Below are 481,207 nucleotides of genomic sequence, written 5' to 3'. Positions count from 1 at the left end.
GTAATAAGGTTAAAATGAGGTCATAACAGTAGGCTGTAATGTAATATTACCAGTGTTTTTATAACAAGGGAAAATTTAGAGACAAACACAAACAGGGAGAACGGGATGTGAATGTGAAGATTGCCATCTACATGCCAAGGAGAGAAGCCTGGAACAGAGCCCTCCATCTTAGCCCTCACAAGGAACCAACTCTACCAACACCTTGATTTCAGACTTCCAGCCTCCAAAACTGAGACAATAAATTCTGTTGTTTAAATTTCTGTGGTAATTTGTTACAGCAGCCCTAGCAAACAAATACACTATCGAGCTAGACCTTGTTCTGATCATTGAGAACCTTACCAGTTAAAGCCCATGGCTGCAACCGCCACACGATCGTTTATTAATGTAGAGAATAGTTTATGACGCCTGATAGTGAAGGAGAGAAAGCTCATACTCTTCAGATGATCTTTCACAGATTCTACTCATTAAGTGTTCCGGCAAGGAAACTCACTTTTCTTCTCCTAAACTGCATGAAGACTATACAAACTTAAAACTTTTCTCTGATCTCAACTAAATTCATTATCTTTCAGAATAGGGGCAAGTCATATTTTTAGGCTAATTGCCCAATTTCACTAAGCAAATATAGGTGAATGCATTTTGCACGTGAATTTGCAGCGTATGATTCTTTAAGTACATTTGATTTTAAGTAAAATGGACAGGATATTTAGAAACATATTGAATTGTCGAATATTTTGGAGGAAGAGCATGTTAACAGTTGCTCAGAAAACAGAAATTAAATATAATACTAAATGTGCAAGTCCATAACGTTAAAACACTAAAAAACATGGGCAATCCTAGTACAGTTTGGTAATTCAGCAACACTACTAATAAACTAAAGTAATACAAGGAAAATCAAAAATCGAGATACTTTATTAGTACATTCTTTTTAAAACAATCTGTCATTACTTAGGAAATAATAAGCATGTTTACAATTACCTATTTTCAGGGATTGTCTGCATCTATTAAGCGCAAACACTGATTGTCTTGACATTACATTTCTGCCACAGCATACAAAATGCCTCCCTTCACAGTGCCATTTTAGGTTGGGACCACGTAATAATGGTGCCAATTATATAATGGCTTCAATTATAGGAGCATTTTATAAAGCTCTTTTGAACCAGAATGCAGATTCTCTGTAACTAGAAATATTAAAGGCACATGAGTTAGAGCTTAAATAATCTACAAATCATCTTGATACTTCATTCCTTGACATTTTACAGATACCAACCAGGCATCTGTGACCCTTCAGACTCAGGATGCCCCAAAGAAAGGGACACAGAGTTTTCTGTCTGTAGTACCTAAGCTTTTCTTAAAACATGCATATGGTTAAGTTATGAAAGAAAGTATCCTTGTGGGCCAATCCAAATATTTTGGATATGAGTGCAACCTGAGTCTAATGCTTACCAAAGGTTTTCTATCTAAATAAGCTGCTGATGCCTGTAACAGTATGTTGAAGGACTTTAGTAAAGAAAAGAGGAAATCAGGGATATACAAATCAAATCCTGGAATCAGCAGGGAAACCTAAATGTATGAAAGACCTTTAATAGACATGGCTCCAACTGAGTAGTAGAAATAACAGAAGTGATGATCATGTACATGGAGAAACTTCCTCTCAGAAGCAGACAGAGAACAATTCTTTAGAATGCTTCTCAGGGGGAAAAGAGAAGTTTTGGATCAGAGGTCTTTCAACTTAGACTTATGAGTCAGTGTCTATAAAAAGTTTCACAGGTACCTACAATTCCACCTTCTCCAAACCAGGCAGTAGCTTTGTAGAAAGCTCATACTTCGGCTTGCCCAAGTACAAGTAGGCTTCTCAAAGCTTGATAATCTAATACAATTCTCTCTTCCCAAAGCCAAACATATTTTTGGTGACTTTAGAAAATAGGGAAGAAATTTACTAGGCACATACCACCTGCTGGGCTCTATCACCCATTACATCATCCTATTGCAATAAAGGACTATCTCTAAAAACCTCCTATAAATTGCTCACTTGCATTCTCAGCATGAAGACAGAAAACGTAAGTGAGCAAAAGCTTTTTTAATGCTGTTATCACCAGGTGAAAACTTATCTATCTAAATAAATTGCTGGATATTTCCCACATGTCCTCCCAGTATATATGCTGCCAATAAAAAGTTTGGGGCTAGTGAACACTCCTGGCCATCAAAAGTAGGAAGTTGTTTCATTGGCTTTTCTCTGTAGGTTAAACTATGGCCACAGAAAATTGTGCTCTGGATTGAATCATGAATGTACAGATATCTTTAAAGTGTCTCACTAATAGTCTTTTATCACATAAGGGTCATGTTACAGCTTGAATTGCACTGGAGAAGCATTTAGAGGGGCTATTTGCCAAGAAGCTTCTAGCAAATCATTTTTACAAATAGGACTCTACCCCTAACTGGAGTAGAGCATAAACAGCATTTCTGTTGGTAGAGCTGGCAAATTTTTGTGAGCTCTTCATTGATTTAGGATATATACCATATCCTTTCTTACTTAAATTCTTAGAAGAATCATTCTTTAGTTATTTATCTACCAAAACATGGAAAATTCAATAGAATCAGAGGGTCCTGTCACCAAATACATATGTGATTTGCAAAAGGTCAGATTCTGTATTTTCAAAATGTTTCTTGTGCTCTCTTATGCTTTCCATTTCATAACACAGCAACACCTCCTTCACAACGACTGGTGATCATGTTACCGATTTCTGTCCATGTATCTGAATGAGGGTTATAAACTTCAACTGAGTCCAAGGTACCTGGGGCCAAGAAATCATGGCTGGAAGATCGACCTCCAGAAACATACAGAAGCCCATTGACTGCCACAACACACATGCCTGCTCTGGGCACTTTCATTGAGGCAACTTCAACCCACTTTTCCTGGGTAAGAGAAAAAAAAAAGTGTCATAAAATGATAATAGAGAAAACTGCTGAGAAATCAAATACTCTGGTTCTTTTTGCACATTTAAATTCCAAACTTACAATTCAATTTGCCATAAAGTATGTAGAACTTTTTTTTTTGGTGGGGGGCGAGAGGGAGGTGGGGGTGAGGAAGATTGGCCCTGAGCCAACATCTGTGCCAATCTTCCTCTTTTTGTACGTGGGATGCCTCCACAATGTGGCTTGATGAGCAGTGTGTAGGTCGGCGCCTGGGATCTGAGCCCATGAACCCTGGGCCACCAAAGCATAGCATGCAAACTTAACCACCACGCCACTGGGCCAGCCCCAATATAGAATATTTGTAAATGAACTTTTGAGTACGTATAGACAAAGCAGTGAATTTAGAAGAAAATAACTGAAAAACATGTCTGTGATTAATTATAAATTATGATCAGGAGATAATCTAGAAATTTTATATAGGCAGGCATGCTGAGAAACTAGTTCTATGGTGTGTAAGTAGGTAATACAACCATGCGTGCGCGAGCATACACCACACACACATATACACAACACCCACATACACAACACAAACCCACAAAGCTCCAAGGAAAAAAACTTATATACAGAGTGCTTTTAAAATTCTTTAATATGCTAATGAGCCTTATAAATCTCCAAGAGAAACAACACTTGCCAAATTTATTTGACCATGGAATGCTTTTTACAAGGACCATCTAGTGGAGTTAGTGGTCTGCAAAATATATTTTCAGAAAGGTAGTATAGATTGGGGTTGGAGACTATAGCCTATTTTTGTAAGCCTACAAACTAAGAATGATCTTTCCATACTAAAAGGTTATTTTAAAAAACAAAAAAACACTATGCCAAAAAAAGAGATTGTATGTGGCCCAAAAGGCCTAAAATATTTACCATCTGGCCCTATAACAAAAAGTTTGCTAACTCCTATATACACTGTTCCCTGAAGAAACTTCAATAAGCTGCTATCGCCTAAATGACTCATAATGTCCTACTCCAGGGAAAATGTCTACACCCAGAAAACAGAAAAGCTAATAAAGCTTCTGAGAAATAATCAAGAGAGAAAAGAGCAAGTAGCCAGATTAAAAAAGAATCTGGAAATGATGAACAAAGCCTAAGAAATCATAAAAGGTAAACACTGATTATTTATCCATGCTAGAAAGTGAACTTTTTGAGGACAAGGACTTAATGAGCTTCATATCCTAGTACCCAGTATAGCACCAGCATATTATAAACAGCCAATTTATGTTTGCTGATCTGAACGTAAATGAAATTCTGAAACACTAAAACCAGGGACAATCCTTTGAAAATTGAAGCACAATATTACATTTGAAGGCTATTTGATTATCTGAAATTTGCAGAATCCATCACAAAGTTGGAATAGCTGAAAAAATACTCATTTTAAAAGACAGATATATTCACAAAAATATCCATAGCTGGTTAACATAAATTAGGATGTTGGCGTTATGTTTATCATTAGGGAGAATTAACCTTTGCTCCTCCTCACAAAATGGCTCTTGACATATTAAGGAAACCATGGGGCTCATCCCATAATGTTTATTTTTCATTTCTATCACTGTATTAGAACTACAGTTTGCTTTTTATCCTGAGTCATCTCAAAATAAACTCTGTAAAACCAGAAACAAGTTTTACACTATCTTTAGGGTTTGGTCTATAATGTAGGACTTTAGTAGATGGTAAATAACAATAATATTTCAGAATTATGCATGAAAAACCAAGGTAACTCATTACTAATAAGCACTTACTTTGGAATGAAAACCTATTCATTTCCAGTCTTATAGAAAAGTAAGCAACAGAAAATGCCCTCAGAGAGTTCACTTTGTATATTCCCAAATAAGATCATATAGAAGGTGAAAGGAATTTGAAATACCACCAAAGTTTGAAAGTTGTCAGAAATGAAAATCAAAATCACACTTTAAAACAAGACAAGGATTCCACTCTTGCCACTTCTATTCAACACTGTACTGGAGGTCCCAACCAGGGCAATTAGGAAAGAAAATGAAATAAAAGGCATCTAGATTAGAAGAGAAAAAGTAAAATGATCTTTATTTATAGATGACATTATCTTGTATACAGAAAATCCTAAGGAATCCCCAAAAATCTATTAGAGTATGAGTGCTGCAAGGGTTCAGGATATAAGATCAATAGACAAAAATCAATTGAACTTCTATATAGTAGCAATGAAAAATATGAACATGAAATTTAAAAATTCAACTTACAATAGCATCAAAAGGAATACAATACTTGGCAATAAATTTAACCAACAAACTGCAAGGAACTGAAAACTATAAAACATTGTTGACACAAACTGAAGAAGACCAAAATAGATGGAAAGACATTCCATGTTCAAGATAAAAAGACATAATATTGCTAAGATGGTAATACTCCCCAAATTGATCTCAGATTTAATGTAATCCCTATCAAAACTCAGCTGGCTTCTTTGTAGAAACTGACAAACTCATCCTAAAATTCATATAGAATTCAAAGGACACAGAATAGCCAAACCAACTTTTAAAAAGAAGTACAAAGTTGGAGGACCCACAATTTCTGATTTAGAAACTTAATACAAAGCTACAGTAACTAAGACAGTGTGGTCCCGGCATAAGGATAGATATGTAGTAAATGAATGGAATTTAGAGTCCAGAAATAAGCCCTCACATTTATGGTCAAGTGATTTCTAACAGAGGCTCCAAGATAATCCAATGGGAAAGAATAGTCTTTTCAACAAATGGTACTGGGGCAACTGGTTTACCTACCTGTCAAAGAATGAAGGTGAATCCCTACTCCAAACCATATACAAAAATTAACTAAAAAGTAATCAAAGACCTAGAAATAAATCTAAAACTATAAAATTCTTTGGAAAAAGCATAGGCATAAATCTTCATGACCTTGGATTAAGCAATGGTTTCTTAGTTTTGACACCAAATGCACAAGTGACAAAAGAAAAAATAAACTTGACATCAAAATTAAAAACTTTTGTGCTTCTAAGGATACCATAAAGAAAGTAAAGAAAACCACAGAATGGGAGAAAATTTTTGTAAATCATATATCTTACAAAGGACTTGCATTTAGAATAGAGAACTCTTACGAAAATTCAATACTAAAAAGACAATCCAGGGCCCAGCCCCGTGGCCGAGTGGTTAAGTTCACGTGCTCCACTTCAGCGGCCCAGGGTTTTGCCGGTTCAGCTCCAGGGCGTGGACCTAGCACCACTCATCAGGCCATGCGAGGCGGCATCCCACCTGCCACAACTAGAAGGACCCACAAGTAAAATATACAACTATGTATCGGGGGTTCTTTGGGGAGAAGAAGGAAAAATAAAATCTTTTTTTAAAAAAAAAAAGACAATCCATTTTAAACTGGACAAAACAAATAGATTTTTCCTCAAACAAGATATAAAATAAACAACAAGCACATGAAAAGATGCTTAACATCATTAACCATCAGGGAAATATGAATCAAAACCACAATGAGATACCAATTCACACCTATGAAGACAGCTATAATCAAAAAGAGGGGCTGGCCCCATGGCCGAGCGGTTGAGTTGGTGCACTCCACTTCGGCAGCCCAGGGTTTCACCAGTTCGGATGCTGGGCACGGACATGGCACTGCACATCAAGCCATGCTGAGGCGGCATCCCACATGCCATAACTAGAAGGACCCACAACTAAAAATATACAACTATGTACCAGGGGGCTTTGGGGAGAAAAAGGAAAAACAAAATCTTTAAAGAAATCTTTAAAAAAAAAAGAGAGAGAGAAATAAGGGGCCAGCCTGTGGCATAGTGGTTAAGTTTGGTATGCTCTGCTTTGGCAGCCTAGGTTCACGGGTTAGGATCCCGGGTGTGGACTTACACCACTTGTCAGCCATGCTGTGCTGGTGACCCATATATAAAATGGAGGAAGACTGGCACAGATGTTAGCTCAGGGCTAACCTTCCTCAAGCAAAAAAATGAAGATTGGCACCAAATGTTAGCTCAGGTCTAATCTTCCTTGGCAAAATAAATAAATAAATAAATAATAACATAATAACAAGCATTGGATGTGGAGAAATTGGAACCCTCATAGACTGCCAGTGGTTATGTAAAATGGTGTAGCCACTTTAGAAAACTATCTGGCAGTCCCCAAAAAGGTTAAACATAGAGTTACCATATGATCCAGCAATTCCACTCCTAGGTATATACTGAAGAGAAATGAAAACATATGTTGACACAAAAATGTGTACATGAATGTTCACAGCAGCATTGCTCATAATAGCCAAAAAGTTAAAACAACTCAAATGTTTGGTGTGTCAATTATATCTCAATAAAACTATTTCTAGCATAATTTAGTCAACCCAGTAACTGAGGGCATGAAAAAAACATTAGGGAGCTCATATGGGCAATAACAGGATGGGTAATACGCAGAGGTGGCAGATGAAGAAGACAACTGGTGTGGTAGGGAGATTTGTTTCATTTAACAAATTAGTAAATTGAATGAACAAGTAAGTAAATATATTGAGAACAACGGGAATCAAATTTTAATTGACAGAGAAGGTATTTACAAACATGGAAAGGGGAAAGGCCTGAAAGAATCTGATATGTTGTACTGGAATTGGAACTATCATTATGAACTGACGGTTTTATAACATACATGCACAGATATAGAAATACTTATAAATGAATATGTGTGTGAAAATATACACACATATTCATACATATTTCCTAGCTCTGTTTACTCAGAATGCCTAGAAGCAGCAATACCCCAGTAGCAATAAAGTACTCTGAGTGTCTAGATCTTCGTTTTTAAATACTGTCCTTCAGTAAGAGGAGCTGGAGCTTCTTGGAGAAATGGCTGATTCCAGGGCTGGAGCAGAGATCTCTGTACAAGATGAGCCTGAAAGATTTTATTATGCTAGAAAGTAAAGAAATGTTCAATGAATAATGGAAACATGTCTAAAGGATACAGGAGGGATTTCCACTTTCAGCCATGATAGAGTAACTGTTACCAAACTTACCCTCCTACCATAAAAACTTAGACACTGGACAAAACATATTAAACAAAGTTCTCAGACAGTGGACAACAGGCAATGTGAAACTGTGATCCCTGAGAAAAAGAACCAAACAAGGTGAGCTCCATGGTTGTCCAGGCTTTCTGCCTGGAGGGGCTTTCTGCACAACAGTACAGGGAAGGGGATCCCAAGCAAGGCATGACAGTCAGCTGATTTAGGAGACAGAGATCAGAGTTTAGAGAGGTTGAAGCAGCTGAGATTTGCAAGGAAGAGTGCCAGAGGATAGAGGTCCCCTTGTGTCTTTGGTGGAATACCACTAATCTGGGTACACATAAAGTGAGACTCCATGAGAAGAGGCAAAGAACAACTAATGGGAGGATGTGACACAATAAAAATATATATTTGGTCTCTGACTCCAGTTCCTGACACAGAGTTCCTAAATTCCTTGGAATTTCCTGGGTGATAGGAGTGTCTTTTGTTCTAATGAGGCAACTCTTAGTGGGCTGCTGAATAGGTGTCAGGTTACTAGAAAGACTAAACCAGGATTAGAAGCTTAGAACTTTCAGCTCCACCCCCTATCATTCCAGGAGGGGAGTGGGGCTGGAGGTTGAATTAATTGATCATGCCTACATGATGAAGCCACCATAAAAATCCCTAAACTATGGGGTTTGGACAGCTTCCAGGTTGGTGAACACATGCATGTGCCAGAAGAGTGTTGTACCCCAAACTCCTCAGCGACAGGAGCTCCTACACTTGAGACCCTTCTGGACCTCACCCTATGTACCTCTTTATCTTAGGTACTTATTTGTGTCCGGCTACTTATTTGTGTCCTTTATAATATCCTTTATAATAAACCAGTAATAGTAAGTAAAGTGTTTCCCTGAGCTCTGTGAGTCGTTATAGCAAATTATTGAACCTGAGGAAGGGATCATGGGAATCCCTGATTTGGAGCCAAGTCAGACAATGTAACCAAGTCAGTGGTTAACCTGAGGACCCACTACTTGAGACTGGTGTCTAAAGTTGGGGGCAGTCTTGTGGGACTGAACCTTTAACCTGTGGAGTAGTTAGTGTCAGAATTGAACTGACTTGTAGGAAACTTAGTTGGTGTCCATGGAGAATTAGAGAACAACAAACCCACATGTTTGTTGTCAAAAATATTTTAAGTAGAGAAGAAGTTTTCCTTTAGAGTTATAAGCTGGACAATTTTCAGAGCTCACAAAGGGCTGGATGATAGTCTAGTTCTTTTTTTTTTTTCCCTTCTTCTCTCCAAAGTCCCCCAGCACATAGTTGTATATTCTAGTTGTAGGTCCTTCTGTCTCTGCTATGTGGGACACTGCCACAGCATGGCTTGATGAGTGGTGTTAGGTCCATGCCCAGGATCCAAACCGGTGAAACCCTGGGCTGCCGAAGTGGAGCTCATGAACTTAACCACTCAGCCATGTGGCCGGCCCCTGATATACTAGTTCTGACCAGCAAAAGTGAAGAGACCTTGTTGAACAGCTAGGATATTCAGTTGAGACTCAAGAAAGGTCATGCTTTAGTGGTAAGGCTAAACTAGACCTAAAGGAAAAGCTACTCTAGATGTTCCCTACAAAGCTTACAAACAAGTCTCAAAAGAATCAATCTATTTACAAATACTTTAACTACTTACCAAAACTAAACTCTTCTTAAAGGAAGAAAACAAAATCCAAATACTCAGCAACATAACATTCACAATGTCCAGCATCTAATCAAAAGCTACTAGAAATATGGAAAGCAGGAAAAATGTGACCTAAACCAGGAAGGAAAAATTTCAACAGACAGATCCAAAAATGATGGAATTAGCAGATAAGGACTTTAAAAGATATTACAAATATGTTCAATAATCTAAAGGAAAACATGAACACAATGAAGAGAGAAATGGAAGACATAAAAAAACCAAAAAGATCTTCTAGAAGTAAAAAACATAATATCTGAAATGAAAAATTCCCTAAATGGGATTAGACACTGCAAATTAGAAGTTTAGACACTGTAGAAGATGAATGAACTTGAAGACATAGCAAGAGAAACTATCCAAACAAGCATGGAGAATAAAGTTTCAGTTACACAGGATGAATCCATTTTGGAGATCTAATATACAACATGGTGACTATAGTTAATAATACTGTATTGTATACTTGAAATTTGCTAAGAAAGCAGATCTTAAGTGCTCTCATCACAGACAAAAAAAGGAAAAGGGAACTATGTGAGGTGATGGATATGTTAATTAGCTTGATTGTGGTAATCATTTTATAATGTATCAAAACATCACATTGTACACATTAAATATACACAATTTTTTTAAATTGAGGTAAAATTAGTATATAACATTATATAAGTTTTAGGTGTACATCATTATAATTTGACATCTGTATACACTACAAAGTGATCACCACCAAAAGTCTAGTTATCGTCTGTCACTATACACTTGACCCCCCTTCACCCATTTTGTCCACCCCCAACCCCCTTCCCCTCTAGTAACCACAAATCTGTTCTCTATATCTATGAGTTTGTTTCTGTTTTGTTTTGTTTGTTCATTTGTTTTATTTCTTTTTGGATTCCACATGAGTGAAATCATAGTGTTTGTTTTTCTCTATCTGACTGATTTTACTTAGCCTAATACCCTCAAGGTCCATCCATGTTGTCGCCAATGGCAAGATTTCATTCATTTTTTATGGCTGAGTAGTATTCCATTGTGTATATAGAACCACATCTTTATCCTTTCATCCATCAATGGATACTTAGGTTGTTTTCGTATCTTGGCTACTGTAAACAATGATGCAGTGAACACAGGGATGCCTACATCTTTTTGAATTAGTGTATTTGTATTCTTCAGATAGATATACAGAAGTGGAATAGCTGGATCATATGGTAGTTTTTAATTTTGTGAGGAATCTCCACACTGTTTTCCATAGTGGCAGCACTAAATATATACAATTTTTGTCAATTATACCTCAATAAAGCTGAAAAACAAAAACAAACTGAAGCACAGAGAGAGAAAAAAGATGGGAAAAAAATTAACAGAGTCTCAGTGACCTGTGGAACAATATCAAGTGGTCTTACATGCATATTATTGGAGTCCTAGAAAGAGAGGAGGAGAATATTTGAAGAAATATGGCTGAAAATATTCCAATTTGATGGAAGCTATAATCCCACAGATTCAAGTTCAATCAATTCCAAGCAGGTCAAACACAAAACTCCAACAAGACACACCATAATCAAATTACTGGAAAACCACAATAAAGAAAAAATCTTAAAAGCTGCCAAAGAAAAAAACGACACATTATATACATGACTACAAGAATGACTACTGAACTTCCCATCAGAAACAAAGCAAGAAGATAATTAAACATCTCCTTTAAGGTGATGGGGGAAAAAACCACAACCTAAAATTCTATACTCAGCAAAATACCTTTCAAAAATGAAGGTGGAAAAAAAGTTTCAGAAAATGAAAGCTAAGAGAATCATTGCCAGCAGACTAGCACTAAAAGAAATATTAAGGAAGTTCCTTAGGCTAAGAGAAAATGCTATGAGATAGAAACTTAGTTCTACACAACAGAATGAATAGAACTAGAAATGGTAAATATATGCATAATTATGAAATGTTTTCTCATTAAAAATTTATTTTAAATATAACTGACTAAGCAAATATAACAACATTGTATTGTAGCGTTTACAACTTATATAGAAATAAAATGTACAATAGCACAAAGGATGGGAGGAGGAAATGAAAATATGTTTTTCTAAGTTTCTTACATGAAAAGTGAAGTGGTATGATATTATTTGAAAGGAGACGATACATTAAAAACATTAAAAACTATATAATGTAAATACATATATTATATAATGTAAATGACCACTAAAAAAAGGTGAAGAGATATAGTTAATTGAACAATAAAAGAGGTAAAATAGAATACTAAAACAATCAACATAAAGGCAGAAAAGAGGGAAAAAAAGTATCAAAGAATGGATTGTACAAATAGAAAAACAGCAAAACAGGAGAATAAAAACCAACCATGTCTTTAATTACATTACATATAAATAGTAAAAACTCTGAAGACTTCATTTGAAAGTCAGAGATTGTCAAATTGGGTTAAAAAACAGACCACAACTATATGTTATCTTACAAGAGGTACAGTTTTTAAAGATGTAGATAGATTTAAAGTAGAAGGAAAGAAAAAGATATATGATGTAAATACTAATCAAAAGATAGCTTGACTACATTAATGGTTATATTAATATCAGACAAAGTAGACTTCAGAATAAAGAATATTACCAGAGACAAAGAAAACTTTTCATGACTATAAAAAAAATTAATTCATCAAGAAGACATAATCATCTCAATATATACACACTTAATAACAGAGATTTAAAACATGTGAAGCAAGACCCCTGACAGAAATGAAAGGAGAAACAGACAAATTCATAATTACAGATGCAGATTTCAACACTTCTTTCTTAATAATTCACACAAGAATAGGACAAGTTGGAAAGACTAGGGGAAGCTTGAACAATACTAACCAACTTGACCTAATTGACATTATAGAACACTACACTCAACAACAGCCGAATACAAATTCTTTTCAGGTGCACATGAAACATTTGCCAAGACATAAATCATACAAAATATGCTCTTTCATCACAATGGAATTAAATTATAAATCAATAACACAAAGATATCTGGAAAATCTCCAAATATTTGGAAATTAAATAACATACTTCTAACAACCCATTGGTCAAAGAGGCAATTAACAGGAAAACAATAAGATATTTTGAAATAAATGCTAATTAAAACACAACATATCAAAGTGTGTGTGATGTGGTTAAAGCAGTGCTTGAAAACAACTTATAACTTTAAAGGTTTACATCATAGAAAAAGAAAGGTCTAAAATGAATCATCTAAGCTTCCACTGTAAGAATCTAAAAAAAGAAGAGCAAATTAAACCCAAAACAAATAGAAGAAAAAAAGAGGAACAGAAATTAATGAAATAGAAGATGGATAATCAAAGAAAAAAATCAATGACACCAAAAGTTGGTTCTTTGAAAAGAAAAAAGAGATAAAAACCTACAAATGATCAATATCATGAATGAAAGAATGCACATCACTACAGATCTTACAGACATTAAAAGAATAACAGGATACTAAATATTTGAAATCATCCAACCTACCTCTTCAAAGGAATATTTTTCTACAGTATGAAGAGCATCTTGTGTCTCATTCCACCCGCCAACAGAATAGATGCAGTCATTGAGTGCAGCCACTCCAAGATATGCTCTCCTGGTTCCCATTGGAGGAAGTGGAGACCAACGCTTAGAAAGTGGATCATAAACTTCAAAAGAACGAAGCTCTATTCCTTCATTGTTGATGCCCCCAATTACGTAAATTAAACCTGGAAATGGAATATTTTTGCTCAGATGCTATAGAAAATAGGATATAAATAATTATAAAAAGTAATAGTTGTGATTTCAGTTTGCTATGTCAATGTTATATTTAATGTAGGGCTTACAATATTCTTTAAGAGAGAAAATCAACTTCTGTCTAGTTTATCACGGCTCATATTTAAGCATGTCACAAAGAATTAGTGGTATGAATTTAAAGTGCCATTGAATTTTCAAAGAACTTAATGATGCTATAACAAAATAATTTGTTAGGCAAGGATTTCCCATCTTACTGTCTGCATGATGATCTCAAGTTCCAGATCCATCACTGCCAAATATAGGTAAAAAAGGAAAGGGAAAAGGATTTTTCCCCCTAAAAAATTTCATGCTCTTAAACCAGGAATGACATGGCCATATTTGATGACAGCCTACCTGTTGCTCAGATGGACATAAAATAAAGTAGAAAACTGAATTTAAATTAGAATAGTTATATGGCTAGATTAAGGTATCAGGATCAATTACTAGAGTACAATAGAATGTAGTTCACAGGCATTTCCTTATTAAATTTGATTTGAAAACACTGTTTCTGACAATATACAATTATTTTTGAGTGCCTAATGTTGTTTCCCATGTTCTAAAGTAAGGAGTTATAAGTTATAAAGAATGGCATTTTAAAGAACATGAGCTAAATGTTAGTAAACTTAGATTCTAGCCCCAGCTTTGCCAAAAACCAGCTATGAGAAAAGACAACTCACAACCTGATCTTTAGCTTCCTCTTCTATAAATAATGAGGTTGAAATAGATAATTTCTAACATGCCTCTCTAGCTCTATGATTTTAGATGAGAAGATAAAAATAATAAATATAAAACAACTAGAGAACACTATAATATTAAACAACAGAATACAGTCTGCACCATGTAGTTTGAGCATTTAAATGCTAGTGGAAATCTGAAAAGGTACTCACAAAACAGAAAGAAGTTGAGCTGGGAACAGCAGGCTGAGTTGTCAAATAGCAATGGGCAGACTGCTTTCTGCTTTACAGGTGCATCTAAATCTGCTCTCCAACTCTGCACAGAGAATCAGGTTCTATTTGACAGTACTTACTACCTCCCTCTTAGGGTATAGTAGACAATTAAAATAATGTCTGTACACACCATTTTAATATGCAGTACAACATTTTTCAAATCTGTCATAGCATTATATTCTATGCAGACTAAATCACAATGTATGGTGTTAAAAAACACTGAAGAAGTCTATAAGAAGAGACTATGACGATTGTTTTTGAAATTCTCTCCCTATTTAGAAATACTAAGGCCTGCATGGGACAGAAAACGGATGACAGTTCAAATGCTTATTTTGCTAGTCAGGTATTTTTGCCTATCTGTAATTTAATCCTAGCTTTGTTTATTTGGGAAAAAATTGATTATTTTGGCAATACAGAAATAAAGATATAAGAAATTAAAAGATATAAGAGGTTAAAGGCAGAACTTCCATACTGTTAGTGTCAATTATTCAATACTAACAGACATAAAAAATACTTTTGTGAAAATAAAGCCTCAAGCTCAGTTTTTTAAAAAATGTATTTTCAGGAAAAATATTTTATAAAGCAATTACACCTTGCATTTCACAGCAGCCAAAGTAGTAGCGTGACATAGCCATGTTGCCAACTAGTTCCCACTTATTTTCATCAGGATCAAACCTTTCAATGGTATTCCCTATCTCAGCTCCAACCCATCCACCTGTAACCAAACAGAAATGTTATTTCTGGGATAGAGGAATCTTATTTATGAAAAACACCTTAGAAAATATCTAATCTGAGGTCTTCATATTATGAATGATTATGATATGGTGGACCAGAGAAGTTATTTGTCCAAGATTACATGAAAAATTACAATCTGTGAGTAGAACTTGGGTCTTTTAACTTTCTTCCTAGTTTTCACTAGAGATTTAAAAAAACGAAACAACAAAAACGACAACATATTGCATAGGAAATACAGTATTTTGCAAAACTACCTTTTGAAACAACTTCCGCATATTCAGAATGGTTATCCTAATCATGAGATTTAACTAGTCAGCTAAAGTGCTTCAATGGACATCTCATCTATGTTTTATCTCCATCTCCTTCTAAGAACTCCATTCTTGACAATATTCCCCAAGTAATACAATTTGAGAAAATGAATTCATAAAGCTGATAATCTCATACAGACACACAATATATAATAATATTTATGGTGTTTTCAATCATTTTATAAAATTATAAAATGTACATATTATGTACATTGTTCTGCATTTTTATTTGCTCATTTGGCAATACCTCAGGAAAACATCTCTAAGCCAATTGTTAGAGCTATAATTCCTTATTTCACATAGAAAAAAAAAATTTATAAAGCTGAAAACATACAAGTTTCTTAAGGGACAGAAGGAAAATTTTTAAAGTAATCAGAATCTGATTAAGAATTTAAATAATATTAGATATCCTTAAATTGAACACCATAATTACCCAAAGCATAGATAGCCCCATAACACACACACACTCCCAGGCCACATCGGGGTTGATTCATGGAAGCTACAGTTGTCCACTGTTTAGTAACTGGATCATAGCATTCAGTACAGTCAAAAATCATTGAATCCTTTTCACCTGAGTTAAATAAAAGAGACACATATGAGAAAGTCTAGTAATACTAATAGCTTAGAACCATAATACAATATTCAGCAGCATTTCATGTTGTCAGAAATTCAACTATTATGTTCTAGCAAAGCATTATTTTGAGTCCGTGCCATACCACTGTTATTTATTAAAATCCACCTAATGAAGCAAAGACATAATTTTAATATTATCTATTTCTAATTCTACCACCCAAACAATCCACGTAATTTTTAAGGATACAATTTACATTTTAATACTTCTATATTTTTTCATGTATTTTTCATGTATTAGTTTGGTCAGCTGACCCTGGTATAATTGGAGTTTTAATGTAATCCTTATCTAGCAACAAACAGAAAATAAAAATTTTTTAAAAGATACCACTTAAAATAGAATTTTAAAATATACTATACCTAGGAGTAAAACGGATCATAACCTGTACTAAGAACTGTTGCCAATCTTTTTTTTTTCTGCTTTATTTCCCAAATCACTCCCCCCGCCCCGCCCCGCGGTACATAGTGGTATATCTTAGTTGCAGGTCCTTCTAGTTGTGGGATGTGGGACGCTGCCTCAACGTGGCCTGACGAGCGGTGCCAAGTCCGCGCCCAGGATCCGAACCCTGGTCCGCCGCAGCAGAGCGTGCAAACTTAACCACTCGGCCACGGAGCCAGCCCCTTAAAATAGAATTTTAAAATATACTATACCTAGGAGTAAATCTAATCAAAGATTGTACAAGACTTCTATGGATAAAACTTCTAAACTTTAGATAAAATTTTAAATTAAAGTATATCTAAATAAACAAAGAGATGTACCATGTTCATGAATTAGAAGAGTCAATACAAAGATGACAATGATCCCCAAACTGATTTATAGATTTAATGTATTCCCAATTTTAAAAAAACTTTCCTTTCTATTTTGTTAAAATATACATAATATTTACCATCTTAACCATTTTTAAGTGTACAGTTCAGTGATGTTTTGCAGCCATCACAACCATCCATCTCCACAACTCTTTTCACCTTGTAAAACTGAAACTCTAGACTTAAACAATAGCGCCTCATTCTCCCCTCCACTCCCCGCCCCCCCCCCGCCCCCGCTCCCTGGGCAACCACCATTATATTTTTTGTCTTTATGATTTTGACTACTCTAAGTACCTCATGTAAGTGTAATCATATATAGTATTATTTCTAATAACAGATTTGATGAACTGATTCTAAAATTTATGTGGAAGTACAAAAGGAGTAGAACAGCCAAGCACTCCAAGAAAAGAATAATGAGAGAGAAACTGTCCTATCAGATAAGCTTATCAGACTTAAAATAGAGCTATAGTAATTAGTAAAGGGATAGTCAGAAAGACCAACAGAACAGAAAAGAAATTCTAGAAAAAGATCCACGTAAACATGATTACTTAATATATGACAGTTTGTACTGCAGAGCACTGGGAAAACAAGTCTTTTATGCTGGGATAATTGGTTACATATCTGGGGAGAAAATGAAACTGGTTCCCTACTCACACTATCCATAAAAACCCAATTCCAGGTAGAAGACAGACATAAATGTGAATGGCAAAACTCGGGGCTGGCCCTGTGGCTGAGCGGTTAAGTTCGCGCGCTCGGCTGCAGGCGGCCCAGTGTTTCGTTGGTTCGAATCCTGGGCACAGACATGGCACTGCTCATCAAACCACGCTGAGGTAGCGTCCCACATGCCACAACTAGAAGGACCCACAACGAAGAATATACAACTATGTACCAGGGGGCTTTGGGGAGAAAAAGGAAAAAAATAAAATCTTTAAAAAAAAAAAACTATAAAATTTTAGAAAACAATAAAGGTATATATCCTCATGACTCTGGAGTAGGGAAAGATTTCTTTAAAAAGATACAAGAAACACTAACCATAAAGGGAAAAAAATCATAGAGTTGGCTACATGAAAATTAAAAATATCTGTTTATCAAAAGATACCATAAAGTGAAAGATGAAGTAGTAGAGTAGAAAAAGATACCTGCAGCACATAAAACTTTACAAGGGCCTAGAATCCTGAATGTATACAAAACTCCTACTGTGCAGAAAACAGTTAACACAGCAGACCCGAGACTACTTATCCTTAGAAAGGCCTGCTTTCAAGGTTGACCCTTAGCTGGAGTCTGGGAACATGGATATAGTAAGCAGTTCCCTACAATGATATAAAATTTTCCCTAGGGGCTGGCCCAGTGGCACAGCGGTTAAGTTCACACATTCCACTTCGGTGGCCTGGGGCTCACGGGTGTGGACCTACACACCGCTTGTCAAGCCATGCTGTGGCAGGCATCCCACATATAAAGTAGAGGAAGATGGGCATGGATGTTAGCTCAGGGCCAGTCTTCTTCAGCGAAAAGAGGAGGACTGGCAGCAGATGTTAGCTCAAGGCTAATCTTCCTCAAAAATAAATAAATAAATAAATAAATAAGTAAATAAATAAATATAAAATAAAATAAAATTTTCCCTAAATGATAAGAGTGGCTCACTGTGCCTACACTGTTTGTACAAACAATGTGGTTTATATTGAACAAAAGCTTTCCTTCTGAGAGTCTGGAATTTTGGTATGTGCTAGGAAGAGGGATCCTATATGACTAAGCCCCAATAAAAACCTTGGACACTGTGTCTCTAATAAGTTTCTCTGATAGACTACACTTCCTACATGTTGTCACAACTCATTGCTGAAGGAATTAAGCATGTCCTGTGTGACTCCATTGGGAGAGGACTCTTGGAAGCTTCAATTGTTTCCTCTTGTGCCTTTTCCCTTTACTGATTTTTTTCTTTATCCTTTTACTATAATAAATCTTAGCTGTGAGTACAACTATATGCTAAGACTTGTGAGTCCTTCTAGCAAATAGTTGAACCTGGGGGTGGTCTTGAGGATCCCTGACACACCAACAAATCAATAATACAGACATTTTTTAGATGAGCCAAAGACCTAAAAAATCACTTCCTAAAAGAAGAAATCCAAATGGCCAAATAACAATGAAAAAATGTTCAATGTCATTACTTATGAGGGAAATGTAAATTAAAACCATAATGAGATATCACTATATTTCCACTAATAGGGAAAAATTTTCAAGTCTGACAATACCAAGAGTTGGTGTAAATAGGTGAAGTGTAAAATAATGCAGCCACTTTTGAAAATAGTTTGGCATTATCTAGTAAAATTGAAAATCTGAATACTTTATGACCCAGCATTTCACTCCTGGGTATACACCCTAGAGAAACTCTGGCACAGGGAACTTGTCGATACATATAAGAATTCTGATAGCAGCAATGTTGTCAATAGTCAAAAGCTGGAAACAATTATTTAGAACAGCCAAATCAAGTCGGTAACTTTATTAAAACAATCCAAATGTCTCATGATAACAGAATGAATAAATAAATTTTGATATAGTCCATGGTGTACAACAGGAATCTGTACAGCAAGAAACAACATGAATAAATCTCAGAAACATAATGTTGGACAAGACAGAGCAAGAATATTTATATAATTCAGAGTTCAAAAATAGGCAAACTTAGGTGTATTGCTTAGGAGAGCCTACATAGGTGGTGAAAAGTATAAAGAAACAAAAGGAAATGATTATCCTAATTTTCTTCAATTATTTATCAAACTAGATATATAAAATGCACTTTTATATACATTAATGTATATTTCACATCCTAAAATTTAAAATGTAAACCTTATGAATTCATATAATCAACAATTATATTTATTGAACACCTAATAAATGCCAGAAAAAGCTAAAAAAATGGTTCTTGTGGTTTAAAGGATCACAAACACCTGGGCAGATAAGAATCAATCAGCAAACACTACAAGGCTTAATAGTGAAGACCTAAATTGTCCCACTACCAAATGCGCTGGGAGTCCTGGGAAGATAACCATATTCTGATCCTCTGAGTTCAGTCAGGATAGAGACATAAACAAAACTTACTGCTGAAGGACTTATGTATGCTTGAGAAAGCACAACAGCAAGATCATTATCAGAGATCTAGTTTTTAAATAATAATGTTTATCTTTTCCAATTGGTAGGAAAAAACTGAAAAACCCATAAAAGTAGGCTACTGAAGATTTCTCAAACGTGAGGTTCAACAACAAGAGCAAATTTATTCTCTGTTGCAGTTGTAGCCACCACTGAGTTTTCAAACAGGTTTCACATACTCCTCTTATGACTGAGGAAACTGAAGCAATTATACCAGAACTCAAGTAACTTTTCTAAGAGAAAGGCATGAAGGATACGTAGCTAAGACATAATGAGGGGGAGAACGACAGGAAGTGAGATTTGAGAGGCAGATGGGGAGCAAGACCACGTAAAGGCCTTGCAGCTATGATGAAGACTGCACTTTACCTGCAGGGTGAACAGGAAGCCGATATAGGGTTGAGAACAGGGCAGTAACATGATCAGACCTGAATTTTAGGAAGATCTGAGGCCACAGTGTACAGAAAAGACTTAAGGGAAATAAAAATAGAAGCAGGGAGGGGCTCGCCTGGTGGTGTAGTAGTTAAGTTCACGTGCTCTGCTTCAGCAGCCTGGGATTTGCCGGCTGGGATCCCAGGTGCAAACCTACACACTGCTCATCAAGCCATGCTGTAGCAGTGTCCTACATAAAAAGTGGAGGAAGATTGGCATGAATATTAGCTCGGGGACAATCCTCCTCAGGCAAAAAGAGGAAGATTGGCAACAGACGTTAGCTCAGGGTCCATCTTCCTCACCAGAAAAAAAAAAAAAAAGAAGCAGGGAGACTACACTATTATAGCAGTCGGGCATATATATATATATACACACACACACACACGCACATTGACGATTGGATGTAGGGTGTGAAAGAAAGAGAGGTACCAAGGATGACCAAAATTTTGTCCTGAGCCACTGGGCGAATGGTTGTTACCACTTACTGGATGGCAAACCCTGGGAGAGAAACAGATCTAGGAGATGAGGAAATCAGAGAGTTTGGTTTAGACATGTTGAGTTTGAAATACATATTAAGACATTTAAATGAGGATAAAAAGACAGTTATATACGCAAGTCTGGAGTCTGTGATTGGAGAGACATGAGTATATAGATAGTACTTAAAGGCATGAGACTGGATAAGGTCACCCAGACAGTAAATGTAGATGGAGTAGTCACTTCAGAACTGAGTCTTGGGGCATTCGGCATAAGGAGGTCTGAAAGAGAAAGAAGACCCAGCAAAAAACACGGAGAAGCAACTGCCAGTGAGGGAGGAAAAAAACAGGGAGTTCATCAGCTCAGAAGCGTAGAAAAAAGAAAAAAGGAGGAGAGTGTGTATTAATCACGTCTCTTTATTTTCCGTATTTCTGATGCTTTGACATCTGGGGCCTTTCTGACTTTGGAGGGACCGCCCCTCTCAGGGCTAGCCAATCCTTAAAGACAGTGGAAGACTCACCTGCAGGCATGCCTTTCAAATGTAACTAATCAATCCATCCTTTATTACTGCTCCCCTGTCCTAAACACTCCAGGGCCAGGTACCACACAACGAGGGACCACCCCTATGCCCCAGAGCCTGCTGAAATTATTCAAACTAGCTAATCCTGTATCTGCTAACTCTGCCTCACCCATTCCTTCCTGTAGAAACCACAATAAAATTCTTGCCCACATTTTCCTTCCATTCCCTCCACCTCCTGACGCTGGTGCTTCCCCATGTGACTCGCCCACCCACCCACCCACAACATGGTGAAGCAAGGTGTACCCCTTCCTCTTCGGAACATTGTCTCCTGATGTTTTGGCCTCACTGTACCTGAAAAATAATAAAACCTACATTATAAAACAGGGGGCACTTCAAGAAGTAGAAAGTAATGTGTCAAACGATCCTGATGTTCAATAAGATGAGGACTGAGAATTGAGCCCTGGTTTTGCAATGATGAGGACTTTGGTGACCCTTATAAGAATAGTCTCAGTGGACTAATGGGGATGAAAATCAGACAGCCTGATTGGAGCTGGTTCAATAGCATGGGAGGCAAATAAAGACAACTCTTTCGTTTTCTATCAAAGCAGCAGAGAAATGAGGCAGTAACTGGAGGAGGATGTGGGGTCAAGGGAGAATGTGTTTATTTTTTAAGATGAGAGATATTACAGTAACTTCTTAATGGTAATCATTCCGTAGACAGGAAAAACCTGATGATGCTGTAGGGAAGGGATAATTACAAGAACAAGATCCCTGAATTTGAGAGAGGGGATAGGATCTGGGACATAGTGGAGACAAGAGAGGTAGAAACAGTTCATCCATAGTAACAGGAGAAAACAAGAGTATATGAGGAGAGATACAGGTAGACTGGTAGATATGAGAACCAAACAGAAAAGTGGACAAACAATATTAAGTGGTAATTCACAGAAGACAAAACACAATTGGCCAATAAACATACAAAAAAATGCTCAACCTTACTTATAGAAAATGCAAATAAAAATAAGATACTATTTTTTACCTAAGAGATGGGCAAAAAATTTAAAAGTTTGATAATATATAGCACTGACAAGGGAGTAAAAAAACAGGTACTCTCATCTGTTGCTGGTGGAAGCACAACTCGGTATTATCTATCAAAACTAAAATTGTGGGAGCTGGCCCCGTGGTCGAGTGGTTAAGTTCCCGCGCTCTGCTGCAGGCGGCGCAGTGTTTCGTTAGTTCGAATCCTGGGCGCGGACATGGCACTGCTCATCAGACCACGCTGAGGCAGCATCCCACATGCCACAACTAGAAGAACCCATAACGAAGAATACACAACTATGTACCAGGGGGCTTTGGGGAGAAAAAGGAAAAAATAAAATCTTTAAAAAAAAAAAACTAAAAAAACTAAAATTGTGCTTAAGCACTGACTCAGCAATTTCACTTCTCAACACGTACTTACTGAAATGCTCAAACACATGCATAAGGAGGCATAAATCTAATGATATTCATTGGAGCACTACTTGTAGTAGCAAAAAATTTGAAACAAATGTCCATCAATAAAAGAAAAGTTAAATATATTACAGCATACCCAAAATATAAAATATTTTAAGGAAAAAAATTTTTTTTTCCAGAGCAAGAGTCACCCTGAACTAATATCTGTTACCAATTTTCCTCTTCTTTTGCTTGAGGAAGATTAGCCCTGAGCTAACATCTCTGCCAACCTTCCTCTATTTCATTTTTGGGTCGCTACCATGGCATGGCTGACGAGTGGTGTAGGTCCACACCCAGGATCTGAACCCGTGAACCTGGGCTGCCAAAGTGAAGCACATTGAACTTAACCATTAGGCCATGGGGCTGGCCCCAAGGAAAAATTTTTTAAATGAGGTCTATCTCTATGAGCTGATTAGTAAAGCTTTCCTCCTACAAATATTATAAAGTGAAAAAGGCACATTTTGGAAACCTATAGTTAGATACCAATTATATATTTTAAAATCTATATAAGATAAATGTATATATATATATATTTTTCCATATAGATATGAATGCAAGAATAGAAAAAGATCTAGAAGAACACAAACAATATTGGTAACAATGATTTCTCCTGGAGCTTTCAAAGGGGATTACTGAGGAGGAAGTTAGAGTCTTTAGTTGAGAGAGACTTCAACTATTATCGCAATGGATTTTTTAACAATGACAATGTAGCCACTTAGTACTTGAATAGTTAAAAATAAGTATTTTAATAAAAAGTAAACAGCAAAAAAGTTTAAAACAATACATATCTCCAAAAGTTAAACATAGTGCTACTATATGACAATTCCACTCCTAGGTATATATCCAAGAGAAATGAAAACACATGTTCACATAAAAACTTGTCCATGAATGTTCACAGGAGCTTTATTCATATCAGCCACAAAGTGGAAACAATCCAAACGTCCATTACCATTTGATGAATGTAAAAAAAATGTGGTATTAGCCATACAATGGAATGTTATTCAGCCATAAAAAGAAATGAAATACTGACACATGCTATGACATGGATGAACCTTGAAAACATTATGCTAAGTGAAAGAAGCCAGACACAAAAACACCATATATCGTACAATTCCATTTACATGAAATGTCCAGAATAGACAAATCCATAGAGACAGAAAGGAGATTAGTGGTTCCTAGGGGTTGGGAGGGGGGATGGGGAGTGACTGCTAATGTGGACAGTGTTTCTTGATGCAGTGATGAAACTGTTCTGGAACTAGATAGTGGTGATGGTTGCACAACTTTGTAAATATACGACAAACAGCTGAACTGTATACTCTAAATGGTGAATTTTATGGTATGTGAATTATATCTTAATTTTAAAAAATAGTATTTAGAATATTAAGTATGTACGTATATGTATGTGTCTAGGAGGAAATAAGCCAAACTAGTAACTGACTTTCTCTGGATGGTATAATTACAGTATGAGTGATTTTTATTTTCTTTTTCATATGCTGAAGTTTTAGCAAAATTTTCTAGCACAAACCTGAATTACTTTGATAACAAAAATTATCTTTAAATGATATATTAAGAAATATCTTGGGGCCGGCCTGGTGGCGCAGAGTTTAAGTTCGCACGTTCATACATAAAAACAACTATTAGGGTTCTAGTCAAAGATTATATAAAATTATGGTCTTTATACTGACAGAAGGTTATTGCTTAAAACTAATTTCTTTGGTGGGATTTTCTGATGCACCATGACATTTATTGATTTAACGAACAGTTTTTGAACAACAATTACATTCCCTCCAAATGACAAATAAAAATCAACTATTCCCTATATCTCTCTCATTTTAAACTGACAGTATCATAGTCAGAAAATAATAAAATTTTTGATATAAAATTTTTACTGTTTTAGACTGACCCATAGAAATAAAGCAAAAAGATCAGCTGTAAGGGTTAGAGAAGATCTACATAGGCTTGCTGCTATAAAGACAAGTTATTCAGAAGTAAATATCTATATGAAAAGTGTTACATTTATTACTCTTTAGATCTTCTCTGATAATTATTTTCTTCCAACCCTCAAATCTCCTTCTATTTAATTTTATTCATTTATCATTTTACAATACATAATGGTAGTTTCAGAAAACACAGTGATATCAATCAAGAACTATATCCCAATATCTAGCTAACTTGGTTCTTATATAGCCCACTGTCCAGATAACTTGTCTAATTAAAAATGATTCATAATGCAGCTTTCAGAATTTTTAAACTTTTTATTATAAATGTGGACCTAGGGCCAGCCCGGTGGCATAGTGGTTAAGTTCACACACTGCTGCAGCAGCCCAGGGTTCACCGGTTCGGATCCCAGGCATGGACCTCATCAAGCCATGCTGTGGTGGTGTCCCACATACAAAATAGAGGTAGATTGGCACACATGTTAGCTCAGCGACAATCTTCCTCAAGCAAAAAGAAGAAGACTGGCAACAGATGTTAGCTCAGGGCCAATCTTCCTCTCCAAAAAAAAAAATGACCTAAATTTTGGTGCCACATTTTATAAACGACTTTTCATTAAAACCAAACCTAAGTATTCTATCTTGTGATAAATCACAGTATCTCTCCAATCTGAAATATTTAATATCTGTGTTTCCTTTTTCTTTCTTTCATTCATCTATTCAATAAATATTTACTGGCCACAACTATATTTATGTATACCCCACAGTACCTAGCAATATATATATATAAGGCATATAAGAATGCAGCCAACTTATAACTAGAGACTAATAAGGGAAATAAGACATTTTCATTATTACCTCCAATAGCGTAGACCATCCCTCCAAGAACTGCTACTCCAAGTCCACACCGAGCCTGATGAAGTGAAGACACAGTGGTCCAGTACTGGCTGAAGGTGTCAAAACGTTCTACACAGCTGAGGGCTCTGCTATCACTCCAACGACCCCCCTGCAACCGAGTATATCCACCTGAACAAAGGAAGGAAAGGAGGTACACAGCAAATCCCTTGCTGCTAAATATGGAAATAGTAGTAATGAGGAAAAATCTAACCCTAGACATTCAGTATAACCATTTCATAGCAGGATATAAGTGCTTTAGGGCCTGCCATATATACATATATTATTCTTAAATGTGCCAAGTCCTGAAAGATTATGGCTTAAACACAATAAGGCTAACCATAGTACTCTACCACCTGGTCTTGGTTATAAAAGAATGTTAAATAAAACATAAATCTAGGGGCCGGCCCCGTGGCCGAGTGGTGAAGTTCGTGCACTCTGCTTCCGCAGCCCAGGGTTTCGCGGGTCTGAATCCTGGGCAAGGACATGGCACCGCTCGTCAAGCCATGCTGAGGTGTCATCCGGCATGCCACACCTGGAGGGACCCACAACTAAAAATACACAACTATGTACTGAGGGGCTTTGGGAAGAAAAAGGAAAAATAAAATCTTTAATAAAAACAAACAAAAAAAACACATAAATCTATGGCCAGCCCAGTGGTGTAGTAGTTGGGTTCACACACTGTGCTTTGGCAGCGTGAGGTTTGTGGGTTTGGATCCTGGGTGTGGGCCTACACACCACTCATCAAGCCATGCTGTGGCAGTATCCCACATGCAAAATAGAGGAAGACTGGCACAGATGTTAGCTCAGGGACAATCTTCCTGAAGCCAAAAAAATAGAGGAAGATTGGCAATAGATGTTAGCTCAGGGGCAATGTTCCTCACAGGAAAAAAACAACCACAAATCTAGAAGCTGGTTACCTGTCTAGTTATGAAGTCTCATTATGACTTCTATTAGTATCTTTTTCAATTAAAAATAGTGAGTTGTGGGGCCGGCCCAGTGGCACAGCAGTTAAGTGCGCACATTCCACTTCAGTGGCCTGGGGTTCACCAGTTCAGATCCCAGTTGTGAACCTATGCACTGCTTATCAAGCCATCCCTGTGGCAGGCATCCCACATAAAATAGAGGAAGATAGGCACGGATGTTAGCTCAGGGCCAGTCTTCCTCAGCAAAAAGAAGAGGATTGGCGGCAGATGTTAGCTTAGGGCTAATCTTCCTCAAAAGATAAAAAAAATTAAAAAAAAAACATAGTGAGTTGAAATCCTTGTCTGACTGCATATCCCATCAGTAAAAAAATTTTAGCATGCACTCAGAAATCACATATTTATATATTATAGCATATATAAAATTATACATATAATTACATTAAATTATACAAAGTATTTATATATAAATTACGTATATAAATTTGAACAATTTGTCTATATATCAAATATTGATAAAGTTTAATGTTTTTTAAAATAAAAATGAAAAGAGGTTTTAACATGTCCATCTGATACTCCTATGGATTATCTGCACAACCATACTTTGGAAATCACTGGTTCCTATCAACGCTAATGACCATTTTAAGACACTGTGAATAAAAATTTTGAAATTTATTTTCCTATTTTTAACTAGAATTCAAATTTTTAACTTTTAATGCTAAAGCAGCATTTCTTTAGTCAGTTTTTGACAAAAATAATTTAATAAGAATAATTTATTCTTAGATGTGCCCACTGTGTTATATAAACACAGTTTATAAATATGCAGCCTATATGTAAATTAAATATGCCTATTTGACACCTCTGCATATTCTGACATGTACGGTAATAACAGCAAAATATTAAAAGGTTTTGATACCCAAAATAAGGATAATTTCTATTACCTTTTTAAAGGTTCTTACCTACTGCATACAGGTACTTTCTTGCTTTCTTCCTTGGTCGAACCTTAGATGTCTGCAGAAAACCACAAAATTTGTTCTCTTTGGGAGATTTGCACACCTCACAGTACTCTTTCAAAAGTGTTTGCAACGCAACACGAAGGTTAAAATCAGATACTCCTAAAGCAATGTTTAAAAAGATAATCTTTTAAACAACTTTTAAATAACATTGAAAAGACATTTTTCCATGAATATAAAATGCATTTAACAATCAAAAAATAAAAATTCATCATCGATGATGTATGTTTCCTACAACACCAAATATTATTTTTCTCATTGCTACTAAAGAATATACTTTCCTTAAACCAAAGATTGCTTTTAAAAATACGCTTCATAACATCCAATTTGAAAACACATATATGAGGATTTCTAAATAAAGATGGCGAATGAAATAGGATTACAATTATCTAACAAAATGAAAACATAAAATAGCTCAAAATTCTATACTTACAACCAAATAACAAAAAGGACATAAAATTATGTCACAAACTTTACAAATGATAGTCAAAACAAGAAACAAAAAATTCTGGTAGGATGAGGTCTATCTCCTAACAAGACTTTGAGCATGATTGGGTAGATGATCCCTGCTCAAGGGTGCTTAGCTGAGGAGGTGAATTGGGGATGAAAGCCAATCTGCCCCAGCTAGCAGGCTGTAAGACCCAGCCTCCCTGAAAGGGCACTATTTTCTAATTTGCATAAAGGCACCATATATACTAGCAAGGGACGATCTCCAAGTCTTGTCCCTATATCCCAGAAGCAATATTGAGGAAAAAAGGTCAAGTAACAAAATCTTGAGAACTTTCCCTAATAATTAACAATTTGGAGAGAGGTAGAACAAGCCGGTAAGAAGGAGAACTGAGAAGTCAAAGAACAAAACCATTAAAAGAAAAATCCTCTATGGGACTATGAGTAATGGTGGCAAGGATCACCAGGGTTTGCCATCTAACAGCATAGTGCCAGCCAAAGTCCACACTTCGGATAAGATACATCCTTGGCTGGATTAAGTAAGCCCTAATACAAGATCAATAACAGGATCTTAAAAGACAAAGGTCAGAGCCCAGGTCCCCAAGCAAAGACCTCAGCCTTAGCAGATCTTTATTGTTTCACCATCCTCATGCCTCAGCTAGAAAGAAGTGGTGAGAACACATACATAGCCCTCAAATTTTAGATGGTAGAAACAAACCAGTTATACTAAGATAAATAGGGCGTCAAGGAGAATTAGCTCTTACATTATCAGAGCAAACAGTTTTGAACAGAGTTGCCCATGTTAAGCATGAGCAATATATCAAGAAACAGCTATACAACTATTAAAATATATCCCAGAAAAAAGAAGAGAAAGAGATTGAAGAATTCAGTGTGGAAGAAAACATTAGCCACAAACAGAAACAGACTCCCCAAGAATGCTTCACAGGATAGAATTACTTAGGAATACAGATTCTATTAAAAAAAGAGCTCAAAGACAGAATGAGATGCATTCGTAAGGAAACAATGTGAGAACTGAAATGACAGTACTACAGACTTAATGAATTAGAAAGAAACACAATAGATATGACAAAAAATCAAATTAGCGATTTGGTGTACAGACGAAAAAACAACTGTGAATACGGAGCAAAAGACAAAAAACATTTCAACATTAGAAGAGAGTAAATATGAAAGACAAGGAAGTTCTAATAAAAGGATGAAGACTACTAAATGAAACATTAAAAGTATTCAGAAATTTCATACATGAAAATTTCCCCCAAATTAAGGAAAAACTGAAGCTTTAAAAGGAAAGGGTAGGGGCCAGTCCTGTGGCCGAGTGGTTAAGTTCGCACGCTCTGCTTCAGTGGCCCAGAGTTTCACCGGTTCCGATCCTGGGCGCAGACCTGGCACTGCTCATCAGGTCATGCTGAGGTGGCGTCCCACATAGCACAACCGGAGACACTCACAACTAGAATATACAACCATGTACTGGGGGGCTTTGGGGAAAAGAAGGAAAAAAATTTTTCAAAGGAAAGGGTATAGTCTAAATGAAAAATGACAAACCTTAATACAAATCAAGAATAATGAAAGAGGATTCTTTAGGCATCCAAGCAGAAAAAGCAAGTCATTAAAAAAAAAAAGAACCATGCCTTACAAAGTTTGGGGGGGGGTGGATGCAGGGAGGAGTATCATGTTAACTTAAGAATATTATGTCACCCAAATTGCTGCTAAATTAAAAGAGCAACAGGCAGAAATTCTCAAATATGAAAAAAATTCAGGAAATACAGTAATCATGAGCCTTTCTTGAAAACAGTTACTTGGTGACGAAATCCAGCCAACCAAACGATGAATCAAATAAGAAAATTCAGGAATAAAAAGACTATGGTTGAAAAACTGGAAGACAGCGTCAAATCCACTTAAATACAAAACAAAAGCACAGAACTAGGGGAATAATTATTGAAAAAAAAAATTATATAAAAGCTACAAACCTTGAGGGGGTAAGAAGAAAAATAACAATGCTAATTACCTCATTTTTCTTAGCAGAGAGCCTATTCCGTTTAAAATTGAAACATGAAATGAAACTATGATTTCCTCTTTTAATGATTTTCCTCTTTTGTCCTTAACTCTATAAGAACATTTTATTTATTTTTTATTTTTGAGGAAGATTAGCCCTGCACTAACTACTGCCAATCCTCCTCTTCTTGCTGGGGAGGACTGGCCCTGAGCTAACATCCGTGACCATCTTCGTCTACTTTATATGTGGGACGCCTGCCACAGCATTGCTTTTGCCAAGCGGCGCCATGTCCACACCTGGGATCCAAACCAGCAAACCCCAGGCCACCGAGAAGCGGAACGTGCAAACTTAACCGCTGCACCACCAGGCCAGCCCCTATAAGAACCTTTTAGAACGAATATTTCTTGGGGTAAAGAAATATTTATCTGAAATTAGGTACTACTTCAGTTACTTCTTTGTTAACTTTTAGTGAGATTTAACCATATTTTTTGTATTGTAAATAGTACGCATAGGGGGCCGGCCCCATGGGCAAGTGGTTTCGCCGGTTCAGATCCTGGGTGTGGACATGGCACCGATCATCAGGCCGTGCTGAGACAGCATCCCATATGCCACAACTAGAAGGACCCACAACTAAGAATACACAACTATGTACCAGGGGGCTTTGGGGAGAAAAAGGAAAAAATAAAATAAAATCTTTATAATAGCATGCACGAAATGATTCTTATCCTTATAATTTTTTTTCTATCTATCCATCCAATCACACATCCATCCATCATCCATCCTCCTATACAGAGATATCTAGAATGATATTTACTAGATGTTAATTATAACTGGTTAGTTCTGGGTGGCAGACTTTGGGTGATTTGCTGTTTTTTCATACTTTATTACCTAATTTTTTTATAAGAGCATGTACCATTTAAAAAAAGTAAAGTCACTCTCTAAAATGCAAGAAATAAATGTTATCATATAGCTAATAATATTAAATTGTCTGAATTATTCCAGTGGTAAATAAAAAATATATACACCGGGGAAAACATCTACACATTTCACGTAACATAATTTAATGATTTCAATTGAGTCTTTTGCTTCCTCTCTGAATTTTGTGGTAGATTTTCATTTTTCTACATTACCTGCCCATCTTTTTCCCAAGATGATCAAACAGAAAAAGTTCCTAAGTTGAAAACTATTCAGATTGCCTTTTAAAAAAATCCTGCACTTACTTCTCCCTTAACTCCTTACAGTTTTTACTCCAGTGAAATACCTTCAGGTGTTAACTATTGGGCATACTTAATAAGCAGTGCAAGACTTGAATATTACCAACAAGCTGTAGGAAAACACGGCCCGATTCTAGGGAACCTTCCCTAGCTCCTAGCAGAGGAACTTTCCTTTGGCACTGTGTCTGTGGCATTTGGGAAAAGCCAATGCAAGGATGAAAGCCTTTGTCCCATTCCTAAATTCTCACATGATTCATGCAAAAATTGTCTGGATAATTTCTCTCTTCTTGTTTTAGCATTTAAATACAGTTAGACTTCATTATTTGTGGATTCCTTATTTGTGAATACATCTACTCACTAAAACATATTTATAACCCAAATCAATACTCCTGGCACTTTCCCAGTCATTCATGGACATGCCACAGAGTAGCAAAAAACGTGAATCACCTGACATGCACGTTTCCAGGTGAGGCTGAACAAGGTGATGCTCTGCCTTTTTGTTTCAGGTCTCATACTGTAAACAAGTGTCCTTTTCATAGTCTACTTAGCGCCATGTTTTTCATATTTTTGTGCTTTTTGTTGGTGATTTTGCCATTTAAAATGGACCCCAAGCATACTGCTCAGGTGCCATCTAGTCCTCCTAAGCACAAGAAGGCTGTGATGTACCTCACAGGGAAAATACAAGTGGTAGATAGGCTTCACTCAGGCATGAACAACAGTGCTGTTGGCCATGAGTTCAACGGTAATGAGTCAACAATATATATTAAATAAGGTGTTTCTGACAGAAACACACATAAAACAAGGTTATATATTGATCAGCTGACAAAAATGTTGTGACCAGAGGCTTATAAGAACTTACCATGCATTTCCCCTATGAACAATAGCTCAGTATTTGCCAATTTAGTGTTTGCGGCAACTTTACAGAACATAATTACCATGAATAACAAGAATTGGCCATATATGCATTAATACAAGATATCACTCAGAAAAACCTACAAAATTCTATTAACACTGTTAAACAGAGTGGAGAAAAACTGAAAATCCACATTAAATATAACTCCTTCACAGAATTATGCCTTTAATACTAATATTTAATTTATAAGATCATTTGCAATTCAGTCATATCATAAAGTTTCAGTACACGACAAGAGTAAAAGCTTCAAATCTTGAGACCAGGTCTAAAGTAGTTTTTAAAAATAAATTTAAATATTACCATTTTTCTAACGTAAAGATAAAAACTATTTTATACTATGGTGAAAAGTATTTTCAAAGTTTAGACCCTAAAGATGATTCAAAGGCTACTTAGAAGTTATGATAGTATATCACTATAACATTCATTTTATAATGAGAGGACTTACAGGATTTATTGAGTTTTGTTTTTAGGGTATGCATTTTCCTCAAATGTTAAGTTTTGCTGAATTTTTCAGAGTGGCAAGAGGAAATCTTACACTGAAATAATTAGTATTGCCAAAAACAGAAGTAGTATTTTAGCTCTGTTAGTAACTTTATCTATAACTCTAAGCTCCCTTAGTATTTAATCTCCAGAAAGTTACATAAAGATTTGATTAGGGAGTCGGCCCCATGGCCGAGTGGTTAAGTTCGCGAGCTCTGCTTCGGCTGCCCAGGGTTTAGATGGTTCGGATCCTGGGCACGGACATGGCACCGCTCATCAGGCCATGCTGAGGCAGCATCCCACATGCCACAACTGGAAGGACTCACAACTAAAAATACACAACTATGTACCGGCGTGCTTGGGAGAAAAAGGAAAAATAAAATCTTTAAAAAAAAAAAAAAGATTTGATTAAAATAATGAACAGAAATACTGAACTACTACTGCCTACCCACAAAACACAAAAGTTGTATCTCGCATATAGTAATCATTCAATAAATGTCTGCTATTGAACTGAAAAATGAAAACACTATCACCTTTCAAACAGAGACAAAGCCATTGGATAATTAATTGACTAATTTGATATGCAACAAAAAATTACCTTCTATATACTTTAGAAGCCTCTGAGGAGGTAATAAAGGGAATCGAACTGGGTCTAGCACTTCCACCACATATTTTCTTCTCTTTCCTAGATCTTTCAGAATCCATTGCATTGCAGCTAAGAAGACCTGGTATTCATCCTCAATGCTAAGCTCTTCACTTCGCAAAATTTTGATCAGCTGATCTTTTGTAAGTGCCAGGAACTCTTCCCCACTATGAACCTCCAAGAAATGGACATGAATGTAGTTTTCTGTGAATTCCAAAAGATCATGGCAGGCAATTTGCTCTGAGAACTGAAAGACCCCAATACAGTTCAGCGGATCAATTTGTCCCTTCAGAAACTCACAACAAAGATTGACAACTTCAGTCAACTGTAGCATGTCCGCAGCAACAATCAACTCCTGGACATTATTCACACCTACGTTCACTATACCTAGGGAAACAGGGAGACAAAACAGCCAATAAAATAAAAACAAACACTTGACTTATATTCAAAAAGCATTATACTTGATTACACTGATAGCTTAGTGTTCGCAGTGTAGATAAATGCTAAGTAAAAAGGCAAAAAAGAATTTATAGAACGAGTACAAGACAAATGATAATGATACTTAGCATTAATGGAACACTTACAACGAACCAGATACAGCATTAATTGTCTTATGAACTCATTTAACCCTCACTATACCCCAGAAAGTAGGCATTTTTTTCCTTAGTTTTGTATTAAGAAAACAGAATCAGACTTGTCCCCAGTCACATGGTTAAGTGAGTTGCAGGGCTGAGATTGATATCGAAGTCTCGCTTTTACCATAAGGCTACACGCATCTAACAAACATTATGAGGCACTGGGGAGAATAAGACAGGGTCCCTATCTTCAATTACAACAAAGTGCCATACAAATATCAACTTTTAATTTTATGTATAACCAAGAGTCTATAAACATGAAAAGTTGTTAAGTACTTAATATTTAAGTAACTATATATATTCTGCTCTCTTTCCAGAGGCTTTCACTTTCATTTATTTATATAATGACTTTGGGAGGACATCAAATAGTCAATTATATTGAAGAGGAAAAAAACCACTGTATTTCTCCTACCTAAGGATAAACTCTCCGACTCTCCATTCAGTCTTACACTTTCCCTTTATCCCTTTTATGACATTCACTCCACTAAACTATTTGTTTGTATTCCCAATTAGATCTATAAAAACTTTTGGGGCAAAGCTTGCCCCTTCTGTATTCCCAATGCCCAGCACACACTGAGTGCTCAAAAAAATTTCTTTAAATGAATGAAGGGTCAAAGAGATTATGCTGAGAGGAAGAGTATGGCTTGTTGAATACAAACAGGGATTTTTCCAAAAGTATGAGAAATGGAATCCACCATGGAAGTAAATGGTAGTGGCTGCAGAGAAAACTGAGATAAGACTACCTGAATAAAATGAGAATTCATTACATATTCGGAAAAGATAAGATCATGGGTAGTGACGTACGGGAGGTGAATGACTGCTACTGGATAAAGCCAAGAGTTACTTGAGAGTAATAAAAAGAATGCCCTACAACTTAATAAGCCTTTATAGTTTACATAAAGCACTTTTACATTTATTAAAATTTATCTCATTTAACCTTCACATGAAACATAAAGTGCTACTTATCCCCTTTTTATGAATAAGGCAAATGAGGCTCTCATAAGCTCATTTTATTTTGTAAGTATCTGAACTGCATTACCTATGAAGCTCTGTGAAGCCAGAGGCCATGTCTGTCTTGTTTACTGTCATACCCCTGTGCCTAGCTCAAAAAAAGTACTCAATAAATATCTGCTAAGAGAATGAATGATTGACTAAAGCTAAATGAAATGCTTTGTATCACATAGCTAATTATGTGATCACAGCTAGATCACAAACCTAAGTCATTTAATTACAAGTAAAGTAGATGAAAAACTAAGGTGAGAAACATTCATTAAGACCTATTAGAATTGTGAACGGGTAATAAAGAATGTATAGACAACAGGCCAGCCCCAGTGGCCTAGCAGTTAAGTTCAGTGTGCTCCGCTTTGGCAGCCCAGGTTTGGTTCCCGGGAGCAGACCTACACCTCTTGTCTGTCAGCACCCATGCTGTGGCAGTGGCTCAAATACAAAAAGGGGAAGATTGGCAGCAGATGTCAGTTCAGGGCGAATCTCCTCAGCAAAAAAAAAAAAAAACAATGTATAGACAAGTCCAAAGGAGAGATCAACAGGTTTTGCTGCCCTCATATCTCAAAAAAGGAAATGCTATTACAATGAAAATGAAGAACATATTTTTAGGGGCTGGCCCTGTGGCTGAGTGGTTAAGTTCGTGTGCTCCACTTCAGCGGCCCAGGGTTTTGCTGGTTCAGATCCTGGGCGCGGACATGGCACTGCTTGTCAGGCCACACTGAGGCGGCGTCCCACACGCCACAACTAGAAGGACTCACAACTAAAATATACAGCTACGCACTGGGGAGATTTTGGGAGAAAAATCAGAAAAAAGAAAAGATTGGCAACAGTTGTTAGCTCAGGTCCCAATCTTAAAAAATTTTTTTTTCTTTTTTTTTTTCTGCTTTTTCTCCCCAAATCCTCCCAGTACATAGTTGTATATCTGTTTTTAGTTGTGGGTCCTTCTAGTTGTGGCAAGAACATATTTTTAAAGAACTAATTGTATCAAAAACTACAAAGCTTCCTGTCCAATAAATATCCAATATTCATTTTCTTTTCATCCTTACCAACAGAATCTTGTTTCTGCTGTGGGTGGCAATTGCGCCCTGCTGAAAATTACATTTCTCAACCTCCCTTGCAGATACGAGTAAACTTTTGACTGAGTTTGGCCAACAGGATATAGGCAGCAGTTATTGGGGTAGGGCTACCAGAAAAGCTTAAAAAAGAGGATAGACGCAGCTGGCAAGCACTTTTGCCTTTCCGTCTTCCTCGTTCCACTGGCTGGAGTTCAGTGATCATGAGATTAGACGCTACAAACTATAAATGGTGGAGCAAAATGTTGGAAGAGTAATGGGACACCAATGACATCATGAAGCCACCACACCAGCCTTGGAATGCCTACTATGGACTCATCTTTGCAGAAAAATAAATAAACTCTTATCTTGTTGAACCATTTTATATCTTTTACTAGCAGCCAAACATTGTTCTTAACTGTTAAACCAATTTTAGCCTTAAACATCAATAGTTCTCCACAATGTTATTTCCCCCAGATACACTCAGTAGCTTTATTTCTGTGAGTTTTACCACTTCTTATTTCTTTGATGGAAGTGCTTATCACCAGCAATACAGTGATGCCATGAACATTCTCTTTCGCTAAAAATCTCTTGTTGCTACTGTCAGACAACAGAGTTAGAACACACAACTTGTGGCATTTCTTCTTTTTTTATGTAGTTCAACACTAATGCCATTGGGTCAATCTGTGTTAATTTATACTTTGCAAATAAGAGAAGCAGGAGCATTTATGAAGTAGTTTAATCAGCTCATACGTCATTTAGAAAAGTGAGGTCAAGAACTCCTCAACATTAATTTGTATATTAGCCAATAGATAGAGCTGCACTGATTTCAGTAGATAAAGATAATCATTTTTACAGTCCCCAAATTAAGAATTATCATTTTCTGAAATTTTCCAAAAAGGAATATGAAACAACACAGAGAACAGAAATCACCTTTTGTCATTTTCCAGGTTTAAATACCATGCATTAAATAAATAATACTTTATTAGGCCACATAATTATCTCCCACCAAGTAGTCCCTTAAGAAGAGCATGGTATATTCTCAAAACTAGACCAAACAAACATAGTCTTTGATCTCAAACATTTTCTTCTGACTGTAAGAGTAATACACATTCACTGTAAAAAAAACTTTAAGGCAGAAAAGTATAAAAACAAGAATTAAAATCACACATTTTCCCATACACATACATTGTGTATTTCTTTCAAACTTTAGTTTCTTTCAACACTCTAGCATATTTCTTTGAAATCTTTTTTCCATGCATATTTATGTTGCATAAGACTTATACTTTGTAATAGTTTTTGTGTGCATTTTCTAATGTCATTAAAACACCTCAAAACATTTTAAAATTAAAAGTTTTGATTAAAATAACATGCTGATTATAAACATTTTTGAGGAAAAACAGAAAAAAAGGAAAAAATAAGAATCTTCCATATCTGTCATCTAGAGATAAACACCATCAACATTCTAGTCTCTTTCTTGTGCACAAATACACACACAAATGATTTTTTTATTTTTACAAAATTGAGGTTGTATCTATATCCAGATTTTTTCATTTAATATACTGTAAACATTATTCCATGATAGTGTGCATGTAGGTATATATGTATATGTAAAAATCATTTATGAGATCTAGAAAAATATTCCATTATATACACATGTACTATAATTTATTTAACCATATAACCTGCTGAGGGACAATTAGATTGTATTCAATTATATACTATTATAAATAACGTTACAATAAACATCCTGGTACATAAATATTTGCTTGCATCACTAATTAATTTCTTAGGATTCCTAGAAAAGGAACACTGGGTCAAAAGATAGGAACTTTTCAAAGGCTCATAATAACATATTGCCAAATTCCTTTCCACGTAAGTTAGAGCAATTTATATGCCATAGTAGTGCATAGGTGATTGTATCACTCTTCACTCAAAGCAACAGGTTCACTTAACGTACCTGTGTAAATGAAATCTAGAAGTATTCGAAAGATTCCAGCTTCAATTCCTAGAATCTGTACAACATCTTTTGAAGACTCTTTCATTCCTCCAGTGAACAAAGCTGCAAAGTAAGGACTACTGGCAGCCAAAACCAGCCGATGAACTTGAAAAGTCTCCTTCCCAACTTGCAGCTGCACGTCACAGAAATGCTGTTCATTCCTCATTTTATTGATCTGGGCCAAGATGAGTTGGGCATGTTTATCTGATGAAAAAGGACTATCACCCGCCTTGGAACAGCCCTCACTAGCCATGATGATGATAAATTAATTAAAAGGACTGTTGCCCATAATCCGGTCCTATCCTGAAAAACAAAGTAGAAAGAGACCAAGCAACATACTTTCGTGTTTAACATGTCTTCTATTCACACACATATGAAACATTTCCTATCCTCAAGGAGATTACAATCTACTTAGGGACACAAACACACATGAAACAACTAAGGACTAAACTGTGTGGTACTATTCCTAATAGGGTTTCAGAGAAGGAAATAAGTAATGGAGGCTAAAATAACTAGAGGATGCTTCACAGCAGAAATGGGACCTCTAGTGGATAATGAAAGATAAATAGTACTAAGGCACCAGGAGAGGGCATAAGCCCTTTTGGGTAAAGAAAATAAGGAAAAGCACAAACATAGAAAGTTTTGTACACTGCAGTAAGGAGGCACACATTGTAGCCAGAATGAAGTTCCAGAAAGCAACTGTGACCAGGCCAACTGTCTGCTTAAAATCCTTCAATTTGTACACTTCCCTTAGCACAGGAAGCCCTTCATATAGACAGGGCAGGGCCTGTCTTTCATAGCTGTAGCACCAGTATCTAATACACTAGATTTTCAAATGTTGGTAAAATGAATGAGTACAATGAGAAATAACAATAATAGCTTAGGTTGTTTTTAACTCTGATAGCTTTTCCACACATTACGCCAATTATAATTTTCACAATAATTAAGAGGCTGGAAGAAAAAATATTGTTATTCAAAACGAGAGAGAACAACGGAGCTCAGAGTTTACCAAGGACACAGTGTTAGTATAATGACCGTCTTGGTATTTGAATCCAGGTCTTACTCTAAATCCTGGGCTTTTCCCACAGTATCACATGCATAGGAAATACTAGGCCAGGTTATAGAGAAAGGGCTTTGAAACCCAAGCATAGAAATCTGGTCCTGAGCCTTTACAGGTTCATCAAAGTAAACATGACTATAGTCATGTTTTAGAACTGTTATTTGAGCCTTCAGGGCGTGAGTTAAGAGGTAACACAGTCCTAGAAAAACAGACTTACGGCTTCAACAATGAAAATCAAAAGGATAAATCTAAGTTACTTTTTGAATAAAGAAAACATGAGATTTGGCAATATAAGAGATATAGAGATGAAGCATAAGAGAAACCTAAGATGACTAAGGTTTTGTAATTTAGGCATCAAAGACAATTGCTAGTAAGACTGACAAATGGTGTGGGATCATATTAGAAAAAAGTGGTTAAGTTTACAGCATTCAGTCAAACTTATCAAAGAAAAAGTAAGGTGATTATCATGATGATCTGGGAATTAACTTATTGAGAAATTCGATTGCGAGTTTCCAAGGTAGCTGCTAAAACTTCACGTCAGCATCTACAGAACGTCAACACATTAGATTGAACTGGCATATAAAAGCAAAGAGTGTATTTGTCTCTATGTAGAAATTTGACCTGCAGATACTAGTAAACATGACACGGCTGTCAGGCTTTTTTCTGCTTTAGATTTCTTCCTGTCAAGAGGTTTTGGACCCGAGTGGTTTAATTACAAAGTATCTCCTTTGCCCCCAATTTCAAGGCACCAAGCACAGTCACTGAGCTAAAATGCTGCCTCCTGCTACGAAGAGTTCACTAAATACCCACTCTGTAACAGCCCGTAGAAATCCTAATGTTACCACGCTTCGCAGTAACTGCAGATGCTATCCCACTGCCAGGGGAGTACTTCGTTCCAAAAGGCGCACCTGGGGTGACCGTATTTCCAAAAGGAAAGAGCATAATTCCGGGACACTGCATAGGAATGTAAGGCACATGCCTCAAGAGACGCAAACTTGAAAGGCAGATTATCAGGAAACGGTGGAGACGCCCAGGGAACTACAGAGAACCTATGTCTAGTGGCCTTGAATTCAGCGCCCAGAGCATCTGGTAAACTGCTCCCGTAGAGGGTGACAGAAAGAATCCAAGGACGAGCGAGCGTCCAAAGAATGAGGCTCTTTGTGCTTGCAGTAGGGGCTGGACCTGGAGGGCCAGCCCTACGTTGCTGCGACACTAAAGGAGGATCAACTTGCCGGCGCTACCTAAATGGCGGGGAAGGCATCTCAGACCTGTCTGGGGACAGCAGACGGGCCAGCGGCTCGGCCTTCGGCCTGCCCCGTGGGGGCGGGGAGAGGAGAGGCAGGAGCGGGCCGGCCCAAACGACGCCCGGGGAGGGCGCAAACACTGCGACTGCGAGCGGCGGCCGCACGCCGGTTCCAGAGGCTCCTCTCACTCTGCTTCTCAGGCTCCCGATAGCCGGGAGAGCCGAAGAGGAAACCCCCACCTCCGTCACAGACGCACCGGGACGGAGGCCCCTCTTACCCGCCGCTTCCCCTTCCCGCCGGCGCCCGCTCAGGCTCTGCGCGCGCAGCCGCGACCAGCAGGGGCGTGCAGAGGGCGGGGTGACCGGGCAGCTCGGCCGCCGAGGGCGGGAGCCGAGGCCGCGCCTGGCGAAGGGCCTCTCCCTGCGCCGCCGGCCCCGGCCGTGGCTGCGCGTGCGCAGTGTTCCTCCGCGCGCCGGTAGCCGCGGCTCCCTGGGCCGGGCTGTCGTGGCCCGCGATTTGTGCTGGTTTCCTCGCAGGCAACAGCCCAGCTGCACATCTGAGCTCCTGCCTGTTGAGCTTTGAGCTATCTGGCTCACCCTTTCCACTCCGCCTGTTCTTTCTCGACTCTTGTGGTCTCCCAGGCGGCCAGCGAACCTCAGTGTTAATGCAGGACAGAGATGAACACCCGGCGTGGCGCTTCTCTCTCGTCTTTACCATTCACTCACATCATTTTCTGAGTCTCTGCCTGACTGATCCCGGAGCTGTGAATGGATGCCTACTTTGAGAGAAGGGAGAACTCAAAACGTCCAGTTATTTTTCACTGTTGAAGCTCATAATATGTCGCATTAGTGACTTTCAAACTTTCTGACCCCAGCCCGCGGTGAACAAACACATTCTACATCAAACCCAATAATACCACACACGTGTATATAGGTGGATATATCTGAAACAAAAATCCACAAAACTGTTTATGCTTACTACTAGTAATGCTCTGAATTCCTATTTCTTCTTTTCGATTTCGTTGCCAAAAAATACAAAAGGTCAAATCGTCAAAGGCTTGGAAATGAGCAAAAGGGATTACTGGCTGCCCTTTCAGTGTAAGGCTGGGCATTGTCTAGCAAGCGCTGGAAGGATTTGAATCCCTAGGGACCTCTTTCTATTGACTAAGCTATTTTACAAGACTGATAATATTTAAAAGAAATCTTGTCTACCCTGTAGAAAAGATGTCTCAAAACATTACATTTTATTGACCTATGGGATGTTAAACCACCTTTGCCTCTGTTAGCAAACTCATTTCAGTCTCGTTTCTTAGCAAATTCATACAACATTGCTATGACGTTTTACTGGTTCTCTCATTAATTAATGAGATAAATAACTTCTTTTTAAAGATTGGCACCTGAGCTAGCAACTGTTGCCAATCATTTTTCTTCCTCTTCTTCTTCTTCCTCTTCCTCAACTTCCTCCTCCCCCTCCCCCCCCTCCCCCCCCTCCCCCACCTCCTCCCCCTCCTCCCCCTCCTTCCCCACCTCCTCCTCTTCCCCAAAGCCCCCGGTACAAAATTGTATATTCTAATTGTGAGTGCCTCTGGTTGTGCTATGTGGGACACTGCCTCAGCATGGCCTGATGAGCGGTGCCCTGTTGGCACCCAGGTTCCCAACCGGTGAAAACCCAGGCCACCAAAGGGGAGTGTGTGAACTTAACCGGCCTCTGGGCGGCCCCCTAAATCATATTTTGGCGTGTTTATTTTATATTTATTTGAAAGTCATGATTTTACCTTTGAGAAAATTGTACTTCACCACTAAAATTAATTTCACAATTTACTATTGGATTGCACCCAGCAATTTGAAAACCAGTGCTTTAGAGTATGTACCTAGGAGCAGAATTACTGGAACATATGGTCCATACATCTTCGATTTCGGTAGAAAATACTTCTTTTCCAAACTCTTTGTTCCACTATACATTACCACCAGCAGTGAATGAGTTCCCTTGCTCTGCATCCTTGCCAACGCTTAATATCATCAGATATTTCAGTTTTGTATAATCTGAATGTAAAATATTTCACTTTTATTATAATTTACATTCCCTGATTATTAATGACATCAGGCAGTAAAAAGATGTTTATAAACTGCTATAGACTGAATTGCGTCCCTGCAAAATTCATCTGTTGAAGCCCTAACCCCCAATGTGATGGTATTTGGAGATGGGGCTTTTGGAGGTAATTAGGGTTAGATGAGGTCGTGACAGTGGGCTCCTAATGATGAGATTAGTGCTCTTATAAGAAGAGACGCTAGAGAGCTTGCTCTCCCTCTCTCTCCCTCTACCCCTATGTGCACAAAGAAGAGGTCATGTGAGCAGGCAAGGAGATGGTGGCTGCCTACAAGCCAAGAGAGAAGCATCAGAATGAAACATACCTTGTGAACACCTTAATCTTGGACTTCCCAGTCTCCAGAACTGTGAGAAATAAATTTCTGTTGTTTAAGCGACCCACTCTATGGAATTTTGTCATGGCAGTCCAAACGACTAATACATAAGCCAATTACGTTTCTTTTTCTGTAAAAAATGGCTATTCATGTCTTTTGCCCGTTTTTCTATTGAATTTTTTGTTTTTTATTGATTTTAGGAGGTTTTTTATTATATACGTTGCCAATATTTTCTTCCAATTTGTGGTTCTCTATATCTTTTATTTATCGTTTCTCTTGGTGAACAAAAGTTCATAATTTTACCAATTTATCAGCCTATTTATCTGTTTGCACTTTGATGTGTTGCTTGAGAAATTCTCCCCTCTCCAATGTCATAAAGATGTTATCTTACATTTTATTCTAAAAGTGTTATAATTTCTCTTTTCACATTTAATTCTTTAAGTAACTAGGAATCAATTTTTGTGAATGGATTAGGATAGAGATCCAAGTTCTTTTTTGTTTTTCCATATGTATAACCAATTGTCACAACACTATTTATTCAATAGTTCATATTTCCCCACTGATGTGCAATGCTAGGTGTCTCCTATATTATGTTTCCTTTTGGGTTGGGATCAATTCTCAGTTCCATTGGTCTGTTCATCCGTGCCCTACTGTTTTAATTACTGTAGTTTTGTAATATCTCAATATCTGAAAGGATGAGTTTCCCCATCTTGTTCTTCAGCAGTGTCTTGCTATTCCTGGCACTCTTGGATCTTCCACATAGATTTTAGAACCAGCCTGTCAAGTTTCAGACCCACATACACACAAGGTGGGGGTTCTATTAAAATTTCAATAAATCTATAAGACAATTTGGAGAGAATTAACATCTTTGTAGTATCGAATATTCTCGTCCATTAAGAAAATTAAATTTTAGAAATTTTTAAAGTTTGGTAATTTTATCTATAGGGCCTTATTTTTTTTTATTAAGTTTATTCTTGAGTATTTTTAGATTTGTGCTATTACAAAATATAACTTTTTTTTCAAAGATTTTTAAAATTTTTCCTTTTTCTCCCCAAAGCCCCCTGGCACATAGCTGTGTATTTATAGTTGTGGGTCCCTCCAGTTGTGGCATGTGGGATGCTGCTTCAGCATGGCTTGATGAGCAGTGCCATGTCCACGCCCAGGAATCCAACCAGGGAAACCCTGGGCCGCAGAAGCAGAGTGCGGGAACCCAACCACTCAGCTATAGGGCCATCCCCGTAAAATATATCTTTTTAAGAATTAGACTGTAGGGGCCAGCATGGTGGTGCAGCAGTTAAGTGCACACATTCTGCTTTGGCGGCCCGGGGTTCACCAGTTCGGATCCCGGGTGCGGACATGGCACCGCTTGGCAAGCCATGCTGTGGCAGGCGTCCCACATATAAAGTAGAGGAAGATGGGCAGGGATGTTAGCTTAGGGCCAGTCTTCCTCAGCAAAAAGTGGAGGATTAGCAGCAGTTAGCTCAGAGCTAATCCTCCTCCTCAAAAAAAAAAAAACAATTACACTTTATGTTTTTTGGATACAGAAATGAAATTCACGTCTGTATATTGATATTATAGACAACAACTTTGCTTAATTCTCTTATTAATTAACAAAATATAGATTTTTTTCAGATTTTTCTGTGTAAACAATCATATCACTCGCACATATGACAGTTTTGTTTCTTTCTTTCCAAATCTTCTACCTTATATTTCCTTTTCTTGTCTTGCTTGGCTGGCTAAGATCCCTAGTGTGAGGTTGATTGCAGAAGCAACATAGTGTAAGAATTAATGCACAGACTTTGGAGCCAAAGGCCGAAGTCCAAAACCTGGCCAGGCCACTCTGAGACCTTGAACAAGCTGTTTAACTTTTCTTGTCACTCAGATTTTTCAAGTTAAACCATGTCTAATTATTGTATGTCATCTAGTTGTTGTAAGGATTAAATTTCTTAACATATGTAAAGCATTTAGTACCTGGTAACTATTAACACTTTTCAATTATTAATAAAACAAAAAACAGTAATAATATTATGTATCCTTCTACAGTTCCTGATTTAAAATATTTTGCCATTAAATGTTTGCTGTAGTTTCTTTGTAGATATCCTTTTGTCAAGTTATAGAAGCTCCCTTCTAATCCATCTACAACCACTATTACTGTTAATACTACTACAAAGAATAATGATGATAATGCTTAATACATATAGTATTTATTATGCTCTTAGCCCCTACTTTTATCGCATCTCCTGAGTATTTCATGAATGAATATTGACTAAAGCAAAGCCTATTTCTGTATGTATTTAGACGATCGTATAGTTTTTCTTCTTTAGTCTATGAATGCACTAAATTACATTAATAGTTTTTCTAATGTTAAACCAATCTTCATTTCTGATGTGAACTTCACTTGGTCCTCATGTTGATTGTTAATTTGACATTGCTGGATTTGTTTTGCTAACACTTTGCTTAGAATATGTGCATCTTTATTCACGAGTGAGGCTGACCTTTAATTTTCCTTTATTATACTATTCATTTCTTTTCTTTTCTTTTCTTTTCTTTTGAGGAAGATTAGCCCTTAGCTAACATCTGCCGCCAATCCTCCTCTTTTTGCTGAGGAAGACTGGCCCTGAGCTAACATCCATGACCATCTTCCTCCACTTTATATGTGGGACACCTACCACAGCATGGCTTGACAAGCAGTGCCATGTCCACACCCGGGATCCAAACCGGTGAATCCCAGGCCACCGAAGCGGAACATGCAAACTTCACCACTGCGCCACCAGGCCAGCCTGTATACTATTCATTTCTGATTTGTGTATCAAGATTGTACTAACTAACCTCCTAACTTGGATTTGGAAGTGTTTTCTCTACATTAGTTTGAGTAAGGTTAAAATTGAGGACGATTGGAAGAGGTTGAACTTGCCTATAAAATTATATAGATCTGTTGTTTTCTTTGTACAAAGATTTTTAACTGTTGATTTTCCTTAATGGTTATAAAACTATCATGTCCTCCATTTATTCTTGAATTGGTTTTCCTACTTTATATTTTTCTATAAATTTTTCCTTTTAATTATGTTTTCAAATTCATTGGCACACAACAAAACAATTATTATTGTTAATAATATTCTCATATTTTAATCTCTGCTGTGTCAGTAGTTATGGCCCCTTTTTTATTCTAAATGTTTTTCTTTTTTCAGTTTCTTAAGTTTTTTAGTTGCTTAGTTTCTGACTTTTTGGTCTTTCTTCTTTTAAAATATAGGTTTAAAGTGGGCCTGCCCCCATGGCCTAGTGGTTAAGTTCAGCACATTCTGCTTCAGCAGCCTGTGTTCACTTCCCAGGTGTGGACCTACACTGCTCTGTTAGTGGCCGTGCTGTGCTGGTGGCCCACATACTAAAAAATAGAGGAAGACGGTCACAGATGTTAGTTCAGGGTGAATCTTCCATGGCAAAAAAAAACGAAAAAAAAAAGCCCAGTGGTTATGTTTAGCGCACTCTGCTTCATCAGCCTAGGTTTGGTTCCTGGGCATGGAACTACGCCACTCACCAGTGGCCGTGCTGTGGTGGCTACCCACATACAAAATAGAGGAAGACTGGCACAGATGTTAGCTCAGGGACAATCTTCCTCATCAAAAAAAACATATATATAGACTAAAGGCTATAAATTTCCCTCTAAGAATTGCTTAATAATGTAAAAATGAATGGTACCCCTGGGAGTTAGGTAACAAAATAGCCCTGTTGGTTACAGTCAGTGATAGACATACAGCTGACTAGGGAAATGTAATTAAATTGCCTGGCAGTAAGAGTTAATAGCTCAAGATCTGGAATCAGGATGCCTGAGTTGAAAATTCAGACTCTGTCTCTCACTAGCTATGTGACTTTTGGCTAGTTGCTTATGCTTCAGTTTCTTCATCAGTAAAATGGAGTGAATATCTATCTTATGGTGGTTTATAAGTATTAAGTGAGTTAATGCATATGAAGTATTTTTACCATTTGGAGGAATAAACATTAGCTATTGTTTTTCTTATTTATCTTGTCTTCATTGGTTGAAACAAGTGACCGTGGCATCAATTTACCCAGTTGAATGATTTTTCTTCAACAGTGCTTTGCAGCCCGCCTGGTTACAGAAAAGTAACCATTTGGATTGATCCAGGCTTAAGGTTTTGCTACGTAGGTACCATGAAAGAAAATGGGTCAAGGACCTTGAGGATTTTATAAGACAGTGGTTGAATGGACTAAAAGAGTCATTCTCAAAAGCTCCAGAAAAATTGTTCAGTGGAGCATGCCAGCATGCTTGAGGCCCCAGATTAGTCTGCGGCTGAGGTCTACTATTTGCTGAGGTTCTTCTCCTCTTGCTAAATTTCTTTTCTATTTATACTGAGATGAACTGAGGAAGGGAGAGGAAGGAGGCATGATAACAAACTTCCCTTATTCATTTATTCAACCAATACTTAATGAATGTCAATAATGTGTCCAGCACTTTAGGTTGTGGCAATACAGTAGTGAACAAAACAAAGTTCCTGCTCTTGTGTGATTACATTCTAGTTGAGAGGGCAGAAAATAAACAAATAAATGAAGAACTATATGATAGTGTCAGGGGATGGTAAGTGTTACGAAGAGGAATAAAGAAGGATAAGGGGATAGAGAGTAACATATCGGCGAGTGGGGTGCTGTTCTAGACAACATGGTCAGGGAAAGCCTTTCTAAGAAGATAATGTTTGAGCAGAAGCCGGAATGGAGAGAGGGAGCCTTGTGGAGGAGAATTCTAGGCAAATAGAAAAGTAAATGCAGGTCCTATGGCGAGAGAAGGCTTAGGATGTTTAAGGAACAGTAAGGAATCCATTGTTACTGGAGAAACATTAGCAAGGGGAAGGAGAGTCACAGGATGTGAAGGCAGACAGGTAGCTGGGAGCAGTATCACGTAGTGTCTTATATACCAGAAGGGCTTTGGTTTTCCTTCTGAGTGAAATAGCTCTGCTATTATATGTGTATTTTGTTGTTGTTATTTGTTTTGTTTTGATTTTTGAATGACAAGTGACTCAGACATTTCTGCATATAAAAACCAGGTTTTCTGAGATCACTTCTGTTGAGTCCTTGAAGAACTAGGTGTGTCCCAACAATCTGATTGTTGAGCAGACAGTGGAGGCGCTCTAGGGCCGCTTTCTCTGTCAAGCCTAGGCACTCTTCTTCCCCAGGTCCAGATCTCTCACCTTTTCCGTGTATGTTGGTTGTAAACTTCAGTCCTTATGTCATTTGTATTTCCAGCTAACCCTGAGAGACCAGAACAGACAGATTCGGGGAGTAACTGAGCAAGCAAGCTGCAAGGCTAAGTGGATGTAGTCATTGTGAGATGTGGAATTTCAATAGCCTGTTCCAGGATGTGGACTTTGAAGTAGATGGTTGAAGTAGAGTGGAGAAGAAACAGGCATGACTCGCGTGCTGTTGATAAATGTTTAAAACTAACATAACATCTTTTTAAAGTCACATTTATTGAGATGTAATTTATATCAAGTGAAGTTCACCCTTTTTGAGTGTACAGATCTGAGTTTTGACAGATGTATTACGTTAGTCCAGGTTATCCTTAAAGCAGATGCCGATAAGAGATTAAACATGCAAGAATTTTTTTTACGGCAACACTTGTAATAGAAATGAAGAGGAAGCCAGGAAAGACTGGGAGAGCTATCTGATCACAATGCAAGCCTGGTCCTGAGTGAAAAAGAGAAGGAAAAAGGTTGGGAATATCCTTGAATGCTAGGAGGTCTAAGGAAAGATCAGCAGGCAAAGCCTTTGGGAGTTCTTGAGCTAAAGTTGACTTTCTGAGGACCTTTCACAATGGACCTGAATATCTTTGCTGTCATTGTCTGGGAATAGAATTGAAATAGCTTTGAATATATAACAGTCAATAAATACCATTGAAATAGCATTGGTTCAAGTGTGGTGATGGGTTTCTGGGCCCAGCAAATATGGCCCTTGGTCAATTTTACTCCCCGTAGTTGAAAGTCTGTGAGGCACATTCACGTGGCCATTACAAGTATAAAGTCATGTAACCTACCACAGTCAAAATATAAATTATTTCCACCACCCATAAACTAACTTTTTTTGAGGACCTTTTTCCCTTTATTTTCTAACCACAAGCATTTTCATTATCTCCAAAGTCCTTTGCAAATTACTTGGTAAACTTTTGGACCAATTATCATAGCCAATCTCAACAGCTTAATATATGGCTTCCATTAATAATTGAATTCATCATGCCAAAGAGATGGCTTTTCATTCCCAGTGGGCAGTTCAAGCATCAGACTACTTGTAACATATAGTTCCTTTAGGTATGGTGGATAGACTTTTATACCCTCACATCAGTTAGTTATTGGTTTCCATAGGGATGGGAGTCATTTAAGCTTCCAGATATTTCTGGATGAGGCAGCTAATGTCAGTTGTCAAGAGAAGTGTCGGTGTAAGCCATTATCAGTCAATACCTGCAGCCACTGGTGAATGGTTGTACCAGCCTAGTAAAGAAGATCTGGGCAGGACAGGTGTTGATGAAAATAATCCATAACCAATCTATAAATGAAAATTTGGGAGAGTTTATTCTGAGCTAAAATCTGAGGACCATGGCCCGGGGCCTTTTTCCCAAAGAAGAAGGGGCACCAAAGAAGTGGGGTGTACAAAGTGGTTATATACCCCCAAAGAGGATGTTTCACATATGATTGAAATGTCCCTTTTACAGTAGTCACGAGACTGCTCTGTCAGCACAGTGATTGATGGACACAGCAGGTAGGTCTGCTGTCCTGTTGGACACAGCAGGGTGGCAGGTTTGTTGTCTCAAGCTGGGTGGTCACAGGTGAGCTGGGTGGTCAAAGGTAAGTGCAGCAATCAGTTCCTAGCCTAAGGAAAGATGCTTATCCTTAAGGAAATGCCAATGTGGAGGGAAGTTGCACCTTTATCTTAAGGCCATTTGTTCTTGCCATAGGAAATTTTTAAAGCAGATATGCAATGCATGCTCGATGGCCACAGTCAAGCCCTTTTGGGAAAAAAAACAAAGTCAGGCCAAATTAGGTTTACACCAAATGGCTTCCTCATATACTCCAATATATACTACTGCTTGCCATTTCTATTTGTCACAGGCACATTATCTGCTAGGCCCAATATCATATTTAATTGTCACAAAGTTCTATAAATTCTATTGTCTTACTATCTCTTGTTTTTCTGATTACTATTGGGTTAGTTCCCACCCTCTTTCATCATTTGTTGCCAGGAAAACTGCAAGCTATCATCATCTTTCATCTAGATTATCACAATAGCATATTAACTGGTCTCCTTGTTTTAGACCTTTCTCCACTCCAATCCATTCTCTACAGAGCAAGCAAAAATGATCCATTTAAAACATAAGGTGCCCTTTCATAGTAAAAACACACACAAACTAGGAATAGAAGGGAACTCTACCTATTTGATAAAAGACATCTGCAAAAAAAACCCCCAGCTAACATCATACTTGATAGTGAAAGACTGAATACTTTCCCCCTAAGATGAGGAACAAGATGAGGATGTGGACTCTCACCACTTCTAGTCAACAATGTACTGGAGGTTTAGCCAGGGAAATTAAGAAAGAAAAGGAAATAGGGGCCGGCCTGGTGGCACAGCGGTTAAGTGCGCATGTTCTGCTTCTTGGTGGCCTGGGGTTCGCCGGTTCAGATCCTGGGTGCAGACATGGCACTGCTTGGCACACCATGCTGTGGTAGGCATCCCGCATATAAGCAGAGGAAGATGGGCATGGATGTTAGCTCAGGGCCAGGCTTCCTCAGCAAAAAGAGGAGGACTGGCAGTAGTTAGCTCAGGGCTAATCTTCCTCAAAAAAAAAAAAAAAAAGAAGGAAAGAAAGAAAGAAAGAAAAGCAAATAAAAGCCATCCAGATTGGAAAGGAAGAAGTAAGACAGTTTCTATTTGCAAATGATATGATCTTATGTAGAAAAACCTACAGAATCCGCAGACACACAAAACCTATTAGAATTAATCATTGAATTCAGCAAGGGTGAAGATATAAGATCAATACACAAAAATCAATTGTATTTCTGTACACTAGAAATGAATGATCTGAAGATAAAATTAAGAAAACAATTCCACTTCATGAGAGAGGGCGAAAGGAGTAAAGGGGCACATGTGTATGGTGATGGATAGCAACTAGACTTTTGATGGTGAACACGATGTAGTCTATACAGAAGTTGAAATGTAATGACGTACTCCTGAAATTTACATAGTGTTATAAACCAATGTTCCTCAATTAAAAAATAATAAATTCAAAAACAAAAATTTCACTTATAATAGCATCAAAAATAGGAAAATACTTAATAAATTTAACAAAAGAACTATAAGAGTTGTAACTGAAAACTACAAAACATGGTGGAAAGAAATTGAAGACAAGTTAAATAAATGGAAAGTTTATACATCAAAAAACTTAATATTGTTAAGATGGCAATACTCCCCAATTTTATCTCAGATTCAATGCAATCCCTGTCAGAAACTCAGCTAGTTTTTTTTTTTTTTTTGCAGACATTGACAAATTGATCTAAAATTTATATGGGATGCAAGGGACCCAGAATAGCCAAAACAATTTTTAAAAAGAAGAACAAAGTTGGAGGACTTGCACTTTCTGATTTCATATTGCTACAAAGCTACGGTAGTCAAGACAGTGTGATACCGGCATAACGATAGATATGTAGATAAATAAATAGAATTGAGATTCCAGAAATAAACCTTCACATCCAAGGTTAATTGATCCATGGTCAACAGAGATGCCAAGGCAGTTCAAAGGGGAAAGAAGAGTCTTTTCAACAAATGGTACTGGAACAACTGAATATTTACAAGCAAAAGAAGGAAGGTGGAGCACTTCCTCATACTGACATTGAACCTGAAGTGAGTTTGCTCACCCGTTGCACAGCAAGCCAATCTCTGACAACGGGTGTAGTGGAAGAAAGCACGAATTTTATTATTGCACAGCAGTGGGCAAGGAGAGAGGGCAGCTAACACTGAAATCCCAAACTCCCCGAAAAGCTAAAAGGAAGGGTTTTTTGGGGGGGTTTAAGTAGGGGAGGGGGAGCATATGGCCTTGCTGGTTGGAGCTTTCCCACCAGCTTGTCTTTGGCCTTGAGACTACTTGCAGAGAGGAGGAAGCCCATGACCTTGCTCATCAGCAGCTTTCCCATCAGCCTATATCTCTTTGCGGGGAGGAGATAGTGAATCCAGGTGCTTGTCCTTGCCAGTGTCTGTCTTCATAGTGGATAGTGGATTCTGGAGCCAGGAAGCCAGGGAATAAGCTGGGAATGAGAGTTTTAGTTTTAACTCCATATATGCTGGGTTTAATGTGGGGAAACTGATATCAGGGTTGGTATCAATACTATGTACAAAAATTAACTCAAAATCGATCAAAACATCTTTGAAGAAAACATAGGCATAAATTTTTATGACTTTGGGTTAGTTAATGGCTTCTTAGATACAACATCAAAAGCACACATGACAAAAGAGAAAAATAGAGGGGCCAGCCCCATGGCCGAGTGGTGGGGTTCGTGCGCTCTTCTCTTGTGGCCCAGGGTTTTGCCAGTTCGAATCCTGGGCACAGACATGGCACTGTTTGTCAGGCCATGCTGAGGCAGCATCCCACATGCCACATCTAGAAGGACCCACAACTAAAAATACACAACTGCGTACCCGGGGGCTTTGGGAGATAAGGCAAAAATAAAATCTTAAAAAAAAATAATAAATTGAACTTCATCAAAATTAAAACCTTTTGTGATTCAAAAGACACCATTAAGAAAGTGAAAAGGCAACCAAAGAATAGGAGGAAAATTTGTGCAAATCATGCATCTCATAAAGGACTTGTATCCAGAATATGTAAAGAACTCTTACAACTCAAAAATAAAAAGACAGCCCAATTCAAAAATGGGCAAAGGTCAACAGTCATAAATCACATTAACTGAATGTATCCTTGATATAAGGTGATGAAAATGGCACTTTACCTCTGTAATCTTCCTCCCCAAAACCCCCAACCTGAGTCTAATCAGGAAAAACACATCAGACAAATTCCAATAGAGGGGCATCCTACAAAATACCTGACCAGTACTCTCTCAAAATTCCATCAAAAATAGGGAAAGTCTGAGTGGCTGTCACAGCCTAAGAAAACCTAACTAAATGTAATAGCATATTCTATATGATATCCTGGGACAGAAAAAGGACATTAGGGAAAAACTAACAAAATCTGAAAAAACTATAGAATTTAGTTAATAAAACCAATATCAATATTGGTCCGTTAATTGTAAAAAATGTACCATACTAATGTAAGGTGTTAATTATAGGAGAAGCTGGGTGCTGAGTATACAAGAACTCTCTGTTCTATCTTTTCAATTTTTGTACAACTCTAAATCTTTTCTAAAATATAACAGCTGGTTGGGTTTTTTGCAAGGAAGGATTTGCCCCGAGCTAACATCTGTTACCAATCTTCCCTTTTTTTTTTATTCTCCCAAAAGCCCCAGCTTACAGTTGTATTTCTTAGTTGTAGGTCCTTTTAGTTTTTCTATGTGAGCTGCCACCAAGCATGGCAACAGACAGACATGTGGTGTGGTTCAGCGACCGGGAAGTGAACCTGGCCCACCCCTGGGCTGCCAAGGCAGAGAGTGTGGAAATTTAACCACTAGACCATCTGGGCTGACTCTATTTTTTTTTTTTTAATGAGCAAAAGATTTGATTTTACATTCCCAAAAGAAGATATACAAGTGGCCAATAAGTACATGAAAAGATATCCAACGTCATTAGTCATTAGGGAAATGCAAATCAAAACTACAATGAGATACCACTTTACACCCACTAGGAAGGCTAAAATAAAAAAGACAGACAATAACAAGGATTGGGTGAGGATGTAAAGAAATTGAAACCCTCATTTATTGCTAGTGGGATTGTAAAATAGTGCAGCTGTGGAAAACAATTTGGCAATTCCTCAAAAGTTTAAACATAAAGTTAACATATGACCTAACAGTTCCACTCCTAGGTAACTACCCAAGAGAGACGAAAACATATATCCACACAAAAGCTTGTACAGGAATGGTCATAGCAACATGATTCAAGTAGCCACCAAGTGGGAACAACCCAAATGGCCATCAACTGATGAATGGATAAACAAAATATGATATATTCATACAATGAAATATGATTTGGCAATAAAAGAGAATGAAGTACTGATGTATGCTACGACATGGATGAACCTTGAAAATAGCCCGTTAAGTGAAAGAAGCCAGTCACAAAGACCACATACTGTATGATTCCATCTACGTGAAATGTCCAGAATAGGCAAATATGTAGAGATAGAAATTAGATTAGTGCTTACCACAAGCTGAGGGGAGGTAGTAAGTAGGGAGTGACTGCTAATGGGTATAGGGTTTCTTTTCAGGGTAAGGAAAGTGTTCTAAAATTAGGTAACGGTGATAGTTGCACAACTATGTAAATATACTAAAACCCATTGAATTGTTTACTATAAAAGGGTAAATTTAATGGTATGTGAATTACATTTCAATAAAGCTCTCATATATTAAAAAAAAAAATGAGATTATATCGTTCCTGTGCTCAGAACTCTAATGGCTTTCCATTTCACTTAGAGCAAAAGTCAATCTTCAAGTGGCCAAAAGACCCTACAGGATCTGCATCCCCATTTGACCTCATCTGTGGCTTCCCCTGCATGCACTCTGCTTTAGCCTCTCTGGTCCCTTGCTGTTCTTCCACACTACAGGCACATTCCTGTTTGGGGCTTCCGTTTGCCTGGATCATTCTTCCCCAATATATCTTCATGTCTCATCCCTTCAGGTCTTTTTTCAAATTTCATCTTCTCAGTGAGGCCATCCTGACTTCCCTACTTTAAATCATTACACCTCTCCCAGAACTCTCTTTCCTATTTCCCATCTATATTTTTCTCCCTAGCACTTATTACCGTCAGCGATACTATAATTATTACTTATGTGTTTATTGACTGTCTCCCATATCTAAACATAAACTTCATGAAAGTAAGTATTTTTCTGTTTTGTCATTCTTATATTTTCAGTACCTAGAACAGTGGCTAGCACATGGAAAATGCTCAATGAATATTTATTAGAAGAATGAATGAATAACATTTTATTCTTTCTTCCTCAGGTTTATCCCTGCTCTAATCCATCCTCCACCTGCAAGTCAGCGATCTTCCTACACATGGGATTATGTCAGACCCTTGCTTAAAATTCTTCAGTAGTTTCCTATTATGTTCAGGAAGAAGTATAATGAAGTATTTAAAAGGACAAGCCAGAGTCAGGGTGCCTAGGTTCAAATCTTATTATATCACTTATTGGAAATGTGCCCTTGGGCAAGTTATTTAAACTTATCAGTAAAATAGGAAGAGAGAGCCAATCTCTTAGAGTTGTTGTAGTGATTAAATAATTTTACACTTGTAATGTTGCCTAGATAATTGCCAAATCCATTATTTCATTAGAGATTGCAAAACTTTGATTTTAAAAATTCTGTCAGTTCTTTTTTTTTTTTTTTTGAGGAAGATTAGCCCTGAGCTAACATCCATGCCCATCTTCTTCTACTTTACATATGGGACACCTACCACAGCATGGTTTGTCATGCAGAGCCATGTCTGCACCCGGGATCCGAACTGGCGAACCCTGGGCCACCAAAGTGGAATGTGCGAACTTAACCGCTGCGCCACCGGGCCAGCCCCTAAAAATTCTGTCAGTTCTTTATCATTCACTTATTAGCAATGACTCTTCTATAAGGAACTTTCCCACATCATCTCTATGGCTGCCCTAAAGTATAGTCTATATAGTGAAGACAGAATAGAAACTTGATGCTTACTTTCATTTATCAGTTTTCAGAGTAACGATGCAGTAGCAACCTCCAAAGGTGACCAAAAAGTACATTTTAGTATCATCATGAAAAAATAGATTTTTATATATTTAATTTGGTTCAACTCATTGCAGTCATTATTCTTTCTGATTTTCAAATTATCCCATCCTTGGCCAGTGGCGATCTCTTTCTAGTTGGCCTCTGTAGTGTTTTGACACACCTCCAGTAGTCTTTGATAACTTCCTTGCTGTCAGGCACAAGATATTTTAGGCTCATCTTGACATTTCTTGTCCCAGGCCTGGAATCAGCCATTTCTCCAAGGAGTTTTAGATTATTTTTAATGGGAAATGGCATTTAGAGACCACAATCTGGACACCAGAGGGAGCGAATTGCTACTGGGTTGGAGCATACATCATTTTTAAAAAGATTCTGAGTTGTTAGCACACAGTTTAGATAACATCACTGTTTTCTTTGGAAGATTATGTTAAAGACTAGAGAATGGAGACTGTCTGATTAAGCAATCTAATTCACAATGAAATAGACTAAATTTATTAACCAGAAGCTCACTATTATTTGTGTTTTCTTTTTCTAAAATTTCTCCTGAGAAATAGTAGTTTGGCCTGGAAATGAGAAGTAGGGAAGAAAGATAGTTTGATAAAAGAGCCTGCTTTTAGATTTGAACAGAAAATATGCTGTAGAATTACCAAAAGCAGAGACAAAACAGAATTTCTCATATTAACCAAAGAAATATACAACCCTGAAACGCAGAGGAGATAGAAAACAATGCAGTGGTTCCTTCAGAAAGAGGGTTATGGAAAAAAAGAAGTGTCAGCAATTATATGAAGTACCTACTGCTTCTTTTTGGTGCCCAGCCAAGAAGTGCTCAGTTATTCTGCAGAGTCATTGTATATACTAATTTGGCAAGCAAATCAGCAGAGAATCAAAGGATAAGAGAAGTAGTTTATTTACAGACCAGAAGACAACTGAACTCGAAGTTCACAGTCCATCATTGTCCTTACTTCCCTCAAAACTTGAAACTTCTTCAATCTTGGTTGAGGACCACTTTGCATCTGAAACACATGTTGATTTTGACCTTTATGTAAAACTCATGACTTTATTTTGGTTAAGAGAAGAGAATTGAATGCTGGCCGGACATCTTGTGATCTGGATTATATTTCCTTTGGGGGTCAGTTTTAGGGCTTCCAGGAGCTAGTTTAGCCAGAGAATCACACTTCAGACAGGATGTTTTTCCAGCTGGGTGTTTTTTCACAAATACTTTTCAAAGACAACTGCCAGGGCCGGCCTGGTGGTGCAGCAGTTAAGTTCGCACGTTCCGCTTCTCGGCGGCCCGGGGTTCGCCGGTTCTGAACCCGGATACAGACATGGCACCACTTGGCAAAAGCCATGCTGTGGTAGGCATCCCATGTATATAAAGTAGAGGAAGATGGGCTCGGATGTTAGCTCAAGGCCAATCTTCCTCAGCAAAAAGAGGAGGATTGGCAGCAGATGTTAGCTCAGGGCTAATCTTCCTCAAAAAGAAAAAAAAAGACAACTGTCTATTTTAAAGGCAGTAGTTTTCAACCCTGTGGCTACCCATTAAAATCACCTGAAGAGGTTTTTTTTGTTTTTAAAGATTTTATTTTTTTCCTTTTTCTCCCCCCAACCCCCCTCCCACCCTGTACGTAGTTGTATATTCTTAGTTGTGGGTCCTTCTAGTTGTGGCATGTGGGATGCTGCCTCAGCATGGCTTGATGAGCTGTGCCATGTCTGTGAAACCCTGGGCTGCTGCAGCGGAGCGTGAGAACTTAACTATTTGGCCACGGGGCTGGCCCCTGAAGGGTTTTTAAAACAATGCCATGCCTAAACCCCCAGAGATGCTGATTAAATTAGTTTGGGGTGAGGCACAGGTTTTTATGTCCTAAAAATTCCCTAGGTGATTCTAATCAGGTGATTCTAATCAAGGATGAGATCCACTGTTCTAAATAGAATGAAAAGCCTGAGAGTTTTTGAATTAAAAAAAAAAAGGTGGCTTTTGATAATAGGGCTAAAAAGATATTCATAGACGACAGTATATTCCAAATTGTTTGATTATACACCCCATCAGTAAAATATTTTAAATGCCTTTCAAATATATATATATTTATTTTTGTGTAAATTATGTATAATATAAACTGTAAAGTTAAAAGATAATATAAACATGACATAAATGATATTTCTAAAATAATTTTTATTTTACTTTTAATGGTATAAAACTCTTTTGCTCCTTTCTATTGAGAGCAATGAGACAGAATTAGCCTCATTCTTCTTCAATATCTTGTGATATTTACAACACACAACATAAGTAACTTTATGCCAAAATTTTCAACAACTTAAATGAAATGTATAAATTCTCTGAAATACATAAACTACCAAAGCTCACTCAAAAACAAACATAACGATAATAATGTATCTATTAAAGAAACTCAAATTTCGGTTAAAAACCTTTTCATATAGGAAACTCCAGTCCAAAATGGTTTAACTGATTGATTCTACCAAACATTTAAGGAAGAAATAATACTAATTCACAAACAGTGCACAAAGTCTTCAAGAAAATATTTCCCAACTCAGTCTATGAGGCCAACATTACACTGATGCCCAGACTACACAGTCATTATAATACTTATAGCTGTGTTTTTATTGTCAAACCAATATTCCATCAAAGTTCATGCACTGGATTTGGTTATGCCTCTTGAGTGTATTTTTATCTAGAACAATTCTTCCACCCTTTTTTTCTGTTTAAGACATCAGTTCTTTGAAGAGACACATCAGTTTTCTTGTGAATGTCCTATATTCTGCATTTGTCCCTGTTTTTTTTCTTTTCGATGAGGAAGATTGGCCGTGAGCTAACATCTGTTGCCGATCTTCCTCTTTTTGCTTGAGGAAGATTGTCACTAAGCTAACATCTATGCCAGTCTTCCTCCACTTTGTGTGTGGGATGTCGCCACAGCTTGGCTTGATGAATGGTGTGTAGGTCCACGCCCAGGATCCAGAACCTGCAAACCCCTGGCTGCTGAAGTGGAGTGTGCAAACTCAATCACTATGCCACTGGGCTGGCATCTATTTTTCCTTAGTAATCTAATTTACCTTGTTCTTCCGTCCCTGATATTTCCTGTAACTGGAAGTTAAGGCTAAAACTTTGCTTAAATTCAATTAAATATTTAGGCAAGAATATTTAATAGGCTTTGCTGTGTACTTTATACTGTATCATGTCGTGAGGCCCATCATGTTAGGTTGTTCCATTAATGGTGATCGCTTGATCAAGTTAGTGACCCCCAGACCTCTAAATTGTAGAGACGTGTTTTCCTTTTTGCAGTTAGCAACAAAATAAGCTGTGGTGATGCTTTGGCACATTGCGAATTTCTTGTTCCTCCAAAGCCTTTCTCACTCGGTGATTTTAGCATCCAACAATTTTTCTTGCCTTAGCCAATTATTTTACCAGCAGTAGAGGAATAGAAATTTCTTAATTCTATTATTCCTTTTACATTTATTTGCTAACATTTTCCCGTAAGGAAAGCTCTCCCTCATCCACTGGGGATTATTCTAAAAAGTCCCTCTAAAAAGGCTTAATTGCTCTTAGTTGCCAATTTTCAGAGTAGTGTGTCTAAAAGTTTATTTTCAGTTAGTTTCCTCTCTGTCTCTCTCTGAGCATCACCATGGACTTGTTAATTTTTATTTATTTAATATTTTAAAATCAAAGTCATTATTCTTTTTGATTCTCAAATTATCCCAAATTTGGTCAATGAAAATTCCTTCAAACCAGCTCCTTGTGCTTGTGATATATGTCTCCACTAGTCTTTGAGATCTTCTTTGTTTTCTGGCCCAGTAAGATATCCCAGGCTTACGTTGTGGTTTCCCTGCCCCATACCTTTCATAAGATATTTATTTAGGGAAGTGTAGCTCATTTTAGTGAATGACAATAATTAGAGATCACAATAAGGGTGCTGGTATACTAATTACTATTGGAGTGTGTCTTCATTTGAATTCCCCTGAAAGCAGAGCCTGAGACAAGGATTTGAGTGCAGGTAGTTTCTTTGAGAGATGATCCCAAGAAATACAAATCAAAAAGTGGAGAAACGAATCAGGGAAGGGGAAAAGCCAATAAAGGGTGTATTAATGAACATGTTACTGTTGTGAGCAAATGGGGCTCAGTCCTGCTGGAAACCCTCCAAGGAACCGCCTAGAATGTGCCTCAGAACTGTTCCACCAAGGGACAGAAATGCTGGAATATTTATCCACTAACTCCCATCCCTCATTGTTTGAGAACTATCCCTAGATGGTTAAATCCCAGCACTTCTGTAAAGAGCTTGAGTTGATAAGCACGCACTGAAACTGTTTACTACAGCCCCAGGAGGGCTCAGAGCAAGCACAAGGGGTTATGGGACAGGGCATCCACGGAATCTACTCTACTACTAGAAAGCTTCTAGGTGCTTTCAAAAGACAAAGCTGGGAAATATATATATATTTTAAACTGAATTCATATTAATATTTCCAACTCAAAATGAACCTTACAAGATTTTTTCTTTACTTTTAAATTTTATATTATACCTCTCTTATACTGAAAATCTTTGTTCTTAATAACATTAATATTTACTTATTTATTTTATCCTACAATACACATCATTAGATTCAGAACAGCATTACCAATAATTACTATCAATGATAAAGTGATTGAATAACATTTAACATTTCTCTGAAGTTTTCTTTATCCTTAGGATATACCCCCCTGACTATATCCAGAATATATAAAGAACTCTTACAACTCAATAATAAAGAGACAAGCAATCCAATCTAAAAATGGGCAAAGGATTTAAATAGACATTTCTCCAAAGAAGATATTATACAAATGGTCAATAGCACATGAAAAATCATTAAGGAAATGAAAATCAAAAGCATAATGAGATATCACTTCACATCCATAGGACTAAAACAGAACACAGACAATAGCAAGTGTTGGTGAGGATTTTGAGAAGTTGGAACCTTCCTTCCTTGATGGTGGGATTATAAGATGGTGCGGCCATTTTGGAAAATAGGCAGTTTGTCAAAATGCTAAAAATAGGGTTATTGTATGATAAACAATTCCACTCCAACAGAAATGAAAACGTATGTCCACACAAAACTTGTACACAAATGTTCATAGCCGCATTATTCATAATAGCCACAAAGAGAAAACAACCCAAATGTCTGTCAACTGATGCACATATAAACAAAATGCAATATCTCTATACGATAGAATACTATTTAACTATAAAAATGAATGAAGCGTGGCTAGCGCAGTGGTGCAGTGGTTAAGCTCACACGTTTCACTTCAGTGGCCTGGGGTTTGCCAGTTCGGATCCCAGGTGCAGACCTATGCACTGCTTGTCAAGCCATGTGGTGGCAGGCATCCCACATATAAAACAGAGGAAGATGGGCATGGATGTTAGCTCAGGGCCAGTCTTCCTCAAAAAAAAAAAAAAAGAAAAGGAATGAAGTAATGATATATGCCACAACATTGATGAACCTTGAAAACATTATGCTCAGTGAAATAAGCCAGTCACTAGAGACCACATATTATATGAAATGTCCAGAACAGGCGAATCTATCAGTTTATCTGTCTACCAAATCTTGACCTCATCAGTCAAGTCCAGGCTCAACCCCTTCTCCATCTTCTTTGCTTCCCTTCAACTTTTTTCCCTCACCTCAAATTACCCCAAGCTAGTCTTAGGCATGTGCACTTGCAGCCTAGTATTTTAACTCTCAAAAACCAAGAAATACCTTTTTAATCTGCTACGTCATTTCCTCCCAGAGGTAGTAAGTGGGGCAGTAAGCTCACTGAATGACAGAAGAACAAAAGGTGTAAGGAAATGCAGAAGAGTCTCAATTCATTTATTCTCCCACAAATTAAGATTAATCTTTTTAGTAATCCAAGAATCTTCTAGAAGGAAATTGCCATTTTTGTACCCAGGAATTAAGGGCATCCAGGACTCTTGCTGAGGCTGAGGGACTTGTGCCCTGATTCTGATGGAAGGCCCTGGAGGTTTTTCTGCCTTCCTTCTCTTCGTCTGAGCTGAACCAGGCCCAGCTGCACACACTGGGCAAGATTTCTAACACATCTGGACACCTCCTTAGAGGTTCTACCCCTCTATCGCAGCTCAAATAAGCTCATGTCTCTTGGGAGAATTGTCAGGAATAGCATCATGTGGCTGAGCTAAGGACCCTTTCTGCTTGAAGACAAGGTTCTTAGGCTTTATAGGGCCCATGAAGTGGACCCTTATTTTTCCAGGGGCCCCTACATGTCTCCAAAAAGGGAGCATTGAGGAGACTAATTTAGGAAAGAAAACAGAAGAGACAGAATTTTCTGCCTTTGGAGACAGACAAACCTGAATTCTAGTCCTAGCTGTGTCACTAACCGGTTATATGACCACAGGAAAATCACTTAACATCTAAGCTTATATCACTTCATCTATATAATGGATATGACACTATCCCCAAAGGGCCCAAATAAGGCTCAAATGAGATAATACAGTTAAAGGGGCTTATAAATTGTTTGTCCCTGTGCAAACATATGCCATTGTTATTGTGAGGATGATTGCTTCCTGTATGGCCAAAGTGGCTAGTGGATTTCCTGCACGTGGAGCATGCATCTGCTCAGTCTCTGGCTGCTGTGCTGGGTCCCAGGCAAGCCAAACTGAGTTTCTGCCTTCATCCAAACAGTTTATTTTGTGACTTGGCCCTGTTTCAGCTTGGGCTGGCATTAAACAGGGACTGTCCAAGAAGTTCTGCATGGCCAATCCGGGCCTCCTAAGATAAAGGCTTGGAAAATTGTTATCTGGATCCTGTATTTCATAGAAAAGGGCTTAGTTCTTGGCTCTTGGCTCCAGTTTTTGAGCTGCCCCGTCTCACTCCTATCCTCGCCTCTCTCTGCTTTCTCTGTTTCCTGTCCCTGCTTACCCTGCTCATGCTCACAAACATGCTTTTTAGGCTCTGGCCCAGGCTGTGCCCAGCTGGACCATCAATCATCTATTTAGCCTACCACCTAGTCTCTATGCAGCTGGCCCCAAGAGTAAAGGCTGCCTGAATAATTTGCCCTTCTAATTTCTCCCAGATCCAGGATCACAGGGCAGCTTTGACGGAGAGACCACTGAGCTTGGCGCAAATTGCAGAGGAAAACAGAGCAGTATTGGCACTAACCCTCCACCCTGAAAGACTGACACACATGCCCAAAGACATGCACACACTAACACATGCACATTGCACACACACCTCGTGCGACATGCACAGAGATATGCACATTGGTGTGATCACACACACACACACAAATACACCCTGATACAAATAGCTTAGGTCAGAAGGTCTAAATGGGATAGAGAAAGTGATTGGCTTTGATTGCCTTTTAATCCCAAAAGTCTGAGACAGACATATAAGAACTTTACACCAAGAAGGACATGCATTCTGAGAGATGTGCCCTTTGTGTCTTTTATGACCACTTTCGTTGGCTGAGATCACAAAAGTAACATGAGTTGCCTTTTATTGAACGTGCCTCTGTGTTCAGTACTGCCTTAGCTAGCCCCTTTGTATATGCCTTCTCATGCCATCTCACCACAGCTCTGTGCAACCAGAACATTCCAGGCCTTACCAGACTATGAGTTCCAAAGAAGCCATCTTAATATTAATATCCAATCACAATGGTGCTCAGTCCCCATTTGTCATGCAAGACCTTACTCTCTATCAAAAGTCTCCCCAGATATTCCAAGGAATACTCAGAAGTGTCTCAGAGGAATTGAGGAAAAATTGTTTATGTTCTTATGCTCCAGCCACCTCTTCAAAGAACCTTTCCATTGCTTGGTAGCCACCACCAGAATTCTCCAGCAGGCATAGGAATCTTCCACCTCTGGCCTTGGCATTGTAGTTTGTTGCAGAGGAGGGGAAAGAGGAGAATTATCAGCTCTCTAACTTTGTTGCTAAGGCCCCAAACCTTCCCCCAGTGTGCCCCAAGTCCTACAAAGATTTGCTGCACACCATGATCCAGCCCTTTTGTAGCAGATGCCATTGGTGCCCTGCCCTTACTCTTTGGGACTTGTCACTTAAGTGCTCACTAACAAACTTCTACCTGACAGCATCTGCATCTCTTTGCCTGAAGGTCACTCAGCCTCTGTATCTGGCAGGCTGGAAGTGCAGTGGCAAGAGTGGCAGTGGAGGGAATTAACACCCCCTGGAGTCCTCAACCAATGACTTATGGGAGTTGGTATACAGATACCCCAGTTCCTTACCCTTGGGTGTGCAGTAACTCTGAGGCCTGTGTTCTACACAATTTCCCACAGTTTCTCCATGAGATTAAGCTCCAGTCACCTATAGTGATAGCTGGTTTGATCATTTGTTCTTTATTGATCTCCTTCCCTTCCCTTTCTCATTCCTCACTTCGCTACTAGTGTTTCCTGCACCACCTACTAAACTATTTGTTCTTGAATCCTTGTGTTAGGGTCTGTTTCTAGGGGAATTCAAATGAAGCCTCACATTCTCCAAGGAGACATCAGTCCCTCTGGCATATACGGGGACTGAGTCCCTGACATTCCCTCCATTCAATTCTCCTGTCTCTCCCCAGAAACCTCCTCATGTGTGTTAATTCATGCACAAAGAGCACACACTAGCCCTCTAATTCTACCACAATCCAGACTCTGAATTCGATTTGGGCTTGGCTGGGACATCATGCTACACCTGCAAGAGGAGGGAACCGAAGGTCAGAGAAGGAAAGTGACATGCTTCCTTCTGGCTGTATCTGTGCAGACGTTTGGCACATCTGGACTTGGCGTAGAGCTAAGGGGCTATTTATAGCTGGTCCTGGGTGGGAGCTTTGAATGTGGAAACTGAGATGGGTTGCCACATCACGGTGCTGCCCTTAATCCCAGCAGCATGGTGACATGAGGCTGGGGCTTTCAAAAAGACTTTACTAAAGGCTTGACGGTAACACAGGAAATAAACACAGAGAGTAACATATTAGACCATCTGTCTCACAAATAATAGTCTGTTCTCTTCACCCAAAGATATCCATTCCCATTCTAACTCTGAGCTACCTCCATGTGGTGTGCTGGAAATAATCTGTCCCCTCCTGACCTGCCTAAGGCTGGTCTGCAGAGTTTCTATCTCCTGGACACTGGCGTGGTTATGACTTTCCTACTGGATCACAGACTTGCAGTCTTTATCAAAATATATATTGACTCAACACACATAATCCCAATTCATCTACAAGCAATAGAGGCTTCCTTACGCAAGATGAGACTCAATCAGATATCTGCTTTTCCTTTCTCCATCCAGCCTCTTTGCCAGCTCTGCAAACAGTGGTCACTGAATATCTAAGAGGATACTCTGGCTCTTCCCTTTGCCTTGCCTGCAGGTTTGTCTCAGTTTCCCCTCACCATCAGTGACCAAATGCCTGGATTTTCTAAGCAAAGCTATAGTTGGCTCAGCATTCTTGCCTATTCTGCCTTGCATTCACCCCGAGGCTTTTGAGAAGATTTCGTCTTGTAGCACGTGAAGATTACAGAGTAATTTTTTCTACCCTTATAAGTTTTTGACAGGTTGAGGGCTTCACCCTAGAAGACAAAGCCAAATGGCTGGTCAACCAGTGCCGTTTGTACTCTTGTCACACACAGAGCAAGGGCAGGCTTGAGAGTCCACACTGAATTCTGGGGAGACACCAGAGAGTGTTATATACCCTATTTTAAAGTACCTGAGACCTTTAACTCTCATCAGTTGTTATTACTCAGAAAGTATGGTGCCTAAGGAGTGGCTTACTCTAGCATGGGGAAAATGAGTTTGTAACTTTCTCTGACAACAGAACATAGTGGAGACGATGAAGCCCAGGGGACACTATTTCTTTGGCTTTATAAGAAGCCATAGTTCTCAGAGACACCCTTGAACAGTTGACTCTGCTATTGGGCCTACCTTCCTATTGTTGCTGTTGCTAAGTCATAGAGGAAGAAAACTGCCAACTGCACGGATAACTGGTGAGGTCAGGAGCTTCTAGCCTTGGTCCAAGGTGCAAATTGAGCACGTATATGTATATGTGTGAAGTCAGTTATACCCACTTCCAGAAAAAAACACAGCCATATCTTTTCCAAGTCCCTAGTTGTTTAGATATGTATAATTATTTAATTTGATTGAGAAAAGCATCGTATATTTTTCTTGTGACTAAATCCAAAAAGGGATGGAGCAGGACACCTGAGAACTACACCTGTTAACTCACACCTGCTTTGTTCAGTGTTCTGAGTCAGGAATGGTCTGAAAGGACTCAAGAGAAGGCTTCATCTGGTCAGACTGCCTTCTGCAGATTCAACTCCCTGCAGACCTTCTATTCGTAAAGGTTTTAAAGGTGCCTAGCATAATCCAAGTAAATAGAAGATCTTTAATCAATTATTTGTGAAGGAATGGATAAATGAATTTCAATAACAAGTCTCTTTTAAAAATCGAGTGGAGAAAATGGCTAGTGGAGGAGTGAGTTTGAAAGATCAAGTTATGATTTAGTGAAGGAGAACTGGGAATGAAGTACCTCAAATAAATGGGGTGTGATTGTGTTTTGGTTTCAAAACAACCCCAGTCGCTTGGGGACTGATGAGGATTCTGCTAAGGATCCTGACAGGGATCTGAAATTTCCTTCTGTTCCAGCATCAGCCCTGAAGGCCGAGTAGTGGGAGCAGATCCACCCAGATGAGCTGACTATCCAGTTCTCCAGATTATTTTAGACCAGGCCCAGTAGTCAAGGCTTGGCTAAAAGTGCATATTCTCTCTCAGCCAGAAGGCTGAAAAGGTCCCTTAAGATCTCTGAATCCATCTCCTCAGGGAACAAGAAGGCAGTCCTTATAGTACAATGGTGAGAGTGTTAGAGGAAAGGCTCCCAAGGCAGACAACAGCTCCAATACTTTTTAGCCCTGGTAAACTAGTGCTCTTGGCTGTCCAGCAGGCTTTTCCATTCTCCTTCTTTGGGTAACAAAACTTGCTCATCTTATCTTAGGGCACATAACTCAGTCATGGCCTGTCATAGTATTCCATCTCCCTGAGTCAGTGATTGGTCCATAGGGGACATGTGACCAAAGTACAGCTAATCAGACTCCTTTCTTGGCTTAATCTATAGACTATGGGAGAGAAGCCCTCTCCTTTTTTTTTTTTGAGGAAGATTAGCCCTGAGCTAACTGCTGCCAATCCTCCTCTTTTTGCTGAGGAATACTGGCCCTAAGCTAACATCCCTGCCCATCTTCCTCTACTTTATATGTGAGACGCCTGCCACAGCATGGCCTTCCAAGCGGTGTCATGTCTGCACCCGGGATCCAAACCAGCGAACCCCGGGGCCACCGAAACAGACAGGGCACACTTAACCTGTGCGCCACTGGCCGGCCCCACCCTCTCCTTGTTGATTGCAGGTTCTTATCTGAGATAATATAAGGCTTGGGTTGCTGGCTACATCTTTCCTATAGTGCAGGGAGCCTGACAGCTTAGGAGAGAAACCAAGTGAGTGAAAGAGTACTGAATAATACAAATGCCTGGCACTTAGTAGAAACTTAGAAAATGTTAGTTTCCCTTCACTATAAGCTTTGTAAATTCAGTCGTCAGTCAAAAATCTTTTTGTTCTTTAGCTTTTTGGATAACAAATGGTCCTTCTTGGGCCTCTACTCTGCTTATAGCCTCTATATTTTATTCTCCCAAGCCAGGGAGCTCTGAGAAAATGTGGGCCTAGCAAGTCAAGCAGAAGAGTTTCATAGAACTGAGGATACAAAGATAAACAAGACAGACATAGTCTCTGTCCCCAAGGAGTTGATACTTTGGGGAGGGAAAAGACACTAGCACAGATAATGACAACACAACATGCCAAGGCAATGACAGAATTGTGTACTGGAGGCTATGGGTGGGATGGGTGAAGCCTCATGGAGAGACACAGGGCAGCGAAACGCCAACTTCAGTTAATAGTTGCACGCTGCATCGACAGGGTCAGCATAGCTAAGTTCTCCAGGTAGCTGCTTCTGGTACCACATTGAAGCACCCAGCTTCCGTGCTTCAGTCCAGACTGCTGCAGTGTGGATTCCTGCTAACGAGGACTTCTGAACTTTCTCTACAAGTACTGACTTTCCAGAAGGCAGAGCTAGGAGACCTGGGTAGCCCAAGTCTTCTATCCAAACACAGCTATGGCTCCTAGGAAGGAGGGGAGGACAGGAGAGCTGGTGGTGGAGTAGGGAGTAGAACCAGGGAGGAGACAGCAGTGGCTGGAGAGCAGGTGTGGGCAGCCTGGAAGAAACGCAGATATTTGTGCAACAGCTCCAGAGGCCCCATGCATTCTTCTGTCCTATCAGAAAGCCTGACTCCTTAGCCTTGTAGCGGGGGATCTTCACTATCTTCGCCAAGGAGATAGGAAGAAAGCACGCACAGCTTGGCCCTGTCCAGAAGAAGCACTCGTCCATAAACATCTGAGAAAATGCTCAGCCTCATTAATGATAAAAAAAAACCAAACCACAAATTAAAATGACAATGAGATACCATGTTTTCCCTTTCAAATTAGCCTCTATTTCCTTACAGATGTAGGCTAGCAGGAACTCCCAGTCACTGCAAGCAAAAGTGTAGGTTGATGCTCTTTCTGGAAAGCATTTGGCCTTAAAATGCTCATATCATTTGACCTGACGATTTCATTTACCTATCTGTTCTAAGAAGGGAAATTGGCATATGGAGGCCATAGTAGACATCTTTTGGGACATATACTCAGCTCACAATGATTCAATCTTCTCTGAGAACAGTAGGACCTATTCATGTCATCACCCTCCTTACTCTAGCTTCAGAAGTGGGACCTTAACGCGCTGGCTACTGTTGATTGGTCCAGAGTAGACACCTGTCCAAACTAGGTCAACTATATTGTCTTTCTTACCTAGGAATTCTGGTTTAGTTTGGGCTGATATCTTGAATGGAAGGAGTGTAAAAATTCAGGAATTGTGTCAAGGCTATTATCCTCTAGATGGACTGAAGAGCAGAAAACACTAGTTTGCAAAGAGAAGAGAATGAGGCAGAGATGTGGAGAGAAGCAGAGATAAGAGACCGGCACAGAATATTCCCTGGAACATTCGATTGCACATTCTAGTGCTTTCTGAGCTCCTGTCTCTTCGTTCTGTGAAGCACAGTGTCTTTCTAGCAGCTTGTATTTTTCCCTTAAGCCGACTTAGGTGGGTTTCAGTTACTTGCATCCAGAAGTTTATTACAGCTTTACAGCTAAAGAGATGGTTGAGTAAATAATTGTACATTTTTTGAACAACAGATTATTCAACTGCCATTAACAATGTTTTAGAGGATTATTTAATGACATGTAAAATGTTCAATGTAAGTAAAAGTATCAGGATACACAATTTTCTGTGCACAGAAAAAAGTTTGCATACCGACAAAACTTTTAGTAATAGTTACCCTGGGGTAAACTTTCATTTTTTACTTTACACACTTTGGTTTTATTTGAATTTATACTTGGAGCATTGCTAATATAATTAAGGATATGTTAGAAGCATTTTCCATGCTGCTGTATACTTTTTAATTGCTGTCATTTTAATGTTGCATAATATTGCATTGGAAGAGGATATCACAACTTATTAAACCAATCCTTACTATTTATTGCTTTTAATAATTTTCACTATTTTAAGCAATATTGTGAAAAACACATATAATGCATAAAGTTTTTTTTCCATATTTTGGATTATTTGCCTAAGATCTTTTTTCAGAAGTAGAATCATTAGGGTGGAACATTTCTATGGTTCATGAGTAATTTTGGCTACAATGCTTCCTCTAGAGGCTGTGCCTACTTCCTTGACATCTGAAACACAGGTGAGTGCCCAGGTCTAAAATGTTGCCTCAGCAGCCAGCTTATTTGCTAATCCAAGAGGTCAAAAAATATATAGTACATCTCTTTGTTTTAATTTGCATTTCTTTGGTCACTAGTAAGTTAGAACATTTTTCATGTTTGTTAGTTCTTTTACTTTCATCCTTTGTGAATTACCTGTTCACTGCCCTCTGCTCCTTCATTCTTTGGAAACTTTGTGATTCTCATATTGACGTGTAGGGAATCTTTACGGAACTAAGATCAGAATCTGATGTTTAAAACCATGTGAAGAATGTGTAGAGAGGAATCCACAGAATTCAGGCCAATACTGTTTATGATAATTCAGTTTGATTCAATCATCAATTCTTTCCCTTTTTGTGACAAGAAACAGAAACCTTGAAGTCATTTTCAACTTCTCTTTTTCTTTGATCATCTCCTCCCCCAAGACAATCAGTCATTTGTGGGTTATCCCCCTAATTATTCCTTGAATCCCGCTTATCTCTAACTCTGGTACCATTACCCTAATACAGCCTTTGTAGTAAATATCCATTGTTTTCTCTGTCAGGTATCCCTTTCTTGTGGGAACTGCCTCTCCTCCAATTCTCTCCATATGGTTCCTACTGGAGATAGCACATCCATATTTGACCTTGGCAACCTCTTTATGGTTGATTGATCTAGGGGCAGCCATCTGGCCCAAACTGGGCCAATGAGTTTTTTTTAATCTTTTTATATTTAGGACTAAGAGGGTGAGGTTAATCTCTCTTCAGTGGCTGTAAATATTTAATGTAAAACATATAAGCTGTTGTTGGCCATATTTTCTGCCGCATGGATTGGGGAGTAGAGAAAGCCAAATAAAAGCAGGAAAAGAATATTAATTCAATACGCACAGAACAGTAATGAGTTAAAGAGGGAAGTTCTATAGTACTCTGGCTTCTTCCAATAACAATTTGTTGAACTCCAGTTTAGTTTGTATAATCTGTAAGTTATTTTAGGATCTTTTAATACATTCTCTTTATCAGTTAGAGATGTATTCAATTGCAAATAATTAACATGGCGTAACCATATTGGAATTTATATTCCTCCCATAAAAAGATGCTTGGAGATAGACATTCCAAGGTAGGAGCAGCTGTTCCAGGTTACAGAATGTCATAAAAGACAGCTGCTCTGTCTTCCTGTTCCACTATCTTTAGTGTGAGGCAAGATAGTGGCTGTACCTCCCAAGCAGAGACTGCTTTCTTATCAAGAAGAGAAAGAATGAACAAAGGACAAAGAGCTGAAGGAGTAAGCATACCAGCCACGTACCTCTGGAAGCCTAACTTTGGAACTTTCTTTTATTCTCTCATTGGCTAGAACTGGGTCATATGGCCACCTCTAAATACAGATTATTCCCGTTGCACTCTAGAGAGGTAAGCATTTTTAGCTACTACATATGCTGCTGTCCCATACAAAATTGGGATTCTCTTAGTATGGAAGACAGAGGAATGGATATTAAATAAGCAACTAACAGTGTGTTCCACGTTCACTTTTGCTTATCTGGTTGAGTTACCTTTTGATCACTTGCAACCGGGTAAGTTTGGACTAATACAGTCTTCATCATCTCTCTCCTGGATTATCATATTGGAGTCCCCACTTGTCTCCCTGACACTGATTTCCATTTTGCTTGGAATGATAATGCAAATGCAACCAGCCTTCCCAAAGCACATCTCTGAGCCTGGCTAGTCCATTACCTAATACCGAAGTCAGCAAACTTTTTTTGTAAAGAATCAGATAGTAGGTACTTTAGGTTTTGTGGGCCAGGAGGAAAAATTAAAGATATTATGTAGATGTTCATACAACAATAGAGAAAACAAACTTTTTATTGATGAAATTCAAAATATAATAATAATAACTAAGTACTTTTTTTTGGTAATACAGGTTTATTCATGGGGAGAATAGAATTCTTTTTTGAAGGGAAATAACATTTCACTTAGTTAGGGTTCAAAATTAGTATTTTCTATCATCAAATAGATTGCAAATTTTAATCTGTAACATGGACCTAATAAAAACAGGCAGCAAGCCAGATTTGGTTTGTGGTCTGTAGTTTACCAGCCCATGGCCCAAGGCCTTAAGCCTATATTCTGAAGCTTGGTATTCAAAGAGTTTCCAAATTTGGCTAGTTACTACTTTTCTATCTATATTTGTTACAACTTCTATTCACATACTGCACTAGTCAAACTAAAATAACTTACCGTTCACTATAAACCACCTTCATTTCCCCAAGTCTATTTCTTTGCTCATGCTGTTCCATCCATGATCTCTCAATATTAAAGTAGTTCAAGGTTCTATTCAAATGGCCTCTCCTTCTTGAGGCTCCTCTTGAACTTCCAGTTGGAATTGATCCTTTCTTCCTTCGAATCCTCATAGAACAGGTGTTGTCTATTTCTGATCACTCGCACATGTTTTATTTCTTTTACTAACTTCTGAGATCCTTGAGCACAACTATCATGGCTAGTTCACTTCTGTGTCTCCCTCAGGATATAGCATAAACAGAGATTCAGATAGTCGAAGAACTTATGATTGTTGGGGGCGGCCCAGGGTTCGCTGGTTCGGATTCCGGGTGTGGACATTGGCACCGCTTGGTAAGCCATGCTGTTGTAGGTGTCCCACATATAAAGTGGAGGAAGATGGGCACGGATGTTAGCTCAGGGCCAGTCTTCCTCAGCAAAAAGAAGAGGACTGGCAGATTTTAGCTCAGGGCTAATCTTCTTCGGAAAAAAAAAAAAAAGAATATGATTGAAGAGTGAGGGAGAATGATTCATGTTAGGGGAGACAGCCCGGCCTCTGGGATCCCATAGAAAAACTGTGTGGTAAAACTCTGATCTAACTCATCACACCCAGGAACTCTTTAGCCTCATTGCTCTCCTTTCTTGTCCTTTGATAGATGATTAAATGATATTAATCCTCATGGTTTATACACACTACCTAGATTAATTATATCTGTTAGGGTCCAGTCAGAAAAAGAGAGTCCATGCCAATAGTTAAAGAGAAGGAAATTAATATGGGAAGCTAGTTACAAATGTGTTGGAAGTGAAACGGGATGAGAAAGCAACTCAGAAATTAGCAACAGCAGGAAACCTCTACCATCCTTAGGGCTGGAGAATCAGAGGCGGTGTTACAGAACCCTTGAGCTGGAACCACTCAGTGGGTACTGAAACCGTAGAGGAAAGGACTGACCTGTGGGAGCTGAGACAGGGAGGAAGGGACTCTGGTGAGACCTGAAATCATGGAAAAGACGCAGCCAATGTTGGAGATGCTGCCTGAAGCAGACATCTTCCAGCATCCCTCCCACTAACCCAAAGTAACCAGGTTAGGAAACTTTAAAAATATAATTTGCATGAGCCAATCCTCTGCACGATAGAGCAAAGTAGAAGGGTAAGAAATGGATTTGAGACTAGAACAATAATGGCAGAAGTTTACAAAGATGTTCCCAAATCTACCAGGATTTTAAAAAATCTAACCTCAAAATGATAAAACTCTGGGGCTGGCCCAGTGGCGCAGCAGTTAAACGCGCACGTTTTGCTTCGGCGGCCCGGGGTTCGCCGGTTCAGATCCCAGGTGCCGAGATGGCACTGCTTATCAAGCCGTGCTGTGGTAGGCGTCCCACATATAAAGAAGAGGAAGATGGGCACTGATGTTAGCTCAGGGCCAGCCTTCCTCAGCGAAAAGAGGAGGATTGGCAGTAGTTAGCTCAGGGCTAATCTTACTAAAAAAAAAATTAATAAATAAATAAAATAAAACTTTGACAACAAAAGTAGAAGTGTCAGGTCTAAAGGGATTTTTGTATCCTATTTGCCATTGATTGTTACAATATAGGCCACGTTTTTAATTTGCTTCATCTTTGGACCATGGTTTTATGTTTTTCTGGAAATTCTAATAGCCTTTCTTTTTTTCTTGTTGAGTTAACAAAATTCTGTCATCTTTACCATATCAATAAGATCTTTCATCTTCATAAGCATGTTATCATTGGAATGGAATTTATTCCATTTTAACTTTTGACTTTAATTCTAATTTGAACAATTGCATTTTAGGCTTATATAGTTTATTTATTTATTTTTGAGGAAGATTAGCCCTGAACTAACTGCTGCCAATCCTCTTTTTGCTGAGGAAGGCTGGCCCTGAGCTAACATCCATGCCCATCTTCCTTTACTTTATATATGGGATGCCTACCACAGCATGGCTTGCCAAGCAGTGCCATGTCTGCATCCAGGATGTGAACCAGCGAACCCCCAGGCCTCTGAGAAGCGGAACATGCGCGCTTAACTGCTGTGCCGCTGGGCCGGCCCTTGACATTTATTTTCATTGTACTTTTGTATCAGTCAACTGTTTCTTCCCATATCCTCCTCTTTTTTGTTGAATTCCTTTATATTTTTTTCTGAAATACATACATTTACTCAATTATATATATATATTTCAAGAACAGTACATGGAAGATAAAGTTTCTGACTTATTACATATATGAAAGTGTAGCTGACAAGAAGTTTGATGTTAGAACTTGTTTTCCGAGGAAAATATATTATTAGAATAGGAAGGGGGTGAGCTAACAAGACTTCCCCCACCCAAATATCAAAATAAGGAGTCTAGGGCATGAACTCTCCTAGGCAGATTCTTCTACATATTCTTAGGATGTATCTTGAAGTAACAGGGAAGCTAGTGGCTACCTATAGAGAGAGAGAAGGATGCTAAGTAGGGCAGTTGTTTTACACAAGGTATTTCAGTTAATATCCAGATTTCTGCTTCTCTTCTCAGATGCTCTCTGCTCCTGCTTACTGCAATTTAGAAATTCTCTCTCTCTATCTCCACCTCCATTTTAGCCTTTTCTGTGCACAATCTGGGCTGTGGCTTTCTTGACTCTAGTTTATCCACTAATATAATCCTATCTGTAAAAAATGTTTTTTGTTTTTTTAAAAATTGTATAGTACTAGATATTGTGTTTGTCGGGATAGGCTAGGCTAGAAAGTAACCCTAAAATATTAATGGCTTACAAAAACAAAGGTTTATTTCTAGCTCACCCTGATAAGTCCAGTCTGACTCTACAGGTTAGCTGCCCTCCACGTGACGACTCACAACTCCAGCTGCTTCCAATGAGCCTCTACAATCACCTACAGGGGAGGACAGAACATGGCAAACTTACGGCCCCTCTTTTACATTTTGGTTTGAAAATTATGTATCTCACTTCTTTTCATAGCCCATTGGTCAATCCTGGTCATGTGATCCCACCTAACGCCAAAGAATGCTGGGAAATATAGGGGACCATATGGATATTTAGTGAGCAATAAATGTGTCTTGCATAGATCCATGCAAAATAATATGTATAACTTATATGTAAGCTTGAAGCATAATAAAATAAACACCAGCAAATTTATCACCTAACCAAATAACTAGAACATTATCAGGACCATTGGCCGTGTCTGCTTTTGATTTTGTCAGAATTTGTCACAAACTGGATTTTATTTATTTATTTATCTATGGTACAAATTCAATTAGATTTTTGGAGGAGGAACTGTCAAAACATGCGCTCAGTTTAATATAGTAAATAAAGCCTCTTGACTTACATTTTTAAAAGCCAGTCCTGGATGAGGAATGTATTGGAAAGGGCAAATAGAAATGGGTAATCTAACTAGAGGTTGAGTTGTACAAATGAAAGATGATAGCGGCCGGGACTAAACAGGTAGCAGCAGATACGAGAAGTGGACAAATTGAGACTTTTCTCTATGTATAGACCCAAGAGGATTTGGTGATTGACTGCATGTATGGAATGAGGGAGTTAGTGGCATCAAAGATGACTCCCAGGTTTCTGGCTTAAGCAACTAGATAGACAGAAATGCCATTTATCAGATATCAGGTGAAAAAATATATCAAGAAGGAGGAAATGGCCTCATTCCAGGCTTGATGCAGGAAACGTACAAGATAATCCTGGGACATCTTCTTTTCCAGAAAGCAAGGAAACTACCAAAGATTACTGCGGTTTGTCAAAAGGATGAAAAGATACAAGAGCCAACATAAAAGAGCTTCCACTGGCCAAAAATGGGGTACTTTGAACATCAAACAATAATGACTAACATGGATTGAAACCTTGAGTCCATAATTAACCCTAAAATACCTCCAAAACTCAGTGGTCTCATTTAGAGCTGGTAGGGCAGTCATTGGCTTGACAAGTGGTGTGTAGGTCTGCACCCAGGATCCAAACCAGTGAATCCCAGGCCACCGAAGGGGAACGTGAGAACTTAACCGCTGTGCCACTGGGCCAGCCCCTACAAAATTTCTTATTACATTCACAGACATAAAATTACTCTGCCAGGGCTGGCCCGGTGGTGCAGCGGTTAAATTCGCATGTTCCCCTTCGGTGGCCCGGGGTTCGCCGGTTCAGATCCTGGGTGTGGACATGGCACCGCTTGTCAAGCCATGCTGTGGCAGACGTCCCACATGCAAAGCAGAGGAAGATGGGCATGGATGTTAGCTCAGGGCCAGTCTTCCTCAACAAAAAGAGGAGGATTGGCGGCAGATGTTAGCTCAGGGCTAATCTTCCTCAAAAAAAAAAAAAAAAAGTTACTCTGCCAAATTGCTATTAATGCTTTTTAAGAGCTTGCTCTCAGCGTCTTTACTCATCTCTTTATAGACCAGCAACAATTTGCCAACTGACTCAGGTCCGAGGATCACACTTGGAGTAGCTCTGCTCCAGATGATCTCTAAATTTCTTTCTGCTCTGAGGAATCAAGAATGTTTTGCTTTGTTTTGTTTTAAGATGATGAAGTTGTTTTTTTAATCTTTACTCTATGATTTACATTTGCTTTGTTTTATTTTTGTGCATGTATCTTCTGCTAACTTGGAAGTTCGTAGTTAGTTTTCAGTTCTTCCGGTGGTTGCCTTTATAACTATGGCATTCTTATATTTCTTGAGACTTTATCTATTAACTTTCTACTCTCAGCAATGACAAAATTACTATTCTTGCACTTCTCACTTCCATTCCTTCCTCTTTAACATGTAATTTTAGTTAATGACAAATGTTATTTTAAAAATTCTTCTAAAGATCACCTATATACCTTTAAATAACCTTTAAATAAGCTTATATCTCTATTATTTGTTAGCTTTAAACAGTATCTTTTGCCCTCCCATTAGTGAAAGATGAGGAAATCCAATTATTTTACCTCTCTACTTACCAACATTTATTATATAAGTATATTATTATTTCACATTGTCATAGAATATAACATTCATATTGTGCTGTGAAATTGTAATGCTCACAGTTTTTTTAGTCTCAAGCTGCCATATGTTCACAACTATGGAGTGTCTGTGAGTTTAAGATGCTTTTAGAAGCTGTAGGTTTCCTCACTTTTTTTTTTAACCAACTTTTCATTCACTATCCATATCATAAATGTGGGCTCTCTCTCTGTATATGTGGAATATATATAACTACAGCTTCAACTTCCATCTATATGCTCCCAAATTTACATGCAACCCTTGATGAATGAGGGAAGGCAATATGGCTCAATCCTTACACGGAATCATATTTAGAGAAGTACACAGTTCAGCAGCCAAAAGTCACTTCAAAATGATGCAAGTCCTTCACAGGCATTGTTTGGGAACTGAGAAGAGGATTTGTAGCAATATTTATTACAGCTTCTCTTCCTCTCCTACTGACTTCCCTCAACACACCACAAAACAACCACTCTCACCCACCCACATGGCTTTCTTTTCTTCTCTCTGCTTTCCTACCTGTATTCTACCCTCCTCCTTCAGCCCCCACCCCGCCCCGCTTATAGCTCCTTCCCAAGTAGATCAACTTAACCTCTGAACTAAGTTTTACTTCTTTAATCCCTTTAATTATTCTTCCTATTTCTCATTCTCCGTATCTTGCATTCCCAAAGTCCAAAGCAGCAGTTTGGCATCCATAGAAGTCTCTTGGTCAGGGGAAGACTCAGGAGTGGGAGAGAAGGTTGTAAGCGTTTGCGTGTTAGTAATTTTCATTCTGTCACGTATGTATCTGGCTGAGAGTGTTCCCTGAACTTTAGACCCATACATCCACCTGGCATATCTCATAGGCACCACAAAATAAACAGTCCCCAAATGGCACTTCTTTGTAATGTTCAGTGAGTGCATTTGTTCAATATTTATCTTTCATGCAAGACTAAACAAATACTTGTTGAGAGTGTGAATAAATGAGTAAATGAAATTATGAAACTTGCTCTTTTTTCAGTATTCTCTAGAACAGTGTAACTCGTCACCATCCACTTGGTTATTTAAGCCAGAATCCTGAGGCTCATCCCTGACTCATCCCATTTTACTCTTTGCCCTATTTGGCTATTCATCAAGTCCTGTAGATTCTACATCTTTAATATTTCTTCAATCTATCCCTTCCTCTCTAGCCCTACTACTATAAAACTCCAACAAGTACCTGATCACTTTTACTTACTTGTTTGTAATAGACTTCTAAGTGCTTCCTGGCCTCCACTTTTATTCCCCTCCAATATATCTATTCAAGACATGTGGCTCAAAGCTCCAGACAAATCTACCATCCCCATTTATAGAGAATTATCCCTCCTATACTTCTGTCAAGGGACAGTCCTAGGCAGTCATGTTCTGTACTATATAACACCATCTTCCCAATTCCTAGATGTTGCTATTCGGACCAGGAAGGTACCCATGACAAATGTGTACGTTATCCAGCAGCTATTAAAGTAACTTGACAGGTAAAGCTTGGCCAATTAGCTTCTCATCCTTAGGCAAATGAGTTGATAAGTAGGGAATGAATCAGACATTAGAAGCAAGAAATAAAGTTTTTAAAATTGCACAGAGAGGACAATTAGTACAGAAGAGGCCACAATCAAGACAAAGTTTTGTCTATGTAGAAAATATTGGCAGGCAGAAGAGATGATATAAAGCAACATTACAGAACAGATGGTAAGTAAGCTGACTGATTCTGGGAGGAAAAGGAGAAAGACACATGAATTAAAACAGAGATCAAGAGAGAAACTTAGTCATGGTAGTGACAGAGCATAGAGTAAAATGCCCTACACTTCTGCTGCTGAAGGTCCTAGAGATGATTCCAGTTCCAAATAACCTGAGGCCAGGTATACTTTTATTCTTGGATTTCCCCAAGATTCCTGTTTCCCTTATTGACAAGTGTATCCTAATGTATTTAATATGGCTTCAATTTCCATCTGTAGCCAGCGCCCTATCTAAGATTACGTTTGTGATCCATCAGTTTCTTCAGCAGTACAAGTACTAGAAATCACCATATTAAGTGATAAGGATGGAGCTTGGGTTACATGTAACAGACACCCAAAATTACAGTGACTTAAACAAGATAGAAGTGTATTTCTCTCTCACACAACAGTACAGACGGCAAGGATAGCAGCTCTGCTCTATGAGTTCCTCTTGTGACTTTCTACATTATTGCATTGCCATCCTTACTATGTTTTCTCATCCCTATGGTCCAAGATAGATTTCTATCATGACCACTTTCTAAGCAATGAGCTGGAAGAAGGCAGAAAAGAAGAAAGAGAAGACATGCTTTTTCCCTTTAAGAACACAATTCAAAAGTTGCACTCATCACTTATACTCACATCTCATTGATCAGAGCTTAGTCACATGGCTACATTTAGCCACAAAGATGTCTGGGAAATTTGGCTTTATGCTAGTTGGCCATGTGTCCAATAACAGAAAAAGCGGGGAGCCAGCCCTGATGGCCTGGTGGTTAAAGTTTGACATGCTCCACTTCAGTGGCCCGGGTTCAGTTCCTGAGCACAGAACCATACCACTTGTGTGTCAGTAGCCATGCTGTGGCAGTGTCTCACATAGGAGAACTAGAAGGACTTACAACTAGAATATACAACTACGTACTGGGGCGGGGGTGGGGAGAAGAGAGGAAGATTGGCAACAGATTCTAGCTCAGGGTGAATCTTAAAAAAAACGAAAAAGAAAGGAAAAAAGATAGAGAGAATAGATACTGAGGGACAAGTGTCTGTTTTTGCTATAATTGTAGTAAGGAATCTTTGAAGCTGACCCTTAGACGAGTAACGTGGGCCTCTTTGAATCACCTACGGAATCTTTCATAGAAGAGTAGAGCATGTTAGTGTCACTGAAAGCAGCCTTCTCCAAGAGGATACGCGTAGATTCCTCAGCCCCTTAGAAACACTGAGAGTATCCTCCCTTAGGAGGGTTAGCAAGCAACCATTGCCTAGGGAGAAGGGGCATAATTAGACCATCTCTATTTTGAGTGTTGAAGAGGAAGAACTGCAGTCCCCTAGGACATGGGCTCCTTGGGAAACATGTCTTGGCACTGCTTGTTTCCCTGGTAAGCGACTGTGCTATGTTTAGGACCTGAAAAGCTACAAGACTAAGAGCTTCAATTGTGAGAACTCTGGTCTAGGCATCTTTGGCTGAGCTTGGCACTGAGGGAATGGGATTGTTTTCCCTCAAAAAAAAAAAAAAACCTTTCTGTTGGATTGGGAGGACCTTGTTATATGGTCTGTATTAGTCTTCTTGAGCTGCCCTAACAAAATACCATAGACTGGATGGCTTAAACAACAGAAATTTATGTTTTTCACAGTTATGGAGGCTACAAGTCCAAGATCAAGGTTCCAGCTGATTTGGTTTCTGGTGAGAGCTCTCTTCTGGCTTGTTGATGGCTACCTTCTCACTAGATAGTCACATGGCCTTCTATGGTGCATGTGTGTGTGGGGTAAGGGAGATCAAGCACTCTCTGTTGTCTCTTCTTCTAAGAATAATAATCCTATTGGATCAGGGCCTCACCTTTATGATTTAATTTAACTTTAATTACTTCCTTAGAGGACCCATCTCCAAATATAACCACACTGGGGAGCTAGGGCTTCAACATATGAATTTTGGGAGGAGATAAACATTCAGTTCATAACGTGGTCCCAGGAATCAATGACGCTAATGATACCGACCCTGATATCAGTTTCCCCACATTAAACCCAGCATATATGGGGTTAAAACCAAAACACTCATTCCCTGCTTACTCTCTGGCTTCCTGGCTCCAGAATCCACTATCCTCCATGGAGACAGACACCGTCAAGGACAAGCACCTGGACTATCTCCTCCCGCAAAGAGATACGGGCTGGTGGGAAAGCTGCTGAACAGCAAGATCATGAGCTCCCTCCTCTCTGCAAGTGTCTCAAGGCCAAAGACAGGCTGGTGGGAAAGCTCCAACCAGCAAGGCCATATGCTCCCCCTCCCCTACCTAAAACCCCAAATAAAAACCCTTCCTTTTAGCTTTTCGGGGAGTTTGGGATTTGAACGTTAGCTGCCCTCTCTCCTTGCTCAGTGCTGTGCAAAAATAAAATTCCTACTTTCTTCCATCATACCCAGTGTCAGAGATTGGCTTGCTGTGCAATGGGTGAGCGAACTCACTTCAGGTTCAGTAACACTAATGGACTAATCGAATTCTAGCTGGATTTGACTATGGAAGTTGGACTGATCTTCTTGGATCAGAAGATAGCCACAAATTCTTCCTCTCTCTGAATCTATTCCACCTTCCCATGTAACTGTAGTCCCTTCCCACACTGCATTGCTTTGGCAACAACTTGTTTTGTGACTTATGACTTGTTTTGGCAATGACACAATTACCAATGTGACACCAAGAAAGACTTGAAAAGTCCTTTCACATTGAGGCTTGCTATGTTTTTTCGCTCTTGGGACCCCTACTACTGCTGCCATGTGAAGAAATTCAAACTAGCCTACTGGATGACGAGTGACGAGAGATACATGACTCACTTGCTCCCATTGCTATGGCCAATAGCCTGCCAACTGCCAGACATGTAACAATGGCCATTCTAGATTATCTAGCCACCAGCTAATCCTCAGCTGACTTCAGATGCATTTGCAAGCCTGGCAATGATTAGCTAAACTGGCCCAGACCATAAGAACCATCAAGCTGACCCGTAGAATTGTCAGCTAAATAAATGGTTGTTGTTTTAAGCCACAGATTTTGGGGTAGTTTGTTATATGACAATAGGTAACTACCATACCTACCTTTTAGAACATATAAGAACCTTGGAGTTCTTAGATAATTAAGGAGGTGATCCCAGACTTGATAATATGAAGTGAGGATTCGGAGTGACTAATTAGAAAAAAAGAGATGTCATCACATATATACTCTAAGATTATGGAATAATTTATATTAATTACACATCAAAACACTGGTAGCCCTCATTTCTGAGCTCTAAATCAATCTAATCAATAGCTCACTGGACATCTTCACTTGAGTATCTCACTGGCACTTAAGAGCAAACACTTCTAAAACAATTAATCATAATCTCTCCTTCAAACTTCTCCTTCACCACTGTTCCCTACCTCAGTTGTCCAAGCCAGAAACTTGGAAATCATTCTCAGGGCTTCTCTCTACCCGGATGCAGTCAACAGGTCCTATTGTTTCTGCTTTCGTTTTTTTTTTTTTTTAAGATTTTATTTTTTTTCCTTTTTCTCCCCAAAGCCCCCTGGTACATAGTTGTATATTCTTCGTTGTGGGTCCTTCTAGTTGTGGCATGTGGGACGCTGCCTCAGCGTGGTTTGATGAGCAGTGCCATGTCCGCGCCCAGGATTCGAAGGAACGAAACACTGGGCCGCCTGCAGCGGAGCGCACGAACTTAACCACTTGGCCACGGGGCCAGCCCCTGTTTCTGCTTTCTAAGTCTCTCTAAAATCCATACACTTTCTTCTATCACCACTATCACTTTGTCAGTGCTTGTCATCATCACCTCTCTCCCAGATAATTGTAATATCTTCTTAATTTGCATAGGATTTGCTAGTGGAATGGATGTGAAGTGTGTGAGAAAGAGAAAACTCAAGGATCATTCTGAGGTTTTGGTATGAGCAACTGAAAAAATTGGCTTGTCATTTATTAAGCTGGGGAAGATAGGAGTAAGAGTAGATTCAGGTAAGATCGTGTCACATGGCCATCTCTGGCTGATGGGAGGCTGAGAAAATGAGGCTGTATTAGTTTTCTATTATTGTGTAATAAATTACCACAAACTTATCAGCTTAAAATAACACACATTTGGGGCTGGCCCGGTGGCGCAGCGGTTAAGTGCACACGTTCTGCTTTGGTGGCCTGGGGTTTACCGGTTCAGATCCCGGGTGTGGACATGGCACTGCTTGGCAAGCCATGCTGTGGAAGGAGTCCCACATATAAAGAAGAGGAAGACGGGCACGGATATTAGCTCAGGGCCAGCCTTCGTCACTCAAAAGAGGAGGATTGGCAGCAGTTAGCTCAGGGATAATCTTCCTAAAAAAAAATAACAACAAAAAAAACACCCATTTATCTCACAGTTTCAGTGGATCAGGAGTACAGGTATGGCTGGACTGTGTTCTCATCTACAGACTCAAATGGAGAAGGATCTGTTTCCAAGCTCACTCAGGTTGCAGAATTAATTACCTTGTAGTTGTAGGACTGGGTATTTCATTTTCATTTTCCTTTCTTTCTTTTTTTTTTGCTGGCTCTTGGGCCAGAAGCTGCCCATAGCTCCTAGAAGTTGCCTGCCATTTCCTGCCACGTGGCTGTCTCCATAGGCAGTTCAGAACCTGGAAGCCTGCTTTTTAAAGGCCTTTAGGAGAGTGAGAGTGAGTCTGCAAGCAAGACAGAGTCATATATAATGTAATGTAATCATAGAAGTGATATCACCTCACTTTTGCTATGTTCTGTTGGTTAGAAGAAAGTCACAGGTCCTACCCACACTCAAGGGGAGGGGATTACACAAAGGTGTAAACACTGGGGAGGGGACAGATCACGAAGGCCACCTTAGAGTCTGTGTGCCACGCTGACTTTCTCAGTCCCTAAAGTGAAAGGTGAGAAATTAGAATGGAATTCTGGTCCCTCAGTTACCAAGGCTGAGTCAGTGGATTCTCCTGCCAGAGACTGTGAATCTGGAATGGTGATGCAATTATCGAGAGAAGGTTAGAATCCCTTTGCAGAGGTGCTTGGCAGCAGCATAGCATATCGTCCGGTGGTGATGTGAGAGAGATGGTGATAGTGTCTGAAATTGTCCCTGCTGTGCAGTCTGTAGAGGCTCTTTGTTTCCTGCCAGTTTCATAAGCTTGTTCCTCCAATCTCTGTTCAGTTCTGTAAGCTCCTCTACATAGCCTTCCAATAAATTCCCCCTTAGGCTCAGGATGGTCAGAGTTGTTTCTGTTGTTTGTAACCAAGAATGCGACAAACCTTGTACATGCCTGGAACTACAAACAGCTGGTATAACTATAAATAGTTGGTACAGCAGGGATTAACAGGAGAAGGTGAGGTAGGCAGAGACCAGATTTTGGATGGCTTACCAACCATAGTAAGTTTAGACTTTATCTTGAAGGTTGTGGAAATTCATTTAACTGTTTTAAACAAGGGAGTGACATATATGAAGACTCTTGTAAAGACTTTTCGGAGGATAGGTTTGAAGAGAAAGGGCCTGGATGTAGGTGAACTAGTCAGAAAGTTTTCCCAGTCAAGTAGGTGAGAGGAGATAGGACTGGAGCTGAAGTGGTGCCAGTGGGATGGAAAGAGGAGACAGATTAGAGACAGTAAGGTTACAGAAGCAACAGGACTTGTTCGTTAATCGGATACGGGGGCAGGATGGGAAGGAAGGAGGCTAGGACGACTTCCAGCTTTCTGGTTGAGGCAACTGGATGGATGGTGGTGAGGAACTGAACCAGGGAAAACAGAAGCAGACGGGTGGTGACAGGCTGCAGAGTACATTGGTTGTGTGTGTAAGCTGTGGTATCTGACACACCTCGGTGACAGACCTCTTGGCTCTGCACTTACTGGCTGTGTCATATTGAGCATGTTATGTAGCTTGAGACTCAGTTTCTTCAACTGTAAAATGGAAATAATACAACTTACCTCCTATTTGTGTATGTGGGAATTGAATGCACAGTGTCTGGTATCCAGTAGGCATTCTATAATATTAGCTATTATTATTTCTCAGAAAAGTTTCAGGGACGAGGCACAGGAAAATGGGTGAACCCTTAGGAAAGGCTTCTGGGAAAGAACTCTGGTCAAATCAATGAGGAAAAATGCAACATTGTGGCAGACCAGCTGAAGCCAGAAGGAGGAGGCCAGACAGGGTTAAGCTACAGCCACGTGGCTGAGCAGATGAGTCACTGGAAGTGGCAGGCTGGGCCGCCCAGGCCACAGCTCGACTGGCTGTGGCCAGGCTGGACTGGGCTATAATATGACTTCATTGTCAGTGGGGAATCATGGGGATGATTCTGGAAGCCTTTTTGTCCTTCCTTTCCCCTTAGAAGGAATCCATCACTTCCTCCTCTTTTACAGCACTCTCCACACTCTGTCTTGCTTTCTGGAAGCAGCAGGAAACAGTGGAAAGGGACAGAAAAGCCAGAGTCCTGTCTAGTTTGGTCACTGATTTACTGAGTGACCTGGTGCGTCACTTCACCTCTGTCTTCTTATCTGTAATATGAGAACGAACAGACCTACCTCCATAGTGTGATGTGAAGGTGACGGCTGGCAGGTGCTCAATAAAAAGGCACGCATTAGTGTTCTATTCATCAGTTGTACATTTTGTCTCCTTCCTGCTCCTCGTCCCTCTCCCTCTAGGACATTGAGGACACTGCTCAGTTCTAACGCATTTTTGGATCCCCAGCATTTAGCTTGGCCCGCACACAATTTCATGAATGGATGAATGAAAGAATCAATGAGCGTCCGCAGCCGCAGCCGGCTCATCGGAAGCCCCTCCCCCTTCCGCTCTCCTCACCGCGCAGCGGGGCCAAGGGCGCGTCTCTCGCGACCGTTCGCTGGCGCGTGCGCGGGAGGCCGCGCGCGGCCGGAGGCGGCGGGCTCCCGGTGCGCGCGCGCGAGGGAAGAGGAGGGGCGGGGCCGGGCCAGAGGGTGGCGGGCGGCTGGCGGTAGAGCCGGCGGCGGCGGTGGGTGGCCAGCAGAGCGTGTGCCGGGTGGGAGAAGACGGGGCGGCGGCGATGTTGCTGCCGCCTCCGTGAGGAGCGCCGAGGAGGCCCCGGCTCTTGAGGCCCCAGAAAGCGCGGAGGAGCTGCGGGCTGGGGTCGGTGGCTTCGGGCGCCCGCCCGGGCATGGTGGCCGCGGGCGGTGGTTGGTGCGGCAGCGCTGCGGCCCGGGGCGGTGCGGGGCCGGGACGGTGGCGGCGCTGACGCCCGTGGAGCCCAGCCGCAGATATGAAGCGGAGCCGCGGCCGCGACCGCCCGCAGCCGCCGCCGCCGGCCCCCCGCCGGGAGGATGGGACTCACCGGGCGGCGGAGCTGCCCCAGCCCCAGCCCCAGCCTCAGCCTCAGCCTCAGCCTCTACCCCCGCGCCGGCGAGCGCCGCCCGGGAGGCAGCGACTGGAGGAGCGGACCGGGCCCGCGGGGCCCGAGGTCAAAGAGCAGGTATGGCGGGCGGGGGTCCGGGAGGGAATGGATGGGGCGGGGGGAGCCTGAATGGGAGCGATGGGGGCGGGGGATCTCAGGCGGGAAGATTTAGGCTTGGGCGTTGGAGGGGTGGGGACTGAGTAGTTCGGCAGGAGGAATGGGAGATCTAGAGAGGCAGAAAAATGGGGGGTGGAGAAATGGAAGTAATGTCCTGGAGTTGAATGGGCAATAGGGGAGCAGAGGGATGAAAAAATGGTCCTGTGGGCGATTGTAGTCAGCGGTTCTGGATGGGAAGAAGGGACACTGGAATGTAGGCTGGGAGTAAATGAACTGCAAAGAATAGGGTTACTAAAGAGGTATTGAGTTATCCAAAGGGGTAAATAGTGTAAGGTAGGGAAAGTCAGTATGATATAGTAAATCTTACCCTATTTTTTAGAGGTTGTCTTGATAGTTATAAAAACGGATGTCATTCCTAAGCATTCTCTGATTTGGCCATCATTATAGTCTTGTAGGAGTGTGTTCAGAATCATTGTTAAGGTTCTCCTCAGTAACGATCTGTTTCATGTTAAAGCACTTTTTAAATCATCTGCATGTGTGCCATCCCAAGTCCAGTACTGTGAACAGAATTCCTATATACAGGCTCTGCCTTCTAGGAGTTTACCACTGAAAACACCTTGATGGGAAAACACAGAAAGCAGTGTAAAAATATTCATAGAGTTTCTGAATGGACAGGATGTGTTTATATAGTTTATTAATCAAGTTCAGGTGTATTTACAAGTAGAAGGTAGAGGTCAGTTTTATCAGGGAGGAGAAGTTGCCACTAGTAGCTCTAGGAAGTTTAGTGAAAGGAGAATATGTGGTCCTTGATCTTGTGAGATTTGCAGAAAAATGTTCTGTAGGTAATGAACTCTAGTGACAGCTTTCCTTTTGCACAGCTCTACTTGACACCCTAGTGACTTCATCTTTGAATCTTTCAAGCTTTCTATTAGGTCTCCTACCTCTTTCCCATCACTTAAATAAGTATTTTCTTAGACATCATTCTTTATTATATAGTTTCAGTGATGCACATACTACCACTTGGATGTTTTTCCCCTTTGTTCTTTCGTCTTTTCTTCTCCACCCAGTCCTACATACTCCATAATTGGCTATCTCTGTCCTTGCTTTTAGGCCACTGAGTATTGTCCTCGTGCTGTAATTTCCTCCCTCATCCTTGTCTTATATATTCTCTGCAGTACCTATTTGAAACTTTTAAAATGTACTTAATGCCTAGATCCTTTCCTGACTCAATTTATCTGGTCCAATTGACCTTATTCCGTGCTTCGTTAAAGTCTTCAAGGTTATTTGATTTTCCCCTCTTTAGGTCAGAATTTCTGTGTTCACTCATCCTTTGCTTCAGTCTCAGAGAAAGAAGTCTTCATTCTCTTCTCCAAGGCTAATTCCTCTATTTATGTCCTCTCTCCCCTACATGCCCTCTTGTCTGGTGTAGGCCCTTGTTATATATATTATTTTCTCTTTGTCATATACCTCAATTAAAACAAAACACAATTTTTCTGAGTTGTGTAACCCACCTAAGCTACTTTGTTGTCTCCTCTTTGCTTCACCAGCAACCTTGAAAAATGAGTTTGTATTCACTGTCTCCACTTCCTCACCTTGTATACATTCCTCATATTACGGTTTGGCTTCTCCACTTAAACTCTCCCAAAACTGATGTCTTCAAGGTCACCAATAACTTTGTATGTTTGTTTATTTACTTTTTTTTTAAAGATTTTATTTTTCCTTTTTTCTCCCCAAAGCACCCCCCCCGTACATAGTTGTATATATTTTTTTTAGTTGTGGGTGGGTCCTAGTTGTGGCACGTGGGATGCCACCTCAGCATGGCTTGACAAGTGGTGCCATGTCAGTGCCCAGGATCCGAACTGGTGAAACTGTGGGTCACTGAAGCAGAGTGCGCGAACTTAACCACTCGGCCACGGCGCTGGCCCCTACTTCTTTTTTCAAAGATTGGCACCTGAGCTAACATCTGTTGCCAATCTTTTTTTGTTCTCCCCAAAGCCACCCAGTACATAGTTGTGTATTCTAGTTGCAGGTCCTTCTAGTTGTGCTATGTGGGATGCTGCCTCAGCATGGCTTGATGAGCACTGCCATGTCTGTGCCCAGGATTGGAACCAGTGAAACCCTGGGCCACTGAAGTGGAGTGTGTGAAGTTAACCACTCAGCCATGGGGCCTGCCCCGTATTTACTTTTAATTGAGGTGTGACTTACATACAGTGCACAAATCAAAGTTTCGTTCATTCAGCTCAGGAAATTTTACAGAATGTGACCACTACTCAGTTCAAGATGTAGAACGTTTCCAGTACCCTGGAATGCTCCTTTGTGCTTTCTCCTGGTTATTACCCTCCTCTGAAGGTAACCACTCTCCCAACCTCTATCACCATGGATTGGTTTTGCCTCTTCTTGAACTTCGTATAAATGGAATCTTACAGTTTATACTCTTGTGACTAGATTCTTTCATTCAAGTCATGTCTGTGAGATTCATCTATATTATTGCTTGTAGAGATAGTTTGTTCTTTTTCATTGCTGTGTAGTTTTCTATTGTGTGAGTGTACCACGTGGATACTAAAACTTCTTCCATTTTAAATTAAAAAGCAGTGCATGGCTACTTGTGAAAAGTTTTCATTGTGAAAGAATTACACAGGGAGATATGTGGCAGTCTCAGGGACCTGTAAGTGACTAAATCTGACAGTTTTCCCCTAGTCCTCATCCCCTTGACCCCTGTGAACTATTTGCATTGTTGACCATGTGTTCCTTCTTGACATTTTCTTTTCTTCTCTTTTGTCGTAATGACTATTCCACTTATGTTTCTCTGACTGCTGCTTGTGTGTCTTTTTTCTCTTTTCTCTGCCTGTCCCCTAACTGTTCCTTGAGGATGTGTCTTCTGTCCTTAGTTCTTTCCTTAATTGTACTTTGTTTTTTAACAGGCTTACCCTATTCATGCCAGGTGCTCAGGATGTGGGACAAGGGACTGTAGTCCTCTTTTATTCATGGCGTTGTGTCACATAACCTCCTTGTAGAGTGATCTGAGTGTCTAGGCCTGACCTCTTTCCTTAGCTCTACATTTCCTTTTTTTTTTAGAGATTGGCACCTGAGCTAACATCTGTTGCTGGTCTTCTTTTTTCTCTTCTTCTCCCCAAAGCCCCACAGTACATAGTTGTATGTTCTAGTTGTAGGTCTTTCTGGTTGTACTATGTGGGATGCCACCTCAGCATGGCCTGACTAGCGGTGCCGTGTTTGTGCTCAGGATCCGAACCAGTGAAACCCTGGGCCGCCGAAGCGGAGTGCGAGAACTTAACCAGTTGGCCATGGGGCTGGCCCCCAAGCTCTACATTTCCATTTCTGTGCTTAACGTTTCCACCATAGACTCAGCATTTGTGATCTTAACGTTTGTGACTTTATAATTTGATAATGTCCTTGAAAATCCATAACTTGAAATTATTTGATTTTGAAAAGATAAAAATTTGAGTTGTGTGTGTTGAGGCTGGATGGATTCCATTCATTCAGGGAGTAAGAACCTAGTTGATCAACAAGCATCCACCTCTCACAAATGACTTTGTTCTCCGTTTCTCATGATGTGGAGTCATGCTTGGTATACTTTATACTGTGCTGGTATTTAGGAATAAGTTCTGAACAGGATGCAGGACTTGAATCTCTAGAAGGTCAGTGACTTACTGTATCATTAAAATACAATCTATTATTTCTCCTTTGAAATGTGCTTCTCCTTGTGTCTTTCCTTTTTCTTGTCATCACACTTGAAATTGTATCCGTGGTCTTTGAATTCTCTTTCTCCCTTGACCCCCTTATCCAGGTTCTGCTGATTCTACCTTCATGATGTCTTTCAAATCTTTATTGTCATCGTCGTCATCTTAATTCAGCATTTATAAACTTTTGTCTTGGTTGTTGCCATACCTTAGCTTCATTTATTATGCTTTTTAGTCTTTTAGCCTCTAATTTATTCTGTATTCTATTAAAAAAAAGATTAGAACTCATTGCCTACTTGAGTTCCAGTGATAGATAAATATTTATTAAATGATCATTTCATTTCTTTATCTTCAGAAACCTCATTAGCTTCTTATTACCCATAGACTTAAGTCTGAGGACCTTGGCATTCAAGGTCTACTTGATACTTAACAGTTTTTGTTAGAAACAGAGTTAGATGCCCCTTTTCTAGGTCCCCAAGACTTGGCTTTGTCTCCATAGTAGCATCCATTGTTGTCTTCTCTTTCTCATTAGTAAGTTCTTTGAGGCCCAGACTGTTTCATTTACTCTTGTATACCTAGGGCCTAGTATGGTATTTGAAACGTAGTTGTTAGTCCGAATATTTATTGGAAATGTAGATATATGCTGGTACTTGAAACAGATACTTGCTCAACAAATATCCTAGTTGGTTCTCAGTCTCTCATCAGAGGAAAAACTCCTCAGAGGTTGTTTTATTCATCAATGCACCCCCAGCTTTTAGTGTTTTAACTAGTATATAATGGGCATTCAGTAAATATTTGTTTATTGCTAGGCACTTTCATATACTTATTTTAATTAATCATTCATCTGAAAAGATCTTCTCTGCCTCTGCCTGTTAAAATTCTTCTCAAGCTTCCAGGCCTAACTCCTGTCACAGAAACTGTTTGAAGTTTTTCCATGTGGGATCCTTGGAGGATCTTTGATGGGCTTCAGTAAATCTGTGAATCTCCTGAAATGCACAGGAAACCCAAGAAGTGAAAGCTTGGGTTCTGTAAGATTAAATGAAATAATGATTAGAAAGCACATATTAGATAGGTGCCTAATAAATATTAATTATTATCTTATTTTGTTTCTATAACACATTGATCCATTTCTATACAGTAGTTTCTGAATAAATATTTACTGAATGAATGAATGAATGAATGAATCAGTGTTTTAGTACTTCTGCCCTTCTGTATTCATTTTGTATTATTTCATTTCTGCTTTTAAGTTGTAAATTATTGATGGTAGGAAGTATATCATCATTTCATGTACCATAATGCAAAGTCAAGGGCTTTGCTCACAGTAGGTGCTAAATAATTATTGAATGAATGAATAGAAAATGATTAAAATATTTTGGATATGGGTGATTTGAGTAATAATAGAAGTATGATAGACAAGTAAAGGAAATGAGACTTTTTTTTTTGGCTGAGGAAGATTTGTCCTCAGCTAATGTCTGTTACCAATCTTCTTCTTTTTGCTTGAAGAAGATTTGCCCTGAGCTAACACCTGTGCCAGTCTTCCTCTATTTTGTATGTGGGTCGCTGCCATAGCATGGCTGCTAATGAGTGGTGTAGGTCTGCACCCAAGAACTGAACCCAGGCTGCCAAAGCAGAGTGTGCTGGAATTAACCAGTAGGCATGGGGCTGGCCTAGAAATGAGACATTTTTGAGGATGGAGGAAGATGGAATTCAGTTTTAGTTCCTAGAATTCCCTCAGCACTGTTAAGGAATTTTCAAAATTATTTTCCTGGAAATCAGCACCTTCTCTTTCCTCTGCACTCTAATGTTAGTACATTGGCAAAAGCAAGGGGTAGAAAGTGCATAGAGGGGAAGCTGCATACTGTGTGTAGGGAACGATAGTCAGTCTGGTATTGTTGGAGCTTGAGGTTGAAGGCATAGATAGTGAGTTAAGAGACTAAAGGAGCCTGGATTGTAGAAGGTCTTTAGTACATGTAAAAGGGTAATAAGTAGGGGAGCAGGATGGTCCTACTTGTTTTTTAGCTGGATTACTCTGGTAACTGTGTGGAGTGTAGAATGTAGGATTGAAACATGGGCATTTGAGAGTTGTTCTGAGTTTTCAATACAGAAAGTTTATTAGCCCTCCCTCCCCTCTTATCCAGAAGTGATAGAGGGTAAGGGCCAGCTCCTGAAACCTGTTAGCTTTGGAAGATTTGAATGCATCAAAGGTACTGGGACCAGAGAGCCTGGGGTGGTTGAAGCAGGTCTGACAGTGTTCCCTGATGAGGGTAGGACACATCTGCTTACAGAGTTTTTCCATCTTTGTTCTACTGGATACCTCTTAGCCTAAAGATCAACCTAAAAGCTTTTTTCACCCCAGTTATTCATGGTGACCAATGACCAGGACCATCAGAGGCAGCCAAGTATGGCAGTCACTATGTCTTCCTCATTGCTGATTGCTTCATTGCTTCATTGATTGCTGTATGGTTCTCTGCTAAATTTACTACCTAGCTTTGTACTCAGTGAAATCCCTATGGTACCTTGGCAATTATTACTTTCCTTCAGTAGGTGTTGATTGTTTTTCATCATTAATATACATAGTTGGGCTTCCAAAGGGGTTTGAAAACTGGGGTTGTTGGATCAAGGGCTAGTCCTGGGCAAAGAGGAAAAAGTCCTCAAGGAAGAACAGAGGTTTAACGTTATTAGGAGTAAGGGCTTACACAGAATGCATTGTTAGTGAGACGTGGTCGACCACCTTTTTGTTTGGGCACTGTACCTCATTGTTAATTCCCAAAGACTCTTTCCTCTTCTCTGTACCACAGCTGTGCATACAGTGGATGACAGTAAATAATTGGTGGGAAAAATTGACATCAGCCTGTGTTCATTGGGTATGTTTTATCTTTACTGATAATTGTTCACTTCTAAAATCTCAGTTTTGAACTTGCCACGCTCTGACCTTCACATCATCTTCTATTTCTCTAGTTTGCATTCCTTTTAGAATTTCCTTTCCAAAATTGTTCAAACTCTTTGGAACTTCTGGTTCACTGATTTTTTTTTTTTTTTTTTTTTTTACTATCTTTTTGTTGTCAGTCACCTCATGCCTCTGCTTCCCTCCTTATCCAACTTAACATTTCATGGGCTATTATAATCGTTCTTGTGCATGTACGTTCAGTTCCCTTGCCTCTTTTCCCTTCTGTCATACCTACGTGACAAAACTCCAGCCATGATTAAACCAACTCTCTGTCTATTCTGCACCTGTATCTAAACAGCTGAATGTGGCTGGAGAAAAACACAACCGTGCCGACATCTAAATTTGTGATCATGAACCTCAAGGAGTCTGTCTGCACTGACAGGCAATCCTATAACATTTCTCTAGTCCATTCACTCTTAAGTGATAGTTTAATCTTTCTCTCTCCTCAGACTTCCAACACTCTCTTTGTCCTCTTTACTCTCAGTTGATGTCCTTGCTTCCCATTTCACTGAGGGAAAGAGATAATCAGAAGAAAACTTCCACAAACTCCCAATACAAATCACCCACCTACCTGTATTTGTACCCATATTTTTTGGCCTCTCTCATTGCTATGGATAATCTTACACCTATTAAGGTCTACCCCTACATCTAATTGAGTTCTATTCTTGCAATTCCTTCATACTCCTGAACCATTAGTTTTTCTTTTCCGTTGGTGATTCTCATCAACATACAAACATACTGTATTTTCCCTCTTAAAAACACTTCATTAACCCTATACTTTCCCTCATTCATTCTTTGATTCAACAAGTTTTTTTTGAGTACTGTTGGGATTACAGCAGTGAGAAGGGAAACAGCAAACTCTGCTTTCTTGAAGTTTCTGTTCTAGTATAGGGAATCAGATAAGATAAATATGTAAAATATGTAGTATGTTATATCGTGATAAATACTGTGACAAAAATAAAGCAGGGAAGGGGGATATAACGTATTGGGGGATTATGGTTTTAAATAGCATTGCCAGGAAAGGCATCTCTTTGGAATGGGATAAATGAGTAAAGACCAGAAGGATGTAAGAGAAAGAGGCATTTAGATTATCTGGGGGAAGAGTGTACTTGGTGGAGGGCATAGGAAGTGCCCTGGGCTACCTGCACCTTTGAAATTTGTGTTTGAGGAATAGCAAGGAGGTCAGTGTGGCTGGAGGGGAGTAAGGAAGGAGAAGAGTAGTCAGTGAGCTCAGAGGGGAAAGGTGGGGAGAGGAGGGCTGGTTTGTGAAGTTTCACATTGTGAAGGGCCCTGTAGGCAGTTGTATGGATATCGGCTTTTACTGGCCTTAAGTTGAATGAGATGGGAAGCCACTGGAGAGTTCTGAGCAGAGGAATCACATGATCTAACATTCATTTTAATCTGATCTTTGGCTGCTTTATTGAGAATTGACTGAATGGGTATGTGGAAGCCAAGAGACCAGTTAGGAGGCTCTTAGAGTAATTCAGGCAAAAGAGCAGGTGATAAGAAATAATTGTCTGCGAGCCAGACAATGCTCCTCTTTATAAAACTACTTGAAAGAGTTGTCTGTATCTTCCACTTTCGTTTCCTCTCCCTTCATTCCTTTTTGAACCCACTCCAGTCAGGGTTATGTCTGTATCTCATTCCGCGGAAACCCTTCTGTTAAGGTCATCATTGGCTAAATCCAGTGGCCAGTTCACAGTCTTCATCTCACTTGACCTGTTGCATTTGACGTGATCATTCCATCCTTTGGCTTCTGGGACCATGTTCTCTTGATTTTCTTCCTTTCTCACTGGTGCTTCAGAGGGTTCAGTCTTTAAACTGCTTGTATAGTCTGTCTCCCTCCTGACGTGATCTCATCAGATTGTATTGTTTTACATTCCATCTGTATGCTGATGATTCCCACATTTCTTTCTTTAGTTGTGGACATTTCTTCTGAGCTCTAGACTCCTCTTTTCAGATGTCTATGTAACATTTCCATTTGGATAGCTAATAGACCTCTCAAACTAAATGTGTCCAACACCAGACTCTTGATTTTCACTTCCCAGTCTGCTTCTTCCCCAGTCTTTCTCATGTCAGTAAATGGCACTGTCATTCACTCATTTACTCAGACCAAAACTTGAGAGTTTTCTTTGGTTCTTTTCTTAACCTCGTATTCCACATTCATCCCATCAGGCCTTGTTGGTGCTACATTCAAATTGCATGAGACTTTTCCCCGTTAGCTTCATCACTACACTAATTTCAGCCTCTCTCATCTTTCATCTGGATCATTGTCAGAATCTCCTAACTGGTCTTCCTGATTCTGTCCTACTGTTCTCTCCCCCCGTGGTATTTTGCACATGGCGAGATCAATATCATTCTGTAAAAGCTTAAGTCAGACTTTGTCACGCTGCCCCTCAAAACCCTACAGTGGCTTTCCATCACAGTTTAGTTAAAAATCCAAAGTGCTTGTTTTATTCTATAAGATTCTACTTGATCTGCCTCTTGGCCTTCTCTAACTTCATTTCCTTCTACTCTTCCTCCTGTTCACTGAGCTCTAGTCAACTGGCTGCCTTGGTGGTCTCTGAATATGTGAAGCATGTCCTGCCTGAGGACATTTAAAAACTATTTAAGGACTTCTACAGTTGGTAGTTTTCTCGACTTGAGGTGTTCTTTTTCCAGATACATCTATGTGTCTGGCTTACTCATTTCATTCAGGTCTCTGTTCAGATATCACCTCCTCACAGAGGCCTTCGTTGACCAGCCTTTTGAAAGTAACACTCTTTGTCATCCCTTTCTCTTTTTTTAAATTCAAATCCTTTATTCACCTGTTACTGTCGCATATTTGCTGTTTATTGTTCTTCTTCCATATTATAATATATGGTTCACGAGGGCGGGAATTTGGGTTTGTTTTTCTCGCTGTTATATCTCCAGCTTCTAGAATTGTATATAGAAGATACTTAATAAATACTTCCTGAGTGAATATATAGTGATTAAGAGTCACATTCTCTGACTTCAAGTTCCAACTCTGTGACCTGAGGCAAGTTATTTAGGATCTCTAAGCCTTAATTATTCCATGTATATAATTGTAATAATATTATTAGCTATTTCATAGGATTATTGTGAGGATTTAATGAATTAATCCGCATAAAACAGTTATTACAAAGCCTGATACCAAGAAGCATTCAATAAAGGTTAATTATTTTTATATTTTCAAGGTACGTGCACAGAATGTGTGAATATAGAGTTCATATTTTTTAGTGTTCTCATCTGGTTTTAGAAAGAAATGTAATAGAAAAAGATATGTCTTGACCTTTGGTTTGTTGGTGTTATTGAACTGTTCCCTTACTTTGTTCAACTTGAAAAGGAGGCTTTAGTTTCTGCATTTTTCCCTTTGGGGAAGCTCGATGGATTTCTTTATTAAGTAACTGGCTTAGAAGATAGAATAGTCTCCCTAGGGTTTAGAATGTAATTAACAACAAATTCAGGCCAAGGGAACCACATTTTTAAATTTTACAATATCATTTTAGTTGCACCAGCTTTAACGCCACAATACTTCCTAAGGGTGAACCTGAGTAGCAGATGCACAAATCCTTTAACCCTTAATTTGTGGAAAATTAACAAGCCACATAGTTTCTCTGCCTGTATTTCAGCAAAACAGAGGTAATGTAGTATTCTCACGCCTTCTGATTTTCCTGACTATTTGAGGCCTTCAGGAATGTTTTAAAAAGCAGAGTTTAGAAATAGTTGGTAATAATTTTTAAAAAGTTCGTAGGTTATTTCAAAGGGTTAATGTAAGATGATTTTGTTCAGGTGACTTGGGGATATCTGAGTCCTGCCTTTGACCAGAAAGAGAAAAGGACATTTTGTAACTACCTCTCATGCTGGTGGTCTTCTGTGCTAAACTGCACTAGTTGCTGTAACAGATACATTCGAAAGAACTCAGGCTAATGAAGGCCTTACCATTTTCTACACCTGGCTCTGAGGTCACCCGAGGCAAGTGGGGGATCTTGTAGGAGGCTTTGATAGGCCAGGCTTAATCACTTCCACCCATTTTCTATTGCCAGAACTCCGTCACAGGGCCATGCCTAACTGCTAGAGGGCTGGGAAATGTCATTTACATGATGCCCAGGAGGAAGGTGAATCATGTTCTGCGAACATCTAGCTAGTCCCTGCCCCAGCCCTCAAACCCCAATGTAGTCCTCAGCCAAAATTAGGCAGATATCCTCTTATTTCGCCTATAGACTGCATAGAACCATAGTCTCCTTTCATTCCCTGTAGGCCCACACAGTTTGGGGTAATAACCATTTTAAAGACAAGTAAAGGCCTTTAGCCAAGAACAGCTAGGAGATCTGGAAAAGCTTGTTTTCCTTTGTTGTGGCAGAGCTAGTTTCTGGCACCCTCCACACTAGTTCAGGTCTTGGTGGCTAGTGAGAGCTGTCCTCAGGCTTTTCTCACTTTGTCAGCCCAGCCATGTGGAAGAGGAAAAGAGCCAGAAAGAAGCCAAAGAGAAGCCAGAGAGAAAGGTGACTGGGTCTCAGCTTGTCTCACTTTAATAGGCCCCTAGGAGGAGGTGTTGCCCTAGAGAGCCCACCTCCACATGTGCTTTGACTTTTTAAATTATGGTAAAATACGCAACATAAAATTTACAATTGGTGACATTTAATGCATTGAAATATTGTACAACCATCACCACTATCTAGTTCCGGAATATTTTTGTCACTCCAGAAGGAAATCTCATAGCCATTAAATAGTCATTCCCCATTTCTTCCTTCCCCCAATCCCTGGCAACTGCTCATCTGTTTTCTGTCTCTATGGACTCTGGACATTTCATACAAATGGAATCATGCAATATGTGGCCTTTTGTGTCTGGCTTCTTTCACTTAGCATAATGTTTTTGAGATTCATCCACATTGTAGTATATATCAGTACTTCATTCCTTTTTATGGCTAATATTCCACTATATGAATCTACTACATTTTGTTTATCCAGTCATCAGTTGATGGGCATTTGGGTTGGTTGTGACTTTTAACGATTGTGATAGTGCTGCTATGAACATTCATGTACAAGTTTTTGTTTGAGAGCCTGTTTTTCATTTCAATGTTTTGGTTAGATATACAGCAATGGAATTACTAGATCGTATGGTAATTCTGTTTAACTTTTTGAGAAACTGCCAAACTGTTTTCTGCAGTGGCTGTACCATTTTAACATTCCTGCCAGCACTGTCAAGGGTTCCAGTTTCTCCACGACCTTGCTAACACCTGTTATTTTCCCTTTAAAAAATTATAGTCATCCTAGTGGGTGTAAATATCTCATAGTGCTTTTAATTTACAGTTCCCTATAGGCTAATGATGTTGAGCATCTTTTTGTGTGCTTGCTGACCATTTGTATATCTTCTTCATAGAATTGTCTGTTCAGATCCATTGCCCATTTTTCAACTGGGCTGTTTGTTATTGAGTTATAAGAGTTCTATGTTTATTCTGGATATCAGACTCTTACCAGATGTATGCTTTGCAATTATTTTCTTCCATTTAGTGAATAGTCATTCACTTTCTTGCTAGTGCCCTTTGATGCACAAACGTTTTTAATTTTGATGAAGTGCAATGTATCTGTTTTTTTCTTTTGTTGCTTAGGTTTTTGGTGTCATATCTAAGAAACCATTGCCAAATCCAAGGTCATGAAGATTTACCCTTGTGTTTTCTTCTGAGAGTTTTATGGTTTAGTTCTTATATTTAGGTGTTTGATTCATTTTGAGCTAATATTTGTAAATGGTATGAAGTGAAGGTCTAACTTCTTTCTTTCTTTGTTTTTTTTTTCTTTTAAAGATTTTTTATTTTTTTCCTTTTTCTCCCCAAAGCCCCCCAGTACGTAGTTGTATATTCTTCGTTGTGGGTCCTTCTAGTTGTGGCATGTGGGACGCTGCCTCAGCATGGTTTGATGAGCAGTACCATGTCCGCGCCCAGGATTCGAACCAATGAAACACTGGGCCGCCTGCAGCGGAGCGTGCGAACTTAACCACTCGGCCACAGGGCCAGCCCCTCTTTCTTTTTTTTTGACGAGGAAGATTGGCCCTGAGCTAACGTCTGTTGCCAATCTTCCTCTTTTTTTTTTCTCCCCAGTGCATCAGTACATAGTTGTATATCCACATTGTAGGTCCTTCTAGTTCTTCTATGTGGGATGTGGGATGCCACCTCAGCATGACTTGATAAGTGGTGTGTAGGTTTGTGCCCAGGATCCAAACTGGTGAACCCTGGGCCGCCAAAGTGGAGCGCATGAACTTAACCACTGCGCCATTGGACTGGCCCTTAATTTCTTTCTTTTACATGTCGATGGATATCCAGTTGTTATAGCTGTGCTTTGATTTTTAACTCCTGAAACTGTGGCTCAGTCAGCTGAACCTGACTCAATCAGAGAATCACTCCTCTTGGAGGATGAGTGTGAACTTCTTCAGGCCAGTTAGTCTCAGTCTTCAGGGCTAATGGAGTTATCTTGTGGGCTTGTTAAAACAAGGATGGCTGGGCCCAACACCTAGAATCAGAAGATTCCGTAGGTCTGGGATTTCTAACAAGTTTCCATGTGATCATGAAGCTGATGCTGCTGGTCTGGAAACCACACTCTGAGAACCACTGCTTTAGGGAAAATAGAGTAAAAAAAAGAAATAAGTGTAGGAGTCTTATTTTGCTTAAGTTTGTATCCTTAACATACTTTCTGGAACATAGTAGATATTCAAATTTCTGTTAAAATGAAACAGAGTCTTTGTTATTACTGCTCTTCAGTTCAAGAGGAAATTACTTGGGTGAAATTCAAGCTCAAAGTTCCGCCAAAAGGATAATTAATAGGTAACAATTATTGAAGTCTTACTTTGTGGCAGGTAGTGTGCTAAACACTTTAATTCTCATATCAACCCTATAAGGTAGATAGTATTATCTCCATTTTACAGATGAGGAAGTTGAGGTACAGAGAGGTTAAATAACTTACTCAAGGTCCTGCAAGTCCCAGAGCCTTGACTCTAGAGGCTATGCTCTTAAAAAGCTGAAGTTACTTTCATTTTAACTAACATTATTTTAGAGTTAAGCTGTGATTTATGGACTTGGAATTAAGATTTGATTTATATTTCTGTACTTTCATTGGCTTTATGATTTTGTGCAAAATCTCTGCCTTAGTTTTCTCTGCTAAATTTTCTCTTACACAATAAAGCTAACTCTCCTTTCTATCCCTTTCTCCGTGTTGTGCTTCTTGTCTTTTTTTCTTTGAGGAAGATTAGCTCTGAGCTAACTGCTGCCAATCCTCATCTTTTTGCTGAGGAAGGCTGGCCCTGAGCTAACATCCATGCCCATCTTCCTCTACTTTATATGTGGGACGCCTACCACAGCATGGCATGCCAAGTGGTGCCATGTCCGCATCCAGGATCCAAACCGGCGAACCCCGGGCAACCGAAGCAGAACGTATGCACTTAACCGCTGTGCCACTGCGCTGGCCCCTTGGTGGTGTATTTTTTAAATGAAGCCTCTGAGTACCTTGAAAAAAGTATTTGATCTTGTATGTTTATATGTCTATTTGATCTATAAGTCTTATATGTCTATAGCATTTCTGTTGCCACAATGAAAAAACTGAATTCTGACTTGATAATCATTTCTTGCAATTTTAATTCTCACTTGATGTTTTGAAAAAGTGTTTAATTATGAAACATTACAAATTTACAAGAAAATACATTAGACACCTGTGTACTCACTACCTAAATTTAACAGATGTTTACGTATTGCTTTAGATTTGTTTTTTAAAGAAGTAAAATGTTACAGGTACTGTTAGCATCCCTTCCCTCCCCACTGTACTCTAGGAAGAAACCACTGTCCTGACGATGGTGTGTATTAAAATGTTTCATTAGTGGGGAAAAAAATCCGTTACTAAAGATATTTATCCATCTGCAAGATGTAGCAGTATTTGTTTTTAGATTTTATACAAATTAAGTATTACTGTATGTGTCCTTTTACTCTACCTTTTTTTCACTCAACACTGTTTTTGAGAATTATATATGTCATGGATCAGCAAACTTTTTCTTTGTAAATGGCCAGATAATAAATATTTTAGGCTTTGTCATACTCTTTCACGACTACTCACTTCTGCTGTTGTAGCATGATAGCATCTGTGAGACAACATGTAAACCAATGAACTTGGCTATCTTGCAATAAAGCTTTACATATAGACATTGACATTGAAATTTCATGTAATTTTGAGAATAATATTTCACAAACTATTGTTCTTTTGATTTGTTTTCCAGCAATTTACAAATGTCAATACTATTTTTAGCTTCCTGGTTGGACATAAACATGTGATGGGTAGGATTTGGCCTGCCAGCTGAAGTTTGCCAGCCTTGATCTGTGTTAATACATTTAGATCAATTTCATTAATTTTTAACTGCTATGTAGCATTCCTTTGAATAAACAACAGTTTATCCATTCTTATAATGGACCCTTAGGTTATTTCCATTTTACAGTGCTGCAGTAAATATCCTTCGACTTATCTTCTTGTACACATGTGCAAGAGTTTCTCTTGCTGGATTTTATTGCCAGATTGCTTTCTACAGTGATTGTACCAATTTGTACTTTGACCGATGATGTTTCCCTGTTGCCTTGCCAACCCTTGGTGTTATTGGGTTATTACTTTCTGTTAATTTGCTAGATTTAGATGGCATCTCAGTGTTTTAAATACGTTTCCCTGATTACTGGTCAAGTTGAGAATCTTTTCATATATTTGAATTTTTTGTCTCCTGCAACTTCCTTATTCATGTGTTTTCTTGTTTTTCTTGTAGACTGTTTCTTTTTTTCTTATTGATTGTTGTTTAAATATAATATGGAGAAAAAGCATACTTTGGACTAGGCTTGAATTCTGTCAGTAGCTCAGTAGTTTGAATTAGAAATATTTTCCAGTGTCGTTTTTATGGTTAAATCAAGATTTTAAATGCCTGGTTTGTATTGGATTTCACTAAATGTTTGTTTCTATGTTTTTTTGTTGTGCTTGTTCATTGTTACTGCTATAACTTTAAGAGTAACAGCATATTCTCTTACTTTTGTAGCAGCTCATTTGGAATTTTTCTTCTCCCTTTTCTTTCCTTTTTTTCTTTTTAATCTTTTTGTTGTAAAATATAATGAGTACAAGAAAAGCACTCAAAACAAATGTACAGCTTAATGAATTATTATGAGATGAACACCCTTATGACCATCACCCAGGTCAAGAAAAAGAATTTGCCAGCCATTCTAGAAACTCCTCTCTTGTGCCCCATTCTGAACATAGCTTATCCCTCCTTCCAAAAATAATCACTATCCTGACTTAAAAAGTAATAATTTCATTGCATTTCTTTCTAAGTTTGCATCTAAGACATCACAATTTAGTCTTTCCCATTTTTAAAAACTAGATAATGTTTAAGTCTCTTTTAATGTATAGATTTTCCTTCCATCTCTTCCTTTTTCCTTAAAATTTATGTGTTGAAAAACCCTGGGGCATTTCACCTGTAGGGTTTCCCACAGTCTAGGTTGCATACTTTTGATGCATTTCACAATGTTTCTGTGTCATTTGTATTTCCTGCATGTTACAGCTGGATACAGAGGCTTAATCAGCCTCAGGTTCAGCAAGATTATGAGTGGTATCTCAACAGGAGGTACATAATGTCTGCTTTGTGCTGTTTGAAATTTAGCAGTTTTTGATGCTCAGTGCCGAGATTCACTAATTAGGAGTTGCAAAATGGTGACATAGTTCTATCATTTTGTTTTTATTTATTAGCTAGAGTAGCTTTTTGTTTTTTGTGAGGAAGATTGTTGCTGAGCTAACATCTGTGTCAGTCTTCCTCTACTTTGTGTGGGATGCCGCCACAGCGTGGCTTGGTGAGCAGCGCTAGGTCTGTGCCTGAGATACGAACCTGTGAACTCCCAGCTGCCTAAGTGGAGTGCTGGAACTTAACCGCTATGCCGCTGGGCCAGCCGGTAGAGTAGCTTTTTAAAGAGATGCTTCCCCTCATTTATTTGGGGAAGCATTTGGTTCCCAGTGGTATAGTTTATGTAAGAAAGGCCTGATTCTTTCCTTTTATTTACCTAGTTTTAAAAATAATGAATTGGTTCCCTTTCATCTTCAGAAGGTGACCAGTTAATTATTTTTTATGATCAGTGTGAGTCATGCATTTAAACGTATTTGATGGATTTCAACCCATATTTGATGTGTTTTCTTGTACTAACTGAAGCTCAAATTGTCCTCTTGTCATCTAGGAAGAGCCTCTTCAAGTTGGTTACTTAATCTTTTTGACCTGATCCTAATAGTTTTAATAATATTTTTGCTGTTTCCTATGTCAAACTGTTCCAGGCTCATTTTCCGCCTTACACCTGGAATTAGCTGTTTCTTCAAGAACTCCCGGTTTCTTTTAATGGGAAATGGTGTTTCAGAGCAATTGCAATCTAGATCCTAAGGATACTCAGTGCTGTGAGATTGGTCATTGTTTCTATGACTTTTCAGTGAATAGAGTTAAGAAATATATATAATAAAACTACCTTGTCAGTTAACAGTGATATGTACAAAGGACTACAGAGGTTTTTGTTTTGTTTTTTCCTTCTTTACTTAATTTGCCATATATTACATCAGTATCTCCTTTCTTCCATACCAAGAATCACGTTCCCAAAGACTCGGGATAATAGAATTAGAATATCCAGGAATTATTCTTTTGCTTGATATATGTTAAATATATAAGTGTCTCTAGTGGCAATACTAATATACTACCACCAATAATGATTAATGAAAACTGTTAAAATTTTTTTTTGTGTGTATACTATCTCCACCTTCCCCCCTCCATTTTACTCTCTTCCCTTTAATGTACGTTGAGTCATAATTCTACAAATGACTATATATTTAATGCTAAGAACCATGTTGATATCTCTGGTTATTTTGATTGTCTGAATCTTTCTCTCTAGTAGATTCCTTAGGAAGGGCCTGTTGGAACAATAGTCCCTGAGTTGTTTTATATTGATAACAGTTTGCCTATGCCCTTTACCTTGAAGGTTATTTTTCCTGGATAGAAAATCCTTGGCTTATATTGTCTTTCCTTGAGTATCTTATATATGTAACCCTGTTTTCCATCTGGCTTAAAGAATTGGTGTCAAAGTCTGATGATGATCTAAGTTTTTCTTAAAGATCATGTGCTCTTTTTCCTTAATGCTGAAAGCATTTTTTTTTTTGTTAAGAGTCCAATAATTTTACTAAGATATATCTTGGTGTTGGTCATTTTGAATTTATAGCGTGTGCATGGTGTGCTGTTTTAGTATGTAGTTTTCTTTAATTTCATACGTATTTTTTTAATTTCAGAAAAGTTATTGAATTATATTTTTAGTATTCATTCTGTTGCCTTGCTATGATTTTCTTCTGCAGGGACTTCTATGAGCTGTATGTTGGATCTTCTTTGCCTCTCTTCAACATATCATTTTCTCTCAAATATTTCTTTTTCTTTCTTCATTAAAAAAACAACCCATTCCATTTTCCATCTCTCTTAAGGCATCATCTGTTATGTTTATTCTCTCTTGTGTTCCTTCAAGTTTAGTCTTCATTTCTTAACTGATCTTCTATCTCTAATTTTTCTTGAGCTCTCTCACCTCATTAGTAAATTTTTCTAATTCTGATTCATGTTTTGTAGCATAAGTGTCTTTAGTGAATTTTTTTTAAAGATTTTATTTTTCCTTTTTCTCTCCAAAACCCCCTGGTACATAGTTGTGTATTTTTAGCTGTGGGTCCTTCCAGATATGGCATATGGGATGCTGCCACAGCATGGCCTGATGAGTGGTGCCGTATCTGCACCCAGGATTCGAACTGGCGAAACCCTGGGCCACCTAAGTAGAGTGTGAGAACGTAAGCGTTTGGCCATGGGGCCGGCCCCATCTTTAGTGAATTTTAAAATATATGTTACAGAAGGAAAGCCTAATGTATTTACCTGCAGTTTTGTTTACTATATTATTTCTCCCTTCCTGATTTCCTAAACTTTCTTCTTTTGTCATTTCCTTTCTGTTTAGAGAACTTCCTTTAGCCATTCTTTTAGGTTAGGTCTGCTGCCAATGAATTCTCTTAGTTATCCTTCCTGAAGGTTGTTTTCACTGGGTATTGTTTCTGAGTTGATGGTTCATTTCTTTCAACACTTGAAAAATACTATGCCACTTTATTCTGGACTCCATGGTTTCTGATGAGAAATCTGCTGTCATTCAAAAAAATTTCTTTTTCTTTTTCTTTCTATAGGTAAAGTGTCATTTTTCTCTGGCTGCTTCCATGATTTTCTTTTGTTTGTAATTTTTCAGAATTTTAATTATGGTGTTTCTTTGGGGTTATTCTGTTTGGGGTTCACTCAGCTTCTTGAATCTGTAGGTTTATGTCTTCCTGAAACATTTGGGAAGTTTTCAGCCATCATTTGTTCTAGCACTTTTTCAGCCTTCCTTGCTTTCTTTGTCCTTTCCCTTTGGACTTGGATGACACAGACATTAGATCTTTTTTGTTTTTAAAGATTGGCACCTGAGCTAACATCTGTTGCTAATGTATTTTTTTTTTTTCTTCTTCCTCTTCCCCAACGCCCCCCAGTACATAGTTGTATATTCTAGTTGCAGGCCCTTCTGGTTGTGCTGTGTGGGATGCCACCTCAGCATGGCCTGATGAGCGGTGCCATGTCCGTGCCTGGGATCTGAACCAGCGAAACCCAAGCTGCCGAAGCGTAGCACGCAAACTTAACCACTGAGCCACAGGTCTGGCCCCAGACATTAGATCTTTAGGTATCATCCCATAGGTCTCTGAGTCTCTGTTTGTTTTCACTCTGTTTTCTCTCTGTTGTTTGCATTGGGTAACTTCTGTTCCTCTGTCTTCCCGTTCACTGTTTCTTTACTTTATCCTCTCCATTCTGCTATTCAGCTCATTCACTCAGTTTTTCATTTTGGTTATTATATTTTTCAGTTCTAAAATTTCCATTTGGTTCTTGTTTATATCTTCTGTTTCTTTGCTGAGAAATATTTCCTGAGAAAACTTTTTCATTTGATTCAAGCATGTCTGTCTTTTCATTGACATATTTTTGCCATGTATGTTTTATACCCTTTTTGTCTCTCATTTCCTCTGTTACTGCCATCTTTTGTATTTAGTGGATTTTTTTGTGTGTGGTGAACCATTTTGATCCCCTCTCATTTCATTTTGTGTGTGCTTTTTAGATATTTTCTTTATGCTTGCTGTGGGGATTACATGTAACATCCTAAATTTATAGCAGTCTGGTTTGAATTGGTACCATGTTCAATGGCATACAAAAACTGTCCCAGCCCCTTGTGTTGTTGTCACAAATTACATCTTCATACATTGTGTGCCCAATGACAGATTTATAATTATTTTTTATGCATTTGTCTTTTAAATCATATGGGAAATAAAAAGTGGAGTTACAAACTACAATTACAATGATACTGGCTTTTATGTTTGCCCATGTAGTTACCTTTAATGGAGATCTTTATATCTTCATATGTCTTCAAGTTTCTGTTTTGTGTCTTTTCATTTCAACCTGAAGGACATCTTTTAGGGCAGAAGTAGTGGTAATGGACTCCCTCATCTTTTGTTTGACTGAGAATGTTTCAATTTCTCCCTTATTTTTGAAGGAGTGTTTTGTTGGATATAGAAATCTAAGTTGACAGTTTTTTCTATTGGCATTTAAATATGTCATCCCACTTCCTTCTGGACTTCACGGTTCTGATGCAAAATTGGCTGTTAATCTGATTTAGGATCCCTGGTACATGATGAGTTGCATCACTCTTGCTGCTTTGAATATTTTCTCTCTGTTGTTGGCTTCGAGTTTGATTATAATGTGTCTTGATGTGGGTTTTTTCGAGTTTAACTTACTTGATGTTCATGTAGATTCTTATCTTTCATCAAATTTGGGAAGTTTTCAGTCATTATTTCTTCATATGTTCTTTCTTCTCCTTTCTCTTTTCTCTTTCTGGTATTCCCTTAATGCGTTTATTGTTTCTTTTGAAGACATCCCCTTGGTCCTATAAGCTCTCTTTACTTTTCTTCATTCTTTTTTTTTCTCCTGCTCCTCAGGCTGAAAAATTTCAATTGTCCTGTCTTCAAGATTGTTGCTTCTGTTTTTGCCTGCTCAAATCTGCTGTTGGACCTCTCTACTGAATTTTTCATTTTACTTATTGTTCTTTTCATCTTCAGAATTTGTTTGGTTCCTTTTTGTAATTTCTCTCTTTTTGCTGATATTCTTATTTTCTTCAAGCATTGTTTTCCTGATTTTCTTTCATTCTTTATCCATGTTTTCCTTTACCGATTTCAGCATATTTGACAGTGGATTTAAAGTTTGCTACTAAGTCCAATGCTGGGCTTCCTCAGTGATTGTTTTTGTTAATTTATTTTGATTCTTTGAATGGGCTATACTTTCTTATTTCTTTGTATATGTGATTTTTTGTTGTTGTTGTTGAAAAGTGGATATTTGAATATTGGTAACCCTGGAAATCTGCTTTTCCCCTTTCCCCAGGGTTTGCTGTTTTTTGATTGTTGAAGGCTGTAGTTGTCCATTTGTCTAATGAGTTTTCATGACATTTTTTTGCAGAAGCTGTGTGTAGTATTGAAGTCTCTGTTCCCTAGCTGGTGTTTTAATGGAGATTTCCTTGATCACCAGGAGTCAAACAAACAAAGAAACAAACTAACCTATCTCCCAGTCTTTGCAGATTGACTTTTTGCTGGGGCCCTTCTTCAGTGCTTAGGCAGACTTGAACTGAGCCTAGGGATCAGCCTGAGATGAAAGCTTAAAGTCTTTTCAGGTCTTTTCTGAGCATGCATTTTGCCTCGGGCTTTCTAAATTACCCTATATACACAGGTGTTTTTGATTGCCCTAATTTCCCAGAGAAACTCTCTCCTTTTCCTCCCAGACCTTAGGCAGTCTGTTGTGTGTCTGTTTTTAATCTCTTGCCCAGGTGGCTGTGAGTGTTTGGATCACCTTACAGTGTTTTTGAGCAATGCTCACTGCTAAGTTGAGCAGATTCTGAGTCAGGTGAAATAGGGAGCAGTGCCTTGTGTCAGTCCTTCAGGTAGTCTCCAGACAAGTTAGACATAAACAGTAATTTGCAAATAAGGTCTATTTGGCTTCTTCTGGAACCAGAGACCCATGCTGGGAACACTGGCTGATGTCTTCAAGACTGCTTCCGCATCTAAGAGTGGGTGGGGCAAGGGCAAATAGAAATGCCACAAGCTTTCCTACCATTTTAAAGTTGACTTCTTGATTCATCATTCTCTTGGTTGCTGTTAACCTTTGACTATTTTCCAGACTTCTGATAAAGGTGTTTTTGACAGTTTCTGCTTGTTTTTCCATGTTTCTGTGGAAGGATGTTAGTTTGGAGCTGCGCACTCCATCCACCATTTTGCTGATGTTACCTCTCATTTGATTTTAATTTTTGTTTCCCTAATGATAAATGGTTTTGAGGTGGGTTTCATATGTTCATTTGATGTATTTACCTCTTTGTTGAAGTGTCTGTTGAATCTTTTGCTCATGTTTTTTTTTTATTGGCTTGTGTATTTTCTTATTATTGAATTGTGAAAGATCTTTATTTACACTGAATGCCAGTCCTTTTTCAGATGTGTGTTTTGCAAATATTGTTTCCTTGTGTGTGATTTGTTTTAATTCTTTTTTTGGCTGAGAATGATTTGCCCTGAGCTAACATCTGTTGCCAATGTTCCTCTCTCTTTTTTTTTCCCCTCCCCAAAGCCTCAGTACATAGTTGTATATTCTAGTTGTAAGTCCTTCTAGTTCTTCTGTGTGAGCCACTGCTCACAGCATGGCTGCTGACAGATAAGCGATGTGGTTCTGTGCCTGGGAACCAAACCTGGGCTGCCAAAGCAGAATGCGCTGAACTTTAACCGCTAGGCCATCAGGACTGGCTCCGTTTTTAATTTTTTTAACAGTAACTTTTGAAGAGTAGTAGTTTTTAAATTTGATGAGGTCCCCTTTGTATATGTGTTCTTTTTATACTTGTGCTTTGTTTCTTGTCTAAGAACTCTACCTAACTCAAAGTTTAAAAATTTATTCTTGTATTTTCTTCTGAAGTTTTTTTTGTTTGTTTTTGTTTTTTTTGCTGAGGAAGATTCACCCTGAGCTAATGTCTGTTGCCAATCTCCTTTTTTTTTGCTTGAGGAAGATTTGCCCTGAGCAAAATAGTCTTCCTCTATTTTGTATGTGGGTCACCACCACACCATGGCTGCTGACGAGTGGTGTAGGTCTGTGCCTGGGAACTGAACCTGGTCTGCTGACATGGAGTGTGCCGAACTTAACCACTAGGTCATAGGGCTAGCTCCTCTTCTGAAGTTTTATACTTTTAGGTTTTATAGTTAGATTCATGATCCATTTAGAATTAATTTTTGTATATGTTGTTTTTGATATGCTTAAAGTATGGGTCAAAGTTCATTTTTTTTGCATATGGATGTCCAGCAAAGGCTTTTGATAGAGATTAAGAGAATGGACTTTGATTAGTGTGGCAACTGGGTTTGACTCTTGGCAGGGTAGGTCAAGAAGAATCTGCCAGGGGCTGGCCCTGTGGCCGAGTGGTTAAGTTTGTGTGCTCTGCTTTGGCAGTCCAGGGTTTTGCCAGTTCGAATCCTGGGCACGGACATGGCACCACTCATTAGGCCATGCTGAGGTGGCATCCCACATGCCACAACTAGAAGGACCCACCACTAAAAATATACAACTATGTACTGGGGGGCTTTGGGGAGAAAAAGGAAAAAAAATAAAATCTTTAAAAAACAAAAAAGAAGAAGAATCTGCCACAGGGTATAGAATTCTCTTCACCTACTGCCTTACCAGTCATAAGGGATAAGACGACTCCTAATGAGCATTAACCCTGATTTTTTAGCCTGATAGACAGGTTTTTAGTATGTAGACTCCTGTTTTCAGCTGTGAATCCTTTGCCTACTTCAAATCCTAGCCTTAATAGCATAGTATGGTATAAGCACAAAACTAGTTTTGTGGGTAAAGTTAGCCTGAGATTTGCTTTGGTATTGTGGAGGGGGGAGATGGTTCTGAGCCAAGAGAGGGAGGACTCTGAGGACTCCCTGGGCAATAGCAAAATAGCCACAATTCAGTACTCTGAATTAAAAGAGAAAACAATAAGCTGTTAGAGTTGGAAGGAACATATACAGATTGTGTACCATTCTTTTCGACAATTGGTATTTACATGGCATATGTTAGATATGTTATTGTTAGAATATTGCTATGGCAGATAAATACAGGTTACTTGTAATTTCTGGCATGCTAGCTATAATTCTGCATTTTAAAATAATCTCAAGAAAGAATGTTGTCATACATGTGAATTGACTTTATTGTAGTGTTTACCAAGAACCTGCTTTCATTTATTTAAGAAAGTAAACTGGTAGCAAACTTGAGTACTTTATTATCAATTTCAAATAATTTGTGACACAATCCTCACAATTGATCAGCGCATCCGTGTGTTGATGGCATCATATTGAAAGTTATTGATCTAGTCTTGAGGTTCTCAAACTTTAGAATGCTTCAGAATCAGCTGGAGGGTTTGTTAAAACACATTGCTGATCCCCTCCCTCAGAATTTCTGAGTTAGTAGATGAGAATGGGGCCCGAGAATTTGCATTTCTAACAAGTTCGCAGGTGATGCTGATGCTGCTGGTCTGGGGACCACGTTTTGAGAATCACTGCTTCAGGCCCCCTTTCACCTTACTTTTTCGATATTTCTATTGGCGCAATCCATTCCTTTATAAGGTGGCCTATTCACTGTTAGACAGTTCTTCCTTCTAACTGAACCTACTTCTCCCTCTGTTGTTTCATCCTGTAGTTCTAATTCTGGCCTCTGACTCTCCTGTAATGGAGGAGATAGCCTTCACGTAGTTGAGGAGAGATATTCATAACTCCTTTGTTTTCTTCTTTCCAGTTAAATGTTTATAGTTCCCCTAATAGTTATTGGAAAAGTACTCTAATTTGTAGTTATGCTAATATTTACTGTTACCACAGCAGTGTTTATTTGTAAACTTGTTGCTCCTTTTATATTTTCTGGCTTGATAAGCATACCACCCAAGTCAGAAACCAGGAAGTCATCCTGGGCTCCTTCCCTTCATTAACTTCCTATTTTGCTTAAGAATCATTTGATTGTAGAGATGATAGAAGCCAGTTTGATCTAGTTTAAGCAGAAAGAAAGAGCTTATTATGAGGGTGCAATGGTAGCCCATTGAATCTGCAAACACGTAGTTTGGCTGGACCTTGTAAGTGACTAGAAATGGGAACTAGAAAACCGCAAGAAATAAGTTAGTCAGGAAGTTCTACTTCTCATGCCCTTTGTCTTTCTCTCTTGGGCTCTATGTGGTTCTAACTTACTTGCTTCATTCTCCTGTCCTGTCCCTTAATGGTCTCTTGGGTAAATTGAATAATGTTGTGCTATTTTACAAAGTTCAGTGTAGTTGAGCAAAAGAAGCAAGACACAGAACAGTTCATACTGAGTAATTCCATTCATAGAAAATATTTCACTTTATATGATCTATTCTGTTCAAAGCCTGGGTAGTGGTTACCCTGGAGGGTTCTGGAGTAACCGCTGGAAGGGAGCATCGGGGGCTTTCTGGGGTGACTGCTTATGTCTTTTTTTTTGTTTTTTTTTTTTAAAATCTTGATGCTGGTTACATGGATATGTTTAACTTGTGAAAATTCATTGATTTATATGCTTAGATATATGTACTTTTCTGAAATGAGTAGTATACTTCAGTAAAAGTTAAAAAGACATTCTTGTTTGAAAGTTAAATTTCATATCCAATTTAATTTACATTTTCTTTCCTTTGCAAGGTTTTGAGAAGAGAGACTTAGAGTAAGAAGGGGCATGACCTGCTTTTGATTTTCCTCTCCTCTGTTTTCTGGCTTCGCTTCTTTAGTATGTTATGGTAGGGAACAGGAAGGTTGAAAAAGAGGTGGCTTTCTGTTAATTGGTGCTGATCTAGTCCTCTCTTGGTGGTGGTTCTTTTTCTGCCTAAGACTGTTCATCCATACAGCGTAGCATCCAAGTGCTGGCTCTCTCATGTAGCTCATTTCTAAGTTATTTCTAGGGTGGGACCTTTCCCTCTCCATATTGCCTTCATCTAGGATATTACTTCAGCTTCATATCTTCCAAGGCCTCCTCACTTCCCTCCACCCCCAGGCCTCTTGCTGGGGTTGTTGCTTCTGTGAGTACCAGCTCTTTTTGGTGGATTACCAGCATTAGTGCACAAATCCTGCTTCCTTGGTACTGTTTCATCCTTGACATACCAGATGGTGGGAATATACCCTACTGCCTTCTCTTTTTACATTAACTACTGCTTCCAGTTCTCCTTTCTCCCTGCTCACTCCTGTTACAGTTGCCTGGATACATCAATTGCTTTAATGATACAATGCCTAAATATCCTCCTTCATCCTTTTATCCTTTTACTCCCAATTTTAAAAATACTTTTCCTTCTCTCTTCAGTTATTTCTATTCATTAACTTTACTCTTCTTCTTCTTCTTTTTTTTTTTTTTGAGGAAGATTAGCCCTGAGCTAACATCCACTGCCAATCCTCCTCTTTTTGCTGAGGAAGACTGACCCTGATCTAACATCTGTGCCCATCGTCCTCTACTTTATATGTGGGATGCCTACCACAGCATGGCTTGACAAGCAGTGCGTAGGTCCACACCTGGCATCCAAACCGGTGAATCTCGGACCGCCGAAGCAGAACATGTGAACTTGACCACTGTGCCACCTGGCTGGCCCCTTTACTCTTCTTTTTATGCTTCGGATTTTGTAAATTATATTCTGGGTGGCCACCACCAACCAATATTAGTACTTTCCCATGTGAACCCACCAATCACAGTATATGACCTTAGAGGGTTTTTTGTTTGTTGTTTGTTTTTTTGATGTTTTCTCAAGGAGGTGGACATATTTCCATTTATTCCCCCCAGACATTTAGTATAGCCATGGTACCACTTACTTGAGTCTTGTTTTTCAAATGGCAGGTAACACAGATTTCAGTTATTTCTCCTTATGTTTCTCATTTTGTTTTTCTGTTGTTCAGATCAGTTTGATGTGCCACTTTTATCTGTATTTGTTGTAGCTTTCTTCACTCAAGTATAAAAGATATACCTCATTTGCCTTATTTTTTGCAACATAGTTTCTTATTTAATGCTGCCAATTAGGTGAGTGTTTGCTTCTGAATGTCTGAATCTTGATGATATGTTGGACACTGCTTACTGAGTGAGGAGGAAGAGGCATTAGGATGGGGTAGGATGGACTAGACTGAAATAAAGGCAAAGGGGTGGGAGGCACTGTTAATATTTCATATTGTCTGTATTTTCTCCATAGTACTTTTATGCTTTTTCATTGATACCATGTATTTAGCCTCTATAATAGTGTCAACTTAAGAAATAAATCAGCCAGTTGTTTTACCCGCAAAACGAGTTTATTTGGGAATAGCCAGAAGAATTGCCATTTAGGATATGCAGGTTATGGCGGACCATAGAGAAATCCAGAGAAACAAAGGAAGGGGTTTGTTTTTATAGAGGAAAAGGGGGAGTTGGGAGGGGCTGGGTTGAACATAAAGTCCATTGGAGGAAATTGAGAGCCCAGAGTATAGAGGGTTCCCGTTGGTTGGGGTGCTACAGTCTCTCATTGGCTAGGCTTTTGCTGGGTGAGGAGAGAAATCTTCCTTCTTCCTGCTGGATAGTTAAGTTGCAAATCCTTCCTGTCAGAGATGCAGGCACAGGTCTCTTCCTGTTTGGAGTAATTGATAACGCAAGATAGGACGTGAGAGCGTCCTCTACAAGCCTGCCCAACTATTTTGTTAATTTTCACAATAGACAGATAAAGAAAGCTCTAAGTTTTATTTTAGCATTAATTGAATGTTAGAAGTATTTCTAACTTTGTATGACAGGTAAAGGAAGGTCTGTTATTTATGATTTTTGAAAAACCAAAATACACTTTACTTGATATAGGAAGAGTGTGACTAAAAGGAGAAAAGTAAATAAGTAAACATAACTAGATGTGTATTCATTATGAATGATACATCCTATCAAAATGTCTTATCATGTCATCTTGTGAGCCTCCTCCCCTATTTTTCCTTTCACATTTTATAAACAATGTCCCACATCCTTCATAGCATATCCAAAGAGCTTTTACTAAGAAATATGTTTCTGGCTTTAGCTATTGACCAGGAAATATAAAATTATGGCACTTTTTAAGTGTATTGAATGTGGTAGAGATGTTTAATATACAGTTCTTTTACTTTCAGAAAAGACGTTAAAGACTTTCGTTTTATTTTTTTCTCTTTGAAGGATGTGATGGCTGGACTTAGTCCCCTGCTCTTCAGGAAGCTCAGTAATCCTGACATATTTTCATCCACTGGCAAAGCTAAACTTCAACGACAGCTTAGTCAGGACGACTGTAAGTTACGGAGAGGAAGCCTGGCTAGTTCTTTGTCAGGTATGTATCTCGTTTTTCTTTTTTTTTTTTTTTGCTGAGGAACATTCACTCTGAGCTGACATCTGTGCCAGTCTTCCTCTGTTTTTCAGTATGTAGGCCACCAGCCCAGCAGGGCCGCTAACGGAGCGGTGTGGGTCCTTGCCCAGGAACCGAACCCGGGCCGCTGAAGCAGAGCATGCTGAATGTAACCACTAGGTCACCAGGGCTGGCCCTAATTTTGCTTTTTAAGAAATGTGAGACTGTGTTGTCAATATTTAAGGATGTATCAACTGATTTGGTATCTTGACAGCTTTCTGTCTGGTGGTAGTCTTGACTAGAACACTTATGGGTAAGGCTGTCTTCTTTTTACTACTTCCTCATGGCATCTCTGAACACTAACCTCTTGAACCTGCTAGATATTTCTTTTCTTTTTTTTTTTTTTTGAGGAAGATTATGCTAGGTATTTCTTGGTTGACTACTATCCCTGGTTATTCCCTTTCACTCTGATTTTTGCTCTCTGCTCACTTCTGTAGACTTCACATCCTTTGCCTCTTTTGATCTTTTTTTCCCCATTTCCAAAACCCATTCCAAAGCCCATAGTGCCTCCCTACCTCCTCCATAGAAAAGTCTTAAAAAATTCAAGGGGGAAAAATTATATAAGGAAATCACGGTCCAGGTAGGAGGCCATTACAATGTGGCATAATTTTAAGCCATCAATAGAGTATGAAAAAAGAGAATCCATTTGACCTCAGGTAGAAGTTTTGGATTAAAAAAATTTTTTTTAAGTTTTCTTTTGTTTCTGAATCAACTCTTTTTCTTCTGAGCACCTAACAACCAGAATCCATTGCTTTGCCCGGTGATGCTAAATCACTTTTATCCCGCGAGGTAGTTGCCTGGCTTCTGGGTGGTACAATGTGGGAATGTGGTTGTGTTTGATTGTTCTGTCTACAGACTTTCAGTTAATCTGATTTCAGCCTTGTGTCTTACTTTATGTCCTCTTAGGTCTCTTGCCTTTCTGAATACTGAATTTATCTGAGATTTTGCACGACTGCCTCCTCCTCCGTTTAACTGTAGCCTCCCCTGTGCTTATTATACCTTGGGTGTTTCTTTGCCCAGTTCTCTTGGTGATGATTCACCTATCTGCTTTAGATTTTCCCCAAATTTGGTCATCCTCTCATACTCTCTCTCTCTCCTCTCTCGCTCTGTCTCTCTCTCTCTGTGTCTGGTTATAACCTTTGTTTATTTTACTTCCTTATTCTCATTTTAGTGGAGTTTCCTGGGAGACAAAAGATAAGAGTATGTGCTCAGTCAGCCACCTTTAACTGGGAATATTTTATACAGTAGCTTCTTGAATCATTGTAAGAATAATAATTAGAATTTTTAAGAAGTTTTCTTTTTTTCTGAGTTACTTGTTTACTGAAGGGCTATTTGCTCCATTTGTTCATGTTATTCCTTCTGCTTTATGTTGTTTGTTTTCCTCAAATTCTTGGCAATCCTTGGTACACTTTGAGCTCTGACTAGTATATGTTCAAATGGGTTTCTTCTGCACTTGTGTGAGCCTCTTTCCCCAGCAGGCCCATATGTTGAAGAGAGAGATATGATACTAGCCTTGTATATGTGGATAGGGTAAGTTAACATGTTAGCTTTCCTTTACAATATATAGATGAAGAGTAGACAGATCGTCTGGAGGAAGGAAAGAAGGCAGACAGGCTCTACTCTAGGCTTATGGAAATTTTGAGTAGAAAACCACTGCTATTTTTTGTGTAGGGTTTTACTGAAAACTTTCTAAGTAAAGCATATATTTGAGAGGAGACTTGACAGATAACTAGATTTTGAAAAAATACTGCGTGTTTCTGTTTAAAAAAGTAAAATATGCCAGTTATAAAAATCTGAGTACAAAAACATGCATCATGTCAGAGTGAAAAATACTTCTTAATTTTTACCTTGTCTCCCTCCCTTCAAACAATTTATATATTCTCCATTATGTTTAAATATACATTAAAAATTTTATATAAATATACACAAACTTTTTAATTTTAAAATCAAAATTGGGATTATATGCTTCATACTTCCTTTCTGCTTTTTTCACTCAACAAGAAATTTTGAACATTTTTCTCTTGACTACATGTTAGGTTGCCTCATTTTTTTTAATGGGATTAGTATTTCATTATGTGTAGATATTATCATTTCTTTAACTCATAATGAACATTTATCTTATTTCCAATTTTATTATGGTGAGCATTGCTAAGGTGAATAGTCTGATCTACTATTTTTTTCCTTTATATTACATTCCTACAAGTAGAATGCTGGGTCCAAACATATTCAAATTAAAATTTTAATAAGTTTTGCTAAATTATTCTCCAAATAAGTTGCATCACATTTTGTTTGCAGTAAAAGGATATTTTTTGGCAAAACCAAAACCAAAACCTCCTTTTGCTCACACCTTTGTCACAGTGGGCATTTCCATGATGAATAGAATTTTGCCAGGAAGAGGAAGGATTTTCAAGTGAATTGGGTGGTCAAGATGAAGCCAGGTGAAAGTGTAGGGTGTGATATTGAAGCTGAGCGAGTGAGTGGGTATGGAAAAGAGTGGAAAGAGATGAGGCCAGGAAGATAATCTGGATTTATGGAGGATCTTTTTAGTATTTTAAAAGTTTGGCTTAATTCTTTAAACAGTAGGGAGTGATCAGAAGTTTTAAGGAAGGGAATGACTTGACCACATTTGTTTCGGTTAGATCACATAGCAGCAATGTGAAGAATGGTGGGAAGGAAGGGGTTGAAATGGGACTGGCACCTCGGTTGGAAAGTCATTGCGATTCTAGGTACTCGGTCTTTATAAGTGACTTTCTTGTAGTCTTTCAGTGAGATTAAGGCAGTCAGTCAACCTGGACTGAACCATGCGGTCTGGCGAGAGCAGTGTAGATTCATTGTTTGTCTTCTGAAATCCTAAGGGCCAAACTTGTCTAGGGGAAAGCTGTCAGCCCCACTTGTGTCGCGTTGGGTTGGTGAGAAACTAAAAGGGATGGAAGGGGCTGGAAAACTCCTAACCTGCTAGGTTTAGTGTCAGGGTCAGTGGCTGACTTGGTGGTAGATGTTACAGAGAATTTAAAACAGTCAATTCAGTTTAGTGTTCCACTTGCAATTCTTCTCACCACCAAGACACTTGGAATTTTTAAAGGGCTACAGATTCTAAAATGGATATGGAAGAACTTCACTTTGTTTTGGATCAATATACTTTTATCCTCTTGATATCATTTTATTTTTTAATTTGTTAATTAAGAAATAATTGCAAGTATATTTTCCAAATCTTGTGTTTGAAGGTAAGCAGCTGCTCCCCTTGTCCAGCAGTGTCCATAGCAGTGTGGGACAGGTGACTTGGCAGTCTTCAGGAGAAGCATCAAACCTGGTTCGAATGAGGAACCAGTCCCTTGGACAGTCTGCGCCTTCTCTTACTGCTGGCTTGGTAAGTGTTAATAAAGATGGTCCCTTGCTCTATGAACAAATCCTTGGTTGTCATTTGTCATTGCCACATCTGTTATTTTCCCTTTTAGTGTTTGGATAGTTTAATTTCTCAAAGTGAAGTATAGAAAAAGAATGGAATTTAATTGAATTTATATTCTGATTGCTCTCTCATGCTGTCACTGATACTGAGTATGTAGTGAGAGTCAAGAAAAAGATTCAGTATGATTATAACTTTAACGAATAAATTTCCTGGGAAAGATCTTACTTATAAAAATGATTCTAAATCTTGTGAAGTTGTGTTGCTTCTGTGTACAGCTCTGTGGTATTCATATTTAGTACGTGAAGACAGGGAACATATTTTGCACACAGTGGGCACTTCAGTATATATTAGATGAAAGAATGAGCCTTTTCTTTGTCTGGGCTTGTGATAGCCAGGACCTAACAAAGGTTAAGCTGTGTAGTCTGGGCAGGTTGTTTCCTGCCTGAGAGTGCATCTTATGCCCTTTTACCCTTGGTGGTCCTGCCTCTTCATTAAGGCACCCATTGACTTTACCCTGATCTAACACTCTTCCCTGTAGCCACAGGACAAGGAAGATTAGTAATTTGCAGGGTAAAGTAACAGAAACTTGTTCCTATCAAAATGTAATCTTGTCTGCTCTTTGGGATTATAAGTCTTTTGGGTTGGCATATATGGAGTAGAACGCTGTGTTCGTTTGTCCATCCTGGGAAGTGGGGATAGGGGAAGAAGTCTTCTTACAGCAAGTGGGAAGTTAATTTTTGGATCAAAAGATTTCTTTATATGACCTAAAGTTTGTGACTCTTAGGCCACAGGGAGAATCAGGATCATTTGTGGAACTTCTTTCCTCCTCAACTTTTTATTTTGAAAATTTCAAGCCTACAGAAAAATGAGAAGAATGATAGAATGAATACCCATGTAGGCTTACTTAGATTGATGAATTTGGTTGTAACTTTACATTTTGCCATATTTGTTTTATCTGTTTATATGTGTGTGTGTATATATATATATATATATATATATATATATTTTTTTTTTTTTTTTCCTGAAACATTGCAAAGCAAGTCATGGACATTATGATGCCTCACCGTTAAGTATTTCTCCTAAGATCAAGGACAGTCTCCTAAATAACCACAATATATCATCAGATCCAAGAAGTTTAATATCTATTTAATAATGGTATCTAATATAAAGATCATATTCAAATTTCCCCACTTGTTCTCTACATGTCTGTTAAAGCCCCACCACTCCCCGCTTCTAACCTCTGGAACTTAAAAAAAAAGAAAGATCCATGTACCATTATAAGGATTTTGATCCAGTGGGTCTGGGGTGGTCTCACATATCTGTATTTTCTTTAAGGCATTATTTTAAGGTGGTGTGTTACAGAGGGAATTCCTGGACTGAGGTTGCTAGAGTCCTAGCCTAGGCCAAGTGATCTAGATTATTCTTGAATTACATTTTTTTTTAAAAGGTTATTGAGATATAATTCACATGTGATGCAATTCACCCATTTATTTAAACTTTACAATTCAGTGATTTTTAGTTTATTCAGATACATGCAGCCATCATCACTGTAGTCAATTTTAGAACATTTTCATCACTTTAGAAAGAATTCTTGTACCCTTTAACTGTCACCTCCTTATCCTCTTGTACCCCTAGCCCTGTGTAACCACTAAGCTACTTTCTGCCTCCATAGATTTGCTTATTCTCTACGTGTCTCATAAATTGAATTGTACAATGTGTGGCCTTTTGTGACTGGCTTCTTTCACTTAGCATGATGTTTTCAAGATCCATCCATGTTGTAGCAAGTTACTAGTACTTCATTCCTTTTTCTTGCTGAATGATATTCCACTGTAGAGGTATACCACATTTTGTCTGTCTGTCAGTTGATGGTCCTGTGGGTTGTTTCTACCTTTTGATTACTATAAATAATGCTGTTATGAACATTTGTTTACAAATTTTCATGTGGAGATGTTTTCATTTTTATTGGGTGTGTAACCCAGAAGTGGAATTGCTGAGTTGTATGATGACCATGTTTAATCATTTGAGGAAACAGCAGACTGTGTTCCAAAGCAACTGCACCATTTTATATTCCCACCAGCAGTGTATGAGGATATTGATTTCTTCACATCCTCATCAGCATTTCCTATTGTCTGTCTTTGATTTTAGCCATCCTAGTGGGTCTGACGTGGTTTTGATTTGCATTTCCCTAATGACTAATGACGTTGAATATCTTTTCATGTGATTATTGGCCATTTGTATGTCTTCTTTGAAGAAAGACTGTTCAGAGTCTTTACCCATTTAAAAAATTATCTTTTTTTTTCAATATGCAGGCTTTATTATTTCTTTCTTTTTTAAATTGATGTCATAGTAGTTTATAACAGTGTGAAATTTCAGTTGTACATTATCATTTGTCAGTCACCATGTATATCTGTCCCTTTACCCCTTATGCCCATCCCCTCACCCCCTTCTCCTCTGGTAACCACTAATCTGTTCTCTTTGTCTATGTATTTGTTTATCTTCAACATATGAGTGAAATCATATGGTGTTTGTCTGGCTTATCTCACTTACCGTAACACCCTCAAGTTCCATCCATGTTGTTGCAAATGGGACAATTTTGTCTTTTCTTATGAGTGAGTAGTATTCCATTGTGTGTGTGTATATATATATATATATTATACACCACATCTTCTTTATCCATTCATCAGTTGATGGGCACTTGGGTTGCTTCCACATCTTGGCTATTGTGAATAATGCTGTAATGAACTAGGGGTGCATGAGTCTCTTTGAATTGTTGATTTCAAGTTTTTGGATAAATACCCAGTAGTGGAATAGCTAGGTCGCATGGTATTTCCATTTTTAGTTTTTGAGAAATCTCCATGCTGTTTTCCATAGTGGCTGTACCAGTTTGCATTCCCACCAGCAGTGTATGAGGGTTCCCTTTTCTCCACATCCTCTCCAACATTTGTTGTTTTTTGTCTTGGTAATTATAGCCATTATAACAGGTGTAAGGTGATATCTCAGTATAGTTTTGATTTGCATTTCCCTAATGATTAGTGATGTTGAACATCTTTTCATGTGCTTGTTGACCATCCATATATCTTCTTTGGAAAAATGTCTGTTCATATCCTCTGCCTGGTTTCTGTTTAGGTTGTTTGTTTTTTTGTTGTTGAGTTAAATGAGTTCTTTATGTATCTTGGAGATTAACCCCTTGTTGGATATATGATTTGCAAATATTTTCTCCCAATTGGTGGGTTCTCTTTTTGTTTTGTCCCTGGTTTCCTTTGCCTTACAGAAACTCTTCAGTCTGATGAAGTCCCATTTGTTTATTTTTTATTTTGGATATTAACCCCTTATCTGATATATGGTTTGCAAATATATTCTCCCAATTGTCAGGTTGTCTTTTCGTCTTCTCGATGGTTTCCTTTGCTGTGCAGAAGCTTTTTAGTTTGATGTAATCCCATTTGTTCATTTTTTCTTTTGTTTCCCTTGCCTGGTCAGACGTGGTACTTGAAAATATGCTGCTAAGACTGATGTCAAAGAGCGTACTGCCTGTGTTTTCTTCTAGAAGTTTCATGGTTTCGGGTCTTACATCCAAGTCTTTAATCCATTTTAACTTGATTTTTGTGCATGGTGTAAGGTAATGGTCTACTTTCATTCTTTTGCATGTGGCTGTCCAGTTTTCCCAACACCATTTATTGAAGAAACTCTCCTTTCTCCATTGTATGCTCTTGGCTCCTTTGTCGAATATTAGCTGTCCATAAATGTGTGGGTTTATTTCTGGGCTTTCAGTTCTGTTCCATTGATCTGTGTGTCTATCTTTGTGCAAGTACCATGCTGTTTTGGTTACTGTAGCTTTGTAGTATATTTTGAAATCAGGGAGTAGGATACCTCCAGCTTTGTTCTTTTTCCTCATCATTCCTTTGGCTATTTGGGGTCTTTTCTTGTTCCGTATAAATTTTAGGATTCTGTGTTCTATTTTTGTGAAAGATGTTTTTGGAACTTTGATAGGGATCACATTGAATCTATAGATTGCGTTAGGAAGTATAGACATTGTAATGACGTTAATTCTTGCAATCCAAGAGCACGGAATGTCTTTCCATTTCTTTGTGTCGTCTTCAGTTTCTTTCAACAGTGTTTTATAGTTTTCGGCGTACAGATCATTCACCTCTTTGGTTAAGTTTATTCCTAGGTATTTTATTCTTTTTGTTGCAGTTGTAAATGGGATTGTATTCTTGAGTTCTGTTTCTGTTAGTTCGTCATTAGAGTATAGAAATGCAACTGATTTTTGTAAGTTGATTTTGTACATTGCAACTTTGCTGTAGTTGCTGATTATTTCTAATAGTTTTCTGAGGGATTCTTTAGGGCTTTCTCTATATAAAAGCATATTGTCTGCAAACAGTGAGAGTTTCACTACCTCCTTGCCAATTTGGATGCCTTTTATTTCTTTTTCTTGCCTAATTGCTCTGGCCAGAACCTCTAGTACTATATTGAATAGGAGTGGCAAGAGTGGGTACTCTTGTCTTCTTCCTGTTGTCAGAGGGATGGCTTTCAGTTTTCCCTGTTGAGTATGGTGTTGGCTGTGGGTTTGTCATATATGGCCTTTATTATGTTGAAGTAATTTCCTTCTATCCCCATTTTGTTAAGATTTCTTATCATAAATGGCTGTTGGATCTTGTCGAATGCTTTCTCAGCATCTATTAAGATGATTCTGTGGTTTTTATTCCTCATTTTAATTGATGTGGTGTATCACGTTGATTGATTTGTGGATGTTGAAACCATCCCTGTGTCCCTGGTATAAATCCCACTTGATCATGATGTATGATCCTTTTGATGTATTACTGTATTTGGTTTGCCAATATTTTGTTGAGGAGTTTTGCATCTATGTTGATCAGCAGTATTGGCCTGTGGTTTTCCTTCTTTGTGTTGTTCTTGTTTGGCTTTGGGATCATAGTGATCTTGGACTCATAACATGTGTTAGGAAGTGTTCTGTCTTCTTCAGTGTTTTGGAATAGTTTGAGGAGGATAGGGACTAAATCTTCTTTGAATGTTTGGTAGAATTCTCCAGAGAAGCCATCTGGTCCTGAATTTTAATTTTTGGGAGGTTTTTGATTAGTTTCGTTACTTGTGATTGGTCTATTCAGATTCTCTACATCTTCTTGATTCAGTTTCGGGAAGTTGTGTGAGTCTAAGAATTTATCCATTTCTTCTAGATTGTCCAGTTTGTTGGCATATAGTTTTTCATAGTGATCTCTTATAACCCTTTCTATTTCTGTGGTATCTGTTGTAATTTTTCCTCTTTCATTTTTGATTTTATTTAATTCTCTCTTATTTTCTTTTTTTCTTAGTGAGTCTGGCTAAGGTTTTGTCAATTTTGTTTATCTTCTCAACGAACTAGCTCTTAGTTTAGTTGATGCTTTCTACTGGTTTTTTTTTGGTTTGTTTCAATTTCATTTGTTTCTGCTCTAGTTTTTATTATTTCCCTCCTGCTGACTTTGGTCTTTGTATGTTCTTTTGTTTCTAGTTCTGTTAGATTTAGTTTAAAATTGCTTATTTGAGATTTTTTGTGTTTGTTAAGGTGGGCCTGTATTGGTATGAATTTCCGTCTTGGGACTGCTTTTGCTGCATCCCATATGAGTTGGTATAGGGTATTTTCATTTTTATTTTTCTCCAGATATTCTTTGATTTCTCCTTTAATTTCTTCAATGATCCGTTGTTATTCAGTAGCATGTTGTTAGTCTCCACGTTTGTCACTTTCCCAGCTTTTTTTCTGTAGTTGATTTCTAGTTTTATAGCATTATGGTCAGAAAAGATGCTTGATGTGATTTCAGTCTTCTTATGTTTATTGAGGCTTGCCTTGTTTCCCAGAATATGGTCTATTTTTGCGAACGTTCTATGTGCACTTGAGAAGAATGTGTATCTACTGATTTTGGGTGGGGTATTCTGCATGTATCTGAGTCCATCTAGTGTAGTTTTTTGTTTAATTCCACCATTTCCTTGTTGACTTTCTATCTGATGTATCTATCCGTTGATGACAGTGGGATGTTAGGGTCCTCTACTGTTATTGTCTTGCTGTTAATTTGTCCTATTAGGTCAATTAATAATTGCTTTATGTGCTTTGTTGCTCTTGTGTTAACAGCATATATATTTATAAGTGTTATGTCTTCTAGGTGGAGTGTCCCTTTTATCATTATATACTACCCCTCTTTGTCTCTCATTGTCTTTTTTATCTTGAAGTCTACTTTGTTTGATATAAGTATGGCAACACCTTCTTTCTTTTCTTTGCCTTTAGCTTGGAGTATCGTCTTTCATCACTTCATTCTAAGCCTGTGTTTGTCTTTAGACCTGAGATATGTTTCCTGGAGGCAGCTAATTGTTGGGTCTTGTTTTTCAATCCATCCAGCCCTCGGTGTCTTTTGATTGGGGAATTCAATCCATTTACATTTAGAGTGATTATTGATATATGAAGGCTTGCTGCTTCCATTTTATTGCTTGCTTTCCAGTTGTTTTGTATTTCACTAGTTTCTTGTCCCATGTATTTCAGACTGCCAGTTCAGTTTGTTGGCTCTCTATGATGGTTTTCTTAGTTTTCTCTTTATTTATCATTTGTGTCCCTGTTCTGAGTTTTTGTTAAGTGGTTACTTGTAACCACTTGTGTAAAAGATCTTGTAGATGAGATAGTCCATTCTCTGATAGCCTCTCATTCCCTTAGTCTAAGTATGTTTCATCTCTTTCTTCTTCCCTTTCTTTGTTGTTGTCGTCACAACTTACTCCCTTATGTGTTGTAAACTTGTGGTTAAAATGAAGTGATTATATTTCTTTTTGATGTTTTCCTTCCCTTTATCTTTAGAGTTATAATTGTTAGCTAATGTGTTCTGATAGAGAGTTGCAAGTTTCTGATTTTGTCTGCCTATTTATCTGCTTGCTCAAGGCTTTGTAAACCCTTTCCTGTTTCTTTTTTCAGGTATGAGGACCTTCTTGATCAAGTCTTGTGAGGGGGGTGTCTTGTGACAGTGAACTCCCTCAGCTTTTGTTTATCTGGGAAAGTTTTTATTTATCCATCATACCTGAAGGATATTTTCACTGGTTAGAGTATTCTTGGGTAGAAGTTTTTGTCTTTTGGAATTTTGAATATATCATTCCACTCTCTCCTAGCCTGTAAGGTTTCTGCTGAGAAATCTGCTGAAAGCCTGATGAGGGTTCTTTTGTAGGTTGTTTTCTTCTGCCTTGCTGCCCTTAATACTTTTTCTTTCTCATTGACTTTTGCCAGCTTTAAACATATGCCTTGAGAAGGTCTTTTTACATTGACATAACTCGGAGTTATATTGGCTTTCTTTACATGTAATTCCAGGTCCTTCTCCAGGTTTGGGAATTTCTCAGCTTTTATTTCTTTGAGCAGGTTCTCTGCTCCTTTCTCCCTCACTTTTCTCTCTGGAGTGTTAATCCCTATGTTGCATTTCCTAATTGAGTTGGATATTTCTTGGAGAATTTCTTCATTTCTTTTTAGTCTTAGTTCTCTCTCCTCGTCTATCTGAAGCGTTTCTGTATTCCTCTCCTCCAGATTGCTAATTCTGTCCTCCATAATATCAGCTCTGTTATTTAAGGACTTCAGATTTTTCTTTATCTCATCAATTGTGTTTTTCATCTTCAATGTTTCTGATTGGTTTTTCTTTGTAGTTTGGATCCCTTTGTGAAGAATTCCCTTTGTTCATTAATTTTGTTCTTGATTTCATTGAACTGTCTTTCTGAATTCTCCTGTAACTCATTGAGTTTTTTTTTTTTTTATGGTGGCTGCTTTGAATTCTCTTTTAGGTTGTAGATTTCTGTGCCTTTAGGATTGATTTCTAGGTGTTTGTCTTTTTCCTTCTGGTCTGCAGTAGTAATATATTTCTTCATACCATTCGATGGAGTGGATTTGTGCTGTTTTAGAGTGGCAGTGTTTGGTTGCAGCTTCCATCTGCTGCAATGGGGTTGGGGGCAGGGGCTGTGTAGTTTGTGCTTGCTGTGATCCTTGTCCACTGTGCCTGTCAAAGCCTGGGCCACTCCTTGGGTATTGCAGCAGCCCTATGGGGTCTCCCACTGAATGAGAAAGGAATCATTTGGGGGCTCAAGGCTGCTGCCACTTGCTCCCACAGTCCCACCAAGACACACTGCTCTGCTTTAGGGCTGCAGTGGTAGTATGGACGTTTGCAGCAGCCAGGAGCTCGTTTGTCTGGACCTCCAGCTCCACTGCTGTCTGCTCCTAGGTTGCACCAGCCGTTGTGCTTGGTTTACAGGACCGTCCCACTGAGTCTGAGCCAGAACCACTCCTTGGGACCATGCTGTGACTGTGGACTCTCCCACTGGACAGGACAGTGCTCGCACGGGGGCTCTCGGCTGTTGCCACCTGCCCTCACGGTCCTGCTGAGTTGTGGCACCCTCTTTGAGGCCACAACAGTACTATGTGTGTTTGCGGCAGCTGGGAGCTCATTCACCTGGGCCACAGATACACTGCCATCTGCTCCTAGGTCTGTTCCTAGGTCTACTCCTAGGTCACACTAGCTGTTGTGTGTGGTGGGCAGAGCCTCCACACTGGATCCAAGCCTGAGCAACTCCCTGTGGACCATGTGGCTCCGTGGACTCTCCCACCAGATGGGGGATAGATTACTTGGGGGCTGAGGGCTGTCATCACCTGTTTCCAGAGTTGTGCCAAGGCACACTCTGACCCTTGGGGCTACAGTGGTCCTATGAGCATTCCAGCCGAGAGAGCATTTGCATGTGTGTCCTGGGCTGCTTGGGACCTGATGAGTGTTCACCTGTCTCTACCATCTCCCTGGCGGGGTAGCCCATCTACCTTCAGATGTATAGCTGCACAGGTCTCTCAGGCATCCTGATGTGCTTTGTGGGTATCCTCCGCTGATCAATGAATGTCCATTTAGTTGTAGTTTGAAGGGGAAGAGACAAAGGGAACAGCTCTGCTATGTTGCTGATATCCCTATTTATCTTTTTTATATATGAATTTGTAAAAGAATTACTTCTTTAGACCTGAATCCAGTTGCTTCTCTTCTCCCAGGGATCTTCCTTTTTTCTTCAGTGTCTTTCCTTTCTGAGCTATTATTTACTTACCTTGGTAACCTCAGGCTAGTTCTTCTCTTTCTATTCTCCTACCCAAAGATTTCATGTTAGATATTTTGTTTAGTGACACATTTGCTACTTAGTATCGAATACCTTTTCCTGCTTTGACTTAGGCTGCATTTGAATATATCTTGATGGCACCCCCAGCTTCTGGCTATTATGTTTCTGAATACGACTGTTGTATAAGGTATTCTTTTTGTTAATAGAGTTATGGCTATATCCAGTTGGCCCACTGTATCCATGGGTTTTGCATCTGCAGATTCAGGCAGATATCTGCGGTTGGTTGAATCCGCGAATGTGAAGCCCTCAGATACAAAGGGCTAATGACTGTATTCATTGTAGTATGCTATTTTATACAACATAAGGGACTTGAGCATCCATGGACTTTGGTATCCATGGGGGATGCTGGCACCAATCCCTTGTGGATACTGAGGGATGACCGTATAGTATATATACCAACCTCCGGAGTAGTTTTGGGTCAAGAAGATTCACATATTACAAAACAGCCAATTTTAAAATAGTAAAACATAACAGTTAATGAAATGTTGATTATCACTAAAAAGTAATTAAAAGGGGACAAGAATTGTGCTGCGTATAATGATTTGGCAGATATCTTGCAGGAGGTTAGACTTGACCAGACTCTGGAGAATGGATGGCCAAAAACCTTAATGTAGAAGATATTTTAATTTTGGGGCCATCTAGGTGATGTGTGTTTATGAAGAGATTTTTGGACTTTTACTTCATTTCCTCTTATCTGTTGAGAGGATTTCTCTGAAGGCCCATTTTCCCCATATATGTAGACACCATGATTCCAATTAGTGGTTTAGAGGGCGTGTTATAAAAAGGATCATACAATCATATTATTATATTGTATGTTCCTTGGGATAGGGAAAAACTTAGATGACATTTGTCCAAGATTATTTTTCTTTAAAAATAATTATATGCGGGCGCTGGTCCGGTGGCGTAAAGGTTAAGTTTGCACGCTCTCCTTTGGCAGCCCGGGGTTTGCTGGTTTAGGTCCTGGGCACGGACCTACACACCTCTTATCAAGCCATGCTGTGGGAGATGTCCTACATGTAAAATAGAGGAAGATGGGCACCGATAGTAGCTCAGGCCAGTCTTCCTTGGTAAAAAGAGGAGGATTGATGGCAGATGTTAGCTCAGGGCTAATCTTCCTAAAATAAATAAAGAAAGAAAAATAATTATATACAGTTAAAATCTAGTGTTAAAAATGGCATAAGACTGGTTGGCTTGGTGGCATAGTGGTTAAGGTTGTGCTCTCCACTTCAGTGGCCCAGGGTTTGTGGGTTCAGATCCCGAGTGTGGATCTGTACACCACTCATTAAGCCATGCTGTGGTGGTGTCCCACTTAGAAAATAGAGGAAGATTGGCACAGATGTTAGCACAGTGCCAATCTTCCTCACAGACACATGCACAAAGTGATAGAGGAGAAAGACTTCTGGATTAGAACAGAAGTCCAAGCTCTGATACTCAGCTGTCTGAATCTGAGTAAAGACTAAACTTATTGGAGCCTGTTTTCTCATCTTTAAAATGAGATTAATTCTTGCTTTGCTTTCTCATGAATATATTAAGTAGTGTCTGTAACTTTGATTTTTATCTTCTGTATTTATGACATAAATCCACTTAACTATATCACCATTATCTAAGACTCACTCCATCTGGTAATTCTGCCTTTTTGTTCTCCTAAACTAGTTCTTTCTTGGTTGTTACCTGTCTTGATAAATAGCACCATCACCCACGCAGTAGCCCAAAGCCAGAGTTCTGGGAGTCCTTTTTGATTCCTCTTCTGCCCTTACTCCCCTTCCCATCCAATCACCCAGTGAACCCTAGTTCCCAACGTCTCTAGGTGGTCTGCTTTTTTTCACTACAAATGTGGCCCAGTCTAAGCCACATTTGCAGTCTCTCACTTAGATCATTGCAGTGGCCTCATTACTCTGACCACTGTATTCAGTCTTCTTCCTTTCCAGGCCACTCCCTACACTAAAGTCTGTTCTTTCAAAAACACAACTCTAATCATGTCTATTCTTATTTCTTTCTTTTAGTTTTGTCTTCTGGTTTTTTTCATTTGGTTAATATTTATCCAGCACCAATGTTTAGCTATTCACTTGATTAAAATCTTTCCATAGCTTTCTATAACAGTTATTATAAAGTACAATAATTAAGAATTATTGAATGAATGAGTTTTCACTGAGGAAACTAAGAGACCACAAATGGAAAATTTAGACATGGATGCTTTTTCTCTGAAATCAGTCTTTTGGATTCAAGTAATTTATACTGCAGTTGGCCTAATCAGTAAACTGTACCAAATATTGACATTTTAACAGGAGGGTTGTAAATCCCAAGAATCTTTTGATTCGTAGGGTTTGACTGATTCTCCAAATATGTTTTTGGGATTTTTTCTTTATTTTGTTGGCAGACATTGCCATTACAGGAATGATGCCTTTACAGGAATGACAATTTGCACAGAGTGACTCTTTCCATCATCATGTTCCTAGTCTAAGTGTAGCGTTGTATCTAGTACATAGTAAGCAATGTATACTTCCTTATTAAAGGAGCAAAGGACCTTTTGGAATACCTTTGCTAATGTTACAGATGGTTGGATTAATATTTGTTTGAAGTATAAGCTTTGCGAAAGAAGGTTGATTTAGTGTGTCAGTACCAGCCTGAAATGATGTCACACAGACCTCTATTCTTATTCTTGTCTTAATCATCATTTTTATCAACTTCTTTGGTAAAGGCATAGAAAGAGTGCTTATCACGTATGCTGCTGGCATGTTTGCCATGTTGAATGATAAATTCAGTCAGAGCCTCACAAACAGAAATGATGGTTCAAGAACCAGCAAGATGACATTTAACAGAGAGTAAACTTTGAAAAACCAAAGCTTAAAAACTGGATTGAACTTTGAATTTAAGTCAAGTTCCAGGACATTTTCATCACACTAAAAGAAAAACCTCTATCCATTAAGTAGTCACTCCCCATTCCCTCCTCATACCAGCCCTAGCAGCTCCTAATCTGCATTCTGTCTCAATGGAATACCTATTCTGGATATTTCATACAAATGGAATGATGTAATATGTGATCTTTTGTGTTTGGCCTCTTTCATTTAGCATAATGTTTTTGAGGTTTATCCATATTGTAGCATGTATTGGTACTTTATTCCTTTTTATAGCTGAATAAGATCCCATTGCATGGACAAACCACATTTCATTTATCCATTGTTTATCAGGTGATGGACATTTGGGTTGTTTTCAACTTTTGGCTGTCCTGAATAGTGTTGTTGTGAGCATTGATGTACAAGTATTTGTTTGAGTTCCTGGTTTCAGTTCTTTTGGGTATTTACCTAGGAGTAGGATTGTTGGGTCATATGATAATTCTATGTTTAACTTTTTGAGGAACCACTAAACTGTTTTCCACAGTGGCTGCATCATTTTGCATTCCCATCAGCAATGTATGAGTGTTCTAATTTTTCTACATCTTTCTGCTAACACTAGTTATTGTCTTTCTTACCTTTTTTTTTTTTTCATTATAGTCATCCTGGGGGGGTGTTACGTGGTATCTCATTGTGGCTTTGATTATTATTGTATTTTTAATTTAATAATATTTCGTAACATTTTTGAGGTGGCATACATGGAGTATACTTTTAAAGGAGTTAAAAATCCAAGATACTATTTAAGCTTTTTCCCATAATTCTTAATTGTTATGATTATTCTTTAACTTTTACATATGACTTCAATGGGAAACACCTGTAAATGTTGTTTGATCTACCTCTGTGTTATAAGGAGATTCCAAACTCGATAACTTCCCCTTTCAGTCTTACCTTTCTGCAGCTGTAGCTTTGCGTTTTCTGCTGTGAGAGTTTGAGATAACTATGTCTATACCTTAATCAGTTTTATTGAAGTATAATTTACATAGAATAAAGTTCACCAGTTTTAAGTGTACAGTTTGATGAATTTTCAGTTTGTCAGTTGTGTCACCACCATCATAATCATGATACAGATATAGAAAATCATGGTATAGAAATTTCTGTCACCCCACAATGTTCCGTTGTGGTCCTTTGCAGTCTATTCTCTCCCCTGAGCTCCAGCCCCTGGCAACCACTGATGTGCTTTCTGTCACTGTGATTATTGCCTTTTCTAGAATTTCATATAAATGGAATTGTAACAGTTTGTAATCTTTTGTGTCTGACCTCTTTCACTTAGCATAATGGTTTTGAGATTCATCCACATTGTTTTGAGTATCAGTAGTTCCTTTTTATTGCTGAAAGTATTCCATTGGAATGGGTATATCAGACTTTGTTTATCCATTCACTAGTTGATGATCATTTATATTGTTTTGTTTTTGCCTGTTGTGGAGGAAGCTGCTATGAAAGCTCGCGTCCAGTACTTCTGTGGACTTATGCTTTAATTTCTGCTGGGTAAATACTAGGAATGAGATTGCCGGGATGTACATTAAGTGTATGTTTATCTTTACACAAAACTGCCAAACTTTTCCAAAGTGGAATTTTTGCGTTTCCACCAGCATTTGCTCCACATCCTTGTTAGTACTGGTATTATCATTTTACTTTTAGCCATCCTGATGGTGTGTGAGGATATCTCATTGTGGTTTTTTTTTTTTAAGATTTTACTTTTCCTTTTTCTCCCCAAAGCCCCCTGGTACATACTTGTGTATTTTTGGTTGTGGGCCCCTCTAGCTGTGGCATGTGGGATGCCACTTCAGCATGGCCCGATGAGGGGTGCCGTGTCCGCGCCCAGGATTCGAACTGGCGAAACCCTGGGCCACCGAAGTGGAGCATGCGAACCCAACCACTCAGCCATGGGCTGGCCCTCATTGTGGTTTTAATTTGCATATATATCCCTGGTGACTAATTTGGTTGAATTACTTTTTATGTGCTTATTTGCCATTCATATATATATTCTGTATGAAGTGTCTTTTCAAATGTTTTGTCAGTTAAACAATTTTAGGTTGTTTGTCTTCTTATTATTCAGTCTTAAGGGTTCTTTGTATGTTCTGGATAGAAGTTATGTATCAGATATATGCTTTCTAAATATTTTTTCCCTGTCTGTGGCTCATGTTTTTTTATTTTCTAAGTGTTTTATACAAAAATATATATACAAAAAATATGCAAAAATAAATTGTATTTCTGTATACTAACAATTAGAAATTGAAATTTAAAATCATTACTGTTTACAATAGCTTAAAAATGTGAAATAAAGATAAATTTAGGAAGTCATTTGCAAGACCAGTACACTTTAAACTGCAAAATATTTCTGAGAGAAATTAAAGAAGATCTAAATGAGTGGAGAGATATAAAATGTTCATGGATTGGAAAACTCAATATCATTAAGATGGAAATTCCCATTGATCTATAGATTCAGTGCAATCCCAATCAAAACCCAAGCAGTCTTTTTCAGAAAGTGACAAGATGATTTCAAATTTATATTGAAATGCGAAAGGGCCTCGAATAACCAAAGCAATATTGAAAAAGAAGAACAAAGTTGGAGGAATCACCTTACTTGATTTTATGTCTTTCTGTAAAGGTACAGTAATCAAGACAGTGCGATATGGTGTAAAGATAGACACATAGATCATTGGAACAGAAGTAGACAATGTGCCAAGGTAATTCAATGGGGAAAAGATGGTCTTTTCAACAAATGGTGTTGGCATAGTTCACATGGAAAAAAAAAGGACCTTGACTCTTACCCCATGCTATATACAAAAATTAACTTGATATGAATAATTGACCAAATATAAGAGCTAAAATTGTAAAACATGTAAAGGAAAACATAGGAGAAAATTTTTGTGATCTTGGGTGAGGCAAAGATTTCTTAGAACATAAAAAGCACAAGCCATAAGAGGAAAAAAATTTGACTTTATCAAAAAGACGAACGTTTTCTCTTGAGTACTTACTTTTAATGGAATAGGGACAAATTAAAGTCTGTCTACCAGAGGGTGGAGTGGTGAGTGTCTGCAACATTATTAAACTGTTAAAGAGATATTAGCAGGTTTTGTTGTTTCTTTGGAATTTAAAAACTATCACTACCTTCTTTGGAAATAGAGATCCAGAAGTTATGATGAGTGATATTTACAAACAACTCCTATGGGCTTACCCATTAATTTCTACGTTTTTCATTCCTATTCAAGATAATGTACTTGAATGAAATGATTGTGAATGCCTTCTACTTTACAAAGGAAGTAAATACTACCGCAGGCTGTAGACCTGTGTTCCATGTCCTTGTCCTGCCACTTAGTAAATCATATAACCCTGGGGAAGTCACTGAAACTCTTTAATCCTCTGTTTTCTCATCTTTAAGATCAAGGTAATTATCAGGCCTACCTCACAGAGTTATTGGGACAAAGTGAGACAATCCATGTAAAATAATATGGTGCCAGATTTGTCCTAAGTATGAACTAAATGTTAATCTCTTTTTGCATGCCTTTAGGTACTTTAAATAGTGGTAGTAGCACTTTAAATAGTGGTAGTAACATAGCTTATACGCGTGGAAAATTGCTGGGTTAGAAAAAAGAGAATCAAGAAATCAGAATGAATTCCAGGGGCTGGCCCTGTGGGCCGAGTGGTTAAGTTCGCGCGCTCCACTTCAGTGGCCCAGGGTTTTGGTGGTTCGAATCCTGGGCTTGGATTTAGCACTCCTCATCAAGCCATGCTGAGGCGGCATCCCACATAGCAGACCTAGAAGGACCCACAACTAGAATGTACAACTAGGTACTGGGGGCCTTTGAGGAGAATAAGAATAAGAAGAAGAAGAAGAAGGAAAAAAGAATGAATTCGTGTTCTACTTTGAGGGAAAGATTGTGGTACCTTTAATTGAACTTGGGCATACAGAAAAAGGAATAGGTTTGGGAGGAAATTAATGAATTAAATTCTCAGCATATTGATGACAGGTCATCTGGTGTAGATATCTTTTTAAAAATAATTATTGAGATGAGAGTCACATAACATAAAATTAAACATTTTAAAGTGAACAATTGAGGAGCATTTAGTACATTCACAATGTTGTGCAGCCACTGACTCTATCCAGTTGTAAAACATTTTCATCACTCCAAAGTGAAACCCCCTGCTCATCAAGCCTTTCTCCACCCAGCCTCTGGCCAACACCAGTATACACTCTATCTATGGATTTGTCTATTCTGGACATTTCATGTAAAGGGAATCATTTAATATGTGAACTTTTGCGTCTGAATTCTTTCACTTAGCATGTTTGGAGGGTCACCTGCATTCTAGCGTATATTGGTATTTCGTTACTTTTTGTGACTGAATAAATATCCCATTATATGTATATAACCCAATTTATCTATTCATCTGTTGATGGACATTTGGGCTATTTTCACCTTTGTTGCGAATAGTGCTGCTATAGTGTGTGTGTACGTGTACATGTTTGAGGACCTGTTTTCAGTTGTTTTGGGTGTATTCCTAGGGGTAGAATTGAGAGGTCATATGGTAATTCTGTCTTTAACTTTTTAAGGAATTACCAAACTGTTTTCCACAGTGGGTGCACCATTTTACATTCTCACCAGCAATGTACAAGGGTTCCAGTTTCTCCGCATGCTTCCCAACATTTCTTATTTTCTGTTTTAAAAAAAATTATTTTTTTGTTATACTATCCTGGTGGGTGTGAAGTGTGGTTTTGATTTGTATTTCCCTAATGACTAATGACGTTGGGCATCTTTTCATGTGCTTGTTTGACCATTTATGTATCTTCTTTGGAGAAATGTCTATTCACTTCCTTTGCCCATTTTTAAATTGTGTTGTTTCTCTTTGTTGTTGAGTTGTAAGAGTTCTTTATATATTCTGGATACTAGGCCTTTATCAGATACATAATTTGCAAATATTTTCTCTCATTCTATATTTGTCTTTTCACTTTCTTAATAATATCCTTTGATTCATAAAATTTAAAAATTTTGATTGAAGTCTAATTTTATCTATTTTTTTATTTTGTTGCTTGTGCTTTTGGTCTCATATCATTTGTAAGAATCCCTTGCCAGATCCTAGGTCATGAAGATTTACCCCTATGCTTTTTCCTGTGAGTTTTATGGTTTTAGCTCTTTACTTGACTGATCCATTTTGAGTTAATTTTTGTATATAGTAGAAGGGTCCAACTTTATTCTTTTGCATGTGGATATCAACTTGTTAGATATCCTCTTAAGAGTTAGAAATAGATACTTAGAATAAAGGAGATCAGTTTTAGAGCTTTTGATAGGGATTTGGAACCTGTGGATTAAATCATCATGTAACAGAGTACAGAGAATGAAAAGAAATGTAGAGGAGCATGAAAAATTTATATGTGAAAGGGAAAAATAGTATAAGATAGTGAAGTTTTCAACTTAGTAAGACTTGTAGGAGTTTAGATTAAGTGCATTCACTGCCTGTTAACTTGAAAATTGCTATCTTTTCCACTCTTGGTTTCTTCTTTTTTGTAAGAGGAACATGTTTCTAATGCCACCTAGTGTCTTTTCAAAGGCATGAAAGTAATGATTCATAAAAGATTTTAGAATAAAAGTTGGGAGATTTTCATCAGATTTATTAGGATATTAGCAACCTAGCTTCTTGTTCTCAAGAGCATCATTAAGAGAGAAGCAAAATAACAGCCTAATTATTTTGCCTGAACAAATTCAGAGCTGAATTTTATCTTGGATTGTTAAACATTTTTCTCATATCTTTTGTGATAGTTTGTAAAGAACTTAAGGTGTATGACCTTAAAAATAGTGGCTTCCATATTTTTAAGAAGCATTTAAAATTAAAATTTTTTTTAGCTAAATTGGTTGATTGGGACTATTGAAAGATATCTTTTTTATTTTTAAAGATTGGCACCTGAACTAACATCTTGTTGCCAATCTTTTTTTCTTTTTTCCTTTTCCTTCTTCTCCTCAAAGCCCCACAGTACGTAGTTGTATATTCTAGTTGTATGTCCTTCTGATGGTGCTGTGTGGGACACCGCCTCAGCTTGGCCTGATGAGTGGTGCCATGTCAATGGCTGGGATCCGAACTGGTGAAACCCTGGGCTGCCAAAGCACAGTGTGCGAACTTAACCACTTGGCCATGGGGCTGACCCCACTATTGAAAGATATATTATGGGATTTATTGGGGATTAAAATACATGACAGACTATTTATGTAAGTTTTTCATAAAGTGTCATGTGTAAAAGAAAAGTGGAATTATTTAACCGTTAAAGTTACAGCTACAACTTTTGTTTTTGTTTAAATCTTGTACAGAAAGTCTTTTTTTTTTTTTTGCTTGAGGAAGATTCGCCCTGAGCTAACATCTGTGCCAATCTTCCTCCATTTTGTATGTGGGTTGCTGCCGTAGCATGGTCTCTGATGAGTGGTGTAGGTCCACACTTGGGAACTGAACTCAGGCAGCCAAAGCCGAGCATGCCAAACTTAACCACCAGGCTATGGGCTGGCCCCCAGAAAGTCTTTTAATTGAGCTATTAATGTCACGTATTTCTTGCATAGGTGTATTTAACAGTGCTGAGGAAAGATTGGAAAGTACTGAGGGGGGTACATTCTCTTATGTAAACTGAGTAGAATTATTAGAAATATTTGAGTTGGGATAGAGAACTAGTATTTACTAGACCCTACACCTAGATTCTTTTATATGTATTCTCATTTATTTTCTCAGGAACATTGTGAGGTAGATATAATTATCCTATTTTACCGGTGAAGAAATTCAGACCTACAGAGATTTGTTCATTTGTCCATTCATTCCACAAATGTTTATGAAGTACCCACTGTGTATCACCACTGTACCAGGGGCCTGGAATACGACAGTGAACAAGACTGAGCCAAATACTTTGCCATAGGACAGTAAATGAATGTTAGAGTAAGAATTCAAAACCAGGTCTGACTCTAAAGTCTATTTCGAGACTTGTAAATAAGTGGAGAGGAAAGTCTTTGGCAGGTTGGATTATTCGAATTCCATTTTTTTGGTGAATTTATTGATACTAAGTTTTCTCAACTGTTCAGATACTGAAGATTTTGATCAAGATTACATATAGGGAGAGTTTTACTTGGTTTTGATTACATAAAATTTTTTCTACAAGTTGAAAGGAATTGCTTTTCTTTAGAGTATGCAAATAAAGATGAAATATGTTTCATTTTATTCTGTATATTAGGGTCATGGCAGGAAACAGAAGAGACAAATTATGAGATTGCAATAAAGGGATATGGACAGGGTGTAGTGAAATGGCAGCATACAAATAATACTTTCTGCTTAATAACCTGGTGCTGTTACCAACTCTGGGCCTGAAAGAGTGAGGAGAAGAAGCGATCCTTGGGAGACAAAGGGGGCTGTGTGTAGAAAGTGACCTGACGATTGGCATGACTTGTGATAGTGGGATGCAACCAGCCTAATACGACCCTGCAGGTACCAACTCAGAGGCTAAATTTTCCCCCATTCTCTTCCTTACCCTCTTTTCTTTCTCCAACCTCCTGCTGGTGCTACCTATTGGCTGAACCCATCTGGACAGAGGAGAGCAAGGGAACCTCTTGATATAAGGGAACCTCTTCATAATGATCCTGCATTTTGGGGTATAGAGGAGGATCTGGAGGGGCAAATGGGTGGTATCCTGTACATCTTGCAAATTTTTTAAACATTGAGCTTCTTTATATGTAGTTCGGACTGTGAATTACTTTATGTTAGAGAGTGACATCAGCATCATGGCGGGGTGAACTTGCCTGGTACTCTCTCCCCTCCAACATACAACAAAAAGGGGCATCCATACTCCAACAGAGGACATCCTAACACAACACAGAAATGTCAGAGAGACAGACATGCAGCTATACGATGGAGGGCGGAGAGGCTGGAGCCCCACTTGGAGGAGCTGGAATGGGGTAAGAGGGAACTTTGCTCCCTCCCATAAAGACTGTGATCTGTGACCAGGAGGCTCCATGAGGGAAGGAACAGGGGAGGGGATGCTTGTTTGCAGGAACATCAAGGACCCTCTAGGGCCCTTGCAGCCTAGAGGGAAGCCCTCTAATGGGGCAAAAGCTTTCTTGGGGGTGTGTGACCTCATCAAGCCAACACCCCAGGAGACCAGATAGAACAGAGTGAGGAAACCCCGAGAGCTTGCAGGAGATAGCACCCCTCCCCCCACCTGCCCCATGCCAGCTCCACTGCCTGGGATCTCGGCTGAAGGCAGAGGGCTCAGAATACACAGCTCTCAACCCCCATCCAGTGGCGATAGGTGGTAACTGCAACCAAATAATATCAGATGGCGTAAGACCCGACCCACCTATAGCAATATCAGACACTACATCAAATCTCCAGACCAGAGAGAAAATGACAAGCACCCAGAATTCAGTCCTGAGGACACAGAAATATGTAATCTAAATGACAATGAATTCAGAATAGCTGTTATCAAAAAACTCAACGAGGTAAAAGAGAATGTAGAGAGGCAGTTTAACGAGTTCAGGAGCTATTTCACAAAACAGATTGAAACTATAAAGAAGAATCAATCAGAAATATTAGAGATGAAAGACACAATGGAAGAGATAAAACGAAATACAGATTCCCTGAATGCTCAAATGGGCATCTTAGAGGAGTGTATCAACATAATCGAAGCTAGACATGTTGAAATGCTCCAGACAGAGGAGGAGAGAGAACTAAGAAGAAATGAGGAAAGTCTCCGAGAAATATCCTACTCAATGAGGAAATGCAGCATAAGAATTACAGATATTCCAGAAGGAGAAGAGAAGGAGAATGGAGCAGAAAGCATGTTCCAAGAAATAATAACAGAGAACTTCCCATACCTAGGGAAAGAGAGGGAAATCTGTATGGGAGAGGCTTCCAGATCTTCTAGATTTGTCAATGCAAAAAGATGTACTGCAAGGCATATAATAGTAAAACTGGCAAAAAATGAAAGACAAAGAAAGGATACTAAGGGCAGCAAGGCAGAAGAAAATAACTTACAAAGGATCCCTTGTCAGACTTTCAGCGAATTTCTCTGCAGAAACTTTACAAGCTAGGAGAGAGTGGAGTGGCATATTCAAACCTTTAAAAGACAAAAATCTTCAGCCAAGAATACTCTATCCAGTAAAAATATCCTTCAGATATGAGGGAGAAATAAAAACTTTCCCAGACAAGCAAAAGCTAGAGGACTACGTAGCCGTGAGACCTCCCTATGAGAAATCCTCAAGAAGGCCCTCATACCTGAAAAAAAAAAAAAAAGGGGGGTAGAAGGGTCACAAAACACAGAGTAAGGAGATAAATAGGTAGATAAAATCAAAATAGGATAGCAAATACTCAAGTATAGCATTAAGCTAAAGGGAAGGAAAACACCAAAAACAAAGATAATCCTGTCATTTTAACCACAAACTCACAACATAAGATAGAATAAGATATGAGAAAAACAACTTAGGAGGGGAGGAGGAAAGGGACTGAATTTTTTTAGACTAAGGAAATAAGAGGCCATCAGAAAATGGACTATCTTATACACGAGATTCTAAATACAGACCTCAGGGTAAGCACTAAATAAAAATGAGGACAGAGGCACAAATAATAAGTAGGAAGAAAACAAAGAAACACGTAATAAAAAACTACATAATTCAGTGGGTAGACCAAAACACACAGCATGAGAAACAAAGGAAATGCAGGAAAACCGGAAAACTAGTGATAAAATGATAGCATTAAGTTCTTGTACATCAATAATCGCCCTAAATGTAATTGGATTGAATTTAAAAAGACACAGAGTGGCGAGATGGATTAAAGAACAAGACCCAACAATATGCTGCCTCCAGGAAACACATCTCAGCTCCAATGACACACACAGGCTCAGAGTGAAGGGCTAGAATATGATACTCCAAGCTGATGGCAAACAAAAGAAAGCAAGTGTTGCAATACTTATATAAGACAAAGTAGACTTCAAGATAAGACAGGTGAAGAGAGACAAAGAGGGGCAGTATATAATGATCAAAGGGATACTCTATCAAGAAGAAATAACACTTATTAATATCTATGCATCCAACACAGGAGCACCAAAGTTCATAAAGCATCTTTTAACAAACCTAAAAGAAGATAATAATAACACAATAATAGTACTCCACTCACAACACTCCACTCCCATCAATGGACAGATCATCCAGACAGAAAATCAACAAGGAAACAGTGGAATTAAATGAAAAGCTAAACCAGTTGGACTTAATAGACATATATAGAACACTCCATTGAAAAACAGCAGAATACACATTCTTCTCAAGCGTGCATGGAACATTCTCAAGGATAGACCATACATTGGGAAACAAAGCAAGCCTCATTAACTTTAAGAAAAATCCCAAATAAGCAATCTCAAATTACACCTAACTGAATTAGAAAAAGAAGAACAAGCAAAGCCCAAAGGCAGCAGAAGGAGAGAAATCATAACAATCAGAGCAGAAATAAATGCTATTGAAACAAAAAAGGCAGTAGAAAGGAGCAATGAAACAAAGAGCTGGTTCTTTGAGCAGATATATAAAATTGACAAACCCCTAGCCAGACTGAGAAAGAAAAAAAGAGAGAAAGCTCAGATAAACAAAATTAGAAATGAAAGAGGAGAAATAACAGACACCACAGAAATACAACGGATTATAACAGAACACTACAAAAAACTATATGCCAACAAAATGGATAATCTGGAGGAAATGGATAAATTCTTAGACTCTTACAACCTCCCAAAGCTGAATCAAGAAAAAGAGACAGTCTGAATAGACCAGTCACAAGGAAAGAGATTGATACAGTAATCCAAAGCATCCCAAAGAATAAAACCCCAGGAACAGATGGCTTCCCTGAGAATTCTACCAAACTTTCAGAGAGGATTTAATACCTATCCTTCTCAAACAATACCAAAAAATTAGGGCAGATGGAACACTTCCTAACACATTCTATGAGGCCAACATCACTCTGATACAAAAACCTGACAAGGACAACACAAAAAAGGAAAACTACAGGCCAATATTGCTGATGAACATAGATGCAAAAATCCTCAAAAAAATTTTGGCAACCTGAATTCAGCAATACATCAAAAGGATCATACATCACGATCAAGTGGGATTCATACCAGGGACACAGGGATGGTTCAACATCTGCAAATCAATCAACGTGATACACCACGTAAACAAATTGAGGAATAAAAACCACACGATCATCTCAATAGATGCAGAGAAAGCATTTGACAAGATCCAACAGCAATTTATGATAAAAACCCTTAACAAAATGGGGATAGAAGGAAATTACCTCAAGATAACAAAGGCCATATATGACAAACCCACAGCCAGCATCATACTCAATGGGCAAAAAGTGAACGCCATCCCTCTGAGAACAGGAACGAGACAAGGATGCCCACTATCACCACTCTTATTCAACATAGTACTGGACGTTTTAGCTAGAGCAATTAGGCAAGAGAAGGGAATAAAAGGAATCCAAATAGGGAGTGAAGAAGTGAAATTTTCACTGTTTGCAGAGGACATGACCTTATATGTAGAAAACCCCAGAGAATCCATCAGAAACCTAATAGAAATAATTAACAACTACTGTAAATTTGCAGGGTACAAAATCAGCTTGCAAAAATCAGTTGCTTTTCTGTACTCTGATTAATGAACTTACAGAAAGAGAGCTCAAGAATACAGTTCCATTTATGATTGCAACTAAAAGAATAAAGTACCTAGAAATAAATTTAACCGAGGAGGTGAAGGGCTTATACAATGAAAACTATAAGGCATTACTGAAAGAAATTGTTAATGACATAAAGAGATGGGAAGAGATTCCATGCACCTGGATTGGAAGAATAAACATAGTTAAAATGTTTGTACTACCCAAAGCAATCTACAGATTCAGTGCAGTCCCAATCAGAATCCCAATGACTTTCTTCACGGAAATAGAACAAAGTATCCTAAAATTTGTACGGGGCAACCAAAGACCCTGAATTGCTATGGTAGTCCTGAGAAAAAAGGAAAAAACTGGAGGTATCACAATCCCTGACTTGAAAGTGTACTGCAAAGCCATAGTGATCAAAATGACATGGTACTGGTACAAAAACAGGCACACGGATCAATGGAAAAGAACTGAAAGCTCAGAAATAAAACCTAACATCTATGGACAGCTAATCTTTGACTAAGGTAGAAACATACAGTGGAGTTAAGATCGTTTCCCCCAGTCTCTAGGAGTTATACATCAATTTCTGTAGCTGCTTTTTCCCTTCATTTGGATAACAAGAGATAGAGAACTTGCTGATTATTCTCTTCAAATAAGTGATTTCTTTTGGCAGCTTCTGAGAAATCTCCCTATCAATGAGGGTAATGCCATAAGGGAAACAAAACTACAAAACTGGTATGGTAATTTTTTAGTATAGATATTCTAGGACATTTCAGTCAATCTTAAAGCCTCTAATAAAACACCAAGGAAAACTGTCCTTCAGTTTGTTACAGAAGGTACAGTTTGGTGTACAAAAGAAAAACAATGGGGGGGGGTAAGACCTTATGCTTGCCTTACTTGGAAGAATCTAGCACAAGGTTCAGCAAATTTTTTTTCTGGCAAGAGTCAGAGCATAAATATTTTAGGCCTTCCAAACCAGACGGTCTATGCTGTGACTACCCAATTCTGGCATTGTACTCAAAAGCAGCCATGGACAATATTTAGATAAACGGACATAGCTGTGTTTCAATAAAACTTTATTCACAAAAATAGACGGCAGCCAGTGGGCCACAGGTTGCCAAATCAAGCTCTAGAGGAACTAAACTTCTTAAAGACCAGTAAATGGAAGTAACTCAATCAAAAGGGCTTGTTATAACATTGAGCTTACGACTCTCTTGCTTGGGTATAGAATCTATAAAAGAAAAATAAATGGCCATTTGATAACTAAAAAACACAATATTTAAAATTCAGATCTAAGTGGATGGGCATATTAATCATGGTCTTCTGATTAGAAGAGAGAAGCTATGATAGTCACTTGAAAAGTTTAATATAAAGAATTGCTAACTAGGTATAAATTTGCTAATTAAGTAACTGAAAGAGAAAAAAGAGAACCTATGATATGACAGAAGCATCAATGATCACACAGAGGAGAAAAGGTAGTCTCTTCAATAAATGGTGTGAAAACTGGACAGCCACATGCAAAAGAATGAAGGTAGACCATTATCTCATGCCATACACAAAAGTAAACTAAAAATGGATCAAAGAGTTGAAGATAAGTCCCGAAGCCATAAAACTCCTGGAAGATAATATAGATGGTACACTCTTTGACATCAAACTAAAAAGGATCTTTTTGAATACCATGTCTTCTCAGACAAGGGAAGCAAAAGAAAAATAAACAAGTGGGAGTTCATCAGACTAAAGAGCTTCTGCAAGGCAAAAGAAACTAGAATCAAAACAAAGAGACAAACCCACCAATTGGGAGAAAATATTTGCAAATCATTTATCCTACAAGAGGTTAATCTCCATAATGTATGAGGAACTCACACAACTGAACAATAAAAAAAAACCCGATCCAAAAATGGGCAGAGCATATGAACAGACATTTTTCCAAAGAAGATATACTGATGGCCAATAAACACATGAAAAGATGTTCAGTATCACTAATCATCAGGGAAATGCAAATCAAAACTACTCTAAGATACCACCGTACGACTGTTAAAATGGCTATAATCACTAAGACTAAAAATAACAAATGTTGGAGAGGATGTGGAGAAAAGGGAACCCTCATACGCTGTTGGTGGGAATGCAAACTGGTGCAGCCACTATGGAAAACAGTATGGAGATTCCTCAAAAAAACTAAAAATAGAAATACCATACGACCCAGCTATCCCACTACTGGATATCTACCCAAACAATTTGAAATCAACAATCCGAAGTAACATATGCACCCTTAGTTTGTTGCAGCACTATTCACAATCGCCAAGATATGGAAACAATCCAAGTGCTCATTGACCGATGATTAGATAAAGAAGATGTGGTATATATATACAATGGAATACTACCCAGCCATAAAAAAAGACAAATTCATCCCGTTTGCAACAACATGGAAGGACCTGGAAGGAATTATGCTAACCGAAATAAGCCAGACTGAGAAAGTCAAACACCAGATGATTTCACTCATATGTGGAATATGAACAAATCCATGGACAAAGAAAACAGTTCAGTCGTTACCAGGGGAATGGGGTTCGGGGAATGGGCACAGGGGGTGAAGGGGAGCACTTATGTGGTGACAGTCAAGAAATAATGTACAGGGGCCAGCCCTGTGGCTGAGTGGTTAAGTTCACACGCTCTGCTTTGGCGGTCCAAGGTTTCACCGGATCGAATTCTGAGCACGGACATGGCACCGCTCATCAGGCCATGCTGAGGCGGTGTCCCACATAGTACAACTACTAGAAGGACCCACAACTAAAAATACACAACTATGTATCGGGGGGCTTTGGGGAGAAAAAAGAAAAAAAAGTATAATTAAAAAAAGAAATAATGTCCAATTGAAATCTCACATTGATGTAAACTACTAGGAACTCAATTAAAAAATTATATTGCGATTTTATTCATATTCTGTTGTTCCACAATTCCTGACTCATTAAAATACATGTAAACATAGCATTTACTTTACCTTAATTTTAAATTTGTATATATAAAATATAAGTTAAAGTTCTTTTAAAAAATAAGATATAGTAGCAAACAGCAGTTATTCTGTGAACTTTTCATTTAAGAAATTTTATTTTCAAGTGGGAAATCAAAGTACTTGATACGACTCTCTTAGAATCTTATGTGGAATTGCATGTATTGTTCCTTTTGCTTAGATTGTCCTGATCAACTTCTGTGTATCCAGCTCAATGATTTCCTCCGTTGTGACGACTTCTGTGACTCCCCCATTCCGAACAGAGTTGTTTAACCTTATTTGTACCACAGTTAAACCTTATACAACCTTACAATCTTTTTGCTATACATAGGTGATAGACTCCAAGAGCATGAATGAAGATTGAGAGTACTTAAACTTGTTGCCACCATTAGAAGATGCATTACCTTGGGCAAATTACTTAACCTTTCTGCAACTCTTTTCCTTCTTTGTAAAATGAGAATAAAAGTATCTAAAGTAATTATTCTTTTTTTAAGTATTAAATGAATTTGTGAATATAAAGTTCTTAGAATGGTGCTTGGTACATAGTAAACTCTAGTAAGCATTAGATGATGATATTGTGTACATTCTTTTCTCATTTGCTAGTCTTTGAGAGCTTCTCTTTACTCTTGGATTCTGGAGCATAGCACATTGCATAGCATGTTGTGGGTTCTCTGTAAACATTTCCAAAATGAATTGGTTTCGAGTGTTCTTATATCCTTGTTCCGTTAACATTTAATCTCTAAATTTCTGAATAACTGTTTTACTGTAAGGATTATGAAGAGTGCTTTCAAAGCCTTTCTCTCCATGAAAACATCTCTTTTTTCTTTTTTTCTCATAGGGTTAGCATTTGTAAATATTTGCTGGGAATCTTGGTAGAAGATCTCATCCATCACTAGATTATAGGCTTCTTGATAGCACGATTTGTTTCTTACAAAATTTCCCCCCATTCACTGTCCCCTGCAACAGCCATGTAACATAATATTTGCTATTTGTATGCAGAAGTTGAATAAGTGAAGGTTAGGTGAAAATCAATTTTTCTAAAAACGATTTGCTCATGGTATATGACTCAGGTCTTTTTTTTAGCTTCCAAGTGAATTGTCATTCCCCATTTTTGCAATGTGTCTTTTCTTGTCTTTAGAATGTGTAGAGTACAAGGCTGGTTCAAGCATGTGCAGACTGGTAGCCTTAAAAGAGAGGAATGTTAAGAAAGAATAGGGTACAGAAAAGACTTAACAAGGCCTGAGACTACTATACTTGGAAAGGCCTGCATGCAGGATTGGCCCTTGGCTGGCATCTGGAAACTTGAAGGGTGAACAGTTTCCTACACTGAGAAAGCTTTCTCTCAATGGTAAGAGTGACTCACTGTGCCTAAACTGTACAAATCATGTGAACATCTGCTTTCCTGGTCGTCTGGAATTTTGGTATGTTGTAGGCAGAGTGTGCCTATGCAATGAGCTCCAGGAAAAACTTGGAGCAGAGTCTCTGATGGACTTCCCTGGTAGACAGCACTTCACACATGTTGTCACAGTTTGTTACTGGAGCAATTAGATGTGTCCTGTGTAACTCCACTGGGAGGAACTGTTGAAAGCTTGCCCTTGGTTTCCCCTGTACTTTGCTGCATGCCCCTTTTCCCTTTGCTGATTTTGTTTGGTATCCATTTGCTGTAATAAATCTTAGTCATGAGTATAAGTATATGCAGAGTCCTGTGAGTCCTAGAGAATCATTGAACTTGTGGTGGTCTTGGGGATCCCTGACACAGGTAGTCTTTAAAGGGTTTGTGGAAATGGCCAAAGATAATCTCCTCAGATTTACATTAACTGTGGGGGTTGAAAATTGTTTTATGTGTAATTAACTTCACTTCATAGCACCTGAGACTGAGCCATCTTTTCCTCTACCACTGTTTGCACAGGAGCTGGCATTGTTTGCCTTTTACCCTGAGGATGACATTGCTTCTGCCATGTCCTCCTGTGTTTTATGGCACAATAAAACAAAGAGCTGGGCTCCCTTTTCTTAGTCTATTTCTTGTTACCTTCTTGTAACAGATCTTATTTTCATTATTTTTATTCAGTTAGTGTCATATATGTGCACACTGTGTTGAAGTTTTATCCTGGGAGCTGTGGCTGATAAAAAAGAAGAAGAGGAGACATACTTCTTAAGCTGCCTCATCTAGTTCTGTCTTTTTTTTTTTTTCTGTATTTCTCCCAAGGTTAATATAATCCTCTTCTGTTTTTCATTTGTTTGCCTCAGAATTTCCTGATTGATATTTTCTGTTTGTGAGTATATTCAACAGTTGGCGTGGGTAGTTTTGTTTTTTTATTTTCAACTGTCCTGGGGCCGGCCCTGTGGCCTAATGGTTAAGTTTGCTGCACTCGGCTTTGGTGGCCTGGGTTCGGTTCCTGGGTGCAGACCTATGCTGTTTCTTGGGGACCCACATACAAAATAGAAGAAGATTGGCACAAATGTTAGCTCAGGGCAAATCTTCCTCAAGCAAAAAGAGAAGACTGGCAACAGATGTTAGCTCAGGGCAAATCTTCCTCAGCAAAAAACAAAAACAAAAACTGTCATAGAATGTTCACCTTATATCCCTGTACTTGCAAAATTGTTTTGTACCCCATAGAATGACATCTTTTGGAGCATATACTCTGGTGTGCATATGTGTGTATATGTGTGTTTTATTACTGTTTTAAATGAGAGAGAGAATTGTAGGAAGGATTGTGACAAAATATTCCATTAGTGTTAACATATGGAATGTGTATATAATGAGCATCTTAATAATAATGCAGGCTCTGATAGGTTAAACTGAACTGTGGTAGTGCATTTGGTTCTGTGATCCATATGAAACTAATTCGCACATTTCAGCCTAAGCCACTTATTACATAGAGGCATGTATTTATCTGTTGCAGGAGGTGGGAAATAATCTTGCTAGAATGTTGTAAAGGTTAGTACCCATTCTTTGGGCAGAGAGATATAAAAGGGAGATAACATCAGTATAAATGTAAGTTTGAGGATATTATTTAGATTTGTCTTTAAATTAAGGTCACGGTATCTCTGGGCCATAGAGTCCTTTTCTAAATCTCATCTGGTTTAAGTTAGTATTAAGAAATACTGTATCTACGTAGTGTCTGGATTTTTATTTATTCATTCAGCAACCATGTTTCTAGTGCCCACGAGGTGTCAAGATTTGTGGTGAATGCTGGAGAAAATAAGATATGTAAGACACTGTCCTTGTTCTCAGAGAACTAATTAATAATTGCTGTAATACAAAACTAGGTGAGGCCTAGTTTGTGGATATGTGAATTAGTGCTCAGTTCTGGATGTGTGTGGGAATTAAAAGCTTAATAATGATAATGCTTGAGCTAGATTTTAAAGGATGATTAGAAGTGATCAAAGGATGTTAGGAGTGGTCTGTTAAGCAGTAAATAACTTTTTCTAGGGAATGAAGGAAAACTTCATGGAAGAGGTAGTGTTTGAGCTAGACCTGGAAGGATAGCTAAGAGTTAGACATGCAAAGGGTGAGCTTGGGTAGGGAGAGGGCCTCTTTGGAGTAGGAAACATGAAGTAAATGTATGATTGTCTAAAATTCTAGAAATAGCAAGTAGTTTATTTTAGCTAGAGCAAAGAGCTTATTTACTCATACGATATGGCAGTGACTGTGCCTAGTGCTGGCTACATCTTAGTAAATAAAACAGACATGATCCCCGTCTTCATGGAGCCTAAGGGGAGGAGTGGAGTGATAGATAAGGTTGTGAACTGTAGGTTGGGTAGATTGGAGCAAAGGAGTTTGGATGTTAAGGGAGGCATTAGGACTTTTTAGTGGGGAGCCATTGAGGATTATCAGAATGGTTGAGAATTTTAATTAGGGCACTGAAGAGAAATGGGGTGGCGGAAGTCTTTTGTGTAGAAGCGATAGCTGGAGTCAAAAGATAGAGTGTGGATACAATAAATAACTTGGGAGGTGGTGGTGGGGATCAGTGTATGGTAAGTACTCAGAGAAAGTTTTTTTGACTGATTGTCTTTGCACCTACCCATATTCTTTACTCTCTGTGTACATTTCTTACTTTCCTCATCAGTTGTCTCTTTCACCTTTTCCCACTTTATTTACCCTTTTTCTGATCCTTTTTCTTCATTGGCTTATTTATAAAATATATTTCAGATTATTTCCTGAAACTAAAGATTTAATAGTTATCCTTTGCTTAGAAGGCTCCAATGATTCTTCTTAGAATTACAAAGACTTGATAGATCTGACAGAGTGATTTCATTAATCAAAAAAACAAGAATATGGGAGTCAGGGCAGGTCTAGGGAGTGAAAAAGAGCTCTGTGTTGGCCATGTCTAAGTTCAAGCGACCTATATGCTATACAAGTGCGATTGGCCAGTGAGCACTTGTGTTTAGAGCTCAAGAAATGTGTGTTAGAGATGGAGATTCAAGAGTCAAAGAAGCATCAGTGTGAAAATGGTAGTTAAAGCTTTGAATGTGGATGAGTTCACTTGAGAACATAGAAGGAGTGAAAAACAAGGACGAACCTCTAGGGGAACCGTTCTTCTGTTAGGTGATGATCTCCTTTAGGACAGGGATCATGTCTTTCTCAATGATAAACGTTTTTTGACTCCTCTATGCCAGTTGTTGTGCCAGGTGCTGGGTGTACAGAGAAGAATGAGATAGAGTCTTTGTGCTTAGCAGGATCCCAGGCCTTCAGGACAAAGAGAGATGTGTAGTGAACAGTGCAGAGCAAAAGATGCTACGGGGGAGGGAGAGAAACTGTTGTTGAGCCTTGCGTCTTCAGTAACTGTTTCCTTATGTGTCACTCAGTATGATTAGGAAGGTAAGTTTTTTGGTCTTTTTTTAAGCAATGCAATTAATTTGTGAGTGTTTTATATTGCTATGTTTAAAGAAGAAACCAACTAGTCCGTTCAACAAATTAGTGGCTTTATATATATGTTGTCCTTGATTATAATTTTTCTATAGACTAGGAGTGTTAAATGGGGTAAAAAGATTCTCGCCACTATATTTTCAGTGAAAATGCCTGAGGAAGTAATTGTGAGTAGGAAGATTTATATTGAAACAAATCATATAATTGCTTTTAATGAGTGATAAGAATTGACTTACCCTCCCCCTATTCATTTGGTAAGTTTTCAAATATTTATTTAGGGCTTCTTTCTAGCTTGTATGAGAGGTGTGGAATAAACAAGGGTGAAAACAGCAGACATGGTTCTTGTCCTTGTGGAATTTAGACCCTCATGGTGGTAGTAGATATTAACATTTTTAAAGGAATGTGTATATAATTATAAATCAGCATTGATCCAGTTATATAGCTGTAAATGGCAATAAAACACTATTAAAGAACCATAGTGTTTAAAATGTATTTTACTACTAATGAAATGAATCTGGGTGTTTTGTTAACTTGGTATGACTGTATGGAATTGTGGTCCATGTCCTTCGTACAGTGAGTTTGATCAGCATTTCAGAATGCTGGGATTAGGAGCATCACTGTCTGACAATAGAACTTTTTATGAGGCATTTTATTATGTATTCTATAGTTGTTTAGGTTCCTGATTATGAATACAAATATAAATTGCTATATTGTGCCTATTAAAGGGATTGAGCCTTATCACTTTGAATGATACTGGTTCTCATTATAAGCTTATGGTGGCAGTCTGTTAGCTGCATTGTATTAAGGGGCCTCAGCTGTTTTCCTTCAGCAGCACAATTGTTGATATAAATAGAAGCATTGCGTATTGGCATTTTAGAATATTAGTTTCATGGAGAAAAGAATAATACATGCTTTGAACATAGGATGCAAAATCCTCTTTGTGCTTAAAGTACCGTATTTTAAAAAAACTTTTTCAGATTCATATATAATGTTATTCTATGTGGAACTTGCCTACTTATATATAAAGTCAGAGATTAGCTAAAGAATAGTCATATCCTTGCTTTAGAAGTAATTTATTAGAGACAGTAATTAGCATTTCCGTATCATTTTTTATAGCAGGGCCACTTTTTTTTTTTGTTTTAAAGATTTTATTTTTTCCTTTTTCTCCCCAAAGTCCCCCGGTACATAGTTGTGTATTCTTCGTTGTGGGTTCCTCTAGTTGTGGCATGTGGGACGCTGCCCTAGCGTGGTCCGACGAGCAGTGCCATGTCCGCGCCCAGGATTCAAACCGACGAAACACTGGGCCGCCTGCAGCAGAGCGCGCGAACTTAACCACTCGGCCACGGGGCCAGCCCCTAGCAGGGCCACTTTTTGAAGGGCACATTTACTGCATGATTTAAAAAATAGCATTTGGTAAATACATCCTATGTGCTAGGGACTGTGCTGAGTATTTGAAATATGTTAGCTTATTTAATCCTTATACCAACCCTGTGAAGTAGGCATACTTAGTGTATAAGGTGAGGAAAGGGAAGCTTAAAGAACTTGTGCAAGTTCACATGGATGCTTCATGATAGAAGTATGGTTTGAATCCAGATCTCTCTTTGTGAATGCTCTTCATCTCTCTGATGATGTTTCTCTTTATTTTGTATCTGGGAAACTTCTCTCTTGTTTTCACTTGAACCAGTGTTGTGGAGAAATTATAGAGAAACTTCTCCTTCAGTGTTCTCTAACAACTCCCTTTTCTCATCCAAAACCAGACAAAAAACCTGAGTTTTAGAACAGGGTAAATTTAACTGAGCATCTTGTATTTTTATTTGCTAAACCTAGCAACACTAAACAAGGAGGAACCTCAGAGCAGTAGACTCTTTTTTAACAGATGTGATATTGGTTCCCAAACTTGACTGCACCTTGAAACCATCTGGGAATCTTTAAAAATACTGATGCCTGGCTCCCAATCCCAGACACGCAAATTTAATTGGTATGGGTTGTGACCTAGAGATCAGGATTTTTTTAAAAGCTCCCCAGGTCGATTCTATTATGCAGCTAAGTTTGGGAACCACTGAGATATGGGAAACTCAAGGTTTTAAGGGACTTATGGTTTATTCACTTTTTCCTCTCTTAGCAGATATTAGAAACATGCTGTAATAAATATCCATATTCACATATCCTTACATATTGATGCTTCTCTCTAAGATGGATGCTCTAAAATGGGATTGCTGGATCAAAGGTTATATGCATACTTTATCTTATTAGGTATTATTTTTAACAGTTTACCTTGTACCAGCAGTATCTGAAGACACCTGTTTTCTTGCATTTCTCTAGGTGCTTATTAAGACTCTTGTAATTTGTGCCACACTATATTATTTTTAAAAATCTTCATTCCCCAGACCATCCATTTATCCATCCTGTAATCCAACCTGACAATCTTTGTCTTAACTGGAGAATTTAGTCTGTTTACTTTTATTGTAATTACTGATGTGTTTGGATAGTTATCTCCTGTCTTATTTTGTGCTGTTTGTCCTGCTTTTTCTATGATTCTTTTTTTGTTTTGTTTTCTTTTGTACTGATAGTTTTTTTTTCTCTTTTTACTTCCACTAACCCCAACTAGTTTAGAAATTACACACTTTCTTTTATTTAACCTAGTAATTGCAACATATACATTGCAGCTTGGTTGTTTTTTGTTGTCTTCCTTATTACATTTTGAGTTCTCTTTAGGACAAAGGTTGTTTTATATGTTTATCTTCTCAGCCTGTTCAATAACTGATGCTGAGATTACTTATATTTAAGTCACCAACACCAGGTTAAACCATCCATCAAATAATGCTTACTAGGTGCCAACTATCATAACTGTAGTTCTTGCTAAGAAGGGCTAAGAGGAGAGTCAAAGAAATATTTATATCCTTATTGAGATTATAATTTCTAGTTGGGGGTATAAAATGAAAATACATGGAAAGCTAACTAGTTATGTATAGTAATAGAGATCCATATTCCCTTTTCTGAAACCATTGAAGATAGATATCGTATTTTAGAATTAAGAATTCTTCTGTACTTTAGAGATAATGAGGTGCATATACCATATATTACTTAAAACCTCCAGCAGGATCTAGGGCAGTACCAAGTCATCAAACACATTATGTTTCTGTAGGAAAACATAGGAATTTCATATTGAGTGGGATAAATAAAGATTAAAATGGCCTCACGTCAGTTTTGCTGCTAGATTCATTTTGGCATCAAACTGGCTTGAAAAAATCTTTAGGTTTTTAAAAAGAACTTCTTAGATTTTGAAGAGATTGTGAACCTGCATGTTGCCAAACGGCCAGAATTCGGAAAAGTGAGAAATGGTTGGGGTTCAGGTGATAAGGAAGAAGAGGCATCACAGAAGAAATAATGTGAGCTAGGTCTTGAAGAATGTGTAGGATCTGAAGAGCTGGAAAGAATTTGAGAATATCTGTCTTGCAGGAATGGCTAGGAGGAGAATAGTGGGACAGTCAGCTGAGATGAGATAATCTCAGTTTCGAGATTTTTGAGTCCTGATTCTGCTCCTAATAATTGTGTGACATTAAGCAAACAGACCATTCTTTCCTCCTTTCTACTACTTCTCCTTTCTTCTTCCTTTTACTTCCATCCTGTTCCCTCTCTTCCCTCCCTCTCTCTTTGCTTCCGTATTTTCCCCCTTCTTCCCTTTCCTCATCATGTTGTTCATTTGTAAAATGAATATGTTATGTATAAAGTGCCTTGTACGACATTAGGAACTTAGGTGGCCAGCAAATGGCAGTTATTATTTTAAAAGCATTTCACAGCTTTAAAAAAGGTTTCATATAAATTCTTTCATTTATTCTTTAAGGTAACTTGCTGAAGAATATGCTATATCTGATTAATAAATGAGAAAACTGTGATGTAGTATGAATATATTACTCAAGATGGTATTGGTAACAAGTAGTGGATTGGGATACTTTTGTTTCTGATTCCAGTGTTTCCTCTGTTATATCACAAATGCCTATACAAAGTGTACTTATCTCTCTTCCATCTATTATTTCAAGAGATCCTCAGAGGGGCCGACCTGGTGGTGCAGTGGTTAAGTTCACACATTCTGCTTTGGCAGCCCGGGGTTTGCCAGTTTGGATCCTTGGTGCGGACATGGCACTGCTTATCAAGCCATGCTGTGGTAGGCGTCCCACGTATAAAAAAGTAGAGGAAGATGGGCACGGATGTTCGCTCAGGGCCAGTCTTCCTCGGCAAAAAGAGGAGGATTGGCAGCAGATGTTAGCTCAGGGCTGATCTTCCTCCAAAAAAAAAAAAAGATTCTCAGAACACTCCAGGCATCAACTGGGCAGTGCTATGTGATTGTGGTAATATCTGGCATTTGCTATTGACTGGTATTTTCTATTAGTTCTGTATAGGCAGCCTTCTGTCTTAAGATGTTTTCAGACCTTACAGGCAGCATGTAGAAGTTAGCAGATGTATCTAGGGAGGAGTCAGAATGTTATACAAAAGTTAAAAGATAAGTTTTTTTCCCTCAAAAACCAGATTTCATTGGATAAAAATTCCAAATGATAGAGTAAGTATGAATTGGTTCTGAATGTTGTGTAAAATTCTAGTTATGCATGCTTTTCTCTTCCTGCTGTGGGCTTGGGTCTTTGAAAGCAGAAGGAAGATGATTTCACTAAGTAATGAAAGGCTATACAGTATATATCATAAGAGCTCACACTTCTAGAAATACAGTTTCTTTATGTTTTCACTATGATGCTTAGGAGACTCATAGAGTATTTCCCACCCTTTCTCAGTCAGATGCACTTAACGCTGACTTTTTCAGTCAACTCTCCAGACTGTGTGATTTTACATATGGAAGAGTAGAAAGTGATACTCTTGTCAAGAAGAAAGGATGGTCAAGGTCTACTATTTGAAGGTTGTATGGAGTGTAGGAAACCATTTATAACTCTTTAGAGGCAAATTAGTTAGAAGAATGGAATTTGACATGTCCAAAATGATAGACTTATTCCCTCCCTAGTATTCTTTATCTTGTAAATGGTGCTACAATCTTGGTAAAAGATGCTATCCTTGATTCTTCTATTTTTCCACCTCCTGTTCAGTCCAAGAGCTAGTCTAGGTGGCTCTCTGTATAGAGTATACTCTGAATCTGTATATTCCCCCTCCCCCTGCCCCAGCTTTACTGCTAAGAACCCTAGTCCAAGCCCCCAATTCTCTAGTCTAAACTGTTCCAGTAGCTTGTTATTTGATCTTTCTGCATTTCCTTGGCCTCCTTACAAATCATCCTCCAGAAAGTAGTCATTACACTTAAAAAAATAAAAAAAATTTTTTTAGAAATTAGTGCATTGAAAAAAATGTATATCAGATCATGTCATTCTCTTGCTTAAAATTATCCACTGATGTCCCATTACACAAACAGTAAACTCTAAACTCCTTATCATTAGAGGAGAATTGACGTCTTAACATTATTGAGTCTCATGATCCATGAACATAGCATCTCTCTCCATTTATTTAAATCTTTAGTTTCTCCATAATGCTTTGTAGTTTTGGTGTACAGTTCTTGCTCATCTCTTATTAGATTTATTCCTGAGTATTTCATATTTTTTGTTGTTCTTGTAAATGTAATTGCTTTACAGTTTCAATTTCTGATTCCTTGTTGCCAGTGTGTAGAAATATAACTGATTTCTCAATATTGATCATGTATCCTGCAACCTTGCTAAACTCACTTATTACTTCTAGTGGCTTTTTTGTTGATCACATTAGATTATTTTATATACATGATCTCATTGTGTGTGAATAAAGATAGTTTTACTTTTTCCTTTCCAATTTAAATGCAAATGCCATTTATTTATTTATTTTTCTTTGCTTTATTGCAGTGGCTAGAAGTGCCAGTGCAGTGTTGAATAGAAATGATGAGAGCAGACATTCTTGCTTTGTTCCTGATCTTAGGGGGAAAACATTCAGTACTTCATTAAGTATGATGTTAACATTAGGTATTTTGTAGATACCTTTTATCAAGCTGAGGAAGTTCACCTCTTAGCTTGTTGAGAGTTTTAACAGGAATGGATGTTGTATTTTGTCAGATGCTTTTTCTGTATGTATTGAGATGATATGGTTTTCTTTTTTAGTCTGCTAATTTGGGAAATTATATTGAGTTTTTTCGTTGGTTGATTTTTACATATTAAGCCAACGGTGCATTCCTGGCATAAACCCCACTTGGTCACAGTGTATTATATTTTTAGTATGTTGCTGAATTTGATATGCCAAAATTATTGCATTTATGTTCATAAAGGATAGTGGTTTATAGTTTTCTTGTTTCTTGTCTTTTGTCTGGTTTTGGAGTCAGGATAGTGCTGACCTTATAGAAAAAGTTTGTGTAGAATTCATTCGTTTTTTTAAATGCTTGATAGAGTTCATTATTGAGACCATCTGGACCTGTAGTTTTATTTGCAGAAAACTTTTTAAACTACAAATTTAATCTCTTTAATAGATATAGGAATATTCAGACTTCCGTGTTTCTTGAGGGGGTTTTGGTAGTTTGTCTTTCAAAGAATTTATCCATTTCATTTAAATTGTGGAATTTATTGGCATAAAATTGTTAATCTCTCACCCTGATCTTGGTAATTCTTTTCTTCTTTTTCCCCTAATCAGTCTGAAGAGTGATTTATCAATTTTCTCAAGATCTAGCTTTTAGTTTAACTTATTTCTCTTATTTCATGTATTTACTTTTGTATGTACGTCTGTATATATGTTTTCTATTTCAGTGATTTCTGCTCTCATCTTTATTCTTTTTTTCTGCTCACAGTGGATTTTATTTTCTTTTTCTAATTTCTTAAGGTAGAAGCTGAGGTTGTTGAACTGAGTCCTTTCTTTTCTAATATAGTGATTAGTGGTTAACATTTCTCTCTAATACTACTACTTTAGCTGCTTCCTACACGTTTTGATATGTATCTTTTCATCTTCACTCAATTCAAATTACTTTCTAATTTTTCTTTTAATTTCTTTGAATGATGAATTATTCATGAGTAAGTTATTTAGTTTTTAAATATTAGGGGATTTTTCATATCTCTTGTTATTAATTTGTGGTCAGTGACGTATATGACTTGGGTCTTAAAGTTTCTTGATTCTTGTTTTATGGTGCTGAGTATGGTCTTGAGGAGAATGTGTGCTCTGCCGTTGTGTGAGTGCTCTACAAATGTCATTTAGGTCAGGTTGGTTGATAGTGTTGTTCAGAGTTTTTTTAAACCTTACTGATTTTCTGTCTGCTTGCTCTGTCGGTTGTTAAAGAGGGTTGTGGAATCTCAAGAGGGACTGGAATTACATGCATGTGCTGCTCTCTCTGTTAGGTTTTCATTTTGTAAGTTATTGGTTTTCTAGCTTTGATTTTGCACTAAATCACTGTGGGGAGTTTTTACATTGAAAATCACTTTAATTTTAAGTTATCTAGCCCTTTAAGACAAGGGAAGTATATTAGGAATTAGAATTTAGTGGTAGGATTTCCTGTTTCTATAAAAGTTTTGAATTATTTATGTTAATGTTTGGATTGAAAGGACTCCTTTGTCTTTTGTGTTATGTCTGCTGTAATGTGAGTATATATATCTTTAATAGTTTTAATTTTATCCTTTAAAAAATAATGGGGAAAATATAACTTGTTCTAAAAGCAGAATACAAAGGGATACAGAAGTGATTTTCTGCTTTTGAAAGTTATTGGGAATTTTTCTGTTTTGATGGTGTAAAATGTACATTGTAATAAGCAAAAGTCATGAAGTGCTCTTATAACTTTTGCTTAGATTTTTAAAAATGAAAGCAATTTTTGCAGTTTCATTTCACTTTTTTTTCCCCTCTGTTTGACCCCTCTTGAGTTTTAGTCCCACTTGAAATGAATTACCTGAGCTGAGGGGCTAAGATTGCTCCTGGCAAACACAATTTAATGGACTGTTTTGCAAAAGGGGCACAAAACTCCAGACAGAAAGGATGTCCCTCAGATGTGTGGGCATCTTGGGAACAAAGTAAAGTGCATTTAGAAGAAACAGTAAAATGGAAATGTAGAAATTAAACAAGTTTAGGCTTGTTTACTTATTTAATATTTTATTTTGAAATAATTACAGACCCATAGGAAGTTTCAAAAATAGTGCATAGAAATCCCATGAATGCTTCACCCTGCTTTCCCCAGTGGTGACATCTTATATAACTGTAGTACAATATCAAAACCAGGAAATTGACATTATTACAATATTGTTACCTAGATTACAGGCTTTATTTGGTTTCTACATGACTTGTGTATGTGTATGTGAGTTTACAATTCTATACAATTTGATCCCATGGATAGATTTGTGTAATAACTGCCACGACAATCAAAATACAGAGGTGTTCCGTCATTACAAAGGAGCTCCCTTGTGCTACATAGTTGCACTCCTACCCCTGTCCTTGTCCCACAAGGGAGCAACCACTAATCTGTTCTCTTTCTCTATGTGCATGTTATATAAATAGATCCATATACTATATAACCTTTTGAGACTGGCTTTTTTTCACTAAGCAGAATGCTTTTGAGATTCATCCAGATTGTTGCATGTATCAACAGTTCCATCCCCTTTTTTGCCAAGTAGCCCATTGTATGACTATATCAACATTTGTTTATTCACTGACTTGTTGGTGGATTTTTTTTAACTATTAAATTTTAAAGGTTCTTTATATATTGTAAATATAAATTCTTTGTTGTATATGTGGTTTGCAAATATTTTCTCACACTCCCTACCTTGTTTTTCATTCTTCTTAGAAACAGAGTCTTTTTTTAAATTGAAGTCATAATAGTTTATCACATTGTGATATTTGAGTTGTACATTATTTTTCAGTCAGCCTATGTGTGCCCCTTTACCCCTTATGCCCACCCCCAAACCCCCTTCCCTTCTGGTAACCACTAATCTGTTCTTTGTCCTTTCATTTGTTTATCTTCCACATATGTGTGAGATCATACGATGTTTGTCTTTTTCTGTCTGGCTTATTTTGCTTAACATAATTCCCTCAAGGTCCGTCTGTGTTGTTGGAAGTGGGATAATTTTGTCTTCTTTTGTGACTGAGTAGTATTCCATTGTACATATATACCACATGTTTATCCATTCATCAGTCGATGGGCACTTGGGTTGCTTCTACGTCTTGGCTATTCTGAATAATGCTGCCATGAACATAGGGGTGCATAAGTCTCTTTGGATTGTTGATTTCAAGTTCTTTTGATAAATACCCAGAAGTGGGATAGCTGGGTCATATGGTATTTCTATTTTTAATCTTTTGAGAAATCTCCATACTGTTTTCCATAGTGGCTGCACCAGTTTGCATTCCAACCGTCAGTGTATGCGGGTTCATTTTTCTCCACATCCTCTCCAACACTTATTATTTCTAGTCTTGTTAATTATAGCCATTCTGACAGGTGTGAGCTGATAGCTCATTGTAGTTTTGATTTGCATTTCCCTAATGATTAGTGATATTGAACATCTTTTCATGTGTTTATTGGCCATCTGTATATTTTCTTTGGAAAAATGTCTTTTCATATCCTCTGCCCGATATCTGATTGGGTTATTTTTTTGTTGTTGAGTTGTGTGAGTTCTTTAGTATTTTGGAAATTAACCCCTTGTTGGATATATGATTTGCAAATATTCTCTCCCAGTTGGTAGGTTGTGTTTTCATTTTATTCCTGCTTTCCTTTGCCTAACAGAAGCTCTTTAGTTTGATGTAGTCCCATTTGTTAATTTTTTCTTTTGTTTCCTACACCTGAGTAGACATGGTATTCAAAAGGATCCTTCTAAGACTGATGTCAGAGAGTGTACTGCCTAAATTTTCTTCTAGGAATTTCATGGTTTCACGTCTTACCTTCAAGTCTTTAATCCATTTTGGATTAATTTTTGTGCATGGTGTAAGGTAATGGTCTACTTTCATTCTTTTGCATGTGGCTGTCCAGTTTTCCCAACACCATTTATTAAAGAGACTTTCCTTTCTCCATTGTAAGTTCTTGGCTCCTTTGTTGAAGATTAACTGTCCGTAGGTGTGTGGTTTTATTTCTGGGCTTTCAATTCTGTTCCATTGATCTGTGTGTTTGTTTTTGTACCAGTACCATGCTGTTTTGATTACTATAACTTTGTAGTATATATATATATATTTTTAAAAGATTGGCACCTGAGCTAACAACTGTTGCCAATCTTCTTCCTTTTTTTTCTTTCTGCTTTTTCTCCCCAAATCCCCCCAGTACATAGTTGTATATTTTAGTTGTGTGTCCTTCTAGTTGTGGCATGTGGGATGCCGCCTGAGTCTGGCCTGATGAGTGGTGCCATGTCCGCGCCCAGGATCCAAACCAGCGAAACCCTGGGCCGCTGCAGCGGAGTGTGCGAACTTAACCACTCGGCCACGGGGCCGGCCCCTATAGTATATATATATATTTTTTTTAATTGAGTTAATGATAGGTTACAATCCTGTGAAATTTCAGTTGTACATTAATGTTTGTCATTCGTGTTGTAGATGCACCACTTTACCCTTTGTGCCCACCCCCCACCCCACCTTTCCCCTGGTATCCACTAAACTGTTCTCTTAGTCCACATTTTTAAATTCCTCATATGACTGGAGTCATACAGAGATTATCCTTCTCTAGCTGGCTTATTTCACTTAACATAATTCTCTCAAGGTCCATCCATGTTTTTGCAAATGGAATGATTTTACTCTGTTTTGCAGCTGAGTACTATTCCATTGTGTATATATACCACATCTTTATCCATTCATCTGTTGATGGGCACTTAGGTTTCTTCTACGTCTTGGCTATTGTAAATAATGCTGCAATGAACATTGGGGCACATATGGGATTGCTGACTTCAAGCTCTTTGGATAGATACCCAGTAGTGGAATGGCTGGATCGTATGGTAGTTCTATTTTTAATTTTTTGAGGAATCTCCATACTGTTTTCCATAGTGGCTGCACCAGTTTGCATTCCCACCAGCAGTGTATGAGGGGTCCTTTTTCTCTACAACCTCTCCAACATTTGTTACTATTAGTTTTAGATATTTTTGTCATTCTAATGGGTGTAAGGTGATATCTTAGTGTAGTTTTGATTTGCATTTCCCTGATGATCAGTGATGATGAGCATCTTTTCATGTGCCTATTGGCCATCCGTATATCTTCTTTGGAGAAATGTCTGTTCATGTCTCCAGCCCATTTTTTGATTGGGTTGTTTGATTTTTTGTTGTTGAGTTGTGAGAGTTCTTTATATATTATGGATATTAAGCCTTTGTCAGATATATGACTTGCAAATATTTTTTCCCAGTTAGTGGGTTGTTTTTTTGTTTCAATCCTGTTTTCATTTGCCTTGAAGAAGCTCTTTAGTCTGATGAAGTCCCATTTGTTTATTCTTTCTATTGTTTCCCTTGTCTGAGAAGACATGGTGTCCGAAAAGATCCTTTTAATACTGATGTCAGAGTGTACTGCTTACGTTTTCTTCTAGAAGCCTTATGGTTTCAGGTCTCACCTTTAGGTCTTTGATCCATTTTGAGTTTATTTTGGTGAATGGTGAAAAAAAAATGGTCAATTTTCATTCTTTTACATATGGCTTTCCAGTTTTCCCAGCACCATTTGTTGAAAAGACTTTCTTTTCTCCATTGTATGCCCTCAGCTCCTTTGTCAAAGATAAGCTGTCCATAGATGTGTGGTTTTATTTCTGGGCTTTCAATTCTGTTCCATTGATCTGTGCACCTGTTTTTGTACCATGCTGTTTTGATTACTGTAGCTTTGTAGTATGTTTTGAAGTCAGGGATTGTGATGCCTCCCGTTTTGTTCTTTTTTCTCAGGATTGCTTTAGCAACTCGGGGTCTTTTGTTGCCCCATATGAATTTTAGGATTCTTTGTTCTAATTCTGTAAAGAATGTCATTGGGATTCTGATTGGGATTGTATTGACTCTATAGATTGATAATATGGACATTTTAAGTATGTTTATTCTTCCAATCCGTGTGCATGGATATCTTGCCATTTCTTTATGTCATCTTTGATTTCCTTCAATAATGTCTTATAGTTTTTGTTGTATAGGTCTTTCACCGCCTTGGTTAAATTTCTTCCTAGATATTTTATTCTTTTTGTTGCAATTGTAAATGGGATTGTATTCTTGAGGTCTCTTTCTGTTAGTTCATTATTAAAGTATAGAAATGCAACAGATTTTTGTAAGTTGATTTTCTACACTGCAACTTTGCTGTAGTTGTTGATTATTTCTAATAGTTTTCTGAGGGATTCTTTAGAGTTTTCTATATATAAAATCGTATTGTCTGCAAACAGCACGGATTTCACTTCCTCTTTGCCAATTTGGATACCTTTTATTTCTTGTTCTTGCCTAGTTGCTCTCGTCCAAACCTCCAGTATTGTGTTGAATAAGAGTGGTGCGAGTGGGCATCCTTGTCTTGTTCCCGTTCTCAGAGGGATGGCTTTCAGTGTTTCCCCGTTGAGTATGATATTGGCTGTGGGTTTGTCATATACGGCCTTTATTATGTTGAGGTTCTTTTCTTCTCTTCCCATTTTATTGAGAGTTTTTGTCATAAATGAATGTTGGATGTTGTCAAATGCTTTCTCTGCATTCTCAGAGATAATCATGTGGTTTTTATTCCTCATTTTGTTGATGTGGTGTTATCACATTGATTAATTTGCAGATGTTGAACCGTCCCTGCAACCCTGGTATAAATCCCACTTGATCATGGTGTATGATCCTTTTAATGTATTACTATATTTGGTTTGGCAATCTTTGGTTGAGGATTTTTGTATCTATTTTCATCAGTGATATGGGCCTGTAATTTTCCTTCTTTGTGTTGTCCTTGCCCGGCTTTGGGATCAGGTTGATGTTGGCCTTGTAGAATGTGTTAGGAAGTGTTCCATTCTCTTCAATTTTTTGGAATAGTTTGAGGAGAATAGGTACTAAATCTTCTTTGAATGTTTGGTAGAATTCTCCTGACAAACCATATGGTCCTTGACTTGTATTTTTGGGGGGTTTTGATTACTGTTTCAATCTCTTTACTTGTAATTGGTCTATTCAAGATTCTTTACTTCCTCTTGATTCAGTTTTTGGAAGTTGTGTGAGTCTAAGAATTTATCCATTTCTTCTAGATTGTCCAATTTGTTGGCATCTAGCTCTTCATAGTATTCTCTTATAGTCCTTTGTGTTTCTGTGGTATCTGTTGTAATTTCTCCTTTTCCTTTTCTAATTTTATTTATTTGAACCTTCTCTCTTTTTTTCTTAGTGAGTCTGGCTAAGGTTTTTTCAATTTGTATATCTTCTCAAAGAACCAGCTTTTAGTTTCATTGATCCTTTGTACTGTTTTTTGTGTTTGTTTCAATTCCTTTTATTTCTGCTCTAATTTTTATTATTTCCCTCAGTCTGCTGTCTTTGGGCTTTGTTTATTCCTCTTTTTCTACTTCTGTTAGGTTTAGTTTAAGATTGCTTATTTGAGATTTTTCTTGTTTGTTAAGATGGGCCTGTATTGGTATGAATTTCCCTCTTGGGACTGCTTTTGCTGCATCCTATATGAGTTGGTATGGTGTATTTTCATTTTCATTTGTCTGCAGATATTCCTTGATTTCTCCTTTAATTTCTTCAGTGATCCGTTGGTTGTTCAGTAGCTTGTTGTTAGTCTCCACATGTTTGGCACTTTCCTAGCATTTCTCTTGTAGTTGATTTCTAGTTTCATAGCATTATGGTCAGAAAAGATAATTGATGTTATTTCAGTTTTCTTACTTATATTGAGGCTTTCCTTGTTTCCCAACTTATGGTCTATCTTTGAGAGTGTTCCCTGTGCACTTGAGAAGAATGTGTATTCTGCTGTTTGTGGATGGAGTGTTGTATGTACATCTATTAAGTCCATGTGGTCTAGTTTTTCATTTAATTCCACTATTTCCTTGTTGATTTTCTGTCTAGATGATCTGTCCATTGATGTAAGTGGGGTGTTGAGGTCACCTCTCATTATCATGTTGCTGTTAATTTGTCCTTTTAGGCCTTTTAGTGGTTGCTTTATGTACTTTGGTACTCCTATGTTAGGTGCATATATATTTATAGGTGTTATGTCCTCTTGGTGGAGTGTCACTTCTATCATTATATACTGCCCCTCTTTGTCTCTCATTGCCTTTTTTATCTTGAAGTTTGCTGTCTCTGATATAAGTATGGCAATACCTAATTTCTTTTGTTTGCCAGTAGCTTGGAGTATTGTCTTCCATTCCTTCTCCCTGAGCCAGTGTTTGTCTTTAGAGCTGAGATGTGTTTCCTGGAGGCAGCATGTTGTTGGGTCTTGTTTTTAATCCATCCACCTGCTCTTAACAGTCTTTTGAAGAGCAAAATTCTGTAATTTTGATGAAGTTCAATTTACTAATTTTTCCTTTTATTGATTTTACTGTGTGTTTTTTTTGTAGGGGAAGATTTGCCCTAAGCTAACATTTGCGAATCTTCCTCCTTTTTTCTTCCTCCCCACCCTCCCACAGCCACCATACGTAGTTGTGTATCGTTGTAAGTTCTTCCTGTTCTTTGTGAGCCACCACAATAGCATGGCTACTGCCCGGCGAGTGGTGTAGTTCTGCACCTTGGAACCGATCCTCAGCTGCTGAAGTGGAGCATGCTGAACTTTAACTGCTAGGCTGTGAGTGCTGGCTCTTATGGGTTATACTCTTGATGTCATGTGTAAGAACTCTTTGTCTATCCCTACGTCCTGGAGATTGTGTTCTATGTTTTCTTATAAAAGTTTTATTTTCAAACTTTTAAACTTTTAAAAAACTTTTAAACTTTTAAAACTTTTAAAAACTTATAAAAGTTTTTAATTTTACATTTAAATCCACGATACATTTTGAATTAAGTTTTGCATATGTTGTGAGATGTAGGTTGAGATTTGTTTATATATTTATTTACTTGCCTATGGATAGCCAGTTACTCCAGCACAATTTATTGAAAGATCTATCCTTTCTCCATTGAATTGCTTTTACACCTTTGTCAAAAATAAATAGGGCATATTTGTGTTGGTCTATTTTGGGTTTCTCTATTCTGTTCCTTTGGCCTGTGAGACTATTCCTAAATCTTAACATTGGTTAAAGTTGTTCCTTACACTTTAGCCTTTTATTTCAGAATTGTTTTAGCTGTCTAGTTCCTTTTCCTTTTCATATAAATTTTCGAATAAATTTGTTTCTATCTACAAAAGTCTTGATGGGATTTTGATAGGCGTTGCATTAAGCCTAAAGATAAATTTTGAGAGAATAGGCATTTTTACTATTAGTCTTCTAACCCTTTAATACAGTATGTCTCTCCATTTGTTGAGATCTTCTTTGATTTCTTTAATCAGCATTTTGTAATTTTCAGCATGCATGTTTTGTATATATTTTGTTAGATTTATACCTAAATATTTCATCATGTATTTTCATGTTCTTTGCCATGGGCAGTCTTAGTTCCTCAGCTCTGGTAATTCATTTCAAGTGGGGCTGAAAATTAAGAGAGGTCAAATGGAAAAAAGAAGTAAGGCAAAATCTTTTTTTGTGATTGTAAATGGTATTACTGTATTTTATATTTTAGTTTCCACATGTCTGTTGCTAGTAGTTAGAAGTACTTTTTTTGTGCATTGGTCTTCTATCCTGTGATACTTTTCTACATGGCAATCATGTCATCTTCAGATAGGACAGTTTCATTTCTTCCAATCTGCCTTTTATATCCTTTTCTTGCCTATTGATCTGGCTAGGACTTAGTTATTTTAAACACTGAACTTTTATTCTGGTAATGATCGCTTCATGAACCTAATTTGAGACTAACATTACTAGTTTCACTCACCTTATTCCTTACAGTTTCTGATCTTTGGCTTCTCTTGGACTTCAGAAGTTTAGCTTGGATTGATCTTGAATCCCTTTGGAGGAAGGAAAAGCTCTCTGTATTCTGAGAATGTGACACGATGCAGCATCATTGTTATTAATTTGTCTCCCTTCAGTGTGAGCTTCTTGGGAGGCAGTTGTAAGGATATAGGGCCTGGTACATAGTAAACTCCTAATTAGTGTTTGTTGAGCAAACATGTAAATGAGTAAATGGAACGAATATATGGCTCCTTCTCATGTAAAAAGTCTTAAGAAAACCTTTTCTGACAAGCTATACCTTAACTCTGGTGGAATTGACAATGTGAGGCCTTTTGCAGCTGCCCATCTTATTTTTATCAGATGTTTTGTTCGTTTTCTTCTCTCCTTTCACTTGCACTTCTCCAGATTCCTGTTTCATTAACAAGATGCTTTATGCTTTGGACATTACATGTGGTTTTGTTTGGTTGGTTTGTTTCTCAACGTCAAAAAAATGTCTGTATTTTGAAAAGATAACATTGTCTAATTGGTTTTAAGTTAGAAGAGTTGTAAAATAAATAAGCGGTTATATTGAGGAGTTGCAGAGAAACATCAGTCCTGGGACAATGTTTTATATTTAAGTGGAGGAGAATTTACCTCTAGATCTGGTTCTTTATGTAAGAATGCTTGATAGTGCATGTCTGTATATGTACTGTCTTCAGGGTACGGTGGTGAGCTGGGCTGGGGAGGAGACGTGCATCACATGTGGGGAGTAACCTTAATACTTTAGCGAGGGCACTTAGTACCTGATTCAAGTATTCATTTTGCTTCAATATTAGAATAGCTTTTTCATCTATATGTTTAATATCTTAAATATCAAATTTGCTTGAAAATTCCCTCCCAAATTTCTTTTCCCTTACCTACTTTATTTTTCTTCATTGCTTTTATCATCTTCTAACATACTGTGTATTTTATGTATTCATTTTCTTGTTTAATATCTGCCTATAGCCAGTTGAATGTAAGCTCCAAGAAATCAGACATTTTTATCTATTTTATTAACAGTTGTATCTCTAGAACCCAAATAGCAACTGGTGCATGGAGGATACTTAATTTGTGGAATAAGTGAGTGAAAGGAGGATTACTTTAAAAGACAGTGATTTCCTAAGAGGTTTGAGTGAGGAAACTTAACTGTAAACCTATGCAAATTATAAAATAGGGGTATCAGGAAAATTATTGTCTTCTACTCTGAGGAGCATAGTTTTCCTCTGTAAAATTAAGGAATTTTACTTGATTAATGGAGTTTCTATATAAGCAACAAATAAAAAAGAATCCTTTGTTGAGAATTTACCATGAGCTATAGAGGTTTCAGGTTCTGTGCTCTGCACTGTGTGCAGTGCCACCAGCAGTGACTATGAGAGCAATAGAGATAGTGTCATAGTGAATGGTGAAAAAGTCTCTAGACTCCCTTCAGGCCTTAGGTTTTGTAACAAAATTTTCTCCTTGTGCTTACCTTGGCTTGTTTGCCACATAAAGCTCCCCCTTATAGCTTTTCACTAAATGGGATTAGTTGTAAGATATTTTATTCACTTTCTGATCAATGAAAGGATAGTTTATGTTGAGAATATACATAGATGCAACCTATTCTGAAAATTTATGTATTTAATTTTATTTATTTCTGCAGATGTTCTAGTTTTTACCTAGTCATTGCCAAATAGTCTTATTAACACCAAATTAATGTATAGCAGAGAAGTTGATGAAAATGTTCTACTCATCCTTTCCAGGACAGGAAGCTCTCCTCCATCTGTTCTGTTCAGTTAAAGCTACATGTTCTAGCATAAACATGGGTTCAAGTTCCTACTATATAATTTCTAAGCAGGTTATATTCCCTTCTTGGGTCCTAATTTATTCAGTTATAAAATAAGGGATTTCAGTTAAATTAGCACATCCATTTATAAATAAAATTTATTTGAAGCAAGATTCAATATGAACCGTTAGGGTAGTTTTTCTTAGCAATCCTTATGTCTAAACCCATCTCTTCCTGGCTTCTCTGTTTACTAACCTTCTAATTATTCTCCCCTTTCATGTTAGATACTGTCATCAGGCATAAGTCTTCCTACTCCTCCCAACTCCTGCCATCATCTTTATTATTTTTATCTTCAGCAACCATGTAGATCCTGCCAATTTCCTGGCATCATAGTCGCTTGACCTCATCATCATCATTTCTAGTCCATGTAAGCACTCTCTTCAGGACCATACTCTGTGCCTTGTCATACCTCTCAAATGTTCCCCCACTTAAACCATAATGCTGGATAACCTCCTCACTACAACTTGATAGGTTTTCAGCTCCCTCATTTAGTTATTCTTAAAGGATATCAGTTCTTATGCTTCTCAGGACCTCTAGTAGATCTTTCTAATTTCTTCCTGTCCTTTAATCTTTACTTTCCTTCATTTTTAACTTTGATTCTATGGTCCATTAACTCTCTAACTCGTTAGTCAGTGTCGTAAATCTTTTGCCCCATTTTTTGTCAGCCTGTCTGGTAAATCTGTCTGATAAAACTTTTGCCTTTGTGTTACTGTAGCCTACTGAAGAAAGCCACACATGGAGCAGATTGGTGGCCCTATAAAATTATGATGAATAATGTCTGTCCATCAGTCCTCAATATTCCTCGCCAATCCTTTTTCTTTAATTAACTTATCTTCTTGTTCTCCACATTACCTCTTTCAAAATTTTTTTGCTTTTCTCAAATCTTTGATCTCTTTGTTCTCTGCTGATTTCCTTCTTATTTCACAAGAGAAAACAGCTGTGATTTGGAAACTTCTTTAGCTTCTTTACATCTCAGGTTACAGATATTTGGTTATCTGTACTTGCTTTTTCTTCTGTTATAATGCAAGAAGTATTCTTCCTATTGTCTCTGTTCATGCTCTGAAGGCCATGCACACCTTTTCAAGAATAACTTTCTTTTTTTTGAGAAATTTGGCTGTGAAAGATAGAAAAGAGTTAACTGGAAACCAGAAGAGTTGTCTAGATTTGCTGTCTTTATTTCCTCTCCTGTTCATTCTGCAGCCTGCTGCAGTTGGGCTTCTGCTCCTCTCACCCATCTACCCCTGAAGCTATTCTTCCAGAAGGCACCAGTGACTTCCAAGTCAGTAAATTCAAGGGTGTGCTTTAGTGATAGGTCTTTTGACAGTATTTCTTACTGTTCAGCCCTCCCAGAACACTCTTTTCTTGGCTTCTTTAATAACATTCACAGTCTTGATTTTCTTCCCACTCTTCTTAGCCTCCTGCAATTTAATTAGTATTTATAAACGTGATTTTCATATTAAAAAATAAAAGTTTACTAGATTAGAGAGAAGAAGGCAAAATTTGTATGAATTTTAAGAACAAAACAAGAGGCTTTAAAGAAATCAGATGTGGGAGGAAATTCTGGGCAGGGTGCACTCTACTCTTTCATTAGAGCTACCGAAAAAGGTTAAGATGCATTGATAAATGTTGTTTAAATTATTCCTTTCAACAATCTTATAAGGTAGATGATTTATTCTTGTTTAACTACAAAGAATTTGCAATGAAAAGGATGGGATGTGTTCAGGAAACGGTACATTGTTCTTTCTCATTGGAAGGCTAAGGTTACAGTAAGGTAGTAGTGAAGATAAAATTTATTGTTTCAGGGTTATGGGTGCCTTGAATACCAAGGGGAGGAGGAGATTTTGTTTTCTTTTTTTTTTGGTGAGGAAGATTGGCCTTCCTCTTTTTGCTTGAGGAAGGTTGTTGCTGAGCTAACATCCCTGCCAATCTTCCTCTGTTTTGTATGTGGGACGCCATACAGTGTGGCTTGATGAACAGTGTGTAGGTCCGCAGCTGCAATCCAAACCTGTGAACCCTGGGCTGCTGAGGCGGAGCATGCAAACTTAACCACTATGCCACTGGGCTGGTCCAAGGGGAGGAGTTTTCCACTTAACTTTTTAGATAGTGAGGACTGGTTGAAGATTTTTAAGCTGTACACACTTTAGGAAAGGGAGACTGTCTTGGCCAAGGGCTGATACTCCTATAACATTACTTTCGGTGAGCAAATGGCACTTCCACTGGAAGCTTTATTGTAGATTTCCCAGTGTAATGAATTGAGGCCTCTTTGACACTCCTTTAGCACTTTGTCATACTTCTGATGTAGAACTTTTCACATTGTATCATAATTACTTGTTTGTATTTGGCTTCCCCATTGGATTTGAGCTCTTCTAGAATAGAATTATTAGTTTATGGGTAATGTTAATCTTGGTAATCTTTTCCCATGCCCATCTCAGTGCTTGGCATGATAAATGATTCCTGAACTAGTAATTGAATGAAGAGTTTGAGTTTTGAATCTCTGGTCTGAACAGTTTATCAGCATGCCCCGTGTGTATTTCTACAGAGTTGACTGAGTTAGAGGCTCACTGCTGCCTCCTCTCTGCTCGTATATGTTTTAGTTAGTTAATAAAATCTATTTTGCCAGAGAGGTTCTATAGCTTTAAAAGCCTGTGGCTTTGCAGACACTCAGTGGATAGCATACCCTGTGCAAATCAGCTGTCTGTTCAGGTCTTATGTTTGTTTTCCCCATAGGCATAATCCAGCCGTTAGTTGCTTAAAGCAGCAGATGGAAGGAGCCCATGGAGATGTGGATTTATTAGCTCCCACAATGAAAGACCACACTGGTTGTGTTAAGGATTAGAAGTTTTTTGCTGAATGAAAGGGCGATGGATCCTGCTTTCTGTGCTATTTTCAGCAGTATGGCTAGCTCTTGTGTCTGGAGTCAGTTGTAAGAAGACCAGGAAAAGATTTTGTAAATAGGCCTTCCTTCAAGCCCCAGACTGTTGGTGCAGCTGCCATAATTATGGGAGTGGCAGCTTTTCCTCCTTGTTGGGTGCAGACTGAATCTGTCCTAGAGTTATTGCTGTATTTACTCCTTAGAGTGTATAACAGCCTGATTCAGGGTGCTTTATACATACCTTTATTTGTCAAATTAGGAAATTTGGATTAATATCTCCTGAAATCCTTTGGAGAGTGAATAATTTTTGCAGCGTGTCCTATGGTTTGAAGAACAATGATTGTGAATCGGTAGATAATGTATTTAATCCTCTTCCTAAAAATATAGTATGCCTTTGCTAACAATTTTTTTGTGACTTATTAGAAAAACACCAACTTGCTTTGCTTTTCCCCCTGTGTTTACTAGGATTGTGGCAATTACTATAAAATTGGAAAGTTTAAAACATTGTTTATGGAGTGTTTAAGTGACAAAATCATATCATGAGAGCTAACCTTTCATTCTTGAACTCTAAAAATGTGTGTATATATATATATATTTTTAAGTTATAAATTAGGAAACTAGAAACATTTTTAAACTTGGCTGAAGTCCCTCTTTGAAAATGGCAGCCAGGGACCAAAGAAATGATTCTGAGATCATTAAAGCCTGGGTAAAATTTTCCAGACTTTTTCATGCTGTGCTCTTTAGAAGTCTGATGGAATGGGGAGCTTTTCCTGTGACAGTACTATCAGCATGAATAGATGAATGAATTCGTCCATGCTCAGAACTCACCACACATGTACTAGCCCCCTCCAGGACATAAAAGAGCAGAGAAACCGACCTTAGCAATGATCTAAGCTCCTGAAGAAAGGCTTTCGTGACAGTCCAAGAAGTGAAGACCAGCGTATCTACAGATAAAGAAACAAAAGAGCCTGTGACAGTATCGAAAGAATCTGACATTTGCTTTGTCTATACAAAGGATGAAAGGAATTTTGCCGACTTAGTCAAAACAATAACTGGTTTTATATCAGCCTAAGCCTAAAATACAGGCATCAGAATAATATGTTTTTCTTTGTGTTTCTGAAGAATCGTTATCTTTTAAAAAACGTATGTGGAGTGGTTTTGTTTTGGGAAAGGAAAACGTGACATGGATTTTATAAGCTTAATAGCCGTAGGTGGAGACACTCTTGTTTTGTTTGCCAAACCTTTTAAATAAGCAGTGAAGTCAGGATATCAAAGATTGGAATTTTTTTCTGGGACCTTTGTCCTTTTCTTGGTACTTCAAATATTTTCAAACAAAGGGGTATAGATGGAAAAGGAAAACAAATATGAAATATTTTCCCCTATTTTGGTGGTGATTCAGATGAGATCAGTCTGTACCGCTGTGAAGAAAAACGTGGCTCTGATGTGAGGCGGTGATTGTCTCCTCACGCTGGACCGGGAGAGAACTGGTTTAGTGGAGCGGTGCTTAGTGGGCGCAGCGTGGGGAACGGGGTGAATTGTTTGCCTCAGAGACAGCAGTAAGCAAGTAGGCACAAGTAATTGACTGATATCTATTATGGATGATACCAGTATTCTACGAAGGAGAGGGTTACAGGTGAGTACCAGAAAGCCTTTTTACTGATCTCCTTCCTCTTAGTGTCTTTTGAAAATGTACTGAACAGATTGCTTCAATTTCATTTAATTCATTGAGGCATGGTAGAATGCCTCTTTATTCCATCATGTATAGTTGTAATTAGAGAAATTGTCTAAGACTTTTTTACTTTGATAGAAAAAAGGCTGCTTGGGTTTACTTACATTATATGAAGTGAGTGGAACAATTAAATCAGACCTATGCAGGATGCAAGCCTATTTTTGGACATCAGACATTACTACTAACAGATTGTTTACAGTAAACATATTCTGTTCCTGACCACCAAGCGTGCCTCCTCACCTCCCCCCACCTTAATTGTCACATATATATGTAATATATGTTTGACTGTACACACAGTTTTAAGGACTTTTCTGAATGATCACCTTGCATACATGCATACAATATAGTCTATATATCCGACACCTGTTTTGGAAGCCTTCTCCTCTTTAAGTGTTGGGTAATTTGGCACGTGAATAGGTAAGTAAGGTATAACAATGAGGGGAAAGTAGACTTATAGACAACCTTCGCCTGAGTTTTAATGAATGCCCTTCGCTCTAAAAGAGTGCATACCACAGTTCTTTCAAATTTGATGATTAATCTTTTCATGCTTTGTAAGGTAGATCTTCCCATCTTAGTCTTACTAATAAAGAGCAAGCTGGCTTAATTTAGTCCCTCACTGAGTGTTTTTAGGGATTGAGGTAGTGAAGGTTTCAGTATAAAACACACTGAGCTAATCAAATCAACCTGTGAAGGTTTGTCCTGAGAGGTAGCTATTTGTTTTTATTTTGTTTGACATTTGTTAAGTACTTTTTTTGTACGAAGCACCCACGTCTTTTTAATTATCATGAATTAACGTTATTTTGGTTTCTTTAAAATACTCAAAGAAAATGTTTAGGCTTGGTAAAATTTAAACAAATTATGATATTCATAGTTGTTCTTCTTATTTGTGCTTCTTATTAATGGCATTGTGAACATTTAAAGCCCACTGGGAACATCCCCTGAATCTTCAGCAGTTGTTCAATATAACTGGGCTTTAAAAGTCAATGCCTTATTTTAATTTCTCCTCTTAGTACAATTGGTCTGATGAGATTTGTTATTTGATTTCTTGGAGATATTTTGAGAAGTATTTGTAAAGTACTCAGAAGACTTCTTATAAATAGTAATGTGTGTTCAAGTAGCTGCTAATAAAAAATGGCTGGCTCTATAAGCACATTTAATTGCATTGCCTATTTATATCTTTATTTCTTTTTAGTTGCCAGGATTCAGAAAGAGAATCCTATTTGTTGGATAGGGAGTATTTTCAATTATTGTGCCTGTTTTGCATTAAATCATTCATTTTCTCCCTAGTGACTAAGTCAGTCTCCAGTATCTGCTACCCTGTTTACCGATGCCTTTTTCTTGAGTCTTTGTTTCTATCCAGGAGGAGTTCCAAATTGCCAGATTACATAGCACTGGAGGATGTCTTCCTACAGCCTCCTTTTTTTTTTCCAAAAATTTTTATTAATTTAAAGTTTATTCTTCAGAAGACTGCATTGGAACATTCTGAAACAGAAGTAATGCTGAAAAAGCACCAGTTTAGATTATTTGTTTTAAACATGTAAATTACAATGTAAAACTTTAAAAGTTAGTTTTAGAGTAATGTACATAAAAACACAAAAGCTGAAGTGTACCCAGCCAAACAGGTATCTACTAGGTAACCTCAGATTAGATGAGAATCCAAATGAATGTTTGGGCCTCACTAACTGCTTTTTGCTTAATAAGTTAGACTTCCTAAAGATTTTCAAGAAAATCAGCCAAGATACAGCCTGCTTTGGTCCCCCAACTTTCTTATCCAGGTTTCCTGGGAAGTATAATAAATAGTGCGTTTATTGTGTGCCTGTCTTGTGTCCACAGGTTGTTAGGCTATACATTACATCTCATTCGATCATCATGATGTTGTTAACAAGTAGGTATTATCTGCATTTTCAGGTGCAGATAATTTTAAAGAAGGAACAGAAGATTGGTTCAAATTATAGTTCTGCCACATTTGAGGCATATAACCATGGTCAAATTTTGAAAAACTCTTAATGCCTCCGTTTCTGTATTCGACTGTCATATTCAGAGTAGACTATGGAGGCAAGAGCTGCTGCAGGAAGACCAATTATGAGACCGTTGTTGTCAAAAAGGCAAGAGGATTTAATGGATGGGATGCGGGTGAAGGCATTGGAGGTGGTGGGGAATTTTCTGGTTGGCCATTTTTTCAGATATGTGAAGCTTAGTGACTCCCTCAAGGACAGACAACTTGCAAGTGGCTGGCTAGTTGTGGATGCTCTGAAATGAAAGTAACAGAAAAGTCGATTCTGAGTGGTTTAAATATTAAAGAAATGTATTGACTCACAAATATGGAAATCCAGAGATTGGATGGGTTTCAGAGTTGGGTAATCTAGTGTCTTTTGCTCAGCTTCCCTGTGCTGTATTTTGGCCTCGTTCTCAAGCTGGCTTCCTACTTATTAGCAAAAGAGCTGTTGTGGTTTCAGCCTCACATTCACACACCACAGCATCTCTGGGTTCTTTTAGACATCTGGGAGGTTATATGTGAGCATCTTTCTTTTAAACTAGAGGAGCCTCCATCCTGTGGAGGAAATGGCATTGTTTTGCTTGAAGAGCAGTTCAGGTTTGGGTCTTCCTTAGGTATAAATTGGCTCTCATCTTCCTGCTGCTTTTGCAGGGAGAGAGATTTGAGGTTGAAGTTCTTTATGGATGGAAGGAGGTTCTTTTATTTTTATCTTACTTCCCAATCAACTTTATGGGAGATGGTTTTATTTTAACTTTGAAAAGTCAACTGACTAGCCACCATAACAGATTTTTATTATCAACTCTCTAGTGCCATCATTTCTGTGTTAAGTAAACATTTGCCCATAAGGCAGACACAGTAATCGCTTTTCATTGAATAGTGAACCCAGTTTCCTAGGTTCTGAACTGAGAATATTTTTTTATGCTGTCACAATTATTGCCCTCAGGCGAAAACTGTGTAATGTTTCTTCTCCACTTCTCTGCCTTTGATGTTCAAAAATGAGAGTACTTGAAGTGCCATTGTTCAGGCGTACTTAATTATTTTGGAGAACATATGACAACATATATTTATTTAAATGTGTTTATTTTACCTTTGACTTTGAAAGATAGTTTGTATGGGTACACAATTTTATGTTGGTAGTAATTTTCGCTCATACTTTTGTACGTATTAGGATGCAGCTTATCTTTTGGTTTCCATCATTCTGTTGAGAAATATATTGCTGCTCTAATTGTCATTCCTTTGAAGGTTATGGATTTTATTCTCTGGCTCTTAAGATTTTTTGTCTTTGGTGTTTTTTAGTATTACTATCATTTACCTGGTCTGGATTTTTAAGAAAATCCTACTTGGGGTACATTATGCTTTCTATATATGTATATTCATTTATTATCAATTTTGGAAATTTCTTAGCCATTATCTCTTCAAATAGTGTAACTTCTCCATTTACTTTTGCCTTCTGAGATTTGAATTAGACATATATACAAGTGCTAATCACAAAAGAGTATATATTGTATAATCCATTTAAAGAAAATGCCAAAACAGCAAAACTGTTCTATAAAGTTAGAAATCAGGGTGATGATTTTCCTGGGGAGTGTAGGTAGTGACTGGAAGAAGGGGCATGAGAATGCTTCTGGGTTGATGGTAATATTCTTTTTAAAAAACATCTGGGTATTGGATACACTAGTATGTTCAGTTTGTGAAAATTTGAGTTGTATGCTTATGTATTACTTTTCTGTATTTATATTGTACTTCAATAAGTAGTTAAAAAATATTTGTTGTCTTCTTTCATCCATTGGGACTGAAGTACAGGATGGTATTGTCATGATCAGTGGATTCCGAGTGGGCCCTAGAATCTTGTTCTCCACTCCTGCCCTCACTCCAAACAGTGTTATTTATATTAGTCATACTCTAGGGGTTTAATTACAAGTTCTATAAAGATATATCTAGTCTTTCAGTGGTGGAGAATGCCTTTTTTCTCCCCTCCTGATTTTACATGTTAGTTGAGAAGTTGTCTCCAAAACCCAACCCTCTGTCCACTGCCACTGGAGTGGAAGGTTATGTTTCTTGGAGCCTGTTAATTTCCTTCTCTGGGAAGAGTGCTACTCCTGCAGTGAAAGAGAAATGAATGAATGAATGAATAAATAAATAAATAAATAAATAGGAGTAAGAATTCACATAGAAAGTGTGAGGAAGTCTCAGGGAGGGAGCTGCCTCAGGCAGAGACAGCTTTGACCCACAGTCATCTCCATGCTGGTGACTGTTGATATAAAGGACAAGCACCAGCCTTGTGACTCTTGGCTTGCATATTTACTTGTGGGGGTAGTGGTTACTGCCTTTGGACACTTGGTCTTTGTTCTTTCTTTGGAAATATTTGGTGAGTTTAGTCCTTGTGAATAATGAGTAATGCATATAGACAGTGATTCCCCATGTGAATAGCACCATCTCATTTTGTATATACTACCTTTTTTTTTGCTTTGTGGGCAAGTGAAAGGGAGTGAGTAGTTATTTCTCTAGAATTATGCAGCTTTCTTTGCAACTTTAGAATATAGTTCAAGAAAAGAGGGAAATATCATCTTTGGCAGACAGTATCCAAGTATGTCGGTTTGAGGGATCCAAAATGGTAATAATAAAATTTTAGACTCAAAACAATATATCCTTGAGTTTTGAGGCAGAGTTTTTGGAGAATAGCACCTCCTCTAGTAGCCTTAGAACCTTGCTGCAGGTGGATCAGATTAGAAAAATGCAACTCCTTATTACTATGATAATCCAAACTCAAACCTAAGCTGATGGTGAGGGGTGGGCACAATTTTTTTTTTTAAAGATTTTATCTTTTAGAGCAGTTTTAGGTTTACAATAAAATTGAGAGGAAGGAACAGAGGTTTCCTATATTCCCTCTACCCCCACACATGCATAGCCTCCCCCTTTATCAACATCACTCACTAGAATGATATATTTTAATTTTTTTTAACCATAGATGGATCTACATTGACACATTATAATCACCGAAAGTCCATAGTTTACTTTAGGTTTCATTCTTGGTGTTGTATATTCTGTGGGTTTGGATAAATAGGTAATGACATGTATCCATCATTATAATATGATACAGAGTATTTTCACTGCCCTAAAATTCCTCTGTGCTCTGCCTGTTCATCAACCCCTGCCCCCACCCTTGGCAACCACTGATCTTTTTATTTGTCCATAGCATCCTTGCCAGCATTTGATGTTGTCAGTGCTTCATATTTTGGCCATTCGTACAGATGTATAGTAGTATCTCATTATTTTAATTTTCATTTCCCTAATGACATATGATGTGGAGCATCTTTTGATGTGAAAACTCTAAGCTTTTAAATGTATTTCCTATGCTAGCTTTGGAATAACTTTTATGAGATAGGCAAAGTAGATTTTTTTTTTAAGGAAAATTAGCCCTGAGCTAAATCTGCTGCCAATCCTTCTCTTTTTGCTGAGGAAGCCTGCCCTGAGCTCACATCCGTGCCCATCTCCCTCTACTTTATATGTGGGACACCTACCACAGCTTGGCTTACCAAGCAGTGCCATATCCGTACCCGGGATCCAAACTGGCAACCCCCGGGCCGCTGAGAAGTAGAACATGCACACTTAACCGCTGTGCCACTGGGCTGGCCCCCAAAGTATATATTTTTATCTTAAGGTGTGCAGATAAGAAGAATGAGATTTAGAGAGATTTAATGACTGACCAAGATTTTATGAGCAAAGGAAGCAGTAGATCTGTGTTTGAATATTTTTCTGACTCAGAGCCCTGAGTTATTTATATCATGTAGAAATAGCCTGTTAGTATCATCAAGCTGTCTTTACTATTCTTCAAACTCATATGAGAACAACACATCTATCATTTGTGTCACACTTTGTAGAATAAAATACTTTCATGTACATTATTTTATTTGACCTTTACAATCACTGTATCTGAGCCTTAGAGGTATGTGCAATCTCAGCCCACACAACTTGTATGTTATAGAGTCATAACGTGAACCTAGTTTTCTGAACTTCAAAGTTGTGTTCTTTCCCATATTTCTTCTTATTATTGTATAATGTAAGTACTCTATCATTGGAACCTGTTGTCAGGGTGATGACATGTGAATTTAATGGAACAAACAAATGGAACAAGAAGAGTGAAATACATTAGAGTTTCTTTCATAGAAGCACCATAGCTGCATATCCACTGATTTCCCCCTTGGCTCTTGACCTCAAGATAGACTCACACTCAAGCGTGAATAAGTGGAGCTAATACACCATAATGCCCAGAGCAGTAGTAACGATACATTTGCTACACAGGAAAGGGAGGTTTTTGTACATTCCGGCAGATTTATTTGCAGCCAGAGCTGAGGAGATGCTTGTTTTGGGAGATAATGTTCCTTTTAAAGCCAGTTAGTAAATGGTATTAAAATAGATTTCCTTGTTAGGTAATGTTTTTCTCTCGTGAAAGCATTCTTTTTGACCAGCCAGAAGACTGTCAGTAAATAACATAAGTGATTAAAGAGTATATCCTTTCTCCAGTAAAGCCTCTTTTGCTGACCTAATTGCAGTTGACGGTTTTCATCAAAGTAACTCCAAATGAGCAGGACCCTATTGTGAACCTTATAATAATGATAATAGTAAGTATAATTTACTTATTTGATTGATTCATGGATTTATTTGTCAAATATTTGTTTGGTACCTGCTAGACCAGCTATTGTGCTGGGTGCTAGGAATGTTATTGTCAACAAGACTGATCTCTGCTCCTCCAGAGCTAACAGTCAGTCCCAGAAAACAGACAATTAAGCAACTAATTACAGTAGAGTTGGAATTATACAGAGGTAGGTTGGGGAAACTGTGTGTAGGGAAATCTTCTTAGAGAAAATGAGGTTTAAGCTAAGGTCCAAGAATGCATAAAAAGAGGTAAAGTATTCCAGGCAGAGAGAACAATAGGTGTGAAGTACTGAAGGTGAGAGAGAGTCTGGCATATGTAAGAGATCAAAACTCTGGCAAGACTAGAGAACTGTGCAAATGATGCTAAAGAGGTAGGTAGTAGCCACGAGGTAGTGCCCTGTAGGCTACAGACAAGATTTTAAACTTTACCCATTGAAGAATTTTAAGAAGAGAAATAACCCCATCAGGTCTGCATTTTAAAAAGATTTTTTAGATTGCAGTATTTGTTTTGTTAAACTCACATAGTGTCACCTAGAAAACAGATTCTAGTTACATGATGTTTACAGTGATATAACATTAAAAATCAAGGGGAACAAAACTAAATTAAAGAGAGATCAGTTAGGATAAAGTTATAGGATGATGCTGGCTTGGACTACGGGACACGTCAGTAAAGATAAAGTGAAATTGACAGACTAAAGATAGATATTTTGGAGGTAGAATTGGCAAGGCTTGGTGAATAATTGGATGTGTAGGGTGAGAGAAAGTGAAGAATCAAGCATGGCTCTGGGTTTGGTGCTGCCATTCCTGAAATGGAAAATGGAAGAGGAGGAAGATTGAGTACAAAGATAAGTTGAGTTTTTAGACATATTAAGGATAAGGTAGTTGTATGAAACTATAGAGCTCAGGAGAGAAATCTGGGATGGAGATATAAATATGAGAATCATCTGTAAAATATGTGTAGAGAGGAGAGTTTCCGGGCAGAATTTTAAGGACAGTGAACGTTTAAGGGTCTAAGATGATGAAGGAAGAGCCTAGAAAGGTGTTTAAGTAGTGTTTTCAGAGATAGGAAAAATAGGACAATATGGTTTCATAGAAGGAAAAGTCTTTCAAGACAGAAGAATGAACGATACTGTCAGATGCTGCTGGGCAGTCAAGCCAAAAAAAGAAATGGTGGAGTGAAAATGCACTGGAGGTTCTTTACATGGAGACCATCGGTAACCCGACAAGAATGGTTTAAATGGGGTGGTAAGGTCTGGAGACATTTACAGTGTGTTAAAGAATGAATAGGAAGTGAGAAATTGGAGATGGTGAATGTGGACAACTCCTTCAAGAAGGGTGGCTGTGAAGGGAAAAAGAATTGATGAGGCAGTGGTTGAAGAGGGATGTGTAGTAATAAACGGAAATTGTTTTTTCTTGTCTCAAGGTGGGATAGACTTGAATGTGTTCAGAATGCTAATCAGAAAATTGTGAAGGATATGGAGAGTCAAGAGATAACTAGTAGATCAGAGAAGGCTAAATGGGACGGGCTTCACCTGATATTGTAACATATTGTCAGGTATTACCATCCTAGTTTCTAAGAGAAGGTGATGAGTCAGAGAAATTATAGTTATTTGCCTAACTTACCTTGTGCTCTTACCTCAGGCGGACTTCCTGATTGTGCAGCTTTCCTCCTCAGCCTCCTATGAATATTCCCTGGGAAAGGGAGGATTGGGAAGTCATTGTTTCTTGGACTACCTTTATCTGATTGGAGACCACTTCTTGTTCCACTTTGTCTTAGATGTGTCTTTATGATACCAGAGAGCTTGGCATAGAATGTACTAATCTGAGCCCTGGTCGTCTGCCTTGCAAATACAGGCTTTTGTGTAGGTGCAAGGAGTGAGTAAGGAAGATAGAAGGAATGGATTTCCGTGGATGCATTTTCCTGTCCGAAAGGGATTCCGAGAAGGGCACATATGCATTTTATAGAATTTTTGTTTGCTGTTATTGTCCCAAGGTATAATCCACTTCGTGTTACCTGTTAAAACTATTCAAGAAGTCAAAACTGTCATGTAGGTTAAAAGAACGATATTCCCAGTTTTATATAGATTGTTTCAGAAAATAGAAAAAGAGGACACACTCCCCTAGCATGTTTTTATGAGAACAGTATAACCATGATGCCAAAACTGACAAGGACAATTTGAGAAGAGAAAGACCTTCATAGGCCAGTCTTACTTATTAACAAACATGGAGGCAAAAATCCTAAATAAAAGCCCTCCAGTCCTGGTTGATTTTATTAGTGAAAACTATATAATATTTAAGGAAGAAATAACACCAATCTTATACCAACTCTTTCAGAAAATAGAAGAGGCAGGAACACTTCTCAGCCAGTTTTAGGAGATCAGTATAATTGTGATACCAAAATCTGACAAAGGCATTATGATAAAACTGGAGACCATTATCCCTTATAAAGTTAGGTAAAAAAATCATTAACAAAATATTAGCAAAGATAATCTAACAGTGTATTTGACAAAGTTGGGTTTGACCCAGAAATGCAATTCACCACATTAACAGAATGGAGGAGAAAAACCATGTGATCATGTCAGTATATGCAGAGAAAATACTTGACAAAATCAGTACCCATTCATGATAAAAACTGTAAACAAATAGGGAATAGAAGGCAACTTTATCAATTTGATAAAAGTTATCTATGAAAAACCTACAGCTAACATTGTATTTGGTGGTAAAATACTGAAGTCTTTCCTCTGATCAGATGAGAAACAGGCAAGGATGTCTACCACAGTCAATCCCAGAAAGTGAAAAGAAGTAAAACTCTATTCATAGAGAACTTGATTGTTTATGTAGAAAGACCCTAAGGAATTTACAAAACAGTCATTACAACTAACAATGAATTTAGTAAAGTTGTAGGATACATAGTCAATATATAAAAATTGATTGCATTCCTGTACTAGAAACAAGCAATTAGAAAATGAAATAAAAATTTTATTTACCATAGCTTCTAAAATATCTACTTAGGGATAAGCTTAACACAAGAAGTATAAGATCTTTTCGCTGAAAACTGTAAAACATTATTTAGATTAATTAAAGTATATCTAAGTAAGTGGAAAAATACTATGTTCATGGATTGCAGGACTCAATATTAAGATATCATTTCTTTCCAAATTGGTCTGTAATCCCAGGATACTTTTTTGTAGAAATTAATTTTCTGATTCTAAAATTACATGGAAATGCAAAGAATCTAGAATATTCAAAGCAATCTTGAAAGAGAAGAATAAAGTTAAAGGACTACATGGTCTGACTTCAATACTTAATATAAAGCTACAGAATCAGGGAAGTGTGGTGCTGGCATAGAGTGGAAAAATAAATCAGTAGAGTGTAGTAGAGAACCGAGAAATAGCCCATTCTATTATAATTTGATTTTCAACAAAGGTGCCAAAGCAATCTGTTGGGGAAAAGATAATGTTTGCAATAAATGGTGCTGTAATAAGTAGCTATCCATATGGAAAAAATGAACCTTAATCCCATCTCACATATTACCCTAAAATTAATTCAGAATGGATCATAGATTTAAACATAAGGCTAAAACCATAAAGCATCTAGAAATAAAATATAGGAAAGTATTTTTATGTCCTTGGCGTGGCAGAATTTTCTTAGACAAGATACGGAAAGCATTAACCATAAAAAAATATTGACAAATTGACCTTCATCAAAATGAGAAACTTTTGCTCATCAAAAGACACCACTGAATAACTTCAGTAAGTGAGCCAGAGACTGGGAGAAAGTATTAATGAAACATGTCTAACAAAGGACTTATATCTAGAATGTATGAAGAACTCTTAAACTCAGTAATAAAAAGATAAATAGCCCAGTTTTAAAAGGGGCAAATATTTTAAGATACTTCATAAAAGAATATATATTTGTGGCTAATAAGCACATGAAAAGATGCTTAGCATCATTAGTCATCAGGAAAATGCAAATTAAAACCACAATGAGATATCACTACACACTGACTAGAATGGTTAAAGTTTAAAATACTGATGTCATATAGGCATGAATGTAGAGCACTTGGAATTCTTGGTGTGAATGTAGAACAGTTCTTATTAGTTGAGTATTAGCTAGAATGTGGAGCAATGGAAACTCTCATACATTGCTAATGGGGGTATAAAATGATATAATCACTTTAGGAAAAGATCTGGTAGTTTCTTATAACACTAAACATACACCTATCCTATGACCCTGCAGTTCCATTCTTAGGTATTTACTCACGACAAATGAAACATAGACCTATTAAAATACTTGTACAGGAATGTTAATAGCTCAAAACTAGAAATAACCCAAATGTTCATTAGTAGGAAAAAGGGTAAATAAACTGTGGTATATTCATATGATTGGATATTGCTGCTGTTAGATGCAACATCATGGATGATTTTCTAAAACACTATGCTAGTGAAAGAAGCCTCATGTAAAAGGATTCATGCTTGTATACAGTCATGCATCACGTAACAATGTTTTGGTCAATGACAGACTGCGTATACAACGGTGGTCCCATAAGATTAGTACCATATGGCCTAGGTGTGTAGTAGGCTGTACCATCTAGGTTTGTGTTAAGTACACTCTGTGATGTTCACACAACGACGAAATCACCTGGGCACACATTTCTCAGAATGTATCCCCATCGTTAAGTGACTCATGACTGTGAGCAGGCAAAACTCGTTTGTGGTGAGAAAATGAGAATAGTATTTGCTTGGTGTGAGAGAATAGTAGAAAGAAAGAACATGATGGAACTTTCTGCATTGATGGACATATTCTGTATTTTGATAGGGATTTGGGTTACCTGAGTGTATGCATTTATCAGACTTACTGATTGACACACCTAAGATTTGTGCCGTTCAGTAAATTTACCTTAAAAAAACCCCCAAAACCTGACATGAAAGAATTTGTAAACAATTACTGAATTCTGGTTAATAATATACATGCTAAAGTGTATACTGATATCTGCAGTCTACTCTGAGATGCATTAAAAAAAAACAACGGATGGATAGATGGCTAAATATGTGATAAAGCAGATACTGCGAAATGTTAATAATTGTACAATCACTGTACAAGTCTTTAAACTTTTCTGTGTTTGAAAATTTTCTTACTATATTGAGAGGAAAATGATGTTACTGGTGTAATGAAATACAGCTCCTGGTAAATGTGATTTTAAAAGATACACAATAATGGCAACAAGAAAATATAAACTACCTAGAAATAAATTTAACAAAAGTTTTGTGAAAAAGTATCAAACTTTATTAAAACATATCAACGAAGATCTAAATATATGGAGAGATATACCATTTTCTTGTATAGCAATTGTCTGTATTGTAAATATATCATTTATCCCCAGGTCAACTCTAGATTGAGTGCATTGTCAAAATTTTCATCTACTAGTTGATTCTAAAATTTATATGGAAGAGCAAAGCACCGAGAATAGGTCTCATAATTTTGAAGAATAATAACAATGTGAGTGGTCTTGCCTTACAAATTTCAAGATTTATTGTCAAGCTATATCAATTAAATAGTGTGGTCTAGGCACTGGTACTGACAGTACAGTGAAACAAAATATAGTCAAGAATGACACCCCTGCGTATATGGAAACCTAATATATTACAGAATAGATGTTGCATATCATTTAATAAATGGCCACATCATCCATATAGAAAAAAATATAATAGGATTCCTGTCTCCCTCTGTGTACAAAAACAAGTACCAGGTGTAGTAACAAACTTAGTGTGAAAAATAAACCTATACATCTTTTAGAAGAAAATAGAAGCAAATATATTCATGTTTCCGTATGTCAGGGATGTGTTTCTTACACATAAAAAAGGTGATAATATAGAGGAAAGATTGATAGATTTGGCTAAACAAAAATCCATTGATGACTCCATTAAAAAAGTAAAAAGAGAGGCCGGCCCCGGTAGTGTAGTGGTTGAATTTATAGACTGGACTACTGGACTACAGACTAATGAACTAAAGGGAAATACATCCCCGTGGGTGAATCTCCCGGTCATGATGCTGATTGATGTCAGCAGATGAATACATACACTGTTTTAAATATATAATTAAAAAACATATAAAACAATACTAATAATTATTTATGCATATATATAATAAGATATAAAGACATGTGGAAAAGATAAACAAAAAATTAAGAATAATTGTTAATTACATAGGGATTAGTGAGTTGTGGGACTTGAAAAATTTGGAAAGCAAATCATAGGGGCCCAACTGTTGTTATAAAGGTTATTTCTCCCGCCGGTGGTGTGTTTAGTCATCTCTTTGTTATATTATTTTCTATATTTCTTTTATTTGTTTAAAATATTTTCTAATTAAAAATTCTTCATTTCCTTCCTTTCGTATCCTTGACCCTAATGATAGGAATCTTTTACAATTCATAAGCAGTTAATGCCTGGCCCAGTGCCTGGAATCGACACTGGTGAGAGGGCTCCATCTAGTGGGGAAAATGCTGCAAGGATTCTGTGAGATGTTCCTTTTGGGAAGGAAGAATAAAGAGGTGATAGTAAACCTGACTGGTCTTTATTTTCACTAAAATTTAAGAGACAAAGGAAAAGATTATCATTTAGAAATACTTAGTCTTCGTCATTATTAAGATAATGCTATAAATCTCCTAAGACATATAGTGCAGACCTGTAGTACTCAGATGGGTCCTTATTTCTAACTTGTGTTTGTGTTTTGTTTTTCAGAAGGAGTTGAGCCTTCCAAGAAGAGGCAGCTTGTAAGTAGATGATTATTACAGTTATGATTATGATCTTCTGCTTAGGAATCCCTCCTGGGGACTGTTCTCAGTATCACTTGGAGGAATCCCATTCCTGAGTGCTTTTTCTGTGAACTCCCATCTGGGCCAGGGAAGCCAGTGGGCCAGCCACGTTCTCTTCGTAGGTCCAATCCTCCCCTCTTCCTCCCCACCCCAAATCCTCTTCTCTGTCTCAGTTTTGCCTAGCATTTGGGGAAAGCTGCCACTTAAATACCCATCACAGTCTTAAACTTGTGTTTGGGGATTTCCTGAGTTTTCGTAGACTCCAGCTTTTTGAGAATGTTAAAATTGAAATCTTGACATCTGCCTCTGTCCCATAATATAGTACTAGGGAGAGGCCAACTTTTCTGACAAGTCGGGGCAAGGGCAGCAGCTAAGTTTGAGTTTAGGGTTAGAATAGGGCTTTCTTTCACCTGTTTGTTGTATTCCAGCTTCAGGGCTAGGGGAGATAGGTGAATAATCCTTGTCCCTGGATTTTAATTTCTTATATTTTCTTGGCCTGCTTTTTCTCTAAGAATTGTATTGGGGCAATACTGCAAATTTGGCTAATCAGAATCATCTAGAATGCTTGTTAAAATGCAGATTCTGACCTTATTTAAATTAAAATTTCCATGCTGGGGCCCAAGAACCTGTGTTTTTATGCACCTGCACTCTTACCCACCATGATTTTGCGAAGAAGCCAAATTTGAGAAACACTAAGGAAGTAGGGCTATGATAAAACAATGGCTTTGAAACTTTTCCTTACAGAAACATATGAGATGTAATTAAGGAGGAGGACACAACAGTATTCATATTTATTTGTTAAGTATAGTTTATATGTACATCATAGGCTTGTTTTTAAATGTACGAAACACATGGTAGTTCTGTTACTGTCATTTTCAGATTTTGTTTTATAAAAATGCTCTAGTGATTAAGTTGTCCTCTGAGATTTTTGTGAATCCCTTTGGCTGCTTTATGAAAGCTCATTGTGATTGCATATGAAGAGAATTGAGTTAGGAGTCAGAAAACTCCTGGGGTTGTTTAGTCTTGGATATTTCACTTAACTAGTTTTATAAACGTAGACAAATCACTTCATCTCTTTACATCTCAGTTGCCTTATCTATAAACTGAAGATCATGGCACCTGTTTTTCGTTTTTCTTGTAGCTACTAGAAGGATCAGTTAGTATATGTGATAGTGCTTCATTTCTGTTAGTGTTATTTTAAGGTGTATTAGTTTTACAATTGTTGTAAACATATGGGGTTAAATTTGGATACATTTTATTATTTAAGAGCCACGTTTCCTTCTTTAAATTCCGTTCTAGCAGTGGATCTCCATTCTAGGTGTGCAAGTGTCCTGAGTCTTCTAAAGACTGGGCAGGGTGCTACCAGGACTCTTAATGGAGTGACGCACTTCGTAGGCATACGGAACTGAAAGGGAGCAGCTTTTCAGCATCATGTTCAGCTAATAATTGTACTTGGTCACTTGCCTACTATTTCTGTCTTTTTTTTGTTTTGGTTCCCACTATTTGGAAGTTCTCTTAGATTTGCCTTTGCTTAAGATTAGATGAAATGAATTAAGGCAGGTAGCTTCTTCCAGGAATGTGTGTCTCCAGTGAATGGGGTTTGCTGAGGAGGAGGAGGAGAGGGAAGGATATCCTGTGAAAATGATTTTTATTTGAAACTGGAGGACTTTTTGGATCATTTTAGTTTTAAACTAGAGGAATTTCTTGGTCATTTTAGTGGTATCTAAAGTTAGACCTACTCTGACTGCCTTAAAATATTTAATTAATAAGGATCAGAAATAAATAGTTTGTAATAAAGTAACTCACATTTAAACAATTGACCATTCAGTAAATATAAACCAATACCTACTATGTGTTGGGCGCTGATCTAAGTTTTGAGGTAATAAGATTCAATTAGACATGTTCCTCTATTTTGAGGACTTAAGAAGCCAGGAGTTCCTCAGTACAAACAATATTTTTTTAATCTTTAGTATTGGAAGGAAGCCAGGAAACATGGGTACTAATCTTGGCTTTGCCACTTAAAAAGTTACGTTGCCACCCTAAATTGGGGTTCTCTGCCCGATGCGCATAAACAAGCCAATTAATTATGGCACCAGCCTTTGAGGGGAGACATCATCTTTTTATGCTGCAAGAACGATCTCCAGGGAGACGGGGGACATGTGCCCTCAGATCTGTCTCCCCAATTCAGGATTTTGGGTGAAATTTAAGAGGTTAGAGAGAACAGGCTGGCACACAGAAACGCTGGTGGGACAGGTTTTGATTGGTGGACTTCAGGTATCTATGATGAGGTTCTAAACATTTATGAGACGGTTCTAAACATTTTACACGTGGTGGAGAAAGAATTTTAACACTGGATCTTCCTGAATGAGGGACCCCTCACTTCTGATAAGAGTCTGGCTTTCAAGTTCCATTCATGTCCCAGTCCTCGGGTCCTATGGGAAGGAGGATCTCTGGTTCTGAGGTCATTTCAGGTCACGATTTCTTCTTTTGCGCATTCCCTCGCTGTACGACCTTTGCAGTTTTTCTGAAAGACAATCCTTAATCATTTTTCTTCATCAGAGATGGAGGTCTGTTCAAACTGACTCTAACTGGGCCCAGGGTTATAGTTTTATGTGGTTTCAACAGGAACTATCATTCTGGGCCTGAATTCCCTCACTTGTAAAATGAGGGGATTGGCTTACCTGATCTCTATGCTTAGTCATCTCCCCAAATAATGGAAGCTCCATGTTACATCTTCTGCACAGAGCTGGGCAAGTCTTTGTAGGGAGTGTGCAGTAGGAGGCAAATATGGCTTAGCGTTTACAGTAAAGAAGCCAGGAAGGTAAGAAACACAAAACATAAGATGCTTGAATAAGTTTAATTAATACTTAAAAGTTTGTAGTAAATGTGGAGAAACTGATGTTGTTAAAACGAGTGACTTTCCATTTGCCCTGTTGCTTCCTGTCCTGGAAGCCTAGTCTGGAAAGTTTTAAAAGTTGTTATAACAGTCATCTGAGTCTTGGTCAGAAGGAGAGAGATATAGTACTTATGTCCCTGTTTGCTTCTGTCCTGGAATGGCTCTTGCAAGAGCAGATCCTATTGTATACCCATTTCAGGTATAAAGGCCCATTTCCTTTGGCATATTCTGTCTAGTATACTTTGTGGGTGCAGAGAAATTTGGAGTTTGCAGCTGGTTTGTTGTTCTTGTCTTTTGAGAGAGTCAGGTTCATTTAATTAGCAAAATTTCAAAAATAGCTGAGTGATATAAAATGAATGAAGTTCAGTAATTTTGGAGGCTCTTAATTGTTATGCTTTTCCATATAATATGGTATTTGCATTAAACTAGACAGGAACTCAGAAATGGATTTCTAGATTTATGTGATATCTTGGCATTATACAAAATACACATTCTTCTATCCAACAAGTAATTCCTCCAATGTCTTCAAATTGGTAAATGGAAGTATAGCATAGAAATGAAGAGCTTGGCTTGAGAGTCAGGCAGACCTGGGTTTGAGGCTTGGTACTACCATTTCCTAGGGGTTTTTCCATAAAACCAGTTACTATATTTCTGTTTGTCTTTTTGCCTCTATTCATTCATTTGTTCAAATTAGTTCATGCATCCATCATACTGTATTTATTCAGTTTTTATTGTGTGCAGGCACTATTCTAGATACTGGAGCTATAGTAGTGTTTAAGCAGATAAAGTTCCTGCTCTCCTGAAGCTTCCATTCTATTCAAGAGAGACAAACAAAAACATATATGGTATGTTGTATGGTGTTCTAGGTAGAGGATACAGCATGTACCAAGGTCCTGAGGTAGGAACGCACTTGGCATGTTGGAGGACAGCAGGGGGACTGAGGTGGCTGTTGGTGAGTGGTGGGGTGGGGTGGGGGTAGGGCGTAGCAGAATATAAGGCAGTGGCTGGATTTTGTAGTTCCTTGTAGGCCACAAACAGGACTTTGTGTTTTACGCTGATTGGGGCAGAAAGTGGGTAGTTTTAAGCAGAGAAATGATGTGATCTGACAAAGGGTTTTTTCAGGAGGGCAATTTGTTTTATTGAGGTATAATTCATATACCATATAATCACCATTTAAGAGTATACAGTTCAGTGATTTTTTAGTCTATTCGCAAGGTTTTACGATCATTTCCACTATCTTAATTCACAGCATTTTCATCACCCAGAAAGAAACCTCTTATTCATTAGCCGTGATTTCCCATGCCACACACCTTCTAGCCCCTGGTAACCACTAATCTACTTTCTGTCTTAATAGATTTTCCTGTTCTGGGCATTACATATAAATGGAATTGTATAGTACGTGGCCTATTGTGTCTGGCTTCTTAGCATAATTTTTCCAAAATTTATCCATCTTTTAGCATGTGTCAGTACTTCATTCTTTTTCAAGGCTAAGGAATATTCCGTTATATGTAGGTACCACGTTTCGTTTATCCATTATCCATCAATGGACATTTGGGTTGCTTCCACCTTTTGGCTGTTGTGAATAAGGCTGCTATGAACATGAGTGTACATCTATCTGTTTGAGTCCCTGCTTTCAGTTATCTTGGGTAGATATGTAGAAGTGGAATTGCTGGATCATATGATGATTCTATGTTTAACTTTCTGAGGAACCACCAAGCTGCTTTCCACAGCAGCTTCACCATTTTACATTCCCACAGCAATATGCCAGGGTTCTAATTTCTTTGCATCCTAGCCAGCACTTGTTATTTTTTAAATAATGCCACTTCGTGCACCTCCTAAAATGGCTATCTCATTATCGTTTTAATCTGCATCTTCCTAATTACTAGTGATGTTGAGCATCTTTTCATGCGCTTATTGGTCATTTGCAAACCTTCTTTGGAGAAGTCAAGTCCTTTGCCCATTTTTGAATTGGGGTGTTTATTTTTGATGTTGAGTTATAGGAGTACTTTATATATTCTGGATGTTAAACTCTTATCAGATATATGATTTGCATATATGTTCTGCCATTCTTTGGGTTGTGTTTTCGTTCTCTTGATAGTGTCCTTGATGCACAACAGTTTTTAATTTTGATGAAGTCTAATTTATCTATTTTTTCTTTTGTTGCCTGTGCTATCCTAGAAATCATTACCAAATCCAGTGTTGTAAAGATTTCCTCCCTGTGTTTTATAGTTTTAGCTCTTATGTTTAGGTCTTTGATCCATTTTGAGTTAATTTTTGTTTATGATGTAAAGTAAGTGTCTAACTTCGTTCTTTTGCAAATAAGTATCTAGTTTTCTCAGGACCATTTGTTAAAAAGGCTGTCCTTACTCCATTAAATGGTCTTGTCACTCTTGTCAAAAATACTTGACCATATATGTGAAGGTTTATTTTTGGGCGCTCTATTCTATTCTATTGGTCTATGTGTTTGTCCTTATGCTGGTGCCATACTATTCTGAAAGCTTTGTATTAAGTTTTGAAATCAGGAAGTGTGAAATCAAAGAACCAACTTTGTTCTTCTTCTATATTGTTTTGGCTTTTCAGGGTCCTTTGTGATTCCATATGAATGTTAGGATGAGTTTCTGTATTTCAGCAAAAAACATCATTGGGGTTTTGATAGAAATTCTATTGATCGGTCCAAGAGTTGATTTGTATGGGTTCAACAGAGAATGGGAGACAGTGTTACCCGTGTAATATTTGTGTTAAAAATGTTTAACCTTAATGTGATAGATGAAGAAACAGTTAGAAGAATCCAAATTGAGGGGGTAACCTGTACAACTACTGGCCTGGACTCTGCAAAAATGTTGAAGTTGTGAAAGATTAAAAGAAAAATACTCAGGATGCATTTTAGATTATTGGAGACAAAAGAGACCTGTGAATAAATATAATGCTTGATGCTTGGTTGGATCCTGAATTTTAAAAAATAGTTGAAGGACATTTTTGGGACAAGTAAGGAAATTTGCATGTGGTCTTTTATTAGATAATATTATTGTGTCAATGTTAAACTTCCTTAGCGTGACAGTTGTGTGGTGGTTCTCCCTTGTTCGTAGGCCAAGGACTTAATTGTGGAAGTATTTGAGGAAGGAGGTGTTATGATGTTTACACCTGACTTTCAGATGGTTCAGCTAATTAACAAAAAGTAAAAATGTGTGTCTGTATGTGTGTGTGTGTGTAGAAAGAGAGAGAGGGAGGGAGAGGAAAAAAAGCCAATGTAGCAAAATGTTAACAGTTGTTAAATCTAAGTGAAGGGTATATACAGTTTCATTTAATTATTCTTGCTCCTTTCCTGATATTTTGGGGAGGAATTAGTATATACTGTTCTTTCAAAGAGAGTTGCTGAAAAGAGGATCATAAAAATCAGGTGGTAGCTGGAAAAGGTTATGGAGTTGAGTTTTCCCCCCTCTTTTAAAAATATAAATGGTAGATAATACATCATGTTTGTATGTCAATGAAATTATTCAGTAGAGAAGGAAAAGTTGATGGAGGAGAGGAGGGAACAATTGTTGGAATGTTCTTTAGGTACAAATGGAGGACATCTAGGTATATGTGGAGGTATTAGCCTTACACAGGAGCGTTGACAGTTTGTCCACAGTAGCCTCAATTATCAAAAGATTGTGCATGTAAAGTGCATGGCAGAGTGCCTGCAGTTAAGCAGTCAACCATTTATTATTGTTACAGAATTTAGTGCAATGCTTGTTACTAGTAAACTTTCAAAAAATGAGAGTGTTTACTATTGTTTTTGTTATTAGAAGACCATAATTACCTGTTACGAGCTGTAAATTCTTCAGAAAAACATATTATTAAGATCCTAAACCAAGTTAAGAGAGCAATAGTGTGCCTTAGAAAAGCCACAGGCTGGTCGTGGTCGGCTTTGGTCACTTTGGGGAAGAGAGCAACTGAATTCCCAGATGGGGAATGAGAATATCCAGGCTGTAATGCTAAAGGCTTTGTTGGGGCAAGTTGGGTATGAAAGTTCTTTTGGCCTGGCTCATACCGTTTATTTTAGATGTAGCTTCCTGAAATTAAATTATTTTAATTTTTAGAGAGCTATTTCTTATTTAAACTTATCTGGGTATTTTTTCTCTTTTTGAAGATTGGCACCTAAGCTAACATCTGTTGCAAATTTTCTTCTTCTTCTTTTTTTTTTCCTTCTCCCAAAGCCCCCCAGTACATAGTTGTATATTCTAGTTGTAGGCCCTTCTGGTTGTGCTGTGTGGGATGCTGCCTCAGCATGGCCTGGTGAGCAGTGCCATGTTCGCATCCGGGATCTGAACCAGCAAAACCCCAGACCACCTGAAGCGGAGTGCGCGAACTTAAACCACTCAGCCATGGGGCCAGCCCCCATCTGGATATTTTTTAATACATTAAAAAATCTAGTCTAGGGGCTGGCCCCGTGGCCCAGTGGTTAAGTTCATGCGCTCCGCTGCAGGTGGCCCAGTGTTGCGTTGGTTCGAATCCTGGGTGCGGACATGGCACTGCTCATCAAACCACGCTGAGGCAGCATCCCACATACCACAACTAGAAGGACCCACAACGAAGAATAAACAACTATGTACCATGGGGGCTTTGGGGAGAAAAAGGAAAAAAATAAAATCTTAAAAAAAAAATAAAAAATAAAAAAATCTAGTCTAGAATATCAAACCTGGAAGAGTTGATAATCTTGTTGAAAGTGTACATATGTGTGGAAAAAGAATTGAAAGAAAATGAAGTTCTAAAGCTATATGTATTTGTTTACCCAAGCTATAGGAGCATTGCGTTTTTCTTTTTCTCAATTGAAACACTCTGAATGGCTCCCCTTGCCCAGCTCTGTGAAGGGGGCCTCCTCTTGGCAGTTCCTTTCAAATAGGATTGATTTTTATTTGTGAATTTCGGCCCCGATTCTTAGGAGCTCAATGTAAATAGTGTTTAGGTATCTAGTGACCCAGAGAGTTCATGTTTTCTAATACCCATTGTAACTTAAGGTAATTGTCCTCATATTTCTCAAAATGTCTTTGATTTGTTTCTTTGAGGCTGTGAGCAGTCAGTGGAGGTGAAGAATGGACTGTAGGAGTAAAGAGGTAACTGTAGTACCCGTCGCGCGCGTGTGTGTGTGTGTGTGTGTGTGTGTGTGTTGCTATCAGTGGCTTTTATTATTAGAGTCCTCGGGGATAGTTATCCTTTTGCATTGTTGGCTTACTCATTTGGGCAGTGGACTTGGACATCAGATATTGGATGAAAGTAAATGTCAGGTGTCTGCAGTGATAGGCAGTTGGCAGGGAGGAGTTCCTGGGGCTCAAGGGTGTGATGTGTCAAACTTTGCCCCTTTAAAGCTGACATGTGAAATAGTGTCATGTACTTTCCTGCTCTGATGCAACTTGATGGTATTTGCCTGGATGAATGCGTCTGGAGAATGTGCTAAAAAGAGATACCACCTGCTACACATAGTAAACCCTTTGTGTGGTTTCAGTGGTGCCTGATACAGGGCTTTAGTTTTTCTGTGGACTTTGAAAATCAGGAAATTTTGGTACGTTGGAGGACTGTGAAGGCCAGAGCAATAGCTTTGTGTTACATTTAATAGTGTATCTTTTTTTATTGGGCTTATATAGGAAATGATCTCACGTAGGTTCTCCACCTCTCCAGTGGGAAGGCAGGGATTGGCAGATGTTGTCAGGGATGGAGCTCCGTTGATGCTAGTCATCATTAATTTCCCAACAGGAACCATTTTGGTGTTAGAAAATGGATATAATTTGTCAGTGAGCTCTAAGTGTGTGGACGCAGGACCTGAAAATTGAAAATCCTTGAGAGCCCATTTTCTTACTGTTATTTTAAGAATAGCTATGGTTATGCTAATCATCCTCACATTTATATCTCTAGACCTCACAACTACCAATTCACTGCAGTCTACTTAGATACTCAGAGACATCACAACTTTAGCATTTCTAAAACTAAAGTCATTGTCTTTCTCAAAAACCTACTCCTGTCTTAAACTCTAGGAAGTGGTACCACTCCTCAAGATAGGAAACTTATTCTTGTTACCCTCCTCTTCCTCATACCCATGACTCCTTTCTATTATATCTCTTAAATATCTCACTTTCCTCTTATTTCTTTCTACTACCACAGGTATGTCTATGTAGTCCAAGTCATTGTAATCTCTTGCCTCTGCCACTGTAACTTCCTAACTGGTCTTTCTTTGTCTAGCATTGTTTACCCCAAGTCCACCCATCCATCATACGATAGCCAGAAAAAGCTTTTTAAAATGCAGGTTTGGGGCCAGCCCCGTGGCCGCGTGGTTAAGTTCGTGCACTCTGCTTCCGCAGCCCAGGGTTTCGCCGCTTCAGATCCTGGGCACGGACGTGGCACCACTCATCAGGTCATGTTGAGGCAGCATCCCAAATAGTTCAACCAGAAAGACATACAACTAGAATATACAACTATGTACTAGGGGGCTTTGGGGAGAAGAATGGAAAAAAAAAGATTTGCAACAGATGTTAGCTCAGGTGCCAATCTTTAAAAAAGAAAAATAAATAAATAAAATAAAATGCAGGTTTGATTATTAGATGTTTATTTAAACTCGTTTAGTGAATTTTTCGTCACTCTGAGGATCACGCCTGAAAGTCTTGACATGACCCGTAAAACTATCTGGACAATCTGGTTCCTGTGTTTGTCTCCATATTTTGCGCAATATTTTTCCTGTACCTGGAATGTTCTTTCTGCCATCTCTACCTGCCTAGTTCCTCCTTATCTGTGAAGTCTCAGCTTACATCTCACTTCCTTATGAAAGACTTTTCTGACCTCACCCATACCTTGCTGTCCCCAGAATCAGTTGGGTTTCCCAGAATGTGCTTTCGTTAAACCCTGTACTTGTCTGTCACAGCTCCTAAAGCAATTGTAAATAAAGAATTATTTGTCTTTCTTCTCCCATTGGATGATCTATTAGCCTGCTTGGGTTGCTGTAACCAAATGCCACATGCTGTGTGGCTTAAACAACAGAAGTTTATTTTCTCACAGTTCTGGAGGCCAGACTTCCAAGATCAAGGTGCCAGCATGGTTGGTTTCTGGAGAGGGCTCTCTTCCTGGCTTGCAGACAGGCACTGTGTGCTCACATGGCCTCTCCTCGGGTGTGCGTGTGTCTGTGTGTAAAACAGAAAGAGATATCCTCTTCCTCTTGTAAGGCTAGTAGTCCTGCCGCATTAGGGCCCACTCTTAAGACCTTGTTTAACCTAATTACACCCTAAAGAGCCTGTCTTCAAATACAGTCACACTGTGGGTTAGGGCTTCAACATATGAATTGGGTGGGGTTGCGGGGGGGAGTGGAGGGGACACAATTAAGTCCATAGCAGATGGTAAGCTCCATGAGGCCACGATCATCTTGTGTGGTATAATACTCTGTCCCTAGGTCCTAATATAGATCTTAACACATAGTAGCCAGTCACTTAGGCCCATTCCTAACATTTGTATGACGTGGTGCAAGAATACAAATGGACATATAAATGTTTAAGAATTTTAAATCTAACAAACTTTAAGGTAAAATATGTTGTCTCCTCCTATCTTGAGAAATACAGTTTCATATTAACAAATTACAAAAAATATGTGTAAAGCTCTTGATTTAAAAAAATAAACATGTTAAATATTTTATTTAACTCAATAATGATAAGGATACCAGGCAGATGTTGCAGCCAGTTCAAAGGAGAAATGAAAGAAGCACAGATTTATATGTAGTAAAGCAATGTTGAAATAAATTTAGTAATGGTTACAAAACTGGATTTTTCTCCGGGGAGGAAGAAAGTCAATTGAATGTCTGCTGTATGAATTTATTTGCATATCTATAGACAAGAACTGTTTGCCTCACTATCAGTTATCTAAAACTTATAGGGCCAGCCCAAGTGCCCCAGTGGTTAAGTTCAGCATGCTCCACTTTGGCGGCCCGGGCTCAGTTCTGGGGCACAGATCTACACTGCTCTCTCAGCAGCCATGCTGTGCTGGTGGCTCACATACTAAAAAATAGAGGAAGATTGGCACAGATGTTAGCTCAGCACGAAACTTACTCAGCAAAAAATAAATAAATAAAACTTACAGAGTTGTGGGATAGCTCAAAGGCAATAAAAGGCCAGAATTAAATAATGTATTCTCTAAACAATATGGAGTTTTCCATTGGAAGATTATCTTTTTTTTTCTTTTGCTCATATCAGGTTTCCTTTCAGTCTCTTTCTCCTTTAATCTAAAGCAATCTCAAATATTATTCTTGATCATAAAACAAAGTTGGTCTCATTAAGTTTGGCCTGGTTATTTACATAGGGGTAAGAATAATGTTAATTTACCATATAGGCCTTCTTAAGTTTGCTGGAAATTTTATGAAGAATCTCAGATTGAACTTTAAAAGCCTCTATTGTTTGTATTTTGAGGCTAGAAAGCCAAGCTTAAGAAGGTCTCTATCAGATTTCATCTGCAGTGCCTATAAATTTGGGTGAATTTTTCTCTTCTTGAGCTCTGCAAAATGTCCTAAGGGTCCCGGGCCTGCCAGGAAGTGACCTTCTGCATTGCCTGTAAGGCTGGACCCTGTAAAGCCAGACCCTGTAAAGCCAGATACCAGGCCCATTTTCCTGGGAGGGTTTTTTAAGTATTGGCTCCATAAAGTCAAACATAGCTCCTTAAAAGTGGCTTGTTATCCCTGACATATAAGCAGCGTTCTTTAAATATGACAGTTCAGGCAAGCCCTTGGCTGCATAACCATTTTTTACAATTATATTTTAAGAGGCTTCAGTAAGGAAATTCAGTAAGTCTTTCTCAGTTCTCACTGGGGAGTCACTGAGAATGAAATATGATTCAGGAATGTTTCACTTTACAAAAGGAAAGCCTACTAAATTAAGGGTTTAGATAACTTAAGAAGGAAGAGACTAGGCTTCCTTATGTATCCATAAAATAGACATTAAGACAATATTCCAAACAAATAACTACAGTCATCCCTCATTGGTTCATTCAGTCCTGTGTAATTAATTCTCATTTCACTGAATCTTAGGTTAATAGTCTGCTTCTTAACTAAAAAGAGTTCTGGAGAATCTGACTCAGTCCACTGGAATGTTGTCCAGTTGTCCAAGCGATGGCATCAGAAGCCTGTACCCAAGAGTCTATTCTTTGAGGTGTCAGTAGTTTGAAATACCTGTTACAGTCCTTTTCCATGGGGCTCTGAGACAATCTTTTGTTGAAAACCTAGACTCTGGCTTCTAGTTGATTGCAGAGCCTTCAGACTAGCGTCAGTGTAAAACAAAATCTCTCTGTAGATGGCAGAGACTTGAGATTCCTGTGGTCGGTTTATTGCTGATGATTTTCAAATGTGAAAGGTCTGATGAGAGTTCCTAACAAGAGTAATGCAACTAACAAGGGAATTAAGTTATTTCTGTGGTATGCAAGACAAGACTAATAAAGCCACTCAAAAAAGTTTCAGCAAAATGTCTCTCGGAGTAGTTCTTTGCGAAGAAGATACTGAATATTACATCTGAGTTATAAAACGTGGATGAACATAATTTTTACAGAGGAGAAAACTTTTATATATAATATATAATAATCTTATGGCATAATGTACATACCAAGAACATCCCAAGGCTACACTAATGATATCAAGTAAAAACATTCAGTGAGTCTGGAGTAAGTCCTAGACATCTGTATTTTTATAAAATTCCACTGACCTAGAAGATGCTAGATTCAAATTTTGAAATTAAGGTTGGTTGTTACCAAGTAAGCATTTTAAATAATAACTTAAATTAAGACTGAAAACACTAAACTATTATTTCCTAAAATCTGGCAAAACACCATTAAGATGCATAAACAGACACATATTATGGATAACAAGAGTATTGGCAAATCTCTAAAAACTTCCCATAAATTACACAATTTCTAGAATATTTATATTAATACCATTTTACCTGTATAAATTTAAACTAGGCAAGGCTAAGCATCTTTTCTGATTTGACAGCTTTTCCCATGAAACTCATCAATAATAAAATATCAAATAAACCTAATTATTTCTGGAACCTCTCTAAAAATGTGACAGAACGCTTCTTTGTGATTTTCCCCGGGATGATCTGGGATGTCTCAAAAACAGTTTAGGTAGTAAAAATATACTGAAAGTTTTATTTTATTGTTTTCTATATTTAGAATCTGATTGAGGAAAGGCAAAATTTTAAAGAGTTGTTAGTGAAAACACTGTAAGATAGGAGTGTTGGTCCTCGAGAAACAACACCCAATTACTTAACAAAAGTGACAAAACACTTAAAAATAAAAATAGAAGGTAACACAATTTTGAATCACCGCAGCTTTTTCATGAGGAACCTTAGTTTGTTTTCTTAAATAATTAAGGATGTAATAAGTCAGCATAAAGCAAAGAGTTATTCTACAGAAAGACACAAAATATTTGCTAACTGGGCATATTACACAGAAAAAAAGAATAACCTTTTAATATTGTAGGCAAAGGCAATAAACAGTAAACTAAGGAAACAGGCCCATCAAAGTTGAGCAAACTTTGCTAAGATTTAACCAGTTCATAGCTTTTCACACTCATGGCATGGTATTATAAACCACGGCAAACAAAATTCGCTTTCCAAATTTTGTTCTTTGTTATTCTCCTTCATATTCTAGAACATATTTACACTTGAGGACAGTTCTTAGGGAGTCATCAAGGTCAGATTCAATTTCATAATAATACTAAGATGATATTAACATGTAATGCATTTATTATGATCTTCAAGTGAACCAATACATAAGCATTTAAAAGTATCTCAGATCACCCAGCCAAGCCCAGTCAACCCACAGAACCAAGAGAGTTAATAATAAATGTTGTGAGGCACTAAGTTTTGGGATTATTTTTTAAGTAGTGTTTTGGACTGAATGTTTGTGTCCTCCCAAAGTTCATATGTTGAAGCTCTACTCCCCAGTCTGATGGTATTTGGAGGTGGGGCCTTTGGGAGGTAACTAGATTTAGATGAGGTCATGAGAGTGGGGCACCCATGATAGGATTAGTGCCCTTATAAGAAGAGGAAGAGAGACCAGAGCACTCACCTGCCCACCCTCCATCCCTCCTTTTCTCTCTGTCTCTCTCTCTCAATCTCTGCCATGAGAACACAGTGAGAAGGCTGACGTCTGCAACCCAGGAAGTGGGCCCTCACAAGGAACCAAATCTGCTGGCACCTTCATCTTGGACTTCCCAGCTTCCACAACTGTGAGAAAGAAAAGTCTGTTGTTTAAGCCAATAGAAAAAGTTTCAGTTCCCATTTGTAGTACAGTTATTATTGATAGTTATAACCCATAGAAATAAGCTCTTTGGGATCCTCGCAAAGTTTTGTTTGATCAATTTTGATAAATATAATCACCGTGTAACTACTACCACAATCAATATATAGAATATTTTTATTGCCCCAAAATATTCCTTATGTAGTTATACAGTCAATTCTTCACCTCTTCGCCCCAGGCAAAGACTGATGTGCTTTTTTGGTGCTATAGATTAGCTTTGCCTGGCAGAATTTCATGCAAGTGAAAATCATACGGTATGTACTCTTTTGTATTTGGCTTCCTTCATGTTTCATTGCTTCTGTTCATTTTAATGCTTAGTATTTCCTTGTGTGAAGATACCACTATTTGTTTGATGGATGTTTGGGTTGTTTCCACTTTTTGGATATAATGAATATAGTTTTATGACCATTCATATACAAGTCTTTTTATGGACATATGTTTTCATTTCTCTTGGGTTTATACCTGGAGGTGGTCTGACCATAAAGACAGTATCCTAATCATTGCTGCCACCAATGGGAGTAACTTATCAGCCATAAACAAACCTAAAACAAAACATGATTATATAGAAAATTAAAATTAGAAAATTAAAGACTCAGCAAACTTCAGATACACCTCTGGGAGCCAACTTCACATTGCCACTTTGGATTTACCTCTGGAAGCCAAGAAAAGACATGCCTGGGCACCCTACTTGTGGTGCACTTCTCTTGTGTGGTTCTGTGAGATGAATCCATTGGGCATTTTGGTGGAGGACTTCCTCTAACACTGTTAACAGGTAGCTTTCCAAAAAAGATAAAGTCATGGCTGTCATCCAGATATAAGATGAAAACATTTTAAAGATTAAGAAAACAACACATCATTAATGAGGGAACCAGACAGATGTTACACCAGTTCAGTTTTTTCAGTTCTCAACTTTTATATGATTGAAAGTTGGCAAAATATCAAAGATAACAATTGAATTAATACTTCACCCATCTAGATGTTCGTTTGTTTGAGTAATTAAGTAAAGGCAAACAATAAGTTATTAAAATGTTCATAGTTTTCCTTGGCTTTATTTCAGCCAAATTGCTACATTGTAATCAAGATTTCTTACAAATTGTGTTATTTTTCTGTCAATTTTATCTCAGTAAAACTGGGAAAAAAGAATGTAAAATATCTCAGTAATAATTATTTCATATTGATTATATACTAAAATGATAGTTTGAGTATACTGGGTAAAATAAAATACATTAAAGTTTTAGAAATTGTGTTATTTGACAACAATGCCAAATTAACAAGCTTTCTTGAGTCATTTTATTTCTTAGGTTTTAAAAAAAATTTAAGTTCTGTTTGGAGGATATTTGTTCTGCAGCAGTAAAAATTGGAATTGACAAAAAAAGTTCTTAAAGCAATACGTAGATTTAGAAATGAACCATGAATTTTACACTTTGTAATGGAGTCTCATGATAAATTATTGTTGTCACAGAAGATATTACACAATATTTTAATATCTTATAAATTGCTATCACTTATATTGCAATTTTGCTATCTCTTGAAGCGATATCTAGGGCCATATAACATTTCTTAAGTTTTTCTTTAATGTTTTTAGTGCTAGGATGTTATAAAGAAAACCCAAAATAACAATTTGTTCAGACTAACCCTTGATCTGTGGTGGTCTTAAAGTAATCTATAGAAATCAGTTTGGGATTATTTTTTGGTAAATCTTCTTCATAGTCATGGTGAACATACTCTAAAGCGGCCTTGATTGTCTCCTCTTCTTGGTGTTCATACTTTTGTGTAATCCTACTCCCCTGAGTGTGGGCAGTACCACTTGCTACTAACCAATAGAACATAGTAAAGGTGATGAGATACCACTCCTGCGACTATATTACGGTATCTGTGATTTTGTCTAGTTAGTAGACTCGCCATAGAGACCATCTCTACTGGCTTGATGATGTAGGCAACCATGTTGGGAGAGCCCATGTGGCAGGGAACTATGGGCACCTCTAGAATCTGAGGGTGGCTTACAGTCAATATCCAGCAAGCAGCTAAGGCGATCAGTCCTACAGCCACAAGGAAATGAATTTGGCCAACTATCCCACTGAGCTTAGAAGTGGATTCTTCCTCAGCCAAGCCTCCATATGAGAATGCAACCCAGGGAACACGATGATTGCAGCCTTGTGAGACCCTTAAGCAGAGGCCCTAACTAAACTGTGCCTGAATTCTTGACTCACGGAAACTGTGAAATGATAAGTATGTATTGCTTTAAGTGGCTGTGTTTGTGGCAATTTGTTATACAATAGAAAACAAATACATCATACAAACATATTTTTTCCATTTTCTTTAGTTTTCTTATATTTTCTTGCAGTGTCTCTTTCATTTTATCTGCTGTATGAAAACTTTTGACTAAAATATTTTTAATCTTTTAAAAAATGAAAGAGCCAAAGAGTGAAACTTAGATTTCCTTGTTTTTTTGCCCTCCTACTTGTCAAATGATAAATGTATGTTTAAGTTTGTAAAAAACTGCCATGTAATTCTCCAAAATGGTTGTACCATTTTATACTCCCACCAACGATATTGAGAGTTCTAGTTGGCCCACGTCCATACTAACACTTGTTATGGTCGGACTTATAAATTTTAACCATTCTAGTGGTTGTGTAGGTTATCTCATTGTGGTTTTAACTTGCATTTCTCAGATGAAAAGTGATATTGAGCATGTTTTTCATGTCCTTATTGGCTATTTGTATATCTTCTTTTGTGAAATGTGTGCCCCAATCTTTTTCCCATTAAAAAAAAAATGAGTTGGGTTTTTTTGTTAAAGAGTTGTAAGACTTATTTACATATCCAGATACAGATCTTTTGTCAGATATAATGTGACTATTTTCTTTCAGTCTTTAGCTTGCCTTTTCCTTAGAAAGTTGAGTGGAATGTTATCTTTTAAACAGCAGAAGTTCTTAATTTTGATGTTGAATTTGTGAGTTTTTATGATTAGTATTCATATTCTGTCCAGGAAGTCTTTGCCTATGCCAAGATCATGAAGATTTTCTCTAAAATTTTCTTCTAGAAGTTTTGTAATTTTAGCTTTTGTGTTTGGGTCTTAATCCCTTTTGAATTAATTATTTTATGTTTTTTAAATTGTAGTAAGATATATAGTCATTCATCACTTAATGACCAGGATATATTCTGAGAAATGCATACTTAGGCGATTTCATTGTTAATGTGAACATCATAGAATGTACTTACACAAACCTAGATGGTATAGCCTACTACACACTTAGGCCGTATGGTACTAATCTTATGGGACCACCGTCGTATATGCAGCCCACCATTGACTGAAACATTATGTAGCACATGATTGTGTGTGTGTGTGTATATATAAATATATATACATAATACATGAAATTTACCACTGAGTTGTTCATGTTTTTAAGTATACAATTCCGTGGCATTAAGTTCATTCACAATGTTGTACAACCTTCACCACTGTCTATTTCTAAAACTTTTTATCACCCCAAGTAGAAACTCTGTACTCTTTAAGCTGTAACTCCCCATTCTCCTCTTCTCGCAGCCCCTAGAAACTCTTTCTGATTTCTGTCTCTATGCATTTGCCTGTTCTAGGTACTTCATGTGAGTGGAATCACACAATGTTTGTCCTTTTACGTCTGGCTTATGTCACTCACTATAATTCATATTGTGTATATCTTAAGTCAGTTTTGGTAAGAATTTTTTTGAGCTTGTGTCCATTTTATATAAACTATCAGCATAAGTTGTTCATGCTATTTTTGTTATTCTTTTACTGTCTGTTGATCTGTTGTGATTTCCCATCTTTTATTCCTAATAGTAATTTGTGTTTTCAAATCTCCTTTGCTTCTTGATTTGTCTTAGCAGAATTTTTATTAATTTTATTAATATTTTCAAAGAACCAACTTTTGGTTCTGTTAATTTTTTCTGTCACTGATTCCACTTTTATTTTTCTTTATTCTTTTCTTGTACTTTGAATTTAATTTGCTTTTCTTTTCTAAGTTTTTAGTGTAGAGGCATAAATTAGTGATTTTAGATCTTCCTTTTTTAATGTAAGCATTTAAAGCTATAAATTTCCCTCTAAGCACTCTTTTAGCTGCATACTATAAAGTTTGATATGTTGTATATTCATTATAATTTAATCTAAAATATTTTCTAATTTCCTTTGTCATTTCATCTTTGACTCATAGATTATTTAGAAATGTGTAGTTTAATTTCCAAATATTGGGGAATTTTGTAGTTTTTTTTATTGTAATTGATTTTGAATTTAATTCTCTTGTGACCAGACAACATAATTTATAGAATTTCAGTCTTTTGAAATTTTGTGAGACTTCTTTTATGGCCTAGCATATGGTCTTTCTTGATGAGTGTGCAATGTGTGTTTGATTAGCTACCCTAAACTGTAACCTGTGCTTCTTCAAGCTTAATGGAGCTACTACTGCATTCTGCTTGAGCTCTAGCTCTCTGTGCCACTGTAAGAACATTGTTCCAGGCAGGGAGCTGGGAAAATTGGGATGTTTCAGCATTTGAGTTTTCCTTCTTTTGGATTTGCATTCTTTTGCGTTGCCTTTTCCCAGTGCCTGAAAGCTGTTGCCTCATATATTTTGTTCAGTTTTATGGTGGTTTGCAGCAGAACGGCTAGTTTTGTTTTAGTTACTTTGTCATAGTTGCAGGTGAAAGTTTGACAGTCTTAATGCCTAAAATTGAGTTTTTTCTTTAGTTCTCTCATAAGTCAAAACCTATATTTTTTGCATCAAGTTCATTTCTACTTCCTTGTTTTCTTTTTCAGTTAACTCAACAATATATATTACAAAGTTAGTTGTTTAACATGACTTTATCCCTCTTGTAATCTATAGAACTGAGTAATAATTACTTTTTAAAAGTTAAATTATGATTTTTTCTCACTTTATTACCAATTAAATTATTAATTTCATTTACATTTTTATCCGTGCCAGTGACCGTGTTTCATCATTTTTTTTTCATTTTTTATCCATCTTACACGTTCATCCATTTTAGCATCAAATTTCAAAGTCATTTACATTACACCTATAAATTTTTTATTGTATTCTGTGATTATTTTACTGTTATACCACAGGAAAAAAAAATCTTTGTATTTGGCTAAATATTGGATAGATAATATTATTTTAGGAATAATCACACCAGCATTCTGTATCGGCATTTACTTCTCTTGGAATACTATGGCTTATTTTCTGTTTACTCAATCTTTTCTTCAGTGTTAATGATTGTATGTGTGCTTTCTGTGTGTCACTGAAGTCCATTCTCTTTCATTAGCAGTTTTTTTCAAATTTAAGCAGATCAACTTATTTATAGATTTTGTTTCTTTTTTCTCTCCTAAGCTTCACTTTCTTATTTTTCTATCTCTGTCGTGATCACAACTTGTACTTGTTTATGATGATCTATAGGATTTTAAAAAAATGTAATTGTATTCAGAGAGTAGCAAGTTTGAATATATTTTTATCAAAAATAAAAAGTGTAAAAAATTGAAAATTTTCAGTGCTTTCAAAGAGTTTTCTTTTTAAATATTCAAAATTACTTAAATAAGCTAAATTTAAAAATTTTATGGTTTCTACATATATCTGAGTACATATTTCTATAAAAACAAAATGTAATGTTAGCATTAACTGTTCAACTATTGGTATAAAAACTGGTCTCTGGCCTTACGCATGTTATGTCTAGGCTTGCACATAAGTACGTTTACTAGTAATATGAATTCCTTAATTCTGAAAAGTGTTCCTCAGGTGCCAGGTGCTCTGTTAGGAAGATGAGCTACATTATGAGTATCTTTAGAACCACGAATCGGAACAGAAACAAATCAAGTAAATGCATGTTTGGCTCCAACTTGGAAACAATACTTGTATTAGCCAAGAAATCTATTATATTTATGTTATCTGAGAGGAAGGATTTGACAGGTTAACTAATTTGTCTTTTTGCTTACTTCTGAGACCTGTGCTGCTCACTTTCTAATCTCAGGCAGAGTTCTCTCTGAAGTTTCCAGCTTCACAGTCCATAGTAGCAATCTGGCATAATTGCCTTTTTTAAAAAAAGACTTTGGAAGAAAGATGTGGACAAGTGTTTTCCTGGGGTCTGAACAGTGGAAGTCACAAGAACGGATTTTTAGGGCTTTGCTTTCCCAGTGCAGAATGCCAGATCACAAATTACAGGGGCAACCCCATTTCTTTAATACATTGACTTTTTGTGTTTTTTTTATTTTGCAGAACCTCTAAAGTGCCCATAGCAGAGACCTTTCTTGCCTGGCTCCAAGGGTGGTAATGCAGTCAATAAATAGTTGTGTGAATTAATAAGAAAAGGTAGATGTTTTGTTTTCCATACTGCAAATTGTTGAGTGCTGTCACCAGTCTCAGGGAAGTGTTGGAAGTGTTAAGCTTTCCTAATACTGACAGGAATATTGGCACAAAAGGATTCTAATGCCAATAAGTGTAAAGAAAGTACTCTGTCTGGGGATGTGTTAATCTCTAGGAGCAAAAGTGACATCTTCCTTGGGTCAGATGAAGGACATAAGATATGACTCTCATTCTCTAAAAATCAAACAAATATTTTCTGACTTTACCATTACTTAAGGAGCTCCATGCTCTCTCTCCTCTCCCCGTTTATTATTGCAGAACAGGCTAGAGAGAATCCATTTGCTATTGTTGTCAGAATCTTATACTGAAGGAAATTATAGCACAACAGTTCCTCACATTGATTCTAGAGATGAATTCAGTTCACCAACTTGGCTGAAGACAGGACTACTTCTGGCTAGTATAATCATATGTAGGGTAACTAGGTGCAAACATATTGAGGAAAGGGTATTTTCTTCTTTACCACTGGTATGATTTTAACCTCTCTGTGCTTTTTTTCTTGTTAATAATGGCAATAATAATAGCACATATATCATAGGGCTGTGATGAAGTCCTGGGTATTACATATAGAGTGCTTAGAATAGAACCTAGTAAATAGTAAGTACTTATAAATGTTGATTGCTGTTATGTCATATTGTTATTATTATTATTATTCAGTTGCCTGGGGTTGGGTATAGAGAATAGAGAATATTGGTTAGAAACTTAGGGGCCAACCTTAACTGCACAGCCTTGGCTTGGATTGGGGGTAGACCGCAGCTGGTCTCTTAGTTGTGGGAATGTGGGCTTTTGTCACTGATGGTGATATCATCACGAGACTTTCCCAAAGTGGACTCAGGACTGGTTGAGAGGTGCTAGATTTCTGAGAGAGCGTTTCCATTTTCATTAGGACTTAGAACAGGGGGTTCTGAAGTAGGAGCTGTGAGAACCAAATGATTGGGCTGGTACATGGAAAGGAAGAGTGACTGTCTGTAGCTACTAGGTTGGTGAGTTTGCTTGGGTAATTAGAACAGTGGCTGTCAAACTTTTTAGACTGTGACCCTTAATAACAAATAGATTTTACATTGGAACCCATCGCATGTGTTTACACTTGTATGTTTGTACGTATTTCAGTAATAGATGTCACAAACACCTAAATTTCACAAAAAATTCTTAACCCTTACTATGTGTGAAGCACTCTGATATTTGTCTTTCTATTCTGTTTTCCATTTAAGAAAATATTGGTCCTGACTTTCAGATTGATTTCATGACTTACTAAACAGTTGTGACCTGCAGTTGAAAAAGCATTGGTTGGAGTATGAACTAATCCTTTGAATGTTATGCTAGTAAAACAGTTTGACATACTTTGTCATCTGTATGAATGAGAAGAGCCCATCAGAGTTGGCAGGTGCTCTGAAGCAGGGGACCAGGACTTTTGCTTACTCTTTGGCTCCCTACCTGTGTTTAGCTCCACAGTGTGCTTGATCACTTGGCTCTCTTCAGGCCAGGCTGTTTCTGTCAGATGGTTTATTATGTGTTTGGGCTTCTCTCCCTCCTTTAGATTGAGAGCTAGCTTCTGGAGGGCAAGACCTATAATAATAGCGAGCACTTTGCTGTCTTACATATGTTAGTCTTCACCACAACCTATATATTAAGTACCTTAATTATTTTCATTCTACAGATGGGGAAACTGAAGCATACATAAATTAAGTATGTAGTTTAAGTAGCTTACCATTCATTACAGTTCTTCTGCAGCTTACCTAAGTGTCTTGTGTAACATCTGCCATATCAAGGATATTATTTTATCTGATTATTTATTTGAGGAAGATTAGCCCTGAGCCAACATCTGCCGCCAATCCTCCTCTTTTTGCTGAGGAAGGTTGGCCCTGAGCTAACATCTGTGCCCATCTTCCTCTATTTTTTGTATGTGGGATGCCTGCCACAGCATGGCTTGATAAACAGTGCGTATGTCTGCGCCCAGGATCCGAACTGGTGAACCCCAGGCTACCAAAGCAGGGCGTGCTAACTTAACCATTACACCACCGGCCTGGCCCCTGAATGATTTTATTAATAGTTACTGGATGAAATTAAACTAAATGGTTTCTGGGCTTATTTTCTTAATTTTCCTTATGACTTTTCTCACCGCAAGATTATTCAAGTGATTAGAGAGTAATAGAAATGGAATAAAAAATAATCCTGAATTTTGTCTATAGGAGGAGTACAGAATTTACTTAAATTGATCAGATTCAGAATTTGAATGATGACTGCTTTGAACCCTAACATTAAGACTCTGTCATCTTCCACCAGGCCTGGGTTTGAGAATGAATAATGTTGCAGAAATGCCAACATATTCTTAGCTCATTAATTTACCAATTTGAGATCCTTAATATGCTTTCTACCAATCCCCTACCCGCTGCAACAGCTGTTCTAGCCTGGCCCACGCCTCTTGAGTTAATAGTATTTCTGTCACAGGGTGAGTTTTCAAGTTGGTATGTACAATTTCTGCCAGAGTCTTCACTGCTGCCAGACCTCAGGGTTGGAGGTTGCAGCTGATTGTGGGGGAGGGAGTTTGGTACTTGTCGCTGAGGAGGAACAAGGTGCTCTCTGGGGCTCTGATTTGTTGCAGGCTGAGTGTGAATGATGTCAGGCAGATCAGAGGACAGCTGATTCACTTGGGATCTGGGACTCCTCACTCTGTCTCACTGCTGCCTCCCGGGCTCTTAGGTCTTTGGGAGTGAGGGTGGAGGGGGGTTCTGAATATCATGTTTTTGAAGAAAAGTGCTTTAATTTTTCTCTTAAGTTTGGGAAGCTTTTGTAAGTTTCCTTTGGCTTATAGACTGCATACCCCTTGTGTGAGAGAACTTCCTGCCAAGACTCCAGTGTGAGAGGGCAGAAGCTTGAGTAGCCAGGAAAATGATGAAACGGAGGAGAGAGAGACTGGGAGCACCATGCCTGCGGATTCAGTAAGGAGGCTGGGGTCTCTGAGTGGAAACTGGCAGATGTCAGGAAAAGTACTAATGCCAACTAACACACCTTCATTTGTTTGGATAAAGACTCTGCTTTGGAGATGCCTGTCAGGAAGAGGGCTGAGCTGGCTTCATAAATTCAAGGTCAAAACAGTGGTCCCTTGGCAGGGGCACATGGGGTTTCTAATTCTGAAAATTGAGTTAGATGTCAGTTTAGGGGTTCTTAGGTACTTGGGGGAACTGGGTTAACCGTGAAGATCGCTTTTTTCCTGGCTTGAAAATGAATGTTTAGAGTTAGTGTCAAAGCTGCGAATACAAGCCCCATGAATGTGAGAAACAAATGGAAATGAAAGTATCTCCTCTTTTGACTAGAGAGCGTGTTGTATTTCTGACCCTGGCCTGTCAGCTCAGGACCTCAGATCTGCCCTTGCAGATCCAAGCCTGAGTCCTTTAGGGTATGACCTGAATTTTATTTCTATGTTGGCCAATATAGAAATGTACTTAGATGAGGATTTCAAAGCTGGGGAATGGAAGAAGCCTTCCATCTCAGGGTGGCTTTCCAAGAGCTGCTCAGGCTTATTTAATGAAGAAGTGCTCAGTGAATTGATCAGCAAACTAGAGAACCAGGGAAAGAAGTGTCCTAGAATCCATTCCACCTCAGTGACCGTCTTGAGCTACCTTTGCATAACTCACAGGGCAGAAGGAGTGCACTTCAGCTTTTCTTCCCTGAACGTTAGTGCTTCCCTGAGACAGCGTGGACTTTGAGTCATTGCCCTTCTGTGTTAGTGGATGCTCATCGATTGAATTAATGATTCTACCAGACCTTGGAAAATCAGACTTGTTTGAAGTATATAATTGGAAGGATTGGCATACTTTTAAAAAACATTCCCATACTAAGGCCAAAAAGTTAAAGACTTTAAAAAAGAAGCTTCGTCAACTAAAGTGTCATTTAAAGATGACTTATTAGCAAAATTGAAATTTTTTAATTGAATTTGTAGTTTAAGAAAACATAAGTGATCGAAAATTGTGCTCTCCAAATGTTGGTACACTGTATTGGTAATCATTTTATCTGTTTAGTGACTTGAATTTAGATTAGGAAAATTTCCCCCGAGGGGCTGGTAAATAGTTTATAAATCTCTTTGCCTTTTTCAAACAATCCTTTTTAGACTCACCTCAGTATATAACCAGTTTGCAGAGTGGTGATTAGAAGCAAAAGGAGAATGAGATTTGGTTTTCATAGATTTTTATAATTCTTATTATATATTTATCAAAATGGCTAAGCATTATTTTATGTGATAAGATTTAAGTCTCCAAAATTTGGTATAGGCAATATTATTCAGATTAACAAGAACTTAGTGTCTTAGTGTGTGTTCTAATTCATTCTTTCTTATATATACTAGGGAACTTATTTTTGAAATAGTTCTTTAGAAAAGTGAAAATTCTTTTTGAAGTGAGAAATTAATTCAAATTAGTATTTTTAGTTCTCGTAATTTTAAAAAAATATATTGAGTTTGTGGAAATTTGGGCATGCCTGTAATTTTATATGTTTGTCTGCCCTCCACTTTCCGAGCCTATTATATCCTCATATTGTGTACTCATCTGAGAAATATGCTGAAACTAGCTAAAGGGATAAGTATGAAGGTAAAGATTTCCTTTGAATATACATAATTAAACACAAGTAGAATGTCACCATATCCATATCCAAGCAGTCAGCAATAACAATACAGGAAACTAACATTTTTAAACAGATTAGGTGCTTATGTGATACTTATTTTTTTGTCTTGGAAATAAAATATAATAGTTTAATATGGTATTTGCATTGAAAGCCACGCTGTTACTTCTGCAAATTAAATGCTGTGAATCTCTCAGTTATTTTTCATCATCTGTGACATATCTATCAGTGATCAACAAAGTAGAAATCTATATTTACCATCTGTCTATTTTCAGTGTAGTGATCTTATTTACTTAATAGTCTTTATTAGGACTTAATGCATCAAGATGGTTAGATTGTTTTTAGGGGAAAACAGTATCCTGGAAAACTAAAATTTAAGTAGAAGCAAAATCTATTATACAGAGTTAAATGACATTATTTGATATACTCATTAGGCAGAAATTAGCTAATTAAATTGGTGTTATTGTAAATATAATCTAACAATTTATAAACAAAAATTTATAAATTTATTGAGAATGTTTATTTTTATGGACATACACATCTCTCTAGGAAGTTTTAGTCACTGGACACAAAATATTACCTATTGCTTGCTAACTGATGAGTTGCAGTAAATTTGCAATATTTTTCCTGAAGCCAATTCTAAATACTTTAAATACCCAAAGCTTAAACTTTTGGTTTTAATTCTGTGGATTAAGTTTTAGTCTCGAAGGTCATTCTTTGCCAGTATTGATACTGAGGTATGATATTTGAGAATGATTTTTGACTCTTTACTTTTTGTAAGCCTCTTTGCCTAAACTAACCCACTTTGAAGATGTTTCTTTTTGGTTGAGAAATTATCACTGACTTTGTTTTCTTCTACTGTTGGTACCTTGTCAGAATCTCTGCTCTTTGCCGAGGATCTGAAGTAAACCAGCACACGTTTTTCCCCACATCGGCTCCAGCCCTATCTCTCACTAAAGTCCCATTTAGTGCTGATTGTGTTCTGGCTACTTCTCCTCTTGCCTTTTTCCTGAACCCACAAGCCCATAGCAGTCCTGGCAGTCCCTGTTCCAGCCGCCCACTGCAGTGGAGGTAAGGAAACCTACTGTGATGTGAATGTGGGCCTCAGTGATTGCTTCTAGCCTGATAGGTAAAACCCAAACCTTTCTCTTTAGTAATGGAGAGTAACTGAGTAAAAGTCAAGGCCCTGTCACAGAGAAGAGTAAAAGGAATTTCACAGATCTCTGCTACATGCAAAATTTCAGGAGAAAGTAGGGTAGCATAAGTAGTTAGATATTTGTGTGCCCATCCTGTTGGACAGTCTTGTGACCACCCCAGCGGAGAAGCATAGCATGGCACAATGACAGAGCTCTCTAAAGGTTAAATAGGCCAAACACCACATTTTACACAGGAGGAGAATTTGTTTCTAAAACAAGTTAAGTGATTTGTTCACGTTGCTGAAAATAACCCTTTCCCCATTCCTTTCTGCCTTCCTTTTCATATATTAAACATTATTTGAGTACATACTATGTGCTGGGCACTGTTTTAGACATGGAGAACAAAGAGTGAACACCAAGAGATAAAGTTCCTGCCCTGAGGGAGCTTAGATTCTAGTGGAGGGAGGCAGACAGGTTAATGAGTAAATATATAACAGACGGATGTAAGGGTGAGAAAATACAGCAGGATAAGAGGAGTAGGGGTTGACAATATATATAAGATGGCTCAATGATAAGTTGACATGTGAGCAAAGACCTGAAGGAAGTCATGGAGCCAGAGTAGAGGTATCTGAAGGAAGTGTCTCAGACAGAGACAACAGTAAGTGCTGCAGACGTGGTCTAAGAGCTTTCTTCGCGTGTTCTTTGTGCAGTAGAGTCCAGTAAAGCTGGTGTGGAATAATTTAGGGAGTGAGAGGTGGGAAATGAGCTCTGAGATGTAGGGAGGAGCTAGATGAAGTAGAACTTTAAAGTCATTATGAGAATTTTTGTTTTTAGGCTGAGTAAGATGAGAAGCCATTGGAGGGTTTAAAGCGGAAGAATGTCATGATCTGACTTAGATCGAAAGGATCGCTGGCTATAGGTAAAAGGCTGCCGGTATAATCTAGGTAAGAGACAATGGTTGGTTGAAGCCATAGTAGTGCAGGTGGTAAGAAGTGGTCAGATTTGAGGATGTATTTTGAAGGTAGAATTGAAAGGATTTATTGATGGATTAGATGCAGAGTTTGAGAAAAAGATGAGTGAAGGATATCTGAAGATTTGGGGCTGAACATTTAGAAAGTTGGAGTTACCACGAACTGAGACTGGGAAACTGCAAGCAATAGCTAATTAGATATACAGTTAGAGAGATGTGAGGTCTGGGCTAAAGATAAATAATTACCAATTGTCAGCATTTAAGTGAAAGAAATAGATTTATGAGATCATCCACTGAGTGACTGTTGATAGAGAAAGAAGAAATGTTAAAGGATTGAGCCCTTGCACAATCTGACTTTAAGAGGTTGGGAAGACTAAGACAAGCAAAGCAGAGATTGAAAAGGAGCAGCTCTTTAGGAAGGAGAAGAACCAACAGAGAGGTATCTTGGAAACCAATTAAGAATTTTTTTTCAAGAAGGAAGGTATGGGACCAGCCTCAGTGGCCTAGTGTTTGAGTTCGACACACTCCACTTTGGCAGCTGGGGTTCGGTTCCTGGGCGCAGACCTATACCACTCATCTGTTATTGGCCATGCCATGGTAGCAGCTCACATACAAAAAGAGGAAGATTGGCAACAGACGTTAGCTCTAGGCGAATCTTCCCCAGGAAAAAAAAAAGGAAGGTATGATTGATCAATTGATGTGTGTTAAGCTTTTTGTTAGAGAAAAAAAAGTAACCTAGAAAACTAAATTTTAAGTTAAAGCACTACTTATTATACAGACTTACCTGACATTATTTGATACAGGAGTTAAAATTCCACAGATAATTTTGGGCAGTGTTAGACTGACATAGGACAACGTTAGAGGCTGACTCTTCCCTGAAGTCACCCCGTCCGGAGGTGCTAGACTTTGTTTCAAGCTGAGGAAGTTTGTAAGTTGGGTTGCCCCCACAGCCTAAGGTGTGCCCCATCTTGGCACATGCCTTGAAGTACTATCTCTTGACACCTATGGTCTTGGGACAACCTGAAGCAATGTTTTGCAGCTTTGGGCTTGAAAACTTGTTAAATTTCATGTTTCTTCTTTCCTAGACTTGTTCACCTGTCTGGTGACTCTGTTAGTGTTTCTTTCCATTCTTTTGTATCTGTCCCCTGCAAAGTACCAGTTTAGTGATAAGGCAAGATGATTTTACTTTGTTATTTGCTGGGTATGTTTTTATTTCTTTAAAACTTCTTGAATGTTGTTCTAGGAAGCAGTTATATTATTTGTAAATAGTTTGATCCTTTTGAAGATTCCTTTTAGGCTTTGTTGGGTGGGCCCAGAGTGGCATTTGGGGCTAATTTTTCCTTAATACTGAGGCAGTACTTTCTGAGTACTCAGTGCCCATCCATTATGAGTTTTTTCACTCAGGCTGGTGGGAATATGATGTATTCCTGGCCCTGTGTGAGCTCTAGGGAGGGCACCACCGCTCATTTCCTTGGATAGTGTCCTTCCCCACATATGCTGATTGGTGCTCAGCAGAAAACTGAGGAATCCCCTGCCCAGCTCTCTCTGTATGGCTCGCATGTTGAAGTTCTAATCCCCAGTACCTAGAATGTGACCATACTTGGAGATAGGGTCTTTACAGAGGTAGTTCTGGTTAAATGAGGTCATTGGGGTGGGCCCTAATATGACTAGTGTCCTTATAAAAGGAAAGGATTAGGAGGCAGACACAGAGGGAGAAGATAGCCATTTACAAGCCAGAGAGGCCTCAGAAGAGACCAACCCTGCTGCCACCTTCTAGCCTCCAGAACTGTGAGGAAATACATGCCTCTTGTTTAAGCCGCCCCGTCTGTGGTGCTTTGTTATGGCAGCCCTAGCACACTAATAGAGCTATGGAGGCTTGTGGCTGTGTTGTCTTAAAGGGCTGGAAAACGGTGTCCCTATGCATAGTTGTTAGAACTGACCCTGCTCAGAATCTTAACCTTCTTTATTGACTGCATCTCAGTGCTGTGCTTAGGACCCTACAAATTGTTGCCCATATTAATTTGAAGGACAATCAAGACAGTTTTAAAATGATGCTCTCTCTAACTTTGTACTACATTTTTGTTTGTTCTTTGATGAGAAAGGAAGAGTCTGTTACAGACAGGCCTTGATGTAGCTCTTAAGGGTCTTGCGTGGGTGTGATCAACCTTAAGAGGCATAATAAATATGATTGTGATTTGGGTTGAATTAAATAACCTCTAACTTTTGGTCAACTTGTACGTCTTCTAACAGTATGATTCCAGCCTGTTGATTGGCACTCAGGCGTGAGTATTCCAGTGTTGGTATAACCCTATTTGGAGGAGTGCTAGATATGCTCTATGTTGTAACTGGTGTCCCTGAAGAGAGAGGATATAGTTGTGTCTCTGGCTATTCACTGGCCCAGCTTTAGGCCTCCTGGGGATAGAAGTCTGCTGTTGGCAACTTCCTGGAACATAGAATGGCTTAGATTTTGGATCAGTTTTGAATTACCATAGACTTCGTCAGCCCTAGAGTGGAAGGTAAAGCTCTTCAGCCTTTGCTTGAACATCTTCAGCAAGAAGTAATTTACCACTAAAGTTTGCAGCCGGTACTAATTCAGCCCTCTGGCCCCTCTTGTGTCACATGTGTGAGAGGCTTTCTGTAGACTTTTATGGCAAAGGACAGGTGTTCCTTTGGGCCTCCTCCAAAACTAGGCAGCCTGTGAAACCTCTTTTAGATGGTGCCAAGATTGTTTCCTGCCGAAGAGAAAGGACTATTTTCATTTTCCAACACCTGCTTTTCTTGTCTTTCTTTTTTTAAACAACCACTTTAAAAAGTAACTCTAAAAGAGGAACATCTCCAGAATTGTTCTTATCCTGGCCTTGTTGTAGGCAAATTACTTCACTTCTTTCTGCCTCAATTTTCTGCATTGTTAAAGTGGGAATAGTAATAGTACTTCAAGAGTTGCTGTAGGATTAAATGAGTCAAACGTGTAAAATTGTTCAGAATACTGCCCAAACTGCTATAATACCATAGTTATTTTATCTGCTGTCTTTGTTGGAAATTCACATGTTGCTGATCCTCACACTTCATTTTGCTTCCATTAAATTTCCTTTTGCTTCCATCAGTTTTCTCAAATTCTTATTTTCCCATGGATAGCTCTAGGTATCACTTATCGTTGTGTCCTGGCTGTGAAAGCTTTGTTCCTGGCTAAGGTGTCCTCCTGCCCTCTCATGTAGTCTTACTAATTGTTGCTGCTGAAAACTGGCCTGTTGGGGCTCACCAGGACACGGACTAAAAATGATAAACACTCTGAATTACATTCTTTTTAACAGGCCGTTTTTTGACAATGAGAAAAGTCCATGGAAACCGTTTGAAGGTGTTTCATTCTTTCTCTTCTCCTGCTTTAGGGAAGGAACAACTTAGTATCTTCAGGAGGTGTGATTCTCTTGTCAGAGAGGGGAAATTCCTTTTTTTTAATGGAAAGGTAAAGTAATGAAGAATACTAGCTGTGATTGAACCTCAGGAAACCTTGCATGGCAGACAGTTTTTCATAGATCCTGGCTTCAGGTGACTGAATAAACATAGTCGTTTCTATTTGGCAAGATGCCAAAGGTCTGCTCTTGGATTAAGAGCAGGAAGCTGAAGGTTTTAAAGGTATTATGGAAAATCCCAAAACATTCCAAAGTAGAGAGAGTAGTCTTACATCTTCAGTGTGGTCAATATTATCCTCCTCCACTCCCCCCACCCCCGACCCCCGATTATTTTAAAGCAAATACCAGATTTCGTATCATTTCCTTTCATGTAACTATTTCAGTTTATATCTCTAAAGGTAAGGACTCTTTAAAAACATAAGCAAATGAACATTGTCACACCTAAAACAATTAATAATAATTTGTCAGTATCATCAAATATCCAGTCAGCATTCAAATGTTTTTTTAGAGTTGATTTTTTAAAATCAGTATTCAAACTGTACCAACACAGTTCATTTGATTAATATGTCTCTTAAGTGGGGTGATCATATAATTTATTATCTAAACTAGGAAACTTGATAGTGAAAAGGGATTCTCTTAACAATTATACGAGGACAGCAGGCACAAACCTGGACTGTCATGGGCAAATTGGGATGTCTTGTCACTCTACTTTTAAGTTTCTTTTAATCTAGGATTTCCCATTCTCTCTCTTTTTTTCTTCTAGCATTTCATTTGTTGAAGACACTGAGTTGTTTGTCTTGTAAACTTTCCCACATTCTGGATTTTGCTGATTGCATTGCTGAGAAGTTCACATGTTCTTATGACCTCTATATGTCCTGTAAACTGGGGGCTTGATCTGATTCTGGTTTGATGTGGGGAGCTGGGGAAGAATACGTTATAGTTAGTGTACTGCTTATAGTTAGTGTATAGCAGTGTACAGCTATCAGGAGGCAGGTAATGTCAGGTCTCTCCCTTGTTTTGATAGTAGTGACCATTGATATTAGATCCGTTATTTTATTAGGAGTTGGCAAAAAGGGTGATATTCCCATTTCCTTTCCATTTATTAGCTACAGTACTTACACAAAAGGAATTGCTCTCTTGTTGTCTATTTGTTAAGTACAAATGTACAGTTAGGTACCCTTACTCTTGAGTCAACTCAGCTAAACTCTTTTTCCTGGGCCTTCAAGCTATAGCCGAGTGTCACCAGTTCGTTGGTCCATGTTTCATACCTGCTGACTCTTGCTTGTGGTGAAGATTGTTTGCCCCGAGTAGTTTACGTGGAGGGAATTAGTTTGCCTGTCCTAGGAAATTGAGATGGATTCATCCCTTTGTTCATTCAGCTGCGTACTAGGCCCTCTGAGCAGGAGCATCGGCCCAGATTGGCAGTAGGAAAGTTCCCAGCATGTGGTGGAGTGAGAGAGAATGCTTTTTATCCAGTAAGCTTTCAGCCTTATTCACTTCATTGCAGCCATTTCTAGAACTTTTCAGGTGATTGCTCTGGGCTTCAGCAGGAATATTTATATATATTTTAAAGATTGGCACCTGAGCTGACATCTGTTGCCAGTCTTCTTTTCTTCTTCTTCTTCTCCCCAACGGCCCGCAGTACATAGTTGTATATTTTAGTTGTGGGTCCTTCTGGTTGTGCCATGTGGGATGCTGCCTCTACATGGCCTGATGAGTGGTGCTAGGTCTGCACCCAGGATCCGAGCCGGTGAAACCCTGGGCCGCCAAAGCAGAGCGTGTGAACTTAACCACTGGGCCACAGGCCTGGCCCTCTAGCAGGAATTTATTATTTTTTTAACCACTTTTAGTATTTCATTTTATTTCCTTTTAGACAGTTTCTACATTTAAATCTGTGTAGATATATACAAACATCATATTTTACAATTTGAGCTATTTTGCTTTATTCATATTTTTATGACCTGAAATATTCTTTTTTCACTTAGAATATTGTAAGCATTTTTCTATGACTTTTTTTGTAAACACTGGTTTTGTTAGATATATAATATTCTAATGAATGAATGTATCACCTATTTGACTATTCTATAATTAGAAATTAGATTGTTTCCAAGTTTTTTGTTTGTTTTGCTATAATGCAAAATGAATATCTTTGTATATAAGCTTTGTCCCAATTTCATATTATTTTCCTGACTAAGGTATAAACATTTTAAAGATCATTCATACTTGTTTGCAGATGTCTTCCTAGAAATTTTTTAGCAATTTGCAGCCCCATCTAGCAGTGTGTGAACATCTTTTCTTCCCATTCCCCCACCAGAATTTGGATTTATGTGTTAAATATATGACAAATTTGATAGGGATAATGGTATCTAATTACTGGTTTTATTTGCATTTGTTTGATTACTACTTAGCTTGAACCTTTTTTTCATAATGATATTACTCGTTTGGTTCTGTTTCCTGTATTTACCTATTTTTGTCTTTTGCCTTTATTTCTGTTGGTAAATATTCCCAGTACGCAGTGACTGAGCTCTTTCAATAAGTATTTGTTTATTGAATTCGTCATATTTATTGCATTAATATAGTATGAAATATGAACTTTGCTATATTTATTGCAAATATTTTCCCAGTTTATCCTTTGCTTTTTAATTTTATTTGTTCTTTTAACATACAAAAGCCTGAAATTTATGTGATCCACTTCCAGAGATAAGTTAAATAATCACACATATTTTCTTCTTGACTTTTTAACATTTAGCTCCCTAATACACTTGAAATTTGTTTAGTATAAGTATAGAATTTAGTATGAATATAGTATAGGATCGGATAAGTTAGAATTTAACTTAATTTTATTTTGCCTAGTCTTGGGAAGTTTTTCCAATTCTATTTGTTAAGTGATCCATCCTTCTCCATTGACTTGTGATGCCTTCTCTATTTATTAAGGTCTTAAGTCACTAAAATCTGTTTCAGGACTATCTTTTATTTTTCATTAAACTATCTGTCAAGTTTCATGCCATAACAATCTATTTTAATTATTGTAGTTTTTGGTGTTTTGATAATTAGTAGAATAAATGTCATAACTTTCCTATTAAAAGTGTTCTTATAAGATTCTAGCTGAAATATTTTTAAAAAATAGTTTCAAAGTTTTAAGAATAGTTCAAAGAGTTCCTCTGACCCCGCCCACCCCCTCCACAAACCAGGGGTCAGCAGACTACAGCCCATGGGCCAGATATTACCTGCAGCCTGTGTTTGTACAGCCCGTGAGCTAAGAATGAATTTTACGTTTTTAAAGCGATGTTTAAAAAAAATAATAAAGCAAGAATTATGTGACAGAGACACATATGGCCCGTAAAGCCTCAAATATTTATCTGGCCCTTTACAGAAAGTTTGCCGACCATGGCCCTAACTCATTTGAGAACCAGTTCCTGGCAGGAGAGCCCATCCGCCCAGCATGCTTTAGTATATACTTCCTACAGAGAAGTCCTAAAGATACTGCCATTAAGATCAGGAAGTGAGAATTGGGATAAATACCATCATCTAATCCACAAGCTTAATTCGTATTTCACCAAACATCTCAGTAATATCTTTTATAAAAAAAGATCCAATTCAGGATCATGTGTTATAATTTTATCGTTGTTGTGTTTTTTTTGTCTCCTTCAATTTGGAACAGTTCTGTAGTCTTTTCTGAACTCCTATGACCTTGACACTTTTGAAGATTACAGGTCAGTTATTTGATAGAATGTTTATCAATTTGAATTTGTCTAATATTTCCTCAGGATTAGATTCAGGTTATCCATTGTTAGAGAGGAAAAACTTTTCCTCTACCCTCTTACTTAGTTCAGTCCCTGGGGGCCTGTGAATGAAACTAACAAAAGATTGACAGGAGAAAAGGCACACAATTTTTATTAATATTTGCATGCATGGGAATTCACAGAAAAGAAATGAAACTCAAGTGGTTAGACTCAGAAGCTCATATACCCTTTTAACAAAGGCTTCAAGGGACGATTGTGGGAAAGTAACTAGGAAATATGTAAGGGAACTAATGGAAGACGAGGGCTATTTTAGTAAGATCTGTTTATGTAAATGCATCACTCCTCTTCTCTCCCTGGTACAGAGGGACACTTTCCTCAAAGGGAAGTTTGCCTGGTTTTGGGTAGATAAGGGGAGGGCAGAAAACTCTTCCTGCAACTGTTGATTCTCAGTTGCCTTCAGCTTAAAATAATCATTTTGCCAAAGTAGCATATTTTGAGTTGGCATATTCAGACCCCCTTCAGCATCTTTAGCAGGAATATCACAAAAAGGATAGTGTGTTCTTCTCATTGCATCCTATCAAGTGATACAGGCTTTCATTTTGTCCAATTACGTCAAAGTTAACTTTGATCACTTGATTAAGGTGGTGTCAGCTAGGTTTCTGCACTGTAAAGTTACTCTTTTTCCCTTTGTAATTAATAAATATTTTGAGAGAAGGTTCTTGAAATTATGTAACTACTCCATTCCTCATCAGATTTTAACCCACTATTTTTTAGCATCCATTGATGTTTCCTGGCTGAATTATTATACTATGCTGGTTGCCAAATGATATTTTTTCTAATTCCATCCTTTCTTCACTTCGCAATTGACGTTGCACTATAAGGAAAAGCTTTCTCCTCTTTGTGTTCATTTTTTCACTTATTATATCAGCATGAATTCAATAGGTTCTTATTTAATAGGTTGTAATCTATTAATGTCATTATTATTATTATTATTATTATTTATTTTTTGGTAAGGAAGATTGGCCCTGAGCTAACATCTGTTGCCAATCCTCCTCTTTTTGCTTGAGGAAGATTGTCCCTGAGCTAACATCTGTGCCAATCTTCCTCTATTTTGTATGTGGGACACCACCACAGCCTGGCTTGATGAGCTGTGTGTAGCTCCACACCCGGGATCCAAATCCGCGAACCCCAGGGCACCAAAGCAGAGTGCATGAACTTAACCACTACTCCACAGGGCTGGCTCCTTATTATATATTTTGATGTTCAAATTGTACCATGTTTAGTCAAGGGGAGTCTCTTCATGCTGGCTTCTGTGTCTTTTTGGCATGTCTTTATCATTCTTTGAGAACTTCCTAACTGTCTGGCCCAATAAGGTTTTCCTGACTGGCTTATTTTGTACCCTCCCTGCCCTAGCCTTCAAATTAGCCATTTCTCCAAGGAGCATGGTTCCTTTTAGTGGAGAATGGTATTTAAAAGCCAAGATATGGGTAGTAGGCATGGTTGCTGACATTTGGATTCCCTGCTCCCAGAGGATGTATACATGTAACACACATGTATATTTATTTCTTGATCTCTGCATTTTAAAAACTATAAGCTATGGGAGAAGATATTTGCAAATCATACATTCAATAAGGGGTTAATATCCAGAATATATAAAGAACTTATGTGACTTAATATCAAAAAAACAAAGAACCCAATTAAAAAATGGGTAGAGGACTCAAATAGACATTTTTCCAAAGAAGATATATAATTGGCCAACAGGCACATGAAAAGATGCTCAGTATCATTAATCATCACAGAAATGCAAATCAAAACCACAATGAGATATCACCTCACACCTGTCAGAATGGCAATTATCACAAAGACAGAAAATAACAAATGTTGGTGAGGATGTGGAGAAAAGGGAACCCTCGTATGCTATTGATGGGAATGTAAATTGGAGTGCCATTTGTGAGAAGTTGGAGGGCACTAGAGGGCATTATGCCAAGTGAAGTCAGTCAGATGGAGAAAGATAAATACTGTATGATTTCACCTACATATGGAATCCAAAAAAAAAAGGAAAAGAACAAACAAAGCAGAAGCAGACTCATAGATACAGGAAACAAACCACTGGTTACCAAAGAGGTAAGGGGTTGAGGAGGTAGGAGAAATAGGTGAAGGAGATTAAGAGGTACAAACTTCCGGTTATAAAATTAGTAAGTCATGAGGGTGTAATGTGCAGCATAGGGAATATAGTCAATAATATTGTAATAACTTTGTATGGTGAAAAAAGGTGACTAGACTTATAATGGTCATCATTTTGTAAGGTAGTTAAATATTGACCCACTATGATGTACACCTGAAACTCATAGGAAATTGTATGTCAATTATACTTCAATTTAAAAAAAAAAAAAAAGAGGGGCCAGCCCAGTGCCGTAGTAGTTAAGTTCGCTGGCTCGGTGTGGTGGCCTGGGGTTTGCCAGTTCGGATCCCAGGCGTGGGCTTATGCACCGCTCATCAAGCCATGCTGGCATCCCACATATAAAATAGAAGAAGACGGACACAGATGTTAGCTCAGGGCCAACCTTCCTCAGCAAAACGAAGAAGATTGACAGTGGATGTTAGCTCAGGGTTAATCTTCCTCAAAAAAAAAAAAAGAAAAGAAAACTATAAGCTCACATTGATAGTTCTACTTCCGATTCTAGTTCATTCTGGTTTTTTCCATTTCCATATTTGTAACTCTGTTTGTTGATAGTAAGAAACCTGACTCTCATTATCTTACACATATTTACTTATTTGATCATTTCTTCCTGTATGTAACCTATGTCCCTTGGCAATCACTGACCTCCTGTGTGTATGCACTCCTTACCTTGCTGGGTCTCCAACATTCCATATCAAACTGACACCACTGTTCTTTCCAAGCAGACCAACCCCCTCGCCCCCATCAGTCTCTGACATCTTGTGCCAGGTGCCTTCTCTCCACCCCCAGCCATTTGGCCACCATCATCATCTAATGGCTTCTTGACTGAATTATTCAAGAAGGAAGAGGAAGAGGGAAGATTTTTAAGTCCACTAAGTACATCAGATGCAGCCTCAGGGGCTTGTATAATTTTTAAAAAATAACTTTATTGAGATATAATTTACATACTATAAAATTCACCAATTCTAAGTTATTCAATGGTTTTTACTAAATTTATAAAATTGTGCAACCATCGCAGTAATCTAAATTCAGAACATTTCCGGCACCCAAAAAGTTTCCTTGTACCCATTTGCAGATAATTCTACAATTTCTCCGAGTCTTAGGCAACCACTGATCCTCTTTTTGGCTATAAAAATTTGTTGTTTCTGAACATTTCATATAAATGGAATCATGTACCTTGTAGGTTTTTGTTTCTGGCTTCTTTCATTAGCGTAGTGCTTTGAGGTTTATCCATATTATAGTATGCATCAGTAGTTCGTTTCTTTTTACTGCTGAATAATGTTCCATTAAATGGATAAACCACATTTTGTTAGTCCACTCACCAGTTGATGGACGTTTGGATTGTTTCCAGTTTGGGACTATTTCTTTCTTTCTTTTTTTGCATGGAAAGATTTGCCCTGACTTAACATCTGTTGACAATCTTCTTCTTCTTCTCCCCAAAGCCCCCCAGTAGATAGTTGTAGGTCCTTTTGGTTGTACTGTGTGGGATGCCACCTCAGCATGGCCTGATGAGTCATGCCATGTCTGTGCCAAGGATCCAAACCTGCAAAACCCTGGGCTGCAGAATCAGAGCGCATGAACTTAACTACTTGGCCATAGGCTGGCCCGGAGTTTGGGACTATTATGAGTAAATCTTACTGTGAACATTTACATACGTGTCATTGACTGCACTTTTGTTTTCGTTTCTTTTGGATAGAGTCCTAGGAAAGAATTGTGTTATATGGTAAGTTTATGCTTAACTTTTTTTTTTCTTTTTGCTGAGGAAGATTCACCTTGAGCTAACATCTATGCCAGTCTTCCTGTATTTTGTATGTGGATTGCCACTACAGCATGGCCTCTGATGAATGATGTAGGTCCACACCCAGGAACTGAACCCGCCCGGGCCACTGAAGTGGAGCACCCCAAACTTAACCATTAGGCTATGGAGCCTGTGCTTCACTTTTTAAACATTTCCACACTGTTTTCTACAGTGACTATATCATTTTATATTCCCACCAGCAATGTATGAGGATTTGTTGTTCTGCATCCTCACCAATACTAGATATTCTGTCTTCTCGATTATAGCCATTCTAGTGGGTATGTAGTGGAAGTTAATTGTGGTTTTAATTTGTATTTCCCTAATAACTAATGACCCAAGTATTTTATGTTATTATTAGCCATTTGTATTATCCTTTTTGATGGACTGTCTATTTAAATATTTTGTCCGTTTAAAAAACTGATTTATTTGTCTTACTATTATTGAGTTTGGAGTTCTTTCTGTACTCTAGGTACAAGTCCTTTAATCAGGTACATGATTTGCAAATATTTTCTCCTAGTCTGTGCTTTGTATTTCCATCTTCTTGGATGGAGTCCTTTTTTTTTTTTTTTTTTTTTTTTTTTTTGGTGAGGAAGACTGGCCCTGAGCTATCATCTATTGCCAATCATTGGATGGAGTCTTTTGAAGTACGAAAGTTTTTAATTTTTCTTTTATGGATAATGCTTTTGGTATCATTTCTGAGAACTGTTCACCTAACCCAAGGTTATAAAGATTTTCTTCTGCAAGTTTTAAGTTTTTAGCTCTTTAATTTAGGTCTATGATCCATCTGGGTTAATTTTTGTGTATGGTATGAGGTAAAGGTCAAAGATTTTCTTGTTTTCTTTCTCTTTGTATGTGGCTATCCATTTGTTCCAGCATAATTTGTCTAAAAGGCTATCCTTTCCCTGTTGTCTAGGCATGTTTGTTCAAATCAGTTGACCATAAGTGTTATTGGTTTATTTCTGTACTCTCACTTCCATTCCTTTAATTTATATGCCTATCCTTGTCCTAATTCCATACTGTCTTGATTAATGTGGCTTTATAGTAAGTTTTGAAATCAGGTAGTGTAATTTCTTCAACTTTCTTGTTCTTTTTCCAAATTATTTTGTCGTTTTGATTGCTTTGTGTTTCCATATAAATTGAGGATCAGCCTGTCAATTTCTACAAGAGAGCCTATTGGAATTTTGATAAGGATTGCTTTGAATTTATAGGTCAATTTGGGGAAAAATTGTTACCTTGGCAATATTGAGTCTTCCAATCTGTGAACATGGAATATGTCTCTTTATTTAGCTCTTCTTTAATTTCTCTTAGCAATATTTTGTAGTTGTCAGTATACTTTTGCTAAATTTATTCCTAAGTATTTTAGTCTTTCTAATGCTATTGTGAGTGTAGGTATTTTCTTAATTTCATTTTTGGATTGTTTGTTGATAGCATATAGAAATACAATTGATTTTTATGTATTTATGTATTCTGTGATCTTGCCAAACTTAGTAGCTTTAGTAGCTTTTATTTTTTTAATTCTTTAAGATTTTCCACATATAGGATCATTTTATCTGTGAATAATAGCAATTTTACTTCTTTCTTTTCAGTCTGGATGCTTTTATTTTTTTCTTATTGCCCTGGCGAGAACATCCAGTACAGTATTGAGTACAAGTGGCAAAAGCAGACATTACTGCCTTGTTCCCTCTCTTAGGGAGCAAAGCATTCAGTCTGTCGCCATTAAATATGTTAGTTGTGGGATAGGTGCCCTTTATCAGGTTGAAGTTGTTCCCTTAACTATTCCTAGTTTGTTGAGAGCCTTTATTATGAATGTGTGTTGGACCTTTGTTAAATGTGTGTTCTGCATCTACTCGGATGATCATGTAATTTTTGTCCTTTGTTAATATGGTATAATATATTAATTGATTTTAAATCAGCTTTGAATGGGATAGATCCAATTTTTGCTTTTTCTTTCTCTTTCCTTCTATTTTTCTTATCTCTTTTTCTAATTCTGACTTTAATTGTGGTTAAATATACAGAACCTAAATTTGCCGTTTAACTGTTTTTAAATGTACAGTTCTGTGGCTAAATCATTAGGTACATTCACATTATTATGCAACCTCACTCGCATTCGTTTCCAGAATGTTTTCATCTTCCCAAACTGACACTCAGTACCTATTAAACACTAACTCTCCATTCCCTCTTCTCCCCAGCCCCTGATAACCACCATTCTACTTTCTTTATCTATGAATTTGACTGCTCTAGGTACCTCATATAAGTGGAATCATAAAATGTTTGTGGTTTTGTGACTGGCTTATTTCACTTAGCATAATGTTGTCAAGGTTCATCTGTGTTATAGCATGTGTCAGAATCTCCTTCCTTTTTCAGGCTGAATAATATTCCATTGTATGTATATGCCACATTTTTGTTTATTCACTTGTCTGTTGATGGACACTTGGGTAGCTTCCACCTTTTGATTATTGTGAATAATGCTGCTATGAACATGAGTGTACTGATATCTATTTGAGTTCCTGCTTTTATTTTGGGGGGATATGTACCTAGAAGTGGAATTGCTGGATCATACAGTAATTTTTTGTTTTAATTTTTTGAAGAACCACCATATTATTTTCCACAGTGGCTGTACCATATTACATTTCCACTGACAATGCATAGAGTTCCAATTTCTCTACATCTTAGCACTTGTTATTTTCTATTTTTGTTGTTTTTTATAATCGCCATCCTAATGGGTATGAAGTGATATTTCATTGTGGTTTTGATTTGCATTTTCCTAATGACTAGTGATATGGAGCAGCTTTTCATGTGCTTGTTGGCCATTTGTGTATCTTCTTTGGAGAAATGTCTATTCAAGTCCTTTGCTCATTTAAAAAATCTGGCTGTTTATTGTTGTGTTGTTGAGTTGTAGGAGTTTTTAATATATTCTGAATATTAAATTTTTTTTTAATATTGGCACCTGGGCTAACAACTGTTGCCAATCTTTTTTTTTTTTTTTTTCCTGCTTTATCTCCCCAACCCCCCCGTACATGGTTGTATATCTTAGTTGCATGTCCTTCTAGTTGTGGGATGTGGGACGCCACCTCAACGTGGCCTGACGAGTGGTGCCATGTCCACGCCCAGGATCCAAACCCTGGGCCGCCGCAGCAGAGTGTGTGAACTTAACCACTCGGCCACGGAGTTGGCCCCTGAATATTAATTTCTTATAATATCTTTGTATAGATTTTGTGCTTGTTCCTTTTGGATTATTAATTATTTTTCAAATAGGTATGTTCTTCCTAATCTAAATGTTTGCAAGAAGTTCATGTGGAAGGACTGGGTCACTGGACCAGACTGTTAGGAAGTGTCTGTGGATTACACTAAAGCTTATTACATTGCAGTTTTCCTCTCTAGCTCTAAGTCTGTCCTCAGGCCTCTATAGTATGGTCCCAAATAGAGTCAGGAAATAAGCTCACATAGCTGTTCAGTCATTTGTATCTTTGAGTGGGTTCCTTAGTACTATCTTTCACTAATTATCTTTTTGATTATGTTAAAGATAGAGTTTACCTCAACTATTGAGTTTCAGTATCTATAATTATAATTTATAAAACATCTAATTAAATTTTTTCCATATTCAACTGTTATTTTATTACTGCCAGTTTTGATTCATTAATTTTTATTTTTTATATTTTATTCACTTATATCTCTGATAATCTAAAATGTTCTGTCTTTGCAAGTATTTTTCAGATTTCTGTTATTTGAATTTCAACTTGAGGAAATCCATCTTCCCATTGTTGATTTTATTGGCTGACTTTCTTAGCATTAGATTTCTTCAAGTGTTTTGCTTACTATTATAAATAGTAACTTGTTTTCTATGTAGTTATTGCTCACATATGTAAGTATTGAAGTTTTATATCTTTCCCTTCTATCCTCAGTTTTTTGTTGTTTTAAAATTTTCATTGGCCAGAACTTCTAGTATAGGTTTAGAGGTAGCAATGAGAGCAGGCAGCCTTGTTTTTTCTTCTTTTTTTTTCTCCCTAAAGATTTTATTTTTTCCTTTTTCTCCCCAAAGCCCCCCAGTACATAGTTGTATATTCTTCGTTGTGGGTCCTTCTAGTTGTGGCATGTGAGACGCTGCCTCAGCGTGGTCTGATGAACAGTGCCATGTCCGCGCCCAGGATTCGAACCAACGAAACACTGGGCTGCCTGCAGCGGAGCGCGTGAACTTAACCACTCGGCCACGGGGCCAGCCCCTAGAGCAGGCAGCCTTGGTTTTTCTTGACCTTAAAAGGAATGTATCTAAAATTTTTTCCTGTGAATAATTTTTCCTTTAAATTTTGGGTAAAGACGCTTTTTAAAAGTAAGAAATTTTTTTCTATTTTCTTGAGAGTTTTTTTTAATATTCTGCTAAACTTTATCAAATATTTTCTTTTTTCCCTTCCTAATCTTGATACATTTCAATTATAGAATATGAAAAAAAATTACATTTGCTAATGTCACTATCACTCTCATCAGAAAAGTCTAAATATTGGGAAGCTGTAAAACTCATGATACAGATTTTTCGAAATTCTGATTTTTGCTTCAAAGGTCAAATTTTATCATTGGTAAGAAATACTGTCGGTCGTTTTGCTTGAAGCCATAGGCCTGTTTTGTTCATTTCAAGAAAAAGTTGGCAAATACTTAAGTCTGAATAACCATAAAATAGCCACATGAAAAAAGTGCTCACAACTCAACCAGTGGGACAAGAGTCTTCTTTAAGACAATCACTGTACTTATGTAGTTCAACAGTAGTGTTTTATGCATACTTCTGATTTTGTCGCACAGTATATTTAAAAGATAGTCAAGATTTAATAAAATTACTATTTGTTGCTTCATCAAGAACATTCTTAAGTGAATCTAGACTTTTTTAAAACTGCAAATGAGTGGTGGTGGAAAATACAATGACTATGAGAGCATTTTGGTTCCATTTGTGTTAAGGTGCCAGAAATGTTACCCATTATTGCTTTTGTCACATCAGTACAAATGTTACCCAGTGGAAAAGGCAAATAATGTCTTAGTATTCCTGTGAAAATAGCTTTGACTTTGCAGTCCTCTTGAAAGGATCTCAGGGCCCTTCAGGGGTTCTCAGACCAAGTTGATCACGGTGGGTTTTTTAAAAATTAAGCTTGCTAAAATTTTATAGAAGTAAAATATATATATTTATAAAGGAAATGAACCTATAATTTTCTGAGGCTATTATTATCTGACTTTGAATCAAAATTATACTAGTGTCATAAAATAATTTAGGCAGCTTTCCCTCTTATTTTATTTTCCAGCACAACTTTATAGGACAAGGGTTACTTATTCCTTTGAAAGTTTGTTAGTTTTCTCCTGTAAAGCTACATAGCTTGTGGTGGGAGTGGCATGAGGATGCACAATAAATTCTATAATGGGAGGATATATAAGATTCAGTGCCAGTGTTTGGCAACCGATCTCTAGTTCTGCCCTAGAGAACACAAGGAAGGCTTTAGAGAGAAGGAAGCTTTTGAGTTGATCAGAGAAGAATTAATGTATATTTGTCAGGTAGACATTTGGGACAAGGGTATTTAAGCAGAAGCAATACATGTGCAAGGAAGAGGAGGCATAATGGCATGGGCTTGTTTAGTATTGGGGTGTCAAGTGTGTGGAGGGTGAATTTGTGGAGAGATGGTGGTGGGTAGGGCAAATCAGCGGGGGGCCATATCATGAAAGGTCTTGAATGGCATACTAATAACTAATTTAGATATTTATTTGTCTATGGCAGTTGTCAGAGGATTTTTATCTGAGGATTGATGTGATCATTGATAGTTTTGAACACACTACTACAGCTTAGATTCGAACAATGATTGTACCAATTAAAATGCAGAATAATTACTGCTATCACATTATTGCTTGCTACAGATTTCTTCTCCTACCTGGGTAAATGTTCTTACCATCCCCTTTCTGTTCACTCTACATATGTGTAAGCCACCCACATTGTGGGTGGCTTATGTAATATATGGACATAATTTCAAAAGTACGTTAGTTCTTTAAGGCTTATAAAAGAAAACTAAATATTCTCTTACCCCACTCCTACCATCCTTGATTTTTGCTTCTCACAAGTAACCACTTTAAATTCTTTTATCTACTTCAATGTCAAATTATTATGATTTCATAAATATTATTCCTAATTGAGTCATTGTATGCTATGATTATATTTGTTTTCTTTTACTACTTTCTGTTTTCCTGAGGGTCATAATTGCCTCACTTTTGCATTGCTTTATATTCTATGTAGCATTCATTTATTCATCCCAGAATCTTCCATCAGAGCTGCAAAATGCTTGTCAGTATGTATAACATTAGATACCCTGACCCCATCTCCCCCAAGCGTGACTCCCAGAGCCCTCTCATCTTCTGTTCCAGTCTAAACTGATTATCCTCTGGTCCTCTTGCACAGTTGTCATCATGGTATTTCCGGGACCTCTCCCCACTGTGGATTCTGAGTTCCCCAGATCACCTGCTTTCCTCTTAGTTTAATTCCTCATTTTGGTGGAGCATAGACACCCAGAATCTTAAAAGGGGCTTGTGTCCCTATATGTTGCCTGAGTTCTCTTCCCTCACTTATCTAAGTTTCTTCAAGTGTGGGCCTCTGAAGGCCAAAGGTCGATTATATTTGCACAGTTTTTTAGTCCTTTGAATGCGTGACATAGAACCTTGCAATTAACTGTCATGAAAAATGACTGTGATGGTGGTTTGACTACTGAAAGTGAGGGCCTGGTCCTTAAAGTAGCCTCTGTATCCGTGGCTGCCTCATAGAAACAGAACTGTGCTCTAATCGTCTCTATTATGGAAATTTGGGCATAGGCCAGACAGCTGGGCTGCTTATTGAGGGAGGAAGCAGAAAAGAAGGATTGTTACTAAAGCAGAGTTTAATCTGGATGTTGGACCAACGTATGGAGTGATTATAAGACATTTTGCATTTCCCTTTAACCACTAGCTCTCAAACAAACTGGTCTGGAAATGTAACCTGGAAAGTGGGCTTATAATTTGGAACTTCCAAAGAAATCCAGAAGCCATGAGAACTAGTAAAGGCAAACCAAATATACAACAACTTCCCAGACACTATGTAATCATGGATAGCCTTATACGTCCTCATTTTACCAAGGTCCACATTTGTGGAGGGCCTCTGTAGTGGAAGTGTACTCCATTCACAGAAAAAATCTTTAGTCTCATTGGCCACTTTCCTAGCGAGAGTTTAAGAATGCATTACAGGACAATTCTCTCCCGTTCATTGCTTATCCAAATAACTACGTATCAGCCACTGTCCTGGGCACTAGAAATATAGACGCACTTAGAGTACACAGGTTCTGAAGCAGTGCCCACTCTGGGCTTTTAAATTCCTCTCCCATCTCTACTACCAGGTTTATTTGATTAGAACTCTGGGCATGTGAATGTCAGCTACAGTCACCAATGACAGAATTATTTGGATTTCTAGGTGATGGGCAGCTCTTTCTTCATCTTGAGACTAGAGTTGGGGAAGTGTTGCTGCTGCCATGTTAGGGAAACTTACCACTATGTTGCATGATGCCAGGGGACAAGATTGCACTGGCTTACATTTGGCCAGTTTCCCCTTCTCCTCATGTTTTTTGCTTTAAGACTGTTGATTTGTTCCAAGCGTTCTGGGCATTTGAGCTTTAGACCCATGTTTGTTTCTCTTCACTGTAAGTTGGTATTGCTGCAGGACCATGTTGCGGAGTCTTGTAGGTTTGGCTGTTACAACATGCTTAGAGCTGAATCATGCTTCCTTTGCATTGTTGGTGGTCTTTTCTGCTATAACATAATGAAAGGATTCAGGATTGGCCAGGGCAGAGATGATCTGTACCTCTTTATTTTTTGTCTGGATCAAGATAGGTCTTTGCTGTGCCTTGATTTAGAGTTGGGGGTGGCGATAGTGAAGATGGTCATGACTCAAGAATTTAGTGAGGGCATAGTCTTTGCGGAGTCTCTGCTATGGCAGGTCTCCTCCCCAGTATTCGTGGCTGTGTCAAAGTTCTGCTCCAATCCCTAGGGTAGGTTTTTTCCCCTCTTTTTCCAGCTTTATTGAGGTATTATTGACATATAACATTGTGTAAGTTTAAGATGTACAGTGTGATGATTTGATACATGTTTTTATTGCAAAATGTTCACCACAATAAGGTTAGTTAATACTTCCTTCACCTCACATAATTACCATTTTATTGTTATGTTGTTAAGGTATGAACATTAAAGCTCTACTCTCACAGCAACTTTCAAGTACAGTCATGTGCCACTTAATGCAGAGATGTGTTCTGAGAAATGCGTCATTAGGTAATTCTCATTGTGTGAATGTCATAGAGTGTACTTACACAAACGTAGATGGTATAACCTACTACACACTTAGGCTGTATGGTACTAATCTTATGAGATCACCATCATATATGCAATGGCTCATCAACAAAAACGTTGTTATGTGGCACATGACTGTACACAATACAGTACTGCTAACTATAGTCACCATGCTGTGCATTAGATCCCCACCTAGGGTAGGACTTGATATCTTATCTGCCCACCCTTTTCTCCCCCTGAAGTTAGTTAGGTTGTACAAAATGCCCTTGTTTTTCTGGATATGTGCCGTCTGAACCATCTTTAGGATAGAGCGCCACATTGAAAAAGATCCGGGGCAAAGAGAATGTGAGTTAGATTAGGCTTTCAAAAAATGTTAGTCCCTTATTGTGACCTAGGGCAAGGTGCTTAGCCTCTCTGTGCTTCAGGTTCCTTGTCTGTAAAAAGGAGAGACAATAGTAGTACCTATGTCATAGGGTATAAGACACTACATGTAGAGCTTTAGACAGTGCCCAAGTAGCACTTTATAAATATTAGCTGTTATGATTGTTTTAAATGCGTAGGTAAATTCAGTAGAACATGAGGAAAATCCCAAGGGACATAAATCTAAGAGGGAAAACAATATCTGAACAGTACTAACCCACGTTGGAACTTCTAAGAAAGGGGCCAGGGAGGAGGTGTACTAGTCCTGATATCCTTGAGGGGAAAGAGGTTGAGGCCTTGGGCTTGTTTTGGGTGGGGAGACCCTAGAGTAGGGTAGAATTGAGACCCCACATATAGTTAGGACCCTCAAAGGGCTTTACCCTCAATGCAGGAGTGGGCTAGGAAAGCAGTTTACCCACTGGCAAGAGGAGATGAGAAGTTCTTTAGCCTCATCTGGGTTTTAATTAAGGCTCTTAATAATAAAGAAGAAAGTCACCCTTGAATTTTTAACTGTAGGCCTTTATTCAACTGAATTTGGGGACTGGAGTTTATACTGTATGTGTGGTCTAGGAGCTGATTCTGGGCTGGTAATAACCCTGACAGATCTGTCAGATTTCTTTTAAATGGCACACCCTCAAATCAGGTAGTGTAAGATTCCCATAAAGCTCACTGAAGGTGAGTTCACAGTACAAAATTATAGCCCATGCAAGGAAACAATCCACCACAAGTGAAAATCAGTAAAAAAGAAACAATAAGACTAGACCCCTAAGAACTTCAGAAAGTATCATTATGGATAAAGACTATAAAATAAGTCTATTTAAAATGAATAAAAATATAAAAGAAGGGGGCCAGCACCGTGGCCTAGTAGTTAAGTTTGTGCGCTCTGCTTTGGTGGCCTAGGTTTGCAGGTTTGGATCCCAGGCATAGACTTTCACCACTTGTCAGCCATGCTGTGGTGGTAACCCATGTATAAAGTAGAGGAAGATTGGCACAGATATTAGCTCAGGGCTAATCTTCCTCAGGCAAAAAGAGAGGAAGATTGGCAACAGATGTTAGCTCAGGGCTAATCTTCCTCAGGGGGAAAAAAATATATATATATATATAAAAATATAAAATATATATCTATAAAAGAAGGAAACAAAAATGAGAGAAAAAAAGACCTATATTTAATTTATAAGACCAGACGTATTTTGGAAAAATCCCAATTCAAATACAGGGAATTAAATATATTGTATCATTGAATTTTAAAGTTCAACAGGTTAAATAGTAGAGCTGTGGACAAAGTTAGTAAAATTTTATCTGGAGTGCAGCACAGAGATGGAAAGATGTAAACAGTGAGAGCTAAGAAATATGGAAGATGCAATATGGAGGTCCAACAGAATATAGAGAAATGGGGGAAAGGTGATATTCCTAGAGATAATGACTGAGACCTTTCAGAACTGATTAGAAACAAACAAAATAATATCGTGAAGCAGAATAGGTAGAAATAAATCTCTATCTAGATACATTACAGTAAAATTGCAGTTTTTACAGAGGTCTTAAAAGGAACTAGAGAACTCTCAGGAATCCACAAAAGCTGAAAGAGCTCTTATAAATGAGCTCAACAAGGAAGTTCACCCAAGAAAATTGAAAACATATGTGTACACAAATGTGCAGATGTTCATAGCAGCATCATTTAAAATAGCCGTAAAGTAGAAACAGCCCAAGTATCCATTAATTTATGAATGCATAAACAAAATGTGGCATATTCATAGTATGGAATATTATTGTAAAAAGAAATGACGTTCTTATAAATACTACAACATGAGTGAAACTTGAAAACATTATGCTAAGTGAAAGAAGCCAGACATAAAAGGCTGCATAATGTATGATTCCTTTCTGTGAAATATCCAGAATAGGTGAATCCATAGAGACAGAAAGTGTATTGGGGCTGAGCAGAGTTGGGTAGGGTAGGGAGAGCTAGAATGGGGAGTGACTGCTTGTGGGTACAGTGGTTCTTCCAGGGTAATGACAACCTTCTGGAATTAGATAGCAATGATGGTCACACAGCCTTAAGAGTGTACTAAAACCCACCGAATTGTACACTTTAAAAGGTTGAATTCTCTAGTATGCGAGTTATACTGGAAAATAAAGTTAATGGTAAAAAAAAAAAGCAACCAGAGAGAAAGGAAAAATTAGCTACAAAGGAACAACAATCCTAAGAGCAAGTTCTCAACAGCAATAACAGGAGCCATAAGACAAGGGAATAACATCTTTAAGGTATTGAGAAAAAAGTTACTCTCAACAAGAGGCTAAATTATCATCGAAAGTCAGTGAGCAAAATAAAGACATTTTCAGGCAAACACTGAAATTGAGAAGGTTTGTCACTATCAGATTCTCTTTGAAATAATTGCTAAGAGATATATTTCAGAAAGAAAGAAGAAAGGTATGAGATCCAAAAGAGAACACTGAGCAAAGAAACTAGAAAATATATGAGTAAGTCAAATCAAGCGATTATCATATAAAACAATAATAATTACTAATTTGGCAATATAAAAGCAAGATAGACCTGAAATACTGAACCAAATAACGTGTAAGTTGGAGGCGGGTAGAGGAGAATTGGAGTTAAGATCTTTTAATTTTGCTCAGGAGAGTTGAGACGCAGGTTAACCTTAGACATTGTTAAGACAAGAGTACCTGTTAAAACTTAATAATAATAGTTTTTTAAAAAAGAAAATAAAGTAGAATGTATCATTTTCAAGCCAGTGAAGCAGGGGTTAAAAAATAATTAATCCAAGAAGAGCTCCCATCCAAAAAACAGGTAGAGTACAGGGGATTAGGGGAGAGTAAGTCGTGGTATTATGTAGAGAAACTGGGACAGTGACATTTGAGTCAAGTCCTGAAAGAGGTAAGGGATTTTGCCATAGTATAGCCGGGGGAAGGACATTCCAGGCAGAGGTAACAATTGGTGCAATGGTCCTGGGAGCTGGGCATCCCCCTGAGAAATTAGCCTTTGGGCAGATGAGTGAAATCATCTGACTTGTGCTGTAAAGGGATCACTGTGGCTGCTTGTGTTGAGAACAGACTGGGAGTAGGAGACAGGAGTAAACCAGAGAGACTTGTTAGGATAATCCAGGCAAAAGATAAATAATGGATTTATCTCTGAGCAGCACCCTTTATTGACTGAGAGAACATGTATTTTCTCCCACTGTAGCTTCTCAGTCTTTACAGGGACGTCATCCTAGTTGTTACTTTGAAATAACATCTGGAAGTGCTTGACCTTAAATGGCCCCAGATTCTTCTCTATTTTATTGATCACATTTAATGAAACAGAAGGGGTCTTTTCCTCCTTCTAAATTCTGAAAGAAAGTAAAGGGCTAGCCAAATGCTCTAGCCATTTACTGAGTGGTCAAATTCCTAGGGGCTGCTGGACTTCTGGGACTGGGAGATTGGAGAGGCCTGAGGCGTCTGCAACCATGCATCCTACTCTGTACTCTATATCGCTGCAGACTGGGAAGGAGGCTTCCTAAATAAATTTACGGCAGCCCCTGCAGGGAGTCAGATTTGAGTACCTGCTAATTGCTGGAAGGAGGGATTTTTGAAGGCTCGGAACTCTCGAAATATGGCCACAATTCAACAGTATCACAGAGATTGCACAGGTTATCTTAGTCCTTGCTCCCACTGTCCACATGAGCATGGTGGAGCATGGTGAAATGCCAGCATTGTTCTGAGTGACCAAGTGACTGGGATGGTGTTGGGCAGCAGTCTACTTTAACCAGTCCCTGCAATAGGCCGCAGAGCATCAGATCAAGGGGCTTCCAGTTTCTTTCCCATCAGCTGAGAGTTAGTGTGGCTGGCTCTGCAAATATCCGGTACTTTCATCTTACTGGGATGAAAGAGTTAAGACCTGCACTTTATCTTCTAGGATCCTGGGGAAATGTCTAGAGCCTGTTGAAATGGAAAAATAGCCAGTTCCTTGTTTTGGATCTCAGCTGAGTCATGGCTTCTGTACCAGGGTGTCTGACTTTTTTTTCCCCTGGCAGCTGTTGCAGATTTGTCAAGTGAGATTATATGTACCTTCATAGAAAGGCGTGTGGCCTGGAAATATGATCTTTAGTGTTTTGGATTTTATTTTAAATTTTAAGTAATATCATGGCAAATGAAATTAGAATCAATTATCTGCCCTTGCAGTTTCAGGAGGTCTTCATTTTCATACACAAGGAGTTTAGGCATAATGGTTTAATATACCTTACACGTGGCAGGCGTACCAATATCTTATTTTAATCGTTGTAACAGATCATACTCATCCATTCATTCATTTCACAAATATTTATTGAGAGCCTACCATGTGCCAGGCAGTGTTCTAGGCGTTGAGGAATACAGCAGTAAACAAAGCATGCACAAGCCCTACCTCGTAGAGCTTAGATTCTGATGGGAAGAGAGACAACAGACAAAATGAATTCGCAAAATATATTGTATGTTAGATAGTAGTAAGTGCAGTTGAGAAAAATATATCAGGAAGGAGGATAGAGAATTTGGGAGGGGTTTACAGTTTTAAATAGAATGATCAGGGAAAAATTCACTGAGAAGACTGTACTTGAACAAAGAGTTGAATAAGGAGAGAGCAAGCTGTGAGGCTCTCTGGGGGGAAACACAGAAATAGGAAATGTCATTTGTGAAGGCCCTGAGGCAGTGGCATGCTCAGCATGTTCTGAGGAAAGTAGGGAGGCCGGTATAGCTGGAGTAAAGAGTGAGTAACGGAATGAGGTAGTGGAGATCCAGACCATTTAAAGCCTTGTAGGCCATTGTAAGAACATGGACTTTTGCTCTTAAGTGAGACAGGGAGAATTTTAAGCAGAAAAGTGATTTTGATATTACTTACGTTAAAAAAAAATTTCTTTTACAGCTTTATTGAGGTGTGATTGAAGTATAGACTGTACATATTTAAAACATACAATTTGATGGGTTTTGATATATGTATATGTCTGTGAAGCCATTAGCATAGTCAAGATGATGAGCATATCTGTAATTTCCCAAAATGTCCTCATGCCTCTTTGTAATCCCTCTCCTGTCTCTGGTTGGGCAACCACTAATCTGTTATCTGTCACTATGGGTTTGTTAGCATTTTCTTGAATTTGATGTGACTAGAATTGTTCCTATGTACTCTTTTATGTGTGCCATCTTGCTTTCAGCATAATTATTTGAGGTTCATCCATTGTGTGAATCAATAGCTCCTTCCTTTTTATTGCTGAGTAGTAAGTAGTCCATTGTATGGATATCTTATGACTTGTTTATCACTCATGTGTCAGTGGACATTTGAGGTGGTTTCTAGTTTTGGGTTGTCACAAATAATAAATAGCAAACACTTGGGTCTTGCTATTTTATCCATTCTTATAGTCTCTGCCTTAACTGAATTTGTATTTAGAACATTTACATTTTACATTATTATTGGTGTAATTGGATTTAAATCTATTATCTTGCTATTTATTTTCTATTTGGCCCAGCTGTACTTGTTCTCCCTTTTTTCTTTTTCTACCTTCTTTTGGATTGAGCATTTTTTATGATTCCATTTTATTTCCTTTGTTGTCTTATTAACTATAGTTCTTCATTTTTCTTTTTTAGTAGTTGCATTAATGTTTATCATGTAAAATTTTAACTTGTCACAGTTTACCTTCAAGTAATATTAGACCATGTCGACGAAAATAATCCGTAACCAATCTATAAATGAAAATTTGGGGGAGTTTATTCTGAGCTAAAATCTGAGGACAATGGCCCAGTGCCTTTCTTCCCGAAGGAAGAAAGGGCACCGAAGAAGTGGGGTGCACAGAGTGGTTATATACCCCCAAACAGGATGTTTCACATATGAGTGAAATGTCCCTTTTACAGTAGTCGTGAGACTGCTCTGTCAGCACAGCGATTGATGGAAACAGCAGGTAGGTCTGCTATCTCGGTGAACACAGCAGGGTGGCAGGTCTGTTGTCCCGAGCTGGGTGGTCACAGGCGAGCACAGCAATCAGTTCCTAGCCTAAGGGAAGATGCTTATCCCTAAGGAAATACCAATGTGGGGGGAAGTTACACCTTTATCTTAAGGCCATTTGTTCTTGCATAGGAAATGTTTAAAGCAGATACATAATGCATGCTCAACGCCACAGTCTGGCCCTTTTGAAAAAAAACAGGCCGAATTAGGTTTACACTAAATGGCTTTCTCATATACTCTAATATATCCTATTGCTTGCTATTTCTATTTGTCAGCCACTTCACATCTAAGGTAAGAGCCTCACGACAGTGCACTTCCCTTCTTCCCTCCAGCCTTGGTGCTGTGGCTGTCCTTCATTTATATCTGCTTATGTTGTAAACTTCACGGTAAATGATTATGTATCTTTTAAAACTCAATTATTTTTTAAAGAGATTTTAAAAATAAAAACAAATGATTGATATTTACCCACATATTTACCATTTCTGGAAGTTTTCTTTCCTTTGTATTGATCCAGATTTCCATCTGGTACCGTATTCCTTCTACCTGAAGGACTTCCGTTAACATTTATTATAGTGCAGGCCTGTTGGCAATGGATTATTTCAGCTTTTATATGTCTGAAGAAGTCTTTATTTTGACTACCTTTTTGATAGATACTTCTGCTTGGTATTTGAATTCTAGGTTCAGTACTTTGAGAGATTTCGTCAACTGTCTTCTGAATTGCATCCTTTTCCCAAAAAGAAGTCTGTTGTCACTACCTTTGTTCTTCTGTGAGTTATGTGATTTTTCTATCTGACTGCTCTTAGGCTTGTCTCTTTATCACTAGTTTTAAGTAATTTGATTATGATGTGCTTTGGTGTACCTTTCTTCATGTTTCTTGTGCTTTGGATTCATTGGGCCTCTTGGATATGTGAGTTTATAATTATCAAGAAATTTGGAAATTTTTCAGCAATTATTTTTTCGAGTATTTTTTCTCCCTTCCTCCCTTTCAGAGACTTAAATTACAAATCTAGTCTGCTTGATGTTGTCCCACAGCTCACTGTTGCTCTTTCCATTTTAAAAAATTTCTTTGTCTTTGTTTCATTTTGCATCCCTTCTCTTGCTGTATCTAGGTGCGCTAACGTTTTCTTCTGTAGTGCCTCATCTCCTGTTAATGCCATCCAGTTTAACTTTCATCTGACACTCTTTTAACCTCCAGAAATTCTGTTTGGGTTTTTTAAATATCATCCATAATCTCTCCTTAACATGCTCATACTTTTCTATACCTTACTGAAAATATGCAGGATAGTTCTAATGATTTTAATGTTCTCTTCTACTAGTTCGATCATCTCTGTCATCTCTAGGTCTGTTCATTCCCCCCCTCGTTATGGGTCATATTTTCCTGCTTTTTTCTATGCCTAGTAATTTTTTATTACATACAAAACACTGCAAATTTGACCTTGTTGTGTGTTGGATATTTTTTATTCCTTTCAATATTTTTGAGCCTTCTTCTAGGATGCAGTTAAGTTGCTTGGAAATAGTTTAATCTTTTTGAGGATTGCTTTTAAGTTTTATTAGGTGGGACCAGAGTAGCATTTGGGACTAATTTTTCCTTGCCACTGTCCCTTGAATGACTAGGTTTTTCCCCTCTGGGTAGTAGGATCACACACTATTCCTGACTTTGTGTGAGCACCAAGGAGTGTTCCACCTGCTCTTTTTCTTGGGTGGTTTCCTTAACTCAGGGAGACTGCCAGGCTCTGTGTGGGTCACCTCCTCCCTGTGCTGTTGCTATGAAGTCTTTCCAGATAGTAAGCTCAGGCAATCATAAGACTCACCTTGTTTGTTTCATGTCTCTTAGTGATCACTGTCCTGCACTGCTTGTTGTCCACTGTCTGAAAATTGTTTCATGTTTTTGTCTGGCTTATTAGTTGTATAAGATAAGAGGGTAAATCTATTACTTGTTACTCCATCATGGTTGGAAGTGGAAGTCTTTTCTGATTTATATTTTAAAGGGTGTTTTGTTGGGAACAAATTATAGCGGAACAAGAGTGGAGGAAGCAGGAATATCAATGAGGAAGCTATTTTACTTAATTCAGATAAGAGATGGTGGTGACTTGGTCCAAGGTGGTAGTGGTGAAAGAAGTGAGAAATGATCAGATTTGGGATATATTTTGATGTTAAAGCCAACAAGAGTTACGATGGGTTGATATATGAGAGAAAGAGGAGTCCACAATGACATGTAAGGTTTATATTATCTTCATTTTATATTTGAAAACACCAAAACATGAGGATTTATGAGACTTGCTCAAAGTCAAACAGCCAATCTCAAACTTGGATCTTCTAATTCCAAAGCCCTGTTTCTTTCTACTGTGCTACACTGATGCTAAGAACATGAGCAGTATAAGCCACACTTGCTAAAGGTGTTCAGAGAAAGGAGAGACATCTTCCTGCTTGAAAGAATAAACGAGAATTCACACAACACCTCATTTGAGCTCATGGTCCCTAAGGAACAGGTAGATTTGGGTAAGTCAAGGAGGGAGGGCATATCTGTTGAGGGAAGTGGTGTGAGCCGAAGTACAGAAGTCTTTGAGATATCTTTCTGCTCAGGATTCCCTTGGTCTGGGTAAGCTTTCCAAGGGTCAGTGTGGTTTCATGTGTATATTCTGTAAAATTTCTCATGTTCAAAACTGAAGGGCCTAGAGTTTATTTTCTTGAGAATATTTATATCTTATTTGCTCTTAGGATAAGGGCTGAATAAACATACTATGTTTCTTTTAAAGAAAACCCGAAAGGCAAAACCTTATCAAGAATCTTGACTAGGGGGCCAGCCTGTGGCCGAGTGGTTAAGTTCTTGCTCTCTGCTTTGGCAGCCCAGGGTTTTGCCAGTTCAAATCCTGGGCGCGGACATGGCACTGCTCATCAAGCCATGCTGAGGCGGCATTCCACATACCACAGCTAGAAGGACCCACAACTAAAAATGAACAACTATGTACCGGGGGGCTTTGGGAGAAAAAGGAAAAATAAAATCTTAAAAAGGGGAAAAAAAAAGAATCTTGACTAGGAAAAAATAGATTCTTTACAGTAGGATTAATTTAAATGGCCACGGTAAGGAGTCTGAATTATATTCCAAATGTTATGGGAAGCCACTGAGAGTTTTTAAGTAGGAATTCACTTGATCTCATCTGTGGTTTTTCAGCTATTCCTCCAGCTGATGGGTGATGAATAGACTGGTGGGGGCAGGAGGGTGAGCAGGAAGAACCAAAGTGGAAAGAAGATCATTCAGAAATCTTTTATAGACTTGAACTGGGGTGGTAGTAGTAATAGAGGTAATGAGAATTATTTGGACTGAGGATATATTTTAAAGGTATAATGCACAGGACTTCCTGGTTGTTTTGGACATGGGTGTGAAGAAAAGAGAAGAATCAACAATAATTCATAGGTGTTTGCTTGAACATCTGGATGAATGGTGGTGCCATGTAATGGTACCAACATAGGGAGGAGTAGCAGGTTTTAGAGGGAAATTCAAGAGCTCTCTTTTGCAAATATTAAGTTTGAGGTGCCTTTTAGACATCCAGTTGGAGATGTCAAGTAGGCATTTGGATATGTGAGTCTCGTGCTCAGAGAAGAGAGCACAGAGTTAGCAATAAAAAGCTGGGTATCATCAGCATCATAGATTTAAAGCTATGAAACTGGAAAAAAAAAAACGTTGTTTAGGGAGAGAAGAAAAGATATTTCAGATCTGGGTCCTGGAGTACTAAATGATTTAGAGGTCAGGAAGAGAAGAAACAAGCAAAGGAAAATGAAAAATGAGCAGTTAGTAAGGTAGGAGGAAAACCAGGAAAGAATCCTGTCCTAGAAACTAAAGAGAAGTATCTCAAGAAGATTTACACAGATATTAGGTTGAACAAAAGAAGCAAAACACAAAAAAATACGTAGTGTGTGTAATTCTACTTATAGGAAATCCAACAAAACACAATTAATATATGGTGATAGAAGAAAGTGGCTGTGGGACAGGAGATTGACTGGCAAGGGGCACATGGGAACTTTCTGGGATAATAGAACTATTCTGCCTCTTGTTTTGGATATTGTTGTGTGGGTGAATACAATTGTCAAGGCTCATTTAACAGAGCATTTAAGATCTATATATTTTATAAAATGTAAGTTATATCCCAGTTCTTTTTTTTAAAAAAAGGGAATTGTGACTGTCAAATGATGTTAAAAGGTTACATAAGATAAGGACTGAGAATTGACCATTCTCATTGGTGACTTTGATAGCAGGGGTTTCAGTGGCAAGATGGGGATGACTGCCTAGAGTAGGCTACAGAGAGAATAGGAAATGAGGATGTGAAGATGACAAGTACGGAACCCCTACATGGAATTTTTCCTAGACCGAGGAGCAAAGAAATGGACCACTTGGGGGAGCTCTATGAAAGTTTTTATTTTTATTTTTAGAAGTGACAGCGTGTTTTTATGATGATGAGAATGATCCAATGGGAAGTAGAAATTCATGGCATGGGAAGAGGAGGGCAATGCAGGTGCAGACTTCTGGAATGGGGAGTCGGGGGAGTTGGCTTTGACAGGAGCGCGGTCTTTCCTTCTGCTATTACAGATAGGAAAGTATATGGATACGGATTTAAGCTAATAGATTTTTATGGCAGGAATAAGTAGTACTTCTTTTTGTGTTGTGTTCTTTTTACCCCCACTTGAATAAAAAAGTCAACAGATGAGGGTGAGATTTGGAGAAGGAGTGCTGGACGTTTGAGAAGATGTGAATTAGTTGTTTTGGGGAGAGAGAGAGCACATTTCCTATGTAAATGTAGCGTGGTTGACAAGACACACTTGACATTCATCATCATAAATATAAGGAGATGCCAGCCAGATGATTTTGAGCTTTTCTTCAGTCCCCTTCAGCTGCCCGAGTGCAGTTGCAAAATAGATGCAAGTTGCAACTCAGTTGCAAGGAGTAGAGGGAGACCGTGTCAAATTAGAGAATGGGAGGCTTAGACATTTAATGGTGACTGAGGTAATGAGGCTGTTAGACGTGATTAGATTAGTCCTAACAGTTTCTTGGACAAAAGTGCTTATCATTTCTAATCATAATCTCATTCTTGAGATTGAGCTCAATCCTTCCAGAGGTTTCTCATCACAATCCCAATAGTTCTTTGTGACACTCTGTCAGCCCTACAGAGTTTGGCTGTGGCCAGCCCCATAGCTTCTATAACCTACTTCTTTTCCTATCATTCTCCCCTCTTCCCCCGCGACTCGACTTCTCTGCTGTTTCTTGAACATTCTCTCCTCTCTCTCTTTCTTCACAGCACTAGTTACTCCAGTTTGAGGACAGAGACTTTCTCTTGTTCCCTACTGCTTCCCTAGCATCTAGAACAGTGCCTGGTGCATAGTTGGTGTTTAGTAAATATTTGTTTGGATGAACATAAATGCCAGGCACCCCTGTGCCTTTAAAAGATGGGCTGACTTTCAAATAAATCTATACGCACTTTTCGGTAGCAGGTATAGCACAAAATGGCTTTTTATCGTGATCTGGTTTCTTCAACCACAAGAAAAAGCCTCAGGCATTAACATAATGGAAAGCCAGCTTTATAGAAGAAACCCAGGACTGTTTTGAAATTTATGGTGAAATGAGAATATTACTTAATTCATTGATTAAGCCGTTTTTTAAAGATAAATTTCATAGATTAAGTTAATAGTTTCATTTTTATTGCAGAAACATTAAGTTCTATGAGATATGAGAGTATTTATGACTTGCATTTTTTGTTTTCTAAATCAAATTTGCAGTGGGCATTCTGCACTAGATACCATTTAAGACATGATTGTTACCCTTAAGGAGCTCATTGTGTTTGCTTGGAAAGCAAAACCTAAACATTGGAAAAGTACAATGGCAATATAAGATAAAAGTCAATACAATGGCACAAGTTATCCTAAGATGGAACACAATGTATGTTGAAATCTCACTGGTGCAAACAGTAATTGCTGACCCAGTTCAGTTTAAACAGTATACTGCTCAGCCCATGGAGTGGTGTCACTCTTTTGTTACTCCATAGCCATTCAAGGTCTCTGGGCCCATGGTGTGGCCCTCTTATAACTGACATTTGTGTTTTCATTGCAGTTGTCGGACAAGTAACCGAAAGAGTTTGATTGTGACCTCTAGCACATCACCTACACTACAGCGGCCGCACTCACCTCTCCATGGCCACACAGGTGAGTGCTTGAAGGTTAAGAAAGGTGAAATGAAAGAATGGCCGCAGATGCCCAGTTTCTTTCCCTCTTCTCACTTTGCACAGTTCAGCATATTACATTGTCTCTTCACTCCGCTGACTGAAGCATGCAGAGCTCATGGGCATGCTTTCTATGGGAGAATGTGTTCAGTCTATTTTTGACTGTTAGTTGTTTCTTGCCTTGATCTGTCAACATTCCTTTTGGTCTTGTACATATCTTGGGGCCAGGTATGTATCCTGGGTCCACGGCCTCTGTTCTAGTGTGTTATGGCTCCAGTCATTAGGGCCATGTGATGAGGGCTCCATTAATGTTCTGTCCTACCATGCCCAAGGATCAGGGCTCACAGAGACGGTTTTCTGCCTCATGGGACTCCTGATAACTTTCCCTCTATTGGAACAGGAGACAACAAAAGTGAGAGGAATATTTGTTTCATGTTGACATTGATTTCACATATTGGAATTGAAGCAAATGATCTCATGCATGCAGACTCTGCTCCACCTGGAGCCATAGGCTCCTCCAGACAATATAAGGACTGATTTGCTTGACTCTAACTGAGGACTGTATAAAAACTATGAGGGTGAAGACCTCATTTAGACATATATTTTGGTCTAGACATATAATTTTTGCATCTGAGGGGACTCAGCTTTGCTCAAGGAGTTGCTGCACTGCTACACTGTCCATTACTACACTGTTTGCAGTGGAATTTCCAGATGCAGGGGTAATGGAAATGGAGCAGGCTTGAAACCATAGGAAGCTGTTTAGAGCTTGCTACCTGGGTTTGGTAAGCCATGAGCCTTGCTGTCTTTGGGCAATAAGAGAGTACCAAAGCAGTGAAAGAGTTTGACATCAAGCCAAGTAAGACAGATCTATTCCACTTGGAATGTCTCCTTGCTCACGGTTTACTGTGTCTTTGGAGGGAGAAAGTGAGGGTACATGTGGAGTAGTTGTTTGAGCACCCTGAGGGTCTGGTGATTCCGAAATTGATCTTTGTCTTTGGGAGAAGAGACACTTTACTGGGTTCAGATCCAGCCATTCAGTGTGCTCATGGCCCTTTTCCAAGAATCAGTAAAACTCAGACACTAACTCTCACATTGGAAGACACCACCAAGAGCACCGGGGGACCCAGGAAATTGGAGACCCACTGGGCCTTTAAAGCAAAGCTCTCATTTTGCTTAGATACTTTCCCCCCAAAAATTGACGGGTTATGTGTTAGATTAGGTAGCACATTCTACCCGGAACTTTGTAAAAACTCAGTTTATATCTGACCTAGATTTTTCATCATATGGAAATAAATTTAGCATGTCTAGACCTTGTACATAGTTTTATAGCTGTAATGTGAATACTGGGCAGTAATTACTACTGACTGCTCCCCTCTGAGATGATTATCTCTCTATTTAGATTCCTGACAGTTAGAGTTTAGGACTAAATCCCCCCTACCCAAGTGGCTTTGATTGAGAACATCATCTGGCCCTTTCAGCCTACCTGGGTCTGTGGACTCTATCTTAGCGTTAATATGTGTAACATGCTTAGTAGTCCATAAATGTTAGCTGTCATCCTTATCGTCTCTCCCCAAATCACTGCAGAACATCCAGGCAGGCCTCAGATCCAGGGAGGAAGAATTGACTTAAAAGCCCAATCATAGCTGTAGACTCTTTACTTACCCAGGTGTTGAGAAAGGCAGTGCTACTTGTTCCACACAGCTCAAACTTCACATCGTTTGAGAACTATATCCTCAAATCTTGCGCATCCTGATATTTGGGTCCACATGAAGTTTTAAGACTCTTTAACTTTACTTTAAAGTCTGGAATCTGTTGACTAATAGGAGGCCTGTTGATTTGAAAGTAGGTCCATTTATTCCATACAGTTCAGTTTGATATTAAATATTTATTATATATAAGTAAATTACAACTACAGTAAGGTCAGTTCAGTAGGTACTTACTCTGCCATTCTGGAAGTGGAACCTTCCTAGTTCGTTGTGTTTTTAAATTAATAAACTTTTTGTTTTAGAGCAATTTTAGATTCACAGCAGAATTGACCAGAAAGCATAGAGAGTTCCCGTATACCGTGTCCCCACATGTGCACGACTTCCCCCACCATCAATATCTCCCACCAGAGTGGTACGTGTGTTACAGTGAGTGAACCGACATTGACACATTCTCACCCAAAGTCCATAGTTTACATTAGGGTTCACGCTTGGTGTTATACATTCTATGGGCTGTGACATATCTATAATGACATGTATCTACCATTGTAGTATCAGAATACTACATAGTTTCGCTACCCTAAAAATCATCTGTGCTCTGCTGTTCATCCCTCCCTCTCCTGGGGAATCCACTAATCTTTTCACCACCTCCATAGTTTTGCCTTTTCTAGAATGTCATATAGTTGGAATCATACAGTACGTAGCCTTTTCATATTGGCTTATTTAACTTAGTAATATGTATTAAGCTTCCTCCATGATCTTATCAAGGCTTAATAGCTCGTTTCCTTTTAGTGCTGAATAATAGTCCATTGTCTGGATGCACCACAGTTTATGAAGGACATCTTGGTGCTTCTGAGTTTTGGCAATTATGAATAAAGTTATTTTAAATATCTGTGTGCAGATTTTTGTGTGGACGTAAGTTTTCATCTCATTTGGGTAAATATGGAGCGTGATTGCTAGATCGGATGGCTAAGGATTTCATTTTATAAGAAACTGACAAACTGTCTTCCAAAATGGCTGTACCATTTTGCATTCCCACCAGCAACGAATGAAGGTGTCTGTTGCTCCACATCCTTGTTAGCATTTGGTGTTGTCACTGTTTTGGAATTTGACCATTCTAATAGGTGTATAATGGTACCTCATTGTTGTCTCAATTTGCATATCCCTAATGACATATGATGTTGAACATCTTTTCATATGCTTACTTGCCATCTGTATATCTTCTTTGATGAGGTGTCTGTTCAGATCTTTTGCCTATTTTTTAATCAGGTTGTTTATTTTTTATTGTTGAGTTTTAAGTGTTCTTTGCATATTTTGGATAACAGTCCTTTATCAGATATATTTTATAAATATTTTTTTCTCTATGGCTTGTTTTCTCATTCTCTTTTGTAGAGCAGAAGTTTTTAATTTTAATGAAGACCAGCTTGTCAATTATTTCTTTCATGAATTGTACCTTTGGTGTTCATTGCCATAACCAAGGTCATCAAGGTTTTCTCCTATGTTATCTTCTAGGAGTTTTATAGTTTTGAGTTTTATGTTTAAGTCTGTGATTAATTTTGAGTTAACTTTTGAAATTTTAAAATTTGAGTTAATTTTTATGAAAGTGTCTGTTAGGTTCATTTTTTTACATGTGGATGTTTAGATGTTCCAGCACTGTTTATTGAAAAGATTGTCTTTTTCCCATTGTGTTGCTTTTGCTTCTTTGTCAAAAATCAATTGACTACATTTATGTGGGTCTATTTCTGGCTCTCTATTCTATTTCATTAATCTATTCTTTTTCTTGAAAGTCTTGACTACTGTAGCTTTATACTAAGTCTTGAAATTGAGTAGTATCATTCCTCCAACTTTGTTGTTCTCCTTCAATATTGAGTTTGCTATTCTAGGTCTTTTGCTTCTCCATATACACTTTAGAATCAGTTTGTTGATATCCATAAAATAATTTGCTGAGACTTTGATTGTGATTGCATTGAATCTATAGATCAAGTTGGGAAGAACTGACATCTTGACAATATTGAGTGTTTCTATCTATGAATATGAATATCTCTCCGTTTATGTAGTTCTTCTGTGATACCTCTCATCAGAGTTTTGTAGTTTTCCTCATATAGATCTTGTACACATTTTGTTAGATTTATACCTAACTATTTCATTTTTGGGCATGCTAATGTAAATGGAAATATGTTTTTAATTTCAAATTCCACTTGTTCACTGATGGTGTATAGTAAACTATTGACTTTTTTTTTTTTTTTTTTTTTCCTTTTTCTCCCCAAAGTCCCCCGGTACATAGTTGTATATTCTTCGTTGCGGGTCCTTCTAGTTGTGGCATGTGGGATGCTGCCTCAGCGTGGTCTGATGAGTAGTGCCATGTCCGCGCCCAGGATTCGAACCAACGAAACACTGGGCCGCCTGCAGCGGAGCGCGCGAACTTAACCACTCAGCCACGGGGCCAGCCCCTAAACTATTGACTTTTGTACATTAACCTTATATCTTGCAACCTTGCTCTAATTGCTTATTAGTTCTAGGAGGCTTTTTGTCGGTTTTTTTGAGTTTTCTACATAGGCCATCATCATCTGTGAACAAAGACAGTTTTATTTCTCCCCCCTAATCTGTATTCCTTTTATGTCCTTTTCTTATCCCATTGCATTAGCAAGGACTTTCAGTAAGATGGTGAAAAACAGTGGTAAGAAGGTACATCCATGCCATTTTCCTGAACTTGGCGGGAAAGCTTTGAGTTTCTCACCATTAAGTATGATGTTAGTGGTAGGTTTTTTGTAGATGTTCTTTATCAAGTTGAGGAATTTCCTTCTATTCCTAATTTGCTGAGAGATTTCTTTATCATGAATAAGTTTTGGATTTTGTCAAATGCTTTTTCTGCATCTGTTGATGTGATAATTTGATTTTCCTTCTTTAGCCTGTTGATGTGATGGATTACATTAACTGGTTTTCAAATGTTGTACCAGCCTTGCATACGTGGGATAAATCCCACTTGGTTATGGTATATAATTCCTTTTATGCATTGTTGGATTTGATTTGCTAATATTTTGTTGAGGATTTTGTGTTTGTGTTCATGAGAGATATTGGTCTGTGTTTTTCCTTTCTTGTAATGTCTTTGTTTGGTTTTGGTATTAGGACAATGGTGGTCTCATAGAATAAGTTAGGAAGTGTTCTCTCTGCTCGTATCCTCTGGAAGTGATTGCAGAGAATTGGTATAATTTCTTCCTGAACGTTTGGTAGAATTCACCAGTGAACCTATCTGGGCCTGGTGCTTTCTGTTTTGGAAGGTACTTAATTTGTGGTTAAATTTCTTTAAATAGATTTAGCCTGTTCAGATTATCTGTTTCTTCTTGTGTGAATTTTGGCAGATTTTGTTTTTTAAGGAATTAGTGTATTTAATCTAGCTTATTAAATTTATGAGCATAGATTGTTGATAATATTCCTTTATTATCCTTTCAATGTCTATAGAAATCTGTAATGATATCCCCTCTTTCATTTCTGATGTTAGTGATTTGTGTCTTCTCTCTTTTTTTCTTAGTTAGCCTGACTACAGGCTTATCCATTTTGTTGATCTTTTCAAAGAACCAGCTTTTGGTTTTGTTCATTTTCTCTGTTGATTTCTTGTTTTCAAGTTCATTGATTTGTGTTCTAGTATTTATTATTTCTATTCAATCTGCTTACTTTGAGTTTAATTTGCTCTTTTTCTGGTTTCTTAAGGTGTAAGGCAGGTCTGCTGGTGACAGATTCCCTCAATTTGTTTGTCTGAGAAATCTTTATTTCTTCTTCCCTTTGGAAGGATAGTTTTGCAGGGTACAGAATTTTAAGTTGGTGAGGTTTCCCCCCACCACCGCTTTTTTTTCCTCCCCAAAGCCCCAGTACATAGTTGTATATCTTAGTTCTAAGTCCTTATAGTTCTCTGTGGGATACCACCAAAGCATGGCTTGATGAGCACTGTGTAGGTCCATGCCCATGATCCAAACCAGCAAACCCCAGGCCGCCAAAGCAGAGAGTACAAACTTAACCATTACACCACTAGGCTGACCTCTGAACACTTTTAAATATTTTACTCCACTCTCTTCTTGCTTGCATGGTTTCTGAGAAGTCAGGTATAATTCTTATCTTTGCTCCTCTATAGGTAATGTTTTTTCCCCCTCTGGCTTCTTTCAGGATTTTTTCTTTATCTTTGATTTTCTGAAGTTTGAATATCACATGCCTAGGTATAGTTTTATGGCATTTAATCCTGCTTGCTGTTCTGTAAGCTTCCTGGATCTGTGTTTCAGTGTCTGACATTAATGTGGGGAAGTTCTCAGTCATTATTGTTTCAAATATTTCTTCTATTTCTTTCTTTATTTTTTCTCCTTCTGGTATTCCCATTACATATATGTTACATCTTTTGTAGTTGTCCCACATTCTTGGATATTCTGTTCTATTTATTTCAGGGCCGTTTTTTTTCTCTTTGCTTTTTAGTTTTGTCAGTTCTAGTGTCATATCCTCAAGGTCAGAGATTCTTTTCTCAGCTGTGTCAGTTCTACTAATGAAGCCTTCAAAGGCATTCTTCATGCTGTTACAATGTTTTTCACCTCCAACATTTCTTTTTGATTCTTTCTTAGAATTTCCGTCTCTGCTTACTTTATTCATCTGCTCTTGCATGTTGCCTACTTTTTCCATTAAAGCCCTTAGCATATTTATCATAGATTAAAAAAGAAATTCTTGCTCTGATAATTCCAGTATTTCTGTCATATCTGACTCTGGTTCTGAGACTTGGTTTTCTCACATATTTACTGTGAGGACCTGGTAGAACTTCTATATGTAAAATTCACAATAGTGTGAGGACCCTTCTATGACTGCATCCCCCAGGGGTTTTTAACACTCAAATTTGTGCACGGTGCACCTCCAGCAATTCATTTGTTATAGGTCAGGTTTTCCTACCTTGGCACTGGTTCCCGTGGAGGTTTCTACTCATGGGTTTCTGCTCGGGTACGTTGTGATTCTCCGTATCCACCTGTCTGTCTCTCTTGTTCAGGGGGCAGCGGTTTGCTCCGTGACTTCACTTCCCTCACGGATCTAAGAAGAATTGTTTGTTTTTCAGCTTGTTCAGCTTTTTGCTTGTTGTTAGGATGGAGCAGCAACCTCTAAACTCCTGACCCACCAGACCAGAAACCAGAAGTTAGTTCATTTGTTTTATTGCCTATAGAGTATCTATTGTGTGACTCTACCACAGTGTATGGATTTATTTTATTATTGATGAACATTGTATCACCCTGGGCCTAATCAGGAGACAGAAATCGCACAGTGGCTTAAACAGGTGAAGTGTAATAGAATTATTAACTAGAACAATAAAAGAGTAATTTTAAGATGTAAGAGAACTCTATAAGGGTGCCATAGAGCTTTGGAAAAGTACCTAGGGAAGAACAAACCTGGTAGGAAGGCTCTCTCAACTGGATTCAGACCTTGTTAGAGAAGGTGTAGTTGCAGCCCACTGGATAGCAGAGATGTGTGCTGGTTTGCCCAGGCCAGAGCTGATGCACTGACAGGGAACAATCAGGAAGCAGCCCTCTGGAGCACTGGCAAGCCACAACCAGTGTGCAGGCCTGCACAGAAAGTGGAGGTGCCGCTGTGAGTAGGAGGCATGACGTGTCTTTTAAGCCTCAGAAACGAAATGGAAGACAAACCCCAGGGTGTGGAGTATGGAACAGACCAGAGGGAACCAGAGCACCAGTGTGGGCGTGCCTGGAGCACACAGTGTGCTTGCTGTGGAAAGGGGATCACCAGTTCAGCATAGGGGTACAAGGTTGCCACCGTGTGACTGGGTCCGAGCATCCCTGCACGTCTCACTCCCACACCACTGACTGATGATGCAGTTGCTGAAACTGCACCGAGAGCCTCTTCCTTCAGTGTCCCTCTAGCACCTCCTACTGAGAAAGTTTAACATTGTGCTTGCTGTAAAGGAAAATTGCTTAAAGGAACTCTCTCCTTTATCACAGAGCTGGTATTGAAGGATGAATTTGGAGTTGAGGTATTAATTGGTAAAGAGTACAGACATTTAGATTGTTTTCAGTTTTTCACAGTTATAGTCAATTCTGCAACAAGCATGCTTCCTCATATTCTTTTTTTTTTTTTTAAAGATTTTATTTTTTTTCCTTTTTCTCCCCAAAGCCCCCTGGTACATAGTTGTATATTCTTCGTTGTGGGTCCTTCTAGTTGTGGCATGTGGGACGCTGCCTCAGCGTGGCTTGATGAGCAGTGCCATGTCCGCGCCCAGGATTCGAACCAACGAAACACTGGGCCGCCTGCAGCAGAGCGTGCGAACTTAACCGCTTGGCCACAGGGCCAGCCCCCCTCATATTCTTTTTATATATATGTACAAAGACTGTCTAGGATTTATATGTAGGCATGGAATTGCTGAGTCATGGAATATACTGTATTAATTTTCAGAATAAGATTAACAGGTCAGTGGGCATGTGTATTTAATATGAATTTTGTTATATATCATCTGATTTTAAACTAGTATACTGGGACTAGGAGTATGTCTTTCTTAAGCCTTCAGCCCCTGTCACCCAGGGTCAAGAGCAAGCCCCACTAATCCACTCCTCTTTCCTCCCTAATGCTTATAGCCTCCTCATCTCTATCTGCCTTGAATCCACTAGGGCTGATTTCATTATCCCTTATCTCTGTTTATGTCAGTCCACACAGGAACCCCCATGTACCTGTCCCTCCCATCTCCTACACTCTTAATTCGTATAAATCTCTGTCCCTTTTTCTCATCCCTCTCTGACTCTTGAAACCCTTACAGTATACTTCCTGGAATTCATAGTCCATTATCAGAAAAACCTCCTATATGCTTAATCTTGTTCTGATGGAATCCCGGGAGTGAGGGAGGGGTTAGAACACTGGTTGTCCTACAGCCTTCTCAAGTGTTAGCTCTTGCCTGCCCTATAACTTTATACCATTGGCCCTGAAAGCACAAGTAGGTGTCCTCCTTGTCTTTTCATTATTCTCTCTCTCTTCTTTCTAATACTCCAACATCTTGAATCTTATACAATTAAATTATATCACTTACTACCTACTGTTGCAGCTGTAAATATCTTAGCTCTTGATTACTGTTGCTCTTCAGTTCTTCCTCTCTTGTTCTTGATGATTTCGATACACTCATAGTTGATCTTTTCAGTTCTTAGGACTTTCAGTTCTTGGAACTCCTGTCTTCCAGTGAGCTTCTCTTCCATGCCACCTGAGTCACTTATGCCCTACACCTATAGTTTAGACCTCACCTCCATAATTTTACTTTCATTCTTCCTGCCCTCTAGCACTACCTCCAGTCTTTCTGCCTTGTGCCATCTAGAATCCTCATCCCCCCAAAAACAATCATTTGATTCCAGGACTTCCAATCCTTTGAGACCCTTAAATATATTAAGTTTGAGATGCCTTCTAGACACCAGTGTGCGTAATTCAATATATTAGTCTTGATTTCAAGAGAGGAGTAGGGCTGGAGAGTGTCTGGAAGAGAACATGAGGAGCAGGATACCTCCCTGACCTCTAGGCCCAGTGTTACAAAGGAGTGTGTGAAAGCAAACAGTCCTCTCTTAAGAGAGCTGCAGGGGAAGCAGTGTCCACAGGGGACAGTCAACGTTCACCTACTACGCAAAGGGCTGTACTGTATATATGTCCAGGGTGCTTGGGAGTACAAAAATAAGGATACACTGGCAGCTAGAACACCAGTTAAGAGGCTGTTGCCATTGTCACGATGTGAGGGAGTGTTATAAATGGAGAAAATATATGAATATGAGAAAAAATTATAAGGTTAAGTCAGCAGGTATTAGAATTGATTGTCTCCAGATTTCCTGCTTGGGTGATTAATGAGTGATGATACCCTTAACTTAAAAAAGGAATATTGAAGGGAAGAATAAATATAGGGGAAGGAAAAAGAAGATTCCAGAAATAAATCCATACATATATGGCCACTTGATTTATGACAGAAGTGACACTAGGAAAATTGGGTGTCCATATGGAGAAATTGAAAGACTTAGCTCTTACTTCACAAAAATCAATTCCAGATGAATTGTAGATTTTTTTTCAGTGCTGGTAAGGTATAATTGACAAATAAAATTGTAAGATATTTAAAGTGTACAATGTGATGATTTGATACATGAATTGTAGATTTAAATGTGAAAGATAAAATACTAAACTTTTAGAAGGTACACAGGAGAATACCTTTTGGGGGGGGCATCAGCATGAGGAAGATTGGCCTTGAGCCAACATCTGTTGCCAATCTTCCTCATTTTGCTTGAGGAAGATTATTCCTGAGCTATATCTGTGCCAATCCTCCTCCACTTGTATGTGGGATGCCGCCACAGCATGGCCTGACAAGCAGTATGCAGGTCTGCACCTGGGATCCAAACCCACAAACCCCAGGCCGCCAAAGTGGATCATGCAAACCCAACCACTACGCCACTGGACTGGCTCAATATACCTTCATTTTTTAAAAGGGCATGAAAAGATTAATAAATTTGACTACGTTAAAATTAAAAATTTCTAGTCATCAAAAGATATCATGAAAAGGCAAGCCACAAAGTGGGAGAAGATAATTATAACACTTAAAACTGACAAAGGGGGGCTGGCCTAGTGGCGCAGTGGTTGGCACATTGTGCTTCTGCAGCTGAGGGTTTGCTGGTTTGGATCCTGGGTGCAGACATGGCACCGCTTGGCAGGCCATGCTGTGGCAGGTGTCCCACATATGAAGTAGAGGAAGATGGGCATGGATGTTGGCTCAGGGCTGGTCTTCCTCAGCAAAAGGAGGAGGATTGGCAGCAGATATTAGCTCAGGGCTAATCTTCAAAAAAATTAAAAAAATAAAACTGACAAAGGGCTTGGATTCAGAACATTTAAAGAACTCCAGCAAACAAGAAAATAAAAAGATAATATGACTGAAAAATGGCTAAGAGACATAAGCAATCCAAATGGCTAATCAATACATGAAAAAAATACTTTAATCTCATTGTTAATTATGGAAATGCAAAATAAAATCACAGTGAGATACCATTATACATGAAAAGTGGCTTAAAGTGACAAAACCAAGTGTGCATAAGTATATGAAACAGTGGGAACCCTTAAGCATTAATGGTAGAAGTATGAATTGGTACAACCATTTTGCAAAAACAGTTTGGCATTTTCTTATATAAAGTTTAAAAATAGACAAACTAGACAACAAAAGGTCACTTACTATATGATTCCACTTCTATGAAATGTCCAGGTTAAGCAATTCCATAGGAACAGAAAGTAGATTAGTGGTTGCCAGGGGATTAGGGGAGAGGGGAGTGAGAAGTGACTACTAACAGCTTAGTTTCCTTTTGGAGTAATGAAAATGTTCTGGAAGTAGATAGTGATGATGATTGCACAACTTTGTGAATATACTGAAAACCGCTCAACTGTACACTTTAAAAGGGTGAATTTTATGATATGTGAATTATATGTCAGTTTTTTAAATTGTATGAGAAAAAACTAAACTTGAGTATTTAGAGATACATACTTAGTTGGTAAAGCTATGAGGAAATGATTGCCATAGAAGCGAGGGTAATATTTGCCTTTATTGGGAAGGGGAGGGGTTTGACTGGAAGGATTATGTAGAGGGATTTTGAAAGATGGCATTGTTAATCTGGATAGTGTTTACACAGGTGCTTGCTATATAATTACATTCATTTATAACTAGTTAAACTGTGTAAGTGAAGCAACTGGTTCAAGGTCAACTGCTCTCAGTTCTGTTGGTTTGTTTATTTCATTATAACTTATTTCTCTGGGTTGGGTGATTACTTGCCTTTGAACTGTCTTATCCAACTGCTAAACTGCTTGGTAAAGTTGAAAATTTCAGGCCTGCTTGCTGGGTTGCTGGGTTTTGTATCAGATTTTTTGTCCTTTTGAGTCATTTCTGGCTGTTTTTAAGAAAGAGTTCTTCTCAATGGTGTGATTTTTCTGGAGTCAGAACTGTGAATGTAAGTAATTAATAAGAATCAGTTTAAATATTTTCTTCAAAATGTTAATATTCTAACATCTTAATCTTCCCCCAAAACAAGACCAATTCCAATTATTGATTTTATTGTCACTACCTTCATATTAATAATTTTGGCCTTTTTAAGGTAAAATGAATATTGGAGAAGTAGAGAAAACACAGTAAAGATAGCACAGACTTTTTAGGACTTAACATATGTGGTATAATAAACAATTTCTCTGGTCTTTATCCCAAGTTTCTGGCACAGCGCTTAGAAAAACCTTGGAATTTTCTGAGTGATAAGAGTGGTGTCTTTGTTATGCTAATGAGGCAACTCAGGGTGGCCCCCTAGACAGCTTCTGGATGGAGGCTGGTCACTAGGAAGACCAGCCGCATGATTAGAAACTTGGGACTTTGGACCAGCCCGACATCCTGGGGAGGGGATAGGAACTGGAGATGGAGTTCAGCGCTGCAGCCAATGATTTAATCGGTTATGCCTATGTAGGGAAACCGCAATGGAAACTATAGGTGTACCAGAGCTCAGAGTAAGAGCTTCCTGGTTTATGTGCTGAGAGGGTGACACACCCTGATTTCACAAGGAAGAGGGCACAAGGAGTTCTGCATTCCTTCCTTGACCTCACCTGTGTGCATCCTTTATAATAAAACTGTAATAATAAATATAGCATAACACTTTCTGAGTTCTCTGAGTTGTTCTAATGGATTATTGAACCTAGAGGGAGGGGGTGTGGAAGCCTCCATATTTATAGTAAGTAGGTCAGAAGTACAGGTGGCTGAGTACCTCCCTCCCCCCATGATTTATGACTGGTATGGGAAGTGAGGCAGTCTTGTTGAGGACTTTGCCCTCAACCTGTTGGGTCTGTTCTAACTCTATTTGGCTGGTGTCAGAATTGAATTGCAGTACACCCAGTTGGTGTCAGAATAGTATCTTTTTTTTTTTTTTCCAAAGATTTTATTTTTCCTTTTTCTCCCCAAAGACCCCTGGTTCATAGTTGTATATTTTTAGTTGTGGGTCCTTCTAGTTGTGGCATGTGGGATGCCCCCTCAGCATGGCTTGATGAGCAGTGCCACGTTCGTGCCCAGGATCCGAACCGGCGAAACCCTGGGCTGCCAAAGTGTAGCTCGCAAACTTAACCACTTGGCCACAGGGCGGCCCCAGAATAGTATCTTTTGAAAAGTCTGTTGGAGCTTTGCCAATTAGAAGGAATGCTTGTTATGATCTGTTTATTATTTCCTCAGCTTCTAGATGGTGGGAATCTATTGTTAGAGAATTAGTATCAGTTTTTCCTTAAGTGTTGGTAGAATTCATCAGTGAAACATCTGAGACTGAAGTTTTCTTTTTTGGAAGATTGTTAATATTGATTTGGTTTCTTTAATAGGTTTTTTCTTTTTAATCCAATCTGACAATCTCTGCCTTTAATTGGGGCCTTTAGACTATTTATGTTTACTATTGTTGTTGATATGATTTGGTTTAAATCTATCATCTTCCTGTTTGTTTTCTAATTGTCCCATCTGTTTTTTCTTCTTTTGCTCTTTTTCTGTTTTATTTGGGGTTGAGTGTTTTTTCTGAATCTGTTTTATATCCTTTATTGGCTTATGAGCTATAACTCTTTGTTGTTTAGTGGTTGCATTAACAGGTATATCTTTAACTTATCACCATATATTATACCACTTCACATATAGTATAAGAATAATACTATTCCATTTCTCCCTTCCTGACCTTTATGTTATTGTTTTCAAGCTGTTTATTGTCATATGTTATAAACCCCACACTACCTCATTATTATTTTTGTTTAAACATTATCTTTTAAAGAGATTTAAATAATAAGAAAAAATCTTATACATTTTCCCATGTAGTTAGCTTTTCCATTGCTCTTCATTCTTTTGTGTAGATCCATGTTTCTGCCTGGTATCATTTTCCTTCTGCCTAAAGGACTTTTTTTTTTTTTAACATTTCTTGTAGTGCAGTCTGCTGCTGAGGATTTTGTTTGGCTTTTTTATCTGAAAAGATCTTTGTTTCACCTTTGTTTTTTAAAAATGTTTTTGCCGGTGCAATCACTTCTGACACTAGTTACCCAGAATTAGGCCAAACTTTACAGGTTATGGGCACAATCCTCCACAAAACTATCATTACTTTAGATACCAACTGCAAGCTTAGGGGTTCTCAGACCACCCATAATTCTGACCAACTGGATACAAATTTAAGAGTTCCCACTACCTCCTCAGGTTCAATAATTCACTAGAATCGTTCACAGAACTCAGGAAAGCACTGTACTTACAAATACAATTTTATTATAGCAATAAAGATACAAATCAGAAGCAGCCAAAACAAGAGACTCACAGGGCAAGGTCTGGGAAGGCTCCACATGTGAAGCTTCCAGGAAGTGTCTTCTCCCCATGAAGTCAGGTTACACCACTCTTTCAGAACCAAGAAAGCTCACCAAAGCTTTGGTGTCCAGAGTGTTTACTGGGGTTTCATTATGTAGGCGTGATTGATTGACTCATTGGCTATGTGATAGAACTAAGTGTCTAGCACCCCCACCATTCCCTGGAGGTCAGACTAATATCAAATGGCTTAAAGCCTCAACCCCTAATCACGTGGTTAGACTTTCTGGCATGGCCAGCCCCCGTCCTGAGTCATCTCATTTGCATCAACCGTCAGGCCCCACCATGAATAACGAAGACACTCTTATCATTTAGGATATTCTAAGAATTTAGAGGCTCACTCCCAGGAACTGGAGAAAAAGGCCACAGAATTCTTTATTACACAATAGCTAGGTATAGAATTCTAGGTTGGCAAAGTTTGTTTTGCTTTCCATAGTTTAAAGACACTGCTCCATTTTCTTCTTGCATTGTTTTCAGTGAGAATCCTTACCTGTGTTCCTCTGTATATAACATCTTTCTCACTCTACCCTACCCATCCACCACCCAGCAGCTTTAAGAATTTTTCTTTTTGTCGTGATTTTTGAGCAATTTGGGTATAATGTGCTTTGGTGTAGTTTTCTTCCTCTTTCTCATGCTTAGGGTTCTTGGAGATTCTTGGATATGTGGGTTTATAGTTTCTTTCATCAAATTTGGAAAATTGTTATTTGGAAAATTGTTAGCCATTATTTCTTAAAATATTTTTTCTGTATCCCTCATTCTTTTCTCCTTTAAGGATTATTAGGCTGCTTGAAGTTTTCTCACAGCTCAGTGAAGCTCTGTTTTTTATTATTATTATTATTACAGTTCTTTTTTCCTCTAAGTGTTAGTTATTTCTGACGTGTGTGTTTCTATGAATGTCTACCTTTACTATGAGCACCTGGAATATTCTACATGTTCTACCCTATAACCAGCACCACACCTGGTCCTTGGAAGGCCAGTCTTTGTAGGACACTCATGCCCAGGGATTTCCTTGAGGCTATAGCTGGGTAGTTTTGGGAACCAAAAAAGACATCTAGCTCAACATGTCAAGGATCAAACTGAGGGTACTCGTTAATCTTTGAGATGACACTATTTAAAAAGAATGGAGATTTTTTAAAAAAGAAGGCCTTGATAATTCTGAGGAGGCCTGATCCTTATTAAAGCCTGGCTAAGGAAACAACTATTCCAAATCACTTCTCTCGCACCATGGTGGCCTCTGCTAGCCAGGAGATGGGAACAGATCATAGGGGATAGCCCTAGACCCAGAGCATGGAAAACCCAGAGCCGGTACTAGATTGAGAGCAGATCTACTGCATAAGGTTGTGCACCTCACTGAGACTCCCAGTCAAGGGGATAGGTGGAAGCTGAAAATGCCTCTTCCTAATTACTTCTCCTAAAGAGAGTGCCTTTATATAATTGATACAGAGGTGCTACATAGGGTAGTGTGGCATTGTTTGAGAGGCTGGTTTTCCCTATATCGTACAGAAAGATACTGATTGCTAACCAGGCCTTGTTGGATGGAGATAATGGGAAACAATTGGGTGGCTTCATGGCATCTTGGAGCATCCATACCCCACACAGGAAACAAACTGTCCAAGAAAAACCCAAGGCATGCCAAACTACCAGCCCTCTGAATAACTACAATTCCTCATAGCTGATGTTGGTTCACAGAGGTGAGCACAGAAGTGGGGTGGTGGGCAAGGATGGCGGAGTGGTCAGTGCATCATGGAGTATGGTGCTTTCTTTGACATGGCCTTTTGGATAGAGACATATTGACAGCTTCTTCCAGCTGGGGCCTCCTAAATACCAGCCCCCAGGTGGAAGTTAGACCAGAAAAATATGGCAGGCTTAAATTCGAGAACTGTTGTGACTAGTGGAAAGGTAAGCACACAGTTTTGTTCAAAGCTTCTGAGCTGTGAGTTAGCAAGTTCCAGGGGACATATGAAAACTAATAAATAGATGGAGGTAATTCCTACATTGCAAGGAGGCTGAGCATGTTTTGCATGCTTGGGGGCCTTGTGTATGGACTATTTTAAGGAGCATTGCTCTCCTAAGTCCCTACCTGAGAACTTCAGTTTCCCTTAAGCACGCGTATTTCTGGGTTGGCTCCTTGGATGCGGTGTACAGAGATATATGTATAAGAGACTTTTGGACCAGTAGTCCTGTTGCCCTTTGAGAAATATTTTAGTATTTGACTGTGCCATCTGCGCTGAATGAGTTCTTCAAGCTTTTGGATAGTTGAGTTAACTTGATTAGGCACATTGGAGTCTGAGGTCTTCCTAGGAGAGCAGGAAATTGGCAAGTTGCTGCTGGATCCAGAATGAATATCTGAGAGACATAGATGGCTACATGCAACTTAGGAAGAAAGGAGAAACCTCTGGGCTGCCAAACTTTTACAAAGAGATAATCATTGAACTAATGTTGGGCCTGAAAAAAATAATCATATGTGCTAATTGCCAATGCTAGGGGAATATTTCTTCCCTAAAGGTCATCTCCGCCCTCCTGAGAAGCAAACCTCATGGAGGGTTTCTTTTCCTTTCTCTGTCCGCAGTTAACAGTCCCTTGGACAGCCCCCGGAATTTCTCTCCAAATGCACCTGCTCACTTTTCCTTTGTTCCTGCCCGTAGGTAAGTTGATAGAAAACCTCCTCTATGACTGCCATGTGTGGCACTTGCAAGAATGTCAATTAAATGTCACCTTCCTCCTTTGAGGCACTGCCCTTCCAAGTGTGTTACCTGAGGTAGCAGCCATCAAAATTCTTTCCCTGCTTTCCTTGCCCAGGTCATTATTGTCTTCTTCAAGTTTTGCTTTCTAGATGCTCTAGATATGTGTGTTTGAATGTTGGAATGAGTGAGTAGATATTAGAAGTAGATATATTTTTATAATCCTAAGCACAAGTCCCTGGTTTCCTGAGGATATGTCTTAAAACATTATACTCTTGATTGAGAGCTGTCTTGGCATGATAGATGAGAAAACGGGCTCTCCTCCCAGGAGGACCCAAGTTACACTCTTTGTCCTCTAATTCAACCACTTGCAAGGAGCTAGAAGGGGCCTTATATTCCTCTCTCCTTGGGGATAAAGAGACTGGAGGGTCTTCACTTATCCTCCCAGGAATTTAGAAAGATTTGGTGCATTACAGAGCCATGTTTATATTCCTCCATGCATTTCACCCCTTTCTGGAAGTGACATAAACTTATCTCTGGCCCATAGTAACAATCCTGGCAGCTCAGCCTATTGCAGGGTAACACCTGGCCTCTGGAGAGGTACCGAGCTGACTGAGATGAGTCATTCAAACCACCTAGCAAGGTTCCATACACAAATGATTTACTGTTCAGAACATTTTCTAAAATTTTCTTGGCAAACTTCATGTTCTTTGATTTTATTTTTAAAGATATTCTTGGTTAGCGTCAGTCTCTGGCGTTGAGACCACTAGAACAATCACAGCTCCAGATTTGGAATCTTTAATAGATGGAGAAAGATATATACAGCTAGAAGCCAGAGCAGTTTCTATACTTAGATGACTTTTTTTAAAGAGAGAAGATAAAAAGAGCAGATTCCTTGAAACAGCATTAACTCACTATTCAAATGACAACTCAAAAGAAATCCTCCCTCTTCCTCTCCAGGATTCTGTGTGACTAATTTGGGTGCCCCTCCTGACCCAGTTGCCTTATTCAGAACAAATATCATCTGAGTTTGTCCCGTGGACTCATGTATCCTACCCCATGTAACTTCCAATTAGTTAACCAAGGATCCAGGTAGGAACACTTTACGGTATAAGAATATGCTGGACTGATGTGTTTGTTTTTCCAGCCCAGCTGGAAATTCTTACTTATCCCAGACTTCCTGCCTTGACTGTGTGTGAACTGTAGACTCAGATTAGGTCTAAGCTGGGACGGCAGGACCTGTGACATTGAGTCATTTCCCATTCATTCAGTAAATATTTACTGAGTACCCAGTAGGCCCGGGCACTATGCTGAGTACTTAGTTGTGTAGTGGTAACAAAATAGACATAGCCCCTACTTGCTTGAAACTTAGTAGAGTCTGTGCACTTGTTGTTCTCTTTGCAAGGGATGCTGTTCTCTCAAATCTTCACTTAGTTACCTCATTCTTGTCTTTCATTTCTCATCTTAAATGTCAACTCTTCAGAAAGGCCTTCCCTAACCGTGCAATATAAAGGAGCCTCCTCAGCATTCTCCATCACATCTTGCAGTTTTAGTTTCAAACTAATACTTTTCAGTACCTGATATTTTCTTATTTGCTTGTTTTCTATCTCCCCTCAATCAGAATCTCAAAGCACCTTTAATAGAGATGCCTTAACATGTTAAAAGCTGTGTCTCCTCGTATATAATAAACACTCTGTCAGTGCTTATTGACTGAATGAGTGCTGGGGAAGAATAATGAACAAGCAAACAAACAAATAGGTGTTATAAACTGGGATAAGCACCATGAAGGGAAAGAACATGATGCTGCATGAAAGCACAGGAAGGGAATGGGGCTGCACAATCCATCCTGGGTGGTCATGCAGGGCCGCTCGGAAGGATTGACTTAGGAAGCTAAGACCTGAAGGATCAGAAGGAGCCTGCCATGTTGGGAGTGAGGACACAGGTGTGTAGACCATTCCAGGCAGAGGGGATAGCATGTTCCATTGGTTCCCTTGTATCTACTTCATTCCCTGGGCTTTAGGAGTAGGATCAGGTATTACCGCTGAAATCCAGACAGGTCTGTGCTAAGTGACATGAGGTTTAAGTCATGTACATGGAACATGGAACCCTGGACTGTCGCCTTACAGAACATAATAGGAAAAGCGGCTAGGTATTGGTGGGGGTGGAGACGAGGACTTCAACTCTGCCAAACAGGGTACTCAGGAAGTGTGTTTCCTAGGTTACTGAAGTCAGGCTTGAGCCGTATAGGATCACATTAGCTTGAAATATCACACAAAAGACGGAGTTGATGAAACACTAAGGATAGACCCATCAGTCCTACTATTTCTCTTCAAAATTCCACACATTCCTAAGTGGAAGGTTTGCCTCTGCCAAGCTAGACCAAATGCCAGGGGTCAAACAGATCAGTCTCTCTGATTCCCTTTGATTCTCACTATAATATGTGTCTTTTCACTACAGCCATGGCCACAGAACAGACAGGTAATAGCGGGCGTGATGGGGAGAGGGGCTGGGAAACTGCTATGCATGGCCAGACGGAATGGTTTGTGGTTTTGTGCCTGGTGAGATCTGGTTGTGATGAGTCTTCTCTGACTGTGGGTGTGAACATTTGCCCTTTCATTTCTAGCAAAGGGGCCCTAAGGCCCTCTACCTGCTGGAACCGAGGCTCAGAGCTCCTGTGCTTAGAGGCAGGAATTGCTTAGTTCCAAGCTTCTGAGCCTAGTGACAAGTCACCCTCATTCCCAGAACTTTCCTCAGTTGCCCAGTGAGATGACCAGGTAGAGGAAATGGAGACATCCTATAGTGTCATTTCTTTCTGACTCTGGTCGCTCCTACTCTTCAGTTTACAGAAAAATGGCTGCCATGCAATTGGTTTCCATTTCTATCTAAAAGAAGAAAAATCTGCAAAAAAGTGTATTTGACAAGGGTTTGGGAACTCCCTCCCGGAGTTAGACTAGTCCTATCTTTGCTGAGCTCTGTTTTCCTGGAATTGATTTGCTTTCTTGTATAGAACTCCCAGGACCCAACAGAGAGGTCAGAGAGAACATCATATTTGAGCAGCCTCCTGGACATTTCTTTGCCTCAGAGACTAGGTTCCAGCAGAGCTGGCTGCCTGGGTGGCATGAAGTCTGAGGCATGTGCATGTAGCATGGAACCCTGGGCTGCCCCTTATAGAACACAGTAGGAAAAGCTGTTAGGTATTGGTGGGGGTGGGAGAAATGCTTCAAAAGGAAAAGCTCTAGCAAGATTGATTCTTCTTTTTTCTTCTTCCTCCCTGCCTCCCCACTCCCACTCTTAACTGGAAAGCCTGGAATAAATCACCCAAATCTCTGGGTCTTAGTGTTTTCTCCAAAGATTGAGGGTATTGAACTTGACTTCTAAAGGTCCTCCATTGCTAATGGTCCTGCACTGCTAATATTCTAAGATTCTGTCAGTAGCAGCAAAGAAGTTTTTCTCCAGCTTCAGCCAGAGCAGGCTATACCCCCAAGCTCCACAAGAAAGAACACTGTGTAGCAGCACATCCCACAGTCCAGGAAAGAATCACTTGTCCATGTTATAAAAGCTTCAAACCAGATACCTGCTTGCTCTTTCTCCTCTACAGCAAAGCAAAGAACTGTGGTTCTCTGTGGAGAGCTTTAGGGTGCATCCTCTTAAGAGCAGCAGGAAGCCTGCCCCAAAGTCTCATATACAGCCAAGGCTATGCCACCTCACTCCACTTTTGTAAGGTTACTGTCACTCTTTAGCAAACATTCTCAAAGACTGATTTTATGGGTCCTAATGGATCCTAGGGGAGCCTTTGAACATTTGCATTGATTGATTTATACTCAGACCCAGGTGGTGGTCCACTTCTTCCTGGGTGTCAACTCAGTGGCCTGGGGACGACCAAAGAGCCCTTCACGTGGAGCCTTCAAAAAAAGAAATCGCTGCATTTCAGTGGCAATTCTCTCCTTATGATGATGCCTTATGATGGAGTCCTCTGTCGTTGCTTCTCTAAAAATGAATAAGTTGAGAATACAAAGATTTTTATTCCAAAACTACAGTATTTCATAACAGATGTTCTTATTCAAAGTTATGGACTCCTAAATACCCAACAGTAAGCCCTTTGTAGGAGAGAGATATGAAAGCATGTACTGGACCGAGCAGCACTGTCTTGAGACAAGGAAGAGCCTACCAGTGAACTAACTGCCCAAAAAATGCTGATGGAAAGACAGGCAGGCCCTGGGCTCAGGGTGGGGTCCTGTAGAAACTGCCTAATATTCTTTTCTTAAATAGGACTGATGGACGGCGTTGGTCATTGGCCTCTTTGCCTTCTTCAGGCTATGGAACCAACACTCCTAGCTCTACTGTCTCAGTAAGTAGCCAAATCTGGCCATACTTCCTTCATCCTGAGAAAATACTTTCCTAAACGTTATTGCTCCGTACCCATACAGTGTTGCGAAGTGGTTCTCAACTTTTCCTCTAAAGCCAAACTCAGAGGTTGCTTGGGGATGAGGCTGATTGGGGCAGAGGGCTGATGGCCCTTAACAACCATGGCCAGATCCGTTGAATGCATTTGGACAGATTTAGCCAGCATGCTCTCTGGGTGTCACTTCTTCCTGGTGGAGTCAGAGGAGGGCTTGAGGATAGACTTCTACTTTGCCAGTGAGGCCAGACATGGGGGCTCCTACGCACGCTTCCCCTGCTCCCCTTACCTTATTTCTAGAAGTGCAACCAAGAGCGGATAACTTCTCCTATGTCCCAAAGGCCTGGTAGACCCTCCATCTCCTTTTTCATCATTTTCTTTCAAAAAAAGAAGGGAAGAATGATTGTTATTTGATATTCAAGTTTGATGCATATTGGCAAAAAGACTGGTCCTGTCTCTAAATCTTCTAGTTGTGTTTCTTTTAGAGAAAGTTTTAGCCTAAAACACAGCACGCACAACTGACCCTAAAATGAGTCTTCCTCATTGAGCAACTTTAATTGAAGCCAAGATGACAGGGTTGGCGAACTTTTTCAGTGAAGGGCCAAAGAGTAAGTATTTTAGGCTTTGCAGGCCATGTAAAATTAGGCCACAGACGGGGTGACCGGTTCCCCATGTCTTCCACCATTCTTCTGGTCTTCTCAGCTCAGTTTGCCTATGTTCATGAATCCCACGCAGGTAAAAGGTGTATCATTTCCTCCCTTGACCTAGACCTCCCTTGACCTCTTAAATTAATCCAAAGATCTCACTGGTCTTTTGGCAACTGTTCAGCTTCAGATTTTTCCCTAGTAAATACCTTTTTCCCCATAATCCTTTACTCAAACAAGTTATGTTTTTAGACCCAAAGTAAGAGTCATATTATGTGATGTACATATATTTTCCTGTTTAATAAATTTTAATAGACTCAACCAGTTGCTCCAGCTTATTTTATTGGGATACTTTAAAATGCCAGTTTTGCTTCATATTAGCTGTAGGTTGGTGAAGATACTTTTTACAATTTCTATTTAAATCATTTATAAAAATGTGGCCAAGACAGAGCCCTGTAGAGACTTTCCACAAGCTGTTTACAACTTCATGTATTATGGCATTCCATGAGAGAAGTGTACACTGTTAGCCAAAAAAATCCTGATTTCTCACTTGGTGTTGAGGCTTAGATGTGGCAACGGAGCTCTCTCAACGTGATGCTGCAGTTTTGACTCTCGATGGATTTAGATATTTAAACCCCAGATCCTTCATCACTTGGTGAACAGAAATTGAGCTGATGGTGTTAGGCTTGCCTGCTCTCTTAGACAGTTTTGCCAGGTATGGAGAATTCACTGATCGGGGTGCTGAATGGGGCTGCCACAGCAAGAGCTGCATCTGTGGGGATGCCTGTAGGAGCTCAGCTCACTGCCTTTCATGGTCTGTTGTGATTGGCAGTGGGCTCTTGTCTGGAACCTCAGTCACTGGGCCATGTTTAGACTTCTTAATTATTTTTGAGTCAAGTGTAATTTTTGGGTTCCAGATCTAAAAGTAATTTTCTTCCCTGCTGGATTTTCTTGCCTGTAGTGTCCCTAGAGTCTGGACACAACCTTCACAGCCTCAGCAAAGCCAGTTGTCATTTGGATAAGAGCCAAAAGGAAACATTACTGAGCCATCCCAGGGGCTCTCCCAAGGTTGTGGAAGGGAAAACTTATGAGGATGTCATTTGTAGGCAGGGCATACCTAAAACATTTCCTAAAATAGGATGCATGATTTATTAATTACTTGCCATTCCAACTAGCCAAAACTTCATTGGGGGCAAAGAGTTCATGCAGAAGAACTTGCTTTTTGCCACCTAAAGAGTCTCCCTAGGTAGTTATGGAGCTCTTGAATCTCCTGAACATCTGGGTTCAACTCCCTGCAAGACTTGTGAAGGACTCTGGTATCTTGGCTTCCTCGGGACTGAGTGCTCTAAAGAGGTAGAGATGAACGGGGTCGTGCACAGTGGAGGCTAAAGGGAGCATCGGAAAGGATGCCCGCTTTGACTTGACTTTGAGTTGACATTGACTGGGAAGTCCTAGACCATTTTCAGTCCTTCTCCATTCTGGGACTGCCCTTAGACTTGTCTTTAACGCTGTTTTTTAATGTTTTCCCCTCTAGTCATCATGCTCCTCACAGGAAAAGCTACACCAGTTGCCCTTCCAGCCTACAGCCGATGAGCTGCACTTTTTGACGAAGCACTTCAGCACAGAGAGCGTACCAGATGAGGAGGGACGGCAGTCACCAGCCATGCGGCCCCGCTCCCGCAGCCTCAGGTGAGGGGTGCTCTCTGCCTAAGGCCCCAGTACCTGTGGCACTCAGCTTGTTTGCACACCATAGGAGTCAGCAAGCTTATTCTATAAAGGACAAGATAGGAAATAATTTGGGCTTTGTAGCCCATAGAAGCTCTGTGGCAACTACTTAACTCTGCCGTTCTAGTGCAAAAGCATCCACAGACATTACGTAAACTCTATTTACAAAAACAGGCAGTGGGCCAGATCTGGTCTGCCGGCTGTAGTTTGGCAGCCCCTGGCCTAGCACATTGGCACAGCTTGAGTGAGTCAAGACCAGTGAAGCTCAAGCCCTTTTTGGCTTCAGGTACAGCGCTACTCACCACCCCAAGAGGTACCTGATGATGCTGTCAAGTGGCCCCTCTTTTTTTCCCTTTGAAAGTAGTTAGCAGTGAAAATATACTTTAGAATCCATTTAGTAAGAGGAGAGTAATGGTATCATTTATTCTGATGGTTACCTGGCTGCAGAACCCAGAGGCCCAGGGGATATGAACTAGGCCAGCTAAAAAAGTTGCTGCTGAGGACACTTGTGGCTGACTTGGGGAAGAAGCCCATTGCAGAAGCAGAATTAAAATGCCCATCTGAATCTTCCTCATTTCCCATTAACCACCTGGGTTCATCATACCAAATAAACCTTAACAACTGAGTTATCTGTGAATTCCTTAGATTAATTGGCTCTTTGTCATTAGCTGGCAAATCTATGCCAAATTCCAGGTTAAGGAAGGAGATGGAGATTAAAATGAGCATGGCTGTAATGACTGAGCACAGCTTTCCAGGGTGCCTGGGAAATAATAAATTGGCTAACATGTTCAGGGTGGGGGCCCAGAGGAGAGGTGTCTCCCAGGAAGAATCCCCTCGGGTGATGTCCGCACTGAGAGTGTCAGAGTGAGCTGAGCCAGACCACCAAGACTGGTTCAGGTTCAGAGATTGATGAAGATGATGACTAGGACTGCAGTGCAAAGGATCAGAAATACAAATGAGTGAGTGTCAAGTGTGGATCCAGGGCCTTTCTTTGTCTCACACAGAGGAATACCTGAATCTTGGTGCTTTCCACAAGCCACACAGAGTAAAGAGTACCCTTTAGGCCATCTGAAATGGAGAGGATTACAGTACCTCAGGGAAATCCCTGCTATATCACTCTTAAAAAAACTTGGTAATGTGCACTGATGCAGCAGGCAGATGGTGTTCCACTCCAGGGAGGAAAGGCGGAGGATCAGTTCTGAACCTAGCTCAGCTGGGATCACATGTCAGGGGCACCCAACTGGGCAGGACCCAAATACCCATTCAGTTATGTGGCTGAAACTTTGAAACCCTTTAAGGAGATGTAACCACACATGGGGTAAAGGGGAAGATTTAGATGACCCAGGCTTATAACTCACTACAGGCTGAATTGGGCTCACTCATCCACCAAGGCAGAGCCCAAGTTAGCCCCATTGGCTATAGCCTGTTTGGAAGAAGATCCAGGTATACACTGTCTTTCTTTGATTCTTTTGGTGGTGGTTTGATTTGATTTGATTCCTAGAACATCTGGGGTATGCCCAACTCCACTGGCCAAAGCGAAGAAGATCCAGAGAGTCCTGCTATCAGAGAGGTCATCCTAGGAAAGCCACCAGTGTGCTCAGGAGCAGAGTCCTCCTTTTCTAGGCCTTTTCAGGCTGTGGCAGAGGCCTTTGTGAAGGCCAGGCTTCTTACAGGAAGGTATCCTAGCTCCAGATGTCACCATTTTGAGCTGAACAAGGTGTTCTGGCAGCTCCAGGAATAAGGAATGCTCTAGAAATCAGCACTCATTAAGGTGGGAGCGTGTGCCTACTACAGACAGTCGGGGGCCAGGGGCTCTGGAGATGGGCATCTTTCTTTTTGGCAGTTCCATGGCACTAAAGTAACACAGTTGTTTCTTTCTTTCTTATTTAGTCCTGGACGATCCCCAGTTTCCTTTGACAGTGAAATAATAATGATGAATCATGTATACAAAGAAAGATTTCCCAAGGTAAGGATCTATTTTAAAGTAGACTGGTAACAGCCCCGAGGATGGCACCTACAGCCAGCGCCGGTGGGAAGACTGGGGGTGAGGGGATGGAGTGCTGTCTCCAGAGGTAATCAAGAAGGAAATCAGAAGGCCCCGAAGAGGAGGGGGATACGAGCACAAGGGCTTCCAGACTGTGGGGAAGAGGAAGGCAGCAGAGGACTCGGAGTTTGGGGACTGGACTTGCAGAGCCTCAGTTTCTCCACTCCCTGAGGGAAAAGGGATCTAGAGGGAAATGTCAGAAAGGCATCCCACCCTGTATTAGTGGGCAAGGAAGCAGCTGGAGACCTTGCTTCTAACCATGCATATCAGGATCCACGAGTCTGGATCCCCTAGAGTGGGATTTGCCCTCAGCGAGTTCGTTCGCTGAAGATTCCTTAAGCAGCTCTTCGTTACCAGAGACAGGGGTCTGTTGGACTAGCGGGAAGTCGGCCAGAGTGAGCAGTAAGGTGGCAGATGGATCTCAGAGTTGCTTGCTTACATTTGGATTTGTGTTTTCAAGCAAGAAAATGCTGAGAGAGGAATTTACGTTACTATCCTGAGATAATTGAGAAAAAATAATCTTCACAACTCTGCAGTTTGGCTATAAACCTTGTATGTGGCACTAGGACCTTGTTTACAATTTGGATTTTTTTGAACACCAAATGCCTATACACCCTGACCTGGCCTCCTAATGAAAGACCCTGTTCCTGCAGAACAGCCAGCTCTGTCTGAGAGAGAATGAGGGCACTGACGTGGGCTCCTTGTCCATGACAACAGGGACCACGAAGTCCTCAAGGCTCTCTCTTCATCCTCTGTCCGGACCTCCCTGGGTCTACCTATTCATCCGTCTCTAGAATCTACGTGTGTGCTTCCCTGCTCCTCTCATAGTGTCCTTTTTCCAGACTCAGGTTGAGTCTCCTGGACACACATGGGTGGCCTAGGGAAATGGTGTGAAGCCTTTGTGCTTTCCCTCTTGACATACACGATGAAGTATGGCAGTAAGGAGGAGCACAGATTCTGGAACCAGACCACCTGGGGTCAAATCTGCTTGTACCACTTACTAGCTATATGTCGCTGGACAGATTACTTGCCTTCTCTGAGCTTTATTTGCCTCATCTGTAATTTGGGATAATAAGAGTATCTATCTCTTAGGGAGTTTGTCTGGATTAATGAGCATTAAGCTTTTCTAACTGTGCCTGGGATATAGTAAGCACTCAGTAAGTGTTAGCTATTATTTCTCTGCTGCCCTGTGCCCTGTGGTCTATGCTTTCTAGCCTTGCAGCAGTCACTAGAGAGTAAGAGCGAGGAAGAGGGCAGAACGAACAGCTAGATCATTTTGTTATGCTCAGTCCTTTATAAAGCAGTTTGGGAGGGTATGGTGTTTCGAAGTCCATCTCACATGTTTCCCCCTCTCCCTTGTGTATTGGGTGTTGTGCTGTCATTCTAGTATTGTATCTTTATGTTTTATATGCATGTCTCCAAATCATTCATGTAAGATGAACTGTTGGTAGAGAAAATGTTAGAATTCGTTTCCTTCCATTCCCTCTCTCCTCCCCCTTTCTCTCCCCTCTCTCTCTCCACTCATACCATATATATGTGTGTGTGTGTGTGTATACATATATACATACACATATATGTGTTTATACACACACATGCACCCCTAAACACACACTGGAAATCTGAAATTGCTACCTGGTGGCAAAGAAAAACAGGCCGAATCCTAGCTAGGCAGCTAGGAACTTATTAACTGATGTATACTTGTCATTTTGATGTGACTGCCCAGTTAGGTCCCATAGAGGCTTCTGAGCCAGACCCCCATTCTGCTCTGCTGGGGATCCAGGTCCATGAGCAGACAGGTTCACACCTTCAGTAAATACTTCTGAGCATCTGCTTAGCTCAGTTGGCTCTTGAGGTCAAGTGAGAGGATCCTGAGATAAATCAAATTCTCTCTGTCTTGAAGAAGTTCCCAGTCCAGAACCAGGTTTACAAACCAGCAGTGTCCCTACACGAAGTTTATATGGTTGCGAGGCCCACTGCAAGCACAGAGGAAAGGAAACTCGTTTGCCTGGAGGAATTAGACTTCTAGAGGAGAGATGATGCTTGAACTGAGATTGGAAGGAGTAATAAGAGTTTGCCACGCAGGCTTGGCAGGGTGAAAAAGCTACACAGAAGAAACAGCATCATCAAGGAGCAGAACCACAAACACTCAGTATCCTCAGAGCAGGAGAGCATGCCCTTTGAGGAGTGGAGGAGACAGACAAGGCCAGGTGAGGGAGGGCCTCGATTATAATGTTTTGATTTAACTTGAAGGTGATCTTTTCACGTCTCCAGTCACCAGTTTTCCCAAGTGCAACATCAGGAGACCAGGATCACAGAGTCCATCCTTAGACTCTTACCAGGTCCTTTAGGCTCCACCTGACGTGGAACAGGAAGGGAAGTGTCACTTTTCCTGCTTTTATTCCCAGGCCACTGCACAAATGGAAGAGCGTCTAGCAGAATTCATTTCCTCCAACACTCCAGACAGTGTGTTGCCGTTGGCAGATGGAACCTTGAGCTTTATTCATCATCAGGTGATTGAGATGGCCCGAGACTGCCTGGATAAATCTCGGAGTGGCCTTATTACATCACACTATTTCTACGAACTTCAAGAGAATTTAGAGAAACTTCTGCAAGATGTGAGTGTCCTTGTGCTGGAACTCTGGTGAATCCTCCACACGGGTAGCAGACAAAGCCAAGATTAAGGCGTTAACGGTGTTCCCAGTCTTCTCAGTCTGCTTGCCACTTCCTTGCCAGTGTGCAGGGCCCACTGCCAAGTGTGGTACTGATGGGCTTAGGTTCCTCCTCAGTCCCCTGCATTATTGAAAGAAGCCTGTGTGGTGTGGAGAGAACTCAGTTCTGTGGGTCTTTTCTTTTTCTAATTCCACTTACACTGGCTGAGGCTCCAAAATTGTTGTATTCATAAATACTTAACTAGGAGATTTGTAACCCAAAGCCAAAAAGTGGCCCAGTGGCGGTAGTGGGCTCTCTTCTAGTAGAAATATTGGTGTAAGCAGAGCCTTAGGACTGTTTCTCCTCGGCCAAGGGAAAACAAGCCCGAGGCTTGCACTATGGGTTTATCTATTGACTGACATTCTGTTTGCATGCTGAGAAGTTCTCTGATGGGGGCCTCTGTGTGTAGGGACCTGATCCTCTGCAGTGTGAAAAGCGTCTGGGAGGCTAAAGGTGAAGTAATCCAGAGATGGTCAAGACCAGAGAGCTTACACTGAGTTCTTAACTACTGCTTCTTGCTCTGGTGTTCACTTTCCTGTCGGCCTCTACAATAAAGTGGTCAGATGCCTTCCCACTCAGATCACAGTTGCCACATATTATACCGTTAGTACAGCTTAGGAGAGTGGAGATGTGCCTGTCTCCCCAGGGCTCTTCATGTCACTAGAGTATTCCCCAGTTCAGACCCATGACCTCACTCTGTGTAGTACTGACTGAGCCGAGAACCCTGGGCTAATGATCAAACAGAACTTCGGTGTGTTAGTCTAGAAATAGGAGCAGGGAATTTTTTTTTTAAATTTAGGAAACAGTTGAATCTAGAGAAAGGATGACTAAAGACGATCATGATTATTGCTGTCAAATTTTGGAAGATTTCTCATATATAGTGGGCAGCAGATTGTTCTCTGTCCCCTGAAAGACATGCTAGCCCAGTGAGCAAGAGTCACAGTGAGAAAGGTTTTGATTTAGTAGATGAAAACATACTTCCTTCTACAAAAGTGTTTTTTTCTGATTTCGAAAGTAATACTTAAATTCACACAGGTAGAAATATGACGTTAGAAAGCTAAAGCCCCATGAAAGTCACTGTCAGCTGTTTGTTTCTGTTTAAGACTAACTTTCTAACAGCTCTCCAGCAGTGGAGAGGAATCAGGGAGTGCTGCAGCCGGTGAAGGAGCCACAAGGTTGCTTGTCTGATAAGGTTGAGCTTCTGAAAGGCCAAAGTCAGCACCTTGCCCCAAACCTTCAGGCATTTTCCCAGTCTCATTGCCCTGGGGGTGGGTTATTTGATGCAGTAGGAAGAGCACTGGAAATGGGGCCAGTGCGCCATTTGTTCCCTAATTTGCTAGACCCTGGGAATGCAGAAAAAAGTTCAGTGCAGGTTCTAGCTCAAGGTTACAGACCCATCAACATCTATTTACAGTAAAAATAACAGCTCTCATTTATTGACGGGTACTGTGTGCCAGACACCACCCTGAGCACCATGTGTGAATTATCTCGCTTCTCTTTATTATATAAGTGTGATTGATGAGCACTCAACAGAGGCCAGTTCTGAGCACAGAGGAGGATGTGCTGACTCCGCCTGGAGAGTTCAGGGAAAGTGGAGTCTTGATGAGCAGGTTGTTCGCTACACCTAGGAAACAGTATAAACAACCTCTCAGAAGTGTAGCAGAACTGGGTACATTCCGGGAATTGCAGATAAAGTAGTTTGGCATGGCTAGAGTGAAGAGGCCTGCAGGGGAAGGTGGTAGATGAATTGGGGGGTGGGGGGCAACACAGAGGCCTGAAGGGTCTTGTGAGGATCTTAGATTTTATCGTGAAGGCAATGGGGAATCATTGAATGGTTTTAAATTTTAAAATGGCACCATAAAATTTACATTTAAAATAAGAAAAATCACTATCATTTATAGAGTACTTAATACATGCTGGACACTATATTATCTCATTTAATTTATCTAATTTAATCTTCATAACAACACTGTAAGGAAGATACTATTATTATCCCCTAAATCTATAGATGAGAAACCGAAGCTTAAAAGGGCTAAGTTACCCCAAGGTAACTGATTTCTTAAGCAGCAGAGCTACAACCCAAACCCAGGTTTGTCTTATTCCAGAGCCTGGGATCATACATTTTCAAACACTTAGCCAACATTGACTGACATCTGCTGCGTGAGAGGTACTATGCTAGGCTTAGCCTGTGAGGGAGGAACAGAAGACACAGCTGCTCTACTCAGGAGGCCCTCTGGTGTATAAAGACAGACCACTGAGGCCGGCCCTGTGGCCGAGTGGTTAAGTTCATGCGCTCTGCTTCGGCAGCCCAGGGTTTTGCTGGTTCGGATCCTGGGCGCAGACATGGCACCGCTCGTCAAGGCGTGCTGGAGCAGCGTCCCACATACCACAACTGGAAGGACCCACAACTAAAATATACAACTGTGTACCAGGGGTCTTTGGGGAGAAAAAGGAAAAATAAAATCTTTGAGGAAAAAAAAAAAGACAGACTGCTAATTATAAAACCTGTGATAGTACCATGTGGTGTGAGCACACAGCTAGGGGAACCTGGAAGAGGGTGCAGTTACTTCTGGTCATTCTGTGTGTTTATATGTGGTAGGGGCAGGGGCCTCAGATGTGGCTTCACAGGGTTGATATTTGGGCGCAGCCTTAAAGGAATAAAGAAGATTTCACCAGATGCCCAACCTCTCTCTTCATTTCATAATCATTTTTTTCTCTAAATGATCCTCATTTGCTATTTTTCTTTCCTGAGAACCTATTCTGTACTCAGTCTCCGCCTTCTGCTTTCCCTTCCCACCATCGCATTAAACTGTTTCAGGCAAAAGTCATCAAGGAACTAATGGGCCACTTGCCAAATCCTGTGACCTCTCTCCATCCTCACCTCTCCTCCCCTCTCTACAGAACTTTACACTCCTCTCCTTGATCTTGTTTCCCCTGGTTGTCATGACACTGTGCCCTGCAGTCTTGCTGCCCCTTCACAAGTTCCTGCTCTGCCGATCTCTTAAATGCGGGTGTTCCACAGGGCACCGTCCTGAGCGCCTGTTCTCCTCTGTCTCCTTTTCTCACACTCTCCCTGATCAGCGTCATCTGCTCCCATGTCTTCAGTTGTCCTCAGTGCTCTGAGGGCTCCCACCTTGGGCTGCTTCTGTCCCTGGTCTGAGCTCCAGATCAGTGTTCACAGCTGATTATTGGACTTCTCCACTTTGAGTCCCAGATTGGTTAGTAATTCTTTGGTTGCAAGTAATAGAAAGCCAACTCAGAGTAATTTAAGCAGGAAAGGGAAACTAATTATAAAGATAAAAAGGGTGGGTCTTAGGGAATTGAAGACAGGAATGCAACAAGGCCTTAAGAAAGGACCAGAACTAGAAACCAGAACCTGTGGAGAGCCCAGGAAGTGTTTGTCCTCCTTCTCTCATTGCTGTTTTTCTTTGTGCTTGTTTTTCTCTATCTCTTTGGTAGATATGGCCATCCCTTTTCACCCAAGAGTAGATTATACATTTCTGCCACACTATGTTAACAGTTGTCTCTCCATCCACTTTTAAATTCCTGGGAAAGTAATCCACACAGGTCAGCTATTGAAAGTGTAGCCACATGATACAAACGTGGCTTGTAGAAGTCAGAGCAGTTTCGTAAAAAAGAGAAAGGCTCCTGGGCTGTGCAAATGCCCAAGAAAGTATCTAGTACAGATCCCTCAATTGCTACAGGTCCCAACAGAACTTTCCCACCAACCTGCTTTTTCTCTAAAACCAAGTGTAATATGTTCTCTACCTGTCCTCACCACAGCTATTTTTCTTCTTATATTTCCTATCTCATTTATAAGTTCACTGAAATATCCCTAAAATTGTAGTTGTGGTTACCCTTCATTCTTGCTGCTTCTACCCTTCAGATTTACTCAGTCATCTACCTCTGAAATGGCCCCAGTCTGTCCATTTCCCTCTTTCCTACTGCCTTTTTCACCTGCATTGTTGCAGTAGCCTGTTAATGGTTTCCCTGCTTTTAGGCCTGCCCTCTCTAGTGCACCATCCACACTGCAGCCGGAGTGATCTTTCTAAAATACCTGTTGGTCACATCACTCTCCTGCTTTGAGGTCTTTCTAGTCCTTACAGCCTGTCTGGAGGGGAGAGCGAACATCAGTGAAGGCTCCATTGAGAGCTGCCCCTTGAGCTGGGGTCTGGAGGATGAGTGAAGCTTGTTGGGTGGAGGTAACGCCGTGTGTCTGTGTGACATTCCTTGGTGTCATGCAGTGTTCTGAAGCTCACTTGGTTCCTGATGAGCAGCTTGCTCCTGCTCACAGCCCACTGGCCTTCTCTAAGTTCTTGGCTTTGTGGAACTCTCTCTACTGCCAGATTGTTTCTCCCTATAGTCTGCTCTGTCCAGCCAGGTCCTGCTTAGCTCAAGCACGCTGGGCCAGTGGATTGCTTAAGCAACCTTTGTCTTCTCTACAGGCTCATGAGCGCTCAGAGAGTTCAGAAGTGGCTTTTGTGGTGCAGCTGGTGAAAAAGCTGATGATTGTCATTGCCCGCCCAGCTCGTCTCCTGGAATGCCTGGTGAGTGGACTCTGGAAAGGTTAGTGGGGGGATTGGAGGGGTGGGAGTGGGGCTATAGAGGAAGGAGTGGGAGTCGGGGGTGTAGTGGAAGTATCCTGCTAACAGCAAAACTGTGGTGGTACCTACTGCCATTTTGCTGCTGAAGTCCTTATTTAAATATGATATGCAAGCGTTGGGGGACCAAACAAGTTCCTGTGAGGAAAAATAGTTGGTCCTGAGGGGTGTGGCAGGGATAGCTATTAGTCTGGCCTAAACCCACCGTGGGCAGGCCCCAGGTCAGTGGAGGCCTTGGGGGTAAGGAGCACAGACCAGTTTCGTTTGCACAAGTTAAGTCCTTCATTTAATCATTCAGCAACACTTTACTGAGTACCTACTTGATGCTAGACACTGGAGATACAGGCATGTCCCTGATCCTAAGATGCTTCCACTGCAGTGGAGTGAGCTAGAGTTAGTCTCTTATAGGGCATGGAGACGTGTAAATAATAACATGACATTGCAAGAAGTGTTGCAACTGGGGTAAGTACAAGGTGCAGCGGGAACCTAGAGAAGGAAGTGCTCTAGTCTTTCCTTGGGATGGATATTCAGTGAAAGCTCCCTGGGGGCATGAAGCTCACTCAGCGACAGGAAGGATGATTATGAGTTTCTCAGGTATGAGGAATGGGAGGGGCATTCGATGGAGTACAGATTGGGTTTGGAGAATTGCGGGGTATAAGCCTGGAAGGTGGGCTGTGGCAAGCCCATGGAGGGTGTCAAGCTCTTAGCTCAGGAGCATGCGTTTATCCTTGAGGCCCCTGGAGCCATCAGAAAGTTTCGGTAAGAATGTGACATGGTCGGATTTACTTTTTTTAACCAGCTATATTAAGGTATAATTTACATACAATAAAATATATCCCTTTTGAGTATACAGTTCAGTGAATTTTAACAAATATACACCTGTATAATCACCGCCACAGTTGAGATAGCGAAAATCTTTCACCTCCAAAAGTTCCCTTGTGTCCCTTTGGAGTCAATCCCTTGCCCCCCATTGCCTTCCACTCCCGGGCAACCACTTAGCTGCTCCCTTTCACCCCAGATAAGTTTGCTTTTTATACAGTTTCGTATAAATGAAATTGTATAGTATGTTCTGACTTTTTTCACTCAGCATAATTTTTTTTGAGATTCATACAAGTTGTTGCATGTGCAGTAACTGGTTCCTATTTCTTTCTGAGTAACATTCCATCAGATTTACACCTGTGAAAGGTTACTCTGGCTGCAACATGGATAGAATTGGAAGAGAGGGCAGATGAGCCGGGGAAATCAATAGAGGCACTTAAGGCACTTCATGGGAGAGAGGAGTGGCCTGAACTAGGACAATGGTAAGAGAACAGAGGAGAAAAGCAGATAGAGGAGGATTTATGAGGTAGACTTTCTGGCTAGACAGGGACTGAGGACGAATAAGAAGTTAAAAGGACTTCTAGGTCTGCTTTAGATTATATCCAGATAGATAGTGATTTGGTTCTCCAAAATAGTGAGAACAGAGGTGAAGAAAGCAGTGGAGGCTGGGGTTATGGAGAAGCACGGGGCCTCTCAAGAACGTGAAGTCCAGGATTAAACAGGGGCTTGGAGTCAGGCCTGAATTTGAATACTGGTTTTCTGTTCCTACCTCTGTGACCATGGACAAGTCAGTGCATCTCTGAGCCTTGATGTCCTCCCTAAGGTTATAGAGGTGTTATCAGGGATTAGCCCAGAGGGTGGCACTTAGTAGGCACTCGGTAAATGGGCTCCTCATTATTATGTGCTCCGTGCAGACAAGGACTGCTGTGCTCTGTTCCACTTGGCCTTCAGGCCCTTGCACACGGGGGCGGTGCTCAGTAAATATCTGAAGGCACGCATGTGCCACCAGGGCTGTGAGCCGTAATTGAGAGGGTGCAGGACTGCTCCTCTGGACTGGGTGTGTGAACACGCCTGACACGGCCATCTGGGTGGCGGAAGGCTTTGGACCAGGTGAATAGGCTGAACTCTGTTGAAACCGAGAGCTCTGGTTCTTGTTGCTGGGGAGACTGTGTATGCTGAGGATGTCCAGTCTGGAGGTGACCTATCAGACAGCTTTGTCCCCATTCTCATGATCCCTGAATCATGATGTTTCTGGGTATTCAGGGGCAGGGGTGTCCCCTAACAAAGACGAAGTCTTCTTGTTCATCCTACTCTGGGTCTATGTTGTAAAACCAAAGAGGCCAGCAGCCTTCACTTGTAGCTCTCACCACTGACCACCTCTCTCCCCGGTACAGGAGTTTGACCCTGAAGAGTTCTACCACCTGTTAGAAGCAGCTGAGGGCCACGCCAAAGAGGGACAAGGGATTAAATGTGACATTCCCCGCTACATCGTTAGCCAACTGGGCCTCACACGGGATCGCCTAGAGGGTGAGTATGCTGCCTAGTGGCTGCAAAGAGGCCCCACAGCCAACAAGGTCTAACAGCAGGGAAGCCACTTGGAGAAGAGGATTAGATTGGACACCGACAACACAGCATCAGGGGCCTCAGGACTATAGGAGGAACTCTCTCATAAAACAGCCCCCACTTCGGAATTGTTTGCGTCTGTCTGGTATAACCCAACCTAGATTGCCTTGGGCCCAGCTGGGTTGGATTTAGAGCCTAAGGTCAAAAGAGGTCAACAACAAAGGACCACAGTCACATTTCCAAAAATGGTCACCTCATCTGCATGGTTGCCTCTCCTGTTGTCACCGTGCAAGTCTTCCTGTGTGTTTGGGGTGGTCCTGACTCAGGCCTTCAGAAGGTATCTCCGTTCTTCCACTTCGTGCTGAGCCCTGAGTGAACCATGGGCTTCCAGGTCCCTGGTCTGTAGTTGTCCTACTCCTGTCTTCCTGCTTCCCATCCTGGTCCAGCAGAGCAGAGTCAGCCAGCAGGATGGGGACGGAGAGCCCAGCTTTGCGCCCTGTTTGCCGGGAATTGTCTCAAGTTTGAGGGAAGCTTTATAGAATTTGCCAGGCCTTTGAATGGCACTGGACTTCTAGAAATAGGAGTGACAATATTATTTGGCAAACAAGTCCAAAAGCTGTGACTACACTGGGGATAGAGCCACAGGACTAGATTTGCATCCCAGACTGATGCAGAAAGTGTCAGTGCTGACCCTACACACGCCTGTCGTTGATGTGAGTGGAGTGCTGAGATGCCCAACATTGCCACACTCACTTTTCCCTTGTCCGTGCTTTGTTTCTAGAAGTGGCTCAGTTGAGCAGCTATGACAGTCCTGATACTCCGGAGACAGATGATTCAGTCGAGGTAAAGACCCTGAGCTCCTGCCCCAGTCCTAGAGCCTGGGCCCTATGAAGCAAAGGGCTGTGAGTTCTCTTCAAGAGAATAGCTGAAGGAGGGGGGAGCGGGGGGGTGCAGACACTATCTGAGAAGTCGTTCAGCTCCTGGGGAAGAATGGGCAGGAGGCTGCAGCGGGACTAAGAGCTGAGCTGATGCTGGGGCCACAGCTTCCCCAAGCACATGGGCTCTGAGAAGCATACCTGCCTCCTGCCTTTTCTCTTGTCTTCCAGGGCCGTGGGGCATCTCTGACATCTAAAAAGACACCCTCTGAAGAGGACTTCGAAACCATTAAACTCATCAGTAATGGCGCCTATGGGTAAAGGCAGGGGTCAGGATGTGGCTGGGACTTGGGCTCTTAGTTCTAGAGTATGATGCCCAATCCTCAGGGCAGCAGATGCCTCGAGATAGACCCTCTCCCTCCTCCTGGAGAGGCAAGAGGTCCATTTCCTCTGACATCTGAGCGTTGTTCCTTTCCCACACAAGGTTCCCACTCCTCTTGCTAGCTTTCCTCCTCTCGCTGAGCTCTGGGGAAGGGTTGAGCTATGTCCTCAGGACTTGGTAGATCAAGAAATTGACAAGCTCTGTGGGCAGGGGGCCCAGATCCTTATTGATAAGCACATCCCTGCTCTTTTGTTCTGTGCATTTATAAGGTATGAGATGAAGCAGTTTGGCCACCCCTGCTCTGTGTGGTGGAGAACACAGCTCATGCGCTGAGGGCCCATGGGGGATGGGATGGGTATGTTTCCTAGGGCTGTTTTCCTGGTGCGGCACAGGCCCACCCGGCAGCGCTTTGCCATGAAGAAGATCAACAAACAGAACCTGATCCTGCGGAACCAGATCCAGCAGGCCTTCGTGGAGCGTGACATACTGACTTTTGCTGAGAACCCCTTTGTGGTCAGCATGTTCTGCTCCTTTGAGACCAAGCGCCACCTGTGCATGGTGATGGAGTATGTTGAAGGTACTGGGGGAAGGGTGGCCTGACTTGGAGGCCAAGGCACAATCTGAGACTTAGCCCTGAGTTGAGACCAACAGCTTTGTGTAAGGGTGAAGTTTCAGGGCCCAGCTTCCCAGTCTCTCTGGAATTGGTTTCTGCCTTAGGATCTCAGGGACCATCTGGCCACAGTGGACACATGACTCCCTGCCCCTCATAGGAGGAGGCTTCTGGAGCAGTAGCTGCCTTGAGGCTGCCCATGTCAGGTGCAGTGAGAGGCACTCTGGGACGGGATGTGTCCACCCAGGAAGTATAGAATCCTGCACCCCAAAGCCTGTACCGTCTCTACTGCTGGCGCCAGGCAGGAACAAGGGAGGTAGCAGAGCTATAAAAGCCCAGGGTTGGATGCTGGGAGGATTGCATCTGGGCCCTCGGAAGAAAGGAAAGCCATTGCCCTGGCTGATGGCTTGTGAAGGGGAGCCCCCCATTAAGACCACACAAAATGCTCCGGGGATGGAGTGGAAGAGCATCACGGGGCACAGCTCTGGAGAGGGGCAGCAGCTTTGCCAGTGGCCTCCCCTCTCCCCTTCTCACTGTTGTGTGCTGCTTCCAAAGATGTTTTACTTCAGTCTTGAGGCTGAAGCTGAACAAAATTCCTTTAATTTGGTTAGTACACGCTGGGAGTTTACAGTGTTGCTTTACTCAAAAACTAAAGGACAGCCAACGGGAAGGAAATAAATGAACACATGCTGGAGTTTCAGCCAGGTGTGTTTCAATATACAGCATTCCCATCCTAAAATACCTTAATCCTGTCCCTACAAGTCAACTAGAGACCTGGGTTCCTTCCCTCTCTGGCCTGAACAGTGGCCATGGCAGCCATTGGCAGGTTCGCCTCCCTCTTGCTCCCTCCACACTGTCTCCCACCCAGGCCAACGGGGGAGAAGCAAGAGTTACAGTCTAGCACCAGGGTGTTGCGTGAGGCTCTCTCCTCTGGGGCCTCAGAGACTGTAAGCCTAAGACCGTCTGGAGCAGGAACTAGATCCTTCCCTCATGGTGGCCTGGGCTTGTTGCAGGAGGAGACTGTGCCACTCTGCTGAAGAACATCGGGGCCCTATCTGTGGACATGGCGCGTCTGTACTTTGCGGAAACTGTGCTAGCCCTGGAGTACTTACACAACTATGGGATCGTGCACCGAGACCTCAAGCCTGACAAGTACGCCCACTATCTGGGTCCCTTGCCCAAGGTCCCCCTCTTGGATCTCTAGATAACTGGAGGCAGACACAGCATGTTTGAATCTATCCCAGAATGGTTGCTAGCAAACAGTGCTCCTGTGGGTGTCCATCTAGGCCTAGTGCTCTAGCCCCTGACCACCTCACATGCAAAGACCATTGCCAACAAGGTCTGGCAGGGGCATCGTAAGGCTTTGGTGACATGTAAGATCACTGAGGAGCTCTGCTCAAGAAACCAAGCAGGAACAAAAGAATCAGCACGTCTAGGAAATGGCTGAACAAGTGTTTCGGCATTTACTGACGTCTGCTCTGTGCCAAGCACTATATTCTGGGCTGTAAATTAGGTGCTGGCCTGTGGGACTTAAGTCTCATGTGGGAGACAGAAATAACTGTGTATAGGCTGCTTCTCGGAAGGCATTAGTCAGATGGAAAAAGGTGGGAGGAGCTTTCCAAAGCTAGAGAGCAGGATTTGCAAAGGCACACAAGTGTGAGAGAATGTGACTGCTCCGGAACTCCGAGTAGTACAGTGTGACTGAGACTGCAAATTGGTCAGAGTAGTAGGAGATAAGGCTGGAGAGATAGGCAGGGATTAGGTCCTCGAGGGTCCTTTTGTTAAATTTTATTTTTATTTTAAAGGGTCCTAGAATTTTTGAAGGGCCTGTGAAGCAGAGGTGGATAGATTGACACACTCAGATGTTGGTGTAGGTTTAGGAAGACCACTGCCGTGGACAGAGATAGGGAGACTTGCAGTAGACCAGGCCCAAAACATTGCCTGCCCTAGAACAGAGTCGGGATGGAGAAGAGCGGGGTAGTGCTGGGAAGCAGAAAGGAAACAGCAAGGTGTCGGGGTGGAAGCAGAAGCAAGGGAGCAGGAGTCTGGACGTCGGCCCGATTTCCAGCTTGGCGTGTATGTGGTGAGAAGCCTCTGTAGTGAGAAGTGACTTTGACATTAGACAGACCTGAGTTCCTTTTCTTTTTATTTATTTATTTGTTTATTTAATTGAGGTTTATAACATTATATAAGTTTTTATATAATACATGACATTATATAAACGTTAATTGGTTTATAACATTATATAAATTTCAGGTGTACATCATCATTTTTCAGTTTCTGTGTAGACTACATTGTGTTCACCACTCAAAGACTAATTACCGTCTGTCACCATACACATGTCCCCAACTGTCCCTTTCCCCCCTCCCACCCCCCTTCTCCTGTGGTAACCACCAATCTAATCTCTGTCGCTATGTGTTTGTTTGTCGTTGTTTTTACTTCCATTTATGAGTGACATCATACAGCATTTGACTTTCTCCCTCTGACTTATTTCACTCAGCATAACACCCTCAAGGTCCATCCACGTTGTTGCAAATGGCAAGATTTCATCTTTTTATGGATGACTAGTATTCCGTTGTGTATATATACCACATCTTCTTTATCCGTTCTCCCGTGCTGGGCACCTAGGTTGTTTCCAAGTCTTGGCTATTGTGAATAATGCTGCAGTGAACATAGGGTGCATATGTCTTTACCTGTTTGTGGTTTCATGATCTTTGGATAAATACCCAGCAGTGGAATAGTTGGATCGTATAGTACTTGTAGTCTTAATTTTTTGAGCAGTCTCCATACTGTTTCCCATAGTAGCTGCACCAGTTTGCATTCCCACCAGCAGTGTATAAGGGTTCCCTTTTCTCCGCATCCTCTCCAACACTTATTTCTTTCCTTGTTAGTTATAGCCATTCTCACAGGTGTGAGATAGTATCTCATTGTAGTTTTGGTTTGCATTTGCCTAATAATTAGTGATGTTGAACATCTTTTCATGTGCTTGTTGGCCATGTGTGTATCTTTGGAAAAAGGTCTGTTCAGATCTTTTGCCCATTTTTTAATTGGGTTTTTTGTTTTTTTGTTGTTGAGACGTATGAGTTCTTTATATATTTTGAATATTAACCCCTTATTAGATATATGGTTTGCAAATATCTTCTCCCAGTTGTTGAGTTGTCTTGTTTTGTTGATGGTTTTCTTTGCTGTGCAGAAGCTTTTTAGTTTGATGTAGTCCCATTTGTTTATTTTTTCTATTGTTTCTCTTGCCCAGTCAGACATGGTACTTGAAAATATGCTGCTAACACCTATGTCAAAGAGTATACTGCCTGTGTTTACTTCTAGAAGTTTTATGGTTTCAGGTCTTACATTCAAGTTTTTTGTGTATGGTGTGAGATAATGGTCTACTGCCTTCATTCTTTTGCATGTGGCTGTCCACTTTTCCCAACACCATTTATTGAAGAGACTTTCCTTTCTCCATTGTATGTTCTTGGCTCCCTTGTCAAAAATTAGCTGACCGTAGATGTGTGGTTTATTTCTGGGCTCTCGATTCTGTTCCATTGATCTGTGTGTCTGTTTTTGCACCAGTTCCAGGCTGTTTTGGTTACTATAGCTTTGTAGTATATTTGGAAATCAGGAAAGGTGATACCTCCGGCTTTGTTCTTTTTGCTCAAGATTCCTTTGGCTATTTGGGGTTTTTTATTGTTCCATATTAATTTTAGGATTCTTTGTTTTATTTCTGTGAAAAATGTTGGAACTTTGATAGGGATTGCGTTGAATCTGTAGATTGCTTTAGGAAGTATGGACATTTTAACTATGTTAATTCTTCTAATCCAAGAGCACAGAATATCTTTCCATTTCTTTGTGTCTTCTTTAGTGTCATTCAGCAATGTTTTATAGTTTTCAGTGTACAAGTCTTTCACCTCTTTGGTTAAATTTATTCCTAGGTGTTTTATTCTTTTTGTTGCAGTTGTAAATGGGATTATATTCTTAATTTTTCTTTCTGCTACTTTGTTGTTAGTGTATAGAAATGCAACTGATTTTTGTATGTTGATTTTGTATCCTGCAGCTTTACCATATTCATTTATTATTTCTCACAGTTTTTTGGTGGGTTCTTTAGGGTCTCCTATATATAAAATCCTGTCATCTGCACATAGTGACCGTTTTACTTCTTCCTTTCTAATTTAGATCCCTTTTATTTCTTTTCCTTGCCTGATTGCTCTGGCTAGGACTTCCAATACTATGTTAAATAAGAGTGGCGAAAGTGGGCATCCTTGTCTGGTTCCTGTTCTTAGAGGGAGAGCTTTCAGTTTTTCTCCATTGAGTATAATATTAGCTATGGATTTGTCATCTGTGGCCTTTATTATGTTGAGCTACTTTCCTTCTATACCAATTTTATTCAGAGTTGTTTTTTTTTTAAAGATTGGCACCTGAGCTAACAACTGTTGCCAATCTTTTTTTTCCCTTCTTCTTCTCCCCAAATCCCCCCAGTACATAGTTGCATATTTTAGTTGTGGGTCCTTCTAGTTGTGGCATGTGGGACGCTGCCTCATCATGGCCTGATGAGTGGTGCCATGTCTGCACCCAGGATCCGAACCAGCAAAACCCTGGGCCGCCGAAGTGGAGCACATGAACTTAACTACTTGGCCACAGGGCCCGCCCGTTACTCAGAGTTTTTATCATAAATGGATGCTGTACCTTGTCAGATGCTTTCTCTGCATCCTCAGAGATGATCGTGTGATTTTTATTCTTCATTTCTTTTTTTTTTTTTAAAGATTGGCACCTGAGCTAACAACTGTTGCCAGTCTTTTTCTCTTTTTTCCTGCTTTTTCCTCCCCAAATCCCCCCGGTATATAGTTGTATATCTTTTTAGTTGTGGGTCCTTCTGGTTGTGAATTCTTCATTTCTTAATGTGGTGTATCACATTGATTGATTTACAGATGTTGAACCATCCCTGCATCCCTGAAATAAATCCCATTTGATCATGGTGAATGATCCTTTTAATGTATTGTTGTATTTGATTTGCTAGTATTTTGTTGAGGATTTTTGCATTATGTTCATCAGTGATATTGGCCTGTAATTTTCTTTTTTTGTGTTGTCCTTGTCTTCTTTTGGTATCAGGGTAATGTTGGCCTCATAGAATGAGTTAGGAAGGTTCCTCTCATCTTCAATTTCTTGTAAGAGTTTGAGAAGGATAGGTATTAAGCCTTCCTTGAATGTTTGGTGGAATTCACCAAGAAAGCCGTGTGGTCCTGGACTTTTATTTTGTGGGAGGTTTTTGATCGCTGTTTCCATCTCCTTTCTGTTGATTGGCCCATTCAAATTCTCTATTTCTTCTTTAATTAGTTTTAGAAGGTTGCATGATTCTAAGAATTTATCCATTTCTTCCAGATTATCCAATTTGTTGGTGTAGCTTTTCATAGTATTCTCATAATCTTTTGTACTTCTGAGATTTCCATTGTAAAGTCTCCTCATTCATTTCTGATTTTATTTATCTGAGCCTTCTCTCTTGTTTTCTTGGTAAGTCTAGCTAAAGGTTTGTCGATTTTGTTTGTCTTTTCAAAGAACCAGCTCTTCATTTCATTGGTTTTTTTGTTTTCTTAGTCTCTATTTCATTTATTTCTACTCTGATTTTTATTATTTCCTTCCTTCTACTGATTTTGGGCTTTGTTTGTTCTTCTTTTTCCAGTTCCTTTAGGTGCACTGTTAGAGTTGTTTATTTGAGATTTTTCTTGTTTGTTGAGATAGGCCTATATTGCTATAAACTTCCCTTTTAGAACCACTTTTGCTGTATCCCATAAATTTTGGCATTTTGTATATTCATTTTCAATTGTCTCCAGGTATCTTTTGATTTCTCCTTTGATTTCTTTGTTAACCTAATAGTTGTTAAGTAGCATTTTATCTCCACATATTTGTGGCTTTTCCAGTTTTCTTCCTGTAGTTGATATCTAGTTTCATACCTTTGTGGTCAGAAAAGATGCTTGGTATTCTTTCAGCCTTCTTAAATTTATTGAGACTTGTTTTGTGGCCTACTATGTGATCTGTCCTGGAGAATGTTCCATGTGCATTCGAAAAGAATGTGTATTCTGTGAGTTTTGGATGAAATGTTCTGTATATATCTACTAAGTCCATCTGGTAGATAGACTTGAGTTCAAATGACCACTTGTTAACTCTGTGGGCTCAGGTCTGTTAGTTAAACCTCTCTGAGCCTCATACTCCTACTCTTTAAAATGGGGATAATAATACCTACCTTTGTGAGTTACTCTATAAGACCTTTCAGGAACCAGCTTCTTTTTATAAATAGTCAGTAAAGCACTTATCATAGAGCTCAGTAAGTAACAGAAATTACTGCTTTTCTCTGAGAAGAGGACTAGTCAGGAGGCATGACTTTGTTTGGACAGGTTGAGTTAGTGGTGCCTGTAAGGATCTGGGCAGTTAGTAGGCATGGAGCTCATAAAAGAAGTCAGGGCCAGAGACACTGAATTGGGAATCATAGAGTAAAAGGTCGGCAGGGTGAAGCCTTTGGCACAAAATAAAATGGCTCAGGCGGAGTGTCTGAAGGGAGAAGAAAGAGATAATTCTCTGTGAGCTCTTATTTCTAGTTTCTCCCAACCAACCCTCCTTCTAAGACCAGCCATGGACAGGGAGCAAGGTTGTGTGCCCCTGTCCTCTCTCCCTGAGTCAGGGATGTTGTGAGCCACCCAGGTGAGGAGAGGGGACTGAGGATGGCTGGAGCTTTAGGAGAGGAGGGTCGCTCTGCGGAAGAAAGTCTGTTGGTCAGGTGGCTAATCCCTGACCCCAGAGAGCACACAGTTGAGGGCAGGAAACAGGCAGGAGCTGGGGGAATGGGCGAAAGGCAGGTCAGGTGCTTGTGCAGAGTGCCCTGCTCACAAAGCCAGAGCTATTCATTCTTTCACAGCTGAAGCTGCCCTGCTTAGGTCCCCCTGTTACCCGTAGAAGTCTCAGTGGGAAAATTTGGCGCATACTAAAATCAACACTCTTGCAAAACCAGGAAATAACTCCATGCTTTTGTTCCTCTGGTTTCCTAGCCTCCTGATCACATCTATGGGACATATTAAGCTCACGGACTTTGGCCTTTCTAAGATTGGCCTCATGAGTCTGACGACAAACTTGTACGAGGGCCACATTGAGAAGGACGCCCGGGAGTTCCTGGACAAGCAGGTAGGGAAGGATGGTTGAGACCTGGGGAGTTGAATTCCAGGCCTCAGGATAAGGCCTGGGGGCCACATGTGTACCCTGTAGCTAGATATTAAGACTGGGAGCTCCTGTCTTTTCCACCTTTGGTTCCAGAGAGGCATTGAGATAGGTAGCACATCTGGAAAATAGAAGCCTAGACCATGAAAATCATATGGCCATAATATCCAAATCATCTTCCTCATCAGGGTTTGGAGAAATAGGTCATATAACCGTTGTCACTCTCAGAGACGGGTCTGAGATCAGACCTGAGCCTCCTAGCTTCCGTCAAGGGTAAGGCTCTCTTGGACCTGTTGTTCTGGAACACAGCTCCAAATTTCTACAGGGCTGTGGCCCACCTTCCTGAGAGTAACCTCTGGACATTCCCTGATTTGACATTTCAGGGTGTGACAGTTTGAAGGTCCCTGTAGTAGTCATGTGACTGTAGGGTCTGTTCTTTGGGAGGTTGGAGGGCAGAGCCAATTTTGGGGACCAGATGCCAGAAGAATGTTGAGGGCTCAGGGAGTGGTGGTTCCAGGCTAGAGTTAGATGTTTGGGTTAATTAGGAAATAAACTCTCCCCACCAACAGTTCCAACTCTGGAACCCTGGGGCTCCTGTTGATCTTGCTCATTAACCAAAGTGAGCTGAGTCTTCATTCAGAGATTTTTCTGCTCCAGAGGTGGGAATATCCCCACCCCTCCAGCCATCATGTCAATGAGCTGCCTCAATGCTGAGCCACCCTGGCTTCTCTGTGCCCAGGTATGCGGGACCCCAGAGTACATTGCGCCTGAGGTGATCCTGCGTCAGGGCTATGGGAAGCCAGTGGACTGGTGGGCCATGGGCATAATCCTGTATGAGTTCCTGGTGGGTTGCGTCCCTTTCTTTGGAGATACTCCGGAGGAGCTCTTTGGGCAAGTGATCAGTGGTAGGTACCATCACCCTGGCCACTGGGGAGACAGAGTCTGGATCCACAAATGTGATTTATGCATGCACCTGTGAGGCTTGAGCTCTTGTTCTGAATTCATGTATGCATGTTGGGTACACTTGCCTCTCAGACGTGTGTGTGTTATGTGCTCATGTGCACTTTAGGTGTCGCCCGGGGCTTGTTGTTTGTGTTCGTGTTTCCCCTGTATGTGCTTAGTGTACCTGTATTGTGTGTGTGCATATCCTCTGAGTGTGAGTTTTGTGTACGTGTGTGTGTCCGTGTGTCTGGACTGTAAAGCAGGGTGAGCTGGAGCTTCAGGGCAGGGAGTCACGCTTTGCCCGCCCCTTGAATCAGAGAGCAAGCTGTGGTCTAGGATGTGTGAAATCCCCTAGGAGGACAAGAACCTATAGAACTTAAGGAATTGGGGTCCCAGGCGAGGCTTTCAGGGGCTCTGGGCTGGGCCCTTTATCCCTCCCTACCTTTATCCTATCCTAGGACCCTCCTCTCCATCTCCCCCCTCTGCCCACAACTTCTGAGACCCTTCTCTAATCCACTCCTTTCCCTCTCACCCCCCTGACTCTTCAGATGAGATTGTGTGGCCTGAGGGGGATGATGCCCTGCCACCAGACGCCCAGGACCTCACCTCCAAACTGCTCCATCAGAATCCTCTGGAGAGACTGGGTACAGGTAGGACAGACCCCACTAACCTTTCTCACCACTTGGAAGAGGGAGCAAGGAGGCTGAGTCCATGATGCAGCCAGGAGTTCAGGCTTCGGGGGTGGGCGGTGCCTCTGACTCCTGAAACTGCCCTGCTCCCCGTGGGCAGAGGAGGGAAGGTGCTGGGGCCACAGCCTCTAGGCCTGGCCTCCCGAGGTCTGGGTCCTCGCTGGACTTGCTGACCAGGGCTCCACACGGCTCCTCTCGCCCCCTTGCCCACACCCTCCCTGTCCACAGGCAGTGCCTCTGAGGTGAAGCAGCACCCGTTCTTTACCGGTCTGGACTGGACAGGACTTCTTCGCCAAAAGGCTGAATTTATTCCTCAACTGGAGTCGGAGGATGATACTAGCTACTTTGACAGTAAGGCCACCTGTGGGGTGGGGGTCCTACCTGTTTGCCCAAAGACACTTGTGCACTCTGAACTTGGCATCAGGAGAAACTTCTCCAGGCCCTCCTAAGGTCTGATAGGGTCACAAGGAGGCCACTGCCAGGGGCCTCTGAAGGAGACTGTCCTGTGTGTCTGCCCCAGCCCGCTCAGAGCGATACCATCACATGGACTCAGAGGACGAGGAGGAAGTGAGTGAGGATGGCTGCCTTGAGATCCGCCAGTTCTCTTCCTGCTCTCCAAGGTTCAGCAAGGTGCGACTGAGGCAGGCCCAGGCTGAACAGGCCGGAGGCCTGAGAGGAGAGGGCCTGTCAAGGGACAGTCTGGGGCAAGCTGGAGGAGGGGTTGTTGGGGCTACCTCTAGAAAAAGAGGAGGAAAGGGCTGGGCCTACAATATGATAGATACTTCTAGGACCACTCCAGGCCCTGACACAGGAGATGCCAGGGGTGAGGCCAGGTGAGACCAGTGGGATAGCTGCTTCCTTGAATATCCAACTGGGATGTATTAGGGAGGGACGGGAAGAACTGGTTCAGATTGCTGGGTTTCAGGTGCCAAGGATACTTTTCGTTCCTTGGGAGGTGTGGGGATGGAGCCCGTCCCCAGCATGTCATGCGTGCCCACAGGTGTACAGCAGCATGGAGCGGCTCTCGCTGCTCGAGGAGCGCCGGACACCGCCCCCCACTAAGCGCAGCCTGAGCGAGGAGAAGGAGGACCGCTCAGATGGCCTGACAGGGCTGAAGGGCCGAGACCGGAGCTGGGTGATTGGCTCCCCTGAGATGTGAGCATCCAGGGCGGGCCACACAGCCAGCCATCGTTGTCACAGATCATGGGCAAGATTCAGGTGCTGGCGGGGGGGGGGACAGTGCCAGTGGCAGTGAGCGGGCATTCACAAGGACGGCTCCTGGAGGGATGTCTGAGGAGAAAAGTTCTATGACATATAACCCTTGTGAGCCTCTAAGGGAGCCTGCGCTGGAGGAGGGAGACTGCCCGGGCCACCTCACTCTAGGCCTTGTGTCCCACAGATTGCGGAAGCGGCTGTCAGTGTCTGAGTCATCCCATACGGAGAGCGACTCAAGCCCTCCACTGACAGTGCGGCGCCACTGCTCGGGCCTCCTGGATGTGCCTCGCTTCCCTGAGGGCCCTGAGGAGGCTAGCAGCACCATCAGGAGGCAGCAGCAGGAGGGTACCCCATCTGGAGAAGGTGTGGCTGGGCCTGTCCCTGAACGGCCACTGGAGCGGCGGCTGAAGCTGGACGAGGAGCCTGTTGGCCAGAGCAGCGGTTCCAGTCCAGGTGTGGCTCATCAGATGGCCGAAGGGCCTAGGCTGGGGGACACTGCTGGGAGGCAGGGAAGGGAGGCTCTGCTGCATTGCAGGTCTCATTGCTCACTTGGGCCCACAGCCATGGAGACTCGAGGAGGCCGTGGGACCCCACAGCTGGCTGAAGGAGCCACAGCCAAAGCCATCAGTGACCTGGCGGTGCGCAGGGCCCGCCACCGGCTACTCTCTGGGGACTCTCTAGAAAAGCGCACCACTCGCCCCATCACCAAAGTGATCAAGTCTGCCTCAGCCACAGCCCTGTCCCTCCTCATTCCTGCTGGTGAGGCTCGTGGGGAACTAGGATAAAACTCACAGGAAGGACCTTGGAACCTCTCGGGGCCTGAGGCAGGGGTATGCACGTGGCTGGTGTGTCTGTGTGTTGTGTATTGAAGAGCAGGTATCTGAGAGACTGTGTGTCATTGCTGCCCCTTTGTTATGAGACCAGAGGTCTTTGAGGTATACACTGGTGTCTGAGGTTGTGTGTGTGTGTGTGTGTGTGTGTGTGTGTGTGTGTGTGTGCCAGAAGGCAGGACAGCACCGTGTAACCAGTGCAGGCCGAGGCAGAGAGCTTATATTCAAATCCTGGCTCCATCAGTAAATGGCTTTTGACCTTGAGGAAGTTGCTTAACCCCTCTGAGCCTCAAGTTCCTCATCAAAAAATGTGAATATTAATAGTGGTAGCTCATAGGATAATTGTAATGTTTAAATATGTATGAAGAGCTTATATGGTCCCTGATAGATATCAGTAAGCACTCAGTAAGTGCTAGATGCCATTCTCCATCACCTCCCGGGTGTCTGCGAGGGTCTAGGGACATGAGGGGGGCTTTGTGCTCAGAGGCTGTGGGGAGAATGTTCCAGGGCTCAGGCTCTGTCTGTGACTAGAGCTGTGTGGGATCAACAGCTGAGTCCGGGGGCTGGGCTGGGAGCCAGGGTCCCCTAACCCACTAAATCCTGGCTTCTCCTTCTCCAGAACACCACACTTGCTCTCCATTGGCCAGCCCCATGTCCCCACATTCCCAGTCATCCAACCCGTCATCCAGGGACTCTTCTCCAAGTAGGGACTTCATGCCAGCCCTTGGCAGCTCAAGAGCCCCCATCATCATCCACCGAGCTGGCAAGAAGTATGGCTTCACCCTGCGGGCCATCCGTGTCTACATGGGTGACTCAGACGTCTACACTGTGCACCACATGGTGTGGGTATGTCTGGCCATCCAGATCTGTTGTCTTCGAGCTTCATCACTCCTCTACCTTTCCCTTTCTGTCCCAGCCCACACTATCCTCAGGGGTCAAAGGAGGGGGGTGTCACAGCTTGATGAGCGGAACTAGGCCCCACGCTTCATGCTTAGGCTCCAGCTCAGGCTGAAGACTGTTATCTCCCTGGGGCAGCACGTGGAGGATGGAGGTCCAGCCAGTGAGGCGGGGCTTCGTCAGGGTGACCTCATCACTCACGTCAACGGGGAGCCTGTGCACGGGCTGGTACACACGGAGGTGGTGGAGCTGATCCTGAAGGTTAGCGCTGGGGATGTTGCCTGTTGCCATTCCCGCATGCCCCCCAGTCTGGGAATCTGCGAGTGGCCATAGGGGAGTGGGAGGGTTGCACACATACACCTGGCACTGAGGACAGATGCCCATGCACACAGAACTTGGGTGTGGCCATTGCAATGGGTTTTTTGCTGGAAGGCAGCAGCCTCACTGACCAAGGCCCAGGGATCCCTCTGAGCAGTGGGTAGGACTGGAGAACAGGACAGGTGAGCCTCTTCTCTACTTTCCCAGCCCCAAACCACTCGGGCTCCAGCTGGAGCCACTTCCTAAGCTCTGAGGAGGGCAGACAGGCTTGTGGGGCAGACATGTTGATGCAGGGGCAAAGCTAGTGCTGTGCTAGAGCCATGCCAGGCATCGGGGTTGGGGGAATATGCCACTGCCTTACCTAGGCTCCCACCGTGTTCCCCAGAGTGGAAACAAGGTATCTATTTCGACAACTCCCCTGGAGAACACATCCATTAAAGTGGGGCCTGCACGGAAGGGCAGCTACAAGGCCAAGATGGCCCGAAGGAGCAAGCGGAGCCGGGGCAAGGATGGACAGGAAAGGTGAGGCACACAGCCCAGAGGGTCCACCCTGAGCCACATGGGTATTAACGTGTGCTGGGGGCCCTGGACCGGGGCCCAGTGTATGTCGTGCCCTGTGCACCAACTCAAACAGCCTTTGACCCTTGTCTCTATAGCAGAAAAAGGAGCTCCCTGTTCTGGAAGATCACCAAGCAGGCATCCCTGCTCCACACCAGCCGCAGCCTTTCTTCCCTTAACCGCTCCTTGTCATCAGGGGAGAGTGGGCCAGGCTCCCCCACACACAGCCTTTCCCCCCGGTCTCCCACTCAGGGCTACCGCGTGACCTCTGATGCTGTGCATTCAGGTATGAAGGGCTCACTGCAGATCAGAGACAACCTGGGGGGGTAGGAAAGTGCCCGGGCCCTCTCTGCTTCTCACTGGGCCCACTCTGAAACTCACATTCAGCCCACCCCCTGAAAGATCCAGCAGTCTTGGGGAGGAGATGACAGGGGTGGAGGGTGACTTTATTTCTGTAGCCTGGGCTCCGGTTCACTGGTGAGGTGACTGTGACAATCCTGGGACATTCCAGGGCTAAGCCAGGCCTTGCCTCTCAGTCACTTCTATCAGCTAACATTGCTCTGCCTTTGTCTTTGTGTCTATCTGTCTGTGCAAAGTGGGAGGGAATTCATCACAGAGCAGCTCCCCCAGCTCCAGCGTGCCCAGTTCTCCAGCCGGCTCTGGTCACACACGGCCCAGCTCCCTACACGGTCTGGCACCCAAGCTCCAACGCCAGTACCGCTCTCCGCGGCGCAAGTCAGCAGGCAGCATCCCACTGTCGCCACTGGCCCACACCCCTTCTCCACCACCAGCAGCTTCACCCCAGCGTTCCCCGTCACCCCTGTCCGGCCATGGAGCCCAGGCCTTCTCCACCAAGCTTCACTTGTCACCTCCCCTAGGCAGGCAACTCTCACGGCCCAAGAGTGCGGAGCCACCTCGCTCACCACTACTTAAGAGGGTACAGTCAGCTGAGAAGCTGGCGGCTGCACTTGCTGCTTCTGAGAAGAAGCTAGCCACTTCTCGAAAGCATAGCCTTGACCTGCCCCACCCCGAGCTAAAGAAGGAACTGCCACCCAGGGAAGTCAGCCCTCTGGAGGTAGTTGGGGCCAGGAGTGTGCTGTCCGGGAAGGGGACACTGCCAGGAAAGGGAGTGTTGCAGCCTGCTCCCTCACGGGCCCTAGGCACCCTCCGACAAGACCGGGCTGAACGGCGAGAGTCACTGCAGAAGCAGGAAGCCATCCGTGAGGTGGACTCCTCAGAGGATGACACCGATGAGGGGCCTGAGGACAGCCAAGGTGTACAGGAGCGGAGCTTGGTACCTAACCCAGAAGTGGGCCAGGATCCACCCTTCAGAGGAGCAGCAGAGGGTGAGGAAGAGGATGCTTTCTTGCCCAGGGACACCACGAGTCAGGGTCTAGTGGTCCAAGGCTTATTGACAGGGGTCACACTGGGACCACCCAGAATGGAAGGCCCTAGTGTCCCCCAGAGGAGGCTTGGGATACTGCAAGCCTTTGAGGAGGCTGCCAGCTCCTCGTCCCCAGCCCCCAGCCTGGGGAGGGCTGGACCCACAGATCCTCCCCCGACTGAAGGCTGCTGGAAGGGCCAGCACACCCAGGCACTAACAGCACTTTGTCCCAGCTCTTCAGGACTCATCCCCAGCAGCTGCTCTGCTGCTGCCGCCTCCACCTCTGGAGAGCCAGGTCCCTGGTCCTGGAAATTCTTTATTGAGGGCCCAGACAGGGCATCTCCTAGTGGAAAGGCAACGATGGAAGGTGGGCTGGCCAGCTCCCAGGATTTGGAAACCACAACTCCAGCCCACTCTGAGAACCTGTCTCCTAGGCAAGAGGGGAAGTCATGGCCTCCCAGTGCCCCTGGGCTGGCCCACCCACTTTGTGAGGTTCCCAGCCCAAGCTGGCTATGGGAGCCTGAGTGTGCACAAATTAAGAAAGAAGAACCAGCGCTGGGCATCACCAAAGTGCCTGATGCCTCAGGTGACAGGAGGCAAGACGTTCCGTGCAAAAGCTGCCCCTTCATCCAGGAGCCTGGGCCTGGCCTACTCCGGAGAGGCCGAGACCCAGGGGGCCCTCAAAAGCATCAGGACTTGGCATTGGCACCAGATGAGCTTTTAAAGCAAACATAGCAGTTGTTTGCCATTTCTTGCACTCAGACCTGTGTAATACATGCTCTTGGAAACCATCCTTGTGTCTTTTGCTTGCTTCTTTCCTTCAGTCAACACAAATGTTAACTCATGGTCCTGTGTTGCTGCTGAGAATATAGTGATGAATAAGACAGTTTCCACTGTCGGGGGAGGAGTGCCCAACTGAGCTTGGCTTCCCAGACACTGACCTCTGCACTCAAACCTGAAGGACAGGTGATAGGTAGTAGTTTGCTGGGTTAGGAGAGTGGGAATTACTGTAAGAAAGAAGGTCCAGGCAAAGAGGACAGCACTTACCATATACTTGGTATATTCAAGGAACCAAAAATAATTCAAGTGAAGTGGGTCTACTGAGTTAGTCAAGGGCCACATCTAATGGCCTTCTAGGAATTTAGATTTTCTGTAGGTGACGGGAACCAGAGAAGGCCATGTAGTGACTAATATTCTTGCTTTATAGATAAGGGAACTCAAGTGTTCAGATAGTAACATGCCCAAGACAGTAGAGCTTGAGCAGAGCGAGGGTTAGAAACTAGGTCTCTCCTGACTCCAGAGCCCACGTTTACCTGCTAATTTGGAGGGCCTCTTAGCCAGAAAATGAGGAGGAAAAGAGGTAGAGGGAGGGGAAGAGTTGAACTTGGGATATATTTAATTTGAAATATCTGTGGGACATCCAGAAGATAACTGGATGCATGGATCTGAAACTCAGTAGGAAAACGCAAACTTAAGATAGAAATTTGAGCCATCAGTGTATCAATAGTGATACATTGAGGACACTAGCATTTAAGGCAAAGAAAAAAGACTTAGAAGCAGCAGCCAGAAGAGCATCATAAAATCCAACAGAGAAAAGAGTTTTAAAACGGAGATGTCACTTGGTAAAATGCTGAGCAGTCAGTGAGCCCTTCCTGGGCTGTCGTCATGTGAGCCTCTGCACTGGAGATGGACATTGCTGAGGCGAGCAGCCCCTGCCCTGAGTGGGCGAGTGGGTAGTGTAGACGGGACGGGGGAGGACATCTGTGGGACCGTTGTGTGGGAGGAGTCAGGAGTTGGCATCACAGGAGCAGGGAGTAGGGCTGGGTGGAGTGACAAGACTGAAAAAAGAGTGCCTCCATGGTGACTGCTGTCGTTCACTACTGTTCCTTAATCCAATGCCTAGGTCCAAAGGAGAGGTGTCAAGAGTCCTGGAGACAGGAAAATGACTGGGCCACTAGCTGGGCGCCTCATGCACCCTGTAGCTCTTTGTCACCTTGCATGGGGGAGGCTTTGGCCGCCAGAGGGTGTACCCTGCCCTTGATGGCAGAGCCCATAAGTGGGATGTCTGGCCCCTGTGCCTCCCAGTCCCCTCTTGAACTCACTTTCTCCTTCCTTCAGTGATTTATTGGCAGCAGACCCTGGGCCAGCCTGTACTGGACACTGAGAACACACGTAACTGGTTGTCTGGGGAAGCCCCCCACGTATATCAGGATCTGGTTAGATGCACCATACCGTAGGTAAAGGGGGTGGGGCAGGCACATCTTGCAGCAGTTCATGGGAGGGAGGAACTGCCCGCTTAGGGGGCTGAAAATGGGGGAGAGGAGCAGGCGCAGAGATGCTGAGCATCCTGTGATGCACAGGGCAACTGCCCAAGTGCCAGTGGTGCTCCCCTTGAGAAACACTGGCAGATTACCCTGAGGGGAGGGAAGAGTTTCTGAAAGGTAACTGCAGGGAAGTGGTATCAGATTTGCTCTTTAGGAAGATTACTGGCCGCACTGTAGTGAGAGACGAGTGGAATAAGCACACCAGAGAGACAATGATGTAGCGGCCCATTATGGTGGTCTGAACTAGGACAGTAACACTGAGGGGGTTTCCCCAGAAGGGAAAGAGTATGGAGCTGGACACACGGACTGGCAGCCACCAGCAAACAGATGGTAATTAAGGCCACAGGAGTACATGGGGATTGTACAGAGAACGTGTGCAGAAGGAAAAGGAAAAAGGCCCAAGACATTGGGATTAGCTGAGGGGAGTGGAGCCAGCAAAGAGTAACTGAAGTAGGGGATGAGATCCTAAACTTGGGAGAAGCCAGACCATTTTAAGAATTTTGCAATTTACCCTAAGAGCCATTGAAAGTTATGTAATGGTTTTACACGGGTTCAGATTTGTATTTTGAAAAGATGACTCTGGTTGCTATAATGAGAATGGATTTGAGCGAGGCAAGAATGGAAGAAGGGAGGCCTTCCGGTATTAAGGTTTAGAGATAGTAGTGAAGCTGGACAAAAGTGATGACTTTGATGTTTAGAAAGTAAAAATGATATGGGTTGGTGGTGAGTTTTATACAGACAGGAAGCAGAGGAAGGTATCAAGGATGACGACTAATCTGACTCACATAACCAGATGAATGATCTATTTCCCCTCACTGAAATACGAAGTAATGGAAGAGAACCAGGGCTAGGTGATGACATCGCATTCAACATGCGGTAGAGGTCTGGGCAGGAGAAACAAAGATGGACGTGATTGGCCTGGAGACGGTAGGGGAATTCACGGATGTGGATAAAACTGCCAGGGAAAAAGGCCTAAGTGAGAAGGCAGCTGGAGGAGTCCAAGAGACTTAAAGTCCAGAATTAAAAGGAACAGTCAGATGGAGGAGGAAAACTAGGTGGATGAGTCGTCATGAGGTCAAAGGGTGAGTTTCGTGTAGAAGAGTTTCAACAACGACGGTTATCAAGGAGAGCAGTTTCTGGTAGTGGTGGAACCTGTACTGAAACGCTTGAGGAGGTGAGGAAATAAAGACTAATTTAGACAGTTTTTTCAAAAGGTTTGGCTTTGAAGAAGAGAAAAGAGATAAGCAAAGGGATATAGGATTGAGAAGGGATTGGGGGAGTAGAGTGAGAGATGTCCAACCATGTTTAAATGTCAGTTGATCCCGTTGAAAGGAAACAGCAAAAGAATTGATAACTCATCATGAGAGATTCCTGAGAAGGTGGGAGAAAGGAGGATCCCAAATACATACGGAGAGATTGGCTTTTAGTTGGAGAAGGGCTACCTGTTGTAATTTAATAGGTGAGAGGGAGAGGAGTTATGTGGACTTAGGTTTACAGGTTTAGTGGTAGGAAGGTAAAGGAATTCATTGCCAAGCATATATTTTCTCCATAAACAAAAAGTTTGCAGTGCCTGGGGGACACCCAAGGCCCCAGTGGAGATATCCAGCCAGGAGGTGGAGTTCAGAAGAGAGGACTGGGTTGGAGATACTATTCCCCTAACCTGATGGGTAATTCAGTACACATCCGGCTGGGGCCTCAGAGACATGGATGAGAACTGCAATGTCCTATGCAAACAGGCTGTCATGTGCTTGTTAGTTATGTTCCCAACACACAGGAACCTCAACAAAGTACTGTGGCAGGAGGGTGACAATGGCCTGGGCAACAAGAAGACAGACTGTAAGACTGAGCCCATTTCATCCCTGCCCCCAGAATGAAATGTGGAAACACTTATTTCCAGGCGGAAAGGTGATGAGAATCAACAAGCTGGGCTTTCCAACAGTCGTGGGTGAGGATGCAATGGCTCTCAGATTGCACTTCCTCAGGGCTAGCTTCGGAGTCTCCCTGTGTCCTGCAGTGGCTGGACAGGATTCTGGCATCATGCCTGTTAGGGTCGACTTCCTCTTCTTTGAGAGCCTCTGCGGCCCCAGTTCAGTGCCAGGACCAATCTTTTGATACTCATGAGAGAGAAGGTTTGGGAGTTTCAGAGTTTTTCAACACCCCAGTCCTCTTCCTTTTGCCCCCGCACCCCCAGCCCATCCCTCCACAGCATGAGGACAAAAAGGTGCTTTATCGCAATGTCTTTATTGCATTACTGGAGCAAGTTGGCCAGACTGTCCCCTCTTGGGGAAGGTAAAAAACAAAAAGACCAAAAAGTATCTCCCCGCACCTTCCCCCCACCCTCCCCCACAACTGCACAGCAATGTCTGAACACATCTGGTGACAAGACAATTTGCAAAAGTGGTCTAGGAACTACATTATGAACTGTCCCAACACAAGACATATAGTTGGCTTCCTTGTGAATCAGATATTTTTACGTAAACTACATGAATTTTTTTGACTACATCAAAGACAACAGAAGAATAGGTTTTTCACAAGTAACAACAGGGCACCAAAGTCACATGCTGGAATTTGTAAGGAAACAAGGTTGTTTGTCACAAGTGGCTGGAGCTAGAGCAAGGCTGAGCAGTTGGCGGCACAGGGCCCAGCCAGGCCCCCATGTGCACCCTCTGCTTTGAGGCCACTGAAGCCTCACAGAGGCCTACACTGGAGTCTTAACTGGCAACAGAGCCCACCTTGAAAACCAGGAATTGCCCAGATGCAATTCTTGGCCCAAGAGGACCCATGAGGTCTGTTCCTTGCAGCAAGAAGAGGGGACCCATGGAAGACACCACATTGGCTCTCAAAGCTTCTTCAGAGCACATGAGGTCCAAAATAAGTGGGAGGTCCTATCAAGGATAGGAGACCGGATAGGGGAGGTATTAGGAAGTCTTCAGCCTTGGCCAAATCAGTGGTAAGGACACAGCTAGCCTATACTGGCCTGAGCCATGGCCAAGGTTTCGCATCTATGGCCAGGTGGGGACAAAGCATTGTTCTGTGATGAAAGCTCCATCTAGAAAGATGGGCCTAGGACCTGTGTCCAGCCAGCCCAAAGCTGCTTCCATGTTGGTGGCTGGTTTCTCTAGCCAGGAAAACAATAAGCCCCTCTGGTCTTGGTCTCTTTACTCTCTGCCTCCGTGAGGCTGCAGTTAAGATGCCGAGAGAGAGAATCCCAGGGCCCAGATCACGGGACAGGACACAGAGCTAGACTCAGAAGAACGGGGCCAAGACCACTGCGTAAAAGAGCTGTAGTAGACTGGTCCCTGTGCCACCTCCATGGGCTCAGGATCAGGCAAACCATGTGGCACCTAGTCAGAAAAGACACTTTCCAACCTCTCAAATGATCCTATGTCTCAGTTCCCACAAAGTAACAAATTCAAGGATGAAAAACGAGAGAGAAACAAAAAGTGAAGGAATGTAGGACTAAAAAAGAGCAGCTCTTCTCCACAGGCCAGCCCAAGTGTAGACAAGAGACGGCGCTAGCTCTCTCCCTGCACACTCAGCGTCCGCCTGACAAGGAGCAGCACGGGGTTCCATGTTACAGGCGTGTATCCTTATTCTCACTTTCATTTACTTTAGATGAGACATTTAAAACACACTAAATTTTAGAACCAGAAAGGAGGCATTCCTTGCACCCAACTGCTTAAGCAGGTCCAACACCAGGGGCAAGGCCGTCCAGGTGTGCCAAGCAGCGATCCACCTGGCATTGCTGAGCAAAACTTGCAGCAAGATTTCAGTCTGACAATTTGGGCAAGGAATGTGCAGATGGATGACTTTCAGTTAAGGGCTTAAGTCAGAACAGTGACACTGGAGGGGGGTTCATTTGTCTGCCTGACTCCAACCTGAAACTTCAACATAACCAAGGAAAAGCCAAAGATATGCCCTTTCCTTCCGATCCTGTTAGTAAATCTGGAGGTTTTTCCAAAAATTTTAATCAATGTCTATTTCTATGTCATGGTCCATTCTAGACCCTGTCACCAAGATAAGTGCTCAGGGAAAGCTATATTTGTTTCTTTCATCCCCCAAACTAGAGCTTTCCTAGCTGGAAGCCTTATGCACCAAGATCCAGATATTGGCTTCTTCTCTAGCTCGGCCAGGATGCCTGACTGCACAGCTTTGGACTCAAACAGCTGACTCACTCCGAGCCTATTATGGTTCCAGGATTGGCTCAGAGGCAGCTGGACTCTTTTTGTCAAACGAGTGTTGACTAATGGGGGTGGTGCATAATGGAGGTAGGAGTAGATGCCTGCCTCCAACTCCATTCGCCCAGCTTCATTCAGCTGGAAGCCTTCAAACCACACGGAGCAGAAGATTTCTGGCCTAAATTCAGGGCCACTGGAGCATGAGGACAGTCTGTGCACATCATCTTAATGGCAGGATCACAAAAAAGGCAAAGAGAAAAGCTTCCAGATGGTTTCTACTAAGAGTCTAAACTCCAAGCCATCCTTTCCTCTCCTTGCAAGTTTCAGAAACCACTGTAATGAAGCCCATGGGTAACACGGTATGACCCTCGCCCTGGACACCAGAGCCCCTGGGTCTGTGACCTACTGAGGTCCCTGACCACCATCTAGCTGCCTTCCTGCTACAGCCTCAGCCACTACTGCTACCCTAAGCCCTACCTGGCAAAGGACAAGGAGATAAGGGGAAAATAAACCATGTTTACTGTTTCTGCAGGGCCTTTAAACTTGGGGAAGCACATATAATAAGGATGTTGTTCTACGTCATTATTTGGTATATCAAGCCATCTAAAAGCACTGGATTGCACCTTTTCTTTACTCATACAACAAGTTACAATGGTTTCAAACAACAGGTCATTCTTTAGGCTAAGGAAACACCACACAAGCACCAACTTCATTTTAGGATTCAAAGCTCACCATGCCCACAAAAAGAACACTATTCCTCATCTCTGAGAAACAAGGGCAGGGTAGAATGAGTTACACTGACCAATTTTAGTGTATGCTAAAACTAATCAATTCTAGTTTCCTTTCCTTTTCAAGTTTTGGTACAGAAGTGTGCGTTCAGATACTAGTGCCGCCTTCTTCCATCAGACCTTGGTCCGGCAACAAACACTGTTTTGCTGGGATCAATTTGGTTTCTAAACATAATGCTTCTTTAGAGGGACGAGCTACCTAAATGCTGATGCCTAAATTATGTTGGTCAAGAAATAAAGTACCTTCAGGTGAAGGTTTTTCACCTCCTTGCCTAAGATTCTCTAAATGAAATCCCAAGCGTCCCCGTTTTCCTTTGGTTGTCTTTCCCACAAATGCCATTCTACCACAGAACCAAAACAGCCTTCTTTTTGGGAGGAAGAGAGACTGCCAGATCAAAACAGAACTCCCGACAGAGCCGCGCCCCTGCCGCATTCTCAGAGTCGAAGACCAAAAGAGGACCTGGACTCTTCAGGAGTCTCCGGGTGCAACCCCCAACCCCCACCAATCTAATGTGTTCTGTTGAGGGTGCCTTGGCCAAAGAAAACAAGAACCCCAATGAAACAGACTTGCCCAAAAACAACATCTGCTTCCAGTTTCCTACGTCAGTGCGGCAGCACGGCTGAGTCCCAGAGAAGCCCAGGCCCCTTGTGCCCCGTCCTGGCCAGCGGCTGCTCGGCCTCTCCACTTCACATTCACAGAATCACTTCTTGTGCAAAACAAGCAGTCTACGTAGAAAGAATGCCCTCATAGTCTAATAAAAACGGTAGAAAAAAATGCTAGAGAGCCACCGCTCTTCCCACTCCCTCTTTATCTGCAGAGCGAGGGCATCTGTGCGTGGACAGGGTAGGCAAGCCTGACGTTGAGTGAGTCGTTGTGCTGAACGAGCGATGTCTGCTGGTAATGGAGCACCAGCTCCTTCAGTGAGCTGTACAGGTTGTAGGGCTCCGCAAAGCCATAGCCCCGAGCAGTGCTGTAGATCACACAGTGCTTCACTTCCCCATCGGCACTGCAACGATACAACACGAACACCAAAGAGAATTACGGCAGATAACAACAGATAAAGGGACCCCAAATGATCTGAGAGCAACTGTCTAAAACAACTGTTCTGCAAAGGAGGGGAAACAGAAGTGTTTTGTCAATCAAAGCTTGCAAAATGTCACATCCATGTGTGTCCCCCCTCACTCCCTTATAGACCTGTCACAGAGATACCCTTCACCTCCCACTAAGACCTGGCAGAGCTACAACAGGCGGCTGCATTTAACACTCAGCCTGCATCTTCACTAGGCAACGATGCATTGGACAGGGGCAGAACAAGCCAATTTTTTTGAAGTGTACAAATCAGTGGTTTTTAGAACATTGACAAGGTTGTACAACAATCACCACTACCTAACTCCAGAATATTTTCATGACCCTAAAAAGAAACTGAATCTATTGGCAGGTACTCCGTATTCCTCCCTCCCCCCAGACCCTGGCAACCACTAACCTACTTTCTGTCTGCATGGATTTACCTATTCTAGACATTTCCCATAAACGGAATCATACAGTATCACATCACCTGTTGTACCTGGCTTCTTCCACTTAGCACACCATTTTCAAAGTTCTTCCCTGTTGTAGCATCTATCAGTACTTCATTTCTTCTTATGGCTGAATAATATTCCACTGTATGGATATACCACATTCTGTTTATCCATTCATCAACTGATGGACACTTAGGTTGTTTCAACTTTTTGACTATTATGAATAATGCTGCCCTGAACATTCGTGTACAAGTTTTTGTATGAACAGATGGTTTCAGTTCTCTTGCATACACTCCTAGGAGTAGAACTGCTGAGTCATATGGTAACTCTTTGACTTTTTGACCAAACTGTTTTCCAAAGTGGTTGCACCATTTTACATTCCTGCCAGCAGTGTATGAGAGTTCCAATTTCTCCACATCCTTGCCAACACTTGTTACTGTCCATCTTTTTTATTATAGTCATCCTACTGGTATCTCATTGTGGTTTTGATTTGCAGTTCCCTAATGACTAACGATGTTGAGCATTTTTTCATGTGCTTATTGGCCTTTTATATATCTTCTTTATAGAAATGTCTATTCAGACACTTTGTCCATTTTTAAATTGGGGCATTTGTCTTTTTACTGTTAAGAGTTCTTTATGTATTATACACTAGTCATTTAACAGATATATGATTTGCAATAGTTTCTCCCATTCTGAGTTGTCCTTTCACTTTCTCAATAGTATTCTTTGAGCCAAAGTTTTTAATTATGGTGAACTCCAATTTATCTCTTTTTTCTTTTGTTATTTGTGTTTTCAGTGTGGAAGAAACCACTACCCAACCCAAAGTCACAAAGGTTATCCCTGCGTCTCCTCCTAAGTGTTTTATTCTTTCAGCTCTTACATTTAGGTCTATACTCCATTTTGAGTTAATTTTTGTACGTGGTGAGAGTCAAGGGTCCAACTTCATTCTTTAGCATGTGGCTCACCAGCTGTCCCAGCACCATGTGTTGAAACGATTATTTTTTCTCTGTTGAATGGTCTGGAGACCCTTGTTGAAGACCAACTGGCTATAAATGTAAGGGTTTATTTCTTGATTCTCAATTCTTTTTTTTTTTTTAAGATTGGCACCTGAGCTAACATTTGTTGCCAATCTTCTTTTTTTTTTCTTCTTCTTCTTCTCCCCAAAGCTCCCCGAGCATATAGTTGTATATTCCAGTTGTAGGTCCTTCTGGCTCTGCTACAGGGGACACCACCTCAGCATGGCCTGAGGAGCAGTGCCACATCCACGCCCAGGATCCGAACAAGCGAAACCCTGGGCCACAGAAGCAGAGTGCATGAACTTAACCAATCGGCCACAGGGCTGGCCTCCTTGAATAGATTCTCAATTCTGTTCATTGATCTACATGTCTACCCTTATTCAGTACCTCACAATTTTGATTACTATAGCCTTGTTGTAAGTTCTGAAATTAGGAGGCATACTTCAACTCTTCCATTCTTTCAAGACTATTTTGGGTCTTCTGGATCCCTTATATTTTCATATATATTTTAGGATCATCTTATCATCTTCTGCAAAAATCCAGCTGGGATTTTTCATACGGATTACACTGAACATGTAGATCAATTTGGGAAGTACTGCCATCTTAACAATATTAAGTCTTTTGATCTCTGAACACAGGCTGTCTTTCTACTTATTTTGGTCTTCTTTAAGCTCTTTCACTGATGTTTTATAGTTTGCACTGTGCAGCTCTTGTACTTCTTCTGTTTTAATCCTAGGTATTTTGTCATTTTTGATGCTATTATAAATAGCATGTCTTCTTCATTTCATTTTCAGATTGTTCACTGCTAGTATACAGAAATACAACTGATTTTTATATCCTGATCTTTTAACCTGCAACCCTGCTAAACTCATTTATTAGCTCTAATAGTTCACTTCTTCCTTTCGAATCTGGATGCCTTTTATTTCTTTTTCTTGACTAACTGGCCTACCTAGAACTTTCTGTACAATGATTAGAAGTGGTGAGAGCAGACATCCTTGCCTTCTTCCTGATCTTAGGGGAAAGAATTCAGTCTTTCACCATTAAGTATAATATTAGCTGTGGGTTTTTCATAGGTATTCTTTGTCAAGTTGAGGAAGTACCTACCTATTCCTAGTTTGTTCAGTGTTTTTTTAACATGAAAGAGTGTTGGATTTTGTCAAATGCTTTTTGTGAGTCTACTGAAATAACCATGTGATTTTTGTCCTTTATTCTATTAATATATTATGTATTACATTGATTTTTAATGTTGAACCACTCCTGCATTCCTGGCATGAATCCTCCTTAGTCATGGTATACAATCCCTTTTATATGCTGCTGGCATTGCTTTGCTAGTATTTTGTTGAGGATTTTTATGTCTATATTCATAAGAGATACTGGTCCACAGTTTTCTTCTGATATCTTTGTCTCATTTGGGTGTCAGAGTAATACTGCCCTTGTAAAATGAGTTGGGCAGTGTTCTCTCTCTATTTTTCAGAACAGCTTGTGAAGGACTTGTGTTAATTCCTTTTAAAATATTTGGTTATATTCACCAGTGAAGTCAGCTGGGCCTGGGCTTTTCTTTGTGGGCAGTTTTTTAAATTAATAATTCAATTTCTTTACTTCTTATAGTTCTATTCAGATTTTCTATTTCCTCTTAAGTCAGTTTTGGTAGTTTGTGTACTTCCAGGAATTTGTCCATTTCATCTAGGTTTAAATACAATTGTTTACAGCATTCCTTCATTATCTTTTCCTATTTCTGTAAGGACTACAAGTAATGTCCCCTCTTTCATCCTGATTTTAGTAATTTGTGTCTTCTCTCTCTCTTTGTGTGTGTGTGTGTGTGTGTGTGTGAGTTTAGCTAGAGGTTGTTATTTTGTTAATTCTGACTTTTGGTTTCACTGATTTTCTCAATTGTTTTCTATTCTCTATTTCATTTACTTCCATTCTAATCTCTATTATTCCCTCCCTTCTGCCTGCTGGGATTTATTTTGCTCTTCTTTTTTTAGTTTCTTAAGGTGGAAGAAGGTTATTAATTTGAGAGCTTCTTTTTTGATATAAATGTTTATAGTTATAAATTTCCCTCTTAGCACTGCTTTAGCTGCGTTCTGTAAGTTTTGAGCTGTTGTGTTTCTGTTTTCACTCATCTCAGGGTGTTTTCTAACTTCTCTTTTCTTTCCTTGATGATTGATTATTTAAGAGTGTGTTGTTTACTGTCCACATTTGTGAATTTCAAAATTTCCTTCTGTTTTTTGATTTCTAATTTCTTTCTATTGTGGTTAGAAAATATATCTTGTATGATTTCAACACTTTCAAATTTATTGAAATTGTGGCCTAACCTGTGGTCTATCCTGGATAATGGTTTGTGTGCACTTGAGAAGAATGTGTTCTGTGTTACTAGATGGAGTGTTCTAGAGATGACTGTTAGGTCTAGTTATTTTACAGTGTTGTTCAAGTCTTCCATTTCCTTGATGACCTGTCTCATTAGTCTATCCCTAATCAAATTTCTTTTTTTCTTTTTTTCCAGTCCAACTAGTTTTATTCTTTTATTTTTTTTTATTTTTTATTTTTTATTGAGTTATTGATAGGTTACAATCTTGTGAAATTTCAATTGTACATTAATGTTTGTCAGTCATGTTGTAGGTGCACCACTTCACCCTTTGTGCCCACCCCCCACCCCACCTTTCCCCTGGTGTCCACTAAACTGTTCTTGGTCCATAGTTTTAAATTTCTCATATGAGTGGAGTCATACACAGATTATCTTTCTCTTGCTGGCTTATTTCACTTAACATAATTCTCTCAAGGTCCATCCATGTTATTGCAAATGGAATGATTTTGTTCTGTTTTATGGCTGAGTAGTATTCCATTGTATATATGTACCACATCTTCTTTATCCATTCGTCTGTTGATGGGCACTTAGGTTGCTTCCACGTCTTGGCTATTGTAAACAGTGCTGCAATAAACATTGGGGTGCACAGGACTTTTGGGATTGCTGACTTCAGGCTCTTTGGATAAATACCCAGTAGTGGGATGGCTGGATCGTATGGTAGTTCTATTTTTAGTTTTTTGAGGAATCTCCATACTGTTTTCCATAGTGGCTGCACCAGTTTGCATTCCCACCAGCAGTGTATGAGGGGTCCTTTTTCTCCGCAACCTCTCCAACATTTGTTGCTATTAGTTTTAGATATTTTTGTCATTCTAACGGGTGTAAGGTGATATCTTAGTGTAGTTTTGATTTGCATTTCCCTGATGATCAGCGATGATGAGCATCTTTTCATGTGCCTACTGGCCATCATTATATCTTCTTTGGAGAAATGTCTGTTCATGTCTCCAGCCCATTTTTTGATCCCTAATCAAATTTCTTAATCCTCAGTGGCAACAACAATAAGGATCACAAGTGCTTACTATCTGACTCCCTAACCTAGTGGACAACAGACATTGCTGGCTGCAGGTCTTTAGCCTGAGAAGGCTGTAGAGTTAAGCAATTTCTTCTTAGGCTTCTTTATGATGTCATTAACAGAAATTAAAACGGAAAAACAAATGAGTTTCATAACTTGACTTCCTACTACATGATCATTTTAATTTTGCGACGAGAGTCTCCTAAAAAACTGAACTTATTCATACCCCTAATTTAGCAAATGTCCTAAGTATACTGAGACATCACTGTAGGCAGGCTTCCTGTGGCCAGAGAGGGTGGGAAACAAGTGGAAGTCTTTTGCTTCCAACCATCCTCAATATGAACTCTAATAAGATATATGACTGCAGTTGGTTTTCACAGGGAAAGGAAATCCATACTGCTGTGAACTTGAGTCTGGTCAAATCTGTGGCTAAAAGAAGGAGAAAAAGAATACAGCTCCCCAAGATATTCAGGCTGTTCCTTGGTCTTCCAGGGAGTAGCTGAGCAGCACCTTCCACCAGTCAAGTCCTTAACCCACAGGCTGCCACCAAATGACTTAAGTGAGGGTGAGGGACCAGTGCACTGGGTTTATTGCCTTCCTTCTTTTTACTGTTTTTAAAAGAACTCAAATCCTGCAAAAACCATCCTCTCCTGCCATTTCCACTCAGATAACTTAGGCAGCCCAGGTCAGAGAGACATGAAACGTTTCAAGTCGCTGTATCTTCAGACAACAGTAATCCAATGCACTTTTCAACTCCTCTCCCATTTTCTGCCCATAGACATCCCTTTGTTCATACTTTCAAAGTCCAGCTCAAATGCCACCTCTTCCATAAAACCTCCTAACCCTCTCTTTCTCCACTCAAATTAACAGTGCTTCATGTGCACATGATACCTATTGATACCTATTTATCTTGGATATTTAACTGTGAAATTAAGAAAGCATGGTGCAATAGAAGAATGTGGGCTTTGAAACCAAGTAAATTTGGATTCAAACTCTGACCCATGGCAGAGGTAGACCACTAAGGAGAAGAAAGTAGTGAACTCTCTGTTAATATGAGTGTCTTTTGTCTATCCTCACCACCTTGCTCTTTGAAGGCAAAATCATTTTGTCATCTTTGCTTCCCTTCTGCCATGTCCATCAGCAGTGTCACTATCATAATAAAATTAGTAGGTAACATTTATTTATTATGTGCCAGCAATGATCAAAGCACATTCCATTACATATATTAACTCATTTAATACTTACAAAAACCCTCAAGTAGATATTATTATTATCCTTATTTTACAGATAAGGAAACTGGGCAAAGAAAGGTTAAGTAAATTATACTAGGTCACACCTCTGGTAAGTAGTAGAGTCAGGATTTGAATACAATGTATTTGATATCAAAGCTTGCTCTCATAACCGTCATTCTATACCTCCATTCTAAGTATGGTCTTTGTCAATGAAGAAATTTGCCTTTTTAAGGAATATACACAACATTTAGGCAAAATCTGACTGAGGCATGGTTAGCTGTCCCAAGAATTTCACTTTCCATTTTTCTCATACTTACCCCAAAAGAAGACTATTTAAGTACAAAATTCAGATAGAGTTTTTCTTCTGAAGTAAAAACAGTTCTATTTAATCAAGCCTTCCTTAATCTGACAATGAAGACCACGGCAGGCATGCAGGAGACTACTAAAGAATTAAGTGATCTTTTCAATTACCAATCTCATACTACTTTTCACAGATACCTGAAATCCAACAGTTACACTGCAGGGCCTAACCTGTTTACCGTTTAAATTAAAATCCCAGAAATAATTTCAGATATCGTTTATCCTAAAGCAACTAACTGGTTTCTTTGTACAAATATGAATGGTCTAAGCCATGGGTTCTCATTATTGTACTTCAACTAATTTGATCTGAATTTTATGAGGGGTTGATTGTCTACTAGTCAATGCAGAAGTTTTCAAAGGTCACGCCCCCAGAGAAAACTCACACCACAGAGCAAGCATAGCATCCTTCCTTGCTGCTCTCACGGATTAAGAATGCGCCATCAGGCTTCCCACAAAGCAAGTCCTCTGCTTGTACTCGATTGATATCCTCAACAAACCAGGTTTTCTCATCATAATGGGGCAGGCTTTCATCTTCCTCATTGATAAAATAGGTCCTAAAAATTAAATGTTAAAATATTATTCTAACAATCAAGTTACTTATATCTAATAGCAAATTCATGAGTAAAACTCTTTTTTAACTCTTCAACCACAAAATGACAAAGTGAAATTGCAATTAGTTGGATTTTTTTTTAACAACTTGATTACTTGCTATGGTGCAGAAAGCACAGAATTCACATGTCTCATCCAATAAGCTGACACATGAATGTCTGAATGGGCAATGCTTATGCACCCAGATTTGATGTGGTTTGGCAGGCCTCTGAACTCAAGACCCTGTAGGGTACTCTTCAGGCAATTCAATTCAAAAGAGGTGCAAAGTTCTTGATTCCATGTCCTCAAGTGACAATGAGAACCAACATTTAGCATGTATAAAAAAGGCCCATGTCTTATATTGGGAACAAAGCCATCTGACAGAAAAGGTACAGAGAGCTTACTCATCAGCATCCTCATTCTTGATTCCCAGCCAGGCATTTAGGCGCTTCTGTCTCACTCCTTTGTGATTGAGCCATCTGCCAGAGGGAAGACACCAGTGTCAGTATGTGTGCACATTCTGCCTGGACAAAGTAGATACATCCAAGCCAACCAAACTTCCAGAGTCCAGGAACCTTTTATTTTCCCCAGTCCCACTAAGCATGGTCAGAGATTTCCCTAGTTTCTCCATTACTTTTCCTTCAACTTTTTGCAAAAACACAGAAACAGAGAGAGCTACCTAAAATTAAACACTTCTCTCACTTTTCATTTCCCCATTACAAGCATACATATATTTGTGCTCAAACACAGTTGAGACATTTGTTTCTGATATCCCTAGTTAGGTGAGCAGTGTCACATCGGTAATCTCCACTAAGCCAGAGGACTCAATTCCTGTGTGGCCTACTATACTGAGTTTAAAATTCTAAAACAGAATTTCAAGGTCTATTTTTGCACCTAAGCAAGCCACAAGAAATTCAAGGTGGCAATCTGAGTAATTAAAACGAATTTTCTTCATCGCCAGGTAAATCACAGTATTTTAAAATATGCCAACATTTTATACGTAAAATTATATAAACCATTACATTTAGTTCCATTGAGATGGCTGATAGTCTAAAACTTGAGTAGAATATAAAAACTCTTTCATTCATCACCACCCCCCAACCGGGCTCCTCATCAATCAGGTCTCATCATAAACATCATCTCTTCAGGGAGGAATAGCCTAATTGTCCCAAGTAAGGCATCCCCTAGTCACTTTCTAGATTTTACCTTATTTTATCATCTTCATAGCACTTGCCTGAAATTCTTTCTTTTATATTTTCACTTGTTTATGTTTGTCTCCCCCACTAAAATTTAAGCTGCTTTAAAGGAAGGGCTCTGTCCTGTTCATGCTATTCCCAATGCTGAAAAGAGAGCCAGCACATGGCAGATATTCAATAAACAGCCAGTAAATATTTGCTGCTGGGCTGCTTTTAACAAAATCTTCAGGGTCAATTCCAAGGTCATCTTCTACCTTTCTCTGACCCCAAGTACACTTGATATCTTGACATCACACCTAATTTTAAAGTTCTTTTAGACAAATTTCATAGCCTTTCTCAGTTAAGACATGTCCTTCAGTTAACCTGGATTTCATTTTTTACACTTAGTGAAGCAGGAAAACAACTAACACATGATCTTGATGGAATTTACTTAGTAGCAAATCCCCTCCCACAGCATCACTTCTCTTCGCAAAATATCCAGATACCCTCCCCTAAACATTCTTATCATCCAAAGTTTTCTATCCTTAAAAAAGTGATCTTTTCTTTAGTAAAGACGCAAGTACACTCACTAAAGGGCTTGAAATGAACAAACTACACCACATTTTCTCCTGAGTCCCCATTTTCTTTTAACCACCAACCTCTTAAACTGAGCTTCTCTTTCTGCCACAAGAAATGTTAGGATACCCAGCAATATCCGGGAGAAAGAAAAGAAGGTTTTTCACTCACCCTCCATCTATTATGGTCTCTCCCTTCTGACACAAGCAACTTTTCAAATCTCCCGCAAGTCCATTTCAAATACTACTATATAGTTCTGAGTCCTTAAACATCTCTTAACAACACCAGGAACTGACCAGCTTTTAAAAATTATTTTGAAAATGCTTGAATAACTTTAGCAAGTACGTTAATTCATATTTAACTTATTGATTAATGCCTAGATCACAAGTAAAGGCAGGTACATTCTAGAGGAAAAACCTGAGGCAAAGCAACAAAGGACCCAACATCCAGTTCTCATTCTGTTACTAATTGTGAGATCTTGACCAGGCTCTCCTTACGTATTCTCTTCTAAAAAACAGGAAAAATGCTACTCCCATAGCTTACATTGAAGCTATCTTAAGAAAAACAAGAGAGAAAAAATAACTGGTATCAGCATATCCTTACTCAGTTGCCGCCCGAGCACGTAAGAAAAAATATATGTGTTTATGATGCCCTTTCTAAAGGTCTAATGAGCCTTTCAACCCAACTACCACCCTCTAAGAGGAAAGGACCTTGTGTTTCAGTCCAGAAAAGAGGGGACTGGGCAGTCCCTGAAAGAAGGGGCTAAGAGAAACTACTTTGAAGCTAAAGCAGCAGTCCTGAAGGAGAATTATGCTTCCCCAGAGCCTGGCTAAAGTATCAGATGGAGTGACAGAAAAGGGTGCCTCATGCAGAAGGCTGCCTGGATGGAGGACAAGAAGATGCAGGCTGTTGGTGGCCAAGAAGGAGGTTACTGTGAAGAGTACTTCTGAATTTTCTGCAATAGCGGTATTTAATCAGATGGCAGGACACAATGATTAGGGGCAGAGGAAGCACCCAATGATGGCAGTGATGAGGGACAAGGGACTCTGCTCCCTTAGTTACCTGGCACCACCTCAGGGTGACATTCTTAAATGATCTGTATGTGTACCTGTATGTGTAGGAGGTGGGAAGAGACCCAATCATAACTGAGATAAAATACTTCTCATATAATGAGGCAGGTAGGAAGTTGGAATAAATTATTTTATTTTATTTTTTGTGAGGAAGAGTGCTGCTGAGCTAACATCTTGTCAATCTTCCTCTATTTTATATGGGATGCCACCACAGCATGGCTTGACGAGTGGTGCTAGGTCCACACCCAGGATCCAAACCTGCAAACCCTGGGCCACTGAAACAGAGCGCACGAACTTGACCACTGTGCCACTGGGCCAGCCCTGGAATAAATTAATTTTAATTTAAAGTAGGAGGGAAATACAACTTGTCTTTTACCAAGTTTTATGAACAGAACTTCACACTTGCTAAAGAAGAGTAAAATGAGATAATATACAAGGCATTTTGAAAAGATAAATCACTTTTAAAATTTTAAAGATCTAAGAGATAAATGAAGGACTGATTCACTACTTTAAAAAACCCAGAAAGGGGCTGGCGCAGTGACATAGTGGTTAAGTTCGTGTGCTCTGCTTTGGTGGCCCAGGGTTCACAGGTTCAGATCCCAGGCAGAGACCTACACGCTGCTCATCAAGCCATGCTGTGGCGGCATCCCACATAGAAAACAGAAGAAGATGGGCACAAGTGTTAGCTCAGGGACAATCTTCCTCAAGCAAAAAAAGAAAAAGAGTTTTCAGAAAAGGGGGCTGGCAACAAATGTTAGCTCAGGGCCAATCTTCCTCACCAAAGACGACAACAACAACAACAACAGAATAACCCAGACCATTGCTGGTGGAAACATAAAATAGTGCAGTCACTTTGGAAAAGTCTGGCAGTTCCTCACTTAAACATAGTTACAATATGACCCAGCAATTCCACTCCTCAGCATACACCCAGGAGAAGTGAAAACATATGTACATACAAAAACGTACACAAATGTTCACAGTAGCACTATTCATAATAGCCAAGAGACGGAAACAACCCAAATGTCCATCAATTGAAGAATAGTTAAACAAAATGCAGTATATTCATACAATGAAATATTATTTGGCCATAAAAATGAATGAAGTACTGATACATGCTACACATGGATGAACCTTGAAAACATTATGCTGAGTCAAAGAAGCCACTCCCAAAAGACTACATATTATGTAATTCCGTTTATATGAAATGTCCAGAATCGGCAAACCAATAGAGATGGAAAATAGCTTAGTGGTTGCTTAGGGCTGGAGGGAATAGTATGACAGGGTATGATAGGTAAAGCATACATCATTTCGTTTTGAGGTGAAAAAAATGTTCTAAAATTGACTATTGTGATGATTGCACATATCTGTGAATATACTGAAACACTGAATCATACACTTCAAATGGGTGAATTGTATGAGATGTGAGCCATATCTCAATAAAGTTGCTTAAAAAAAATCAGAACCCACCACCTTCCACAGAACTCCTTTAGCTGCAAACTCCTCTAGTACATATTACTCAAAACTCATCATTAATGTACCTATATTGTTACGGCAAGTTATTCTTTATTTTGAATTTATGAATTTAGGTTTATGAATACCAAGAAAAGTAAATGGTGATTATGAAAACTAACTCCTGATGAAAAAACATTGTAAAAGAACAACCAAATTCCTGTTTTGAAAAGAAATTTTAAAGGATTTTATATTTAAGAAATTTTTTATTCTATATTTAAGAAATGAAATTCTGTATTTCAGCATTCAAGAATATTCTACACATAGTAAAGTTGCAGGGTACAAAATCAACAGACAGGGCCGGCCCCATGGCCGAGTGGTTAAGTTCGCGCGCTCTGCTGCGGTGGCCCAGGGTTTTGCCGGTTCGGATCCTGGGCGCAGACATGGCACCGCTCGTTAGGCCATGCTGAGGCGGCATCCACATGCCACAGCTAGAAGGACCCGCAACTAAGATATACAACTATGTACGGGGGCAGGTTGGGAAGATAAAGCAGAAAAAAAAAAGAAGAAGATTGGCAACAGTTGTTCGCTCAGGTGCCAATCTTTAAAAAAAAATCAGCAGACAAAAATCAGTTGCATTTCTATACACTAACAATGAACTAACAGAAAGAGAAATCAAGAATACAATCCCACTTATACTTGCAACAAAAAGAATAAAATACCTAGAAATAAATTTAACCAAGGAGATGAAAGATCTGTATACTGAAAACTATAAGACATTGTTGAAAGAAATCAAAGACCATGCAAAAAAATGGAAAGATATTTCATGTTCATGGATTGGAAGAATTAACATAGTTAAAATGTCCATATTACCTAAAGCAGTCTAGAGATTCAATGCAATCCCTATCAAAATCCCAATGACCTCTTTCATGGAAACAGAACAAAGAATCCTAAAATTTATATGGGACAACAAAAGATCCTGAATAGCCAAAGCGATTCTGAGAAAAAAGAACAAAGTTGGAGGGATCACACTCCCTGATTTCAAAGTCTACTTACAAAGCTATAGTAATCAAAACAGCATTATATTGGCAGAGAAACACACACACAGACCAAGGGAACAGAATTGAGCCCAGAAATAAACCCACGCATCTATGGATAGCTAATTTTCAACAAAGAAGCCAAGAACATACAATGAAGAAAAGAAACTCTCTTTAACAAATAGTCTTGGGAAAACTGGACAGCCACATGCAAAAAGAAAAGTAGACCACTATCTTACACCATACACAAAAAACTAACTCAAAATGGATTAAAGGCTTGAACGTAAGACCTGAAACCACAAAAAGAAAACATAAGCAGCACGCTCTTTCACATTGGTCTTAGCAGTATCTCTGGATACGTCTCCTCAGGCAAGGGAAACAAAAGGAAAAATAAACAATGGGACTGCATCAAACTAAAAAGCTTCTGCACAGCAAAGGAGACCGTCAACAAAACGAAGAGACAACCCACCAACTGGGAGAAAATATTTGCAAATCATACATCCGATAGGGGGTTAATTTCCAAAATACAGGAAGAACTCATATAACTCAACAACAACAAAAAACAACCCAGTTAAAAAATAGGCAGAGTATCTGAACAGACACTTTTCCAAAGAAGATAGACAAATGGCCAAAAGGCACATGAGAAGAGGTTCAACATCACTGATTATTAGGGAAATGAAAATCAAAACCACAATGTGGTATTACCTCATGCCCATGAGAATGACTATTCTTAAAAAGGCAAAAAATAACAAGTGTTGAAGAGGACGTGGAGAAGAGGAAACCTTCATACACTGCTGGTAGGAATGTAAAATGGTGCAGCCACTAAGGAAAACAGTATGGAGATTTCTCAAAAAATTAAATAAAGAACTACCATATGATCTAGCTATTCCAATTCTGGGTATTTATCCAAAGAACACAAAAACACTAATTTGAAAAGATAGATGCACCCTATGCTCATTGCAGAATTATTTACAACAGCCAGGACCTGGAAACAACCTAAGTGCCCACTGACAGATGAATGGATAAAGAAGATGTGGAATGTGTGTGTGTACACACACACACACACACACACACACACACACACAATGGAATACTACTCAGCCATGAAAAAGGATGAAATCTTGCCATTTTTGACAATATGGATGGACTTTGAGGGTATTATGCTAAGCAAAATAAGTCAGACAAACAAAGACAAATACCATATGATTTCACTCATATGTGAAAGATCAAACAAACAAACACATAGATACAGAGAACAGATTGGTAGTTACCAGAGGGGAATGGGGTGGGAGGAGGGCAAAAGAGGAAAAGGGGGACATTTGTATGGTTACAGATGGATACTAGACTTTTGGTAGTGAACACAATGTAGTCTATACAGAAGTCAAACTATAATGATGTACACCTGAAATTTATATATTATAAACCAATGTTAACTCAATAAAAAAAATTATTCTAGAAACAGTACATTGGGATCTCAGCAGAGAATCTCATAAAATCCTTGTGGGCTATGCAGTGGGAAATCAGGGAAATGTCCACACCCACAGGGTGTGACAGGGATAAATTAATGATAATCTCTCGTTGGGTACTGTAGAATTCCAACCTATTCCAACTTCAAAACAAGATCAAAGAAAGATCATACTCAGTATCATGCAGTACACATTTCACAACCGGTCTCTTTCAGGACTGACTATGCAATTTCAGCATTGGAACAGACAGAATTCACAAGCCTAGTACTGTCTCTGTTAGAAACATCAAAGCAGGGACTATGCGACACTGGACTATCCTTCCTGAAGCAATCCTTCCAAAAGAGGTAATGGTTGTGTCGCCCTCAACTTCCTAGCTATCTTTACTAGCAGGTCATGGTTTATTATCCATCATGTTATCTAAACTCTCTTATACTTAGCTTACATAACTCATTAAAGGAACTTTCAAGGTCTAGTTTGCCACACTTATTCATGACCCATGGGATGGTATATTTCTTGCTATCTCATTGCTTTCCAGGGCAAAGAAGAGCTTCCCCTCATTCCTCTGATCCATGGCATAGCCTTCTGGGGCCTTCTTTCAGCTTCATTATGTGATCAGCACCATTTAAGCACTCCAAGAACAGACAACACTGATTTGAGACAAGGGCAACTTCTTGCTTGTTCCCAAAGCTCTTCTGTGTGGTATGTGTACTTGCTTGACTTTTTTTTGGTCACAATAGCAAACCAAAATGATCTCTAGAGAGGAGTGTTACTAAAAGCTACTCAGCATAGTATAATTGTGATTGTTTGCCCCGAAGACAATCACCTTAAATTTTCCTCTACTGAAACTCAACAGTCACCAGTTCCAACTTCTAAGCTTATATTTCATCCCCTTTCCCTTTCTCACATAAAGAAGCCCTGAAGGCTATGGAAAATCCAGTCAGAGGTCTTTACCCTGTCTTCTCCTGCCAGGAGTTTGAACTGAGTTGTGTTACATACATGAAAGTCAGCCATAAAGATATGTCCTAACAGTATATTCATTACCTAGAACTAAACCTAATATATTTTCCTTTCTCATGGACTCTCTCCTTCTATGAAGCAGCCATTTGTCCTTCTAAAAATCTAACCCACACACCTTGTTCTCATAATGAACCTTTCAATCTCTATTTGGATAATATCCCTGTATCTTGCTAAATCATATCGTTTTCCACAATATTGAAGAGCTGGGTTTCACCCCTCAGGTGAAATTAGCTTTCATGTCTGCTATTGACAGATTTCTAGTATTTGAATACAGAATTTCATTTCTTAAATACAGAACACCTTCCACAGATTGTTCTGTATCCCTATTTGTAGGCCCCTACTATTAGTGTCTTTGCCTGTGCCCATGAGGGGTAATTTCTATTTCTGTGGTTCTACTATGTAACCAAAGATTCTGGTTTATGTGTTTTAGGCAAACATTAATCTGTACTTCTTAAGCTATATCACTTTGCTTGTGCCACAGCAAACCTCTGAGACTTCCAAGGCATGTGTATGGATTAAAGTCCTACATTCTGATTTGCCCCATACAGTGACTTTAGGTAAACTGTGGTACCCCAATTATTAATAGGACTGCTTTCCTAAATTCTTACAATCTCAGTGGCCAGTTCTTAATTAAAAATCTCTTCGACCTCTAACATCTCCAGCAGTAATCTGGTGCTGGTGTTTCCCTCCCATATAGGCCCAGACTACTCACACAAGGTGCTGATCTCGGATCTTGCGCAGCTGGATCAGGTCAGGTTTGATACTGTTCATTTTTTTATCTATTTCCCGGTTGTCCAAAGCTTGTTTCTTCAAATCCTGCTCTAGACGCATTTTACTATCATGAATCTCACCCAGACGTGATTTCAATTTGTCATAATTCATCATAATTCTGTGAAAATATTTGACATATTAAGGCTAAAATGGGAACCAAGCAGAAGCATTCTATACTGTGAGCACAGCCCCAATCTCTTAAGTGTGGTAGACATCTGTTGTTTCTGCATGGCCCATATCCATTCTCATGCTTCTGGGAGCAACACCCTGACGTTCCCTGTAGGTAAGTGTTCCCTGCCCCTATCTCAGACTCAAGGGTGAACATCCACATTACCCAGCCCGGCCAATAGCAGCATTCCATTCCATCCTATCCCTATCCTCAGGCCACAGTGACTGGTTTAGGAACAGGAATATTACCCAAACGGACCCAGTGAAAGTCAATTCTAAGACTTTTGCTAGAATTATTGTAAACAGAGATTCTCTTTCCACTGGGATTGCCAAATTATGAATATGTGATTCTAAGACACCCAGAAGCTATACTGCCTCCTCACAAGGAAAGCCTACCTGAGGATGAAGCCAACACAAAGAAAAACTGAGCCAAAAGACAGGGTATGAGAGAGAATCCTGATGATCTTGTTTGGGCCCTGGATCCAGCCATGACTGAATGAGTAAAGCTATATGTATGATATATAAGAGGGACACAATAAATCAGTTAAGAGCAATAGCTTAGCAGTCAGCCTGCCTAAGTTTGAATCTCTGCCCTGCCACTTACTGTGTGGCTATGGGCAAGTTATTTAACTTCTCTGTGCCTTCATTTCCTCATCTGTTTAAAACGGGAACCTACAATAGTACCTACTTCACTGGGTTACCATGTGAATTAAAGGTCGTAACAGGTAAAAGGTCTAAACTGTACCTGGTACATCTTGGTAGGCACTTGGTAGATGATGGCTATAAGCTTTTCCAGCACACAAAGTTTTGCTGTGCTCTGAACGCTTAAGGCAAAAATGGTCCACATTACTCATTTGTCACTCAATAATATGTGGTTTTATATCACTATTAAAACTTCAGGGGGCCGGCCCCATGGCTGAGTGGTTAAATTCGCGCAATCCGCTTTGGCGGCCCAGGGTTTCGCTGGTTCGGATCCTGGGCACGGACATGGCACTGCCCATCAGGGCACAGTGAGGCAGCGTCCCACATGCCACAACTAGAAGGACCCACGACTAAAATATACAACTATGTACTGGGGGGGATTTGGGGAGAAAAAGCAGGAAAAAAAAAAGATTGGAAACAGTTGTTAGCTCAGGTGCCAATCTTTAAAACAAAAAAAACAACTTCATCATGCTGCTTCACCTCCCCTTGCAACTGAACAAGTTCTTTTCTATTTCTTCATTATTAATAATAATTGCCTTTCTTTTTAAAGATTGGCACCTGAGCTAACAACTGTTGCCAGTCTATTTTTTTCCTTCTTCTTCTCCCCAAATCCCCCCCAGTAGATAGTTGTATACTTTTAGTTGTGGGTCCTTCTAGTTGTGGCATGTGGGACGCCGCCTCAACATGGCCTGACAAGCAGTGCCATGTCCGCACCCAGGATCCGAACCAGCAAAACCCTGGGCTGCCGAAGCAGAGTGCTGAACTTAACCACTTGGCCACGGGGCCGGCCCCGCCATTTATTGATACTATATGCCAAGATACATACACACATGCACAGACATACACCATTCTATACCATGAATATGTATGTATGTTCACGTGTATGTGTGTGTATCACTTAATTCTCAGAGCATTTCAACAAGATACTATCCACAGTTTAAGAACGAGGACACAGGCCAAGAGAGTTAAGTAACTGACCCAAGGTCACACAGCTAGTGAACGGTCAATCCAGAAGTCAAGCCCATAGTTTTAACTGTCAAGCTATACTGCCTCACAGCACTCAACTCTTTTTATGTACACAGAAGTTCACTAATACTTTAGTGCTAATATGAGAAGTAATTTTGCTTTTCCCTTGCATATGATTCTTTTTTATTGATTTACTTTTTCACTCCTCAACCCATTGTCATCTGGCTCAGTCTACCAATACTCCACTAAATTTGCCATCATAAAGGCTTCCAATATCCACTAGTTGCCAGATCCCATACTTCCCTCATGCTGCTCACTCTCTCACTGTAATCTCATTCTTAGCATCTACCATGACCTACACACTTAGGCCTCCCAAATCCTTTCTGTACCCTGAGTTCCAAATCTAAATAACCAGCTGCCTGCCTCTCAGACAACTCCATTTGGGTTCTCACAGGAACCTCAAACTCATTGGTTCCAACTCCAAACTCATCTCATGTACTTCCTATGTTGGTAAATAACAGCATCCCTTAGTCACTTATATAGAAATCTAGGAATAATCTTTGACTTCTCCCATACCTACTACATCTGGTCAGGCATCAAGTCCTCAGCATTTCTATTAACTCCCCCTCCTTTCCTGCCCTTGCTCTACTTCAGGTCACTACCATCTTTTAACCTGATGACCACAAAGACCGCAGTCACCTGCAATAGTCAGGTTGGTCTTCCTGCCCATGGTCTTGTTCTGCCTCCAATTTATTCTTAGACTGCTGCTGTTGATTTTCAGTTCAACAAATATTCAGTGAGTACTACTCTGTACTCTCAGGCACCATAATAGGGGCTGGAGCTATGAGGGACGATAAGCCACCATCATTACTCTCAACAAGCTTGCAGTTTAGTGGGTATGACATTCGGTAAATGTTACAAAAGGGATCAGGACCAGATACTATAGAGGTAGGAACAAAAATCCCCTAAAGATTTTCTAGAAAGAGTCATGTCTTAAGCTGAGTCCTAAAGGGTGAGCAAGAGTTAACAATTTAGGAGGATGGAGACAGAAGATAGAAGAGAGGAGATGCAGTTTTGTGCTGTCAGTGGGAACAGCAAGTAGTTCCATAAGGCAGGACTGTGAAGTCTGAGTGGATAAAAGCAGACACGACAGAGATTACTGGGGAAGAAAAGAAGTCTTGTCTCACTGATGCAGTTGGAAGTATTACGTAGATTTACCGTTCAATTTCCTTTTCATTCCCCTCTCTGCGAAATCGCTCAATATATTCTTTGCTATGTTGTTCTTGTGTGTGACACTGCTCTTCAAATATTTTAATTGTTTCATTAAAAGCTTCAATTGCAGTCCTCTTCATCTGTATTTCCTGTAGGAGAGAAAAAGCAAAGACATATACTTCATTACTTTATTTGTTTTTTTTGTCACCTTGGTCTTAAAACAAATCTTATAATTCTAGTTACAATTCCATATAGGGCCAAAGTAAGAGGGCTAAAACAGGACCCTTTATTTGACTCCTACCCTTATTACTTATATAAAAAATACATCATCCAAACCCTAAAATAAGAATAACTATTACCTGGAATATAGCTGCGAATCACAGAAAGGCCTCTGAGTTGCTAAGAGAGATTAACCCCTAAAGGCACTAAAGGAGTGAAAGGATGGAGGGGAGGAGTCCATGCACCAACGTGCAAAGCCTTATTCCCCGAAGAGCCCTCTAGAGTCTATTTATGCTTACTTTCATTTCTAAAGCCTGTAGTTTTCCAAACAGATTCATCAGTAGATTAATCTGATTAGAAGCAGAAGATGAAAATGGAAAGAACAGCTGCTAAAATCATATGTAGAATAAGAAGAAAAAGTAAAACTCCACAAAACAAAAGCCCAGTGGGCTAAAGCATTCAGTACTGGGGTAAGGAGTTCTACACATCTTGATGAGCTTTGAGGGTATCTGTGGACTTTAGCATCTGAATCACGATTTCCCCAAAATCTTCAAAGAGGATTAAACTTTGTTCAATTTATTTTGGAAAGTCAAGAAATATGTATAAAGGTTGAGAAAGACTGCTATCCAGACTGCTTACAATTTTAAAAGTTTTGGTGCTTACAGGATAATTCCTCAATTTCAACAAATGATTATTGAGAATCCACCACACAGACAGTACCATATGGTGATAAAGAAATTCATAAAACATGGAGCCTGCCCTCCAGGATTCAGAATACACAGGTAAAATAGATTTCTGAACTCTAATAAGATTTGGTTTCATGTCATGGTAGAGGCAATCAGCTGGGATGAATTAGTTATTTACTGCTTTACAGAGGCTTCATAGAAGAGGCGACATTTAAGCTAAGTCTTAAAGAATTGGGGTACGGAAAGAAAATGCAACACTGCACATAGATGGCATGGCAAGGCGTATACACGAAATAATAGGGGATGTTCATGGATCAGCAGTTGCTCAGTAGAGCTGGAACATACGGAGATTTGCAGATGAGGGAGGTTAGAATTTTATGACGCTCCCTATAGTTGAAGTTATTATCATACATATCTCAAATAGTACTGTGAATGGACTGAAATGCCTGTATCTAAATATCTAACTACAAATTCTACAACTCTCAGATCATAGTGGAGGGTCTTGGCTCCCTTGCAAGGTTAGAAATTACCTATAAAGCTCTGGTCCTGTAAGTTTCAAAGAAAACACCAATAATTTACACTTTACTAACACTGGTAAATGTCTTGTTAGGTAGGCAGCAAAGGGAAAAGTATTTGATATTATTGCCAAAGCAGCAGCCCTTCCACAAACAATGCCACTATACACCACCACCAAAATTATACACCAACCTGTATCCAAACTCCTTCTCTCCCTTCTCCCTTTGTCTACATGTACCCTGGGTCCCACCTCCTCTTCCTTTCTCAGGCACTTCATTCATTCCATTACATTAGCCAGCCCCTCTTCCATCATAAACTCTCTCAGTCTAACAGCTCCTTCTCATCAGCATACAAACAAGTTCTAATAACACCACTCTGAAAAAAATCCCTTAACCCTAAATTCTCTTCTAGTCACAGTTAAGCTTCTTGAAAGAGTTGTTTATATGGGCTGTCTCTCTTTGCTCACCTCTCACTGACACCCCTACTCATTCTATTCTGGCTGCTGTACTCACCATTCCACAGAGACTGCTCTTTCCAAGTCACCAATGATCTCATTGCCAAATTCCTGTCTTTTATCCCAATCCATCACTAAATCCTATCACTTCTCCTCCTAATTATATGTAGTCTAGATGACAAATATCCCCACATGCAGTCTATTCTCACCCCATGCCAACTCTGACAGGATACACCATCTCTTCCCATTCTCTGGGAAGAATTCAGTTCCACCAAAGCAATCTAGATTTTATCTAAGATTTCACAGAAAAACCAGAGGAGGTCTATAACATGTATAAACACTATAACACTTTAAAACAGAGATGCCCATTCTTTACTCACCCTTTAACACTTAGCATCCCAGCACCTCTCAGGTACTGCTAATCTCTGGGTCCCTCCCGCTCTTCCCCTGCCTCCCAAAGCCTTTTAAGCCTCCATGGCTCTTCTCTGCTCAGCCCCATCTCAAGTCTTGCTCTCAATTCTCACATAGAGAAATTTAGTCCTCTTCCAGCTTCGACCTAGTGGTTTTTTGGTTGCGTCTATCTACCCGCATACCCAGCTCCCCAACCTGGGATTCCAAGCCCAGAACCCAGTCTCATATCAGCTGCTCAGATTCTGCTGTTAAATCTCCAATATTACTGAGGATATGGGCAGCATGTGGAGCGTTCTCTGCTTTCTCCCGCCCTGACAAGAAAGCAGAAATGCAGCTCTACAGAAGCCAAAGCCACATGCAATAGTGGCTGTTTATTCTAACCTCTGTTTATAGGATGGTTAGCCCTCCCCTAGACTCCAGTTCATAGCATGAGTCTGACTCCAGGCGCCTGCCAAGGATGGAGTGTTTTCGGTTCATTACCTTGCATAAATTCATTCAACAAATAACTGAACACCAGGAGGGATCCACAATGCCACCAGGCCTGCGGCGGGGATGGAGAGAGCGGTGGTTCTGCTGCTGCATGGTAGCGCGCTGCTTAGTGAGCTTGCAGCAGGCGTCCTGGGGGTCCGGGAAGACCTCGGCCCCAACGAAGGGGTCTTCTCCTAACGGACCCGGGATGCCCCCTCCACGTCCTGGGCTCACCCTCCCCCAGGTCAGTCTCAGACCCTTCACCGCAGGCCGACCACAACCCTGACCTCACTGCAGGCCTCCGGCCATGCCGACTCCTCTGCTTGTGTAAGGAGGCCTGGGTGTGGTAGCTGGTGAGAAGGGGGCTGGGGTCTGATCTAAAAGCTTCTTTGGCAGAACGAGCAGCTTGTGTGCGGTCACAGAGCCACAGCTGCAAGATCTCATTTGCAGGCCATTAGGCCCTGGGAGCCACCAACTCTCAGCTCTTTGGGGGCATTTTGCAGAGATGTCATCTCTCCGATGCCACCTTTCCCAAAGGATTACATGTCATCCCCCCGAAAAAAGATTGTCAAAATAAAGGCACAGTCTCATTCTAAATAATAATAATTGGTCACTAACTATATGCCAGGCATTATTTGAAACATTTCGGATACACCAGCTTAGATAAAGATTTCTGCCCTCCTGGAACTTACAGTTTAGGGGGCTACAAGAACACTAAATAACAGACACAATAAATTCATAAATTATACAATTTCTTAGAAGGGAAGAAGTATTATGGAAAAAAGAAAAGTAGAGTGAGAAAGGAAACTGCAATGCGAGTTACAATTTTAAACAAAGTTGTCAGGCAGGCCGCACTGAGATGACAGCTTGAAGGAGGTAAGAGGGTTAAGCCAGGTGACTATCTGGGAGGAAAGTGTTTTAGGCCAGGAAATAGCCAGTGCAAACACTCGGAAGGTAGGAAGCAGATCCAGTATATTCAAGGAACAGCAAGGAGGCTAGTGTGGTGGGAGCACAGAGAGGAAGAGAGTTGTAAGAAAGGAGGTCAGAGAGGAAGAGGGGCATAGATCATACTGGGCATTGTAGAAAGGACTCTGGCTTTTACTCTGTGTAAAATGTAGAATCAGAGATAGGTCTTAAACAAAGCAGTGCTGTGATATTACCCATGTTTTACAAGTATCACTTAGCTGCTATGCTGAGAATTGATCAGGGGGAAGGGAACAGACATAAGGGCAAGAAGACCAGTTAGGAGGTTTCTGTGGTATATCAAGGCAAGAAATGATAATAGCTTAGGTCAAGGTATTGGCAATGGATGTGGTGAGAAGGCATTGAATTCCGGGTATATTCTAAAAGTAAAGTCAACAGGAATTACTGATGGATTGGATGCAAGGTGTAAAAGCAAGAGTCTAGGATAACTTCAGGGCTTTTGGCCTGAGCAAGAAGAAGGATGTGTTTGCTCTGACCTGGGATAGGGAAAGCAAAGAGTAGAACAGCCTTGAGGTGGAATATCAGAGTTCAATTTTGGAAATGTTAAGTTTGAGATATCTACTAAACATCCAAGTGAAGCTGCTGAATAGGCAGTTGGATATATGAGTCTAGAGTTAAGAGTAGTTAGAAGAACCAAAGATATAACTTTGGGAATTACTGGCATATAGGTGGTATGTAAAGCCATAAGTCTGTTTGAGATTACCAGAGAGTGAATGAGTAAGTAGAAAAGAGAAGAGGACCAAGATTAAAGAGGAAAAATCAACAAAGATGACAGACAGAACTACCAGGGAGATCAAACTCACAGTCATCTCTGCTTATTTTCAGATCTGGAAATTCCATTTAAGATTATTATTATGGGTTCCTGTTCCATCTCTGATCTATAGAAATATTCATATTCTTCTTACATATAGCCATGTGCTTTTAATGTTCATTATTTTTTAGTGTGAGTTATAACATAACAAGTGCATAAAACAGATGCACAGCTTAACAAATTATTACAAAATGAACATCCTCCACCAGCACCCCAGAAATTCCCTGTGTATCCTTTCTGGATCACAACTCCCTGCCTCCCCCAACTCTACCTCTCCCACCTTGGTGATAAACCCTACCCTGTCCTTTATGACGATCATTTCCTTGTTATTCTTTATGGCTTTATCAGTTTACATTCTCATCCAAAATAAAAAAGTTAACATTTGCCTGGTTTTGTACCTTATATAAATAAGACTCACATGTATTCTTTTGCATCTTTTACTCAATAATCTTTGTGAGATTAAACACAGTGTTGTAAATGCCCTTTAAATAAATATAAACACACAAATATAGTAATCCATCATTGCTTTGTCTGATGCAGAAGAAAGGGATTAAAGTACACCATTTTGAATAATGAACATTGTGTTTAACAAATATTGTCAGAGTACTTCAAACTTTTGAAGAAGAGGGCCTCATCTCTCCCTCTGTGTTTCTAGAGTCAAGCATAGTATCACACCTAGAGGAGGTATTCGATAAATGTTTTTGAATGGTTATACTGACCTTTATTTTTTACCTGATCCTCTGTTTCTCTCTCACACACTTACTCAAATTTAGCTGGGGTTGTCATTATCTCCATCTTGCAGATGGGAACTTGAAGCACAGACAGGCTCTCAAGGGATACAACCAGTTTTTAACATAACCAGGATTAGAAAATAAATCTCCTAGAGGCCAGCCCCATGGCTTAGTGGTTAAGTTCACACACTCCACTTCTGCAGCCAGGGTTCAGTTCCCAGGCACAGACCTACATCACTCATCAGCAGCCATGCTGTGGCGGTGACCCACATACAAAATAGAGGAAGACTGGCACAGATGTTAGCTCAGGGCAAATCTCCCTCAGCAAAAAATAAATTCATTAAAAAAATAATAATAATTTTTTTAAAGAAAATAAATCTCCTAAATTCCAATTCAGTTTATTCTATATATTTTTAAGAAGGTAATAAATGTGCACAGAAAAAGACAAATCAAATAATATAAAAGAATATTCAGCAAAGAGTAAGTTTCCTTAATTATCTTTATTTTATCCTTAATTATCTCACTGCCTTAATTATCCTCCCCAGAGAATACACCTAGTTTCTGACCATAGATATTCTGAGCACATATAAATATATATCACCCTCCACACTCTTTTTCTTTTTTTAACCATAAATGACAGCATACCATGTACAATTTTCTGTACCTTGCTTTCTTTTATGTAATAAATCTTGAAATCACTCAAAATCAGTAAATATAAACCTCACTCATTCTTTTTGATGGTTATAGCATAACTTTATTTCATTTTGTTTTAAAAAGAAGAAATGCCATTTTTGTTATATAAAATAATATATGCATATTATTTCTATTATTATTTCCTTCTTTCTATTTTAATTGTATTTTTACCAAATCCCTCTAATTCTACCATTCAAAACATCCCAGTATATTCTCATAAAGTCTTACCTTCAGGTGAGTGGGTACACCCTCAGCTGACAAATCACATTGCACACACAATTCTACATGCTGTCTCCTTTTACCAGAAACTAGATCCTAAGCATTTCTCAAGTCATTAGGAACTCCTAAGAAGCCCTTAATAACTGCAGTTGCCTCTGGGGAATGAGGACTTTTACCCTGTATGCTATAATTCATAGAGAATTCAGCAATAATTTATACTGACTTTAACATACAAATTTACATAACTTTTGCACTTTCTAAATATCAAAAAGTTTTAAAATAATTTCTGAAAAACTAATTAAACAGCTATAAAACCTTCTATTATATGTATGATCATTTCACCATCCCCTAATGCTGACCACTTATGATGATTCAATCTGAAGCAGCTCAGTAACTTTTTCCCTACTTTACCCCAAACACTGCCCTCATCACAGATAATTCATCTGGAAAAGCTAAAGGAATACAGAGAAGCTGAAATTTGCAGTGTAAAAAAAGCATACACACACACAGGCACACCACAAGTATCCAGGTAGAGAGAAATAAAGGTTATTAAAATTATTCTGAATAACTAATTAACCAATTAAAAAAACCCTGAAAATAAAATGGAATCAAACATCTTACATAGGAAAATGGACCATTAAAGCATTTCTGGCCACTGTAATCCCACACCTTTTCCCAATCAATACTCTATCTCATTTCTAATCTGTAATTCTCACAGGCCAATATCCCCTAAAAAGCCCCACAAGTCGTGAGGTTCCTGGTGCAGACTCTACCTTTACATTGCCCACCACAGACACTATCAAGGGCTTTGGGGCTGAGACAATCAAGAACATAAACACCAGGGTCAAAACAAGACACCTGAGTTACAGTAATACTGGAATAGTTGATAGCTGACTAACCCTTCCACAGCTAGCAATTACAAACTATAAACAAAGATACAAAAAACAAGTATTTCACATTATAGTCAAATTGTCAAAAGACAGAGAATCTTGAAAGCAGCAAGACAGAAGCAACTCATTGTGTACAAAGGATCCTCAATAAAATTAATAGCTGATTTCCCATCAGAAACCAGGAAGACCAGAAGGCACTGGGATAACATATTTATGGTCCTGAAAGAAAAAAAACCTGTCAACCAATAATTCTATATCCAGCATAACTGTCCTTCAAGAATGAAGGAGAAATTAAGATATTCCAGATAAACGAAAGTTGAGAGAGTTCATTACCACTAGATCTGCCCTACAAGAAATGCTAAAAAGACTCCTTCAGGCTGAAATGAAATGACACTAGAGAGTAACTCAAAACCACATAAAGAAATAAAGTAAAGGTAACTGCATAGGTAAATAAAAGACAGGATTATTGTACTTTTGGTTTAGAATTATTTTTTCTACATGATTTAAAGGACAAATGCATAAAACAATAGTTATAAATCTATGTTAATTGGTATACAATGTATAAAAATGTAATCTGTGACAATAACAATAGAAAGGAAGAAAGACAAAGATGCATAGGAGCAGTGTTTATATACTATTGAAAACTTATTCAGTAAGTTAGCATTATTCAAACTAGGTTGTTACGCATTTCAGACATTAATTATAATCTCCAAGGTATCTACTAAGAAAAACTAAAAAATATACAGAAACGGAAAGAAGTGGGGAATCAAAAAGGTACACTAAAAAAAAATCAATTAAATACAAAAAAAGCCAGTAATGGAAGAACTGAAAAACAAAATCGTGTAAGACACACAGAAAACTAACTGCTAAAACCAGAAATCAGTCCTTCCTTATCATTAATCAGTAATTATTTTAAATGTAAGTGGATTAAACTCTCCAACTAAATGGTAGAGACTGGTAAACAGATTTTACAAAGAAAAAAACAACCAACGATCCACCCAGATGCTATCTACAAGAGACTCACTTCAGATGCAAAGACACAAAGGGTTGAAAGTAAAAGGATGGAAAAACATATTCCACACAAATATGAAGATAAAGAGAGTGGCGGTGGCTATATTGTTATCAAACAAAATAGATGTTAAGTCAAAAGAGGCTACAAGAGACAAAGAAGGACATTACATACTGATAATGGTTCACTACATCAAGAAGATAAAACAGTTATATAGAGAGAATTTCTGGTTTCCAGTTCTGCATATCAGAAGCTTGGAAGTCACCACTCCATCCAAAAAACAAGTAAAAAGCTGAACAGACTCAAAAAGCAACAACTCTTCTAGGATCTGTAAGAGAGGTGCTCATAAGCAGAAACCACTGCAGAAACCAGTAGCAGGGTAGGAAAACATAAACTGCACTTGACAAATTGCTGGAGACTCAGGGTAGGCAACTCTGACAGATAAAAACTCCAGGGAAACCCAGTCAAAAGAGACCCCCAAAATTTTCTGAGATTTACCTCTAGGAGCTCAATCAGGTTCTCATAGTAAATACTGGAGAAAAATTCCCTCACGTTTCCAGCAGAAGGAGAAGAAAAGGAACCATTTTGAAATATGCCAGAGCACACTGTTCTTAGCAAGGCCTGACCTCAGGAGAAACTAGTTAACCAGAGCCTAGCTTCCTGCAGTATTATCAGAGCCTAACTGACCTGGGAGAAGAAAAATACCCAACTCCAATCCACTCTAGCCATCCTCTCCCATCTAAGGGTGGAGGAAAAAACCCTGAGAAACACTTGTGAAGTTATAGTCCAGAGGCGTAGACTCCCTAAAAGACTGCGACCCAGTCCTGGAGCTATAGAGTGCTTCCCTCTCCCACACCTCACCACCATCATTAAAGGCCGAATTACAGCAGTTTCTTTTACTCAGTACAGCCTGTCTGGCTATCAAGAAAAAATCGCAAAGCATACCAAAAGCCAAAAACACAATTTGAAGAGATAGATCAAGCATCAGAACTCGACATAGCAGGGATGTTGGAATTATCAGACCGGGAATTTAAAATAACTAAGATTAATATACTACTGACTCTAATGGATAAAGCAGACTGAATGTAAGAACAGATGGCCAATGTATGCAGAGAAACAGAAATACCAACTGGACATAGCTGAAGCAAGAATCCCTGCTCTGAACTTGAGGATATCTCATTAGAAACCTCCAAAACTGAAAAGCAAAGAGAACAAAGACTGAAAAAAACAGAACAGAACATCCAAGAACTTTGGGACAACTGCAAAAGGTGTAACACACATGCAATGGGAATACCAGAAGGGAGGAGAAGAAAAAGAGAAACATATATGCACCTAACAACAGAGCCCCAAAATAAATGAAGCAAAAATTGACAGAATTATAGGAGGAATGGACAGTTTGACAGTTCTACAATAATAGTTGAAGACTTCAATACCACACATTCAATAATGAATAGAACTACCAGATGAAAGATGAATAAAGAAATAGAGAACTTGAGCAACTCCATAAACCAATTAGACCTAACGGACATATACAGAACACTCTACAAAACAACAGCAGAATACACACTCTTCTCAAGTACACATGGAATATTCTCCATGATAGATCACAACAGGCTATAAAACAAGTCTTAATACATTTTAAAAGACTGAAGTCATATGAAGTATCTTTCTAAACCACAAAGACATGAAACTAGAAATCAAAAATAGAAGAAAAACAAGAAAACCCCCAAGACGTGGAAATTAAACAACACGTTCTTAAACCACCAATGGGTCAAAGAAGAAACAACAAGAGAAATTAGAAAATACCTTGAAATAAATAAGAACAAAAACACAGCATATGGGATGCAGCAAAAGCAGTGCTTGAGGGAAATTTATACTATAAACACTTACATTTGGAAAAAAGATATCAAATCAATAACCTAACTATATACCTTAAGAAACTAGAAAAAGAAGAGCAAACTAAGCCCAAAGCTACCAGAAGGAAGGAAATAAAGAGTAGAGGAGAAATAAATAAAATAGAGAATAGAAAAATAGAGAAAATCAACCAAATAGAGGAAAAAACCCAAAAACTTTGAAAAGATCAACAAAATTGACAAACCATTTGTTTGACTGACTAAGAAAAGCAGAGAAGACTCAAATTACTAACATCAGAAATTACAGAGGGGACATACTACCAACTTTACAGAAATAAAAAGGATTATAAGAAAATGCTATAAACAACTACAAGCAAACAAACTAGATAACCTAGATGAAATGGACAGATTCCTGGAAGCACACAAACTACCAAAACTGACTCAAGAAGTAACAGAAAATCTGAACAGAACTATGATAACCAGTAAGGAAACTGAATCAGTAATCAAAAACTTCCCACCAAAGAAAAGCCCAGAACCAGATGGCTTCATTAGTGAATCTACCAGACATTTCAAGAAGTATTAACAACAATTCTTCTCAAACTCTTTCAAAAAATAGAAGAGGAGGGAACACTTCCTAACTCATTCGATGAGGACATCATTATTCTGATACTGAAGCCAGACCAAGAGACAACAAGAAAAGAAAACACAAAGAAAATGTCCCTTATGAATACAGATGCAAAGATCTTCAACAAAATACTAACAAATTAAATTCAGCAGCATATTAAAAGGACTATAACTATACACCATTACCACATGGAATTTATCCCAGGAGTGCAAGGGGGGTTCAACATATGAAAATCAGTCAATATAATACACAACATTAATAGAATGAAGGGAAAAAAAACGTAATCATCTTAACTGACACAGAGAAAGCATTTGACAAAATCCAACACCCTTGCACAATAAAAACATTCAATAAACTAAGAACAAAAGGAAACTTTTTCAACATGATAAAGGCCACTGTTGTAGACTAAACAGCGTTCCTAAAAAAGATACGTTCAAGTCCTAACCCCAAGGATCTTAGAATATGATCTTATTAGGAGATAGGGTCTTTGCAGATGTAATTAGTAAATTAAGATGAAGTCATACTGAATTAGAGTGGGCCCTAATCCAATGACTTGTATCCTTATAAGAAGAAAAAACAGACACAGAGGGAGAATGCCATTGATAATGGAGGCAAAGATTGAAGTGATGCGTCTACAATACAAGAAATGCCAAGGATTGCCAGCAACCACCAGAAACTAAGAAAAAGCAAGGAAGGATCCTCCTCAGAGCCTTCAGAGATAGAACGGCCCCTACCAACACCTTGATTTTGGACTTCCAGCCCCCAGAACAGTGAGACAATAAATTTCTGTTGTGTTTGGCCACCCAGTTTGTGGTACTTAGTTACAGCAGACCTAAGAAAGTAATACAGCCATACACGAAAAACCCAAAGCCAACATCACACTCAGTGGTGAAATGGAGAGCTTTCCACCTAAATCAGGAACAAGACAAGGATGCCACTTTTCACCATTTCTATTCAACATAGTACTTGAAGTTCTAGCCAGAGCAGTTAGGCAATAAAAAAAAATACAAGACATCCAAACGGGAAAAGAAGAAAAACTCTCTCTTTTTCTTTCTTTCTTTTTTTTTTTTTTGAGGAAGATTAGCCCTGAGCTAACTGCTGCCAATCCTCCTCTTTTTGCTGAGACAGACTGGCCCTGAACTAACATCTGTGCCCATCTTCCTCTACTTTATATGTGGGATGCCTGTCACAGCATGGCTTGCCAAGTAGTGCCATGTCCACACCCGGGATCTGAACCAGCGAACCCCAGGCCACTGAAGCGGAAAATGGGTACTTAACCGCTGCACCACCGGGCCGGCCCCGAAGAAAAACTATCTCAAATGACACGATCTTATACGTACAAAACCCTAAAGAATCCAAAAAAACTGTTACAGCTAATAAATTCAGCAAAGTTGCAGAATACAAAAATCTATATACACAAAATCAGTTGTAGTCTATATACTAGGAATGAACAATCCAAAAAGGAAATTAAGGAAACAATTCCATTTACAACAGTATCACAAAGAATAAGATACTTATGAATAAATTTAACCAAGGAGGTGGAAAACACTTACACTGAAAACTACAAAACAACACTGAAAGAAATTAAAGTCAGAAATCAATGGAAAGACATCCTGTCTTCGTGGATTGGAAGACTTCACACTGTTAAGATGACAACACTACACAAAGTGATCTACAGATCCAATGCAGTTTTTATCAAAACCCCAACTGCGTTTTTCACAGAAATGGAAAAACCAATCCTCCAATTCACATAGAATGGAAAGGAATCCAGAACAGCCAAAACAATTTTGAAAAAAAACAAAGTTGGAAGACTCACACTTCCTGATGTCAAAGCTTATTATGAAGCTATAGAAATCAAAACAGCATGGTACTGACATAAGGATAGACACACAGACCAATGGGAGACAACACAGAGTCCAAAAATAAATCCTCACACCTGTGGTCAATGGATTTTCAGCAAATGTCCCAAGACCATTCAATGGGGAAATGGTGTTGGGACCACAAAGCAGGGAAAATGGATTTTCACATGGAAAGAATAAAGTTGGCCCTTACATCAAAATGAATCAAAACCCTAAATTTAAGAGTTAAAACAATCAACTTTTAGAAGAAAATCTTTATGACATTGGATTTGACAAAAATTTCATGAATATGATACCAAAAGCATAGGTAATAGGAAAAATAGACAAATTGGACTTCATCAAAATTAAGAACATTTGTGCATCAAAGAATACTATCAAGAAAGCAAAAAGACAACCAACAGAAGGGGAAAAATATCTAAAAATCATAAATATGATAAGGGATTCATACATAGACTATATTGTTTTTAAAAAACTCCTAAAACTCAACAATAACAAAAACAATGAGATATTACTTCAAAACTGCTATCATGGCTATAAAGAAATTTTAAAATTACAAAAACAGAAAATAACAAGGATTTGAGGATGCGGAAAAACTGGAAGCTTCATGCACTGCTGGTCAGAATGTAAAACAGCTTAGCCAGTGTGGAAAACAGTTTGGCAGTTTCTGCAAAGGTTAACAATAGAACTACATGATCTAGCAATTCCATTCCTAGGTATATATCCAAAAGAAATGAAAGCAGAGACTCGAACAGATAATCTGTACATCAGTGTTCAAAGTAACATTGATTATTCACAATAGCCAAAAATTGGAAATGATCCAAATGTCCAACAACAGATGGAGAAACAAAATGTGGTATATACATACACTGGAATGTTATTCAGCTATAAAAAGGAATAAAATTTTGATATATACTACAACATGGATTTGCCTTGAAAACATAATTAGTGAAATAAGCCAGACAAGGACAAATATTTTATGATTCCACGTGTATAAGGTACCTAGAATAGGCAAATTTAGAGAGTCAGAAAGTAGAGGTTAGTTGAGGTAACAACGTTACCAGGGGCTGGGGAGATGGAGAAGGGGGAGTTATTGTTTAATGGGTAAAGAGTTTTTGTTGGGGATGATCAAAAAGTTTTGGGTATACAGTGGTGGTGGTTATACAACACTGTGAATGTATTTAATGTCACTGAATTGTATGCTTGTGAAGGGCTAAAATGACAAATATTTTGTCATGTATACTTTACCACAAGACAAAAAATTTTATTAATAAAAAAATTTTATATGAATGCAAAATACATAGATCACAGTACCAGGTCAATGAAAGCTGAGAGTATTTGCTGCCAAATGACCTGCTCTACAAGAAGTATTATACTGTTCTTCAGGCTGAAGGGAAATGACACCAGAGGAAAGCCCAGATTTATAGGAAAGAATGAAGAATACCAGAAATGGTAAATATATGAGTAAATACAAAAGATTCTTTTTTTTCCTTCTCTAAAATTATTCTAAAGATAACGAATGCTTAGTACAAATATTATAACATTGAATTATGGGGTTAACATATGTAGATACAAAATATATGACAACAATGAGAGGTGGAAATGGAATTATGTAGTTGTAAAGTTACTAAATTTACAGGATACATAGTACAATATGAACTTAACTGTAATGAATTAAAAATGCATGTTGTAATCCTTAGAGCAACTACCTGAAAAAAAAAAAAAGAGCCCTTAAAAAGCCAGATGAGGAATCAAAATGGAATACCAAAAACTGTCTGACCCAAAGAAGATAGTAAAAGAGTTGTGGAGGGACGAAAAACAGATGGAGCAAATGACAAAAAAGTGAACATAAACCCAACCACATCAACAATTACAAGAAATATAAATGGATTACACACTCCAGTTAAAAGGCAGAGATTGTTAGGCTGGATTTCTAAAAAAGCCAGACCCAGCTACATATTATCTATAAGAGATGCAATTTAAATATAAAGGCACAAACAGATTGAAAGTAAAAGGACAGAGAAAGATATATCATGCATATAGCAAGTATATGCAATCTAGTGGGGATGTATCAGAAAAAACAGACTTCAAGACCAGGAGGATTACCAGATATAAAGAGGAATATTACATATTGATAAAGGGGTAAACTTACATGAATGTGTAAGCACTTAATAGACTTTTAATATACAAAAAGCAAAAGTTAAGAGAACTAAAGAGAGCAGTAGACAAATCCTCAAATGTAATTGGAGACTTTAAGATTCTCTCCCAATAACTGACAGAACAACTAGCAAAAAAAAAATCAGTAAAGATATAGAATATCTGAATGACACTATCAATCACCTTGGCCTAACTGATATTTACAGAGTACTATACCAACAACTATACTAGTCTTTGTCAGTACACATGGGAAGTTTACCAAAATAAGGCATGTGCTAGGTCATAAGTCAATAAATCTCAAAGGACTGTAACCTTAATGAGTATGTTCACCGAGTACAACAAATTAAATTAGAAACAAATAAAATAATATCTATAAAATCTCCAAATATTTAGAAATTAAAGAATACAAAGGCCAAAGAAAAAACCACAAGGGAAATTAGAAAATATTTAAAACTGAAAAATGAAAATAACAGTATAACAAAATTTATAGGATGCACCTATAACAGGGCTTAGAGGGAAATTTATTATAAGCTTTAAATGCTTATATTAGAAAATAAGAAAGTTTTAAAACCAATGAACAAAATTTCCACATTAAGAAGCTAGAAAAAGAAGAGCAAATTAAACTGAAAGAAAGCAGAAGAAAGGAAATAATAAAGATAAAAGCAGAAATCTAGGAAATAGAAAACAAACACAAGAAAAAATCCATTATCATTATCTCCTAGAAAGGACTCAGGTAAGTTATTGTTGCACCAAGAATTAACTTTGAATTTAGTAGAATGGACTAATGCTAATACAAAATGGACCAATCAATATAGACAAATGCTTCTATAAATCATTTGATGTTCAAAATGACCTGTGTTTCAAAACTATATGCATAACCCTAGTGAAATATATATTTTTAGGCCACTATTGACCCAAATATTGCAACAAACTTCCCTTCATAAAAATTCTCAGCACCCTTTATATACCATATAACAGCTCAGGGCAAATTAAACCAATCCAAGCGTAACTAAAAAAGAATCAAAGTACTTCTGGGAAAAGAACTAGATTATTCTTCAGAATTTTGCTCTACATCATAAATGCGATAAAACAAGTATTATTGATTATTAAGGTTTATGATCTAAAAACTGTGTAGCTGAGACTACTAGTGACCCCACAATTTCCATTAGCTCTCTTTGCCTCAGTATGTAAACTCCCAAATGTTAGTTCAGCACACCTAACCAAATAAAAACTAGCTTTCTCAGCCTCCCCTACAACTGGTGGTGGTCTGCAGCGATGTCTAGCCAGTGGGATGAAAGTGGAAGCAGTGTAGGCTTCTTCTAGGAAGCAGCCTTAAAAACAGAGAATGGTCCTTTCTCCTTCCTATTCTTCCTTCCTGTTTGCTGGAATATGGTTGTAATGGCTGATACTGGAGTGAGCCAACTTCCACAGATAGCAAAGCATCAGGACAGGAGAACCCCTAGGCCTTAATGACTGTGGAGTTGCCCTAACACCCCTGGCACTGCCTATACACGAAAGAAAAATTTCTCTCTGAAGACTTTGTTATTTTGCTATTTTTTGTCACTTGCAGTCATACCTTATCCTAGTCAATAGTAGGTGATATAAATTATATCATTAACCAATAAAAAAATGATTTATGAGGGGCTGGCCCCGTAGCCAAGCAGCTAAGTTCACATGCTCTGCTTCAGTGGCCCAGGGTTCACCAACTGGGATCCTGCACACCACTCATCAAGCCATGCTGTGGCAGCATCCCACAGAGAAGAACTAGAATGACCTACAACTAGGATATACAACTATGTACTGGGGCTTTGGGAAGAAAAAAAAAAGATTTATGAATGGGAGAGGAATTTATATCATCAAAGTTTCAAAAAGGCTGTTTAAGATACTAAGACAGCTAAAGATTGTCAGGTGAATTATAAGAAATCTGATGTAACTGTCACATTGCATACTTATTGGCCTAAACAACTAAAATATACTAACCTGGGATGTTCTGGTATATTCTTCATATAGCCTGTCATACTCTTTACTCTTTTCCTGATACTGAGAGTGGTACTCTTGCAGTTTTTTACCTACTGCATCAATGTTATCTTCTTTTACCAACTGATCCTATACAAGTAAACAGAAGAAACAGAGAATGTTAACAATTCTGACACATGAATTTTTCCACATCTATTTATTTATTTTTTTAATGTGTAAAAATCAATTTATTATACAACAATCATACAGAATGCTTTTTATCTACAAAGAAAAATGACTTCCCCTGCCTCCCTCGCCACCCTAATCATGATATTATGTTCTTAAGATGTAAGTTCTCTCAAGGGAAAACCAAAAAAGTGACATCCTTATTTTCCAAATAAGCCCCCAGGAATATCATAAAATGCTATTGGAAAGAACTAGAGTGGTCTCTTACACACAAAGTGCTGTTCTCCACATCTATTTATTTTTAAATTGCATTTCCACAGGAAGTTTAAGCTACTGAATTAATATTAAGCATGCAAAAGCACTAAATCCTTTAACACTAAGATCAGCCTTTAGATCACATCAAAATAGATAATACTTTAAAAATTAAGAAATGAACTATAAACAGGAAACATAAACAGAAGTATTTTTATATGAAGTTAATAAATACATCCAACAAGGTATTAAGGAATAGTAGCCACAAAATAAGTTCCAAAAATATCATAAATCTTAAGTAGGAAATTTGAAATGACTAAATTTCTGGGGTTTTTTAAGTGATAAGCCTGGTAAATTAGAATCAAATGCTGTTGTTAAGTAATGACTTCCTTACTAGCTATCGAAAACGTCTATAATCATACCTGTTGGTACCTGGACACCGGGTACGTCAGCTTCACATCAAGTTTGGGATTGTACTGAGCCAGAGATTCGTGATGATAGTGGTTAATGAGCTCCACCACAGAATTAAAGGTCAGAGGATCAGAAAAGCCATATTTACCATCTCGATGATAGATCTTTATTAACTTATTATTGCCTCCCTTCCTGTGAACAACAAGACAACAACTGTAGAATTTTTTTCCCCAAAATTCTATTGAAGTGCTACCTTCATACGGAGATACAGAAGTTTGGATCACATAATAAACATGTTTTACTATGTTAACGAGACTGGAATGTGTGAAAAGGCATATATAATTATATGTGTAAAAGTATATATTATCTATTATTTTTACAAGTATTTCTTTTGTCTATAAAATGTCTTGGTTCCTAAAGGTCAACATACCTATGCAGCATTCAGTATCAACAAATTTAGCAAAAATAATCACTTAAGAAAAATAAAACGGAAGTAAATTGTATCTTTTGTTTATTTTGGAATGAATTTTCTAACTTAAATTCTAACAATATTTTTTCAGGAAGAACAGAGACAATATCTTTAGAACCTACAGATGTGTGGTTGTGTGCCTGTGGAGGAACGCAGAAGCCCCTCTATATGATGGAGGATGATAAACATTTGTCACACAATCACCAACACACTCAAGGTTTTATTGTTAATGCACACAGTTAAGCTCCTTGAATGATTTATAACTGAGTAATTAATCTGGCACTTTACATTATTTTGCTTTTATATTTGCTTATAATTCTTGGAAATAACTATTTACTTAGGCCATCGCAAAGTGTAAATGATTCAACCATCATTCAGCTGTTTTACAAAATATAGCTTTTGAAGAGCCATTTATATCAGGTGGGTGTAATTGGACACTTGAATGGTTCAGACCACTTTCATTTATTGAGTCATATCCAATAATCCCTTAAAAAATAATTTTAAATGGCAATGTTTTGCAAGTCCCATAAGGTATAATCTAAAACCACAGCAGGTTGATTCATCGTATCATAGCAAAACTCTGCACCACACACACTCAACTCTTCCTATAGCAGCATGCAGACTTAATGGGGGAAAAAATATGCCTCTACATTGCTTGATGCCATGCTATTACACATGATAAATGAGGCACTGGGATTTGTGAAAGGTCAAACACAATAGGTTTCAATCTATGGGTTGATTTAAACTAAATAATGCTTAGAAAGTCAGTATTTAGATGGATGAAGAAGTATTCCTATAAAATGTAAATTAGAAGGACCAGCTAATCATATGTAGTTATTATACTATGTGTATGTACACCCACACATATACTCATAATAAATGCAAGCTGGTCTCTCTGCTAGAGAAAAGTTAAAAGGCACTCATTCATTCAAAAAAATTTATGGAACATCTACTATGTGCCAGAAACTGTAGGAGGCACAATGGATATCACGATAAACAAGCCAGATACAAGAGTTCATGCTCTTATGGAACTTCCAGTTTAGGAGAATGAGGAACATTATCTCCATCTTTAAGTTTATAAAGAAGACAAAGAATTTCTCATCAAAGTAGAACATAAAAATAAACAACTATATATATATCAAATGGTAATAAGTCCTATGGGAAAAAATAAAGCAGAGAAAAGGGAAGAGAGAGTTCTAGGGGCTGAGGGATTGCTATTTTATATATGTTACACAGCAAAAACCACTCTGTTCAGGTGACATGTAAGCAGTCCTAAACGAAGTGAGGGGGTCAGCACAGTAGCTATCTGGGGTAAAAGTTTTCCAGGCAGAGGGAACAGCAAGTACAAAGCCCCTGAGGTAGAAGCATCCTTGACATTTCAAGGAACAGCAAGGAGGCCAGTGATGCTGAGGCTGAATGAGCAAAAGGGAGAGCAGTAGGAGAGGAAATAGAAGACGTAAAAGAAGCTTAGATCATGCAACAGCCTGTAGCCCATTGTAAGAGCTTTGGCTTCTGCTGAGTAAGACAGGGAGAAATGAGAAGGTTTTGAGCAGAATGATATCACCTGTCTTGTGTTTTAAAAGGCTCACTCTAGCTGCTAGGGTAAGAAGAGACCATTCAAAGTTGGCAGGGGTAGAAGCAGAAAGACCAGCTGGGAGACTATTAAAATAATCTAGGCAAGGGATGAGGTGTCTTGGACAAGGGTAGTAGCAGTGGAGATACTGAGAAATGCTGAGATTCTGAATATATTTTGAAGAGAAAGCTGACAGGACGTCCTGATGGCCTGGATATGGATATGAACGAAAGAGACAAGATAAAGATGATTTCAAGGTTTTTATCTTACGCAATTAGAAGAATGGAATTGTTATTTATTGAAATGAAGAAGGCTACACAGAAAGAACATGTTTAAAGGGAAAAAAAATTTTGGTTTTAGACATGTTATGTTTGAGATGACTAGTGAACATCCAAGAGCAGATGATCAAGCTGCCTACGTGAAGAGTCTAAAGTTCAGAAGAAAGGTCTGGGCTAGAAGTATACAATCAGGAGTTGTCAGCCTGTAGATGTTATTTGAAGATGAGCATAGCTGAACAAGAGAAGAGGCCTAATGTCTAAGCCCTGGAGTACACAAATGTTTAGTAGTCAGGGAAATGAGGAAGAACCAGCGGAGGAAACCAACAGAGAGCAACTAATGAAGTAAAAGGAGAACTAACAGCATGGTATCCTAAAAACCAATTTTTAAAAAAGCAGCGCAACAAAGAGAAAATGATAAATTGGGTAAATGATCTTGGGGCTTGGCAAAGTAGAGACCACTAAGTGATCTTGACAAAATGGTTTCAGTGGAATGATTAGGATGAAAGCCTAACTCGGATGGATTAAAGAGAATAAAAGAAGGGGAAGAAGAAAGGCCTATAGACAACTGTCTTGAGGAATACTGCTGTAAATGGGAGCAGAGGAACAGAAGAGTAGTGGGAAAGAGATATAGCATCAAGGGATTTTTTTTATTATTCTTAAGTGGGAGACAGTATAGCTTATTTATATGCTGATGCTAATGGCTCAGTAGAGAAACAAAAACTGTTGATCCAAAAGAAAGGACAAGATAATTCCTCGGTGATGTCCTTGAGCAGATTAGAGGGATGCGATGGGATGGGATCCAGCCCACAAGTAGAGAGGTGGATGCTGGACGTGGACATAAACAGTCATCCACTGGAACGAGAAAAAGGTAGAGTATTCACATTCTGACACAAATATGTTTGGCAGCTGGGGTAATAGGAGCATGAGGGAGTTGGATCTCTACTGACTGCTTCCATGTTCTTAGTGAAACAGGAAGCAACCTCTTTAGTTAAAAGGGGGAAGATGGGGGCCAGCCTGGTGGCACAGCAGTTAGGTGCACACGTTCCGCTTTGGTGGCCCGGGGTCTGCCAGTTCGGATCCAGGGTGCGGACATGGCACCGCTTGGCAAGCCATGCTGTAGTGGGTGTCCCGGATATAGGGTGGAGGAAGATGGGCATGGATGTGGGCTCAAGGCCAGTCTTCCTCAGCAAAGAGAGGAGGACTGGCGGAAGATGTTAGCTCAGGGCTAATCTTCCTCAAAAAAAAAGAAAAAGGGGTGGGGGGAGATGGGTTGTTGATTTGAAGAGGAAAAAAAGAACATATGAAATTGTCATCTAGGAAAGTAGGAGAGCAAATGGACTGCAGAAATGTAAAAATTCAGCTGGGCAGTACTAAAGGCCCACTTAAGATCAGGAGTCACGAACTTAATGTGAGACCAGTCAGCACGATGTATTTTTCTCCACGTCCAGCTGCCCAGGTATAGGCAAGGAATAGATGGAGAGTTGAATTTAACCAGTGCTGGAACAGTTAGGGGACTACAATGGAGAGGCAGAGGAGCAAGTTTGTTGAGGAGATATTCACAAGGGTAATTTTAATAAGGGATCGTGGACTCTAAGCAGAGAAGGAGGGAAGTGAAGACACGAAGGAATTGAGGAATGGTGAATTTTTAATTATATGTCTCTCTCTCCCTCACTGTAATCTTCTTGAACAGAAGAATCATGCTATTAAGTCAAAACTACACTAAGATATCACCTTACACCCATTAGAATGACAAAAATATCTAAAACTAATAGCAACAAATGTTGGAGAGGTTGTGGAGAGAAGGGAACCCTCATACAGTGCTGGTGGGAATGCAAACTGGTGCAGCCACTATGGAAAACAGTATGGAGATTCCTCAAAAAATTAAAAATAGAACTACCATACGATCCAGCCATCCCACTACTGGGTATCTATCCAAAGAGCCTGAAGTCAGCAATTCCAAAAGTCCTGTGCACCCCAATGTTCATTGCAGCATTATTTACAATAGCCAAGACGTGGAAGCAACCTAAGTGCCCATCAACAGACGAATGGATAAAGAAGATGTGGTATATATATATACAATGGAATACTACTCAGCCATAAAACAGAACAAAATCATTCCATTTGCAATAACATGGATGGACCTTGAGGGAATTATGTTAAGTGAAATAGCCAGTTAGAGAAGGATAATCTCTGTATGACTCCACTCATATGAGGAATTTAAAAATGTGGACAAAGAAAACAGATTAGTGGCTACCAGGGGAAAGGTGGGGTGGGGGGGTGGGCACAAAGGGTGAAGTGGTGCACCTACAACACGAATGACAAACATTAATGTACAACTGAAATTTCACAAGATTGTAACCTATCATTAACTCAGTAAAAAAAAAAAAGAAGAAGAAGAATCATGCTATTCCTTCTTGTGTCCCAGCACCCGGCCCAATGTCTGGCATATAGTAGATTCCTAAAGATTTGTTAACTATCTAGATTTCCTACAATGAATACTATTTACTGGTTTAAAAAATGGTTATTGGATTGAAAAATCTCTCTTCCTCATCACCTACTCTCTGCAGTCTGATTTCACTCTCACTCCTCCCATTTGAGGGTCACAATGACTTTTCTCAAATTCAGATTCTGCCTCCTCTCTCTACCCCAGGCTCAGATTCTTTGCAGTAACTGAAATTTCTACTCTCCCTTCCTTCTTGATATTTCATCGTCCCATGACTTCTATGACATTACTCTTTTCTCTCAACCTCTTAGACCGCTATTCCTCCGCCTCCTTCCTGCTGCTAAACACAGTTATTCCCTTAAAAAAAATTTGCCTTCAGCCTCTACCATTATTTCCCCTATATCCTCTTTCATTAAAATCCCATTTACTCTATGTAGACGGTACCTGAATCTTTTTCTGGCCCTATACTCTCTCCTAAGCATTAAATCCACATTTCTAGCTATATTCTAGAAATATTTTTACCTGGAAGTTTTGGAACAGCTAAAAATCAACATCTATCCCCTCTTCCCCAATAAAATAACTGCTCCTGACTTCCCTATTTCTATAGATGGCACATTCATCCTAAGCCCAGCAGACTCAAACCACAGTCACCTTCAAATCCCCCTCAACCTCATGCCTATTCTATTATCAAATCCCTTTTGCTCTTAGCTCCATGTCACCTCCTCAACTCCTTTCCTTAAAGCCACTATCCTACGTAATAGTGTATTTGATCTTGGGGCTGGCCCTGTGGCCTAGTGGTTAAGTTCAGCCCACTCCAATTTGGTGGCCCAGGTTCAGTTCCCAGGTGCAGCAGACATACACGACTCATTGGCGGCCATGCTGTGGCAGCGACCCACATACAAAATAGAAGAAGATTGGCACAGATGTTAGCTCAGGGTGAAACTTCCTCAGCAAAAGAAAAACAAACAGTTTATTTGATCTTTCAATCATGTCATTCCTCTGTTTAAAACCCTTTATTGATTTTCCTTTTTGCACTTAGAAATAAAATTCAAATTCCTTACTGTGACTCACTAGGCTTTCTGCATCTAGTTCCTTTCCATTTTCAACTTCCTCTCCCACCACTCTGTGGTTCACACTGTGCGCCAGCCACAGTGGGCTCTGCATTCACTAGAGCCACTAAATCTTTCCCAAATCAGTGTCTTTGTGTTTTCTGTTCCCTCTCTCTGGAACACTTTTCCGGCTGGCTCTTTCTAATTTTCCAGTTTTCAGGTCATATCCTCAGAGAGCCCCTCCTTCTCAAAACTATCTTAAATTCCCTTTCCTCATATTGTCTGTCATATAACCCTATGCATTCACTATAAAGAGCTTCTTACACTGTGAAGTTATCTCATTTCTTTTTTATACGTTTATTTTGTCTCCCTCTCCTCCACTCCCACCCCACCCCTGAATATAAACACTATGGACAAGAGACCATGTCTGGCTTGTTCATCATTTCCTTGTCCTAGAACAGTATCTAGAACATTTTGGACACTCAATAAATATTACATGATTAAAGAATAAATTCTATTCTGGATCACCATTATCACTCAATTCATAACAGCCTTCTAACTCTTTACTAATCTCTATCCTCTTTCATTCTTTCTATTCAAATACAGTCTGATCATATAACTTCCCTGCTGAAAATATGCAATGGTTCCCCCTGCCTACCTACCATATTAAATACAAGCTCCAAATTTTAGAATTCAAGGCCCTCTTCAACATGATCGTTTTCCAACCTTCCATCCCCTACCACTTTTTCCTCTTAACAAACTTTACCCTCTAGCCAAACGGGACTACATCTCGCAGAACAGGGTTCTATAGTTTTTAACCTCATATCTTTGTTCCTACTGTTACCTCATCCTGCAACCTCCCCTCCACTTTCTACATATCCAAACCTATCCCCTTCAAGATAGACTGTAAGTGCAATTTCTTCCATGAACTACAGCTTTCGATACCATCTCAACAAGATACTTCTTCCCCTCCTTTGAGATTCCAAAGAACATTGTTTGAACTTCTCCTATTATTTTAGTTTAATTCAAAGCAGTCTTTTTATTCCTTTGCCCTCACTAGACTAAGTCTTCCTTGAGACAAAGTTTTAACTCACTATTAGATCCTCTGCAGAGTAACTACTACTAAGCTATGAGTATTTACTAAATTAAGACCGTCACTTTTCTGCCAGCAAAATCTATCAAGGCCCAGCTCAACTGTCATTTCCTCTGAGAAACCTTCTCTTTGTCTTTCTCTCATTTATTCCTTCCTTCATTCAGATATTTACTAAGTACTTACTACATGTCAGATCTTGTGCTAGATCCATGAAAACTTTAAAACATTCTTGCCAGTGTCCATTGACTGATGGATAAACAAAATGCAGCATATACATACAATAGATATTATTCAGCCTTAAAAAGGAAGGAAATTCTGACACATGCTACAATTTGGATGAACTGTAAAGACATTTTCTACATGAAATAAGCCAGACACAAAAGGATAAATATTGTATGGTTCTACTTATATGAGGTGGCTGGAACAGTCAAACTCACAGAGACAGAAAATAGAACAACAGTTACCTGGGGCTGGGGGAAGGGGACCATAATGAGAACTCTAATATAACACTTAACACATTTCATTACAGTATAGTATATATGTGTCTCTCCTATTACACAATTACACACTTGGATTATCAACTCTTGAGAGCAAAACTGTGTCTTATTCATGTCCATATTCATGGTCCTAGCACAATATTCAGCACAAAGATAATCCTCTACACTTTAAAGCTGCCAAAAAATAAAATAGGCTGCCTCAAAAGGAAGTTGCTAGCTCCCTATGATGGAAAGATCACATGAAGCTCAATGGCCCTTTCTGAAAAACGCTATGCAGGAAATTCCTACATCTGGAGAAACCTAGTTGAACCAGGCAGTATTAAAGATCCCTTCCAGCTGTAGATCTCTAGCATAAGAATTCTCATGGTGACTCATGAGACTAGGAGACAGTGAGTGGGACCGCTTGCTGGCCTTTGCTCTTGAAGAGCACCACAGCTTCAGGTAGTGTAATTTTACAGGCTCTTTTCCTCATCCCAAAGACACAAAATTTATTGATTTTAAGCTAATTGCAATTAGGGATCTACCCATCACAAAATAAAATCATGTTCCAAATAAATAAGGCCATTCGTTCGTTTAATAAATATTTACTAGGCACCCATTATCTAATGCCTATCCATTATCACGTACTTATCTAGATTCTGGGGATACAGCATACATTAAACAAATCCCCAATCTCAGAGAACTTAAATTCCAGCGGGATGAAACAGACAAGGTGGGAGAAGAGAAGAAAATAGACAGTGAGCAGCCCAAACAGAGAATTAAATTGAGCAATATATATCCTCAGACGGCTACTTTGGATTGAGTGGTTAGGTAAGACTTGCAGAGGTGGCATTTATGCAGAGATCTAAATGACAAAAAGGAACCAATTCTGCAAAGATCAGAAAGAACAGCTATGCAAATAGCAGACGGAACAGCTACTGCAAAGGCTCTAAGGCAGGATATAAGCCTCACTTGTCTGAGGTACAGAAAGGCAGGTAGGATTCAATGTAGTGGATACAGAGGGAGAGTGGCAAGAAATGAAGTGTAAAAAGTAGACCAAGACCAGGTCAAAGAGAGTTTTGTTAAGTTAGAACAAAATCCAAATTCTTTATCTTAAATGCAGTAGGGAAACTCTTAGAGAGTTTTAAGCAAAGGAGTAATCAGACTCATATCTTAAAATGATCACTCTGGCTACTGTGCCGAAAATGGTCAACAGGGGTGGGGAAGGTTAGAAGTTGTAAGATGCTGGGAGGCCTGTTAGGAGGCGACTGCAAAAGATCAAGCAAGACGACAGTGGCTTCAATTGGATGGTAGAGAAATGTGAAGAGATTATGAATATAGGTTTGGAGGTAGAGTTAGCAGGACTTATTTAATGATGGATTAGATGTGAGGGTGAGGGAAAGAAAGGAAAAAAAGATTTGTGGCTTGAGTAACTGTAGAGATAGTGGTTCTATTTCTGAAAAAGGAAAGACTAGAAGAGAAACAGTTTGGATAGGGGAGTTGGGTTAGAAATCAAGAATTCTGCTTTGACCATGTTAAAATCAGTGTGTCCCCTAGTTATCTAAGTGGCAAAGTCAAGTAGGCAACTGGATACATGTACCTGGAGTTCTGAAGGTCAGAGATGGAGATGAGGTTTATGAATCATCACCATGTAGTTGTATATTAAAGCCATGGGACAGGACAAGCTCAAGAAAGAATACAGAGAAGAGAAGGAGGTTCAAGTCTGAGCCCTGCAACACTTAACATTTAGATACTGAACAAAGGAGTGGCCTAGAGTTAGGAAGAAAATCAGAGAGTGTGATGTCACAACAGTCAAGACAATAAACTTTCTAGGAAAAAGTGTCTATGACTAATGTTGCTAAGAGGTCAAGTAAGGTAAGAAGAGAGAAGTGGCCACTGGTTTAGCAGTCCCTGTAGAGTGGTAGAAACAGAAGCCTGACTAGAGGGGGAAAACATCGTGTTGAATGAATCACTGTAGAACACTGACTACTCCTCAGCACAACTGAAGTCCCAAAGCATTAACTTCTTAATGTCTTTACCAGAAACTAATATAGTGACTCCAAATTTCTAGCATAAAATACAGCATTATTTTTCCTAAAGATACTAGGCTGGAAAGGCAGCAAAGAGTCAGATAAATCTAGATTTGAACCCATCCTCTGCCACTTACTAGCTATGTGTCTTTAGGCAAGTCTCTTGACCAGGTTAAGCTTCAGTTGCCTCATCTATAAAACAGAAATATTAATAATACCTATATTTTATCAGATTGTTGTGAGGAATAAGATATTGTATGTAAAATGCTACTTAGTACAAAGGAGTTGTTATTGTTACTGTTGTTATCATCAATTTTTTTTTAGAAAATCCCTTTTTAATAAAATCACAAGACTTTATTGTAATTAGGCTATTTTAATTATTAAAATTAAATGTGGAATTATCTAACAGTTTTACTAATCTTTTAAAATATATATCCCATCTTTGTAAATATAAAAAGTGATACATCCACCACTTATGAGATTCTAATATGCCCACATGGATGGCATGATACAAGCTGAGAACTGCTTTATCTTCTATGTATCCTCATCAGCCTAAATTATGTTGAGTTTTACTCTATGAAGTCTGCACTGAGAAAAATAACAGGGTTATAAGAGGGGTGGATTCACAACATAGCATTAATAACCTTAGGCTGTGCCTGTGACTTCTGCTTCACTCATAAGTTCAACAGTATGCTTCTTAATTCCTTACATTTACACATTTTCACCTTTTTGTTTTATTGTTATGTAAAAATAAAAATTGTTGCCATTTTTATATGACATTTAAATATTTAACATATAGAAAAAGGACAGTTAGCCAAAAAACTAAAAATTATGCATCTAAATTAAATAAAAATATGAAAAAATGTGTATATAAAGTTTTAAATAAAATGAAGAAATCTTAGTATTACAGCTCTTTTAGAATTGTCGAACAGATTTTCTGGTCCTCGCCAGAAGACCCCCCCCCCACCAAATAAATAAATAAATAAAATAGATAAAAAATAAAAACAAAGAAATCTTTGTAAACCTAGACATAAACAATGCTAGTAGAACACTAGCCAAAATGCTGAAAAATACTCACCGCAAAGTCAAAGTGTAATCTCCCTGCATTTTTGTTGAGGCATCTCTGACCAAGAAGGTACCATCTGGCATGTCTCGTAATTTGTCATTTACCTCCTCCCTGAAGAACAGAATTATAGGAAAAATGAAAAAAACGTAAGCATCAATTGTTCTTTTCACATATTATCACTAAGGCTAGTTGGGAGGTAGATATGTCTAAGGTTACCAAATCATGGGGGCCCTCAGAGGTCACTTAGTTCTTCTCCCTACATATGTTCTTTCTGTTTTGATTTTCAGTGTTATGCAATCTAAAGAGGGACTATTTGCTTTTTAAACTTCCAGATTTCAACTGTCTGTAGGGGATAGTGTTTCCATTAAGACTTTAGGGTTACCTTAGGCAGGTCTAAACTTGTAGAGTTTCAGGAAAGTCCGGCAGCTGTTTAGAAAGAAGGTTATATTTAAGCAACAGTGGCAGCTGTGTCTGAGCAGAGGGGGCAAAATTCACTAAGTTCACAACCTTTCAATATAATAGTCTCCAATTTGAATTTCTACTGATAACAAATTCCTTCTGCAGTGTTGGCTTAGGACTTTAAGGAACAACACTAGAACATTCAAAGGAAATGGCAGGGCATAAAAGACCCTTGAATTATAGAATCACAGGGTCTTAAAACATAAATTTAAATGGTATTTAAATATAATAGATCTTTTTATTGTGCAATGCTAAAATAAAAGTTTTCTGATCAATTTTAATATAAAATACATTAAGTCTTCTGCAAAAAATTAAACACAGAATTGGTGTATGACCCAGAAATTCCACTTCTGGGTATACACCCAAAAGAATTGAAAGTAGGGACTTGAACAAATATTTATACATCAATAGTCATAGCAGCATTATGCACAACAGCCAAAAGCTGGAAACAATCCCAATGTTCATCAAAGCCAAAATTCCAGATAAATAAATTAAAATGTGGTATATACATATAATGGAATACCATTCAGCCTTAAAAAGAAAGGAAATTCTGACACATGCTACAACATGGATGAATCTTGACGACATTATGTTAAGTGAAATAAGTCAGTCACAAAAGGACATATATTGTATGATTCCACCTATATGAGGCACCTACAACAGTCAAATTCATAGAAATAGAAAGTAGGATGGTGGTTGCCAGGGGCTGGGGAGAAGAGGAGGAAAGGGGAGTAAGTGTTTAATGGATAGAGTTGGAAAGATGAAATAGTTCTAGAGACAGATGGTGGTCATAGTTGAACAACAATGTGAATGCACTTTATGCCACTGAACTGCACACTTAAAGATTCTTAAATGATGAGGGGAAAAAAATAAGAAATGAGCGCCACTTTGGCAATGGGAGAAAAGGGACAAGAGAAAGAGAAGGACATGTCTATTAAGGAATACAGCATCAATGTATATATATTTTTTCCTTCTCTAGGTTCAAAATTTTCCAAAACCACATTTTACCCAAAAAGCAAATCTGTCCTAGAGTCTTGTTTCTCAAAATGAGCTGTGTGAACAGTGCATCAAAATGACCTGGGGAGATTGTTAAATGGAGGTTCCTACGCCCCATCCCAATTGATTCTTGTGCATGCAAAGATTGTGGAACCATTGCCTTAGAAACAGAAAGGTAAGGAAAATTAAGTACCTATAAGTATCTTTTATCCTAAAACCCGTAGCTATCCTAAGTGTATGTTTCATTTATTCAGAAATCTATCCTCAATATAGTATTAAAAGTAATAGTTAATCACATCCATAATTTAAAGATTTTCTTGTCACTTTTTGATAGGGGAAAAAAACATTTAGAAACTTTTGAAATGTCCTAACACATTTTCAAAATGGTAACTAATCTTTAAATGACAAATAGTGGGGCAGTAAAATGTTTTAACTACTAATTCTCAAAAACGATTTTTTTTAAATTGTATTTAATTATAGTAGCATTCTTGTTACCTTGAAATATCCCCCCAGTACCATTCTGCATCCTGAAGAGAAACAGAACTGTCCTTTATTCCATTTGAAATGCCTGAAGTCATTGGCTTAGGTGGCTTTGGTGGAAGAGCTAGAAGAGAAATAAACATTATTTTGTAGACGTAAATTATTATTTGTTTTCTAATTTCCTCAGTCAGGAACAGCTTTTTAACCAATGAATGTTAAGATTCACATAATTATAAATCAAATTAAGTATTATTTTATGTTAAATGTTGAACATTAGCCAAAGAAGGAATCCTTTTAGAATTCTACCAATAATTGCCTGAAAAGTGAAACTGTCCAGCTATTTGGGTTTTTTCCCTTCTTAAAAAAGTATTAACTTTTAATTCTGAACAGACATCCAAAAAAACTTCACTATCTCTCAAAAGACAATGCGAAGTCCCTTCATAAACAATTCAGTCCAAAAGTCATAAAGCAGGACTGGTCATGATGGCCAAGAGTTCGTATCAGAGTCCAAAGCAGGTGAGAGAGAATTATGTCCATACAGGGGGGCAGCAGCACAGCCCAAGATCTCAGAGCTCAAGCAGGGTGAAGAGATGCGCGGGGTGTTGAAGCTCAGTGAAGTAATAAGGGCACTGGCATGGGGCCCGGATGGCACAGAATGTTGGAAACCTAGCCAATGAGGACACATTGAGGTGGGTATCCCAATGCAATGGGACAATGCCAGATAAGAGTGAAAAGTTTCCACTTGAGTAGGGGATGGGAGGTGGCAGGGGAAATGCAGTAATAGCTATAAGAGATTGGGTACATACAGAGAGATGGATCAAATAAGTAAACCTATTAAAGATAATAGAAGCCAGGTTTCTTATAGTCTAAAAAGGAAGTTACAAATACAGAAAGGTAAAAAAATAGAATGAACGCTCTGGTTTGGACTGGAATGGCAGCTATTGATGTGAACTCAATATATAGACAGACAGAAAAATGTCTGTACATATAGGGAATACGACTCTTCCCTAGCTCTGTCCTGAGAGGTCCTGGGATCAGCAATAGCCCAATATGCACACCTAGCACCCAGATCTTGGTTTCTCATGCTATTCTCTACTGAAAGGAACCAGGGCCCTTTGGAAAAATACCTGATTCCAGGGCTGGAGTGGAGCCAAATGAACCTGGAACATCATCCTGTGCCAAAAAATAAGCAAGCACTCAAAGAATGAGGGGCCATGACAAAAGAACAAAGAAACCAGCTCAAAGGGGTTCCCAATACCAAATCTGGAACAACTGGAACATCAATACAAACAATAACAGTAAGGGAATATAAGCCATTAAACAAAACAGGAATCTATGTGTCCATGAAGATATAAATAAATACATGAAAAAACTGAGAGATTAATGAGTAAGAGGATTTATATAATCCCAAAGGGCCTTCCCACAAAATGCTTATTAATCACAAAAGTAAAAAGACTAATATAATAGTAAAGAAGCCTAGCAAACAAAAGTAATCAATGTTAATATCACCAGTAATAGTGAGATATAGGCCCCTAATAGGATGCACTGAGGAGGCTACAAAATCACTTTTGTGATATTCCTGCCAAATATGCATAAACTGAATTTAATCATGAGGAAACATCAGACAAACCACAATTGAGAGACATTCTACAAAATAACTGGACTGTAATATTCATAAATGTCAAGGTCACAGAAGTCAAGAGAGACTGACTTTCTGGAACTATACCAGTTTGAAGAAAACTAGAGAATAATGACTGTCAAACACAATGTATGATTCTGGACTGGATCATATTGTTATAAAGGACATTACTGGGACAATGGACAGAACTTGACTGGGATCTGAGGATGAGATGGCAATTACACATTAATGTTAATTTTCTGATTTTGATGGTTATATTGTGGTTATGTAGGAGAATGTTCTTGTTTGTGGGAAATACATACAAACAGGGTCATCATGGGTTACCATGTTGGCAACTTACTCTCAATGGCTCAAGAAAATCAAGTTATTTGTACTGTACTTGCAACTTTTCTACAAGTTTGAGATTTCCAAAATTTTTTCAAAATTAACAAAAAAGGAGAACATTGATGGGAAAGGGTAACAATGTGAATATTGTCTTCAAAACAGAGACTCTTTACTGTCAAATGATTTTCAACAAAGGTGTCGAGACAATTCAATGGTGAAAGAACAGTTCTTTTGAAAAATGGTGCTGGAACAACTGGATATCCACATGCAAAAGAATGCAGTTGGCAACATCTCTATCTCACTCTGATTGCAAAAATTAACTCAAAATGGATCAAAGACCTAAATGTAAGAGCTAAAACTATAAAACTTTTAGAAGAAAACAGGCTTAAATCTCCATGACCTTGGATTAGGCAATGGTTTCTTAGATATGACACCAAAAGCACAAAAATTAAAAAAAAAAAAAAAAGATAAACTGGACTTCATCAAAATTAAAAATTTTGTGCTCAAAAGATACCATCAAGAAAGTGAAGACAACCCACAGAATGAGAGAAAAGCTTTGTAAATCATATATCTGATAAAAAAAATTTGTATCCAGAATACATAAAGAACTCTTGCAACTAAGTTATAAAAAGACAAACATCCCAATTAAAAATGGGCAAAGGATCCACATATTTTTCCAACAAAGATATACAAATGGCCAAAAAGCACATAAAAAGATACTCAATATCATCAGCTATCAGGGAATGAAAATCAAAACCACAATGGGATACCACTTCACACCCACTAGGATGACTTTAACCAAAAAGATAGATAACAACAAGTGTTGGTAAGGATATAGAGCAATTGGAACTCTCATACACTACTGATGCAAAAGTAAAATGATGCAACTGCTTGGAAAACAGTCTGGCAGTTCCTCAAAAGGCTAAACATAGAGTCACCATATGACCCAGGAATTTCAATCTTAGCTATATATTCAAGAGAAATGAAACACACATCCACAAAAACATTTGTATATGAATGTTCACAGAAGCAGTATTTACAATAGCTAAAAATTGGAAACAACCCAAATGTCCACCAACAGATAAATGAATACGTAAAATATGGCATATATCCATAACACCGAATATTATTTGGCAATAAAAAGGAATGAGATATGCTATATAACATGGATGAGCCAGGAAAACATTAGGCGAAGTGAAGGAAGTGAAAGAAGCCAGTCACGACAAACCATGTATAATGTTTCCATTGATCAGAACAGGCAAATCTATAGAGACAGAAAGTAGATTAATGGCTGCCTAGGGCGGGGTGGCGGGGGGGGGGGGGGGGGGGGGGTGTTAATGGGGAAAAGGGAATGACAGCTAAAGTGTGCAGGGTTTCTTTTTGAGGTAATGAAAATGTTCCAGAATTGTTTGTGGTGATGGTTACATAACTCAATGAACATACTAAAAAATATTTAATTATACGCTCTAAGTGGGTGAATTGTATGGAATGTGAATAATATTTCAATAAAGCTGTTACTTTAAAAAAACCAAATATTGGACTTCTGAAATTATAAGATGGAGGAGAGCTTGCTATAATCCATACTTTTTTTCTAAGTGACTACTTACTTAAACCTGCCTTGTTTGAAAAGAATTTGATGTGGCATATAAAAGTAGCTATAGGAGGAACTATAATTTTGCAAAATGTATAATTCTTCCACTTATCCACTTATAAGGATTAACAGTTTAAATCTGTGCTATAGCTATGAAAGGTACAGAGACAAGGCATTCCTAGCACTCAAAACAGCAAATCTAGAGAGAACGACACATAGAAACACCTAACCATAACACTCAGCAGAATGAGGTAAATACTATAATAAAGGCAAAAGCAAAGTATAACGAAACCCAGCAAAAGGAGCAATTGATCCCCTCCTGGGGAAACTTTAAGTTCAACCACTAAGCTTCTCAAACCTAGTCTTTACTGAACTGAGCGCCACAACCAGCAGGGCCTAACAAGAACCAATCTGGCTCCTTGAATCAGCAGGTGGATTACACTCTCATCACCAAAAGGAGTCACAGAGACTTGCTGTTGTCTATATCCCTTCTCTGGAGGAGGAGCCAGCTCTGAATGGAGTTGACCAGGCTGCATGCGGAAGCTGCTATTTACGGATAATGATAGTTCAGAGACAGCTCTACCACCAACAAACATATAATGACCATTTCACGTCTATTACAGAGGACTGCCCATAGCCTCATTGTATTTGCTTTTATCATCTGCAGAAATATAAGAAGAATGAAATGATTACAAAGTAGTTCCTACATAAAGTTGCTAAAAGAACATAATCATAATGAACTGAAAGATCTGAAATGAATGCAATAGTGGCCTATTCTACATTCTTATCTATCATCACTCCATACATATAATAAACAAATATTTATTGAAGACCTCCTATGTTCTAAAAGCTGGGAATATAGCAATGAACTAGATAAACACAATCTCTATACTTACAGACTTTATAATTCAAAGGGTAAATTTCAAGGTAATTCATTACTCTTAAAATCATGAGTATGTTCAAATTTAGCTCAACTAAACCAACCTGAGTTTTCAAACTAAATGTTTTGCTTTCTCCAGTAGTTGATCTCCATCCCTGTGTAAATTATAGAATCTACTGAACAAAAACTAAATAAAAACCTACCTTAAATAACCTTCCAATTATACGTAAATAAGCAGATGTGTATCTATACGTTGCTTCCAGATCATATTATAAATAAAGGTAAAAAACTTATAAATCACATACATTTTAAGTAGGTCAAGTGGACCATATTGAGGGAAAAGCTAATTAGGGTACATTATCTTTCAACTCCTTGACAAAGTAGCTCTTGCATCGGGTGAGCACTGCAGTGCTCAGTGATAAGTTAAACACACTTGAGCAAATACCTTCCTAAGTATCCATAAAATACCTAACACTTTTACTTCTGCTTAGTAGGCAATGAAAAGTATTTCTCTTTCCATTTTGAGAAACTATATTGCAAGTTTTTAAATATTGGCAATACAAAAAGATATTTTAAATTCTGTTTTAATTCATATGTAGATACATGAACAAACATACACACATGTATGTATGTGTGTGTGTATGTATGTATGTGTGTGTATACAGATGTGTATATATGCATAAAGACATCTGGAAGAATACAGAAACTATTTTTTCCCAAGTAATTTTATTAGGATTATAATGGTTTATAACATTGTGTAATTTCACGTGTAATATTATCGTTTATCAATTCCTGGATACACTTCATTGTGCTCACCCCCAGTAGTCTAATTTTTATCCATCATCATACATATGTGCCCCTGTCACCAACTATTGATAGCGCATATAACAAGGATGGGGGAAGTAACATAGGGGAGGACTTTCTTTATCTATGTACGTGTGTTTTAAAAACAACGAAAACCAAAATGATGGGTTATGAGTAATTTTTAAATTTAATTTATTGTGTTTTCTGACTTAAAAAAATTTTTTTTGCAAAAATTCACTTTGATATTTTTTAATCAAAGTATTCAGGGGCTGCAGCACTGAAAAAAATTATTTCTTTGGGGCCAGCCCCAGTGGCCTAGTGGTTGAGTTCAGGGTACTCTGCTTCAGCAGTCCAGCTTCGGTTCCTGGGCGTGGACCTACACCATTTGTCTGTCAGTGGCCATGCTGTTGGGGCGGCTCACATACAAAAAGAGGAAGATTGGTAACAGATGTTAGCTCAGGGCAAATCTTCCTCAGCAAAAAGAGGAAGATTAGCAACAGACATTAGCTCAGGGTAAATCTTCCTCAGCAAGAAAAAAATAATAGTTTATTTGGTCATAATCTACAAACAATAAGTTAAAGTATTATATCAAAGTTAAATGTACTGAGGTTACTTACTGTAGTGCACTGTGATATGCAAAGGAATATTCCTGTTCTTACGAAATACATAGTGAGGTATTTAGGGGTTAAGGGCGAGGATGAATACAACTTATTCTCAAATAGTTCAGAAAAAAGCAATATTATTTTATATAAAGAGAAAATATGAATGATAAAGCAAATATAGAGTAAAATGTTAACAACAGGTGAACCTGAGTAAAGGATGTATGGGTGTTCTTCATACTCTTATTTTCGCAACTTCTCTGTAAGTTTGAAATTATTTCCAAATAAAATTTTTAAAGTATTTTTTTAATTAAGAATCAGAGTTAGGTACTTATTAAAACCAGGGAGGAATGGCAGATCTCAGTCCTCATATTCTACGCTGGGATTTGACTTTATGAAGGATGGCTTTAAATCAAAAATGGAAGAAAAAAAAGCTAAAACAATATTTGAATGTATGTCCCAGTATGTGCTGGGTGTAGAAGAGGCATTCAAGCCTCTTGATTGCAAGTACCACAAAACCAGGAGCAGCGACCTTTCCCTCATTTCGGGGTCAAGTTTTAACCAACATTCTGTCTGAAACCCTAATCAAAGACATCCTTAATTCTGTAGCCCAAACATGCAGCACAGTGCCTGGTACACATTTAGTAAATGAGTTCATTCAACAAATACTGATTGAGCACCTACTTATTCTAGGGCTTTGTTTCTTTCATTCGTAAAATGCGGCTAAAGCTTTAGTACCTACATCCTATGAGAATTCAATGAGTTAATATGTGTAAACTTAAAACAGCATACGACACGCAGCAATCAATAAACACTAGCTGTTAGCTAGAAGTGCTGGCTGGATGCTAAAGACAGCAAAAAGACAGACAGTCCAAAGAGCAATTCAAATGAGTAAAACATACAATTACTATACTGTAGTTAAACACAGTAAAAGAGAAAGTATTCTTAAAGTATATTCAAAAGGGTGAATATTATGGTATATGACTTATATCTCAATTTTTTAAAAAGACAGAAAGAATAGGGTACCATGGAGGCCAAAATAAGGGAACTGAATCTAGAGGGAATGGAGGAAGACAAGATTTCTAGTGTCCCAGATTAAAGGAACAGCATGTATTAAAAAAAAAAAAAAGTCCTAGAGAATTAAAATAACTGCCTGGCACAGAGGGAGTATGAGATGGGGAACAGTGGAAGTTCATTTCAGCCACCTGTCATCTCCTGTGTTCTCATCCCAATACTGCTCTGAGCTGCCTCCCCACTAAACCATCTTCTCACTGCTCATCATTCCATTTTGTCCTCTGAAGCTTCCTCCCTGATCATTTTCCTCACCTTCTAATTAAACAAACTATTTTGTAACTTCATTATCTTCGCAGAAAGTGTTTTTTCCCACTTCCTAGCCTTCTCTGAAATCCAGCTCTCCCTGAAGGACACTACTAACCTTGCAGCCCTCTCTCTCGGAAGGCTGCTCATTTTCCCACACCTCATGTACTCTGGGCCTCTTTTCTTCCTTAGCTCTCAGTTCTCCTGGAAGGCTCTCTCTTCCTTCATTCACACCTTAAAACTGGTATTTCCTTGGCCCTCTTTTTACTCTGTACTCTCATCTACTCCCAGAGCTTCAAATACTATCTATACTCTGATACCAAAACATTTATTACTACAAAGGCTTTTCTAAATTTCTGATTGTCCAAGAGAAGACACCTAAAATGTGTCAGGCACTGTAGCAGTCATAGCAAATTAGACCAATGGTTCTCACACTTTAACGTGCTTACATATCACCCAAGGATCTTGTAAAATGTAGAGTATGGTTAGCTCGGGATGAGTTGGAACCTGGATTTTGCATTTCTAACAAGCTCCCAGGTGCTGCCAAGGCTGCCAGTCCAAAATTTGAGCAGCAAGGAGCTTACAGATTCTCTCCAAAAAAGAGTCTATGGGGTAAAAAAAAAAAATTAGGCGAGTAGAGTAGCTAAAATACAGTAGATTAAATACATACAACGCTTCACTCCCTCTATAAATCACTCCAAATTGTCAATAAAATATATTTTTAAAAGTATAATCACACAATAACAAAGAGATCAGGGGAGGAAACAATAGCAGACGATAACACGACTTTAATACAGGAAAAGCAACCAGATGAATGTGACTTGGTATAGTGTAAAAACTGAAACCTAACCCTGAAGAGAGAAAGTCCAGCAGAAAAGCAATCTGATTCACACCACTGTACTCTGGAAAAACCAGGAACTGGAGACATAAGGCATCTCTGAAGGGAGGACTGAGGGATAGGGCTGAAAACAGGAGCTGAAACAGCTGAAAGTCTATAGAAAGAGCAGTTGGAGCCCCAGTTCTCCTCCCCAACCCACAAACAACCAGACAACTCCTGCTGCCCTACTCTAGACAAAGGTTGCCTGTCAACTCATCAGCCCAGAGAAACAACGAGAGAGAGACTGGACTTAGGGAACACCAAGCACAGCTGGGACTAGCGGCAAGCCCCTTACTGAAAACAACAGAATTAAGGAAACGTCTACTAAACAGGTAGATGCCCCAACCCCGTTCCCCACTTCTGTTCTCTGAACACTGAGCCACCAAGCTTGTATCTCCAGGCAGGAGTTAGGGAGATTTTTCTCTGGAGAAACTGACAAGACCCCCCAAAAGATCTAAAAATATGGATATTTGGGGGTTACCAAGGCAAAAGATATTCATAATCTGTCACCTTTCAGAAAGCCTTCAGTTTAATACATCCTGTCCATTTACATGGAGCTTCAAATCAGCTTTTTAGTATCTCCTTCTTAAATAAGAACAAACCCTTTAAAAAGGAAGGAAATTCTGACACATGCTACAACATGGATGAATGTTGAAGACATGTCCTCATGAAGACATGAAGACCTTGAAGAAAAAGCCAGTCACAAAAGGACAAATATTGCATAGTTTCTCTTATATGAGGTTCCTAGAGTAGACAAATTCATAGAGACAGAAAGTAGAATGGTGGCTGCCAGGTGCTGGGAGGAAAGGAAGTGGGGAGTTAGTGTTTAATGGGTACAGAATTTCAGGTAGGTAAGATGAAAAAATTCTGAAGATGAATGAATGGTTGCACAACAATGTGAATGTACTTAATGCCACAGAACTGTATACTTAAAAATGGTTAAAACGATAAATTTTGCTAGGTAAATTTACCATAATCAAAAAAAAAAAAAAAGAACAAACCACAAGACATTTGAGGAAAGCCATCAACATTAAAGAACACCAAAACAAATGGAAAAAAAAGAACTTAGGAGTAAACAAAGAATTCAAGGAGAAGAAAACTTCACACCCAAAAAAGTATAATATCCTCGGAAATATTGCATCTATGAAACAGAAACAAGATGTATAATAAAGTAACACTGAAAAACAAAAGCTCTTTTATATTAAAATTATGATAGAGGGTTTTTAAAAAACCTTAATTTACAAGCTGGGAGGCAGACTTGAGGAAATCTCCCATGAAGTGGAACAAAAAGAGAAAGTAATGAAAAATAGAAGAAAAGAGAGAATTAGAGGATAAACCCAGAAGATCCAACATTGAACTAATAGAAGTTCCAGAAAGCAGAAAGAGAGAAACTATTAAAATAAGAAAACATTTTCAAAAATGAAGTACATACATTTCCAGGATGAAAGTACTCACAGAGTATGCCACACAATGAACGAAAAAGACCCACATCAAGGCACATCTCTGTGCAATTTCACATCAGCGATAAAGAAAAGGTCCTAAAATCTAGCATAAGGGAAAAAGGTCACGAAGGACTAAGGCCTAGAGTGTCTTTGGATTCCTCAACAGCAACACTGGGAACTAACACCACTAGAGAAAAATCTTCAAATTCTGAGGGAAAATTATTTTCAACTTAGAATTATGTGTCACGTCAAATTATCAATTACATATGAGGATAGAACTGACATTTTCAGACATACAAAGTCTCAAACAGCTTATATCTTGGCATCATTCTTAGGAAGCTCCTGAACATGTGCTCTACTAAAATGAAGAAATATGCCTAGAAAAGAAGATGGTGCAGGATTCAGGAAAATGGATGCCAACAGAGGAGAGAGCAAAGGCAATCCCCTGGGATAATGGTGAACAGGAGTACCAGGATATCAACTGAAAACAATAGTTGGGATTCTAGCAAGAGAATGAAGGGCGACTTAAGGGGTATGTTGAAGTAAAAAAAGATAGAAATGATAGATTATCTGATGTTTAACCATACTGAGATGAGTTTTATAGTTCTGTCAAAAAGTATGGGGTTGGCGGGGCTGGCCCCGTGGCCGAGTGGTTAAGTTCGCGCGCTCCGCTGCAGGCAGCCCAGTGTTTCGTTAGTTCGAATCCTGGGCGCGGACGTGGCACTGCTCATCAAACCACGCTGAGGCAGCGTCCCACATGCCACAACTGGAAGGACCCACAACCAAGAATATACAACTATGTACCGGGGGACTTTGGGGAGAAAAAGGAAAAAAATAAAATCTTTAAAGAAAAAAAAAAGTATGGGGTTGGGGGCTGGCCTCGTGGTCAAGTGGTTAAGTTTGTGCGCTCCACTTCAGTGGCCCGGGTTTAGCTGGTTCAGATCCTAGGCACAGACCTAGCACTGCTCATCAGGCCATGCTGAGGCGCCATCCCACCTAGCAAAGCCAACTGGAATATACATCTACGTACTGGGGGGCTTTGGGGAGAGGAAAAAGAAAAAAAAAGTATGGGAATAATACTGTGACAAGTACCTTAAAAAATCCGGTAAATGTTTAAAAACTAAGGCAATTACTAATTCCAAGAAAAAAGCAAATGTAATAATTATATACTAATGACTTGTCTGTGAACAGTTTTACATAATCATAATATTGTAAACACTAAAAGATAATTTAAGAAACAATTACAATTGTGATATAAATATACTGAGAAAACGGGTAAAGGGAAAGAGTGTGTATGGTATAAGAAAACTAAATCCCCAACTTCCTTAGAAGGAATAAATAATGTCAAAAATGAGAAAATGTAAAAGAGTAGTATAAGCATATTATGAAAAATAGGGAGGTAAAAAGCAGAAGAAAAGCTGAGTTAAGCGTTGCCTCTGTAGATTAGAACCGGAGATGGAGAGAGGAGGGCAGGGAGCTGCTGTTTTTCTTTCACTATAAACCTTTAAGCACCTTTTGACTTTTTAAACTATGAACATGTATTGCTTTGATAAAAATAAAAATTAAATTAAAAGAAACCCAGGTTTATTCTAGTTCTGCTGCTTAAACGAGATTTGGTAAATTATCTCACCTCTCTAAGCCTTAGGTTCAATGATACGTTAAAGCCAACACATAAAGGCTAGTGAGAGTTGACTGTTAAATTTTCAGGAATTTTGCAAGCCATTGTTATACAGTCATTATCAAAAACTAAATCATACAAATGCACAATTAAATAAAATATACTAAAAATAAAGGTAATAAGCACAAAATTCATCACTTCCTGAATATTTTACTACACCATATTTAACTATGTCTTTATAGTTATTTACATCTACTGTATTTATGTAGTAGAAATACTTTGTGCTACTGCACATCTCTTTCAAACTCTGCATTCGGTATACGACATTGGTAGCTTGAAATCAGCCACAATGGGAGTAATTACACTTCAGAAATCAGCAAACACTACGAATCAGAGCTTGATTTACTGTTGTATTGATTATCTACCAGAGATCATCAAACTATGGCCCTCTGCCTGGTTTTGTACAGTGTAGAAGAATGGCTTCTATATTTTTAAATGGTTGGAAATACACACACACACACACACACACACACACACACAAAGAATATGCAACAGAGACCACATGTGGCCTACAAAGCCTAAAGTGTTTACTATCTGGCTCTTTACAGAAAAAGCATGTCCATCTCTGATCTAGACTTAAGAAGGTGACAGAGAAAATGTTACTGCAGTAGAACAATCTTAATTCCATGGCTGCAGCTTCAGTGTAACAAGAAATTACATGATACTCAAAAACAAATATATCTTCCTCACCAAACCGATTACTCCTATCTACTCTACCCTAATAAAGAACATCACTATGCATTTGTCAAAACTCATAGAATTGTACACCAAAAAGAGTCGATTTTACTACATGTAATTTTTTAATTTTCTTTAAATTACATGTGTAACTTTTTAAATGAAAATGACTTGCTTCAACTCCCTAGAGATTCTGATTCAGTTGATCCAGAATGAAACCTGGGCATCTGTGTTTTTTAAACACAAATGGTAATTCTGATTTAAACGGGGATGAGAACCCAGTTTCGAATCCCACAAACATGCGCTGACTTCTATGCTTACTCCAACACTCTCCCTGTTCTTTCACCTCTGAGACCTCCAGTTCCTCAAACTCATTACTTCCTATAAGACGCCGGTCTTCACTCCCTCTCTACCTCAACTAATACCCTCATTTCTTTTGTCCCTCTTATCCTCCTCCCAACTGCGCCTGCCTGGCAAGACTCCAGCCACAGTTCAATCCATTTTCATGCTTTTTCTGCCCTGTCCTTAGGCTGCTGTGGGGCGGGGGGGGGAAGCTACACCATCTTCAGTTTGGTTTCACTAGTAATGGTCTCCAATCACAAGCAGACCCTCAACGCAATCCAAAAATCTTTCCCCTCTCTCCCACTCTTCACTTGGCTATTTCAAACCTTCTCACCCTTCCTCAAACATCATATTCCACCTCTCCTCACTCATTTTTGGTAGCTCCTGTTTCACCTCCTACATAACAGAGAAAATACAGACTGTGAGTAGAGAGCTACTTCAGTTTGCTGCCATTCACCGACAAATTTATGTGCCTCTACATCCATTTTTTCTTTCTTCTCTAAATTACTCACTCTACCAAATGCTCTGGATCTCATCTCCTTTCACCACCAGAGGGACCACAGTCCTCCAATACCCTATTCCTACCCTCTAGCCTCTCCTGCTTTACTGGCTCCTTTCCTACAAGCTCATAAATATGCCCAAATTACTCAACTACAGGTCCCCTGACAGAAGTGGCTCCTTTGGGTTATAAACTCTTTTGAAGAGCTGATGAAAGCTTTAAGGCTTCTCTCCAGACAAATGTACATATACACAAAGTTTGCATATAATACTGGGAGAGGGAGGTCCATAAATCCTAGGTTAACACTATAACTTCTACTATCTTTTCTCCTTCATACCCAAGCTTTTTCAAAGAGCCGTACACTGCCTCTCTCCTCTTAAATTCCCTCCTGCATCCAGTGCAATCCTGCCTCACAACTCCACTGAAACCACTCTTGCCAAGGTCAGGGATGCTGTTGCTAAATTCAGGAGACACTTATCAGTCCTTTATCAGTAGCATTTGATACTGCTAACAATTCTCTCCTTTTTGAAACACCCTCTTTACTCAGCATCTGAGACCCTACAAAAAGTACAAAATACTTTTTCCATCTCTCTGGCCATTCTTTCTGTCATAGGCTCCTTTTCGCAGGCCAGATGGGGGTTATCATCAAGGATCTATCTTTGGTTGCCTCCTCACCCCACCACTCCACACCAACGACATCACAAACTGGCAGCCATAAGGCTGATTTTAGCGGTCAGAACTGTACTGTTTTGACCTTGCAGTGAGTATTTTCCCCCCAACTCCATGAACCATGAACAGAAGAACAGACAAACAAAATGTGGTATATAAATATAACAGAATATTATTCAGCCTTAAAAAGGAATTAAATTTTCAGACAGGCTACAACATGAATGAATATTGAAAACATTATGCTAAGTGAAACAAGCCAGACAAATATTGTATGATTCAACTTATATGAGGTACCTAGAATAGGCAAATTCATAGAGACAGGAAGTAGAACAGAGGTTACCAGGAGCTGTGGGGTGAGGAGAATGGGGAATTATTGTTTATAGGTACTGAGTTTCTGTTAGGAATGATGAAAAGTTCTGGAAATGGATAGTGGTAATGGTTGCACAACATTCTGAAGGTACTCAATGCCACCAAATTGCACACTTAAAAGCGGTTAAAATAGGGGCCAGCCCGGTGGCGCAGCAGTTAAGTGCACAGGTTCTGCTTCAGCGGCCTGGGGTTCGCCGGTTTGGATCCCAGGTACGGACATGGCACTGCTTGGCAAGCTGTGGTAGGCGTCCCACATATAAAGTAGAGGAAGATGGGCACAGATGTTAGTTCAGGGCCAGTCTTCCTCAGCAACAAAGAGAAGGACTGGCGGCAAATGTTAGCTTAGGGCTAATCTTCCTCAAAAAAAAAAAAAAGGTTAAAATAATATATTTTATATTGTATATATTAAAACAATAACTCCACAACCCGAATCTTTTCTTTTTGTCTTCCTACGCAGTATCAAATAAATGGTTAGGGTGATTTTTACTAAAATAGTCATGACATAGATAACACACTGTTCTCTTGATATAGTGCAGCAGTTTTTAAAGTGTGGTCCACTTTCAAAGTGGGGTCCTTGGGAGCCCCTGAGACTTTTTCAGGGGCTCCAGAAGGTCAAAATCATTTTCATATTAATATTTGCCATTTTCACTGTTACGGCTCACTTACTGTGTGAAAGCATCTTGGATAAAGGATAAATCAGAGCAGTGGCATCCAACTGTACTATTTCACTATTTCATCAGAATAGTCACTCTATTCTTCACTATCACACACTTGGAGTTTTAAAAAGAAGTGAGTGATACTTAAAAATGTCCAATATGAAGCAGTAAAAAATTAATTTTATTAAATCTCTAGCTTTATTTTATTATTAGAACATAGAAATTCTTAAATTTTACAAATCTTGACCCTTGAGCACACATCTTAAAATTTTAATATTCTGTGTGACAAAATGAAAAATGCACATAAGCAGTTCTGCACAATGCAACATAATGGTTATCTTGAAGAAGAACACTTCTGTGATTCACTTGTAAGCTACTTTCTTCATGGAACTCTACTTTTACTTAGAAGAATGACTAACAACCTACAACTATTCAGACTTGGGGATACGGCAGACATTTTCCTTAAAAATGAACAAAGTAAGCCTGTCACCTTGCAGAAAACTATGGACAATATTTGTTGCCACTGATCAAATCAAGCTTTCAAAAGAATATTATAATTTTGCAAAACTTGAAAGCTTCCCAATAACTTAATATTTTTTTTGCTGAGATTAACAGTGGTATTAACATGATTGCTTAACATTGCAGAAGGAAATATGAAAACATTTGGAAGACCCACATAATTCAGTCAACCAATATTTTCAAAAAGATTGCTATAAATTGAATGTTTATATCCCTCCAAAATTCATATGTTAAATACTAACGCCCAGTGTGATGGTAATTGGAGGTGGGGTCTTTGAGAGGTGATTAGGCCATGAGGGTGGAGGCTACATAAATTCGATTAGTGCCCTTCTGAAAGAGACCCCAGAGAGCTCCCTCGCCCCTTCTACCATGTGAGGACACAGCAAGAACACAGCCATCTATGAACCTGGAAGTGAAGCCTTACCAGACACCAAATCTTGACCATGGACTTCTCAGCTTCCAGAACTGTGAACAGTAAATTTCTGCTGTTGAAAAGCCACACGGTCTACAGTATTTTTGTTTATAGTAGCCCAAGTGGACTACAACAAGGACCAGTACATGATGTTACAAAATCACGCATGGGTAAGAAACTCATTCAAGTGCAAGACAGACCAATGGATTTTCACATAGAGTATGAAAGCTTCTTTGATATGGTTTCTAATTCTACATTTCAACTAACTTTTAAAATACTACCACTTGTCAAGTTTTGGTGTAGTATCAAGAAGAACTTAAATATTAATATTAATCAATATTAAAATACCCCTCCCTTTTGCGACTACATATTATAAGGCTAGATTTTTCTTTGCAGACTTCAAAACAACTTATCGCGACAGATTGACAGAAGCAGATATGAGAATCCATACGTCTTTTATTAAACCAGACAGTAAAGAGATTTGAAAAAAATGTAAACCAATGCCATTCTTCTAAGTTTTGGAAATCAAATTATTTTTCATTAAAAACATGTCATTTGTGTCATATGTAATAGGTTTTTTACTGTTATTTTAAGAATAAAATAAACATGTTTAAATTTTCTCAGTTTTAATTTCTAGTAATAGTCAATAACAATAGATATAACTCACATAAACAAAAACTCTTTAAGGTCTTCAATAATATTTAAGAGTGTAAAGCATCCCAAAACCAACAAGTTTGAGAACTGCTGATCTAGTCAGACCTTTGTTTCAAAAAGAGATTTTTTTTCATTACCACCCTTTGGTCAAGTTCAAAAAGGGTTTATGTACAACTGAATTGCACCCTGAAACCAAAAAAAAGGCTAGGATAAAGAATAGGCTCAGGTTCTGATCCTACAACTTATTCAGAAGGATGTATTTGTTAAGGAACAAAACAGGCTCAGTGAAAGGGATCAGAATACGCCACCTTGAAATATGCCACTTTGGCATAAGGATTATTTTGAGCTGAAGGCAAATAAAAGACAGCAAAAGGAACTCTCTGTCTTCCCCCTTTCTGTCTAAGAGCAGGGCCTATATATCCATTTGTAAAGGAGTCTCCCTCTCCCATACCAGGAAGAGGAAAATGACTTAGTCACTGGAGATGAGACAGCACTAACTTGAGTCTGCATAAACAAATCTTACTAAAATAACCCTTGTTGTCCATTAGTTTCTCCCATATATTTACCTTCCCACAATCTACTGCTCCTAGAAGACCAGTTTTCCTTTGTCTAGTCACCTCTCCACAATTTATTACCCTTTGTTAAAATGGTATACAAGCTCTCACTGGTTTTTTGAAAATATAAACAAAATAGACAACCTTTAGCTAGACTCACCAAGAAAAAGAGAGGACTCAAATAAATAAAATCAGAAATGAAAAGAGGAGACATTATACCTGATAGCACAGCAATATGAAGGATCCTAGGAGATTACTGTGAACAACTATATGCCAAAAAATTGGACAACCTAGAAGAAATGGATAAATTCCTAGAAACACACAACCTATCAAAACTAAATCACGAAGAAATAGAAAATCTGAACAGACCAATTACTAGTAAGGGGACTGAATCAGTAATCAAAAACCTCATGACAAAGTCAGTCCAGGACCAGATGGCTTTAACGGTAAATTCTACCAAACATTAGAAGAAGAAAACGTGGAGTGTGTGTGTGTCTGTGTGTGTGTGTGTGTCTGTGTGTACACAGAATATTATTCAGCCATAAAAAAGGAAATCCTGCCATTTGAGACAACATGAATGGACCTTGAGGGCATTATACTACAGTCATGAGCAGCATAGCAATCTTTCAGCCAACAACGGACCACATATATGATGGTGGTCTCATAAGGTTAGTATCATATTGCCTAGGTGTATAGTAGGCCATGTCATTTAGGTTTGTGTAAGTACACCCTATGATGTTCACACAACAATGAAATTGCCTAACGATGCATTTCTTAGAACATATCCTTGTCACTAAGCAACTGCATTACTGTAACTGAAATAAGTCAGACAGAGAAAGACAAAGACAAATACTGTAGGATCTCATTTATATGTGGAATCTTAAAAAAAAAAAAAAAACTGAGGCCAGCCCCAGTAGCCTAGTGGTTAAGTTCAGCACACTCCACCTTAGTGGCCCAAGTTCAGTTCCCAGGTGTGGATCTACACCACTCATCTATTGGTGGCAATGCCGTAGCGGCAGCACATACAAAATAGAGGAAGACTGGCAACAGGTATTACTTAAGGGTGAATCTTCCTCAGCAAAAAAAAAAAAAAAAAAAGGGACTCACAGATACAGAGAACAGATTGGTAGTGCGAGGCAGGCAAAATGAATAAAGGTGGTTAAAAGGTACAAACTTCCAGTTATAAAATAAATAAGTGCTAGGGATGTATTATACAGCATGGAAACTATAGTTAATAATATTGCATTATATATTTGAAAGTTGCTAAGAGTAAGTCTTAAAAAGTGGTCATCACACACAAAAAATTTAACTATATGTGGTAAGGAATGCTAACTAGACTTAGTGTGGTGAACACTCTGCAACACGTACATCTATTAAATCATTACGTTGTACACCTGAAAGTAATATAACGTTATATGTCAATTATATCTCAAGAAAAAAAAGGATATACAAGCTCTCAAGCCTAACTGCTTCTTTGGGTTTTCACTTCTTTTCTGTGAAGCTCCAGTATATATGAGTAATAAAACTTTTCTCCTGTTAATCAGTCTTTTGTCAGTTTAATTTGTAGGTCCCAGTAAATGAACCTATGAGGGTAGAGGAAAAGGGGTTTTTTCCTCCCCTATACTCAGCAAAGGTGACATACTAGCCACCAAAACTATTTATTAGCCATTCACAGGATATTTCAGTTATCACTAAACTAGACCTGAATAACACATGCAGAACCAAAATGGCAAACATAAAAGCAGTCATCTCTATATTAGGAAAAAAGTCGCTAACACTTATAGTTTAGTCAGCTGTTACTGGTAGTTTAGTATAACTAGAGTTTAACATAACTAGTATAAATAGCGAACTAGTAGATCAAAAATTGTCTTTAATTTCATAAAGAAAAATAAAAAATTAAAAAACTACTAATTTGTATTTCCTTCTTGTAGTTAACTCATTTAAGCCACATTTAGTTACTCATTCTGATCAAACAGCTGAAAAGAAAGACAGGAATTTGCAACGCCCTTTTAATATCTCCCTTTCCTTCTCTACTTACATTTGGTTTTTTTTTTAATTCTTAATAATTACCCTCCAAATAGTAAATCCTATCTTCCACAAATATCCTTGACATAAATTCTCAGTTTATGAAAAATATTTCATTCATATAAACCTTTGCTATATGGTACTGAGGGTACTGTATTCAAATACTACATACATAAAGAGATTATCCTGTTAAGTATTGTCAAAGGCAAATGATGCTGTCAAAGACACATGACAAACCTTAAACATCTCATCAAATGATACATTTTGACTACTTGAAAAGAAAGTTTTAACCATGCTACTGTGACTGACCACATTAGTAGAAAGGTATTCTGAATTTCTGAAAATATTAAACCAGCTTTTACTAAACACTGCTGAGGAACCAGGGAACAAGAAAAAAAACCCAGTACATATATTTGTGAATAACCAGAAATTATATAAGGTTTTAAATGCAAAAATAATAAAACTAAATAATTTTATTAAAAATATTTCCTAAACTCACAAATCTATTTTATTTTAGCAGAATAAAAACAAAAAGAATTAGAACTATCCTTGATGTTATGATATAATCTTAGATATAGAAAAATGCTTGGAAAAAAATGACTGATTGATGAGGCTATCCAGAGGGAAAAAGCAACTATCTTCAGGGGAAAGAAAAAATTTTATTTAAATTACGTTTTCAGCTTGTTGAAAGCCTAAAAATAAAATATGGAAATAGGAGGGGAAAAAAATAACACTTCACCTCTCTAAAAGTGAGAAAATTGACAGCTTTAACCAACTTCTTTTCAAAAGACAATGATTGAACAAAATTTCCCCCCAGCACCAGTGAGCTGCCACATTCAAATGCGGACTTCACCGACTATTTGGCATGCAGCATTGAATCACAGGACAATGTTGCTCATGCATGGACAAATGCATTTTTCCCCACTGAAATGATTTCTCTGTAGCATGCTCATTAATAACACTAACCCTGTCCTATGTCCCAACAACCAACCAGCTTCGTGAGCTAAATCCCAATCCCAAATCAGATGCCGTCGGCAAAAGTAATCTTTGAATAAAAATAGTACAACAGCCAATCACAACACAGACTTTGGATCGTATGTTACTGACGTTGAGACAGAAAACTGTCCAGTTTCCAGTACATAGTTTTAGTTGAGCTTCTTGGCTCAGCAAAATTGAAGCTTGATCTTATCTTTGGAGACATACATGATATTTTCCAAAATTATAACGCTGATTTTTTTTCTTTGAAAACATGTTCTAAAAGACTGTCTCACAACCAAAACAAACAATGATTTCAATAATTAGGAGCAATAACATTAATTAACTAAAAGTTAAAACATTTAAGTTGAAATAGTAATGTGATTTTCCCTCCCTCTGTGCCTTTCCACAAGACAGAGTTCCTTCAGATTTCAATTAATTTTGACACTGCCTTTTTCGCCTATCAAATGATATAATTTAGGCAAACAGCAATTGCTTCAGTTAAAGCTAACTGCTTTGAAGATTCCAAAAATGCTAATAATAACTTCCTCTTGATAGCAATGAATTCATTTGTATTTTCAAGGACTTCTCCAATTGGAGTATAGGATGATTAAGGCATGATAAGTTTTAGACATATTCCATTCAAATAAATAGAATACTGTCTCTTAGCATTGCTCACAAACACATAAATGGAACTGAATTTTTTTTAATTCTATCCTTCTCACAGATTACTAATCACTGGTGAATGAAAGCTACTGGTCTAAAGTAAAATCTGGCTTGGCCATAACCTAACAATGTAATTTTGTTCAATCCTCCTAAACTCTTTTGTCTGCTTACCTATAAAATGTTTGACTACATCTAAATACTGCCTCCTGTCTAATTGTTATGGGCCCTTGTATTTGGCCACCCAAGAGTGACAGTATCCTAGCCAGGTTTCACCGGAATACCAGAAAGTTCATTAAAACTTTGCTAGGCACAATGAGCCATATTCTCAACTAGTAAGCTAAACACAATTATGAAGACTACAAAGCATTTGTGTTTTCATAAAAAGAATAACCATAACCAAAAAAAATACCCTTAATAACATTTTTTTTAAGTGAATAACAAAACTGAAGAAAACTAGGATTAGACATTCAAGAAGAGCATGGGGGAAGAGTAGCAAGACAGAGGAGGAAACACCTCCCAACTCATTGCAGGAGGCCAGTGTTACCCTGATGCCAATACCAGAAAAAAGATAACATAAGAGAAGAAAATTACAGACCAATATCCCTTATGAATACAAACACAAAAATCTTCAACAAAATACTAGCAAACCAACTCCAGCAACACATAAAAAGGATTATACACCATGGCCGAGTGAGATCTATTTCAGGAATGTAAGGTTGGTTCAACAAACAAAAATTAATCAATGTAATACACCATATTAATGGAATAATAGAATAAAAGTCTGATCATCACGATAGGTGCAGAAAAAGCATTTAACAAAAGCAAACACCCTTTCATGATAAAAACACTCAACAAACTAGGAATAGAAGTTCCTCAACCTGATAAAGGGCATCTACAAAAAACTCACAGCCAACATCATACTTAATGGTGAAAGACTGATTGCTTTCCCCTAAGATCAGGAACAGTACAGGGAGGCTTCCTCTCTGCTTCTACTCAACACTGTCCTGGAGGTGCTAGCCAGGGCAATTAGGGAAGTAAAATAAAGAAAAGGCATCCAGATTACAAAGGAAGAAGTAAAACTATATGTCTATATAGAGAGAGAAAAATTACAACAAATACACACACAAAAAAACCTCTTAGAGCTAATAAACAAGCTCAGCAAGATTGCAAGATAAAAGATCAATATACAAAAATCAATTAATTTCTATACACTAGCAATGAACAATTCAAAAACGAAATTAAGAAAACAATTCTATTTACAATAGCCCCAGAGAGAATAAAATATTGACTAGACATTTCAGCAAAGAAGATATAAAAATGTTCAATAAGCACATGAAAAAAATGCTCAACATCATTAGTCATTAGGGAAATGCAAATCAAAACCATGAGATACCACTTCACACTCGATAGGATAGCTATAATCAAAAAGATAGATAATAAGTGTTGATAAGGATGTAGAAAAAGTGGAACCCTCATATATTGGTGGAGGGATGTAAATCATGCAGCCACTGTGGGAAATAGTTTGGCAGTTCCTCAAAAATTAAACATCAAGTTACCACATGACCCAGCAATTCCACTCCTAGGTATATACCCAAGGGAACTGAAAATGTATGTCCAGACAAAAACTTGGACATAAATGTTCATAACAGCATTCTTAATAATAGCTGAAAAGTGGAAACATTCAAATATCTATCAACTGATGAATGGATAAACAAATATGGTGCATCCACAAAGTGGAAAATTATTCAGCCATAGAAAAAAATGAAGTAGAGATACATGCTACAATAGGATGAACCTTGAAAACATGCTATGTGAAAGAAGCCAAACACAAAAGGCTATATACTAGATCATTCCATTTATATGAAATGTCCAAAACAGGCAAATCCATAGAGATAGAGAGTAGATTCATGGCTGTCACAGGCTAGGGGGAAGGGGAGTGGGGAATTACTGCTAATTGCTGCAGGGTTTCTTTTCAGAAAAATGTTCTAGAATGAGATGGTGGTGACAGCTGCACAACTTCGGGAGTATACTAAAAACCAGTGAATTGTACACATTAGAAGGATAAATTATTATGGCATGTGAATTATATCTCATTAAAAGAGAAAAAGTAGCCAAACAAAGATATTTTTTAAATTATACCTAATTTATTGGAAAGGAAGAAGTGAAACTATCTCTGTTTGTGGATGACATGATCCTATATGTAGAAAACCCTAAAGAATCGACCAGAAAACTACTGGAAATAATCAACAACTACAGCAAAGTTGTAGGATACAAAATCAACTTACAAACACCAGTTGCATTTCTATGCAGTAATAACAAACTAGCAGAAGGAAAACTCAAGAATACAATCCCAATTACAATCACAACAAAAAGAATTAAATATCTAGTAATAAATTTAACCAAGGAAGTGAAAGACCTATACACTGAAAACTATAAGACACTACTGAAAGAAATCGAAGAAGACATAAAGAAATGGAAAGATATTCCATGCCCATGGATTGGAAGAATAAACATAGTTAAAATGTCTATAGCACCTAAAGAATCTACAGAGTCAATGCAATCCCAATCAGAATCCCAATGACATTCTTCACGGAAACAGAACAAAGAATGATACCAACCCTGCTATCAGTTTCCCTACATTAAACCCAGCATATATGGGGTTAAAACCAAAACACTCATTCCCTGCTTACTCTCTGGCTTCCTAGCTCCAGAATACACTCTCCTCCATGGAAACAGACACCGTCAAGGACAAGCACCTGGATTATCTCCTCCCCGCAAAGAGATACAGACTGGTGGGGAAGCTCCGACCAGCAAGGCCATATGCTCCCCCTCTCCTACCTAAAACCCCAAATAAAAATCCTTCCTTTTAGCTTTTCGGGGAGTTTGGGATTTCAGCGTTAGCTGCCCTCTCTCCTTGCTCAGTGCTGTGCAAAAATAAAATTCCTACTTTTTTCCACCACACTCGGTGTCAGAGATTGGCTTGCTGCGCAATGGGTGAGCAAACTCACTTCAGGTTTGGTAACAAGAATGCTAAAATTTATATGGCATAACAAAGACCCTGAATAGCCAAAGCAATCCTGAGAAAAAAGAACAAAGCTGGAGGTGTCACAATCACTGACTTCAAAATATACTACAAAGCTATAGTAATTAAGAAAGCATGGTATTGTCACAAAAACAGACACAGAGATCAGTGGAACAGAACTGAAAGCCCAGTAATAAAACTACACGTCTATGGACAGCTACTCTTCAACAAAGGAGCCAAGAACATAAAACGGAGAAAGGAAAGTCTCTTCAATAAATGGTGCCGGGAAAACTGGACAGCCACATGCAAAAGAATGATAGTAGACCAGTATCTTACACCATACCCAAAAATTAACTCAAAATGGATTAAAGACTTGAAGGTAAGAACTGAAACCATAAAACTCCTAGGAGAAAATATAAGCAGTACAGTCTTTGACATCAGTCTTAGCAGCATCTTTTCCAATACCATGTCTACTCAGGCATGAGAAACAAAAGAAGAAATAAACAAATGGGATTACATCAGACTAAAGAGCTTCTGCAAGGCAAAAGGAACCATGAACAAAACGAAAAGAAACCCACCAATAGGGAGAAAATATTTGCTAATCATACATCTGACAAGGGGTTAATTTCCAAAATATATAAAGAACTCATATAACAACAAAAAAGCAAACAACCCAAACAAAAAATGGGCAGAGGATATGAACAGACATTTTTACAAAGAAGACATACAGATGGCCAACAAACACATGTAAAGATATTCAGGGGCTGGCCCGGTGGCGCAGCAGTTAAGTTTGCATGTTCCGCTTTGGCAGCCGGGGGTCCGTGGGTTAGCATGCCGGATGCAGACATGGCACTGCTCATCAAGCCATGCTGTGGCAGGCATCCCACATATAACGTAGAGGAAGATGGCCACGGATGTTAGCTCAGGGCCAGTCTTCCTCAGCAAAAAGAGGAGGATTGGCAGCAGATGTTAGCCCAGGGCTGATCTTCCTCAAAAAAAAAAAAAGAAAGAAAGAAAAAAGAAGAAAAGATGTTCAACATCACTAATTATTAGGGAAATGCAAATCAAAACTACACTGAGGTATCACCTTAGATCCGTCAGAATGACTAAAACTACCAAGACAAAAAATAACAAATGTTGGAGACGATGTGGAGAAAAGGGAACCCTCATACACTGCTGGTGGGAATGCAAACTTGTGCGGTCACTATGGAAAACAGTATGGAGATTTCTCAAAAATGGAAAATAGAAACACCATAAGATCCAGCTATCCCCCTACTGAGTATTTATCCAAAGAACTTGAAATCAGCAATTCAAAAAGATTTATGCACCCCTATGTTCACTTCAGCATAATTCACAACATCCAAGACATAGAAGGAACCTAGGTGTCCATCAACTGATGAATGGACAGAGATGTGGTATACATATACACAATGGAATACTCAGCCATAAAAAAAACACAAAATCGTCCCATTTGCAACAACACGCACGGATGGACCTCAAGAGCATGGTGTTAAGCAAAATAAGCCAGACAGAGAAAGACAAACACCATTTGATTTCACTCATATGTGGATGAAGAGGACAGATTAGTGGTTACCGGGGGAAGTGGGTTGCAGGGTAGGCAAACCTGGTAAAGGAACACATATACGGTGATGGACAAAAATTAGCCTACTGGTGGTCAGTACAATGCAGTCTACACAAAAATTGATAAATAATGTACACCTGAAATTACACATTATAAACCATTATGACCTCAATAAAACAATTTTTTTTAAATTCCACCTAATTCAAAAACAGACTTTTATCAGGCCTTTTTAAGTCATAACAAAGAAAATATAAAAATACATATATACAAAGGCCATCATAGAGAGAATGACATGTTTCAATTCAGGGCTTACTTTCAACTCAGTACAATTTTATGTATGACAGAAAAACTACCTGGTTCTGACCCTTTTTAGATAAATGTTTAGTTATATGTTCCGGCTGCGCCTTCTTAGGCTCCTTGCCATGCTTTCTATCACTGCTTTTCACCCCTCCCAAATTCCGTTATTATTTTTCCCCAGGGGCTCCATCTCCTAACATATTTTGTCTCTTTACGACTTTTATATAGGAGGAATCATTCCATAGCACTCTGCATTACATTTTTAAGATTCATTTATATTACTACATGTAGCTGTGGTTATTTTCACTGCTCTCTGCCATTACATCAAATATTCTACAATTTCTTCATTTTATTATTGATGGGCATTTGAGTTGTTTCTAGTTTTTTGATTTAACGAATAATTTTGCTATGAACTTTCTTGTACTTGTCACAGGTACAAACTCTTGTCCACCTTCTAGAGTTTCCCTAAGGTATACACTTTACCAGACACTGTAAAATTATCCTCTAAAGTGGCATTCCAATTGATACTGCACTCCCCACAGCAGTGTAAGAGAGTTCTCATTATTCCACATCTTCACCAAAATGATGAGTATAAAATATTATTTAACTGAAGTTTTAATCTGCATTTCCAAGACAACTATAGAGACTGAACACTTTTTTCATGTCTATAGGTCATTTGTGTTTCCTCTTCTATGACTTTCCAGCCCACTATCTTTTTACTATTATTATTATTAGTTTATAAAATATTCTTTCTATATCTGGATATTAATCCTTTTTAGTTATATGTTCTGCAAACATTCTCCCAGACGGTAGGGTATTTTTCATTTTATTTTAATCTAGACATATTTATAATCTTTTCCTTTACAATTCAAATTTCAAATTTTATTGAAGAAATCCTTCCTACCTTCCCTACCTTAATATCACAGAAATACTCTTTCAAATTTTTTCTAAAAGTTTTGATTCTCACATTTACATCTTTAATTGTTAGGAACTTACTTGTACATACGGTGTCAATAGAAATTCCATTTTATTATTTTCCATATAGATAACCAACTTGTCCCATTATCATTTATTATTTAGCCAGTCCATCATTTCTTCAGTCATCAGCAAAAGTCTCATATAATAAGTTTTCTTATATGAAGAGGTTCAGTTTCTGGCCTCTTTATTGTATTCCATTGGTGGTCTATGCTGTGCCAAACACCACTTTGTTAATTAATATGGCTTTATAAGTCATGCTATCTGAAAGAGTAAATTCTCCTAATTTTTCTTGCCAGTTTACTCTCCAATACAAGTTTTGGACAGAACTTGTCAAATTATATGAAATATCCTATTATTATATTAAATAGAATTGTATTGAACTTATAAATTAATTTGGAAATAACTAACATGCTTATGATACTGAGTCTTCCCGACCATTCATATGGTATCCTTTATTTAGATCTTCACTAGTGCCTTTTAATAAAATTTTATAATTTTCTCCATAAAAGGTCACAAGCATCTACTGTTGATTTTGTTCCTAGGTACTTCTTCAATTGTTGTTGTGGCTCTACAAGAAACAATATCTTTTTAAAATTACATTTGTCATGAAAACTAAACTGCCCAATAAACAGATGGATATACAAAATGTGGTATTTACATATAATGGAATATTATTCAGCCACAAAAAGGAAGAAGTTCTGATACATGCTACAACATGGATAAACCTTGGAAACATGCTAAGTGAAATAAGCCAGACACAAAACAATAAAAATTTATGATCCCACTTATATGAAATACCTAGAACAAGCAAATTCATAATTATTTTTCTAGACTAAGAAGAGTTTATCTAAAGTTATGATTATCCATTAAGTTTGACAGAACTCACTTATAAAACTATATGAGCCTGATTAGGGAGTCTATTATCAAAAAACAAAACAAAACAGAAAACAGCAAGTGTTGGTGAGGATCTGAAGAAATTGGAACCTGGTGCACTGTTGGTGGGACTGCATAACGGCACAGCCTCTATGGAAAAGAGTATGGAGGCAACTTAACACATTGACAATAGAAATACCATACGATGCAGCAATTCCAATTTGGATACATATCCAAAAGAACTGAAAGCAGTTCTCAAAGAGACATTTGGACACCCATGTTCATAGCACCACTATTCATAGTAGCCACAGTGGAAGCAATCCAGATGTCCATTGATGAATGAATGGATAAAAACAAATGTGGTATATACATAGACTGAAATATTACTCAGCCTTAAAAAGGAAGGAAACCCTGCCACATGCCACAACATAGATGAACCTTGAAGACATTATATATAAAGTGAAATAAGCCCTCACAAAAAGACAAATACTGTATGATTCCACTTTTATGAGGTATACAAAGTAGTAAAATTCATAGAAACAGGAAGTAGAACGGTGGTTACTCAGGACTGAGGGGAGGAAGAAAAAGTCGTTGTTGTTTAATGGGTACAGTAGTTCAGGTTTGCAAGGTGAAAAGCGTGGAGATATGTTCCACCACAGTGTGAATACGCTTAACACCACTGAACTGTACACTTAAAAATGCTTAAGCTGGTAAACTTTATGGCTTTTTTCTTAATCATGATAAACTACATGGGCCTGGAACTGTTTTAGTAGGTGGATTTTTTCATTACTAGTTCAGTTTATTCTATGATTAAAAAGTCAGTTTGGGTAAGTTATTCTTGGTTGTTTTTAAAATGTGCTTTCCTTATGGAAACTATCTTTTCATAGCTCATTAAATTGTCTGTTTTATCTTTACTTCTTCGTAGTTACCAGATGAGCCCTATTAAAGTATTAAGTACTTATCTGAAGCCGTAATTCCATTACATATGGACTTGATCGACAAGAGACATTACAATGATGACTACTTCTTGTAGGAATTTACAAATGGTAATTATAGGATCTCCAAATATAAAAACTGATAAATAATAAATCTACACACTGCAATCCCCACTTTAATGATGAGTAAAGTGGATTATTCTTATTAAATCTTTTCTGAAAAATTCTTGAAGATTCCTTAATGTAAAATGTTTTATATTCAAATGTTTCTTCCACTAAAACCATAGAATGAAAGTGCCAAGACTGGAGAAAAATCTAAGTAAACATTTAAACTACTATCCTAAAAAAAGTTCTTAATTTTTGCCTATTTCAGCTCAGCATGAAAGAGCTAAATCCTTGGTTTCAATGGCCTTTTAACTGTTGTTTTAAACAAAGTCTTTCTTCCATTAACCACAGTAAAACTAACACTCCAATATAAATGACTGTGTAAGTAGAAAAAGAACGATAGATAAATAGATAAATAGATGGATGGATAGATAGATTTATACTTATATTTGAAACCTATTCTAGAAGGCCTGCCAAGGAGTTCATGATTCAACTTGCAAAGTTATTTGGAAGCCATTTTTTCTTCCATTCCTTCCAAAGCAGTCTCAAATGTGATACACTAGAGATCTGGAAATTATGTCGAGCCCCTTTATGACATCTCTATCTTGGTCTTTTGATTAAAAATAAGCAAGAATAGGGGCTGGCCCCATGGCCGAGTGGTTAAATTCGCCAGCTCCACTCTGGCGGCCCAGGGTTTCACTAGTTCGAATCCTGGGCACAGGCATGGTGCTGCTCATCAGGCCATGCTGAGATGGCGTCCCACACGGCACAGCCAGAGTGCCATGTACAACTACAACATACAACTATGCACTGGGGGGCTTTGGGGAGAAGAAGAAGGAAAAAAAAAAAAGATTGGCAACAGATGTTAGCCCAGGTGCCAATCTTAAATAAAAAAGATAAGCAAGAATAATATTTTTTTCTTATCCAAGTAAAAGGCTTGAGAAACATGATATAGACTATTATAGAGAGCCCTTCTTTTTAACACGGAAAAAGTAAATCAAAGAGACCAAAATAAAAGCCTATCCTATCTATCCTTCTTAGCCCAAGTTCAAATATCATCATCTCTAAAGTTTTCCTTCCACCTTAGCCCACACTCGAACTTCTCTTGAACTTCTACAGCACTTCTTGGCATCACTCTTTTGATACTCAGTTATCCATTGCTCATATTATTATTCTGAGTTTGTTTTCTTAACTGAAAAACGAAAACTAAAGCAATATATGAGGGAAATATTAAGACTGTATATTTAAAATAATGCCTGACATAGTAACTATTCAATAAGTACTAATAGAGCCAGCCCTGATGGCCCAGCGGTTAGAGTTTGGTTAACTTCACTTTGGTGGCCCAAGTTCGGTTCCTGGGCACAGAACCACACCACTCATCTGTCAGTAGCCATGCTGTGGCAGCGGTTCACACAGAAGAACGAGAAGGACATAAAACTAAAATATACAACTATGTACTGGGGCTTAGTACAACTAGAATATACAACTATGTACTGGGGCTTTGTGGAGGAAAAAAGAGAGAGGAAGACTGACAATAGCTGTTAGCTCAGAGTGAATCTTTCCCAGTAAAAAAATAAAATAAAGTAAAATAAAAATTTTAAAAAAATAAGTACTAATAGTTCTCTCTCTGTCATTTACCAAATTAATGACTGTGAACAAGTCACCTTTGCTAAATGTCATAAAACAAGCACTTTATAAACATAAATGTTAATGACTACAAAATAGTTTTTTATATGAATGTGTCATAATTTACTTAATTATTCCCTCAGTGTTGGGCATCAACCACTCTCTTGTCAATACCTCCACCCAGTTCATTGTTCCTTTGCCACACCAGCCCAGTAAATCTCTCAACCAAGGGGGATCAATCCAATCACCTCTTCCTCTGTTCCTGTACCACAGCTGCTGAGTTCTGCTGAAGACAATCATAACAAGTTAGGAATTTGTGCCACCAGAAATTTACAAATTTCTAATCTTACCGGAGATTAACTATCCTATTAGTAATTCATCTATACGCCTCTGATCAGTGACCTTTTCCATCCCCCACAGCGATCAGTGGCTACTCCAAATCTCAAGCCCAACACTCTACATACCTCTTCTCTCACAACTGTCCTCTAGCAGAAAAAAAGAAATCTGACCTCACCCAATTTTTCAAACTACATTTTTCTTCAAATCCATCTTATTCCTTATAAGTGTTAGACCAAGGTATCTATTCTCCTTCCCTGGGATAATAATCCCTTCTCACCTCCAAACCTACCATATTCCTGTTCCATCAAATCACTCACCCCATATATTCAACCTTATCTCTATTTTATCATCTCCACCAAACCATAAGATATGTTCAACTCTTTTATCTTTAAAAAAAACTTCTGTTTCTCAGCTCTACGTCTCTCTCTGGCTACCGCTCATTTTCACTTCACAGCAAGTCTTCTAAGAGTGGTCTGTACTTGCAGTCTCTGTTTTCTCCTCTCCCATTCACTCTTCAATCTATTATAATTGATTTCGGCCCCATTCACTAAATATACGTCTTGTTAATGTTTTCTCAAAGTCCAGCAGAAGTTTTCTATCTTTATTTCACATAATCACTTCAGGTTTTATGTTGTTAGCCATTTTTTCCTTCTTGAAAATCTCTCCCTGGGCTTCCTAGAGACCAATCTCCTTGTTCTTTTCCTACCTTCCCTGCTGCTTTTGAGTCTTAAATGTAATCATATCATCTTAGCATACTATGTTTCAAGAGTTCCCCACTACATATATGATAAAGTCTAAACTCTTCAGCATGGCATATAAGGCCCTTCATGGTCTGGTTCCTACTTACTCTTCCTAAGCTCATTTTCCTATTAGTATCCTACAGGCATCGTTCACCCTAGCCACACCTAAATACCCACAGCTCATCCAAACACACGACATTCTCTCATGCCTTTGTACAGATGGGTCCCTGTACCTCACAGAATGTCCGTTCCTCTCTCAACCTCAACACACTGCCTCATCCAGCTACTTCTTATAAACACTCAGTCATGAATAGTTTTTTCCGTGAAACCTTCCCTCACATCCTTAGGCCTAGTTAAGCAATACCTCCTCTTAGATTCCATAAAGCTTTTCTCAACCTTCTAATATAAAGCTTATTCACATAGTTTAGCTGTTGACCTGTCTTTGTACTAAAATTGTGAGTTCCTTGAGGACACACATGTTCTTATTTATCTTTGTATCTCCAGTGCTGAGTGACTCACTGATAGAAGGCACTTGATAAATATTTGTTGAATTTGTGCATGAGATGATCAACATTTAGGCTTACCATAGAGAGGAAGTGAAGATTCAAGAATAATTATGCTGAAAGAACAGCAGTAGAATTTTACTAGAGGCAGAATAAGAAAAAAAAGGCAGCCTGGAGACAGAAAATAATTTTTGAAATTTCCCATAGAAAAGCGTAAAAGGAGCCACGGGAAAACAATGATAATCAGCCATACTTGCTACAAATACTAACCCATTGCTTCTCTCGTCCCAAAACTTTACCCATCCCGATCTTAGAACCAAACACACACTAGTCAGGTAGCTACTGGCAAGTGAGACATGCAGCAACGTCTAGTAAAGTCTCTAGCACAAGCCCCCCAGCTTAACCTCTCCAACACTTTCCTATCACTATATCACAGAAACGCTGACCACCAAGAAAAGTAAGTACCTGCTATAAGCCAGTTACTAAGCATTATTTCATTGTATATTTGTGTATATGTGCATATATATTTTATAATTCTTATAAAAATCTTTATGAATTAAGTATTACTACTCCCATGTTATAGATGAGGACTGTTTAATGTCACACAGTTGTTAAGCAGACCAAATTTAAACCAGTCTTCTAACAAAGTACAATCCTCTTGCCTCTCAAGGTAGCAACTACATGAAGGAATGACTTAAAAGCTCCCCATGGTCTTTCAGGTACCACTCACATCACGTGTAAGGCTAACTCTAAGCTAGCCCTCTATGGCAGATGCTGTAGATATTCAAAAGTAAGATAAGACATTCACCAAGCTCATTTTCTTTTTTTTTAAGATTGGCACCTCAGCTAACATCTGTTGCCAATCTTTTTTTTCTTCTTCTTCTTCTTCTCCCCAAAGCCCCCCAGTACATAGCTGTGTATTCTAGTTGTAGGCCCTCCTGGTTCTGCTATGTGGGATGCCGCCTCAGTGTGGCTTGATGAGCAGTGCTAGGTCCAGGCCCAGTATCTCAACCAGTGAATCCCCAGGCCGCCAAAGCAGAGTGTGTGAATTTAACCACTCGGCCACGAAGCTAGCCCCTCATTTTCTGCTAGCAAGGGTCTTTTCTCTTTTATCTGTACTTCCAATTCCTCATTCATCAAACTCTAAGAAACAAGATTACTGAAAATTTTATTCTCAACTTTAGAGTGGTAGATAGACTAGCCCTCCAAAGATGCCCACATCTCAATCCCTGGAACCTGTGAATATGTTACACTACATGACAAAAGGCAATTTGCAGATGCGATTAAGTTAAGAATATTGAAATGGGAAGATTATTTTGGATAATCCAAGTGGGCCAAAGAAATCACAAAGATCATTTTAAGAGGGAGGCAGGAATGTCAGAGTCAGAGAAGGAGATGTGACAACAGAAGCAGAAGTCAGAGAGAGAGAGAGATTTGAAGATGCCAACACTACTGGCTTTGAAATGGAGTAAGGGGCCAGAAACCAAGGAAGGGAAGGAAGCTTCTAGAAGGCAGCAAAGGCAAGAAAACGGATTTGTCTCTAGACCTTCCAAAAGGAATACAGCCTAAGGACACCTGGATTTTAGGACTTTTGACCTCCAGAACAGCAAGATAATAAATTCATGTTGTTTTAACACACTAAGTTTATAGTAATTGGTTATGGCAACAATAGGAAAATGATACAGAGTTTCTACTTATCAATGCCTGAGAGTAAGAGTCAGCTCCAAGTTTATCTTTTTTTCTTTTTTTAAGACTATATATTTTTTTTTGAGGAAGATTAGCCCTGAGCTAACATCTGTTGCCAATCCCCCTCTTTTTGCTGAGGAAGACTGGCCCTGAGCTAACATCCATGCCCATCTTCCTCTACTTTTTATATGTGGGACGCCTGCCACAGCATGGCTTGCCAAGAGGCGCCATGTACACACCCAGGATCCAAACCGGCGAACCCCAGGCTGCCAAAGCGGAACCTACGAACTTAACTGCTGAGCCTATTTTTATTTTTTATTTTTCCTTCTTCTCCCCAAAGCCCCCAAGTACATAGTTGTATATTTTAGTTGTGGGTCTTTCTAGTTGTGGCATGTGGGACGCTGCCTCAGCATGGTTTGATGAGCAGTGCTAGGTCCACGCCCAGGATCTGAGCCAGCGAAACCCTGGGCCACCAAAGCAGAGTGTGCGAACCCAACCACTCAGCCACGGGGCCGGCCCCCAAGTTTATCTTCCTGAAGATTAATTTTTTTAAACTTAACTGTAGGATCTACTCATAATCTTTTCTCTTTTTAAATACTTTTAACGTTGTTTTTGCTACACAGTAACAAATCTAGGACAAAAATTGTACACAATCCCTTCATCAAATCAATGTTTTAATTTGATCATGTTCTAGTTCTTTTCCTTCACATTTCATTTTTATATATTTGTAGCAATATGAAGGATTTTATAATCTACATTTTTACTAGTAACACTTACTCCATGAGTTTTTTTCATTTTTCCTCATTTCTTTCTGTGATCCTCTTACCTCTCTCCTTTCCAATCTCAAGTAAGCATCCTCTGCTACTCCTGCAACATTTCAAAAATACTCCTGCCTCGAGTGTAACTGCTGTTCATTCTGCCTGTAATACCCTTCATTCAGCTAGCCCCATGGCTCACTCCTTCACTGTCTTCAGGTCTCTGCTCAAAATGTCATCTTAAGAGAAAATATTTGCAATAGTATCCATATAATAAACAAAGACTGATATCCAGAATCTATAACTCAATAAGGAAAAAAAATCGGATAATCTACTGGAAAAATGGGCAAGAGACACAAAAAGGCATTTCAAAAATGAGGATAACCAAATGGCCAACTTATGAAAAGATGATCAACTTCATTAGGAAAAAGCAAAATGCAAATGAATTTAAACTACAATTGAGATACTACTATACAATTATGAGATTTGCAAAAATGTACAAGTCTGACAATACCTAGAGTTATTGTAGATGTAGAGTAACTCTCATTTACTGTTACAGAGGGAAACAGTTTGGCCTTATCTAGAAGGGCTGAGATACACATATTCAGTAAACCAGAATTCTGAATCCAAGATACAGCCTACAGAAATGCATTGATGTAAAACAGGGTATATGTGCAAAAATCTCAATAGCAGTATTATCCATAATAGCCAACTAGAAACTACTCAAATATCTATCAACAGCAGAAATAAACAGAAATATACAATGAAATGTCATATAGCGATAAAAACAGAAAAAACGACAGCTACATGAAAACAGTATAGATGACAACATAATGCTGAACAGAAAAACATAAGAGAATACATAATTCCATATATATCAAATCCAAAAACAGGCAAAACAAAATACATCATTTAGGAATACAACTATAAAGAAAAACAAGCAAGTAATTACCATAAAAAGTCAAGTTAATGGTTACCTCTGGTGGGAAGAAGGGGGATATAATTGGAAAAGGCTATGCTTTTGGCTTCTGGGAAACAGGTTATCTTCAACATCTTTATCTAGGCTATTTAACTTCTTTATAAAGGTGGTGGTTACACGACTGTTCATTTCATATGAAGTCAGTAAACGGTACATTTATGTTTTATATACTTATTAGTATGTATTTCCCAAGAAGGTTAAATTGCCGTTATCAGTGAGGCCTTCTCTGATTACCCAAAATAAAACAGTAATTCCTTCTCTGCCCTCCATCCCCCTTAGCCAGTAAGTTTTTTCTTCTATAGCATTTATCTTCACTTAAAATAGTATATATTTACTTCTTAATCTGTTTATTGTCATATCTCCTCTCATAAAGCAAGGACTTGGTTTTGTTCACTGCTATATTCTCAGTGGTTAGAAGAATACCTAGAATAAAATACACCTCTGCACCTTTCTCTATGTTCATACAATCCTAAACAAAGATATAAAATATGCAGCTTTTATTTTGTTTTCTAAAAATGGGATGTTACTATACACATTTCCTTCTGACTGACTTGGCTTAACCTACAACCTATCACAGATATTCCTTTAGGTCAAGATATACAGATTTAACTCATTCTCTTTGAGTTGCATATTCCACAATATAAGTGCATTACAACTTATATATTCATACCCACTACTGATGGACATTCAGGCTGTTTCCAATTTTTGCCATTCAAACAATATTACAAAAATATTGTACACACATACTTTTACATGTTGATACTTTTATTTCTACAGAATAGATTTCCAGAAGAGGAATTTTACTAGATATTCCCAAACGTTCCACAACGGCTGTGGCAATTCACATTTCCACCAATACTGAACCTAACTCATAAATCTTAAGAGTTAATTTTCTTATAATTTATGCCCACTTGCTTTCAAAAAGGATGAAGCAGCTTAAACATCTGGAAATTTAAAATGACCTTAGCAACTAATGCCCTGGGAGCAGTCAATATCCCACTGCATCTCTCCCACACCTTTAGAAACTCAGTAGTATCTGATTTACTACCATCTTTTCTAGGTTCCAAAACTAGAAGCAGTAGAAGCCACTCTCCCTTCCTCTCCCAGTAAACCCAAGAGAAAAAGAACCCCTCCAAAAGGAGAAAAGCTGGGCCATTTCACCTCTGCCTCATTTTGATTTAAGAGGCCATATGATCCAAATCTGTCCTGCCTCCTTTGCTTCTCTTGGTTTAGAGTACCACTATCTCCCGAGCCAGAAAACCTTTCAAAAGTCATTCTAGAGTCTTCCGTTTTTCTTGGGATAGTCTCTAAGTCCCATCAATTCTACTTTTTAAACAACTCTCCTATTCATTCTCACTGTTACTACCTTACTTTAGGCTTTTTTGGGGAGGAGAAGAAGAGGTTTTATATTTCCATCTTTTTTACAAAAAAATGATTAGAAGATAAAACAAAAATACAATCTCTGGTTACAAATATTAAGTGGGTATAGATGCAGAACTATCAATCAGTAGTTAAGACTGGCTAATACAATGCCTCTATTCTAAAACAAAACTAAATTAAATTTAAATAGAAGTCTCCATGAGTTCAATTCTGTGCATAGAGTCTCCGCACCTCCCTCATGTTTTTCTTTTTTTTACCTTAGACTTTCATAATATCTTTCACTTGTACTGAAACAGCCTGCTAACCAGTTTCCCTCCTTTAATCTCGCTCTCCTCCAATTCATTTTTCACTTTGCAGCCAACAAATTCTTTTCAGTCAGTAGCTCCTCACTGCTCACAGAATAAAATCCAACCCCTAAGTATAGCATTCAGGGCCTTTCATGATTTGGCCCTCACCTACCTCTCCAGACTCAGCTACCACCACTTCCCACCTCATACATTATATTCCAAGAAAACTGAATTACCTACAGTTCCCAAAATACACGAAAGTGCTTTACCAACACCGTGCGTTTACCCAGCCTGTTTCCTCTCCACTACTCCACCAGTAAACCAATTATTCCCTCTTCTGTTTATACATTTTTCTCTTACTATACTTAAAACATTCATTCAACCAATATTTCAGCAGTTAATTACAGACTCAGTCCTTATCCTGATAGAATTTATAATCTAAAGAGCATTAAAGACACTAAACAAACAGTAATAAGTGTGGTTAAGGCTTATAAAGAGGGTAATACAGTATATAACAAAAATGTGTATTAGATGTTAGCCAGGAGAAAGAGAGGGAGTTATAAAGGCAAGTACTGCATGCATCTGCGTACATGTGGATATTCCTTCATTACAGTCTGAACTCCTTAAGGACAGGGATTATGCCATCTTTATATCACTAGCCAGGACAGTAAATAGTAATATATAGAATGTGCACTGACTATATTAGAAAAATCTCTGCCCTATTAACTAATGGGCTAATCACTGTGGCCAGGCAAATGCAGCGATCTTACTGGCCAGGCCCAGGTCATGTGCCCACCCTTAAAGCCAACGGGTTAGATCAACTCTACCCAGGCCACACTGATTGCGAATGGGGGAAAAGCGGTTTTGAGAGAAAAATCAGGAAGCTGTTACCTAAATAAGAGGGAACGGAAGCTGCACAGGCAAAAAAAGAGCAGTCCTCTCTTTAGTGGATGTTGTAATTATCTCTTCAAAACGTATCTTGTTTCTTCCCCACGCTGGTAAGGAGTTTATGTGGGACTGACCCCTTCCCCAGCTCCAGGAGTAGGCCCTAATTTGACACAGCAGTGGTTCTCAGAGCGTGGTTTGCACACCAGCCAAATCAGGAACATCTGGAAACTTGTAACAAATACAAATTCTTACAACCCAACCCCAAACCTACTGCGTCAGCAGCTCTCAGGGTAGGGCCCAGCACTCGGTATTTTACTAAGTCTTCCAGGTGGTTCTGATGCACATTCAAATTTAAGAGCCACTGGTCTAGACAGAAAACCTGTAATTAGCAGTTTAAGGAGTCCAGATTTTAAGAGTCAGGATCCTTTACAACACAGGGATAGCCTAATTAGCATCAAGATCAGGATTTTTGTGTTACATCTGTGGGACATATCCTTTTTCTCCCCCAGAAATGAGGAAACACAGCCCCAGGAGCCAAAAACAGTCATCTTGTACTACCAGGGAAGCCAGCCTGAGAAAAAAGCTGAGACAGGGGAGAGCCAGGAGAAACGCAGAAAAACAGGGCAAAGCTTAATTTTTTTTTTTTTTGGAAAGATTTTATTTTTCCTTTTTCTCCCCAAAGCCCCCTGGTACATAGTTGTATATTTTAGTTGTGGGTCCTTCTAGTTGTGGCATGTGGGATGCCACCTCAGCATGGTTTGATGAGTGGTGCCATGTCCACACCCAAGATCTGAACTGGTGAAACCCTGGGCCGCCAAAGCGGAGTGCACGACCCCAACCACTCAGCCATGGGGCCAGCCCTAAAGCCTGACAGTCTTGATCAAACCACATCAGGGGCCCCCATTTCCTTTGTACTTTTCAATTACATGAACCCATAAATTCTCTTTGTTTAAACTAAGGTGAGTTGAACTTTTTGTTATGGAAACTGAAAGTAGTGATATTCACTACATCAAGTTACACATCTATCCCTAAACATCATAAAATGTAGTAGAAATACCATCTAGTCAACTGTCTAGCCTCTCTCTAAATTAGAGTTGTAGATTTAGCAAATAAAAATACAAGACATCTAGTTAAATTTGAATTTTAGATAAACAACAAATAACTTTTTAGCATAAGTATATCCCAAATATTGCATGAGACATACTGCATGTATTTTATCTGGCAACTCTACTCTAAATGCCCATGGTTGATTCCTAAGTAACAAAAGAGAGGCCCAGGTCAGTCTCAGTCAGACAGATGTGCCAGCTGCTCTTACAGTTCATAAATACTAGGAGAAAAATTAAACCCCAAGTCCTGAACTAATGTCCCACAACAGGTCTGAACCACCTGATTGTCCTTTTAAAACTAAGCAGACTTCTTTCTAAAAGCCAAAACGTGTTATACCCTCTATGGCAGCTAAATGTGACAAAATCCAAAATGTTGCTGTATTAAGTATTCACAGATTCTTTTCTTTACTCCCTTGGTTCCTGGCCTTTATTATATAGATCAGAGTAACGAAACAGGCAAAAGGGAGAGCTTAAAGGGAGATAGGTACTCCTGGAAGAGAAACTAAAAAGTTTGAGAAAGGGAGGAAAGAAACAAAAAAAATGAGACTGTTCAAGTTGTTATGAGAGAGTTTGCAAGTTCTAAAAGAGAGAAGGAAGTTTGGTATTAATCATGCAAAGATACTGACCAAAAATAGAGAAATCAGATTTTTAGTAGTATTGCAGTATGGTATAAATGTAATCCCTTTGGCATTTTTAAGAGGCTAGAATAAAGATTTAAATTACTTTTTGATTCAATTTAAATGTCAGGCTGGTGCCTCCTCTGAATGGAAGAGAGGAGCTATGTCACAAGGCATCCCAGCTTAATAATAATGAGATAATAACAATAACAGCAGATACCTGTTCTAAGCTCTTCTCCTTGCTATACAGATCAGGGAACTGTCAAGTCACAAGGTGGAAGTAGACAAGACTAGAACTGGAAATCCAGGCAATCTGAGCGTAGAGCTCTTAAACAGTGAGCAATGTTTCCCCATTTTATTGCAATGTCTCTACTCCAGCACTTAAGCACTATACTAATAAGCAAAAACACCGAAATATATTTTAATTATTCTAAAATACCAACAACTTTAGCACATAAAGTAAAATGAAACATGTATGCATGGCTTCCTTCTCTTTAATTTCTTCTCCCCTTCATAGCTCATAAAAACTAAGGACCTTAAGATAATTTCTTTTTCAAAGTTACTTTTGAAAGTAAATTACAGTACAGTCTAGATTTATAGAGTAATGTTTATAAAAGTAACTCATGAGTAAGCTTTATCAAATAACTAAGGCCACATATTATGCTGTTTCACTCCCAGTTGTTAGAGATCAGAAATCATAATACTTCAAAAAAGAGAAAAATACATAAAATATATATATATAAATAGCCTTGGTATTATTCTAAAAGTTAAATCTTTTAATTATTAAAACACATAGAGAAATATAAAGCTAAGAAATTAGAAAATAAAGTGACTAAGTCAGTTTAGAAATTACATGCTTTATAACTGGTAATAATATTCAGAATCTAATCACTTTTTACCACCTCCAAAGCTTCTACCCTCGTCCAAGCCACTATCATCCCTCAGCTTGTTTATCACAATAGCCTCCAAACCAGTTTCTCCACTTCCATCTTTTCCTACTTCCCACCAGCAGCCAGAATGATCATTTTAAGCCAAGAATCATAATACATCACTGCTCATACACTTGGATGGATTCTCATCTCAGTCAAGTTTTAAAAGCTGAAGTTCTTACAGTATCCGACATGGACACCACCATCCACACCATTACCTGTCTTCCATTTTTCCTACTTTCCCCTCATTCCACTCCAGCCACACCAGACTCCTAGATAATCCCTGAATACAAGACAGAGATGTTCCTGCCTCAGAGTAAGTCATCTGGTCTTTCCTCTACCTGGCACTCTCCCTTGCCCTCACACCTCCCATAGATCTACAAGGTTTGTTTCCTCACTTCCTTTAGGTCAGACCCTCCTTGTCCTCCTATTTAAAATAGAAGTTCCCCCACTCTCTATTTTTGTTCTTTGCTTTTTCTCCATATCATTTATCACCATCACTATGTATTTTATTTATAAATTTGTTTATTCTCTGCTCTCTTGCCTCTCTTAAAAATGTATGCTCCACAAATACAGGGAGTTTGCTATTTTGTTCACTGCTATACCTAGAAGAGTGCCTGGCAATCACATATTTGTTGAAAAACATGAATTAATTAATATACACAAACAAAAACATTTATGGGTACTTAATATGTTCCAGGTACCACACTGAGTGCTTTACAGTTATTAATTTACTAATCCTCACAACAACCCTATTGAAGTAGTGACCATTAACATCTGCATTTTATAGGTGAGGAAACCAAAACACAGAAAAGATACGTAAACTGCCGAAGGACACATGCTAGGCAGTAGCAGAGGCAAAATCTGAACTCAGGCAGTCTGATTCGAGAGTCCTTTCTCTTAACTACCCCACTATACCACCTCTAGATTTTCAACATACTGGAAAAATCAATACTTAGTTACAGAGTAGATTTTAATTGAAAGACGTGATCTATGGGTTAAAGTGGTGTTCTTGGGGCCGGCCCCAAGGCTGAGTGGTTAAGTTTTCACGCTCCGCTTCAGTGGCTCAGGGTTTTGCCGGTTCCAATCCTGGGCGAGGACATGGCACTGTTCATCAAGCCACGCTGAGGCAGCGTCCCACATGCCACAACTAGAAGGACTCACAACTAAAATATACAACTATGTACTGGGGGGGATTTGGGGAGAAAAAGCAGAAAGAAAAAAGATTGGCAACAGTTGTTAGCTCAAGTGCCAAACTTAAAAAAAAATAGTGTTCTAATTTTGTTGTTGTTGTTGTTTGAGGAAGATTAGTCCTGAGCTAACTACTGCCAATCCTCCTCTTTTTATTGAGGAAGACTGGTGCTGAGCTAAGATCCACGCCCGTCTTCCTCTACTTTATACGTGGGATGCCTACCACAGCATGGCTTTTTGCCAAGCGGCGCCATGTCCGCACCCGGGATGCCAACCAGCGAACCCCAGGCCGCTGAGAAGCAGAACGTGCGAACTTAACCGCTGCACCACCAGGCCGGGCCCCTCTAATTTTTAAGGCTAGTCATTAAACTCATAAGTCATTCTACAGGTCCCAAGCTTATTACTTAATTTACTAAACTTTGGAATTTGGAATTTATCGTTTTGCAAAATGCTCTCTCACACTCATTTACTTGATACACTAATATACTCTATTCCAACACCTACATGCCTCAAATAAGGAAACTGTCAACCAGAGAAGTTAGCTTCCCCATTTCCTAGTAAACAACTGACAAGAAAGAGGAAAAGGCCTGTCTCATATTTAACTCTCAATACTATGTGACTCTGAATTCCAATTTAGAAAATGAAAATGGGTTTCTCATAACTAGATTTTAGTTTGAAAAAGAAAAAAAATTAACTTGCAAAATTCTTTTTATTTACAAACACAAAGACAAGAATTTTGAAAAGAGCTATAGTTCTCCAAATTACTTCCCAGAGTGGTCGCTATAGATGGCCTACTTAGCATTCACACCCCGCCTCCACACGCCCACTCCCCTCAAACCCCCCCACCCCTGCCCACTCCTTCCTTCCAAATAGAATCCCTCCCCAAAACAATACCTCAGGAAAAGTCAACACCACTCCAGATTCAGGCATGGACATGGTTAATTCAAGGGTAATCATTAGTGATTGGTTCAGGAATAAGCATACGACCCAATTCTGGCCAAAAAGATGTGAGAGAAGTCTGCTAGAGGTTTTCAGAGAAAACCTTCCCTCTTCAAAAACAGAAGTAAAAGAAAAGACATCTTTCTTCTTCTTTTATCTATTTATTTTGGTGAAGAGATTGGCCCTGAGTTAACATCTGTTGCCAACCTTCTTTTTTTTTCCTCCCCAAAGCCCCAGTACATAGATGTATATCCTAGTAGTAGGTCATCCTAGTTCCTCCACGTTGGATGCCGCCACACCGTGGCTTGATGAGCGGTACAAAGGTCCACACCCAGGATGCAAACCAGCACACCCTGGGCGGAGGGAGGGAACTTAACCACTCGGCCAGGGCAGCCCCTCCCCTTCTTTCAGAAGTTGTGGGTATGGATACGATGCTTGGAATCGATACAAACACTTTGATACCAACCTGACAATGAAGCTGATCCCAAGGAGAGCAGAATTGAGCAAGGGAAAGAATATGGGTTTTTACTGACATTGTTGAACTGTAAACCAATCCTGAAGCCTAAAGATAAAATTTCTTATTTCTTAAGCCATTTTGAACTAGGTTCTGCTGCTTGCAGCTGAAAAGATATTACTTTTTTACGAAACAAATCCCAGAACTAATCTCAGAAAAAAACTTTGTGGTTAATTCTACGAATGCATATTAAAAGTTCAACATAAATTATATCATCCTGAGTTACTCTGTTGTAGAGTTAGAAAGTTAAAAAGAATAATACATATGAAAGAAGAGACTCTAAAGCAATATTTTCCCAGTACAAATAATTCATTTCAATAAAGGCTTTCTCCAAAACAACTTACACCCAATTTTAAATTTTGATTCATGATTGAATTTATTTTTTCTCAAGTTTAAAAATAAAAACTATACCGGTAAGTATTTTAGATTACATCACCACATGCTCTGGATTTGTTGTCCTATACCCTTAGACAAGGGTAGACAATTCATCTGGCCCACAAACAGAACATCAGACAGGAAATCCAAGGCTGGATAACGGTGGATGGTATGACCTCATGGTACCGACTTTGGCTTTGCGTTGGCTCATATTCATAGGGCACAGGGCAGTTTTCATATTTACATGGGACACGTAAAATGGTATGATGTCACAAACTGGACCTAGCTTACTGCCGCTTTTATACAAAAAATAAGATAACCCTCTTACTTTACATGAACTTACAAATATGCACAAGGAACAAATATACCATATATGGGGAAAGTTTGGAAACTGATTTTACAAGGCTCGATGGCTGACCTTACCCTGTTATCTCAAGTCAAGTGCTACGTATTCTACATTTAATTGGTATAATAACACATTGGGTAACTTAAACCTACATTTGACTACAAAGCTACAGTGATCAAGACAGCAGGGTACTGGTACTAAAACAGCACGGTGCTGGTACTAAAACAGGTGCACAGATCAATGGAACAGAATTGAAAGTCCAGAAACAAAACCACACATCTACGGACAGCTAATCTTTGACAAAGGAGCTGTGAACATACAACGGAGAAAAGAAAGTCTCTTCAACAAATGGTGTGGGGAAACCGGAGAGCCACATGTAAAAGAATGAAAATAGACCTTTTTTTTACGCCATTCACAAAAATAAACTCAAAATGGATCAAACACTTAAAGGGAAGACCTGAAACCATAAGACTTCTGGAAGAAAATATAGGCAGTACACTCCCTGATATCAGTCTTAAAAGGATATTTTCAGACACCATATCTTCTCAGACAAGGGAAACAACAGAAAGAATAAACAAATGGGACTTCATCAGACTAAAGAGCTTCTACAAGGCAAGGATAAACAGGATTGAAACAAAAACACAACCCAACAACTGGGAAAAAATATTTGCAAATCATATATCCGACAAAGGCTTAATCTCCACAATATATAAAGAACTCATACAACTCAACAACAAAAAATCAAGCAACCCAATCAAAAAATGGGCAGGGGATATGAACAGACATTTCTCCAAAGATATATGGATGGCAAATAGGCACATGAAAAGATGCTCATCATCACTGATCATCAGGGAAATGCAAATCAAAACTACACTAAGATATCACCTTATATCCACTAGAATGGCTAAAATAACCAAAACAAAAAATAACAAATGTTGGAGAGGTTGTGGTGAAAAAGGAACCCTCATACGCTGCTGGTGGGAATGCAAACTGGTGCAGCTACTATGGAAAACAGTATGGAGATTTCTCAAAAAATTAAAAATAGAAATTCCATATGACCCAGCCATCCCACTACTGGTATCTATCCAAAGAACTTGAAATCAGCAATTCAGAGAAATCCATGCATGCCAGTGTTCACTGCAGCATTATTCAAAATAGCCAAGATGTGGAAGCAAGCTAAGTGGCCATCAACTGATGACTGGATAAAGAACATATGGTGTGTATGTGTGGTGTGTGTGTTACACACACACACACCACACACACACAAACAGAATACTACTCAGCCACAAAAAAGGATGAAATCGTCCCATTCACAACAACATGGATGGACCTTGAGGGTATTACGTTAAGCAAAATAAGCCAGATAGAGAAAGACAATCTCTGTATGACTCCACTCATATGTGGAAGATAAACAAACACATGGACAAAGAGAACAGATTAGTGGTTACCAGGGGAAAGGTGGGGTGGGTGTGGGCACAAACGGTGAAGTGGTGTACCTATAGTATGACTGACATATAATAACGTATAACTGAAATTTCACAAGGTTGTAAACTATCATAACATCAAAAAAAAAAAAAACCTCCATTTGTCCCAGCACTGTGTAAAATGAGCCTAACAAACTTTCAAAAACTTACTACTCACTTCTAATTCTTCAAAATTTCAAAAATGACTCTTACTCAAAACCATAAAGTTTTGCTAATAACATTGTGTTACATTTTTTTCATTATTTGCTTTGTTAGAATAAATTATCTTTATAAGTATAAAGGTCACATGTTGATAATAAATAATATCAACATTTTAAAACTGAAGTCACAAAATGAAGCTGGTTGGGTCCACAGACCTAAGATTTAACAAAATATTTGGGCACTGGGTGTTTAGGGAAAAAAAAAGATAAAAAGAAATACAACAGATTGATCTCAAGAAGCTTATCTGTTGGGGGGACAAATTATATTCAGGAAATAATTAAATGCCATAATATAACCAAGATTTTGTGTCAAAATAATAGACCATAGCCCTAGATAATTAAGGGGTTCAGTGTTAGAATTTTTGGAGGAAGAAATGAAGGAAGAGGAACTTGCAAAGGATCCTGATTTGAAGATGGGGATGGGATGGGCATAATCTAACATAAGAAGCAGCATAAGCAAAAGGCTGGAGATGGCAATAAGCAAGGTATATTCCGGGGATAGCCAGAAATGAGGCTAGAAGAGAAATGAGAATAGAAGACTGGTAATTAAGTTGGAGATGTAAATTGGTGCCATATTACTAAAGATCATGTATGCTAAGTTTAAGAATATGGCCTCTAAAAAGAAATGGAGAGTCGCTGATTATTTCTAAGTAAAGTGGTAAGACAATGAAAATAACATTTCAGTAGGATTAACCCGGCTGAAAAATTCTGGATAAATTTATGGCAGACGGGAAGAAGAAACCAGAAACAGCAACCAATTAGGAGGTACCGGTTAAGAACCTGAGTGTTAAGAGTCAGGCAGGCAGACCTGCTCTGCTACTTGCTAGCTGTGGGGCATTGAATAAGTTACTAAACACATCTAAGTTTCAGTGTCCCGTCTGTAAAGTGAGATACTAATAGTGCCTATTTTATAAGGTTGCTGTGTGGCTAAAAGAAATAGCACATATAAAAGCATTCAACATAGTTCTTGGGCTACAATAATTATTCAACAAACATTAGCAACTATTACCTTCAATACACATCATTTCAAGTGTGAGGTGATGAGGAAGTGGACAACAACATTAGAAACTAAACAGAAAGGATGACTTGGAGCGAAATTTCCATAGACTCACAAGATGTTATAACTAGAAAAGACCCTAGAGAACTGTTCCCAAAACAAAATGGCCCCAGTTTAAATGTCAGGGATGAAGAAAAGAATGGGGCAAGATAGCTCAAAAGGTTCTGACTGCAAGAGTATGCAAAGAGGTAGACTTGGAATAATTATAGGTTATCAACATGCTTTAAGATATAAGCTACAATGAACTGGGAACATACCACGTGCCAAACACTGTGCTACATATTGATACAGTATGTCTAATTCCCAGAACAACTCTGAAAGGTGGGTATTAGCTCAATTTTACAAAAGAGAAAATGGGTGCTCAGAGAGGTTAAGTACTAGCTAAACAACCTTGGGCAGGGTAGGAAGCAAAGCTAGGTTTGGGACCCCTATCATCTGTTTCCAAAGCCTGTGTTCTTTCTACCACACTCAGCCTGCATCTCCCTTTAATATCGATAAAAATTATATCATATCACATAGACATATATGTAACTATTTTTCTACCTACCTTGTTATATATGGTGACCACAAACATGTCCAATCTTTTCTACATTCTAAGAAAAACATAAAGGTATTCAGCATGAAAGCAATGATGAGAACAAATTGAAAACGCATTATCAAAGGGAGAATCACCACACTTCTAATGAAACATAGTTGGATACACTATAAACTATAATATATTAAATGAAAGCAATGACTAATCTTTTTCAGTAAGAAGATGAGAAAAAAAAGTGGCAAGGCTCTTACATCATTTGTTTATATTAACATTTGTCCCATACTATAATATCATTAAAAAGTGACACCTAGCTCATAAAAGAAATATCTTACCACACACTTGAGAAGCATTTATCTAAGATGAACCCATCAAATGTTCAGAGTTATAAAGAAAAAATCAACCCCAGAAGTAGAATGCCCAAACTGCCAACAGTAAGGACCACACGGTGGCAGGTGACCTATTTCTTCAGTGTGTTTCTCTGCAGATACCTTCCCCAACCACAGAGCCACTGTGCCAGTTCTCCACCAGAATGCTACTTAATCTAAATTTTACCAGGATGAAAACACCACATATGCTAGAGTAAGTAACTAAGTTTCCTGGAACAATCTTTTCATCCGGTTTCAAAAAGTCAGATCCTTTACTAGGTTGGCCATCCAACTACACAGTCAGGTAACTTCGAGACTAGGAGTTCTGAAAGTATAATCCGGAGACCCCTGCGAGTCCCCAAGACCCTTACAGAGGGTCCAAGAGGCCAAAATAATTTTCACAGTATTACTAAGACATTTGCTGTTTGCACTCTCATTCTCTCACAACTGTACACTGGAGTTTTCCAGAGGCTACGACCTGTGATATCTCAATGAATGCAAGAGCAGACATGGGAATTTAGATGTCTTCTACTAAGCCAGACATTAATGATTAGAAAGCTAGACATTAAAGTTATTTGCAAAAACATAAAACAAAGCCACTCTTCTCACTTTTTTTTTGCTTTTTGGAAAATATAGTTATTTTTTCATTAAAAAAAGTTTTGTTAACATATAATGCTTTATTACTTTTAAATGAATTAAATAACTATTTTTTATAAATTTCTCAGTTTTATTCTAATGCAGTAAATATCAATAGATATAACCCACTTAAACACAAGCTCTTTGGGATTCTCAATAATTTTTTAAGAGTATAAAAGGTGTACCGAGCCCAAAAATATTGAGAACCACTTTTCCAGACATTCTTCTATTTATGTTTTGCCAAAGAATTAAAACTTTTAATTTTCTAATTACTGCTGAAGAGATGTTGCTGCCCTAAAAATAATTTCAGAAATTTGTCTTGATAAGAACAAAAAGTCTACAATCTTAAAAAGAACTGTATCCATTAATTTAAAAAAGAAATAATTTATTACATCTTCCCAAAATAAAAACAGTAACAATGTCAAAACTAAAGTATGAGCTAACAGACCACTATCTATAAGCTTTGGGCATGAGTTTATGCTCATCTGTGTACTGGTAATGCTCTAATAGCTCCCAATACCAAAGACAGGGCTCTTTGAGAGGCCTATCCAGCAACTGTTCTGTTACGAAATAATCCCAATTCCCATCACAACAGGAGCGACCAAGATGCTTATAAGCAATTGTCTGCGCAATAGTCTTAGTATTTCCAAAATAAAAAGTTTTATGCTTCATCTAAACAGTTGAGTAGTTCCATTGCTTCTGGGAAATATATAAAGATTAAGACATCAAAGTTGCATTTGGATCCAACCCTTACATTGTCAGTAAGTTACAGTAGACGTATCAATCCATGTAGTCATTAGAAACCTTCAGGATGCATGGCAACAGTACTTTTCGAAAAGACAGGCTGGAGGGAAACACATTTGAAAAACAGTTTTTGAGGCCACTGGAAGCAATGATAGATAATTTTGCATTTATGATTCAGTCTAAAATTAAGATGAAAATCATACTTTAAAAGCTGTAATATTAATATTATAATTAAGGGCCCTAAGTCAACAACTAATTCAAAAGTTACTTAAAGCTGGGCTGTTGCAATAGCCAAGGAATGAGGTGACTAAGGACCTTAAGTAGAAAATCACTTAAAGGCTAGAGAGAAACAGTGTTCTTGAAATATTTGTTAATTCAACACCTATTTATTAAATTGTCTACTACTTGCAAGACCCTGAGCAAGCTAAAAAGTTTATAAAAGACAATTCATAGGGGGGAGTATACATAAATAAATGCAGAAGCTACTCTAGACAGAATGGAAGAAGTTCTATCTGAGAAGAGCTGGAAGAAGGAGGGAAAAGGAACGATGTCTTCTAAGAGAAGGAATCTAGGAACATACACCCTGGCAAAGAAGGCATCTAACCTGAGCCCTAAACATATATAAGATTTCAACAAGTAACCATTGAGAGTGAAAGGCATCCATCCCAAGAAGAGGAAAAAGCCTACATTCAAGGAACAGCAAGTACAAAATAGCTTCCGGAGAACTTGTGATGGACTCCAGGAGAATAGACTGGAAAATTAGGTTGGAAGCAAAAACAGAGGGACTTATATGACAAGGTAAGCAATCTGAGGCTTTTTTCAGCAGGCAAAGGGAAGCCACTGGAAGGTTTTTAAAGTCACTGGAAGATTTACCATTGGAAGGTAAATCGTCAGATGATACTTTAATAATACTGTGGATTGCACAGGGGAGATACGGACAGAGCAGTTAGTGCGCTATCATACCAGTCCACGCAGGAAATAATAAGAGCTTGATCTGGGATAGGAACCAGGAAAAAGGCAGATACAAGACATGCTGTAACCTCTTCACTAATAATTTACTTAGTTTTAAATGTTTCAAAAACTTATCACACAAAACAAGGTTGGCACTCACATTATTTCCATTAAAAACCAGTCACTTCAAAGGTAACATTTCGGCATACTCAAGTGTGCTAAAAAGCTGTTAGAAATAATTAACCGTATTCTACATTAAGCCTACAAAAATGGGTAATAAAGAACAGCATACGCATATTTTCAATATTCTAAACAGAATCTCAGGATGCAAAATTTCATTCAAGGATGAACATTTTAACTCAAAAGTTTATTTCCATGGAACACACAAAGTTTGGATCAGAATTTTCTATACAACCTTATAAGACCCACATCACTACATAATTATAATAGTCAACTTTTTTAAAAGATCATTTTTGGACAACCCAACTCAACTTGGCCAATATTTTTTCACTAGGCCCACATTTTTCAAACATTTGTGCCTTCTTCATTTTCTCCCCTCCTCCCCACTCACCTCTCCACCCAACAAATTCCCTTTGTATGTCTGCAAGGCAAGATACTATATGACACAGTATGATTCAAAGGCAGTTTGAATATGTAATTCTTATAATAACAGAAATCTAGAATTATTAACCTTACTTTTTACAGCAGAGGAACCAATGATGTACTAAATTTCCATTTACATGAATGACAAATGCATCTAACCGAAATGATGCTTTACCATTAGGGGGAAACAAAGGGGGAAATACACACAATAGATGGGTGGTAAATCTTACAAACTTTGCAAAACACTACAAAGCTGCATCTGGATTGCAGTCACAATTACAAAAGCAAATAAAGAAGGCTCCAAAATGAGGGGAAAAGAAAAAAATTCTAAGTGGTCATTAAGAGTGAAAAAGGTTGATTCAACATTAGCTTTTAATATAGCATCATTTAACGCTCTATGACTAATTAAAAAAAACAAAGAGGATAATTCACCGTTCACAAGGACACAGGAAATAATTTCTACCTACATTCTATAAGAGTTATACTTCATTACACTTGCATGGGCTCAAATCTTTTCAAACGTTTCCAAAAATACATAGTCTTATAATAACTGAGGTTCCCCAATGACACACAATTTATTCTGTAGGCTTAGCTAAAACACATTTTAAAAAGACAACGAATTCATCCTCAGCGAAACTAAGGAGTCACAAAGGCCTTCTACTTATTCAAAATCATTACATAAAGCACTGTCTATAATTGCAAACAGGGTCTGAAAATCTGAAAGCTAATAATCCTAAAATGGGGTAGACTTTAAAGAAAAAAAATTACCCAACTTTTCCATTTTCCCTTCCTTTTCTTTTCCTACCAGATACACAAAATGTCTGTAAGGGTCTCAGACAAAGCTCTAAAGTAAAAATACAGTACATGTATACTTTACATTATGTGTATCCAAACCCATCACATCTATGTACACATCACACATTCACATGCAAAAAAGGAGGTTCCTCCTTTTTTTACTCTAAGAATTGAAGTTATATTAAACCCCATCCCATAAATTAAATCACCATAAATTAAAGAGTAATAAAATATTGCACGTAGGTCTTTCTGAGCGACTATATTCCGAGAAGAAAAACCTCAGACTAAGGCCATAACTGAATAAAAACGCCCAATCCCTGAAAATCACTAACCGGCATTCGGTTTCTGCAAGAGAAAAAGGGGGTTTTTAAATGAATAATCACACAGGCAACCCAGTTTCAGAAGTTAACGAAGGTAGAACACAACGAACCAAATGAGACAAACGTCTGAAATGACAAGCTTTAAAGAATTCCCCCAACGGGAAAGACTGACTTCAAGGCTAGGATATAAAGCATCCTTTGCAAGTAGAAGAATCTTGAATTGAAAAAGAAAAAAAGAGGGGTGGGGGGGGGCACGACAAAAACCTGAACGACACGCAAAGGCAAAGAAGTCAAAGAAACGGGTCTCTCCTCCCACCCCCACTCCAGCCCCCACCCCCACCCTCGCAGACAATAGGATCAGGGTCCTAACTGCAAACTTTAAACGTGTAAACCAGAAGCAGTTTTCCTGCGGCTCTAACTGCAAATCTGCCCCTCATCCCAAACCTAGCGCACCCAGGGAGACTTCTGCCCTGAAAACATCACCAAGGTCTCGTTAAACACAAACCAAACCCATCACAAGATTCTTTTTTTTCTCCCAAGTACCTGGAGGATCCATTTCAATATAAAATATCAGTTCTGTCGAATAGGGCATCATCACCTCCCTCCAGTCTGCGTCATCGCGGTCCATACTCCACACCGTATTGTACATCGCGCTGTCAGGGGCAGGTTGTCAAGAAATATATAGAAAGCATATATCTTTTTTATCTGCTATTTAAAAATCTAAAAATATATATCTGTAGAAGTCCCACACGGAAATGTACTTCGGGATTCCAACGGCCGGTACAAGTCCAGCCAAGTACCAGGACGAGGACCGGGTCCTCCTCCCCCTCTCTCCTCCTCCAGCACCCAGCAAAATGCCCCCGGAACTTTCAATCTACGGGCTTTTCTCCTCCGAGAGGTACAGAGAAGCTTGGGGGCGGAGGGTAGAGGTGTTAAAAAAGCGCCGTCCCAAAAATCCCTTCTACTCCGTCGCTCTCGAAAGAGAAAAGCTCCCACCGCCTCCAAATCTTTCCGCGGAAGCCACTTTTGTGTCCTTCGAGGGAGGGAGAATCAAGAGGGAAAAAAAGAACGCGTTGGGAGGAAGGTGGGGAAGTGACAAAGGAAGGCATAAAAAGGGGGCTGGGGATTGCGTTCAAGTTTTGGGGTCCCACTGGTCCGCAGACAGTGATCCCCTCAGGGGCCGGGACTCGGGCTCCGTTCTGGTCGGGCTCGGAACCGAAGCTGCTGCAGCCTCGGAATCGGGGCCGGTCCGAGAGTCCAGTAAGCTCTGCTCGGCTGGGCGCTCCCGCTGGGCTGCAAGCAAGCCCGCCAGGACCGGCTCCCCTCACGCTCTGCCCTGACTCCAGCCACTAGAGTTTCATTTTAACGGCGCGGAGGGGGACACCCTCCCCCGCCCCCCACGCTCCCCCGCTGAGGCTCCACCCAACCGCGCCGAGCAAGGGGGACAGTCAGCATCACCACTGCCCCTTCCACTCTACCCCGCCTCAGTGTACTAGGATTCTGTCAGGTGCCTGAGAAAGGGTTCAGAAAACTGCCCACCATCTCGGCTTTCAACTTCCTCCACCGCTTTCTAGGCCTCGGCTCCTTTACCATCCATCCTCTCTCCCCCCGGCCTCGATGAGAATGGTACGGCCCGGGCGCTGGCCGCGCGCCAGGAGTCAGTGCCGGGAGCACGCGAGCCAGGCGGGGAGGGAGGGGAGCGAAGGAAGGAGGGGGAAGAGGGACAAGGTAGACGCTGATTGGCTGATCCCGGTTGCCGGAGCCCGGAGCCTGCGTCTTTTGTCTGCCTTGCTCCAGCCAAGGAGCGGGAGACGGCTGCGCGCCCCAAGCGGGCCAATTAGGAGCCAGCCGGCGCCGGCCGGTGAGGCGGCGATTGGTCGGAGCCCAGTTACTAAGCGGGACAAAGGCAGAAGGGGGAAAGAAAAGAAGAGGGGGAAAAAAAAAAAAAAGAAAGAAAGCGCAAACGGCGGTTACTGACAGGCTGGGAGCGCTCGGGGGCTCAAGCTGCCCGGAGACAGGCGGGGCTCCCGCTGAGGCTCGGTCGGCCCGGACGCGAGAAGAGAGGGGGAGGCCGGGCGGGCGCGATCCCCGCTGCCGGGGACTGGCTGCGGGGGAGGGGAGCGGACGGAGAGGGGCGCGGGCTGTCACTTGGCGGGACGCGCGCTCTTCTGGTCCTTAGGAGGTCCCCGGGCAGAGTCCCTCCCCACAGACCTCTTCACCGTGCTGGGACAGCCCTCCCCACCCCCATGATAAGTTGTCCAATAAAGCCAAGGTCCCCAGACCCACTTGCAGGACCGTTACCGCTCAGTGAGAAGATGTGCCCGTGGACCCCTGCAACCCGTCCCGGCTTCTCCCTGGAGCAGTTAGGCGTTTCTTAAGGAGGCATTTCGCAGTCCCTCTGCGCTTCCCACCCAGGGACTTTTGAACCCAGAGGAAACTCCCCACACCTGAAATAAATAGTGGGGCGCCACAGCAGGCCCCTCAGCTCGAGTGCTCAAGCCAGAAAAAATATTTTGTAGTTATGGTGCGTGTATGGTTTCTGAGATAAATCTCAGGTGTTGGTGTCCCTATCCAAAAGGGCTCTTTCCCTGACAGACCCCCTTCCAGAGACGCCCAGTCCCTCCCCCCAAGCTTAAAACTATGATAGGCTTCAGTATGAAAATGCTGAATATTTCCATGCATTTCAGAAACAGCTAATTAACTTGCTAAGGAACACTGAATAGCCAAAAGCAGATTTGTGTCTCCTGAAGGTTGTGCCTGGAATTGCCATTCTGCATACCCTACAATACAGTCTGGGGAGGCCAAAAACTGCTCCGTTTCCTCTTTACACAGGAGTAACAAAGCCTATTGTGTTCGGGTTGACAATCTGATTTAAGCCCTAGCAAAACCTCCTACCCCGAATGGCTCTGCTATATTGATTCGTGCCTGTGGAAGACTTGCCACGTTTCACCCAATACCTCCTAAAGTGATTCTGCCTTCCTTAAAGGTGCTCTGACTGAGTTGAGACAGTTCTTGGGAGCAGACAGTCGAAATGTATATGAACTGAGTATAGGGTCGTGGATTTAAAAGAGCCAGTAAGAATGAACGGACAGGGTTGAGCTGAGAAACATCAGGATTCTTATATGCTTTCTTACATTTCTGAAATCCAAATGTGGTTCAGAAGCCTCATCAACTTTGGGGCAAGGCACGTTGTTGATTTGAATTGTCCTAGACCATTCCTCTAAGTAGAAGATGATGGAAGATCAACTCTAATTTGTGGCTGGCTTCCTAGCAGTCTCTTTACTTCACCGTATCTGGGAGCCAGAAGTACTCACATTTGATAACTCAAAAGGCAGAACCATCAGTCAAGGGCAAGTTGGTTTATTTTTGTTCACGGGTGTCCCTCTATATTCCAAAACAAAGTGAAGGTGAGGAGAGGAAGTGTGGAAAAGATAATGGCTTTCAGATTTCCACAGCAGCTTTTGCCTGGACCACTTTTCATCATTTAGTGGTGGGGTTTCACTTTCTAATACACAGAGCACCCAGGCCTTTCCCACAGCTAAGATTTTGGGAAAGAAGCAGCGCCATATATAATCTAGTGCTCAAGACTGGCACATGGAATAAAGCTGTGATTCAACCTTGCCGCCTGAAATTGTATGACCCAACTGTCCAACAAATAAACCTTTGAATAGGAGACCTGCAAAGTGATGCAAGAGGCAATGATGAATAAAGGGGAAGCACACTTCCTTTGGATGGGCTTGACCCAGTCCCCTGCCACGGGAAGCGCCTGTCAGATGATTCTGGTCTTACTTTCTTTCAGTTAAGATATAGAAGTGAGGTTCTGACTGCTTGTCACCAAACTGCCTCAGGCTCTTTGACAAAGGTAGCGAATGTTAGCTCTGGTGTCCTGGACCATTTCCATCCTGGAGAATTATATTTGGCCTGGGTGTGGATTAAATTCAGCTGTAAGAGCTCAAACTCTTGGGTCACAACCTGCTACTTTGGGAGTTGTTTTTTTTTTCCTCTTTGCCTCCCTTCTTTCTTTTTTTAATTTAAAGTAGTCTTAGGTAAATCACAAAATCTGTCTGCCTTCATTTATATATCTGTGAAATAAGAGATTGCCTTCAGATTTATGCAAGCTTCTTACTTTATTGTGAAACACTGAAAATGGGGGGGGGGGGGGAATGCCACTTAAGTACTTAGAATTAATAGTACTTTTCTGTAACTCCAGATGGATAGGGTGTCCTTCACTTTTCACCCTGATATGGGCTTGCTATGAAACTGTTCAAATATGCTCCATTTCCCCTCTTCATTTCAGAGATGGATGAAATATTTCTTCTGAGCACTGAATATAGGGTATGATCTCAGAGCTCCCTGTGCCAGCAGAATCAGCCTGGAACTCAGCCAGAAGTTCTTCGTGATTAAAGGTGCCATCTGAGCACACAATATTTTTTTAAAAGCCTTAAAAAATGGAAACATACTTTTATTATTTTTTTTAAGTTCACTAGATTTAACACAAGGACTGACCTTAGCCTTTGGAGAAGGATCACTGACCTCAGACCCCCTTTTTCCCCCTCTCTCATCATCTTCCCTTGACCACTTGTCTTGTGATAAGGCCAAATCCATGCAGCTAAATAAACTTAATAAATGGTATTCCAAGAAAACTCTACAAATTATCAGTTGCAGATTTCAGGACCCCCTCCCCCTTACCCCCAGCCACATGCCTTGTAAGTCAGGGATTATATCAAGTTTTGACGGAAAAAGTTTGCCTTTACAACATAAAAAGAGCAATACTAGGGATCTTCTAGAAAGACAGCTCACCTGGGAATTGATAGCCATCTCTTGAGATAGCAGTGTCGAAAATCATGATTTTCCATTTTTTCAGAACGGTCTTCCTTTTACTTGGCATTTGCAATTTTTTACCTCTCCTCTACATCTTTCTTACAACTTGAAAAGCCAAGATAGAGTTAATCATATCAGCCCAAGGCACTGAGAAGTTATGACATGAGATGAATGAGTGGTCTTCATAGAAATGGCATTCCTCCAGATGCTGCTAAATTCCTGGGCACTGTTTGAGGGCTTCCTCAGACCCATCAGCACATGATGTAGCTCTTCTCTGCCTCACTCTCCGCACTTTGGGTCCTTCTTCAGCTTTAGGGGTCACAAAAAAGAGCAGGTCTCTCTCTGTAGCCTAACATGCTCCCCTCTTTTTGGTGTCTTCCCTTCCAGCAACCCAGGGGCTACCTGGACTGTATGTATGCCACTGCTGCAAACTTCCTCTCCGTCAAGGCAACAGCTCTCAGCTCGGCTCTCACCAGGAGAGAGAGAGAGCAAATGAGATCCAAATGACAGGAACAATAAATAGTCCAGGCTGTTTCACGAGGGCAGGGCACAAACAGGGCAGGCAGCTGGTGAGTTCTGTTGCCTCGTTTAATCTCCATCACCCTGAGGAAGAGGGTTATATTTTTATTCTCGTTTTACAGATGAGGAAATTGAGACCCAGAGCAGTAAGGGGACTTGTTCAAAGTCACGCAGCCACTTAGTAGCAGAGCCAGGATTAGAGCCCCAGGTCCAGACAGCAAGTTCAGTGCCTTTCCCACTACACCACACAGCTTCCCCTACCCCTTCATTCACTTAGCAAATGCTTATTGATGTTTCCAAACACTGGAGATCCAAATATGAATAAGACAGTGTCTAACACTGAGTCCAGAGCCCATAGAGGAGGAGCCAACAAAAGAATAAATAATTACAGGCATGTGATAAATGCTATAGTAGAGAAATTGACAGAGTGTTGTGTGAGCCCCAAGGACAGTGATGATCTCTGCCCACATGCAGGTGAGTAAAGGCTTCCTTGAGGAGGTGACATTTGGGCTGCCCCAAACTTGTTGCACCTATTTTAAACATGTGGTCTCTTTACTTCTCGGTTTCTCTAATCCATGTGACTAGCTCCAAGTCTGAAAAAATTTTGTTGAAAGCTGACCCAAAGATCAGGTCACCAAAGAGTTCCCCATCACCTTTAAGTGGTCTGCAACAGCTTCCTCATAATCTCCCTCCCTTGCCTCCTCCGGTCCATACTCTACAGAGTGATGACTCTAAATAAAAAATCTGAGCATGTCACTCCCTTGCATAAACCCTCCAGTAATTCCTTGTGCCTTCAGGACAAGTCTTCAGTTTTAAGTCTCTTAGCCTGGCATTCAAGGCTTTGATGATCTAGGCCCTGCCTACCTCTCCAGTCTGATCTCACACAGGTCTGCCTGTCACTCCTAAGACTAGCTATACTGAAGTACTGCAGTTTTCAGAACAGTAGAGAATGTCTCCTTCATGCGACGCTCTCCACTATAAAGTAGCAAACTCCCTTCCACTTGTGTGCATCTGATCTCGAAGACTATGCTCATGCAGCCCTCTGCACAGCCCTTGGCGCACCATATTTAAAGTGTCTGTTTCCAGATCTGTCCCTCCCCGACTACTCTTGGAGTTCCTCATGGGTGGAGAGCGTGTCCTCAAAACATAGATGCCCAGCATCAGGCCTGGCACACAGTGCATAGCCAGTGAATGTTCTTTGAGTGAATAAACAAAAGTCCTAAAAGAAACCTAACTCTCCAAGAAGGTTCTGGGGCAGTCTAAGTTCAGGTTACCCTGATAATCCTTTGTGAAAGTCCTCAGCTGATTTCCATTTATTTAAAAGGACAACAAGAGGGGCCAGCCTAGTGGCACTGTGGATAAGTTCAAACACTCCACTTTGGCTGCCTGGGGTTCACCAGTTCAAATCCCAGGTGTGGACCTACACACAGCTTGTTAAGCCACGCTATGGCAGACACTGCACATATAAAGTAGAAGAAGATGGGCATAGATGTTAGCTCAGGACCAATCTTCCTCAGCAAAAAGAAGAGGATTGGCAGCAGATCTTAGCTCAGGGCTAATCTTCCTCAAAAAATAAAAAGAAAAAAAATATTAAAAAACTGTATAGTTTTTGGTTACAGACTGCAAGAGGCAGACACTGACTCTTCTCTCCTGCTGGCTGTCTCTAGGGTCTTCCCCACAGACGCTCAGTTCCACTGCCCTTTTATTTTATCAGCTGTGAATTGTTTGCAAAATCCCAAGCAGCCTGTAGGAAATTCAGGAAAACTCAGCAGCAAGAAGAGAAGCTGGTTTCATTTTCCAGCCCAGCTCATTTCTGAAATGTAACACCATATAGGGCTTTAAAGTATGCTTACTTCCTGTGGTCATTATTTCAATAGTTTGGAACAATTTGTAGTCCATGCCTCCTTTCTGAAACGTACGATATTTGCCCTGTAATTCCACAGGTCTAAATCTAAAAACTGTCTTACATCTTTCATTGTTAGAAGGCAAAATTAGTCCAGTTTCTGTATTGGACAATTTTGGTTAAAAAATAAAAATAAAAAAGCTAATAGCATTTTTCTTTTCTTCTATAAACAATAAAAGCACAAGCATCCTTTAGAAATATTTTATAAAATCTATGTATTAAAACTAAGGGGCTCCTGCAGCTTCCCCAGACAGCTCTGCAGGAGCATTATCTTTGAAATCTTAGAAAATGATGCAACCTCTAGGGCTTGAAGATCACCATTTGAGTAGAAAAAGTACAGGCATGGAATGTAAAAGGTCTGGTCATTTATTTCCTCAGCTGTGAGAATGTGATTAAAAAATGACACACCCACAGTGACATTCTTTTAATTCAAGGTAGAGACTACCTTGTGTTCCACTCATCTTATGCTTCTTGCAAAGAAGGCATTCAATTAAAATCAAATCAAATCAGAGAAGATCACTATTGTTCTCCAAACTTCATTCAGGATCCTATTTCTCCCCTCTGTGTACCAATGTATGAAATTCTAGGTTATGTAATGTTAGAGCTAAGGAAAGGCACTTAAGGTACTGGAAGCATATGTTCAATATATTTTCCAATTGTAAACAAAAAAATGTAATTGGTCATCACATATATCAAATACGTAATATGATAGTTGCATTTAAAGTAAATTTATTAAATGTTAAAGGTAGAAGGGAAGAATAGTCCAAAATGACAAGCTCTTTCAGTTCAATTCAACTGAGCCCCTTCCATGGTCTAGATCTTGTGCTGAGCGCTCAGGAAGACACTATTTCTGTCCCACCATCTAGTAAGGGAGACTCATGTAAACAAGCAATAACAGTTTCACTGACCCCTGTGCTTTTAAACTGGCTCACGCTCCCTGAGGCCATAAGCTCAGGGCAAGATAGCAGCCTTCCTTCACCCTCTCCATCTTTCCTCTCCAACAGCTTCTCTGTTTTTTAGCCTCCTCCTGACCTCATTGACTGCTGAGTTTTGACCTCACACTCCTCACTGATTCTGTTCGTGCAGCATTGACTTCTGGCTGTGTTCCCTAACCACAACTCAAATTTGTCCCTTGTCTTCTTTTGCAGGACAGTGGAGGAATCTAGCCCAGTCTCCTACCCTGACAAAAGGCCTTGTCATCAGTGTTTCTCCTGAGTTCTCCCAGGACCCTGCAAATAAGAAACAGACAATACTATACCCATGAACTTCCTCTCTGAAATCTCAACTCAGATAGATGACTCTCTCTGACCTTCCCCCACCTCCTTTTTTTTTTTTTTTTGCTAAGCATAGACATTGGGGAAAAATGATCACCATCTAATACTACTGTAGTGAGCTGAATAGTGTCCCCCCAAAAATATGTATCCAAGTCCTAACCCCTCAGAAGCTATGAATGTGACCTTATTTGGAAAAAGGGTCTTTGCAGATATAAAGATCTTGAGACGAGATCGTCCTGGATTGAGGATGGACCCTAGAGTCAATGACAGGTGTCCTTATAGAGAGAAGCAGAGGAAGATATGAGACAGAGACACACAGGGGAAGGCAATGTGAAAGACAGAGGAAGAGATTGGAGCGATGCATCTACAAGCCAAGGGATACGAAGAACTGCCTACGACCCCCAGAAGCTGGGAGAGAAGCACGGAACAGGTTCTCCCTCAGAGCCTCCGGAAAGAGCTGACCCTGCCAACACCTTGATCTTGGACTTCTAGCCTCCAAAACTGTGAGAGAACAAATTTCTGTTCTTTTCAGCCACCCAGTTTGTGTTAATTCGTTATGGCAGCCCCAGGAAATTAATACATCCACCATAATTTGATTTTTAAGCCATCTTAATATCAAGATGTAGAGAGAATATAATTTCAAAATAAAGGGACGACCTTCCCAAGAAATGACTGTGCTCAAACTGATGAAACTTTGTTACAGACTAGCTCCAGTACTAGGAGCCACAGGCCTAATTCCCAGGTGGATCTTTTTAACCATTTTCTCCCAATGCCTTCAACCATGTCTCCTTCCTGTCCTTCCAAAAAAGTTCCCCTGGCAGAGCCAAATCCCAGACCAAAACAAGAGTCCTCCTTCTGCCCTTACACTCAGGCAACTGGGCTTAGGTAAAGAAAAAGCAAGTTGACCAACTTCACTCTGGACTGGTCTCTGGTCATAACTGAGATTCCTTTTGCTTATCCTGGATCTGCTTCCTCTGACATTCCAGACCTTCACCACTCCTCTCAAATGACTACCCTCCACCCTCAGATTAGTAAATGTGACCTCACCTTTTACTTCATGGAGACAAACAGGCATAATGCTGCCCTCCTTACATCCCCTCCAGAGCCTATGAACTTGTATCCATCCCTGCTTCCTTGCCTTCCTCTCTGAGGAAGCACATCATTCCTCTAGTTGAAAGCCTACCACCCCTTTTGACCTCTGGATGGCACCGTCTTCAGCCTCCTAAAGCACCAGTCCTACCCCATTTCCCGTCTATTCAAATGCCTACTGGATGCCCCCAAACCATCTCAAAATCATCATTTCTACACTAGTTGCTTTTCTAGTTAGATGGCAGCGCCAGATGGAAAAGTGTTGACAAAGAGAATATCACGTGCAAAGGCCCAGAGGAGAGTATGTGTCTCTTGGGGACACTGAAAATAGTGCAGGCTGGTCTAAGATTGAAGGAGGTGGAGGATGGTGAGGGATGCAGCTGCAGGATGAACATGAAAAGCCTTGCAAACCAATATAAGGAATGTGTACTGGATGCTAAAAGCAATAGGGGCAGATTTGCCTTTGAGAATCATCACAGATTGCAGAGTGAATTGAAGGGGCAAACCCGGAAGACATTTAAAGACAAACAAAACATTGTTGAAACAATATAGGCAAAGGATAGAGAGCCCTGTGTAGATTTGAGAGATGTTTAGGAGGTAGAAAAGGCCACGCTTGGTGAGTGATTAGGTCACCAGCACATCCTCACCCTGAAACACAGCTCACTGCAAAATGAGATTACAACCTTTCTGGTTGAGAATCTTTCTCTTTATTGGTAGTATTTTCCTCCTCTGCTTCTCTGGGTGATTCACTGACTTCCAGGACCTCACTGAGTGGATTAACCAACCCTAAGAGCACTGTTAATGGGTTAAGGCCTGAGGACGTGAGTGGATTAATGACCCAGGCTGCTTGGTCAATCATCCCACTGTAGTTGACACCTTTTAATACCTGTGCCCAGTTCACCATCACATTCCTCTTCTCAATTTGTACATGACCTTGCCCCTGGCCACAGTTGATGACACACAGGTTGAGTCAAAGTTTCTTTCACAAATGTTTGGAAATATTACCCAAAATAAAAACTGGTTTCTCCAGAAGTTTGGACCTGTAGCATGGAATCTCTGGAGCTGGCTGTGGCCCCTGTCCACCATGAGAGCTGAGTTGCAAAGGAAGCTGGTGTTCAGAAAGCCAAAGAAGGATGGAGGAAGTGCTCTGAAAGGAGCCAGGATAAAGAATGGAAAGGACACGTGCACTAGTGAATTTCTTGAGTCTATAGCCTCCTAACGCCCAGCTTTATCCCTGTTCTAAGGTCAGGCCCACCCTTAACATTTGCAGGCCCAGGGCAATAATATAAGTGGAGGCCCACATACCATATGTCAAAATACTTAAAAGTTATAAATCAAACAAACTGTTAAATAAAATATATTCAGTCTTCCTATTTGCCAAATATACCTTCATGCAAACCTGGAAGACTAGGTTCAAATTTAGAATTCATGGATCCTTAGAGTTCTGGCAGAACACCGTGGTGGGGGGAGAGCTGACCCCCATCTCTTCCAACCCCTGGCCTCATCCTGCACTGTGAAGGGGAACTTTGTGCACATGTCCCAGCCTCTTCCAGCCATCCCCCTACAAACAGCTGTCCCTTGACCATCCCTTGGGTCTAAAGATACTGACATTGACTATCCTGCCTGTCCTAAGAGGAACAGATCCAGGGAAAAGGCCACTGGTGCAGGTCCTGGGAACAGGCTTGGGGCCATTTGGGCAAAGAATTCCAAGAGCATGGTCTAGAAGAGGGAAGCAAGGGCTCTGAGTTAATAACTTCCCTTGGCTCCCCTGGTTTCTCATCTCATAAGAAGAGATGGACTCAGGGCCCTCTAGGCCCTGTCCTGGGCCCCCCTTTCTCAAGTCTGATAGGGGCTGCTTGTATGAATTCCTTGTTTATTTAAGGAGGCTCCAACTAGATTCTGTTGCTTGCAACCATGCATCCTAACTAAGGCCTCTGTCTTTTCCCTCTGAACCACTGTTCAATCAATCTCTCTCTGTTCCCCACAGGGCCTGCAATAGTACCTGGGAGAGGGCTTCCTCATGAATCCTAAAGCCTATCATGTGGGCGAAAAGAAGGGAGGGAGCTTTCTCATGGGTTCCTCCATCAGCGGTAAATTATTTTGGTCAATCATGTGACTTTCCTCTCCCACTTTTGAGCTGTATGTTATATCTCCAATTAGCTATTTTGAGCTTAATGGGCAACCTCAAATCCTCAAATCCCCAAAATAACATTTTATTTCATTCTTGTTTCTTCTGGTACCATACTCAATACAATATCAGAGTTTATGGGCCCTCCTGCCTCCCATCTGATTTGGGAGTCCTCCATGTTGGGAAGGGGGTTCAAATAGTAGGCAGCCAAAAATGTCAAATATTCTGTACAACCCCATTAATCAGGTCTTGATGCCATCTCCCTTGGAGGATGCTCTGGTCCTCTCCCATGGGAAGCTTTGAGTGTTTTCTTTGCGGACAACCTACACACGCATACACTTGGCTTGGGTCCTCCTAATCACTATTCTCTCCAAGTGTATACTCACAGTTAGGATAGTAGTGACCTGCCCTGGACCACACAGTCAAATGCCACCATGAGCATGGTATCCAAGGCTTCCTGCTAAACCTGCCTCAGAGCCTGACTCTCAGTGGCCTGTGAATACAGCTGATGAAGACAAACCATCAGTGTGTTCACAGACCTATAGTAGCCCGTTGCCAAAAGCAACCAGCCTAGCACTGGGAAACATATGGACAAGTGAGATGTGGTCTAGCACCAGGCACACTTGCTCTTTCTTTCTTTTTTTTTTTTTTTTTTAGGATTGGCACCTGAGCTAACAACTGCTACCAATCTTCTTTTTCTTCTTCTTCTTCTTCTACCCAAAGCCCCCCAGTACATAGTTGTATATTCTAGTTGTCGGTCCTTCTGGTTGTGTGATGTGGGATGCCACCTCAGCATGGCTTGATGAGCAGTGCCATGTCCTCACCCAGGATCCGAACTTGTGAAATCCCCGGCCGCCGATGTGGAGCACATGAATTTAACCACTCAGCCATGGGGCCAGCCCCACACCTGCTGTTTCTTACCTGTGACTTCCCACTTTTGATCCAGGAACTCTGTTTCTTGTTAGTGTTGCACCTCACTATCAGACAGACTTGAGCTAACAAAAACTACAGACTTTCTCTCTTCATTTTTCTAACATAGTACCTACCCTGATGCCCTCAAAATTGACATCAGTGTGGGTCAGCAATTGCTAGGACAAGCCTGAACTGAGTAGCTCAGCAAAGTTATCAAGGCCTTGAATTCCCAAAAGGGATCAGGTGAGTGAGAGAATTGACTTCTTTCTGGATTTTTTTTTAGATTGGCACCTGAGCTAACAACTGTTGCCAATATTTTTTTTTCTGCTTTTTCTCCCCAAATCCCTCAAGTATATAGTTGTATATTTTTTTTAATTGTGGGTCCTTCTAGCTGTGGCATGTAGGATGCCGCCTCAACATGGCCTGATGAGCGGTGCCATGTCAGCGCCCAGGATCCTAACCGGTGAAACCCTGGGCCGCGGAAGCGGAGTGTGCGAACTTAACCACTCAGCCATGGGGCCAGCCCCCTCTTTCTGGATTTTTAAGCTGACTTCTGACTTGGTGCTCTGGGTCTGTCCTGATAACACTAAGTTAGAACACAAAAGACTTTTGCAATCCTGAAAGAGTGTTTCATAAATATAAATATTATAAATGTTCCTAGTTCTCCCTAACTGATGAGGTAGGACTAGTTGTTAATAATGGAGATCTTCTCATGGCCTGTTTTCACCCCCTGTGTGATATTACATGTCATCGCCTTTTACTGAGATCAAGCAAAATTACTCAAGTTGTTAAGTTTCCCATATGGTCTAGTGTCACTATAGTGTTAGCATGACTTTTTAAGTTGTAAGTGACAGAAAACTAGCTTAAGCCAAATAAAAAGGGAGTCTCACTTGACACACACTTAAGTAGAGGTGCTCGAACAATATTAGCAGGAACTAGACTCGTTCTCAGTTCTCCTTTCCTCTCACGCTTCCCCAGGTGATGACAAGGATAGCCTCCAGCAGCTCCAGAACTACATTCCACCCACTCTGCAACTCCATCTAGAAGAGTGCAAGTTTCTCCACCTAGTTGCAGAAAAATTGTGGGGGTTGAGTCTCATTGGCCTAGTTTGGGACATATGCTCACCCCTGAACCAATCACTGAGTCCAGTTAGATGGAATATTTTAACTGGACAGACGTAGGTTCTGTGGCACCCTTGGAAGCAGAGTCTGAGGTCAGCTGTACTCAAGCTCCATAGATTGAGGATTGGGGAAGGACAGTTTCTCAAAGAAAATCTGAGCAGGCAAAAAACATGTTCACTACTCTTGAAGAGCCATTGCTCGTGCTTTTCCAAGGTTTTGGAGAATTTATATATATATAATGAATATATAAATATTATATATAAATGACTAAGGAAACACTTCCAGAAAAATTTAAATGATCAATCACTTTCTCCAGTAACCTCAGAACAGTACCAGGGGTTCCCGAAGCCCCTATCCCTTTATGTCGGTAGACCTACACAAGACAAATAAAATCTACCCTGTTTATGTCCTCTGCAGTCATGGGGATTTTATAGTCCCTGCTCTGACATCCACTGCTGGAAACGACTGACTCCATAGGAAGTAGCTAAGCCATCCTGTATAAGGAACACAGTGTGCTGGACTATTTTGGTCTATTCAGAGCCAGGAAATCCACGCAAACCCAGATTTTACCTGATTTTTTTTCTTTACCATCACAAAAGCGAATCCATGGGATATGGAACCCAGAGATGATTCAGTTAATCAGTAGGTCTTTAAGGCGATCTAAAAAATCACAGACTTCCTGCACTACATTCTGAAGGGTCTGGGTTTCAAACTTTAAGCTTGTGCTGCTCACCTGAAGCCCAGTCACTCCCCATTCTTGGAGAGAGAAAACTATTCCTGGTTTGGTCCTTCCATGACACCTTTTCTTTCCACCTTTTTTTTTTTATTTTAAGATTGGCACCTCAGCTAACATCTGTTGCCAATCTTTGGGGGTTTTTTTTGGTTTTTTCTTCTTCTCCCCAGAGCTCCCCAGTACCTAGTTATAAATTCTAGTTGTAGGTCCCTCTGGTTGTGCTATGTGGGACGCTGCCTCAGCATGACCTGATGAGCGGTGCCATGTCCGCGCCCAGGATCCCTACCGGCAAAACCCTGGGCCACCAAAGCAGAGCTCACAAACTTAACCACCTGGCTATGCTGCCAGCCCCTCTTTCCATCTTTTTAATTTGGAGAATCCTCTAAATTAAAGCTTTGAGGTAGAGGACCCAGGATGGAAGCAGAGAGGATGGAAATTTGGGGCTCTTCTTTGTCTTGTTTTTCCTGTGGCTTCCACACCTGGATGAGGATAGAAGGTCCAGATGCTCTGCCCCTGCATGCTTCCAGTAAACAATGCAGAGTCTAAACTTGATCCTTACTGATATACCTACTTCTGGACACTGCCAGGGTCCAACATACAAGCACAGATTTTTCACCTCTTCCCTCATCTCCACAAGTCCTGTAGGAAACTCAAGCCTCACAATCAATACTAAAACCACATCTGACCCATTCTATTTTTGTCATGGAGGGTGGGTTGGGTGCTTGCTTCTTGTGAAGTCACCATCAAGAAGCACTTAGGACTTCCTAGAATTCTCCCTCCATAAGACAAAAATGGGATCTTTCCCTGATTGAGGCCTCCTCTTGTGAGGGTTGAACACGGCTCAAACTCCACTCTTCGCTTCCTCTTTTCCTGATGCTCTTCAACTTTAGGAATACTATAGCTGGGATTTCTTCTTGGCCAGCAAGTTCCTCACTCTCAACTTCCTCCAGTGTTCTGCCTTTTAGGGGCTCAGAAGTGTCCGCCCTCATACCTCTTTCCCTAAACCTATAGGGCCATCATTAGGGCTTTCATCTGTCCCATGAAGTCCTCATGTATAGTAGGACTCATGAGTCCTTGCTGGGTACCTACAATCACCTCAAGTGATTGAGTTTTCTTTATTCCATGACTTGAGCTGCTTCCCTTCCTCCTTTTCCCATGTTAGTTTCAACAACTGGAAGAATCTAAAAAACTACTCTGGGCCTGGTGGCTGGAATTTTCCCCCAGAGACTTACCCTGGTACAGCTCTAGTCCTTGCCTGCTACACAGGGGACCTGATTCCTGCCGTTTGGATCTTTGGTTCCCGTTTCCTCTGCCTTCTGTAAGAGTGTCTACAGCCCCATTTCAAAATTAGGCATCTTTTCTCACACCCTCTGATCAAGCAGAGAAAAAAAATCTAACAGCCCTGTGGTTATAAACCCTCCCAACTGCTAACTTGGTCAGAGCATTCAACACTCAGCCAACTGACACTGAGGACTTGGTGGCCTTGAAAACTCCCTTTGTCAGACTCAGAGGTTCTGCTATCACTTCTCCACATCTGGTAACCACCACTCACAGCGTCTCAGTAGTGTGCCCAACCACGAGCACACTTTCCTTATGCAAGGGATGGCCTTCCCCCAAAATAGCCTCAGCTTCTGGAGCCTCATAAATCTCCAGATTAACTGAGTGGCCTTTCCTTTCACCTGTCCCTGGTAACTAGGCCAATGATTCTTGTGGCAGTTGGGGCTATTTTCATATAAAAGAACTTCTAGCCATATCCAACACTGAAACTGTTCTCTAGTAGCTCCCTGGGACTGCAGACTAGTTAACATCTTTAGCAAACTTGAGTAAGGCTGTGTTCTCTCCCTGCCTGAAGACTTTGTTAGACCCTCTTTACCTGCTCAGGGACCTAATAGGAGTTGCACAGCCTTCCCAATTTCAGGTTTTTCACAGTTCTTTTGAATCCCACAATTCATAGAGGCTTCTAGAAGTCTACAGCTACCTCAATGCACAATTTTCCTAATGTTATCTCTGTCATTGTCCTAAACATTTTTTTGGGGGGATTGGCACCTGAGCTAACATCTGTTGCCAATCTTTTTTTTTTCTTCTTCTTCTTCTCCCCAAAGCCCCCCAGTTGATAGTTGTATATTCTAGTTGTGAGTGCCTCTGGTTGTGCTATATGGGATGTCACCTCAACATGAGCTGATGAGCAGTGCCATGTCTGCGCCCAGGATCCGAACTGGTGAAACCCTGGGCCGCTGAAGCAGAGCGTGAAACTTAACCACACGGCCACAGAGCCGGCCCCTGTCCTAAACATTTTGACTGGCTTTATTTCTAGTGATAGTGATGAATCCGTGGTACAGATATAAATTCAGTAAGATTCATAAAAACCCCAGATAGAACCCCCAAATTATAATCCACATGTCCCCAGCCTCATTTGCCTGTACCAAATGAGATTATACTATTTAATAACCTTTTTATACCCAAGTAATTCTATCATGAACACCCATTTCCCTACGTATAGGAATTAACCCCACCTCAAAATGTCTCTCAACTATTTCTGAGGGTCTCTCCAGGGCCTCTTGAGTTCTCAAGAGTAAGTTCTTCCAAGGCTGGTCATCTTGCCACCATACTACTTTTTCAGCTCCTGTGATATATGGCTCCTAAGAGCTTACTGCATCTCCAGTAGTTACCACAAGCAGCAACCCAGGAGGGACAATGGCCTTGTCCTGGCTGTTCCCACCTCTGCTGCTGGGGTTGGAATCTGCCCCCTTAGGGCTTGGTGTGGCTTACAATTAATGTCCTGGTGCTACCTACCTTCCTCCTTCTCTCCTTCCCATTGTGTTAGTTTCCCAAGATCTGGGTTATACAGCCTTATTGGTTTCTTGACATCTTGTTAGAATTGGACGCAGGAGTTGAGGAGGAAGGAAGAATGAGGGCTATCTATGCTTCCCTCCAACTCACTTCTCACGGAGCGTGTACTATCACTACTTCACAATTATTTCATCACATGTCTATTTTTCTCTGTAGTCCACAAACTCACTTACTACAGTGCGTGACTTATGTTAGACTGCTAGTCAACGCTCATTGACTGAGTAGAATACTATGGTAGCTGTATATGCAAAGTAATAAGAGAAAGAAATAATTAACTTTCCCTGGAGAGGATGGGAAAAGCAATACTTACAGCTTAGTCTTGAAGGATAAATAATAGTTTACCTGGCAAATAAGAAAAAGTGAGAGTAAAGGTTAACCTGCTATAACCCAACATACAGTGTATTAAACAAGACAGAAGTCTCTTTTCCTATCATGTAACAGTCCAGAGGTAAGCAGGTAGTCCAGGTTGGGTAGGAGGCTCTATCCATACGCCCTGCTGAAACTCAGGGAAATTCTATTACTCAAAGGAAGGAGAGAATGGTTACAGTCACGCACTCTGGCTTGAGGGAACAAACTATGCAAAATTCAAAAAAAGAACACCTTGTTTGGAGAACAGAAAAGTTCAGAATACTGGAAAGCAGTGTGTGAGGGCAGAAAAGGTGGGAGATGAGGGAGAGACATAGTGGAGATTTGACTGTAAAGGTCCCCTATCTGTCTCTCACCTCATCTTCTTACCCCTCCGCCCCCTACACCCATTTATTCACATCAGCTTTGGCCTTTCCTCTGTCAAGATCAGAGAGGCCTCAGGGCCTTTATGCCTGCTCTCCTTCTTTCTAGAATGTTCTTTATCCCAGATCTTCACTATAACTGCCTGCTTCTCTTCGTTCAGATCTCAGTTCAAATGCCACCCCCTCAAAGTGGCCTTCCCTGACAATGCTAGCCAAAGTAGCCCCCTCCACTTCAACTTTGATTCCGGTGCTCTATTTTAATTTCTTACGAGCACTTATCACAATCTGAAATAATTTTACTTACCTTTTTTTGTTTATTGACTATATCTCCAGCTAGAAAGTAAATTCTGTGAAGTCAGATATGTGGTTTAGATATCTGTATAACCAATACCTAGAACACTGCTCCACAAATGTTTATTGAATGCACTAAGTTTCATTCCTTTGTTCTTTTTTTTTAAAAAAGAAAAAAGATTTTATTTTTCTCCCCAAAGCCCCCCAGTACATAGTTGTATATTTTTGGTTTTGGGTCCTTCTAGTTGTGGCATGTGGGATGCCACCTCAGCATGACCTGATGAGCAGTGCCATGTCTGCGCCCAGGATCTGAACTGGTGAAACCCTGGGCCGCCGAAGTGGAGCACGCAAACTTAACCACTTGGCCACGGGGCCGGCCCCTCCTTTATTCTTTTTAATTGTGACTTAGAGAAACTATGGGATTTGCCCAAAGCCACTGGTGTCTCAGTGTTCTTTCGGCACCTTCACACCATCTGAGTCATCAACTCTGATTGAGCCACCCTCCAACTTTGATCCAAGATTTTCTCCAAAACATAAGTTTGGAGTTTTGGGTTTTTTTTTTTTTTTTTGAGGAAGATTAGCCCTGAGCTAACATCTGCCACCAATCCTCCTCTTTTTGCTGAAGTGGCCCTGAGCTAACATCTGTGCCCATCGTCCTCTACTTTATATGTGGGATGCCTGCCACAGCATGGCTTGACAAGCAGTGCATAGGTCCGCACTGGGGATCCGAACCGGTAAACCCTATGGCCGCTGAAGCAGAACGTGCGAACTTAATCACTGGGCCACCGGGCTGGCCCTAAGTTTGGGGTTTTAAATATTTCATGGTCATGAATGTGTTCAACATGCCAAAACACTTACTAGACACATAATTATTCCAAAAGAATTCACCTTTAGGAATTTTATTTAAAATGTGAGATTAGACAGTGTGGTATTAGCAAAAGAGTAGACGCATAGATCAGTGGAACAGAATAGAGAGCCCAGAAAGAGTCCCACATGCATATGCTCAATTGATTTTTGACAAAAGTGCAAAGGCAGTTCCAAGGAGAAAGGATAGTCTTTTCAATAAATGGTGCTGAAACAATTAGATGCCCACATGCAAACAAAAAAAAAGAACCCCAATACATATCTCACACACCTTATACAAAGATTAGCTCAAAATGGATCATAGAACTAGATGCAAAACCTAAAACTATAAAACATCTAGGAAAAAATGTGGGAGAAAATCTTTGTGACCTTAGGTTAGGCAAAGATTTCTTAAATATGATATAAAAGTACAATCAATAAAAGAAAAAAATGTGATAAACTGGACTTCCTCAAAATTAAAAACTTCTGCTTGAGAAAGATACTGTTATGGGAATAAAAGTAAAGCTATATAAGAAGATGTGGTGTATATATATACAATGGAATACTCCTCAGTCATGACTACTCAGTCAAAGACAAAATCGTCCCATTTGCAACAACATGGATGGACCTTGAGGGTATGATGTTAAGCGAAATAAGCCAGACAGAGAAAGACAAATACTGCATGATTTCTCTAATATGTGGAAGACAAACACATGGATAAAGAGAACAAATTAGTGGTTACCAGAGCGGAAAGGGGTTGGGGAGGAGGGCAAAAGGGGTAAAGCAGCACATGTATATGGTGACAGATGAAAATGAGACTATTGGTGGTGAGCAACATGCGCTCTACAGAAACTGTTATATAATAACGTACACCTGAAATTACACAATGTTATAAAAGAATATGACCTCACTAAAATAATTTTCTTAAAAAGTAAAGCTGGAGCCGACCCGGTGACACCATAGTTAAGTTCTCTTGTTCTGCTTCAGCGCCCCTGGGTTCGCCAGTTCAGATCCTGGGTGTGGACCTATGCACCACTTGTCATGCCATGCTGTGGCAGGCATCCCGTATATAAAGTAGAGGAAGATGGGCACGGATGTTAGCTCAGGGCCAGTCTTCCTCAGCAAAAAGAGGAGGATTGGTGGCAGATGTTAGCTCAGGGCTAATCTTCCTAAAAAAACCCACAAAAAACAAAAGTAAAGCTATGGACTGAGAGAAAATATTTGCAGATCATATACCCAACAAAGGACTTGTATCTAGAATACATAAAGAACTTATAATAAGAAAACAAACCACTTCATAAAAAATGGGCAAAAGATATGAACACTTCACCAAAGAAGATATACAGATAGCACATAAAAAGATGCTCAAAACCATTAATCGTTAGAGAAATGCAAATTAAAACCACAATGAGACACCACTACACGACTATTAGAATGGCTGAAAAAAAAAACAACCCTGAGGCTGGCCCCGTGGCCCAGTGGTTAAGTTCACGCGCTCCGCTGCAGGCGGCCCAGTGTTTCGTTGGTTCGAATCCTGGGCGTGGACATGGCACTGCTCATCAAACCACACTGAGGCGGTGTCCCACATGCCACAACTGGAAAGACCCACAACAAAGAATATACAACTATGTACCGGGGGGCTTTGGGGAGAAAAAGGAAAAAAAAAATCAAATAAAATCTTAAAAAAAAAAACAACCCTGACAATACCAAGTGCTGATGAGAACATGGAGCAAATGGAACTCTCACACATGGTTGGTGGGGATTTAAAACAGTACATGGGGCCAGCCCCGTGGCCGAGTGGTTAAGTTCACGCACTCCACTTCGGCAGCCCAGGGTTTTGCTGGTTTGGATCCTGTGCACAGACAGGGAACCACTCATCAGGCCATGTTGAGGCAGCGTCCCACATGCTACAACTATAAGGACCTACAATTAAAAAATATATACAACTATGTACTTGGGGGATTTGGGGAGAAAAAGCAAAAAAATAAACAAACAAACAAATAAATAAATAAATAAAACAGTACAGCCACTTTGGAAAATAACTTGTCAGTTTATTATAAAATTAAACATACAATTATCATATAAACCATAAATCTCACTCCTAGGTATTTACCCAAGAAAAATGAAGATTTATGTTCACACAAAAACTTGCACACAAATGTTTAAAGCATCTTCATCTATAATCACAAAAACCTGGAAGGAACACAAATATCTTTTAACTGGTGAATGGATAAACTGTAGAATATCCACGTAATTGGATACTACTCAGCAATAAAAAGGAATGAATTGCTGATACACTCAACAACATGAATGAATCTCAAATGCATCACGCTAAGTAAAAGAAGCCAAACTCAAAAGGTTACATGCTGTATGATTCCATTTACATGTTGTTCTGGAAAAGACAAAATTATAGGAACATCAAACAGTGACTGCCAGGGATGGGGCTGGAGTGAGGTGTTGACTACAAAGGGGTAGTATGAGGGACTTTTTTTGTTTTGTTTTAATTTTTTAATATTTATTTATTTATTTTTTGCTAAAGAAGATTAGCCCTGAGCTAACATCTGTGCCAATCCAAGTGGTGTGTAGGTCCGTGCTCAGGATCTGAACCCATGAACCCCATGCTGCCGAAGTGGAACGCACAAACTTAACCACTAGGCCACGGGGCTGGCCCCATGAGGGACCTTTTTTTGGATAATAGAGCTGTCTGTATCTTGATTGTGGTGGTGGTGAAATGACTGCATACATTTGTCTAAACCAGTGGTTCTCAACTGGGGGCAATTCTGTTTCCTAGGGGGCATTTGGCAATGTCTGGAGACATTTTTGGTTGTCACAACTCAAAGAGAGAGGGGATGCTATGGGCATCTATTGGGTAGAGGCCAGGGATGCTGCTAAACATTCTACAATGCAACAGGACAGCTCCCACTGCAAAGAATTATCCAGCCCAAAATGCCAGTATTGACAAGGCTGAGAGACCCTGGTCTAAACCAGACGTCAGAAAACTATAGCCCAAGGGCTAAACTCAGCCCACCACCTGTCTTTGTATTGCCCACATGCTAAGAATGGTTTTTAGAATTTTTAATGATTGCAGAAAAAAATTAAAAGGAAAAGAATGTTTCATGAAAATTCTATAAATTTGAATTTCAATGTCCATAAATGCATGCTCATTCATTTGTCTATTATCTGGGGACTTTCTGGCACTCTGAAGGCAGAGCTGAGTATTTATGAGAGACTGTATGCCAACAAAGCCTAAAATATTTACCATCTAGCCCTTTATTGTTAAAAGTTTGCTGACTCGGTCTAAACCCATAGAAATAGACATAAAAAATGGTAAATTTTACTTATGTAAAGTTTTAAAAGTGGATTTTAAAATGTGGAATTACAGATGCCTACATTGAGTTACTATGAGCTGTGCTAACATGCTCATTTCTGTAAACGTGCGTGTCCTTTCTGGTTTTTCTTATAGAAGACAAATAGTGAATAATAGGAATTCATCACTGGCTGGGTTCTGATGTGAAAATTTCCTGTTTATAAAAAAATTATATTCGACATCTTTGACCGTGAAGAATCTCATTCAGTCTCCTAGACACAGAGACAGTTCTCCAGAGAAGACATCTGTGGCGAAGCAGCTAATACCCCGTTCACTTGTCATGAGATCAGTAACGAGGTCTGACTGGGTCTCTCTGACCGTGACTGCCCCTGGACTGAATGGGGCATTTATCACACTGTCTCGGACAAACCAGCTGACTATCATGCACACGGGCCCAAGAGCCTGTCAATTAGCTCCTGTCCATTAGCCCTTGTCCAAACACTCAGACACTCTGGCCCTAGTGCTGCAGTCACGTTATCAGTCCCCTCCAGACCCTGGAAGCGTGATCAGGCATGAGCTCCCTGTCTCCTACCATCCCTCACCTCCACTTGGACAAACTGTCAGTTAATTAGCTAATGTGGGTAAAAATGCTTGAAGCTGAAAAACACTCAGCTGGGCTATTGTGATAACCATCCACTGGGCCCCCTCCCTCCAATTCCCTTCATGCAAAAGTCAGTCCACAGGACTCCCTGATGTCTGTTGATGGGAATGCTCCACAGGAGGTGACTGAGTGGTCACTCATGTTCAAGGCCAGAGCCCCCCCCCCCCCCCCCCCCCCCAGCCTCCTGATGTTGATGCTATGGTTCACCCAACTAGGATCATAAATCCTGAAGCCCAGGGTCTGGATCGGCTTTCTTCTTTTAAAAGGATTGGCAGCATGGCAGATCTAGGGTTTCCCCAAATTATCAACTTTTGGATGATCTTCAATTTCTTTCTTCAGCTAGACAGACCATTTAGAAAGTCAAAACAGCCTTTTGAAAAGATTATGTGGGAATCGTAGCATTATTTGCTCCAAGTTTACAGAGCTTTAAACCTGACCTTCCCGGGGCCAAAACTCAATTCTCCATCTCTCAATTTAAGCTGCTCTGGGAGCCAGGAGAAATCTCTGTTCAGAAAGTTGATCCCTGAAGGACAGAGGGATGGCTACAGTGCCCCAAGCTGCTGAAGCTTCGTGCAGTTATCAAATGCCAAAACAGGAAGGTGCCCAGGGCAGGCACATGTTACTCTTGTCCATCTCCTCTCTCTGAAAGGTATTTCAGTGGAAGGGGACTGAAAATAGCTGACCTCAATCGCCCAAAGCCCTTTCAGAAGAGTTAACAGCACAGTTTCATTGTAGCCATATTTGGGCAATTCTTACATGTTCCCTGACAATCCTTAGAGATCATTTAGAGCATCCTGTTTCTCCTTACATCTCTATCATCCTTCCTCTCCATCTCCATTCCTAAGGCCTCATCGGTACTCACCAGGGCAGCTGTTACAGCCTCCTCGCTTGGTGCCCCCCTCACCCCACCATGTCTCTGCTGCCTCTAAGCTCTCCTCCTCTGCAACCAGACAGATTGTTCACAAACACAATCGTGACAATATCACTCCCTGCCTAAAAGTGATTGATGGCTATAATTTACAGGGTAAATCCAAACTCACTAACCTGACAGTCAAGTTCTTTCAAAATCTTCTCCCCACTTCTCACCTTCCAACACACTATGCTTGTATGAGGCGGCTTCCCTTTCCCCACCTGTGACTTGGGCATGCCAGCCTCTGTGCCTAGGCTCACACCTTTTCCTTCCTTCTGGAATGCCCTCTCCACCTCATCTCCATCCATGAAAAGCCTTTCCTCAAAGGTCAGCCCAAATGCCACCTACTCCAGAAAGCCTTTCATGGGTTCACCTCTGAACTCCCAGAGCACTTTGCTAGTTATTCTGTTATGCCTGCTCTGCTTTTCCTGGTGGCTATTAATGTACAGATGTACTCTCCCCCATGGGACATTGGCATCTTAAGAAAGTCCTATAACCTAGTGTGTGGCATATAGTAGGTGCTGGTAACCATTAGTGACTGATGGAGAAACTACAGCAGAGCGATTATAAACTAACGAGAGCATGAATCAGAGGAAGAGAGCAGGGATGGAAGGAGAACCACAAATCCTTATGGATGAAGAATGGTCCAGGGGCCGGCCTGGTGGCCCAGCGGTTAAGTGCACATGTTCTGCTTCAGGGGCCCAGGGTTCGCCAGTTTGGATCCCAGGTGCAGACATGGCACCGCTTGGCAAGCCATGCTGTGTTAGGCGTCCCACATATAAAGTAGAGGAAGATGGGCATGGATGTTAGCTCAGGGCCAGTCCTCCTCAGCAAAAAGAGGAGGATTGGTGGCAGATGTTAGCTCAGGGCTAATCTTCCTCAAAAACAAAAAAAAGAAAGAAAGAATGATCCAGACTTAGCTGTCATCTTAATAACAATAGCTCACAAGGCCTGGGCATTGTGCTAAGTATTATCACATTTACTCATCACATACGCTCTATGATATAGGTACTATTATTACCTACATTTTTTAGATGAGAAACTGAGGCTAAGAGACAGCAAATTCATTGCTTCAGCCACTAGCCTCCTCCTTGGTCTTTAAACTCATCTCACATGCTCCCACCTCAGAGCCTTTATACTTGCTCTACCCTCTGCCTGAAACATCTTCCCCCAAGTATAGGCAGGGCCTGCTTCCTCTCTTCCTGTAGGTCTCTGTTCAAATATCATCTTACTAATGAGGCTTCCTCTGTCCACCCAATATAAAATGGCAAATAGCACCCAGGGACTCCATCTCCATCTTATCTGCTTTATCTCCCTAGCACTTATCTCTATCTGTCATGCTACATATTTTATTTATTTGTTCATTTTCAATCTCCTCCCACTAGATTATGAATTCCATGATCACATAGCTGGTCAGAGGCAAAGCCCAGATTCAAACCCAGTTCTGACTCCAAAGTCAGATAACAAAGTTATAGTCATGTGGGGCATAGTCATGGCCCCCAAGGGCAAATACTTCTGATCACAGGGGAAACTTTCGGGAGGGTGATTTCATCTTAATATGAGTAGAATCCAGTTGTCAGCTAGGATACTCTCTGCCCCTTAAGAACCAGATAAGATGGGTCAAACCCTCATTCCCAAGGATTCCCAAAAATATTCCCAAAGATTATTGAAAATCCCCAGGGCAATGACATTATCATAATCACCTCTGCCTCTGAATCCCTGATTCCACTATCCGAATTTAGCTTATGGATTGCCTCACATCCTACTTGTGTTATTCCTGTCCTGCACCTGAAGATTCACGGGACAGAAGGCACTTAGCATAACCACCGAAGACCTCCCATTCTTGTTCTCAAAAGCCTTTCTGCTACAATGCCATATTATTTGACTTTCCTTTCTCTTCTCCTTCTTTCTCTCCAACCCTCTCTTCCTGGCCCGCAAATTCTCAAAAGCAAAAACAAACAAAACACTCATTATCTTATTCAAACCACTTAGCTCTGTCCTGCCTCTAAACTCGCTCTCTTTGACCTCTCCCTTTAGATAGCCAAGGATTTGGCCAAAATACTTGGGTCATCAGATTAGATTCTTCTCATTCTTTGTCTTAGTTTCAGTCATGGGAGGTAGTATAGTTCTCCGAGTTCATGAGAAAAAAACCTCTCCTTCAGCATTGACTCTCCAATGGTGGGACAGATTATCTCTGAAGGTAGTGAGTACCCCATCCTTGGAATTATGCAAGCAGAAACTGGACTGATATCTGACTAAAATACACAGAGATTTGTGTATAAAACATGAATGAAGAAGATGGTGAAGATCTCTCAACCTTCAGAATCTATGATTCTGTAACAGTTCAGGCACATTTTCCTTTTCTGAACATCATGCGAAACCATAAGAATTTTTCAGTTGCATGTAACAGAAACCTAGTTCGAATTGGCTTTAAAGGGGGCGGGGGTGGGTGGGCGGGGCAGGGTTTGTTGCCTCATGTAAAGGAAGCCAGGCAGCTGAATTCAGGAGCTCAAACAAAGTCTCCAGGTATATATCGTCTCCATTTCTTGGCACCACTTATCTAGTCTTGACTTCTGTCTTAAGTGGGCTCTCCTCTTGAGTGGCAAAGACAGCCATCAGCCAGCTCCAGGCCTACATTCTTTAGCTTCATCTCCCTATCCTAAACCTCCTAACAAGAGAGAGAGCCTCTGTCCCAATTGTTCCAGCAAAAGGGTCTCATGGCCCCACTTGGGTGAAATGTCCATCACTAATCACTGTGACGATTGCCCAGACCAGGGTCTCGGTGCCCATCCCTGGAATTCAAGGGGGAGGCAGACCCACCTGAACCACATGTACCAAAATGGAGTTTGCATGTTCCCCAAATGAAAACTGGGAGATTATAACGAAAAGGAGGAAAGAATTCCAGGCAGGTAAAAACATCAGAGGCCCACAGCAATGGCCAAACCGCACCAATTTTGTGAAGGAGACATTCCGATGAATAGAGGAATTCACCAGTCAGATTGACTCGAATCGTTGACCTAGTAGATTCATACGGTTCTGGCCTCCAAGAAACTACTCAGCATCAAAAAAATGAGATTTCATTTTTCACTTATCAAATTAGCAAGAATTTTTTTAATGTTAATACTCAGTGCTATGCCATAAGACAGGTACATTTATATCAGGGTGATGGAATGTAATTGGCATGACCTTTTTGGAAAGCATTTTGGCAATACAGATAAAGATCCTTAAAAATATCTTGATCCTCTGACTCAGTAATTCCACTTCCATAAAAATTTGTAAGAAAATAATGCAAAATATGGACAAAGATTTATGCATGAAGATTTTCATCATAACATTTTTAGAATAGCACAGAAAGAGAGAAAGGAAGAAAGGAAGGGAGGGAGGGAGGGAGAGAAAGAAAGAAAGAGAGAGAGATAAAGAAAGAAACAAAGAAAAAGAAAGGAAAGAAGGAAGGAAGGAAGGAAGAATCTACATGTCTAAGGATAAGGGTTTGGTAAAATAAAATATGGTAACACCATATAGTAGAAGATTATGCAGTCATTAAAAATTTTTACAGGGCCAGCCCTGGTGGCCTAGTTGGTTAAATTCAGTGCACTCTGCTTCGTCAGCCTGGGTTTGGTTCCTGGGTGTGGACCTATACTGTTCTGTTATTGGCCACTCTGTGCTGGCGGCCCACATACTAAAAAATAGAGGAAGATTGGCTGGATGTTAGCTCAGGGCAAATCTTCCTCAGCAAAAACAAATTTCAGCTTTAAATGATATGGGATAGTTCTTATAATTTTGTTGAATAAGAAAGCCAGATACAAAATTGTCTATGCAGTACATTAACCATGTAAAAGAAAACCACATATATCCAGAAATGAAAAAAAGGAAATATATTAAAATGTTAGCAGTGTTTATCTCCTAATGGATGCTTTATATATTATTTTCTTTTATTTGCTTATATTTTCCAGAATGAGCAAATATTACTTAAACATTTTTTTTGAAAGTTACCCCTTCTGAGCTCCTAAACATTTGGCTCCCCCATTACCATGTCAGTAATTTGGACACCTGGGAAAAAATGCTTGGTTGGGTGACAGACGAAGGTTAGCAACATTTTTTGTGTCTTAGAACTTTTCCCCAATCATCCACAGAAAGATCAGTTTTTCTTGCAATTGCCAGTCCTCCCTCAGAAAGAATCCATCACTTTATCACATGATATATATTTTTTTTAAGTCAAACAAAACCTGGGAACAGAACAGAAGCTTGTGTTGAACCCTGATATGAAAATGAATAGGCACTGGGATTCCAGCGGCCAGAGAAGTGCCAGGGCAGAAGGGATGCTCTGGCTGACAGATGCCAGAGACTGAGGTAGAAGCGCCCCCATTTTAGGTCTGAAATGCCTGCAGGAATTCCAGTCTGCCACTTTTTGGGCTCCGTGAACAGAGTCTGCCCAGAGGCCACTCAGATGACACAGTCTCCCTCACTGCAGGCAATGGCTGATTACAAACGATTGCTGGCTGGGGAAACAGAAAACAAGATTATGTTTCTATGACAACACAAATGGCACGACCTCCAGGAAGCTTTCCCGGACTCCTTTCCCAATCCCCACTACCCCTCCAGGTTGCACTTCTCCCCCAAGGAGCCATGGCCCTGGTGCTTTCCCTGCCCCTCTTAGAGCAAATGTCACGATTAGTGATGTGGCAGCTCATACTGTAAGAAGACATCACACAGATCTTCTTCACTTCCAGGCTCTGCCACTCAATTCCTGAGCCTCAGTTTCTTCAGCTGTAAAATGGAGACAGTAATCTCAGCAGCATAGAGCACTGCCTTCCTTCTGGGACTCTCTTTGGGAACAATCTAACAACCCAATCCTCAGGCTCCTATAACATGATTGTGCCCAAAGAAACTGCCTGGCAGCCCAGAACCACAAAGGAACACTCACTGGGCCCGGCCCAGTGGTGGCAACCCCCCACCCCAGCCTCCCCACCCAGACCTCCAGCCAGCCGCAGCCAGGGAACAGACAGCCAGCAGTGGCTAATGATACCCCTCCCATTTTCTGGACAGAGTAATTGCCAGGTGGGATGACAGGACCCCAATTATTGAGGGTCTGTCCAGGGTTGTGGTCACAGGCATGTCCGAAACTGAATTCAACTTCCCCTCAAATGTGTTACTCTTCCTGCTTCCCATCTCAGAGAACAGCGCCACCCCAAGGACTCAAGTTGCAAATCAGGATATGGTCCTCACACTTCCCTCTCACGTGTGTCTCCCATTCAATCCATCACCAGCTCCTGTCGCTTCTGCCTCTCTCAAATCCATCCATTTCTTTCCATCCCAGGACTGCCACTGTAGTGCATGCCACTATTCTCCTCCTCACAGGTCTCCCTGCCTCCATGCTGCCCCCTCAGGGAGCCTATCTCCTCCTGTCTCTGCGGAAGGCCCCTCAACTGCTCTCAGAAAGAAAACCAGCCTCAGGAACTTTAAGCCCTCACCTTGCCCCAGTCTGGCCCCAGCTTTCCTTTCTCACCTTGTCTCTCTCCATGCCCTGCCTCATGCCTTGTAGCTTCCCCCAGATTCACTGCCCTATTTCTCAACCCGTGCTGTTCCCCCGTCATTAACCTCCTTCTCGTCCTCCCTTTTCCACTAACTTGCTCCCACTCAGACTTAGCTCAGATTTCCACTCATCCAGAAGACTTTTTGCTCCCCCTTTCCCCCTCACACACCCCCAAACTAGGCTAAGTGTTCTCATTGCTGACACTTACTGAGCACTCTTCCAAGCACCTTTGATATCTTAACTCACTTAATCCTCACAACAAACCCTGGGCCTAGCTTCTCCTATTATTCTTACTCTATGGATAAGAAAACTAGCGTTTAGAAGTCAATGCAAATTTTCCAAGGCCAACAGTAAGTGTCTTAGCAGTGCTGAAACCCAGGTCTATTGACGTTTTGTTTTGTTTTGTTTTGTTTTTTAAAGATTTTATTTGTGTTTCTTTTTCCCCCCAAAGCCCCCCAGTACATAGCTGTGTATTTTTAGTTGTGGGTCCTTCTAGTTGTGGCATGTGGGATGCCACCTCAGCGTGGCTTGATGAGCGGTGCCATGTCCATGCCCAGGATTCGAACTGGCAAAACCCTGGGCCGCTGAAGCAGAGCTGGCGAACTTAACCACTCAGTCCCGGGGCCAGCCCCTATTTACATTTTTTTAAAACAAAAATAACTGTGTTGTCCTTTTCTGATTATAAAAGTACCAAGAAAAGAGTAAAGAAGCACTCCTCAGGGGCCAGCCCAGTGGCGTAGTGGTTAAGTTCGCACGTTCTGCTTCAGGCCCAGGGTGTGCAGGCCCGGATCCCGGGTGGGGACCTACGCACTGCTTGTCAAGCCATGCTGTGGCAGGCGTTCCACATATAAAGCAGAGGAAGATGGGCACGGATGTTAGCTCAGGGCCAGTCTTCCTCAGCAAAAAGAGGAAGATTGGCAGCAGATGTTAGCTCAGGGCTAATCTTCGTCAAAAAAAAGAAAAAAAGAACCACTCTTCCTTTTGTCAATTTGGTGAATACCCTTGGTCTGGCATGCAGTAGGCACTCAAATACCACCTCTCTACTCCTATACACACATCCCGATTTGGACAGCAGTTTATATAAACTGCGCACACCATTCCTGCAGCTGTTTCCTGAAGCTGGAGCCCTTGGGAGTACACCGAGCACCCCGCCTCCCGCATGTCCTCTCCCCTTCCATTGCCCCCAGTAGTGTCAGGCTCTCAGGCGTCTGAGGCGTAACTCCAGCTTGGCTTCTGGTCGACTTCTCTCTTAGGGCTCAAACCACGTCTGTACCGAGACCAAGCCGCGCTCAGGCTTGGGGCTACCCCTCATAGGCCCGGGCATTCCACCCCATGGTCTCCAGCCCTAAACCCGCTCACCAACCCTAAACCTTGAAATCTCGCCACCAAAACCTCGGGCCCTGACCTCCAGACTAGGGTTCTACCTGCCCAAGGTGCCCCCCCAAGTCGGGCTCTGGGGGGCTCCTGCGAGCCCCCCACCGTTCCCCCACCGTCCCCTTCGGGAGGGCCTTCCAGACCCCCGGCTTCCTGCTCCACAGCAGGCGCACCCGCGCGGTTAACTACAGCCCCACCCCGAGGCCTGCGGCCACCGCTACCCCACTCGCGACTCCCACCTTCACCCCAAGCCCAGGCCCGAGCCGCGGGATCCGCTAGCGAGAAGGGCACCCCCCACCCCCACCCCGTTCTAGGTGCTGGCGCCCTTCGGTCAGGGTCGGGGGCGGCCCCTCCAGCCGAGCGCTGGCGCCGGTGCGTCCCGCTTGACGGAAAGAACGCCCGCGAAGAAATCCGGAGCGGATTTGCATCACAGCAGCACCGGGCGGGCTCGTAGCCGCTGCCGCTCCAAGCTGAGGATGTCCCTATTCCGTCCTGGCCCAGTGGGAGGGTTGGGGGCATTAGGGGAGTGGGAAGGGAGCTGCTGAAGAGAGGAGGTGTGCGCGCTAGCCGTCAAACCAAGGGCGGGAACGCAGCTAGTGGGGTGCAATCTCCTCCCCTTGGTTAAGCCCGACCTCAGGCTGGGCCTGGGTACTCATCAAGGGAGATGGGGGCATAGGTTTTGTGTGCATGTGTGTGTCTTGGATTAAAGGAAACAGCACAGGTCCAGGGATCGTGAGAGTCCAGCAGCCCCTACCGCTACAACTAAGAATCTCCTAGCCATAGCCTCCTCAGATGCCCCTACTAGACGCCTCTGGGGCCTTGGTAGCCCTGCGGCCTGCATCTCTGCGACTACTACGTGCTCACAGAGCACAAGCAGTCCTGACCTCAAGTCCTGACCCTGGCTTGTACCATGGCCCATCAGACTTCTTCTCTAGCCACATGGACCAGCCTTGCAGGGCAATTCATTCATCCTGCACAGCCAATCACTGCCCGCTCTGTGCTGCTGTTCATGCTGTTTCTCAGCCGGGAAAAGTCTTTTACCCCTTTGCATCAGCTAAAATGATGCCCCTTCTTTAAGTCCAGCTTTGAAACCACCTATGCATCTTCCATGAAATCTGTAGGAGTCTGTGCCCGTGCCTCCCTAAGCTTTAGTGTACAAAGTCTGAATTCTCTTTTAGCCCTGACACTTCTCGGTGTATCTACCAAGCCTGTTTTCTCCTAAGGGAGAGGCTGCAAGTTCTCAAGAACAAGGACCAGGACTGGTTCAACTCTATGCCCCCAGTACCAAGGGGGGTGCCTAGCACTTGATGAGGACAGCAGTGGCTGCTGTGTGATCTTTGGCAAGTCCTGTTCCTTCTGTGCACCTCAAACTCCTTCCTCACCCTTACAGTGAAGGATCTAGATGAGATGACCCCCGAAGGGTGCCCTGTGAGCCAGTGACTTTCTCGATCTCCTAACCTCCTATAATGACCCAATCTTGGGGAGGACAGGGGTCAGGGGTCCATCTGAAATCCTTCCACCTCCTTTGAGCCTGTTAACTGAGGCGAATGTGCAATGTTGCTGAGGCTTAGGGATCCGAAGGACGGGGACCTCAAGGCAGTGAGTCTAGTGCCAGCACTCTGTGATGCCATCCCAGCTGCCAAGTCCTCTGCCCCAGGCTCCAGGGGCCTGACAACCAGCTCTAACTTCGGGGGACAGAGGCTAGCCCATCCCAGAAAGTGAAGAAGCCGCCATTCACAGCCCCTCCCCAATACCTACACACTATCTTTGGGAACAGTGGCAACAGCCCCTCAACCGTCTGAAGACCAGCCCAGAATCACCCCACTCTCCACTCCAACCTCCTCACCCCCAACGCAGCCCAGCTATCTCCAATCTGCACTGAGAATACCCAGAGGTCCCAGTAGAAGGAGCTTTCTTCACGGCACAAGCTGTCAGCCCCTACTGCTCACTTCTCTAAGTGGAACTCATCAGTTGTCAGAGCCGACCGCAGGGACGACTTCTCCCTGAAATGCTCATCCATGGGCTTTCATTTTACCTATTGAAGCCACATGAAATAACGCTAATCTGAAACCACAGCCCTCAGAATTCAGACAGACCTGGTTGAGATTCCAGTTCTGGTATTCTCTGGCTGGATGATCTTAGTCACACTACTTACCCTCCCTGAGCCTTAGTTCTTCATCTATAAAAGGAGAGCAATGATTTATACACAGAGGGTGGTTGTGGGCATTATATAAGATTTATAGAAACACCTGTCATAGGCACTGACACATACAGGATGTCAAATAGGAGCATTATTTTTTTTTCTCTTTTCTCTGCCTTCTCCCCTGAAGCTCCTGACACTTTCTGTGGAAGCTGAGAATGGAGATATCTGAAGTTAGAACGGATCTGGACCAAACCAGGACTATAAAATACTAAAAGCTGCACTTAGGACCAATTATAGACTTCAAAAGAGAGCAGAGGAGGTTTGAGGCCTAGAGAGGGGACAGCACTTGCCGAAGGTCACACAGCAGGTCTAGGTAGGTAGAACAGCAGGCAAGCGGGGAGAGGGAGGAGAATGGGGGTGTGGGTAGAGGTCAGGGCTGAGGTATTGAGCTGAATCCAAGGACAGGCAGCCGAGCAAGAGGATCACCAGCTGACATTGCCCCATTTCCCCTGCCCAGCAGGGCCTGGCGTTTGCTTTTCTCTGGAGCTGCTTCTTCTGGGTTCCTGAGTTTGCAGTAGCTTCCCAGAAATGCTAGGTAAATACCCCTGTTGCTTGCTGAGTAATCAACCCCATAATCAGACAAGGGTCCCCATACAAAGTGCTGCCTCAAGATTGGCTCCTTCTGTAGAGATGACACTGGCCCCGCCCCAGGCCCCACCCCAGAGAGATGCCCTCCACAAGGTCCCCCACTAGGACCTTGGTTGGGATTCTGAACCCCACCCCACAGGGTAGCTTTGGTGCACAGTATGTTGCTCAACTCTCAGCATCCTCTTTGGAGAGAGTCTGCTCCTCCCAGTAGCCCCAGGAAAAGTGTGGTATATGGACTATTTTCTGTTTGGTACCTTTCTTCCCAGAAAAGCCAGATATGAGCTGCCATTCCAATGTGATAAGGAGTCTTACTAACCTTTGAAAATGTCCTCGGCTGATGTTAACCTCAATCCTGGGGAAGTGTCTTATGTATTGGGGCCAGTGTATTATGCTACTTGATAATTTTTTTCTTTAGGATATGTTTCTTTAGGATATGTCCCCTCTCTGTCTCCACCTCTCACCCTATTCCCCTGATCCTCAGGAATCAGAAATGTTTCCTCTCAGAAGAGGTTTGTCTTCTGTCTGTTTTATTGCAGGTTTGTTTCCTCACCTTAAGCTCCTGTATCCTGGGCTCTCCGCCTCCTCCTTAGTGTCCACGTATGAGCTCCTTTGCCCATCCCCAGTGGGGAGTCCTCTGGTTTAGACATCCACCTGAAGGTAGGGGCTTCACTAATTGACTTCTCGAGACTTCCAGTTCAGGGATACTCCAACCTTGTGATCTGGGACTCAGTGACCCCAGCATTCTGTATTTCTAAGATTCTGTAACTCAGGTTTCACCATGCTAGAGTTCTGTGATGCTAAGATTCCATGACTGGATTCAGTCACCTAGAATTTTATGATTTTTGTGTTTCATGAATTTGTTGATGACATATTGACAACAGCCAGGACTCACCTGGCCTGGGTTGTTTTCCAGAGGATGTAACTCTTGGCTCTGGGTTCTAGTCTCTGAATTCGCTGAAGGGCAGAAGAAAAAGATGGCTGGATAGGTGAACCCCCTGGGGCTTCACAGGGGTGGGATATGCTCAGCTGAGCCCAGCCCTAGGCCCCAGCACTCAGTCCACCCACCTCCCTGCGAGCCTCTCATTTGGGCTCCAGCATCTGAGGGTAGCAGGAAATGCAGGCTCCTTTGCAGCCTTTCCACCCAGCTTCTTTTCCTCCCTGGCCTGCCCCGGGGTCCAGGGAAAGAAAGTTTACTGGGAGACTGGCCTGGCCAAATGGGCAGAGGGGAAGGGAGCGTGAAACCAGGGCAGGGAGCCAGAGGAGGAGGTATGGGAGATTCCCCAGGGAGCCCTGCAGCTTTCGCTGAAGGTGAGGAAGGAACAGAGGCCGGAAGTGGGAGTGTGGATGGGGGCACGGGTAAGGGTGGGGTGACCGGTATTGCATTGTGGGGCTGGAGCTGCGCTTCCGGCTATTGACCCGCTGGTGACAAGGGACCTGCAGCCCGGCGCCCTGGGGGCCGTCTGGTCCAGCCCCTACCCATTGACTTTGTTCTATGCCCTGAGTCAGACTCCCAGGAATCCCCAGAGGGCAGGAGTTGGTGGTGGGGAACCTGATCCTCCAGGGTTCCTTCCTGGGAGGGCCCACCAAGGCCAAGAAAGGGAGCAGGATTTTCCAAGGATCACAGTGGAGTTTGGGACAGAACAAAGACCAGAACTCCCGGCTCCTGCCTCCAGCCCAGAGCTGTTCCTCCCACTCTCCAAAGGGTCTCAGTCTTACAAAAGTTTCCCCCCACTCACGGTTTGGCCCGATTCTGGGCTAGAGGATGGGCCCGCCTCCAGGCCGCCTCCCCAAAGCCGTCTGGACCCCTCCTCCAGCCCTGAGGCGCTTGGCAAAGCTGCCAAACCCGATTTTCCGGTGGCTGCCCAAGGCTGGGTGGAGCTGGAAGCCCTCCTCCGGGCATGGATCCCTCCGGCCTCCGGCCTCTTTCCCCTCCCCCTCCCCCGTTGACCCCACCTCCTGCTCCTCTCGCACCTGTGCCACCACCACTTCCTCCACCTGCCTGCCATCCCTGGGCTGCTCCCGGGCACTGGGAGGTGTGGTCCCGCTCTGTCCCTCTCTGGGCCTCAGTTTTATCATCTATAGGTGGGGAACAAAGGACTGCCTCCCAGGGATCAACTGTTGAGAGGTTCCAAAGACCTGCTGAATAGCAGTGGGCCACCACTTGGATGGTGGGTTGGTGCAGTGTTAGGAGCACAGCCTGGGGTGTGAGAAGGAAGCACTGCCCTGTGGAGTTCTGAGGTGTGGTTGATGGGGTGAAAGGTGCAAGGTAAGGGAGTGTGCCCTCTGGTTTCCTCAGGTTACCTCGTGGGAGACAAAGAGATGGAGAAGGTCATCCCAGACTAAGTCCCCTTGTTACCAGCGTTCAGAGCCCTCGCCACAGTTTAGTGCGCGCCTGTGTGATCTGGTTAATGTCTGTCTCCGGCCGAGCTGTAACTCCCCCCCAGGAAGAGCTCCCACTGTTGCTCACTGCTCTGTCTCCAGAACCTGGCACCCTCCCTGGCTCATCACAGGCACTGACTGAGACAGAGTTTCAGATTGAAAAGCAGAGGCAGAGGCACCCGAGGGGCTGGAGACCAGCCAGGTCAGCTCACCTAACCCAGGCCCCTGCTCCCTGCTGCCACACAGCCCGAGCCGCCTCTGGCCTGGGAGCCTGGTGTTCTCAGCCTCCAGGGAGCAGTGGTGGGGTGGGAGAGTGAGCTGTTCCCAGTCATACAGGGAGCCACCTAGACTAGGGTGGTGGGTGCCCTCTGGCTGCGGCTGCCTCTGGGAGCCTGGAGGGGGAGGAGAGGTGGGAACCTGGAAGGGGAGGGGCACGGGAGGAGCCGTCATTGCAGAGGAGCTAAAAATAGCTGGAAGCGATGATGTCATCAGGTTCCCACAGCTCTGCACCCCCCACTCACACACATACACCACATACACACGTCCTCTCACAGACATAGATACATACAGACACAAGTGTGGGCATGCATACACACACACACTCATACATGGGAGGGAGACTTCTGGGTCCCAGGGCTGCAGGGGCAGGGAAGTCTGGTGAGTGTGTCTGCATGGGTGTGTGTGTCTGTGTGTGCCTGAGCTTACATGACTGTGACTGCATGTGTCTATCTAGATGCTTGTTGCTCGTGTCTAGGTGCATGCATGTTTGTGTCTGTGTGTGTTCACTTGTAGGCATGTGTATGTGGTGTTACATGTGGGGAGGTCTCTGGATATTAGTGCATGTCTCTGTTTATAGGCATGTACTTGCATGCACATGTGTTTGTTGCATTGTGTGTCTGTGAGTCCACTTATTTACATGTCTGCATGTGTTCATGGACTGTGTCACATGTCCTTATATGTGTGGACTTCCTTGTGGGCCTTGGGCACTAGCCCAGCCACCATCCAGCTCTGACTGAGGTTCAGCGCCCACCCCCCTGTATCTTGAGGAGCCTCAACCCCCATCCAGCACTGCCTGGGCACAAAGTGTCAGTGAATTCTCTGCCCCTCCCCTCCTCTCAGGGTCCCAGTCTCTGGGAGTAGATGGACACACACAATTCGTTTTCTCCTCACAGGCTTCTCCAACTCCAGGGCACCAGGCCAAAGGTCTCAGGGTTTGCTCCCACCCCTATCCCTCAGGGAAGGGAGCCCTGGAACTGGAGCCAGATCTTGGAACACTGGGATACACACTAACCCAGGCATAAAGTGACACATCAGAGGAAGTCCCTCACAATGTTTCCTGCCAGTGAGACACAACTCTGGAGACACACCCCACAGAAACCCAGTTACACCTGATGACACACTGGCATGCACTCAGAAATCCAAATGGAAAATCCCCAAGCCAGAGTGCTTAGCACCCTCCCCCTTCCTGGACTGAAACTCAGGCTTGCCCCACCCCCAAACGCCCCAGCTCAGCTGTTAGTCCTGGAAAACACTGACCTCAGAGAATGGCTGGGGGGCTGAAGGCAGTATGCCCTTCTCAGAAGCAACCCTCTCCTCTTCAGGCTGCCCCCCATCCCCCTCCTGACCTTCATTCCTCTTCGCAGAGCTGATTCCTCTCTCTGGCACACCCATACCCTCACAAACACTCCTCGACACACACAGTCAGCCACAGAGGCACATTTGATTGCAAAAGCACACTCAGCCACATGTCTGCTTATATTCCCATTGTCCTGGTCTCACACACATGCTCTCAAGACATGCACACCAGCAGCTACACCTGCACACTAACCATCTTAGGCATACAGAGCCACATACACCTCACACTCGAGTGCTCGTAGGGTTACACTCAAGCACTGATATCCTTCTTTCATTCTATCCCTTTCTGATCTGTGCTTCTACCTCTCTCCCCAACGACCTGGCTCCCTGTACCTTTCAATACGTCCACAGAGACACTTTACCCAGTGCAGATGGGAGCTCAAGGCAGGAAGGCCCCCTACCTCACACGGCAGATGAAAAGCTGAGGCCAGAGATGGAGAGATGGTGTGTGTTGCTGACCTTGTCCTGTCCTTCCACTGTCTACCTGTGATCCTTGCTGCTGTCACTGAAGCCTGTCCCTAGGAGTATTCAGCCCCAACCCTGCCCTCATACCCTGTGCAGTCAGCTGGAAACGCCTCGGAGTGGAAAGGCACTTGGAGCAGAAATGATTGTATTTGTCTGCTGTTCACCACCTATGGCCCCTAAGATTTGCAGGTCTGGAGTGAGCCGAGCTTCTGGACTAGCTTCTGGGCATTTCTAGAGGATCAGGAAGCTGCTGGGTTGACAGAAGTGTCTGAGAACTAAGGAGAGGAAGGAGTGGGAAGAGTGTGAGGAAGGCAGCAGTTCCAGAAACGCTGTGGATCCTAGACTCACCCCCTTTCCCCCAGCCCTCCCCTTCCAACCAGCGCATTCTCCATTAAAGCTCTCAGCCTTTAGGACGCCTGCCATCAAGACCATACCATACCCTTGGGGTGATATTTCAGAGAGTGTGTCCTCTAGAGTGCCTATGCAGGGCTAATTGGGGAAAACTTCAGTGGTCCTGTTTTTCTAACCTCCCACCCTGGCTCAGGGCCCTCGGCTAACCTTGCGGTGCAAAGATCCACACGCTGGTGGTGGCAATGCGGGTATTGTTGATACCCATGGCCATGGTGCCAAGATTGGTGGCTGCAGCAGTGGCAGCTGGGCCTTGGGGTTTCTGCCGGTACCTTCTGTGGCTACACTTGAACATCCTGGGAAACCGAGGCCGAGGCCATCCCATACCTGGCCTGCGATAGGGGGAACTTAAGCCCCGGGGCCGAGGGACTCGGACAAGGTGAGAAGGCCCCATTGGCACAGGGAGCTTCTGTAATGTGCCTGAGGGGGCTGCTGGCTGGGGCAGCTGAGGCCTCTATGACACATAGAGTCTGCGTGAGAGTGGTGCTCTTTATGACAGGTCCTGGTCCCCAACCACTCCCCGCAGGTCAGGGTCCCTCACTAGTCTCTCCATGGGTCAGCCCAAGAGCCAGAAAACCTCAGCTTGGCCCTTTGGGAAAAAGAACTCTGAGTAGGAGAAAATCACCCCCTCACTTTCTCACTCATCCACAATAACAATATTAACGATGTTGATTGAGCACTTACTATATGCCAGTACTTTACAAGCATTATCTCATTTAATCCCATAACAAGCCTACAAGGAGATTCTATCATTATTCCTGTTTCATGTACAGTCAGTTCTTGTTATTCACGGTAGTTCTAATAAAGTCAACACCATGAACACTGAATTAGCAAATATTGAGCTGATGCTCCTAGGAGAAATACAGGGTTAGAGTCCTACCAGCCTCTCATTACCACATTTTCATCAACTCAATGGTTAGTATGTAACCTAGTTTTATGTGTGTTTCTATTTAAAGACACCTAATTTAAAATATACTGTTGAGACATTAACATTGAACTCACTGCCAACAGCACTATAACTTGGACCTGAATGAAATTTATCTAACACTCGTATTTCCTCTGTGAGGCACATCACAGCCGATTTCTTTTTTTTGAGGAAGATTAGCCCTGAGCTAACTACTGTCAATCCTCCTCTTTTTGCTGAGGAAGATTGGCCCTGAGCTAACATCCGTGCCCATCTTCCTCTGCTTTATATGTGGGACGCCTACCACAGCATGGCTTGTCAAGCAGTGCCATGTCAGCACCCGGGATCCAAACCAGCAAACCCTGGGCCACTGAGAAGTAGAATGTGCGAACTTAACCACTGTGCCACCAGGCCGGCCCCACAGCCTTCTTGTGCTTAAGAACACTAGATAGCGCTTCAGCATTACACTTGGGGGCTATTTTAAACAGCAAAATCACCAACAAAAAGCACAAAAGTGTGAAAAAACATGACGCTAAAGAGACCACGAATAGAACACTTATTTCCGTTATAAGAGCTGAAGCGAGAAAGCAGAGTGTCCCCTTGTTCAAGCTCAGCTGAGGACGTATGAGTTGGGCAACTCAAATTTTTGCAGTTCTGCACATGTCCATGAATGATCACATAAATACCACGAGTATTGGTTTGGGGTTACAAGTAAATTTCAGTGAGAAGGTAAATTCACAGATATGGAATCTGTGAATAATGAGGAGTGACTGTGTAAGGAAACAGGCTCAGTTGGGTGAATTACACATTTAGAGGTGGTGGGGGTTCATATCATTGATGGCTAAGGACCAAAGTCCAGACATTTAACTCTCCCTATTCTGCACTCATTCTTCATTCTTTCAATCTTTCAGGAAATGCTCACCAACATTTTCATACATGCTGGGCCCTGGGGACACAGATGAATGTCACTAGCCCTAATTCTTCCTGAGATGAAAGAGAAAGCCATGTGGACAATCAGTGCAGGTAGAGGAATGGCTAGATCCCCAGGTGATGTAAGACTTGCCAAGCTGGGTTGATGTCCTTTCTTGTAGGAGATAGGAACATCAGTGGCTCTGCCAGGTCTTGCATTGAGCTGTTGTGGAACTTTGGACTTGCCCCTTCTCCCTCCGCACCTCAGCCCCCTTTCCTTTTGCCTCTTATTCCACCCGTGGGCCCCCTTCCAGCCTCCACCTTTTCTCTGTTCCTACAGGAGTCTGCTAGGAGACTGTGGAGCCCTCAGGATTACCCTCAAAGGCCTCACACCTCCTTCTCATCCAGCCTCTACTCTTGCCATCCTCAGTCTTAGAAATTTGACCTTGCCCCCATCAACTTCTAGCCACTATACCTGTAAACTTACCTGCCCTTGGCCATCTTCTTCCTCAAATCCCTGACAAAGGTCTTCTCTCCTGCTCTTTCTGGAAGCCAGCCCCTCCTGCCTTCTTAGAGATCCCATCAATGTAGACAGTCTACTTGGTGGTTAAGACATAGACTCTGGGGCCGGCCCAGTGACACAGCGGCTAAGTTCGCATGTTCCACTTTGCCAGCCTGGGATTCACCAGTTCACATCCCAGGTGCGGATATAGCACCTCTTAGCAAGCCATGCTGTGGCAGGCGTCCCACATATAAAGAAGAGGAAGATGGGCATGGATGTTAGCTCAGGGCCAGTCTTCCTCAGCAAAAAAAAAGAGGAGGATTGGCAGCAGATGTTAGCTCAGGGCTAATCTTCCTCAAAAAAAAAAAAAAGACAGACTGGCACCAGCCTGACTGGGGGTGAATCCTGGCTCTGCCACTTACAAGCTGTGTGAGCATGGCAAGTACTCAGCCTTTCTGTGCCTCTGTTTCCCCATATTTAAAAATGGAATAAAAAAGAGAATCTATCTCATAGGATTGTTGTGAAGGAGAAAAAAGACTTCCTATGTATATAATGCACTTAAAACATGATCTGTACAAATATTAGTGTCATCAGCCTGCCTCTCCCCTATCTGTTCAGCTGCCTCTTCCCATTATAAAAACAAAACATTTAAAAATCCACTTCATCCATCCCACACCGCCTCTGGCTGTGAGTATCCCCACTCTGACCTTCTCACTCTGTGGTCATTCCTTTATGTCCTGGAGTAGGGAAAAAAATCTCATTTTAAAACCCTGTAACTTGGGGCCGGCCCCGTGGCCAAGTGGTTAAGTTCACGTGCTCCACTTCAGCGGCCCAGGGTTTCACCAGTTCGGATCCTGGGTGCGGACATGGCACTGCTCATCAAGCCATGCTGAGGCAGCGTCCCACATGCCGCAACCAGAAGGACCCACAACTAAAATATACAACTATGTTCTGGGGGGATTTGGGGAGAAAAAGCAGAAAAAACAAAAAAAGATTGGCAACAGTTGTTAGCTCAGGTCCCAATCTTTAAAACAAACAAAAAACCCTGTAACTGTTCTGTGATAGAGACCAGGAAACAGAGGCTTAAAACCGAGTCTAAGAAATGTCCCCAAGGTCACACAGCTAATAAGCAACAGAACCAGGATTTGAGCACCTGGTCTGAGTGCCTCGAAAGCCAGAACTTTCCCAGCACCTTGACATCAGGAGCATTGGAGTGGGAAGTGGGACGGGCAGCCCCGGAAGAATTTATGAAGGTGGGGATTAGAGAATCTCAAAACGTGGGGCGGGGGCGGGGTTGACACTTTTGCAGGACCATGGTGCCACCTGCTGGCAGAAAGGGAAGGGGCGTACACAGAGTGTGCTAAGAGAAAACTGGAGGGGGAAAGAAAGAAAAGCATGGGGAGGGAGAAGAGTGAGGAGGAAAAAGGAAGGGAGGAGAAAGGTGGGGAGTTTGAGGTTTTGTGAAGGAGAAAGGATTAGGAGCTGTTTGCTACTCAGGAGAGGGGCAGAAGCTGCCAAACCTTAGTCATTTCCTTGAAAGTGTGTGCATGCATGCATGCGTGTGTGTGTGTGTGTGTGTGTGTGTGAGAGAGAGAGAGAGAGAAAGAGAGAGAGAGACAGAGAGACAGAGAGAGAGAGACTTTGGGTACCTCAGATGTTGCTCTGTTGTTTGTTAGTCCTGGGAGTCATCCACAGAGAGTAGAGTGTGCGTGTGTGTGTGTGTGTGTGAGAGAGAGTGCACTCATGACACTCATAGGTGTTTATGTATCTGTGTGTGAATACATAGATGGCAGCTTGGGCAGATGTGCACATCTTTGAGCACGTAGGGTATGTATGAATGCATCAGCAGATGTAGGGTAAGAAACATATGTGCACTATCGTGGTGGAGAGCACACAAGAGTTTTGGGGGCCACTTGCCTCACCCCCAGACTTCTCCCCCTTCTTCAGATCAGGAGGGGTGTTGCCTGGGGTTGGTGTTGCCAGGCGGAGCCCTGCCGCTGCTGTGGCTGTGGGGATGGATCTCCAGGCAGCAGAGGGCAGCAGGGGCAAGAAGAGGCCAACCAGCCACGGGTGGGGCAGCGGGCGGGCCGAAGGAGGCCTTTAAAGCGCCTGCCCCGCCTGCAGGTGAGCAGTGGTGTGTAGAGCCAGCTCCGTCTTCCCGCCTGCCCACTCAGTGGCCGTTCCCTGGAGCCTCAGCAGATCTCTCTTTCAGAACTCACTACCAGGAGCCTTGAACAGGTGATGGCATAGGATAGAGAGTATCCTCTGAAGTGAAATCAATCTGGAAACAGGTTTGGGGAGTTGAAAGGGCCATGGGGAGGGTCCTGGAAGAGTCTAGAGTTGGTTTGGGGAGGGGTCCAAGGTATACAGGTGCCAGGGAAAGGCATGGAGTGACCGGCCATGTAGGAGTCAGACTTGGGATTTCAGTGGAGGAACCGTGGGGGGGGGGGGGGGGGGGGGTTCGGATCTGAGTGTTAGGGCCAGCCCAGTGGTGCAGCGGTTAAATTTGCATGTTTTGCTTCAGCGGCCTGGGGTTCGCTGGTTTGGATCCTGGGTGTGGACATGGTACCGCTTGGCAAACCATGCTATGGTAGGCGTCCTACATATAAAAAGTAGAGGAAGGGGCCGGCCCTGTGGCTGAGTGGTTAAGTTCGCAAGCTCCGCTTTGGCGGCCTAACGTTTCACGGGTTCGAATCCTGGGCATGGACATGGCACTGCTCATCAGGCCACACTGAGGCAGCGTCCCACATGCCACGGCTGGAGGGACCCACAACTAAAAAAATACACAACTATGTACTGGGTGGCTTTGGGAGGAAAAGGAAAAATAAAATCTTTAAAAAACCAAACAAAAAGTAGAGGAAGATGGGCACGGATGTTAGCTCAGGGCCAGTCTTCCTCAGCAAAAAGAGGATTGGCAGCAGTTAGCCCAGGGTTAATCTTCCTCAAAAAAAAAAAAAAGATCTGAGTGTTAGGTCTTGGTTAGGTGCTGGTAGAGGGCCTGGGTAGTACAGAGGGATAGGGGTGATAGGATGGGAATTGGGGAAAGTCCTGAGGTGTCAGAGTGCAGGAGCAGGGTAAGCTTGGTGATATATGAGTCCGAGATGCTGGAGTCTGGTATGTCAGGGTCCAAGTGCCAGGGCCGGGCTAGGTGGCGGGGAGGGTGAGGTCCTAACTCACACATTTCTGCCTCCCAGGAGCCACCATGCAGTGCTTCAGCTTCATTAGGACCATGATGATCATCTTCAATACGATCATCTTTGTAAGTATGGGGGCTGTGGGCTCTTTGGGGCTCCTTCATGAGTGGGTTACACACCTGAGCAGAGCCCAAGCTGGGGAACAGGAGATTGCTGTGCCCAGACTCTGTCCTGCAAGTTTCCTCTTATGATGGGGTGCAGAAGTCTCCCCAGATGCTGAGTCCTGGTCCCATTAGCAGCCTGGCTGCCACATAAGTTGAAGTGGAAAAGCTTAGGGGCTTCCCCTCCCTTCCAGGAAGCATCTGGCCAGGCTTAGGGCAGGACAGGGTAGACTAAGAGGAGCAATTCTCCTCCTGTTGTAGGCACTGGGGGCCCAGAGAGGGGGAGCGGTTTGCCCAAGGTTACCTAGTATGGAAGAAAATTCAGTGGCCTCTGTACGGTGGGGAGCTGAAAGGAGAGAAGGCCCAGAGACGTCAGAGCAGAGGGTCTGCCTCAAGCAGCCTTTATTCATTTAATAAACATTTATTGCCTCAGACTCTGTGCTGAGTGCTGGGGTGACAGGTGAGCAAGCCCCCTGTCCTCAAGGATCTCAGGTCCAGCAGGCCATATAGACAGACAGTTGCAACATAGTATGTCTGGCCTTAGCACAGGGGCTGGGGGAGCCCATAGGAGGGGACTGAGCCCCACCTGGACAGGGAAGACTTTCTGGAGGAAATAGCTAAGGCTGGAAATTTGCCCTGGGTGAGGAGCTTGTAAAGTATGCAGAAAGGCCCAGAGGCAATGAAATCAGATATTGTTCAGAAAACCAGGAACAGATTGTATAGGGCATGTTTGAGGAAGCTGAGCAATGAGGTGTGAACCCTAGAGATGGTGGTGGAGATGGGGAGAAACCGACAACGTGGACAAAGGACAATGCCCTCGGATGGTGGCTCTGGGGTGGAAGAAGGAGCAAGGGAGACAGAGGTCTTGGAGATGATGCCCATATCTCTGGCAGGCATCCAGGGGTGACCCACTGGCAGCTGTGTACCCAATGGGATTGCAGCTCAGGTCAGAGCTGGACATGGATATGGGAAAGTCATGTGTCCAGAGGTGGTCATTGAAGTCATGGGAGTGGGTGACAGCAGTCAGGGAGAGTGAACCTAAGAAACCCAACTTACAGGGGGTAAGAGGACAAATGGCCTTATAAGGAAGCTGTGGAGAAATATGGAGAAAGAGCAGCAGGAGGAAAATAAGGAGAGCAAGATATCAGGGATGGCAAGGAGGATATGACCCATGAAGTGTCCACTAGACGTAGCACAGGATGTCACTCAGACCTTGCAGCCACATTAGAGTGGGTGAGAGGGAGTAAAAGGTGAGGAAGTGGAGACATGAAGTGTAGACGAATTTGGAGAAATTGGGCTGGGGCTGAGTACTCTCTGACTCCAAGGTGGTCTGTGCCTTGGGCTTCCTTTAGCTTCAGGGAACTGCCCTTTTCCACATATCTGGAGCAGGCAACAGGATCCCGGTGATTTCGAGAGCAGGGGCTCTGACCTGAGGGGGTTAAAGAAATCCTGTTTGGTTTCTGGTCTCTGTTGCCAAGGCCTTGCCAGGCTGGGCAGGGCAGAGCAGGCGTCAGACTCCTTGAAATTTGACCCACAGGGTGGAAGCCCAGCTTTCTGTCCTTGGACAAACATGCCTGGGATGCAGCCGCAATCTGCCACCTCATTCCTGGTTCTTGCCTCAGCTTCTATGCTGGAAAGCGGGGACTGGGCACCAGCGTGGTGTCAGGCTGATTCGTCCACTGAAGCTCTGGATCAGCGAGGCTTTGCTCTAAGAGCTGTGGGAACTGGGCAGTGCCCTCTTCCTCAATCTTCAGGGCTTCACGATTCCCTCTGAGGTTTGGGGTTGAGCTGGACAGCCTCTAAGAGAAGATCTGGCTATACTCTCCTTCTGGTGCCTCTGTTTCCACTTATGAGACAAGGAGAGGTCCAGCCTGGATGAAGGGTAGGCCCGGAGTCTGATCTTGGAGAGGAGCCAAATGGGGCCTCAGTGTGGTTGTCCCTTCTCACTACCCACCTCTCCAAGGTTGGGAGCGGTGGAAACCTCAGCTCCGCCTCTGTTGCTATGGTGACTGTCGAGCCTGCTCAACACCACCATCCGCCTCTTTCCACCTATCAGAGGACAGAGGTGTTCCAGACACCCATAGCCCAGAAAGAAAATGGGGGGTGTGTGTGTGTGTGTGGTTCACCTGCTTGTTTTCACTCCTAGCTATGTTGCAGGACCCTGACAGCGGTGAGGGAAAGCCTTGGCCCTCTCTCATTCCACGGATATTTCTGGAACCCCTGATCCCATTTATATCTGCCTAGGTGTACAGCCTGGTGCTGGTTATGGTTGTCTCAACTCCCATGTTTCTGTCTCTAAGGGATGTTTTTCCTCCCTCCAGGATGAGTTTTTAGACTCCTCAGCCAATAAAGGGGAAAGCTTCTCGTCTCCTGTCTTCCTGACTCAACTGTGTGGTAGGGAGCTGCTTGCCAGCACTGTTTCAAGGCCTATCTCTCTGTTCCCAGCTGTGTGGTGCAGCCCTGTTGGCAGTGGGCATCTGGGTGTCCGTCGATGGGCCATCCTTCCTGAAGGTCTTTGGGCCGCTGTCATCCAGCGCCATGCAGTTTGTCAACGTGGGCTACTTCCTCATCGCAGCTGGTGCTGTGCTCTTTGCTCTTGGTTTCCTGGGCTGCTACGGTGCTCACGCTGAGAACAAGTGCGCCCTCATGACGGTGTGTCAAACCCAGCTCCACAGGCCCATGACCAAGCCCCAGGGTCCCCTCACCCTTGACACTAGGCCCTGGTGAATCCCCAAACCCTGCTCTGGTCTCCAGGGGCTCAGAAAAGGGAACACCTGCCTCGTTTTTAATGAGGGGTGGGTTAGGGCAAGGAAGGCATTAGGGACTGTCTCTCCCTAAAACTCAGACCCTTGTTCTCTACTCAGTTCTTCCTCGTCCTCCTCATCATCTTCATTGCTGAGATTGCAGCTGCCGTGGTCGCCTTGGTGTATACCACATTGGTGAGGAGCTGAGGAATGGGGATGGGGCAAGGGGGAAAGATTGGGCAAAGCCCTGGAAGGGGGCTATGGCTTGTGGCCTGTCGATGACCACCTTCCCTCCAAGGCCCTGAACACTGGCCTGCCCCACCTAGGCTGAGCAGTTCCTGACGTTGCTGATAGTGCCCACCATCAAGAAAGAATACGGTTCCCAGAAGGACTTCACCCAAGTGTGGAATTCCACCATGGAAGGGGTAAGGTGGGCTGGGGGAGATTTTGGGGTGTGGAGAAAGAAAGGTGTGGAGAAAGGCTCCACTGATCACCGTCTCCTGCTCATCTCCAGCTCAAGTGCTGTGGCTTCAACAACTACACGGATTTTGAGGGCTCTCCCTACTACATAAAGAACAGTAATTACTTCCCCGAACACTGTTGCTCTGGCGATGCCACGGAGCCCTGCACAAAGGCGAAGGCTGAGGAAAAGGCCGTAAAGGTGTGGCTGGCGTGGAAGGTTGCAGGATGCTTTAATGGCCGCAGAGGCTGAATGAAGGTGGGGGGCAGCTGCTGACTACAGATGGTCTCTTCCTTCCCCTAAGGGTTGCTTCAATCAGCTTCTGCATGGCATCCGAACCAATGCACTCACTGTGGGCGGTGTGGCAGCCGGAATTGGGGCCTTGGAGGTAAGGGGGTGAGGAGGTTGGGGCAGGATATCCCCACTGGACCAGGGCTGCTTGACTCATCTCTGAGGGCTGTCTGGAGAACACAGACTTCCAACAGAGCTTCATGTAGGTTTTCTGGGGGGCATGGGACTAAAGCTGAAGAACCCCATTCATGTCCCCTCATCTCTCCCTGTTCCTTCCCCACCAGCTGGCTGCCATGATTGTGTCCATGTATCTGTACTGCCATATGAAATAAGTCTGCTGCCTGCGCCACTGCTGCTGCCACATAGGAACTGGGAAAAGGCACCCTAGCACTGCCAAACGGCAGTGATCAGGGTGGGGACAGAATCTAACACTGTCACTTGGGCTGGAGTGGGCCAGCCTTGCTGTTCTGGACTTGGGACCATATAGGGGCCACCTGGTTTCAGGCTGGCCTGACTTTTCCTTCCACTGGTGGGGTTGGGGCCCACCTGTTCCAGAGCCTCTAAGGTAGCCAGTTCTGCCCATTCCTCCAGGCCATCCCTTAAACCCTTGACTCCCCCTCAGGCCAAGGCGGGGCTCTTGGTGATCCCAGCACCCCACTGGGGGATGAGAAAGGCACCCTACAGCATGGGCACACACAAAATCAGCAGTCACCAGGCAGATGCGTGGAGGAACTTCAGAACTCATAAACCAATTAAAATGTTTGCATTTGGATTCTTTTCCAGTATCCTTGGGGGAGGGGCCCATCTTGCCTGAACGGGCCTCAGATTCCCACGGGGCTGGCAACTTAGAAGCCTCCTGGAAAGGTAGCAGAAGGGAAGTAGGGTGGAGGTAGGTAGCTATTTCTGCCCTTCATTTAGATTCCAGGCCTGGGAGGGAGCCTAATAGGATGGCCAAGAGGGCACTGAGGGAGGAGGTAGGGGCTAGGTCAGTTTGTCTTCCTATAATGTGGGAGGACTTTGGCCTAAAACTACTGCCTCCTGGGTGGGGGCGCTGAACTGGAAAGCTATGAAAATAACAAGCTTGTGCCCAAGTGGGGGCGGGGAGACCAGAAATATTGCCAGGGCAATGGGAGACAGTCACTCCTTAGGTTCTGGGGAGCCCCCATCAGAGGATCCCAGCTGCCCCCACCCTTCCCACGCAGGCAGAGCCCCACACCTGTCCCTGCTTTGGAGATTTCAGAAAGAACTTCATTTATTCTTGGTCTTGGTCTGCCTGGTGCTCTACAGATCTGATCTCTTATTTAGTCTTTACCACCCCCATGCTCCAAAAACTGGGCCCAGAAAGGCCAAGTGACTTGTTCCAGGCCCATAACCTTCTATGAAGACCTGAGTCCAGATTTGGGCCCAGGCCGTGTGACTCCAGAGCTTGGTGGGATCCTGCCTGACATGGCGACAGATTTACCTGAAGGCCAGAATGTCCCAGACATCGATCTGGTTGCTGCTGAACCAGGATTTAGTGACAGCACTAAGGAGGGAGGCTATGGCCAGAGGACATGGTGTCTGCTTCCAGGCAAAGCCCAGCCTGGCAAACCAGTCCTCCTTGCCTCCCTTGGCCCCCTGGATCCCTCTTCCTGGGTTTTCCTAGAGCAGCCCAGAACTATCACCCCTTGCTGAGCCCAAAAAGGAACAGGGACCTGGCCACAGCCACACAGTGCTGGGAGCTAGTCTGAGGCCCAGGTCAGGAGCCTGCTGGGGGGCCAGGCAGGGAGAGCAAGTAGCCCCCCTCCCCCATTCACCTCCTTCCTCTTACACACGACCCCTCCCCCAGGTGCTCTATGGAGGCTGCACAGGGTTTGTTTGCCCAGGGCGGGGCTCCACCTCATCAGAAGCTAATTGCTCCTCAACCTGCAGTTGTGGCACCTCAAGCACTATCTCCAGCTCTAGCTCCAGCAAACACCGAAGGCGTCAGGGTGGCGAGCAACGTCTAAGCCACACACTACCAGTGCCATTGCCGAGCTGGGCTCCAGGCACCGGTCGGGGAGGCGAGGTCAGAGAGCTGGAGAGAGGGCAGGAGTTCCAGTCAGCTCCTGCCTCCCTGGTGAAGGCTCTAGATAAGGAGTTCACCAGGCTCACCTCAGAAGGGCTCTGAAGGCAGACGTCTTCTCAAGAGGTGTTCTACACTCACCCTCCTGATCCTAAGGCCTTCACAGATCCCCTAAATGTCATGCCCCTTGCCTTGGTCTATCTCATCCACTCTCTCTGGACAATCCCATTCATTTTCTGGTGCTTTTATGACTGTTTAACTCAGATCTTCCTAAGCTCTCTGGGTCACTGGCTGGGTGAGAATCTGAGGAAAATGATGGCTTTTCTCTAGAAAAATGCCCAGATATGGAATTCTGCATACAAAGTATCCTAAGGGCCACAGACATCTTGCTCCTATGTTGCCATCTGCAGCCCAGTCCCAGCCTCTTGAATGATGCCCGTCCAGTCCCATCTCACCCACTTCCTTCCCACCCTCACTATGCTCGTCTGCTCTCCTTTCGCCTCCCCCAGCCCCAAGTATCCCTTTTTGCTCTCTCTTTCTCCATGTCAGGGGACAGGTGCCTGGACCAGGCAAGCTAAGCAGTAAACAGCCTGATGGTTAAAGAGTGGGTCCAGGGCGGGAGTGGCTGCTCCAAGCTCAGCCCCAAGTAGGGTGGGGCTGAGGTCAGGCTCAGCGTCCTTAGGCAGGGGGACTAGGGAAAAACCTTGGAGACTGAGACTTGGGCATCCCCTGGTGGCCAAATGGTCCCAAAAGGAAGATAAACTCTGTGGCAGACACTAAAGAAAACTCACCATCCATCTCGACCATCCCCCTACCCCTCAATCACAAGACACATCCCCAGAGGTTTTCTCCTTTTTTTAATCAATGACCACTTTATCCAGCTTTGGAAACTTGGACAAAGAGGAGGCTGAGAAGAGGCCTGGTTCAGTGTCTGAGGGTCTCTGAGTGAGTCTGCATCAGCAGGCGGGCCCCAGCTGGGCCTGTCCATGGGTTGGGCACAGCAGTTTCCTGAGTAAGAGCTAGCCCCACCCTCAGGGCAGCACCCCAGTCCAGAAAGGAATCAAGGCCCTCCAGGCTTCAGCCTGTTTCCAGGGCCCTCAGGACAGTCAATAAATAGGTTAGATTCTGAGCTGGGTGGAGGGAGGGTACACAGCCGGGCCTGGGTGGAGGGAGTGTACAAAGGGCAGGATCAGCTGCCTGGGGATCCCAGTGATTCCAGGTGCTATCCTGCCCTTTCCCAACAAGGAAGCAAATAAATAGACCTCCAACTCAGGAACAGAGGTGTTGGAGCAGGGGAACCCTCCCCTTGGAGTTAGTAATTAAGTCTCAGGTTAAAAACAAACCAGCCCCAGCCCCTGCCAGTGTCTACAAAATCCTACAGGATGGGGTGAAGGGCTAGCCTGCCTGGGGGTACACAGTACCCAGCCCTGCAGGGTCCTGAAGGAGGTCTCACGTCTGTTCTGCGGCTCCTGGGGCTCCCTCCTCTTTTGGGGGTGGCTCCAGGAAAATTGGGGTGATTGACGGTGGCTTCTTCACCCTGGGAAGATGATATGAAAATGTACAGTGAAAAGGTCATTAGCGCTGTCACCAAATCCCACTAGTCTCCCATTTCCCAGGGCAGAAAAGGTTACTCACGAGTAGGGGGAGGCTGGGACTCCCACCACCAGGAAATGGTTCTTCTTCCGAAACAATCTCCACAGGCCCCGGTGGTTGCCGCGCACATCCAGGTCCCAGATATGGAGGCACTGGGGTGGGGAGAGGCATGGGTGAGAGCTGTGGGAGGCGCCACTGAGGACCCTTGGCCCAGCTCCCATTCCTCCTCAGCAGCCTCCTCAATTTGCAAGAGGTAGCATCTTCTAGAATATAGATTTGGACAGGAGGTTGGAAGAGGGGTTCTGAGAGTATGAAGAGAAGGTCCTGAGGGAGAAGACTCCAGAACAAAGGCCTCCTATATCTTGGGGGGATGGGATGCATAGTCTTGGGGGAGGTATGGTATTGGGGCACCTTGGCAAGCTGGGTCCAGGTGGTGAAGTCATCGTCTTTCTCCATTCGGATGAAGGCCACGTAAGTGTGGCCCTCTGTGTCTGGCAGGAAAGAGTCTTCACAAGGGTTCTTGCTGTGGTCCAGAACCTCGGCTTCACTGCAGCAGTGGGTGGGAGAGAAAGACCAAAACAGGGCCAGCTTCACGGGTGTGTCACACAAAGCCCAGGCCTGAGTTTAATGCTCTGCTGTTGCTGTCTTAAAATTCTTAATAATTTTTGAAGACGGGGCCCTGATTTTCATTTTGCAGTGGGCCCCATAAATTATGGGGCCAGACCCCCAGTATCTGACCCCTCCTCACTCCCTGCCACATCCCCCTACTGCCCTCGGCCGTACCTGAGCAGCCTGTGAACTTCCACTTCATAAGCGTCCTTCTTCAGACTGAAGGGAAAAGAGAAATGGGTCGGGGGGGGAGGCAGCCCCTCAGGTCTCAGGGGCAGGGCAAGGGGTCACATGGGAATTGGGGGGCAGCAGGGCTGGGATAAACATACAGGCCCCAGGGTCAGAAGGCAGTGTTAGGTACTGGTCATCAAGGCTCCTAGATATCCTCCCCTTTGCCCTCTCCCCAGCCCCCACCTGTCCACGTTCCTGAACTGGACACCTGGAACTGTGTTGAACTTGTGCTTCTTGAAGTAGGCCTCCTGGAGCAGGTGTGAAGGTAAAAATCAGGGCCTTACATTGTCTGCCTCATACCTGCCCACTGACCCACCCCATATCCACAAGGCCCACAAATGAAGTCCTGGGCTGATAAAGGTCCCTCTAATTTTCTCCTATATTCCTCAGCCCCTGCAGCATCCTTGGCAGGCTCTTACTAGCTTTAATTTGGGCTGCACCACTGCCAGAGAGCTTATGCCCACACCGGCATCTCATGCTACTGACCCCAGAACGAGTCCCTGTCCCCTGTGGCTCTCCTGGGCCTGCTGTTCTAGAACCACAGAAGCCAGGAGCACGCCCTGCAGGGGGAGCTGGATAAAGGACAGCTGGGCAGGGAAGGAGGAAACTTCTATGACTGAGGTTCTGAGAGAGACCTGAGGTAAAAGCCTTCCCCACCCTGGGAGATGAGCAGGGGTCTTATATCAGCCAGCCTCTGAGGGCCCTTCTGGCTTCTAGGAAGTTCCAAGCTGGACGCTGTCCACTCCTGCGGGCGGGGCTGCTTCAAGGCCTCCCTTGCTGTAACTGCGGAGTGGCCCCTTGGACACAGCCAGGTAGGAGGTGGAGGCCTGGGGACCTCCCTGTTCACTTCAGGCTGAGGCTTAGGCCCCAGCACTTGCAAGGACAGAAGAGGGCATAGCTTGCAGGGTGGATAAGTGTTTGGCAACAGAAATACCCTCTCCACACCCACAGTCTAGGGCCAAGAATAGTAATAATAAAAATAATACCAGCTAACCCTTATATAATGCTTACGGTTCAAAGCATTTTACATATATTAACTCATTTAAACCTCATAACTTCACATCCCTATGAAGGAGTATTTCTGTCCTCATTTTACAAATAAGGAAACTGAGGCAAAAGAGGGTAAGTCATTTCATTTCCCCAAGGTTACATGGCTAGGTAGAGCTGGGCTGGCTCCAGAGTCCACGTTCTTGGCCTATCTACTATGCTGTGCCCCCTCCCCAACACCCCTGCCTCCGGCTCACATGGAAGTAGCCATTCATGTTGAGGCCGACGATACCGAAGTGGTAGGATCGGGAAACGTCAGGGATGATGCACTCTCGGCCTCGGCGTTGTTCCGGCATCCGCATCCACATGTCCCAGTCCCAGAGCTGGGGGCATGGAAGATTATGAAAGTTGAGAGGTTCCGAGCTGCTAGGGGACTCCAGCCCACTCACCCTACCCTGCCAGGGTACCTTTTCCGGTGTAGGCCACTTGGGTTCAAGCTCCTCCTTGTACAAGGACTTCCTGAGCACCCAGCCCAACCCAGGCATGGTCTCCACACGGTACAGCAGCGCTGGGTCCTCGGCAGTGTGTTCATACCCCTGGGGGCGGGGGGCCATCGTGGGAAGTATTATCTCGGGGCCTTTACAAACTCCCCAGCTGACCGCTGGCCACTCAGCCTACCTGGTCATTCCAGGCAGAGATACAGTACAGGCTGTCATCCTCCTCCAGCAGGTGGATGGACTGGCTCAGGAAACTGAGAGAGGCAGGGTCCAAGGGGTTCAGGGAGGGGGAGGGACAAACCCAGTCACACAGTGATGCTGGAGGAGCTGGAGATGGGGCTCAGGAGTCACACCTCCTTCCCCCTCCCCACAAATCCCCGCTGTCTCCATTCATCCTTTCTATTCTCTACTCCAGCCCCAACACCTGCCATCCTACCTCTGCTCAGGCTTTTTCCCCATTTTTGAGCTTGCCTCCTCCAGAAAGCTCTCCAAGACACTTCACTGCCTTCTTCCCTAGAGACCCAATCAAGCAAAGAGGCCCCATGCAGCTTATAGGAACTGCATGGAGGGGCATTCCCCTTACCTGAAAAAATCCACAGCAATGTCCAGGTCCTCTTCTAGAACCACAGCAAACTTGGCTTCCTGCAGGGGCAAGGGGACATGATCCCAAGGCAGCCTTTCCCATCCCACCTCCTCTACCCCCATCCCACCTCTCAGGCAGCACTACCGCCATTTTCCAGATCAGGAGGATGAGGCCTACAGAGGGGAATAGCTTGCTACATAATAGGATCAGACTTTATGCCCATGTTTCCCCTCCCTAGGCCCAAGAGTTGTGTCCCTACTACTCACCGGAAACAGGTTGAAAGTGGCAGTGAGACTGGCCTTATAGTGCTGGGTGGGGAGTGGAAATAGGGCACATGAGCTTTGGGGTGGAAGGCAGGGCCAGGTGTCTGCCCCTTCCCTCCCTGCCTAGGCAGTACCTGAGACACACGGGCATTCTTGATGCTGATGGGGGTGTGCTGGATGCCCCTCAGACCAAATAGTGCCACCACATCCATCGGCTCCTGGAGGGCATGGCCACTGGTCACCATATGAGCCACCTTCCCTGCACACCTCTGCAGGCTCCGCCAGGCCAAGCCCTTCACATTTCATAGCCCTTGCCCGGGCCGTCTTTCTTGCCAGTCCTCGGTGATCATTACCACTCAGCACCCGCAGCCTTGTGCTCTGCCCTGCCCAAAGCCCCAAGCTCCACTCACCTCATAGTAGCCATCAATGAAAACTGTTATCATCTGGGGAGACACTCCTTGGGCTGACAGTAGAGAGCGCAGCATCCTGGGGAGCCCAGGGATGAATTAGGCTTCTTTGTCACCCCAACTCAGGGCTCCCTATGTTCACAGATGGGCCCAGATTCTCCACGTTCACCCACATGGATGAATGAACCTAGAATCTGTTGCTTTTCCCCCCACCTCAAGAGTTCCTTCTGCAGGTAGATGAGCTGGGGTTCCTACCCACTATGCACCCTCCTGCTCAGTGCTGGATACAGCCCATTCCCAGGCTCACCTGTACAGGTAATTGGGCCGGTTCCCTGCAATGACAGCCACAGGCACATTGAGGACCTTGTTGTCTGGGAGCTGAGGGAGAAACAGCTTTTAGCTCTTGTCGCACTCCCTTTTCAAGGGAAGGGATCCCCTCCTAGGGAAGAGTTCTCAGGGTGCAGGGGGACTCCTGAGCTGAGAAGGAAAAGGCAGGTCTTCCCCGTCCTGGCCCCTCCACATTCAGCCCAAGTCCAACTCCAGGCCTTTGCTCACATGGCCCGCCGCTTCCCACCAACCAGGATGCCTTCTGCCTTCCAGAGCTCAGTATAAATCCTTAGCTTCTGGTCCTCTCCCAGACTGGGGTAAGGAACCTGGATCTTTCCTAGGGCCCCTTGCCAAGCTGGGAAGGAATCCCAACCTCACTGCCTAAGGCCCCACTCACTGGGTCAGGGCTGAACTCGATGGGTGTGGGGTCCTTGCAACTGCACACACTCCCATAGCCCTCGACTTTGCTGCAGAAGCGCCGGCGGCGACGGTTCAGCTCTGTGTCTGCCCAGTGGCACTCTGCCTCTGAGAGAGGGATGGCGTCAACAGGATGAGGCATGAGGGGTGCACGGGGCCAGTGTGGTTTGGAGATCCCCAGTCTTCCAGTCAAGAGAATAAAGCTCCATAAAGAGAACCCAAATGCCCACCGCCAGCCCAGGCATTGCCTCAGAGCCCAGCCCCAACTAACCCCACCTTCAGCTGAGCTCAGCGGCACATCTGTCTTCAGCAGGACTGGGTCCCCCCAGGAGGAGAGGGCAGGTGACTTAGAATGCTTCTCCCCAAGGACAGGACCTGGCAGGAGATAGGAATGAGGGGCATTGGGGGCCCATGCTCCAGTTTTGAAGCATCTTCCTATCTCCCTGCCCACTTTCATCCAACCCATCACCACTGACTCCTATTTGCCCCCCACACCACCCCAACGCCTGGGGTTCTGCTCCTCCCAGGCTCTTGATACTATAGGGTAGATGGCCTGTGGTGCCGGCACCTCCTTTTCGTCCCACGAAGGCCCAGGTGTCCCTCCAGCCCAGAGCAGGGCCAGCCTGGCTGCCCAGGCTCCTCAGCAGAGCCTTGGCTGTGTCCTTCAGGTGGAAGGAGCCCTCGTCCTGGGAGACCAGAGAAGGTGGTCAGCCTGACTGGCATAGTTCCAGGAGGCCTCATGGAGCACTAACTATGTGTCAGGCACCATGTCAAACTTTTTACTTAAATTAGCTCATTAAATTATCACAACAACCCTCTGTAGTTACTAACATTTCACAGATAAGAAAAGCAAAGGCTTAGCAAGATTTTGAGCATCACAAGGTCTCCATGCTAGTAAGTCCTTACCAGGATCCCATACAATCTGCACGTCTGTCCCCTGCTGCCTCTCTGCCCACTTTCCCACCACTCTTCTCTTCCCCTCCCTCATTCTGCCCCAGCTCCACAGGCATCCTTGCTGTTCCTCAAGCAGGCCAAGCACCTTCCCACTTCAGGGCCTCTGTACTTGCCATTCTTTCTTCTAGAATGCTCTTCCTCCAGATAGTCACCTGGCTCACTCCTCACTTCCTCCAGCTTTCTGCTCACATGTCACTTCCTTATAGAGGGCTTCTCTTCCTAAAATCCATCCCCCATCACTCTGTCTCCCTTGCTTTATTTTCTTCTTCATGTCAGTTATCATTTCCTGACATTCTACATTTACTTATTTGGCTGGTTTTTGCTGATCTTGCCCTGCTGGAGTAAGCTTCATAGGGCAAGGACTGTGTCGCCTCCCACTGTATTCCCAGCACCCAGAACAGTACCTGGCACACAGTAGGTGCTCAACAACTATCTGCTGAATTAATAAAATGACAAGGCTGGGACTGGAACCTGAGTCATCTTCCTCCAGAGGCTCTTCCCACTATGCCAAATTAGGGGCATGGAACCGAGGGCCATGAGCATGGTTGGAGCTGGGGGTGTAGGAGATGGGGCCAGGGCAGCCACTGACCTTGACAGTGCAGATGAGCACTCGGCCGGGTGCCACCATGTTGAGGAACAGCACCATAGCCTCATCCTCATGAGGTGAGTACGTGTCAAACACACGCTTTGCCATCACATGGCCCTGGCAGGGGATACACCTCACATGAGTCAGAGTCACCAGCAAGGAGGGCTCAGCTTTGGCCCTCCAGGTCATCCACCCCTAGAACCTCACCGTAGCCTGGTTGAGGACGATGACATGGATGCCCCGGCCCTGCTCCCGGGCCTCGTCTTCCAGCACCTACAGGGTGGCAGAAACAAAGTCCAGCTCTTAACTCTGGCATTCAAGGTCTCTCTGTCCTATGGGCACTTAGAAAACCAGCTGCGTGAAACCTCCTGTCCTGCTTATGCCTCTATTCACACAGGTCTCTTCCATCCTTGCTTGAAGGCCACCTCTTCCACTCTCGTCAAAAGAGATGACATCCTTCCAAACCCTTCCCTCCATGACTTTCATGGCTCTTAGAGCCCTTGACTGTGTCTCCCTCATGCCGGAGATATTACAGTCCATCAGACTGAGCCCCTCAAAGTAAGGCCAGGTCTGATTACCTCCAGGTCCCCAGTGCCCAGGACAAGGCTGAGGCCAAAGAAGGGACCAGGAAGTAGTTGTGAAATAAATAAAGCAATGAATTAACTGTCTACTAATACTAATGATCACTTTTGACAACATCCCACTACATCTAAGACATTTCACATGCTTTCATTGAATCCTAACAAGTAGAAATCACTAGTCCCACTCTACAGATGAGGAACTGAGGCCTCCAAAGTCACACAGCTAGCAATTGGCAGAGGTGCAGTTCCCACTCAGGCAGTGGACTCCAGAGCCAGTGGACCACACCCTGAGTGTAATGGAACTGGCCCACTCACCGTAGTGCCGTCCACTGCCACGTATACTTTGCTGCGGCTCGAGTACACCTCCACATCCAGGACCCGTCGGGGACCGCTGCCTCTGCGCCGTGGAGGCTCCAGTCGGCCCAGGGCCTCATCTGTGGGGGTGTGACAGGTCATAGAGATAGTCTCTCCAGCAGAGAGGTCTCATCCCTTGGGATCTGCCTGCCACATCAGCCATGAGATCCTAGGGGAATCCCACCCTCTGCCCCCGCCCCCCCATCCACTCATCCTCAGCCTGGCCCCACCATAGTCTTGCTCTGGCTCCGGGTCTTCACTGGCCTCGCTGATTGCCCGCCGCGTGTCCAGGATCAACTTGATGTTGACAATGACGGTCACCAGTAGGAAAAGCACGGCCCCTGTCTGAGGGAAGGGGTGGGGACGACTAAAGATGGGCACCCTCTCCAGCTCACTGAGGGTCTTCCTGAAAGGAGGGCCCTGGCTACAGGGAGGATCCAGGGAGAACCTGGGGCCTGTCTCTCCTCCCTGTCTGCCCAGCTCTACTCCCCCAACCAGTGTCCAGTGTCATGACCACCTCCTCCAGGGAGCCTCCCCTGACCCTTGCCCCTTCATCAGGGCCCTCCCTACCCAGAGCTCCTGTGGTCTTCCATTTGAGGCCTTGATTTCCTTGGTTCTCTCCACAATTAGTTCCTAGAGATGGAGCCAGTCCCAGAGAACCAAGCTGGGGATCTGAAGACCTGCGTCCTAGCCCTGACTGCCTGACAGGTGTGTGCCCCTGGGCAAAACCTTCCTATCAGACTTCAGGTTTGTCAGAAGCCTAGGAGGTTGTACTTGGGTTCTGATTCCAGAACTCTGGACCCAAACCACTACCTGATAGGAACATGAGACAAAGAGGTTTCCCCTCTAGGAAGCTGCTGCTACTTTCCAGGGTAGGGGTAGCCAAGGTAGGTCCCAGTGCCCATAGTCTAGGCGGGGGTAAAGCTGGGAGGGAGCCCCTGGGAGGTCTGGGACATCTCCATACCTGACAGAATCTCCGCAGGGCCCGCTGGTTGGTTAGTTTATACTTCCAGGTAAGATACCAGCTCCGCTTCTTCCGAGCCCCAAAGGGCTTGATGAGGGGGCTGGGCTTCCAGTCGTCCATGCTGGACTGGGGGGTCACCACCGTCCCGGCCAACCCATGCCTTCAGGCATCTGAGGGGACCAAAGGGTCACATGGGGTAAGGTGTTCCTCCCAAAGTCTGATGCCTTCTGGGGAGATGAGGGAAGGCCTCCCAGCAACTCTTCCCTGCAGGCATCCATGCTGTGTGACCCGGGGAAAGTCGCTCAACTTCTCTGGAAAGAAAACCTTCAGAGGGGTCAGATTACCTGGAAACTCCCCTGGGGCTCAGGAACTGACAGGGCTGCCCAGGGTGCCAGGGGTGGTGGCTAAATAATCGGTTCCCAAGGTTCATCAGCCCCTAAAAGGTCCAAGCCCCAGCCTTCGCAGTCCTGGGGCCGGCAAAGGGCAGCGACCTCCCCTCCTCCCCCTCCCTCGCCCCCTTCTCGGTGGCCCCGCTCTTCTCCTCCCGGGGCTCGGGGCCGCCCGAGGACTCGGAAGACCTGCTCCGGCCGCGCCACCCCTCCCGACCCCCGCCCGGAGGCACTCACGGCTCAGTGGGCCCGGGCCCCGCGGGAGCCCCACTGGGGCCCGCACGGCTCGGCCCGGCGCGCCGAGGCCTCCGCCTCCTCCATGCCGCTCGCGGCCCCGCCCCGGCCCGCCTCCCCGCTTCCGCCGCCGCCGCCGCCGCCGCGGGGTGAGAGGGCGGCGGGCGGCGCTTCGGGCGGCTTCGCGGGCGGGGCGCTGCGGCGGGAGAGCGGCCTCCAGCCCCCAGCGCCGCCGTCGGCGAGGCGATTGAGTCGGAGTCCTGGAGCCTGGCACTGCCACCCCCTCCTCCCCGGGCACGCCCGGGTCACACGGGCGACAGGCCTTGGACACAGCGCCCCCCGCCCCTTGCCTGGGCAAGGCTGCACCCAGGTCTGGGGCAGGCACGGCCTTAGGCGCCCGAGGGGAGTTAAAAACCTGATTCTACCAGTCACCTAGACCTTGGGCAAGTCACTTCACGTCTCAGCCTAGGTTCCCTTCCTGTGAAATGGGGGTGCGCTTATATGATGCTGACTCCTTGCCAGTCACTGTTCTAAGCACTTTGCTTATATTAACTCATTTAATTCCACAGCAATCCCATGAGGTAGGTACTATTATTAATGAGGCCCAATGTCACCATGCTGGGAGAGCTTGGTGAAAGCCAAGCGGCTCCGGATTCCACTCCTAACCCCTGCGTTATCCTGACAATAACACTTAGAGGGTTGTTGTGAAAGTCACCTGAGATAATACATACAAAGCACTTAGCTTAACACAGTGGTCTGGAACTTCAGCTTGCATCAGAATCTCTTGGAGGGCTTGTGGAAACAAACTACTGGGCCCTATTCTTAGAAGTGTTGATTCTGTAATCTGGGGCAGAGCAGAATGCTGCATTTCTAACAAGTTTCTAGATGATGGTGACACTTATTTGAAGCGAGTAGGTAGCCATGGAACAGATTTAAGCAGGGGAGCAATATAATCCGATTTTTAAAAACCTTTACCATTTTGTGGAGAATGTATTAAAGGGAAACGGAGGAAGCCAGAAGACCCCTTAGATTTTTTTGAGCTCTCCATAGTCCATCTACTTCCTAAATGGTGGGATGGTATCCCCCAAAATATTAACAGTACTTGCCTTAGAAGTTGAAGCAATAGGTGATTTTTCAGAAGAAAACACAAGGTATTTTGTTAGCATTTGAAAAAGATGTCCCTTCCTGAGCCTCCTCCCTCCTCAAACTCACTCTCCAGGAAGATCTCATCCCTTTCCTGACCTCTGTTATCATCTGGATTCCTAGACTCATAGCTGCAGTCCTAACCTTTCTCCCCAGCTCCAGGCTGACCTGTGTCCTACTGCCTGCTGGACGTCTTCACGGAGCCCTCCAACTCCACCCGCTCCTGCTGGAATCATCCTTTCCCACTCCCAGACCTCTTCTTGGGCTCTCTTCCTTGGTGAATGGCCTTAGGCCAAACAGCTGTGAATCACCCTTGATTCCTCTTCTCTGTCCAGCAACCAGTCCACGTCTGTTTGCTTATCACTGTATTCTCTGCACCACACACAATGGCTAGCACATAGTAGGCTCTCCATAATATTTATTGAAGTCGGTCATCTTTTGAACAAATATTTATTGAATGCCATGATAAATAAATGAGTGTAACCAGTTACCAAGTCCTGTCCATCTTGCCCCCTAAAGAGTCCTTCATTCTGGTCTCTTTCCTCTCCAACCTCACAACCCGCCCCTGGTCCAGCCCTTTTCAGTTTCCTGCCTTTGCCTTCCAGCTGTTGTCCCTCACTCCAAATGTTTACTCCTCCAATCCTTTCTTCTTGCAACATCCAGAGTAATTTTTCAAAAAAGGAATCTGTTTTGTCAATCTCTGATTTAAAACCCTTTCATGAATCAAGAGATATTAAGGAGAAATATATTACTTAAAATTACAAAGGTAACCATTAAATGAACTAAAAATAATGATAGAAATAGATAGGACCAACGGAAGAAGGGAAATACCAAGCGTAAGTGAGATAAGTCATATTTACCATAATAGGAAGTCAGTAGACAATTTTTAAAATTAAGAAATAGTGGTACAGTATAAACCCATGTAGTGTTATAGGTATAAACATTAGAAAAAACATTCCTAAAAGTGGTTGCCTCTGGGGAGTGGGACTAGAAGTGGGAAAGGATAGGGCATCTTTTCATTGAAAATCCTTCTGTAACCATAGGCTGGAATTACTTGGATTAAAATCCAAAATCAAGCCAAACCGTGAAAAGTTTTTCATGGCTCCTCATTGCCTCTGGAATAAAACCCAAGCACCTTAGAATCCTATTCCTTTACCTTGTTACTCCAAGTGTGGTCCCTGGACCAGCAGCATGGCCATCACCTGAAAGCTTGTTAGACACGCAGAATCCCAGGCCCCACCCCAGATTTGCAGAACCGTAATCTGCATTGTTACAGGATGCGCAGATAAGACTCATGCACAGTCAAGGATCATGTATGACCTGCCTTGTGGACCTCTTCAGCTTCAATACTGGTTGCTCTTCATTGGCCAGAACTTTACTTTCCACTTCTTTAGTCTAAATTCAGTGGCCACACTGGGGTGAATGTGCGTGTGTCAGTGACCAGCTAAATTCTAATCACTGTTTTGGACCCAGCTCATCTACTCCAGGAACCCTTCCACAACCCTCTGCAGCTCTGTTACTACTGTTCCTTAAATTCCCACATTTCTAACTGACGGAAGATGCTTAGCCTTCATTCAGCAAACACTTCTTGGGCGCCTGCTGTGTGCCTGGCTGGATTCAGTGCCAGGGTGGGGAGAAGGCGTTGAGCTCTCCGAGGGCTCCCTCAGGTACAAATGCAGCATCGCCTAGCCCGACGCATTCCACGACAAGAAGTAGTGTGCGCAGCACTCGAATACACACACGTACACGCACACGCACACGCACACACACACGGTTGCGCGGCTTTTCTGAGCATTACGACGCCCTCCTCCCGCCCCCGCACGGCGCGGGCTAGGAGCCGCCGGTTCCGCTCCGCACTAGCAGCGGAGAAAGGAGGACCTGGGGGAGCGGGATCCCGGCGCCCGGTCGCTCAGCCTTGTTCAGGCTTAGGCCCGCATGGAGGGGACTGCGGAGTCCCAGACGCCTGACCTGCGAGACGTGGAGGGCAAGGTGGGCAGGAAGACGCCTGAAGGGCTGCTCCGCGGGCTGCAGCGAGGCGAGTGGGAGCCGGGAACCTCTGGCGCCCTGATGCTCCCAGGGGCGCCCAGCACGGGCCATGGCCTGGGGGACAAGATCATGGCGCTGAGGATGGAGCTGGTGAGTGTGAGCTCCACCTGCCAGGGGGGCGGAGCCCCCTCCGCGTAGGGCCAGACGGGGCAGACTCATGCCCCCAGAGTTGGGCTGGAGAGGAGGGAGTTAAAATTCCCCGCCTAACTCTTCAGGATCTCTCCCACATCAATCCTTAAAACCTGGGGTCCCTTAATTGCACCCTGTCCCCAAGGATGAGTAGGGTGTTGATGGGTCCTGAGGGCTTGGGGTGGGAGGCACAGGTTTTTGAAAGTTTTTCCTGCCAAATAATTGGGAGGGGAGAGGTGAGGACTGGGAAGCGCTGAGAACCTAGGGCAGCACAAATCTGCATCCTACCCCTCGCTACCGCAGCACCTATCCTCCAGCCACCATTATAGGGCAACGGGTTTTTTGTCCTGCAAATTGGGCCCAGGGTTTGTTCCTCTGAGGCCCCGGTGTTCACACAAGATTCAGCGCAGAAGAGATTTGGGTGAAAACTGCCTGGACTAGGGCCACTAAAAACGTCCTTTTCCCCCAACATCCCCTCACACCCACTTAAGGTATTTGAAAGTTTCTGGAACCTTAGCAAACGGAGTAGCAGCACCATCGGTGTTGGTTCCGTCACTGACTCAGTTTCCTTCTGGCCAACCCCCCCCCCCCGCCCCCACCCCCGCCCCCGCCCCAGGTAATCTAGATATTTGGATCTCATCTGTACCTCCTTGGGGAGGAGAGAAGGAAACAGGCATCTTCCCCCTGCCCTGTTGCTGCTGGTCTAGATTCAGAGCTGAGAGGGCAGTTGGGGCTCCCTAGGGCCCCGGTTCCGGTGAAGGGGGTGATTTCCATCTGCCTCCACTTTGCAGCCAGCTCTAGGGAACTGAGGAATTGCCAGCCACTTTCTGGCCCAGAACCAGGAGCTCACAGTGAGTGTCAGCCAATAGGTCTTCCTTCCTGGAGCCCCACTGTGTGCCCAGCTGTGCCAGGCTGAGCTGTGAGGCAGCAGGGGGGCAGGTCATGGGGGTTCCTGACAACTTGAAAGGCTGGGGACAGCCTTGTGGGCAGAGCAATCAGGGAAGGCTCCCTGGGGGAGGGATTTGAATGCCATGTGTGCACTTGGCCTTGAAGGTTGGAGGTAAGTGCCAGATTCTCCAGAGCAGGGCTGTGACTGTGTCCACCAAGGGAGGGGCCTGGCTTTGGCTCACTGTACTTTTAGTTCAAGGCCTAGAAAGAGCCTACCTAGAGTGTCTTGCTTTGGAAACTAATTTTTACCAAGGGCATGTGCGAGGCACCCTGCTGAGCACTTGACAAGATATTCTCTTAATCCCCACAGCAACCTGTTAGGTAAGTAATGAAGAAATTGAGGCACAGAGTGGTTAAGTAACTGCCCCAGGTCATATAAAGAGTAAAGAGCAGAGCCAGGCTTTGCACCCAGATGATCTGCCTACACTTTACATTTTTCCCATTGAGACCTGCTTTGTGCCAGACACTTGAAACACATTTTATGGCATTGAAGTGAGAAAAGCAGTCCTCATTTTCCCCATCTCACAGATGGAACACACTGGCAGGTGTCGAGGGGCTTGCCTGAGCTGCCACAGGCAGCCGGTGCAGGAGCGTGCCTGGGCTCTCTCTCTTTCCTGCCTTGGTGGAGATCACCTGTTTGTAAACTTTCAACTGGTACATTTCACTTCTGATTAGATCTTTCTGCATTCTTGACCCAGCCTGGCCTGAGGCCCTGATTAGATCTTTCTGCATTCTTGACCCAGCCTGGCCTGGGGCCTTGACTGCCCAAGAAGGGCATGAGGGAGGGAGCCTTCTGGGGGCCAGAACGGGAAAGGCTTCTTCTGTGCCCCACGGATTCCTCCCCCGTTCCTTTCTCCCTCCTTGGGCCAGGATGTCATTGATCTCTTTATGCACTCTGCCCTGCCCTCTGCGTTGCACCCCGGGAGGACCGGGGGGGGGGGGGCAGGAGGTTTCCCTTGGAGCCACTTGTGGCAGAACTGGTCCAGGCCGTCTAAATCCTGACCTTCAACTGTCCCTCTCCCAGCTCTCCTGCAGGGAGGGGCAGCCTGCCCTTGAGGCCAAGGTCATCCCTGCCTCTAGGCCTCTTCCCTTCTGCTTCCTGCCCCCACTCAAAGGTTGAGTGAACCAGCTAGACTCTGAAATTTGTGCCAAGGGGAAACAATGGCAACCTCCCCTACTTAATCCTCCCACCCGAAAACTGTTGCTAGGACAACTGGCCCCCATGGAGCAGTTTGAGAAAAAGCTTTAGGCAAGGAGGGAGAAGGCCTGGGTTCAAATCCTGGCTTTACTCCTAGATCATTTTATGATCTTGAGCAGAGCCCTGACTCTCTCTTGGCCTCAGTTTTTCTGCCTCTTGGAGGATGGGGGTTGGGGGGTTGTGGGGTCGGATGACCTTTAAGAGCCTTCCTAGTAACCATAGTCTGAGGCTCTCAGTCCACCACCAGGGAGGTAGGGCTGGGAGCATCTCAGGGCCTGATTTGGATTGAGTGACGCTGGAGCCATACTTGCGGCCTCAGGGCTGGGCAGACTCTGATGTGGATTTGTTAAGGGGAGGAGCGGGGAACCTGAATCCCCCTCGGAAGAGAATTGGGTTGGAGTGGCCTCGGAGGCTGCTTCTTTCCTGAGCTGTTTATCCCCTTTCTGTTTCCAAAGGGATGGTGTGAAATGAGTGTTTCTTTTTCTGGCAAGAAAGCCTTGCTGCTTTCTTCTATTCTGGGAAGTGATGCTGTCACAGTCAGGGAATCCCACTGTCACAGGACTATAGAATCTCGTCCTCAGATTTGTTCCCATCAACATGGTAAAACCCAACCCCTGAACCCTGGGACCTACAGAGGGGCCAAGGATAGTCAAGGGAAGAGAACCCCAGAACTGAATCTGACCTACTTAGTCCTAGGCTCAGCACCATAAATGAGCTGGGTAGGACATGCTCTTGGCGAGCTCACAGTCTGGGTTCGGGAAGGAGGGAGACAGACCACTAACTCTAGTACAGGAAGATAAGTGCTGCTGGAACCCAGGGAAGGCTTCCTGGAGGAGTCTTCATTATAGAGTGACATGGTCAGATTTGGGCTCTGGAAAGGCCTGTTGGAATTGGAGGAGACACATGCTGTTTCCTCTGGTTGGAATGCCTCTCTCCACCGCTTTGTCTGGCTAAAGCCTACTTAACCCTCGAGTCTCAGCTCATGTCGCTTATTCCAGGAAGCATTTCCTTTACTGCCCTGGCTGGGTTTTGGCCCCCCTGGGCATCCACAGCCCTTTGTGTTGCAGTTGTTTCCCCTGTTTGCTACGCTAAATTTTAAGTGCTTGCATCACTGTCTTATCTTACCCACTACACTGTGAACTCTGAGGGCAAGAAATGGTGTCTTTTCGTCCTTTATCTAACATAATGCTATGCCTATAAGAAACAAAAAATATCGTTCCATGACTGAATGGATTAATTCTGTCTTGAGGAAAGGCAGGGAAGACTTCCTAGAGGAGGTAACATTTGAGTTGGGCCTTGAAGAATAAACTCAGTGGGAATTCCAGTTCAAGATGGCAGATTGAACACATGCGTTTACTTTCATTCCCTCCTGAAACTCCACTAAAAAGCCAGTAGAAGGATTATTTTTAAAAGCCATGACGCGACTATGACAACAAGAACAAGAGAGATGATAGGAATAAAATGTTGGAAGCTGAAAAGCAGAAGGAAGAGTGGTAACTAATTTAGCAGAACTGAGAAAAGCTGAATTCCTAGCCAACAGTGAGGAAAGCTGAAAAGCAACCCATTTTGCACTACAGAAACCCTCAAAGGTCTCAGGAGTGGGAAGCACCAGGTATTTCTGGAATGGGGGCACAGGTAGAGCCGAAAACGGAAGGGTCGGTGAATGTTTAAGAATCGTTCTCTGAGATCCTCTCCCTAACTGGGCAACCACGTGCCAGCCACTCCTTTATCCTGGCAGACACTGGAGATCTGTTTTGGAAAGGATAGAACAGAAGGAAGGGAGGAAGGGGAGAACATCGCAGGAGAAGCATTTTTAGTATAAGTTTTGTTTAATACATTTAGTTTGGTCTGACTAGGACTGTTGGTTTCACTGTCAATATGTTTGTCCCCAGTATGAAATAATTGAAGATAATCTCTTACTGTGTCATCAGCAGTCTGTACAGTCTGTGGTATTTCACTTATTTCTGTCCACATCTCCTTATTGAAACTGTAAGCTTACATTAACCATCGTCATATGTGAAGCCAAATACCGCTTGTCAGGCGGTATGCTGTGCTTGTTAATATGTTCCTTCCATTTCTTAAACCTTTAAATTAGATAGTATCTTCATTTTACAATGAAGAAGTGAAGGTTTAAAGGGGGAAAAGAATCCAATTTCACATGGCTCGTTAATGGCAAAACTGGAATTTGAATCCAGGTCTGTTTAATTCCAGAGTCTGTATTTTTCTCAAGGCACAAATACTTGGTCTTATTCTGGTTTATCATTGTGGATGTGAGTAAAGCAATTATTTCCTGCATAACTCAATGGACGTTTATCAAGAGACACATATTTGAAAAGAGTAGAACCAAAGGTCTTCAGATTGGGAGACACCAAGCAAAATTGAGGGCAAGAGGGATTAAATAAAAATGTACTAAAGGTTGTGAGATACCCTTCTCAGCCTTTCCTCCCACTTGGCTCTGAGGATCTTGGCAGCTTTGCTTCCATGATACTCTGTAGAGGCGTTCATCATATTCACCTCATTAAACCCAAGAGAAAAAAACCCACAAAAGATGCTGGCTTCAGGCCTTACCCAATCAAACAGCTCAGCCAGGTAACCCTCAGTGAGGCTCAGAGTTGGCAAGCCTTTCATGTGCACAGAGTTCCAAGTCAGCTCTGTGGAGACTACACTCAAGGGTGGCAGCAGCTAAAGACCGTAAGACATCTGATGAGAGCTTCTGTCTAGACCTAAAGAGACAGAGAGAAGCAATGTGAATGAAATGGAGATAATACAGGGAGATGAGAACTTATAAAAATCATTAATTGTATCCTTAAAGAGGTGAGAGATAATATTGCAACCATGAAAAAAACCAGGAAGCTGTAAAAAGGAAAATATTCAGAAAACTCTTGGAAATAAAAATATAGGAAAAAAAGAAAAACTCAATGGAAGTGTTGATAATATTAATATATTTCAGAAACTAGGACAAATGCAGAAAGAGATGGGAGAGAAAAAAAAAATAGAGGACCACACCAGGATGCCCTCTAACCAAATAATAGGATTTCCAGAAAGAACAGAATAATATTGGAGGAGAAATAATCATTAAAGAAATAATTAAAGAAAATCTCTCATGGGGCCGGCCCAATGGCACAGTGGTTAAGTTCCCACGTTCTGCTTCAGTGGCCCGGGTTTCACTGGTTCAGATCCCGGGTGCAGACTTACGCACTGGTTGTCAAGCCATGCTGTGGCAGGCGTCCGACATATAAAGTAAAGGAAGATGGGCACAGATGTTAGCTCAGGGCCAGTCTTCTTCAGCAAAAAGAGGAAGATTGGCGGCAGATGTTAGCTCAGGGCTAATCTCCCTCAAAAAAAAGAAAGAAAATCTCTCAGAACAAAAGGACATACGTTTCCAGATTAAAAAGGCCCAAGAAGTGGCCAATTCAGTGGATGAAAATAGACCCACACCATGGCAAATTACTGTGATAATTTAGAACACCGAGAACAAAGAGAAGATCCTAAAAACTTCCAGAAATAGTGAAACGATGCTCACATACAAAGGATCAGGAATCAGAATGGCATCAGGGCTAGCCCCAGAAACCTAGTGGTTAAGTTCGGCATACTCTGCTTCAGTGACCTGGGTTCAGTTCCTCAGCACAGACCTACACCATTTGTCTGTCAGTGGCCATGCTGTGGTGGCAGCTCACATACAAACAAAAAAAGAGGAAGATTGACAGTGGATGTTAGCTTAGGATGAATCTTCCTCAGCAAAAAAAAAAAAAAAAAAGCATCAAACTTTTTTTAAGTGTAACACTAAAAACTAGAAGACAATGGAACAATGCCTTAAATCCTGAGGAAAAATTATTTTCACCCTAGAATTCTATACCCAGCCAAACCATGAGCAGTGTGAGGAGAGAATAACAACATTTTAAAATATGATGTGAAGCTTCAACAAATGTACCTCCTGTGCAGACTTCCCCAGGGGCTGCTGGAGGAGAAGCACCACACGTGCACACATGAAGGAGTAAATCAGGAAAGAAGAAGGCATGGGATCCAGGAAGCGGGATCCAACTTGGGAAAGGTAAAGGGAATCCCCAAGATGATGGCGGGGAGGGGGGGGCTCCCTGGAGGATGGCTGTGCAACAGAGACAGATGGGAGCGGATCAGAAGGCTCCTGAAGAGCTGTCTCTCAGAAGATGGAATAGATGGGAGGTAAGGTGTGTTTAAAAGCCTGGAGAAGGAAATTCAGACAATTAGGAGAGAGTTTGGGGATGACTTCCTGATAACTATATAGCAAACTAAGCAAAATATTATTATCCTAAGGAAAACGTAAAGTTGTAGGTAACCATAGTAAACCACCTGACTGAGCTGTGAATAGTATTTCCAAATTCTAAAAAGGTAAACACCGAATAATTATTTTTTTTTGTTTTTTTTGTTTTGTTTTTGAGGAAGATTAGTCCTGAGCTAACTGCTGCCAATCCTACTCTTTTCACAGAGGAAGACTGGCCCTGAGCTAACATCCATGCCCATCTTCCTCTCCTTTATACATGGGACGCCTACCACAGCATGGCGTGCCAAGCTGTGCCATGTCTGCACCTGGGATCCGAACCGGCGAACCCCGGGCCACCAAAGCAGAACGTGCAAACTTAACCACTGTGCCACCGGGCCGGCCCTGAATAAATAATTTTATTGCCTGTATTGGGAATGTGAGGAGACAGGAAGGGTATGGCAGAGGGTTAGGATGAAAGAATTAAATCCTTAACTTTCTATCGTGTGGGAAGTCAATAGAAAACACCTAAAACTTAAAAATCAGTAAGTGGCACATTATTTGGAGATCAGAAGGTAAATAGCAAAATAAACAGCTAAAAAATTAATGGTAGTTGTCTCTGGAAGGTGGGATGTAGGACTAGCATGGGGCGATTTGTTACTTTTCATATAAAATCTTGCAGAACTGTTTGCTTCTTTATGTGCATCTATTACTTTGATTAAAAATAAAACAAAACGAAATTTAAAAAGTCGTATGTGGCAGGCCCTGGGATTCGCAGGGAAGTGTGCTGGAGGTGAAGCTGGAGAGATGGACACAAGAGATGTATTAGGACAGGCTTGGAATGCCAGCGGCTAAAGTGTTTAGATTTTGTTCTCTAAGAGCAGGGCAAAGCCCATGGAGGCTCTTGAGCCCGGGGAGGGACAGACAGGTTCAGACTTGTGCTGGGGGAAGATAACTCAGTGCATCTGAGCTGGAAGAGACCCTAGAGGTTACCCAGTAAGTTAGACTTACTCCCAGTACAGACAGGGTGGCTGCTGTGTGGTGGAGGGAAGCCCTGGAGCCCCAGTCAGGGGGATTCTGACCCTTCCAAGCTCCAGCCAGCCCTTCCCTCTCTCAACAGCTGCCACCAACACCCTGAAGGGACTGGGGGACCGGGTTAACTCTGTCCCCCAGCCCCTGCCTCCTTTTGGCCCAGTCCACTTCAAGTTAACACCTGGCCCCCATATGCCTATTTGGCTAACCATGTCTACGTCTTGCTGGTGAATGTGGACGGGTTCAATAGTTAATACCCTATCTATGAAGTTCAAAACACAGTAGGATCGGATTTTAACGCAGTACTTCATGTTTACTGAGACCTTACTCTGTGCCAGGCTTTGTGCTAACTACTTAATAGACAGCATCTCAGAATTCTCACAGCCTGTGAGGTAAGTGATTTCGCCCTGTTTTACAAACAAGGAAACTGAGGCTCAAAGAAGATAAAGTTGCCCACAGTTCTATCTAATCAGTAGTAGAGCTGAGATTTTAAACAGCAATCTCTCTGCCGCTGAAGCCCACATGCCAAACCATTCTTTTTCCATGCTTCTTGAAAGTGAAGCGTAGTTGGTTGGACCACAAGATAGAGGCCTCGGGAAACGTTGGGGAAACCCATGGCCCAGAACTGGGGACTGATTCCTTCTCCCACTCCCCCAGGCTTACCTGCGAGCCATCGATGTGAAGATCCTGCAGCAGCTGGTGACCTTGAACGAGGGCATCGAGGCGGTGCGCTGGCTGTTGGAGGAGCGGGGCACGTTGACCAGCCACTGCAGCAGCCTCACCAGCAGCCAATATAGCCTGACAGGCGGGAGCCCAGGCCGTTCAAGGCGAGGCAGCTGGGACAGCCTGCCAGACACCAGCTCCACTGACCGGCTGGACAGTGTCTCCATCGGCAGCTTCCTGGACACAGTGGCCCCCAGTGAGCTGGATGAACAGGGCCCCCCTGGGGCTCCCCGTCCTGAGATGGACCGGGCAAAGGTTATACCTAGTGGGGAGAGGGCTAGGACTGAGGTGGACCTGACAGCCACAAGGTTAGGGAACTTGAGGGCTGTGTGGAAGCCCCCAGGGGAGGGGCTCCACAGTGCACCTCCTGAGCCACCAGAGGATGAGAGTGCCAAGCTGGGCTTTGAGGCCCACTGGTACTGGGGGCAGTGCCAGGATGATGTGACCTTCCTGTAACAACTTTTCCACCCTTTTGTATTCCTATGGCTCTTTCATCTCTAGGTTCTGGTCTCTCTCAAAATTTGTTGTCCCTCAATCTGGGACTGGGAAGAGGTTACCATGGAAACCTGCCCTCACCATCCCTCTGGTCCCTGGGGAAGCTCTACCTTTATCCCTCAATTATTGGGTCCCTAAAGCTATTTCCATAGATACATTGACTCTAGAGGCTTGACCTGCCACTCCTGGTGTGATGGTATCTCTTCCTCTTCCTCCTGCAACTAGGTAAGGATTTGAGGGATTTCGGACCCCTCGGAGACCGTTGATGAAGAGATGGGGGTGTAATTACCTCACTCAACATCTAGGACCCTTGGCCCTCCTCTTGGCCAAAATGGAGGATTGTGCAGGGACATGGACGTTCAGGGCTAGCCCTCCATGGCTTGGCCCTCCCAGAAGCCTTTGGGGTCGGTAGAGCCGTCCCTTCCTGTTGGGGAGTGATGTCATTTCCTGCCAGGATGGGTTAGCCTTCCCCTGTACCAGTCCATTAGTGGTGACACTTCAGTATAGCGGTGTCTGAGCCCCTGCTGCTAAGTGAGACTGTACTGTTTATTCTCCATACCATTACTTCTTGTGAGTGGAAACATGTCACCCCTCCTGGCAGGAAAGTTTTACTCTCAGATGTTTGTCAGAAGCGTTCTCACTTTTTAAACAGTGTTCTCATTTTATCCTAGGGGGTCTTACTTCCTGTATGGCCACCTCCCTGTCTGGTACCAGCACTCCTATATCTGTGCTTGTAGGGAGGGAAACTGGCAGGGGCCTCCACTCATGGCTCTCAAAAGTCAGTTTGGCCATCTTACCCTGTTCCTGGGTTGTCCCCATTCTTGTCTTCTGGCTCCAAAGCTGTCTGCCAGGAGCTTCAGCCTTTGTGTCTCCACACCTTCTCGCTTTCCATTTCAGGCCTCAGGCCTTTTATATGCAGATGAGTCCCCCAGCCTTCTCTGCCCACTGCTGACGGGAGCTGGAGGGAGGACGGAGAAGCTGGAGGTCTCTCTCAGAGCTCTGAAGGTGTGTCAGTCTCCAAAGAGGGGAGGTGTCTTCTCTCGTCTTGTGTTTCCCTTCCCCCACCCTGCCCCAGACCTTCCACCATTTGGTCACAGGATGCCTGCTGGAGGCCGGGACACAAGCAGTCCCCTTGTCTGGGATACAATGGAGGGGTGGGGCAGGGAAACACAGAGGCTCTTTGGTCCTAGGACCCATATCCTGGGAGGGGGGAGAGATGAGGGAAATGCTGCTTTCCTTCCTCCCTCAAAACAAGCCCTAGACCCCTGGGACCTGAGGAGGGAGCAAGGGACTGGTGCTGGTTCTGGGTCCCAGGGCCCTAGTGAATTACACCAAAGAAGGAATTCAGGGAAGCTGCCAACCTGGGGCTCAGGGAGGGGACAGGCCTGGGGGCAGGGGCCGGACACAAGGGCTGTGGCTGATGTCAGGGAATGAATGCTTGGAGCTTACCCTTTTGAATTTCAGGGAACTGCCCATATGTTGGTCCCTGTTTTTCCTGGGCCCTGAAACTAGATTATTGACAGGCAAAGAGGAGAGAAAAGGGTGTCAGGTGATCCTTGCCTATTTGCTGTGCCCTCCTGAGTTGGAGGAGTCTTCCTCAAATCCTAGAGTAACTCCTGCAGTTTCTCCACTTTTCATTATATGCTGAGGAAGAGAAGGAAGCCAAGTTGATCATCTCTGCTTCCCGGAAACTCCTCAAGTCTTCTGCAGCCCCCACCCCAGTCTTTTTTGGGCAATACGTTCAGTCTGTGGCTCTCCCCTAAAGACCCTCTCTCCTCCTCCCCTCCTTTGAAAGTGATTGGAATCTCTAAAGTATATTCTTAGTCTCTCCTCCTCTGCCACCCACCAGTGCTCTCCTTACTACCCCTCCTGGTCTTGGGCTCCTGACTTCCCCTCAGGCTGGGAATTCAAATACCTTTTTCCGGTCCCTACTCTATTGCCATTTTGTAGTGTGCCCTTTGGTAAACTACTTTCTCACTTGGAAGTCTTATCTTCCTTTTTGAAGCTTATTTATTCATTTAGTCTACTTTTGAGCTGAAGAGGTTGCCTGCCCTCTTGTGGCCATTATGCACCATTGCCAGGGTGGCTAGATGGAACCTCCAGGCTCAAATACTGGTACAGCCTTGAAGACGACCAGCACCCTCAGTGCACGGACGGGCTAGAGAGACGGCCTAGAGAGGGCAGAGGCTTGCCCAGTGCCACCCATTGCAACTCTATGGCAATGCAGGTCACAGATCCGGATTTCTTGCCTGCCTGCCCACAGTGCCATCAGTTGGCCAGACTGTTCCCCCACACCACCCAGTCAACCAACAAGCCCAAAGGGACTGAAAGCAATTTTCCTCCTATTTTAATATTCAGGCTCTCACCGTACCCTAGAGAGGCAGCTCAGTGTTTAGAGAAAGAGCTCCAGGCTCTGAGGAAAGAGAACCTTGGACCTGGATTGGGTAAAGGGTGCATGAATCTGGACCACAGATATAAGGAAAATCCATCCTGGACCAGCTGTTTTTCTGGGAAGGGCCAGTAGGCCCAGACATCATGGGGCAGAGAGCTCAGCATTTCAGAACTGGGGGTTAGAAGTGAGGTGGGGATGGAGAACTTTGAGATTAGGAAATCCAGATGGGTTCTGTGGGGTTGGGGAGCTCCAAGATCAGCTGATGACAGCACCATTGGATAGGCACAGCTGGATAGGGCAGAGATGAGACTGCTCATGGCAGCTGCAGAAAACGCTCCTGGGAGGGTAAGGGGTGGCACTGGTTGGGATGTGTCCATCCAGGAGACATGAGCATGTGAGTGGGCAAGAGCAAGGGTCTGCATTTAGGGTGGGGACGGTGAGGTTGAACACTGGACTGACTGGAAGCTCGGTGGCAGCTGAGGTGGGAAATGCTTGGGGCTTGTAGTGGACACAAGCTCACTATGTGCATGGTGCCAGGCACATCCTGGGTATTAGTGACACAGTGGAATGAATGAAGGAATGAATGTAAACCCACAAGGAGAGGTGACATTTTTTTTTAAAGTGGGTAATTAGGTAGTATAGGAATTTTAAACATTCTTCTATTTAATTCTCAGCAACCCTATAAACTGCATTATTAACAATGTATTAGGCATTTGCTCAAGGTCAGATAGGTAATAAATAAACTATGTGAACCTTGGTCAGCTGGCTGCAGGGGCTTCCAGGAAGTCTTCTCTGATTCCCCACTCCCCACTCTCACAGACCTTACTCTCCCTTACTCTCCTCGGAGAACAGGTTATGCTGCCCAGTAGCAAGGGCCAGTGTACTAGTTTCCTATAGCTGTTGTAACAAATTTCCTCAAATCTAATGGCTTAAAACAACACAAATTTATTACCGTACAGTTCTGGAGGTCATAAGTCTGAATTCAGGTTCACTAGGCTAAATTAAACTCGGGGGGTTGACAGACATACGTTCCTTCTGGACGCTCTAGGGGAGAATCCATTTCTTTGCCTTTTCCAGCTTCTAGAGGCTGCTTGAATTTCTTGCTTCATGGCCCCTTCCTCCATCTTCAAAGCCAGCAGCATAACATCTTCTCTCTGACCTCTGCCTCCACTCTTCCATCTTCTCTCTCAAATTCTCCTGTCTCCTCTTATGAGGATTACATTGTGATTACATGTCCTTGTGATTACATTGGGCTCACTGGGATAATCTAGGATCATCTCTCCATGAGAAGATCCTTAATTTAACCGTCTTTTCTGTTGTATGAGGTAAAATATTCATAGGTTCTGGGGATTCGGACATGAGCATCTTTGGAGGAAGGGCCATTATTTGGCCTACCACGGGCAGAGATGCAGGGTGGGCAGGAGGATGCACTCAGGCCCAGAATGAACCTCCATCCTTGGTCCAGCCTTCCTCCGCCTGGAGTGAGGGGTGGTGTCAAGGGGGAGGTGGCCAGGTCCAGGCCCCATGTCTGGAGAATGGCAAGTGCCCCCTGCATCATCACTCCCAGGGGGAGCTGGGATTGTTCAGATTTGGGAGAAGTTCTTAGTTTAGGGAACTCTTCAGTCCTGAGACTCTCCGGTTAACATGGTGGAGGGTTCCAGCTGGCTCTGTCTTCAGCATTGCCTCCTCTCCAGAACCATTCTCTGCTCCTCAGGGCAGAAGATAATTACCAGCAAATTAGCCTGGGCTCTCTCTGGAAAGGGTAGATTTGTTGTCTCCTTTAAAAATTATTATTTTTTTGTTCCTCAATAGTTCAACCATGCTGCCCAGAGCATGGTGAATTATCATCAGTTGATACAAGGCCCCTTGCTTTATTTTCTGCTTTTGATCCCAACCCCTGTTCTCATTCCTCTCGCTGACCTGGGTGTACACCCTGTGTTCAGTAAGTTTTTGGATGTGTATGTATCTTTAAATACATATATATATATATAAAATTATGTGCTTATGTGTTTTAATGTATATAAATGGTATACTTTTACAGTAAGCTAACTTCTATAGTGAATTGCCCCATATTTCAATGATTTAACACAAAGATTTATTTTTCACTTGTACGGGAGCACAGGTGTTCCTGCTTAGACAGCTCTCCTCCCCTGCCCATTTCAGGTCCAGGCTCCTTCCATTTTCAGGTGGTGATAGCCTGATCCTGCATGATAGAGTTCCCCATCAAGTGTTCCCCGAGTTGTCTTACCATCCATTAATGACCATTTTATGAATGAGCATTTCACTAGGGAATACAAAATGATGATTTTCTAATGCTATTATTTCCTCTTCTTTTATTCTCATTCTGTACAGAGAAACTTTTTCACATCCTCCAGGGCTGTTTGGTTTCCCTGAAATAAAGTTCATACCAGAAGGGCAAGAGAAATGCTTAAATTTCTTCCTTTATTTATCTCTTTCAAAGTTGGTGTCCTTAGCAATGTGGTGTTGAATGATTTTATTTCGTTTTGCTGTCTCTTTAAATTATTGTTGTGAACTGGTAGTTTTGATATATTTAATGTCTCTTAATCATTTGCAGTTATTTTTTGTTTTATATTATATAAAATTTCAAGCATACACAAAAGTAGAGAAAATAGTATAATGAATTTCCATGTACCTGTCACCCAGCTTCAGTGATTATCAACTCATGGCCAACCTTGGTTTATTTATTTCCTCAACTACTTGGTTACTCTTCCCTTAACCAAGATTATTTTGAAGCAAAACTAAATATGATTCCAACTCACCTGTAAGTGTTTTAGTATGTATCGCTAAAAGATAAGGAGTTTTATTACCATTATTGTACCTACAAATTAATAATTCCTCAATATAATAAAATATATTTGGTGTTCAATTTTCCCCCATTTTCTGATAAACTTAGAAAGTTTTAATATCAGGGTTAGGCTGGCCTCCTAACAAATTAGGAAGTGTTTCCTTCCGTTTTTGGTAAGCATTTGTGTAAGATTGGTAGTGTTATTCAGTACTGATAGAATTCATCCGTGCAATAATCTGGGCCTGGATTTTTTTTATGGGGAGGTTTTTGATATCAAATTCAATTTCTTTGATATATATATGTAATATACATTCTAAGTTTTGAGTTAGTTTTGGTAAATTGTGTTTCCCAAAGAATTTGTCCATTTCATTTAAGTTGTTGAATTTATTGGCATAAAGTTGGTCATAACACTCCCTTGTTATTTTTTTAATACTCTATTCATTGTAAAATAAAGCACAAATGTAGAAAACATACCAAACAAATGTAAGGGGGCCGGCCCTGAGACCGAGTGGTTAAGTTCACGTGCTCTGCTTCGGTGGCCCAGGGTTTTGCAGGTTTGGATCCTGGGTGTGGACATGGCACCGCTCATCAGGCCATGCTGAGGTGGCGTCCCACATGCCACAACCAGAAGGACCTACAACTAGAATACACAGCTATGTACTGGGGGTCTTCGGGGAGAAGAAGAAAAGAAAATGTAAGGCTTAATGAATTATTCTAAGGCAAACACTGCCCTGTCAAGAACTAGAACCCACCCAGAAGTCATGTGCATGTGCCCGTCCTGATGACAGTCCCCTTCCTCTGCCCTAAGTAACTGTTTCCTGACTGTAGTATTTACTTCTTTACGTCTTTTTTATAGCTTTATCATCCAAATATACATCCATAGATACTATACTTTAGTCTTGTCTATTTAAATAACTGATGTCTTTGTCTCTGAATCTATAAATCCCTTTCATCCCTTTCTTAATCCTTACAATTTATTTGTTGAAGAACCTGGGCCATTTGACTTGTCGAGTTTCTGACAACACTGGATTTTGCTGCTTATGTACTCATGATGCAGTTTTAAATGTTCCTGTGTGCGCAGTATTTCCTGCAAATTGGTGGCTGGATCAGACTCAGATTTGATCACTTTGGCAAGACTATAAAAGGCATATAAATCTAATTGTCTCTATGCTCATGATTTTTTTCAGGTGTCGATGCTTATTACTTGTATCCCTTAATTCATTGAGGATTGCAAAGTGGTGCCATTAATTCTATAATTTCATTTTATTTATTAGTTGAAATATTTTTGTAAGGAGAAACATCTTATCTACTTGGTTTCTGAGTGCATAGTT

At 40.6% G+C, this 481,207-nt stretch overlaps 6 protein-coding genes and 1 non-coding gene across 21 annotated transcripts; 4 read left to right on the top strand and 3 right to left on the bottom strand.

The window, feature by feature from the left end:
* Positions 1-891: 891 nt before the first annotated feature.
* On the bottom strand, positions 892-40,782 carry IPP (intracisternal A particle-promoted polypeptide). Of its 4 annotated transcripts, none has more exons than XM_046661934.1 (9): positions 40,649-40,782; positions 38,029-38,370; positions 33,332-33,763; positions 27,615-27,770; positions 25,697-25,864; positions 15,852-15,989; positions 14,968-15,090; positions 13,141-13,361; positions 892-2,913 (listed from the first exon to the last, which is right to left on the bottom strand). In XM_046661934.1, exons 2-9 carry the CDS (start codon positions 38,318-38,320, stop codon positions 2,689-2,691), a joined length of 1,755 nt encoding a protein of 584 aa, XP_046517890.1. In that variant the 5' UTR covers positions 38,321-38,370; positions 40,649-40,782; the 3' UTR covers positions 892-2,688. The 4 variants fall into 4 exon arrangements, with proteins under 4 accessions (XP_046517890.1, XP_046517889.1, XP_046517891.1 ...); XM_046661933.1 differs by having other exon boundaries at positions 40,036-40,682; XM_046661935.1 differs by having other exon boundaries at positions 40,396-40,682.
* A 44,578-nt stretch (positions 40,783-85,360) lies between these two features.
* On the top strand, positions 85,361-296,084 carry MAST2 (microtubule associated serine/threonine kinase 2). 8 transcript variants are annotated; one of them, XM_046662029.1, is made up of 30 exons: positions 85,361-85,887; positions 113,885-114,032; positions 117,332-117,474; positions 184,731-184,762; positions 244,030-244,121; positions 260,784-260,859; positions 263,353-263,373; positions 265,165-265,243; positions 267,473-267,627; positions 269,554-269,629; positions 272,113-272,322; positions 276,862-276,963; positions 279,231-279,363; positions 280,181-280,242; positions 280,506-280,591; positions 281,025-281,233; positions 282,280-282,418; positions 288,295-288,427; positions 289,200-289,365; positions 289,951-290,052; positions 290,320-290,442; positions 290,612-290,721; positions 291,092-291,246; positions 291,491-291,759; positions 291,868-292,065; positions 292,756-292,982; positions 293,172-293,294; positions 293,737-293,873; positions 294,011-294,195; positions 294,506-296,084. In XM_046662029.1, exons 1-30 carry the CDS (start codon positions 85,678-85,680, stop codon positions 296,026-296,028), a joined length of 5,424 nt encoding a protein of 1,807 aa, XP_046517985.1. In that variant the 5' UTR covers positions 85,361-85,677; the 3' UTR covers positions 296,029-296,084. The 8 variants fall into 8 exon arrangements, with proteins under 8 accessions (XP_046517985.1, XP_046517987.1, XP_046517983.1 ...); XM_046662027.1 differs by having other exon boundaries at positions 85,362-85,887; positions 294,008-294,195; XM_046662031.1 differs by lacking the exon at positions 263,353-263,373.
* A 3,816-nt stretch (positions 296,085-299,900) lies between these two features.
* Positions 299,901-404,488, bottom strand: PIK3R3 (phosphoinositide-3-kinase regulatory subunit 3). Of its 3 annotated transcripts, none has more exons than XM_046662039.1 (10): positions 403,471-403,581; positions 352,095-352,203; positions 350,157-350,255; positions 339,679-339,859; positions 338,843-338,968; positions 322,287-322,429; positions 319,174-319,350; positions 311,076-311,150; positions 310,467-310,637; positions 299,901-303,590 (listed from the first exon to the last, which is right to left on the bottom strand). In XM_046662039.1, exons 1-10 carry the CDS (start codon positions 403,574-403,576, stop codon positions 303,392-303,394), a joined length of 1,386 nt encoding a protein of 461 aa, XP_046517995.1. In that variant the 5' UTR covers positions 403,577-403,581; the 3' UTR covers positions 299,901-303,391. The 3 variants fall into 3 exon arrangements, with proteins under 3 accessions (XP_046517995.1, XP_046517997.1, XP_046517996.1); XM_046662041.1 differs by lacking the exon at positions 403,471-403,581 and adding an exon at positions 404,467-404,488 and having other exon boundaries at positions 299,902-303,590; XM_046662040.1 differs by lacking the exon at positions 403,471-403,581 and adding an exon at positions 398,526-398,551 and having other exon boundaries at positions 299,902-303,590.
* On the top strand, positions 349,978-350,038 carry LOC124240526 (U7 small nuclear RNA). The gene has a single exon (XR_006888915.1). It is a non-coding gene; the product is annotated as a U7 small nuclear RNA (small nuclear RNA).
* Positions 404,489-446,031: 41,543 nt separating the features above from the next.
* TSPAN1 (tetraspanin 1) lies at positions 446,032-451,479 on the top strand. The gene is made up of 8 exons (XM_046662042.1): positions 446,032-446,155; positions 447,112-447,176; positions 449,658-449,864; positions 450,077-450,151; positions 450,283-450,381; positions 450,471-450,617; positions 450,721-450,804; positions 450,992-451,479. Exons 2-8 carry the CDS (start codon positions 447,120-447,122, stop codon positions 451,037-451,039), a joined length of 717 nt encoding a protein of 238 aa, XP_046517998.1. The 5' UTR covers positions 446,032-446,155; positions 447,112-447,119; the 3' UTR covers positions 451,040-451,479.
* A 2,111-nt stretch (positions 451,480-453,590) lies between these two features.
* POMGNT1 (protein O-linked mannose N-acetylglucosaminyltransferase 1 (beta 1,2-)) lies at positions 453,591-462,860 on the bottom strand. Of its 2 annotated transcripts, XM_046662036.1 has the most exons (23): positions 462,731-462,860; positions 462,105-462,274; positions 461,711-461,773; positions 461,371-461,485; positions 461,102-461,220; positions 460,413-460,478; positions 460,209-460,322; positions 459,234-459,351; positions 458,942-459,040; positions 458,646-458,773; positions 458,229-458,299; positions 457,925-458,000; positions 457,649-457,732; positions 457,518-457,559; positions 457,252-457,310; positions 456,850-456,922; positions 456,639-456,767; positions 456,429-456,554; positions 455,368-455,432; positions 455,128-455,172; positions 454,756-454,891; positions 454,387-454,496; positions 453,591-454,288 (listed from the first exon to the last, which is right to left on the bottom strand). In XM_046662036.1, exons 2-23 carry the CDS (start codon positions 462,222-462,224, stop codon positions 454,201-454,203), a joined length of 2,046 nt encoding a protein of 681 aa, XP_046517992.1. In that variant the 5' UTR covers positions 462,225-462,274; positions 462,731-462,860; the 3' UTR covers positions 453,591-454,200. The 2 variants fall into 2 exon arrangements, with proteins under 2 accessions (XP_046517992.1, XP_046517993.1); XM_046662037.1 differs by lacking the exon at positions 461,711-461,773.
* Positions 462,861-465,685: 2,825 nt separating this feature from the next.
* Positions 465,686-476,619, top strand: LURAP1 (leucine rich adaptor protein 1). 2 transcript variants are annotated; one of them, XM_046663434.1, is made up of 2 exons: positions 465,686-466,006; positions 474,118-476,619. In XM_046663434.1, exons 1-2 carry the CDS (start codon positions 465,806-465,808, stop codon positions 474,637-474,639), a joined length of 723 nt encoding a protein of 240 aa, XP_046519390.1. In that variant the 5' UTR covers positions 465,686-465,805; the 3' UTR covers positions 474,640-476,619. The 2 variants fall into 2 exon arrangements, with proteins under 2 accessions (XP_046519390.1, XP_046519391.1); XM_046663435.1 differs by lacking the exon at positions 465,686-466,006 and adding an exon at positions 472,102-472,242.
* Positions 476,620-481,207: the final 4,588 nt, after the last annotated feature.

The sequence above is a fragment of the Equus quagga genome, chromosome 5 (assembly GCF_021613505.1).
Source record: "Equus quagga isolate Etosha38 chromosome 5, UCLA_HA_Equagga_1.0, whole genome shotgun sequence".
In the NCBI taxonomy this organism is placed as follows: Eukaryota; Metazoa; Chordata; class Mammalia; order Perissodactyla; family Equidae; genus Equus; species Equus quagga.
The sequence above is the reverse complement of the archived record's forward strand: the minus strand, read 5'-3'. Positions and strand labels throughout refer to the sequence as shown.

Excerpts from the sequence above, each read along its gene's own strand:
- IPP (XM_046661934.1), bottom strand. The coding sequence starts at position 38,320 with ATGGCTAGTGAGGGCTGTTCCAAGGCGGGTGATAGTCCTTTTTCATCA. Across the intron at positions 15,091-15,851 it reads TGGGGCTATCTATGCTTTGG|GTGGATGGGTTGGAGCTGAG; the intron begins GTAATTATGGTG and ends GTTTGGTTACAG. Across the intron at positions 13,362-14,967 it reads TGGCTGCTGTGAAATGCAAG|GTTTAATTTACGTAATTGGG; the intron begins GTGTAATTGCTT and ends TTCCATTTCCAG.
- MAST2 (XM_046662027.1), top strand. The coding sequence starts at position 85,678 with ATGAAGCGGAGCCGCGGCCGCGACCGCCCGCAGCCGCCGCCGCCGGCC. Across the intron at positions 260,860-263,352 it reads TCCTTTGTTCCTGCCCGTAG|CCATGGCCACAGAACAGACA; the intron begins GTAAGTTGATAG and ends TTTTCACTACAG. Across the intron at positions 280,592-281,024 it reads ATCAGTAATGGCGCCTATGG|GGCTGTTTTCCTGGTGCGGC; the intron begins GTAAAGGCAGGG and ends TATGTTTCCTAG.
- PIK3R3 (XM_046662039.1), bottom strand. The coding sequence starts at position 403,576 with ATGTACAATACGGTGTGGAGTATGGACCGCGATGACGCAGACTGGAGG. Across the intron at positions 338,969-339,678 it reads CGGTGTCCAGGTACCAACAG|GATCAGTTGGTAAAAGAAGA; the intron begins GTATGATTATAG and ends TTACTTGTATAG. Across the intron at positions 319,351-322,286 it reads AATGAAAAGGAAATTGAACG|AATTATGATGAATTATGACA; the intron begins GTAAATCTACGT and ends ATATTTTCACAG.
- TSPAN1 (XM_046662042.1), top strand. The coding sequence starts at position 447,120 with ATGCAGTGCTTCAGCTTCATTAGGACCATGATGATCATCTTCAATACG. Across the intron at positions 450,382-450,470 it reads GGAATTCCACCATGGAAGGG|CTCAAGTGCTGTGGCTTCAA; the intron begins GTAAGGTGGGCT and ends GCTCATCTCCAG. Across the intron at positions 450,805-450,991 it reads CCGGAATTGGGGCCTTGGAG|CTGGCTGCCATGATTGTGTC; the intron begins GTAAGGGGGTGA and ends CTTCCCCACCAG.
- POMGNT1 (XM_046662036.1), bottom strand. The coding sequence starts at position 462,224 with ATGGACGACTGGAAGCCCAGCCCCCTCATCAAGCCCTTTGGGGCTCGG. Across the intron at positions 457,560-457,648 it reads AGAATGCCCGTGTGTCTCAG|CACTATAAGGCCAGTCTCAC; the intron begins GTACTGCCTAGG and ends CTCCCCACCCAG. Across the intron at positions 454,497-454,755 it reads CCTGGACCCAGCTTGCCAAG|TGCCTCCATATCTGGGACCT; the intron begins GTGCCCCAATAC and ends TCCCCACCCCAG.
- LURAP1 (XM_046663434.1), top strand. The coding sequence starts at position 465,806 with ATGGAGGGGACTGCGGAGTCCCAGACGCCTGACCTGCGAGACGTGGAG. Across the intron at positions 466,007-474,117 it reads TGGCGCTGAGGATGGAGCTG|GCTTACCTGCGAGCCATCGA; the intron begins GTGAGTGTGAGC and ends CCACTCCCCCAG.